Here is a 570820-nt window from a genome sequence, read left to right as displayed (position 1 = left end):
AATCATACCCCTTTGTACTGATTTGTGCCACAAGTTCACTGACCGTGTACGAATACTATGAGCATTCAGATAGAGTGTCCTTACACTCACTGTGCCTTTAAAATCTCCTAATCTTTGTCTCCCGTGAACTTGACTTCTCTGCACTCCACCCTTACATTTCTTTTTTAACTTTTGCTTTTACTTTAACTTTATCCACACTTTTCTCTTTTACTTTATCCAGATTTTTCCAATATGTTGAACACCCCCCCCCCCACCCCCAGCTATTTAGTTTAAAACCCTATCCTCAACCCTAGCTATGCCATTCAACAGGATCCAAGTCACATCACGGTTCCGGTGGAGCCCGTCCCAGTGGAACGGCTCCTTCCTTGCCCGATACTGGTGCCAGTTTCCCATGAATTCAAACCCACTTCTCCCACACCAATCCTTGAGCCATAGGTTTAACTCTCTAATCTTGTTAACCCTGTGCCAATTTGCACATGGCTCGGGTAGTAATGCAGAGATTACCAGCTTTTTGGTTCTGCTTTTAATTTAGTCCCTAGCTGCTCAAGTTCCCTCAGCAGAACCTCTTTCCTCATTCTACCCATGTTGTTGGTACCCACATGGGCCACAGCAACTGCAAATACCCTCCTACTGCAAATTCCTCTGAAGGCCAGATAAGATTTCCTGAATCTGGGCACCAGGCAGGCAACACAGCCTTCAGGATGCTCTATCTTTGCAACAGACAATACCCTTGTCTATTCCCCTGACTATACTATCCCCAATTACCACTACATTTCTCTTCTCACCCCCCTCTTGAATGGCTCCCTGAACTACAGTGCCACAGTTAAGTTGCTCATCCATCCTTTAGCCCCCACTCTCATCCGCACAGGGAGCAAGAATCTCAGACCTGTTGGACAAGCTTAAGGGCTGAGGCTCCTCCAGCCCTGTCTCTTGGATCTCACTACCTGCCTCACTCACAGTCACACCCTCTTGTCCCTGACCACAGACTGAATTTAAGGCAGCTAATCTAATGGGTTTGACTCCCCCCTGAAACAGAGTATCCAGGTAACTCTCCCCCTCCCTGATGTGCCACAGTGTTTGAAGCTCAGATTCCAGGTCATCATCTTTGAGTCTGAGTTCCTCGAGCAGCCGACACTTGCTGCAGATGTGGTTACCAGGAACCACAATGGGGTTCACCAGTTCCCACACCGTAACTACAGCACATCACCTAATCCTGCATCTTCCTTACTTTATTTAATTAGTTGTTATTTGGTGACTTTTTTATTCAACCCCGACAAAAGCTTTACCCGCTACTCCACTGTGCCTCCTCACCGAAGCATTTTGAGCCAAAAGTCGGTAACTCCACTCTTTTCACCGGTAAACTATACTGCGAAGCGACTCTTAGTCCCGCCTTGCTAAGCCTACATCAACTTCACCACTATTCTAATTATTGTTTTTTTTCTTTGAAAAACACGCTAAGCGCCTCTGTTACCACTAGCACTAGCGAACTGCTTATGCAAAGGCGAAGAAAAAACGGCCGCCTGAAACAAGGGATAGGCTGGAAAAAAAAAATTCCTTTGCAGCCACTGTAAGGTGATCAAACACAAATTAGTCCAAAATGTAAAATGGATTTTAAAAAACGCTAGAGGCCAAACCAACCAAACCTCTTTTTCCCACTCCCACTCTCCCAAACAGCGCGCACTGCTAGGCTGGAGTCTGCTACACCGGCTCAACCTGGAATATTGTGTGAAGTTTTGTTTGCCATATTGTGTTAGGGATGTGAAGACACTGGAGAGAGTCCAGAGAAGGGTAACTAGACTCATTCCAATCTGCAGGGTATGAGCCATGATGAAAGATTGGAAGAATTAAATCTTTTTAGCCTAAGTAGATGTAGAATGAGAGGAGATATAATAGAAGTGTTCAAAATTATTACAGGTATAAGTAAAATGGATGCCAGCTGCTACTTCATCCATCATCAAGAACACTGGGCCACAGGTGGAGATTGGTTAAGGGAGATTTCAGACTAACATCAGGAAGGATTTCTTTACACAGTGAGTTGTGGACACATGGAGCAAACTACTGAGTTGTGTAGTTGAGAGTAGTAACTTAGGGACTTTCAAATCGAAACTCGATAGTTATTTCAACACACTATTTGAACAGGAAATTGGCAAGCTTTGTTGAGATGAAGGGCCTGTTCTTGTCAAAAGTTTTCTACTGTTCTAATGTCCTCAGTATTCCAGATTATGCAACGTTTGTAAAGAACAAGTCAAAAGGGAAAAATGAAAGAGAGTGAATCTGGATTTTAGCAAGGCATTCAACAAGGCTCCCATGTTAGGTTTGTTCAGAAAGTCAGAAGGAATTGGATCCAGGGAAAGCTGACTGCAATTAATTTGGAATTAGCTTGCCAACAGAAGGCAGAGGATGGTAGTAGATGGAGGGTATTCTGCCTCAAGTTCGATGACTAGTGGTGTTCCACGGGGATCTAATCTGTTACCCCTGCTCTTTGCAATTTTTTATATTTGACAGATGAGGAAGTGGGATGCTGGGTTAGTAAATTTGCAGATGTTGCTGATAGTGTAGGTTGTTGTAAGCTACAACAGGACATTGATAGGATGCAGAGCTGGGCTGACAAGTGGCAGATGGAGTTCAATCCAGAAGAGAGTGAAATGATTAACTTCGGAAGATTGAACTGGAAGGCAAGGTACAAGGTTAGCAGCAAGATTCTTAGCAGTGTGAAGGAATAGAGGGATCTTGGGGTCCACATCTGTCGATTCCCTCAAAGCTGACGTGGTGTGTTGACCTTCATTACTCAGGGGACTGAGTTCAAGAACTGTGCAGTAATGTCACAGTTCTACAAAACTCTGGCTAGACCACATGGGGGTATTATGTTCAATTCTGATGGCCTCTTTATAGGAAGCATGTGGAAGCTTTAGAGAGAGTGTGGACGAGACTTAAGCAGAGTGCTGTGTGGATTAAAAATCATGTCTTATGAAGGGCTTTTCCCTTTAGAGTGAAGGAAAATCACTGTGTATAAGATGATAAGAAGCATAATAGAATGAACAGCCAGATTCTTCTTTCCTTGGTGGCAATGGCTAATTTGAAAGAACATTTTTTTTAAGGTGATTGGAGAAAAGTATAGGAAATGTCAGAGGTAGTTTGTTTTTTTATTTTTACACGGGGAGTGACAAGTGCATGGAACACACAGCTGGAATGGTGATAGAGGCAGATACATGAGTGACATTTAAGCTACTCTTAGACAGGCACATGGATGAAAGAAAAATGGAGTGCTATGTGGAAGAGAAGGGTTAGATTAAAATTGGAGGGGGCTAAAGTGGGCTCAGTCTGTGCTGAGCCTGTGCTGTTCGATGTCCTATTAGATGGGATAGTGTTGCTAATCAAAGGCAATACCAGACTGGTGTTGACTAGGAGCAGTAGATAGTGTGAAATTATGAGTAGAATGGAAAGAAGACAAGTGGGGAGTAGCCTATAGTTGCCCAAAATATAACCTTGTGATAAGGTGGAGCAGAAATAGTTAAATATCTAGGCTTTGTTTGAAAGGGACTGCAATTGTCATGGAAGATTTTAAGCTACGTATTGATTGGATGAACAAAACTGGTGAGGGTATCATAAAAGAAAAAACTCAGAGTAGCACACTACAGAAATCTCTCAGGAACTGGCCAGTTTATAATCAGCCATGTGTAATGAGGAAGGATTAACAGGAGATCTTCTAGTTAAAGATACTCCAGGAGACAGTGATCACAAAGCGACAGAATTCAAGATGTAGTTCAGGACCAAGACCACTGTCTTCATCTTCATTAAGGACAATGAAGGTGGAACTGGCTAAGATGATCAAGGAAAATAAACTCATTGACAGGTAACACACACAGTGCCGGACTGTACTCTTCTTCATGAATGCTGCTCGGCCTGCTGAGTCCCTCCAACATTTTGTGTTTGATGCTTGGATTTTCAGTATGTGCAGATTTTCTCATGTTTGTAATTGACAGGTAAATAGATGTGCAGTCTCAGGTAATCAAATAGCTGGTCTATTAGGCTCGGTATGAATTTATCCCAATTAGAAGGAAGGATTCCATGAGGAAGAAGCACAATAAAGGGATTTGGGAGTCCTTTTACAGGATTCCCTTAAGGTTAATTTGCAGGCTGAGTAGGTAGTATGGAAGGTAAATGCAACGTTAGCTTTCATTTCCAGAGGACTAGGAAGTACAAGCAAGGATGAAATACTAAGGCTTTATAAGGCACTGGTCATACCACATTTGGGAGTACTGTAAGCAGTTTTTGGGCTCTTATCTAAGAATGGGTGTGCTGACATTGGAGTTGTTCCATAGGAGGTTTACAAGAATGATCTCAGGACTGAAAAGGTTAATTTGTGAGGAGTGCTGGATGACTCTGGGCCCATTCTCACTGTGGAGTTTAGAAGAACAGAAGGACATCCTTTTATAACAGAGACGAGGAGGAATTTCTGTAGTCAGAGGAAGGTGAATCTCTGGAATTCATTGCCACCGACAACGAGATTGATCGACTCTTGATTAATAAGGTTGTCAAAGATCACAGGGAGAAGGCAAAGGAATGGGGTTGAGAGGAAAAATAAATCAGGCATGATTGAATGGCAGAGCAAACTCGATAGGCCAAATGGATGGATTCTGTTCCTGCGTCTTTCTTATGGTCTTAACAAAGGAGGTCAAGGATAATATTAAAATGAAATGTGAGATATAAAAGGTGGCAAGGGTTGGTGGCAACCAAGAGGACTAGAATATTTCAGGATCCATCAGTGAAAGACTTAAAAATGTATAGAAATGGGCAAAGTTGATTTTGAGAGAAAATTTGTGTGCAATATCAAAAAAGGCTGTAAGAGGTTCTATGGATATAGAAATGGGAAGAAGGTGGTGATGCTAAGCATGTAACAAGTCTGATTAACTAATAACAGTAAACAAAATAATGGAAGATTTGTTTAATCAATTCCTTACATCAGTCATCACCATCCCCAGGAATTTTTCAGTCATGATTACCAAGTTTTTTCCCCACATTACAGATTATGAATTAAGTTTCAATCCACACCAGCTATGGTGGGTTTTTTACCCAGTTCTCTGGATTGTTAGCACAGTGTTCTGGATTACCTGTCTGATAGTTAACTGCCTTGCCACCACTACTGTCTCCACATGCTTCCACTGCAGAAACTTGAGGTAGTTGCTGCCTTTCATAATAACCCTTCTCCATTTTGATCCATCAACAGCTAAGAATTGTGATGAGATCAGACAGTACTTTCCAAATTTTTTAAGGGGACTGTTAGAATTTGAGTGATAAGAGAGATTGGATAGGCTGGAGCAAAGGAGATCGAGCAGTGACATGATAGAGGTATATAAATTCAAGAGTGGCTCTGATAAGGCCATGGTAGAGATATCTAAAACTAGAGGGCATGGGTTTAATGTGGATTTAAGAGGATCTCATTCCTTCCATAGAGTAGTTGGTATCTGGAATGAGCTTTCTGAAGAGGTGGAGGCATAAACAGTAACAACATTTAAGAGGCAGCTGAACAGATACTTGAAAGAGCAGAGGTTCCCAATCCTTTTTATGTCATGGATCCCTACTATTAACTGAGGGGTCCATGGATCCCAGGTTGGGAACCCCAGGTATATGAAGATACAGAATTAATGTAAGTATGGGATTAACAAAGGCAAGACGTTTAACATGGGTATAGTGAGCCAAAGAGCCTGTTCTGTGCTATACAATATAATGTTACAAAATGTAGAGAGTTGTGAAAATAGTTCAGCACATCACAGAAACCAGACTCCCCTTCATGGACACTGTCTATACCTCTTGCTGGCTCGGTAAAGTAGCCAACATAATCAAAGTTCCCAGACATTCTCTCTTCAGCTCCTCCCATAAGATACAAAAGCCTGAAAGCATGTACCACTGGGCTGAAGGACAGGTTTTTATCTTGCCGTTGTATGACCATGATCAGTCATATAAGATGGTCTATTGACCACACAATCTACCTCATCACAGCTTTTTACCTTAATGTCTACCTGCACCCGCACTTTCTTTGTAATTCTAACACTTTATTCTGCATTCTGTCAATACTTTCCCTTGATCACTTGGCACCAAAATAGATATTTTTGTACAATTCATGTTCTCACCTGTAAAAATTGTATACAATTTATGTTTTATTCATGTTTTTTACTTGTGAATGCCGCTTAAATAATTTAATGAGGTTGTGATGCTGCTGCCTGTACCTGCAGGTACTTGTGCATGTGACAATAAACCCAATGTGACTTATAATGAAATGATCTGTATGGATATCGTGTAAAATAAGTTCTCTCTGTACCTCACTATTTGTGACAATAATAAACCGACTCATCAATTTACTGAAATGTAGTTATTTGTTCTTTTGGAAATCCCTTACCATGATAGAGACTGAAGTATTTACATATGGAGTATTATGTCAGGTATTAAAACAACATGGACACTGGTCGAGCTTTTTCAGAGTCTCAAAACTGTATGGTCGAGGAGTGGATATGGGCAGTGCAGTACTTTGCTGTCAATGAGTTTGAAGGATTTTGTGGATTAATTTTAGTGGTACTTTTCCAGTGCTTTTAGGGGCCCACATAGGTTCATTTCTCTAGAACACTCAGGAGTGTAGAAACAACTGCTGCCTGGCGGTCAGCAAGCTTTCTTACCTACAGCACTGGTGAAGGCCATTCAGCCCACTGGGTATACGCTTCCAACTCTGCCACTGACTGTCCCAAGCCTGGCTGCAAAAGGGGGAGGGTTGAGCATGGGGCTAGCCAACTCCATCCTGTAAAAACCCGATGTTACGGAAGTGCCAACAGAAGTTCCAAAGACCTCATCCCTGGGAGACAAAGGAACCAACAAGGTGGGCTACACCTGGGGACAACTTGAAAGTCTGGCCCAGAACTTCTTTTGAGTACTGCCGGCAGCCCATGTCCCAGTAGGGGTGATGGGCTTAAGAAAGTAAAGGTGGATGTTTGCTTCCAGCATTCTCATTACCACCTTCACTGCACGCGTGTGCATACATGTACATGTATTCTCTCTCTCTCTCTCTCACACACATGCACACACACTCTCTCTCTCTCTCTCTCTCTCTATCTATCTCTATCTCTATCTATCTCTCTCTCTATCTCCCTCCCTCCTGAATTTGAAATTTTGATCTTTTCCTCAGACAGACTTGGGCTGTGCCTACGCACTGGAGGTAGTGATCAATCTTGTCATTGTTGTCTGCCTTTGTTGCCTTCTCTACTGTCCATTACACCACAGGCATTTAGAGAAGAAATGAAGGACCCTCCATCTCTGATAATGTTCAACTCTTCGTTTGTTGTGTCAGTAGCTTGGTTTTCCGGAGCAGACTCACAAATACCATCGTACTCAGATGTAGAAGGATTCTTCATTGCTGATCCTGTAACAATCGTGTTTTACCAGTCAGGGTTGTTAGCCCCAAACCTGGAGGACCAGTGGACCACTCTGAGTTTGGCCTCCACCTTTAGACATGGGTGACCCTACCAAAAACCAAAGTATAAAGCCCTGACTCCAGCCTACATAATTCTCCAGGTTATTGGGGCATGTAAGCTTCCAAACCACAGTAAGGTTATGGTCCTCTTTGAGACTTGCTGCCTTACTGAGAAGTAATGATAGACAGATAGTTACTTTATTGATCCCAAAAAATTACAATGCCACCATCGCATTACAAGTGCACAAATATACAAATATTAAAAGAGAAGCAAGAAAGAATAAAAATAAGTTATCTCAAACAGTCAAATAGGAGAGGGGTCATCATTTCTCTGGCTATGATCCACATTCTCATATGTATCATTGTGGACCCTGATTTTCAAGATAATACAGATGTCTCCCCCCCACCTTACAAAGGTAGAGCATTCCTATGAAACCTTTCTTAAGCCGAAATGGTGTGAAGTGAAGAACCATTAATTTATATGGGAAAAATTTCGTAAAAGCAAAAATCCTCTTTGTAACGCAAAAACAGGTTACTAATGTTGGTCTTTTGTAAAAGTGAAGTGGCGTAAAGCAAACATTCGTAAAGCGGGGAACACCTGTATTGATGTGCAGACTGGTGGACCAGCTTTGTCTGAGAATTTTTAATCTGAGTCCATCCTCAGACATATTTCAACATTGACTTGAAGCAGTCTGTATTTGAGCACGTATTATCTCTGCACTGTAGTTCAGTTGGGATTATCTTGATTCTGGGAATGAAATCATTATGACTTAACAGTCTTCCTTTTCATCCTGTAAGTTAACTCCATTTTATCGGCAGCTTACTTGAATATTGCAGCAAGGAAGACTGAGAACAAGACATTTACCACAGCACTGTTTTGCTTGACTTGAGATCCTGGGAGCTGGTCTATGATGGACCCATTGACTGGGGTCACAGTGTCATGTAGCCGATGTAGAGAATTAATTTCCAAGAGCACCCAAATTTGAAAAAGAGTTCTCCATAATCATTCTTGGATGACAAGTCTAAGATTTGTACAAGATTGAAAAGGGCAACAAACAGTGCTTCACCCTTCAACCTTTTTGGAATTGTTACAGATTGTCAGTCATGTCCATTGTACCTCAAGATGAAGGAAATCTGAACTGCTCCCTTGGGAAGAGCTCACAAAGTCTGAAAGAAGCTTTTGAAGAGATAGTTACAGCAATATTTCATGAGACAGCAGGAAAATTACACCTCCTTAATTACACTATTGATTTGGACACTACTTGAAGATGGCTATGTATGTGACATCTCTGAAATTCTCTGATGTACTCTCCTCTTCTCAGAAGAGAGAGATGAGGTCATGGATTTGAGCATAGAGTTCTTAGTGTGATGAGAGTCCTTGACAAGGATGGTTTGGACCCAAATGCTGGGGTATCCAAAGCAGGGTTCCAGACATGGTATCAAACTGGATCTGAGCACTAAACAAATGCTAGACAATAATACGAGTAGGCTTACGATTTGAGCACCAAACTGCAGTTCAGGTGTTCCTTTGATATTTGATTTTTGGCACCCAAAACATAATTACCAATTAGCGGACTGCCCTCAACTCTTAAAGGGGCAGTGCCAGCTTTCCATACTCCAGCGAGTTAGATCCCAAAAGCTGGTGCAGTTGGGAGCATCTTCTAACAGGACCCCCTCCCCTATGGTCGACTCCTGATGGCCATGGCTGCTCGGAGAGGCAGTGATGGAAATCATGGACGAGAGCCAGATCCGAGATGTCTCTTTCAGGCACCCAGCACTTCTCCTCAGATGCAAATCCTTCCCAGTTCATGAGGTATTGCCAAACACCCTGAACAGTTTGGGAGTCCAAAAGACTTCTCACTGTGAAGACCTGTTCCCCCTTGCTGAAGACTTCCTCCAAGTCGTTGTAGATGGAGAGAATTTTGACCGGTTTGGGTGTTGCTGTCTCCTCCAGTTCTTCCTTCAAGGATGACACCTGAGGCTTCTTTGGTGACAAGGGTAATTTGACAGACATCAGACTCCTTCCTAGGTTCACAAAACTCATTTGTAGAAACAGTGGCCAAATTAGAGTCCATATCCTCATCTGTATCTTCAGGCAATGGCAGCAAGGTGTTACAGAGGGTTCTTGCTTCCCCACCCCCGGAATAAGCTTCAAGGATTGGCATAAAGGAGCCTTTTCCTTCCTTGAGACCTGGCAGCTGGATCCCTTAAGCTGAGCAGCATGTTTCCCAGACTCCTCAGGCATCTCCTTGGGCCTCTCATGACTAGAGATTTCCTCTCTCTAGTTCCTGTGGGATCCCAGCCAGATAGTGTCAGGACTTTACACAGTCCCATTGGCTGGAACCAACCTTTCTGCTCTTGAGGGCAGGACTAGGTCTCCAGAAGGTCTCAGGTTATCTCGCACTGAAGCCCCCTCACTAGTTGTTGGTCACAGGAGAGTCTGGGTGTCAGAACACCACACTGTAAACAAACCCTTTTACAATGACTGGACCAAGGAATGAATCTCCCTTCCCTCCAGTCCATGAATGGGTTATGCTGGGACAGCCAAGGGTACCCAAGCATCAGGGCTATGAGCTCAGAGTCAATAATGTATCAATCTTCCACTTGATCCCCGATCCTCATCTGCAAGACAGTTGTTGCTGAATCTGCCCGGAATCTAGTGGGTGGCCGTCCAAGACAGTTGCCAGCATGGACTGACTCAACTCTCACAGCGGCATGTCAAGCCAACTGGCAGCTTCTAACTCCAGAAAATTACCCTTACCCCCCCCCCCCCAAGTCCACAAAAGTCTTCATCTGACTCTCATTCTTACCCCAGGTGAAATCTGCCTTCAGCACAAAACCAGAATCAGTGGGAAAGGGCATAGGGGCTGCTACCACCACAGTCCTCCCAACACTGGATGGTCTTAGCAATTCTCCAGGCGGCTGCATCTTCGGACATTCGGCCCTTCGGCCCACAGATAACCTGCTTCCCGCAGTACTAGCAGTGACCTTGACTCCGAGGCTGGACTTCTCATCGGCGAAGAGTCCGGAGCCACCAACATGCATGGGTTTGAATGGATCTTGTACAGGATATGGGCTGGTTTGAGGCTGGGGAGTGGAACTGCAAAGCATAGGGATGGAGCTTGGACATGCTTTCCTCGACCTCCTGAAGTGGTCCCACTTTCACTCTGCCAGACCATTATCCAGAGGGATGGACTGGTCAATTAGAACTTCTATGTTCTCTGCTGGCTCTCCCAAGGTGAGGGCATCCTTCAGCTTTCTTCTGAGTCCGTGGCAGTGGAGCCTGGCCAAGGCCTCCCTGTTCCAATGACTCTCCTGTGCCAAGGTCCAGAATTCAATAGTCAGCTGCTGACCGCCGTCCCCCCCCCCTCCCCCCCGTCGAATCTTCATCAGGCAATCAAAGGCTCAGCTGGCTCTGGTGGGGGTGACCGTCAACTCACCGTCAGGCTGGACGATGGACTAGCAAGCTCCACAGAGTGACCGACAGCCCCACCTGAGCAACTTTGGCTTCTGCCCTGCAATTGTTGGCAAACAGCTATCTCCAGGCTATGTCTTGAAATGTTCTGGAAATAGTAAGGGACTGAGGGTCTAGTGAGATGGAGGAACTGAGGGAAATACATGTTAGTAGGGAAGTGGTGTTAGGTAAATTGAAGGGATTAAAGGCAGATAAATCCCCAGGGCCAGATGGTCTGCATCCCAGAGTGCTTAAGGAAGTAGCCCAAGAAATAGTGAATGCATTAGTGATAATTTTTCAAAACTCCTTAGATTCTGGATTAGTTCCTGAGGATTGGAGGGTGGCTAATGTAACCCCACTTTTTAAAAAAGGAGGGAGAGAGAAACCGGGGAATTATAGACCGGTTAGGCTGACATCAGTGGTGGGGAAAATGCTAGAATCAGTTATCAAAGATGTGATAACAACACATTTGGAAAGAGGTGAAATTATCGGACCAAGACAGCATGGACTTGTGAAAGGAAAATCATGTCTGACGAATCTTATAGAATTTTTTGAACTAGTAGAGTGGATAATGGAGAGCCAGTGGGTGTGGTATATTTAGATTTTCAAAAGGCTTTTGACAAGGTCCCACACAGGAGATTTTCAGAATGGGAGGCAGTGATTAGTGGGGTACCGCAAGGCTCAGTGTTGGGACCCCAGTTGTTTACAATATATATTAATGATTTAGACAAGGGAATTAAATGCAGCATCTCCAAGTTTGCGGATGACACGAAGCTGAGCGGTGGTGTTAGCTGTGAGGAGGATGCTAAGAGGATGCAGGGTGACTTGGATAGGTTAGGTGAGTGGGTAAATTCATGGCAGATGCAATTTAATGTGGATAAATGTGAAGTTATCCACTTTGGTTGCAAGAACAGGAAAACAGATTATTATCTGAATGGTGGCCGATTAGGAAAAGGGGAGGTGCAACGAGACCTGGGTGTCATTGTACACCGGTCATTGAAGGTGGGCACGCAGGTACAGCAGGCGGTGAAAAAGGCAAATGGTATGTTGGCATTCGTAGCAAAAGGATTTGAGTACAGGAGTAGGGAGGTTCTATTGCAGTTGTACAAGGCCTTGGTGAGACCGCACCTAGAGTATTGTGTGCAGTTTTGGTCCCCTAATCTGAGGAAAGACATTCTTGCCATAGAGGGAGTACAAAGAAGGTTCACCAGATTGATTCCTGGGATGGCAAGACTTTCATATGAAGAAAGACTGGATCGACTAGGATTATACTCACTGGAATTTAGAAGATTGAGGGGGGATCTTATTGAAATGCATAAAATTCTAAAGGGATTGGACATGCTAGATGTAGGAAGATTGTTTCTGATGTTGGGGAAGTCCAGAGCGAGGGGTCACAGTTTAAGGATAAAGAGGAAGCCTTTTAGGACCAAGATGAGGAAGAACTTCTTCACACAGAGAGTGGTGAATCTGTGGAATTCTGTGCCACAGGAAACAGTTGAGGATGGTTCATCAGCTATATTTAAGAGGAAGTTAGATATGGCCCTTGTGGCTAAAGGGATCGGGGGTATGGAGAGAAAGCAGGTACAGGGTTTTGAATTGGATGATCAGCCATGATCATACTGAACGGCAGTGCAGGCTCAAAGGGCCGAATGGCCTACTCCTGCACCTATTTTCTATGTTTCTATGTTCTTGCTGTGGCTGGCCACAGCTGACGGGAGGCTCCAATACCCCACTGTCGTCCCTATCGTACTGTGATGAGAGTCCTTGATGAGGATGTTTTGGACCCAGATGCTGGGGTATCTGAAAAAAGGCTCGAGACACAGGATCAAACTGGATCTGAGCACAAAACAAATGCTGGACAACATCACATGTAGGCTTATGATTGGACACTGATTCGCAGTTCAGTTGCTCCTTAAATACTCGATTCTTGGCACCCAAGACATTATTACCAATTAGCAGGATCATCCTGAACCCTTAAAGCGACTGTGCCAGCTATCTGTACTCCGGGTGTTAGAGTGTTTTAAATCCCGGAAGCTGGTGCAATTGGGAGCGTCTCGTAACACTCAGTGCTTCAGAAGGGATGTCATCCATTCCAAAAGACTTCTTGAATCTCGCCTGTGGCTTGGACGTTACAATTTCTTGCCAGACTGGAATAGCAGCGAAGACAGTCACAGATAGGAGGCACAGACACTCAACCTAAAGAGTGGGAAAAAAAACCCTCCACCATCAGATTTCTAAACTGTCCATGAACCGATGAACACTACATCACTATTCCTCTTTTGTATTATTTATTTATTGTAACTTTTAGTAATTTTTATGTCTTGCACTTCATAGGGCATATATCAGTGATAATAAACCTGATTCTGATTCTGAACTCATGTCAGGCAGCACATGTGGTGGCAGAGGGATAGTTGATGTTTGATGTCAAGACACTGTATCAGGACACAGATAAATTGGACTGAAATATGGTTCAAATTAAGTACTCTGTCCATAACAAAGAGATCCAATAGAAATATTTAAAATGTTTTGAAAAGATAACTAATTTCAATCGGTTGGTGAATTGATAAATCTCAGACTGTCCCTAAAGTAATGAAGAATGCAATTTTATTTATTTTCTTGAATGTTCAGACATTAAACATCCTCCTGTGCATAATTTTGAAAGCAGAATCTAAAAATAGTTTTACAATAGATTTAAAATATGAAAAGCAAGTCCCTGTAGAGGGGAAACAGAATAAGAGAATCAGATTAAATGATGGTTCATTTGGAAAGCCAGTCCAAACACAGTGGTTCCAGTAGTTCACTCACTGCTCTAAAGTTTTAAGACACTTTTTGCCTGATATAATTATCCAAAGGTTTACTGTATGTAGTCAATACAAGTAAGTGGCCCAATCTACTGAAGGATGGAATAATGCCAGCAAAAGGTTTAAAGTGAGCATTAAGAACTTGGGACATTGTTTGAGAACTGCCTACTTCGGTCAAAGAACAGCGGAGGTTAGAGATTGTTAATTACCTTGGTTTAATCTAATTAGCTATTTAAGAAATGTTAGCTCATGAGAGAAAACGACGAGATGTTTGACAGGTAGGGAATGGGGAGCAAGTTGTTCAGCATTAAAGAGAATGTATGTGGCTTGAGTAAGATCTGAGATCTGTGTTGGATTATGGAAGTATAGCATATGGATCAGCAGCTAGGTCTCTTATAAGGAAACTGGATGTGATTCAGACTCAGGTTTTGGGAGTGTGCAGTGGGGCTTTTAAAACATCACCAGTAGCCCTGCAGGCAGAAATGGGAATAATGCCTTTGGAATTAAGAAGGATGCAACTGATGGCAAACTACTGGGGGGGGGGGGGGGGAGAGAGAGAGAGAGAGAGAGAGAGAGAGAGAGAATGAATGACTTCAGGTGTTCAACATCTTTTTGTTCGGTCTCAAAATTTCTTACCCATTGCTCTTTTTATTTCAAATACTTCAGCCCTGCTGACAATATGCAGAGTAGGACTTTATCACAAGCCATTGAGGGGGTCTATTTAGACCACATCATTTACATTGGTTTCCAGCTTCAGGTGTTTCAGGAATATTTAAAAAGCCATACGGTCATAGAGCATAGACACAGTCCCCTTAGCCCAACTGGATCATGCTGACAAAGATTCCCATCTAAACTAGCCCCATTTGCCAAAGCCCTTCAATGGCTTTCAAACAGGGTTTCCCAACCTTTAAAGTGCCATGGAGTCTGACCACTTACCGTGGGGTCCGTGGACCCCAAGTTGGGAACCCCTGTTTTAAAGAGTTTGGCACTTTCAAAAGTGGATATAAAATGAAAGTCTTGTTTTTTTTTTCATTTCTGTACCTCATTAGAATTATGTTCTAAATTCAAGCTGATTAAAAACTAAATGTGAAATCCTTTGTGCCTCATTCTAAGAGAGAGTGAGTGATCTATTGGAAGAGAAGTTAAAGACACAACAGATACAGTTATCTGGAGCAAAAAAAAAACGGGGGGAACTGCAGGTCAGGCAGCATCTGTAGAAGGTAGTGCAATGTTTCAGGTCAAGACCCTTCTGGACTGAAAGACAGGAATAGACAGCCAGTGTAAAGATGAGAGGGGAAGGGGTAGAGCAAGACCTCAAAAGTAATGGGTGGACCCAGGTGAGAAATGACAGGAAGGTGGGGGAAGGGTGGAACTAGTGACAGAATTTTCATTGAGCAAACACGAGGAAATCTGCAGATGCTGGAAATTCAAACAACAGCACACACAAAATGCTGGTGGAACACAGCAGGCTAGGCAGCATCTATAGGGAGAAGCGCTGTCGACGTTTCGGCCCAAAATGTTGACAGCACTTCTCCCTATAGATGCTGCCTGGCCTGCTGTGTTCTACCAGCATTTTGTGTGTGTTGTTGACAGAATTTTCATTGTTTTTTCTAAGAGGATACTTCTACAAATTAGAATTTACTGTTGACATCACTAGGTGCTTTTCTATGTTTACGGGGGTGGGGAAGTTTTCCCTCTCATCAATGGGTGCTGACATTTGTAGATGCCTTCAAAGCTGTGCTTGGTCCTACCCTCTCCTGGTAGCCATCCACGTGGAGTTACGTAACCAGCAGCAGGAAAATCTAATTAAACCATGGATCACTCAAGCTATGTGCAGTATCCTGAATGAAATGAAGCAACTCAGCAATGAGCAGAGGTCATATCCATGCCGTAAAGCACAAAGACAATGGATTTGCATTGAAGGTGTTTGCAAGCAGGGAGTTCTGTTAACAAATATTTTTTTTCTCTCTCTCTGTAGAGCTTCAGCCTCAATTGCTTTGGGAAGAAACAGTGATGCTAACATAAATTACTCAGTATCAAGGCAGTTGCCAGCGGAGTGCAACTCTGTGTCACAAGTGGCTAGTGGAAACAAACAGGCAACATTGAAGAAACTGTTTCCTCTGGTACAGAGTAACCAAAGCGGTTTTGATAGAGAGTAACAGATTTCCTTAAGAATCAATTTCAATTGGCCAATTATATTAATTCTATCCTAAAATTTCACTTCCTTGCTGTAAGAGTAATAACACAGTGGTTAAATGCTCGTTCTGGTGCAGTAATCCAGTGATGGTAATCCAATCCCATCATTACATTTGGTGATTTAAATTCCATTTAAATGGCAACTTCTAAAAATTAACTCTCGTGACAAAAGCAATAAGAACAAAGCTCCAGAACTGTAATTAAACTACCACCTGCTTCACTATTTTTTTCAAGGAAATAGATCTGCCGGTCTTTCAGTGAATCTGCGATCCTACCAATCTGTTTGGCCCTTAACCACCCTGCAGGTAAAGCACAGGAAGCAATGGGCTCTGGTTGCCAGCAAGGCCCACATTATGTGAATTAATATTTTTTTGTGAGTACATTCCACCATTCTCCGCAAAATTCAAAAACCTTGTCTCATTGTTCACAGTTTTGTGAATAGAAAGTGTAATTTTATGTTTGAGATTGCTTAATAAAAACCTATCAAAAGTATTAAGGAATTATGGTGTTTAGTCAATAATCAGCTGTGGTCTTAACAAACAAATTAACAATTTAAAGAGTCATCCTAAATTTCCTGGAAAATTATAACTCACAATAGCAAGGGCTACTGATAGTTCAGCATCCTTGAGTGCCTCCTTTAACCTCCTGAAATTATGTAGTGTACTTTATGACTGTTTGAAATATATCAAAGTACCTTTACAGTAGGAGTTCCCAAACTGGGGTCTATGGACACCTTGCTTAGTGGTATTGGTCCAAGGTATAACAAAGATTGGGAACTCATGCTTTAAAGTGTTGTCTCTGGCATATGTTAGAAACTACAGCCAAAATGAGTTCTAACCATTCAGCAACAACTGGCAAATTTGAACTACATTACTACTATGGAATGAAAATGAACATCAGCAAGTCATTAGAAACCCATATGGTTCTCATATTGGAAAAGGACATATCTGGGCCATATGTTCCCCCAGATCTGTTGAAGTGTGGCTGATTCTTAAATTCCTATGAAAAAAAATCATTCAGCAGCATCAAAGCAATATAGCAAAATATTCTGGGAATAAGAAAGGTGCACCAGACAGTACTGAACCAAGAGCAACAAAGTTATATTTAACCTGCCAAACCCCTCTTTGAGTATCAGAGAACAGAATAACAACAATGCTTCCTAAAAAGTAAAAAATCCATTAAAAGTCAATATGCTTGGAGAACTTGGAGCTTTGGTGCACTGGCCAATCAAGACTCCATGGAGTTCAAGTGAGCAAAGATTTTATTTTAGTTGAGTATATGCATTTTGGATTGCTTGAACAGGTTTTCATTTATTTCAATCTGCCTCTGCTACATGTTTATCAATCATAAAACATCAAATACATGTAAATAAGCCACAGGACTCATCCTTCTTCCTTAAAAAAGTCCATAATTAATGTTACTAATTCATTCATCACTGATAATCTCTGCTCAAAATGATCACAGCAACTTAGAGAATGTTTTAGAAGATTTTCATAAATTTGAGCACACACTCTCATAAAAGTTTACCACCCCTGCACAAACAAACTGACTGTAGTACTATAGACCTGTATGACATAATTAGCTAGATCTCCAACCACACTGTTTCAATAAAAATTAGTATTTGTACAATAACATGGGAAAATGCCCAGTAATATAATTCATGATAGATCAGTTCTTAATTTGAGGACAGCCTGTAAAAAAGGGTGATTTGGTAATGAAATCAGGTTACAAGGGCTCATAGTAGTTGAGATTCACTTGAAGTACATAATTAGTATGCCGTGGTCCACAGATCAGTGCATTTCATTTCTGTACCAATTACACTGCTGTTATTGGGAGTTGTTTCTTTCACAAGTTCTGCTTCTTCTGCCCTTTCAGTAGACTTTTTATATTCACTTAATTGTTTGTTGGGGGCCAGTACATGTAGTTTGCCCAATTCATTGATTGACAGTGTTGTGAATAGAAAATGGAGTTTTAAATTGTAAATAGCTTAACAAAAATTTATCAGAAGTATTAGCAGTTTACGGTGTTTTGATCACTAATTATCATGGTCTTAATGGATCATAGCAAGGAGAGTTAAATGGTCTTTCCATCACAAAACAAGATTACAAGACAAAGGAGCAGAAGAAGGCCATTCGGCCCATCATATCTGCTCTGCCACTCCATCATAAATGGAGTGTTCCATGTTCCTGTTCACAAATTCAGTAAGTACCAAACCATCAATTACCACCATCACCCCACTCAAGATGATCCATAATCATCAGAAAAGTGCTGGAAAAGGAGTTCCCAAACTTTTTTTTATGCTATGGACCCTTTCCTTTTACCAAGAGGTCTGAGATCCCAGGTTGGAAACCCTTGTGCTGGAATGTGTGCTGTCAGAATGCACTTTTTAAAACTATTAACTTGTTCACAAGTCCACATTTTTGCTTACATACTTGGTCAAAAAATTGGATAAAATAATTTTAAAGATGAAATGAAATTGACAGTCCTTGAAGTTGCAGCAGCTGTTGACCAGGTGTGGCATTAAGAAACTCCAGTCAACAGGAAGGAATAACTCTTCACCGGCTGGGAATCCATCTAGTACAGAGATTCTCAACATTTTTGATGCAAAGATCTCTTTAATATTTGGAATTTTTATATCTGCTGTTCAATATTTACACATTATTATATGAGAATTGTATGAATAAAGTGACAATAAAAATAAGAATATGCATCCAGTATTATTGGTAATGTACAAAACTTATAGATTAGAACATCCCAACTGATATAATCTGCCAGACACTTGTAGGAAAGTAATTTGTAGGGTTCCAGGAAAATACTTCACAGAGATATAAGAGAAGAGGGCAAATTAAACTTACAACCTTCCTCTGCAAAGAGTTAGCATAGATTCAAAGGAATGAGCAGTTTTTCTGTTGTAATAATTCAATAAGAAGTCATATTGACACTGAAGCTATAACTATATTGACAGCTGGTTATAGCTGTTTCTCTAGGTCAGGGTTTCACTCCCAGATGAGCTCAATGCCTTTTATGCTTGCTTTTACTGACAGAACATGGAGCCACCTTCATGAAACTCCACAACTTCCAAGGACTCTGTGATTTCAGTCTCTGAGGTCAGTATGAAAACGTCCTTCAGGAAGGTGAACCCATAGAAAGCAGCTGGCCCAGACGGTATACCTGGCCGAGTACTGAAGGTCTGTGTTAATCGATTGGCTGGAGTTTTTACTGATATGTTTAACCTCTTGCTTCAGCCCACTTCAATCAGAATCGGGTTTAATATCACTGGCATATGAAGTTAAATTTTTTAAACTTAGCAGCAGCAGTACAATGCAAAACATGATAATACAGAAAAAAAATTAATTACAGTAAGTATATATGTAAATTAAAGAGTTAAATTTTAAATTGTAAAAACAAAAATAATAAAAAAGTGAGGTCACGTGTATGGGTTCAATGTCCGTTTAGAAATCGGATGGCAGAGGGGAAGAAGCTGTCCTGAATCACTAAGTGTGTGCCTTCAGGCTTCTGCACCTCTTTCCTGATGGTAACAATGAGAAGAGGGCATGTCCAGTTGCAGAAGGAGGTACAAAAGCTCAGGTTCTGTAGCTTTCCTTTGGCTTTCCAATCAGGACTGCAGGAATGGTACAGGTGCCAAGGAAGAGCGCGGTAACCTGCTTCAATACCAGTCATCCAGTAGCACTTAATTCCATTGTGATGAAGTGCATTGAGAGGTTGGTGCTGAATCATCAGCTCGTGCCTAAGGAGTGACTTGGATCCATTCCAATTTGCCTACCGTCATAGCAGGTCAACAGCAGAAGGCATTTTATTGGCTCTTCACTCAACCCTGGAAGGTCTGGTCAGTGAAGATGCATACATCTAGATGAGTACTCTGCTTTCAACACTATCATCCCCTCAGAAATGATCAGTAATCTCCAGGACCTAGGCCTCTACCTCCTTGTGCAACTGGGCTCTCAATTTCCTCACTTGCAGACCCCAGACAGTGCAGATTGGCCACAATATCTCCTCCACAATAACTGTCGGCACAGTTGCACCACAAGGCTGTGTGTTTAGCCCCTGCTCTATCATCGTTATGCTTATGACTATTCAACATTGCTGATGAAACCATTGCTGTTGGCCAAATCAAAGATAGTGACAAATCAGCAGATAGAAGAGGGATTAAAAATCTGGCTGAATGTTGCACAGCAACCTCTCACTCAATGTCAGCAAAACCATAGAGTAGATTGTTAAGGACAAGAGAAGGAAAGAGGCAGACCTCATTGGGGGATCAGAGGTGGAGAGGGTCAGTAACTTTAAATTCCTGGGCATTATCATTTCAGAGAATCTATCCAGGGCTCTGTACGCAAGTGCCATCACAAAGTACCATTGGGAGCAGCACCTCTACTTTCTCAGATGCTTACAAAGATTTGGCATGCCATCTGTAACTTTGACAAACTTCTGTAAGTGCACAGTGGAGAATATATTAACCGGTTGCCTCATGGCTGGAATGAGAACACCAATACCAACGAATGGAAAAGCCTATAAAAAGCACTGGATACAGCCCAGCCCATCACAGGTAAGGCCCACCCCACCACTGAGCACATCTACAAGGAGCGTTGTCATTGCAGGAAAGCGGCATCTATCATCAAGGACCCCACCACCTAAACCACGCCCTCTTCTTGCTGCAGCTATAAAGGAGGTGGTACTTAGGTCCCACACCACCAGGCTCAGGAACAATTATTGCCCCTCAATCATCTGGTTGCCGAATCAGATTGGACATCTGCACTCACTCCAACACGGAACTGATTCCACAAGCTGTGAATTTACTTTCAAGAACACTGCAACTATTGGTCCCAGTATTTATTGTTTGCTTATTGTTGTTATTATCTTTTTTTGCATTTGCACTATTTGTTTGCACCTTGGTTTTGTGGCGTTTTCAGTAATTCTGTTGTGTTTTTTGTATTTACTGTGAGTGCCCGCAAGAAAATTAATCTCAGGGCAGTAAATGGAGCTATATATATGTACTTTGACAATACACTTATTTTGAACTTCGGACTTTGAAAACTTATCCACTTCCAATTCAACAAACGTTGCATTGAGAAACAATATTCAACAGAATGTCTCAGGAAATGTTCTGACCCACTGCCCAGAGATTAAAGTAAAAGCAGACTTCCTCGAACCTCGTCGTGTTAAATGAATGAATGAAACACTAACCAAGCTGAATCAACGTTCATGCATTTTGGCGGCTGACTGGCGGAGACTGACAGGCGATCACAGAATCATTACATTTCAGTCCTGATGAACGGCAGTTTGTGTGTGTCGCTCTGGATTTCCAGCATCTGCAGAATCTCGTGTGTTTATCGGGACAATTCTGTCTGTTCATCTCATAGTGGTAGGCAACTTCACAGAATTTCATCTGACCGCCATCCAGGAAGAATACGTTTTAGACCTGGGGGTAGAGTATTTAAAAGAACAGATGATCATTATCACACACACACACACACACACACACACACACACACACACACACACACACACACACACACACACACACACACACACACACACACACACACACACACACACACTCATACACTCATTTCAGGCTATCCGACCTCCGGAGAATTTGTAGCAATTTCTTTCTGTTCTTGTCGATCTGCGATTCGCTCCGCGGTTCAGTAGCCAACCGAATCTACGCTAATCATAGGAGCAAAGCAGTCAGGGACATCAGCAAGTTACACTTCGGCAAAGCAAAACTTCGTTGAAATTTTATGATGGCATAAAAGAAACTGAGCGCCTTCGAAATCCGTTTAAGAACCAAACCCGATGTACTTTGCGGGGGCTCTCTGAGAGGTTCGAAATCCACCCTTCCTAGTTTCTAACTCCGATGGCGATGAGAATGGGGGGGAAGTAGGGCTTGCTGTCGACCCAGATGTTAACAATCCTTAAGCTCGATGTAAAAAAAACAGTGAAGTATGTAAAAAAAAAACACTCCTAAGGCATTTGAGCATAAATCTGGAGATCTGGACAGCGAGAAGTCCGTGCATGAACAAGGCGTGTATTTAGATGCCTCAATTCCGGACGGATAAAAGCCAGTTGGAAAAGAAAGGTCGGTCACCGGTGACCGATCGTCAATAAATCATTACCTAACAAACTATTACCGCCGGGTCTCAGCCCCACATCTTGAAGAAGAAACGATATCCCTTGTGAGGAAAAAAAGTTTGCGACCAGCAACATATTTACTTGCACGTTCATTAATAACTAACGGAAGTAAAATTTGATAAGCACCAACGAGGCTTTTCCAAGCTCTTCTCCAACTTGACGAGGGCGAAAGAGAGGAAATTAAGGATCCGCTGCAGTGTTTCCGCCTTTTTTTTGCCCCTTTAGTCTATCACATGATTTTTTTTTTAAAAAATTACTAGCTTACCTCGCATTTTAGCTGACAAATATATAAAATACTTTCAAAAGGTTGTTATACAATGTTCCTGAATGTAAAGTGCGATCACGAGGAAAGGAAAATCTTTTTTTTTGTTTGTTTTCAGAGACAGAAGCCGAGTCAGCAAAAAGTAAGCCCCTCCGGCGGCAGTTTTTCCCTTCGGCCGACCCGCCTGTGCTGGTGAGTTGGATCTCGCCCCGCTCCCGAGCTGGAGAGTGAAGGGGAACGCACCATGTCGCTCCCGGACCACATACCGGAGAAACGCGGGGAGGAAAGGAGCGGGAAGTCGCAGCCTTTTGTGGACGACGAGGTGAGCGCTCGCTCTCATTAACGGCGCTAATTCGACGGTGGTTGTAACGAGTGAAACAAGTGGTTCTCTCTTCATGGCCCCGTTTGCAGTTCGTTACTGTGTAAAGTAGTACACGATTTGAACGAAATGTCTTTCAGATATAATCCATATTTTCATGTCAATCACAACACGGGCGGATTTTTCCCCTCTAAATTAGGGGCATAGCCCTAATGTAATTCGCCCAGGATGAATTTAGATGTGAGAGCACGCTATTTCTGCCTCTCCCTTCACACCCAACCACTTCTTTTCTTCAACCATCACCCTTGTTTTCTGGCAAGCGCACCCTCAGCCCTCTATCCCCACCCGCTTTGATCTGGGGCGTCCACTCGTTGCCTTCCGTTTCCCCCCATCCTCTTCACTCTGCTGGGGGTCTACTGTCTGCCCTCCAACCGCAGGATGCTGGACAATCAGCCGGTAGGTCTATTCCCAATTTATCAACTGACGTTTGAGTTTCTTTGTGATGGGAGCTCATATCCTGTATTACCTTACACTATCATCCCAACTGTATTGTTATGCACTGTGTAGTCAAAGTACAGACAGTATTAATGGACCAACCAAATTTGGAATGGCCCGAAAGTTAGAATTAAAGGCTCGCTGGTGAATATTATTGCTTCAGTTCCTTGTAAAATCCACCATGTTTTTTTTAAAGTTCCCTTTAACTTAAACACAACTTGTAAACAAATTTCTCTTTAGCTTCCAGATAGAAAAGTTTGTTTTGATGCGAACAGGTGATTAGTTATTTTTTTTAAAAAAATCCTTGAAATAATGCCATGATAAAATATTCACACCCCACCCTTTCAGTCTGTTTATTTATATATTTAATGAGATACAGCATAGAATAGGCCCTTCGAGACTTGCAAACCCAGCAATCCCCAATTTAACACTAGCCTAATCATGGGACAATTCACAATGACCAATTAACCTACTGACCGGTAGGTCTTTGGATTGTGGGAGGAAGCCTGAACATCCCGAAGAGGCCCACACGGTCACGGGAAGAACGTACAAACCCCTTGCAGGCAGTGGCGTGAATTAAACTTAAGTCGCTGGCACTGTAAAGTGTTGTGTTAAACACTATTCTACCATGCCACCCAATACTACCTTAATGTTATCTGTTGTGCAACTGAGAGAAATACTTAATTTTTGTGTCTGGTCTTGGTTGTCTTCTCAAAAGAACACTGTTTTGACCCATTGATATCCCAGGAAGTTGGGACTAGCTAGGTGGACAACGTGATCAACATAGACTTAGGAGAAAGGGCTTGTATCTGTGTGTATTGCTCTGATTATTAGCACACAAAGATGTTTAATTTGGAAAGCGTCAATGGGTTTGAATATCTCCAGTTAACGTAAAGCCTAGTTTAGGTTATCTTTGCACGTTCAAGTTTTTCTGCATTCTTTTTCTTCGTCTCACAACCCATTTTTAAAAATCCCGTTGATATCTTTTTGTGTCAGGAGAAAAAGCTGAATCAATTTAATGTTGTCACAAAATTGCCCTTATGGAGAGCTACCTGACCTTTTTTTGTTTTTTTAATCTTTTTGTTTCTTTTATTTTTTTTCTTCTTTGACCTTTTAAATATCAGTTTTCTTAGAATCAAGTCCAGTTTTTTATTCAATCAACAAATACTTGCATACTTTAGTTTCTGAATTCCATTGGTTTTGCTTGGATATCTTGTCCATAAGGTGGGCGATCAGAACTGGCATATCAGGAATAGGATAGATTTTGCCACCTCACCCCTTGCTCTGGGGTTGGGTCAGTTAAGAGTAGTCATCGTGTATCAGCTGGGCATTGACTTAAGGAAGCATGGTGGAGTTCACAACCCTGTATGTTTCAATGGTGCTGAAGTTGAGTTTAAAGTTATGAGGAGTTCTGTTTCATGTTGCAGCTGCTGGCGCCAAAGCTTGCTAGAAATTGCAGAAGACAGTGAACACAGCCCATTGTATCTCAAAAATTGGTGTCCTCTCAATTGAGTCTGTCTATACGGCCCCTCACTACCTTGGGAAAACAGCCAATATAATTTCTCCTTCACTGGTCATTCTCTCTCCTTCCCCCCTTCCATCAGGCAGAGGTACTAAATATTTGAGAACATATGCACTATGTTCAAGGTTATTTTCTATCTCACTGCTATGAGACTCTCATATGATAATTATGAACTTCCTGGTCAATTTGTCATGGACCTTGAACTTCATTTGTCTACCTGCACTGCACTCTCTCTGGTAACTGTAACACTATGTTCTACATTCTGTTATTGTGGAATGATCTGGCTGGATGTCATGCAGCCAAAACTTTTCAATCTACTTTGGTATATTGGGCAATAATAAACCAATTACTCTGTGCTTCAGGTAGCTCCACACACAACAGTAGTTAAATTGAACTTGTGGTCTAACAAAGTCCTGGACCTCACAGTAGAATGCCAAATTTATAGATCCTTAGGGCCATAGCAATTGAGTCGAATGTTTTCCCCAACTAGGTTAATCTGCGAGATTGCCAGTGTGAGCAAAAAAATTCACTTATTTTCCACTTCATCATTCAAAGTCGTCTATTTGTCTGAAACTTTTGAACAGCAGGTGATTTAATAGTTTCACTGAGCTTTGCAATAATTGGTACAAAACATTGGTTTTTGGCCTTGCAACCATTATTTAACTTGCTGAGCAAAGGTAAGCCTGAAAATGAATTTACTGCTTTGCCATAGTTTCAAAACTACCAAGAACCTTTGATCCAAGTTCGAGTGTTTTTTTTTACTGGTTGAAATGCTATTACCAGCAAACGCAGTAGTGGTTATGCAAAGCAGAAGATTTTCACTGTAACTCAATACATGTGACAATAATAAACTGATTTATCAAAACTTCTAAAGTACTGTAAAAAGGCAGGTCTCTTTGCAACTGTGCTGTCAGGCAAGCCCCTTCCGACAAGAGTGGAGAATTACAGGGTGGGTATTGAAAACATGGCTTGTCAGATTTGCTTCCTTCCCATCATAAGTTGTCAGCAGTTTTTGAAGGATGCTTAGTTTGGAGTTTAATGTACAGTTTCATGCCATGATTGATGAAAGGCTGCCCCTTGAAGGGGTAGAGAAATATTGATTTATAAATTTCAAGGCTCTTAATCAGAAATTAGGCTTGGAAGTCTTGCATTTATAAAGCATCTTACACTATCTCCAGACATCCCTATAGCTTTATAGTGAACTTGCCCTGAACTGTAGTCACCTCTGTAATCTATGAAATCAAATTTTTTTTAAAAAAAGCATAAGTTTCTTGGTAAATTATATAACGAATGACACATTTTCCTTTCTAAATCTCGTTTCTGTTACAAATTAACAGCAACTTCAGCTTGCTGCGGCTTATGTTTCTGATGCTCAGTATAACAGAAACATCCAGTTTGAAACGTCACCAAAAGCAATCCGGTAAGTGTTTAATAATCCATTCTCTTGTCAGTGTAAATGGGTCTCAGGGCTTTTGTTCTTCTTGTTTTTTGTAGAGTTAAGAGTTACAGATAAAGATATGAGTTTCTCAGTTTAGCTAGGCCACGTGAACGTCTATCACATAAAATTTAATCCATGAATGCAGTGGAAAAGGGAACAAATAAAATGAGGAAGTTTCATAGAAAGCATTGTCAGGATCTGAGATGCTTGAGGTTGGTAGAAACAGATTAAATAGTCCACCCCACCCCACCCCACCCCACCCATCTCGTGTTATATGACATGGCACATAATGCTGACGATGAACCCAGATCCTGCTGCACTCCTCCCACATATATTCACATCACAGTCCTGAAGAAGTGTCTCAGCCAGACTCGATGGGCTGAATGGCCTACTTCTGCTCCTTTGTCTTGTGATCTTGTGAACAACTGTTTATTTGTTTCCATGGATGCTGCCTAACCTGCTGAGTTTCTCCAGCATTTTGTGTCTGTTGGATTTCCTGTAGAATCTTCTGTGCGGTGGTGTGCTGGGGCAATGGCACTAACTCAGCTCAACAAACCAGTTAGAAAGACTGGCTCTGTTATAGGAGTCAAACTGGACACACTGGAGGCTGTGGTAGAACAAAGGACCCCACGGAAAATCCTGGCAATTCTCAACAATATGTCTTACTCTCTGCATGCCACCTCGGCTGAACAGAGGAGCACTTTTAGTAACAGATAAAGACAACTGTGCTGCTTCAAAGAGTGCAGTACAAGGTCATTCTTACCCTCGGCCATTAGATTCTATAATGAGTCAACCAGTAGTAGCCCGGGAAGTGAAGACCCTCCTCCTGTTAGACTGTTCGTGGTAACTTATTTTTTATTCTTTCTGTGCACTTGTAATGTAACTGTGACACTGTAATTTACTTTGGGATCAATAAAGTATCCATCTATCTATTTCTTCATGTTTATTATTCACCTCTCCACCTGGTTTCCTTTTCCTTTTGTTCCTCCTTCTGCTCCACTATCCTGTCTTATTGAATATGCCTATTTCCCCTTCCCATATGACTCCACCTATCATCTTCCGGTGACTGTCTCTCCCTCTCCTACCCTTCCAGGTTCCATTTGCTTATTACCTCCTTCCCAAATGATTGTCTATTTTCTACCACGCTCTGCAGGGTGACTTGGACAGGTTGGGTGAGTAGGCAGATGCATGGTAGATGCAGTTTAATGTGGATAAGTGTGAGGTTATCCACTTTGGTGGCAAGAACAGGAAGGCAGATTACTATCTAAATGGAGTCAAGTTAGGAAAAGGGGAAGTACAACGAGATCTAGGTGTCATCAATCACTGAGAGTAAGCATGCAGGTACAGCAGGCAGTGAAGAAAGCTAATGGCATGTTGGCCTTAATAACAAGGGGAGTTGAGTATAGGAGCAAAGAGGTCCTTCTGCAGTTGTACAGGGCCCTGGTGAGACCACACCTGGAGTATTGTGTGCAGTTTTGGTCTCCAATTTTGAGGAAGGACATTCTTGCTATTGAGGGAGTGCAGCGTAGGTTCACTAGGTTAATTCCCGGGATGGCTGGACTGTCATATGTTGTAAGATTGGAGCAACTGGACTTGTATACACTGGAGTTTAGAAGGATGAGAGGGGATCTGATTGAAACATGTAAAATTATTAAGGGATTGGACACGCTAGAGGCAGGAAACATGTTCCCGATGTTGGAGGAGTCCAGAACCAGAGGCCACAGTTTAAGAATCAGGGGTAGGCCATTTAGAATGGAGTTGAGGAAAAACTTTTTCACCCAGAGAGTTGTGGATCTGTGGAATGCTCTGCCTCAGAAGGTAGTGGAGGCCAATTCTCTGGATGCTTTCAAGGAAGAGTTGGATAGAGCTCTTAAATATAGTGTAGTCAAGGGATATGGAGAGAAGGCAAGAATGGGTACTGATTGTGGATGATCAGCCATGATCAAAGTGAATGGCAGTGCTGGCTCGAGGGGCTGAATGACCTACTCCTGCACATTGTCTATTGTCTATTATATGAGCCCTTAAACACTGTTTGAACCATGATCTTTCCTATACAAAGTTCAATGTATTATCGAAGTATGTATATGCCACCATATACTGCCCTGAGATTTATTTCCTTTTAGGCACTCTCAGTAGATGCAAAGAAACACAATCGAATCAGTGAAAAACTACGCACAAGGGCAGTCAAAAAAAAACATTGTGCAAAGGAAGACAAACTGTGCAAATACAAAATAAACAAATAACAATAAATAAATAATATTGAGAGCATGAGTTGTAGAGTCCTTGAAAATAAGTCAGGAGATTGTGGAATCAGTTGAGTATTGAGGTGAGTGAAATAATCCATGCTAGTTCAGGAGCCTGACGGTGGAAGGGTATTAACTGTTCCTGAACCTGCAGGAGTGCTGTGGGACCTGTGCTCCTTCCCAACAGGAGCAGTTAAAAGAGAGTATGACCTAGATGGTGAGTGTCTTTGATGATCGATACTGCTTTCTTGTGGCAGCACTCCCATGTAGAAGTGCTCAGTGGTAAGGAGGGCTTTTCCTGTAAGGCACTGGGCTGCATCCACTACTTTTTGTAGCCTTTTCCATTCAAGGACATTAGTGTTTCCATACCAGGTGGTGGTGCAACAAGTCAGGATGCCCCCCACTGTGTATCTGTAGACGTTTGTCAAGCTTTTAAATGACATGCTGAATCTGCGCATACTTCTAAGAAAGTAGAGGTGCTGCCGTGTCTTCTTTGTGATGGTTGTAAGGTGTTGGATCCAAGATGGGTCCTTGAAATGTTAGCACCAAGGAATTTAAAGTTACTGCCTCTCTCCACCTCTGATCCCCTGATGGCGACTGGCTCATGGACCTCTGCCTTCCTCCTCCTGAAGTCGATAACCAGCTCCTTGATCTTGTTGATATGGGCGGCGGGTTCCCACCCTTCGGAACTCCAGGAGTGGCTTGGGAGACGTACGCCTTCGGGGCGCGGCCCTGTGGGTGACCCGATCCCTTGCCGACGTTGCCAAATGAAGCATCACAGGAGATCAAAACGCTGAGACAGCGGGCGCCACATGATTCATTCCTTTCACAATGTAAAAATTACTAACTTTAGGAACCTTTATCTTCCCCATAGATTCTACAAATTGTATAATCATTGGTCTACACGAGGTGTCACCTACTTTTTTATTCTTGCGGACCTTTTCCTTGGCCTGTTTGAGGACCCTGCCGTCTATTTACTGCCACTTTGGGTAAGTTCCTTCTCTCGTCTGTGTGTGAAAGAAAATTGATCTTTTAGGAATTTCAGAACCACATACAATTCTCGTGTTGATCCAACAATGGAGAAGTTGCCTTGCTGCAGGCTACGGCAGTATTTTGGTTACATTACTGAGTGAATACATTAAAGGCCTGTTCTAAAGATCAGGTCCCCTGCACTTCCCATAAAGACTAATGTCAGCTCAAAGGGCAGGACTAGCTTTCTGAGCTGATATCGTGCGAAATGTTGGTACTGGGCACTGAATTGAATAATCTCAAACAGCCACTCTTTTCAGTTTGTATCACATCCACTTTTCAGCCTAAAAGACTAAAAGGGTGGCATGGTAGTATAGTGGTTAGCATAATGCTTTACAACACTAGCAATTGGGAGATCAGCATTCAATTCCCACTGCTGTCTGCAAAGTGCTTTTATGTTCTCTCTGTGACCACGTGGAATTCCTCCTGGTGCTCTGGTTTCCTCCCACAGTCCAAAGACATATTGGTTAGCCTTAGTAAATTGTGGATGTGTGCTACGTTGATGTCAAATACATGGTGACGCCTGTGAGCTGCACACCCCCCCCCCCAGAGCATTCCTTGGATTGTGTTGGTCATTGACATACGTGGCACATTTCACTGCATGTTTCAAAGTGTGTGTGACAAATAATGCTAATCTTATCTAAATTGGATAGGTATATGGACAGGAAAGGAATGGAGGGTTATGGGCTGAGTGCAGGCCAGTGGGACTAGGTGAGAGCAAGTGTGGCACAGACTAAAAGGGCCAAGATGGCCTGTTTCTGTGCTGTAATGGTTATAAATGTTAGCTAATGTTAACTGAAATAGGTATTGCTAATGGTGGACCATATAACTACCAGACATTTATCTTAAACAATCCACTCATTAGAACTCAGAAATCTACAGCACGTTACAGGCTCTTCGGTCCACAATGTTGCGCTGACTATGTAACCTACTCTAGAAACTGCCTAGGATTTCCCTACTGCATAGCCCTCTATTTTTAAGCTCCATGTACCTATCTAAGAGTCTCTTAAAAAACCCTATTGTATCTGTCTCTACTATCATCACTGGCAGTGCATTCCACGCACCCACCACTCTCAGTGTCAAAAACTTACCTCTGACTTCCCACACGATCAATGCCTCTCATTATCTTATACACCTTTATCAGGTCAACTTCGTCACTCCAAGGAGAAAAGGCCAAGTTCACTCATTCTATATCTGATAGGGCATGCTCTCCAATCCTTGTAAATCTCCACTGCACCCTCTCTGTAGCAGTCACATCCTTCCTGTAATGAGGTGACCAGAATTGAACACAGTATAGCAAGTGGGGTCTTACTAAGGTCTCGTATAGCTGCATGGATCTTGAACTCAATCCCATGATTGATGAATGCCAACACACCATACGCTTTCTTAACAACCTGCGCAGCAGCTTTGAGTGTCCGATGGATACAAACCCCCAAGATTTCGCCAATCCTCCACACTGCCAGGAGTCTTACCATTAATATTATATTCTGTCTTCAAATTTGACCTACCAAAATGAACCACTTCACATTTATCTGGTTTGAACTCCATCTCAGCCCAGTTCTGCACCTTGTCGATGTCCCGTTGTACCTCTGGCAACCCTCCACACTATCCACAACACCCCCAACTTTTATGTCATCAGCAAACTTACTAACCCACCCTTCCACTTCCTCATCCAGGTTACTTATAAAAATCACAAAGAGGAGGGGGGGGGGGGGGGTCCCAGAACTGATCCCTGTGGGATTTGTCTTTGGCAGATTTCCATCTCTGAATTGGTATCTTTAGCCGGCTTAATCTTGGCCCCAGGCTACTGCAGAATGAATCGCTGTAGGAAGACATTCGGATGAGCAATTGGATAGGAAAGGTTAAAGGGGAAGCAAACAAGCAAGACTAGCTTAGGTGGGCACCTTGATGGTATGGACCAGTCTCGCCACGCTACATGACTCGATGACTATATGGAAATGAGGTGGCCATGAATGTGACTTTGCCAGAATCAGGCTGGTTATCATAGATACATTTTGTGAAATTTGTTGTTTGGCAGTAAGTAAGTAGTGAACAGAAGAGTCATGGTTAGTACAGGTGACCCGGGTTCAGTCCCTGCTGCTGCCCGTAAGGAGTTTGTACCTTCTCCCTGTGACTGTGTCCTCTGGGTGCTCCGGTTTCCTCCCACAGTCCAAAGACCTACCAGTAGGAAGGTTAATTGGCCATTGTAAATTGTCCTGTGATCGGGCTTGGATTAAATTGGGGGATTGCTGGGCAGCGTGGCTCAAAGGGCCTGTTCGGTGCTGTATCTCAACAAATAAATAGAAAGAGTAAAATAGTGAGGTAGAGTTCATTGTTCAGAAATCTGATGGTGGAGAAAAAGAAGCTGTTACTAAAATTTTCAGTGTGTGCCATCAGAGAATGTCCTGGTGAGTGCCCTTCATGATGGACTCTGCCTTCTTGAGGCATTGCTTGTTAAAGATGTCCTTGACGGTGGAGAGGCTAGTGGTCATGATGGAGCTGACTGAGTTTACAACCCTCAGCAGCTGCTTCTGATCCTGTGTACTGGCCCCTCTATATCAGATGGTGGTGCAACCAAATTGAATGCTGTCCATGATGCATCTGTAGAAATTTTGAAGAGTCTTTGACGTATCGAGTCTATCACGCTCCCAATGAAACATAGTCTCTGGCGGGGCCCTCTTCATAACTGCAAAGGTTTGTTAGGCCCAGGATAATTCTTTAGAAATATTGACCAGAAACTCGAAACTACACAGCCTATCCACAGCTGAACCCTTCACGAGAACTGTGTGTTCTCCTGATCCCGCCTTCCTGAAGTCCAACCATCAATTCCTTTGTCTTACTGATGTTGAGTGCAAGGTTGTTGCTAGACTACTCAACCCACTGACCGATCTCACTCCTGTATACCACCTTGTTGCCATTTGAGGTTCTGCCAACAACAGTTGTGTCATCAGCAACTTGATAGATGGCATTTGAGCTATGCCTATCCACACAGATTTGACTGTAGAGGGAGTATACTAGTGGGTTGAGCACACACCCTTAAGGTGCACCTCCCTGCAATAGTCACATCTCATTCATAATTTAATAGAAGCTTACATTTAGCATATATTAGTTGCTGCTTATTGAGGGGAAGTGTTGTGGAATGGGGGAATAAAGCTGAAAAGAGAAAAATGTGAGAGAAACAATGTACTGTTCAGGACTCTAGTCAGTCCTACCAGGTGAAGCAACACTTCACCTGCAAATCTGTTGGGGTCATCGACTGTATCCAGTGCTCCTGATGCGGCCTCCTCGATACTGGTGAAACCTGACATAGATTGGGGGACAGCTTTGTCAAGCACCTTCACTCTGCCTGCCAATCTCCATTCCAATTCCAACATGTCGGCCCATGGCTATTTTGATGAGACCGGTCTCAGGTTAGAGGAGTACTTTCATGTTCCGATTGGGTAGTCTCCAATCTGATATCATGAACATCAATTTCTCTTATCTTTGGTACTTTAACCTTCCTCCTTCAGTTTCCCTCTCTGGCTCCCCTCTTCTCTCTTTCCTTCTCCTCAGCCGCCTATCACCACTTTCTGGTGCCCCTCTTCCTTCCCTTTCCCCATGCTCCACACTCTTCTTTGATTAGGTTCCTTCTTCTCCAGCCCTTTACCTTTTCCCTGTATCACCTCCTGGATTCTTTTACCTTTTCCATCCCCCACCCCCCAGATATCACTGCCTATCATCCCTCCCCTCTCCCCACCTTTTTATTCTGGCTTCTTCCAGTCCTGACGAAGGTTCTCGGCCTGGAACGTCAACTGTTTATTCATTTCTATAGATGCTGCCTGACCTGCTGAGTTGCTCCAGAATTTTGTGTGTTAACGCCTTGCATATGTTTAAACCACTTGCTCATCTCAATTCCTAAAACAGGAACCTTTCTTTACCCATGTTTCCCTCCCCTTCCTGATCATCAATGAAATTGTGTTGTGGTCTTTGTATACTGAAAAGGTCCTTCAACTGATATTCCAATCAGTTCACATAAATATTTTTTAACAAGTTAGGCTTTAAGACTGAGCTTAACTTAGTCAATAGTTGCTTATTTTACTGTGCGTTTTTCTTTTGGTTACTGGGTATTACTTCTAGTATTTATTACTGGGAATTGACTATAAAAGTACAGAGGTATTGCTTTGATTATGTAGGGCACAAGTGAGGTAACATCCGGAATAAATTGATGAACAGGTTTAGTATTGCCACACATACCAAGTTACAGTGAAAAGCCTTGTTTCTCATGCCATCCATTCAGAGAATTTCATCACATCAGACTATTCAGATAGTACAAGGGAATAACAGTAACAGAATACTGAATGAAGTATAATGAGGGAATGCAGACACCAGGTGCAAGGCCATAATGAGTTCAATTACAGCATGTCTGTCTGATCACACATGAGGTTCATTCTGTAGTAATAACAGTGGAATATAAGCTGTTCTTTCACCTGATTGTAAATGCTTTCATCTTTCTGCTGGGGTGGCATGGAGATGGTGCAATTATCTCTATAACCTGCTGTGTACAATATTGGGCACCTTATTTAAGAAAGGATCCTATTGAAACAGTTCAGAGAAGGCTTACTAAGCAAATGGTGAAATGAGCAATCTGCTTTATATGAAAAGACTGACCAGGCTAGGCTTATTTAGATGAAGGATTGGGGACTTGATTGAATCCTAAGATCTTGAGGGTTAGATGTGGAGAAGGTGCTTCCTGTGGTTTAATCTAGAACTAGCATTCATATCTTTTATTTTAAATAAAGGGTTACACTACAGAAGAAGTGAGGCATAAAAATAAAAATGCATTTTGCATCATGAGTTTTTGTAACTTTCTTCATTGAAGTTTATTGAAAGTAGTCTGTGGAATAATTTTAAGGCAATTGTAAATAGATATTCGGCAAGCAAGGAATTGTAGATGGATATGTAGAGTGAGGGTCACAGTGAGGTCACATGGCCTTATTTAAGAGGAACATTGATGTGGAAACCTTGTGTTGAACAAGGAGAACCCCCCCTGGTTTGGAATATCCCTGCCTGGAAAATATATTAATCAGGTATCTTGGTGAGGAAGTGACAGGAATAAATGAGAGATTTTCTACTGCAGTTTGTGGAGATAATTTCAAACTGAAAGAATAAATGGAATGTAATTGTACTTAGAAATGATTTGTTATTACATTTTGGAATATACAGTGCAAAAACCTCACAGGAGTTGTAAGTACAAATGGACGCTGCAATAGGATATCGTGGTAGATTGAGTTAATGCCTGGGGCCCCAGCAGTTTACAACATACACATCATTAATTTGAGTGAAAGAACCAATAACATGAAACTTTGTAGGAATGGGTTGTGAGGAAAATATGAAAGGTTTCAAGATGATTTTTACTTATTGAGATACAGTGTGGAATAGGCCCTCCCGGTCCTTCGAGCCCGATACTCAGCGACCCCTGATTTAATCCTAGCCTAATCGTGGGACAATTTACAATGACCAAGTGACCTAGTAACCAGCACACCTTTGGACTGTGAGAGGAAACCAGAGCGCCTGGAGAAAACTCATGATTTCCACAGGGCGGAAGTACCACAGATTGATTGAATGGATGATTATTTGTAGGTGCAATATAAAGTGGATAAATGTGAAGTTGACCACTTTGGGAGGAAAACCAGAATTGCAGAACATTATGTAAACTGACCAGATTAGGAAATGCTGGTGTACAAAAGGATAAAGGAAATTTGTCTGCACCAGTCACGGGGGCTGGGGGGGGGGGGGGGAAGAAATGTGCCTGTACAACAAGCAGTTAAAGTGCCAAATAATATTTTAGTGTTCATAACAAGGGCTTTCAGTACAGAAGCAAAATTATCTTACTACAATTGTACAGGATCCTGGTGAGACCACACCTGGATCTTGTGTGTAGTTTTAGTCCTTTCCATAAAAATAAAGATTCACCAGACTGATCCCTGGAGTTTGGAGAAGTCAGTTTGGTTAGGTCTGTATTCACTAGAATTTTGAAGAATTAAAGGAAATCCCACTGAAACATACTAATTTAATCAAGGTTAGGTTGGATGGGTTGTGGAGAGAATATTTCTCCAAGTGTTTTCAGACAGAAGGTCACAGAGTCTGATATATGATGAGACCTTTATTGAACGAGATCAGAAATCACTTCTCTGAGTGTGCTGTACCCATGGAAATTCCTCATCGCAAGATGGTGGAGACTAAATCAATATGTGTGTGTTTAAAGAGGAGAGATGGTTCTCAGCACACAAGATAGCAAAGGATATGGGGAGAGCGTGGAAATGAGTACAGGGTTGACCATGATTATAGTGAATGGCTCAGAGATTTGAATGACTTACTCATGCTCCTGTTTCTCTTTCAAAAACTTTCAAAGTAAATTTATTATCAAAGTACTGTGGCGGCTCATTTCCTAGCGTATTCGAACCGACTCACAATTAGATAGCCTACGGGGGTTTGCGAGCACAGAGCTTTGGAGCCTCTTCGCCATGGGGGGCCGGTTGACAGAGGCTTAAAAGTGAGGCTGAAGTTTTCGAATAAAGTTTTTTCCTTCGACTGCAGTTACCGACTCCGTGTCGTAATTTTAGCGCTGCGTGTAGCACACCGCTACAATTGGTGACCCCGACGGTCCAAACGATTTTTGGACCAGAAATGACCGACGCCGCCTCTGTTCATGCGGTTTCGTTGAAACTGCCGGGTTTCTGGACACAGTGCCCGGACCTATGGTTCCAGCAAGCCGAAGCCCAATTCCACGTTCGCCGGATCACCTCAGAAGACACCCGCTACTACTACGTGGTGGGCTCCCTCGACCAGGATACAGCGGCCCAGGTCGCGGAGTTCGTACAGTCGCCCCCGGCAGACGGCAAGTACACGGAATTCAAAGCCCTGCTCCTCAGGACTTTCGGACTCTCACGGCGCGAGCCGGCTGCCCGTTTACTGCACCTGGATGGCTTGGGCGACAGACCTCCATCGGCTTTAATGAATGAGATGTTGTCTCTGGCCGAGGGACACACAGGCCTCATGTTTGAGCAGGCATTCCTGGAGCAGCTGCCCGAGGACATACGCCTGCTGCTGTCCGACGCGGATTTCAGTGACCCCCGGAAGGTGGCAGCCCGGGCGGACTTGCTGTGGAACGCCAAAAAGGTGAGCGGGGCGTCCATCGCGCAGATCTCCCAGCCACGCTCCCGGCAGCAAACCAGTCCAGGCCCGGCCGCAGAGCCCACTAACCCCCGGCCCAATGAACACTGGTGCTTCTACCACCAGCGGTGGGGCGCAGAAGCCCGCCGTTGCCGCCCGCCCTGCAAGTTCCCGGGAAACGCCAGGGCCAGCCGCCGCTGATGGCTACGGCGGCTGGCCATCGGGATAGCCTCCTGTATGTGTGGGATAGAAGGTCGGGATGCCGGTTTTTGGTCGATACTGGGGCTGAGATCAGCGTTTTACCTCCGACGAGTTACGACACCCGCAGCAGGGCACCGGGTCCCCCCCTGAGGGCCGTGAATGGCAGCACAGTAAGGACCTATGGCACCCGTCAGGTGCAGCTACTGTTCGGCCCCAGCCAGTTCACGTGGGACTTCACACTGGCCGCCGTAGCCCAACCGCTTCTGGGTGCGGAATTTTTGCGAGCTCACAGCCTGCTGGTTGACCTGCCCAGGAAGAGACTGGTACACGCCGAGACCTTTCAGACGTTCTCCCTGGGCGCGGCCCAGTTGCCAGCCCCTCACCTCGGCTCCATCACGCTGTCCGACAACGACTTCACCAGGGTCCTGGCGGAGTTCCCATCGGTTCTGGCACCGCAGTTCACAGCAGCCATGCCCAGGCACGGCGTACAGCACCACATCCCGACACAGGGACCACCCCTCCATGCCCGTGCTCGGCGGCTTCCCCCGGACAAGCTCCGACTGGCGAAGGAGGAGTTCCAGAGAATGGAGGAATTGGGGATCATCCGGCGGTCCGACAGCCCCTGGGCTTCCCCCCTGCACATGGTGCCCAAAGCGACGGGGGGCTGGAGACCGTGCGGCGACTACCGCAGGCTGAACGAGGCTACCACACCGGACCGCTACCCTGTGCCGCACATTCAGGACTTTGCGGCAAACCTGTACGGCGCCCGGATCTTCTCCAAGGTCGACCTTGTCCGAGGGTACCATCAAATCCCGATGCATCCTGACGACGTCCCCAAAACGGCTCTCATCACCCCGTTTGGCCTCTTCGAGTTCCTCCGCATGCCGTTCGGCCTGAAGAATGCCGCACAGACGTTCCAGCGGTTAATGGACGCGGTGGGACGGGACCTGGACTTCGCGTTCATCTATTTGGATGACATCCTCATAGCCAGCGGCAGTCGTCAGGAGCATCTGTCCCACCTCCGTCAACTCTGCGCCCGACTGAGTGAGTACGGTCTTACAATCAACCCTGCCAAATGCCAGTTCGGACTTGATACCATTGACTTCCTGGGCCACAGGATTACTAAAGACGGGGCAACCCCTCTGCCCGCTAAGGTAGATGCGGTCCGCCACTTCCCCCGACCCACCACGATCAAAGGCCTTCAGGAATTCGTAGGTATGGTCAATTTCTACCGCCGCTTCCTCCCTTCAGCTGCCCGGATCACGCGCCCCCTGTTCGCCCTGATGTCGGGTCCGAGCAAGGACATTACCTGGGACGAGGAGTCCGCCGCCGCTTTCATTCAGACGAAGGAAGCTTTGGCTGACGCCGCAATGCTAGTACATCCCAGAATGGACACCCCTACCGCCCTCACAGTGGACGCATCAAACACGGCAGTCGGTGGGGTGCTGGAGCAGCTCATCGCAGGTCGCTGGCAACCCCTGGCGTTTTTCAGCAAACACCTGCGGCCACCCGAGCTCAAGTACAGTGCTTTTGACCGGGAACTGTTGGCGCTCTACCTGGCAATCCGGCATTTCAGGTACTTCCTAGAAGGTCGGCCCTTCACCGCGTTCACGGACCACAAACCGCTTACCTTTGCGTTTACGAAAGCATCCGACCCCTGGTCATCCCGCCAGCAACGCCACCTGTCCTACATCTCTGAATACACAACGGATGTCCGGCACGTCTCGGGTAAGGACAATGTCGTGGCGGATGCGCTCTCTCACCCTACCGTTCATGCCCTTTCCCAAGGGGTAGACTTTGAGGCACTGGCAGAGGCACAGCAGGTAGATGAGGAGATTCCGAGTTACAGGACTGCAGTCTCTGGTTTGCAGCTCCAGGACCTCCCCGTGGGCCCAGGTGAGAGGACCCTACTCTGTGACGTCGCCACCGGCCGGCCCCGTCCGGTCGTCCCCGCAGCCTGGCGGCGACGTGTTTTCGACTCCATTCATAACTTGGCGCATCCCTCCATCCGGACAACTGTCCGGATGGTTTCCAGCAGGTTCGTTTGGCACGGACTCCGCAAACAGGTCAGTGAATGGGCCAGAACGTGCATGCACTGCCAGACAGCCAAGGTTCAGCGGCACACCAAAGCCCCACCGCAGCAGTTCCATCCCGCCCACCGGCGTTTCGACCACATTCATGTGGATATCGTGGGCCCCCTGCCAGTGTCGCGCGGAGCGCGTTACCTCCTGACTATCGTGGACCGGTTCACAAGATGGCCAGAGGCGGTCCCGCTCACCGACACCAACTCCGAATCTTGCGCCCGAGCCCTGATCGCCACCTGGATATCCCGCTTTGGTGTACCAGCCCACATTACCTCCGACAGAGGCGCCCAGTTCACCTCCAGCCTGTGGTCAGCTATGGCCAGCCTTTTGGGGACTCAGCTGCACCACACCACTGCCTACCACCCACAGTCGAACGGGCTAGTGGAGCGTTTCCACCGTCACCTGAAGTCGGCCCTCATGGTCCGCCTGCGAGGAGCCAACTGGGCGGACGAGCTTCCCTGGGTCCTTCTCGGCATCCGCACAGCGCCCAAGGACGACCTGCACGCCTCGTCGGCCGAGTTGGTATACGGCGCGCCCCTGGCCGTCCCCGGGGAGTTCCTACCAGCCCCGAGGGGGCAAGAGGAAGAACCCGCTGCAGTCCTGGGCAGACTTCGCGAGAAGCTCGGTAACCTGGCCCCCATACCCACTTCACAGCATGGGCGGCACCCGACCTGCGTACCCAAAGACCTACGGAACTGTAAGTTTGTGTTTGTACGAAGGGGCGGGCATCGGCCACCGCTGCAGCGGCCATACGAGGGGCCGTTTACAGTGCTCCGGAACAACGGGTCCACGTTCGTGCTGGACGTTGGGGGGAAGGAGGAGGTTTTCACGGTGGACCGCCTCAAGCCGGCCCATGTGGACCTGGCGCAACCGACCGAGTTTCCGGCGCCTCGGCGCAGAGGCCGACCTCCCAAGCAGGTTCTGGCCCAGGCTGTGGACATTGGGGGGTGTATCGCCGGTTCTGGGGGGGGGTTATGTGGCGGCTCATTTCCTAGCGTATTCGAACCGACTCACAATTAGATAGCCTACGGGGGTTTGCGAGCACAGAGCTTTGGAGCCTCTTCGCCATGGGGGGCCGGTTGACAGAGGCTTAAAAGTGAGGCTGAAGTTTTCGAATAAAGTTTTTTCCTTCGACTGCAGTTACCGACTCCGTGTCGTAATTTTAGCGCTGCGTGTAGCACACCGCTACAGTACCATATTCAAACCTGAGATTCATTGTCTTGTGGGCATACTCAATAAATCCATAGAATAATAACCATAACAGAACCAATGAAAGGCCGTCCAACTCGGGAGTGCAACCAGTGTGCAAATGACAACAAACTGTGCACATGCAAAGAGAAAGAAATAATAACAAATAAGCAATAAATAATGAGAACATGAGATGAAGAGCCGTTAAAAGTGGGAACGTTACAATGATGGGGTGAGTGAAGGTGAATGAAGTTGTTCCCTTTGGTTCAGGAGTCTGATGGTTGAGGGGTAATAACTGTTCCTGATCCCAGTGGTGTGAGTCTTAAGGCTCATCCTGCTGTTGGCAGGAGAAAGGTCTTTCATACTGTATATTAAACATTTCTCCTTCTGGTGGTTAACAATCATGGAATTGGGGAGTTGTATAGTAAAGAAATGAGTCTGTTTGTATTCCTTGTCCCTGCTGACTGTGATGATCATCTATGCTAATCCTATTTTGCCCACATATAGTCTGTATTTCTCTACATCTTTCCTACCTAAGTAATTAAGTAATTGTACAAATGTCTTTCTAAATGTTGTAATTGGATTTGTTTCTCCCATTCCCTCTGACAGCGGGTTACAGATAGTCACCAGTCTCTTAAATCTTCTTTAAATTTCAGATCTCCTTTAATATTTTTCCCCTCTCACTTTCAAATTATGTCATCTAGTTCTGGACACTCCTGTCCTGGGAAAAAGTCTCTGACTATCTATCTCTCTGATTGATTCTCCTGATAATTTATAAACCTCTACAAGGTCACCTGTCAGGCTCCTATGTTCCAGCGGGAAGAAAACACAGCCTACATAATCCGTCCTTATCATTACAGCCCTTCACTCCAGGTAATCCTGGTGAATCTTTTCTGCATTCTCGCTATTGCTACCACATCATTTCTGTTATGTGGTGAGCAGAACCATATTCAATATCCTTGATCATGAGGATTTAGAAGGTTAGAAGTCCTATTGAAATGTGCAAAGTTCTGTCAGGACAATATAGCAGGCGGCAGAGAGAATAGAGACATAGAAAATCTACAGCACAGTACAAGCTCTTCGGCCCACAAAGTTGTGCTGAACATGTCCCTACCTCAGAAGATGCGGAGTAACCAATGTTTTGTTGGTCTATTGATTCATATGATATTTTTGTGTTTGGACTCTGGACAATGGATTGGAACTCCCATTAATGTCTGACTTTGTGCACACAGTATTTTGGAATTGAGTTGTATGTTAATATTATCAGGAAATTTTCAAAAATATTCTTTGGTGTTCCCAGTCCCTGAGAGGAAAATATATACTGACATCTGTTTCCTGTCCACAAAACAGAGGAAGGATTGAATCTCAATTGTGTCACCTTTGGACCTGTTATGATCCAGAGCTTTAAAGCCAGCTGTTACTCCAATTGTGAGCTCAGCATTGAGTCATCCTTCTTTAACGCAGATCAGAGACCAATGGAAATTTGTGTAGCTGCAGCTCTGCCTGTCTTTTTGTGGCATACCTGGAACAGTCTTTGTTTCAATCCTATTGAAACATCTTTCTCGTGTATTGGGGACTGCATCATTGCTGCTTCCTGCACTAAAACAGAACTTTAAAAGTTTATTACTCCTGCTGCTGGTTTCCACCATGTTCTTGCCTTCACTTGCTTTGTTTCAGAACCTTCCATGCCCTTTATAGGTCTTGCTATGCTCATTTCTGAGGATGAATAAGCAGCAGGCATCCAAAGACACTTGTCACTTTCGGAACCATACTACCCACCCACCCCCCCCCACCTCCACACCCTTTCTGGTAGAAGTATCATTCCTTCACAACACCCCCCCTGCCCCCCGTCCTGTGAGGGGCATGGCTTATTCTGCCTGTCCAAAGTCGCTTTGCCGTGGTTGGTTAGTTTAGGAACTGCAGCTGCTTTACCCATTGGTTAGCTGCCTGGTGTCCAGTTTCAAATATCCCAGGTATAAAACAACATGTGGAAAAGGCTTTCCCTCTCTTCCTTTGTTTAAGGCAAGTGGTGCACATAGCCATTGGGAAGGTATGCTCTGAGCATGCTTTTAACTAAGTGTGTTTGTTGAATATTCAGCTGTGTAGTTTCTGTAACTTGGAGCATGAATGTTTGGTTGAATTTTTACTGTCTGTAAATAAATGACCAATATACCTATTCGCAGTCAGTGTTTTCTGACTCACTCACCAGACCTGCAAACCTGATAAAACATTACACTCCACCTCCTCTGTCTCTGTCATCTCTGTTCTGATGACAATCTATCTCCTTCCTACCCATAGTTGCTTCTGTGATAGTGCAGAGTCCCAACTGCGTTGCGTTTATTTCTTATGAGAGTTCACTGAGCCCTCACCTGCATGGCAATTATTTCAGCACCTCTTTTCTTTTATCCTGCCTCTGATGTATCGATGGTTATGGACAGCTTCCTTCTCAAATGTTTTTGCTTTTCTTATTTTCTAAAAACCTTTGCCTTTTTGTAATTGCACTTTAACAGAGCAAATAATGCACAAATAATATTTGTCTCCAGTTTCAATTAATTTTGTTTGGTTTCAAAAACTACTACGTTAAAGCATAAATTATCAAATACTGTAAGTGTCTTGACAGCGGTTTTATCCATTTGGGGCCTTCAATGACATCTTTTTGTAAAGTATTCAATTCCCAGAGTTACCACATTCAATAATTTATCAGTTGCTTCTTTTTGAACTCGACAGGTTACCTCAACCGTAGAATTTACTTGTCTGCTGATGTTTTCCATTCGGCTTTGGCATTTCTCAAAAGTCACTCCCACAAAAGTGTTTTGGAAAGATGCAAAGAACATCTGTGTTATTGTTGGAATATTGGTGAGTGTGTAAATTCAATAAACTTGCAGGATTTTTACTAGTTAGGTATTCCCAACCTTTTTTATGCCATGGACACCTACCATTAACCCAGGTTGGGAATCCCTGTTCCAGGTAATCAGCTGTTTGGGAATCAATGAACCAGGATATGCAGCAATGTGAGCAGAAGATGCTCCTTTGTTAGTGATAGCAGAAGTGTTTCATGAACGCAGGTGAATCAGCTCCAAAACAAATTACCTATTTTTTCAGCCATTTGCTGTTTGTTGGATCTTGTTTTAATCACGTCGATTGCCATGTTTACCAACGCATCAGAGAAAGAGCTAAATTTACCACAAGTCATATTCGACTGCCCCTTGGTATGTGCAAAAATGTGTAAGATCTTAAGACAAAATGGTGTTAGCTTGAAATGTGGGAACATTTTGAGAGGGTTAAATAGTACCCATTCACAGCCTTAAGAGTAGATAATGATTCAAAGGTTCAAAGGTCCAATTTAATGTCTGAGAAATGTATACAACATACATCCTGAAATGCTTTTGACAACATGCTTGCCTAAGAAAGGGAAAAAGATGTACAGGTGCCACCTGGTTCTGTACCATGATAAAGTGGCTTCAAGGGTACACATATAGAAAAAGGAGCAGCCTTCTCTGCTGGGGTACTCTCATTTTGGATGGCAGTCACAACCAGATGAAAGGGAAAGAGTTTGAGAGAGAGAATGGTGGACATAGCTGTTCGAACAGCTGGGATTCCTTCCAGCATTATGTCGATCAGTTCAACGAGCGGTTGATAGGGGTTCATTGTGTTCTGTCAATCTGTGCTCTTTGAAGTGGCTAATGAGCAGTTTTCATATCATCCAAATAAAATGCTATCTTTGCGATTTTCGACACGTATACGTATTCGCAAAGGAAGGGCGCGTCGTGCTTGCTTCAGGAAAGACCAAGGATCAAGTGTTAAAATGTATTTGTTACATATGGCTGTGTTTACAAAACAGAATAAATGCATTTGTTAAAGGATTTGTAACTCAACATGATGTGCTTCTTAAAATGCTCATCTGAAGCCAATGGCCGTAGGTGGCTTAATGATAACTGAGATTCCATTTTCCCAATTTCTCTCTTTGACTTGTTTAAACCTTGTGAATTTTTTTTTTGGTTTAATGTTCCACCTTGCTCTCCATTTGTTTTTGTTGCCTCTCTTCCCTTCTCCTGCAATCCCTGACATGCTCCATTCCCTTTATGTCCCTAGCACACTCCTCAACTCCCTCGAGTGTCACAACACTTGAGCTGCCTACATTTCAGTGCGTGCATTTTCCATCCGGAGAAGGATAACTTGAAGTTATTTATCTTCCTGTAACCCTAGTTTTTATGTCTTATTCTGCTCCGTAATGCCTTATGCCAGGCTCCTGCAAATTTCTGAATTGAGTTCTAATGTGATTTGCATTAAGCCATTGTTTCTAAAACAATACATTGTCCACTTACAGCTCACATTGGTGGATATGATTGTATACTTGGTTTTAATAGAAAATGGATATCCTGCAGTCAGGTGGTCAAGAGTCTTGAGAACACTATTTTGTGTAAACTTCACTGAAAGTCGTCAGGTGAGCTTTATTTTTATATCTGAATAAATGTCCTGGTAATAACTAGTTTAACTGACATAGGATATGGGTGTTTTTGAGACTCAGCTGTTATTCCCTGTCCCTAATTGCCCTTGAGAAGGGAGCAGTGAGACGCCCCTTGAACTGCTATAAAATTTCTGATAAGCGTCCTGCCAGTGGACAGGGCATTTCAAGACTCAGACTCGGCTAGATGGAGGATCTGTGGGACAGGATGGTGTGTGACTTACGGGGCAACCTGCAGTGGTGGCATTCTGTTGTCCTATGCAATAGATTATAAACCTGAGATTGCAGTATGTACCTTGTACAGTATTGTAATAACTACCAAGGCGCTCGAACAGTGCCTCCCTAAACTTGTGTTTTCTACTGTCAAGAGGTAAAAGCAAGGGTCTGAACCCCAACCGCAGGCCCCTCCTTGTCGTGTCAGGAAGAGTACAGCCATGCACTTGGTAGGAGGAATAAAGGCATGGACTATTTTCTAAAGGAGCAGAAAACAAGTAGTGAATCTGTGGAATGCTCTGCCACAGGCTGTGGTGGACACCAAGTCTGGGGTATACTTACGGCAGAAGTTGATCATTTCCTCATCGGTCAGGACGTCAATGGGTATGGTGAGAAGGCAGGTGAATGGGGTTGAGTGGGATACAGGATCAGCCATGATGGAATGGCGGAACAGACTTGATGGGCTGGATGGGCCTAATTTGGCTCCTATGTCTCGTGGTCTAAAATTCAAAATTTGGAGCCGCAAAGGGACTTGGGAGTCCTCGTGCAAGATTCCCTAAAGATTGAGTCAGTGCGAGGAAGGCAAGTACAGTGTTGGCATCCATTTCAAGAGGACCAGAATGCAGAAGCAAGGATGTAATGCTGAGGTTTTATAAGGTACTGGTGAGGCCTCACTTACAGAATTGTGGGAAGTTTTGAGCCCCTTGTCTAAGAAGGATGAGCTGGCATTAGAGAGGGTTCGGAAGAGGTTCATGAGAATAGTTCCAGAAATGAAAGGGTCATTGCATGAGGAGCAATTGAAGGCTCCAGGCCTATACTCACTGAATGTAGAAAAATGATGGGGGAATCTCATTGAAAACTATTGAATGTAGAAAGGCCGAGATAGAGTGGATGTGGAGAATAAGGTTCCTATAGTGGGGGAGTCTAGGACCAGAGACCACAGTCTCAGAGTAGAGGGATGTCCATTTACAAATGAGATGAGGAGAAATCTTGTTAGTGGTGATTCTGTGGAATTTATTGCCACAGGTGGCTGTGGGGTTTAGGCCATTTGGTGTACTTAAGGCAGAGGTTGATAGATTCTTGAGAAGTCAGGGCATGAAAGGTTACAGGGCGAAGGCAGAATAATGGGGTTGAGAGGGGAAAATGAATCAGCCATGATGAAAGGGCAGAGCAGACTTGATGGGCTGAATGGCCAAACTTTGCTCCTTTGTCATGTGGTCCTATTCCTTCATGATTGGGCCTTAAATACTGGATCTAACTACTTTATTACACTGTGGATACATTTTCACCAGAAGTTCTTCAGTAGTTTAAAATACTGGACCATCATGGGCCAATGGGGAGGGACATTAAATGCCCTGCACATTAACTATTACCAAAAAGAAGGAAATCTTATAGTCTTCTCAAATGCTGTATGTTGTGGCACGTTGCAGAACCAACATGTTGTGTCATGATATGAGCTAACTTCAAACCCTTGTTTCCTAATGTAGTTGCTAATATTTCTTTCATTTCAGCTCAGAAGGGCCTTCAGGAATATCCGCAACACTCTTCCAGAGATCAGCTATGTCTTTATACTCTTTATGTTCAGTGTCGCAGTGTTTTCCCTTATGGCTTTGAAGTTGTTTGCAAAAAGGTAAAACTAATAGATCACTACAGTTACTCGAATCCTTGCCTTTTCTTTCTTGCCTATTTCACATTTCTAAGATCATTCCATAACCTGCTGCCAATTCGTGTCCAATAGATGTATGTAACCTTAGGAATTGCATAAGATCTTTCTATTTCGATTGATGCAGTTCATTTTGAATGAAATATGGCATAGTATCTTCTTTATGAAATAACTGCTTGAATGGTCTTTCTGAAAACACCACAGTTCCATGAACTGAAACTGGGTAAATAATGAGTTGTACTTCTCTGAGAAACATACACAAAACTCTGGGTGAACTCAGTCAACATCTGTGGAGGGAAATAAACAACCAGACTGGAGAGGAAAGAGGTCGAAGCCGGAATGAGAAGTGAAAAAAAATGTGCTGCCCCTTCCACCACCATTGATGCTGCCAGCATCCCTATCTCTTCCATTTCCCTGGTGTATTCAGCGTCTGTACATATGGACTGCCATGGTGTATTCAGAGTCTGGACATACGGACTGCCATGGTGTATTCAGACACTGGGCTGATGGACTGCCGTGGTGAATTCAGACACTGGCCAGATGGACTTACCATGGTGAATTCAGACACTGGCCAGATGGACTTACCATGGTGTATTCAGACACTGACCAGATGGACTTACCGTGGTGTATTCAGACACTGACCAGATGGACTTACCGTGGTGTATTCAGACACTGGGCAGATGGACTGCCATGGTGTATTCAGACACTGGCCAGATGGACTTACCATGGTGTATTCAGACACTGGCCAGATGGACTTACCATGGTGTATTCAGACACTGACCAGATGGACTGCCGTGGTGTATTCAGACACTGGGCAGATGGACTTACCATGGTGTATTCAGACACTGGGCAGATGGACTTACCATGGTGTATTCAGACACTGGCCAGATGGACTTACCAAGGTGTATTCAGACACTGGCCAGATGGACTGCCGTGGTGAATTCAGACACTGGCCAGATGGACTTACCATGGTGTATTCAGACACTGGCCAGATGGACTTACCATGGTGTATTCAGACACTGGGCAGATGGACTTACCCTGGTGTATTCAGACACTGGCCAGATGGACTTACCATGGTGTATTCAGACACTGGCCAGATGGACTTACCATGGTGTATTCAGACACTGGCCAGATGGACTTACCATGGTGTATTCAGACACTGGCCAGAGGGACTTACCATGGTGTATTCAGACACTGACCAGATGGACTTACCATGGTGTATTCAGACACTGGCCAGATGGACTTACCATGGTGTATTCAGACACTGGCCAGATGGACTTACCATGGTGTATTCAGACACTGGGCAGATGGACTGCCGTGGTGTATTCAGACACTGGCCAGATGGACTTACCATGGTGTATTCAGACACTGGCCAGATGGACTTACCATGGTGTATTCAGACACTGGCCAGATGGACTTACCATGGTGTATTCAGACACTGGCCAGATGGACTGCCATGGTGTATTCAGACACTGGGCAGATGGACTTACCATGGTGTATTCAGACACTGGCCAGATGGACTTACCATGGTGTATTCAGACACTGGGCAGATGGACTTACCGTGGTGAATTCAGACACTGGCCAGATGGACTTACCGTGGTGTATTCAGACACTGGGCTGATGGACTGCAGTGGTGTATTCAGACATTGGCCAGATGGACTTACCATGGTGTATTCAGACACTGGCCAGATGGACTTACCATGGTGTATTCAGACACTGGCCAGATGGACTTACCGTGGTGTATTCAGACACTGGCCAGATGGACTTACCATGGTGTATTCAGACACTGGCCAGATGGACTGCTGTGGTGTATTCAGACACTGGCCAGATGGACTTACCATGGTGTATTCAGACACTGGCCAGATGGACTTACCATGGTGTATTCAGACACTGGCCAGATGGACTGCTGTGGTGTATTCAGACACTGGCCAGATGGACTTACCATGGTGTATTCAGACACTGGCCAGATGGACTTACCATGGTGTATTCAGACACTGGGCAGATGGACTTACCGTGGTGAATTCAGAGACTGGCCAGATGGACTTACCATGGTGTATTCAGACACTGGGCAGATGGACTTACCATGGTGAATTCAGACACTGGCCAGATGGACTTACCATGGTGTATTCAGACACTGGCCAGATGGACTGCCGTGGTGTATTCAGACACTGGCCAGATGGACTTACCATGGTGTATTCAGACACTGGGCAGATGGACTTACCATGGTGTATTCAGACACTGGCCAGATGGACTGCCGTGGTGTATTCAGACACTGGCCAGATGGACTTACCATGGTGTATTCAGACACTGGCCAGATGGACTTACCATGGTGTATTCAGACACTGGCCAGATGGACTTACCATGGTGTATTCAGACACTGGCCAGATGGACTGCTGTGGTGTATTCAGACACTGGCCAGATGGACTTACCATGGTGTATTCAGACACTGGCCAGATGGACTTACCATGGTGTATTCAGACACTGGGTAGATGGACTTACCGTGGTGAATTCAGACACTGGCCAGATGGACTTACCATGGTGTATTCAGACACTGGGCAGATGGACTTACCATGGTGAATTCAGACACTGGCCAGATGGACTTACCATGGTGTATTCAGACACTGGCCAGATGGACTGCCGTGGTGTATTCAGACACTGGCCAGATGGACTTACCATGGTGTATTCAGACACTGGGCAGATGGACTTACCATGGTGTATTCAGACACTGGCCAGATGGACTGCCGTGGTGTATTCAGACACTGGCCAGATGGACTTACCATGGTGTATTCAGACACTGGGCAGATGGACTTACCATGGTGTATTCAGACACTGGCCAGATGGACTGCCGTGGTGAATTCAGACACTGGCCAGATGGACTTACCGTGGTGTATTCAGACACTGGCCAGATGGACTTACCATGGTGTATTCAGACACTGACCAGATGGACTTACCGTGGTGTATTCAGACACTGGGCAGATGGACTGCCATGGTGTATTCAGACACTGGCCAGATGGACTGCCGTGGTGTATTCAGACACTGGCCAGATGGACTTACCATGGTGTATTCAGACACTGGCCAGATGGACTTACCATGGTGTATTCAGACACTGGCCAGATGGACTGCCGTGGTGAATTCAGACACTGGCCAGATGGACTTACCATGGTGTATTCAGACACTGGCCAGATGGACTTACCATGGTGTATTCAGACACTGGGCAGATGGACTTACCCTGGTGTATTCAGACACTGGCCAGATGGACTTACCATGGTGTATTCAGACACTGGCCAGATGGACTTACCATGGTGTATTCAGACACTCGCCAGATGGACTTACCATGGTGTATTCAGACACTGGCCAGATGGACTGCTGTGGTGTATTCAGACACTGGCCAGATGGACTTACCATGGTGTATTCAGACACTGGCCAGATGGACTGCCGTGGTGTATTCAGACACTGGCCAGATGGACTTACCATGGTGTATTCAGACACTGGCCAGATGGACTGCCATGGTGTATTCAGACACTGGCCAGATGGACTTACCATGGTGTATTCAGACACTGGCCAGATGGACTGCCGTGGTGTATTCAGACACTGGCCAGATGGACTTACCATGGTGTATTCAGACACTGGCCAGATGGACTGCCGTGGTGTATTCAGACACTGGCCAGATGGACTTACCATGGTGTATTCAGACACTGGCCAGATGGACTGCCGTGGTGTATTCAGACACTGGCCAGATGGACTTACCATGGTGTATTCAGACACTGGGCAGATGGACTTACCGTGGTGAATTCAGACACTGGCCAGATGGACTTACCGTGGTGTATTCAGACACTGGGCTGATGGACTGCAGTGGTGTATTCAGACATTGGCCAGATGGACTTACCATGGTGTATTCAGACACTGGGCAGATGGACTTACCATGGTGTATTCAGACACTGGCCAGATGGACTGCCGTGGTGTATTCAGACACTGGCCAGATGGACTTACCATGGTGTATTCAGACACTGGCCAGATGGACTTACCATGGTGTATTCAGACACTGGCCAGATGGACTTACCATGGTGTATTCAGACACTGGCCAGATGGACTGCTGTGGTGTATTCAGACACTGGCCAGATGGACTTACCATGGTGTATTCAGACACTGGCCAGATGGACTTACCATGGTGTATTCAGACACTGGGTAGATGGACTTACCGTGGTGAATTCAGACATTGGCCAGATGGACTTACCATGGTGTATTCAGACACTGGGCAGATGGACTTACCATGGTGAATTCAGACACTGGCCAGATGGACTTACCATGGTGTATTCAGACACTGGCCAGATGGACTGCCGTGGTGTATTCAGACACTGGCCAGATGGACTTACCATGGTGTATTCAGACACTGGGCAGATGGACTTACCATGGTGTATTCAGACACTGGCCAGATGGACTGCCGTGGTGTATTCAGACACTGGCCAGATGGACTTACCATGGTGTATTCGGACACTGGGCAGATGGACTTACCATGGTGTATTCAGACACTGGCCAGATGGACTTACCCTGGTGTATTCAGACACTGGCCAGATGGACTTACCATGGTGTATTCAGACACTGGCCAGATGGACTTACCATGGTGTATTCAGACACTGGCCAGATGGACTTACCATGGTGTATTCAGACACTGGCCAGAGGGACTTACCATGGTGTATTCAGACACTGACCAGATGGACTTACCATGGTGTATTCAGACACTGGCCAGATGGACTTACCATGGTGTATTCAGACACTGGCCAGATGGACTTACCATGGTGTATTCAGACACTGGGCAGATGGACTGCCGTGGTGTATTCAGACACTGGCCAGATGGACTTACCATGGTGTATTCAGACACTGGCCAGATGGACTTACCATGGTGTATTCAGACACTGGCCAGATGGACTTACCATGGTGTATTCAGACACTGGCCAGATGGACTGCCATGGTGTATTCAGACACTGGGCAGATGGACTTACCATGGTGTATTCAGACACTGGCCAGATGGACTTACCATGGTGTATTCAGACACTGGGCAGATGGACTTACCGTGGTGAATTCAGACACTGGCCAGATGGACTTACCGTGGTGTATTCAGACACTGGGCTGATGGACTGCAGTGGTGTATTCAGACATTGGCCAGATGGACTTACCATGGTGTATTCAGACACTGGCCAGATGGACTTACCGTGGTGTATTCAGACACTGACCAGATGGACTTACCATGGTGTATTCAGACACTGGCCAGATGGACTTACCATGGTGTATTCAGACACTGGCCAGATGGACTTACCGTGGTGTATTCAGACACTGGCCAGATGGACTTACCATGGTGTATTCAGACACTGGCCAGATGGACTGCTGTGGTGTATTCAGACACTGGCCAGATGGACTTACCATGGTGTATTCAGACACTGGCCAGATGGACTTACCATGGTGTATTCAGACACTGGCCAGATGGACTGCTGTGGTGTATTCAGACACTGGCCAGATGGACTTACCATGGTGTATTCAGACACTGGCCAGATGGACTTACCATGGTGTATTCAGACACTGGGCAGATGGACTTACCGTGGTGAATTCAGAGACTGGCCAGATGGACTTACCATGGTGTATTCAGACACTGGGCAGATGGACTTACCATGGTGAATTCAGACACTGGCCAGATGGACTTACCATGGTGTATTCAGACACTGGCCAGATGGACTGCCGTGGTGTATTCAGACACTGGCCAGATGGACTTACCATGGTGTATTCAGACACTGGGCAGATGGACTTACCATGGTGTATTCAGACACTGGCCAGATGGACTGCCGTGGTGTATTCAGACACTGGCCAGATGGACTTACCATGGTGTATTCAGACACTGGCCAGATGGACTTACCATGGTGTATTCAGACACTGGCCAGATGGACTTACCATGGTGTATTCAGACACTGGCCAGATGGACTGCTGTGGTGTATTCAGACACTGGCCAGATGGACTTACCATGGTGTATTCAGACACTGGCCAGATGGACTTACCATGGTGTATTCAGACACTGGGTAGATGGACTTACCGTGGTGAATTCAGACACTGGCCAGATGGACTTACCATGGTGTATTCAGACACTGGGCAGATGGACTTACCATGGTGAATTCAGACACTGGCCAGATGGACTTACCATGGTGTATTCAGACACTGGCCAGATGGACTGCCGTGGTGTATTCAGACACTGGCCAGATGGACTTACCATGGTGTATTCAGACACTGGGCAGATGGACTTACCATGGTGTATTCAGACACTGGCCAGATGGACTGCCGTGGTGTATTCAGACACTGGCCAGATGGACTTACCATGGTGTATTCAGACACTGGGCAGATGGACTTACCATGGTGTATTCAGACACTGGCCAGATGGACTGCCGTGGTGAATTCAGACACTGGCCAGATGGACTTACCGTGGTGTATTCAGACACTGGCCAGATGGACTTACCATGGTGTATTCAGACACTGACCAGATGGACTTACCGTGGTGTATTCAGACACTGGGCAGATGGACTGCCATGGTGTATTCAGACACTGGCCAGATGGACTGCCGTGGTGTATTCAGACACTGGCCAGATGGACTTACCATGGTGTATTCAGACACTGGCCAGATGGACTTACCATGGTGTATTCAGACACTGGCCAGATGGACTGCCGTGGTGAATTCAGACACTGGCCAGATGGACTTACCATGGTGTATTCAGACACTGGCCAGATGGACTTACCATGGTGTATTCAGACACTGGGCAGATGGACTTACCCTGGTGTATTCAGACACTGGCCAGATGGACTTACCATGGTGTATTCAGACACTGGCCAGATGGACTTACCATGGTGTATTCAGACACTCGCCAGATGGACTTACCATGGTGTATTCAGACACTGGCCAGATGGACTGCTGTGGTGTATTCAGACACTGGCCAGATGGACTTACCATGGTGTATTCAGACACTGGCCAGATGGACTGCCGTGGTGTATTCAGACACTGGCCAGATGGACTTACCATGGTGTATTCAGACACTGGCCAGATGGACTGCCATGGTGTATTCAGACACTGGCCAGATGGACTTACCATGGTGTATTCAGACACTGGCCAGATGGACTGCCGTGGTGTATTCAGACACTGGCCAGATGGACTTACCATGGTGTATTCAGACACTGGCCAGATGGACTGCCGTGGTGTATTCAGACACTGGCCAGATGGACTTACCATGGTGTATTCAGACACTGGCCAGATGGACTGCCGTGGTGTATTCAGACACTGGCCAGATGGACTTACCATGGTGTATTCAGACACTGGGCAGATGGACTTACCGTGGTGAATTCAGACACTGGCCAGATGGACTTACCGTGGTGTATTCAGACACTGGGCTGATGGACTGCAGTGGTGTATTCAGACATTGGCCAGATGGACTTACCATGGTGTATTCAGACACTGGGCAGATGGACTTACCATGGTGTATTCAGACACTGGCCAGATGGACTGCCGTGGTGTATTCAGACACTGGCCAGATGGACTTACCATGGTGTATTCAGACACTGGCCAGATGGACTTACCATGGTGTATTCAGACACTGGCCAGATGGACTTACCATGGTGTATTCAGACACTGGCCAGATGGACTGCTGTGGTGTATTCAGACACTGGCCAGATGGACTTACCATGGTGTATTCAGACACTGGCCAGATGGACTTACCATGGTGTATTCAGACACTGGGTAGATGGACTTACCGTGGTGAATTCAGACACTGGCCAGATGGACTTACCATGGTGTATTCAGACACTGGGCAGATGGACTTACCATGGTGAATTCAGACACTGGCCAGATGGACTTACCATGGTGTATTCAGACACTGGCCAGATGGACTGCCGTGGTGTATTCAGACACTGGCCAGATGGACTTACCATGGTGTATTCAGACACTGGGCAGATGGACTTACCATGGTGTATTCAGACACTGGCCAGATGGACTGCCGTGGTGTATTCAGACACTGGCCAGATGGACTTACCATGGTGTATTCAGACACTGGGCAGATGGACTTACCATGGTGTATTCAGACACTGGCCAGATGGACTGCCGTGGTGAATTCAGACACTGGCCAGATGGACTTACCGTGGTGTATTCAGACACTGGCCAGATGGACTTACCATGGTGTATTCAGACACTGACCAGATGGACTTACCGTGGTGTATTCAGACACTGGGCAGATGGACTGCCATGGTGTATTCAGACACTGGCCAGATGGACTGCCGTGGTGTATTCAGACACTGGCCAGATGGACTTACCATGGTGTATTCAGACACTGGCCAGATGGACTTACCATGGTGTATTCAGACACTGGCCAGATGGACTGCCGTGGTGAATTCAGACACTGGCCAGATGGACTTACCATGGTGTATTCAGACACTGGCCAGATGGACTTACCATGGTGTATTCAGACACTGGGCAGATGGACTTACCCTGGTGTATTCAGACACTGGCCAGATGGACTTACCATGGTGTATTCAGACACTGGCCAGATGGACTTACCATGGTGTATTCAGACACTCGCCAGATGGACTTACCATGGTGTATTCAGACACTGGCCAGATGGACTGCTGTGGTGTATTCAGACACTGGCCAGATGGACTTACCATGGTGTATTCAGACACTGGCCAGATGGACTGCCGTGGTGTATTCAGACACTGGCCAGATGGACTTACCATGGTGTATTCAGACACTGGCCAGATGGACTGCCATGGTGTATTCAGACACTGGCCAGATGGACTTACCATGGTGTATTCAGACACTGGCCAGATGGACTGCCGTGGTGTATTCAGACACTGGCCAGATGGACTTACCATGGTGTATTCAGACACTGGCCAGATGGACTGCCGTGGTGTATTCAGACACTGGCCAGATGGACTTACCATGGTGTATTCAGACACTGGCCAGATGGACTGCTGTGGTGTATTCAGACACTGGCCAGATGGACTTACCATGGTGTATTCAGACACTGGCCAGATGGACTGCCGTGGTGTATTCAGACACTGGCCAGATGGACTTACCATGGTGTATTCAGACACTGGGCAGATGGACTTACCGTGGTGAATTCAGACACTGGCCAGATGGACTTACCGTGGTGTATTCAGACACTGGGCTGATGGACTGCAGTGGTGTATTCAGACACTGGCCAGATGGACTGCTGTGGTGTATTCAGACACTGGCCAGATGGACTTACCATGGTGTATTCAGACACTGGCCAGATGGACTGCTGTGGTGTATTCAGACACTGGCCAGATGGACTTACCATGGTGTATTCAGACACTGGCCAGATGGACTGCCATGGTGTATTCAGACACTGGCCAGATGGACTTACCATGGTGTATTCAGACACTGGCCAGAAGGACTTACCATGGTGTATTCAGACACTGGCCAGATGGTCTGCCATGGTGTATTCAGACACTGGGCAGATGGACTTACCATGGTGTATTCAGACACTGGCCAGATGGACTTACCATGGTGTATTCAGTCACTGGGCAGATGGACTTACCGTGGTGAATTCAGACACTGGCCAGATGGACTTACCATGGTGTATTCAGACACTGGGCTGATGGACTGCCGTGGTGTATTCAGACACTGGCCAGATGGACTTACCATGGTGTATTCAGACACTGGCCAGATGGACTTACCGTGGTGTATTCAGACACTGACCAGATGGACTTACCATGGTGTATTCAGACACTGGCCAGATGGACTTACCATGGTGTATTCGGACACTGGCCAGATGGACTTACCGTGGTATATTCAGACACTGGCCAGATGGACTTACCATGGTGTATTCAGACACTGGCCAGATGGACTGCTGTGGTGTATTCAGACACTGGCCAGATGGACTTACCATGGTGTATTCAGACACTGGCCAGATGGACTTACCATGGTGTATTCAGACACTGGCCAGATGGACTGCTGTGGTGTATTCAGACACTGGCCAGATGGACTTACCATGGTGTATTCAGACACTGGCCAGATGGACTTACCATGGTGTATTCAGACACTGGCCAGATGGACTTACCATGGTGTATTCAGACACTGGGCAGATGGACTTACCATGGTGAATTCAGACACTGGCCAGATGGACTTACCATGGTGTATTCAGACACTGGGCTGATGGACTGCAGTGGTGTATTCAGACACTGGCCAGATGGACTTACCATGGTGTATTCAGACACTGGCCAGATGGACTTACCATGGTGTATTCAGACACTGGCCAGATGGACTGCTGTGGTGTATTCAGACACTGGCCAGATGGACTTACCATGGTGTATTCAGACACTGGCCAGATGGACTGCTGTGGTGTATTCAGACACTGGCCAGATGGACTTACCATGGTGTATTCAGACACTGGCCAGATGGACTTACCATGGTGTATTCAGACACTGGCCAGATGGACTTACCATGGTGTATTCAGACACTGGCCAGATAGACTGCTGTGGTGTATTCAGACACTGGCCAGATGGACTGCCGTGGTGTATTCAGATACTGGCCAGATGGACTGCCGTGGTGTATTCAGACACTGGGCAGATGGACTTACCATGGTGTATTCAGACACTGGCCAGATGGACTTACCATGGTATATTCAGACACTGGCCAGATGGACTTACCATGGTGTATTCAGACACTGGCCAGATGGACTGCTGTGGTGTATTCAGACACTGGCCAGATGGACTTACCATGGTGTATTCAGACACTGGCCAGATGGACTTACCATGGTGTATTCAGACACTGGCCAGATGGACTGCTGTGGTGTATTCAGACTCTGGCCAGATGGACTGCCGTGGTGTATTCAGACACTGGCCAGATGGACTTACCATGGTGTATTCAGACACTGGCCAGATGGACTTACCATGGTGTATTCAGACACTGGCCAGATGGACTTACCATGGTGTATTCAGACACTGGCCAGATGGACTTACCATGGTGTATTCAGACACTGGCCAGATGGACTTACCATGGTGTATTCAGACACTGGCCAGATGGACTGCCGTGGTGTATTCAGACACTGGCCAGATGGACTTACCATGGTGTATTCAGACACTGGCCAGATGGACTGCCGTGGTGTATTCAGACACTGGCCAGATGGACTGCCGTGGTGTATTCAGACACTGGCCAGATGGACTTACCATGGTGTATTCAGACACTGGGCAGATGGACTTACCATGGTGAATTCAGACACTGGCCAGATGGACTTACCGTGGTGTATTCAGACACTGGGCTGATGGACTGCCATGGTGAATTCACACACTGGGCAGATGGACTTACCGTGGTGAATTCAGACACTGGCCAGATGGACTTACCGTGGTGTATTCAGACACTGGCCAGATGGACTTACCATGGTGTATTCAGACACTGGCCAGATGGACTGCCGTGGTGTATTCAGACACTGGCCAGATGGACTTACCATGGTGTATTCAGACACTGGCTAGATGGACTTACCATGGTGTATTCAGACACTGGGCAGATGGACTTACCGTGGTGAATTCAGACACTGGCCAGATGGACTTACCGTGGTGTATTCAGACACTGGCCAGAAGGACTTACTGTGGTGTATTCAGACACTGGCCAGAAGGACTTACTGTGGTGTACTCAGACACTGACCAGATGGACTTACCATGGTGTATTCAGACACTGACCAGATGGACTTACCATGGTGTATTCAGACACTGGCCAGATGGACTTACCATGGTGTATTCAGACACTGGCCAGATGGACTTACCATGGTGTATTCAGACACTGGGCAGATGGGCTGCCGTGGTGAATTCAGAGACTGGCCAGATGGACTTACCATGGTGTATTCAGACACTGGCCAGATGGACTTACCATGGTGTATTCAGACACTGACCAGATGGACTTACCATGGTGTATTCAGACACTGGCCAGATGGACTTACCATGGTGTATTCAGACACTGGCCAGAAGGACTTACTGTGGTGTACTCAGACACTGACTAGATGGACTTACCATGGTGTATTCAGACACTGACCAGATGGACTTACCATGGTGTATTCAGACACTGGCCAGATGGACTTACCATGGTGTATTCAGACACTGGCCAGATGGACTTACCATGGTGTATTCAGACACTGGGCAGATGGGCTGCCGTGGTGAATTCAGACACTGGCCAGATGGACTTACCATGGTGTTTTCAGACACTGGCCAGATGAACTGCCGTGGTGTATAAGTTCATGTTACCTTGGTCTTTTTGATGTTAAAAATATTTATCTCAATGAAATCAAAATTCTGCAGCTGGTTGATGGACTAAGCGATCTCTGTGGGAAAAATTGTTAACGTTTCAATCAATGTCCATCAGATTTACTAGGTTTTGTGCATTTAAATAAAAAAAAAATCTGTATGTCTTCATACATGATCTGTCCTTTACATCCTCCATCACAGATTCTAGTTTGCATTCCATGATATCAATACCCCCTTTGTTTTACAGAAAACTCACCACAGTAGAAGGAGCAGCATATTTCAGTAATTACTTGGACGCATTCTTCAGTCTTTACGTGTTAGTGACAACAGCCAACAGCCCAGACATCATGTAAGTGCTTCCAGGCATTTTCATGTGAAACATTTGGTATCTAAACATTTAATATATTTGTAATGGTATTCTTTACTGGAAACTAATAGCCAATGCAGAGACTTCAAGATTCTGCATTGTATTTTGTCATTCTTCAGTTCCTAAGTGTAAAGGAGAATAAAATGTTTGTTACTCCGGATCCGAAAACAGAATAATCATTAAAAACTCAATAAATAGAAATATAAAAGCAATTCTAAAACACACGATGTACAAGAGTGAGGCCATACATACACAAGGTTAACTTCTATATATGAACTGATTGTATGTACATGAGGAACGCTCGGTGTAGGAGTATCTGTGATTTCACAGGAAATGATAAGTGACAAAGTAACTCTTGGCAAGAGGAGCTCTTCCAGGTAGCAGCAGTGCAAATGGAAACACAGTGGGACAGTGACTTGATGGTAAAACTTTATTTACTGGAGAGTGATAATTGAATCTGAGTGAAGATGAGTATAGGTCAAAAATGAGGCTTTAATCAGCCACTGAAACTACAGGTTGTAGAGAGCTTTGAAACCTCTTAAATGATCAGTACTATCAATGAAGTAATTGTGTTTTAAGGCTACTGATAGTTACCCATGTTGGTCACTTTTTGAGATTCTTACACTGCATTGCAGCAAACTTTCTAGAAGTGTGTACAGTATCCTGTTGTGTATTGTTCAAACATAAATATCAGAGAAGGTACAGAATTCTTTTCCTGACATGTTGAATTAATTATCGGCACACAGCATAATCCAGATCTCAGAAAGTTTACACACTCGGGCAACTGTTCTTTAATTTCAGAACCATGAGGGTTGGGTGAGGTTATGTCTAAGCTTCACTTGTGCTGCTGATCCATTTGAGTTTTGCTGTCTGTGTTTGCACACAAAGAATAGCAATTTGGATGAGTTGCTGGAGAAACTTAAATTACCTACATAAATGAACTCAAACAGAATGTTCCACCTTCAGGTATGGAAGGTTGGTGAACTTGGGAACAAAACAATTTTGTGAAGTCATCTAAATTTTGAATATATGTCACAGAGCAATTTGCTTAGTGGATGTGATGAAACATTCCCACTTGGGTGAAAATTAATTTTAAGAAGTGAATAGAATAGATGGCTAGAGCTAATAAGTTTGCATTGGGACTAGTAGTGGGGGATGATTTGTACACTCAGCAGTTTCTCGGATATGGTTGTTATGTAAGGCTAAAGCAGGGGCTCCAGCCTGGGGTCTGTAGACCCCTTGGTTAATGTCAGATTGTGACTACTCTCTCTGTAAACATGTTTTGAGCCCACGTGGGAGGACAGCAAAAGCAAATGTGTGGAGGATGGTTAGCTACTCTGTCGAAGCAGCAGTGGATGCTGGAATTGGACCAATTTTGGCTTGAAACATTGTTGTGCCTTATCAGAGAAGCTTTTGGTGAAAATAGAAATGGTGCTTGTGGTGCAGTGAGTAATACTGAAGCAAAAGGAGATAAATGATGGCATGGTCCATGGTAGAGGAAAGCAGACTGCTATATGGTAGGAAACAAAATAGAAAGATGGGCTGAAACCTCAGAGGAGACTCTTGGGTCAAAAAGACCAATGCCATTCAGTGGGAATTTACGGCCTGTTTGCTTCATGTCACATGTAAGGACAGATCTGCAGAATCTTTTGTGTTATTGAATCTGCTACACTTATTGTGGCATCATTGGATAATGTGACTGACATCCTCAATAAAGTAAATTTCAGGCATCACTGGGTAGGGATTTGGAATGAAGTTTGCCATTTATGTGTGACAAAATGTGTTGTTTAAGGTAAAGCAGAATGTGCCTGAGATACTCGGCAGGTCAGGTAGCATCCGTGGAAAAAGAAAAGGTCAACATTTCAGACCTCAGCAGCGTTGTGTACGTATTCTTTGATCCATAGCATCTGGAGTTGTATTTTTGTGTTAACATTTCAGACTGTATGGCCTTCATCAGAATGGATTTCATCAACCAATTGTTTCTCCTTGCTAGCTAGCATCTTTGCATATGTAAAAAATGCAAGGGTAAGGGGCTTATTAACAGGTCGGAGACAATGTTTGTGGCTTTAAGAGGCTCAATTTAGGTCAAATGCTGATCAGAATGTGTGGCAGTGATATAGGTGAGACTAAGGCTCATTTACAGTAGGAAACCCCCAGTCAGAAGGAGTATCTGTGATTGGTAAGCAGATCAAAGTTGTGAAGGTAAGAAAGGTTCTAAATATTGCATTTGGAGATAAGAAACATAAACTCAAATTGAATCTGATGTTCTGTTGAAAAAAATTCCATTAATCCAGTGTACAGTTTGTTCAGAAATCCCAATGGTTCCTCATCTCTCTCACTGAGTGCAGGTATCCCCCGTTCCTTTTTAAATCTCTGGGACCTACTCCCTTTCAACATCTGAGGGCACTGAACCATCAATGTGATACCTGAAAACAAATTAAAAATATGTTCGGGTAATTCCTAATAACCTTGTAAATCTGCTATACATACAGGATTAATGGAGTTTTGCACATCCAGTGACATCTGTAGAGAGAAACATCTGTGGCTGCTTATCCCAAATACATGAGTTCATTATTAAGTCCAGAAAGCTACAATTTTCCAATTAGACGCTAAGGTGCTGTTCCTCGAGCTTGAGTTGGTCACTATTGGAACAATGTCAGAGGCCAAAGTTGAGTCAGAGAGCATGGAGAGTTAAAGGGAAAGGCGCTTTACGTTCTGGGCAAAGTGGTCAACCAACCTGTGCTTGGTTCCTCCCGTATTGTCGAGACCACATCTGGACCCAATGCAAAACACCAATGTGTGAACTCAATTTCACTTGGAAAGACTGAGCCCATGGATGTTAGCAAGGAAAGAGTTAAAGAGCAGATGTGCAATCTCCCTGCAGTTACTCAACTGTGTGCCCTGATAAGGGGAGTGGTGTCTGGAGATAGAATGGCAATTATGCCACTGCTTGGAGGACAAGTTCTAATTTAGACCATGGTATTTGGCTTGTGAAATGTCTGCAAAATGCTATTTATTCTGTTTTTTTTTTCAGGATGCCTGCCTATGAGGTCAGCTGGGCTTATGCAATATTCTTTATCATTTTTATAATAGTGAACACCTATGTCTTTATGTCTCTCTTCCTGGCTGTTGTGTACAATGACTACAAGAAACATTTGAAGGTATGTGATTGTGAGGAGGATGCTAGACCATTAAAACATAATATGCTATTTTAAAAATTGAATTTGAGCTTACTTTTCTTAGCAACTCCTGGCCCCTAATGTTGCCTTACTTGAAAACTGTGCCTCCTGTACAAATTAAACTCTGGTTTTTAAAATTCAAGGGCAATCTCAGTCGAGAATAATCATAAAATTCTGAGTTTCTCTCTATTTTTCCCATAGCTCTGCAGTCATTCTTGCTTCCTGACCCTAATTATTTTATGTTCACCTGCCATGTTGTTCAATTAGGACTTTGCTTGTTGTTGATACAAAATTAGTTTATTGGCCTTGAGGTTCACTCCACTGCTTAATTAATCCTGTTAAGTGCAATTTTTTGTTGACTACATATTTCATCTAATTATCTTGATTCTTTCAATCATATATTTTAATTATCCTCATCTGGTTTGTTTTCTTTATAGTATCTCATTCTAACGTAGTTAGTTTTATTGTTGAAATAGTCCTGGGCTTGTTTTAAAATTGTTTGCGACTGTGTTTGCTCTCATAATGCTTCTTCACTCTTTCACACCCTTCTATCACTTACCAGAGCAATTGTTGTGTTAACTGACTATGGTTAAATTTTGTACAGAAGGTGGGGGGTGGGGGACTGGGGACAAGTTCAGAGTGATGTGTGCAACACGGTTTTTAACACGGAGTGAGAGCCGCCCAGAATGTGCTGCCAGGGATGGTGGTGGAGACTAATGCCATCATTCATTCATTATGTGCCATGTCATATGATGTAGGCGATCATGGTCTTTCCATGACCGTGATTGTTCCTGGCTATTTTTTTACAGCAGTGGTTGGCCATTACCATATTCTGGACAGCGTCTTTACAAGAGGGGTGATCCCAGCCATTATCAATACTCTTCAAAGACTGGCTGCCTGGCATCAGTGGTCACAGACAGAGGCCTCTACACCTCCCTCTGAAGTTGGAAACTGGACTTCTTAACAGTAAGGCCACAGTCAGTCGGTGTGGGCAGCAACATCTCCCCAAGGCTGTGTGCTCAGCCCGCTGCAGTCACACAACTGTGCTGTGGGATTCAGCTGAAACGTTGTCATGAAGTTTGCAGATGACAGAACAGCTCTATCAGGAATGATGATGAGACGGAGTATAGGGAGGAAGTGGATCGGTGGGAGAAGAACAACCTAAGCCTGAATGTGGAGAAGACAAAGGAGATCATTATGGACTTCAGGAAGGTGCAGATGAACCATCCCCATCTGTGAATACATGGCTCCTTAGAGAGAGTTAAGTGCACCAAGTTCCTGGGAGATCACATCACAGATGACCATGCCTAGTCCCTTAATATCACTTCCCTGAATAAGGAGGCACAGCAGCACCTCCACTTCCTAAGAAGATTGGGGCAATCAAGGTTCCCCCACCCCCACCATCTTAACTGCATTTTACAGGAGCACCATGGAGAGCATCCCGACAAGTTGCATCTCCATCTGGTACGGGACCAACCGAGCATCGGACCAGGAGTTCCTACAAAGGACTGTGAGAGCAGCTGAGAGGATCATAAGTTCAAAGGTCCAATTTAATGTCAAGGAAATGCATAGAATATACACCCTGAAATGCTTTTCCTTTGCAAACATCCATGAAAACAGAGAAATGCCCCAAAGAATGAATGGCAGTTAAATGTAAGAACCCTAAAGTCCCTCCCAACTCCCCTCCCTTCTGTGCACAAACGGCAGTGGGCAACAATCCCCGCCCCACCTGCAAAAAAAACCAAGCATCGGGACCTGCCACTGAGCACTCAGGTGTGAGCAAAGCAATAGCAAAGACACAGACTTGCAGTTACTGCAAAGACTTTGCATTTCACCCGGTATTCGACATACCGCAGATTCTCCCTCTCCCTAATAAGGGAGAAGGAAATGTCTCTATTTTCCCAGCGAGCAGAGAGACATAACAAACAACTCACTGGTTTACGATGTTAAAAGTCCGTAATGTCACTTTTTTCGAGCTTGGTGCCTGATGATCGCAAAGATCCCAGGTCTTCAGGCCCACAACCGTAGATATTTCTGCCGTGACACCAACCCACAATCTGCCCGTCTCCAGAGCTCCAACATCTTAGGCTTCCAAATCTGAGCCAGACTCTCAGGCCGAGCAATGGCCAGTCGTGAAACTCCGAGAACGGGTCCCATTCCCGCAAAGAACCATAGTCGGCGTGTAACTCCAGGTCGGGGACTTCAAAAGAATCCTGAAAGGGAAAAATAAAGTTATTAAAGATGGAAATAGAGCTGTTTCCAAAGATGATAGCAAAGAAGTCGCTGTTTAGCACCATCTTAACTTTGCTCTGCCTCATGGGGGTCTTCCTTTATCAGCAGCACTGCATATGCAGGACCCTTAGTATAATTAAGGATCCCACCCATCCATCCAGCATCCTCTTTGACTTTCTACCATCAGGCAGGAGACTCAGATATATAAAAACAAGAATGGTCAGAATGAGAAACAGTTTCTTCTTTCAGGCCATTAGGCTTCTGAACTCCCGGCTGCATCGTATTTGGAGTGTCACTGTTTAATCTGTTCCGTACCTTACAATACTTAATATTAATGCACTGTAGTTTGTTATTTATGTGTAAAGCATCTCCTTGCCTTCATAGGTTATCATGTGGGTTGTGCGCTTTATACCCTGATTCAAAGAAACGTTGTCTTGTTTCTATATACATATTGTATGTTATATACATGCATGTAGTTAAATGACATTTCACTTGACTTGTGATATGCACCAGCTACTCATACAACCATCCACCACTTGCTCCCATGGTTTCATGTGACCCTGATCGGTGAGGGCATTGCTAAGCAGGTAATTCACCTTGCGCAAGGGTGACCTGCAGGCCAGCGGAGGGAAGGAGTGTCTTACAGCTCCTTTGGTGGAGACGCCTCTCCACCCTGCCACTCTTCTGGAGGGTGTTTAAGAGCGTCTTTGTGGAAAGAATGGGATCTAATTAGTTCAGCACAGCAGTGTGGGCTGAAGGGCCGGTCCCTCTGTTGTACTCTTCTGAAAGGTGATTTCATCCTTCCAAAACTGCAGAGCTTTGGCGCTACGAGGCAGCCAGGTAAGAGGTGGAAAGGTGGCTGCTGGTTGTGGCAGTTGTATAGTGAGGTATTGTAGGGTTAGTCTCATTTGCCTCTATGTTTGGAACACACCTGGTGAGCTGAAGGGCCTGTTTCTGGGCTGAACTGTTCTCTGTTCTATGTATTGCAGCTGCTTGGATTGTACTTCCCCTCATTTTGCATTTCCAGAGAACGGGTATGTAACAGCATCGCCTCGTAGCAGAGGCCAGCTGCTGGTGTACTCACTGCTGAACAGTACAAGTGTCCAGCAAGATGGCGCCAGGGACAGGTGCAACCAATGGTGATGTCCTGCACACAGTTCGCAAAACTATTTCTTCTTCTCTTTCCTCTTTCAAATGTGCTTATACTACTAATTTGTGGGCGATTTGAGCCTGTAATTTACATTTTGATATTGCGTTTTGGGCCAGCTGAGCAATCTTAGCCTTCTGCTGTCTGAGAGAATTTGGGGTGGTTGAGAGCAAGGCTGAGAACAGAGAGTGTGGCCTAATGGTGGAGAACATACCCTTGATCAGCTCCATGACTCCCTGATACAGCCAACTAAAGGAAGATTGAAATTGACAAGGATGAGAGCAGAAGGTGAGAGGGTGTTCAGCTCGGTTTGCCTGCATTTGATCTGTCTCCCCCCCCCCCCCACCCCCGCTTACTGCTGCTGGAGAATGGTGCAGCATAGCAATGGAAAGGGAGAAAAACAGACGAAATGGTAAAGTGCTTAACTGGGGAAGGGCTAACTTTGAAGAGATGAGGCAGGAACTAGCGAGAGTAAATTGGAAACAGATGTTCAAAGGGGAAAGCACAGAAGTAATGTGGGAGAAGCTTAGGGACCACTTGAGCTGGGTTCAGGATAGGTTTGTCCCACCGAGGCATGGAAAAAATGGTAGGAAAAGGGAACCGTGGCTGATGAAACACGTGAAGCAACTCGTCAAGAGGAAAATGGAAGCATATGTTAGATATTAGAAGCAGGAAGTAGGAGGGGCTTATGAGAAATATAGGGTAGCCAGGAAGGAGCTAAAGAAAGGACTTAGGAGAGCTCAAAGAGGGCATGAGAAGGCCTTGGCATGTAGGATTAAAGAGAACCTCAAGGCATTCTATGCGTATGTGAAGAACAGGAGGATGATGAGAACGAAGGTGGGACTGCTAAAGGATAAAGAGGGCAACATGTGCCTGGAGGAGGTTGGGGAGGTCCTAAATGAATACTTTGCTTCAATATTCACAAGTGAAAAGGATCTTGATCAGGATGAGGCCTGTGTGCTGGACAACGTGGAGATTAAGGAAGAAGAAGTGCTGGATCATCTTAAAAACATTAAGATTGATAACTCCCCAGGGCCAGATATGATATACCCCAGGTTGTTGTGGGAATTGAGAGAAGAGATCGCAGGAGCATTAGCTATGGTCTTTGAATCCTGTTTGGCTACAGGGGAAGTGCCAGAGGACTGGAGAATGGCAAATGTAGTTCCCTTGTTTAAAAAAGGTAATAGGGAGAAACCTGGGAACTATAGACTGGTGAGCCTTACATCAGTGGTCTGCAAACTACTGGAAAGGATTCTTAAGGATAGGATCTATGAGCATTCGGAGAAGTACAATCTACTCATGAATAGTCAACATGGCATTGTGAAGGGAAGATCATGCCTCACGAGCCTGATTGATTTTTTTGAAGAGGTAACAAAAGAAATTGATGAGGGTAGGGCAGTGGATGTGGTCTACATGGACGTTAGCAAGGCATTTGACAAGGTCCCTCATGAGAGACTCATCCAGAAAGTCATGAGGCATGGGATAAGTGGAACCTTGGTTGTTTGGATAAAAAATTGGCTTAAAGGAAGAAAGCAGAGGGTAGTTGTGGAAGGAAAGTATTTTGCCTGGAGGTTGGTAACTAGTGGAGTGCCGCAGGGGTCTGTTCTGGGACCCCTGCTATTTGTGATTTTTATAAATGACCTGGATGTAGAGGCGGAAGGATGGGTGAGTAAGTTTGCGGATGACACGAAGATTGGAGGAGTTGTGGATGGAGCTGTAGGTTGTCGAAGGTTACAAGAGGATATAGACAGTCTGCAGAGCTGGGCAGAAAAATGGCAGATGGAGTTCAATCTGGACAAGTGTGAGGTGATGCATTTTGGAAGGACAAACCAGAAGACTGAGTACAGGATTAATGGTCAGTTACTTAAGAGTGTGGATGAACAAAGGGACCTTGGGATTCAAATCCATACATCCCTCAAGGTCGCTGCGCAGGTCAATAGGGTAGTTAAGAAGGCCTATGGGATGCTAGGCTTCATTAAAATTGGGGGATTGAGTTCAAGAGTAGAGAGGTCATGTTGCAACTCTACAAATCTCTGGTGAGACCGCACTTAGAGTATTGTGTTCAATTCTGGTCACCTCATTATAGGAAGAATGTGGAAGCTATGGAGAGGGTGCAGAGGAGATTTACCAGGATGTTGCCTGGTTTGGAGAACAAGTCATATGAAGCAAGGTTAGCAGAGCTGGGACTTTTCTCTTTGGAGCATAGAAGAATGAGAGGGGACTTGCTAGAGGTCTATAAGATTAAGAGAGGCATAGATAGGGTGGATAGTCAGTACCTGTTTCCCAGGGCACCAATAACAAACACCAGAGGGCATATGTACAAAATTAAGGGAGGGAAGTTTAGGGGAGATGTCAGAGGTAAGTTTTTTACACAGAATTGTGAGTGCCTGGAATGACTTGCCAGGGATGGTGGTGGAGGCTTAAACATTAGGGGGCATTTAAGAGCCTCTTGGACAGGCACATGGATGAAAGAAAAATAGAGGGTTATGGATAGTGTGGGTTTAGTACTTTTTTTTAAGGATTATATGGGTCGGCACAACATGGAGGGCTGAAGAGCCTGTACTGTGCTGTAGTGTTCTATGGAGACTTGGACTTTGAGCACGGCTTGTGGGTTGTATTTGTCCTTAAAGGACTCTGCGGCTCCTATTATTTGTTTCTGGTTGCTCTTTTTTTTAATTGCTATTTTGCGTGATTTTGATCAAGGCTCTTGGACATGGACTGTTTCTGCGGCCTGAAGTCAATGAACGACCCAAGCCCTTTCAGGGACTCTCCAGTTTGATATTTAAGATTCTGCGTGTCATTTGTCCCTTTGTCTGCTGTTTGCATGATTTGTTCTTTTACTTGCATGTTAAGTGTTTGATGTTTTCTTTAAACAGATTTTCCATGGTGTTTCTTTTTCAGTGGCTATCTGTGGGAAAATGAATCCCAGGGTTGTATACTGCATACATGCTTTAATAATAAATGTACTTTATACTTTGAGGTGAAACCAGTGTCAGAGAGTTATGTGCCTTACTTTCTTTTCCTTTACTTTGATTGATTTAGTTTTGAATCATTTTAAATGTTTTGACATTTTATTGATTGTAAATTTTCTTTTAATTTAGTCTTAACTACATCTATCTTGGCTGAGTTAAGCGCCTCATCAGAGATAATTGAAAATAGTGGGATATACTTTGGTACAAGCTGTCGAAAGGCCATCAGAAAGGTTATGGGAGTTCGTAGGTATTGGTGCCAGAATTGCCATCTTCGGCCTCGTCACCTCTTGCTGACCTCTGCACCTCAGAGTAACTATGGCAACATGACCCCCATCTCGACTTTCAACCCTTGGGCCCCAAAAGTGCCATGGAGAGCTGATGAACCATAGGCCGTTTCAGCACATTCCGGCTCAGCAAATATTTATTTTATCTATTGAGATACAGTGCAGAATAGGCCCTTCTGGCCCTTTGAGCTGTGCTGCCTAGCAGCCCCTCGATTTTATTTGGCCTAATCACGGAGCAATTTATAATGACCAATTAACCTACTGTGGTAAACCATGTATACCTGCCTGGACATGTCCCTCTGCTGACTGCTCCTGTGGCTCCTCCCACAGACCCCTGGATAAAGGTGATTGTGTCACTGCTCCTCCCTCAGTCCAGGCCAGTCATCCGGCATGGACGTGGTCCGTTTTGCTGTTCCGATTTTAGTATTTACTCTACTTCCAGTCTTTTGGAGTTATTGATAGTGCATCACCTGCCAACTAATATGTCTTTGGACTGTGGGAGGAAACTGGAGCACCTGGAGGAAACCTGCATGGTCAAAGGCAGAACGTACAAACTCCTTACAGACAGTGGCAGGAATTGAACCCAGGCCATCTACGTGCTAACCATTAGCAAAATAGTTTCTACAAACCCTAACGCAATTTTCTTAAATTTAATAAGTAAAAAAAAAACTTTAGATGATATTTGTTTTTCGATTGACTTTAAGTACTGTATTTGCATTTCGGCTCTTGTATTTTCCATCATTGTATCAAAAACTATCACACTACTTTCCAGAATGAAGTAAGGAAGCTAGTTTATATGAAGCATCGGAAAATGACTGAAGCATTTAACATATTGAAGACAAAGAATGGAACAGAATTTGCAGTCCAGGATTCTCAATGGAGGCAGCTGGTAAAACTGGTGGCGCCCGAGATACCCAGCTCTCATCGAGAACTGCTGTGGAGAGTTCTGGATGATGAGCAGAAGGGCTTTATAGGTGAGAAGCAGTGGAAAACAAAAAAAAAACCTTCATTGAAGGTTGTTAGAAATTTGAATTGCAATCATCTTTAAGGGCAAGACCCATCGGGAATGAAGAAAGATGTTATTCAGAGTCAGTACATGGTCTGTTTGTGGGATTCCCATTCCTCCTGAGGGTGAGTTTTTAGTTTAAGAACACTATCCTTATATATAGGCTGAGGAAAAATATTTATCCACATCAACTCTCCCCCCCCCCCCATTCTATGCGTGTATTCAGTTGGATTTTGGAGAGGGTGTTTATTCCGAAACAAGTTTTATTCTGCCGAAAAAATCAGAGCAAAATAAGGTTTACACAAACAAAATGTTAGAAGAACTCAGCAGGTCAGGCAGCATCTCTGGAAAGGCATAAACAGTTGATGGTTTGTGTTGAAGCCCTTCATCAGGACTGGAAAGGAAGGGGAAAGAAGCCAAAATAGGATGGTGGGGTGGTGGGAGGAAGGAGGATAGGTGAAGCTAGGTGGATGGGGGAGGGGGTGACGTGAGAAGCTGGGAGGTGATGGGCGGAAAATGTGAAGGGTTGGAGAAGAAGGAATCTAACTGGAGAGGAGAGAGGATCATGGAAGGAGGAGGGGCACCAGGGGGAGGAGAAGAGAAGAGATCAGAATGCAGCTAAATGGGAAATGGAAGAAGAGGGGAGTGGGGGAAATTACCTGAAGTTAGAGAAGTTGATGTTCATGCCATCAGGTTGGAGGAGGAATATAAGGTTTTGCTCCTCCACCCTGTGGATGGCTTCATCGCGGCAGTAGAGGAGGCCATGGACTGAGATGTTGGAATGGGAATAGGGATCGGAATTAAAATGCTTAAGTGCCATACGGGAGATTAAAAGGGAGGGATAAATGGACAAAAGAATCACAGAGAGAGTGATCCCTGTGGAAAACAGAGTTGGGAGGGGATGGCAAAGATGCGTTTGGTGGTAGGATCCCATTGAAGATAGCAGAAGTTGCAGAGAACAATGTGTTGGATGCGGATAAAGACAAGAGGAACTCTAACCCTGTTAAGGCAGTGGGAAGATGGGCTGAGGTTGGATGTCCGGGTAAATGGAAGAGATACAGTTGAGGGCAGCATTAACGGTGGAGGAAGGAGGACCCCATACTTTGAAGAAGGAGGACATCTCTAATGGTCTGGAAAGGAAAGCCCCATCTAGGGAACGGATGTGGCAGAGGTGAAGGAATGGCATTTGTACAGGAGTTATCATCAAGGTAGCCATGAGAATCAGTAAGTTAATAAAAGATGTTGATTGACAGTTTGTCTCCAGAGATGGAGACAGAGAGATCGAGGAAGGAGGGACAGGTGTCAGAAATGGACCAGGTGAATTTAAAGGCAGGGTGAAAGTTGAAGGCAAAGTTGATGAAATTGATGAGCTCAGCATGGGCGCATGAAGCAGCACCGATGCAGTTGACAATATGGCACAGAAAGAGTTGGGGAGCATTACCAGAGAAAGTGGTAATGTTCACAATGAAAGTGGTAACGCAAAGTGAGGGTAGAGCAGAATCTATATCTTTAGCATTGTTAAGTTAGAAGATTAGGTCATATATTTTTGAAAGAGCAAATTCTCTGAAGGAATATTTTCCTTCCTTGTGAAAATACGAGGAAACTTTCCCACCAGCATTTCTGCCCTTCATTCTTTCAGTCTCCCAGGTTAGTTTGCTGCCGACCTGGACTTGTGTTGAATTAAAACAAGGTTAAATGTTTCACTTATGTGATTATATTCACCTAGTTTTCCACCCACAATAACACAGGTGCAAAATTTCCTTGCACGTCTGTGGTGAATAAGGAGTTAACCACTTCCATTTAGCACCTTATCAAACTCAATTGAACAAGCTCTTTTGGTTTCTGACTGAGAGGTGATTAATGAGGAAGAGCATCTCTGTTTCAGTACAGCTCTTTGGCAAAGTAACTATAAGGTGCCTGATCCATGTCCATTCCAGACCCCACTATCTATCAACACTTCCATCCAGTGCAGATCATTTGGACTATTCGGAACTGACTCGGATCATTTGGTTCAGCTGATGTACTTTTAATGGGTAGTTCTGTCCATTTTATAGTCCCGGCAGACACGCCACATAAACCAGAAATGTGCGTGCATGTATGTGCATCTATCAAAGTTGAGTTAGTTGAATAATAAATGCAAGAAAATGTTCTCTTTACTTCTCGTGAGCCTAATGGATTTCTCAGAAAACATTGATGTAGCTACTTCTTTCAATTCTTTTGCCTTTCATTTTAGATCGTTTTGGTAATTTTGAATAAATTGGTCTCTATGGAATGTTAGAAAGTTTTCTTTCAGTGAAGTGGTAAAGTCTCACCTCATGAACTTCTCCCTCTGTTTTTGGCCTTCAACAAACTTTTCAGTCCTGGCATGTGCAACAGATGTGCCACATTTGATTCCCAATGACACAATAGAAGCAAATTATATTTAAGCTACTTGACCATTTTTGGTAAGAATACCCCCTTTCTCTTCCATCCTCTCAGCTCCAACAAGCTACTTCCCACAAGGTCACACATCCCTTTTTATTTAGTATCCTACCCATGCCCACTCCTCCACTACAAAAGAAAACCCTTCGAAAATTCTGGTTCAGTGGAGTGCAACTCACCTTTGCCAATTACATTATGCTTTAGGGAGGCTGTGTTTGGGGTTTGGTATGCCTTGGATTTAGTGCTTAGAAGCCTATGTTTTACTGCTTTTGTCTGCGTTACTCTGCTTGTTTAAAAGGCAATTCTTGATACTGTGTAAATCCATCTGTTCAAAGCCACTTGGTCCAACCCTGGGTATTGGAAAGTGTGGGAAAGCATGTCGAAGATGAAACACATCTTTAAATGTTAGTTACTCGTCATGATCAATACTGAATGTCAGTTGTTAAAAGACATTTGGATGGGTTCATAAAATGTTTAAAGTGGGGTATCTAACCTTTATTATGCCATGGACCAATACCGTTAAGCAAGGTGGCTGTGAACATCAGATTAGCGACCCCTGGTTTAGAGAGGCATGGACCAAATGCAGACATATGGGACCCAGCTCAGGAAGACACCTTGGTCATCATGGACAAGATGGGCCAAAAGGGTTTGTTTTCTGTGCTGCACAGCTCTGATTCTGTTTTCTTTTTTTATCAGGAAAAGAGTCTTTCATCCGCCTGGCAGACCTTCTAAACATACAGATTGTTCAGATGAAGGAGAGGGTCCATCCGTTGGAGAAAAGCATACCGAACCTGTATAACTCCAGAGTGAGCCAGCTCATCTGCAGGATGGTCAAGCACCAGTATGTTCCAGTGACTGATGATCAAAATCAGCATTCCCATATTCCCATATGTTGTACAACTGGCTGACAGGAGATTCGTGATAGACAAGTTCCATTTGAGCATTAGTCAGAGTTAATTATTTCTTGTATTGATTACCCACCAGTAGAAAAACTAATGCTCCCATCAGCTTTAACTGTGGGAGATGTTATGTATCAGAAGTCAGTGGGGTTATATTAACCTCCTTTTACTGCCCTCTCTTTCATGGCAGCTAATAGAACACAAACAAGGTTGACTGTTTTCTTCATGCTGTTTATTTAGAGAACTGTGCCAAAGTTTTAGGCATGTATATATATCCAGGGTGTCTAAGACTTTTGCACAGTACTGCACAAATTTCATGACACGTGTGAGTGATGATAAACCTGAAGCTGATATGGGTTTCTATTGTGGACTGAGAGTGGGAAGGGAGCAGGGGTTGGGGAATTATGGTTGAATAAAAAGAAAGGGAAAGGGGAAGGTGTGGGAAGCACCAGAGAGACATTCTCCAATAATCAATAAACCAGTTGTTTGAATCCAAATGACCTTGCCTGGTGTCTCAGAGCTAGGTGTATCTGCACCCACCCTACCCCCACCTGGTTCCTGACACTCCTTCTCAGTCACCTGTTCCACACCCCTCATGCAGCGCTCCACCCTCACCATTCCCAACGTCCTTTAGTCCTGTCAGATTTACAAACACACTCTCCTCTCCATGCTGACAGTGCAAAAGTCTTATACACTCTAACTCTAAAATATGTGTGTGTGTGCCTAACACTTGAACAGTACTGTATATTGAAGGATCTGACCAGTGTTTGTTTCACCTGCAAGTGTCATTTTAAGTGTCTGAGGCTCAAACCCAGCAGAATGTTTTTCATTTGTAGTGTCAGGATGGGTTTAAGTTCATCAGACTGGTGAAAAAGTGTTCAGATGATGCAAAATTTGGTGGAATTGTGTTTAGTGAGGGAGGCTGTCAAAGGATATGGCAGGGTATCAATCAGTTGAAAATCTTGGTGAAGAAATGGGAAATGGAACTTAATCCTGACAGGTGAGGTGATGGGTTTTAGGAGGTCAATTTAGATGTACAGAGGAATCTTAGAGTACAAGCTCCCTGAAAATGACAACAGAAGTGGATAGGGTGGGAAAGATGAATGAGTTCATCAGTCAGGGCATTGGTCACCTTGCTGCCAGACCAGTATTGCAGTGGTCCCCAACCTCCGGGCCGCAGACCGATATCGGGCCGCGAGGCATGCAGGGGTGCAGCGGTAGCTGGAACGCACCCAGCACATCTTTAAGAAGAAAGCTGAAATAAACAAGCTAATTAATTAGGTGCTGCCCGGCACGTAAATGTTGGCCCGGATCAGAGGTGATTGCCGACCACGTAGAGCACAGTGTCACAGCTAGAAGAGGCATCGCTTCACAGCACCAGAGAACCAGGTTCATTTCTGACCTTTGGTGCTGTTGGTGTGGAGTTTGCATGCTCTCCCTGTCACAATGTGGGTTCCTTTCAAGTTCTTACTCCCATTTCCCAGTGACATGTAGATCGGTAAGTTAGTTGGCCACTGTAAATTGTGCCAACATTTAGGTGAATGGTAGAATCTGGTGCAAGTGGTTGAGAATGTGGAGAGAAGAATAAAGGCGATTGCTGTTGATGGTTGAGATGGACTTGATGGGCTGAAGGGCGTGTTTCTGTGCTGTCCATCTATGACAGCAAGTTTCCATTTGTGGTGGTAATACCAATTTGTCTTCCCGTGCATACTTGTGCTTTTGTAGCTTGAGAGAGTTGTGTGTGGGTGGTATTCACTGCTGGATTGGAAGGTGAAGATGTTCAAACTGAAGTTATAAATATGGACTTGGTGATACAGGAACAGAGTGTAATCTTGACTCAGGGTAGGTCTGTAGTGGCCTGGTTGTGTGCAGTGGCTTGCTTCTGTTGCAGCATCTATAGAAAGCAAGAAATTCATAGTTTGGCTCTCCGCTGGCCAACTTAGTGCTGTACGTTCAGTTTTAATTCATTATCTTATTTCCTTTCTAGTTTCTGTTTTGTGATCAGTCTCCTCCACCTTCTTGCTCTCTTCAGCAGACTTAGATGTAATCCGCACGTATTGACCATTTGAGTTAATTAGTGTGTGCTGGACTTGACTTTTTTAGTTCAATATCTCCATTCGCTATCAGAGAATGTATACAATTTACAACTTGAAATTCTTGTTCTTCACAGACATTGATGGAACAGAAGAGTGTCCCAAAGAATGACAGTAAAAATGCTAGAACCCCAATGCCCCATCCGCTCCCCCCCCACACACGAGCAACAACAAAACATCGACCCCCCCCCACTTACAAAAAGCATCAGCACCATCCACCCACCAAGCAAGAGTAGCAAAGCTCCCAAGAAAGACCATGATCTGCAGTACAACAAAAACTGTTCACCTGACAATTTTACAATTAGGCAGAGAGAGGTAAGATTCTTACAACATGTTACAAGTTTTGTTTTCTCTCTCACAGAGGGTTTCGTTACACATACGATGTTATCATTCTTATAAATGCTATTTTTATTGGTGGAGATGAGACCAATCCTTTAATATCTAAGGCGGAATGGGTGTTCTTGACCCTCTACGTAATTGAAATACTGCTGAAACTCTACGCACACGAACCCAGGGCCTTCTTTGCTAAATTTCAATTTTGGAATTGGTAATTTTACTTCATCTTTAAACTATTATTTATTCTGGATGTGAAACAATGAATTAAGTTTCTGATTACTATTTCAGGTTTGATACCATAATTATCGTTGCTGCTCTGCTGGGCGCCATAGTCAATGCTACACTTAAATCATGTAGGTACTTGAATTTATGTAAGTCTGTATATTTTAAAATCTTCAAATTAATGCAGAAATGGTTACACTTAATACAAATGAGCACATCATGATTTTCTAAAATTGATTCCTATACCATAAAGGGAACCATGCTCCAGATTTTAGCTTCTGCAATCTCTTGTGCCTCCATTTGGTTATGGTGCCCATTGCGCTGTTTTCTTTCCCCATGAGTGTGAGGAAAACCTGTCTTTTGATCTAGGATCTGGATTTAATTTCTCTGGGATAAAAGTAATCTTACAGTGCTACCGGCTGCAAAGGATGTTTCAGTGGTCAGCACATTGCTTGGAACGATAGTGGCATTCCATAACGTTAATGCTCGAGTCCATCACGGTCATTCCTCAGCAGTGAAATGACATGCTCCTCCCACTTCAGGTGTGACCTGCTTAAGTGTTGGGACATTATGGAAAGTTTGCACTCAATTGGTGTGTCTGCAACCACACCAGCCCACCCTCCCTCTACCCCAACACTCCTCCTCTTGTCACCTGACCCACACTCTCGCCATTCCTAACATCCTTTGTCCTCGTCAGATTTACAAACTCACTCTCCACTCCACCAGTACCGTACACTTCTTTCTAAATTTCACCTGTGGAGAGAGACATTAAATTAATGTTGGCCAACCATGACCTTTCACTAGAACTAGAAAAGTTCGATGACAGACGTGCACAGAAGAGAGGGAACAAAGGGACGATCAATAGTGGAGATCATGAAACTAAGTGGCCAAGTGGACAGTGCTAGCTAAAAGAAGTTATTTGTGACACCGATCTGTCTGGCAATGTACTAGACGATGAGTGGAAGGAGAGGGAAATAAAGATAATGTTTGTGAGAGAGGGAAAAACAGTACAGTTGACCAAGACAGGTTAGAAATACTCAGCAGGCTTAACAGCATCCGTGGAGAGAGATAAGCACAGTTCATGTGTCAGTTACCTTTCTACAGAAATGATTAGTTTAAATACAAACTGAAGAATCTGTTTATGTGAAGTTGTTGAATTAAATGTTCTGACCCAAGGGCTGTAATATTTCAAATCTGAAGACAAGTTGAAGTACTTTGAGCTTGCATTGGGCGGGGGGCGTCAGCAAAAGTAAGATGCAAAAGACGGGGGTCAGAGTTGGTGGGAGCCCGCAGACACCCTTTCAGATGGAAAAGAAGTATTCTACAAATTAATCACATAGCTGGTTTTGCCTTCTTGTATAGAGAAGATCACGTTCTGATCACCAAAACAGAAATCTTAATCGATGGGGGTATTTTCTTGTGGTAGGAATTTATACCAACTTTTATCCCATGTTTGAATGTTGTCTTTGTCTTGCAGGGATGTACTGCTGAAAAATTCTCGGCTGAACTTGGGAGGGAAGATTATTAATTAGCCAGTTTTTCCATGTTTGAGCCTGGAACTGTCATATGAAGTAACACATATAATGCTGAAGGGACTCAGTGGGCCTGGCAGCTTTGATTTAGGGAGGTGAACAGTTCTGGGATGAGAGACTTCACCTGTGATGGAAGATAGGAGGAAGTTGTCCAGTGTATATTTTAAAAAAGAGGGAAATATGCAGGGAGGGTCTGAAGAAAAACCTGGATCCAGGAGAGTGAGCCTCAGGGATAGATCAGGGAGTGGAGTGGAAATCGTGCCAGGAGCTGGGAGGTAATGAACAGAAATACCAAAGAGATGGGTAGAGGGGTGGGGGAGCAGTGAGAGAGGGTCTACCAGACATCCTGTTGAAGAGAGGAAGCAGACTTCTTCACAATGCTCCCCTGTTATGCAGTGACTTTGTCACATTCCCACTTCTGGCACTATGCCCACTTCCCCGTCTGCCCATCATCCCTCCTCACCCAAATTCTCCTATATCCTGCCAGCCCGCGAAGGAAAGAAAGAAAGTTAGCTTTATTTGTCGCATGTATATTGAAACATACAGTGAAATGGCCAGCCTAATCAGATCAGTGAGGACTGGGCCGGTCATCACAAATGGTCACCACACTTCCCTGAGCCAACATAGCATACGCACGACTCGTGAATCCCTAACCTGGAATTGTGGGAGGAAACCGGAGTACCCCAAGGAAACTCGCGTGGTCTCAGGGAGAATGCGCAAATTCATTTCGGACGGTGATGAGAATTGATGCTGGCACCATAAAGTGTTGTGCTAACCACAGCGCCAACATACGCTCCCTCTGCTAACTACACCCCCTTTCCCTTCATCCCTTTGTACTGGCCGCTGAGTTCCTCTAGCATCTTGCCTGTTGCTCCCAATTCTGCAATCTCTCCATGCCCCCCATATGAATTGAGCCACGTGCTGCTCACCCCAGCTCTGCCATCACATAGGATCTGTAACCTCAGCCCCCACTTTGCAACGTGAAACTTGATTTCAGGCTTTGCTTCAACTGCGTGATTAAGAATGCAATCCAACTCATGACGTTGTTTACTTTTGTTTTGCCTATGCAGCCGGCGGGTACAGTAGTCAACAGATCCTGGATATTGTGTTCATCCTGCGGGTACTTCGACTAATCCGGATCGTCGACAGCTTCCAGAGGTAAAAGCTAAAGGCTGGAGTTTGTAAGTGACTACCCTGCATTTAAAATGCAACAGGTGGATGTGAAACCTGTTGCCATAGAGTCATAACCTTAGAGGAGCACAGCCCATCTAGACCATGCTGAAACTATTTAAACTGCCGACTCCCATTGACCAGCACTGGCACCCTAGCCCTCCATATCCTTACCATCCATGTACCTATCCAAATTTCTCCTAAACGTTGAAATCGAGTTTGTATGCACCACTGTGCTAGTAGCTCATTCCACTCTCTCACGATCCTGAGTGAAGAAGTTTCCTCTCATGTTCCCCTTAAAATTCTCACCTTTCACCCTTAAAATTCTCACCTTTCACCCTTAATCCATGACCTCTGCTGTTGTCCCACCCAACCTCAGTGGATAAGGTCTGCTCGCATCTACCCAATCGATAGCCCTTAATTTTGTATACCTCTGTTAAATCTCCCCTCAATCTTCTACATTCTGAAGAGAAACCTCTGCCTTTTGAGAGACTTCCACATCTATTATGCCAATGCAGTATATTGAGAATAGGAGCTCTCTGACCATTCAGTATGTTTACGGATAATTCTGTGATACCATATTGTTGTTACTCCCTGTTGTCCTTGATATCTTGGGGTCCAGCAATGTTAGCTTCCTCCTTTAATACAGTCCAGATGAAGGGTCTTGGCCCAAATCCAGAATGTCCACTTATTCATTGATTTATTTAGTGATATATTGCGGAGCAGGCCCTTCCAGCCCTTTGAGCCATGCTGCCCCAGCAACGCCAACAAACCCAATCGCCCTATCCTAATCACGGGACAATTTGCAATTAATATACCCAGTATGTGTTTGGACTGTGGGAGGAAACGCAGGGCAAACCCATGCGTTTCATGGGGAGGAGTACAGACTCCTTAGAGACGGCACTGGAATTGAACTCTGAACGCCATTGCATTGCATTGCGCTAACCACTACACTACTGTATTTCCCCGCACAGATGCTGCCCGACCCGCTGAGTTCCTCCAGTAGTTGTTTGCTCCAGGTTCCAGCAACTGTAGTCTCTCTGTGTCTCCAAATATAGTCAGGACTTGCTTTCCTCTCTTCTGTGGTAAATTCCACAGGATCACCACTCCAAACAAAGTAGTTTCTCCTCATCTCATAGTCTTGGTTGCACAACACTGCTTTATGCTAATCATCAAATACTATCTACACCAGGGAACCCAACCTTTTTTTATGCCATGGACCAATACCATTAAGCAAGGGATCCATGGATCCCAGGCTGGAAACCCCTGGTGTACACTAATCTCATTTACCAGCGCTTGGTACATTCCTTACTACGCTTTGGCAGCTCAAGTAATCAAACGTTCAGTCATGTCTTCCACTACCCACTCAGGTTTGGTAAGTTCTAAGTGACTTATCCCATATTCTGGATGTGACTCCTCCATTCAGGAAACATTGGGAATATCCTGGAATGCAACCTGTTGATCCCAATACTTCAGTGAGATCCCCTCCTATTCCTCAAAACTTGAGTGAATATATAGCTGTTCAACTCAATCTCTCCTTGTAAATAATCCTGCCATTCTTGGGACCAGCCGAGTGAATCTTCACTGCACTCCCTTGGGTAAGGAGACTCCTGGGAGATTTCTGTCTAACCTTCTAAATATTGTATCCTGTTTAACATCTGAAGTTAAAAAGTGTGCTTACCTTAGTTTGAAAGCTCGGTCTTTACTTCCAAATTGTCTCTTGGGTATGGAAATTTGCTTGCTGTATCTCCGTTTTTAGCTTCCTCCTCTCACGCTAGGAATTACACCCAGTGGCCACTTTATTAGATATCTCCTGTGCATAATAAAGTGGCCACTGAGTGTACGTTTATGGTCTTCTGCTTCTGCAGCCCGACTTGTGCATTCAGAGATGTCTTCTGGACAACCCTATTTGCAATGCGAGTTCATCTGAGTTACTGCCACCTTCCTGTCAGCTGGAACCAGTCTGTTCACGGCTTTCCTCTACAACAAGATCTTTTGTCTTCGATATTTCAGTCTTAGTACTTACACGGTTGTTTTGTCTTTACATCTTTGTAAAGATGCTTTACTTATGTGCCTACCCAGCATTGCAGCATCAGCGTTGATGCATTGACAACATATTCCTTTATCATGTACAAATACGTTAAATGGCTACAGGAATAAACCAATTATTTTACTTTTCCCCAGGCAAAGGGGTTTTATGATGCTCGACTTTCTGCATCGTCCACATCCAAACTCCTAAAGCCCCCCCACTCCAAAAAAAGCCTTCATTCTTTTAGTCCCAATAATGCTTTTGGATAAATAATGACATTACCTCAACGGGGCAGCGAGTTGTCTGCAGGATCGAAGGGTTTTATCAGTCCACAAAAGGCTTCATTGATAGAACTATAGCAGAAACTCATGCCGACTTGCCACATGAGCAAGTACTTGAAGTATAAATCCAGTGTGTGATCTGAACATCCCAGGAGAGCTTTGCTCCGGATTTAAATAAAGGACCTGGCATCGCAGTCCAATGAGCTCTGAATAATGTTAGTGTCTCCCACTGCTACAGCAGCTTCCAGGGAAGAACAAACGCTCCAGTCCAAATATCCAAGCAATTATCATCTTTACTGTCTGCCTGGAATAGAATCAATTCATGAAAATTTGATGCAGTTGCAAAGTAAAATTGCCAGAATTATCTCGGTAAATTGAATCTGGTATCCTTCAAATTAAATCAATGACACTGTGCTGTTGATAAACAATTGCAAGTATTGAGCGCCAGTCCTTCAACTCATAGGGGAGTTGAACACTTAATGGATAATTAAAATATGCATTTCCCTGTGTTGTGATCAATACTTATTTCTTTTTCTCAGTTGATTACATGTTGAATTCAGAAGATCTAATTTTAATACCTTTCTGCTGCTAACTTCAATCTTGCAGTTTAATTGGTTAAAGAAATAACAGGATCCCTCAAATTAAGGGAAACCAGTCATTTTCAGCTCTTTGACATGTGCTTTCTGTAATCTGATGCATGAAATAATCTGACAGACTCGTGTGAGAGGGCAATTGAATGCTCAATGAAGCAGTTCTATTCCCAAACTGCAGTTCGTCACTAATGTTACAGTTGTTGTGTAAACAGCAGTGAACATGATACCTGTGTTGTGGAATTCAAAGCCATCTCCAGAAGTAATCCAAGTTAATAGTCACAAAAGCTTACAGCTTGGAAACACGCCCTTTGGCCCAACTGGCGCATATCAACAAGGTGCCTTCCAAGCTAGTCTGATTTGCCTGTTAGCACCCATATCCCTGTAAGACATTCCAAATGTCTTTTAAAATTGTAGTTGTAATAACCTCTATCACTTCCTACTGCAGCTTGATGCACGCGCCCACCACCTTCTATGCGGTAAAAAATTTGACCTTAGCGTCCCCTTCAAGTTTTTCTCTTCTCACAAACCTTTACAGGGGGAAAAGACTGGCCATCCATCTTGTTAACATCTAAAATGTAGCTTTTTTTCTCGGCTTTATGGCAGAATGGGGAAATTTACTGGGACAAGAAGATGGTTACCCGAGAGAAGACTTTTCCACAATCTTTGAAATGATAGACTTTGTCATTATTTTAATGCCTCCGTGCTTTTCCTTTTAGATTCAGGATTTTGCTCAACACATTGGTGAATCTTATACCCACAATGCTAACATATGCAGGACTACTTGTGGTAAGGAAAGGTAACTTTTTAAAACTTTTGGATCACTAATCTTTAAATGTGATTTTAAATGCATTTTCTTTTTTTTTAGGTTGTATACTACATTTTTGCTATAGTTGGAATGGAAGCATTCAAAGGGAGAATCATTTTTTACAGTGCTAACTCCAGTGACCCTGCAGCAAAATATTGCGGGAATCCAACACTGAAGGGTTCACAGTTTGCTACTCTTAGATATTGCAAGAACAACTTCAATAATCTCCTTTCAGCCTTCATATTACTTATTGAATTGACAGTGGTCAACCAGTGGCATGATATCCTTTCTCCATTTTCAAATGGACTTTCCCCCTCTTATTGGAATCGTGATAACTATTATTGTCATGTTAACTATTTATTGTCATGTACGCCAGAGTGTAATAAAGTTATGTGCTTAGTTAAAGCTTGCAGTGTAAACAGTAACATAGGCATCCGTTAGTCTCGTGAGACCACGGATTGCACCTTGGAAGGTTTCCTGGGTGCAGGCCTGGGCAGGGTTATATGGGAGACCGGCAGTTGCCCAAGCTGCAAGCCTTCCCCTCTCCACACCACCGATGTTGTCCAAGGGAAGGGCACTAGGACCCAAGCAGCTTGGCACCGGTGTCGTCGCAGAGCAATGTGTTGTAAAGTGCCTTGCTCAAGGACACAACACACTGCCTCAGCTGAGGCTCGAACCAGTGACCTTCAGATCACTAGACCGATGGATGCCTTATCCACTAGGCTACGTGCCAGCACAAAAACAGTAACATTATAACAACAAATACAGCAAAAATTGTAAAACAACTAAATGGCATAAAGTACACTAGAGCAAAAAGAAATGTTAAAGTGATGATTAAAGGAGGGAGAATTTAAGGCTTTGAGAGGTGATTGGTTCAGAAGTCTGATATAGGTGGGGAAGAAGCAGGTTTGAGTTTCATCATCTAGGCTTTCATGCTCCTGTTTGTTTTAGAAGAGAGAAAAGGTAATGGCCAGGAGAGCAGACATCCTCGATGCTACATTACTAATATATTGAAAAGGAAACATTTTGTAATACTGTTGAATTTTTCCAGTATTTTCTGTTTTAGCCTTATAAATACGTGAATGCACCCTCATTAGGTTGGGATTTGATTGCCCTTCTATGTTTTAGACTTTTGACAAGTAGTAAATCCAATGTAACTTTGGAATTATGAAACACCTTCACACTTTGTGTACATTTCCTTGTACAAGAATCCCAAGGGACAAACCTTACAATAATTGTGAAATTGTTGAAGAAAGTCTGGCATATCTTGAGAGAATTGGTTTTTCAATATATCACAAAATTAACTAATAAATTAGATCTTTTGAACAAATAAGACCTCAAAGAGCTTAATGAACAACTTAAATTGGGTGATTATTGTAGTTATGAGGATGGTAATAAATACTCAGGGAAGGCCTGGAATTTGGAGAATCATGAAGTACAGAATTTAATTGAAAAGACGCACAGTTGGGTCAAATGCAGAAAAAAAACTTAAGAAAATTGAATATATTGAAATATTTACATTTGAGTGATGTACTTGTAGGTGTGGTGCTTTAATAGATTTCACAGCCTGGTACCAGATTTTGTTCTATTTTTTTGAGATTTTTCTAAAAATCAAATCAAATTTCTGTGCATCCAGAGGGAAGTGAACTTTATCCTGCTGCACTGCTTCTGTTGCATGACATACCATTTGTTATGGCGGACAAACCTAATAAATATTTCAAATAGATAATTTACTATTTGCAGAACAATCATACTATTTAATTACCAATGACTTTTTTGTGTTTTCATTGTACACTTCAACTCCTTAACAATAATACCTCTTGCAACTGGATTTGTGAAGGTAACTCACTTAACTGCAAGGATCTTCTTTGTCATCTTTCATATAGTGGTTGTCATTATACTAATCAAGTAAGTCTGATAGGACTTTTAAAAAAGTTCAGTAAAGCAATTAGTTGATATCAACATGCCTGACTTTCCATCCCCTTTCCCCCACTCCTCCTCTGAAAGTATCTTCATAGCGTTTGTTTTGGAGGCTTTTTTTGTGGAGTATTCATTGTCCAGGAGTGCTGTTGAAAATGCCGTTGAGAAGAAAATTCAAGAGCTTGGAATGGGAGACTATGTGTAAGTACAACAATGTTATGTGCATATAATTGCACGTTTTTATTTGTCATACACCATTTTAATGTAAATTACTTTTAGGGACCATCCAGCTGGAAACCTAGTTGAAGTTATGGAAACAAGTGAAAATGACCTTGGTAACACTGATGATACTAATTTGAATTCCACACTGAGATTCAGAATAGCATCAATTCGTAAGTATTGTCTGCATGATTATATTGCTTCATTGAATTAAGCTAGTTCGGCGTCCAACTCTATGAAAGTTAGTTGCTGTGCAGTGTTAGCTGGTTGTAGACCACAGCTTCTGAAAGTTGTGTCACTTCTCTTTATCACCTCCTCTTGTCAGAAGGAAGCAAGATCAATCAGTGTATTATCTTCATTTCAATAATCCATCTGTCATTGCATAGATAACTAATCTTATTGATGTTATATGCAATAATTGTAGCATTCCACTATTGATTTCTAAAAGTCAAGCAACATTACTACAATATGAAGAGGCATTTTCCTCTGCAAAAATGCACAGTGAAATATTTTACATGGATTAATTCCTCCCGCCCTATTCACAGACAGTGAAGTGCCATATCTGAGCAATTTGCTGATAGTGAGATAACAACAGAAAATGCTGGCAATACAGGGGTCATGTGTGAGAAATGGACTTGATGACCTGTCGGAATATGATTTGAGGATCAGTGCAGAGATTACCTCAACTTTTAACTTTCTTTCTAACCTTAATTAATAATTAAAAATGATAGGGAAACACCAGACAGGTTTGTGCAAGGAATGTCAGGAAGAGGAGTCAGTAGAACATGTAATTCTGAGTTGCAGGAAGTATGGGATACAGATAGAGATGACGAGAATTAATCTAAGGGAATTGTGGGTGCGGGAATTCACATTAAAAGGGTTACTGGGCATGGGTGAAAGAGCACAGGTCAGGGTACCTTTAGCTTTCTTAAGGGATACAGGGTTTTTTTTTTAAATAGGATATGATGGATAAGCAGGAATAGAGTACTAGGATGGTCAAAGAAGGATAAAGTGTAGATTAGGGTGGGAATGTGTGAAGGGATTTAGAATGTAAGTCTATCATCTGATCCACAGTCTGGAGCACAAGGTGGTGGTAATGCACCATTAAGCTGGGTGCTAACTGCCGTAAAACAGGAAGAAGAACCTTAATTGTCAGAAAACAAATTTTCACAAATAAATGTTCCACCCTTAGTGCTGATTTTTCTTTAATTTCCTGTGCACCGGCAGGAATTTGTGACTAGCTGTTTATTTTAAGGAATTCTAACCTAGGTCCAATTGTTCCATGATATTCTGAACATGAAGCAGTTCAAGTACAAATGCTGTTGACTTTTATGTCCATAGACGTGCTTTGTATTTTTTTTAAATCAAAGATGTCAGCATCCAATGCCTAGTGCATAGTTGCTGATCTCCTTAGTATTTGAGATTGCACAAACTGGTCACATGTTGCTCCTAACATTTTGTCCTCCTGCTTAACAGAGTAATAGACTATACAAGCATTTTGTCTGCTCTTGTGTGATTACTATATTCCCTTGATGTCAATTTCTTTAAGGACATTTGTAATGAGGAATATGATACATTTGTTTATTTATAGGATACAAGACAGTTGATGCTTTATTACAGCACATGTTTGAAGGGGAATTAAAACCAGAAGACGAAATACCAACACTGGAAGAGATTGATAACCTTTCACCAGATGATTTCCCACCAAAGTCACATACCTTTCATAATGTAATTTAACTTACTGGTTGTAAATTTTATTGAAATATTGTACAGAAATGGCTCATCTTGCTAACTGAGCAGCATGTATTTCAGCATTTCTGAACTTGCACTTAAATGTACGATGATTTACATTTATTAAATGCAAATTAGTTTAATTTGCATCTGAAAGACAGTATTAGATTATGCTCCCAAAATTCTAGGTATTATAATAGCTAGTGTAGCTAATTAACTAATTGCTAAGAATTGCTGTGTTTTGAGCCATGTCTTTAAAATTACCTGCTTAATAGATTTCAATTGAAAATCATGCAGTGAAAATGTACAAGTGCTGCTTATACCTAGTTTCTTCCATACCAGAACATCCTGCTTTTCTTTTCATTACATGTCTGATCCTATAGTCCAAACACATCAGTATGCCCTGCCCACAAACACATCTACCAGGGCTGTAATATTTGACCCTCTGGTGTGCCTGCACCGATGCAATGGTGGTCTCGCTTCACTGCTGGCTTGATGTGGATGGAATGAACTAGAGAGGCTCGGCTTCAGCATTTTAAGAGATTGAGTAGGCTGGATTTACTTTCCTTGGAGTAGAGGGCTCAGAAGTTTACAGATCCACTCCAGGGTACAGCAGGGTTTCATTTGTGCAAGTTTCCCTTTTCCTTAAATCTAATCTTCTGAATTTGATTTATCATAAAACAGTATAGACCAGGGATTCCCAACCATTTTTATGCCATGGAGCTTTACCATTAATAGAGGGTGGCGGTGGGGGGGGCGGTGGCTGTGGACTGAGGTTGGAACCCCTAGATCTAGACCAAGTGCTGGTAAATGGGATCCAAGGGCCTGTTTCTGTGTTGTCTGAGCTTCTCGCAGTCTCTACCAGTTTTAGAGGGCTATAGCAGTATGGAGCTGCTTGGGGTTGCATCCTTTCTGGTACAATGTGTGCGAGCTATTGCTGAGGACTAGTAGACCTGCCAGACCACTCAGCTTTTTTCAGCTCATCTGCTGGAGAATGTGATGGAATATGCTGTCTTGTCTCCACTTAATAGATCACGTGTCCTCTGCCTCTGTGATAACAAGCATACAGCAGTGAAACCATTTTAATCATCTCATGGCAGGAATGCCAGTAGAAAAACTGCCATGTTTCATTACCGCAATGGTAACTAGCGCATCTGTTTATAGTCCTTCACTGATCCCATAACTATTGACCCTGGGAACTCATTCTGCACTGTTTCTAATGTTATTTAAACCAACTGTTCATCTCTCACACCTGTTATTCCACAATGTCATATTTCAAGGTAGCACTATCATGGTCACCATTAAGCTGGTTTAGTGTCTAACACTAAGTCTGGGTTCAAGGCCTGTGACCGAAACATGCAAAACTTTCAGACTGATGCTTCAGTACAACACTGAGTCAGTAGATAGTAGTTACCACCTTAAGTGCTAAAGAACTTACCAGCTTTTGTGTTTGAAACAGCCTATGGTGCTATTTAAAAAAAAAATCAGTCCCTGCTTACCTCCCTTCCAATACGCACCAGGAGATTTCAACTTTAGTCTATATTCTGGGTCCTGAATGACATAATAAGTTAGATGAACACCCGTAAGCACATTAAGCATTAATGGGGCACATCAGTTCTTTGAAATGTAATTTTAACCACTGCCTCTATCACAATTTTTCCAAATTAATTCTCTTCAAAAGACTCATTCTGCAACTTAACCATCATTCCTCAAATAAAATCTATATTAGAGATTCTAAAACAGCTTTGATGCTTAACCACTGCAATTTGATTTTACAGTTGGTTGGATCTCTTGCATTAGAAACTTAATTTACAAACCAGTGATTTCATCTGTAGTTGTTTTTATTTAAACGATCTCTGATAGACCATAATAAGGAAGGGCTGGATACCAGAAGAAATTAGAATAAGTAACAGATTGCTTAGTATATTGAGACCAAAACTGATGGTTAAAATTATTTTTAATCAAGATTCCGCCATTGAGCAATGGAATAACATTTTAAGCATAAGTAAATTATTAGAGATCTATTTATACAAAAACCTAGATTACAACCACATTATATTCTTCTTTGAGAATGTTTCTTTTCAAGTAAAAGCACCATCAACTGCTGTCGAAGTGATTTCAGTTTTTTTGAGTAATGCTCTTTAAAAAGTGCCACCAGCTCCTCTCGTAGATCTCGAAGAGATGGTAGATTTTGGCAGTTGGGGATGTACACCAGGGTATTGAAGAGATTATTCCACACCTCTTTGTGATGACCTCTAAAACAATGGAAGAATATTCATTGAGTTTTGCACTACAGAAAGACCTGAATGTGTCTACATCAGCTGCTACCAGTTTAAGGTTAGTTGTGATTACAACACTGACCTTTTAAAATTAGCATTGACCTTCCAAACACCATTTTCCTTCTTTAATTTCAAATATGTGCCAAAGAGAAGGCAATAAACTGTGGCAGCAATTCCAAAGTAGTCTATCTATAAAAACGCAATACAAAATTCATTAGTTACCCATCATGGCATTAGACAAAGCTTTGCTTATTGTATTAATCACGTCTTTAAATGAGTAATCTATTTGTTAACCTTGTCACTTATCAATAGGTCATGGTAAAATACTGCCTTACGATCAAACATAATTACCAAACTCTAGGCAAGAGTTGATGCATTTTGTAACTGAATGACCTACCTGAAAGGTCCATGGTTTCTCTGACAGCATTTCAATACACTGGAAGCCTGATGTCTTACAATTTTCAACAAAAACTGCATTTTTGGGGAACAAGTTCATATCTATGCTTTGACCAAAGTCAATCAATGTCAATCCTTGAGACAAGCTGTCATCAGCACTGGCAGTATCACTATCCAGGAACCTAAATTGAACAATAAGTATTCTATTTAATAGTTAAAATAAGTCAAGTCACTTTTTATTGTCATTTCAATCATAACGGCTGGTACAGTACACAGTAAAAGCAAGACGATGTTTTTCAGGACCACGGTGCTACATGAAACAATACAAAAAATACACTGAACCACGTAAAAACACCACAGAAAAAAACTACACTATACTACAGACCTACCCAGGACTGCATAAAGTGCAAAAAACAGTGCAGGCATTACAATAAATAATAAACAAGACAATAGGCACAGTAGAGGGGCAGTAAGTTGGTGTCAGTCCAGGCTCTGGGTATTGAGGAGTCTGACGGCTTGGGGGAAGAAAATGCAACATAGTCTGGTCATGAGAGCCCGAATGCTTCGGTGCCTTTTCCCAGATGGCAGGAGGGAGAAGAGTTTGTATGAGGGGTGTGTGGGGTCCTTCATAATGCTGTTTGCTTTGCGGATGCAGCGTGTTGTGTAAATGTCTGTAATGGCGGGAAGAGAGACCCCGATGATCTCAGCAGACCTCACTATCCGCTGCAAGGTCTTGCAATCCAAGATGGTGCAATTTCTGAACCAGGCAGTGATGCAGCTGCTCAGGATGCTCTCGATACATCCTCTGTAGAATGTGATGAGGATGGGAGATGGACTTCCCTCAGCCTTCTCAGAAAGTAGAGATGCTGCTGGGCTTTCTTTGCTATGGAGCTGGTGTTGAGGGACTAGGTGAGATTCTCCACCAGGTGAACACCAATATCTACATTTCAGTATTAGAAATTACCGTGATGGTTCACAGGATAGCCTAATGCAACCAGGGAAAAACTATAGAGTCCACTTCACTGGCATGTGTCATGAAATTTGTTAACTTAGCAGCAGCAGCAGCTCAATGCAATACATAATTTTCCCCCAATCTATAAGTAAATCAATTACAGTATATATTGAATAGATTAAAAATCATACAAAAAAAACAGAAATAATGAAGATGTCCATTTAGCAAGCAGATGGCAGAGGGGAAGAAGCTGTTCCTGAATTGCTGACTGTGTGCCTTCAGGCTTCTGTATCTCCTGCCTGATGGTAAAAGTGAGAAAAGGGCATGCCCTGGGTGTTGGGGATCCTTAATAATGGACATTCCCTTTCTGAGACACCACTCCCTGAAGATGTTCTGGGTACTTTGTAGGCTAGAACCCAAGATGGAGCTGACTAAATTTACAACCCTCTGCAGATTCTTTCAGTCTGTGCAGTAGCACCCCCAACACCAGACAGTGATGTAGCCATTTAATATGGGAGAAAACACAGACTCAAGAAAAGAAAACTAGCATCTCTAGTTTAAAAATGCTACAATCTTCATAAGGGTATAATCTGAAGTTTATACTGGCCTTGCAGTTTCCTTATGGGTACTGCTCATTGGTACGTCTACATGAGCAGCAGCAAGACAGATGGTGGATTCTCCTCACGTGAACTGGGAGAGACTGAAGCTGAAGATAGTGCACCTGCCTCACAGTATTAGTGACCCATCCTGAGAGATGAGAATTGAAGGGTGGGGGGGGGGGGGGAATGCCATTAATTAGCAAGTATGAGAGAACAAGTTCCATGGATATAAGGAAATACATTCACCAGCATTGACAGGATGGGCTTAGTGACTTCATCTATATCATGATAATAGGAATTTTCAGATCCTTAAAAAAAAGATCTGTAGCATCACAAAGCTGATGAGAAGGTAGAAGTGACAACTATAGAAGTAGAACGGATCTGGGTTGGAATTAAGGTTTAGATACTAGAGGATGAGCAAAATATATGAGAAGGAACAGGGGAGGTGAGCAAAATGTACTTGTCAGAGAGAGACATCCTGGATTTTGGTTAACTTTGACAGGGTAGATGCCAAAGTAGTATCCATTTATTCCCTGAGCCAGAGTTTAAGGACCAATAATAGTTAAGTGCAAAATGTTGTTTCTTTTACTCAAAGCGGGGGGGAAGATCATACAAACCTTTCTCCAAGGATAAAATTGTCCGGTTTTATATCACCATGAATGATTCCGATAGTGTGGAGCTGCTCTACCATATAAAGAATATGGATGGCAAAGTAAATCACCAAAGGCTGAGGCATTGTTTTTTCAACAAGTGTTTTATACAGATTGACTGCATTCTGAAATTAAAAAAAAATAATTTTACTACATTATTTCAAAAAAAAAACATTCACGTCGACATGTTCAAAGGCTAGTGGGATTATCAAGACTGCAGCCTGATGTTCCTCCCTTCCTTGATCTCTAAGGTAATATATTTCATCTTTCTCAAGTTCTATAAAAGTATTTCTCAACAAATAAAGTCAATGAAGGGCAAAGGCAATGGGTACTTGGGGATACCATCAACTGCAGACTCCCTTCCAATTCTCACACCATGCTGACCTGAAGGAGTTCCTTTATTATTGTTGGGTCCAAAACCTGAAATTCTCCACCCAAAGATTATTGTGGACTACCTTCACAAGGAGGACTGCAGAAGTTCAAGATAGTAGCGCTCATCATCAACTTTTTAAGGACACTAAGGGATAGGGAATAAATGCTGCCCTTCCCAGAAATTCTTGTATCTCAACAGAAAAAGACTTAAGGTCTAGAATCAATGTGGAGGATGCCCAGAACCACAACTTCCCATTTATCACTGTACAGTAAACCATGACATCAAAGAATATGGAATAGAATTTCTGTTCTTATTGCTTAGAATTTTGAAATCCACTAAAGCCAGAGTCTGCTGTGATTCCTTCTGCCAGCTATGGAGGACCCAGTAAATTAATGTGGTATTATGCATTCTACAGTGCAGATTCTTTTTTTTTTAAAAAAAGAAAACATTCCTATAATTACACCATAGAACTAAAAGAAGAACTGATAAAATAAACCAGTTGGACCAGGTAATTATTCAAATTATGAATACTATATTCCCTTATGACAGATCAGACAGCCATTTGGTCTTTTGTGACCATGGCAGTTCTCAAAGCAATTCCATCAATTATAGTCCCCCATTTACTTCCTATAACACAGGGTTCTCAGCTTGGGGTCCACAGACCCCTCGGTTAATGGTAGAGATCCACGGCATAAAAAGGGTTGGGAGCCCCTGCTATTGCCTCTTCTGCCTGACATCCCTTCCCAATCCTTTTACCAGCTGGAGTAAACCATAGAGACCAATTAACTTACCAATACATCTTTGGGATATGGGAGGCAAAAAAGGGAACTTCCATGCTGTTACAGGGAGAAAGTACGAATTCCACACAGACAGCAGAGTTCAGGATTGAACCCAGGTTGTCAGAACTGTAGACAGTAGCTTTTCCTGTCGTGCCACTGAATTATATTATTCAGTAAATCACGATAGTACATTTACCAGACCATGCCCCAAAACAGGTACTTATGACATACACTATAAGTAGGTCTTTTACATTAGTCACCCAAGGAGGTTTTTCTCATGACAATATACTCAGCATAAAAAAATGGAAATACCAGCAGAGTTCCAAAACTGTACAGCTCTCCAACCAAAATACAGCCATTGTTGAAGAAATGACCAGAGTGGATAGTATTGTATAGACTGCGAAATGTTGGCTTCAGTCTCTCACTTAGCTGAGTATTTATGTAGAATTCCCAGGGACTGGATATTTTTTGAACCTGAAAAGCGATAAAAAAAAACTACTTTAGAAAGTTTATACATTTCAAATCACAAGACAAATCAGAATTCACAAAAGGAAACCATTTTCCTCTGTCTATTCACTACGTATGAAAGCAAGAACTCTTTCTACAGTACGGTTCCAGAAGTTCTCCAGTATCCTACAATTACAGTCCTCACCCAATCCGTAACAGAAACTTTTACTCTTTGTTTTGACCCTCCTTCCACACTGAAACAGTGTTTTCCTCCCCCGAAAACAGAGCTTTTCTAAAACGCTCTCCAGAGTGCGTAAATCTGAAAATGCCGGCTGGGTGGTGTAATGTGTACGGGGTAACTAGAGCTTTATAAAAATGCTGTCATGATGTGCCAGAACAGATGATGGTGGCAGCGCGGCATTTCATTGTTTTCTTGAACTAAGAGGAGGAAACGGAAATAGCATACCATTTCTTCTTTACTTGTTTTCTGTAGCTGTGTCCCGCGCGCGTACCCAGTAGGAGGAGATTTGCCCAAATACCTGTTTTAATGTGGATGGAGGTATTTTCAGAAACGCCTGGCGTGGGTGCCTATTGTTTTTTTCACGACAGTGGCTTTTTCAAAATTTACTGGCTCAGTGTGGATGTAGCCATAGTCTCACACAGTACAGGAGGCTGCTATTTGGCCATTATCTTTCCCCCAATCCCTGCCCCATGTCTTTGAAAAAGAATTTGTAATTAATGTAATATCCTTATAGCAAATATCCTCTGCTTCCTCTCTTAACCAAAGATTTGTCAAGACTTAGAATAACTTATGTACCATAATGGTTTTATCAGCTGCTCTGCCAGCTTGATGCAAAAGAAAATAACAAATGAATGAACTCAGCAGGTCAAGCACCATCTATCGAGGCAGAGGAATGATCAATGTTTCAGGATGAGACCCTCCCTCACAATGTCAACCATCCCTGTGATACAACAGAAGCTGCTTAGCCTGCTGTGTTCCTCCAGCAGTTTGTTTGCTCCACATTACTGCATCAGCAGTGTGTTGTATTTCTTGTCAACTTGACAGTTGCTGCTCATAGATAACCAAATAGCTTTTTTGCTCTGCTACAACTTCCTCCAGAACTACAACTTGGCTGTTTGTACCATGTCCACTACTGACATCTTGTACATTATTCAGCAGCTTTAACCCTCTTTGTATATCGACTTATAAGAATATCACTTCATCCAACATTTCATGAGGTATGATTGGCAGAGAAGTGTAATAGCAGTACAGGAAAGAATTTCTATATTTAATCCATGGATGTTTTCCACATCCAGCTACAGCTGATGGGAGATATAATTATCAAGATTTAGCCTTTGGCACTTAAACCAGTAACCTTCTATTTTTTACCATCATTTACATAATCAAGGCAAGGTGAAAGATCGTGACCAAATCCATTGATGTTTACATGCTTAGTTCATTCACCAACATAGGAGGCACATTCCGGACAAGGTGACCTCTCTTTAAAGTACCTATATTTTTATCACATTCAACTACTATGTTGACATGGACTTGTAGGGCTGAAGAATCTGTATACAAGCTGTTTTGCTCTATGACTCTATTGGATAAATGAAAAATACCTTCAGTATCTGAGCCAAGACTTTTCCCTGGACAAAATTTGCTTTATCCTCTATTGAACTGTCCTTTTTTTGACTGACCTTTTTCTAAAAGATTCTAGCACTCTTTCTTATTAATTGATAACTTTCAGATCTCAACACCTCCAAATCTTTGTAGTACAAAGAATTTGAGTATTCCTAACTATAGACCTATGCAGGAACTACAAGGGTCTCATTCTTACCAAGTAGCCTTCTGGTTTTTAGTGTAGAATTCCTCCTTTCCCTATATTTCCATTACAATCACTACTGTAATCTGCTGCTTCTCTGTCATGTTCAACCACTCCAAGCCTGCTCATTTTTAAGTAATAGTTCATTACTTGCTTTGAAGGATCTGGTCTGCAAAACATGATACTATGCTGGGTGATAATTTGCCGATCATAACCAGGAAAATAAATGATTAAATTCTAAACATTCATGCCAGCAATACCCAGATTACAATGTGTTCCTTAGATGGCAGTGGTCTGTTGGGATGAGTCATTAATTCAAAGCAAACTCTGGCACCTAACAGCTAAAATACTAAATTGGCTGAGCAGTCTATGCATTAGAGAATTTCTCAGAACATTGGTTAGGAAGCAAAAAATCAGCTTTTATTAAATTTTTAAATGTTTATCATTGCCAATTAAAGATGGGAATATCCACATATGGTTAAGAAGTCAAAATATAAAATGCAATTTATTTTAAAATCCCTTTTCTTGGGTTATTTAAAAGTGTGCATGTATTTTTGGGGTGGGGGAGTATTGTAAGTGGCTGGATAGTTCATTGATAACATTAATTACAACTCATTAAAAACTTACTAGACCATACAGAATTTCAAGGTATTTTACAGCAGCTTCAGTCCATAAAATACTGAAGTTATTTCCCTCCACTCCATTAGGGCTGGCTACAAAGAGTATAGCCTTGTATAGCACGGCAAGTGACTCACAGCAATTCTGGAATTTCCACCTTACACTCTACATTTCCAGAAATTACAGTGTTAATATCAAAATCAAACTGCTACAAGATCTAGGACAATATATTCAGATGTACAGTAGATTTCAGCTATTTGGTCTATTGGTTAATTGGGGAAGCTGCTGATTTAGAACAACTCAAAGAACAAAAACAAATGGAGAAAATAGCTGGGAATTTAGGACACTATGCCACTTAACAGGGACAGGGGACTTGCTGAGCAGTTTCTAACTAGTGTCAACCTTGTGTATATCGTATGTTCGTTAATCACTACACCGTGCTTAGAGCGAGCAGCTTTTAAATAGTGTCAGTTGTGTGTTTGTGTTCAAAAAGCAGTGATTTTTGTTACTGATAGTTGGCAATAAATAAGCAGCAAGACAATTGAGAACTGTTTTGCTCACCGCAGTTTCAAGTATTTAGTTTGGAGATGCCAGAAACAGCCGGCTGTGAAAATGAGACTATTTACTTAAACTACTTAGGAACTACAAAGAATTTGAAGATATTGACAATCATCTTGAATGTTACAATAAAAATAAAGATTTGGAAGATACAATCATCGATAACACTGTTTGAAGGCCATCCATTTTCTGCAACCAGGTGTGTGTGCTGATTGTGTTTATTTACAGTTAGTCAAAAGAACATGGCAGCATTATCTGGGTGAATTCCTCCATCGATAACTATTAGGAAATAATAGTTTTATAGTACTGTAGTAGTAATGTAGTGTTCTAATTTGTTCTGCATTTCATTTAACTACATAATTTGTAACTCAGCTAAACAACGGTTGGTCTTTTTTTAATATACATCTTTTTAACTATTTCTGTGAAACTTTGGCTATTTGGGGCAACTGTTTAATTGGGCCAAAATATACTGGTGCTGATGTATTCCAATTAACCAGAATCCACCGTATTTATGAATGGCATGGGGCATGTACTTTTTAAATCCAGAAAGTAGCTGCACTGAAAGCACCAAAACCCAAGTGCAAACCAAATCTGGGCTCGTTTCCATGAAGAGGAAATTAAGATAGAAAAAAAATTCATTTTACTCACTTTTAAGCTCACTTTTCGTTGGTTCTTCAAATCAGATAAGTTCTTCATATCCAAAACTGAGGCTTGGTAGACATGAGCAAAGGATCCCTCTCCAAGCAAATAAGATACCTGGTACACTTCATTTCCTAAAGAGGGGTAGGGTGAATATGGGGTATAAATATAGGTATAGGTATAGATACAGATACACAGGGGTGGGGTGGGGGTCGAGGAGAATGAAGAAAAAGAGTGTGGAGGGGGGAGGAAGGGGCAGATTAATGTGGGGAAATAAAATACATTAAAAAACAAAAACTATTTACTGAAGCACTGAAAATGGAATATTGAAAATTCAGCATCTCCAATGTATTCCAGCCTTCAATGAGATTATAGATAATTTTCACCAAACTTCCAGGTACCTATCTTGGTTCTATATAATGCAATTTAAAATACTAACAAAATTCAAGCAACCCCAATTGTAACCCTTCAATCTTAAATATACTCACTTGGAATGACTAAAGGCATACCGATAAGAACAATAGGTCACACAAAATGTGTTCTCCAATGAAATACAAATTTTTAAAGTTACTGTTGTGTGTTCAGCAACTTACCCAAGTGAATGTTGGATCTTGGCCTTACAGCAGGCATGTTGTCTTTGCAAGTCTTAAAAGAAGCGTAAGAACTCAGTGGTTTGGTTAGATTTGACAGAAGTTCATCAATAAGATTCTTATCCCAAGGATTTTTAATGATTACACCTGGAAAGACAGATGGAGAAAAGAAGCTTTCAATTCATTGCTAATTTAAATTCATTTGAAGTGATACACATTCAAACTGGCTTTGTTTGTATTAATATAGGCACAAGAAAAAGTGGCCTTCTTAGACTCCAAAAATTTCTAAATCTAAGGCACACTGTTCAGATAAAACAAAACTAAGGCAATGACCTATTCCACCTGAAGATCATAAAGTAGATTTTCACCTAGAAATCACCAGTATTTTCACTGGATCAATCTCTGCTCCCAATGAGGAAAACCCGAAATCCATCTCTGGCATGCATAAACTCAACTTCTTTGACTATGCCGTCTGTGCAGCCAGTTGTTCATGCTGCGCTGGTGGACCCTTCACATAGTCTAAAACGATGCAAATATGAACTTTCACACACTTTGCATGTTGAAGACTAGGAAATTCAGCTCTATCCAAGTGAATGGAAAGAAATGGATACAAACACAAGACATAGGAGTAGAATTAGGACACTCGGCCCATCAAATCAGCTCCACCATTCTACCATGGCTGATTTATTATATCTCTCAATCCCGTTCTCCTGCCTCCACCCTGGAACATTTGATGCCCTAACAAATTAAGAACATATCAAACTCTTCTTTAAATATACCCAATGATATGACCTGTCACCATCTGTGGCAATGAATTCCAGATTCACTACCCTCTAGCTAAAGAAATCCCTTCTAATCTCTGTTCTGAGGGACATCTTTGTATTCTGAGCTATGAACTCTGGTCCTAGACTTCCCCACTATAGGAAACATCCTCTCTACATCCACTCTATCTAGACCTTTCAATATTCAATAGGTCTCAATGAGATCTTGCCTCATTTTACTAAACTCTGCAAAACACTGAATCATACTCGTGAATCTCCTCTGGACCCTCTCCAATGCCACCTCATCTTTTCTTAGACAAGGGGCTCAAACTACTCACAAAACTCCAAGTGTGATGTGATCAATGCAAAGTTTAAGGAAGCTACTTACTTTTAAAATTTAATTGTAATTTTAATAATTCATTGCTATTTTTGATTGAAAATGTCAAAACATACACTGAAAATTGACATTTTGTATCTTTGAACCCTGAGCCTGAAGGCTGAACCACACTAGCTATTGAACTTCTGTACAAATCCAGACAGCCACTTGTGCTGGGAGAAGCACTGTGTTGGATCACCGTAATATGCTGGGAGCCAGTTGATATCTGAAACCAAACTGGAAAAGGGGACTGATGCAAGGAGATCACCAAGTATTTATTAACACATAATTGTGGATAAACAAATAACTCATTGCTTTCTGATATATACCTCACAAGATATTTTATTTCTAATTAACTTAGCACTGTGACTCTCACTCAAGGTCGCTAAACGTCAAGGTTTATCAGCAAACTGGAAAATATTCTGGCAGAAGTACATCTTTCCCCACCACCTACCATTCAGACTTAACTGTATTTCCAGAAGTTTCCATTGTTATTTCAGTCACTTCCCTTTCCATTAATTGATAGATTTTAAGTAACACAGTAAACTTATTATAGCTCTGCAGCAGTTTTACTTTAAAAACAAATACTGGTAAATGCTTCTAAAACAAACCAAGATATATTTAATAGACTTTCAAATTTACATAGTGTAGAATCCTTAGTAAAATATTTGAAGTTCTTGCAAATTAGAATGACAAGAAGAAAATAAAAACTATATTTTAGACTATGTTGCATAAACCTCTCTTGTATAACCAGTCATTAAATCTAATCCAACATTGTGCTGGAAGATTCTCAAATTTTCCCATTCATTTCCTACATTTTGTTTTTAGATCAATATTTGCTTTGACAGTTATATTATTCATGAACATAACTATACATTGCTAATATCTGTGATTTTATTACTTGCTTCAAACATAACTAACCACATTAACTTATACAAGAATATTAAAATCAAAGTGGCTCTTGAAAGTCCAACTTTCTGCGTGCAGCTCTGAAGAAAATCATCAAATATTCCCATTTAGGAAATCTACAGTACAATCGCAGTCATAAGTACTTCAGTAAGCAAAACTGTTACAAGGCATTAAAAAAATCCATCTTCAAAAATAGCAAACTCTGGGCTGCAGACCATCCAGGCAGTGAGTGCAGTTTCCCTTTAAAAATGTGCTGTCACCAGGCAAAAGTGAAATCCAGGCCCGAGGCCCCACTCCCTACTTACCTCATGGCTAATGAGCAGTCCATGGAAAATAAATCTGGAGATCTCAGAGCACTATTGTAATACCAGAGGGACATGGGTAATGCTGTGTACTTTGCTTCACAGAGGCATGGCTCATTATCAGCACACAGGACACAGCACTTCAGCCCGAGGGCTTCTCCTTCCACCAGCATCAGGTAAAGCAGGGTTGGCTAACCTTTTACATTCCATATGTCAATTTTTTCACACACGAGTTCAGATGCGCCATACAACTCTTGTACCCCCATTCAATTCTTGTAAAAATGTCTAAGTTCTTGTAGACTTATTTAGCATTTTTACATGATATATTGATTTACTATAACAAGATAAACATTACTTACCTTAACGAGACTTTTAACAATTATATTTTGTCTTCTTTTGATTTCCTCCTTTTTTCTTAATCACATATTCTTTCCGTAACTCAGACCCAAGCACTAGCTTAAGTTTTCCTTCTATTTCAGTCCGATGATGTGTTTTACAATGTCTATTAAGATCATGTCTTCTATTATGTGAGAAAGTGTTTTCACAAACAATGCACAACAGTTTTCCTGACGGACCCGCTATAAATACGAACCTATTTTCCCACTGTTCACTGAATTCATGCTTACTATCACGTTCTGCTTTTCTTTTAATCATTTTGTTTTGCACTGTGATGGGTAACTGAATGTAAAAACAAGGCTTAATTTTCGAAAAAGTACAAAACTGCAAATGTTCACAAAGGGCAAATAAAGCAAAACTCTGTAGTGCACGAATTGCAAACTGACTGGCAAAAACCTGTGGTGCACTATTGGTGCAGACGTCTGGCGCCTCCGGATCAAACGTGTATTGAACAGTTATAGAATAAATGCAGAGCAAAAGTCCTTCTTTACTAGTTTGACTCATTGAACATTTTTTTAAAATTGAAAATAGATTAATGCGAAAAATAACATTTGCCAAATGATGTGCACAAAATGATAAAATTGCTAAAAAATAATTGCTAAGTTTTAGATTTATTCTCATTAAAACCTATTTCTAGCTCTAAGCTACTTGAATTCCTGTTATTGATTTATTTTTTTACAGATCAGTTTTTGGTTAATACCTTTTGCATGAGTAGGCTTACTTTTTTTTTTATTATCATCACTGGGGTGCAATGTGCCACAGATTGGCCATCCCCAAGGTAAAGGGAGTTGTGGCATTTGCTTATTAACTCATTATAGTGCACAGATGTGGTGGTTCTGTCTCAGTCCTGCTTGCCCCCTACCACGTGGAACATCAAGCAGTCAAGTGTCACCTTCTTTATCTGCCGGAGTTCTCCACCACCACCCTGGCTGCAAGTGTACGTTCCAGCCCTGGCCACCACAGGGCTGGCACTGGAGAAGCTGAGCACCATGATCAGCAGTCACAAGACAACACAGCCTGGTGCTTCCCAGTCACTGCAGGAGACTTCAGCCTGAAAAAATCTCTGACCAACTATTCTCAATGTCACCTGCAGAACTGGAAGAGCCGAGACATTTGACCACTCTTACACCGCCATCCAGATTGCTAACACGGGATTTGTCATCCTGTACACGCAGGTGTGATCAACTGGCAGACTACGGACTGCAACATAAGTGGATGCACATTACCATTACATCCCACAAGGAGAAATTTAATATCATAAATGACTGCAATGCTTCACTGCCTGACGAGCTGAACATCTCTTATACACATTTTGAAAGAGAATAAAATGAAACCTGGGTCAATCCCTGCATCATCTGGTAATCTACTGCATCTGATTTCTGAATGGACAATGAACCCATGAACACTATCTCACTTTTTTTTCCCCACTGCTTATTTAATTTTAATATATACTTATTATAATTTATAGGTTTTTAATTATTATGTACTGCAATGTACTGTTGCTGCAAAACAACAAGTTTCATGACATATACCAGTGATATTAAACCCGATTCTGAACCAGTGATATCCATCTCAGAGGCCAATCTCAGTACACCTTTCAAGTTGGTGAACCTTCACAAAACAATAGCCCCTGATGGTGTATCTGCCTGGGCTCTGAAAACTTCTGCTAATCAAATGTTCAAGGATATCCTCAGCCTCTCACTGCTGCGGTTGGAGGTTTCCACCTAGTTCAAAATGGTGTCAGTCATACTGGTGTTGAAGAAAGCAGGGTGAGCTGCCTCAATTATCATCACTAATAGCACCCACATCTACTGTGATGTAGTGCTTTGAGAGGATGGTCACGGCTACAATTAACTCCTGCCTGAGCAAGAGCCAGGGCCCACTACAATTTGCCTAATCTCACTGGCTCTCCACTTGGACAACAGCAATACCCACGTCAGGCTGCTGCTTATTGATTACAGCCCAGCATTCAGCATCATCATCCCCTCAGTATTAATCAACAAGCTTCAAAACCTGGGCCTCTCTACCTCCCTCTGCAGTTGGATTCTTCACTTCCTCATCTGCAGACGAGACAGTGCAGATCGGAAGTGACATCTTTTCACTGATGATCAACGCAGACACATCAAGGATGCAGGTTTAGCCCACTTCTCTACTCTCCTGATTGTGTGGCCTGGCACAGCTCAAATGCCATCTATAAATTTGCCAATGATACCACTTGCTTGCAGAACCTCAGATGGCAACAAAGAGGTGTGCATGAGTGAGATGGATCAGCTGGTTGAGTGATGTCGCAAAAACCTTGAACTTAACATCAGTAAGGCTAAGGAATTGATTGTGGACTTCAGAAAGGGGAAATTGGACTCCTGCTATCCTTTATATCCTCAACTTAGATTGGTACAGACATCATCTCACTAACATTGTCTTTTTCATTGATCAGTTATGGAAGAGCATCCGGCCATTAAACCCAACAAAACCTCTCAGCTCTAATTTCCACAATATAATTGAATAGTGTTCAACTTTGTTGTCATGGGCACATGTACCCAGAGTACAAATACTATGAAAATTTATGTTTTGCAGAAGCAACAGTGTACAATACAAACATAAAATTACACAACAAAACAAACAGCACTGCACTGCTGGGTGCTTAACGTACAAGGATTGTATCAAAAGGACAAGAAGATAGGCAGAAGGGTGGTGTGGCTTTTGATAAAAACTGAAATCAGATCATTAGAAAGAGTGACATAGGGACAGAAGATGTTGAATTGTTGTGGGTGGAGCCAAGGAACTGCAAGGGTAAAAAGACCACCAAACAGTAGCAGTGATGTGGTCTACAAATTATATCTGGAGATAGAAAATGCATGCTAAAAGGGCAATGTTACAATAGTCATAAGGAATTTCAAAATACAGGTAGATTGGGAAAATAAGGTTGGTGCTAGAGTCCAAGAGAGGGAGTTTCTAGAATGTCTACGAGATGGGTTTTTTTTGAACAGCTCGTGGATGAGTTCACTCATGGATCCACTAATTCTGGATTGGGTGTTGAGCACGAAACCCAGATTGACTAAAGTGCTTTAAGTGATCACAATATTTGAGAAGGAGAACCTAAAGTCACATGTATCAGTATGGAAGTGGAGTAAAGGGAATTAGAGGCATCAGAGAGGAACTAGCCAAAATTGATTGGAAAGAACACTGGCAGGGATGACAGCAGAGCAACAATGGCTGGAATTGCTGGAAGCAATTCTGCAGGCGCAGGATGTATACATCCCAAAGAGGAAGAAGACACAATATAAGAGGCAAGATGACACAACTGTGGCTAACAAGAGAAGTCAAAGTCAACATAAAAGCCACAGGGAGAGCATATAATGAGCAAACATTAGTGGGAAGTTAGAGAATTAGGAAGCTTTTAAAACCAAAAGAAGGCGACTGAAAAAGTCATTGAGGAAAAGATGTAATACGAAGGTAAGCTAGAGGATATCTGAGGTTTCTCCAGATACATGAAGCGTAAAAGAGAGGCAAGAGTGAATATCAGCCACTGGAAAATAATGCTAGTGAGGTAGTAATGGGGGACAAGAAAATGACAAAGTGAGTAAGAACTTCATATCACTGTGGAAGACACTAGCAGTATGCCAGAAGTTTGAGAGTGTCAGCAGGCAAAAGTGTGTAAAGTTGCCATTGTTAAGGAGAAGACTCTTGGGAAACTGAAAGCTCTGAAGATAGACGAGTTGCCTGGACCAGTAGGTGTACACCCCAGGGTTCTGAAATAGGTGGCTGAAGAGATTGTGGAGACATTAGTAATGATCTTTCAAGAATCAATTGATTCTGGCATGGTTCCAGAGGACTGGAAAACTGCAAATGCAGTCCGCTCTTCAAGGAGGAAAGAAATTATAGGCCAGTTAGTCTGACCTCAGAGGTTGGGAAGATGTTGGAGTCGATTGTTAAGTACATGGCTTCAGGGTACTTGAAGGCGCAAGATAAAATAGCCCATAGTCAAGAAGTACACTTGGACAAATTAGGAGAATGGGCAAAGAAGTGGAAGATGGAATACAATGTTGGTAAGTGTATGTTCATGCACTTCGATTAAGAATTAAAAGCATAGACTATTTTCTAGGTAGAGAGAAAATTCAAAAATCTGTAGTGCAAAGGGACTTGGGAGTCCTTGTGCAGGATTTCCTGAAGGCTAATTTGCAGGTTGAGTCTGTGCTGAGGAAGGCAAATGTGGTGCTAGCATTCATTTCAAGAAGACTGAAGGATGTAATGTTGAGGCTTTATAAAGCACTGAGGCCTCACAGAGTATAGTGAGCAGCTTTGGGCCCCTTATCTAGGGAAAGATGGGCTAACATTGGAGAGGGTCCAAAAGAGGTTCACGAAAATGATTCCAGGATAGAAAGGCTTGTCTATGCAGAGTGTTTGATGACTCTGGTCCTGTACTCACTGGAATTCAGAAGAACGGTGACCTCACTGAAACCTATTGAATGTTGTAAGGCCTCCATGGAGTGCATGTGGAGAGGATGTTTCCTATGGTGTAGGAGTCTAACCAAAGAAGACAGCCTCAGAGTGAAGGGGAGCTCTTTTAGAATGGAGATGAGCAGGAATTTATTTAGCTAGAGAATGGCAAATCTGTGGAATCTGGAATCAGAGCATGAAAGGATACACGAAAGAGGCAGGAGATTGGGGCTGAGGGGGAAAATGGATCAGCCATGATGAAATGGCAGAGCAGACTCAATAGGGCAAATAGCCTAATACAGCTCCCATATCTTATGGTCTTACTTCTCATCAAATTTGAATTGAATTATCCATTTTCTTCAATTTTGCCCTAAACATAGCTGTTCATAATCTACCACATTTTAACTTATCACCTTGTCAGTAACCAACAACTTGCCAGTAATCAAGAATGGCTCCAACACCCAATGCAGGAAATCACAGCTTCTTTAACCTTAAATACTTCTACTGTTTTGCCCCACTTGCAGTCTTTCAACTGTCACATCAAATGGAACATGTAAGTAGTTTATCTAATCACATGGAATCTATATTCTACTAAAATTCTCGTGCACTGTTTGTGACCTCCAATTAGCCCAAATAGTGCACTACAGTGGCACTTCAGTGACTAAATCAACTTAAAATGCGCTAACTTACAGAATGCATGCAAAGTTCATGGTTATATATTCGTATAAAATTGCTCACTTGTCAATCACCAGGCTCCGCTTTCCACAACCCAAGCCGATTACACCTTTCATGGAAACCGTGACGCGACACCACAACACGCGCATGGTCAACCTCAGCAGCAACACCAACTGCAGCAAAAGGACAGGGCTATCACGTCCATTTAGGAGAGCATCAACCACATCATCAAGAAAAATCAGCATCTTGGAAGCTTTGGTGTTACTGCTTCGTATCTTCTATCCAGCATTAGGGTTATAAAAAAATATGGACAGCCTAATTATGCCGTGTGGAAAGAGAAGGGGGATGTTATGCACGACTCGCATGGTGTAACATTTTTGCTGATGGTTATGGAGAAGATTTGTCAAGTTTCAGTTGAAGAGAAACATGCAATTGAGTGAGGGAGAAGGACGATATTCTGAGTTCTTATTGTTTGTATTAATATAGGCATAAGAAAAAGAGAAGACAAGATTAAGAAAAATGAAAACAATGAAATTAAATTACCAGAAGAAATTATTCTGCCAGCAAAAACTATGGAAGAATGCATTGATTTCATCTACCCTGACATTCGACAATCCTGCAGAACTGTTCTCGAGGAATTCTATCTTAGTTCCTCTCAATGAAATGATGCAAAAAGTAAACTTCACATGCATTAGACGCTTCCCTGGTATCAGAGTACTGTTCCTTCAATGCCGAAGTGAAGGAGCTTCTGCCACTCATTTTCCAACAGAATTCCTTGATTCGGTCGAACTCTCTGGATTACCACATTAACTGGAATTCAAGAGGGGATCTCCCATCATTTCAATGAGGAACTTGGGATCCACCAAGGCTTTGCAATGGAACGCGAATGATGGTGGAAGAACTGCACGACAATCTCATTGTAGCAGAGATAAACATTGGTGCTTTCATAAATGATATTGTCATGATCCCAAGAATTACTCTCAATTTATCAGAAGGGGAAGAAGTCCCTCTTCAGCAGAGCCAGTTCCCGAAACAGTCATGATTTGCGATGACTATACATAAGGCGCAAGGCCAAATCATGGAGAATGTGCTGATTTATCTGGAGAAACTGTTATTCCAGCATGGTCAGCTGTATGTGGCTTTAAGCTGGGGAAAAAGAAATTAAAATGCTAGCGTATTCTTGAAGGGTGGCAGATCAACCAGAAGTGTTGTCATCAAAAGTGTCCTTCATTAAACGAGGAGGAGCTACATTTGTCTTGCTACGCGTCTTTCTTCTTTAATAAACTGAGTTTCTCTTGCTTAATTTCCAAAGCACACCACATCAGACTGCACTACCTTTCTCTCAAAGGGTGCCCCAACAGGGTCACCTGGTTGTCTAGTTTTCTAGCTAAATGCAGACTTCTTTACCTCAGCACTTCAACTCTCAATTGCCAATCTCAACCACTCACAATCTCCTGTTTGTAATGCCTTGAACATTTTGTACAAAATTAAACGAGTGCATTGTTTAAGAATATTTAGAAAGAAGAGAACATAAGAAAGAATTTAATGCTAATACCACTCTTGTGGAAAACTCAATTAAATTACATAGATCCTCATACACATTTACAATTCCCCGACTTTTAACGAAGCATGAGGTGAACAGTCAGATTTACCAGTCTCATTTGGAGTTTTGTTCGGCTCCTCATCAAACTGTAGATCACTGCAGTGCATTTCCTTTAGACAACAAAATGACTGTTCAGGTTTGAGACATTCTTCTTCAGGGCTAAGCAGTGTGCACGACTCTAGTCTCTTCTCAACCACCTGAAATTCCTCAGAGATTGGCAGTTCACTGGATGAATTCCGATTAATGCCAAGGACAAAAGCAGGGTCTGTTAAGTGATTGATGGGTTCGAAGCCCAGATCCTGAACTGAACTGTACAAAATTTGAGGATAGGGACAAGGGGAAGAAAATATATAATGATCACCAATAAAATTTGTTTTGATTGAGGAACAATGACTTAGGGAGATTACTATCTTCCTGAATACACCGTTTTATTTATGCAATTTATGTAAATATCAAATATCACAATTCTAAAATGTTCTTTAAACAACTTTTTCTGAAAATTCCACAAAGAATAATAATAAAAAATCTAAAAGATCTTTTAAAATTAAATCCCAATATTTCAGATAAACTTGAGCAACTTTAAATTCCTACCTATATTTTCTGAGTTTGGCATGCTGAATGCATTCCTCTTCTGATGAACGAAGAACCGTGAACTCATGATCTTTAATTTGCGGGTTTTCTAAAAGAATAATTAAAGTTCATAACTGCATTTCTATGACAGAGTAAATAAGAGTGTATTTGCAGCCTAAAACTTCAAATCTTTGCTTACCTTGTTGATCTTCACCATAAAAGGGAATGTTACTTTCACTACATTCCTCAGAATCTCGCTTTGGACACCGTGGGACCCCATAGAAAGGAGTTGATGCTAATGGTGCCGGAAAGGTAAAACCCTCTGTGACATTTGGATTTATCGTCAGGGTTTTGTTATCACACACAGCCCAAATAGCTTGCTCATTAACTTCCTGAGCAAAAGTTGAAAAAGCAAGTTAGATAGCAAAAAGATTTATACATGTCACACAACTTTCCTAGCAAGGGAACTGTGGCAATATTGTCAGTTTACAGGGACTTAAAAAAAAAAAAAAAATTATTAGTGCCTTACACTGAAAAACACTGAATTAGCATGTTTTACTCTTCATTCAGTGTCAGGGGTGGGGGGAAATTTTATATCACAATGATCATGTGACATCATAAAGTGGCTTAAACCAAAAAAAATGAAAATACTTATGAAATACACAGGAAAGATACAAGCATAAGTGGAATACCTCCAGTAAATCCGAGAAAGATTATCCTAATCAGTGATTTTATTTATTAAATTTTTAACTAGAATTACTCAGGAGGTACTTGACCAAGATATATTTAATGTTTGGTCTGTACTAAGCAACTTTAAGATACAAATTTCATCACCTCTCTTACAGTTCTGATGAGTTAGAGAGACACACACTAAGAAAAACAAGCTCTTTAACCCATCGTCCCTTGAAGAATGAATTGGGTGAAATTGTTATGGGAAACAGAGAAATGGCAGAAGAATTTAATAAATACTTTAGATCTGTCTTCACTAGGGAAGACACAAGCAATCTCCCAGATGTATGGATGGGCCAAGGACATAGGGTAATAGAGGAAATGAAACAGCTTGACATTAGGAAGGAAACGGTGCTGAGTAGACTGATGGGACTGAAGGCTGACAAATCCCCAGGTCCAGATGGTCTGCATCCTAGGGTACTAAAGGAGGTGGCTCTGGAAATTGCGGATGCATTGGTAATCATTTTCCAATGTTCCTTAGATTCAGGATCAGTTCCTGAGGATTAGAGAATGGCTAATGTTATACCACTTTTTAAAAAAGGAGGGAGGGAGAAAACAGAGAACTATCGTCCCGTCAGCCTAACTTCAGTAGTGGGGAAGATGCTAGAGTCCATTATTAAAGATGAAATAGTAGCATATCTAGATAGCAGTGATAGGATTGGGCCGAGCCAGCATGGATTTACCAAGGGCAAATCATGCTTGACTAATCTATTGGAGTTTTTTGAGGATGTAACCAGGAAGTTAGACAAGGGAGATCCAGTGGATGTAGTGTACCTATATTTTCAGAAGGCATTTGATAAGGTCCCACATAGGAGATTGGTGGGTAAAATCAGAGCTCATGGCATTGGGGGGAAGATATTGACATGGATAGAAAACTGGTTGGCAGATAGAAAGCAAAGGGCAACGGTGAATGGGTGTTTCTCGGAATGGCAGGTGGTGACCAGTGGAGTGCCACAGGGCTCGGTATTGGGACCACAGCTGTTTACGATTTACATCAACGATTTAGATGAAGGCACTGAGAATAACATCAGCAAGTTTGCTGATGATACCAAGCTGGGTGGCAGTGTGACATGTGATGAGGATGCTAGGAGATTTCAGGGTGACTTGGATAGGCTGAGTGAGTGGGCAGATACTTGGCAGATGACGTTTAATGTGAGTAAGTGTGAGGTTATCCACTTTGGGAGTAAGAACAGGAAGGCAGATTATTATCTGAACGGTGTAGAGTTAGGTAAGGGAGAAATACAAAGAGATCTAGGAGTCCTTGTTCATCAGTCACTGACGGTGAATGAGCAAGTGCAGCAGGCAGTGAAGAAGGATAATGGAATGTTGGCCTTTATTACAAAAGGAATTGAGTACAAGAGCAAGGAAATCCTTTTGCATTTGTACAGGGCCCTGGTGAGACCAGACCTGGAGTATTGTGTACAGTTTTGGCCTCCAGGGTTAAGGAAGGACATCCTGGCTGCAGAGGAAGTGCAGCGTAGATTCACAAGGTTAATTCCTGGGATGTCTGGACTGTCTTTAACCTCTCTGCGAGAGGCTGGACGTACACGCTGGAATTAAGGAGATTGAGAGGGGATCTGATTGCAACATATAAGATTATTAAGGAATTGGACAAGACAGAGGCAGGAAATATGTTCCAGATGCTGGGAGAGTCCAGTACCAGAGGGCATGGTTTGAGAATAAGGGGTAGGTCATTTAGGACAGAGTTAAGGAAAAACTTCTTCTCCCAGAGAGTTGTGGGGGTCTGGAATGCACTGCCTCGGAAGGCAGTGGAGGCCAGTTCTCTGGATGCTTTCAAGAAGGAGCTAGATAGGTATGTTATGGATAGGGGAATCAAGGGATATGGGGACAAGGCAGGAACCGGGTATTGATAGTAGATGATCAGCCATGATCTCAGAATGGCAGTGCAGGCTCGAAGGGCCGAATGGTCTACTTCTGCACCCAATGTCTATACTGGGTGTCAACCACCCATTTTAATTTTTTTTTCTCCCATCATTCTCACCAACCCCTCTGAGAATCTACCCCCATACATGAGGGACAATAAACCATCTTTGGGATGTAGGAGGAGAATGGGCCATCCACAGAAGCACAGTGAGAATGTGCCTCGCAAACTACAGCTGAAGTTAGTATTAAAGTCAGGTCTTTGGCACTGTGAGGCAGCAGCCTGACCAGCTGCACTACTCTGCTGTCAGTTTGGCTCAGGAAGTAATAGTTTTGTTTCTGCTGTTGGAACCTTTAAACTTCAGCCACCTAGTTGGAGGAAATCAGCTGTGGTCAAACCTGGAGAGGGATGGGCTCTGTCAGGTTTTAGATGCCCAAGACACACCTCATGATGAGCACACCAAAAAGCAATTTCACACCAGATCGGTCGCAACCCGGGTTACCAACAACCACGCTATCTGTCTCACATCAGGGTGGGCGCGATAAATGTGCTACTGGTGATTTGATACAGAAGATCAGTGGCAGACAGTAACATCACAATTGCCACATGGAATGCAAGAACGCTGAACCAAGCAGGGAAACTCAAGGAACTCGCGCATGAGATGGAAAGATACAACTGGCTCCTCCTTGGGCTCTGTGAAGCCAGATGGAAGAATGCTGGAGAAGTGCACACCAAGGAAGGACATGTATTCTATTATAGCGGAGAAGAGAAGAGACATGAAAATGGTGTAGGGTCCCTAGTCAACAAATCCATCAAGAACGCTGTCCTAGGATGCCAACTAGTGTTTGGCAGGCCGATGACCATCTGCCTGCGGGTAAAGCCATTCAACATCACAGTGGCACAAGCCTACGCCCCAACAACACACTACGACGATGAACACATTGAAGAATTCTATAAGAAACTACAAGATGTCACCGACAAGGTGGACAAAAAAAAAGATATGTTGATCATTCAGGGTGACTCGAATGCCGAAGTGGGCAGAGAGTCACAAGATGATTGGGGGAATCTCATCAGCCCCTCATACAGTGACACCTCCAATGAGAGAGGACTACGCCTCCTGAAATTTGCCAGTTATAAAAACGTGCTGCTGTCAAACACACTTGCAGAGCACAAAGCATCCCAAAGATGGGCCTGGCCATGTCCCCAATGGTCAACATCACCAGATTGACTACATTCTGGTGTAAAGATGGCACAAGTCCAGTGTGAACAGACTAAAAACCAGAACATTCCCAGGAGCAGATGTGGGCAGTGACCATGCCCTTGTCATGATGAACATCAGAGTGCGCTTGAGGGGAATCAACAAGCCAAAAAACAGCCAGCTGAGATTTGACTTTGAAAAACTGAAAGACCTGGCCATCTCTGAAGAATTTCAGGCAATTGGGGGGGAAGTTTGCACCAATACTCCTCCTTGATGAAGGCCTGGTGACCACCACAAATAACTTTAACAGTGATGACGGTGACACAAGAAAGAAATTAAAGATAAACACACAGCAGAGGAAAGAACAGAATACGGGAAAATCAACAAGGAAATCAGGATGGAATTGAAGGAAGCAAAGCAAAGGTGGATAGCTGAACAATGTGCAGATATTGAAGGCAGCCTCTCCAACCACAACTCAAGGAAGGCATTCCAACTGGTGAAATATCTTACCAAAGAAAACAAGCCAAAGTGAACGCCATCCAAGACAAAAATGGCAAAAGTCTCACAGAAGAAAAGGAAATAATGGAAAGGTGGACAGAGTACAGTACAGCTACCAGAGCAAAGGGGATCCAAACTTCCAATGAGGGTAACTATCCAATCATGCATGAAGAAGTTGAAGCCGCAATACGATCACTGAAGTGGGGGAAGTCAGCGGGAGTTGACAACATCCCTGCTAAACTGCTGAAGCATGGAGGAGAGGCCACAATAGACATGCTTACCACCATCTGCAATAAGATCTGGCAGACAAGTGAATGGTCGACACCTTGGATTCAGTCGCTGAATTGTGCTTCCCAAGAAAGGAAATCTCGAACTTTGCCAAAATTACCGTACCATCAGTTTGATCAGCCATGTAAGCAAGGTAATGCTCAGAATCATCTTGAACAGACTGAGGCAGAAGACTTCATTGCCGAGGAACAAGCAGGCTTCTGTAAGGGCAAAAGCACCCCTGAGCAGATTTTCAACTTCCACACCGTCTGTGAGATACACCTTCAGCACCAGAGAGAGTTCTACCACGTCTTCATAGACTTCAAGAAGGTGTTTGACAGAGTCTGGCATAATGCATTATGGGTCATCATGCAGAAATTCAACATGGGGCAGAAGCTGATTCATACAATCTATCAGCTTTATGCCATAGCAACTAGTACAGAACTCGCTCAGGACACCATCGGGGAGTGGTACCATACTTCTGTAAGAGTCCGTCAGGGCTGCCTCCTCTCCCCCACTCTCTTCAACATCTTCCTGGAACGGATTATGAGTGATGCCCTTGAAGATCACGTGGGCACAGTAGGCATCGGAGGGAGGAACATCACAAACCTTAAGATTTGCTGATGACATTGATGGACTTGCAGGAAAAGAGGACAAACTGGCCAACCTGGTCAGCCATCTTGACAGAGCCTCCACAAAGTTTGGAATGGAAATAAGTGCCGAGAAAACCAAGCTCATGGCAAATGCCAACGGTGCCATCACAACAGACACCTGAGTCCATGGTCAAACTTGAGACAGTGCAGTAGATCAAATACCTGGGGGCAATCATCAGTGATGAAGGATCAAGACCAGAAGTCCTGGCAAGAACTGCACAGACAATGACTGCACTATCCAAACTCAAGACAATATGGAGGGACAGCAACATCACCATGAAGTACAAGATCAGACTCCTGCGTACATTGGTATAATCCATCTTCCTGTACACATGTGAGACACGAACCCTCACAGTAGAGCTACAGAAGAAGAAACAGGCATTGGAAACGAAATGCTGTCACAACACCTTGGGCATCTCATACTTGGACCACATCACAAACGAGCAGGTCTTCAAGACCATCCAACACCACACTGGCCCCTATGAAGACCTTCTCACAACGGTAAAGGAAAGATGAGATGGTACGGCAACGTAACAAGATCCAGTGGCCTTGCAATGACCATTCTACAAGGAACTGTGGAGGGGAAAAGAAGGAGAGGCAGACAGAGGAAAAGATGGACAGAAAACGTTCAAGAATGGACAGGGAAATCATTTGCGGTGACCCAGGCTCTGGCACACAACTGCGACAGATGGAACAGACTGGCGCAAAGCTTGTCATGATGATGCCCCCACGACTCCACCAGGAGTTAAAGGCACAAGGCTAAAGGCTAAGGACTATTGTAGAGCTAAATTACATAATATGATATTCCACTTACTTTCGAGGGAAAGTGTCACTTAAACTAACATTTAACATTAGTTGCGTAGAAAAATACAGAAGCTTTACCTTTACTTTATTTGTGATTTGTCTTTCAGATAGTTCTCCCAGTGGTCTTGACACTATAGGTTTGCTGGTTTGAGTATTGTTTATGCTGCAATATAGCAAAGTTAATTTAAACAAAATGAGTCAACCAGGAACACATTTTTAATAAAAAAAATTGCAAGAAGTAGTTCCCAATACCTATTTACAGCACCATCATCTTCAAAGATTGAAAATGGGACAGTGGAAGGTGGAGCAATGTTCATACCCACAATTTCCAAGGATTGATGGATATCTTGGGGAAAAAATGAAATTATATGACTGTACAAAAACAACACAAAATGCTGTCAAGCCCTGCACTCATGATTTTTGGATACAAGGATAAAGATACAGTAATGAAAAAATCCATATTAAAAGAAACATTGAAATGTTTTATCAGAGTATTTTATCCAATGCTATTGATGGATTAGTGACACTCTTGCTTGGTGCTTTCTCATAATTTATGATCAAACAGGGTTCTCACTAGATATCAACGCTACCCCAATTTCCTCTGATTACACACACAGACACAGGAGCAAAATTAGGCCAATCAGCCCAGTGTGCTGCACCATTTCATGGCTGATCGATTTCCCTCTCAACCCCATTCTTATGCATTCTCCCACAACTTTTCACACCCCAACTAGAACCTATCAACTCTTGCTTTCAATGCCTCCAGTGACCTGGCCTCCACGGTCACCAGTGGCAAAGAAGTCCAAAGATTCACCACCCTCTGGCTAAAGAATTTCCCCTCTCATCTCTGTTCTAAATTGACGTACCCTTATTCTGAGGCTGTGCACTCTGGTCCTGGACTCTAACACCATAGAAAATATGTTCTTCACATCCATTCTGTCTAGGGCTTTCAACATATGATAGATTTCAGTGAGATCCTCCCTCATTCCTCTAAATTCCAGTGAGTACAGGTCCAAGCCCTTCAGTCACTCTCATATGATAAATCTTTTTGTTCCCGGAATCACTCTCCTGAACCTCCTTTGAACCATCAGCAATGGCAGCACATCCTTTCTTAAATAAGGACCCCAAATCTGCACACTACTCCAAATGAGGCTTCCATCAGTGCCTTACAAAGCCTCAGCATTACATCCTTGCTTTTATATTCTAGTCCTCTTGAAATGAATACTAACATCACATTTGCCTTCCTCACCACAGACTCGACATGCAAATTAACTTACAAAGAATCCCACACGAGGACTCACAAGCCCCTATACACCTCAGATTTTTGAATTTTCTCCATTAGGAAAATAATCTACACTTATTTCTTCTACAAAAGTGCATGACTGTACACTTCTCAACACTGTATTCCATCTGCCACTTCTTTGCAAATTCTCCAAATCAGCTTAAATCCTTCTGCAGACTCTGCTTCCTCAACACTACCTGTCCCCCATCTATCCAGATAGATCCACATCCACAAAGCCATCAATTTCATCATACACATCATTGGCATATACGTAAAAATAGTTCCAACACAGACCCCTATGGGACACCACTAGTCACCAGCAGCCAACCTGAAAAGGCTCCCTTTTTCCTCCTCACTCTGCCTCATACCAATCAGCCAATGCTCGATCCATGCTAGTATCTTTCCTGTAAAACACTGGGCTCTTGTTCAGCAGCCTCATATGCAGCACCTTGTCAAAAAAGGCCTTCTGAAATCCAAGTACACTACATCAACTGATGTTCATTTGTCTATCCTGCTTGGTATTTCTTCAAATATTCCAACAGATTTGTCAGGCAAGATTTTCCCTCAAGGAAACCATGCTGACTATGGCCTACTTTATCGTGTATTTCCAAGTATCCCAAAATCACATCCTTAACAATCGACTCAAACATCTTCCCAACCAATGAGGTCAAGCTAAATGGCCTATAATTTCTTTTCTTCTGTCTCTCTCTCTTCTTGAAAAGTGAAGTGGCATTTGCAATTTTCCAGTTCTCCGGAACCATGCCAGAATCTATTAATTAGTTACTAATGATAGATCATTACTAATGCCTGCACAATCTCTTCAGCCACCTCTTTTAGAACCCTGGGGTGTCCAGGTGACAAATCTACCTTTCCACCTTTCATCTTACCCAAGCACCATTTACCTAGTAATAGCAACGACCAAAATGTCAATGTTATAGTACGAACAGTATATTAAAAGTTAAATACTCATTTTGCTAGCAATAGCAGCTTGCATAGAAAATGAACATTACCACTTCATTTATTTCACCTAACTGCAAATGCTCACAGTGAGACATCATTTTGGATCAGTCAGTAAGCACAATAAAGACAGCTAGTATTAGTTAGGTAGGGAGGTCGTATACTTGGACCCAGAAACAAAAGGCCCATATGGTAAAGATAGGAAAGGGTACAACTTAGTGGGAAAACAGGTGATATCATTTTCATCAGCCAGCTTACCGCCTGACTTTTGATGGTAACGTTCTTCAAATGGCAACCAAGAATGGAATTAGCACTGCTGACTCACAGCTCTGAGAATTTGGGTTCAATCCTTACTTCATCTGAGTGAAGTTTGCATTCTTTCCGTCAGCTTTATGGGGTTCTGCTAGTTGCTCAAATTTTCTTTTCAGTCACAGACAAGTACAGCACTGAAACAGGCCCTTTGGTCCATGCAGTCTGTGTGGAAATTCTTGCATTCCAAAGACACACTATCAATTAATTGGCTACTATAAATTACTCTTTTAACTGTGTGTAGATATATGACAAACAAATTAAAGGGGAATTGAGGGATATGAGAGAGAGAGAAAATAAGTTGCAGGGTTGTGAGAAAATGAGGAAGGGTGAACAGTGATGCCCCGGGACCTGGCATGCTCCAGAGAGGACAAATGGCCTTTTTCTTTCGGATTGTGGGTGGGGCAACAATCAGATAAACTCTTGTTCTGAATGGCGTTGAGTTTTTCTGAATTATTGGAGCTCTTCTTAGCCACCTACATAATGTTACTTTGCCTCTTCTAGACTCATGCCTACACCATATAATGTTAGTTTTGGTTAAAAGAGAAATGTTGCTTATGATACCAGGATAATTATTTTGCTTTTCCAAAAGTCCTATGAATCTTAAAGCAAAGAAAATACAGAAGGTTAGAAACAAATTTTGCCTGAGTTCATTATCAGCACTAAACTAGAACCCAAAATGAGATGGTACTCATTTTAATAGTATAAACTTGCATTCCAAAAACTCATTCGTAGCGCTTCATGAATTGGGAAAATAATAATAATTAGAAATGAACAAAGAAAGGAAATTAAATTATTTCAAAATCACAATTAATTCTAAACTGCAGTCCATCTAAGATAACAAGCCAGAAAATTCATATAGACTATGAACATGAAATATTAGAATGATAAATTCATGCAAACTTACTGTCCTTTTTGCAATATGTTCCAAAATCACCATCTTGTACTTCCATTTGATCCACTACAAAAGCACTAATATTTTCATTCACTTGTGACAATTCAGGAATCACTGGTGCCTGAAACATGTCCATTATAACATCTGCAGCAAAAGAAAACTTTTACTCCTGGGTATGCCTAAAGCATAGACTATATTAGTCTAGAGTCATAAAAAATACAGCACAGAAATAGGCCCTTCAGCCCATCTAGTATATGCCAAACTATTTAGAGTGCCTACTCCCATCAACCTCCACTCAGACCAAAGCCCTCCATTGTGCTACTATCCAACTTACTTGCCCCACTTGCACTAACAGCTGATTCCACACTCATGCCTTTGAGTGAAGACGTTTTCCCTCATGTTCCCCTTAAATATTTCACCTTTCACTCTTAACCCATTACCTCTAGTTGTAACTTGGTTCCCATTCCCCTGCTACACTAGTAGTTTAAAGATCGATGAAGATAGGGCAGTGGATGTTGTCCTTTAAAGCATTTGACAAGGTCCCTCATGATAAATTGGCCCAGACAGATTAAGTCACATGGGATCCATAGTGAGTTAGTAAATAAAATTGGCTAGTCATAGAGGTGACTTCTATACAAAAATTATTTGGATGAAAATGTGAGTGGTTTGACTGGCAAGTCTGTAGACAACACAAAATTTGGTGGATTTGCGGATAGTGTGTTCGCCTGTCACAGGCAGCAGAGGTTGTAGAAGCATATTCTATGGCAATGACTAAGAAACAACTATTTATGCACATGAACAGGCAGGAAATAAATGGACATAAACCACATGGCTGGCCAATGGGCCTGCTCCTATGCTGTACTGTTCTATGTTTTATGGAATGTTTACAACGATTTATTTTAGAGATATATAATTACTTTGGACCTCTAACCCGGCAGATTACTTTCACATTAACATTTCCCCAATCTTTTCCAGTGACCTCCTTAGTCTAAGCATTTATTAATGTACTCATGAAAGTAAGACTTCCTACCTTTTAGCTATTATGTCTTATAATTATCTCAATAAAAGTTTTCATCTGAAATCTTCAAATATGAGGCAGTTTCAAGGCAAATCTCAACCCATGTCAATTTGTTTAACAATGAACAAAGAACTACTAAAAAAGTCTTCCTCCTAAACTGAACAAGCTAAAAACTTGTACAAAAACTAAAATACAATGATTTAACATTGTTTTTGAGATAGTCCTATTATTTCTTTCAGATCTCAAACCACTAGGTTGTTCTGAGATCTCAAACTTCTGATTTGCATAGATCAGCTTGTTTCTCAACCCTGGATTTTTATTTATTTATCAGATTTAAGTAGTAATCTATTAGTAAAAGTAAAACCAGACTCAAGTAACAATAAACACAAGGGATTCTGTAGAAGTTGGAAATCCAGAGCACACAGACAAAATGCTGGAGGAACTCTACAAATCAGGCAGCATCTACGGAAATGAACAAACAGTTGACATTTCATGCCTAGCTCATTCATTAGGACTGGAATGGAATGGGGGGGGGGGGGGAAGGGAAGTGCCATTATCCTCAAAACGTTGATTGTTTATTCATTTCCATAGATGCTGTCTGACCTGCTGGGTTTCTCCAGCATTTTGTGTGTGTGTTGGTCAAGTACTCATAGCAGTCAAAATGCACTCTATCCTGACAAGTTTGTTAAAATGCATGAGAATAAGAATGGCTATTGTGCGACAGTGCAAAACAAGTAGTAGGTAATTGCTGCTGATTAGTGTCTGAAAAAACTGTAGTTTCATTGACATCAGCAGAAAATACATATACATAATTGGATATGTAATGCATCTCATTTAGCATTAACGTCCACGACCAACTTTTACTCTCAATTTGCAAACATTTTAAATTGGTTGTGATTTATAATTTAACCAGTTGGAATTTAGAATTTATCGAGTGGGGAATCAGTTCTGAGAGGACACTTTACTATTTGCATAAGTGACACTTTCATGGGCTAACTATACCGACATAAAATGAAAGGAACATCTTACCCAAAGCCTCTTTAGTACAAACAGTAGGAGATGGGAGGACTCTGGATGGAGTAGCTTGAATTACGCCAAAAGAGGAATTTGGTGTGTGAGATCTATTCATGGTTAATCCCGATAGATTTCCTGTCAGCAGATGAATTTTAAAGTGAATAATTAAATATTTGTAATCCTCCATTTCCTCACTTGTGATTCTTACGAGACGAGTACTTAAAAAAGTACAAAAAATATATCAAGTTTAGCAGTCCCTACACATTCTAATAAAATGCTCAAAAAAACCAAGGTGTTAAGATAGAAAATGAATACAAAGTTACAACTAGACGAGAGCCTGCTTATGGAATAACTGTAGTAAGGAACAAAAACAGAAAACATTGTAACCAAAACAGAACGTAGTCTTTTTACAAGCAAGAGTCACTTGCTATGAATGCTGCAGTAACCATTTGAAACCTGCAGCAAATTGGCACTAGTCAGCAGCCATGATCTTAATTGTGCATTAGCAAGTCATCCCAAACGCTGTTCAATCAGCAAGGGAAGACTGAGAACAAGGCTAGAGCATATCTGAAGGCTTGCAAGACTAAAACCTTTAAGTTCTTGACATTTACACAAAAACATTTTTGGAGAAAGAAATAGTTAATGCTGCTGGTCAATGACCTTTCATCAGATCTTGGAATAAATAATAAACAAGTTTAAGAAAAAGATAATGTGGTGAAGGGGAAGTAGTAACAAAGAGAAATCTACGTGAAAATCGGACTTGCCAGCATCTTACAACTATCAGGTCATTTTAGCGAGAGGTAACTGGGAGAGGACATGATGGGAGAACTGGGAGAGGAATTGAGGACTAGTGCAATTAATGGTCCATGAATTACGCACATAAAAATAAACTAGGCTTTCTTTCTTTACAAGAAGTTGTAACTATTTAATTAATAAATTAGCATACATTTGCATTTCCAATTGTGTTTTATTTTGGCTTAAGATTAGAATTCTATAATTCTGTGGCGACCCACTTCCCAGTGCACTCGAACCGGCTCACAAAGTGGCGCACGCCAGCATTGAGGCTGGCCCCAAAAAAGGACGCCAGGCTTTCTTCACCAGCAAGGGGAAAAGCCTGCGCACAGGACGGGACTGTGAATATGCGCCCCCTACAGCATTCCCACCCGGGGAGGGCAGGAACAGGAAGACCACGAAGTTTGAATAAATCTCTTTTGCAACTGCAACTCACCGACTGCTGTGTCGTTATTTCAGCGCTGTGTGTAGCACACCGCTACAATTCTACTTTTAGCATATTTTAACAATACTCAGTGAGTGCTATTTCAGTGGTGTGATATGAGCACCACAACTGTTAAAAAAAAGTTCTTCATTAACATGTAATATTATTTTAGATATCTGCAAAAAGCATTATTTAAATTTACCTTCTTTTGGTCTTGTGAAAGAAGTCATTCTAGAACTGTTAGCACTTTCATTCATAAGCCTAAGGAAAATTAAAAAGTTCTCAGTCTGTTGTAGTCATCAAATTGTATTTAAACCATTTTCTGTTTGAACTAATTGTTACAGGATAGTATTTTTTTAAAGCACAAAATTTGGGCCTGGTTCAGTGTATTCTTTTTTTACATCAGTCTGATATCTTAAGACATTTTTAAATAATGTCAGTATACCAATAACAGAATATTTTATTTTAATTAAACATTACAGTGCAAGGGCATTACTTAAAACTTATAATTATGAACGTAACTAAAATGCATCAACTAAATTACCAACATGCATCAAAATAAAAATAAAAATTAAACTGAAAATACTATTTAGTTCCTTTTTAGAAAACTAGAACTGAAACACAATGTGATTGTTGCTATGTATGCTTTTGGTAAAAGCTGTCTGGCATTAATAAAATTCAAAACAATTTTTAACAATTTTTAAAAAATACTTACTGTTGCCCACTGCTACTATTATTTGCACTTGTAACCACAGATCTTGATGGCTGTTCTAACTGCGCCCTGAAATCATTAAGGCCATTCTCTGGTTCTCCAAAAATTTGAAAACAAGGTTGAATTTCAGAAGATCTTTGCTTAATATCTCTCTTTGCCACCGACAGTGAAGTACCATGTTGGGACGATTGCAGCGTGGCATCTGTAAAACTTGCAGTCACAACTGTTCTAGCACAGGTGCTTGAAGATAAATTTCTCTTCGTTTCTTCCCTACTGTCCATTTCCGTTGGTAAAGTGGTGGCTATAGACTGTGTATCAGGCTTAGTGGGTAATGATGAAGGTGCAGTTGCCAACTCCAAGGCACTTTGAGATGAGATCTGCATAGACATTGTACACATTGAGGGAAAAAAGTTGGTAGGAAGTGCAACTTTACTGAAAGTTTTAAAACATTTAGAAGATTATTTGGATAATAAAAATAATACAAAACATTATCCTTCCTCTGAAATTAAAGTGAATAGTTGAAAACAGATCAAGAAGCAAATGCTGAGTAATAAACATTTCATATCAATGGCCTACAATCAGGTGTTCTTTGTTGAAAGTTACTGCCCTAAAATGTCCATCCTATTTCTTGCTCTGCTTACCGAGCTTACCTGCTGAGTAGTTTTTGATTTTTACAATATGAGATGATAATCTATCAATACCCCAGACATTACTGCAGTAACCATGCATGAGTCTACACAAGTACAGTAGAAACAGGGGCCCCCTCCTCTACTCCCTTTACACCCACAGCTCAGCAGATGACACAACCTTGATAGGCCTTATTTTCAACAATGACGAGACAGCCTACAGAGAAGTCAATGCCCTGACACAACAGTGCCATGAAAACAACCTCTCCCTAATTGTCAAAAATTGAAGGAGTTGATTGTGGATTACAGGAGGAACAGAAACAGATTAGCCCCTATTGACATCAATGGGACTGTATTTGAAAGGTTGAGTAGTTTCAAATTCCTCAGTATACACATCAGAAGATCTCACCTGAACTATACATACCAGCTGCATGGTGAAAAAAGCACAATAGCACCTCTTTCACCTTAGACAGCTGAAGAAGATTGGCAAGAGTCCTGAGATCTTCAGGATGTTCTACAGGAGCACCATCGAGAGTATCCTGACCAGCTATGTCATCGGCTGGTACAAGAACTGTATTACCCTCAATCACAGGGCACTGCAGAGAGTGGTGCGGCTAGCCCAGCGCATCTTCACTCTATTTAGAGCATTTACAGCAACAGGTGCTTAAAAAGGGCTGGGAGGATCATCAGGGACTCTAGCCACCCCAACCACAAACTGTTTTAGCTTAGCTGGCAAACAATACCGCAGCATTAAGGCCAGGACCAACAGGTTTCGGGACAGCTTTCACCAGGCCATTAGACTTATCAATACACATTGATCTGATTGCATACAAAACAATTCTGTGTACAATTTTGGTGTTTGGGCAATATCCTCCCACGTTTATCCGACAATATCCCCAACCAGAGTATTGTGTTCAATCCTGGTTGCAATATTACAGGATGACCGAGAGGCTTTTAGCGAAAGGCATTGAAAACGTTGTAACACTACTTCCTGGCTCATGGGACTACATTTTCTGGGCTAGGATTGTTTTCTTTAAAGATAAAAATTAAGGAAGATTTTATTGAAGTATACAGAATAAAGAAGGATCTAAACAGAATGCATAGTCAAAGGCTGGTCCTTTCCATGGAGGGATGGAGCAAAGGTCAATGCATAAAATTAAGAGTGATGGAAGGAAAAACTTTTTTTCTAAAATGCAATATGTTGTTGGAATCTGGCATGAACTACTTAAAGATACAGTGCAGGATTGTGTCATTTTTAATTTGAAAGAGGAAGTGGAAGGTAGTTTAGTAAACTTGCAGATTTCATAACAGTCGGTGTTGTGGATAGTGTAGAAAGTTGTAGGTTACAACAGAACATTGACAGGATATAGAGTTCAGCTGGGAAATGACAGATGGAGTTTAGTTCAGAAAAGTGTGAAGTGTCACACTTTGAAAGGTCGAACTTGAAGGAAAATTACAGAGTTAATGACAGGATTCTTAGCAGTGTGGAGGAACAGACGGATCCTGGTGTTCACATCCATGGGTCCTTCAAAGTTGGCACACACGTTGATCGGGTGGTTAAGAAGTTGTGTGCTGTGTTGACCTTCTTTAGTCAGAGGACTGAGTTCAAGAGACATGAAGTAATCTTGCAACTCTATAAAACTCAGGTAAGACCATACTTGGAGTATTGTGCTCATTTCTGGTCACCTCATTATAGAAAGGAAATGAAAGTTTTAGAGAGGATGTAGAGAAGATTTACCAGGGTGCTGCCTGGATTAGACACCATGTCATATGTGGCCAAGTTGAGCGAGCTAGGGATTTTCTCTTTGGAGCAGAAGATGAAAGGTGACTTGATAGAAGTGTACAAGATGAAAATAGGCATAAATGGAGTGAACAGACAGCTTTCCCCCACCCCCCCATGATGACAATGGCTATTACGAGAGGACATACTTTTGAGGTGATTGAAGGAAAGTATAGAAGGATGTCAGAGGCAAGCTGTTTTTTGGATATAAACTTAAAGTGGTGGGTGTGTGGAATACAATGCCAGGTGTTGTGGTAGAGGAATATAGTTTAGGGAAATTCAAGAGACTCTTAGGCACATGGATGAAAGAAAACTGGAGAGTTTTGCGGGGGGGGAGCATTACAATCATCTTGGAGTAGGTTAAAAGATTGGCATAACACTGTAGGCCAAAGGGCCTGTGCTGTACTGTACTGTTCCATGTCCTACCACAACCTTCAAGTGCAAGTGGATAAATATACAAGTCAGAGTTGTTCAGCAGTTAAAAAAAAAAGGGGCCCTTCAGCCCATAATATCAATGTTGACCTTAATTAGCCATGCACACTAAGACTATTTGCCCTCATTAGGACATGGTATCCTTCCATGTCTTGTCTATTTAGCTGTCTGATTCCACTTTATGATCATGACCTTATTTTGACACTTTAAAAGATATATACTACATACAATAAATTAAAGCTTCTACATCTTGGCTAGGAGCCACATTCAACCACCTTTGCCCACAATACAAACACACTCACCTGCAGTATTTCCAGCTCCCGCTCCTGAGTTAACTTCAGCTGCATTTTCAACTGTTCAAGTTTCTGCTCCAGTGACCTTATCTCATCAGACTTGGTGTTGTTGAACATCTCCTCTTCAATTAAAAAAAAATGAGAAATTACCTCCTGGGCCTTTTGATACAGCTTCCAAAATTGAGATATTTGGAATTTTGTCAGACAAGGTCTGTCATGATTTATTTGAATATTGGCACAGGCTCTGGGGCAACGTAGCCTATCTTTATCTATTGAAACAATTTTCATTTGGATTAAGCTATCTTTAGAGATAAGAAGGCTCTAGGATAAGAGAGGTTTAATACTATAATAAAAAACCCAACAGTATCAAAATATTATTACAAGTATCTAATCAATTTATAGCATTGTATGCATTTTATTTTTAAATTGTTTTTAGATATTTACCACAATACAAGGAAACTTATAACCTCAGCAGGACTCAAAGATTCATTGCACTTTGAAGACATCTTTAATGTGGACAACTATATCATGTTGCCGTACTTTACCTTCTATCTAATCTGACAGTGCTAAAGTTATTTAGAGGATACGGTCTGAACTTTTATTTTTACTATCTAGACTTTAGTGGTTCATTTAATTTGGACCTCAGATACTTCCCCCACACTAGTTTTTTTTTTGGACAATGGATATTCTCCTTTAAAAGTTAGCAAATCATTATCCAAAAATCTGAGATGCAGAATTAAATTCACTCATAGAACTTGTTTTCAAATACAACCCCCTTCCTCCCCTAATGTGAAAGGAGCCTTGATAGCCCTAAAGTCATATCAACAGGGAGATGAAGAAAACAGGAGACCTTTCTAAAGCAGATAATGAGTTCTAGTTTATTTAATGAATTAGCTGCAAGTTATACTGAAAGAATAAACAACATACTCCATTCCTCTTGTTCTTTCTGTTGGCTTTGTGCGATGTGCTTCTGAGCTCGTATTTCTTCAAAGCACATTTCTTTATCTCCAGAAAAGAGAGCACTCTTGTCATACATGACAACTTGCTGCAGTTCACTAGATATTTCCTGCATCTTACAGCTGGTTTGATGCACAGGTGCAGATGCAACTGAATTTCTAAATGGATATTTTAAAGAGAAAGTAAAAATCAAGCCATTTATAGAAATTGTGCCATATGCAGAATAAAAACTGTTGGTCATGAAATGATAAACATACAGAAAAGATCAGAACAAAAACTAGCTGTTAAAGCAAAGTGCTGGTATACCCAAATAAGAATCATTCCACTTCTTCAGCATTTATTCTGTGAAGCATTTTGAAGTTTTTCATTGTTATTTATATATTTTTAGACATATATACTTGTGTATTATTTATAGAGCTGCTTGTTCATTTCTGCTCACTCCTTGCCTTTCTTGGCCCAGAACACTGAAAAGCTATTCAATGTTCTAGGCAATGTTAATGAGCTCTGACAAGATGATGCCAGTGAGCAACATGACCAATGGTGACGTCCTTCAGACAGTACACAAAACTACTACTTTTACTTCTTTCAGACAGACAGATATACTTTAGCGATCCCGAAGGAAATTGGGTTTCAAATATGATTCTACTGAACTTCATGGGATTGAAACCTGTGATTTACATTTTAGTGATGTGTTTTTGTGTCAATTGAGTGATCTGGCGCTTTGCTGTCTCTGAGGGAGCTTGGCAAGGTTTGGAGTGAAGCATGTGGCTTGGAGGCTGAGAAGCCGGAACACAGGACGTGAGCCCACCATCAGCTCCAGTTCTCGCTGATCTCACCAATTGAAGAATCAAGTAAAATTGAAATCACTGCAGAGCAGAAGCTGAATAGGCGTTCAGTGCCATCTCCCTGCGTTTGACTGGTCTCCCCCTCCCTGCTGTCAGAGTCTTTGGTCTTGGGCAAGTTTTGGGTGGCACAGTTTGTGGATTGGACTTGTTTAGAGGACTCTGCAGTTTATGTTATACGCATTTATTGATATTCTTGTGCGATTTTGATCAGGGGGGACTGGCTATATGGTCTTCATTTTATGAACAACACAGCACAAAATTAAATTAATTGTTCTGAGACTCTGTGGTTTGATGTTTAATATTCTGTTATTCCCTCATTTTTTGCCACTTGTATGATTTGTTTTACTCGTTTGGGGTTTGATTTTTTTTTTAAATGAAAAGGTTCCACGGTGTTTCTTTGTTTTGTGGCGGTTTGCAGGAAGACAAATCTTAGCTTCATATACTGCATACAAACTTTGATAATAAATATACTTTGATTCTTTGAAAAGAGGCGAAGAGTGAAATGAACAAGCAGCTCTGCACGTAAACATACCACATGCAAATGGATAATTTAGAGTACTTGAGTTTGGGTTATGGAAAGGTAAAAAGATTGGTAATCATCATTTATAGTATTTGAGGATTCAAAAGTATTGTATCAAGGAAGATTGATGAAATTGCTGCAGACAATGTGTGGTTTAACTGTATGGCAGACCAGTCTTGATAGCTGAAATCTGATGCTATATTGGATCAAGAGGCAACAGCCAAACCAACAGGATCCTGGACTGTTTTGTCTGGACAATATTACTATTAGTCATTTCCTTTTCTATTTTTGCTTATCTTTATTGTTTTTAAAACTATTCACCTTCTAGTCATGAAGTAACTCCAATGATATAATACCAGCTTTCACCTAGATCCTGCTTGGCCTTGTGACATTTCCAACCCTTCATAATTTTTATTTTAAGATATATTATACTGTCTTATTCTACAGGTTATTTGGAATAACAGGTTGTAGGTGAATCGCATAAGTCTTTATTGGAATACTGCACTAACTAACCTCAACCATTACATTTATAATTCTTTTCACTGTTAGAGCCTGCCATTTACATTCAGGTCAATCGTGCGATCTGGCGCTCGGATGTCTCTGACAGTGTTCCATGAAGCTGCGACCAAAGCACGTGGCACGGAGGCCAGGAAGCCAGGAGGAGGGGCGTGAGTCCATGATCAACTCCATATCTTGCCAATTAAAGCACTGAAGGTGACTGAAATCGAGGAGGGTGTGGAAGGTGAGTGAGTATTCAGCGCTGCCTGTCAGCCGCTCACAAGCTGCTGCCAGAGAAGGTGTCTGCTTTTGGAGGTCTCTCATTCGCTGCTCCTGAGGAAAGGTCCTTGCGTTCAAGCGATCTCTCTCTATGCCATCGGTGGATGGTACCAGAGCAAGGTTTAACCGACTGTAATTCAGGTTTATGATGTGTTCTAATTTCTAGTACAAGGTCTGGTCACTCTTTTTTGTTGCTAGTTTAGGTGATTTTTGAATCGAGGTGGCCTGTAGATAATGAACATTGTGGAAATGTACTGAAATATGCCTATTGATTTTGTGCTTATATTCTGTGTTTTAGCGCTTTCTTTTGTTCCGTTTGCATGGTTTTTTTTGCAAGGGGAGGAGGGTTTGATGTTTTTGTATGGGTTCCATAGTTCTTCTTTGTTTCATGACTGTATGTGGGGACAATTAATTAAATGAGATGGAACCAGAATAGATCTAACTACTCAGGTATCCATAAGGTGATATGAGCCACTAGCAACAGTATCAGAAATGTAAACCTGCAGGCTCACGGCAAGGAATATCTGTCACTCTTACTACTTTCAACCCTGGGAGGAAATTCAGCTTTAATGAGTAGCTCACATTGGCACAATGGATGCAGTACAAATGTGCATAAAACTGAAGTTCCCAACCAATGAAATTCCAACAAAGGAGTAAATAACAGAACAGACAGAACTCTCTGATCCCCACACCAACAAGACCAGACCCAACGTCTAAATCCTAGCACAATAAGAAACAGTGGCACAGTTGTTAAGCTGCTGTCTCACTGCTCTAGCTAACCAGGTTCAACCCTCACTTCTGATGCTGTCTTTTTGTATGGAGTTTGCACTTTCACCCTGTGACTAAGGTGTGGATTTCTCCTAGGTGATTCAGTTTCTTCCCATATTTCAAAGGAGTGCTGGCAGCTTAATAGGAGCTGGTTGGTAGGTTCAATGGTTGCTGTAATTGCCCTAGTGTGTAAATGGCTGGTAGAATGTACATGTTGAGTGCTGGTGGGGGGAAGATTTAATGGAAATATGGGGAGATAAAATGGTTTCAGGTAGGATCAATGTAAAATGGGTGCTCAGTTGTCTGCATGGAAGAGTTGATGTACCAAACAGTCTGTTTCCATCCTGCATTTCTCCATCTATCTAGTCACTTATAGTAGTAGACAGGGGAAGAGGAGGTTCCAAGACTACTGCCATTGTGATTCAGGCATGAACACCAAATATAAGGCTAAAGCAGTTCTAACCATCTAAAGCCAAAGTGTGAGGTAGATGTTCCATCTCAGCTTCTTCCAGGATCTACACTAACACAGAAGGTAGTTGCCTGTTCCATTCACTCCACCGACATGAAACGAAGAACAATGGATGCAGCAAACCATACAGTATCCCTGATCTAATAACAAAGACCTACACCTCAGGACTAGTCACATTTCTCACTAGAGAAGCTGCACATTCTGAAATCCCAATGATTTGCCGTCTGGCTCACTAATCATTGCTTACTGTGCTCCTTTCCCATTCACCAGGACCCGTCTATTGGGGGCTGTGCACTGCCTGCTCAATGAATCTCCAGTTTCCACACTCCTTGAAACTTAACTGGTCCTGCTTCTACACTCCTTTAAGTTTACAAGGTTCACTAAAACATTGGTATGCAACATCTTTAAAAATAATTAAATGTGGGAAATGTTAAAGGTGTTGGAATATTGATAAAATAACATTTGATGGTCCAGAAAATCTGCTACATAAGCACCAAACTCCCAAGCATGCTGAATCATTGTAACTGCTGTAATAAAAATTGCAATCACAACTATTAAAAAAGGAAAGGAACAATTGTATCAATTTTGCCTGACAACAAAGTCCCCAACAACATTAGTAATTTAGAAACACAGTATAATGGAAGTCCTTGATGTACACCATTGCCTATGAAACTAAAAACAGTGAAAATGATATTTCTGGTGAAAAGATATTGACTAGAAATGTTAAATCTGTTTCTTCACTAAGGCTTGCCACATCTGCTTTTTCCTCCCAAGAGTTCCCACTCTTACAGATTTTTGCTTTATATTTTGACAACTTCAATGCACCTCAACATTTTACCAGACCTCCTATATTTACCTCTTGGCATGTTTTATCAGTAATCTATAAACATAAATATACTTACAGGGCTCTAGATTCCATATCATAGGAATTAAATGTAGATTGCTTCCAGCTGGAGTCATTTTCTATGTTACCCTGTATTGTAAAGGTACAAATCCTAATTTTAACAAGATTAACAAATACTCAGAGGTTAGGCTACAACATTGACAGAATTCTTTTCATTCAATGCATTTTCTTTAAGTTTCCCACTAACCCCAGCAATGTTTATAAATGAGAAATCTTCCCCTCTTTACTGGCACTCTGGTACCTTTAGCAAAAGGGAATGACTTGTGTGAGCCTTAACAGGTCTTCAAAGATACAAGACTGCACTGCAGGTATTTAATCATGCAATTTCAGTAAATGGAAAGTCAAAACTAACACCATACTAGCTCACATATTATTTAAAATTAGCATAGACCTTGATTGTAATAAAAATTTAGATTACCTGAGATTTGGGAAGAGCTTCTATGCCTGCCGGAACAGCATTCAAATTTAATTTACTCAAACCAGCTGAATCTTGATTGATGAGCTGAGAGTTTCCCAATGGCTCAGGTTTAGAGCCTAAATGTATAAAACACTTAAAATAAAATCTAAAAAGTATATGTTTGTACTTGAAAATACAGGTCCATATCTAAGCATTACTCCTAAAACATCAAGAACAATGTACTAGTATAGGTATGAAAACAAAAGCAAAATGGAATTTCTGTTGTGCAGCAGTTTTCAGGTAACACCACCAAGATATTTTGTCATAATGTTAATAAGACAGCTGATAACAATTTACACTGGTTAAAGTAGTTATTTTGCAAAAATTGATATTCAGCTAAGTCAAAATTGATTTATGAGACAGATCATATTTGAAAACTTGTTATATTTTTGATATTATAACGGTGTAAATAAGTGTTCGTCAGATCTTTGACCAAGTAAACCCTCAGTTTGAATTTCTACAATGCCTCCCCAACTCCCATCAATTGGCCCTGTTACAATTGCATATAGCTGGATTCCTCTAAATCTTGAACCTTGGTGATCCACATATATACATGTACTTATTCCAAGATTGATATCCTTATCTTCAGCAGGCCAAAGCTTCTGAAGTTCTCTGATTTAGCTCTCCTCTCTTCCTGCATTGAAGACTATCTGGAAAACCTACCACAAGCTATGACCAAGCTTGTGCTTGCATGGTTCCTTGCTTCATTTTGTACAATGATATCAATGTTTCCTTGAAAATGCTAAAATGCTCCTGTAGCCTTTGAGTTATTTGCCTATATTAAAAGCAAATGCAAGCTTTTGCTTAAATGCAATTACATCAGGCTTTGACAACACACACACACACACACACAAAATTGCATGTATGATTTTTATTTCTTTGTCCACGACACTGTATGCAGGACTTTGAGTACAAGTAACAACAGTTGGCTAGATTTTTGGAATGCAGATATTGCCCTATGACTCTATGGTTTTTAGAAAGTCATTAATATAATGATACTATTTAAGAAAAGGGAGAATGTAACAAGGGAATTACAGACCAGTTGGCCTGAAATTAGTTGGATAAATGTCAGCATGCATTATTGAAATAGTAACAGGACCCTTTGAAAACTAATGTTAGGATTGAGTAGAGTCGGCATGGATTTAAGTAAATTTCGTCTGAGGAAACTGTTCAAGTACAAGGTTTCAAAGAGCAACGCTAGCAAAGGCAAACCGGTAAACGCCTAAAGAGCACACACAAGATAATTAAAGAAAATCCGAGCATGTGGAATTGAAGGAGCTTGCAACGCAAATTGGTTAACAAATAAAAATCTGAAAGAAAGTAAACAGGCTATTTTTGGATTAGATGGCTCTGAAGTACTGCAAGGATCAGTGATGGGACCAGCTCTTCTAACATACAAGGGAATAAACATTAAATAATTTGAGTTAAAATACCTCACCATCTTGAGCCGCCAACGGCATACTTTGCTGATTTGCCAAAGACATTGCTGCAGATTTAATAGAATTATCCATTTGTACAGGCAATAGGTTCTGAGAAACTCGAGCTGTGAAATTCCTACAAAATAACATAACAGTGATTCACAATAAAGTGAAACAAAATCTGAAAGAAACAAAACTTACTTTATTAATATAAATTAATAGGACTAATACTCTAGCAGGAAGGTTTGCTAGTGCCGTATAGTGGGGTTTAAACTAGAGTTGTAGGGGATGGAAACCAGAATGCCAGAACAGTTAGTGAAGAGGTTGTAGAGAAAGTGAGGAACCAAAAGTTTGAGCATGATGCAACTATGTCTGAAGCTATTTCAACACAAGAAGTATCGTAGAAAAGGCCAAAGATCTCAGGGCAGAGACCACCACCCAGAATTATGATATTGTAGCCATTAGTGAGATTTGGTTGCAGAAGGGGCAGGAATGGCAAGTCACATCCAACTAGTCCTATAGAATCTTGGGGAAGTTACCACATAAGTTAATGAAGGCAAAATGAAGATGAAGTGGATGTTCTCCACATGGACTTTAGTAAGGCATTTGACAAGATCACACATGGGAGGTTGGTCAAGAAGATTCAGTCACTCAGCATTCAAGATAAGGTAGTAAATTGGACTAAACATTGGCTAGTGGGAGAAGCCAGAGAGCAGTAGTTGATGGTTGTCTCTATAACTGGAAGCCTGTGACTAGTGATGTGCCGCAGGGATCAGCACTGGGTCCATTGCTGTTTGTCATCTATATCAACGATCTGGATGATGATGTGCTTAACTGAATCGGCAAATTTGCAGTTGACACCAAGATGGGGATGTAGTGGATAGCAAGGAAAGATATCATGGCTTGCGGAGATATCTGGACCAGCTGGAAAAGTCAGCTGAAAAATGGCAAGTGGAATTTAATGCAGGTAAGTGCAAAGTTGTACACTTCGATAGGACAAACCAAGGTTAATCTTACACAATAACAGTAGAGCACTGAGGAATGTGGTAGAACAAAGGGATCTGGGAATACAGGTCTATAAATTGTTGAAAATTGCATCACAGGTGGACAGGGTCATAAAGAATGCTTTGCTACATTGGCCTTCATAAATCAAGGTACTGAGTACAGGAAATGGGATGTTATGCTGAAGTTGTACAAGACATTGGTGGGGCCTAACTTGGAGTATTGTGAAGGACAGAAAAATCTGCGGATGCTGAAAATCTCAGCAACACACACAAAATGCTGGAGGAACTCAGCAGGCCAGGGAGCATTTATGGAAATAAGCACAGCCAACGTTTCAGGCTGAAACCTTTCGTCAGGTCTGGAGAAAAGAAGCTGAGGAGTAGATTTGAAAGGTGGGGGAAGGGAGACAGAAACACCAGGTGATAGTGAAATTTGGAGGGGGAGGGATGAAGCAAAGAGCTAGGAAGTTGATTGGTGAAAGAGACAGAAGGCCATGAAAGAAAGAAAAAAAGGGAGGGGGGAGGAGCACCAGAGGGAGGCAATGGATGGGCAACACAAGAGAGGGGAAAGGGGGGATGGGAAATGGTGAAGGGGTGGGAGAGGCATTACTGGAAGTTCGAGAAATCGATGTTCATGCCATCAAGATTGTAGGCTAAACAAACGGAATACAAGGTATTGTTCCTCCAACCCAAGTGTGACCTTATCACGAGAGTGGAGGAGGCCATGAATGGACATATCAGAATGGGAATGGGAAGTGGAATTAAAATTGGTAGCCACTCAGAGATCCCAGTTTTTCTGGCAGGTGAAGCAGATGCTTGGCGAATCAGTCTCACTGATATATAGGAGGCCACACTGGGAGCTCTGAACACAGTATACGACTCCAACAGACTCACAGGTGAAGTGTCGCATCACCTGGAAGGACTGTTTGGGGCCCTGAATGGTAGTGCGGGAGGTGGTATGGGGCAGGTGTGGCACTTGTTCTGCTTGCAAGGATCAGTGGCAGAAGAGAGATCCGTGGGGAGGGACAAATGGACAAGGGAGTCAGGTAGGGAGCGATCTCTGCAACAAGCAGAATGTGGTAGTGGTGGGAGGAGTGTGGGGAGAAAGACGTGTTTCTATGGATGGAAAATTTTCCATGGATGGACATATCAGAATGGGAGTATGGTGTGTGGTTTTAGCACCTTCTTACAGGAAAGATGTAAATAAGGTTGAAAGTGTACAGAGAAATTTTACAAGGATGTTGCTGGGTCTGTATGACCTGAGTCATAAGGAAAGATTTAATAGGTTAGGACTTCATTCCTTGGAATGCCTAAGACTGAGAAGATTTGACAGAGGTATACAAAATTATGAGGGGTATAGATGAGGGAAATGCAAGCAGGCTTTTTCAGCTGAGGACCACAGCTAGAGGTCATGGGGTTAAGGGTGAAAGGGAAACATCTTCACTCAGTGTGGAATGAGCTGGCAGCACGAGTGGCGCATGCAAGCTTGATTTCAACATCCAAGAAGTTTGGATAGGTACATGAATGGTAGGGGTATGAAGGGCTCTGGTCCCGGTGCAGGTCAGTTGGTGTAGCCAATTGTAAATGGTTTGGTATGGATTAGATGGGGCAAAAGGGTCCATTTTTGTGCTGCTGTTTACTATGACTATTTTACATTATAACACAGGCTCCAAAAAAGATAAGAGTAGAAATTAAGTCTTTTTCCCCCCATTGTAATGTTATTCTTAAAGACTTAGTGCAACATATCATATAGCTTGATTCAAGTCTGTACAATTAGAGATTGCCAATCCAATTTATAAAGGTAGAATACAAAGCAATAGGCTTATTTTTAGTTTGATCTTACCTATAGTGATGGACCAAAAGGTCCAATGGCTCTGCAGAATTTTGAATGCCTTTCTGGAGAATACTATTCGCCATCAAAGCGTTCCCGTTCATCTCAAGCATCTCTGCCCAAGCAAGATAGAATGCAGCTGATTTGGTGCCAATCCCTTGGCCATCCATGTAATTGAAAAATTCAAGTGGTGTTGTGCTGCAGTTTATCTGAAGAAATAAAGAACAAAATAATCCAAAAGAGAAACATCGTCAATATTACATATAAAAAGGATAAGACAACTCTTTAACAAAAAGCAACATTTGAGAGAAGTGACTAGATGATAGTAATGTTGATTAGAAATTTCAACCTTGACTAAAGGAAAATAGCTACCAATTTATGTTTATTGAATTGTTTTAATTTTTAAATACAGTGTGATAGCTTTGTAAAGAATTCATGAGAAAGGCTTGTGAATTTCCCTTCTTCCTATCAAACCTTATGTAATCTGCAGAAAGACAATTTAAATTTCTTGCATGATATAGGCAAGACCATCAGAAAACCAGCAATGAGGTGCATTGTGGGGTTTTATGTCCAGTGAATAATTGGTGCATTGTGTATTCAAGCTTACTGCAAGCAATCAAATAAATCAGGGATTGGTGTTTAGCAATTAGTTTTCTTATTGTTGCATGTACTAAGAAACAGGGAAAAGCTTTTGTTTTACAGGTCATTCCATAACTTAATTACACCCAGTTAATATGAAAGGAAAAAAAGACAACGTAGAGAATAGTGTGTGATTGAGATAAATTCCAAAATTGCAATAAAATTATTAAAAATTGAAAGCATATATTCTAAATTCTATGCAACAGCAAATTATCTAAAGATGCAAGTTGATGTAACTTAAATGAAAGGTAGCAATATGTGGGGAAGAAATATTTTAATTTTACCTGTACACAAAACACAGTTAATTTTATCTCCTTACCACAAAAAAGAAAGTGATTGCAAACTAGGGGCTGAAGATGTAAGACAGTATTTGGGACCAATTAGGAACCATGCCCATGTAAAACAGTAACTGTGCTTTGGTGTGCCATTCACATCTCTTTCTATAAGATCCCAAGGCCAAAGATTGTATACATCTCACTCACAATAAAAGCACACGTCAACATTGATAACTGGAAATAACATTAGTGTTATTTATCTTAAAAATCATATTATATGATAAAAATCAAACTAACTGTCCAAAATATTGCACAGTGATTACCAGTTTCAACAAGTAGTTGACATATCTTGGATCATTTGAATATTTCTTGACATTCATAAAATTCTTCACAAGCTTTTCTAACACCGAGACCAATTCATCTTTTTCTGTTGGAGGAAGTAGAGGTTCTGCCCACTGTATAAATCTAGAAATAACAAGTACAGTAGTAAATTTAATTAAATTTTCAGATATTACAATCAAGAAACATTCTACTAATTGAATAGTTTACCTGTCCCATAGATCTAACGGATCATCACCGGCATAGCTTTGTATCTCAGCTTCAAACTGTCTGCAAATAAAATTAAATATCTTAATATCAGCCCTGCTCAATATTATTAGTTCAGAACTATGTTGCACTCACACAATGGACATGAAATAACCATGAAGAGAATGAAGGAAAAATGTTTCCTTGCAAATAGCATCCAATGGTTCAGATGTTAAACTCTCTATCAAGACACAGCAAGTTCAATACCATGTCTAATTTAGATTTAATCCAATGTAATAACCATATGGGTCAGAAGCCAACTATTTCAAACAGGATTCCAAATTACCACGTAAAAGCCTGATGACAATAAGCATAGGATCAAAGTGCTGCACCATCTTATGGACAAAATGTTAGAGGACTCGCATATTCTCTACGATAGGTGACATTGTTCCAACACACTCATAATGCTGCTGCAAGTGTATTTTTCATTATACCTTTACCTCAGCTTTCTTGTGCACATGACAACTTTCTGCACACTTGCTTCTACTTGAGGGGTAATTTTTTTTTCCCACTCAGCTTGATCATTATACGGAATAATCTACCACAGGAAGTGGTTGAGACAGGTACAATAACAACATTTTAAAGGTACTTGGACAGGTACACGAGCAGGGAAAGGCTTAGTTCAAAGTAAATTTGCTACCAGAGCATGCACATATTACCATATACTACGCTGAGATTCATTTTCTCACGGGCACTTTAAGAGATAAGAAATACATTAGAATTTCAAAAAAAATTCATAAACAACGACGGACAAATATTGTGCAAAAGACACAAATTATCATCCTATCCAAACTCATCACTATGTTTCAAAACCTGTGCAACTGGATCCTCGATTTCCTCAGACGGACAGACCCCAGTTGATATGGATTCGCAACATATGCTCCACACTCCCATTCAGCACAGGTGCACTACAAGGCTGCATTTCTTGTCTTGCTCCCGATTTCCAGCATCTGCAGAACCTCGTGTTTATGTGTTGTCTCTTTACTCGCTTCATACTTACGATTGTGCGGCTATGTACAGCTCCATTTATCATTGCTGACGTCACTAATGCTTTTGGCCAAATCAAAGGTGCTGACAAACCGGCATTTAGCAGGAATGGTTGAATGGTACCACAACAATCTCTCACTTAGCATCACCAAAACCAAAGAGCTAATTATCGATTACAGGAGGAAGAAGCTGAAGGCCTGTGAGCCAGTCTTCAATAGGGAAAGGAAGATGGAGAGGGTCAGTAGCTTTAAATCTCTTGGTGTTAACATAGCAGAGGATGTCCTGGGACCAGCACTGAAGTGTCATCACAAAGAAGGCACGACAAAGCCTATGCTTTTTTATATGTTTGTGTAGATTCGGTATGTCACCCACAACTTTGACAGACTTCTATAGATGCACAGCAGAGAGCATCCTAACTGGCTGAATCGGGGCCTGGTACGGATATACCAATGGCCCGTAACAGAAAAGACTACATAAAGTGGTGGATACAGCCCAATGCATCACAGGAAAAGCCCTCCTCGCCAATAGAGTACATCTGCAAGTATCCGTCAAAGGACCCCATTATCTAGACCACCCTCTCTTCTCTCCACTACCATCGGGCAGGAAGTATAGGAGCCTCAGGTCCGACATTGCCAGGCTCAAGAACAGTTATCAGCCTCGACTCTGACCTACAGGCACACTTACAAGGTTGAAGAGGGATAAAGGGCCAAATGGGACTACAAATGGAGACTGCGGTCAGTACTCACCAGTTGGACTGAAAGGCCTGTTTCTGTGCCATGGCTATAACTTTCTTTGCCCACTTTGTCCATTCCTCAGCTTTACCCCTTTCCAAATGGTACTCTATTCCTTTCCCCGTACCCTTTTGTCACCCTCCCTGTGCTTTCGCATTACCCTTATACCTTTACCTCTACCCCCATGCTCTTTCGTCACCCTCCCCGTGCTCTCGCATTACCCTTATACAGTGGGATGCAAAAGTTTGGGCACCCCTGGTCAAATTTTCTGTTACTGTGAATAGTTAAGCGAGTAGAAGATGAACTGATCTCCAAAAGCCATAAAGTTAAAGATGAGACATTCGTTTCAACATTTAAGCAAGATCAGTGTATTATTTTTGTTTTGTACAATTTTAGAGTGGAAAAAAGGAAAGGAGCACCATGCAAAAGTTTGGGCAGCCCAAAAGATCTGAGCTCTCAGATAACTTTTACCAAGGTCTCAGACCTTAATTAGTTTGTTAGGGCTATGGCTTGTTCACAGTCATCATTAGGAAAGGCCAGGTGATGTAAATTTCAAAGCTTTATAAATACCCTGACTCCTCAAACCTTGTCCCAACAATCAAGGGCTCCTCTAAGCAGCTGCCTAGCACTCTGAAAATTAAAATAAATGATGCCCACAAAGCAGGAGAAGGCTATAAGATAGCAAAGCGTTTTCAGGTAGCCGTTTCCTCAGTTCGTAATGCAATTAAGAAATGGCAGTTAACAGGAATGGTGGAGGTCAAGTTGAGGTCTGGATGACCAAGAAAACTTTCCAAGAGAACTGCTCTTGGATTGCTGGAAAGGCAAATCAAAACCCCCGTTTGACAACAAAAGACCCTCAGGAAGATTTAGCAGACTCTGGAGTGGTGGGGCACTGTTCTACTGTGCAGCGACATCTGCACAAATATGACTTTCATTGAAGAATTATCAGAAGAAAACTTTTCCTGCGTCCTCAATCGTAAAATTTGGCATCAGAAGTTTGCAAAGGAACTTCTAAATAAGCCTGATGCATTTTGGAAACAAGTCCTGTGGACTGATGAAGTTAAAATAGAACTTTTTGGCTGCAATGAGCAAAGGTATGTTTGGAGAAAAAAGGCTGCAAAATTTCATGAAAAGAACACCTCTCCAATTGTTCAGCACGGGGTGGATCGATCATGCTTTGGGCTTGTGTTGCAGCCAGAGGCACAGGGAGCATTTCATTGGTAGAGGGAAGAACGAATTCAATTAAATACCAGCAAATTCTGGAAGCAAACATCACACTGTCTGTAAAAAAGCTGAAGATGAAAAGGGGATGGCTTCTTCAACAGGATAATGATCCTAAACACACGTCAAAATCCACAATGGACTACCTCGAGAGGGGCAAGCTGAAGGTTTTGCCATGGCCCTCACAGTCCCCCAACCTAAACATCATGGAAAATCTGTGGATAGACCTCAAAAGAACAGCACATGCAAGACGGCCTAAGAATCTCACAGAATTAGAAGCCTTTTGCAAGGAAGAATGGGTGAAAATCCCCCAAAGAATTGAAAAACACTTAGCTGGCTACAGAAAGTGTTTACAAGCTCTGATACTTGTCAAAAGGGGGTGTTACTAAGTACTGAACATGCAGGGTGCCCAAACTTTTGCTTCGGGCCCTTTTCCTTTTTTGTTATTTTGAAACTGTAAACGATGGAAATAAAAAAAAGTAATCCTGCTTAAAATATTAAAGAAATGTCTCATCTTTAACTTTATGCCTTTTGGAAATCAGGTGATTTTTTTTACTCCCTTAGCTATTCAGAGAAATAGAAATTTTGACCAGGGGTGCCCAAACTTTTGCTGCCACTGTACCCTCACCTCTATCCCCTTATACCCTCACCTCTACCCCCGTGCTCTCGCATACCTTTATACCCTCAGCTCTATCCCTATGCCGTCTCCTCGCATACCTTTATACCCTCACCTCTACCCCCGTGCCCTGTCCTCACTGCCCCCCCGTGCTCTCGCATTACCCTTATACCCTCACCTCTACCCCATCCTCACCGCCCCCCCCGTGCTCTCGCATTACCCTTATACCCTCACTGCCCCCCCGTGCTCTCGCATTACCCTTATACCCTCACCTCTACCCCCGTGCCCTGTCCTCACTGACCCCCTCCCGTGCTCTCGCATTACCCTTATACCCTCACCTCTACCCCCGTGCCCTGTCCTCACCGCCCCCCCGTGCTCTCGCATTACCCTTATACCCTCACTTCTACCCCGTGCCCTGTCCTCACCGCCCCCCCGTGCTCTCACATTACCCTTATACCCTCACCTCTACCCCCGTGCCCTGTCCTCACCGCCCCCCCCTGTGCTCTCGCATTACCCTTATACCCTCACCGCCCCCCGTGCTCTCGCATTACCCTTATACCCTCACCTCTACCCCCGTGCCCTGTCCTCACCGCCCCCCCCCCGTGCTCTCGCATTACCCTTATACCCTCACTTCTACCCCGTGCCCTGTCCTCACCGCCCCCCCCCCGTGCTCTCGCATTACCCTTATACCCTCACTTCTACCCCGTGCCCTGTCCTCACCGCCCCCCCGTGCTCTCACATTACCCTTATACCCTCACCTCTACCCCCGTGCCCTGTCCTCACCGCCCCCCCGTGCTCTCGCATTACCCTTATACCCTCACTTCTACCCCGTGCCCTGTCCTCACCGCCCCCCCGTGCTCTCGCATTACCCTTATACCCTCACTTCTACCCCGTGCCCTGTCCTCACCGCCCCCCCGTGCTCTCGCATTACCCTTATACCCTCACTTCTACCCCGTGCCCTGTCCTCACCGCCCCCCCCGTGCTCTCGCATTACCCTTATACCCTCACTTCTACCCCGTGCCCTGTCCTCACCGCCCCCCCGTGCTCTCACATTACCCTTATACCCTCACCTCTACCCCGTGCCCTGTCCTCACCCTTATGCCTTTGACCACCCCCCACCCCTCGGAAAGAAAAGAAGAAGCCGATGATCTTACTGCCAGCAACGCCGGAAGTCCTCCCGGATGCTGGAGGCCGCCATCGCCTCACACCCACCCCGTCCCCCACGTCCGGATCCGCGCTGCACAATTTTGAAATTATAACCGCCGCACCGCTCCTCGACAGCCATTGGCGAGCAGCGCGCTTCTGCAACCTTTCACCGCGGCATCGCTAGCCAATCAACGAAACGATCGCTCAGCTCGCTCCGCCCTTCTTCAGCCCACGCACGATGCGTGCTCGCACCCAACACGGGGGGGGGGGGCGGAGATTTTGTGACGTGAACGCGCACTAGCGGCCAAGGTAGGCGTCGCTTTTGGCTCTGTAAGCCTAACGGTGCAAGGGTTTGCTGATGTGTGGACGCTCGTTCTGTTAAATAAACAGCATGCAAACATACAGTAACCATTGTTTTATTCACAGAGGAAGCTACAATGAGTGCAAAGTATCAAATGATCACCTGTAACATCCGCCAAGGGAGTGCCAATGATCTAGATAAGAGGTCAACAAGTATTTGTGGAGGCAAAGGAATGGTTAATATTTTCAACCACATCCCTCTGCCAGACAAAGTGGGATCTCCTAGTGGCCACCCATTTTAATTCTACTTCCCATTCCTATTCAGATATGTCAATCCATGGCCTCCTCCACTGCCACGATGAGGCCACGCTCAGGTAGGAGGAACAGTACTTTATATTCCCTCTGAGTAACCTCCAACCTGATGGCATGAACATCGATCTTTGAGGGATTGATCGTGTGGATAGCCAGAGGCCTTTCTTCCCCACGGCTGACATGGCTAACATGAGGGGGCATAGTTTTAAGGTGTTTGGAAGTAGGTACAAGGAGGATGTCAGAGAAAGTTTTTCACACAGAGTGCGGTGGGTGCATGGAATGCACTGCCGGTGGCGTTGTGGAGGCGGATACAATAGGGCCTTTTAAGAGACTCTTAGATTGGTATGTGGAGCTTAGCAAGAGGGCTCGGTGGTAGGGAAATTTGAGGCAGTTTCAAGAGTAGGTTACATGGTCGGCCGAAGAGCCTGTAATGTGCTGTAGATTTCTATGTTCTCATTCTACTAGTAATGCCCCCCTTCACCATTCCCCATTCCCATTTCCCTCTTCCCTCTCTCACCTTATTTCCTTACCTGTCCATTACCTACCGCTGGTGCTCTTCCCCTTTCTTCCATGGCCTTCTATCCTCTTCTTTCAGATTTTGCCCACTTCTTTAGCCTTTTATCTCTTCCACCAGTCAACATCCTGGCTCTTTATCTTACCAGTCCCTCTCTCCCAAATTCACCTAACATCTATTATTTCTTCCTCCCCTCCACCCATCTTCTTACTCTGATTTCTCATCTTTTTTCTCCATTCCTGAGGTCTCAGCCCAAAATATTGACTGTTTACCCTGTTCCATAGATGCTGCCTGGCCTGCTGAGTTCCTCCACCATTCTGTGTGTGTTGGTTGAAATTTTTGATCGAGACCCAGCATCATGACTGAGAGTATAAAGGGAGGACAACCAGTATAAATGAGGGGAGGGGGAGGGGGAGATAGAAGCTGGGAGATAATAGGTGCAACCGTGAGGTGGGGGGATGAGGCTTGGTGGGAAAGGGATGGGTTTGGAGACGGCTGTTGGGTGATAGGTAGAACATCAAGTTCCTTGGGGTGCAGATCTCGGACAATCTCACCTGGTCCAGGAACACCACTGGGATTGTGAAACGAGCCCAGCAGAGATTGCACTTTCTGAGGAAGCTGAAACAAGCATCACTCCCCACTAACATTTTAACTACATTCTACAGCGGCATGGTTGAGAGTGTGTTGACCTTTTGCATCACAACCTGGTACTCTAGCTGCAGTGCTGCTGACAAAAAAGCCTTGCAGAGGGTGGTTAGGGGAGCAGAGAAGGTTATTAGGGTTGCCCTACCTTCTGTCCAAGACCTCTTTCAGAGTCTCCAGAAGACACGGTACATCATTAAAGACCCCTCACACCCTCTCCATGAACTGCTTGTTCTTCTGCCATCAGGTAAATGTTACAGGAGCATCAAAACTAAAACCACAAGGCTACTAAACAGCTTTCTCCCACAGGCAGTCAGACTGCTAAATAGCTGCTCTACCTGACTCTGCTTTGGACACTTTTAACTTGCACTGGACACTTATAACTTGTTTTTAACTGACGTGTGGCTGTTAAGAAGGAGTTGAAATGATAATGTTGGTGAAATTTGGTGACTGTTTTACAGAGCACGTGCACTCTGTTCACAAAGGCCACATTAAGTTTACTGTTGTTTGGTATTTCAACTCCTTCCCAACCCGTTTGTCCTGGGCCTTCACCACTGCCATGTTGAGGCCAATTGCAAACTGGAACAGTGCCTAAATTATGCTTCAAAAGCCTACAGCCCAATGGTATGAACTTTGAATTTTCCAACTTCACACCTATCTGCCTGGGTTTCTTCATCTTTGGTTAGCCTTTGCTATCCACTCCTCACCTGACTTGATCTTCCCATCATCCTTGCCCTATCTGGTTTCAACTATCACCTACCAGTCGCTATCTCAGAATTTCCCCTCCCTCCTACTCCAACCTGGCTCCAAATTTGGTAGTTGCGAGAGGTGATGAATTTAGTCAAGAAGGAAAAGGAAAAGCATGTAAAGCTTAGGAAGCTCGAATCAAACAGAGCCCTTGAGGATTATGAAGAAGCTGGAAAAGAACTCAAGAAGGATATTAGGGAAGCTAGAAGGAGTCATGAAAAGTCCCTGGCAAGTAGGATTAAAACAAAATCCAAAGGCATTCTATACATATATTAAGAGGGGTGAGTCGGGTGGCGGGTCTTTGTGGTTTTAACACTTTAGCTGTTACTCATTATTTGTGTCTTCATGGATGTCTGCGAAGATAAAGGAAAGGGTGTATATTGTATGCATTTCTCTGATATTAAGTGGAACTATTGAACTATAACTAGGGAGGGGGTGGGACCACTTAAGGATAAAGGGGGGAACATTTGCTTGGATGATGGGGTGAAATCATCAGTGAGCACTTCATATCAGTGTTTACCACGATGTGGAGGAGAAGAGATCAGTGTTGAGCATATTAATATGGTAGGGTATTTCAAAGTCAAGGAGGAGGTGGTGTTGAGTCTTTTAAAGAACAGTAAGGTGGATAAGTCCCCAGGACCTGTTGGGGTATGCCTTAGTTTATTGAGCGAGGCAAGAAAAGAGATTGCTGGGATCTTAATCAATATCTTTGTGTCCTCTCTAGTCACAGGCAAAGTACTGGGGCTCTGGACAATAGCTAAAGTTGTTCCATTGTTTAAGAAGGGAAGCAGGGATAATCCTGGAAATGATAGACCGGTGAGTCTCATGTCAGTGGTAGGAAAGTTACTGGAGAGAATTCTTAGGAAGAGGATTTGGGAGCATTTGGAAAATGGTGGCCTAATTAGGGAGAGGCAGTGTGGTTTTGTTAGGAGTAGGTCATGTCATACTAACTTGATTGAGTTTTTTGACAAGGTGACAAGGGTGATTGATGAAGGTAGAGCTACATGGATTTTAGTAAGGTGTTTGACATGGTCCCTTATGGGAGGCTCACCCAGAAGCTTAAGATGCATGGGATCCATCGTGAATTAGCCATTTAGATGCACATAGAAAACAGAGGGTAGTGGTCGAAGGGGTTTATTCTAGTTGGAGGTCTGTGATTAGTGGTGTTCCGCAGGGATCTGCACAGGAACATCTGCTGTTCGTAATGTATGTAAATGACCTAGATGAAAATGTAGATGGATGGGTTAGTAAGTTTGTAGATGATTTGTAGTGTCATGGATAGGGTAGAAGAATGGCAAAGAATACAACAGCATATAGATCAGTTTCCCATGTGGTTGGAGAAATGGCGGATGGAGTTTAACCCAGCCAAATGTGAAGTGTTGCACCTCGGTAGATCAAATGCAAAGAGACAGTACCCTTAAGGGCAAGACCCCTGAATAGTGATGATGAGCAGAGGGATCTTGGGGTCCAAGTTCATAGCTCCATGGAAGTGGCTATGCAGGTTGATAGGGTGGTTAGGAAGGCATATGGCATGTTGGTCAGGGCACTGAGTTCAAAAGTTAGGAAGTTATTCTGCAGCTTTATAAACCTCTATTTAGGCAGCATCTGGAATATTGCATATATTTCTGGTCACCCCATTGTATGTCGAGTCTTTGGAGAAGGTGTAGAACACGTTTACCAGGATGTTGCCTGGATTAGGGAGCACGTACCCTGAGAGGTTGGTCAAACAGGTTGTTTTCTCTGGAGCAGCAGAGGCTGAGGGGAGATCTGATAAGAGGTTCAGAATCAGGTTTATTATCACTGGCAGGTGACGTGAAATTTGTTAACTTCGCAGCAGCAGTTCAATGCAGTACATAATCTAGCAGAGAAAAAAATAATAGGTTATTTAAAAATAATAATAATAATAAATAAACGAGTAAATCAATTACCTATATTGAATAGATTTTTTAAAACATGCAAAAATAGAAATACTGTATCTTTTTTAAAAAGTGAAGTAGTGTCCAAAGATTCAATGCCCATTTAAGAATCAGGTGGCAGAGGGGGTGAAGCTGTTCCTGAATCACTGAGTGTGCCTTCAGGCTTCTGTACCTCCTACCTGATGGAAACTGTGAGAAAACGGCATGCCCTGGGTGCTGGAGGTCCTTAATAATGGACGCTGCCTTCTGAGACACTGCTCCCTGAAGACGTCTTGGGTATATTGTAGGCTCGTACCCAAGATGGAGCTGACTAGATTTAAAACCTTCTGCAGCTTCTTTCGGTCCTGTGCAGAAGCCCCTCCATACAAGACAGTGACGCAGCCTGTCAGAATGCTCTCCACAATACAACTATAGAAGTTTTTGAGTATATTTGTTGACATGCCAAATCTCTTCAAACTCCTAATAAAGTATAGCCACTGTCTCGCCTTCTTTATAACTACATAGATATGCTGGGACCAGGTTAGATTTTCAGAGTTCTGGACACCCAGGAAATTGAAGCTGCTTGCTCTCTCCACTTCTGATCCCTCTATGAGGATTGGTATGTGTTCCTTCATCTTACCCTTCCTGAAGTCCAGAATCAGCTCTTTCGTCTTACTGATTGTTGCTACGGCACCACTCCACTAGTTGGCATATCTCACTCCTGTACGCCCTCTCGTCACCACCTGAGATTCTACCAACAATGGCTGCATCATCAGCAAATTTATAGATGGTATTTGAGCTATGCCTAGCCACACAGTCATGTGTATATAGAGAGTAGAGCAATGGGCTAAGCACACAGTCCTGAGGTGTGCCAGAGGTTTATAAGATTGAGAGGCATAGATAGATCAGACAGACAATATTTTTTTCCAAGGGTTGAGATGCCTAATACCAGAGGGCATGCACTTAAGGTGAGATGGGGTAATTTTTTTACAGTGAGTGGTGGTAGAGGCAAAAATATTTGGGACTTTTCAAAGATATTTAAATAGACACATGAATATGAGGAAAATAGAAGGATATGGACATTGTGTAGGCAGGAGAGCTTAGTTAGCCATTTGATTACTAATTTAATTGGTTTAACACAATATTGTGGGCCAAAGGGCCTGTTTGCTGTACTGTTCTATGTTCTATCTGTCCAATATCCCCACCTCATCTGGTTTTATCTATCAACTCCTGACTCCTCCCTCTCATCTCTTTAAACTGGCTATCTTTCCCTTTCACTCTGGGATCTGATGTAAAGTTTCATTCTGAAATGTTGACTATCCCCTTAACTACCACAGATGTTGCCTGACATACTGAGTTCTTCCAACAGTTGTTTTCTTTTTGCACCGTATCTGCAGTCACTTCTGCATCTGTACATCTATGCAACTTGCATTGCCTTCCAAAGATGATACCAGACCTACTGAATATTTGTAGTATTTTTGTTTTATTTCAGATTCCCAGCATCTGCAGATTTTTTTTTTACTTCTACTGGTGGTGTCTATCAAGTAGCCCACAGCATAAATAGAAATCACCGAATCACAATATCACAGAAAGATTTGTTTTGTCACATCCATGTAAGATTTAGTCCCACAACCCACCACCTTCTCCAATGATCCTAGAAAGTACTCAAAAGCAAAATACTACAGATGCTAGATGCCCAAAAGAGGAAATGTTGGATATACTCAGGCGGTACTTGTGGGGAAAGACAGACAGAGGCAGAGAGTGTTTTAGGCCAATGTCCCGTCATTATTAACTAAGATATCATTTCAAAAATTTCAGGTTAATCTCCTTCATTGTTCTTTCTCCTGGTCCATTCCAGATCACCTTCTCTGTAACTTGTCATTCATAGAGTCATAGAAAGATTCAGCACTGAAATAGGCAAGCAGGTCAGAAGTAGCTCATGGGTTTAAATTGTCCATGAGTCCATGCTTCCAATCGATTTGTTCACTGATCTTCTCCTAACTAATTTTATTCTCTCCAAGTTCTGTAAACTTCTTCCAGATTCAACATCTGCACAGTAGAGTAATCACTTCCCCTTTAGTTCTTCAAATTAATTTAAACCTATGAGCTATTTCTGACCTGCTTGCCAAAGGAAACAATTTATTCCCCCTTGCTTTATCAAACATCTTACAATCTTCAATCTTGTCTATTTTTGTTCTGAGAGGAACAACTGTGGTGAATCTTCTATGACCCCTTCCCTTGACAACCATTAACTGTGTCTTCATTCTAGAAATGCATTCTAGCCAAGGCCTATACATGACCAGACACTGACCCTATTTACAAAGCAAAGAAACTCATACAATTTCTTGATTGCTTTATCATTTTGCCATGTTAATGTCTGTATACAGCTGTAGATCTACCTGCCCTTTCAACCACTATACTCTCTAAGTGATGTTCTTCACTTTCACTTGAACTATTGAATTATACAGAACTGAAGTTACACACACAAAATGTTGGAAAAACTCAGTAGGTCAGGTAGCATGTATGGAAAAGAGTAAAGAGTTGAGGTTTTGGGCCGAGACCCTTCATCAGGACTGGAAAGGAAGAGGAGGTCAGAGTAAGAGGGTGGGAAGGGGAGGAAGAAGTTCAAGGTGGCAGGTGACAGGTGAAACTGGGAGAGGGGGAGGCGTGAAGTAAAGAGCAGGGAAGTTGATTGGTGAAAGAGATAAAGGGCTGGAGAAAGGGGTATCTGATAGCAGAGGAGAGAAGATCATGAAAGAAAGGGAAGAAGGAGGACCACCAGAGGGAGGTGATAGGCAGGTAAGGAAATAAGGTGAGAGAGGGAAACAGGAAAAGGGAGTGGTGAAGAACAAGGGTGGGCAATTACTGGAAGTTCAAGAAATTGATGTTCATGACATCAGGTTGGAGATCAGAAGCTGGTCATTTGGCCCACCAATTCCATGCATATAATTAAACACCTATTTCATTTACTTCCACATTAATCTTTTATTCTCCCCACATCCTCATCATTTTCATGTATGTCCCGCTGCCACATTCTAATACTCCCCTACACACCAGTTCAATTAACTTGTTAAATTATACATTTCTGGGATGTGGGAGGAAATTGGCGTTCTTTGGGAAACCTAAGGAAGAGGAGAACGGTATTTGGCACCCAGTTGACATTCCACTGAAGAGCTAAAAGCTTAAAGCATACAATGAGGGTTTTTATAAATCTTTTTTTTTAAGTATTTAAAAGTGACTGTTGGTTCTAGAGCAGGGGTCCCCAACCTTTTTCACACCTTGGACCCCTACCATTAACCGAGGGGTCCGAGGACCCCAGGTTGGGTATCCCTGTTCTAGATTATGCTCAGCATTTAGAGTTCCCAGTTCTACTTGTGTCTGCAGCCATGGCTGTCATGTGCTTCTGACAGCCAGATGACATGACATGCTGTTCCCTACAAGGAGCTGTGGCTGTTATAGGGTCACAGCGCATGGAAGTAGATGTTTATGCCCAACTCATCCATGTTGATGTGTTGCCCAGCAAACTCGTCCCAGCTGGTCATTTTTGATCCTTAGCCCTCTTACCTGTGTATTTACCTTCAAGGCTTTTAAATGTTGATGATGTGCCCACCTCAACCACTATTTTTGGCAGAACTTTCCAAATATGCATCACTCTTTGTGCGAAGAAATTTCCCCGGAAGATCCAGATGTCCTGGAGATTCCCACCTCTGCTGGTACAGCCTCTGTTATGTTATGGAAGATAGGTATTCTGACTCACTGTGCTGTGTGATGGCCAGTTTTCCTACCCCGTTCCTCTCACACAACTGGGAGCTCCTTCAGCGATGCCACGTTTCCCAAGCGGCCCCTTAGGTGCCACATGCTCCCCAGAACCATACATTCACCTGATCCTTTGCAGGTTTCTGACCACATTGCACATCGTTCTGGTTTGCAGGTTTATTGTGGTGCATTCATCCCATCCCTCAACATTATAAGAGCACCCCCATCAGAGGGACAGCAGATCAGGGAGATGACTCACCACCAGTTCCCTAAGGCCAATTAGAAATTGACCATGAACTCATATACTGAAAAAGTGAATATAAATTTTAAAAATTGCAGTGTAAATGTTTTAAAAAAACACCAATAACATGAGCAAATAAGTCCTTCTTGTTTATGTAAGCCCCTCAGAATTTTAAGTATCTCATTTTTCTTTCCCCTCAGCTTTCTCAGTTCCAAGCTAAACAACCTCAGGCCATCCACCGATCTTCCGTCTGGGCATGTTGCAGACTCAAAATCAAATTCAACAAGATTAAGTTTCTGAAGCCTCTTTTTACATCAGAACTGGCCAATTCTGATGTTAGTAATCCTCCTGTGATATTAGCTCAGTCTTATTCTCTCTAATACTAAGGCCCGATCTGCTGGGCATTTCCTGAAGTTATACATTTTTCAGATTCTACATATTGATTTGTTTGATCTCTCTTTTTAAATGCCCTTACTAACATGATAGCTCCATCAATAGCTGTTCACTATGACAACCCTGACTTCAACCCTTATTTCATATCTCCATCCTCTACCTTTAAGCAACTTAAAAACCAATTTGGTTTCTCTCGTTTCCAGCTCTAATGAAAGATCTTCAACTTGAAATGTTAACCCCATTTCACTTTTTTTGGGAGGGGTGGGGTGGGGAATGGAGGTTATGACGCAGGATTGGAATAAGCTGCAGAGAGTTGTAAACTTAGCTTCATCATGGGCACTGGCCTCTGTAGCATCCAGGACACCTTCAAGGAGCAATGCCTTACAAAGACGGCATCATTAAGGACACCCATCACCCAGGTCATACTTTGTTCTCATTGCTACCAACGAGAAGGAGGTACAGGAGCCTGAAGGGACGCACTCAACGATTCAGGAACAGCTTCTTCCTGATTTCTGAATGGACATTTAACCCATGAACACGACCTCACTACTTTCTTAATTTTTGCACTACTTAATTGATGTAACTATTTAATATACTGTATATATACATACTGCAATTCACAGATCTTTTTTCTCTATTATTATGCCTTGCATTGTACTGCTGCCACAAGGACAACAAATTTCGTGACATATGCTGGTGATGTTAATGATTCTGATTCTGATGCTGCTCTTATTTATTCACAGTCACTCTTGGATTTTCTACATGGTTGTTCCACTATATTCTGTTGTTTTGGCGGAGTCTATTGCAGATACATACCTAGAAACTTAATAATTTCTTTTCAGTTCCTAATCAGATATATTCAATCTTTCTTCCCTTTGGCAAACTGATATGTTGTACATGTTTGGAACCCAATTAGAAGACTATCGAAAATCAGAGAGAGATGGATTATCAAAGTTTGGAAAAAAAGGAAGAATTTTAATTACCAAAAACATAAAGTTATGATACTTTGAAAATACAGTGTTTGAAATATAGTAATTAGTGTCTTTGACTTCCGAAAATACTCACAGCCATGAGTCACTGCTGATGGAAGAAAAAATCCTATTTGTATTTTACAAGGTTCCCACAATAGCAATTAAATAAATAATCAGAACATCAATTTTGTGTGTCTTTGAGGAGCAAATTAGAGCTCAGATGCTGAGAGAATTCCCCTATGTTATTTGTAATCCCACCTGAAATGGAGCATTCGAATAATGTCACCTTAGACAAAGCAGTTTGGGATGGTACGTAACAGGAAATTAGAAGCCTGAACAAGAAAGGTACAATTGTAATCATGGATGACAGTTGAAGGAAGAAAAATATTTGAGAGCTTGAGGATTTGAGGATTCAAAGGGACCTGATTTGAAAGAGAAACTGCGGCCAGCATAGAACACTTATGATCGTACTGATTGGTGGGAAAGGTTGAGGGTCCTGGTGGCCCACTCCTGCTCCTAATTTCTCGTGTATTCTTGCATAATCATTACTTTAATATAAACATAGTTTTTTTGGCTAATGAAATCAGTAACAAAACAGTGAATGAGGAACGCCCAAATGTATACAGGATAGCTTGCTAGACCGTTACATTGAAGAACCTACTAAATGATGCAGACCTTTCTAGACTGGATATTATGTAAGAAGAGATAAATAATTGTGAAAGTCTCCTTGGAGAGGAGAGAATTTCAGAAGCCGCAGAGAGGAGAGGACTCAGCCAAATACATCATTGGCACACGTCTCCCCTCATTAAACATCAACAGGAGGCGCTACCTCAGGATGTCAACACCTATCATGCGAGGTCCCACACCACCAGGTTCAAAAGCACCTGCTTACCTTGAACCACTTGATTCCTGAACCAACCTGCACAACCCTGATCTCCATATAGCAACGCCATGACTACAATGGACTTTTTTTTGTTCTGGTCTTCCTTCCGGTACAAATTGGGTATAATTTATATATAATTTCTTGTTAATGTATATGATGCTGTGAGCCTGTGATGCTGCTACAAAGTTTTCATTGCACCTGTGCATACATGTACTGACAGCAAATCATGTACGAGGAAATCTGCAGATGCTGGGAAGTTCAAGCAACACACACACAAAGTGCTGGTGGAACACAGCAGGCCAGGCAGCATCTATGAGGAGAAGCGCTGTCGACGTTTAGGGCCGAGACCCTTCAAGACTAGCATTTTGTGTGTGTTGCATACATGTATTGAATTGACTTTATTTCTTACATCCTTCACATAAGTGAGGAGTAAAAATCTTTACGTTACGTCTGTCTGAATGTGCAAATTATAGTAATTTGTAATAAATATTACGTACAGTAACATATAGAACAGAAGTCAATATATCTGAGAAATACAATGGTGTCAGCGTGAGTTCATCAGTCTGATGACCTGGTGGAAGAAGCTGTCCCGGAGCCTGGAGGTCCTGGCTTTTATGCTGCGGTACCATTTCCTGGATGGTAGCAGCTGGAACAGTTTGTGATTGGAGTCCGTAATGACCCTCCGGGCCCTTTTTACGCACCTGCCTCTGCAAATGCCCTGAACAGGAGGGAGTGGGAAGTTCACATCCCAGGACAATTAACTCGACTTTGACCATTTTTGTTGAAAGAAAAGGCTGTTCTGTCGTGGAGTGGCACATGGCATCTGCTGCTGTCCGGCAGCCGGAGCTGGGCTTCCAGACACGGCCCCGCCCCGCCCCGCCCCGCGTGCGTGCTGACGCGCCCGGAGCCGCGCCAACCCCGGCTGCGGGAAATGTTACCGAGCGGGGGGCAAGAGATACATCTTACCCGGAAACGAGGCAGAGAAGTGAGGGGAGTTGGGGAGCGAGAAGAGTACTAAACATGCGGGGAGACGGTTCTCAGCACCAGCATCAGGAAGAGGAAGATAACGCAATAGAGCAGAGACTGGGCATTAGGGACACTTCGCTGGCCAGGTACCTGGACGGGCAGCACTGGCAGCTGAAGAATCAGCTCCGGCGGCAGACCGCACAGAGCCAACTGTTCCGCCAGCACAGGTAAGCCGGTCCTCGGGGCGCACAATCACACACACACCCAAGCCTTTCAAGCCGGCCGCGCCAGCCGCTGGGATCCTTCCTCTTTCCGGGTTATGGTTTATCTAAAATGTTATCTTCAGTGCCATGTGATGCGGGCTTCTCTTCACAGTTTACACTGTTAATCTGCCTTTCCCTCTCGGCGGTCTTGTTTGGATCATTTCTTGTTCGGTACAATATGTATAACATCTACAGTTATACAGTTGGAGCTGAACAAGAGTCTCGGCCCGAAGCGTCAACTGTTTATTGATTTCCATTGATCCTGCCTGACCTGCTGAATTCCCCCAGCATTGTGTGTGTTGCTTGACATTTATACTGTTTGTTTAATGCATTTTTTTGAAATATTAAAACAAATGGCCCCGTGTTGCCCTGCCTCTGAACCCTGTAAATGATTTAATATTATTGTAAGCAGATGTATTGACTGACCTGTGGAATGTTAGAATGCAAGATTTAGATTAGCTCTGGTGAATCACTCACTGTAATACTTCAAATTAAATCTGTCAAATGATTTTATTTTAAAAGTGATAAACCAGGCAAAATGTGTGGGAGGTTATTCAATTTTAGCATTGATGACCTGGAAGGGATACAGAACAAGTCCCTGAAGTCGGAAAAGAGTGTGAGGGCAAGGAATCTGCAGATCCACTTGGTGCCTCATCTGCATTGTTTGGATTTCATCAGATACTGCTAGATAACTCGAATTGTATAGAAACCTATGTTCAACTCTTTGTGGAATGCCCCTTTAGCTAACTGATTGTGAAACTCCCATTGTAAACTCCATAATCATTCTACTTTAGACCTCTCTACTTTTTACTAATGTGGTTGGATTTGATTTGTGTCCTTTCATCGCTGCGCCAATAATGCCTGTAGTTCAGAAAGATGTCCCAGCACACTTAGCAGGAATGTCAAGCAGAATTTGACACTGAGATGCACGATTAATTTTGGCAGGTAATCAGGAATTTGTCCCAAGTGATAATGTTTCAAAGAACAGCTTACAGTGAATAATTCCCAGCCCTGATGAAGGGTCTTGGCCCAAAACATCAACTGTTCACTCTTTACCATTGCTGCTACCTGACCTTGCATGCCATCTTGGACAATGTCTCCCATCCACTCCATAATGTACTCGTTAGGCACAGGAGTACATTCAGCCAGAGACTTATTCTACAGAGATGCAACACTGAGTGTCATAGGAAGTCATTCCTGCCTGTGGCCATCAAACTTTACAACTCCTCCCTCAGAGTGTCAGACACCCTGAGCCAGTAGGCTGATCCTGGACTTATTTCCACTTGGCATAATTTACTTATTATTATTTAATTATTTGTGGTTTTATATTGCTATATTTCGACACTATTCTTGGTGCAACTGTAACGAAACCCAATTTCCCTCGGGATCAATAAAGTCTGTCTGTCTGTCTGTGACCTGCTGAGTTCTTCCAGCATTTTGTGTGTGTAGTGAAGATGAGGGAGAGAAGTCAAGAGAGTGAAACCCAGAGTAAAGGGTGTGAGGCACATTTCTGAAACTTAGAGTGAAGTCAGAAGAGGAAGATGTGGGGACTCCAAGTTAAGACTCTGGAGGAGAAATCAAAGATGAGGTAGCAGTGAAGTTACGAAAATAGCTACAGGAATTTTTACACCCAGACGTTGGTTAACTCGGAGCTAATGCGAATTAGCATCATGGTTGACTGGGCCAGAGTGTATTACAACACAGCTTGCAGATGTTTGGGTCTACCAGACAAGGACAAAGGAAAGGATGCCAGGAGCATCATTGGAATAGTCAAATCTAGAGTTAACAGTGGCACAGAGGAAACGTTCTGCTGCAAATGAGGTGAGTCATTGCAGGATTAGATGCAAATATGTGGTTGAGGGTCAGTGGGCCAAAGCAACAATTTCTGTGATCTATAGGTCTGTGCTATTCTCTGAAAACACCTTTTCATCATCACCTGGCTGGTTTGGACAATTAACGTGGTCTCATTTTCAACATTCCACTCACAGTCACAATAAAATGTAGTGCCTTCTCTTTCTGAATCTTCTAACTCCCCACAAGAAACGTAACCATGACAACCATGCTGCCCATTCATAAAACCACTCAAACTGACACCATCAATTTCCGAAGCAACACACATAAAATGCTAGGGGAACTCAGCAGGCCGGGCAGCATCTATGGAAAAGAGTAAACAGTCAACGTTTTGGGTCGAGACGCTGCATTAGCGTGCAGCGACCAGCCAGGTTGCCCTCACCATCGCTTTCCCTAAATTGTAACGCTGCTTGCCTGACATTCAACAAAGAACAAACAGAAATTTCCTCCAACAGGATAAAACAGCGCTGTACTCAGAGCCTATCACAGTCAAAGGCTTCTTCATTCAGGCCAGAACTGAACCAGATTACTTATTTATTTAGAGATACAGTGTGGAATAGGCCCTCCCACCCCACGCCGTCCTGCAACCCCAGATTTAACCCTAGCCTAATCACGGGACAATTTACAATGACAATTAAGCTCGGGACCGGTACGTCTTCAGACTTGGATTGTTGGCACTTCAGTGTCACATTTGTTTCCGAGATGACCTTCAGACCAGAAGAATGTAGATAATTAGAAATGAAGCCAGGCTATTTTCCCTCACCAGCTGGGTAATGATAAAGAGGCATCCGGGTAGAGTGTGGTTATTTGCAGAGCCATTCCTTATAGAAATATACAAGATGGAAATGGGCACTTTGGCCTACTGAATACTTGCTGACCATTAACCATTTATTTACACCCAAGCCTATATTAATTCTCCTTTACTCTTCCCACATTCTCACCAACTACTCCTGCATTCTCTTACACATTCAGGGTGATTTACAATGGTAGTTACAATACCCCTGCCGATGATATATTTCCAAGATGTAGAAAGAACCTAGAGCGCCTGGAGGAACACACATGGTCACAGAGTAAACTTGCAAACTGTGCAGACAGTATCCAGGGTCGGGATTGAACCTGAGCCTCTGGTTCAGTGAGGCAGCAGCTCTATTAGTTACACAACTTCACTGTCCTCTTCCTCCTCCTCCAGGAAGATGAGGACAAGGGCTGATCTTTGCGCCAGTCAAGAGTCCCGTCATTGGGATGCATATTTCTCTAATGCACCAGCTTCATCTCAGCGCTATTTGTCATGACTATCTCCCTGATTTCTAATAATGAATGGATTTTGTTCTCTTTTGTAATAAACCCTTCCTTTTCCCTGGCTGTTCTTTGAGGTTGAACAAGAGGATGTTTTGGTTAATCCTGAACCACAGGAATTAGATATAGACCAGACCAAGTAAGGGTGGAAATAACTTCCCCTGAAGAATATTTGAGAGCCAGGAGAATTTTTAATCAGAGTCCAGTGGGTTTTTAAATTACTATTGCAGATTAATATTTTATTTATTGAAATATAGTGTTGAATAGGCCCTTCTGGCTCTTTGTGCAATTTAATCCTGGCCTAACCACTAGACAATTTGCAATGACCTATCAGCCTACCAACTGGTACATCTTTGGACTGTGGGAGGAAGCTGGAACACCCAGAGGAAATAGTGTGGTTACGGGGAGAACAGACAGGTAGCAGTGGCAATTGAACCCATGTCTCTGGTACTCTAAAAGTTTTGTGCTGACCACTATGCTACTATAGAATAGAATTTATTCTATTTTCAAAGTATTCCAAATTCAAATTTCTTGTCTGCTACTATAGAAATTGAATTTGTCTGTGAAGCCATAGTGCAGGTCTCTCGTTGTTTGTCCATTGATTTAACTTGCATGTATTTCTAACATCCTGTGTATCCCTAATTTTTCTGTGTTCCATCTTTGGTGACTGACTAAGCTCTGGACTGCTGACCACCGTTTCCTCACTTCTCAAATGCTATTAATTGAAAGTAAAAAACACAGTCTGCATCTTGTGCTTGTTCCTGCCCATGTACCTCCTTCTGGCTCAATTTTACTTTGCTGATTCTATTGCTTGATGCCTTGGAGTTGTTACGTACCCCGTAACTGGGTGTCTTACCAGCAAAGATAGAAGTGTCCGTTGGAGTCTGGTACTATTTTCCAAACAGTGTTTATTGCAAAATATACAAATCAATATCAACAATGCAAATATACAGAGAATACAAGTTAGCAATACTAAACCTAAAAGTGTGGGTATAATAATAATCAATAATAAACAAGCTCTATCAATGTCTAGGGGATAATGAATTGTCATATGTGAATATAAAGTTCAGTTCAGTTCATACAGGCTGAGGTAGTTGTTGGTTCTTTTGTTGTAACCGTTGGAGGGAGAGAGAGAGAGAGAGAGAGAGATCGAGCAAACAGTGACAGCTACAGTCATTCAAACCTTCCTTTACTTTCTTGATTCGTCGATGTGTTGTTGTGGCCATTCAGGTATGACCCCTCTGTCCTTTAGCTAGACCGTTCCTCTATGGTGGACTCATCACCCAGGCAAGGGTGGACACACACACAAGCCCCCACCGGCCTCACTATAAACACTGAGTTAAAATTGACTGATCCTTCGTTCGGTCTCCGATGCCCCACACTTTCTCGTGGGTTCCAACACTTAAGCAGTGCTCACTAGTGTGTCTCTTGGTGCATCTCCTGATGTGTCTCCCCAGACCTCACTTTTATCCCTACTCACAGGGTCTCAGATGTCAATCAGTTTTGAATGGCTTAGCCCATCAAACCAGCCCACTCCAGCTGTCCACTGAGGAATTTTAATGAACAGAATAGTACCAAGTAAACAGCCCTCTCTGGAGCCGTGAGTCTTACAGGAGTCATAATATGGTCTCTCTCCCCAGTGTTATCTCGCCCTTGCTTGAAGCAAATGTTCCAGTCCCAGTATGTTTTGTTCCATCTCTTTCTCTCTCATTAGCAGCCTGGCAACAATAACGGTTTGTAATTCTCCCAGGGGAGGGGGACATGGGCGACTCTGCACCCTTCTGCCCATCAGAGTTGTTCATCCTTCGTAACAGAGTGTTCTGGCACATTAAACGCTTGTGTGATTGCAAGTTGTATGGTGCAGTTTCAGATTGTTGTCAGTTGAACTTCAAGAATAATTGATTTTACTGTTGACAATAATCTGAAGTACTTTACATCCCTGAAGTATGCAAATGCAGAGATGCTGAGTTTTTGTTTAATTCTTCTTTACCATTTAAATTTCAGATTTGTAAAGTGATAAATAATTTAACTATGAGTATGTTTTGGGATGATGAAAGTAGGAGTTGATAACAAGTCAAGTCAAGTTACTTTTTATTATCATTTCAACCATAACTGCTGGTACAGTACACAGTAAAAACAAGACAACGTTTTTCACGACCATGGTGCTACATGAAACAATACAAAAGCTACATTGAACTACGTAAAAACAACAGAGAAAAAGGTACACTAGACTAAAGACCTACCCAGGACTGCATAAAGTGCACAAAACAGTGCAGGCAATACAATAAATAATAAACAAGACAATAGGCACAGTAGAGAGCAGTAAGTTGGTGTCAGTCCAGACTCTGGGTATTGAGGAGTCTGATGGCTTGGGGGAAGAAACTGTTGCACAGTCTGGTTGTGAGAGTGCAAATGCTTTGGAGCCTTTTTCCAGACGGCAAGAGGGAGAAGAGTTTGTATGAGGGGTGTATGGGGTCCGTCATAATGCTGTTTGCTTTGCAGATGCAGAGTGTAGTGTAAATGTCTGTAATGGCGGTAAGAGAGAACCCGATGATCTTCTCAGCTGACCTCACTATCCACTGCAGGGTCTTGTGATCCGAGATGGTGCAATTTCCGAACCAGGCAGTGATGCAGCTGCTCAGGATGCTCTCAATACAACCCCTGTACAATGTAATGAAGATGGGGGGTGGGAGATGGACTTTCCTCAGCCTTCGCAGAAAGTAGAGACGCTGCTGGGCTTTCTTTGCTATGGAGCTGGTGTTGAGGGACCAACAATAATAATAATTATTGTTAATATTGTTAATTGTAATGATAATTATTATTGTTAATAATAATTGTATTAACAGAAATCTGTTCTTTATAGGTATGACCTGAATCTAGATGAGATGCGTGACCTGTCCTCTGAACGAGTCAAGTATGTTATAAAGTTACCAATGGTTCAACAACAATTGGAAGAACAGGTATTCTTGCAGAATAATTTTCTTTCAAAGAACCAATCCTAATAGTGTAATTAAACAGAATATATATCAATAGAATTAGGACTTGAGAACATAATCCTGGGTTGACGCTTTAAGAGAATTTTGAGTTATGTGTACAGTGCCTTGACAAAGTATTTAGTTCCTACAATTAGCTTCACATTTTACTGTCTCATTTTCTAAATTTAAAATATAATGAGGTAGGTGTTTTTTAAGCTAATCTATAAAACATTGTGCATAATATCAAGTCAAAAGAAAAATTTTGAGACTTGTCAACTATTTACTAAAAATTAAAAATCAAAATTGTGAGGCTGAAAAAGTCGTCATTCCTTTTGTAATTGACATTAACATATTGTATGACCTGTCTTAGGCCCAGCACGTAAACTGAGTGGCCTCTTTATTAGGTGCCACCAGTACCTGATAATGTAGTCAGTGAGTGTATGTTCCTGGTCTTCTGATGCTATAGGATTGATGTGCTGTGCGTTCAGAGATGCTCCTCTGCACATCACTGTTGTAACGCGTGGTTATTTGAGTTACTGTTGCCTTCCTGTCAGCTTGAACCAGTCTGGTTGCTCTCCTCTCACCTCTCTCATTAACAAGGTGTTTTTGCCCAGAGAACTGCTGCTCTCTGCATGATTTTTGTTTCTCGCACCATTCTCTGTAAACTCAAGAGACTTTTGTGTGTGAAAATCATGGGAGATCAGCAGTTTCTGAGATACTCTGAAGATACTGAGATAACCACACCATCAGACACCAACAATCATTCCACAATCATCACATTTCTTCCCCGTTTTGATACTTGGACTGAACAACAACTGACCCTTTTGACCATGCCTACGTGCTTTTATGCGTTGAGTTGCCGCCACGTGATTGGCTGATTAGATATTTGCATTAATGAGCAGGTGTACAGGTTACCTAATAAAGTGGCCAAGTGTAGATGTAATCATAAGGAAGGCATAGGAGGTTTGGTTTATCACTGAACAGTCTACGGATGTACTGTCGAATGCTCGCTGACTGGTTGCATCATGGTCTGGTGTCGCAGATTTAATGTGCAGGAATGTAAGAGGCTGCAGAGAGTAGTGAACTCTGATCAGTAAATCATAGACACTTCCCTCCCCACCATTGGTATCTGTAGGTTAGTGGTCGCCAACCCGTTGATCGCGATTGACTGGTCGATCTTTGAGACTTTCCCAGTAGATCATGACAAAAAAAGAAAAATAAATACACAAATACTGTTGAGAGATTGTTTCCAGGCTGTGGGGTTTTAGTTCCATTCTTTCTGCCCAGTGTGCATGCGCACAGCTCCCCGCACTACACAGTGTACTTCACTGGTCCCCAACCACTGGGCTGTGAGGAAACGATATGAATCAGCTGCACCTTTCCTCATTCCCTGTCAGCCCACTTTTGAACTTGAACCCACACGAGGACATCAGTTGCCTAACCGCAGTGATACCCTCGCGCGGCCGGCGGGAAGTGCTGTTGCTACCGCCCTGGAGCGCGGACAGATGGGCGCCGCTTCTAAACCCGTTTAGCACACCGAATGTTCGTGGGGATCCCGGTGGTAAAATCTTCGCAGACAACCTCATTCGGGCTCAGGGTTTTGGAAGTAGCAGAGCAGCTACCTCGCTGCGATCCACTGAAACAAACTTTTGTCGGCCGATAGATCCTATAAAGGGGGCGGGTGCGGGCCTTTCACTCTCCTTGCTCGGTCGGTCGCTCTCTCTGGACTGCGACCACAGTGGCTCTGGCATGGGGACCTCCAGCCCTGACCTTGTACTCTCACCCCACCCACGACCAGCCACACCTGGCCAAGGCATCTGGCAGCGGGCAGGAGGCTGTCCCTTGAGGCAATGAAGCCGTCAAAACTGCTTCGGCACCTTGAGACCAAGCACCCTGCACTTAAAGACAAACACACTGAGTTTTTTCAGCGGAAAAAACATGAGCAGCGAGGGATAGCAGCTAAGTGCTGAGAGCCACGAAAACTAAATCGTGGAATAGACTGGACATAAGGAGTCCCCTTTGAGTATCGCTGTATTCCCGCGGTGTTTAGCAATCCCCCCCCCTCGGCGGCCAGTCTGCAAGAATATTGTCAATATTAAACCGGTCCGCGGTGCAAAAAAGGGCGGGGATCCCTGGTGGTCATACATTATTTCTGCTTCTGGGTTGCGGGGTTTTACTTCCGGTCTTTTCTGCCCCGGTGTGCCTGCGTGTAACTAATCGATCTGGGATCAATCTTGCCTTTCACTAAGGCCGAGGTAGGGGATTTTGGGCTTCAAAAGGTTGGTGACCACTACCGTAGGTGCTGCCTAAAGAAGGTAACATCCATTATCAAAGATTCCCACCATCTGAGCCGTGGAGGAAGAAAAGCCTAAAGTCCCACTGCACCAGGTTCAAGGCAGCAACTTCCCTTTAACCATTCAGCTCTTGAACCAACCAAATCCCTGCACTTGAGCAACACTCTGGGCACTTTGATAACTTTGCACTAAAATGGACTTTTGTTTTAGCTGTGTTCTTTCTTGTAAAATTGTGTATAATTTATGTTTTTCTTATGAATGCTGCTTACATGATGTTATGTGGCTGTGATGCTGTTGCAAGTAAGTTCTTCATTATATCTGCATATACAAATGTAGTTGTGCATATGTGACTATAAATTTGACTTTGACTTTCACCTTGGGATGGTATATAGGATATTGATGGTTAGATAGTCAGAGACTTTTATCCAAGATAGGGGGTTTAAAGCTAGAGGGCAGAGCTTCCCAACCTGGGGTCCATAGACCACCTTCTCAATGGTATTGGTCCATGCCATAAAAAAGGCCGGGAACCCCTGGTTTAAGGGGGAGGGAGAAACAAAAGAGATCTGGGGAGCAGATATTTCCAAACACGGAGTGGTCCTTGTATAGATCAAGCTGCTAGATGAGGCAAAGAGTCAGATGTAATGACACGGAAGGTTAGTTAGGAAGGTTCAATCGTTAGGTGTTAATATTGAAGTAGTAAAATGGATTCAACAGTGGCTGGATGGGAGATGCCAGAGAGTAGTGGTGGATAACTGTTTGTTAAGTTTGAGGCTGGTGACTAGTGGTGTGCCTCAGGGTCCAATGTTGTTTGTCATATACATTAATGATCTGGATGATGGCATGGTAAATTGGATTAGTAAGTATGCAGATGATACTAAGATAGGTGGCATTGTGGATAATGAAGTAGGTTTTCAAAGCTTGCAGAGAGATTCAGGCCAGTTAGAAGAGTGGGCTGAAAGATGGCAGATGGAGTTTAATGCTGATAAGTGTGAGGTGCTACTTTTTGGTAGGAATAATCAAAATAGGACATACATGGTAAATGGTAGGGCGTTGAGGAATGCAGTAGAACAGAGTGATCTAGGAATGATGGTGCATAGTTCCCTGAAGGTGGAATCTCATGTGGATAGGGTGGTGAAGAAAGCTTTTGGTATGCTGGTCTTTATAAATCAGAGCATTGAGTACAGGAGTTGGGATGAGTGTTAAAATTGTACAAGATTATTGTGTACAGTTCTGGTCACCGAATTATAGGAAAGATGTCAACAAATTAGAGAGAGTACAGAGAAGATTTACTGGTATGTTACCTGGGTTTCAGCACCTAAGTTACAGAGAAAGGTTGAACACGTTAGGTATTCTTTGGAGCTTAGAAGGTTGAGGGGGGACTTGATAGAGGTATTTAAAATTATGAGGGGGATAGATAGAGTTGACGTGGATAGGCTTTTTCCATTGAGAGTAGGGGAGATTCAAACAAGAGGACATGAGTTGAGAGTTAAGGGGCAAAAGTTTAGGGGGAACTTTTCTTTACTCAGAAAATGGTAGCTGTGTGGAATGAGCTTCCAGTAGAAGTGGTAGAGGCAGGTTCGATTTTGTCATTTTTTAAAAAATTGGTTGGGTATATGGACAGGAAAGGAATAGAGGGATATGGTCTGAGTGCAGGTCGGTGGGACTAGGTGAGAGTCAGCGTTCAGCACGAACTAGAAGGGCTGAGATGGCCTGTTTCCGTGCTGTAATTGGTATATGGTTATATGACATTGTTCAAAAGGCATTTGGAGAAGTACTAAGAAAGCAGTAGAGGTGCTTGGGCTTAACGGTGGCAGATGGGGTTAATGCAGAGAGGAATCGTGGTTGGTGTTGATGTGGTGGACCAAAGGGACTGCACTGCTGTGCTTCTCTTTGATGCTATGAATTGCCCCTCAGTGTTGCGTCACTAGCAATAGTTTGGTTGATCAGTATCTTGTTTCTGCTTGAGGGGTTTCGCTGTGTTGGTTTGTTTTCTGCGGTTCAGCTGCGTTCAGTTTGGTGTGTGGCTGCGAACGCTCGAGTGAGCTCCTGGAATGAAAAGGGATAGAGACTGAAAAGCAGCATTTCTGGAAGGGAAGCTGTAAAGAAGGAGATTTTTAAAAGCGCCTTAAGTATTATTTGATGAGGGTGGAGATTCAAATGCAGTGTTTGTGGTACAAGTTTTACTGATGATTTTCTGTGGGGGGGTGTGGACATCATTATCTAATCCTGATCCTAGATGTAAATATATGGGTTGCCTTTAGATGAAATGGCTAAGGAAGGCAGTGTTATTGAGTCATATGGTATGGAAATTGGCTCAACCCGTCCATGTCGACTGTTGTCCAGTGTCCTACTCCCATCTGCCCTTATTTGGCCCACGGTCCTCTAACCTCTCCCATCCATGTACTTGCATCCGGTGCAGACTCAGCAACATCTTCAGATCAATGGGCAACGTATGGGGATCAACCAAGAACAGCATCTGCACCAAGATAAAGCTGTACCAGAGCTGTGTTCTGTCCGAGTCAGAATGATGGTGCGTTACAGAGAATGACCTTGTCAAACCACCATCATTCCACTCCATGAGCCTCTGGAAGATCCACAGTGTTTTCCAGCAAAGAAAGATTCCCCAACCACGCCCTACTCCTTCGGTGCCATCAAGGAGACATGGCCACCATCATCATGAGGAAACATTAGAGATGGATTGGGCAAATGATGTGAGGAGAGTCAAATTCCATTATCAAGACAGCACTTTACTGGAGGAAACATGGGAGTCCAAAGACAACTTGGTGCCTTCTCATAGACGCAGAAATGAGGATCCAGAAGCACCCCGGAGCATAATAGAGAAGATGGCCAAAGACAGACAGAGATGGAGGACTTTTATTTCTGCCCTAAACGCCAGTGCATAACCGGCAGTACTATTCATGTACTTAATTCAATGGCTTTTAAATGTCGCCAATATTTCTGCTTCAACCTCTGTTTCTGGCATTTCATTCCAAATGCGCACCATCTTTTGCATGAAAAGCTGTTTCTAAATATCCTTTCTAAACCTCTTGCCTCTGATCTTAAACCTATGCCCTCTTGTTTTTAGCTCTTACTCCCAGTGAAAAAGACTGTGTACCTTCAATCTGTCTGTGCCACTCTTGATTTTGTATACCTCTATCAGGCCACCTCAATCTCCCATGTTCCACGGAATAAAACTCCATTCTAACTGTAACTGAGGACCCAATTGTTAGCCTAGGTTACAAGCACAAGTCAAAGTAAAATTCATTATCAGAGTGCATACATGTCATCACATACAACCCTAAGATTCTTTTTCTGCGAGCATTCTTAGCAAACCTATAGAACGGTAACTAAACAGGATCAATGGACAACAAATTGTGCAAATGTGATATAAATAAATAGCAATCATTAACATGCATGAAATTGTAAGAGTCCTTAAATGAGTGCAGTTATCCCCTTTCCTAAGAGAGAGCACTACTATTAAACCAAGCCAACTGTTTAAAACCAAAAGACTATAAGATATAGGAGCAGAATAAGGCTATTTGGCCCATCTAGTCCATGCCATTTCTTCATGGCTGATTCATCTTTCCTCTCAGCCCCAATTTCCTGCCTTCTCCCCATATCTCTTCATACCCTGACCAATCAAGAATCTATCAACCTCTGCCTTAAATATACATAAAGACTTGCCGTCCACAGTTGCCTCTTGCAACAAATTCCACAAACACCCCTCTAATCCAATGCTGTTTCCTCTGGTCTTGGACTCTCTCGCAATAGGAAACATCCTCCCCACATTCAGTGTATCAAGGCCCTTCACCATTCGATAGGTTTCAATGAGGTCACCCCTCCTTCTTCTGAATTCTAATGAATACAGGCCCAGAGCCATCAAATGGTCTTCACGACAAGCTGTTCAATCCTGGAATCATTTGTGAACCTCCTTTGAACCCTCTCCAGTTTCAGCACATTCTTTCTAAGATAAGGGGCCCAAAACTGCTCTTAATACTCTAAGTGAGGCCTCACTTAGAAATTCTCAACAAAACATCTTTGCTTTTATATTCTAGCCCTCTTGAAATGAATGCTAACATCACATTTGCCTTCCTCACCACAGACTCAACCTGCAAATTAACCTTTTAGGGAATCCTGCACAAGGACTCCCAAGTCCCCTTGCACCTCAGTTGTTTGAATTTTCTTTCCATTTAGAAAATAGCCTTTTATTTCTTCTACCAAAGTGCATGACCTTGTACTTCCCGACGCTGTATTCCATCTGCTCCTTCTTTGCCCATTCTCCTAATCTGTCTCCAATTTTTCTGTAGCCTCTCTACTTCGAAACTACCTGCCCCTCCACTTACCTTAGTGCTGTCTGCAAACTTTGCAACAAAGCCATCAATTCCATCATCCAAATCATTGACATATAACGCAAAAACCGTTTCGGTATAATTTCTAATTTATCATTGGAAGAAAGATAGAGGAGGTCCACTGGTGACAATGAAAAGAATGGACCCCTCGGTTGGTGGTAGTGGTCCACGGCCCAAAAATGGTTAGGAGCCCCAGATTGGAACTGGTGCTTCACCCATGGTCACGACACCAAAAACACATTGCTTGTTTATTTATTTTCTTCTTGATGGAACATTGCTGTGCATTAGTTGGCCAATAGAAAGTGATGTTTCAAAAGTTGTTACAGGAGCCTTGGACTTTGGTGTTGGGCTAGAAGATGTTCCCAACTATTGGACACCGCTCCTCTAAATAGCCCGACACACTTTTATTGCTTTTTACACAATAGTGTAATGCATTTTTTAGTGAATACAATTAGTGTAAAGAGAAAGGAAAGCAGAACCCTGAGAGGGTGTGGAAAATAGAGCCTGGTGAGTTCTGTCTTGTAAGTTTCAATTTGCACCCCTCAGTTTGTCAGAACGAACTGAAATCATAATGGACTCCAGACCCTGATTTCGACTGCACACCCAATATACACGGTGAACCCCTGATTCTCAACTCTGGGCTGATAAGTGAGTCAGAAGCCAAGCTGTCAGGATTTCTGAAGAATTGGACAGTGGATTATTGAAGTCTTACTGTACTTGTACTAGGGACACTGGGGAAGTATAAAAGGAGTTTCACGAGTCCAAATGAGTGTTATGAACTGTTGCTGGCAGTGACTCCGTGGCATTGTAACCTATCAGTGCCCTGCACAAGTGTGCCTTCAGCTGGGGGACACTTGCCTGCTTGGAGTCCAGACATCTTCCCTTGAATGCTTTGTTAATTAAATGAACTTGGTTAGTGGCCCAAGTGCTACACCTGCCCATACACCTCCTCCCTCATCTCCATTCAGGGCCCCAGGCAATCCTCCCAGGTGAGGCAGCACATCACCTGCGAATCTGCTGCGGTCGTCTGTTGTTTCCGGTGCTCCCGATGTGGCCTCCTCTACGTTGGTGAGACCCGTCGTAAATTTGAGGTCTGCTTCGGCGAGCACCTCCGCACTATCCGCCACAAGCGGGACTTCCTGGTGGCCAAGCATTTTAAGTCTGATTCCCATTCCTGTTCTGACACGTCGGTCCATGGCCTGCTCTGATGCCTCAGGGCAAAGGAGCAAAATTATATTCTGACTGGGTAGCCTCCAAACTGATGGCATGAATATCGATTTCACCTTCCAGTAAACAAATCCCCCCCCATCCCTTCCCCTGTTCCCCACTCTGACCTTTTACCTCTTCTCACCTACCTATTACTTCCCCCACTTCCCCTCCTCCTTCCCTTTCTCCTATTGACTACTCTCCTCTCAGATTCCTTTCTCTCCAACCTTTGAACTTACCCACCTGCCTGTCTTCATCTATCATCTTCCAGCTAACCTCCTTCCCCTCCCCCAACCTCATTATTCTGGCATATTCCCCCTCCCTCTTAGTCCTGAAGAAGGGTGCTGTCCTGAAACGCCGACTGTTTATTCATTTCCTTAGAATCTGCCTGACCTGCTGAGTTCCTCCGGCATTTCGTGTTTGTTGCTCACTCAGTGGTTGTTCCTTCTAATAAGGTAAATGTAATGTCTCATATTGGCTGCTCTTTTAGATAGAAAAGAAAAAGAACTGCATCAATAAAAGCTTGGCTATTGGAGAAGTACTTTCCACAGCCGACCTTACAACTGGCGTGAAGGTAAGACAAAAGTTGTGTTACTCAAACTTGAGGGGTTGATTCTACAATGTAACAGGAACATAGAGTACAATGTAGATTATCTCAGGCAAATTACATAGTTATAGTCAAGGGAAACCGGGATAAATACATGAGAGAAATAAATTTAAGATTATGCTGATAGGGTGAGAAGAGGAGAGATGGAAGGAGGTCCATCCCTGCTGAATACTCTGTGTGATTCCATTCTCTAATCTAAGGGCTGCACGATAGCGTAGTGGTGAGCACAACCCTTTACAGTACCAACGATCCGGGTTCAATCCCCGCTGCTGCCTGTAAGGAGTCGGTACGTTCTCCCCGTGACCGCGTGGGTTTCCTCAGGGTGCTCTGGTGTCCTCCCATGTTCCAAGTTAATTGCCCCTGTGATTAGGATAGGGTTAAATCGGGGGTTGCTGGGCTGTGTGGCTGGAAGGGTCAGAAGGGCTTATTCCACACTGCACCCCAATAAATAAATAAGTAAACAGACAAACCGCATTTTGCTGTGTTTGCATTTCAGCCAGTGATTAGTCTAGCTAGTCTAGCTTAGTCTAATTCTCCCTAGATCAAGGACTATATATTTTTTGGTAGGATGGGAGGAAAATGTAGTACTAAATACTTTTACATCTGCTGACCTTGGACTCTAAGAACCAGAAGTCTTTATTAGCCAGATTATAGTTCGGGTGTGGAACATGGTGCCTTTGGCAATACTTCAAATAAATAATGTGCGTACAAGAAATAGACATTTCTGCTGAGAAGTGAAGGATCATGTGGACCCTAATCACCAGCATGACCAAATAGTTTTTCAATGTGATAAAATTCTATGTTTTTGTATATTTTAAATTCTATCTCAGTAGAAATGTCTTTGAGCTTTAAAGCCAGTGTGTGGAAATTGCAGTAAGTGTTTCTATTCTTGGGGTTGACAGAAGGGGATTAAAAGTAATAGTGATAAAGGATACAGGATGGTTCAGGGGAGCCAGGGAGTAATTTTCCAAGTGTAATGAGCAAATGTAAAAATATAATCAGAGTTTTGTTTGTCAATCCTGAGGTGGCTGTGATGAACAGTCCCATAAAGTTGGGAAGAAGTTTGCTATTGAAAGGGAAGGGTACCACAGGGACGCAAATCTGATTCCCCAGAGAGGCAACGAAGGGTGGCCTATTGGAAGTCTTAGTGACCAAGTGCTTGAATTTCACATAAACCTTGTTGTCCAAACTGTGTACTCTTTATGGCTTAGAGTGAAAGTTCTAATGTCAGTTTAAGAATGATGCTTGCTTAAATTAATTTGTTTTATATGTAACACTTGCCCAACAGGCTGGTATATGTCTAGGGAAAAAGGAGATCCAGCCACACACCAACCCCACCTCCCGTACACGCAGGTGCTGTGAGAATCGAGTTTATGCCTCGCGCCCGCCCACAGTATCAAACCCACAATCAATACTGTTATGAAATGCACTTTAAAGAGTTTACTAAAATTAATAGAGTATTAGGCAATACAATATATATGCAAGGGAAAAAAAGAAAAAGGCGCCAACTTATCAAAGTTCAGTCAGTTTAGTGCACATCGTTGGAGCTCAACCATCGACCATCCGACCCCTCATCACTTGCCTCTGACCTCCACGCCTTCGCACCTAGGACCACGCCCGGTGGTCTTCCGAGCAGTGCAGTGCACGTCCACCTTCCTCGGCGTCGTCCTCCCGGCTCTCTACCAAAAGCCCGCGAAAAACCCCTCCCCCAAGTTCCCAGCCTCACAAGACAAAATAACATTCCCCATTGGTTAACAAATGAATACAATTACCATATTAACAAGTATAAAGCAAAACAACTGCGAGAGGAACACTTATCAGACAAAGAAGCATTCCTACTCTTAACAAACCAAAAAACCCATTTTGAGTAACATACACAGGACATTTTACATATATTGCATTTTTAAAGTGAAGATGCTTGTGTTGTGAAGTGTATATGTTTCCATTTAGATATTCAAAAAAATTAACACCATTTTGACAGATTTATGACTTAGCTATAGTCAAACCTCATTGGTCTGCCTTTAGTACTGGAGCTAACTGATCCCAGCCCAATGGGAACTAACTCAGCTAGGTCCGGTTGGAGCTAGTTATGTTGTGTCTAAACAGTCAGGTCTGGCACATGTTGGGTTCAATACCTCAGTCCATCAGATTTAGTGTTAGCGGGTGGGAGCAGGGCAGTATTCTGCCAGCTGTCAGTGGGGGTGTGATATCCACCCTAGCAATAGCTGGGAAGGTTTGCCTGCAATCAGAAAGCATCGTTCCAGGCATTGGCACCAAGTTTGCCCCCTGAGCCATGTTGGGTGGTGATAGATGTTTATAATGGTGCAGACAAGGATTCAAGGGCTGACAACTGGAAGCTGAGGGGTCTCTGAGCACAGAGCAACCACCTGATTTCTCCGATGTGGAGGAAACCACGATGCGGTGAACAGTGAATGCAGGACATGCAATGGGATGGTTGTTCTACAGAGCGCCTACTTTCAATATGCAGGAGTGACCCTGAGCTTCTAGTTGCCTGACATTTAATTAGTCATCCTGTATCTGTAGAAGTCATTGCAGACTTGTTATCCATTTCATGTGCACTGACATATTAATTGTTGAGCCTTATGCTGAGAATATGTTGAGTTTATTTCTGTTGCTCTCTTAACCTGTAGATGGGTGTGGTCTGCTGGTTGTTTGGTGGGGCAGTTATCAATCTTGGCAGCCAGATACACATTGAAAAGTGGCTTCTGCCTTTAATGGTACGTACCATCATATCTACCCTTGTATACTGTGCAATTTCACTGTGAAATAGTCTTTCTGGGTTCTTTCTATATATCAAGTCTTCTTACAAGACTGACATAGTTCTGTGTTTAAAGATTTTAAAGATTTTGTATATGAAGTGCTTTATTTGACTTGTGGCCTTGCATTTCTAATGTGTGTTGTCTGTTGCCGATCTAGAATTGTGCGACGGTTTTTAAAATCCATTTAATCGAAGGGAAGGAATCGAAGGGACTTTACGTTGTAATTTTGACTGATTTTCCGGTTTGGTATTGTTGTGCTGAGGTTTTTGTTGTCCTGCTCCTGATCTTGACGGAGCTTGATTATATTGTGGCAGCTGCTTCCTCAAGTTGCTCTACTTTAAGGTCATTTGCTTCAACTTGGAAACTAGTCAGATGTGCATTCCTTTTGTGTGAGGAGGCTGAGAAAACAAATCCAAACACACCACAAATCGCGCATCGCTTAGTGGTGTGACATTCACTTTTGCTAGTTCAGTCCACGGGAATCTGTTCCTCATTTTTCTGTACCCCTTTCCAATTAACTAAACAACAATTGATCATTTTTGATCATCATTATTATCAGATTAACGTTAAATCTGATTATGAACACGAGAAAGTCTGCAGATGCTGGAAATACAAAGCAAAATGGTGGAGGAACTCAGCAGCTCAAGCAGCATGTATGGAAATGGATAAACAGTCGACATTTCGGGATGAGACCCATCTTCAGGACTGGAAATGAAAGGGAAGATGCCAGGAGGGGGCGGGGAAGGAGGATAACAGGAAGGTGATAGGTGAAGCCAGGTTGTTTGGAAAGATAAAAAGCTGGAGTGGAAGGAACCTGATAGGAGTGGAGAGTGAACTATAGGAGAAAATTGATGACCATTTTTGATAATTATCGTCATAATTCTGCAGTTTGCTGTTTTGTGTATCTAAACCTGAGGTTCGGCTATCTGCCTACTCTAGGGGCAGATAGCCTCCAGCCCGGTCAAACTTGAGAAATCTTGTTTGTGAGGATGCTGAGTGATGTTTTCCCGTTACAAATCTGTACCATGAAATAACAAACATTACCCAATATGCAATTAAATGATTGAGCTTTATAATTCTTAATTTGACTATAGGGTTAATAAAGAAACAGAAAAGGAAAAGGGCCCATTCTCATGAAACGGTTTTCCCGTCTGTTAGTTCTCCATTGATTTCTTTCCCCCGGGCATTGACTCCCGATCTCATTCCAAGTCCACTCCGTCCTGTAGACCACGACTTCTGTGTTCTGACGATTTCTCTCTCCATCTTCCCACTGAACAAAAAACCCAAAACCTTCTCTCGGGGCCCACAAGAAAGAAACAACATCTCCCCTCATTGGCCAGCGCACGTTCCAAAGCCCCCAGTTATCTCTAGTCATAACCCAAACATTGCGCTACAGAGAAACCATTACATTAGCAGGGAAACCTTTCCCAGGTTGTTACATGTACAAATTGGCTACAGTGTTCGGTACAAAAGTAACTGCCTTTGAAAGCAATCCATTGCCTGTAAAGTGCTTGGGACTTTCCGCGGTGTTATGGGAGTAAAGTGCTATTGAAATGAAAACTTCTTTTTCTTTGTTTCACAAACAGGATGAAGGAAAGATTTGCATTTCAGTGGGTTTTGAGACCCTGATTATTTATTTCTAACCCTTGCCCAATATGCTCTGCCAGTGATGATGGTAGGGGCGAACACAATAGGGTCTTTTAAGAGACTCTAGGGTAGGCACATGGAGTTTAGAAAAATAGAGGGCTATGCAGTAGCGAAATTCTTGGCTGTTTCCAGAGTAGGTTACATGGTCAGCGCAACATTGTGAGCAGAGGGGCCTGTATTGTGCTGTAGATTTCTATGTTCTATGTTGTGTTTTTTGCTATTGTATCAAATTTTTAAAGATATTTAATCAATGTTCAGGAATAAGTGATGGATTTTTCTGTCTTGCAGTAGCAGTTGGCCAGGAGTACTGCAATTCCCAGTTATTCTACTGTCATCCTTATGGGTTACACTGGGGGAAGTGGAGTGTGGAAGATGGAGAAAGGAAGCAGATTGAGAATAGAAAAAAAAGTTTTGGAGAGGCATTTCTGTCAGAGTCACGGTCATTTTGGAGACCTGAGGTAGATGTTTGAGGGGTGGGAGGGTGTTGGTGATGGTGTAGCCAGGTTAGCGAGAAGTCCTAGACCTGGAAAGGTGGGGAGGATGTTGGGGGGGGGTGGGATTCTAACAGATGGGAAGGAGTTTGGTGCTGGTGGTCAGAATTGAGTGTGGATCGAGTCCTGGAATAGATGGAAGAGCTGATAACGAAGATGGTGACGGTACTTGAAGCGGAGAGGGTGGACGAGCACAGCAGCACTGCCTGTTGCACCAAACAAACTGCTGAAGGAACTCAGCAGGCCGAGCAGCATCTGTGGAGATCCCGTGCGTAACATCAACAATTCCTCCCCCACCACCCACAGATACCTCTGAACAAAGTTTCTCCAGTAGATGGTTTGTTGTTCCAAATTACCCGGCATCTTGCAAGTAATGGAAGAAATGAGTAGATCTCCAGGGAGCAGCTTGCAACAAGTTGCCGCACTCCGGTGCTATCTGCAGTTTCTTCAAAGTTCAAAATAGATTCATTATCAAAGAACATATGAGTCACCATATACAACCCTGAGTCTCATTTTCCTGTCGCTCCCCTGATGTGAGTCACTGTTTTATAACTTTTTGAGTTTTCTTCTTTGCTCTTTTAGTTCACATGAGCAAAGAAACAAAATGCTTAAGTAGTGGAGAAGTCCTCCCCTATGGTGAACTCTCTGTGTTGCCAAGGGGCGAAGATAAGCTAGTTTGGCATTCCAGTGAGGAAGTGGCTGAAGCACCAGTGCAAACTGCTTAAAATAGGCAGTGTTTATCCAGTGACTCCGCAGAAAAAAGTCCAAGTTAGTTCCATTCCTGAAGGTTAAAGTATGAGTGGTCAGCAGCTGTATCATTGCTGCTGGTTCTGTGGTAGTCAGGAATGATCTGTGGTAAATGGTAGAGTTTGCTGGGAGGGGTACCTGGAAATGTGGAGGGGCAAAGTTGAGAGGGAATGAAAATTTATGATCAGCTATTGCAACAGACTGGGAACCCCTGCCACAATGTTTTCCTCTGTTGGACCATGGGTTACATAACCAGGCAAGGAAAGGTTTGGAGAGAAGTCAACTGCCTTTTATTCATGACTGTTCCCCTCAATCACCTCAGGACTTAAAGTTCACCGGAATGTTTGCGATGACTGAACGTGGTCATGGCAGTAACGTGAGAGGCATCCAGACTCGAGCAACGTACGACTCTGTATCCCAGGTAAGCAACTGAATGACATGTGGACCTTTTTTTCTATATAGGAAACTAGCGTACCTGCAATTCTCTCTCAGAGGTGCACACTGATGAACAGTACTTATAAATCGGTGAAGGATTGAGTGAGATCAGCCCATGATCTTGAATGGTGGAGCAGACTCGATGGGCCGAATGGCCTACTTCTGCTCCTATGTCTTAAGGAGTGTATAAAAGCTAGCTGATTTGTTGGGCGGGATGTGTGAGTGTGGGCCTTATGTGCCAGAAAGGGCAAGGGAGAGTGGCTCTAAAGTCTATGGAACTTGCTGGTCTCCCATGCAAGTCCCAGCCAGGCCTGAACCTGCTTAGCTTCTGAGATTTGGCAGTTCTGATGCCACGTTTATCCACTTGGCAGTCCAGTGGCTTCAGTTTTTTATTAACTGTAACTTGCTGCCAGCCACCTTTGCCCTGATACTAAGTCCATCTGTGTCAAGCCCAGGGTTCTCCGCCACCCCACCCACAATCTCAAGCCCTTGCCCTTGTTGATTGTGTGGGTGGAGGATAGCAGGGAAAGAAGGTGGATATACTTTCTACAAAGGCATCTGCAGACCCCTGCCTGCAGTCGGTCGGTGGAGTTGTGCTTGCCTGAGAGCAGCGGCTGAAGGAAATGCTTGGACAGTACGAGGATCAAGCCATGACCTTGGCGTTATTAACAGTACGCTCTGACCAGCAGAGCGAACCGTCCTATAAAGGATGCAGCCCTGGCATTATCAGTCAGTCTCTCACCTAACAACTAATTACACTGAAACTCCACCATCTGACCATTCAGTTATTTTAATAGATCAGCGTCTGGCTCACCAGTTAATGTTTCCAATCTCAAGAGCCCCAGTGCTCTTGCTCCCTTCATTCAGTGGGGGCTCTATTCCTACACGCCCTTTTCAATTACTTCACTCACTGGAAATCTTCTAAAAAAGCAATTAAAGTTATGTTAGTGCAACATCTGAGAAATATATTTAATTTTTGTAATTTTTATATTTAGAGATAACGTGCAGGATAGGCCCTTTGAGCTGCACGGCCCAGCAACCCTGAGTTTAACCTTAGCTTAATCATGGAACAATTTACAAAGATCAATTAACTTACTAATCAGTACGTCTTTGGACTGGTGGGGGGGAACTAGAGCACTTGGAGAAAACCCAATTTCTCCGCAGGGAGGATGTACAAACTCCTTACTGAGGACACCAAGATGGAGCTCCGAACTCCGACACCCCTAGAGGTAATAGCAAAGTGTTCGCCACTATGCTGCCTTGCATGATCACATAGCAGGGTTTGACTGTAACGTAACTGCTTTGAAACATTAAACGGGTGCATCAGCTATCATGCAAAATCATCTGGAAGTATGAAAGTTTCTTAAAGGAATGACCAAAACCACTTGGCTCTATAATTTTTCACTTTTGTCTGAACCAAGTCATACCCACGGAACTGATTGCCTCTCTAGGTTGAAGTAATGTCTAGGCTCACTTGGGGAAGAGGAACAAGTCATCAGTTTGCAACGGTGGCGGCAGAGTGGTTTCGTCCTGTGGTTGCAGATTTACTGAAGTCATTGGCTGTCATTTCGAGAAAATGACAGGCTTGTTGAAAATACTGTGTTTAGAAGTTCAAAGTAAAGTTATTAACCAAATACATGCATACCACCATGTACAACTCTTGAGATTCATTTTCTTGCAGGCATACTCAGTAAATCTAAGAAACGCAATAGAATCAGTGAAAGACCACTCCCAACAGGACAGACAGCCGGTGTGCAGGAGACAACAAGCTGTGCAAATACAAAAGAAAAAAGTAGAAGTAATAACACATAAATAAGCAATAGATATCGGAGCATGAGATGAAGAGTCTATGAAAGTGAGTCCATGAGTTGTGGGAACATTTCAGTGACGAGGCAAGTGAAGTTGTCCCCTCTGGTTTAAGAGCCTGATGGTTGAGGGGTAATAACTGTTCCTGGACCTGGTGGTGAGAGTCCCGAGGCTCCTGTACCATCTCTCAGTGAGAAGGGAGCATGACCTGAGTGGCCATGCTCTCTGCTTACTGAGGAGAAAATTCAAATGTCTCAATAACTTTATTTTGTGGCCATATGAGGGATAAAGACTATAAAGCAATGCAGGACAGTAAAAGGCACTTCGGCCCATTTGGTCCATGCTGACCAAGATTTCTGTCTATGCTAGTCCTATTGGCGCACATTTGGCCCAAATCCTTCTAAAGTTTAAAAGGTTTAAACTTTAAACCTTTTCTCTCCACGTACCTGCCTAAGTACCTTCTATGCCTATGGCGGACGTGATCTCTTTGGTTCTCCATGCAGCCTTGGATCACCTGGACAATACATATACCTTGTGAGAGGTTGCTGTTTATCGACTACAGCCCTGCTTTTAACACAATGGCTCCTACAGTTCTGATTGAAAAGCCCCAGAACCTGGGCCCTTGTACCTCCCTCTGCAGCTGGATCCTTGACTTCCCATCAGCAAGACCATAATCTGTGTGGATTGGAAAGACCATCTCCACCTTGCTGACAATCAACAATGGCTCACCTCAGGGATGTGTGCTTAGCCCACTCTTCTACTCTGTATACACCCATGTCTGTGTGGCTAAGCACCAGTTCAAATGCCACCTATAAATTTGCTGACAACCATTGTCAGCAGAATTTCACATGGTGACGAGAGGGCAGACAGGAGAGAGCTATACCAGCTGGTTGAGTGGCGTTGCAGCAACGACCTTGCACTCAATGTCAGTAAGATCCAAGAATGATTGTGGCCTTCAGAAAGGGTAAGACAAAGGAACACACACCAGTCCTGATAGAGGGATCAGAAGTGGAAAGAGTGGGCAATTTCAAGTTCCTGGGTGTTAATAACTCTTGAGGATCTAACACATCAATGCAGCTGCAAAGAAGGCACAACAGCGGATATATTTCATCAGGAGTTTGAAGAGATTCGGTATGTCACCAAGAACATTCGCTAATTTCTACAGGTGTACTGTGGCGAGCATACTTACTGGCTGCATCATATCTGGTATGAGTGGGCAGTGCTGCCTACTGCACAGGATTGAAGTAAGCTGTAGAGAATTATAAACATCATGGGCCTAGCCTCTGTAGTGTCCAGGACATCTTCATGGACCAATGCCTCAAAATGATGGCATCCATCATTAAGGCCTCCATCACCCTCTCCTACATGCCCTCTCCTCTTCTCTTACCATCAGGAAAGAGGTACAGAAGCCAGAAGGCACACACTCAGCGATTCAGGAACAGCTTCTTCCCCTCTACCATTCATTTTCTGAATGGACATTGAACCCATGAACACTACCTCACTACTTTTTTTATTTCGGTTTTTGCACTATTAACTAAAAATTATATATTCTTACTGTAATTCAGTCTTTTTCCTTATTACATTGCGATACGCATTGTACCGCTGCCGCAAAGCCAACAGATTTCACGACATATGCTGGTGATATTAAACCCGATTCCGGTTTTAAATGTTGATAGAGTGCCTGTCTCAACCACACTTTCCCAGGTAGCTTACTTGACGAGCTGACCAGCCTCTGGGTGAAAATGTTGCCGCTCAAGGTTCCTATTAAATCTCTCCCCGCTCATCTTAAAATGACACCCTTGTAGTTCAGTAGGTTTGGGATGGAGACGAAGAGGGACTGCTTTTTCCCAATGAGTGGTGAATCTGTGGGATTCACTGCCCAATGAGGCAGTGGAGGCTACCTCAGTAAATATATTTAAGACCAATATGGGGAATAGTAGGGGAATTAAGGGATATGGGGAAAAGGCAGGTAGCTGGAGATGGCCAGATCAGCCATGATCTTATTGAATGGTGGAGCAGGCTCGATGGGCCAAATGTGCTACTCCTGCTCCTGGTTCTTATGTTCTTGGTTGGGGGGAGGGGGAGCTCTGCACATTCACCCTATCTATGTCTCATACACTGTATTTTTGTGCTCCTTTAAAGAACAAATGGAATGCAAAAGAAAGCTTTTCTCATTGCTTTGATACCTGTGACCAATAATAAACCAATTTATCAATTACACTCCAGTGGGGGGGAGAAAAGTCCCATGTACGGGCAGATGTGCAATTTAATTTGGTATTGTGGTCAGTAGGGACATTATGGGCAGAAGGGTCTGTTCCTGCGCTGTTCTATGTTCTAATATACAACAGCAATTTGCCTGTTGTTGTGAAGTGCTCAATGTGCCCCAGTGAATTAATTCATGAAAAACTGAGCAAGTGCTTCCTGCAGTCTTGAGCTTTGGCAGGAATGGGAGTGATGGTGTTACACTTAAGTGTCTGCCTTGGCTGGTACTCCCACCCTTGATCCCTGTCCAGTGATTCCTGAAGGACGTCAGTGTATGTGTCCATGGTTAGAGTGTCTTTTGGATGATGCCAATATGTAAATGACAGCCAGATTAATAAGATGGCAGAGTGTAACCACACACTTTTTTTTAAAATAAAAGAAAACTGTGAAATCAGCAAAAGAGGTGGAAAATAGTAATATAATAAAAATTTCTTGCACCTTCCAGGAATTTATTATTCACACACCGTGTGAAGATGCAGAAAAGATGTACATTGGGAATGCAATGAAGGGGAACTATGCTGCTGTATTTGCACAGCTGATTGTCAACGAAGAACTGCTAGGTTTGTGAAAATCTTGTTTCTGTATCACATCTACTTTGTAATGGTGAAAAAAACAAACAAACTGATGACTAATTAGATTTTCGTGTTTAGTACATAGAGTTTATTTCACCGTCAGTTGTCAGCGCGTGTGGTGGGAAAGTGACAAGGTTGTGAATCAGTTCCTGTTGCCTGGCCTTTCGTTAACAGAGTCAGAAACCTACAAGGATACCTATGATGGATGATTAGAAACAGTTCTATGACTGCAGCATCTTTATACTATGTCCAGTGGGACTGCACACTTGCTCGTAGTTTTCGTAGTTTTGGATTTAGCACAGAACTCTAGTGTCCTATTTTTAATCCCATCTTAAATTGTTCAAAATTATCATCATGGGAGCTGATATTAGTTGACTTTTCTGAGTACTTTCCACTTCCTTATCCTGTGGTCTCTGCCACATTGCCAAGCAAGTTTTGATTTACAGCCATAATTCCATCGGCCCTTCAACTTTTCGATCATATTTTGACCCAGACCCGCTATTACAGCCATATATCCTTCCTTGGAACGTGTCTCTGCCGCCAACTGACTCCAGTTGGCTTCAGGATCCATTTTCGAGCTTCTCAAATTGGACCTTCTGAGGATCCCAGTTACTCATATTTAAATGACTCTGCCGCCCGTTGTTTCTCCCGTCGAGCTCTGAGGGTGACACTCTCCACCATGAGAAGGTACCTGGCATCTCTATCACAATCCCTTCCACGCCTCTGGGACACCTTTTTCTCCGTTTGCAATGGACCTGTTCGTTATTTCATCCTCCGTCGGATCCATGCGTGCAATCGCCCTTTCTTTGACTTTATCACGTCCTACAAGGATTGCAAGATCTTCCATCTGCAGACCCCAGAGCATGGACTTCGTATCACGGCCCCGGGCCCAGCCATTGATCTCGGCTGCCCCAGCAACCCAGGGTATATTGAAAACCCGGACTCCAGCGCCATCACCGCCTGTTCCAATGACCATGGACAGCTTCAAAGCGATTGCGCAACCACCGACTGCGGCTTCAGCCTTGAACTCCAGGCCGGGTCTTCACATGCTGTGATTGAGATTCCCATCTCCCCTTCCCCCATCTGTAATCCCCTCTCCCTCAGATCCCGTCGTCAGCTCCTGGGTCCTCAGGCTCCATCTTCCTCTCACTCCAACCCTCCCCTCTCCACACACTACCAGCCTCCCTCCCCCCTCTGATCCCATCTCTCATCTGTGCTAGGTCTTTACCATTCCTTCCGACCTACAACTCTGAGGCAGAGAGCTCTGTCCTCAGTAAGGGCCTCACCTTTGTCCCCCTTCGCCCACACCTCAGCAAGTTCCGCGTACGCCATGACGCTGAACTCTTCTTCCGCCGGCTCCGTCTCCAAGCTTACTTCTTTGACAAGGACTCTCCTACCCCCAGCGATGACCCCTCCTCCCGTCTTCAACCCTCCTCCTCTTCATGGACACCCCACTCTGGTCTTCTGCCTGCTCTGGAACTCTTTATTGCTAATTGCTAACGGGACATCAACCGTCTTGACTTCACCACACCCTGTTCCAATTCCAACCTAACTCTTTACGAACACTCTGCTCTCCGCTCCCTCCGCACCAATCCCAACCTCACTATAAAACCTGCTGATAAGGGGGGAGCTGTTGTTGTCTGGCGTACTGAGCTCTACTTGGCCAAAGCACAGCGACAACTCTCTGATACCTCCTATTTACCCCTTGATCATGACCCCACTAAGGAGCATCAGGCCACTGTCTCCTATACCATCACCAACCTTATCAGCTCGGGGGATCTCCCATCCACTGCCACCAACCTCATAGTTCCCACACCCCGCACTTCTCGTTTCTACCTCCTACCCAAGATCCACAAACCTGCCTGTCCAGGTAGACCTATTGTCTCAGCTTGCTCCTGCCCCACTGAACTCATTTCTGCATACCTTGACACTGTCTTATCCCCCCTTGTTCAATCTCTTCCCACCTATGTTCATGACACTTCTCACTCTTTGAATCTTTTCAATGATTTTAAGTTCCCTGGCCCCCACTGCCTTATTTTCACCATGGACATCCAGCCCCTATATACCTCCACCCCCCACCTGGATGGTCTCAAAGCTCTTCGCTTCTTTTTGGATTCCAAACCTAACCAATTCCCCTCTACCACCACTCTCCTCCGTCTAGCGGAATTATTCTTACTGTCATTAATTTCTCCTTTGGCCCCTCCCACTTCCTCCAAACCAAGGGTGTAGCCATGGGCACCCGCATGGGTCCCAGTTATGCCTGCCTTTTTGTTAGCTTTGTGGAACAGTCTATGTTCCAAGTCTATACGGGTATCCGTCCCCTTCTTTTCCTTCGCTACATCGACGACTGCATTGGCGCTGCCTCCTGCACGCATGCTGAGCTCGTCAACTTCATTAACTTTGCCTCCAACTTTCACCCTGCCCTCAAATTTACCTGGTCCATTTCCGACACCTCCCTCTCCTTTCTTGATCTTTCTGTCTCCATCTCTGGAGATGGCCTATCTACTGATATCTACTATAAGCCTACAGACTCTCACAGCTACCTGGACTATTCCTCTTTCCACTCTGTCTCTTGCAAAAAGGCTATCCCCTTCTCACAATTCCTCTGTCTCCGCCACATCTGCTCTCAGGATGAGGCTTTTCATTCCAGGACGAAGGAGATGTCTTCCTTTTTTAAACAAAGAGGCTTTCCTTCTTCCACCATCAACTCTGCTCTCAAACACTTCTCTCTCATTTCCAGCACATTTGCCCTCACCCCATCCGCCCGTCACCCCACTCAGGATAGGGTTCCCCTTGTCCTTACCTACCACCCCACCAGTCTCCAGGTCCAACGTATAATTCTCCGTAACTTCCGCCACCTCCAATGGGATCCCACTACCAAGCACATCTTTCCCTCCCCCCCACCCCGCTTCTGCTTTCTGCAGGGATCGCTCCCTTGTCCACTTGTCCCCCCCATCCCTCCCACCGATTTCCCTCCTGGCACTTATCCTTGTAAGCGAAACAAGTGCTACACCTGCCCTTACTCTTCCCTCCTCACCACCATTCAGAGCCTCAGACAGTCCTTCCATATGAGGCGACACTTCACCTGCGAGTCGGCTGGTGTGGTATACTGCATCTGGTGCTCCCGGTGTGGCCTTTTATATATTGGTAAGATCCGACGCAGACTGGGAGACTGTTTCGCTGAACAGAAAGCAGGATCTCCCAGTGGCCACACATTTTAATTCCACGTCCCATTCCCACTCTGATATGTCTATCCATGGCCTCCTCTACTGTCAAGATGAAGCCACACTCAGGTTGGAGGAACAACACCTTATATACCGGCTGGGTAACCTCCAACCTGATGGCATGAACATTGAATTCTCTAACTTCCATTAATGCCCCTCCTCCACTTCTTACCCCATCCCTGACATATTTAGTTGTTTTTTTCTCTCTCTCTCTGCCCATCACTCTGCCTGTTCTCCGTCTCCCTCTGGTGCTCCCCCCGTCTTTCTTTCTCCCGAGGCCTCTCGTCCCATGATCCTTTCCCTTCTCCAGCTCTGTATCACTTTCGCCAATCACCTTTCCAGCTCTTAGCTTCATCCCACCCCCTCCGGTCTTCTCCTATCATTTCGCATTCCTCCTCCCCCCACTACTTTCAAATCTCTTACTATCTCTCCTTTCGGTTAGTCCTGACGAAGGATCTTGGCCCAAAACGTCGACAGTGCTTCTCCTTATAGATGCTGCCTGGCTGGCTGTGTTCCACCAGCATTCTGTGTGTGTGTTGTTTGATTGGTAATATTTGTCCATGATTGATTACTATTAAACTGACAAAATTGTATGTCCTGCTGTCAAAGCTACTCTAACCACAATGAACAATTTGAATTAAGTACTTGCATACTAGCAGTTCATTTTAATTCTCCTTTCTTGGTCAAGTAGCTTTTCTCTAAAACAGCTTTTCATTACTGCATCCTTCAGGAAAGCAGATAGCAAGTCCTTGACTGGTCTGGCCAACAGTATTGAATAGGCCTTTTGTCCCTGGTGCCTGCTCTGCCATTCAGATGACTGGTGATGGGCCGCTGGTTGTATTGGATCAATCAAACTGAAAACCCAGACACTTGCACACTGGAACAGGATGCTGGCAATCCTTTTTCCCCCTTCATTGGTGCCGCCTCACTTGCTGAGTTCCTCCAGCATTTTGTGTGAGTCACTTGTATATTGGCACTTGTGAAGTACATCCCCCTTCCTGAGCAATAAAGGGGCATTTTAACTTTTAATCGTATTTAAAATTGTTTATCCAACTTTGTATTTTGGAGTCAAGATAGCATCACCTGATTATTGGGAGCCTATTATGAAATATTTTTAAACCAGGGCCTTGTAAGTATGACTGTGAGCAATCTTCAGTTTCTGACTCAGAAATAGCAATTGTTCGTTTTATTTAATTACTGCAACTTCCTTCCTCTAGTTAAAGGCAATCCCCAGGAGGAAAGGTTGTACTGCAATCCAGTCTAAATCTTGCACATTAGGACTTTTTAATGTATCTTTTGAGTGAGTTCTTTAATCCCACGTGCGTGTGCGTGTGTGTGACCTCAAAGCAAAGGATACGTTTGGCTGAGGCTTCCATTTATTCTGTGATAGAAATCACATTACCACCGTCTCCCTATTGCAGCTGGACGTTACCTATGAATTTAGTGTCGTAGATTCACAGAGACATCCAGTATAGAAACGGACTCTTCAGCCTACTGTGTATTAGCTGACCTTTGAACCCATCTATGTTAATCTTGCTTACATTCATCTGGTCCAACGATTTCTATGTCTTGGTAGTGTAAGTGCATGTCTAGGTGCTTCTGAATGTCCTGTTGTGATTATTTTTGCACTAATATCGTGTTTTGCACAATTTTTCTCTTCCCTGTTTCCCTGTATAATTTATATTGTGAATGTTGTCTGATCAGGTTGTCTGAATGGGTTGGAGATGTGTCTCCACCAAAGGAGGTGTAAGGCACTCTGTGCCTCCGCTGGCCTGCCGGTCACCCTTGGGCAAGGTGTAGTACCTCCTTACCCCCCACCTCCCCCCACCCCTGATCAGGGTCACGTGAAGCCAATGGAGGAGATGGAGAATGGTCTTATGAGCAGTCGGTGCATATCGCAAGTCCTGGTTATGTGACCACTGATGCCTGGCAGAAAATCTCTGAAGAGTATTGGTAATGGGTGGGGTCACCCGTCCAGACATTACCCAGAAGAAGGCGGTGGGAAACCACTTCTGTAGAAAATTTTGCCGAGAACAATCATGCTTCAGAGAAAGACCATGGTCGCCCATGCCACGTGACCCAGCACAGAATGTTGATATGTTGTCTGAACCTATGTTGTCAGTGATTTAGCTGCAGCAAGCTTTCCATCGTACTTATCCCTTAATGTGCCAATGCACGTTTTGACTCACCTGCCTCCAGCACTTCCTCAGGCACCGCATTCCAGATTCCAGCCACTCTCGCTGTGTAAAAGATTTCCCTCTCAGATCCCTTAAACCTTCCAGCTCTCTCCTCTTCTTAAAAAAAACTTTCTATTTTCCCCTCTGTATACCTTTATCACGACATCCCTCGCTTCCTCCGTTTTGGGTGACCTGTCCCAGAAATGATTCCAGGCTTCAGACCCTCTTTCAGAAGTGCCTGCTATCACTTGAGACTTCCATTCAGGCGAATTCTTTTCCTTGTTCCGCAGCTGTGGTTAGTCAGAAAATATTGCTCCCCACATACCACTTCTGTTCCATTTAACATTTGATGTAGTTGCCACACATACAAAGGATTATCACAATTGTAAATATCGACGTAGCTAACTATTATATAGATAAGTATAATTTAAAAATATTTGTATTGTGCACAAATATTTCTCATTCTTAGTGAGGATAAATGCTTACTTCTAGTTCTCTCTCTCTCTCTCTCTCACACACACACACACACACACACACACACACACACACACACACACACACACACACACACACACACACACACACACACACACACACACACACACACACACACACACACACACACACACACACACACACACACAATGCTGGAGGAACTCAGCAGGTCAGGCTGCATGGAAAAGAGTACAGTTGACCTATCAGGCGGAGACCTTTCATCAGGAATCTTCTGTACTCTTTTTCCGTAGATACTGCCTGGCCTGCTGAGTTCCTCCAGCATTGTTTGTTTGTTTGTGTGTGTGTGTTTTTTTTTGCTTGGATTTCCAGCATCTGCAGATTTTAGACGTACAAAAAGGCTGGATGAACTCAGCAGGTTGGGCAGCATCCGTTCAAAAGGAGCAGTCAATGTTTCTGGCTGAGACCCTTTGTCAGGTTGTCCTAATGAAGGGTCTCGGCCCAAAACATTGACTGCTCCTTTCAACGGATGCTGCCCGACCTGCTGAGTTCATCCAGCCTTTTTGTACGTCTTGATTTGACCACAGCAACTGCAGTGTACTTTGTTATCTGCAGATCTTCTCGTGTTTATGACTTGCTTCTAGCTGTAAAGCTTGTTTGCAGCTCCCTCCGCTGCTCAATAAATGCAATTACCGTGTACCTGCAGGAGCTTGGGTGACAAAGAAAAGTTGAAAAACAGCTGTAATTAGTGAAGGAATGATATTGGTGTTTTGATTATTTTTACTATGTTCCCTAAATTAAAATTCTGTAAAAATAAATGAAGGTTTGCTTTACAAGATGTCTGATTAATACATATTTTTGTTTATCAGGGCCTCACTGTTTTATTGTACCCATTCGAGATCATGCAGGCAATATGTATCCAGGAGTCACCGTCATTGACATGATGCACAAGGAAGGTGAGTGGGCTGAAGATAGTTTCTTCCTTTTTTTTTTGCAGCAGGTCTTGGCTCAATGCAATGACGATTAATTTTCTGTCAGCGGCCAATGGCTCTTTCTGAATTTTAAAATGCTAGAAATACTCAGCAGGTCAGGCAGCATCTGTAATGGAGAGAAACATAACTAGAGAATTATGACAGTTATTGATGAGAAAATTTAAAAACATTTTCCATTGTTCATTTTATCTGTCATAATCTAGTTATCCTGGTTCCCCTGGAGACACTAGAGCAGGGGTTCCCAACCTCTCCAATGCCATTGACCAATACCATTAGGCAAGGGGTCCACGGACCCAGCTTGGGAACCACTGGTCTAGAGACTGCAGATGCTGGAACCTGGAGCAGCAAGCAATTGGCTAGAGGAACTCAGGAGGTCAAACAGCATCCGCGAAAAAAATTGTCGATGATTCAGGTCAAAGCTTTTTGTTAACACTACTCCTGATGCCAGGTTTTGACCCAAAACATTGACAAATTCTTTCCTCTAGCACATTACTTCAGTATTCTTTCTTATACATTCCCTGAATTGTCTTACTGGCAGCAAACAAATCTATTAACTACTCTATTAATCACACTTTTTCTGGACAATGATCACCGCAATCAGTCGCCTTTCAGAGTTGTGCTTTTGAACTGCCTGTATGACCCGGCATTTTTGCGGTGTGAACTAAAGTCTCGGAGGTGCAATATGATCATGGTGTGGCGGATATGGGCCAAATTGAGGTGGCAGGCCCAGGCCCGAGTGCGAGGTGTGAACCAACGTTTGGCTGATTTAAGTGCTGGGCTAGAGTGCAAAGGTCAGGTATGGGCTGAATCCAGGTGGTGGGGGCCTGGGCCCGAGAGCAAGGAACGAATGGATGTAAGTGTCAGTCAGATTGAAAAGATCAGGGTATCAGGGCCAGAGGCAAAGGATGGGCTAGCTGGCTGCTCTGTGAGGTGTACTTTGTGCTGAAATGAGGCTCTGGCTTACAACTAATGAGCTTCTGGACCGGCTGCAGTGATGAACTGGCTTTGTGGTTGTGGACTCACTTTCATGAACTTTTGTCCTGAGTGTTATTTGTTTGTACGACTTGTTCTTTTTTTTGTGCACGTTGGGTGTTTGACAGTCTTTGTTTTTAATGGGTTCTATTGGGTTTTTCTTTATCCATTGCCCCTCCTTCTGTTAAGAATAGCTTAGATGGAATACTGGAGATAATTCCCTCAAAATGAGGTCTTGGGGCTTCTACAGCCACAGATCCGCTGAGATTGGAGAGCGTGTCATATCTATCAGAGGCATAAATCTAAAATGTAGAGAGTTAACTTGGAGTAATCATACAAGGGGTGATCGATAAGTTTGTGGCCTGAGGTAGAAGGAGAAGAGTTATACAGCTCTTGTTACATGCACATGCAGTTCAACTCTTTGAGTGATTATGCAGAAAGTTTGAAGTTAATAGCTCATCAGTTAATAATTCATTGGGGTGATTGATAAGTTCATGGCCCAAGGTAGAATGAGGTGAGTTATTAACTTCGAACTTTCTGCATAATCACTCAGAGTTGAACTGCATGTGCATGTAACAAGAGCTGTTTAACTCGTCTCCTTCTACCTTAGGTCACGAACCTATCAATCACCCCTGCTATGGACACTTTCTGGAGGTCCAAGATCCGTATACTCCACAACCACTGGACTAAGTGTGTAAATGTAGGAAGGGAGGATGATGAAAAATAAATGTGCTAGGTTTTCTAAAATTGACTCCTTCTACCTTAGGCCACGAACCTATCAATCACCCCTCGTATACTCCTCCATAGTGTAATGAACAAGATGCTGGAGAAACCCAGCAGATCAAGCAGCATCTGTGGAGGTGAATGGACAGTTGATATTTTGGATAAATGACTTCAGCCCAAAATGTCCACTGTCCATTTTGCGGATTTCCTGCAGCATCTTGTTTCTTGCTCTATATTCCAGCATCTGCAGATGCTTCATTCTTGCTGAAACTTTAGTCTGGGGTTCCCAACCTTTTTTATGTTGTGGACCATTAACAAAGTGGTCCCTGGATTCTGGGTTGGAAACCTCTGCTTTAACCCTTGATTTAATCTGTTTGCTAAGTTCACAACCCATTGTACAATTAATCAACTGTTCAGATTGCTAAATTACAAGAATTTTTTTTTCAATCTATTCTCTTCTCATGCTAGGTCTGAATGGAGTTGATAATGGAATTCTCAAATTTAACAATGTTAGAATTCCAAAAGAAAATCTCCTGGACCGGTTGGTATTTTCCTTATCTTTCCTTTCTCTCTGAGTGAATATTATTTGGTAGCAATGTTGTTCGATAGGAAAAGAATATCCTCTCACAAAACAAACTTCTTAAAGAGAAATTATAAGGTGGTTAATAAGTATGGTAGGATGGGGAGGAAGGTGCTCTTGGTGTAGACATTCAAATGCACCAATATTCTTGCATTAAAATAGCATAGCAATCTCATTAATGGCATTTTAAAAATATATATGCCCTCATTCACTCAAAGTCAGTATGTTATACAGAATGGGAACAGGCCTTTCGGCCCAACCGCACCCTGCTGACCTAGATGCCTATCTAAGCTAGGCCTATTTGGCTGCATTGGAATTGAATTGCCTTGGTTTATTATTGTTACAAGCACAAAAATATGATGGGATAAAAAAACTTGTGTGGCATCTGTGCATTGGATAAACAACAGCTCAGTGCAGAGTTACAGAAAAGTTCAGTGCTGGTAGACAAAACTGTTTCAAGGATACGATGAGATAGATCATGAAGTCATCTTATCGTCCTAGGGGACTGTTCAATAATTTTGTAATAGCGGGATAGAAGCTGACGTGAATATGGTGGTGTCTAGTCTAAGTCTTTCCATGTACCTCTCCATTTATGTTTTAACTGTCATGATTATACCTGTCTCTGCTGCCTCCCCCAGCAGCGTTGTTTATACTCTCCACCCTTGGTAATACTGCTCTGGTTTCCGTAGCAACACGTGAATTCCTGGTGTTGTGAAAGTCTCCTTTCAGGTTTGAAGTTGGAAAGTACAGCTTCAAAGGTTACACCCCAAACTAGCAGCCACACTAAAAGGGTCTACTGCTAAGAGAAATAGCACATGCTACTTTAACAGGAAAGAATGGGCATGTTGATATTTTAATATATTTTCACAGGACATGAAATCAGACCATTTGGCCCATTGCTGGTTCTCACAGTTGCCCCACTCCCTTTGTAATGTCCAATGTTAGATACGTGGGTTGTGCTTGAAGGAAAAATGTCTGCAGTTGCTTAGCACTTGAGTGCAAGGGTGCTTATTCGGTGCTTCAACAATCAAACTTGCATAAATTAGTAATAGCTCCATACTATTCTTGTCCAGTGTAAACTCCTGGAAGACCCTGTCTATCTTGCTCTCTCCCCCTCTCTCTCCCCCTCTCTCTCCCCCTCTCTCTCCCCCTCTCTCTCCCCCTCTCTCTCCCCCTCTCTCCCCCTCTCTCTCCCCCTCTCTCTCCCCCTCTCTCTCCCCCCCTCTCCCCCCCTCTCCCCCCCTCTCCCCCCCTCTCCCCCCCTCTCCCCCCCTCTCCCCCCCTCTCCCCCCCTCCCCCCCTCCCCCCCCCTCCCCCCCTCTCCCTCCCTCTCCCCCCCTCTCCCCCTCTCCCCCTCCCCCTCTCCCCCCTCTCCCCCCCTCTCCCCCCTCCCCCCCTCTCCCCCCTCTCCCCCCTCTCCCCCTCTCCCCCTCCCCCTCTCCCCCCTCTCCCCCCCTCTCCCCCCTCCCCCCCTCTCCCCCCTCTCCCCCCTCTCCCCCCCTCCCCCCTCCCCCCTCCCCCCTCTCTCCCCCCCCTCTCTCCCCCCCCTCTCTCCCCCCCCCTCGCTCTCTCTGTCATTAAGATATTGTCAAGAACCAAGTTCTCACCCGGCTGAAGATGTCCGCAGCAGCCCTCAGTTCCATCCCACAGGTCTTCTTAAGAGCATGAGCTCTTCTTGACTTGCGTATTTGTAACTGTAGGGACCTGTATATAAAATTGGTTGCAGAAAATTTTTCAAACAGTTAATGACTTTGGACTTCCCTTTCAGTTTTGGTGAGGCAATCACGGTTGATGTAATCTGAGATTGGGAGCCCTGGTGTGGGAAGAAGCTGTGACTTTGTGCTCCCCGTAGACTGTTAAACGGGTTCAATGATGACTACATAAGCAATGGAATATTGATGTTCAGTGGCACAGGGAGAAGGGATGTTGGGCAACCTTTGTCTGAATACTGAACGTGTAATTCCTGAACTCTTCCTGCAGATTTGGTTCAGTGTCTCAGGATGGAGTTTATCAGTCACCCATTAAAGACAGAAGTGCTCGGTTTAATGTGATGCTAGCTGCCCTGACACCAACAAGGATTGCCTTAATATTTCAAGCCCTGGGAGCCATGAAGGTAAGTGTGTTTCCTACCAAACACACCAGAAGAGAGGAACTATTAAGCACTGTGCCATGTCCCTTATCATTACCCATCCACACACTACAGTGTGCTGTCCCTACCTCCCACACTGTGGTGTGCTGTAACCCTCCCAGTTTACTGCTGGTTTGCCATGATCTCCCCCACCTTTCTGCATGTCAAGCCCATTCTGCTCCCCCCCCCCCAACATGCTCCTGGCAAGCTGTGTCCTTACCATAAAACATAGGAGCAGAATTAGGCCATTCAGCCCATCAAGTCTGCTCCTCCATTCCATCATGGGTGACCCCGGATCCCACCCAACCCTCTACACCTACCTTCTCGCCATGTCCTTTGATGCCCTGACTGATCAGTAAACGATCAACTTCCGCCTTAAGTATACCCACGGACATGGCCTCCACCACAGTCTGTGGCAGAGCATTCCACAGATTTGTGACTCTTCGGCTAAAAAAAAATTCCTCCTTACATCTGTTGTAAAAGGTCGGCCCTCAATTTTGAGGCTCTGCCTTCTAATTCTGATTACCCCCACCATAGGAAACATCCTCTCCACATCCACCCTGTCTAGTCTTACATTCTAGTCCTTTTGAAACAAATGCCAGCTTTACGTTTGCTTTCTGACCACTGACTCAACCTGTAAGTTAACCTTCGGGGAATCCTGCACAAGGACTCCCAAGTCCCCTTCCACCTCTGATTTTTGAATTTTCTTCACGTTCAGAAAAGAGTCTACACCTTTATTCCTTCTACCAAAGTACATGACCATACACTTCTTGACACTATTCCATCTGCCACTACTTTGCCCGTTCTCCTAGTCTAAGTCCATCTACCGACTCCCTTCTTCCTCAATACTACTTTTCCCGTCACCTATCTTTGTATTGTCTGCAAGCTTGGCTACAAAGCCATCAATTCCATCATTCAAACCATTGACATATAACCTGAAAAGTAGTGGTCCCAATACCGATCCTTGGAGAACACCACTAGAGCATCAGCCAACTAGAATAGACCCCTTTGACTCCCACACTTAGCCTCCTGAGAGTCAGCCAATCTTCTATCCATGCTATTACCTTTCCTGTAATACCATGGGCTCTTATCTTGTTAGGTAGTCTCATGTCAGTACCTTGTCAAAATCCTTCTGAAAATCCAGGTAAACACGAGGAAATCTGCAGATGCTGAAAATTCAAACAACAACACACACAAAATGCTGGTGGAACACAGCAGGCCAGGCAGCATCTATAAGGAGAAGCACTGTCGACGTTTCGGGCCGAGACCCTTCGTCAGGACTAACTGAAAGGAGAGATAGTAAGAGATTGGAAAGTAGTGGGGGGAGGGGGAAATGTGAAATGATAGGAGAAGACCAGTGGGGGTGGGATGAAGCTAAGAGCTGGAAAGGTGATTGGCGAAAGTGATACAGAGCTGGAGAAGGGAAAGGATCATGGGACGGGAGGCCTCAGGAGAAAGAAAGGGGGGGAGCACCAGAGGGAGATGGAGAACAGGCTAAATATGTCAGGGATGGGGTAAGAAGGGGAGGAGGGGCATTAACGGAAGTTAGAGAAGTCAATGTTCATGCCATCAGGTAGGAGGCTACCCAGCCGGTATATAAGGTGTTGTTCCTCCAACCTGAGTTTGGATTCATTTTGACAATAGAGGAGGCCATGGATAGACATATCAGAATGGGAATGGGATGTGGAATTAAAATGTGTGGCTACTGGGAGATCCTGCTTTTTCTGGCGGACCGAGCGTAGGTGTTCAGCGAAACGGTCTCCCAGTCTGCCTCGGGTCTCACCAATATATAAAAGGCCACACCGGGAGCACCGGACGCAGTATACCACACTAGCCGACTCACAGGTGAAGTGTCGCCTCATATGGAAGGACTGTCTGGGGCCCTGAATGGTGGTGAGGGAGGAAGTGTAAGGGCAGGTGTAGCACTTGTTCTGCTTACAAGGAACATCCACTGACTCTCCTTTGTCTATCCTGTCTGTTATTTCGTTAAAGAATTCCAACAGATTTGTCGGGCAATATTTCCCCTTAAGGAAACCATGCTGTCTTCAGCCTACTTTATCATGTGCCTCCAGATACTCTAAAACCTCATGCTTAATAATTGACTCCACCCCCTTATTCCACTGTAATACTGATACATCTGTCTTTATCTTCTCCCTCTCAAACTGCAGGGTGAATTCTTTCATATTATGATCACTTCCTCCTAAGGGCTCCTTTACCTTAAACTCCCTAACCAAATCTGGTTCAGACACAGCACCCAGTTCAGAATTGCCTTTCCCCGATGTGGTCAACCACGTGCAGCTCCAAAATGCCATTTCATAGGCATTCTACAAATTCCCTGTTTTGGTATCCAGCATCAACTTGATTTTCCCAATTTACCTACGTATGGAAATTCCCCATGATTATCATAACATTGGTATTTTTACATGCCTTTTATATCTGCCATTGTAATTTATAAATTGCATCCTGTCTACCGTTCGGAGGTCTCTGTACAACTCCCATCATATTCTTTATATGCTTGCAGTTTCTCAACTCTACTCCTAAGATTCTACATCTTATGGTCTTATGGCACTTTCAAAGGATTTGATTTCATTTCTTACCATCAGAGCCACCCCAATCCCTCAGCCTACCTGCCTGTCCTTTCAATACAGGTGTATCCTTGGATGTTAAGCTCCCAATTATGAACTTCTTTCAGGCAGGAATCAGAGATGGTCACGTCATAATCGCCAAACTAACTGCGCTACAAGATCATCTACCTTATTCCATATACTGCATGCATTCAAATTTAAAAACCTTCATTACTGTATTAATCACCTTTTGCGATTTTGCCCTCCCCATTACACTTCAACTCATCCCACGGACTGCAATTTTGCCCCATCTTCCTCACAGTCCCAATACACACTGCATTGACTTGTATACCAACTGCCCCACCCTCAGCCCTGTCCAATGTCCCTGCCAAATTAGTTTAAACGCACCCCCCTCCCCGTCAGCTGTCCATAAGGATATTCCCCCGTTGGGTTCAGGTGTAACCCATTCATTTTTCACAGGTCATACTTTCCCCAGAAGAGATCTTGAAGATACCCTGCCCCCTGCACAACTTCCTCAGCAAATCATTCATCTGTACTATCATCCTATTCCTCCCCTGCCTAGCACGTGGCACCGTGTGTAATCTAGAGATGACTACCTTGGAGGATCTATTCTGCAGCCTCTATCCTAACTCACTGTGCAATGACACTGGTGCCAATGTGCACCATGACTTCTGGCTGCTCACTCTCCCACTTGAGGATATTCTGCAGCTGCTCTGAGGCATCCTTGACCCTAGCACCTGGGAGGCATCACACCGCCGTGGTGTCCTTTTCACGGCCACAAAATCTCCTGTCCATCCTCCTAATTACTGAGTCTCCGATCACTGTTGCTCTGCTTGACTTGGCCCTTCCCTGCTGAGCCTTGGAGCCGGCCACAGTGTCACTGGCCCTTCCAGCAGTATCCAAAGGTACCCCCTTCTAACAGAACAGAGAGACTCCTTGTCTTACATAAATTAACCCTTGCTTTGCCCGCCAGAGTCCACCCATGTGGCCATTCCCTTGCTCAACTACTACTTTCCCTCCATACCAAGTGAATTAAAGTCGTCAGGGTGCGTTGAGCTGGAGTCTGTGCAAATGTTGTCCCAAGTGTTACTTAGTGTTATTTACCCCATGGTACCACCTGGCTGCTTTGTAGGACTAGGAACAGGACACTGCCGGGTGAGAGCTTGCCATTGCCTCTGGCAGCTCCACCATTTTAACATACAGTCTTTTGCTTCAGATGTTTCTAAAGAGGAAGCAAGGTTTTGCATTGCATTCACTGAGGCCTTAAACCTAACCTTCAGAAGCATGCAGAGGAAAAAGTGAGAACCCTTTGTAATCCCTGGTCAAATCCATTTAGATCGGGGGTCCCCGACCTGGGGTCTATGGACATCTCAGTTAATGGTAGGGGTCCATGGCATTGAAAAAAAGGGTTGGAAACCCCTGTTTTAGATGTAATTCATTTTTCTTAGTCTAACTCCAATGTGTTCTCTCTACATGCCTATCAACACAGACTTTAGATTCTTTTGCCATTCATCTGGGTTAATTTATGATAGCCAATTAACCCACCAGCCCTCCCTTGGGATGTGGGTGGAGGAAATTTGATCCATTCATTCCTGGAGAGGACTTGCAAACTCCACATTTGAATTGAACCCAGGTCAATGGAGCATTAACAGGGTGCTGCCTATTTAGTGTTAGACTAGTTTATTTGCAATATAACTGAAATAACATAACTGACAGGAGGTTCCATCCATCAGAAAAGATTGAACAGGATGGACATTTTTTTTTAGTAAAGAAAACGTATTTAGTCTTTTCAGTTAGGAAAGATGTTTTAATATCGCATTCCTTCTTCACTCTTCTGGAGAAGACTGAAGCAGAGGCTGTGACCATAAATAGGGAATTTGGGAGAACCCTCATTACTGCAGAGTAGTAATATGATCATGGAGCTCATTCTTCTAGGTAACGGGTGCGTTTAAAGAGCACCTGGGAAGAATTGGAGATAGAAGATTAAAACTTTGTGTTGAGAAAGTTAGAAGTGATAATGTTGGAGAAGGCTCATACTCATTTGGCTCAGACGCCGTTTACTTATCTTTTCCAACATCAGGCTTTTTTACTTTGCAATAGAGTTTAATGGCCCACTTGATTTGATTCATTTGCCCAGAATAGATTAGGTTTGTTTGGAGAGCTTACAAAACATTAGCTTCAGCTGATTGTATGCCCATTTTCTGGCAATGGAAATACGAACTTTTGGAGCCATTTGCTATTCCTCTTTGGTACGATTGCCCAAAGCAAATTGTTACTCCCGAGCCTAGTCTGTATTGTTCAATTTGTCTGTTTCTCTGAAACCATCAAGGCATAGGAGCTCATCACGGAAATCAACATCCAGTGGTATTTTTAGTTAACGTAATGGGCACGTTTAATTGCCATAACCATCCACAAGAGGGCAGTCCTTCCTTTATACTTCCCCTGAACATAGGCTGGTTGGAGCAGGTTTCTACCTTTTGACCGATTTGGCATGGGTGACCCTACCTAGAGCCAAAGCATAAAGCCCTGACTCCAGCCAACATGGCTCTCCTGGTCATTGATCTGATCAGAAAAGCCTGATTGAATTCCCCAACTACGATTCCAAACATTTGATCGCAAACCTTTGATATAAAAGGAAAATGCTGGTCAGAGCATTGTAATAAAAGAAACAGGGTTAATGTTTCATGTTGAAGACACTTCATAGAACTCGGAAGAGGAGAGAAGAAGCATGTAAAGGTGGTGGAGACTGATATTACAGCGCTGTGCAGAAGCCTTAGACACACATATATAGCTAGGGTGCCTCATACTTCTGCACAGTACTCTATCAACTAAATGCTTACCAGTATTAACTACGCAGATATTGCTCTTTCAAGGGCAAATAAAGAGAGGATGGAGATGGTTGTCTTTCCACCATGTGCTTCAAATCAAATCAAAATTTACCCATGCAGAGGAAATGATGTAAAAACAACAGCTTACAGCATTGTGCAAAGGTCTCGGGCACTATATATATATAAAAAATCAGGGTGACCCTTGGGATAAACTGTAAACAAAGTTATCTGGCCACTCTGAATGGGAACAATTGAAATGAAGGCAGAAAAGTATGAACAAAATCAGTTGCAAGTTACCGAGCGGTAGGATATGCCAGGCAGATCGGGATGGGAATGTCTTTCACTTCCCAAATAAATAAAAGAAAAGGGAGTAAATAAAAACAGATAGGTGGACTGCGTGAATCAAGCTACCTGAAGCTGTAGAACTCAATACTGAGTCCAGAAGGCTTCATGGTGCCCAGACAGAAGAAGAGTCTGTTACTAAAGTTTGCATTGGTCTTCAGTGTAACGGTGCAGAAAGCCACAGACTGATGGGTCAAAGTGGGATTGGGATAAGGAATTAAAGTGGCCAGTCGTGGAAAACTCAGGGTCTCCCCTGTGGACTAAATCTGCAGAGTGCTCAATCACCCGATGTGCATTTGGTTTCTCCAGTGCAGAGGAGACCACATTAGATTAAGTGAATTGTTGCTGCAGCTGGAAGGAACGTTTGTGTCCCTGGGATGGTGGGAAGGGAAGAGCTGAAAGGACAAGTGTTGCATTGCTTGCAAATGCAAGAAAAAGTGCTATAAGTTTGGGGGAAGAGGGGGTTATTAGTGGGAACACATGAGTAGACCTAGGAATCTTGAATAGACAGGTCCCTGCAAAATGCTGCAAGGGAAGGAGGGAGGGGCATATCTCTGGGGGTGGAATCTCTTTGAAGGTGGTGGTAATCGCAGAGAATATGATCTGCTGAATGACAAGGCTGGTGGCGTGGGAGCGATGATCAAGAGAACTCTAACTTTGTTTTGTCCCACAGGAGAGGGGGTGAGAGCAAAGGCACAGGGAGTGGATGGAATGAGGTCAAGGGCTTTGCTAACAATGATAGATGGCATATCATGGTTCAGAAAGAAAGAAGGCATTTTAGAGCGGGGTTCCCAACCTTTTTTATGCCTTGGACCACTGCCGTTAACCAAGAGATCTGTGCACCCAGGTTGGGAAGACCTGTTTCAGAGACACTTACTTAGAAAGTCTCAAAAGGAAGCAAAGCAGAGCCCTTGGCACTGGGAGAATGGAATTTGCCCTTCTAGGAGGCAAGGTGGGATGAAAGGTACTCAGCTGTCAGTCGGTAAGCTTGTATTGAAAAGTGATAATTAGCCCATCTGCTAAGAGACTCAGAAAAGAGAGGATGGGGGAAGAGACTGACCATGTGAAGTTGAGAGCTGGGGAGAAATCAGCAGGAAAGGTGATGAAATTGCTGAGTTCTATGTGCATAAAGGAAGCAGCACAAAGTCAGTCATTGATGTACCAGAAAAGAAGTTGTCCTTTTTTAAAAAATAAAATAAACCTTATTCGCAGTAAAAATTATTTATGTCAAATACTACAATTGAGGGGCTTCCTCCCCCACCCCCTTGTCAGTATTTGAGATTGGGAGTCACATTTCACTCTGAGCAGATGAACATTGTTTGTCCCTGCTCTTCTGAGCAGATGCAGGGAATTGTCCATTCTAGTTGATCCTTTGCCAAAATTAACTCTGTGACTCACTGGTCTGGTTCTGTCTGACACCCCCTCCCTTTCCTCAACCTTCTCCCATGCATGTGTGGGTGGGTACTTCCACGGTAAAATCGGCCATCAGCTAAATATCATACTGCAGGGGTACAAATTGGTTGCCAAGCAGACCTATCCAAATCGTTCACATTCTGAAGTGTTTGACCACAGTTAAGTCATGGGAAGCTCACTGGCGTGTATGTCTGCTTGAGCCCATAACTTGAGTTTCAGACTTCCATGGAGGAATGTTTCCTTGGATGGGTGAGGTGCTCCAGAGCGGTTTATTTCTGTGATCAACAGACTCTCCTGGAATAGTTCAGTCTAAAAAAAACTTAGCAACTCAATTCTTTTTACAGTGAGTAGAGTTACAGTCATCCAATCCTGCAGCCCATCTCTTCCTTGCTGATCTATTTGGCTATCTACAGTACTCCCATTAATCTCACCAGGTCCATATGCCTGTAGCCTCGGCCTATTCCTTTGCCTGTCTAAGTTCCCTTTAAACAAATTAATTGTTTCTAATCCACCTTCTCTGGCAGCACATTCTAGATTTCTACCAGAAAAAAATAATACGTAGATTCCTTTTAAACCCTTCCCCTTTGCTTCAAATCTATCCGCTTTCTAAATAGCAATTGAACCTATGCACACTACCTCACTACTTTTTTAATTTGGTTATTCTTTGTGCTACTTAATTAATCAATTTAATAGACATATATGTACTTACTGTAATTCAGTTTATTTCTCTGTATTTATTTATCACATATTATATTGTACTGTTGCCATAAAGTTAACAAATTTCATGACATATGCTGGTGATATTGAATCTGATTCTGATTATTTCTCATTTTAAACTGTAATGCGCAGGCTTATTCTGCTTAATCTCACCTCACTGGATAAAACCCTGATGTAGTAAGCCCTCATCACACTCTCTGCATAACGGTAACTGCTCTGCCAAGACTGCTGGAAGGTGTAGAGTGTTGTCACTGCAGCCAGTCCACCATGCAAACCAGCCTCTGCTCTATGGACTCTGTCTACACATCTTGCTACCTTGGGAAAGCAGCCAGTGTTATCTGAGACCCCTCTGGCCCTGGTCACTCTCTCGTCTGTCAGAAGATGGGGCAGAAGATGCAAGGGCTTGAGAATATGTACTGTCACCTCGTGTCACCTCGCTCGTGAATGGACCTTGTAAAGGATAAAAAATGAACTTTTAATCTCTCGATCTACCTCACCTTGGCCCTTGCGCTATATTTATTTATTGAGATGCAGCGTGGAATAGGCCTTTCTGGCCCTCCAAGCCGTGGCGTCTGATTTAACCCTAGCCCAATCACGGGACAATTTATAATAACCTGCCAACTGGTGTATATTTGGACTGTGGGAGCACCTGGATGAAGTCATAGGGAGAACGTACAAACTCTGTGGTGGGAATTGAACCCGGGTCGCCCGTACTGCAAAGCGTTGAGCTAACCACTATGCTAGTATGTCGCCTCTTCGTATCTGCATTGCACTTTCTCTGTAACTGTAACACTGCATCTGCATTCTGTTTATTTCCTCCTTTTGTACTACCTCAAAGCGCCTACTTATGGATTTATCTGTCTGGTTGGCTTGAGGACAGAATATTTTCATTATATCTCAAACAAAAATAAACCATATACTGAATTATTAGCAGTATTGACTCCCCTACTCGGTTTATAACTGGAGCAGAAAGAAAGAGTATGAACAAGGAGGACTGAAAGCGGGCTTGCAGATTTGCTGTGCTAAAGGACAGATCTCCGAGCTGTGCGTTACGAGGAGCATGGGAAACTCACTGGCGCTTAATGAGAAGCAAGCATACACCCATGCAGTCAGACAGCGCTGTACTTGGCTGTTATACAGATGCAACTGTCTAAATTACTAACCATTTCCTATTCCGTGCATTCGCCTGCCCACAACGTTCACTGTGGTTTTTTTATTTGTCTGCACATTAAATTTATTTTAAAATTGTGATTTTTTTTTCCCTCCCCCCCCCCCCCCATTTTCCCACGCCCTGACTCCCAGTTTGTTTATATATTTATGGGATCTGGATTTCACACCGTTTGTTCTCCTATCCTGAATGGCCCCTCAGATGGTTATTAAGAGGCAACTGCATTGTATGGTCTGGAGAACATAATAGGATAATGGTGAAGAGGTTGACATCCGCCCCTGGAGCAGCTTAGCGACCCAGAGGAAATCTTGCCTCTGCAGATACTGAGATGAGCTTGTGATTCCATAATTTTGTTTTGATGCACTTATTTAAATTTAAGTTGCCCAGCTGTTAAGTTAGAGTTTAAACAAATGATCCAGACTTCTAGTTGTTAGTTCAGCTGTTAAGTTAGAATTTAAACAAATGATCCAGACTTCTAGTTGTTAGTTCAGCAAGTTCACCACCACATTATCCTGGGAAGGGAGGCATGTGATTCTGAATATGATAAGGGTGGGCTGTGGCTTATTTCTCTGTCCCTTCAGTATGATGTTATTCATTATTTATTTCTTACCTTATTTGCTCTTCCCAAGTCTATTCCTTCTCATTTCCCCAAATTAAATTCCATTTGCTACTCTTTGTACTCTGCTGAACAGTTTATTTCTTAGACACTTCTTGACATCTCCAAAGTTTTTCCACCATCTGAGACCAAGTAAGGAGCATTACGGAATACTATTGACTTCCCTGTATGAGCGTAGCACGATCAATCTCAAGAAACTCGCACCGTCCCAATCAAGGCAACACACTTAATGACCTCCCGTCCACCACCATAAATATTACTTCCTCCACCCAATGTGCAGTAGCTGCAGTGGGCACAATCAACAAAATCCATTCTGGATATTCACCCAGACAACTCCAAGAGCGTCTCCCAAATCTGAGATCCCTATATCATGAAGGACAAGGACAGCAGGTTCGTGGGAAAACCTGCCACCTGTAGTTACCTCCTCCAAATTACACACAATTTTGATTTGGAAATGTATCACCATTCCTTCGTTGTCTCTGTGTCTCATCTGTGAACCCCACAGTACAAGAGTAACAGTTTCACCCAGTTTACGAGAGAGGGCTCACCACAATAGCCCCATGTAATTAGGGATGAAAAATAAATGGAGGCCTTCCCAGTAGCTCTAAGGTCCTGAAAAATAGTGCCAGATATATTAAAAGAATTACTGGAGTCTACAGTTTTCTATTACCTATCAACTGTATTATCTCTTTCCATTTTGCCTGACTGCATCATTTAATCCCCTGTATTGTTCAGGTGATAGCATCTCAGTGGAGCTGGGACCAGTGTCTTTGGAGGAATGTGCAGCGGGGTGAGGTGCAAGCTAACAGCAGGGGTTTGGGCATTGGAGTGCAAGACTGAAATGGTTAATAGTGCGAAGTGCATTAGCAGAGATAAGAAGTAACGGGTGTATAGAGATACACGATTAGGTTCTAGGTGTGATTATGATATCAAAGGTATTTAAAAAGTACAGGGATACAAGATATGAAAGAAAGAAAGGGACAGAAGGTGGGAGTGGCAGGACAGCAGTCACATAGAGCCTTGGTGAAACTGCACCTGGAGTATATTGCACGTTTGGACCTCCATACCAATGTGAGATACTTGCCATAATGGGTTTGCACTGAAGACTCCCCAGACTAGTTCCTGGGATGGCAAGTTTGCTTCATTGAGGGGAGATAAAATAAATTTGGCCTCCAGTCTCCAGAGTTTAGAAGGATGAGACGTGATCTCATTGAAGTTTAATAAATCCCTACAAGACTTGACAGGCAGGATGCAGTGGGTATGTTTCCTTGTGCTGATCCAGGGCTTGAAAGTTAGGTTAAGAGTTCCCAACCAGGGGTGCACAGACCCCTCGGTTAAGGGTGGGGCTGCATGGCATAAAAAGGGTTGGGAACCCCTGGACTAGGCCAATTAAGGTGCGATGAGAAGAATCTTTTTCACTGAGACGGTGTGAAGTTTAGAATCTTGTAAGTCTGACAGCATTCAAAATAGAAATGAGTTTAAGTGACATTGAAGCAGGCAGTGAACTGAGGGATGTAGACCACATGCAGGCAGCTGTGTAATTTGCATTGGCATTATAGTGGGCACAGATATTGTGACCCAGAAGGCCTGTTCCTGTATCGTACTGTCTGTGTTTTAGCAATGTTTGAAACCTGATGAATCTTGGAAATGGGGAAGGGGAGGGGGATTTATGCTGAGGTTTAAAAGGTCAGAGGTGATCTAATGCAGGGGTTTGCGACCTTTTTTATGCCATGGACCCCAGACTGGGAACTCCTGATCGAATGAATAGTGGTGCTAGATTGGTAGGCGAAATGGCCTGATTCTGCTCCTCACTTACATGTTCTTTAAGATTAAAGTAAAAATTGCGGTGCTGGAGAGAGAGAGAGAGAGAGAGAGAGAGACTGTCTTAGAACATCAGGACATGGTTGTGCAGTATTTAACAGTGCCATCTCATACAGAGTCTTAATCCTAACCTTGGATGTCATCACTTTGAATTTGTACAGTCTCCCTGCAACAGCGTGAGTTTCCTCCGGGTGCCCTGTCTTCCAAGGCATGCTGGTAGGTGAAGAAGCTACAGTAGGTTAACACTTAGTTGATGCAGGTAGCAAAAAGAATCAAGAGATAGGCATATGAGAGGCAATAGGTCTCCAGGTTGCAGTGAAGCAAGGGACAGGGATGTGACTGGTGAAGCTGTTGAGTTGTGCTCTGGTATGAACCTGATGGGCTGAATGGGCTCCTTCTGTTTCATTATAAGTAAGAATTAAAACCAGAAAACAGAACACACAACACAGGAAAGTACAGCACAAGAGCAGGCTCTTTGGCTGATGGTGTTGTACCAAACTAATTAAACGATTTATCAAATGCCCAACCTAACCAACCCCTACCACCAGCGCAATGTCCAAATCCTTCCATTTCCTGCACACGTACATATCTAAGAGCCTCTTGAAAGCCTGTTTCTTATTTCGCTCCTCGTCACCTTTGGCCGCACATTCTAGATATCCACCATTCTCTATGTAAAAACACTTGTCCCAAAGATCTGTAGAATTGGACCCCAAGGTCCCTCAGTGCAACTGTTTTGTTAGGGTTTTATTTATTTAGGGAAATGACCCTTCTGGCCCAGTGAGCAGAGATGCCAAACAACCCATCTTTTAACCCTAGTGTAATCACAGGAAAATTTACATGACTGGTTAACCTACAGTACTGAGCGGTACGTCTTTGAACTGTGAGAAGAAACCGGAGCACCCGGAGGAAATCCTTTGCAGACATGGTGAAAACGTACAAACTCCTTAGAGACCAAACGCAAAGTTAGCCTAAACCAGAGAAATTGTTTGCCTTTGTTGAAAATTTCAGGCTGCTACGGACTGGAAACCTTGTTCTGTTAAAACTGAGTTTATTGTCATTTGCAGAAGCAGGTGTAAACACAGGTTCAATGAGCGGCAGTGTTACAGGGCTGTAGACAGGAGAGCAAAACACTAGTAGGGAAAACTTCTTGGTCAAGCTATCCTTATGTCTTTTTACATATCCAATTATTAGATTTGGTTTGCTACAATAAAGATGCTGTATAAAAGCAAGTTATTGCTGCTGAATTGATTTTCCTGATTGCTTTAATCAGTAGATGTGACTTTTCAATGGCCTTTCATTCTGGTAAATCTTCGGTTCACATGACATTTAGATTTACTTGTAGTACATATTGGGAAATTAACTTCGAAGCTGTTCAGCAGCAGGCTGATAAGAGTGAATAGGATTCCTACCTTTGACTCGGAAGGTTGAGATTTCAACACACACTGTGCTTGAACACATAATTTTGGTTAACACATTGCATTGATGAAGCAACAGTGTACATTGAAGATGCATTCTCTGGATGTGTATAACATGAAGACCCTGTCAAGTGGACATAATATGTTCCATGGCATTCTTTGAAGAAATGGCTGTTCTTAAAAATATTCATCTCAACCTTTCCCATCTGATTAATGAAAAAGTTAAAAGCAGCATCTAGATATTCTGCTTATTTGCTTCTTGCAGATAAGCTAGAACTTGTGCATCAAAGTAATTTATTGAATCTGCATCAATTTTAGATAATGTAGATAAGTTTCAGTTCTCTTTTATAATACATTTCTATTTGCATTTTCAGCTTGGATTGACAATCGCCATTCGTTACAGTCACAGGTAAATGAAATAAATTATTTTGAGTCGCTGTTCTCAAAGTGAAAACTAGATTTCTTAAAGTTGTGGTTCTTGTTCTGGAGATGAAAAGGGAAGTATCTGAGCTCTGCTGACTCACTTCTTCCATGAATTCAGCTTGAGCAGTTACTTGGTATAATGGTCTTCGTTTTTACTGCTAGCAATAAATTTCCATGACAGGGCAAAGTATATGCCCGCATCTAAAGTTTCTGAAACCACTGAGGCTAATTTCCTGGCATCCCCAGAATCCCCTGACTGAGACCGTAGCTCCCCTTACACCTCCACCGTTAACACCTACACAAGAAATGATCCACTTCCTTGTGGGCGTTTTTCTAACTCCATAGAACTGAACGTTGCAGATCTTGTGATTGTGTTGCATGTACAGAAGTACATCATGGCTACAGCTGAAGCACAAGGAAACGTGTTTTTCTCTAAATATAGATTAAAGGGGATCGTTTAAATCATGCGGGATGCAAAGGGTCGATTACTGCTGTTTTCTAAATGTCTTGCTATCTTTTGTTGATCAAACAGCAAGCTGCAGATGCCAGAAGCAGTTCAGTTTGAGAAATTCGCTAACCCGATTCTGCCCAGATCTGATATCCATTATCATAAGGGGGTAGGTGATCAGGAGTAATAATGCTGGCTAGTGTGACATTCTCTCATTAGCAATTTCCTGGTTGAGATTAAACCTGGGGCTTAGTCCTCAGAGCCTGGTCTTTTGGGCTGCAAGTTTTGTTTTAGCAACATTGTGATTCTGATTAGTAGTTATGTGACTTGGAGAAAAGTTCCGATTGATGAAGACAGTAATGATAGCATCCTGATTGTAGTACTAAGGAGCTGTGTATGCGAACGGGAGCTGTGTGCAGTTTCAGTGGAATCTACCTGATGATTGTCCAAGTATTATTTCCAAGAGAAAAAACAAAGGATGTCTAATCTGACCAGTTGATAGTTCTACCAGGGCTTCATTGGTACCAGAGGCAACAGGTATTTACTGTTAAGGGTTGGGAGACAAACTGCTGGTGTCACCCAAAGATAGCGTAAGCAGCCTGTGGGTATTTCATTACAAGAAAAGGGACAATATGAATATAAATGATCTTTTGTTTCCTTGCTTTTGCTTTTCATGCTTTGTAGAGATCAAATATTTCCAACTCCTGCAGCCCTGATATTACCTCTAAAGCCTTACTGTATTCAGATCCTCAACCTCAAGTGCCCTGGAGACTGAATTGGACCAGCCACATCCGACCAGAGCAGCCGTGCTGAAAATTCACCTTCTAATTCCACAAAACCTCTGTGCCATCTCCAGAGCTCAGGTCAGGAGTATCAAACAATAGTCTTCATTGCCCATATGAGTTCAGCTTTAACAATACTCAAGAAATTTGTCTCCCTACCTGGCTTAATAGGCACCCCACCCACAACCGCTTATCACTCCACCACCAAGGCTCAGTAGCAGCAGATCGTACCACCTACAGGATGCATTGCTGTCACTTGCCGCAATTCATTAGACATCAGCAACTTCCAGACCCATGACTTCTACCAGCTGGAAGGACAAGGAGGGCAAAACATGGGGACATCACCCAGGAGGCTGCCGTACCGTCACCACACCATCCTGACTTGGAACTATATTGCCGTTCCTTCTCTGTCACTGGGTCAGTTTCTGGAGCTTTGTCCCTTAAAGCATTATGGGGATACCCATTACCTGAAGGACTGCAGTGGTTCAAGAAGGTAGCTCACCAACACCTTATCAAGGGCAACTGGAGATGAGCAATTAAGTGCAGGCTGAGCTTTCAGAGCCCATTTTCCCTCGAATGAATGGGAAAAATAAGCATTCCTAGTTCTGGCATTACACTACCATCTCTATAGCCAGCAGAACATAGTGGCACAGCTACTTGTAGCTCACAACGTAGGTTCAGTGCTGACCTCCGAGTATGTTTTGTGGAGTTTGCACAACCTTCCTGCGTCCGTGTGTGTTTCCTTCATGTACTTGTGTCTCCAGCCATTTGCTAGAGATGTGGGTTGGTAGATTAACCACCACTGTAAATTGCCCCTAGGGTGAATGGTGGAATTGGGGAAGGGATGGGGGAGAGGTGCACTTGGGTAGCTCAGGAATGTGTAGGAATGTGGGAAGAACGAAATGGAATCAGTGTAGGATTGCTGTAAGTGGGCATTTGGATTTGAAGTGGATCTGATAGACTGAAGAGCCTATTTCAGTCTCTATGATTACATTTCTTGGAATAATTTATCTTTAGATCATACTGGACCATGAACATAATCATAAGCTTCCTCAATCTAATGCTACGCAAGAAAATATCAGGAATTAAACTCATCTTTGGTATCTCAGGTCTGCACTCCTTTCTTAACCCATTATTTCAGTCCTGTTTCTGCTTTTACCAATAGCAGGGTCATTTTCCTGAGACCCCTCCCTTCTTCCTTGACACCCCGCCTCCTTCCCCAGCAACTTGTGCAGTTGTTGACTACACATTTGTCTCTTTCTGCTGACATTGTAAAGTTTCCTGTCCACAGGTACAATTTTCCATCTCTTTTGACATTTCTGACAACACAGGTCAGCCTTGACCTACCATTTGTTCCTTGTGGCTTCTTATTTATTTCATCCTGGTTGCCCACTTTCTGGTCATTATTTGCAAAGCTCCCCCAAAGCAGGACCACTAAGAAAGTCAAAGTCCATGGAAACCAAGAAAAAGTGTGAAGCTGGATTTGAGCTGGGTTCTCTAGGGGAACACAAAGGGTAATTAATGGTTGGTGGGAGACTTAGTGACAGGGAACTATATGGAGTAGAGTTCCTCATGGATCTGTAATAGGCACCTTTGCTTTTATGATCAAGACAATGCAGATGATATCAAAAGTGATGGTCTAATTGACAGTGTAGAAGTCCAGAGAAACAACTTTTTAACTCTACTGAACAAACAAGAAAGAGTCAAACCCTGCCACAGATCAGGAATATTTCCAAAATGACAGAGTGATTCCTCCAACTGCACAGAATAATGATAGCTCACAAACCCAGCATAACCATCAGAATACTCATCACGAGATGCAAAGATCCAGCAGCCCACATGGACAGAACAAAGGTAATATGCCAAATCCAAGGTGGAGACTACTCCGAACTCTAAGTAGGACTGATGGGGAGAAAACTACATGGACATCAGCTTGCTGGAAGAAAACACAATTGTCTGTCACTCTTCTCAGTACATGAAGACCAAGGAGGAAGCATGTTTGCCCGGGAAACTACGATAATCCTGGCAGAGGCACAGAACAAAAAATCAAGAGAATTCTTAGAACCTTGGTTCTCAACAGAAGGCTATTAACAAGCATATTGAATTAGATGGAATTTATGAACCTATGTGTCTGCGGGTTCAGGGCTGAGGGGTGACCCATGGACACTTGAAGAACCAACACTCACAACGACTGATAGCCAGCAGTGATCAATCAGCTATCCGGTTGGCTCCTGCAGAGACTAGCGGCCAGCACAACAGCCAACCAATCAGAACAACGAGTTGGACTAATATAACCACAAGCACTCGGCAGAAACAACACACAATTGCACGCTGATGATGTCACTGGTGAGGAAAAGTTTGCGGCCTAACGTCCAGGCTCAGCGAACAACCCTACAAGCAAGTAGCCAGCTTGAGCTACTGATCTTCTCTTTCACTTCAAAGTGTAGAAGTAAGTTGCAAAGTTTGGTATCAGTGTCTAAAAGATGGCAAAGGACAGGCGGTCCTGAGGAACATGCAAATAAAAACAAGGAGATAGCCAATAAGTGATGGAATATCCAATAACGTAAATGACCTGAAACACTTGGAATGCATGTGGTGCGGTTGAGATGAACGTGAGATCCGCCACTTGCTGCCTCAAAGGGTTGTGGAAACAAATCATATTTTATTAGGAGGTTGGTTGGGCACTTGAAGGAAAGAAGCTTTAAGGCGTAAGAGTACTGAGTCTGCGCAGGCTGCCCTCCAGGATCAAAATGGACTTTGTGATCTTTTCCGTGCCGTAAGTTTTCTCCGGAAGTGTGATCGAAAAGCTGTGGCTATAAGGCTGCAGAGCCAGAGCTCAAAAGTGGGGTTAACTGAAGTGGACTTTATTTGGCCCCGTGAACACAGTGGGCTGAATGGCCGGCTCTCTGCACTGTAAATTTCATGCACGCTTATTTGAGTTCATCCCACAGCTCCTGAGTTAACTGTTGTACCTACACTCGGCAACAGCGGCTGTTCTGTCTGGACTCTTTGGCAGTGCTGTGTAACCAGGACCTCTGTCGCCTGCTCCAGCTTGGACTCGGTGACCACCCCGCCCGCTCCCTGCATCATCTGTCAACGTGACTTAGGATAACTTGCCGAGTTGAATAGCTGTTAAGTACAGTTTGTAGGTGCTGGTTATTTTCCTTGCATTTGGATGTAAAAGCAAGATGACAGAAACTCCCTGGTTAAAGCTCCTTTACCAAGTAAAACTGAAGTTTGAATTTCCACCTCATGATAGCAATGTTTTCTCAGTACTTCAAAAGAATGTACCTCAAGAGTATACTAAAGACTTCTTATTGTGGAAAATATTTTGTGTGGTAATGGGCGGTATAATCCACCTACAGCTTTGTTGCTAGTGTGTTTAAGGTAATTCCCTTATGAGTTATTTTCCATGCTCAACGAACTATTTGCTAATTAGCAGGTGCATCTTGATGAAAAATATCTTGATGTATTGCACCCTGTCCAAAATCTACATTTTTTCCCAAGAAAGGTGATCAATTTCAATGACTCAATAAAATGTCTAAATGTCCACATATGCTAGTGTTATTTTATAGTTTTTATGAATTTATACAAGCACTTGTTGCAAATGATGCTACTGTTCCTAATCTGATAAATTGAATGTTTGCAATTGCTTTTAACACATCTTTGGCAAAAACAGAATGACCCCACAGATTCTATTCATAGGCTAAACTTTACAGGGGTGAGAGACTTGTTTATCAAGAGATGCCACAGATAAAATTAGTTTCAGTAACCCTGGCTCATAATAATTTGCTTTGTTTTTCTGGGTTCCAGATGTGTATCTGTCTGGTTTGACCTTTGGGCTGTTATATGATCATGGTCTAAAGACTAATTTTTCTTCTACTCATCTGTCGATATTCAAGCAGGTCTCGAAACAGTTAACTTTCATATCTGAGATTTCCTTGAGGTCTAGACAGGGCACCACAAAGTCACAGTGAACCTTTGGCTGTTCCATCAATAGACGTATGCAAATGAAGGAGAGGAGGCAGAAAAGAAGCGTTATCGGGAGTGGACCACACAATCACATTCAGTATTGGGAGTGGACCACAAGTTTCGAGAGTGGACCGTCAGTATCGGCAGTGGACAATATGTATCTGGAGTGGACCACACAATCACATTCAGTATCGGGAGTGGACCACAAGTTTCGAGAGTGGACCGTCATTATCGGCAGTGGGCAATATATATCGGGAGTGGACCGCACGATCACATTCAGTGTTGGGAGTGGACCATCAACATCGGGTGTGGACCATCAGTATCGGGAGTGGAGCGTCAGTACCAGCAGTGGACGATGAGTATCAGGAGTGGACCATACATTCACTCTGTCCATCAGTAAGATCTCGACCAAAGATCAACTTTATTTGCCACATACATTTGCATGTGTTAGGAACTTGCTGAGGTGTGTTGGTCAGGGCATAACATGAAACAAAAAACATCCAATAATTGTAACAAATATGGTAGCTGATACATACACATATATATATGAAGTACGGATTAGAAATAAATATCAGCATGAAGTTGAATTGTGAACAGCAACATGTCCTTCCAATCCAAACATCTTTTCCAGCTTTTGGCCATTTGGCAAATTGGTGATGCAGCTAGCAGAGCTGCTGATTCAAGCTTCAGCAGTCCAGGTTGGATCCTGACCTCTGCTGCTGTCAATGTGGACTTCACATGTTCTCTCTGAAGCTGCTTACAGCTTAATCCAAAGATACGTGGATTGGCCACACTGAACTGGTCCAATTGAGTAGATGATTGGTGGGGGGGGGGGAATGGGAAGAACGAAATGGGTCAAAGTGGTAAGTACAAGTGAATGGGAAGTGGATTTGAAATGGGTAGCTACCGGGAGGTCTCACTGACATAGAGGAAACTGTACCAGGATCACCATAAGCGATAGATGACCTTGACAGACTCAAGGTCTGTAGAGTACGTACACAATGCTGGAAGAACTCGGCAGGTCAGGCAGCATCCGTGAGAAAAGAGTAGCCAACGTTTCGGGCCGAGACCCTTCATCAGGAACAGGGGTGGGGGGGAAAGAGAGGGCCGAAACCCAGTAATAGAGATAGGGGAGGGGGTAGGGCCTAGAGGCGCCAGGTGGAAAACCAATCAGAGGAAAGATAAAGGGGGGGAGGGGGAGGGGATACGCATGAAAGAACTGTAGAGATGTGTGTGGCATCCGTCGGTCTTGAGAGACCGTGCATCTGCGCCTGGAGAGTTTTGATTCAGCTGTTGATGGTGGTGCCGCATCTTTTGTGGCTGTACAGGCCCACACAGGAGTGACAGTCTCGGTTGCAGCGATTGCATTTGAAGACGCTCTCCTCCAATGTTGCCTTGTTGTTGTCTTTTCGGCGAGCGCGCTTTTCCTCGGCGGCAAGCCTCAGTTTCTCTTCTCCTCGCTCCAGCCCTCTGCGTAGTTCTCGTCTCCAGCGTGAGCGATCGTTCGCGACGTCTTCCCATCTTTTGACGTCCAGGTCCATTGACTTCATGTCCCTTTTACAGACATTGTTGAAACGAAGATGAGGACGTCCTCGTGCTCTCTTGCCGGTGGTCAGTTCCCCGTACAGTAGGTCTTTCGGAATCCTCCCGTCTGGCATGCGATGTACGTCTCCCAGCCAGCGGAGGTGGCGTTGTTGGAGAAGGGTGAAGAGGCTGGGTAAGGACTTCGGTGTTGGTGACTCGGTTGGTCCATTTGATGCCCAGAACGCGTCTCAGGCTGTGAAGGTGGAAGGCGTTGAGATGTCGCTCCAGGTCTCGCTGTCGTAGAGCAGTGTGCTGAGGACGCATGCCCTGTAGACTGCAATTTTGGTGTGCGTAATTAGTTTTCTGTTCTCCCAGACTCTCTTGGTCAGCCTAGCGAATGTGGTGGCTGCTCGTCCGATCCGCCTGTTGATCTCGGAGTCCAGGGAGAGGCTGTCCGTGATGGTGGAGCCGAGGTATGTGAATTTGTGGACTACCTCCAGCTCGTAATTGTTGATGTTGATGACGGGGGTGGGGGGGAGTTGTTCAATGCCTTGGCCCATCACGTTGGTCGTCTTCAGACTAATGGTTAGGCGGAATTCCTGGCAGGCTCTTGAGAGGTTGTCCATAAGTCGCTGCAGTTGCTCTTCAGAGTGCGTCGCCAACGCTGCGTCGTCTGCAAACAGCATGTCTCTGATGAGTACTTCACGGACCTTGGATTTTGCCCTCAGCCGGGACAGACTGAACAGCCTTCCGTCCGATCTGGTATGAAGGTAAACTCCATCGGTTGAAGTTCCAAACGCATGTTTCAGCATGACTGCGAAGAAGATGCCGATAGGGTGGGAGCAAGCACACAGCCCTGCGTCACATCGCTGCAGATGTTGAAAGCCTCTGAAGAAGAGCCGTCAAATTGAACGATGCCTTTCATATCCGCTTGAAACGATCGGACTATCTTGAGGAGCCTCGGAGGACAACCAATCCTGGCGAGGATTTTAAACAGGCCATCTCTACTAACAAGGTCGAATGGCTTTGTGAGGTCGATGAAAGCGACGTAGAGTGGTTGTCTTTGCTCTCGGCATTTCTCTTGCAGCTGTCGAAGAGAGTTCATGTCGATTGTGGAACGTTCCAACCTGAAACCGCACTGAGATTCGGGGTATACCCTTTCGGCGATTTTCTGTAGTCTGCCCAGGACCACGCGGGCGAAGCCCTTCCCAATGATGTTCAGCAGCGAGATTCCTCTGTAGTTGTTACAATTGCTTCTGTCTCCCTTGTTCTTATCGAGGGTGACAATGTTGCAGTCTCTCATGTCTTGCGGCACCGTTCCCCCCTCCCAGCACTGACAGAGTAGTTCCGGCTGGTGGTTGAGCAGAACTCCCTTTGCACACTTGATGGCCTCTGGTGGGATGCCATCCAACCCTGGTGCCTTTCCAGTGGGTAATCTGTCGATGGCTCTGTTCAGCTCTTCAGCAGTCAGCAGTACGTCCAGCTCCTCCATGACCGGTAGGCATTCCACGGTCGCCAACGCGTTGTCCGAGATATCATTTTCTCTGGAGTAGGGTTCGGAGTAGTGCCCCACCCATCTCTCCATCTGCTTTCTTTTGTCTTTGATGACCTCGCCTGTCCTGGATTTCAGTGGAGCTGTCTTGCTTTGGGTTGGACCGATGGCTTTCTTTATCCTCTCATACATTCCGCGAATGTTGCCTGTGTCGACTGATAACTGGATGCTTTCGCATAGTTGTAGCCAGTAGCCATTTGCACAGCGTCTGGCTGTCTTCTGTGCGTTGTTCCTAGCTGTCCTCAATGCTTGCAACGTTGCCTGAGTGGGTTGGTGTTTGTGCTTCAACAGTGCAACATGCTTCTCCTCGATGGTCGCATTGAGCTCATTTGCGCTTGCCTCGAACCAATCCTGTGTCTTGCTCCGCTTCCTCCCGAAGGTCTTCAATGCAGTGCTGTGGATGGTGTCCCTGAGAGAATCCCATCTCTGCTGAACAGCTGCTCCTGGTGGGTCTGCAAGGAGGGCGTCCTCCAGTGACTTGATGAATACCTCCGCTTTGGTTGAGTTTTGGATCGTAGCAGCATTGATACGATGTTTGCCTAGAGGCTTGGCGCAGTGGAGTCTGAGTTTGCAGCAAACCAGGGAGTGATCCGTGTCACAGTCAGCACTTTGAAGGGACTGAGTCATGAGCACGTTTTTCAGGTGGTTGCGTCTTGTGCGGATCAGGTCCAGCTGATGCCAGTGTTTGGAGCGGGGATGTCGCCAGGAAACTTTGGCCTGGAAGTAGGTGTCGGTGACTCATAGTCCGTGGAGCACACAAAGCTCGAGCAGTTGTTGTCCATAGTCATTCAAGTTACCGATCCCATACCGTCCCAGACAGCTTGGTCAGGAGTTGTGGTCGGCACCCACTCTTGCGTTGAAGTCGCCAAGTAGCAGGAACTGTTCCTGTTTCGGGATCGCCTGTGTTTGCCTTGAAAGTTGATCATAGAACTCACTTTTTGCGTCTTGTGTGGAATATAGGGTTGGGGTGTAAGCGCTAATAAGGTTGACAGGCCCATCGGAGGTGTGCAGCCGCAGTAAGTAGATCCGCTCTGATCCGTCCTTGCTGGGTTTCACCATCTTCAGCAGCGAGTTTTTCACAGCGAAGCTGACACCATGCTCTCTGGTCTCGTCCTTGCCTTCCCCCTGCCAGATGAAGGTGTACTCTCTCTCATGAAGGGTCCCCGAGCCTGGAAGCCGTGTCTCTTGAAGCGCTGCGATGTCCACTTGAAGACGAAGCAGTTCGTTGTTAATCACCGCTGTTTTGCGGGTGTCTGTGATCTCGCGAAGGTCGTCTGATAGACTGGTTGTCATAGACCATACGTTCCAATATCCGAGTCTGAATGCTGGCTTCTTGCCTTGTTTCCTTGTTGTTTTGCTTGGTGCAGTGTTTACAGACCGCGATTCAGGATATTGGTATCCCTAAGCCCCACGCACCCAGTGAAGCGGGCGGACTGTGGCGGGACGGCACCTTATTGGCTGGGGGCTGCCCAGCTTGAGGCGGGCGGTAGCTGTCCAGTGAGGCACAATGGCCCTTCCCTCCGTCGAAAGCAACCCCTGGCACCTTGCTCTTCACCAATCGAGCGCAGGCTTATAACCGGTAGACTGCTGCTTTCCGTGTTTTGCCGCCGCGGTGAGGCGACGCTGGAGCGCCTTCTCCAGGGCGCTGGCCTGGGCAAGGTTTTATGAGAGATCGGCAGTTGCCCATGCAGCACGTCTTCCCTCTCCACGCCACCGATGTTGTCCAAGGGAAAGGCAGGGGCCGATACAGCTTGGCACCAGCATCGTCGCAGGAATTGCCAGAACGAGGTTGAATGTAACGTCGGACTGCCTTAGGGACTCCAGCTCCGGATTTGTCCTCAGGGTTTACTCCCGAAGCCTCTCTCATGATTGGGTATGGCCGCAAGGCAGCGGAGGTTTAAAATCAGAGTTTTCCCTCTCTTAGGCGGACTGCCTTCCCGGGTTGACGAGCTCCATCTACCCGAAGCACTGGTTTTAAGGCACCAGGACCTGCCTTCGCCCCTTCTCCTGTCAGTAGAAACAGTTCTGCTGGGCTTGCAGGCTAAACCACACAAGAAGGCCAGGAGTTGGACTTGGTTGCCAGAGGCTATTTGAGATGCATGCGGTGAGGAGCACTTTTTAAGCAGTGGGAGCTTGTCCCCACTACCACTCCTCGGCTTGGCAACCTTGGAACCAACTGTAGAGATAAAGAAGCAGAAAGTTGAAAGGGGAGAGAGGCAGAGAGGGACCTGGGATAGGGGGAGGGGGAGGGAATTACCGGAAATTGGAGGATTCAGTGTTCATACCACCAGGCTGGAGGCTACCCAGATGGTAGATGAGGTGTTGCTCCTCCAACCTGAGTTTGGACTCATCATGGCAGTAGAGGAAGCCATGTATGGACATATCTAGATGGGAATGAATAGTGAAATGTAGCCTCAACTGAAAGGACAGTCCGGGGACCTGAATGGTAGTGAGTGAGGAAGTGTAAGAGCAGGAGTAGTGCTTGCCTCGCTTGCCAGGAGGGAGATCAGTGGGGAGGGATGAATGGACCAAGGAGTCACGTAAAGAGTCTTCCTGAAGGAAAGTGGATGGGAGGAGGAGGAGGGAATTAATTGTAGGATTCTGTTGGAGATGTTGGAAGTTACAGAGGATGGTGTGCTGGATACAGAGATTGTGGAGTGGTAGGTAAGGCCAAGGGGAGGTCTATCCCGATTATGATGGTGGGAGGATGGGGTGAAGCCCATAAAGGAGCAAGAAGCCTGCTTGGTCGTAGTATTGCTGAACTGAGATAGTGAATAGGGTTGTGCAGGTTGCTTCAATAACTGAATGTTTGAAAAGAAGTAATGTTCTTCAACCTGGTAGTGTGGGACTTAACGCTTCTGACCTTTCTGTCTTATGGTAGCTGTGATAAAATAGCTTGGGCTGGATTGGAGATTCTTGCTGATATATGTTGCCTTCGTGAGGCAGTGCTTCATATTTACAGCTGATAGTGGGAAGTGATGTGCCATGATGAATTAGGAAAATCCACTCCTTTGCGGTTTTTTTGTGTTCCTGAGCGTTCACATTGCTGAACCAGACCATGATGTATTTAGTCAGATATTTTCAAGAGTACATCAGTAGAATGAATAAGCTCTACTCGGGTTTCCAACTAGGTACAGGTATCAATTTTAACCGATGTTTATATGATAAACACTACCATCTTCGTCAGGGATGATGCCTAGACATGTCTGGTCCAGTGGTATACAGTGGTGCTAAAAGGTTTGTGAAACCTGTGGAATTTTCTCTATTTGTGCATAAATATAACCTAAAATGTGATCAGGTCTTCATGTAAGTCTCAAAACTAGACAAGGAGTAGTCTAGATTTTAACACAAAAAGAATAGTATACTTGTTTATTTATTGAGTAAAATGATCCAATATTACATGTATTTGTTAGAAAAAATATGTGAACCTCTGGGGTAACATCTTCTACAAAAGCTATTTGGAGTCAGGTATTCCAATCAATGAGATCAGATTGGAGGTGTGGGTCGTAGAGGAGCCCTGCCCTATATTAAAAAAAAAGACACACAAAGTCAGGTTACTGACAGAGCTTGCTCTTCTCAAGAAAGATCTGTTTATGTGTGCCATGCCTCAATCAAAGCAACCATCAGAGGACCTTAGAAGAAGAATTGTAGAGATGCATGAAGTTGGAAAAGGCTACAAAAGCATTTCTAAAGATCTGAGTGTTCATCAGTCCACAGTAAGAGAAATTGTCTGCAAATAAGGGAAGCACAGCATTGTTGCTACTCTCCCAAGGGGTGGGCATCCTGCAAAGGTCACAGCAGGAGCACAACGTGCAGTGCTGAAGGAGGTGAAAAAGAACCCAAGGGTGGCAACAAAAGATATGCAAAAATCTCTGGAACTTGCTAAGGTCTCCATTCTTGTGTCCACTGTAAGAAAAACACTGAACAGGAATGGTGTTCGTGAAGGACATCACTGAGGAAAAACCACTGCTTTCCAACAAAAACATTGCTACTCATCTCAAATTTGCAAAAGACTACTTGGGTATTATACAATGGTTCTGGGACAATTTTCTGTTGCCAGATGAGACAAAAGTTGAACTTTAGGACAGAAATGCACATTGCTATGTTTGGAGGAAAAGGGCACTGCACGCCAACACCAAAACCTCAACCCAACTGTGAAGCATATTAGAAGTAGCATCATGGTTTGGGGCTGCTTTACTGCCTCAGGGCCTGGACAGTTTGCAATCGTTAAGGGAACAATGGATACAAAATTGTATCAAGACGTTTTACAGCAGAATTTCAGGGTAGCAGTCCGTCACCTAAAGCTTAATAGAAGTTGGATAATGCAACAAGACAGTAATCTGAAAGACCAGAATAAATCAACAACGGAATAGTTTAAAAAGAAGAAAATTTGTGTTTTGGAATGGTGGAGTCAAAGTCCTGACTTTAACCCTATAGAAATGTTGTGGAAAGACCTGAAGCAAGTAGTTCATGCAAGGAAGCCCACCAACACCCCAGAGTTGAAGCAGTTTTGTCAGGAGGAATGGCCTGAAATTCCACTAAGCCGATTTGCAGGACTGATCAACAGTTACTGGGAACATTTGGTTGATGTTATTGCTGTACATGGGGGTCATATCAGTTATTGAAAGCAAACATTCACATACTTCTCCCAACAAATAGATGTGATATTGGATAATATTTCTCAATAAATAAATGAACAGGTATAATGTTTGTTGTGTTATTTATTTAATTGTGTTCTGTTTATCTCGTTTTAGGACTGGGGTGAAGATCTGATCACATTTTAAGTCATATTTATGGAGAAATAGAGAAGATTCTCTGTTTCTGCATAAATATGACTTAAAATTTCTAGCATCACTGTATATGCCCTCATTGTCCATCCATCCTGATTGGTTAGCCCTTATCTTTTTCTCTAGCTTTATTTCAATGGCTTCCTTTACTAGGCGGTCCCAAAAGCCACTGGCATGGCACAGTAGTTTTGTGCCATCAAAGTCAATCCTGTGGCTGTAGCGAATGTAGTGTTCTGCTCCTGCCAATTTCTCCAGGTACCCCAAACAGACACAACCTCCTGTGCTCCTTGATGCGGGCCTGACTGGATGAGGACTAACCAATCAGGAGCGAGAGATGACGGGAGTGTAAATACCACTGGACTAGGCATACCTCGGCATCATCCCTGATGAAGATGGCAGAGTCTGTCATCGAAACATTGGTTAAAATTGATACCTGTACCCAGCTGGAAGCCCAAGAAGAATTTATTTGTCGTACATGCCAGGAAAGCATGAGATCCTTTTTCACATTAGTAGAAGCTTGTTAGAGTGTTTGATTACGTGATATGCTTCTAAGAATGTAGGGATGCTGGTTATGGTAGAGGTGTGAACCCAGAGGGCTGATGGACTTGTTTCCATGCTGATTAGCTCCAAGACTCTACAGAGCTTTACAGTGTTCTGGACCAAAGTTATAGATGAGACCTGGTGGAAGATCTCAGTTTTTGGAGTCACTCTCTGGCATGTCTGGCTCACATTTGAATCAATGCCAAGCACAGGGAGATGAGGCACTACCTTTATCATTATTGCCCTTTCAGCTGGAGGTGGAAGATGTACAGTGTAATTCAAAGAAGTGATGAATTCTGCTTCCTGATGAATTTTGATCTTTCGACCAATAAATCTGAAGTGGATGGTCTGATGTGGCTCATAGTATTTGCAGTGTGTAAGTTAGCCCTTGCATTCCCTGTGATTCAGCAGCAACTCCAGTGCTCTGATTGTGGTAGGTTAAGTACAAGTTCTAACATATTTTGGGGCCTGGTTACCAGCAAGGTATATTATTGAAATCCGAGAGAAGTAGGAACTGAGAAGATTTTGTCCATGATGTAAAATAAACTTTTTCTACTTCAGCAGAAGCTGCAGTAGATTGTCCCAAAAGTGGAACTTTTCACTGATTAACTGTTAAGAATATTATAAACAGACAATATTATGTCCAAACATGAGAAATTCTACGGATGCTGGAAATTCAAACAACACACACAAAATGCTGGAGGAACTCAGCAGTAAGGGTTGCAGCCCGAAATGTCGACTATTTATTCCTTTCCATAGATGATGCCTTCAATATTATGTCTATCCTGCAATACGTTCCCTACTTATTATAGTACAATGTGAGTCTATTCAGTCCATCAGTCCAATAGTCCAATTCCCCCTTATTTCCCTCATACTTTACACACATGCCCTTCAACTACACTTACAATCAGTGGCCACTTCAGTAGGTGCACCTGCTTGTTAATGCAAATATCTAATTAGCCAATCACGTGGGATTTTCATGCACAACAATCTCTGGAATCTACAGGGAGCGCCAGTTCTCAATGCCTTGTTAAGGAGCGAGGTCAGAAGAGAACAGCCCGACTGGTTCAAGCTGACAGGAAGGCGAGAGTAACTCAAATAAACGCGTATCAACAACTTTGTGCAGAAGAGCATCAACACATCAAACCTTAAGGTGGATAGGGCTACAGCGACTGAAGTCCACGGACATACACAATAGGGTCTTATTAACCTTCTAGCCTGTCCTTAGGTTGTGAGAATGAAACCAGAGCATCTGGTGGGGGGGAGGGGTAGGAATGCACACAAACTTTGGGAAATTGAAACTCTGCACAGGTAGCATCTGGGTTCAGGATCATACTCGGGTTCTAGGAATCACAAGGCAGCAGCAGTAACTGCTGTGCCATAATGCAATCCCTCAATAATCGGAGACGGGATGCTGGGTGGGGGGGGGGGGGGGGGTGGTAATTGGATTTGGGGTATGGAATGTACTCCATTTGTTATTGGGGTTGATCCCATCAAAGTTGATTGTATCCTTTGAAGGTAACGCCAGTCTTTACTAAGCCTGGAACTTGTCATCCAGAAGATCAATATTAATGGGCAAAAGTGGGCAATCGATCGTCTCTGCAATCGTGGTCTTGCTCTCTGGACACATTTGGGTGGTAAATTCTGTGATTTCTCTGCTGTAAAAGCAAGAGCCGACCAGTTGATTTGCAACTTACTTTTCTTGGCTTCTCCAGAATTCCCGGGAGCACATACTTCCATTTGATGACCTTTCATTGTAAGCACCTTTGATCATCGGCTTTGCTTGCTCCATTCAAAGGAATGCCCATCAGAAAATTTGCTCACCTATTTCATGTGTGTAGAAATTCAGTTGCAAAATGAACTAGATTTTAGTTGGTAAGGATGGTATATTTTCAGGAAATATGGCATTTGCCAGTTGTAGCAATGGATGATTTCTCCCATGTTTTCCTGATGCTTGGGTGCAATAGTGCTTTCTACCTTTGTCATATTATAGTTAATTGTGTGTCAACTAGTTAATTAGTTGGTATCCTCAAACTGTCGATCACTTTGCTTAGGAAAGGGCCTCTTTGTATAGTTGCTTCAACACCTCAAGAAGGCAGGGCTTTGAATGCAAATAGCGTTTGTTGCACCTGAATCAGTGAAATGTTCTCAAGTAAATTTTACTATCATCCAACTGTCCTGAAGACGAGTCTCAGCCTGAAACATAGACTGTTTACTGTTTTCCACAGATGCTGCCTGACCTGCTGAGTTCACCCAGCATTTTGAATGTGTAGTTTCTCATCTAACTAAATTTTCACTAGAAAAGTGCTTCCGTTCTTTTTCCCCCACTCCTTCCTGCTTAGTCAGCATGTTTATCCAGTAAGGAACTGAGCCAAAGAAGAACTATGTCAGAATCAATGCTCATTTTTACCTTGGGGCATAGACCCATAGAACATTACAGCACAGAAACAGGCCCTTCGGCCCTTCTTGGCTGTGCTGAACCATTTTTCTGCCTAGTCCCACTGACCTGCACCTGGACCATATCCCTCCATACACCTCTCATCCATGTACCTGTCCAAGTTTTTCTTAAATGTTGAAAGTGAGCCCGCATTTACCATTTCATCTGGCAGCTCATTCCACACTCCCCCCCCCATGTTCCCTTTGAACTTTTCCCCCTTCACCCTTAACCCATGTCCTCTGGATTTTTTTCTCCCGTAGCCTCAGTGGAAAAATCCTGCATGCATTCACTCTATCTATACCCATCATAATTTTATATACCTCTATCAAATCACCCCTCATTCTCCTACGCTCCAGGGATTCTATGCATTTGAAATGTTCACCTCTGCCCAAGCTCCACTGAATTGAGATGAGAAAGCTTTTACCTTTAAATGCTCCTTAATGACTATCTCTCCCAACCACGTGGGCAGGTGTGAGAATGTTGGGTGAGTTTGTCTGTTAGCTAAATAAAACCCAGTGCCAAAGTAAGAACCAGGTTTATTATCACTTTCTTATATGATGCAAAGTTTATTGTTTTGTGGCAGCAATACAGTGCATAAATTAAAAAATACTATAAATTGCCAAAAAAATCATGCAAAATAATGAGTTTGTGTTCATGGGTTTATAGACTGTTTGAAATTTGTTGGTGAAGGGGAAGAAGCTGCTTCTAAATTGTTGAGTGTGTGTTTTCCTTTCCGATGGTAGTATTGTATTGTGAAGAGGGAATGTACTGAATGACGAGGGTCTGGGGATGATCCTTTGAGATGTTGACATCCAGTCATGGGCTAACTTATCCCAATACCCAATAGAAGCGGAAAGATTGGGAAAATTAACCATATCTAGATGACATACACAAAATGCTCGAGGAGCTCAATAGGTCTGGGAGCATCTATGGAAAAGAGTACAGTCAAAGCTTTGGGCCAAAACCCTTCAGCAGGAATGCTCAAGAGTCTCAGCCTGAAATGTCATCTGTACTCTTTTCCACGGATGTTTCCAGGCCTGCTGAGTTCCTCCAGCATTTTGTGTGTGTTGCTTGGATTTCCAGCATCTATAGATTTTCTCTTGTTTGTACCTAGATGAGAAAGTTGGGATAGGAACTATGTGCAGGAATTTCACAGAACAGCTAGGTATTCTCTTAATGGTCATGAGCATTGTAACACCCTGTTTATTTTAATTAAAATATATCTAAAGGGTGTGCTCTCTTAATGAAAACCCCCCATAAGTTCAGAACATTTAGTTTCCATGTGGGTACTGTGTGGGTGTTGTGACAAACAAAAGCTGATACAACCTTTGATATAGATGGTAGGCTTTTGCACCTTCCTTCTATTGCTGGGGAATTTTTTTTTCTTCCATTGATCAACCAATTTCCCCCTCCTTTCTACATTTTCCATAATTATATCTAATGATTCTCCAAGGTCACTGTTAACTAATCATTTTTCAACAGAGTTTGCTCATACATGTTTTCTTGTTGCACTCCTATAAACTTTAACTTGCAGAAATTTGTTTTAACTATCTTATTGCATCATTCTGCTTTAAGTTTCATCATTTTTTTGAAGAACCTTCAATAAGTGGATGATATTTTTACAAAATTCCAAACATAGACTGTGATTTTGTTGCAAAGAGTCTTGCTGTATGTTTACTGGGATGACTAAATATGCCTTAGTGCATCTTAAAAAATTGAATCAAGACTTGCATTTCTGCTATGCTCAAAAATCTGCATGGAATAGTACCTTTTATGAAGACCTTATGAGCAGCCACTGGTTAACAGTGACTAACAAAATGGAATTTCAATTTAATTGCATGTCATTTTCAGTTACTGTGATTTGATCTCATCAATTTTACTGAAGTGAGCTTACTTTCAGGGACTTGCTATGTGTAGAAGTTCGTAGGTCAGCAATCACTGGAAATACTGATGTGTTCTGATGAAGGGTTTCGGCCCGAAATGTGAAACGTTTACTCTTTTCCATAGATGCTGCCTGGCCTCCTGAGTTCCTCCAGCATTTTGTGTGTGTTACTGGAAATACTAGACAGATCAGGTAGCATCTATGGAAAGAAAATAACAAAATCCTTCAGATAACCTTTGTCAGAACTTGGAAAGAGACATAAAAAATGGTAATTCCCACTTGGATTTCAACTCAAATTATTTCCTTTTCAACTTTGCCCCGCTCAAGATCTAAGCTAATTCTTTGTGAATTTTGACTGAAATCCACGACCCCTCACCATTTGCACTCACCCTTTATATTTTTTCCTGACAAATATCCAGATAATAGTCATGCTTCTCGGTGCCCTGTGCAGATCCATCAAACACACCAAAGGTCATTCTGGAGCCGGCAGTAACAAACAAGACTCAGCTCGAACGTTTCTGCAAAGGATGATTCTCCAGTCAGGAAATCCCAGATCTCTGCTTACCTTATACAATTCCTTCACTGTATGGACTACAAAGAAAAAAAGAAAAAAGAAAAAAGTGGCTCACATAGAATCTAGAGGCTATTTGAGCCTATCTAGTGTTTGGTGGATTTGCATGTTCAGACATATCCATAAATTTAACTTCAAGGGACCATACTGTAAAGTCCTTGATGTTATCTTCATTTATTCCTGGAACTCCTGAGTAATTCAGCCACGCTGCGCTGTCGTGTTTCTGATATTTAGAAACATACTGAGAAACCTTTTGCTTGCAATCAACCACTTTCCTCCAGTCACTGCATTGGGGCCTGTTCTTCCACCCACCTCTCAATAGCATCCCGACCACCTTGTATATTTTGTTTATCATCTCCCATGTTGCCGTCAACTCTCCAAGTCAATTGACTGGTTTGCCGAGAAGCCAATATAGTTGCCAAAATTTGGATGCCATCACATGGGTGCCATTTATATATGTTTTTAATATGTTAAAGTTCAGCCCAGGTCCTTAAACTTTCTTTTTCAGAATGTGCAATTTCTTTGGACTACTTATCAATTTTCTCCTGTTCAGATGGTTGATGAAAAGCCATCGATCTCCATTCATAGGTTTCATCTTCAGTTCTGTGTGTCTTCACTTCCTTGGCCTTTATTGTAGCAAGCAATGACATTGCTGGCAATCCTATTGTTCCATCACTGTCATCCTCACTCGAGCTACTGGAGATCTCTGTAGAGTCCTGGTGACAATTCCTCGGCGTTCAGATGGTGGCGCTGTCCTGGAGGACTGTCCAGCTTAGGGGATGTTTCTCAAGGAGAAGCGCCACTGGTAGGACTGCCCACTTGAGGTCCCTGCTGGGATTTCTGATACTGCTTCAGTACACTGCAAAGCTCTGTACAATGCACTTCGTTTCGATTACGCTTGTCATGTTCTTCCACTCATTTTGTTAAAGCAAAGATTTTCTACTGTCTCTGTCATACTGTTCTTGTAACTAATCATAGTTCTCCCTTTTTCACTTGTACAGTTAACTTTTTCACTCATTCCAGCAAGTTTTCTAACCGACCACGTGTTCAATTAAACGCACAGATCTATTTTTAACCCAGCGCGCTTCCTTAACTGTGGTAAGACTGTTAATGCCCAACCTGTCTTTTCCTTTCCCAAAGACATCCTCTTGGATCTTCTCCCATGCCTCTACAAGATTGTGTAGGAGCTACATTTCATTAGACTCAACATTGATGGTATATTGTTATCAGGATTTTTTCTCGAATTGAAATGTTTTATTCAGGTAAGATCTCATCCCTCGGTTATCTGTTCACACATAACAACTGGAAATTCAACTCCCTCTTTTTCTGTAGTAGGTTTCACAACTTTGGCCATTGTCTTAACTTAATCTTGTTTAGCACATCATTTTATCGTGAACTGCAATCGAAATACCATTGAATTGCATTGTAATATTATTTATCGCAATTAGAATTTTGTAGGATTGTGGCAGAATTAATTTAGGATTGCAGTTGGAATTTTCTAGGATTGCAATCGGAATATTACTGCTTTGCAAACAACAAATATTTTCTCATTAGATTGCAATCTAAATGTTTATCTTTAACCTCTTGATTACAATTGAAGGTTTCTTAGGTACTCCGAGGCATGAATGTTATCATAGTTGGGGATTTATTTCATATTTATGCATTTCTTGTGATGTGGGATTTAGTGACAAGACTATATTTATTTCCTTTCCCTAATTGCCCTTCCAGAGGCAACGAAGAGCTGCCTTCTTGACCATTTGCTCAAGCTGCTGTCTTGGTATTAATGGAAAGGGAGTTCTAGTAACAATGAAGGGCCAGTGTATTCAGGATGGTCAACAACTTAAGGCTGATTTATACTTGTGCGTACGGGCTAAGCCATAGGCCTGATTTTCACTTCTGCGTAGGCTCTATGCTGTAGCGAGCATGCGTTGGTATGCGCCAAAACACTAGTTGGCGGTGGGGTTTCTGTGCCACTGTGTTGAGTTTCTTCGTGAGAGACACGGATGAGGAAATGCATTTCAAACATTTTTGCATGTCGGCAGGTAGATTTGACGACTTGGTTCATCTATTTCGCATCGGTGTACAGACATGGTGGAGAAGAAGCAATCGGAAATGCGTAGGAGGAAATGGGATGCTACCAAGCGGATCAATCACAGTTGCAGTGGTCTGCGTCGGCACGACGCGCGAGTTACTTTTGGGGGAGATGCACGTCACCTTACGGTGTAGGTACGGCATAGGGTACACGGTACCTATGGGGTAGATGCGACGCAGAAGTATAAATCAGGCTTCAGAGGGGATTCTGAAAGAGGTGATTGAATTTGAAAGTTAAAAGGGCTCTTTTGGCTATATTTATAGAATTTTGAGAGGAATTGGTGGGATAAATTGAAGGAGCATTTTTCCCCTTGCTGCCCTAAATACTAATGGCATAATGAGCAGTAAGTAATTTTTCCACTGGTTGGTGTAGCAAAGGGGCATAGACTAGATTATGCAAAAAGAATTATGTCCTGGCAACACCCAAAATGCTGGAGGAACTCAGCAGACCTGGCAGCATCGATGGAAATGAGTACAGTTGATGTTTTGGGTCAAGACCCTTCAGCAGGATTCAAGATGCTGAAGGAACCCAGTCCTGCTGGAGGTCTCGGCCCAAAACATCGACTGTTTACTCTTTCCTAGGTGCTGCCTGGCCTGCTGAGTTCCTCCAGCATTTTGTGAGCGTTGCTTGGATTTCCAGCATCTGCAGAGTTTCTCTTGTGAGAAATATGTTCACAGTGGATTCTTGTTAATTGGGTAGCCACATATTTGGGACAACTCTGAAACAGCAAAATCTAATCAAGAAAGTAGCCAGGATTCCCTTCATTTATTTGGGACACTATGCCGCTTAATTGGGGCAGGAGACAGTTGCTCAGCAGTTTCTAACTAGTGTCAGTCATATACGTTTGCATGGTCATTAGACGTAACAGCTGCTTTGAGTGACCATTGTAGGAGCAGAATTAGGCCTTTTGGTCCATCAAGTCTGCTCTGTTATTTCATCATGGCTGATCCAAATGTTCTCTCAGCCCCAATCTCCTGCCTTCTGCCCATGTCCCTTCATGACCTGACCAATCAAGAAAAATATACATAAAGACTTGGCCTCCACAGGCTGCCTGTGGCAACGAATTCCACAGATTCACCACTCTCTGTTTAAAGAAATTCCTCCTCAGCTCCATTCTAAAAAAAAGTTATAAATCTGTCTAGGACCTTCTAGGCTGCTTATGCCGGTTTCCGTGGCGTGAAGCGACTGAGACTCCCCCACCCTGGATAGGATGCTGGTCTATCCGCGAGGTTAACCCCCAGCATTTTGCCAGTACCCATTTTCAGCTGGGTGGACTGGAGCAATATGTGGTTAAGCGCCTTGCTCAAGGACATGACACGCTGCCTCGGCTGGGGCTAGAACTCACAACCTTCAGATTGCTAGTCCAACGCCTTAACCACTTGGCCATGTGCCACATTCCATTCTAAAAGGACACCCTTCTATTCTAAGGCTGTGTCCTCCAGCCTTAGATTCTCCCACCATAGAGAAGGGAGAGTAGTGGGAGTGGGAAACATCCTCTCCACATCCACTCTATAAAGACCTTTCACCATTCGGTAGGTTTGAATGAAGTCATCCGTCAGTCTTCTGAATTCCAGTGAATACAGGCCCAGAGCCATCAAACGCTCTTCATATGACAAGCCTGGAATCATTTTCGTGAACCTCCTTTGAACCTGCTACAGTTTTTAAAGAGCATCAGTTGTGTATGTTTGTGTTCAGAAAAAGACAGTGACACTTATCTCTGATAGTGGCAGGAAATAAACAGTAAGACAATTCAGAACTGTTTTGCTCACTGCCGTTTCCAAACATTCAGGCTTGGAGATGCCAGAAATGGCTGGGATTTAAAATGAGGTGAATTCACTACTTTGACAATTTAGAATATGAAGATATTGACAGTCATCTTGAATGCAAATAACGATTTGGAGGATACAAATGTCAGCAACATTCTATGAAGGCAGCCCACTGTCTGTACTGGTGTTTGCATTGATTTTGTTCATTTATAGTCAAAAGAATGTGACGTGGATGAATTCCTCCACCAATAACTATTAGGAACTAAGGTACAGTTTTATTGTATTGCAGTAGTATTGGTTGTATTCTAATTTGTTTTGTATTTCATTTAAATACATAATTTGTTAGTTTGTCTTTTTATAGCTTTTAAACTATTTCCATGAAACTTTGGCTAACTGGAGCAGCCAATTAATTTGGTCAAAATGACCTGGTCCAAATGTTTCCCAATTAATTGGACTCCACTGTATATTTAATTGTTTCATGCCATTAATAAATTCACTGATGTTGACAGAATTTGGAGTACTGTGCTCAGTTCTGGTTGCCTCACTACAGGAAGGATGTGGAAACCATAGAAAGGGTGCAGAGGAGATTTACAAGGATGTTGCCTGGATTGGGGAGCGTGCTTTATGAAAACAGGTTGAGTGAACTCGGCCTTTTCTCCTTGGAGCGATGGAGGATAAGAGGTGACCTGATAGAGGTGTACAAGATGATGAGAGGCATTGATCGTGTGGATAGTCAGAGGCTTTTTTCCAACGCTGAAATGGCTAGCACAAGAGGACAGTGTTTTAAGGGAAGTAGGTACAGAGGAGATGTCAGGGGTAAGTTTTTTATACAGAGAGTGGTGAATGGGTGGAATGGGCTGCCAGCGACGGTGGTGGAGGCGGATACGATAGGGTCTTTTCAGAGACTTTTGGATAGGTACATGGAGCTTAGAAAAATAGAGGGCTATGTGTAACCCTAGGTAATTTCTAAGGTAAGGACATGTTCGGCACAGCTTTATGGCCCGAAGGGCCTTGATTGTGCTGTAGGTTTTTTATGTTTCTAATTTCAGAGGGCAATTAGGATTGAGACACGGTATTGTACGGATTGTACGATATTGAGACATATTACCTGGTTGATATATGTGTCTATAGTTGTGGGCTAAGCGTGGTAAGGGGGCAGGGAAAGGGAAATTTTGTTTGGAAAAATGGGAAGGGAGAGGGGAGGAAGTGGGAAGCACTGGAGAGACATTTCTAATATTCAATACACCAGTTGTTTGGAATCAAGTGACCTTGTCTGGTGTCTCAGAGCTAGCTGGGTGTGTCATACCCTACCCCTGGCACTCCTCCTCTGCCACCTGTCCCACACCCCTCCCACGGCACTCCACCCTGCCCAACACCTTTTGCTCCCGCCAGATTTACAGATTAGCGCTCCGCTCCACGCTGACAAATCCAGTACTGTGCAACAGTAGCTGCAGTCATACTGAATGGTGAAGCAGTTGTCAGTGGTTGAGTCATCAGCTTCTGCCATTTATTTATTTTTCTCGTTGAGGACTCGGAAATGAGAAGTAAGATCTGTGTGTGTAGCTATTTTGGTGATTGTTGTGTATTGTGTATTAGTTGGCCAAATATCTTTATGTGTGATAAAATTCTAATTTCTGTTCATTGTGTATTTCTGTTGTGGAAGGTTAAAATAAAAGTCTGAGTTTGCAGAAGGGGATTTTGCTTGAGAGTAAATATTCGTAATTTGAACACCCCTCCTTACCACCCAAGAAGGGTTATACCCGTTTTATAATTATCCAGTTCTTTCACAATTTTGTAATGGTAATACCCAAATAATGAACTCTTGTCACAGGACAACTACTTCAGAGATAAGCCCTTAACATTAACAAATTGAAATATATTCGGCTAGGATTTGCTGTCTAGAAATTATTGCTAAGGTAACAGATACACTATGGGTAAATACTGTGGTTCCTTCAGATAAACATATCTGAAGTTACTCAATTAAGATTTCTACAAGACTCCCAAAGGTTATAAACGCCTGTCATATGGTCTGAGTCTGAGGCCTCCGTTGGTCAGAGTTGACCATGGATATTGAGTCCTAGCTTTCCAGATACGCAAGCCTGGGCAGTACGATATGGTGAGCAAACTGTTGCCCATGTAGCAAGCTCCCCCTCTCCACGCATCTGATGAACCCAAAGGAACGGCAGAGACTGATAACAGTTGGGTACCAGCAACATCGCAGGAGTTGCCAGTCAGCATTGAACTCAATGTTGGACTGCCTTGAAGGCTCCAGCTCCGGACTTTTCCTTTGGGGGTTTACTCCTGAAGCCTTCCCCAATGAGTGGGTATGGCTGCAAGGCAGCGGAGGTTTGAGATCAGAGTTTTCCTTCTAGATGAGCTGCCAACCACAGCTGACAAGCCCACCTGCCAGAACTGGTTTTAAGGCGCCAGTAACCCGTCTTTGTCCCTTCTCCTGTCAGTAGAAACAGTTCCACTGGGCTTAGTTGCTAAGCCACATGTGAAGGCCAAGAGTTGGACTTGGTATATAGACACCCCTATATACAAATAAAGTTCAATAATATTAAATTCTGAAGTGCAATGTAATGCATACATTTGTTTCTATGAAGGGCAGAACTTATTCCACCTCTCACTCAACTATTAGTAATTGTTCTTTGAACATAGAACAGGAATAGGCCCTTGGCCTACAATGTTGTGTTGAACTAATGTAAATTAGTAATCAAATGTGCAACTAAACTAGTCCCACCTGCTGCACAATGTCCATATCCTTCCACACCATGCACGCTCAGGTGTTGATCTCGGTGCCTGTTGAATGCCTCTGTCATATTTGCCTGCACCATCTCGGCAGGCAGCATATTCCAGGCACCCATCATTGTCTGTGCAAATTGACCTGCCCCATGCATCTCCTTTGAACCTACCCTTGTCCTCTGGTATTAGACAGTTCAACCCTGGGAATAAGGTACTGCCTGTCTACTTTATCTGTGCCTCTCATAATCTTATAAACCTCTATCAGATCAGCTTCCACCCCTCCAGAGAAAACAACCCAAGTTTGTCCACCCTCTCCTTATAGCACATGCCCTCAATTCCAGGCAACATCCCGGTAAAGCTGTTCTGCACCCTCTCCAAAACCTCGCCATCCTTCTGAAAATGAGACGAACAGAACTGAAGACAATGCTCCAGCTGTGTCCTAGCCAGAGTTTTATGAAGCTCCAATATAATTTCTCGACTCTTGAACTCAGTCTTTTGACAAATGAGGTAAGCAAGCCTTGTGATGATATTGGGTTCACCGTCCACAAAGCCCTATCTGATAGAGGTATCTATGGGTACCCTCACTACAGAGTGGTTATTCTGTATCAAAGATCGGCTTACTTCCCTGTCTAGTCTCTGCGGTGAGGTCTCGCTGCCAATACTCGCTGTTTGAGTCATGGTCCACCCACCCCCCCCCAACACTTCCTGCTAGCAAAGTAGTTAAACACAAGTTTATTTTATTTTTATTGATAGTTTATATTTAGACATGGTTCTTAACACAAATTTCACACGGAGGATTTCTGATTTATAAAAGACTTCTGAATTACAAAATATTTATAAATTACAAAGGATTTCCCAAATACAGGTACAACTCTTATGAGCTAAACATACCAAAGAGTTACAGATGTCTCAAGTCTCAGAAACCAGAAGCTGGGGAATAACTTTGAGTTCTTCCTCATGTCATTCTCCTTGCCATTCCTAATAATCCCAGTGTTTTTCCGATACTAACGCTATTCTGCTACTTGTTGGCATAATTTGCATGTGATGTTTTTCTGGTACCTTTGCATGGACAAAGTAATTCATGCAGATGGTCTAAAAGCTTCTGGAGACAGAGATCCCAGACACACAAAAATTAATGCTGTAAGCGCTGACTGTCTGAGTACACAAATATCCCAACTGTTGATGGATTAATTAGACCTATGACCATGTTTGATGTGCTAATTGACAAAATCAGTCTGGTCTGCAAGCTTTCTTGAACTCAATCACAATGATGCAAATAACCTGGCCAGTGTTGTCTATTTTGATGTAGGCCAATTAGCATAACCAGGTTGTCTTTTATTGATTAAACATGGGCTTACAAGACTTCATTTCTTAGAACAAGAAGCTGGCAAGGAATATTGGTTAGAAGTTTAACTTTGTCACAAAAAACTCTGGTTCCTTTGGGAAGATCATGCTGCTGTGCTAGAAAGCTGAGGTTGGCAATAAGCCTCTCAGGCTCTGGAAAGTAAATATCCATCACAGGCTGATGTTTTCTTTACCATCCAGTCAACCTGTGTCGCCAGTTTCAGAGAGTTAAGTGCTCAGATCTGTATATCAATGCTGATACTATATCTTTACACTTGATGTCCTAAAGTGCAACACTATTCACTTGTCCAGGTTAAACTCAATCTGCCATTTCAAAGGTACATTTAATGTCGGAGAAATGTATACAATATACATCCTGAAATTCTTTTCTTTTGAAAACACCCACGAAAACAGAGGAGTACCCCAAAGAATGAATGACAGTTAAATGTTAGAACCCCAAAGCCCTCCCAGCTCCCCCCCACACACAAGCAGCAGCAAAGTAAACCCCCCCCCCCGCACCAGCAAAAAAGCATCGGCACCCTCCCTCCACCGAGCACTCAAGCGTGCAGCAAAGCATCAATAAAGACACAGACTTGCAGTACCCCAAAGACTAGTTGACATACCACAGGCTCTCTCTCTCCCTCTCCCTCATATGGGAAAAAGAGGTGTCTCCATTTCACAGCAACAAAACAACTTGCTGATTTATGGTTGCTTTGCTTTTTCTGAGCTCTGTGCCCAAAGACCTCAGGTCTCTGGGCATACAGCCACCAGCCAGCTTGCCGCCATTGATCTTCCATGTACTCCCGCAACTCACCAGGTGACGGCACCGGCGCCATATCCCCCTGCCTCCAGAGCAAAGAAAATCCTTGGCTCGCTGGTTTTCTGGGCTGCGTCCTTGGCTTATCGAAAAGTGGCTGGTCATGAGGCCCTGAGAGCAGGTCCCATTTCTGTAAAGAACCGAAGTCAGCACGTGACTCCAGGTCAGTGTCTTCAAAAGAACTCTGAAAGAAAACTGAAAAAAAGAGATATTGAAATTAGAAATAGAGCTGTTTCCGAAGATGCAAGCAAAGGAGTCTCCTCCCGTATCTGTAGTTGATCTACAATACTGAGCAAAGGTCTTGGGCACATGTAAGAACATTCTGTAAAGGTTTCAAAAGTAATGAGAGTTTCTAAATATGAAAAGTTTTACTATCAAGTACAGTAAACGGTAAAAAAAAATTGAATCAATATTTGGTTTGATCATCCTTTGTCTTTAAAACTGCATCAATTCTCTTCGGTACACTCTAGTGCAGTTTTATCAGAAAGTCAGCTGGTAGTTTGTTCCAATCATGTTAGAGAACGTACCACAATTCTGTAGACTTAAGCTGTCTCGCTTGCTTCTGTTTGCCAAAATAATCCCAGACAGCCTTGATGATATTGAAATCAGGACTTTGTGGGGGCTATATAATCCTCAAGGGTACTGTTTGATTTTAACTAGCTAAACCTTACATAGGTGTCCTTTTACTTCTTGATTAAATTCACTATCTTTTTTGATATCCAACGTTCCCTTACCTTGCCATCGTTGTCCTTTCTTTTTCCTGGAACATACCTGTCCTGTATTCAGTACATTTGGTCTTTAAACACCCTCCATATGTCAAATGTGGACTTTCCCAAAAGACATCTGTTCCCAACTAACTCTTTCTACTTTCTGCTGTCCTGCCTGCTCCAGCTAAATACTCTCAGACGAGGTCAATATTTATCTTTTTCTAGAGCTATCAGAACACCATAGGAGTTGTGGCCATTGCTCTGTAGTTATTCTCCCACTGAAAGGTCAATCACCTGGCCTGGCTCAGTACCTCACACCAAGGTCAATATGGTCCCTCCTCTTGGTGGACTTTCTACTAAGAAACTCCAGGATGGACTTCACAAATCCTGCCCTTCTACCTCACTTGCACTAAGGAGGTCCAAGGCTATATTAGGGAAGTTGAAGTCACTCATTACAGCAACTGTGTGGTTTTTACAAATTTCCCTAGACTGTCTGAACATCTGTTTCTCAATATCCAAGAGACTATTGAGCAGTATGTCATTTAACCTATCAGAGTGTTTATACCTTTCTTAGTTTTGAGTTCTATCCATTTCGACTCAGTGGATGGGCCCTCAAATATTGAAACCCTGGAACATTAAACATCCATTCCCATCCCTCTCTTTACCAATTCTCAGTTATAGCCACATCATTTATCAGTCTTGTGTGCTTCTGATGCCATTCATTGCAAAATTATGTAAGTTTGGTTACCCTGTATACTTTCTGACTAAATTGACATACGGAACGTCTGTAAAAAAAAAGGAACCCATTCATTATTGAGGTGCGACCTACATCAGCTTTGCTCCCCGTTGTTAAGTTTTGTGAGCATGAACAAGCCCGGAATGGTGGGAAATCGCTGTCTTTGCACAGCAGATGTGTTTTACCCTGGCACAGGATAGTGATTAGTAATATTTAGTGTTAATGATGTGATCATTGTTAATTGCTTCCTGTTGATTGCTTGCATTTAAAATTTGCATGCAAGGGAAAGTGTTATTACATCTTGGTTCCGGGTTTTTTGGAGGCAGTTTGGAATTTTGTTGAATTTTTGAGTGAATTATTTTTTCTTATTCTATCTTCTTTTTCTTTCAGTGCAGTCTTTGGCTTTCCTTCATTCTCCGACTTTCCATATGCTTATTTCATAGTTCTTCATTCCGCACTTTTAAGGAGAAGTCCTGTTGCCCTCATTTCCCAGGTAGTTGCTGCTGCTCCTTTATCAGTAACTTTGTGGCCTGACATCTGTCGAGTTGAAGGATGCGAGGCTAAGTCCGGCCATTTACAGATGCACTTCTTCTTCATCATCATCATGTGCCGTGTCATATGATGTGGGTGATCATGGCCTATGACCATGATTGTTCTTGGCAGATTTTTCTGCAGTAGTGGTTTGCCACTGTCATCTTCTGGGCAGTGTCTTTACAAGATGGGTGACCCCAGCCATTATCAATACTCTTCAGAGATTGTCTGTCTGTCTTCAGTGGTCACATAACCAGGACTTGTGATATGCACCGCCTCTCATACGACTATCCACCACCTGCTCCCGTGGCTCCACGTGGCCCTGACTGGGGCTAAGCAGGTGTTACACCTTGCCCAAGGGTGACCTGCAGGCTAGTGGAGGGAAGCAGTGCTTGACACGTCCTTTGATAGAGAAGTATCTCCACCCCACCACCCAGCTTGCTGCACTTAACTGTTCAGATAAAATTGCAAAATCATTTAATTTATTTTACCATTAGATTGTGTCAGCTTTTCTCAGTACAGTAGGCCTCTTAGCCACATCTACGTTGAGAGTAAAACATTCCAACTCTAGAGTACAAGGGTAAATGAGGCTTCCAGTGGTTAAGGAGTTAAACAGTTTCTTCTGGTTAAATCTTAAAGAGAAGTGTTGTTGTCTGTGCTATCATCCAGCTGGAAATATGGCTTCTTGAGCCACAGCATTTTGAATGTTGTATTGGTATCATTAGTTCCACAGTTTTTTTTCCTTAGTGTGACTGAATGTTGGTGTCTCCTTTCTGTAACTGCTCCAATGTCAACAAGCACCTCTAAACAATAAATAGATTAAGTGCAAAGTGGGGAGTCTCCATCACCTCTCTGTCTTTTGCCCATTATGCTGATGGTGGTTAGGGTAGCAATGAAGGTCCTCTGTCTCACGGTTTCCTTCATCATGTCAGTATCTTGCTCCATCACTTCAATCACATCCAATCACCTTTCTCTGATTACCTTATTTTCAAAATGGATGTCCAGAAACTATATACTTACATCCTCCGTCAGGAAGTCTTTAAGTTCTCTACTTCTTTCTAGACAGCCAACCCGACCAGTTCCCCTCCACCTCCACCACCACCACCCTTCTCCATGTGACAGAACTGGTCCTCACCCTCAGCAGTTTCTCCTTCGGCTCCTCCCACTGTCTCCAAGCCAAAGGTGTGGCCATGGGCATCCGCATGGGCCCCATCTGTGCCTACCTTTTCATCAGCTACATGAACAATCCAGTTTCCAAGCCTACACTCCCCAGATCTCTCTTCACGACATTGATGACTGCACTGGTGCTGCATTCTGTACCAATTCAATTAATTTTAGTCAAATTTAATCAATTTTATCGGCAGCTTCCATCTTGCCCTAAAACTTGCTTGGTTCATCTCTCATACCTCTCTTCCCTTTACTGTTCTCTCTAAATTAATCTCCGGAGGCAGACAATCCATTGACCTCTTTTAAAAGCTTTCTGACAATACCTTTTCCAATCTATCACTTGTAGAAATGCTGTTCCCTTCTCTCGGTTCTGCAGTCTTTGCCACATCTGTTCTCAGGATGATAGGTTCTTGAGTAGTAAAGGCTTCAAAGTTTAGGGGAAATGGCAGGAGAATGGGGTTGAGACAGATAACAAATCAGCTATGATGGAATGGCGGAGCAGACTCGATGGGCTTGATGGCCTAGTTCTCCTCCTCTTCCTATGTTTTATGGTTGCATGGTCTTAGTTTCCTTGTTCTTCAGCCCTGTACCTTTATCCTCTATCACCACCCAGCTTCCACTCCTTCCCCTCCTCCAACTGCTTATTCTGGCTTTGTCCCTTTCCAGCCCTGAGCGTCAATCGTTCACTTCCCTCTGTAGTTGCTGCCTGACTTGCTGAATTCTTTGTCACTTTATGTGTATTGCAACAGATTAACTAGGTGCTCCATTTGCCTATACAATGTCAGGCTTTGAACCTGACAATAAGCTCTTTTTTATTAATTCATGGATGAAACTGAGATTAGAGAGTGCTGTGTTCATATTCTAGGGCATGATTATATTAAGAAGGAGGAAGTGTGTGTATTGAAAAATATTGAGGGTCCAAGGCCTGGTGGATTTATAGAACATAGACTGCTTCAGCACAGGAGCATGTCGTTCAACCCCCAGTGTTGTGCTGAATTAATCAAATACGCAATTAAACTAATCTCTTCCACCTACACTGTCCTTCTATCCCAGGATACTGAGGTAGGCAGGGAAGGAGACATCTGGGGGCTTGACAGTGATCTTTTGGGCTACAACCAAGGTCACAGAAGACTAGAGAATTCCCAGTGTTGTCTATTTGTTTCAGAAATGCACTGGGGAAGACCAGAAATTCTTAGACAAGTGAGCCTTACATCACTGGTGGGGAAATAAGTGGAGAAAGCTCTTAGGGACTAAACTTACTTGTATTTGAAAAAGCCTGGACATTTAGGGGCGTGGCCTTATGCAGGGGAGGTCCTATATTCATAAATTTGGTAAGAGTTTTTTGAGGAAATAACAAAGATGATTGGTGAGAATAGAGCAGAGGACATTGTCAAAAGTCCTTTGTGGTTAGATGGTCCAGAAGATTAAGGCAATAGTGAGTTGGTAAATTGGATCCATAGTTGGTTTGGTCATAGAAGATGTGGGTGGTGGAGTGTATAGTGTTGAAGAGGGTCTTCACTGATTGGATGTCTAGGACCACTGCTGGAAAATAATCCATCAGAATATGGATTGGTTTGAAATTTGAATGGGGGAATGGCAGATCCAGACACTCCAGGCATTTTGGTAGGCCAGATGCAAGGGGGAAGCATACAATAAATGTCAAGACTCGTAGGAACAATGATGTATCGCGGGTTCTAGGAATAAAAGTCCATAGTTGCATGAAAGAGGGAACACAAATATATAGGATGATGAAGAAGTCGTACAGCGTATTTGCTGGGACTTATAGTACCCAAGTTCGGGAAGTTACGCTACAGCTGTATAAAACTTCGTTGGGGCTGTTTTTGGAGTATTGTGCACAATTTTGGTCTCCGTATCTTAGGACGGATGTGCATGTTTTTTCCAAGGATGCAGCAGGCAGTGGTTCTTAACCTGAGGTCCATTGACCCCTCCATTAATGGTAGGGGCCCATGGCATAAAAAAGGTTGGTAACCCCTGCAGTAGAGGTTTTCCAAGTTTTTGCATGGAGTGGATAGGAGAGTATTAGATATGAGGCAAGGTTAAACACAGTTGGATTATTTTCTCTGGAATAATAATAGAAAAAGAAGGTGGATGGGTGACCTTAAAAATGCATATAAAATTGTGAGAGGTATGCTTGGGTAAGCAGTCAGAGTCTAGGGAGGAAAGATAAAATATAGAGCACGCATGTCTAAGGTAGGAGGTGGAAAGTTTAAAGGAGATTTGTGAGACAGGGTTTTTTTACATTGTAGGTTCCTGGAGATGGTGAAAGCAGATATATTGCTACCCTTTAAAAGGGATTTAGGTAGACACATGAACAGGCAGTGAATGGAGCTACTGTACACAGGCCATGTGAAGGAAGATGGGTTCAGATTAGATTGGGATCGTGGTAATTGCAGACATTGTGTGTGAAGGGCTTGTTCCTGTGGGCTTTGCCAGCCTGTTTGGCATTTGTAACTCACTCCCAGAGCCCTTGAACTGAATGGCTGTTTCAAATGTCAGTGAAGAATCAACCAGATTGCTCAACCTGGAGTTGTATATGGGCCAGACTATTTAAGGACAGCAGATTTTCTTCTCCGAAGGACATTGGTGAGCCAGATCTTTCTCATTCAGTGTCACAAGCTGTATTACTGGTTAGTAATTCTTGCCATTTTCTATCATGCAGGCACTGGAGAGTAGTTGTGCATGTGAAAGTCTAACCAGGCACAAATGTTCTTTTCAAAATTAGGATAGTTATAATTTAAGGCTTTTATTCCAGTGTAGTCAACAAATATGCCAGGCCACTGATTATTACTCTGCACTTTGGCGACTCATTCAAAGTAAAAGAAATAAAGTTGAGATTGCTGGCACTTTGAATGATTCTTTACTGTAAAATCACTTGTGTACTTGGGTTTTCAAAGAACTTTATCCTTTGTTAAGAAAGGTAAAGTTGTAGAGGCAGTTGCAGGTGCTAGAATCTTGTGGTGTCGAGCTACATTTGTCATTTACCTTACAACTTGCTGACAGCCGCATGTCTTTTTAGTTTTAAAGGCCCTATAAGCAATACGGTAAATAGGAGAGGATGTTTATAACCAAATTTAAGAGTTCAAAGTCATTGCCTGGTTCTTTAGGGATAGATCATGTCATGTAATTTTCCATTGACGTTTATATAGTCTCCTATCTCCAAAAAATATAATTTTAAGATTAAATTTCTCATCAAGTATAAACCCAGTAGAAGGTGTACAGATTTGCTATATTGAAAAGCTGGGAGTACTTTATGCTTTGTTATCACATGTAGGTTTTTAAAATATTTTGATTAATTTAAAACAGGGGCCCCCAACCTTTTAGTGCAATGGACCCCTACCATTCACCGAGGGGGTCTGTGGGCCCCAGGTTGGGAACCCCTGATTTAAATGCGTATTGCTGAATTACTGTGTGAAAACACGGCAAGGCCCTGGAATGGTTCCAGGGAAGAAGAGGTTCCTGCTGCAAGTTTAAAGTGGGGAAGCTGGGCTTGTTCTGCTTGGGAGCAAAAATGATTGCGAAGAAATTTGACAAGATATACCTGATCGTGACAGGTTTGGAATTGGGTATATAGAGGAAAGCTGTTCCCATAGGTTCAAATGCAAGGGCATAGTTTAAAATATTTGGGTATAGGATACCATGATTTTTTTTAGGAAAACTGCTTTCACTCGGAGAGTAGCTATGGGGTGGAATACGTTGCTTGTAGTGAATTCCTTTCTGAATAAAAGGGGCCTCAGGTTCAACGGTTCATTTTTTTGTCAAAGTATATATGTACAATACAACTCTGATATTAGTTTTCTCCAGACAGCCATGAAATACAGGAAAAAATCCACGGGAGTTGTTGTCCATGGGAGTTAATAATTTCCAGGACTGTAACAAGAAAGTGTGTAGGGATGGGGCTTCTCTCCTAAGAGGTGGAGTAGAACAGTGGACTGTAACAAGTCTGAGTGTAAAGTGCCACCCACACAAATAATTTACCATCTTGTACTATAATTCTGTGTTGCTCTGTTTTGTGACTTTAGCTGGGTGTATCACAGGACTCTGTTTACTGGGCTTGACATCTCTACAGAGGCTGGGAGGGTGTTGCTAGATGTGTCCCGCAGCTTGATGTAGACAATGAAGGATGCCTGGCTAGACAGAAATGACTGCAACCTACCCCCACACAAAAAAAAAATAGAACTGCTTCTAATGATCTGCGGTGCTGGATGAATGAGATCTCCACTGTTGCTTCTGGTGTTTAGCAAAGCCACAGTCCTTGGATTGGGTTTAATAGGCTTGTTGTAGAGTGAAGACCTTGTCAAGTTGATGTTTTCTGTCTGGCTGTGTTATGCTGATGAGCCAGTGTTGTTAACAGGGCCATATGTGCTGGATGAGGTCCCTGCACACAAAAAAAAAAGCCAGATGTTGTTTGAATTGAAGTTCTTTAGTTAGAGGCAGGGGTGGGATAGGTTGGAGAGTGTGGATGATGGTGGGTGACCCAATAGGAAGCGTATACGTTAAGCAAGGCACAAATAGACAACATGGTCAAAGTCTTTTTCACACGGTAGGGATATCAAAACCAAGAAAGTATAGATTAAGTGGGAGAAGAGAGCAGTTTTAAAGGAGTTCTGAGATGTAATTTATTTTTCACAGGGCGTGGTTGATATCTGGAACTTGCTGCCAGAGCGGGTAGTACATTCAGGCACAGTTACCACTTTTAGATTATGGCTAGACAGACTTCAATAGCTGGGGCATAGAATATGAGTTTCAAAGCGTAGATGTGCAGAACTGTAAGACTGCCCCGGCTGCTCTGCTTCACAGCGATTTGCCCCGCTAGTGTGAGGAACTGTGACCGAGGCTTTGAACCTGTGCTGGCTGCTCTGAAGATCTGAATCTATGGACTAAAATTCGTTCAAAATGCTGTTGCTTGCATGATGTGTTTTTTTCCCCTCCTCTTCCTCTGCGCATTGGCTGTTGGTCTTTCTTTTTTTCGTTGTGTTCTTCCGGGTTTCCTGTTTCCTGGCTGCCTGTAAACAGACAAATCTCAAGGTTGCATACTCTATACATACTTTGATAATAAATGCACTTTGAATCCTGGAAAGGGTGGCATGGATGTGTTGGTCTGAAGGGGGCCATTTCTGTGTTGTACAACTCTGACTCTTAGGATTGTTGTCAGAGATGTTGGGAGAAAGGGTGCTGATTGGTGTTGGGATGGGGTTTTTGGAATGAGTACTGGGTGCCTAAGTAGTGGGGAAATGTGAGAATCCGTTATTGTGTTGATTATCCAGCTTCCGGTTGAATACTGAACCTGGATGTGCTCCCGCCACACTGGACAGGAATAAGTACAGAGCTGTTATTGTGTTTTCTTGCAGATATCTCTTTGCAAATGTTGGCATTTTGCATTGAATCCTAATGGCCGAACACAAACCCGTGGCCAGCTCCATCGCAGCGTGTCAATTAAAGCATCAAACACGATTAAAATTGAGGAGGGTGGGAGTGGAAAACGGTGTTGAGTGCCGTCTGCCTGTGTTTGACCGGTCTCCCTCTGGCTCCTGTGGAAGTCAGGTGCTGGAGTCTTGGGTCCAGTGCTGCAAGGTTATGACCTTTAATTTTACCAAGGAAAAGATGGCTGGAGTCACTTAACTCTTTAGTGCAAGGGTATTTATTGCGGGGGGGGGGGGGGAGTGTCAAAAATCAAACAGTGAAAATAATAGCAATGCCTGTTAAAAGATATCTACAAGAAACACAATAATAACTCCGTAATTATTGTCCTTTGTGGTGGGAGCACATCAGTTGCAGTATTCAGAAGAAAGCTGGATAGAGAAAGAATGTGACGTGGTGTGAGGTGAGGACAAGGAGTGGGACTAGCTGGGTTGTTCTTACATCGAGATAGTGTGGACTTCATTATCCAAATGGCTTCCTGCCATGATGTAAGCAGTCTGTGATTTTCATTTCATTCTCTCGCTCTCTCCCTCTCCTGATGTTGTCTGACTTGTTCTATTTCTAGGCACTGAAAAGGACATAAGGCATTTCCTCCCAACAGCCTTCGCTGTCTGGGAGAATCCAGTCCTCCCTCCTTAAGAAAGAAGCTTGCATTAGTCAGACAGGTTGCACTGGCTTTTGACTTTAATTTTTGTGGGATGGCAGAACTGAAAAGTGGATCCTGATGATGGGAAACTGGCAAATAAACTTTCTTTCGGTTGCAGAATTCCTCCTTGACACGAGATTTGGAATTCTAAGTTTTAAACTGCGCTCTCTGTGCAGTATGCACAGGAACAGCCTGAGAGCTTGAAATATTTCTTCAAAAATTTGAAATAGATTTTCCGGCTTACTTTATCTGCACAAATCTTCTGTCTTGTACATTTCATTTGGGTCCTCTCTCAAGTCGATGACTATGGATCAAAACAGAGAATTCGGAGAATAAGATAGAGATTTTTAAAAAAGGTTTGCCTTCTGCAATTTATATCTGGCCCAGACATGCCTTTTATTATTCATTAGCTTTTGCCATCCACCTTTCAAGACTGAATCAGCAATTTCCTTGCTCCTGTATATTATTTCTGGAACTCAGAAGTAAATTTTTGTGTTAACAATTGTTCCTTGGATATGTTCTATGGACTGAGCTTTCATTGCTGTCGGGTCATTTTAATTCGATAGATACCTATCCTTTCTTCCTTCACTAGATTTCAGTGAGCACTGTGTACCGTTCGCGCTTGCTTCCTCTTCATCTTGACTGTCTTATCTCCACTCGACTTTGAAAAAAAAACCCTTGAGAAGAAGTAACCCCTTTTCTTGGAAGCAATGATTCATTATGGGTGCAGTCTGTGGGTGTTTGTAGTCTTCCAGTGCCTTCCCCAGTTGGCTGTCCTTCACATTTGAGTGGGCTGTTCCGAGCTTAACCTTGTCTATATTTGATGACCCAGCATGAATTCCCACGCCCCCACCTCATTTCCATTCCTTTATTATTCCCACTTCCTGTCCTTTCATTGGCTTGTTAGTTGAGTGATTAATATTTCTGCATTTGCCTTTTATTTTTGTGGCTGATGGTTAGACTTTATTATATAGAGTAGTTAGCCTAAGGTGTTGTGGTTAAGTCAGAACTAAAAACAGAAAATGCTAGAAAAAAAATACAACAGGTCAGGCAGCATCCGTGGAGAGAGAATGAGAGTTTATATTTCAGATCAAAAACCCTTTGTCAGAACTGACAAAAAAAAAAGAAATGGTTAAGTTACTTTAACAGTAATGCAGTGGCCTGAATTAACAATCTAACTCAGTTCCCAGCAGTATGGAATTGGAATTCAGTTAATTAGCCTAAGTTGGACATTTGAGAAATCTCAGATTTAGTTGTGATTATCATGAAATTGCAAGATTGGTATAAAAATCCTTTTAGGTCACAAGTGTCCTTAGAAGAATGTCTTCTTCTCTTGCCTGGTCTAATGTACTCAAAGTTCAAAGCTTCATTTTATTATTGAAGTTTGTATGGAGAATACAACTCTGAGATTTGTCTTCTCCAGATAGCCATGAAATACAGAAAACCATAGAAGTAGTTGAAAGAAAAAAATTAATCACCACCCCGCACTCTATTTGTAATCCCCTGACATGAAAAGAAAAAGAAACAAAAGCTCACAAACCCCAATCCCTCCCTCGCACAAAAACAAACAAGTCACCCACATGGAGAAACAGCAGCAAGAACATCAAACCCCAAACCCCCAGCTCACCAATCGGCAACAAGCAAGAATGGGCGAGAATGCAAAAAGAAAAGATAGAACTGAAAAGAGAGCAATATGAACTACAGTTAGTTTGAACTATAGTCCAACCTGTAAATCTCAGAATTTCAATAACATCTCTGAAATCATCAGGAACCAACAGCCCCTCCAGGGATAACGTTCAAAGTACATTTATTATCAAAGTATGTATACATTATGCAACCTTGAGATTTGTCTCCTTATAGGCAGCTACAAAACAAAAAAAAACCCTCAAAAGAGCCCGTTAAAAACAGAGACTTCCAAATGCACAATGTGCAAAGTCAAAAAAAAAAATTGTGCAAGCACTATCAGTAAGCAAATAGCATTCAGAACTGAAGTTTTATGAGAGACACGAAACCAGGCATCACTGCATCTGGAGCAGGCCACATCTTTAGTTCATCACAGAGTCGAGTAAACGTCGCAGATCCACGGATATGTGACTCCTGGCTTTAACTGCCCTCTGAAGCACAGGTTTTCCCAACCAAGGATCCAGTTTCATCATGACTATTAGGCTGAAACAGCAGTTCAAGAAGAGCAGTACACTATCCCTTCTCCAATGCAGTTCAGGAAGAGTAAGAAATTCTGGCCTTGCCAGTGACACTCAGAACACAGGGAGAAAAAAAAATAGAAAGAACACTTGGAAAAAAAATTTTTAGGGGACTATCTGCACTTGGCACCGAAATCTTGTGCTGACAATTTCAGCAGGCATCATAGAGATCAGGGATGTGGTGGGTATGGTTCAGTGAAGATCCAGTAATCGATTGTCCAGGATATTTTGATATCCTGATGGTTCAGCATCTGTGGGCTCCAGCTTGTGTCCTTGTGAAACTCACGGGCCCCAGTTCCTGTGGTGTCTCTCAGACGCTGTGCTCCGGTTCCCAAGTTCCCCTTGAACTCAACTGGCTCTCTTTCCTGAGTTCCTTTTACTGGTGTCTTGTTTTCCCATACTCCTTTTTAAGCTTACTGGGTCGACTGGAAAAATTGTACTACATCTGAGGGTCTGTTTATGTATCCGATGTACCTACTTATAAATGAACAACTGGGGGAATTGCCCATATACAATGTTTATAGCCAATCAGATAGTTACAGTCAAGATGGCACCTGCATACAACTCTACTTCGGCCAGTGTCTTCTGGATAGATCATGAAACCATACATTTTCACTTCTTTTATGTCTTTAACTTTTTTTTTGTCTTGAATGTGATTCTAGAACCGTTAGGGCCTGTGGTTTGTAGTTTGGAGATTGAGTGTTCCAGTGTGCTTGGACTTGGACTGTGGACTTTTTACAGTCTCATGTTTTTTTTTGTAATCCGTGCTTTTCTCCTGATCTTTTTCTTTTTTTTGTGTGTGTGGGAAAGGGGGGATTTGGGGGTCGATGTGCCTGTTCAGCTTTTGCTCATTTTTTTGTGTGCGGGGAAGAGGGAATTGGGGGCTGATGATTGTGCTGCCATCCTCTTCCTTCTTGGTTTTGTGGCTGTCTGGAGAAGAGAAGTTTCAGAGTTGTATGCTTGGAACCTTTCAACCTTTTTGAACCTTTTACTAGAGGACAAAGCTTTAAGATGATATGGGGAAAGTAAAAGGGAAATTTATGAGGCAAGTTTTTAATGAAGAGAGTGGTAGATATCAGGAATGCACTGAGGGAGAAATGGTGGCAGATATGAGAGCAACGTTTGAGCGGCATTTAGGCAAATACATGAACAGGCAGGGAATAAATGAATATAGACCCCGTGTATCCATATTCATGGACATATGGAAGGTGGGTTTAGTTTAAACTGGCCTCATGGTGGCCACTGACATTGTGGGCCGAGGGACCTGTTCTTGTGCTGTACTGTTCTATTTTTAAATAAAATGCAGAATGGATTAGAAGCACAAATGCTGGAATTCTGGAGTAAATTATTAGAAATAAAAATAGATTTTGCAGTCACTTGATAGTCATTGCCCTTAAAGATGAACTGTATCTTGTCTCCCCACAAATACTGTCTAACTGGTTTTTATTACAGTAGATTAATCGAGCGCATAGATGAATTAATGTTGTAGCTGTGGATCCCTCCTCTCCATTACAGTAGCATAGCGGTTAGCACAACGTTTTACAGTAACAGTGACCCGGGGTTCAATTCACACTGCTGCTTGTAAGGAGCTTGTACGTTCTCCCCGTAACTGTGTGTTCTGGTTTCCTTCCACAGTCCAAAGACATGCCATTATGGTTAATTAGTCATTGTGAATTGTCTTGTGATTAGGCTAGGGTTAAATGCGGGGGGGGGGGGTTGCTGGGCAGCGCATCTTGAAGGGGCGGAAGGGTGTACTCCGTGCTGTATCTCAATAAATAAATAAAATTCATGACTGACCTGAAGTAATGAGGAAAGCAGCTGTTATTTATTCGTTCAGACTGCGTTTGGTGGGATCAGACTTTACCAGATCATTACGAACATCTGGCGAGCCTAAAAAGAGACCACTGCTCAGGGACGTTCCTGCTTGACTGATATAATTTTTACTAAAGAACCACAAAAATTATTGGGAAAGCAATGTCAGTTTTCTGGAATTCTTGGGATGCCTCATCCGTCTTTATGCCAGATGAGAGAGATTTCCTGTTCACTCGATTTACAGTTCAGCCTGTTGTAACTGTTAGGTAAAGATATTGATTAATCTGTTAAATCTCCTATCGCCCATCCTTCCTCGGCGAAGGAAAATGCCTTATCGTGCCATTTATCAGTCACTTCTCATCAACTTTACCCAGAACTTATAACAGTACGTTTGAGTACTGGATGGGTGATCTGAAGCTGTTGAAGCTACAATAAAGTTCTTTGATTTCTGGCATTGGTCTACCACAGTGTTGTAGTTTCAGAGTGGGAGAGACAAAGGAAACTCTTCATTAACCCTCAGTTGGAAATCTAAATAACCTATGAAATATAGTATTTGGACAGTTTTGTGGTTTGTTATTATCTGATGTACTTAGTGAAATATACAATAAATGATTTCTTTGTCATTTTCCAAATCTGTCTCTGGCTCTTGTTCAACTACGTGCTCAAGGTGTTAGCTGGCACCAATAGTTTTGTCTTGGTGTGTTGAGGTGATTGTAATAATAATAATTTATACCTGTTGCGCAAACAGACGCTCATTTCAGATGCCTTCTGCGCAATTTGACTTCAGTGGGGTGTGGTACAAAAATCATGATTTCTTATTTTCAGAATTCTGGCTTTTCAGGCTTCACTGAGTGATACATTGCGGCAGAAGATGCCATTCATTGTGTCCTTGCCAGCTCTTTAAAAGAACTATCCATAGTAATAAGAGGACCATGCTCCACTGATTTTATTTGTACCCTACACAAAAGAAAATGGTTATAGTTATTGAAGATCAATCATGAAGCCATAGTCATAAGGTAATATAGCAAGTAAACAGATCCTTTTGACCCAACCCATCCATGCTAACCTAACTGCTCATCTAAGCTAGTCCCATTTGGCCCACATCCCAATTTGCAAATTTTCATTTACAATAATAAATATCTGCTTTAAATGCATTCTAATATTCAGACCCCAGAGTTCCCTGTACTAGAGAATTTCAAAGGTTCATGATGTTCTGAGAGGTGAGATTCCTCCTTCTCGTCGACCCTTTGCTCTGAAGCTACACGCCCTGTTAGGTGAAGTTTCCTCCTGGTATTGAGCTTGTCAAGAGCCGTCTGAATCTAATATGTTTCTGTAAGATTCACCTTCTGAACTCCAATGAGTATAGGCATAATCTGTTCCTCTCCATGCCTTGTGGTGCACTGGGTGGCAACTTTGCCGTCACTTTAGCATTTTTGTATGTTTTTTACGAGGCTGAGTTGCTAGCTCAACACACAACCCAAAAGGGATGGAAAGTTTGCAAGGAGCTGGCCAGATTCAAAGCTAGGACCACTCGCCTCGAAGTCCGGTGCAGGTGCCACTAAACCGCTGGCCGGAAATTGGCAAGATTTGCTGGTACTTTGCTCTCTGGTCAACCCCTTCATCTGTAAAATGAATCTAGTGAACTTCTCCAAACTTCCTGCAAGTGCGGGTCTAGCCTTGCTTCAAGGTGGAGGCTAAGACCAGTGCACTAATCCAGGTATGCTCCAGGTATCAGTTGCATCAAGACTTTCTCGCTTTTATACTCCACCCCCTTTGCCATAAGCGTTCAAAATGTTCAACACCCTTCCTAATTGCTTACCGTGCCTGCTTGCTGATTTTGGGTGTCATATCCCTCTGTACAGCAGCATTCTGTCATGCACACAGAATGCAGGGGGATCTCCTTACCCCGCAGCTGCCTCATTGTGACAGTCGAGGAGGCAATGGACAGACGTGGTCGGTGTGGGGATGGGAGGTGTAAGTGAAGTGGGTGGCCTCCGTTGCAGCGGAAGGAGTGAAGGTGCCAGACGAAGCGATTCTTGCTATCTGCGTTGGGAGCAATGCCTCATGCTTCTTCTTGACAGTCGTCAACCTGATGACGGGAACATTGATTTCTCTAACTTCTTGTAGCCACTCCCGTCTGTTTACACCCTCCACACACTTTGCTTCCACTCACTCTGGTGGCCCTCTGGCCCTGTTTGGAGATACAGCACAGTAACAGACCCTTCCGGCCCAGTGAATCCACACCGCTCAGTTACACCCATGTGACCAATTAGCCTACTAACCCGTACGTCTTAGGAACGTGGGAGGAAACTGGAGCACCCGGAGAAAGCATACACAGGGAGAATATGCAAACCCCTTACAGGCAGGGGGGAAATTGAACCCAGGTCACAGGTACATTACACTAACTGTTGTAATACCATGCCTTCTCTTCCACTCTCCCGTCCTCGTGACCAGCTCAACACCTCCCTCCGGTTTCCCACCTCCTTCCCTTTATTCCATGGTCTATTGTCGAGGTCTCTTATCAGATTCCTTCCTCAACCATTCATTTCCCTCCATAGACGCTGCCTGAGCTGCTGAGTTCCCCTCCAGCATTTTGTACGTGTTGCTCAAGATTTCCAGCATCTGCAAGATCTCTCATGTCAACATTTTGTTATACCCGTGCACCTAAATATTTCCGACTTTCAGTACTTCCTCTTCCAAACTGAAGAACTTCAATATTTCCACACATTATACTCCGAAAGCAAATTGTTTGCCCTCTCAGTTAAAGAGTTAGCAAAATTACATGCTCTTTACTTTCGTACTAATCTTTCTGTTGCCAGAAAATTTGTTTACAGTACTCTCAGCTCTTTAATCTAAGTCTAGTATGGATTGTAGATAGTTGAGTCCCAGCACTGATCCCTGTGACACTCCATAGCTTACTCATTGAAATTTATCTGAACTTTTATTTTTGCTAACCATGAACAATATAACCCCAGATGTTGTGACCTTTTACCTTATGTGGCAATTTATTGAATGCCTTTTTGAAATAAAAACTCTCATAATTTGTCAGACCCATTTTTCCTCTAATAAAATCATGCTTGATTATTTTAACATTCAAGAATAATGAATCATGTTTTTATTAAATGAAAACTGTGATTTGACCTGCTTCATTCAACAGCAATTTTAAAACATCTAAGTACTTTCTTGATAATAGAATCCTGCATTTTCCCAGTGACAGGTTTCAGTTTCAAATAAAAACGAGCAAAGTAACACTCTGCAGGTCAGACATCAGAGAAAACATGTCTGCTCTGGAACCCTTTGTTAGAACATTCTTTCCTGAATGCTCCAACCTTTTCTATATTTATCTCCAACAGCTGCAGGGTTTTAAATATTCATGTGTTCTGGTTTGCACTTTCCAGATTTCCCTCTGTTTTTCTTGCATAGAGGAGTTGCATTTTTGCTTTTCCAAAACCCTCATATCTTTCTCGAGTCCAGGGAATTTCAGAAGATCACAGCCAATGGATCCATCATCTCGGTAGCTAGCTACCATCCAAAGAGAAGTCTGCCTAATCCATCTCCCTAGTGATTGTTTAAAGTTACCATTGTCCCCAAATTTTCTGCGATTATTGGAAAGTGGGTACCAAATGATTTTTCAAAGACTCTGCTATGTCCTTATTTTTCATATGTAACTTTAGTCCCTTGGACTCTACATTTTCCCAGTCTTCTGACCTCCAATAATCTTCATAACATTATACGTCTCATTTTCCAGTGTAATACCATGCCTAGCTTTCTTTGTTATCCACAGATGAATTATCCTTGTTATTTCTTAAATGGAATGAATCTTGATGACGAATTTAGGATTTTATCATGATTAAATATTTGCTGCTGCACATCCATCGCCTTCCTTTCCAGTCTACTTCAGCCAACTATGCCTTCATATCTTTATCAAATCCTTTTATTTGCAGATATTATTTTCATCCCCAAGTTTCTTACCCTCACTGGCAAATATGAAATTCTAGCATGTTGAACTTCGCGGCGATCTGCCCCGCTAATATGAAATGAGGCCGAGGCTTTGGGCTCACTCTTGGGATTCAGATCTAAGGACTCAATTTGGTTCGGAACGCTGTGCTCACTACTATTGTTTGCACCATTTGTGCTTCCTCTGCACATTGGGCGTTGGTCTTTATTTTTTTAAATTGGGTTCTTTTGGGTTTCTTGCTTTGTGGCTGCCTGTAAGCAGACAAATCCCAAGGTTGTATAATTTACACATCCTTTGATAATAAATGTTCTTAAATCTTGAATCTTATGATTGCTCTTCCCCACATCGTCCTTTACAATAAGAATGATAATTAACTGGCTCGTTATATATATCCAGAAATATTTGATGGTTTGCTTTGTTCCACAATTTATTGTTCTGTCCCAACTATACTCTATACTCTACCTCAGAGCTGCCTTTACATATTTAACGTTTCTAATCTATGCAAAAATTAAAGTTTCCCAGGAATATTACAATACCTTTCTTGCAAGCCTTCATTATTTTGATTCATATTCTTGCCTCCCGTGTCGTCACTGTTAAGGGATGAAAGGTTTGTACTTAGTAATGAATCCTCTCACTTGCTGTCTTACCCAGACTGATTCCATGCCGAACCAAGATCATTTTTCACTCCTACACTGGTCTCATCTTACATTGCCTATCTTTTTGAAATGTCATTGCTGAAATAATATGATTTCAGCCACCACCACTGTCAATTACTTTTCTCCAAAATCGGTCAGGTTATTCAAATGGTTCAATTTAATATCAGAGAATGAGTACAGTATGCAACCTGAAATCCTTACTCTTCACAGAGACGTCCACAAAACAAGAAATCCCAAAGAATGGATGATAGGAACATCAGAACCCCAAAGACCCCCTCTCCCCTCACATGCACAGGCAGAGAAGCCTTGACCCACCCCTTCCCCCACTTACACTGGCAGAAGCACACCCCCCCCCCCACTCCACCATGCAAGCGATAGCAAAAGCTCCCAAAGAGAATTTGATCTAGAGTCCATCTGGTGGACTGTCCACAACCCAGTACTTTGGCGTCTCAGGCAGGCTCTCTCTCACCAGCGATGCAGAGAGAGATCCCTCCTGCAACAGCAAGAACAGAGACCAGCGGCTTGCTGTTCCGATGTTACAATCTTCTGTGTCGCTTCACCAAGCCACCTGGCTGGGGACCGACAGGTTCTCAATCGCCATCAAGAGAGAGAGAGAGAGAGAGGTATTCATGTAACAGTGAGAATAGGAATAGAATGAGGTGGAGGATAAATGCTGAGGGATTGAAACAGAGGGCAGGGATTCAGATTTCTGAATCATTGGGACCTCTTTTGGGGCAGGTGTGACCTGTACAAAAAGGATGGGTTGCACTTGAATTGCAGGGGGACCAATATCCTAGTGGGGAGGTTTAGTAAGGCTACTGGGGAGAGTTTAAACTAGAATTGTGGGGGGGTGGGAACCAAACTGAAGAGACTGGGGAAGAGGCAGCTGGCTCACAAATAGAGAAAGCTAGGAGACAGTGTGTGAGGGAGGATAGGCAGGTGACAGATAAGGGACGTGCTCAGACCGAAGGTTTGAGATGCATCTATTTTAACACAAGGAGTATTGTGAACAAAGCGGTTGAGCTTAGAGCATGGAGCAGTACTTGGAGATATGATGTGGTGGCCATTACAGAGACTTGGATGGCTCGGGGACAGGAATGGTTACTTCAAGTGCCGGGTTTTAGATGTTTCAGAAAGGACAGGGAGGGAGGCAAAAGAGGTGGGGGTGTGGCACTGTTGATCAGTGATAGTGTCACGGCTGCAGAAAAGGTGGACGCCATGGAGGGATTGTCAACGGAGTCTCTGTGGGTGGAGATTAGAAACAGGAAGGGGTCAATAACTTTACTGGGTATTTTTTATAGGCCGCACAATAGTAACAGGGATATTGAGGAGCAGATAGGGAAACAGATCCTGGAAAGGTGTAATAATAACAGAGTTGTCATGATGGGAGATTTTAATTTCCCAAATATCGATTGGCATCTCTCTAGAGCAAGGGGTTTAGATGGGGTGGAGTTTGTTAGGTGTATTTAGGAAGAAGGTTTCTTGTAGCTAAGCCTACAAGAGGAGAGTCTGTACTTGATTTGGTATTGGGAAATGAACCTGGTCAGGTGTGAGATCTCTCAGTGGGAGAGCATTTTGGAGATTGTGATCACGATTCTATCTCCTTTACCATAGCGGTGGAGAGAGATAGGAAGAGACAAATTAGAAAAGCGTTTAATTGGAGTAAGTGGAATTATGTGGCAATCAGGCAGGAAATTGGAAGCTTAAATTGGAAACAGATGTTCTCAGGGAAAAGTACGGAAGAAATGTGGCAAATGTTCAGGGGATATTTGTGTGGAGTTCTGCATAGGTATGTTCCAATGAGACAGGGAAGTTATGTTGGTGTAAAGGAAGTGTGGTGTACAAAGGCTATGATAAATCTAGTCAAGAAGAAAAGAAAAGCTTACAAAAGGTTCAGAGAGCTAGGTAATGATAGAGATCTAGAAGAGTATAAGGCTAACAGGAAGGAGCTTAAGAAGGAAATTAGGAGAGCCAGAAGGGGCCATGAGAAGGCCTTGGCGGGCAGGATTAAGGAAAACCCAAGGCATTCTACAAGTATATGAAGAGCAAGAGGATAAGATGTGAAAGAATAGGACCTATCAAATGTGACAGTGGGAAAGTGTGATGGAACCAGAGGAAATAGCAGAGGTGCATAATGAAAACTTTACTTCAATATTCACTGTGGAAAAGGATGTTAGTGATTGTAGTGATGACTTGCAGCAGACTGAAAAGCTTGAGCACGTAGATATTAAGAAAGGGGATGTGCTGGAGCTTTTGGAAAGCATCAAGTTGGATATGTCGCCGGGACCGGATGAGATGTACCCCAAGCTACTGTGGGAGGCAAGGGAGGAGATTGCTGAGCCTCTGGCGATGATCTTTTCATCTTCAATGGGGACGGGAGAGGTTCCAGAGGATTGGAGGATTGCGAAAGTTGTTCCTTTATTCAAGAAAGGGAGTAGAGATAGCCCAGGAAATTATAGACCAGTGAGTCTTACCTGTGGTTGGTAAGTTGATGGAGAAGGTCCTGAGAGGCAGGATTTATGAACATTTGGAGAGGTATACTGTGATTACGAGTAGTCAGCATGTCTTTGTCAAGGGCAGGTCATGAGCCTGATTGAATTTTTTGAGAATGTGACTAAACACATTGATGAAGGAAGAGCAGTAGATGTAATGTATATGGATTTCAGCAAGGCATTTGATAAGGTACCCCATGCAAGGCTTACTGAGAAAGTAAGGAGGCATGGGATCCAAGGAGACATTGCTTTGTGGATTCAGAACTGGCTTGCCCACAGAAAGGAAAGTGTGGTTATAGAAGGGTCTTATTCTGCATGGAGGTCGGTCACCAGTGGAGTACCTCAGGGATCTGTTCTGGGACTCTTACTCCTCATGATTTTTATAAATAACCTGGATGAGGAAGTGGAGGGATGGGTTAGTAAGTTTGCTGATGACACAAAGGTTGGAGGTGTTATGGATAGTGTGGAGGGCTGTCAGAGGTTACAGCAGGACATTGATAGGATGCAAAACTGGCCTGAGAAGTGGCAGATGGAGTTCAACCCAGGTAAGTGTGAAGTGGTTCATTTTGGTAGGTCAAATATGATGCAGAATATAGTATTAATGGTAAGTCTCTTGGCAGTGTGGAGGATCAGAGGGATTTTGGGGTCAGAGTCCATAGGACACTCAAAACAGCTGCACAGGTTAAGAAGGCATATGGTGTATTGGCCTTCAGCAATTGTGGAATTGAATTAAGGAGCTGAGAGGTAATGTTGCAGCTATATAGGACTCTGCTCAGACCCCACTTGGAGTACTGTGCTCAGATCTGGTCGCCTCACTCCAGGAAAGATGTGGAAGCCATAGAAAGTATGCAGGGGAGATTTACGAGGATGTTGCCTCAATTGGGGAGCATGCCTTATGAGAATAGGTTGAGTGAACTTGGCCTTTTTCTCCTTGGAGCGATGGAAGATGAGAGCTGACCTGATAGAGGTGTACAAGATGATGAGAAGCATTGATCGTGTGGATAGTCAGAGGCTTTTTCCCAGGGCTGAAATGGCTGCCACAAGAGGACACAGGTTTAAGGTGCTGGGAAGTAGGTACAGAGGAGATGTCAGGGGTAAGTTTTTTTTACTCAGAAAGTGGTGAGTGTGTGGAATGGGCTGTCAGCGCTGGTGGTGGAAGCGGATACAATAGGGCGTTTTAAGAAGTGGTCCCCAAACACCAGGCCACAAAGCATGAGCTACTGGGCCACAAGGGAACAATATGATTTGGCGATATGAAACGATACGAGTCAGCTGCACCTTTTCTCATTTCCTGTCACGCCCACTGTTAAACTTGAGCGCACGCAAGGTCATTACCCACGCAAGGTCATCAGTTGGTCATTAACCTACAACTACTCGATGAGTGAAAAACAAACGTCGCTGGAGAGTTTCTTTGGAAGAGGTGGCAGGGGTCATAAAAGACCTAATGATGATGATAACACAGAGCCAGCTGAGGCTGAGATTGAAAAAAAAGGAAAGCTTCCTTCAACAGAAAGTACGAGTTGTACATAAAATATCGAAGTCTCCTGTGTGTGATATGTGGAGACAAGCTGTCTAATGAGGCAATGAAGCCCTCAAAACTGTTTCAGCACCTTGAGACCAAGCACCCTGCACTTAAAGACAAACCAGTTGAGTTTTTTGAGCGGAAAAACGTGAGCAAGCGGGACAGAAGCAAGTGCTGAGAGCCACCACCTCCACAAACGCTGCTGCTCTGAGAGCGTTGTACTTAGTGGCTAGCTGTATTGCTAAGGCTAAGAAGCCTTTCACTGTTGGTGAAGAATTGATTCTGCCTGCTGCCGTGAACTGTTGGGAGAAGCTGCAGCTAACAAGATGGTACAGGTTTCTCTTTTGGCTACCACAGTTTCAAGGAGAATCGATGACAAAGCGGAAGACATCGATGCACAGCTGTTGGAATGGCTTAACGAGTCACCATGGTATGCCATCCAGGTCAACGAGTCTGCCGATGTTGACAACAAGGCAATACTGCTGGCTTATGTGCGATATATATTTCAAGACGATGTGCATGAGGATGTGTAGTGTGCACTGCCGTTGCCAACTAACACAACTGGGGCAGAACCATTCAAGTCTTTGAATGACTACATGTCAGGCAAACTGGACTGGTCATTCTGTGTTGGTATTTGCACAGATGAGGCTGCAGCTATGACTGGACAGCTAACTGGTTTCACTACCCGAGTCAAAGAGGTTGCTCCTGAATGCCAGTCTACATACTGTCATACACAAGGAAATGCTGGCTAGCCGAAAATTGTCACCTGATCTTAACAGAGTATTGAGTGACTTTGAAGTTATCAATCACATCAAAGCAAGGCCCTTAACTCACGTCTGTTTGAGTAGCTTTGCGAGGAAATGGATGCAGAACACAAATGCCTTTTCTTACACATTGAAGTCAGGTGGCTGTCAAGGGGGAGAGCCCTGGCCAGGGATTTTGATTTAAGAGAGCCACAACAGAGGTTTCTTTCCGGAAAAAAGTCACCTGTAGTAGCACACTTCAGTGACGAGGAATGGATAGCAAAACTCGCTTATCTGTGTGACATCTTCAACCTGCTCAATGAACTCAATTTGTCACTTCAGGGGAGAATGGCAACTGTCTTCAAGTTGGCAGATAAAGTGTCTGCTTTCAAAGCCAAACTGGAACTGTGGGGACGGCAAGTGGACAGGGGCATATTTGACGTGTTCCCAACATTAGCTGGGATTTTGGGAGAGACTGAAGCTGCACCGTCCTTCTCACAGCTGGTACCTGTCTTCGCTGTCGACAGAATTCGAGCATTACTTCCCAACCACAAATGCCTCAAGGCGTGCAAAGGAATGGGTACGTGATCCATTTGTGAATGTCCCCAGTGAATCATCCATGTCAGCGTGGGAAGAAGATCAACTCCTCAAGTTGGTAAATGACAGTGGGCTGAAAAGTATGTTTGACATAACATCTCTGCCAGCATTCTGGATCAAAGCCAAGGCTGAATATCCCAAGATAGCCATGAAAGCACTGAAAACGTTGATTCCATTTCCAACATCCTATCTCTGTGAACCGGGTTTTTCTGCAACGAATGCAACGGAAACTAAAATGCGGAATAGACTGGACATAAGGAACCCCCTTTGAGTATTGCTGTCTCCCATCACCCCTCGATGAGACCATCTTGTTGCAGGGAAACAAGCCTAGGGCTCCCACTAGTTCAGCGATATTGGTGTGTTGCAATGATTTTATATGTTCATATGAGGAAAATATGCACTATGTGTTTAATATCCAAACATTGCTTAAAATGTTATGAAGCTATTGGCTTATAAGTGACATCACTATATTCATGCGAGGAAAATATATGTTGTGTGTTTAATATTAAATTTATTAGATAAACCCTTTTAGAAATGAAATTGAGTGTATTAGCCACTTATAAGTGACTTATAGTTGACTTATCACCTACATTCCAGTTGTGATTAACACCCCCACCCCCTCCGGCAAGAATACTGTCAATATTACACCGGTCCACGGTGCCAAAAAAGGTTGGTGACCCCTGTTTTAAGAGACTTTTGGATAGGTTCATGGAGCTTAGAAAAATAGAGGGCTATGGGTAAGCCTAGTAATTTCTCAGGTAGGGACATGTTCGGCACAACTTTGTGGGCCAAAGGGCCTGTATTGTGCTGTAGGTTTTCTATGTTTCATCTAGTACAGGGGCCTTCTTCTGACAACAGTGTGCACGGCCTGCTTTCTTGATGTTTTGGTCTCCCCCAAGGAAATCAACAAGGAGTCGGGCCACCCTCCCAGGCAGCTCCTGGACGATTTGAAACACTAGACCACACAGCTGGTGCAAAAACCCACCACTTGCAGAGAACCGGAGTTTGAACTGTAGATCACGGGTTCCGACAGAATCCCAGTCTCCTTGAAGATAAAGGAAAGACATAGGAAAGGAAAAATAGGCCGTTCCGTGGCAAAAGTTACCTGGGTCTATAAAAACCTCTGGTACCATCTTTCATAGCACCACCCACTCACCATTAATTTTGTTTATACCAGCAATTCAACTGTTTTTACAAATGCTACATGTAATGCGGTGCTTTGGTAATTTTACACTTCCTTGACTTTCATTTGCAAGTACAACACAAGCTTTGTATGCTCCGTGCCTTCTATTTGCACGTTAATTACATATTACTTGACTCCACACGATTGCCCTGGTCCTTTCTCTTTAAGTTTCCAATCTAAACACTTGCAACAACAATCCTTCTCCCATCGCTACCACCACAATTTACAAGGTTTTTAATTTAAAACCTTATCTCCAGCTTAGTTATTCAATTCACTCAGACACTGGCCATAGCCCATTTCAAGTGAAGCTTATCCCAAATGTAACTCCAGTATTGGGGCTAGTGCCCAATGAATTTGAATCTACTCCTGCCACATCAGATTATGAGACACACACTCAACTTTCTGATATTAATGGTCCCTACATTAATCTGAATTCTGCATTCTGATCTTTACATAGACACTAACTGTTCTTTCTCCCTCATTAGAACCTTCATTTGAGGCCCACTTGTATATACAAGACTTTGCAAAAGGCTTAGGCACTTACATATAACTAGGGTGCCTAAGACTTTAGCACAGTGCTGTATTTGTCAATGTGGAGCAGAGAGCAAGTTTTTAAGTCAGTTGGGAATTGCGACAGTGGAGTCCCGCGGGAGGAGTGTGGGACAGCTGGCCGAGAAGGAGCGCAGTGATGAGGGGGTGGTGTGGGTCCAGATGCTGAAACGTTATGCAAGGCCATTTGATTCCAAACAATTGGTGTATTGATCAGTACCGAATACCTCTTTGGTGCTTCCTGCTCCCTCTCCCCTCCCCTTTTTCCCAACCACAATTCCTCTCTCCCTGCCCCCTTCCCACTCTCAGTCCCCAACAGGCCCATATCAGAATCAGGTTTATCATCACTCACACGTCATGAATTTTCTTTGTGGCAGCAATACAGTGCAATACATAAAATTACTATGGTACTGTGAAAAGTCTTAGACACCCTAGCTATGAATATGTGTCAAAGACTTTTGCATAGTACAGTAGGTCAGGCATGTTTCAGTAGTGAGAAGGAGTGATCCAGGAAACTATAGGCCAGTGAGCTTCACATCAGTGGTAGGGGCAGGATTTTCTCAACTTTGGAAGAACAGTCAGCATAGCAATATGTGGGGCAATCAGGTATCACAATTTTGACTGTGTTCTTTGAGGAGGTGACAAAGGTGACTGACAAGGGTAGGGCAGTGAATGTTGTGTTAGTGGACTTTGGTAAGGCATTTGTCAAGGTCCCCCATGGTTATTTGATCAGGAAGATTAAGAAGCACAGGATCCACAGTGAATTGATTGTTTGGATCCAGCATTGGCTTGCCCATAGAACAGGAGTTCCCAGCCTTTTTTATGCCATAGGGTCCCTGCCATTAACCGAGGGGTTTGTGGAACCCCTGCCACAGAAGAACAAAGGACAGTGTGGAAGGGTGTTACCCTGGCTGGAGGTTTCCGACTGGTGGTGTGCCACAAGGATCAGTGCTGGGACCTCTGTTGTTTGTGGTATATCTAAAGTGCCTTGGACGAAAACATTGACAGGTTGGCTGGTACATTTTGCGGACGACGCAGAAACCAGCAGAGCTGTGGACAGTGAAGAAGGCTGCCAAAAGCCACAGCAAGGTTTAGATTAGTTTTAGTTATGGGTGGAGAAATGGCAGGTGGAGTTTAATCAAGCATGAGGCGTTGCACTTTTGTAGAAAGTATATAATTAATGGGAGAACCTTTGGAGCACTGATAGTCACAGGGATGTTGGGGCGCGAGTCCACTTCTCCCTGAAGGTGGCAAAGCAAGTAGATAGAGTGGCAAGGAAGACAGAGTCTTGGAAGCTTAAATTTCTTGTTCCTCAAGCACTTACAGGAGGTGTGGATCATAATGGTCTTCTCCGATCCCCATGGGCTAAAGTGGCATCATGTGACTGACTCTGCTATGGCTGTCATATTTACTCCTGATATAATAATTGTTTTCTAGTGGTTATTTGCTTCTTTTAATAATTTAGTCTAGTTAACTATCTTTAAGGTAGAGTGAGAAGAAGCTTCTGTACTCAGCAGTCAATTAGTCTATTACCCTGCTGTGATGGTAGTCTTCAACCTTCTTCCAAAGTTTTTCAAACTCTGATCCGGGTTGCTACCGCTTCTGTCTTTTATTAATTCTGTTCTGATGTTTCCTTAAAATAAAAACCCTGCATCTCTTGGCACCAATCTCGCTAAAATGTCAGATTCCATTTGTTGTGGGCTAGACCCTGTGCTACTCCCTTCCCATTGTAAGGGCTGTGTGCGAGGTTTAGCTTTGCATCAGCTTTCTCAGGGTGTATCCCGGTGAAAACCTGAAATGAATGGTTGATCACTGGATGACCTCCTGAGTTTGTCCAAAGCATCACAATTGCTACCCTTTTGCAGTCTCTGGATCTAATGAAATAAATTTATGTACCAAAGTTCTTCAAGGCACCTCAGATTGGTTCCTTGCTGTAACTCAGGAATATGATTAATTTTGTATGTGCAATTCAATAAATTGGTTGTAGTCTGCTCAATTTAGAATATTTGCAAACTATATTTTCACTCCATGTAGGTCAAAATTTCATTTCAATGATGTAAATTCATGAAATGTCTCATTCTCTTCTTACATCTAACTTTGACAATGATATAAAGCCAGAAACCACATTCAACTCTCACATCTGATATTCTTTTGATGCTAAATACCATTTGTAACAACCAAAACTGTGTAGGTGTAGGCAAGGCGAGGGAATCCTGCCAGAAGGAGCGTAGTATCAGATATGACAACTGTTATCTAGATGTTTTTGTTCTGAGGGTTGTAAGGTGGGGTGCCTTTGCTATTTTAAACAAACATGCTTTGCATCCCATTCAGAATTGCATTGTTTGCAAAAAAAAAGCTCTTAGATCTTGAGTAAAAGGGAAAAAAGAGGTAAATTCATAGTTAAATTTATGTAGCAAGTCTTTAGAAGCAGCGCAGAAAACTGTCAAAAGGAAGGAGGTAGGATTTAAAAAAAACTTAAAATCAATTAGCGGTGAAAGCACTTTGTTTTTTTCTGTGGTTTTTAGGAACGTTCATGGTGTGCTGAGAGCTATCTCCAGGCTCTCAGCCCATTAATCTTGTCTCCTATCAAAATGGTTGTGCTGGACAGTTGACATTCTGTTTAAGGGACCTCTAATCCAGACATCATCATTGCTAAAGATCCCACAAAGAAATGCAAGGGATTTTCCAGACCAGCATTTGTTTCACTCACCACCCACTGGTACGTTCATCTTAGCACCATGTTAGCACATCTTAGCACAACACCCACTGCAGGACGGCAGGAACTTTACCAACACAAGAGTCACTAACCTTACAACTAATTAGTTCTGTGCAGAGCCATTTGAGTAAAATGTAAGGTAAAATGTATATTTGGCAAATTTACATATTTTGTAATCATGTAATTAATTCAGTCCCAAAACGTTTATTTGCCAAGGGCGAGACAAGCTGTATTGATTCCCTTTGTATGCTCATTGTGCATTGCATAAAGTCATTTAGACAAGAATGCCAAGAAAACATGTTGGTTTATCACAGCAGACTCTACACAACTGCTGGAAACTCGGTGTACAGTGTTGCGATAGTTGACTTGTAAGACACGGTGTCTTAAGGTAATACCATCCTCGTAGCAAGACTTGCTCTCCAAACTAGGATATACCAGCATGCTTCTCTCAATAAAGAGTGAATAACTATACAACTAGTGAACATTTTGCATGTAAAGTGTGTGTGTGAGACGGGTTTTCTCATTCTCTGATAACTTTTTAGTATTTCCTGTGCATCTGTTCTGTATGCTGGTGACATCAAACATTCTCCTTGGGATTTCCCAAAGCTCTCTTGGGTTGTGTGTCTTGACCTCTTCTGCTTTTCAAGGGCGATCTCTGTGTGCTTGTCTCACACCTCATCTCTCTTGACTGGTATCTGCTTTTGTACTGTTTGACATCTTGGCTTGACACCATGTTGCCTGTGTGAACCGTCCTGCGTTTGCACCCAAGCACTTCTACAATTACTGCAGCTTCTAGATGCAGCACCCTCAACTGGAAAATGCTTTCTGACCTCTTGAGTTCAACACACTCAAAATGTCTGAGGAACCAAATGGGCCCGGAGATCCCTCATCAGAGGAGGAAAGGAATGGAGCAGAAGCTAGATGGAATATGAGGTGCTGTTTCTCTACCCTGAGAGAGGCCTCATCACAGCAAATGAGGAAGCCATTGACCGACATGTAGTAACAGGAAGGAAGGTCAAGGTTAAAATGTTTGCAACTGGGATTTTCCGCTGGTGTCAGATGAAGCAGAGGTGCTCGACAAAGCGGTCACCCAGTTTACATCATGTCTCACCAGTGTAGGGGAGGCTGCATCAAGAGCACTGGATAGAATAGGCGATCCCAACAGATTCACAGGTGAAGTGTTGCCTCACCTGAAAGGACTGTTTGGGGCTCTGAATGGAGTTGTGGGTGGAGGAGGAACACCTCATATTCTGTCAAGGAAGCTCCAACCTGATGACATGAACATTGATTTCTCCTTCTGGTAATTCTTTTTCTTTTTTTCTTTTCCCCTCCCTCTTCTCTCCTCCTCTATTCCCTACTCGGGCCTCTTACCTCTTCTGCTCACCTGCCTCTCACCTTCCCCCGGAGTCCCTCCTTTTTCCTTTTCTCCTATAGTCCACTCTCCTCTCCTATCAGATTCCTTCTTTTCCAGCCCTTATCCTTTACCATTACCTGGCTTCACCTGTCATCTTCTAGCTATCCTCCTTCTCCCCCCCCCCCCCCCACCTTTTTACTCTGGCATCTTCCCCCTTCCTTTCCAGACCCGAAGAAAGGTCTCGACCCGAAACATCGACTGCTTATTAATTTTCAAAGATGCCGCCTGACCTGCTGAGTTCCTCCAGATTTTCGTGTGCGATGTAAAGAAACTTTTTGAACGTAGCCTTCCCACAAGGCACTGTCCACGAACATTGAAGGCAACGCAACCTGCAGTGCCTTCGAAAGAGACAGCTGGTGGCCCCAATTCAGACTGTCTTCCAGCGTTTTGTTTGTGCCACCTTCTCCAGCGTGCTCAGCTGTGCTTGCCAGCGCCTTCTTTACAGAAATGCATTGGTAATGTTGAATAAAGGTAGCAGGTGGAGATACATCTCTACCCAAGGAGCTGTCAGGCACTCCTCCCTCCGATAGCCTGCAGGTCACCCATAGGCAAGGTGTAGCTCCTGTCAACCCCCCCCCCCCACCAACCGAGCAGGGTCACGTGAAGCCGTGGGAGCAGGTGGTGAATGGTCGTATGAGCAGCCGGTGCATGTCACAAGTCCTGCTTATGCAGCCACTCTGTGCCAGGCAGACAATCTTTGAAGATTGTTGATAATGGCAGGGGCCACCTGTCTTGTAAATACACTGCCCAGTGGAAGACAATAGCAGTTCTGTAGAAAAATTTGCCAGAAACAGGAAGAGCATGATCACCCATGTCATACGACATAGCACAGAATGATGATGAGTAAATGTATGTTATTGATGACCTTGCAGTTTCCTTAGCATTTTTGTCTGTTTTTTTTTAAGAGGCTGAATTGCTTGACACTCAGCCCAGCATGGATGGAGAGCGTACATAGAAGGGGCCGGCTAGATTTGAACCTGAAACCACTCGCCTCGAAGTCCAGTGCAATTTCCACTACACCACTATCACTGTCATTGTAATTTAGGTTGCTATGGTTTAAAATCCCTTGCAACATACTCTTCTGCAAATTAAACTGCAATATGAGGTTGTAATGACATACTTAGCAGCACCATGTAACATTGCAAAGATTAGATGCAGTTTTCGATGTAAACATTGAGTCGAAACGAAGGAAGTTGCTGGTATCTGGGGGCAGGAGTGGTGACAGAGCAGGCCACAGAAGAAGGTTACCCTGTGCAGAGAGAGGAAATTGATGGTCTGTACTTTGCCTTGAGGGGTCCCAGACCCTGCCTACATGTAACTGTGTGCTTGAAGTAACATGACTACATCAATGAAACTCAGTAATGTGGTTAAGATAATTAGCAATAATGCAACTCTGAAAACAAATGTCTGTCATAATTTCAAAATTTTCAATTTCACCTTATTACTCTTAAAAAAAAAATTAAGTTGCAGTATTACCAAAAAGGAGTGCAAGTGATTCTTGAATGTTATATTTATGGTCACGGTTTTTTTTTTGTTGGAAGCCTGAACTTGCACTTCATAAGACAAAGCCACTTGGTAACCCGAAGGAACAAAGGTTTGAGTGGTCACAGACAGTGGAGTAAGGTGGTTAGTTGAAGTACCTGTTACAGCATGTGTAACAGTAGTTTGCAGATGCAAAGATTTTGTTCTTTTCCTAGCCCCAAATCTTTTACCCCTTCTTACAGTTTCAGATATTTAGCATCAGACGTCCTGATTTGTCCTGGTTTCAACTATCCTGCATTAAAAAGGTGAGACTGTGTGTTGCTTGTCACTTATATTGCATTGGGAAAACCATGTAGTCCTACAGCACAGAAACAGGCCCTTGGGCCCTCCATCTCTATGGCAACTATTCACGGTAATCCTATTTCCCAAAACTGCTTCAAAGTTAGTGTACCTTGAAGAGACCTTGCAGTGAAGACACAAGGCACTGCAGATGCTGGTTCTGGAGCAAGAGTCAATCTGCAGGAGGAACTCAACAGGTTTAACAGCATCTGTGGGTGCATATAGTCAACATTTTGGGCTGAAGGCCGAACTGCCAAAGGTGGCCAATTCCCCTTCCTGAAGGACTTTCTTGAGCCAGAAGCGTTTTTAAGCTCCAGTATCATTCTTATATACATATATTTCAAAGATCTCTTTCTTGGGAGTTGCTCCCTATAACTGAGTAATTGACTCTAGGCCAGGGGTTACCAGCCTTTTTCCTATCATTAACTGAGACATCTGTGGACCCCAGTTTGGGAATCTTTGCACTACACACAGCCTAACTAAAACTTTGTATGGCCAAAATGTTTCTCTACTTTTTGACTCTGCAGATAAAGGCCAACACTTAATTTCCCTCTGATTTTTATCTGAATGTTCATTAGCTTTTAGTGACATGCTGTATCTACATTTGGAGATATTGTCATAATCAGAATCAGGTTTACGATCATTGGCATATGTTGTGAAATTCATTGTTATGCAGCAGCAGTACATTGCAGTGTGTGTATATGTCAAAAAAATTAAACAAGGGCAAAAAAAAGTAGCGATGTTGTGTTCATGGGTTCAATGTCCATTCAGAAATCTAATTACAGAGGAGAAGAAGCTACTCCTGAATTGTTGGAATTGTGACTTCAGGCTACTGTACCCCCTCCCTGATTGTAGCAATGAGAAGAGGGCATGCCAGGGGTGATGGGGGTCTTTAATGATGGACTCTGCATGTCCTGGACGTTAGTGCCTGTGATGGAGCTAACTGAGTTTACAATTTGCTACAGCTTATTTCAATCCTGTGCAGTGCTCTCTCCCCCCACCCACCCTACGTACCAGACGGTGATGTAACCAGTCAGAATGCTCTCCATGGTGCATCCCTCTTACCATTAAGAGTATTTCCTTTGACTTATCCCCATAATCATGTCAGAAGATAAGTTAAATTCTGAAGATGGGTTGCATGAACTTGATTAATTTTTTTTTTCCGTCGCATAGAAACTATAGGGTAGCCATTAAAAAGGAAATTAGGAAGTCTACGAGAGGTAATGAAAAATCATAGACAGGCTTATGGCATACTGTTCATACAGATCAATGCATTGCCCAGTGCATTGAAGTAGCTGAAACAATAACAATACATAAAAACAGTAATGGCCACAGAGGAAGTGTGATGCAAGATCATAATGTGGCAGATAGTGGGGTTAAGGGTACATCTTATCGTTCTAGAGAACTGTTCAATGGTCTCTTAACAGCAGGTTAGAAGCTGCCCTTGAGCCTGGTGGTATGCGCTTTCAGGCTTTTGTGCCTTTTGCCTGATGGGAAAGGGGAATAGAGAATGTCTGGGGTAAGTGGGGTCTTTTCTTCTGCTGGTTTCTTTACTGAGACAGCGACAAGTATAGATAGAGTCCATGGATGGAACGTTGTGATGAGTTTACAGAGGGTAAATTTTGCCCTATATTAAAGGCAGATAAACTAGAGGGCATAGATTTAGGGTAAGGAGGAAGGGATTAGGTGTGAATCAGAATCAGGTTTAATATCATCAGCATATTGTATGCCATGATTTTTTTTTTTGCAGCAGTACATTACAATACATAATAATTTTTTAAAACTATAAATTCCTGTAAGAAATGTATGTAAAGATTAAATTAATTATTGCAAAAAGAGAGCAAAAAATAGTGAGGTGCAGTAGTGTTCAAGGGTTCATTGTCCATTCAGAAATCTGATGGTGGAGGGGACAAAGCTGTTCCTGAAATGTTGAGTGTATGTCTTCAGGCACCTGTACCTCCTCCCTCCTGTACGCCTTCTCATCCCCATCTGAAGTTCTGCCAACTATAGTTGTGTCATCAGCAAATTTATAGATGGTATTAGTGCTGTGTCTAGCCACACAGTCGTGGGTGTAGAGAGAGTAGAGCAGTGGGCTAAGCATGCATTGTTGATGGTAGCAATGAGAAGAGGGCATGTCCGAGGTGATGGGGTCCTTAATGATGGATGTCACCTTCTTGAGGCACTGGCTTTTAAAGATGTCCTGAATGCTGGGGAGGCTAATGTCTATGATAGGGCTAACTGAGTTTATACCTTTTTGCAGCATTTTCTGATCTTTTGAAGTGGCCCCTTCTTACCTGATGGTGATTCAACCAGTTAGAATGCCCTTCATGGTACACCTGTAGAAGTTTGCAACTTTTTGGTGACATGCCAAGTCTCCTCAAGCTCCAAGTGAAATATAGCCACTCTTGTCTTTGTAATTACATCAATATTTTGGACAGGGGATAGGTTTTCAAAGATGTTGATGCCCAGGAGCTTGAAACTGCTCATCCTATCCACTACTGATCCCTCAATGAGGACTGGTGTGTATTCCCTCTTCCTCTTCCTGATGTCCACAGTCAATTCCTTGGTCTTGCTGATGTTCAGTGCAAGGTTATTGCAACACCACTCAACCAACTGATCTTTCTCACTCCTGAACGCCTCCTCATCCCCAACTGTAATTCTGCCAACTATAGTTGTGTCATCAGCATATTTATAGATGGCGTTTGAGCTGTGCCTAGCCACACAGTCATGGGTGTAGAAAGAGAAGAGCAATTGGCTAAGTGTGCATTACTGAGGTGCATCAGTGTTGATTGTGGCAAAGTTATTTCTGATCTGCACGGACTGCCGGTGAGTAAGTCAAGGATCCAGTTTCAGAGGGAGCTATAGAGAGAGGCTCAGGAATGGGTGCTTGTAGATTTGAACTGAGGGTATTATTGTACTGAACGCTGAGATGTAATCAATGAACAGTGGCCTGATGTACATATTGTTATTGTCCAGGTGATCCAAGGCCGAGTGGGGAGCCAGTGAAATTGCATCCACTGTAGACCTATTGTGGCGATACAAGAATTACAGTGGATCCAGGTCCTTGCTGAGGGAGGAGTTGATTCTGGTCATAACCATCCTCTCAAAGCGCTTCATCACAGTAGATGTGAGTGCCACTGGGTGATGAGTCACGGAAGTAGCTCGCCCTTTTCTTGTTGGGTGCTGGTATGACTGTTGCCCTTTCGAAGCAGGTGGGAAACTCCCAACTGCAGCAGTGAGAGATTGAAGGGGTCCTTGAATGCTCCCGCTGGTTAGTTACCACGGATTTTCAATGCCCTACCAATTATACCACCAGGACCACGCAATGTGCGAGAGCTTACCCTCTTGAAAGCCGTGCTGATGTCGGCCTCCAAGGCAGAGATCACGGGGTAGTTTTGTTCTCCCTTTCAAAGCATGCATAAAGGCATTTAGCCCATCTGGGAGTGAAGCATCACAGCCATTCATGGTGTTAGGTTTTGCCTTACAGGAAGTGATGGCCTGCAAACCCTGCCAGTGCTTACATGCATCCGATTTCATCTCTTAACCTCAATCAGAATTGTTCTTCCACCCTTAAAATAGCCTTCCTTAGGTCACACCTGGATTTTTCGTATAGTTCCAGATCACTGGTCTTGAATACCACCGTACATCTGGCCCTGAGCAGACTACTAATCTCCACAGCATTTATCCACAGCATTTGGTTTTGGCATGAACGCTATATTTTCGAAGGTATACGCTCATCCACACAGGTTTTAATGAAGTCGGTGACAACTAATGCATATTCATTCAGATTCAAGGATCAGTCCCTGAATATTATCCAGTCCACTGAAACAAAACCGCCCTGTAGGTGCTCCAGCTGCTCCCTTGACCATACCTTCTTGGTCCTCACCACTGGTGCTGTGGTCTTTAGTCTCTGTCTATATGCTGGGAGTAGAAGTACAGCCAGGTGATCGGACTTCACAAAGTGTGGGAAGGCGTGGTAAATGTTGTTGCTGGTGGTATAACAGTGGTGAAGTGTTTTGGCTCCTCAGGTGATATGTTGGTGATAGTTGTTCAGAGACTTTTTCAAGCTGGCCTGGTTGAAACCTCCTGCAATGTAGGGAAGTCATGCAGGTGTGCTGTATTGTGACTACTGATTACAGTGTTCAGCTCCTCCAGAGCCTGTCTGACATTAGCCTGAGGTGGAGTGTACACTGCTGCCAAGATGATAGCGGTAAACTACCTTGTCAGATAAAATGGATGACAAAACCGAGGTTTGGCTGATTTAAGCGCAGAGCCGGATTGAAAAGGTCAGCGTCTTGGGGCCGAAGGCAAGGGTTGGCCAGTGTTCAGGTCACCGCTTGGTAAGGTTTACTCATATCTCCGCTGAACTGAGGCTGTGGCCTGCAGCTGATGGGTCTTGGATCGGGACTGGGTTCATGGCTGTAGATTCACTTTTGTGAACTTCAGTTCTGAATGTTACATAGAATATAGAATCTACAGCACTTTACAGGCCCTTTGGCCCACAGTGTTGTGCCGATCATGTTATCTACTCTAGAAACTGCCTAAAATTTCCCTACCGCATAGCCCTCTGTTTTTCTAAGCTGCATGTATCTATCTAAGAGTCTCTTAAGAGACCCTGTTGCATCCGCCTCTACCACCTTCACTGGCAGTGCATTCCACACATTCACCACTCTCTGTGTGAAAAATCTACATCTGACATCCCCTCTGTACCTACTTCCAAGCACCTAAAAACTTTGCCCCCTCGTGTTAGCCATTTCAGCCCTGGGAAAAAGCCTCTATTTGCTTGCTTTTATTGTTTTCACGACTTTTTTTTTGCTGTATATTGGGTGTTTGACAGTTCTGTTGAAGGGTCTCGGCCTGAAACGTCGACTGTACTTTTTTCCATAGATGCTACCTGGCCTGCTGAATTCCTCCAGTATTTTGTGTGTGTTGCTTGACTGTCTTCTTTTTTTAATAGGTTATATGGGATTTCTTTTTTTGTGTGTGTGGCTGCCTGTAAGGAGACGAATCTCAAGGTTATATATAGTATGCAGGCTTCAATAATAAATATATTTCGAACTTTGAGCATTGCCTCAGAACAGAAGTGCATCCCTTTAGAACAGAGACGAGGAGGAATTCCTTTTGCCAGATGGGGATGAATCTGCAGAATTCATTGCCGCAGGTGGCTGTGGTGGCCAAATCTTTGGGTATATTTAAAAACGAAGTTGATAGGTTCTTGACCAGTAAGGGTGTCAAATGTTATGAGGAAAGTGGGATTGAGAAGGCTAATAAATCAGCCATGATGGAATGGCAGAACAGACCTGATGGGCCAAATGTCTTAATTCTGCTTCTATATCTTTACAGTCTTATGGTCTTATATTTGCTCCCATTCTGACTCCTATAAGGATTCCTTTTGTTTTTCCCAGCTCCTCCCAATCATTTCTGCAACTGAAAACTAACCTGCATTCCTCCATATTCAGTGCTGTTGAACCTGAAACATTAACTGTTTTTCTCTCCACAGATGCTGCCTGACCTTTTGAGTGTTTCCACCATTTTCTATTTTTGTTTCAGGTTCCCAGCATCTGCAATTACTCTTTTCAAATTTAGGTTTGTACTCCCAATATTTTTGAAGATTGCTGGCTGAGTTAATCAAATCATTTAAAAGTAATACAGGGAATCAGTAGGATAAAAGGAAAACTTATACCTGCTAAGATCTTGAACAGGGGGCATAATTTAAAAAGTATTAAAAGTTAAAAGTAAATTTTATTATCAAAGTAAATATATGTCACCATATGCAACCCTGAGATTTGTTTTCTTGTGGGCATACTCAGCAAATCTATAAAATAGTAACTATAACAGGATCAATGGGTGCAGAAGACAATCAACAGTGCCAGGAATCAGGAAGTACGTAGAAATCAGGAATTTCGTAGAAATGGAAATCAAAGCTCGGAAGTCCATGGACGCAAGGATCAAATCAAGAACAGTAGGTTTTTGATTTATTTATTTATTGAGATGCAGTGCGCAGAAGGCCTGTTTGGCCCTTCGAGCAATGCTGTCCAGCAAACCCCTGGTTGAATCCTAACCTAATCATGGGAGAAGTTACAATGACCAATGAACCTACCAACCAGTGCGTATTTAGACTGTGGGAGGAAACCAGAGCACCTGGTGGAAACCCTTGCAGTCAGGTGGAGAATGTACAAACTTACAGGCAGTGGCAGGAATTGAACCCTGGTCGCCTGTACATTTAAGCGCTATGCCACCATGCAATAGGTTAGAATATATATTGGAAAGGCTGGTAAATTGAGTTAAAGTACAAATCAATGGAATGAAATCTATAATCTAAATAGCCTAAACCTGTTGGAGATCTGAAACAAGAGAAAGTCTGCAGATGCTGGAAATCTGCATAATTAATCTTTGCGCATGTTGAAGACCCGTTTGTCTTTTCATTAGTCAAATGTAAGATGAAATGAAATTCAGAAACAGTTTTAAATAGTAAAGAATGTGGGAGAGGTTGAAGCCAGAGTTGCTGCAGGGATGAGTTGTTATCTGAGGCAGTTAGATGGTGGTGCGGTGGAGATACGTCTCCACCAAAGGAGGTATAAGGCATTCCTTCCCTCTGCTAGCCTGCCGGTCAACCTTGCGCAAGGTGTAGCACCTGCTTAGCCCCGCCTCCCCCGATCAGGGTCACATGAAGCCACGGGAGCAGGTGGATGTTTCGGTCGAGTCCTGGTTATGTGACCACTGACGCCAGATAGATAATCTCTGAGGAGTATTGATAATGGCTGGGGTCACCCATCTTGTAAATCCAGTCTGCAGAGAGGTGGATGCTGCAGTTCTCCTGGGGGCAGCCTGCATTGGGGGGTGGCAGTGATATGTCACCTGCTCAGGAAAGCTCTGACTGTGAGGGCACCTGCTCAATACGAACAATGTGAGTGAGACCCAGGGAGCACCGGTGATACCACATTTTTGTGTTTCACGACCAGTTCGGTCAGGGCCCCCTGTGCCCAACCCATAGTAGTTCTGAACTATTTTGCGTCATGAGAATAAGCATCATTGCTTCACCATTTTGAAATCCAACTCACCATTGCTGACAGGTTTTGTGCATGGCCCAGTAGCGTTGCCTGGACATCCCTAAGTTTACTTAGTTTACCTGTTTGCTGTCTTCCACCTCCGCCCTTGTGGCATCTCCCATTATGTATTCTGGGGAATTAAGGGTTAATAGCTGAACAGATTTACCCTTCTATGTCATGAAAAGAGCGCATAACATTTTGGTATGATGGGTCCTTGTGTAAAGAAAGCTATGAAGATGGAGTGATTGAGGTGTGAATTCAGAGCCCAGTGTAATAAATGGGTGGTGGAGTGAAGATATGTCTCTAACAAAGGAGGTGGAAAGTGCAGGTCACCTTTGGGCAAGGTGTGGCACCTGCTTAACACCCCCTCCCCCCCCCCCCCCCCCACGGATCAGGGTCACGTGAAGCCATGGGAGCAAGTGGTGGATGTTCGTACGAGCAGCTGGTACATATCGCAAGTCCTGGTTATGCGACAACTGATGCCAAGCAGACAGTCTCTGAAGAGTGTTGATAATGGCTGTCTTGTAAAGACACTGCCCAGAAGAAGCCAATGGCAAACCACTTCTGTAGGAAAATTCGCTGAGAACAATCGTGGTCAGGAGTAGAGAAAGGAACAACAGACAGAAAGACAGATTCAGGTCAGATGGAAGATCATGATCACCCACATCATACGACATGGCACATAATTAATAATTTTTTCCGCTACTTATTTTAACTTAGCTATTTAATAGACATATATATATATATACCTATTGTAACTCAGTTCGTATCTGTGTATTTATTTATCATGTATTCCATTGTGCTGCTGCCATGAAGTTAAAGAATTTCACGACATATATAAAACCTGATTCTGATGAGATGGTGACAAAAAAGTGAGACACATTACAATAGCTCGTCAGGCTGGCCCAATAGAGAGGAAAAAAATCTGAGCTGGTGTAAGTGATGACCTGCAACAAGAACTGCTAGCTTTGATACAGACAGGGAAAGTGAGAGACATGCAATTGCAGAAATAGGTATTAATCCAGAAGGCTGCAACATACCTAGAAGATACTGCACTGTTCTTCATGCCCGTGCCGGGCCTTCTGTAACACTGCAGAAGATCACAGGCCGATGAGTCAGTGTGGGAGTGGGATGGCAAATTAAAGTGACAGGGAGCCAGAAGCTCAGGGTTACCCCTGTCGTTTGAATGCAGATGTTTCACTAAGTCAGGGTTCCCAACCTGGGGTCCACGGACCCCTTGGTTATTGGTAGGGGTCCATGGCATAAAAAAGGTTGGAAAGCCCCTGCACTAAATGATCAAACTCTCTGCCTTTGATTTCTCTTTTGCAGCAGACAGCACATTGTAAGCATCCGATCCAGTGCACTAGCTTGGAAGAACTGGATGTGAGTACATTCGAAACGGCTGCAGGACAAGGAGTAATTGGTGGCCAAAGGAGAGTGGACTGAGTTGCAAGGGGGGCGGTTTCATTAAAAATCTAAAAGGGCAGAGGAGCAGAATGTATCTCTGGTGGTGGAATCCAGTTGGAGCGGATGGACAATATGAAGGATTATCCAGTGAATGAGGGGATTAAAAAAAGTACATTCCCTCTGCATCCAACTTTTTAGAAGGATGGAGACATGAAAGTCATTCGAGTGCTTTCATTCTGTGATGAGATAAGGTTCAAAAGAGGGTAAGAGAACAAATGTAGAAACCAGGGGTTTCCAAACTTTTTTCTGCATTGTACCTTTACCATTAAAGGTTGGGAACCCCTGGTATAAGCAGAGACTGAAAGAAATACTCAGCTGGTCACTCAGTTTTTCTGGAGATGAAAGAAGAATTGATGTGTTAGGTTGATTGCAGAGAAGGGGGAGGGTTAGGCAAAATAAAAAGTCTACTCGTGATATGGGAGAAAGTAAGACAGACTGAAGTGTATAAATGGTGGTGATGGGTTCAGAAGGTGGTAATGTATCTGGAGAAGGAATAAATAGACAAAAAGGTGATTGAGAATTGGGGCTGAGAGGAAATTGGATTAGCCATGATAAAATGGCAGAGCAGACTCGATAGGCCAAATGGCCTAATTCTGCTCCTATAACTTATGGTCTCATAAGTGCGGGAGGCAGAGGAACAATAAACGAATCCAGGATCTTGTGACTTACAGTTGTGCATTTGTGGAAAATCTGAATGTTGGAAAATGTTCAACAGGTTTGCATCTGCAGAAAGAGACAAAGCTAATGAGTAGATGGTTCAGGTTTAATCGTGATTAGTAGTTGTGATAGAATCATTGTAATGACAGAAATATTCAGTCATCTGTGGAAAGACGGGAGGGGGCAGGGGAAGAGTGTTAACTTCTCATATTAGTGATCATACTTATGGAAGCCCATCAGCCTAAAACATTTACTCTGGTTCTCTCTCCACTTACCTGCTGAGCATGCCTATTTTTATTTCAGATCACTAGCACCTGCAATATTTCAATTTCATGTAATGTTCTTTTCTCCTGGAAAGGAGAATATGTCAGCAAATTTTAGAAGCACAGCTTTTTCAGAAAAAAATTTAAGAGACCTAGTGGCATATTGTACATTTTTAAGATTTGTGAATGCCTGGATAGGATATAGTTTCCCCTGCTATAAGCCTATTCAATTGTTCAAAGATTGGAATATGTGGCTTGCTGTAGTCAGTGGTGACAAAGAGTTACGGATAGCAGAGTTCAATCACCAGTAGTTGCATCTCCTGATCAGTGCAGGATTACTCCTTTTAGGATCCAACACATGGTGCTTCCTACTTTTAACTAACTTAACCTACTTTTATCGTGAAACATCATGGTAGCATAGTGGTTAGCACAACGCTTTACAGTACAGGCGACCTGGGTTCAATTCCTGCCGCTGCCTGTAAGGAGTTTGTACGTTCTCCCCGTGACCGTGTGGGTTTCCTCTGGGTGCAACAACGTACTGGTTAGCAGGTTAATTGGTCATTGTAAATAATCCTAGGGTTAAGTCGCGGATTGCTGGCCAGCGTGGCGCGAAGGGCTGGAAGGACCTATTCTGCACTACTTCTCAATAAATAAATAAAGAAACTTGTCAAGTGTTCCATCAGCACTCATATTCAGGCTGTGTTTCTGCTTCTGAATGCATCTGAAATGTTGTCATTCTTGTATGTTCTCAGACAAGACGAATGAGAGCATTGAGATAAGAAAGCTCTAGGTGATTAAGAATGTTTGTAAGAAGTCTGTTAATATAAAAGAAGGAGCCTTCATTGTATATCCATATTATTTGGCCTTCTTGCAAGTGATCTGGATACTCTTTGGAATAGAAACCCTTGATTCTTGTTTCTCTCTCCATTCCTTAACCTGCTATACCTGGCTTCTCCATTTCTGGGCAATTAGTATTTTCCCTCCACAGATGCCGCCTGACCTGCTGAGTTCCACCTGTGTTTTATGCACTGCTCCAGAATCCAGCATCTTCAGATTTGGCATCTCCAAAATGCTCATTGCCTCATATGCCACTCACTGTGCAGGCCCTTAACTCTGAGACTCAGACTAACTTCGCTATTTACGTGCTCTAGATTTTGCATGGGGTGCTGCTGTATGGGACGTTGTCGATGTTAAAGTTGCTGTATTCACCCAAGTTGTTAGTGCTGACACTGTAAATTGTGACATCCAGTTTTCTGCCACACTTGACATCAAGCACCACCACCAGCGCACGCACACAATGCTCGTAAGAATGTTACTTTTGCTTCTAAGCCTGCTTGCTGTGAAGTTATCTTCTGCTGCAATCAATTGCCATTTGAAATTGAATGTTTACTTCCTTTTGAGAGCAAAATAGCATTTGTAGCTTTCAGAACACATTTATGTTTCCTATTATACAATGTCTGCACAATAATTTCCTGCATATTTCTGATGTAAAAATCAGAGCACAGAAATAGGAGCATATAGAACATTGCCGACCTCCAAGAGGACCACAACCTCTCGTTGGGTTTGGAGGCTTGCATCCCTCAATGACCCAGAGAGCTATGCTGGCTGCAGTCAGGGCTTTATGCTTTGGCTCTTGGCAGGGTCACCCATGCCAAACAGGTCAAAGGGCAGAGGACAGACTAAGAATGGTCCACTGGTCTACCAGGTTCAGCTCATGGCTAGAACCTTGACAAGTAAAACAAAACTGTTATGAAAACAGCAGTGGAGAATCTTTCTCCATCCGAGTACAACAGTATTCCTGAGTCTCCACCCGTGACATGCGTGGCTGACAGTCGTGAAAACTGAGAAGAAGCTGCTGATCTAACCCTGAACACAGCCAGAGATGGAGGACGTTCATTGCTGCCCTAATTGCCTGCGTGTAACGGGCAGTAAAGGAGCATTGCAGAAGTTGAATAAGTCTGTGAAATATTTTACTCTTGTTTGTTTCTCAGGTATAGCATCAGGACTAGTTGAAATGTGGGTTCTTTGATTCAGTAGATGTGAAGTATCGGTCTGGTTTATTCGTAGCATTTTAGCCTCTGAACCAAAGCCTAAAGATTCAGATGCATGTTCTGTGATTGCGCTATTCTTTATGGATTGCACAATAAATAAAAACTCTGTTCAAAGGGGGGGAAAGATGTTCTTCCTGGATTCTGGCCACCATTAACCTGTCAATTATTGACAACTTAAAATCAGTTCAACAAATCTTTTGTGACTGCTGTGTTATTTTCAAATTAGCAACCGTGTTTGTCTAAAATACGGTATACCAACCATATCAACTGATCATATAGGGAATTGATGGTGCAATAAAGGTACTGGGCCAATTGCTGGAGCTCTGTACCATTCTCATTGACTTCAGGAAGCAGGTTGCATCTGTTGACCTGAGGTTGAGATGGTTGAGAGCTTCAAGATCCAATGTGAAAGCAATAGCCACCAATGTGTCCTGGTCCAGCCATGTGGATGCTACAGCTGTTAAGACATAACAGTGTCTCCTGTTCCTCAGAAGGCTAAAGAAATTCAGCATATCCCTATTAACTACAGATGACCATAGAAGGCATCCTATCCCCATGCATAACAGCTTGGTACGGCAACTGCTCTGCCTAAGACTGAGAAATTGCATAGAGTTGTAAACGCATCTCAGTCCATCGCACAAACCAGCTTCTTTTCAATTGATTCCATCTAAACTTCTTGCTGCCTTTAGGAAAACAGCCAACATAATTGACCAGCCTCCTCATTCCAGTCATTCTCTCTTCTCATCTCTCCATTAGGCAGAAGATAAAAAAAAGCTTGAGAGTGTGTACACCAAGGTCAAGGACAGATTCTGTCCCACTGCTGTCAAACTCTTCAATGGGCCGACCTCTCATATGCTAAAATATCTCCCAGCCTACCTCACCACTGGCCTTGCACTTTATTTCTCTACCTGCATTGTGCTTTCTTTGTAACCACGGTGTCACTGGGAAGTGGGGGGGGGGAGTGGGGGGAAGGGTGGCTGGTGTGCTCCCCCCACTGACAGCAGCATGGCGTGACATCCAGGCAGGAGTCGATGCTACCCCCCCCCCCCCCCAATGTTCACTTGATGAGATACAGGCTCTATTGTGGTCGACTGCAGCTTGATGGCGTGCATTTTGGTCTCTTTTATTGTGTGCTTCTGATGCCATTTGTGCTTCCTATCTTGTGTGCTTTGTGCTGTGTGTGACTTTTGGTACTGTGTTTTGCACCTTGACCCTGGAGTAGCACTGTTTCGTTTGATCGGATCCATGAGTATTCATGTATGGTTGAATGACAATTAAACTTGAAGTGAATTGAATTGATATTCTGTTTTCTTTTAATGACCTCAATATAATTAATTATGTATGGCATGATCTGCATGGATGGTGTGGAAAGCAATGTTTCGCGGTAGATGTAACAATAATAAACCAATACCAATACTAATACCAGAGCTCGAATCCTTGTGTCGTACCTGAGAGAATTGAAAACAAAAAGCTAATCTGAGTAACAGTACCCATGAAACTCTGAAGCTACCAGTTTGTTATTTTTTTTAAAAAGCATCTAATGTTCTTCAGGGGAAGCAATCTGCAGTCCCTATTTAAACCAGCCTTCCAGTCAGGCTTTCTGAAGGTTCTACCTGGATCTCTTGTATTTTATTTGGTCACCAGACCTGAATGTCACTAATCCAGCCCTCAGCAGACTGCAGATCTCTTTGTTCATCCAGGGCTTCTGGTTCGGGAAGACGATGAATGAATTTGTTCGACAGACTCATCTATGACTAACATTATAAAGTACATGACAACAGCGGTGTATTTGTTCAGATCCTCTGATGAGTCCTTGAATGTGGCCCAGTCCACTGACTTGAAGTAATCCTGTAGCTGCTCCTCTCCTTCCCACGACCACCTCTTTGTTGTCCTCACCTCTGGAGCCTTGCTCTTGCCTCTGCCTCTTTGTAGGAAGCAGGAGAACGGCTAGATGATCAGATTTCCCAAAATGTAGTCTAGGGATCAAATGGTAGGCATTCCTAATCGTAGTATAACTGTGGTCGGGTGTTTTGGGACCCCTGGTGCTGGCAGGTGATATGTTGATGATAACTGGGCAAAGATTTCTTCAAACAAGCCTGATTGAAGACCCCAGCAATGATTTGAAAGTTGTTAGTGTAGGCTGTTATTGTGTTTGCTATTCATGGCATTCAATACACTGAGTGCTTGCTTAACATTGGCCTTTGGTGGTAGGTAAATTGCAGTCAGGATCACAGAGGAGAACTCTCTTGGTAAGTGAAACAGACAGCACTTAATCATCAGATGTTCCAGGTTTTGGAGAACAAGACCATTGACTCTGAGCACCATGAAGTGTTTATCATGAAACACAAAGCCCCCCACCTTTAGCCTTCCTCGAATGTTCTGCATATTGATCCATCTAGAAGATCAAAAACCCTCAGTCATATTCATAAACCCCCACCATATTCATCATGTCATGAGCGAGCAATGTCTCCGTGAAACACAGACTACAGCAATCCCTCATTTCCCTCAGATACAGCAATCTTGTCCTTCATTCCTCGGTCTTCTCTAGTGACTGTACATTTGCTACGGGGTTGAGGAATTTTTACACCCCAACGTTTTAGTCTGGCTCGGAATCCTCCCCTCCTCTCTCTCTTATGGCCATGGCATTGTTCGCATAAAGGTGCCGTACCTCCATCCTTGAGAGTTAAAACTGCTGATTCCTTCAGAAGATCATGAAATTGCTATTTTGTTTAGACGGCTTCAAAGTACGTTACTTAAAGGGAAATTACAGACTGCAGGTTGCAGTGAGAGTAGTTCAGAAGAAGTACAATTAGCAACCTCATGTGTGGCACTGACTCTCTGTATTTTCTTCAAAGAATTCAACAGATTTGTCAGGCAAGATTTCCCCTTAAGGAAACCATGCTGCTTGGTCTGTTTTCTCATGTGAATCCAAGTACCCTGAAGCCATAAGACATGGGAGCAGAAATAGGCCAATTGGCCCATCGAGTCTGCGCCAGGCTGATCCATTTTTCCTCTCAGCCCCAATCTCCTGCCTTCCTCCTGTATCCCTTCATGCCCTGAACAATCAAGAATCTATCAAACTCTGCCTTAAATATACATAAAGACTTTGCCTCCATAGCCGCCTGTGGCAACAAATTCCACAGATTCACCACACTCTGGCTAAAGAAATTCCTCCTCGTCTCCCTTCTAAAAGAACAACCCTCTATTCTGAGGCAGTGTCTTCTGGTCCTAGACTCTCCCACTGGAGGAAACATCCTCTCCACATCCACTCTATTACGGCCTTTCAACATTCAATGGGTTTCAATGAGGTCACCCCTCATGCTTCTAATTTCGAATGAATACAGGCCTAGAGCCGTCAAACACTCTTCTGGTGACAAGCCTTTCAATCCTGGAATCATTTTTGTGAACCTCCTTTGAACCCTCTCCAGTGTCAGCACATCCTTTCCGAGAGAAGAGGGTCAAAACTGCTCACAGTACTCCAAGTAAGACCTCACCAGTGCTTTATAAAGTTTCAACATTACATCCTTGCTTTTATGTTGTAGTCTTCTTGAAGTGAATGCTAACATTGCATTTGCCTTCCTCACCACTGACTCGACCTGTAAATTAACCTTTAGCGAATCCTGCACAAGGACTCCCACACACCTTTGACCTCAGAGTTTTGAATTTTCTCTTCATTTAGAAAACAGTCAACCCTTTTATTTCTTCTTCCTAAATGCATGACTCTACACTTCCCAACACTGTATTCCATCTGCCACTTCTTTGCCCATTCTGCTAAACTGTCTACGTCCTTGTAGAGCCTCTCTACTTCCTCAAAGCTACCTGCCTCTCCACCTATCTTTGTATTTTCTGCAAAATTTGGAACAAAGCCATCAATTCCATCATCCAAGTCATTGACATATAATATAAAAAGAAGTGGTCCCAACACAGATCTCCAGTGGAACACCACGTTATCAGTAACCAACCAGAAATGACTCTTTGCCCTCTGCCAATCAGCCACTGCTTTATCCATGCTAGAATCTTTCCTGTAATACCATGGACTTGTGGCTTGTGAAGTAACCCCATGAGTGGCACCTTGTCAAAGGCCTTCCGAAAGTCGAAGTATACAACATCATCCGATCCCCCTTTGTCTTTCCTGCTTGTTATTTCTTCAAAGAATTTCAACAGATTTGCCAGGCAAGATTTACCTAGAGGAAACATTGCAAAAAAAAACTATCATGTGCTTCCAAGTACCCTGAAACCAGATCCTTTACAATAGAATCTAACATCTTCCCAGACACTGAGATCAGACCCAACCCAACTCACTTATAATTTCTTTTCTTCTGCCTCTCTCCTTCTTGAAAAATGGAGTGATGTTTGTAATTTTCCAGTCTTCCAGAACCATTCCAGAATCTAATGATTCTTGAAAGATCATTGCTAATGCCTTAGCAATCTCTTCAGCCACCTCTTACAGAACCCTGATTTGTAGCCCATCTGATCCAGGTGACTTATCTACCTTCAGACCTTTCAGTTTCCCAATAACCTTCTTCCTGGTAATGGTAACTTCATGACCAATGTTACCTCTTAATGTGTGTGTGTGTGTTTTGCCACACACACTTCTTTTGCTACTAGCGCACAAAGAAATTTGAAATGCACACAGAAGTTTGTCACCCTCTATCTTATTGGCACGTGAAGTATATTTCATGATTGTACGCAATTACCTTTCCTTCTCTGGTTTCTGATGCGGACAGTGTTGACAACGTGGACTTTGCAATGATTTATACTGTTGTTACTGAAGAAATTATTCAGTCCGCACATGTTTTTCTCATTTGGCAAAAAATTGCGCAGCACAAGATTTTTGTGCATGCTGGCCATTACAAGTTAGAGAGAACTTTGTTCATGGCCCCTGACACTCTGGAACTTCCACTATACTGCTAGTGTCTTCCACAGTGAAAACTTTTGCAAAATACTTATTCAGTTCATCCACCATTTCCTTATCCTCCATTACTATCTCTCCAGCATTGCTTTCCAGCAGTCTGATGTCCACTCTCACCCCTCTTTTACACTTCATGTATCTGAAGAAACTTTTGGTATCCTCTTTAATATTATTGGCTAGCCTACTTTCATATTCCCTCCTTTTCTTCTTGATGACATTTTTAGTTGCCTTCTGTTGGTTTTTTAAAGCTTCCCCCAATCCTCCAACTTCCCATGAATCTTTGCTCTATTATACGCCCTCTCTTTGGCTTTTATGTTGGCTTTGACTTCTCTTGTTAACCACGGTTGTGTCATCTTGCCTTTAGAATACTGCTTCCTCTTTGGGATGCATATATCCTGTGCCTTCTGATTGCTTCCCCCAGAAATTCCACCCATTGCTGCTCTGTCATCATTCCTGCCAGTGTTCTCTTCCAATCAATTTTGCCCAAGTTCTCTCTCTCATGCCTCTGTAATTCCATTTACTCCGCTGTAATACTGATACATCTGACTTTAGCCTCTCCTTTTCAGATTGCAGAGCGAATTCTGTTATACTATGATCACTTTCCCCTCAGGGTTCTTTCATCTTAAGCTCTCTAATCAATTCCGGTTCATTTCACAACACCCAATCAGCAGCCTGTCCTTGCTGGGAGTCTCACTGCACGTTGCCTTTGTTTGAAATCCAGCTATTTCATCCTGGGCACTATAATTCTGGTTCCCACCACCCACCAACAAGTTAACTTAAACCCTCCTGAACAGCTCTAGCCAACCTGCGCACAAGGATTTTGGATGCCCTCGGGTTCAGGTGCAGCCCATCCTTTTTGTACCTTCCCCAGAAGAAATCCCAAAGATCCATAATTCTGAATTGCTGCTCCCTGCTGCAGAAGCCACATCCTTAACAATGGACTCTTATGGATTCCTTGACCTTAAACTACCTATTCAAATCCAATTCATTGCACAACACTGAATTCAGAATTGCCTTTCTGCTAGTGGGCTCAACCAAAAGCTGCTCCAGAAAGGCATCTAATAGGCATTCTACAAACTCCTTCTCTTGGGATCCAACACCAACTTGATTTTCCCAATCTACCTGACGGTCATAACATTGCCCTTTTTACATGCCTTTTCTATCTCCTGTTACAATTTATATCTAACATCCTGTTCGGAGATCTGTATCTAACACCAATCAGTGTCTTTTTACCCTTTCTTAACTGTACCCACCAGGTTTCTGCACCTTCTGACCTTATTTCACCTCTTTCTAAGAATTTGATTTCAGTATTTTACCTACAGAGCTAGCCCACCTCCTCTGCCTGCCTGTCCGGCCTGACGAAGGGTCTCGGCCCGAAACGTCGACTGTACTTCTCCCTATAGATGCTGCCTGGCCTGCTACGTTCCACCAGCATTTTGTGTGTGTTGCTTGAATTTCCAGTATCTACAGATTTTCTTGTGCTTGTGTCATTTCAATACGATGTGTAGAATATTAAGCTCCTATGATTTTTCTTTCAGCCACGAATCAGTGATGCCCACAATATCATGCCTACCATTCTTTAACTGAGCTACAAAATTGTCTAGCTTATTCCATATGCTACGTGCATTTAAGTATAACACCTTCTGCCCTGTATTCAACCATTTTCAATTTTGTCTCCCGTAACACTTTAACTCATCCCACTGACTGCAATTTTGTCCTGTCATCTGCCTGTCTTTCCTCACAGTCTCACTACACACTGCCTCTCAAGATTCAAGATTGTTTGATGTCATTTTCGGTACACAGGTGTGAAGGAGAACAAAATAATTGTTACTCTGGATCCAATGCAGCACAAAGAGAACACATTAAGACAAAGAATGCAATAATTTAAGAAAACATAATAAATATAAGTACATGAGATAGCTTATACAGTATACATATATTTATTTCATGTATATAAGGAGACACTATGTACTGGAGTGTCTGTATATGAGGTGACTGACAGGAAATTATAAAGTAGGTGTGGTTGGTGATGTGGATGGTGGGTTAGCGGGTGGAGGTGTTGATCAGCCTTACTGTTTGGGGAAAGTAACTGTTCTTGAGTCTGGTGCTCCTGGTGTGGATGCTATGTAGCCTGCTCCCTGATGGGAGTGGGACAAACAGTCGGTGAGCAGTTTGGCGAAGGGGGGGTCCATAATGATGTCACTGGCCTTTTTCTGGCACCTTTCTGTATGTATGTCCTTGATGGTGGGCAGGCTCGTGCTGGCGATGCACTGGGCAACTTTAACTACCCTGCTGTAGACGCTTCCTGTCCAGCGCACTGCAGTTTCCGTGCTACGCAGTGTTGCAGCCCACCAGAGTGGTCTCTACTGTGCATCTGTAGAAAGTTGTGAATATTGATGTGCAAAGTCCCAATGCTCTTTGACAAATACGCTACTTGTAAAACAACCACTCCATCCTCAGCCCAGTTCTGTTGTAACGCGTCCTTTTCATACGGGTCATACCTTTCCCAGAAGAGATTCCAATTCCTCAGCCTCCACTCATCTGCCAGGTCATCCTATTCTTACCCTCACTGGTGCATGGCCCAGGCAGCAATCCAGAGGTGACTACCCTGGTGGTTCTGCTTTTCAGCTTTCTACTGAACTCCCTATATACTCTCTTCAGGATCTCCTCCCTTTTCCTATCTATGTTGTTGGTACCAATGTGTACCGTGACTTCTGGTTGTTCCCTCTGCCACCTTTAGAATGCAGTGGACTCAATCCGAGATGCCCCTGACCCTGGGTCCTGGGAGGCAATATACCATATGGGTGTCTCATCCACAGAGTCTCCTGCCTGCTTCTCTAACTATGGAATCCCCTATCGTTACTGCGCTCCTTTTCTCCTTCCTTACCTTCTGAGCCACTCAGTGCCAGAGACCTGGTCACTCACTGTGGCTTTCTCCTGGTAGGTCATCACCACCCCCAACAGTATCAACGCGCTACACTTGCTATTGAGGGGAACCTTCACGGGGTACTCTGCACTGTCTCCCTATTCCCTTTCCCGTTCCTGACGCTCACCCAGCTACCTCCCTCCTGCATCTGCCTCCTGTGTCCTGCAAATAATGACTGGGGGAGTGTTTCATGGACTAAAAAAAAATGCACCAATGCTGTCTGCAGCCATTTCTGAGCTATGGTTCCTTCATATAGTCCCTCTGATGAAATAACATTGCTCTCATTTCCCCTCACTGTTATAAAAGGTCCAGAGCATCAATGGATCAATGTGGTTTCTCTGGTGCATCAACCCATATTAGACATCTGGTTTGAGGTTTCAGAAATTACTCTTTGACAAATACATTTAGCTGATCAATATATAAAAATATTTGTCCTTACACAAATTGTGGTGACTGTCAGAGATATGCACTGATGAGCACAGTCGGCAATGTTTTGTTAACCATGTACTTTAATGCACCTTCTTGCTGGTGAAGCTGCTGTCTCTGAAGAGGTGTTTTCCAGTTGTCCAGTGAATATGTAGAAAGTGTTAGGACCCTGGAACATGCTACTGCTAGTGGTGGAGGCATTTTGATGGAAACATGAATGGGTAAGGAATGGAGGTATACAGATCATGTGCAGGCAGAGGGATTAGTTTGGGTTGGCATTGTGATCAGTATAGCCGTAATGATCAAAGGGACTTCTCCTGTGCTGCACTGTCCTTTGTTCTATGTTTATTCTTGGTCTTTGTTGACTCAGCAGTGGTGTCTAGAGAGTTCAGCACACCAGTCTTGGTGTTCTGGCCCTGCAATTTATGAGCACTGCATCTCCTGATGTTGACTGAAAGCCCCGCCTTATTTCATAAGTTGATGTAAAAGATTCCAGGCTCTGTTCTAAAGGAGAACAAGGGAATTAATCCAAGTGACCCCCATCCAATATTTATCTGCCAATCAACATTTTGAAACAGCATTATCATTACTTTCTGTGCACAGACTATTCCATTGCATAACAACTGGAGCAGTGTTTCTGAAGCACCACTGTGGCTGTAAAGCACTTTGCAAGTTGAAGGGTGTGGTATAAATGCACACTTCTTTCCATATTCTCAGGAATGCAGCATTTTATTGCAGTGCCAAAAAGGAATTTCAGGCAAGGCTTCTTCCTCCTAATTAGCTTTTTATTTCAGCGACTGCTGCTTAAAATTTGAGGACAGTGTTGACCTTAGTTGTGCTGACAGAGTCTGGCAGAATTTAGTTCTTTGAAGTACTCTTCGAAGCTGGAAAATCCCCTGTGAATTGGAGATGGGGTAGAAGTGGTGATAGCTTTATGGCTTTTCTAACATAGGGACAAGAATAGGGCCGTTTCGGCCTGCTCCACAGTTCCATAAGATTTGACTGTTTTGATTTTGACCTCAGCTTCGCTCTCTACTTGATCTCTGTAACCCGTAATTTCTTGTAGATTCCAATAACTGATCTACCTCAGCTTTGGATATCCTTCCCAGCCCCTCACGTAAACAGAGAGAAAAAAAAACCCTCCTCATCTTGGTCTTCAGAGGCTGACCTCTAACCCTGAGTCTAGTTTTCTGCCAATGGAAACATTGCCATGCTGCCCTGACCATCATAACCCTTCTGTTCTTCCAAGCTGCTCCATCTTTCTTTAAACTCAGGAGTCTTTACTGCATTGTCTTTAAGGCATTGAATACGGAAACCAAAACCGGGTGGTTGTTAAGGTATTCACTATTTAAACACCAGCAGTTAGAAAAAGAAGATTAAAAGAAGAATGGAACTGTGACGGAGGCACACGATATGCAAGGTGCTGGAATCAGGGGCAAGAAACAGTACACCAGAGGAACTGCTCAACCTGAGGAGTTCCTGTGTTCCTCTCTGGCAGATTGTTTTAATCTAGTGAAACTGAAGTTTGCAGGAAAAGCAACAGCTGTCAATCCTTCAGGTCTCATTTTGCTCAGATGGAAGATGAGTCAGTTTCTGGAGTACAGTAGACTCCAGTTAACTGGGCCATGCGTTAATTGGGGCAGTTGCATATCCGGGATAAGGAACAAAAATAAATCGGCATTGCTAGTATTCTAATTTGTGTAGTATTTCGCTTAAGTACATCTGTTTGTTACTATTTGTCTTTTTTACATACGTCTTTGAGTATTTCCAGGAAACTTTGGATAATTGGGCCAGAATGTACTGGTCCTGATGTGTCCTAATTAACTGGAATCGACTGATCTGGACATTGTCGGGAGAGTGTAGAAGTCCAAAATCAGAAGTCAGAATGGGCGTGGGTTGGGGAATTCCAGTATCAGGCAGCTGGAAGCACAAGGTCTCACGTGTTCACTGACTGGGGGCATTCTGCAAAGTAGTTGTCCAATCTGCGTTTGTCTTCTAATGAAGAGAGTGCGAGAAACCGCCAAGAAAAGACAACTTCTAGTACAAATGAAGTAAAGTAATATGTCTTGGTAAAGAAATAGCAGCTTTCCACTGTCCCACACAGGAGGCTGTTGATTAGAGTTACAGCTCATGGAATTGTGGGGATGTTCTAGTGTAGTGGTCACCAACCTTTTTAAGCCCAAGATCCCTTACCTTGGCCTTAGTGGAAGGCAAGATCTACCTACTAAATCGTTTAGAGAAAAAACAGCTCAGATTGTACTTCCAACTTGAGGCCCTTTATTTGGGCTAATTGTATTTAATTACATAAAATGCTTTTGTCAGACTTTCAAATTAATTCAACCAAGAAAACACTGTAACTAGCATATCAAACAGGCCGTGGTGGCATCGAGCTCATCCAATAACGCCTTGAATAAGCGGTGCTGAAGCGCTTTTGCTTGAATCAAGTTTATCGGTTTGACCACCAGTGTCATTACATAAGAGAAGTCCACGACCTTCCCAGCCAAGGCCTGCTGATGAATCCAGGAAGTTGGCAAAATCAGGGTCATTACGGCACAGTGCTGTAAAACCAACACACACACCGCGCATTGCTAGGGCCCCATCAGTAGTAATTGCCTCCAGTTTATGAGTGGGGATGTCATTTTCACGGATATTTTTATTAACTCATTGTAAATATCCTCACCTCTCATTCTCTCCTTTCTGTGCACAGACTTGCAAAAGAGTGAGGAAGTCCTCCTTTGTTGTAAAATCCTGAAAAGCCATTCTGACGAATACAAGCTGAGCTGTCTGCAATACATCCAGTGATTCATCCAACTGTCATGAAAAATATTCAGTGACAAATCCTTTAACACTTGTCGATCCACGTCCTCTGAGCCTTCAACCCCGATTTCAGCTCCTCAACTTTCCTAGTATTAGTAAACTGTTACTGAGACACTAGTATAAGTTTCAGAGATACGCAAGCTAATGACACCACTGCTTTTTGTTTCCCATTTCTTTTACATTTGGGGAACATTGGAATTTAAAGGGGGAGAAGTGTTGTAATGTGAGCATTATAAATACAAATTAATACCAATTAGGATTATGGTAATATAGCAATACTCCCGCTACAAAAACTTTTTGTAAAGAGAGATTGTTTCCGGGGTTGCAGGGTTTTACTTCCGGTCTTCGGTGCACATTACTGGAAAGCTCTGTATGCGAATATTGTTTTACCGTCCTAAATAAAGTTGTTCCTTTTGGGCATGAAGTTGTCGAGTGTTCCTTTTTCAAAGTAGAAGTTACTACATATTTGCATCAAAAGGTTTATCAAGCATAATGTATTTGTGTATTTATTTTTCTTTTTTTTTGGGATCTATTGGGAATGTCTCAAAGATTGACCGGTCAATCGCAATCGACTGGTTGACAACCACCATTCTAGTGCAAATGGAGAGAAAGGGAGCAATAAGTGGAATAAGTGTGGACTTTCTTTGGTCAGTAGGCTGTTTCTAGTGCCATACCTCAAAGGCTGGTGCTCAGACATCCATAGTCTACATCAGCAATTTAGCTGAGGCAATCATGTATAATATATCCAAGTTCACTGATCAGACAATACCAAGTAGGAACATGAGGACTGATGGGGATGCTAAGAGACAGCAGGAGAATATAGAAAAGCTGAGTGAGTGGACAACAATTTGGAAAATAAAGTATAGTGTGATAAAGACAGAGTTAACTGCTTAAGTAGAAAAAAATATTGAGTATTTTTATAGGATGGAAGATAGGAAACATTGATGCTCAAAACCACCAGGATATTCTTCTGCATATTATTTAAAACTGTTATGCCAGTGCAGCAGGCTGTTAGGAAGGGCAGGTAAATCTTGATTTTTATTTCTGGAGGACCTGAATATGAGTGAGATTTATACAGAGCTGTGGTGAGACCACACCAAGTATTATTGACAATTTTGGACTCCTTAAAAAGTATATACTGTCCTACAGGGAGTGCAGTGAAGATTCACAGGGGGTTCCCTAGGTTGACAGATTTGCCATGAGGTGAGATTGTGCAGGCTATTTAGAGGTGATTTAGTTGAAATATGAAAAAGTCTTAAAGGATGTAATAGGATAGATATGTGGAGAATGTTTCTCTTAGATAGGGAATCTTGAACTATGGCTCAGTTTCAGAAAGATTTGGCCAGGTAGGGCAGAGGTGAAGGAAAATTTCTTCACTAAAATAGTGGCTGGATCATTGGAATTTTCTAACCTGGAGGGCTGTGGCGGCTCACTCACTGAGTTCATTCAAAACAGGGATTAATAGATTTCTGAATATATCAAAGGAGTCAGTAGATCTGGGAAAAGACTGGGAAAATGATGCCGGGGTAGAAGATCAGCTACGATCTTATTCAAAGGGCCGAATAGCCTTTTCCCTCTTTTATTTCCAATGTCCTCATGTGCACCTATCTATTAACTTTCTCCTTTTTTTGCACAGAATCCCCAGATCTTTCTTTAGATAGCAGTGTGCAGAACTCTTACACCATCTAAATAAAATAGTGCTTCTCAACTCTACCTGCCAAGTGGTTAACCTCACGTGTGCCCACATTATGTTCCATTTGCCATCTTTTTGCCCACTCAATCTGCCCATATCCCTTTGCAGACTTTTTGTGTCCTCTGCTACTGTTGTGTTGTCTGCAAACTTGAATACATAGCAAACACTTCTGATCTCTACACAATCGCATATTTAATTTGCCCTTTTCTATGGCTCTTAATATTTTATGGTGACCAAAATTCTGCCAGTCTCATGGCTTTAATAATTAACATAGCAGCAGTTGCCCAATGTAGAAGGATATTCCAAATTCCTGTAACCCTTTGCTTCATCTTGTAGCTTCATTTCTGAAAAATATGACTCGATAGAGTTTAGATCTCTCAACCAGTGGAAATAGTTTTTTCTTCCTGTTTTGTGATCTGTGCTCAGTCAGTTCCAGGCAGTTAAAGCAATGTGAGCTCCTTGTTATTAATAAGGGGATTACCCTGTTAGCTCAACATAATTTGCATTTAAATACCATTGTACGATCTCCAAGGCTGCATACCAATTTAGGACACAAAAAGAGATGTGGCCTAGCATGTGGCCAACCCCCACTGAGCAATCCCACTATCATATCCCACTCTCCTGATTCCCTGTAACTCATCTGACCAATTTTTCTCATTTGCCCTTTAACTTCCCTTTGACTCTTTTTGCCTCTTATCTATGCTGAGGGTTGATTAATCTACCATCATGCATCTGGAATGTAGGAGGAAATCAGCAACATCTCCTCAGACTGTGAGATCTTCACACAGGTGGCACCCCAGAGCAGAATACAATACAGGTCCACAGAGCCGAGAGCCCTTGCTGAATGCCACTGTGCCACCTCAGAGCAGCACAGTGAACTACAGAGCTCTGTTCTGGCTAGGACTGTTTTTAAGAAAAAGATTTTTGTATCAGATAGTATGTGGACTGTATTTTTCTCAATGTCACCTGGTAGGTGTGCGCCGTCTTTGGATTGCTTTCTGTCTTAATTGTTTGTCTTTGCTCTAGGTTTGTCTTTTCTCTTTGCATTTGTCTCATTTGTGCTCATGGGGATTGCTAAACTAAAGACAAAAGAGTTTAGCAATCCCCATGAGCACAAATGAGACAAGTGTATTTATCACTTTTCTTTAATTTAGGATAATTTAATTAGCACGGTAACGTTGATGTCGGGAATTCCTACATGTTCCAAGGTGTATTTCATGGGGGGGGGGGGGCATGTCAACCCCTCTTTGTTAGGTCACCGTGGTTCCTTGTCAGCTGAAACTCAGACCCGAGTCCTTCTGTGTATCAGGAGTGATTTCAGTTCATCAACATTCTGTATGGCTTATCTGAGCTCCATTTTTTTCTAGTTAATTTCTGTAAACTTCTATAGTTGTACCGTGGAGAGCATTCTGACAGGCTGCATCACTGTCTGGTATGGGGTGGGGAGCTACTTACTGCACAGGACCGAAAGAAACTGCAGAAGGTTGTAAATTTAGTCAGCTCCATCTTGGGTACTAGCCTACAAAGTACACAGGACATCTTTAGGAAGCGGTGTCTCAGAAAGGCAGCGTCCATTATTAAGGACCTCCAACACCCAGGGCATGCCCTTTTCTCACTGTTACCATCAGGTAGGAGGTACAGAAGCCTGAAGGCATAAACTCAGCGATTCAGGAAAGCTTCTTCCACTCTACCATCCAATTCCTAAATGGACATTAAAGCTTTGGACACTACCTCACTTTTTTTAATATACAGTATTTTTGTTTTAGTACATTTTAAAAAATCTATTCAATATACGTAATTGATTTTCTTGTTTATTTATTATTGTTTTATTTTGTTTATTATTATTTTTTTCTCTACTAGATTATGTATTGCATTGAACTGCTGCTGCTAAATTAACAAATTTCACGTCACATGCCAGTGATAATAAACCCGAGTCTGATTCTGATAGTAAATCTTTAGTTTTGTTTTAATCAGAAGTCTCTGTGATTGCAGCACTTGAGTTCGCTAGAGACCCTCACACATCCGCTCTCTGTTGAGTGTTATGTGGGGGGAATATGTAATTAATGGCAGGTGCAGGCAGAAGGGATTAGTTTAACTTCCCATCATGTTGTGTTTAGCTACCAGAACTTCTCTCACATCCTTTGCTAATGAATTTCTCCTACTTCCATTGTCAGCCGCCGGCAGTTTGGACCCAAAGACAAAGAAGAAGTGAAAATCATCGAGCACCAGACACAGTACCTTCGCCTTATGCCTCACCTTGCTGCCTCCCTCGCTCTGACCTTTACAAGCAGGTAGGGGAAAAAATCAAGTTCTGACCAGAAACCAGATGGTTCAAATTGTACAGTCGATGTTTCAGGCCGAGACCCTTCGGCAGGACCGAACCGTTGACTGTACGTTTTACCCTAGATGCTGTCTGGCCTGCTGAGTTCCTCCAGCATTTTGTGTGTATTGCTCAGATTTCCAGCATCTGCAGATTTTCTCTTATTGTGTTTAGTCCAATTTCTAGTCGGCCAAGATGGCCTGTTTCCGTGCTGTAATTGTTATATGGTTATATGGTAAAAGGCCCTAATATCCCTGGGTCACCCTTGCTGTTCCATTAGTCCCTTGGTGGTTGACCATACTCAATTGGACCCCGTAAAACAGAGATGTAATTCCATTTCCCCTGCCCAATTTTGATATTTACTGAGCCACTTACAAATATAAAAATTTCAAGACCCACTGACAGTGTAATATTCTAGTCAAAGCAGGACAGATCACGAAGCACTCCAATGGGTGATTAGGACGGCTCAGCACATCATTGGGACTCAACTATCGGACCTGGAGACAATCCACAACTCTCGAGGCCCATGGTGCGCTCGTAACGTCATTGAAGACCCATCCCATCCCGGGCACTGTCTATTCAATCTGGTAGGAGATACAGAAACATCTTAGCCAAGGCAGTAAGACTGAAAGGTGGAAATATTACTGTAGGAAAGTGAAGTACACTTTCCTTTTTAAACATTGATCTGCTGGCTCCTCCGTTGTTATCTTTCCAGTGTCTGGGCTACTCAATGTAAATGGTTTCTTATTTCAAAAATAGACTTTATTCAGGAAACAAGGTATGCAAAGGAAGAAACACTGCAAGAAAACCCCTTTACATCTGTGGTTGGTGCACTCAGTAGGGTAAAGTTTAAAAGGAGAATAAGACCGCAACCAAGTATAGCATCATTGCCTCTTGCGTGGCTTCCTAGGGTAATACATCACTTGATTGTTTGAGGGGCTTCCACCACCCATTTTTGCCCTTCCATGTGTAGTCGTGGAAGGAGCCTATACTCTGGTTCCCGACAGAGTTTTAGTTGCATTGAACTCAGTGCATCCCTCAGCACGTCCTCCTGCTGCCTGGACGGAGTGAGCCTGTAGCATTCCCATACAAACATTTCACTGTACTGGAAGGCCAATGGGTTTCGGACATCTTTCACCCAGCTGATGACCTCCCAACAGCACCTGATGTCTGTCTCGGAGTGTGTCCTCGGGAAGAGCCCGTAGATCAGAGGGTGCTCCGGAGCTGCTGGCAATGGACGTGGGCCCTTGCGTCTGCCTCCACACCCTCTTAGTAAATCCAGTCTGCTGAGAGGTGGATGACCGTCTCTTCCCCAACTGCAGCTCTGCTGGGCATACCATGCATTGGTGGGGTGGGGGGTGGCAGTGATATGTCACCTGCTCAGGAAAGCTCTGACTGTGAGGGCACCTGCTCGATACGAACAATGTGAGTGAGACCCAGGGAGCACCGGTGATACCACATTTTTGTGGATCATGACCAGTTCAGTCAGGTCCCCTGTGCCCACCCCATAATAGTTCTGAACTATTTAGCGTCATGAGAATAAGATATGTCTCTACCAAAGGAGGTGTAAGGCACTCCTTCCCTCTGCTGGCTTGCAGGTCACCCTTGGGCAAGGTGTAGCACCTACTAAGCACCCCCCTGTCCCCCCAATCAGGGTCACGGGAAGCCATGGGGTGCTGGTGGTGGACAGTCGTATGAGCAGCTGGTACACATCACAAGTCCTGGTTATGCGACCACTGATACCAGGCAGACAATCTCTGAGGAGTGTTGATAATGGCTGGGGTCACCCGTCTTGTAAAGACACTGCACTGAAGAAGGCGATGGCAAGCCACTTCAGCAGAAAAAGTAGCCAGGAACAGTCATGGTCATGGAAAGACCATGATCACCCTCATCATATGACGTGGCACAGAATGAACACACAAACTGTAATACCAATAGATGACTGTTAACTGTATTAGACCTATTCTTGATCATCAATATGTCAATCAATCAGTAAAACAATACAATGCAGTACTTGGAGAGAATTGCTATGACATTGGCAAGTAGATTTTGGAATAGAGATGTCATAAGGTTTTGTCCTCACATATACCTGTGATCTCAAGTAAATACAACATATAGAAGTCTATGATTGTCAATTGTTCTTTGCAGAGAGCTTAAAAGGTAAAACAGAAAGCTATCAAACAGATTTCATTGGTTTGATCTCTCATCATAGACATTAATAACATGTGTTCCGTATACTACTCTTGGTAAAGTGTTTACTAAAAATAGGTGAGTGAACCTTTGAAGGAAAGGGGTTGACCACTAACACCTCACTTTGTTCAGCTGTGTCACGCCACTCCCTCAAGAGTATTTTTCCCCTCCCTTGATGGAGCTGCTCCTGTCGCCCGTTACACCGCTTAGCTGAAAGATTTTCTTACCAAGAATTTTTTCTATAAAGTTGGTGACTTGCTGACCAAGGGGAAGGCTTACTGCAATAAGAAAATCATTCCTGCTGCATTACTGTTTCCAGCTGGCAGCCTCTTTAACTATTACACTCATAATTAATAACCTGTTTCATAAATCATTTACCCTTTGAACTAAAGCCTAACATCAGGCCCTAATTCAAAATTCCTAGTCTTTAAACTCTGGGTGGTGGGGTGGAGATGTGTCTTTACCAAAGGAGGTGTAAGGCAGTCTTTCCCTCCGCTAGCCTTCAGGTCACCCTTGGGCAAGGTGTAGTACCTGCTTAGCCCCTCCCCACCCCACTGATCAGGGTCACATGAAGCCATGGGAGCAGCCGGTACACATCACAAGTCCTGTTTATGTGACCACTGACACTAGGGCAGACAATCTCTGAAGAGTATTGATAATACTGGGGTCACTCAACTTGTAAAAGACACTGCCCAGAAGGAGGCAATGGCAAACCTCTTCTGTAGAAAAATTTGCCACGAACAATCATGGTCATGGAACGATCATGATCGTCCATGTCATATAACTCGGTACATAATGCTGATGATGAATTTTCAAACTACTTTGAACTCTGCTCAGTAGTGATTATATTTTCCCACATAACACAAAAAAAGTCGATGCTGTAAATCTAAAATTAAAACAGAAAATGCTGGAAATATTCTGAGTCGGGAAACAGCTGATGTTTTAGGTGGAGGACCCTCTGTCAGATCTGGGAAGGAAATAAAAGAAGCTAATAAACCTGCAGGGTTTGTCTCTGATGGGGTAAAACTGGAGTGGACCAAGGGTTAAGCTGTAACCAGGGTCTGGGTAGCCTCCAACCTGATGGCATGAAAATCGATTTTCCTACTGGCAAAAATGTTCCCCACTCCGACCTTTCACCTCTTCTTACCTAGCCATCACCTCCCCTGGGACCCCTTCTCCTTCCCATTCTCCCATGGTCCACTCTCCTCTCCTACCAGCTTCCTTCTTATCCAGCCCTTTTTCTTTCCCACCTGTCTACCTGTCTTCACTCATCACCTTCTAGCTTGTCCTCCCTCCTCTTCCCCCCCCCCACCCTTTTATTCTTACGTCTTCCCTGTTCCTTTCCAGTCCTGAAGAAGGGTCTTGACCTGAAATATTGACTATTAATTTCCACAGATGCTACTTGACCTGCTGAGTTCCTCCAGCATTTTCTGTACGTAAACAAGGTTCTTTGATCAGTGAGCCAATGTCAACAGTTGGGGAGTAAACAGCAAGACAAAGGAACATACGAGGGGTGATTGATAAATTCGTGGGCTAAGGTAGAAGGAGTCGATTTTAGAAAACCTAGCACATTTATTTTCCAACATGGTCCCCTCCTACATTTACACACTTAGTCCAGTGGTTGTGGAGCATACGGATCTTGGACCTCCAGAAAGTGTCCACAGCAGGGGTGATTGATAAGTTCGTGGCCCAAGGTAGAAGGAAATGACTTACACAGCTCTCGTTACATGCACATACAAGTCAATTCTTTGAGTGATTATACAGAAAGTTTGAAATTAATAACATCTCCTTCTACCTTAGGCCACAAACTTATCAATCACCCATCTGTGGACACTTTCTGGAGGTCCAAGATCCGTATGCTCCACGACCGCTGGACTAAGTGTGTAAATGTAGGAGGGGACTATGTTGAAAAATAAATGTGCTAGGTTTTCTAAAATCGACTCCTTCTACCTTAGGCTATGAACTTATCAATCACCCTTTGTAGGTGATAGAATGCAGAGGTTGTGAAATGCAGAGCAGGGAGACATTCCCAGAGAGAAAGAAGTGAACGGTGGGTGGGGGGGGGGGACAAAAGCAAACAAACTGAGCCAATATCACAGACACATTAATGAGACAGACTGAGAAATCAATTTGCCTCAAGTTGCAGGTTTCAATATTGAGTCCACTTGGTTAGTTTTTGTCGTCACCTCGTCATAGCTGAAAAGAGTTTGTGTTTCCAATTTTCCTCTTTTCTAAAATAAAACCGTATCTCCCAAAGTAATCAGTTATTTTATATTAGAATGCAGGTTTCCCACAGCAAGAGCACTAAATAGCAGCAGGCTCACTGATGTTATTTTTTTTCAGATAGTTATTAATCTGACACACTCCAGCCATGTTAGCAGAGACGTTTTACAGAGTTTACAGAGGAATCACTGGTAAAGGTGTTTGTGAACTAGGTAAATTTTCCAAAGGTCCCCTGGTTTTATAGACCTCATTTGTAACACTGGCTTTTCTTAAAAGTACTCAGATTAAGTGAATTTGCTGCATTGGGAGTTCAGCTCATGGCCATTGGGTCACTGAAGCTGGAAAAAGGCCCTTCAGCCTCAAATGCTTTTGCCGACCATCAAAAAGCCACCCATCTTGATCCCATTTTTCTTATAGCATCCCCAGCAACAATTTTCATGCTACTGATCTACATCAGGAGACACGAGAGTCTGCAGGTGCTGGAATCTGGAGCAGCAAGCAATCGGTTGGAGAAATTCAGTGGGTCAGCAGAGTCTGAGGGAGGGGAGGAACTGTTTTAATCCGAAATGCCAATAGCTCCTTTCCTTACAGAGCTGCTGCTTGACCCACTGAGCTCCTCCAGCAGATTATATGTTGAATCTGCAGAGAGGTTAAGTGAGTGGGCAAGGGTCTGGCATATGGAGTACCATGTTGGTAAATGCAAGGTCAACCACTTGGGAAGGAAAAATAAGAGAGCAGATTGTTATTTAAATGGTAAAAAAATTGCAGCATGCTGCTGTGCAAAGGGACTTGGGAGTGCTTGTGCATGAATCACAAAAAGTTGGTTTTCAAGTGCAGCAGGCTATCAAGAAGGGAAATGGGATGTTGGCCTTCATTGCTAGAGGGATTGAATTTAAGAGCAGGGAGGTTACGCTGCAACTGTATAGGGTACTGGTGAGGCCGCACCTGGAGTACTGTGTGCAGTTCTGGTCTCCATACCTTGAGGAAGGATATACTGGCTTTGGAGGCAGTGCAGAGGAGGTTCTCCAGGTTGATTCCAGGGATGAAGGGGTTAACCTATGAGGAGAGATTGGGTCACTGAGGACTGTACTCACTGGAATTTAGAAGGATGAGAGGAGATCTTACAGAAACATATACAATTATGAGCGCGGTAGGTAAGATAGGGGCAGGCAAGATTCAGGGGAGTAGATTTAGGAGGAGATATGGAGGAACAGCCTTTCCCAGAGGGTGGTAAATCTGTGGAATCCTCTGCCCAATGAAGCAGTGGAGGCCACCTCAGTAGTTATATTTAAGACAAGGTTGGATAGGTTTCTGCATAGCAGGGGAATTAAGGGTAATGGGGAAAAGGCAGGTAGGTGGAGATGAGTCTGTGGCCAAATCAGCCATGATCTTATTGAATGGCAGAGCAGGCTCAATGGGCCAGATGGCCTATTCCTGCTTCTATTTCATATATTCCTACGTAACCTGCCAATTAGTGTCACTGCACCACCTGTAACACTCACTAGTTCAGGCCTTGGGGTCATTTGGCGTATGAAATAGAAGCATGGGCAGATCGTTCAGTCCCTCATGCTAGTTCCAATCGGTCATCAAGATCAAGGCTGACTGCTTATCTCTGTGCCACTTTCCTGAGATAAATCATAGTTCCATAGTATTTAAAAATCTATCAAACTTTTCCTTAAATCAAAATCAAATCAAGTTTAATTATTATTCAGACCATACATGGATACATTTGAATGAGACAGCTTCCCTCTGGGTCCCAGGTGCATAACATACATTCAAAATCAAAATAGCCAGAGAGAGAAGAAAAACACACACATCGTTATGCAAGGAAACCCATCTATAGTCCAAGACTCTGAGCAACAGGCAAATTGATAGTACAGCTCCTGGCAATCCATTCTGTCAATCTACTGGTCAAACACTGGAGGGCAGCTCTAATGGAAGAGGCCAGGCCCCACTGAGCATGGATGACATGCTACACCGCATCTGGTGTCTCCTCACCTGGACTGCAGCAGCAGGCGAACCAGAGGCCTGAGGCCTAGTCCTCGCTGCAACTGATACCACACCGCTGCCTCGTCACCTGTCTCTCCACCAAACAAAGGAAACAGGCCTGAGGCATCTTACATTGTCAATGTCCAACTAAATATGCTGAGCCTCCCCAGTCCACGTGGGGAGAAAGTTATAAAGATTCAGTACCCTCTGAGTGAAGACATTCTTCTCACATGTGGACTGGATGATAGAAGTTTTACTTTGTGACATAAGCCTTGGAAAATATCAGCTACACATTGGCCCTGTTGGGCGCCTTAAGAATTTTATATACTTTGATGAGATCATCTCTCTTTTTTTAATCTCAATGTAGGCCCATTCTTAGTGCTTCTGAATTTAACTCTGCCACCATTTGCAAGGGTCATGGCTTTACCTTTTCTCTTGTTGTCCTTTCAGTCACATTCTTGGAATTGAGTTGTGCTGCCTTGCAACAAAGAAACCGTGGTCCCTAAAGACATGGCTGTAAATTGCTGTGGTTTTGAAAGCTTCATAAAACATTAGCTAACAGGACATGAAAGGTTGGGTTCTTCTTAAACGTTTCTATTATGTTTAATGAGAACACTACAGAGGTGATGGAAACTGAAGTTATTAATACTTCCCACAACGATAATGAACACTAACACAGTTCCTCAAAATACTTGAAATGTTTTTATTCAACGGTTACTTTTTTATGACCAAACTTCTCCCAGAAAGTTTCCCATCTCTGAAAGTGACATTGCAGGGTAGACAGGGTGGTGAAGAAGACTCTTGGCCCACTGGTCTTCATCAGTCAGGGCACTGAATACAGAAGTTGCGATGTTTTACTGCTGTTGCACAAGACAGTGATGAGACCCCATTTGGAATATAGTGTTCAGTTTTGGTCACCTTGCTGTAAGGAATGTGCAATTAAGCTGGAAGTAGTACAGAGGAGTTTGCAAGGTTGTTGCCAGACTCAAAGGACTGAGTTATGGAGAGAGACTGAGCAGTTTGGGTCTTTTTTCATTGGAGAATAAAATGAGATCTGATAAAGGTGTACAAGATCATGAGGAATATAGATAGTGTCTTTTTCTCGGGTTTGGAGAATCAAGAACTAGGTGGCATAGGTTTCCTGAAACGGGGGAAACTTAATAGAAACTGAGAGGCATTTTTTTCACCCAGTATATGGAAGGAGCTCCCAAGTGAAACAGTTGAGGCACATACATTAACAACATTCTAAAGGTCAGACACAGTACTATGCAAAAGAGCAGGGTTTTCAAATTTTTTTATGCCCTGGACCTCTACTGTTAACCAAGCGGTCTGTGGACCCCAGATTGGGAACTCTTGATTTAAAGGGACATGGGGCAAATGGATCTAGCTTAGATGGGAATCTTGGTCAGCATAGAGCAGATGGGCCAAAGGGCACTTTCCGTGCTAAATGATTCTATGATAGAATATGATATTCTATGAGAGCATAGATCATTTGACAGATTCATTGATAGAGTCTGTGAGACTCTATTTCAATTTTGGTTTGTTTTCCTGTGTGTCACTTTCTTCTTGTTACTTATTTTCTCTTGAATGGTGACTTTCAGATTACATCTCAACTGCCATCAATTGTATTGATCAGGTCTGTCAGCAAGTGGTAAGGAAGTTCCTTTTGTATCTTCTGCCTGTCGCAAGAGGGTTGAAGAGGGAATGACCAGGGTGGGAGCTGTACTTGATTATGCTGGCTGCTTTTCCATGGCAGCAGGAAGAAGAAGGAAGCCACAAATAATTTGCTGAAGGAATTTGACGAGTCAAGGAGCGTCATTGGGAGGAAAGGAACTGTCAAAGTTTCAGATAGGAACCCTGCATCAGGAGGTGATGTGGGGCTGCTTCCTCTCCAGGGAGGAATACTGGAGCTTCCAGCTCATGAATTCCTCACGTTAAAACTTCTTATTATCTTCTCAGTCTTCAATCATTATCATCAGGCCAGTTCTGATTATCCTTTGGTAGAGAAGTCAAGGAAGTTGAGCAAACAAGATGCCACCATCGAACAACGATTCCATGGGCAACATCTTTCAGATAGCAAAACTGTCCAATGATTTCACTTTTTCTGCAGCTTCTGCTCATTCTTTTTGTTTTGTTTGTGTTATGGAAGCTGTTGGGAGCCTGTATAACATGCAGTTTGAATCTCGATCGAAGGATCCAGCACTGTGCTATGTCATGGCGATCAGAGACGGGGTGGGGGGTGCTGACAAGGTCCAAGAACACAAGCTGACTCGTGGAAAAGATGAGAGATGAGGCGCGGGCTCATGAATGACCTCCTCTGGAAGCGGTCAGGAAGATTGCAGCATCGAGGTGAATGCCGGGGGTGTCAGCGATGGCTCGGCGTGTCTGACCCCTGGTCGTTGTTCAGACTCAGTTGGCCCCGAGTGGGCAGTGCTCAGCCCTGGGTCGTCAGCAATAGGACCGTGTCAGTGGCCACTCTGCAGGGAAGGATTAAGCTTGTGCGGCCACTCTCCTTGTATGCAGAGAAACGATGTTTCCCATACTCTCAGATTATTGGATTGTACTTGATATTGGTTTCCCTCAGTATTTCAATGTTGTCTTTCTTGTGGCTGATTGGTGGGCAGGTGATCTGTTGATTTTGTGTGTGTGTGGGGAGGGGTGGTTGGAGGTTTGGTGCTACTGTCGCTGTTCTTTTCTGCAGGTGAGGGGGTCAGGGATTGTTACGTGTAGAGGATCGCTGACCGTTTTTGTCGCTGTTTTTTTGCTGCAGGCGAGAGGGGGGATTTTGGGCTCTTTTTCAAGCTGGTTGAGGGGGAGTTGATGTCTTTTCGCTCATCAACACCTGTGCTCTTTCAATGTTTAATGGCTATATAGAGTAGACAAATATCAGAGTTATATTATACACACATACTTTGACAGTAAAATGAACTTTGAAGGCTCCCTAAATGGCGCACAACAGTCTTTAGGATGGATCATAGGCCATCGATACCTGTGGGCTGGAATATCTTTCTGTGAGGCACCTTTTGAGAAGAGTCACCTCAGTGGGGCTCTTGAAGGGTTTGGCTTTCATCTCTCTGCTCCTTTCCACTTGTCATTGTACCGGCCAAGACCACATTCTCTGACAGCTTGTAACAATCTGGCCATGGTCAGAGTTAAATCCTTGCCCCTCACCCCCCCCCGATCTCCTGTTCTGGAGAGTCAGAAATCATTCACAAGTTCAGTGGGTGAGTTGCTGAGTCACAGGGCTCGCTCACTCTGTCTACGTAGACTCTGTTCCCTTTCTCAAAAAGCAGTCGACTTTGTGGAATGCATTACTGGAAGACTCCGTCAGATATTTTCTTTCCGCTTTGATGCCAATTGATGCTTTGTTTATGCTTATCAGAAGGTTTGGCCGATTAATTCCATGTAGTTTCCACAACCTTCTATAAAGCCATGGGGCGTGTTGTGGCTCTACACATAATGCAGTGTGTGGACTTCATTACAGCACTAGCCTGGGGCTCCAGAATGAATTCACCCTCAGGGTTTGGCAGAGTGAGAAGAGAGTGAAATCATTCCAGTACAGATGGCCAAGGGAGTGGGACCATTCAAAATTAATCTGATAGTGGGAGTGACTGGTGTCGATGGAGAAGGCAGAAGAAGGGTGAGGCTCACACTAGGGAATGTTCACCGACCCCGTTCCGCAACAAGCTGGCGGAGGGAGTGAACACACTGTCAGGAAGCTGAGAGACGGTGCGATTGACCCCAATGGAGCAGAGAGAGGGAGCCATTTCATTCGTACGGATTTGACAGACAGAGTGTTTGCTCTGTATGGGAATGGATAGGAGTGATTTTGCACTGAAGGAGCCGATAGAGGAGGTGTTTGGGTTGTGAGAGAGCTGATAGAGGGAGTGTCTCTGCTGGGAGGCGGCTGATTGAGGGAGAGTGTGCAGTGGGAGGGAGCTGACAGGGAGCGTTGATACTGCGGAGGATCTGACAGTGAGAGTGTTTGCATTGTGCAGAAGATGATAGAGGAGGTGTTTTGATAGGGAGGGAGCTAATTGAGGGAGTGATTGCACTGTAAGGGAGCTGATTGAGGGAGTGATTGCACTGAGGGAGCTGATTGAGGGAGTGTTTGCAGTGTGAGGAAGCTCATTGTGGGAGTGATTGCACTGAGGGAGCTGCTTGAGGGAGTGTTTGCAGTCTGAGGGAGTTGATTGAGGGAGCTCATTCTAGGAGTGATTGCACTGAGGGAGCTGATTGAGGGAGTGTTTGCAGTCTGAGGGAGTTGATTGAGGGAGTATTTGGACTGTGAGGGAGCTGATTGAGGAAGTGTTCGCACTGTGAGGGAGCTGACTGAGGGAATGTTTGCACTGTGAGGGAGCTTATTGAGGGAGTGTTTGCAGTCTGAGGGAGTTGACTGAGGGAGTGTTCGCACTGTGAGGGAGCTGATGGAGTGCTTGCAGTATGAGGGAGTTGATTGAGGGAGTGTTTGCACTGTGAGATTGTTGATTGAGGGAGTGTTCACACTATGAGGTTGTTGACTGATGGAGTGTTCGCACTGTGAGGTTGTTGATTGATGGAGTGTTCGCACTGTGAGATTGTTGACTGATGGAGTGTTCGCACTGTGAGATTGTTGATTGAGGGAGTGTTTGCACTGTGAGATTGTTGACTGATGGAGTGTTCGCACTGTGAGATAGTTGATTGAGGGAGTGTTCGCACTGTGAGATTGTTGACTGATGGAGTGTTCGCACTGTGAGATTGTTGATTGAGGGAGTGTTCGCACTGTGAGATTGTTGATTGTGGGAGTGTTCGCACTGTGAGATTGTTGACTGAGGGAGTGTTCGCACTGTGAGGTTGTTGACTGATGGAGTGTTCGCACTGTGAGGTTGTTGACTGATGGAGTGTTCGCACTGTGAGATTGTTGACTGATGGAGTGTTCGCACTGTGAGATTGTTGATTGAGGGCGTGTTCGCACTGTGAGGAAGCTCATTGTGGGAGTGTTTGCAGTGAGAGGGAGTTGATTGAGGGAGTGTTTGCACTGTGAGATTGTTGATTGATGGAGTGTTCGCACTGTGAGATTGTTGATTGAGGGAGTGTTCGCACTGTGAGATTGTTGATTGAGGGAATGTTTGGACTGTGAGGTTGTTGACTGACGGAGTGTTCGCACTGTGAGATTGTTGACTGATGGAGTGTTCGCACTGTGAGATTGTTGACTGATGGAGTGTTCGCACTGTGAGATTGTTGACTGATGGAGTGTTCGCACTGTGAGATTGTTGATTGAGGGAGTGTTCGCACTGTGAGGTTGTTGACTGATGGAGTGTTCGCACTGTGAGATTGTTGACTGATGGAGTGTTCGCACTGTGAGATTGTTGACTGATGGAGTGTTGGCACTGTGAGGTTGTTGATTGAGGGAGTGTTCACACTATGAGGTTGTTGACTGATGGAGTGTTCGCACTGTGAGGTTGTTGATTGATGGAGTGTTGGCACTGTGAGGTTGTTGATTGAGGGAGTGTTTGCACTGTGAGATTGTTGACTGATGGAGTGTTCGCACTGTGAGATTGTTGACTGATGGAGTGTTGGCACTGTGAGGTTGTTGATTGAGGGAGTGTTTACTCTGTGTGGGAGCTGATTGAGAGAGTGTTTGGACTGTGAGGAGCTCAAACTCATCGTGTATCTCTACCTTCAATGCCGGTGGGGCCCAGCACATGAACTAAATGCTAACCATTTGCATCCACCTTCAGCAAGAAGTGTCAGAGAAATGATCCACCTGAACTTGGTTCTGAGACCCACCGTCACAGAACCCATCAGGGTGTGGACAGAGCTCTGCCTACAGGCAGCGCCATGAGTCTGGACAACTTTCCAGTGTAGCACTGAGGACCAGAGCTCTGGCCAGACAGTTTCCATTTAGTTACAGCTGAAAACTTTTACAACTGTACGAAAAATTGAAAGCTGAGAGTACCTTCACGTTTCTGGCTGTTAACATGCTGGGGTCTGAGAGTCATATTGGTTGACATTTTCTTACTTTGGAGGGTTTAAGGAGTTTCGGCTCTCACCGAACACTCTTCACCAACTGCTACAGATGACTGAGTCACATCACAGTCTAGTGTGGCAATCCGAGTGCTCAGAAATGTAAGTGGCTGCGGAGAGTACGTCAATTGGTCATTGAAAATAATCCCATGATTAGGTTTAGGTTAGTAGTGGTTTGCTGGGGCGGCATTGCTGGGAATCTGGATGGGCCTAAACCGTGCAATGTTACTAAAAAATAAATCAACAAACAGGCAGATAAATAAATAAATAGACAGATAGATCGATAAATAATGATGTCATTGGGTATCTAAGGGAAGATACTCCAGTGGTGAAGTCATATCTCGTATAGAGGAGACTGTCGATGCTTTAGCAGTTCAATCATCCCAGTCTCGGGACATTATTTCAGGAATTCCTCAGCTGAAGAGCAGGAGTGGGGATGCTGGGTGGTAATCGTACCATGTTTAATTCCATTTGCAATTTTTCAGCAAGTGAAGCCGCCATGCCAGCAGAGGAAAGACTTCGATAATGTTCAGGCATTGGTTGATAAATGGTACGTGTCACAAAAGTGGCAAGCAGTGATCATCTCCAACACGAGAGAAACTAACCACCTATCACCGTCCCCCAGTATGCCTGTCCTTGGGGGCCCATCGTCGACTGGAACCTCAATACTGCGGCTCCAGTGGCAAGTCACTCTACTGTGAGTGCCTCCTCTTCCGAACATCTGTGTGGCACAATTCAGGAGTGTGATGGAGTCCTCTGCACTTGCCTGGGTGAGTGCAGCTCCGAGAGAGGACAAGAAACTCAAGAGGGCAGCACAATGGCATAGCTAGTGGAGTCAGTGCCTCAGAACACTAGGGAACTTGGCTTCCATCCTGACTGTGTGGAGGTTGCACGTCGTCCCTGTGACCTCAGTGATTCCTCCCTCTTCCCAAAGTCACGTGGGCTGGCAGATTAATTTGTCGCAGTAAATTATTCGTAGTGTGTAGGAGATCAGTAGAACCTGGGAAGAGTGTTGTCAGAACGTAGAGAGAATGGAATTAACGTAGTATCAGTGTAAAGGCTGATTTATACTTCAGCGAATAGGCTATGCCGTAGGCTTGAGTTTTACTTCTGCGTAGGATCTACGCCATAGCAAGCGTGCATCGGTGTGCGCCAAAATGCTAGTTGGCGGTGGGGTTTCTATTGCACTGTGTTGAGTTTCTTCGTGAGAGACATGGACGAGGAAATGCATTTCAAACATTTTCGCATGTTGGCAGGTAGATTTGACGATTTGGTTTGTCTATTCTGCATCGGTGTACAGACATGGCAGAGAAAAAGCAACTGGAAATGCGTAGTCGGAAATGTGATCTACCAAGCGGACCAGTCACAGTTGTTGCGGTCTGTGTTGCCGCAATGCGTGCGTTACCTTTTTGGGGAGGTGCATGTCACCCCACAGCATAGGGTATGGTGTCGGTACGGTGTAGATGTGATGCAGAAGTATAAATCAGGCTTAAATAGGAGGTTGATATTTGACATGGATTTGATGGACTAAAGGTTCTGCTTCTGTCTGTATCTCTGTATAACCCTATGACCATTCAGGATGAAGAACCCACTTGATTGACACCCACCAACCACCCTAAACTTTCAATTGCTCCAAACAATGTTTGCTATTTGTACCATCTGCAAAATGCGGTGCAATTATTCACACAGGCCTCTCTGTCAGCACCTCTGCCAGGAGAGAATAATCGCCAACTCCAGTTCTGCCTCCACCCAACTCCAGGAAGCCACAGATCCAGCTGGAGTGAAAGGCTGACCCTTCATCATGGTTGGATCTTACTCCTGAAACTCCACGTCACTGCCGAGGAACAGCTTCACTGGAAGGATTGCAGAGGTTCAGGAAGGCAATTCATTGCCACCCCTCTCAAGGGCAGATAGGCAATAAATGCTGATCCAGCCAGCATGCCTGGATTCTGCAAAATGAGCAATTTTTAAAAAAAAACTCTGTGCTAATGTTAACAGGCGCTTGTATCAAAATACCTTGAGTATGCATGTATTACACTTGTTGATATTACCATGTACTTGAGAACGACCCACGGAGATAGGAGTCTGATTTGCCGTAGGACGAGTCATGGTTACAGTGCAATTACTAATGAGGCTGTGGTGCACAGTATTTCAAAGATCTCTGACTGCATGGCCGAGCTTTCATTATCCCTCATTTTGGGTAAATATACTGAATTGATGTTGTAAACTCTTAGCAAAATTTCTCTTAATTAATTTCCCTGAACTGGCACCCCTATGGATTGTTGGCAGATTAAGACCTTGCAGGCCTGGCAAAGTAACGTGACTGTGGTACTTGGCACAAGGTGAGCTGTTTCAATGCTGCACATGGAAATTATAGAAGTGCACTGCGCAGCTGAATGATCACTGAGAACCAGTACTGCTGCTACATCGCATATGTCTTTGGAGCGCAGTTGGAGAACCTGTTTGTGTTTAGCAACTACAATTAGTAATTTTCATTTGCTTCATCAATTTTGAAATTAATATGTTGCTATTCCTAACAAGTGGTGAGGAGACTTCAGATTGGCTTTTCTATTGAGGCCGTCCATTAACCATATGAGGAAGATGCCAAAGTCTTAGGCATATATGTATATAAAGCTAGGGTGCCCAAGACTTCTGCACAGTGCCGTATATCACGTGTTTCCATTTACTGAGTTAATAAAAAGCTAAGTACTCTTATCTCTGTTTGCCAACCACCTTCCTATTTTAACCATTATGCAGTACTCTATCTATCAATCAATCAATCAATCAGACTTCTGCACAGTTCTATATTTCTTAATGATGAAGGCTTATGGGGAAAAGATGAGAACAGGAGACTGAGGTAGGTGGTTGATGGTGATGTGTTGAATGGTGGAGCAGGTCTGATAAGCTGATTAGCCTCCTTCTCAAAGTTTAAAGTAATTTTTAGAGCAAAAAACAGTACAGCACAGGAACAGGCCGTTTGGCCCACAATGTTGTGCTGAACTAGCTAAAAAGCAAATTAAAAGCACCCAAACAGGAATTCCTTCTACATACTCCATGTCCGTATCCCTCCATCTTCCTCACCTTCATGTGCCTATCTAAAGTCTCTTAAAAACCTCATCCTTCCTATAGTGGTGCAACCCAACTGGATGATACTCCAGATGTGGCCTTACTAGAGCTTTATAAAGCTGCAACATTACTTCTTGACTTTTGATCTTAACAAGCTGTGTAGACACTTTGAAGGAACTTGGATCCCAAGATCTCTCTGCTCAGCAACACTGTTAATTAAGGATCTTGCCCTTAGCCGTGTACTGTCTCATTGAATTTGCCCCACCAAGGTGCAACACCGCACGTTTATCTTGGTTAAACTCCATCTGTCTTTTCTCTGCCCATATCTGCAATTGGTCTATATTGTGCTGTATTCTTTGTCAGTCTTCTACACTACCCCTAACTCTACCAATCTTGGTATCATCCACAAACACACTAATCCCAAACATCTATATTTTTATCCAGGACACTTATATACTGTACATTACAAACCGCAAAGGTCCCAGCTCAGATCTCTGCAGAACTCCACTAATTACAGACCTCCAGCTCGAAAAGTCCCATCAATCACCATCCCTTGTCTTCTAAGCACAAGCCAGTTCTGAATTCAAACAGTCAATTTAGACCCACACATCTTAATCTTCTGGATTAGCCTTCCATGAGGGGCTTTGTTAAACTCCTTACTAAGATCCATGTAGACAGCATCCACTGCCCTACCCTCATCAAACCTTCTCGTCACCTTGTCAAGAAACTCACTCAAGTTGATAAAGCACGATCTGCCACGCACAAAGCCATGCTGGCTCTCCCTAATTAGGCCATGGGTTTCTAAATGCTCGTATATCCTATCCCTCAGAATTTTCCTACAACTGACATGAGACTTACTGGTCTATAGTTCCCAGGACCTTGTTCACTTCTGAAGTAAAAATACATTTGCTGCTTGCCTGTGGCTAGAGAGGGCATGAAGGTACCTCTCCATAGGTATCTTCTTGCCCTTGATATACTCCATGTATAGAATGCCTCAGGATTTACCTTAATCCTAAAGCATGGACTTTTCATGGTCCCTCCTGGCTTTCCTGATTCCCATCTTTAATTCTTTATACTCCTTATGTGCTTGGTTTGATCCTAACTTCTGACATTTCGCATCCTCTTGCTTTCTCTTCTTGACTAAATTCATCATCTCTCTGGACATCAAAAGTTCTCTTACTTTTGCATCCCTGTCCTTCCTTCTAACAGGGGCATATTTTTCATGTACTCTGTACAATTGATCTTTAAACACTCTCCACATGCCTGATGTGGACTTGCCAGAGAAAAGGTGTTCCCAATTAATGCTTCTTAGTTCCTGCCCAATGCCCTCATAGTTTGCTCTACTCCAATTTTAAACTCTCCCACAAGGACCATACCTATCCTTATCTATAGCTATCCAGAAAGTTAAGGAGTTGTGCTCACAGTTCCCTAACTGTTCACCCTTTGAAAGGTCAGTCACATGGCCAGGCTCATTACCCGACACCAGGTCCAGTATGGCCCCTCCTCATTGCACCATTCACATATTAATTTCAGAAGCCTTCCTGGATACACTTAACAAATTCTGCCCCATTTGAAACTCTTACAGTAAGAAGGTCCTGGTTTATATTAGGAAAGTTGAAATCCCCTATGATGACAACGCTATGATTTTTATACATTTTCTTAATCTGATTATAATATCTGTTCTTCTTTTATTGTCAAATTACATTTATATCACCAGATTCAAGCCCGAGAGTCACCTTCTTGTGAGCATATAACAGGATCAATGAGAGATCAACCAGAGTGCAGAAGACAACAAACTCTGCACATGCGAATATAAATAAATAGCAATAAGTAATGACGACTTGAGATAATGAGATAAAGAGTCCTTAAAGTGAGACCATTTCAGTGGGAACAAGTTGAGTTGATTGTTGTTATCCGCTTTTATTCAAAGTCTGATGGTTAAGGGGCAGTAACTGTCCTTGAACCTGGTGTTGCAAGTCCTGAGGCTCCTGTACCTTCCTCCTGATGGCAGCAGCGAGAAGAGAGCATGGCCTGGGTGGGTGGGCATCCCTGATGATAGGTGCTGCTTTCCTATGGCAACTTTTCTTGTAGACGTGCTCAGTCGCTGGGAGGACTCATCCACATGAAATGCTGTCTGATAAGCTGAAAGCCCCCTTCCTCCAATTTTCAATTTTTCAAGTCAAATCTATGAGCCAATCAAAGCAATTTACAAATAGAGGAGACTAGTTCAGTTTACAAGAACTGGAAGAGCATGCTGAGCTTCTGTTTGAGGGGGTAGATAAGGGGTTCAAATGCAGGCACACAGGTGTTTGGTCACCATGACCTTCAAGTCAAGTCAACTTTTACTGTCATTTCGACCATAACTGCTGATACAGTGCATAGTAAAAATGAGACGATGTTTTTCAGGAACATGGTGTTACATGACACTGTATAAAAAACTAGACTGAACTACGTAATTAAAAAAAACATGGAGAAAGCTATACTACAGACTTACACTGTACTGCATAAAGTGCACAAAAACAGTGCAGACATTACAATAAATAAAAAAACAATAAATAAATAAATAGATAGATAGATAGATAGACAGACAGATAGACAGACCTTGGTGCTGACATCAAATTATATAGGTGAAGAAAAGGCAGGTTAAATACCAAATAACCCATGTTATCTGTCAGCCCACACCCCAAACAAATTTATTCTCAGTTAGTCCTGACGAAGGGTCTCGGTCCGATACGTCAACTGTACTTCTTCCTATAGATGCTGCCTGGCCTGCTGCGTTCCACCAGCATTTTGTGCGTGTTGCTATTCTCATGGTCATATGGTTTCGAGGATTTTATTATGCATGAATTTACACAAACCTTCCATTATTCTAGTTACAAGACTTCAAAAATACTTTATTAGCTGTGTCAGTGCTCTGGGGCATGGCACTCTGTTGATGCAAGCTTTTCTTCACTTATAGTCTTCAGTATACCTCTTTCTCATCGCTGGATAACTACTTTTTGTGGCACATGTGACACTTTTTCCTTTATCCAGAAAAGATATTTTGGGAACAGATAGAAACTAATTCCCTGATGGGAGAATTCAAGGCAGTTAAATAACTTTAAAGCTATTGCCAGGTAATACCGAGAAATACTTCTTCAGAAAAAGAGTAGTCAAATTCTCCCGTCCTGCTGAAGGGTCTTGGCCCAAAATGTCAACTGTATTCTTTTGCATAGGTGTTGCCTGGCCTGCCGAGTTCCTCCAGCATTTTCTGTGTGTTGCTTAGTCAAATTCTTGAGCTCTTTCCTTAAAAGCCTGTTATTAGCAAGGTGTCATTCAAAATTCTAAAACTGAAATTAGCTAAATGGGTGAAAGGTGAAAAGTCTAAGGGGAACATGAGGGGAAACTTCTTCACTCAGAGGGTGGTGAGAGTGTGGAACGAGCTGCCAGCACAAGTGGTGCTCGTGAGCTTGATTTCAATGTTTAAGAGAAGTCTGGATTAGTATGTGGCTGGTAGAGGTATGGAGGGCTAAGATCTGGGTGCAGGGTAATGGGACTAGGCAGTTTGAATAGTTTAGCACAGACTAGGTGGGCTGGAGGGCCCATTTCTGTGCTGTGCTTTTCTATGACTCTATGGTAGAATTTAGTTAGTCAAGGGTTTTAAGGATATCAGACCAAAGTCACTGATGGTACCAAACTGTCAAGAACTAATATTTTAGAACAGACCTTTCAATCTAAAGTTGTCTCATTGTGTGATGCAGCCTAGTATCTTGATCCTGAACGCTCTTCAAAGTTATTTGTGGCAGGAAGTTTAGTGCCTACAGCCACAGATGACTTTCAAGATGAGCAGATTTTATAATAACAGTGCCAAGAACACCAGAAACTGAACGAGTAACCAGCGCAGCACAGATATCAGAAAGTTCCAACACTGGATTTTTAAAAATTTTTTTTGAATTTCTGAGAATTGAAAATAAAACTATAGTGTGTGAAGAATCCCAGCAGATGACACTTGAAGCCAAACTGGATTTTGTTTTGGGGTTGCCTGCGGAAAAAAAGGCTTGGGACATGCATTTTAAGATGTGAATTGATTTAAAACCTCTAACATATCCTTGATTGGCACCTATGCAGCTGATTACAGCTAGGATATTATTGGGAGCTGTTTCAACTGGATGCAGGTGAGAGTCTCACCGCTGGTTATTGTCTTCACACCTTGAGTTATACTTGCTGCTTTCCAACCCGACTGAGAGGTTATAATTTACAATTACATCCCCTCAAGCCTACTGTAACATTTTAATTCATGGCTGCTCGGTGCTGCCTGTAACCCTGATCTAGTGCCCTTAAAACCATGTTAAGGGCACTCAATCAGGGTAGAAGCTCAATTTCCGTTTTAGTATTTTGAATAACCATAATATCCTTTAAGGAAAGAGTTCCAGATACTAACTACCCTACTTATGAAGAAATGTTGCTGAGCATCACCCTGCGTTAATTTTCATAGTGATCACATCCACGAGGGATTTTGACATCCAAGTACGGACTTGTAAGTGGCAATGCAGGTAGATAGAGTGGTAAAGAAGGCAGATGGCATACTTACCTTCATCACCAGGAGCATAAAGCATAAGAGTCAGGAAGTCCAACTGCAGTTATATAAAACTTTTGTTAGCCTCACTTGGAGGTTTGTGTGCAGTTCTGGTCACCTCATTTGAGAGAGGGTTGAGAAGGGAGTTACCAGCGTGCTGCCTGGATTAGGGGATATTAGCTGTAAGAGGAGGATAGACGAACTTGGGTTGTTTTCTCTGGAGCATTAGAGGTTGAGAGAAATTCTGACTGAAATTTATAAAGTTATGAAAGACCTCGGTGTCAAAATGGCGAGGACATGGATTTAAGGTGAGAGGGGAAAGTTTATTGGGAGTGTGCGGGGCAATTTTTTTTTTGAACAGTGAGTGGTAGGTGCCTGGCACCTGCTGTCGGGGTGGTAGTGGAAGTAGATATGAAAGTGGTGTACAAAGGGTTTTAATGTTGGCACATGAACATGCAGGGAATGGAGGGTATGGAACATGTGCAAGCAGAAAGGATTAGTTTAATTTGGCATCATGCCGGCCTAAAGGCCTGCTCCTCTTCTGTACTGTTCCACAATTTATGTTCTGAGTTTCCCACGCAGAGTCTAGTTTCGATCTAATGTTTGAAGTTCATATATTATTTCCCATTTTTTTTATACGACACATAGAAAGAAATCAAGCAGCTGCTCCAGCCTGTGTGGTCTGTTGGAACAGTCATCGTTGTCTCATCAGCCACCTTCTGATTCACCCATCCAACGTGCACGTCTTTGGAATGTGGGAGCCTCTGGGGAGAGGTCCACATTCTGTGCAACCTCCAAGCAGTCTGCGCTGGAGGCCAGGATTGGAATTCAGTCACAGGAACCGTGAGACGACAGCACTGCCTGTGCTGACCCTTAGTCTCGATCATCCCTTTAGCTCCTCTGATGTGGCTCACCATGAAATGAGATGAATAGAAATTAAAAGACAGTGTTTGCAGTAAAGCGGGGCTGGAACACTTGCATCGTATGGCAACAGACATGCTGGGGCTTACTGGGGCATCACTGCAGGAAAGCCAGGCCTGTGGATTAGATGTTGCAGAGTCTAACATACTTATAATGATAAGAGAGGTGACGTGGAGAAGGACTAATTTAGTTGGGAAGATGATCAAATGTGGATCTTGGAATGCTTTTGGATGTTGTTCTCTTTCATCCTCAGAAGGCCCGAGACTGTTTCAGAGAGGGAGTTAGAGACAAGGAAAATTTCCTTCCTTGAGGTATATCAGTGAATGCACTGGGACTTTACAATATGAAAGTGTAGCAATTACTGAAATTATATGCCTTTTCCACATTCACTAATGCCTTGAATTCAAATTCCCTGGCTAACATTGACAGAGTTTCAGTGTGCGCTTCTGGGTCTGTAGGCCAGACCTTGAGATACCCATCCAATCACTTAATGTGTTCCATTTCTGAATCAGAATCAATGTGAATACATAAATGTATTTATTTATTTAGATACAGCAAGGAGTTCGTCTTTCTGGCCCTCTGAGTCACACCACCCAGCAATCCCCTGATTTAATCCTCGCCCAATCACGGGACAATTTACAATGACCAATTAACCTACTAACCAGTACATCTTTAGACGGTGGGAGGAAACCCACGCTGTCACGGGGTAGTGGCGGGAATTGAAGCTGGGTCGCCTGTACCGTAAAGCATTGTGCTCACCACTGCACTGCCGTGCCACCCCAAATGATAACAGTAAATTAACTTGACCTTTGTACAGGTCAATGATTGGTAGAAGGATGCAATAGTTGGAGAAGTGAGTGAAAGAAAACATTGATTCATGGCAGTACGTATTTTTATCTTCTTTGCTGTCAAGCTTGAAGCTGATTTTCACTTTCTTACTTTACCCCCATATTCCTTATCACACGTTTCCTTTGCTACCTAAACACACACTTTTTAAATAAATCAGCTGGGCTTTGTTTGGGCTCAGACAAATGATCTGCTCAACTCCAAATTACTGGCTGTCGTACTGTTGGTCAGTGGACACCATTGAGTTAAAAGCAGTAATCTTTGACCTGAATATATGGCGACACATTTGGACCCAACAGGGGTAGAGAAGTAAAATGATTTATAACTCTGAGTGAAGGTATTTTTACCTCACCTCTATCCTACTTCTAGACTAATCTCCAGCGTCTCTACCAAGCTCCTTAAAAATTGTATGTTTCAGTTTGATCACCTGTAATTCCAAAGAATTCCACAGATGAATAAAATATTGGGGGCAAGGAAAGAGTGTTAAAAAGAATGCTACATTCAGCAAGGAGCACAAGGGAGTCCAGATGGAAGCCACCAGAACAACCACTGATGGTAATATTAAGTTATCAAAGAACATTTCGAAATAGGCCACAGACACACAAAAAATAAAAAAGTAAGACCATAATTATGGGATAGAATCACAGCCATGGGAAAGTGGTTGAAGTATTACTAATTGTGTTTAAATATTTAAAAATAAGATGGTGTGAGTTAGAATCAGAAATTATATGATCACATTTTAAAAAAATAGCTCTTTATCAGCATCAAATCTGGAAGATAATGTCCCCGCGCTGAAAATATTGCAACTGCTCAATTTAAAAGGCTGCAGAAAAGAGATAACAAAAGCGTGATTACACATTTAATAATTCATCAGAGATGATATTGTGCCTGCAGACTGAAGGTGATAGACGAGGCAGTTTAGAAACAGTAAAAAAAAGGGAGAATAATGGAATCCCTACTAAAAAAAACAAACAACATCTAGAAATCAGAAAATGATTTTGTTTTGTGATAAGGAAAATAAGGCTGTGTTAAATTAACAAAACAGGAATCTAAATGGCATTGAGAATTAAGGCAATGAGAATTAAGGCAGAACAGAAGAAACCAAACTAGATTTAAGTGAAAAATATAGAAATTTGGAATACTTGGTTCAGGACACCATAAAGAATATGGAAGTGCTGGTAAAGGTGCCAAAGGAAATCAATAGAGAGGTTGATACTGTAAGGTGATGAGGATTGGTTGTTCTGAGTTCCTTTTGAAAGGTGAAAGCTGAGGTGTGACCTAAAAACAGGCCTTCAAAATTGTGGAAGGTCTTGTTCGTGTAGATACAGAGCGTAATCACTTGTGGTAAAGAACAAAACTAGAACTCGCCATAATATGATATAAACCAGGCAATCAAATATGCAAATAACAGAGGAAAAAACAATTCTTAATGCAGAGAGTGGTGAGAGTGTAGTATTTATGGCGAGAAGGAGAAGTAAGGGCAAATACTATGATGTTTTAATGGGAAACAGTGTAGAGCAGACAGGTATCTTTCATAGGCGGTATGAGCAATAACAGCTGTGAGCTCAGGCAAACTTGTTTAGGACAAACGAGGAAATTTGCAGATGCTGGAAATCCGAGCAACAGATACAAAATGCTGGAGGAACTCGGCAGGTCAGGCAGCATCTATGGTACTGCCGAAGGGTTTCGGTCCGAAATGTCAACTGTTTATTCATCTCCATAGATGAATAGTTGGATTGTTGAGGAATGACCTGACAGAAGTATTTAAAAGAATGAGAAGCATAGGTAGGGCAGATAGTCAGTGTCTTTTTCCCCAAGTGGAAATACCAGAGGGTGTAACTTTAAAGTGAGAGGGAGGAAGTTTAAAGGAGATTTGCAAGGCACCAGATAGATGTTCTGCAATGATCGAAAAGCCAATTGTTTGGAATCAAATTACCTTGCCTGGTGACTCTAGGCTGGGTGTGTGTGCACTTGCGCCACCCCACACCACTGGCACTCCTTCTCCACCACCTGTCCCAGACCCCTCCTGCAATGCTTCACCCTTGCCATTCCCAACATCCTTTGCTCCCTCAGCTCCACGTTGGCAGGTACAGGACTGTGAAAAAGTCTTAGGTGTGTGTGTATACACACATATATAGCTAGGGTGCCTAAGACTTTTGCACAGTACTGCACTTGAACTTCATCCAGATCTTCATGCAGGCAAGAACAGCTTCATTTTCTGAGGTTTTAAAGATGGAATTGTGTTGGCACATGGCCTAGTGGGTAAGGCATCGGTCTAATGATCTGAAGGTCACTGGTTCGAGCCTCAGCTGAGGCGGCGTGTCGTGTCCTTAAGCAAGGCACTTAACACCACTTTGCTCTGCGACGACACCGGTGCCAAGCTGCTTGGGTCCTAGTGCCCTTCCCTTGGACAACATCGGTGGCATGGAGACAGGAAGGCTTGCTGCTTGGGCACTTGCCGGTCTCCCATACAACACTGCCCAGGCCTGCGCCCCGGAAAACCTTCCAAGGCGCAAATCCATGGTCTCACGAGACTAATGGATGCCTATTACTATTATTAAAGATGAAATTGAGCATTTTTCAGTCATCTGTGATTATCCCCACTTGAGATGGAAGAGTGGTGAGTCTTCACTTAGCTGAAGAAGATTAGGCTTATTGTCCTGCCCTAAGGAACTCCTGTAATGAAGTTTTGCTTTTATTATTTATTGGGATGCAGTGCTGAAGAGGCCCTTTTGGCCCTTTGAGCCATGTCACTCAGCAATCCCCCAATTTAATCCTTATGGTGCTGAGATGATTGGCTTCCAGCCAAGGGTTAACTCTAGTTAGTGCAAGTTTTCCTTTGAATCCAGTTGTCTTCATTTTTAACCAGGAACGCTTGATACCACCTTAAGCTGTTCTTCTCATCTTACCTTTGTTCAGTTGTTTCACACGTGTTTAAATTGAGGCAGTTTGTGCAGTCAAATCTCAAACTGAGTATTGGTGAGAAGGTTATCAGTAAACCCAAGAAAGCCTGCCCATGCTGGAAATCCAGAACAACACACACAAAATGCTGGCAGCATCTATGGAAAAGAGTAAACAGTTGATATTTTGGGCCGAGACCCTTCATTAGAATTATTATATGTGTCACTTAGGTTACAGGACAAGTTGTCTGGAAGCATTGTTGATGACATCTTTCATAATTTCACTGATGATTAAGATGTCCATGTGAAAACATGGGGGATCCCATTTAGGTCATTGTTTTTAGCCGATTCAGTCTGGTTACAAACGTTTTCATTCATGTGACTTTTGCAACCACAACTTCCATTTCTATCCGGACTTGAACTTGGGGGAAAAGATCTCAAGGCCCTTCTCAGGTACGTTATCCAGCAAAAGATTGATATGGCCGTAGAGAAACCCGAGACAATTTGCACTCAATTTATTCCAACTTGTTAATGCTTTCACCAATATTGACAGAAAAAAATCTTAAAACTTTGTGGTTATTCAACACTTAGAGGTTACTCTGTGTCTTAATTATCAGATAGTTTACATTTCTCTCTCTGCCTCTGCCTTGATATGAATCAGAAAATGTTGATTCCAACAAGATAGTTACACCTACATGCTTTGGTGAGACGTAGTGTCTTGCATTTGAGTCAGAGAACTGTGGGTTTAAGACCCACTCCAGAGATGAATACAAAAATTTAGATGTTGTTCCAGTGGAACTCTATATTGTCTGAGGTGCCCGTGTTTGGAGTTCGAAGTTAAACCAGGGCTGGATATATTTTTTCATCTGTCAGAAAAGTCCCATGAGCAGTATTTTGAGGTACCCTGGCCAATATTCATCCCTCATGATTATCATCAAAACACATCATGTGGTTTATCATGTTGTTGTTTATGAAAGGTTGTTGTATATAGAAACAGCAAATTAGAACAGTGACAGCACTTTATTAGCTGTTTTGAAACTTCTGACATTTACAAATCAGCATTTTAGTGTAAGTATGAATGTATTATCAAGCAGGAGTTTTCATTACAGCCACTAGTGTCAAACTGGAATTTTGTATTCCTTGGGTAATTGAACTCCATGATACCCAATTTATTAGAAACCTAAACTTATGTAGTGTCTCAAGAGCTTGGTTTATCCATTGAGGCAAGAGTGGTCCATACGGTGATGAGACATTGACTGGAGTTTTTAATCTCAATCTTTAAGTAACAATTTTGGCTTAATTGCTGGGAATACAAACTGATAAACAGTGCAGCAAGGTCAATGTCTCATCTGATGCCTTTTGGGCACTATCTGGTTAGCTAACGGGATTTAAATGTAAGGAAGTAGCTTGAGTGATGGGGAATGAGTTTGTGTCAATTTAGAAAAGCAAAACTGTGGGGGGAAAGGGTATGCAGATAAAAATGAGGAAGCAAAAAGGAAATAAAGCCTAAAATAGTTAAGAACAAAACACTGTAACCCTGTGCTGCATTAATTGTTGTGTTTGTCCTTGAGAAGTTAACAAGTGACGAGCAGTTTAAGTGTGTGAAGTATGTTCACTAACATACTTTTACTTATTGCGATACAGCGTGGAGTAGGCTCTTGTGGCCCTTCGAGCTGTGCCACCCAGTGATCCTCCAGTTTTAACCCTTGCCTAATCACAGGACTATTTACAGTGACCAAATAGCCTACCAACTGGTCGGTCTATGGACTATGGGAGGAAACTAGAGCACCCAGAGGAAGGAGGACAAAACTAGAGCACCCAGAGGAAACCCATGAGGTCACAGGGAAAAGCACTTTGCACTCAAGAAGCATGCAAAAAAAAAATTTCTATAGAAGTCAGGACCTTTGGAGCCACAGCTGACTTTTTACACACAAGATTTTTCCTTCACTAAAGCCTGTCACTTTCTTTAAGGACACGCCTTGCCCTTAAAAACTAATGTTTTGCTTTGCTCCTGCGATAGTTACTTTTTGGAATTTGGCATTTATTTAGCTCCATGTGTGTCTTCATGATAGTTATTGAGTTAATTTTTTTTTACATTGAAACATTTAACATAGAGCAGTACAGCACAGTATAGGCCCTTTGACCCAAGATGTTATGCGGTCCTTGTAATCTCTTTTAAGATCAATCTAACACTTCCCTCCCACATAGCCCTCCAGTTTTCTTTCATTCATGTGCCTATCTAAGGGCCTCTACTGTATCTGTCTCTACTCCCACCCCTGGCCGCGCGTTCCACACGACTAGCACTTTGTGTCAAAAAACAGCTTACAGAGAATTGGAATTTTACAAATCCAGTTTCAGATTGGTTCTGTTCAGCTCCAAGTAAAAGGCCAGTGGATCTCCAGAGGAGTTGGGTGTGCCTCCATCTTTCTGATTGAGAGGACGGAGCACCACTACCGAACCAGACTGGAAAGAGGGAATAGCGTAGCAACTCTTGTTCCAGTCCTTCTTGAGAGTACACTAAGTGAGCATTGGAATAGGGTAAATATGGGTGGTGACCATAGTTGTTTCCAGTGATGGCATGGTAGCTTTGAAAGAACTTAAAAGACCACCTTTCACGACTGCGGGATTCAGCAGGTCTGTGAGCTAATTCAATTATTTTGAAATGTAATCTTTGCTATAATATCATGTAGTTGACAGTTTGCTGCAGTAAGGTCCCACAAACAAGACAGCAATAATGAATAAAGTCAGGACATGATGAGACCAGATAAGGCAAAAAAAAAGACCCTGTGTGCTCAACTAAAGATGTTTTATTCTCAGTAGTGTGGCAGACTGCCAAAGTATACTAACCTCAGCCAGCAGACACACTATATATTAAAAGTGATTTTCTTTTAGAACAGATCGCTTGTTGTAATGCAAACATCTATTCTCCGTTTGCCTCTCCATTTGTAGTGGTTCCCCCTCAATGCATTTTCTTCCTTTCTTCCTTCCCCAAAGGCAGGCATCTTTGTTGATGCTACACTTTCTTCACTGCCTTACCCAAAACAGCACGTTGTAGTATGGGAGGAGTGGTTTTGAGTTTATAAGAGTCAGAGAATTGTTTAGCACAGAAACGGGCCTTTCAGCCCACTCCTTTCATAATGGCCGTCATGCATATCTATACTAGTCCTGTTTGCCTTCCTTAGTTCCATATTCTTTTGTGCTTTTTTGTCAAGTAACCACATCTAGATGCCTCTTAAATGTCGTTCTTGTTTCTGTCTTCCCACCTCCAGATACCAGATACTCTTCGTGTGTGATATCTACCCCTCAGATGCCCCATAATCCTGCTCCCTCTCCCCTTAAACCTTTTACCATGTGAAAGGGACTCTGACTGTCTCCCCTGTATACCCCTCATAACTTTACAGATCTCTGTCATGTCACCTTTCAGCTTCTTTTGCTTTTGGGGGAGTTACACGAATTCCCAGTGGAGCATCTGTGTCAGTCTTGTTCCCTGTTGTTTCTTGAAGCCCTGCAAGTTCCCTCATGCGCTTATCCAGTTACCGTTGTGTAGTCTCTTCCATCTCCCTTTTTGTAGATACTCGTTCATCTTTCCAGCACCCTTAAATACAGCAGATTAGTGGCATACATTTATACTCTGATGGGATACTCAAATGCTGTGTCAGTCCGTGGCTGCCTCTTGTACCTCATGTTGCATCTGGATAGCCTCCAACCTGATGGCATGAATATCAATTCCTGCTTCCAGTAAAAATATTTTCCCTCACCCTCCACCTCTTCTTCTGTTCCCCACCCTGGCCTCTTACCTCTTCTCACCTGCCTATCACCTCCCCCTGGGTCCCCTCCTCTTTCCCTGTCTCCCATCTTCCACTCTCCTCTCCTGTAAGATTCCTTCATCTCCAGTCCTTTATTTTTCCTACCTGCCTGGCTTCACCTGTCAGCTTCTAGCTGTCCTCCTTACCCTCCTCCCCTACCACCCCACCAACTTTTTTTTGTTTCTGGCATCTTCCAACGTCCTTTCCAATCCTGCAGAAGGATCTCAGCCTGAAGTGTCAGTGTGTATTCATTTCCGTAGATGCTGCCTGACCTGCAGGGTTCCTCCAGCATTTTGTGTGTGTTGCTTTGGATTTCCAGCATCTGCAGACTTTCTCACGTTTAAGGTAAAGGTTGGGTTTATCTGTCCCATGTACATCGAAACACACAGTGAAATGGGTCATTTGCGTCAGTGACCAGCACAGTCCCTGGTACCAACGTGGCATGCCCACAATTTACCAACGCTGAAGTCCTTGGAATGCGGGAGGAGACCGAGGCTTCTGGGGAAAGCTCAGGCAGCCATGGTGGGAACGTGCGAACTCCTTACAGACAGCAGCGGGAATTCAGTCCCTATCGGTGGCACTGCAAACCATTGCTCTGACCACTTACACTATCACGCCTGCAGTCAGAAGTCTGCGTGGAGTTGAATCCTTCCAAGTGTTAAGTGTTTTCTCTCTCTCTAAAGGGTATTGGTCTGCCAGATGGGGTTTTATGACAATCTGGTAATCTTGTGGTTACCATTATAACGTACAGGCGCTTCGCTGCTAGATCTTCCGTTTAAACTATGGGAAGGGGTGAGCAGTAGGGAAGGGGGAGGATATTAAAAGTACACTGTAAGTCAGTGCCTGATTTGAGGTTCACATAAAGGACAGGAAGTTCATGGAAGATGTAAATAATTTGCATTATAATTAAGATACAAATGCAGTAGATGACATGAAAGGATAGAACTGTCACTGTGGAAAAATAGGTATGTTCCTTGAGAATAAAAAAGTATTTTTGTGCTGGCGTTGTCCGTAGAATTAGCACTACACCTCCAGCCAGAAGAACACTGTTTAAGCTTTTGTTCCACAGACATATAGTTGTCATTTTGCATCTTGTAAACAGGGTTTGAGTTCCCCTTTGTTGCCGGAGTAATTCCTATTGTACTTTTGTGGTGACGTCATTGGTTACTTAATACCGAAACATGCAATCTGTTCTTATGGCATCTGGAGTTGTGTGTTTTTTTTCACAAATTTGCTGCTGTTTCATGGCACTTTTAAAGGAAACCACAATATCTTTTTAAATGCTCTGCCTTGTTAACTGTTGACTTACCAAGTGCTGATTGCAGGCCTTGGACAATATTAGTGTGTAATAGGATCTTGTAGGGAGTAAAACTAAATGTCATATTCTAATTATAATGTGATTAAATTTGTGAAATAGTGAATTTATTTGCCCATTAATTAATTAGTACTGGCCAATGGAAATATTGTCCAGCACATGGAATTTATGCCTCAGGCATAATTTATGCATTGTCGTTCCTTTCTGCACCTTGTGGCGCATCGGGCAGCACCGTCGCTGTTTCTTTATCATTTGTCTGTTTTTATGAGACCGAGTTCCTAACTTGACACTCAACCCAGCACAGATGGAAAGTGTCCAAGGAGCCAGCTGGACTTGAACCCAGGACCACTCACCTCAGTGTCTGGTGCAGATGCCACTATACCACCCACCAGCTATAGGCATGTGCATTCAATAACCATAATTACATACCAATGGCAACTTCACATTGTCCAGTCTGATCTTATTAACATCACCTTTCCTTGTGCACTTCGTTGAGTTGGATGCCATTTATAGTTTGGTTCAGATTAAGCAAATATCAATAAGATTAAAAGAGTGCAAAGAAAATTTGCAAAGATGTTGCCAGGACTTGAGGACCTCAGCTATAGGGAAAGGTTTAACAGGTGAGGGCTTTATTCCCTGGAGCGTAGGAGAATGAGGGAAGTTTGATCGAGGTTTACAAAATTATGAGGGGTATAAATAGGGTAAATACAAGCAGAAGTTTTCCTCTGAGGTGGGGTGAGACTGGAACTAGAGGTCATGGATTAAGGGTGAAAGGTGAAATGTTTAAGAAGAATATGAGAGGGATTCTTCTTCATGCAGAAGATTGTGAGAGTGAGAGTGTGAATTGAGCTGCCAGCAGAAGTAGTCGATGCAGGGTCAATTTCAACATTTACGAGAAGTTTGGATAAGTATTGTACATGGACCGGAGGGGTATGGAGGCCTGCAGTCCAGTTGCAGGTCAATGGGAACAAGCCAGAACAATAGTTTGGCACAGGCTAGATGGGCCGAATGGTCTGTTTCTGTGCTGTTGTGCTCTACGAGTCTAAACATTTTCATCACTGAGCCAAAGGTTTGTGGATTCAAACCGCACTACAAAGACATAGCATGTTGACGTGTTGCACTGTTGAAAGGACATTTTTTTTTGGGATGTGTCTTTGCCTGAGGTCCAGATAGCTAGATGCAAAACATTCTGCTCTGCTGGTTCACAGATCAGGTTCTTCTGTTGGAGTGCGTAGTCAGCGGGTTCCCTGCCTTCCTTGCTACATTACAACAGTGACAAAACTTTGAGAATATGTTGTGAACTGTAAAGCACATTGGGATTTTCTGATGTCTTGACAAACATATAAAAGCAGGTCTTTCCTACCCTTAAATGTCTCGAGTGACTTTGGTTAACTGTGGCAATGTGTCTCATGGTATCCATGAAATAAAACTTAATACTTTGCATACAAATAGTTTCATATTATTTTGAAAGTCATACATTCCACAGTAACAACAGGAAGCAGTCCACTCAAAAATGCAGAAACAAAGAACTTGCCCAAAAATAGAACCTTATTTTGGTCTTGAGAAGTCCCAGTGAACTTCCAATTAATTATCTTTTGAAAAGAAGTCACGCATGAGTTTGCAAAGCCTGAAAATTCAATCAGATGAAAAGTTTGGAAAGGAAAGGAAGTGTTAGCAATTTTGCCGTAGAAATGATTGCTTGTTTGCCTTGCAAACATTGCAATTTGGCAACTTTCAATCTATTTATTTATTTAGAGATACAATGTGGAGTAGACCTTTATGGCCCTTTGAGCCACGTGACCCCAGCAACCCCCGCCAAAGTTGATGAACCTAACCTTGTCATGGGACAATTTATAATGACCATGTAACCTCCCCGGTACGTCTTCGGACTGTTGGAGGAAACTGGGGGACCCGGGAAAAAACCCACGCATTCCATGGGGAGACTCCTTTCAGAACGGTGCCGGAATTAAACTTCAAACTCCAGAACGCCCCAAGCTGTATAACAGCGTCACACTAACCGCAATGCTACCATTGCACCCATATATCGCTCATGTTGTCAACACGAAATAAGACAAATATCTGTTTGATTATCAGCACATTGATGAGTAACCTCATTGATCTAATATCTATTTTACCAAATGTTGGGAATCAATGCCAGTGGTAAACGGTTTTTGCCCATCCCTCACTGGCTTGGTGAGGTATTTTCTCTAACTTTCTGGCAATGGTGTTTGCAGGGCGCTTGGGTAGGAGTTGCCAAAATTTAGACCACGGATGATAAAAGAATGTTGTCAAATGCATATGAAGGTTATTTTTCCATTTGTTTCAAGATGTAGAGTCATGGTGACACTAACTATTTAGATTGACAGAGTGGGTGAGTAGAAGAGAAAGGAAGTCAGAATCAAAATTAAGTATAGCAACAAATTTCACGACATATGCTGGTGATATTAAACCTGATTCTGATTCGAACCTCCTTTTCCTTCTACTCACTCACTCGTGACAATCCAAGTCGTGTCACCATGACTTTACATCTTGAAGCAAATGGAAGAATAAGTGAGGGGAAAGTCAGAATTTGGGTCAGGCCAGAATCTAGAGCAGGGGTTCCCAGCCCGGTGTCCACAGACCCATAGGTTAATGGTAGGAGTCCATGCATAAAAGAGGTTGGGAACCTTTGATCTGGAGAGTTTGGTTGTGTGTGCAGGGTAGTGGAATCAGCTGAAAGGGGCCCACCACCAAAACACTGACAAAAAACCATATCCAATTCCTTTTTAGAAGCTGTAATGGAGCCCACCTCAATCACATCTGCAGATAACACATTCAAGATACCTACCTTGATCTGTGTAGAAATGTTCTTGCTAATGTCTCTGTTAATTCTCTTCCCCTTTATTCTATTCCTTTGACCTCTAATCCTTGATTCTTCGGTGAATGGGAACAAACTACCACCAGCCACTCTTATCAAACTGCTTATCATTATACACGTATCCTCATACTGTACTATGATTTCCTGTGATAGAGTGAATAGGTAATAATACCTGTTATTTATAAGAGTGGCTTCTCTTTAAAGAAAAGTTACTATTTCTGCAATCCTTTTATTTATCCATCATCCCAGGAGCCATTCTAATAAATCTCTTCTGGCCCATTTCCAATGCTTCTCACATACTTCCAATAATGAAACAACCAGAACTGGATATTGTGCTTCTCTTATGGATGGAACAGTGTTTTACAAAGATTCAGTAAGAAAATTTTTATATGTATTTTTTTTGGGGTGGTGGGATTGAGGTACACTACATCTCTACCAAAGGAGGTGTAAGGCACTTCTTCCCTCTGCGAGCCTGCAGGTCACCATTGGGCAAGGAGTAACACCTGCCTAGGCCTCCCCCCAACCCACCGATCACTGTCATGTGAAGCCATGGGAGCACATGGTGGATGGTTGTATGAGCAGCTGGTGTATGTCACACAATTTCTGGTATGTGACTACTGACACCAGGCAAACAATCTCTGAAGAGTATTGATGATGGCTGTGGTCACCCATCTTGTAAGGACACTGTCCAAAAGAAGGGCAGTGTAGAAAAACTTGCCAAGAACAATCATGGCCATGAGACCATGATCACCCAAGTCATATAGCACAGTGCACAATGATGATACATATGTCTAATTGTAATTTAGAGTTTTTAAAATTATGTATTGCAATGTACTGCTGCCACAAAGCAACAAATTTCACAACATATGTCAGTGATATTAAACCTGATTCTGAGAAATCTGTGAGCCATATTAATAATTTTCTCAATCAGTTCTGCTGCTTCGACTGACTATTGCTCCTGTGTGAGGAGTTTCCTTTTTTCTGGCGTGCACTTCTAGAAGAGTTTGTTTCAGCCGACATTGCCTCTGCTCATTCTCTCTCACGGTTTTCTGCATTGACATGCCTCTCGTCTGCTCATTCTATCAGCTTTTGTGTCCCCCGCTGCAGTTCACCTCTGTACTTTTCACAGCTCAGTGTCACCTGTAAATTTAAAAATTGTGGCTTGCACCTTCAAATCAAGGCTATTATTATAAGTGGGGAAAAAGCAAACACCCTAGCGCCAATTACCTGCAGTCTGAAAAGCAACCTTTCACCTTGACCCTCTGCTGTTAGTCAACTCCATATTTACATATCAGTTCCTTTTGGCACCACATGCTTCAAGTTTGCTGATAAACTTGTTTTGTGCTATCTTACACAAAAAAAAATCTTTCTGGTTAAGTAGAAAGACTCTGTAAACTCTGGCTAGGTAACAGTTAGAATACTATGTTGTTTTCACCAATCATTTACTGAGTGCAAATAATATAGATCCAATAGGATAATGCGAAATTCAAAAACAAATTTACAGTTGTTCTTGAAGTCAGTTAATGGTATTGTTGAATAAATATGGTTAGTCAAATGCCTATTTATTAGCATTAACCTGCTAATTGTTACCTGTCAGTTTCAGTACCTTGACATAACTCGGCCTTAAAACTCTCTTAAGCTTTCATCATATTCCTGCCGCTGCCTGTAAGGAGTATGTATGTTCTCCCCGTGACCACATGGGTTTCCTCCAAGTGCTCCAGTTTCCATCCCACAGTCCTACCAGTCGGTGGGTTAGTTGGTCACCGTAAATAATCCCCGTGATTGCTTCTGTTGCTGAGGCCTCCGTTGGTCAGAGTTGACCATAGATATTGCATCCTGGGCAGTATGATATGGAGGTCACGCTGTTGCCCTTGCAGCAAGCTCCCCCTCTACATGCATCTGATGAACACAAAGGAACGGCAGACATTGATGCAGTTTTGCACCAGCAGCGTCGCAGGAGTTACTGGTCAGCATTGAACCCAAACCTTTGGTGACTCCAGCTCTGGATTTTTCCCTCGGGGTTAATTCCTGAAACCTTCCCCATGAGTGGGTATGACTGCAAGGCAGCGGAGGTTTGAGACCAGAGCTTTTTTCCTCCTGCATGAGCTGCCAACCACGATTGATATGCCCCATCTGCCCGAAGTGGCTGCTTTTAACGCTTCGTCCCTTCTCCTGTCAGTATAAAGGTTTCCGCCGGGCTTAGTGGCTAAGCCAGACGTGAAGACCAGGAGCTGGACTTGGTTGTCAGAGGCTATTTGAAGCACACGTCATTGGGGGCATTTAATGGCTACTGAGAGCTTGTCCCCATCTCCACCCTCCAGCTATAACAACCTTAAGGAGCCATGATTAGATTAGGCTTAAATTGGGGTGGCTGGGTGACATGGCTTGAAAGGCCTATTCTGTGCTGTCTGTATGTATCATAAAGGAAGGAAGAAAGATATATATTTAAATATCCTGTAAACCAGTGCACCCAAATCTTCCTGTTCATTCACATCACTGTGCCTGCTTCTTTTCAGCTTGTCACTGCTGTTTCTTTCACTAAAAGACATAATTATTTCCCCTGTTTTGATATCATCTGAAAATTTCAATACCACTTCCTCTAGGCCCATATCCAAACCATTGAGGTGCACGAAGAACACACTCAAAATTTATGTTGTGCAACAATCCTCAATTCATTGTATCTTTCAGGTAGAATGTGGAGTGCATTTGTATTGGGAATTTTCTCCTTTTGTCTCTCAAGTGTTCTTTCATAAGTCTTTGAATTCACATTTAATTAATCAGGGGAGTCCTGCCGCAGGGATTGTGACAATTGGAGACTGGTCCTTTCCTCCCACAGATGCTGCTTGACCTGCTGAGTTCCTCCAGCAAGATTATTTGTTGCTTTAAATAAACCCGTGTTGGAGAAGGAGGAGAATGTCCAAAAAAAACTGCAGTTGCTGAAATACTGAAATAAAAACTAGAACTGCTAAAGGCACCCAACAGGTCAGGCAGCAACTGTGGAAAGAGAAACAAGAGTGAAGGGTTCAGGTCTGAAACATTAGCTATTCTTCTTCCCGTAGATGCTGCCCGACGTGCAGTGTATGTCCAGCGTTTTGAGATTTTAGTTCTGGATAAATGGCAATTGTTTGCTGCAAAGTCGGTCTTCAGTGCTGCCTTGCCTCGTTGACAATGGTAGCAGCACGCATGTGGTGACCTAGAACTTTGGACGCATGGAGAAGTAGTTTAGTGTGCTGCACGGCAGAATTTGTGATGCAAGTCGACCATACTTATCTTGGATAAGTAGATCACCCCCCTGGGGTCCAGGTCCTTTCTTTGTTTGACATGGTAGCATAGTGGTTCGCACATACTTTACAGTGCAGAGGACCCCGGCTTCCGCTGCTGCCTGTAAGGGGTTTGTATGTTCTCCCGTCTTTCGGGTATTTTGGTTTCCTCCCACGGTCCAAAGACGCACCGGCTGGTAGGTTAATTGAGTCATTGTTAAATGGCCCTGTGATTAGACTTGGACTAAATCGAGGGGTTGCTAGGCCGTGTGGCACCAAGGGCAAGACGAGCCCATTCTGTGCTGTATCTCAATAACAAAAATATCAATGGAGAGCAGACACTGGGCACAAACAGCAATATGGAGCAGAATTTAACCGTAACTCGCTTGAGTCTAATTCACCAATCCTGAAGCAGCTTACTGCAGTGATCTCTACTCCTGCCCAAGTGAGCAGGGAGTGGGTTTACCTGGTCAAGTGTCGGGCAGTTTCATTTGCTGCTCTGCCTCCTCTTAAGGCTTTACATAATGGTAGCTCGGTACGAGTAACCAGGGTTCAGTCCTAGCCTCAAGTGTCGAGGGTGTGAGGAGTTTCACTTTCCTGTTGCTACTGCGTGGGCTTCCCCAGATATTCTGGTTTTCTTCCAAGTCCCAAAGACTTGCAGGTGGCAGGTTAATTCCTCCCAGTGTGCAGCAGAGTTTAGAGGAATCTGGGGGGAGCTGATGAGCTTGTGCTGGGAAATTAAAAATGGGATTGTTGTAGGATTAGTGTAACTGGGTGGTTGATGGATGGCATGGATATGATAGGCTGGTACCTCTCAACAGTTATTTTACACATATCTCAATGCCAGCCAGCTCCCCCTTTTCTTCCACTTCCCCCAACGTTGCAGGGCTCTCTTGGATTTTACAGCACCCCCCACACACCGTCCCTGGTGTTAGCTTAACCCTAATCTCCAGGTTCTGCTTCTCCAGCCTGGTCAACTTTCCCTCCTCCTTCCTTGCCCTCCAGCACCCTCACTTCTCCCCCACAACCCCACCAGCCTCTGTCAAACCTGCCCCTACAATCAGCAGTCCACCGAGTTCCTCTGCCAGCTCTGTAGTGGTGGAGCTCAGCAGAGAAGAGGTCTGCTTGGTGGATTTAGCAATGCACCTTGTGTCGTGCACAAAACATACATCAGCCCACCAGTGATGGGTGGTTTAACACACTTTTGAGGTGTAAAACCATTTCTACATCTTAAAATTGTGTGAAGTTACGCCAAGTCTCGTGTTACTTCTGGATTGCAGATGCTAGCGATAGAACCCTAGATGGTATGTAACATATTGTTCAATCTTTCCTGGTGTCTGCTCTTCCACAGTTCTACCCTTATGGTCTGTCTGCCCCAGCCCATTTCTCTGAACTTCAAACTTCTCCCATGCTGCTGAAACAGATCTGAAACATCAGCTCTGTTTCTTTCTCTCCATGAATGCTTCCTGAGATACTGAATGTGCCCAACATTCTCTGTTTCTATTTTATATTTGTCTCCCTGGGGGGAAAAATCTAATTAAGCCCTTATTTATAAGAAATAAACAATGTACCACATTCTCCAGATGGAAGCCTTTGAACCACCCTTTGAAAAATTCAACAATTTTAAGATGAATCAGCTGCTTTACTGTAACTGTAGATAAAGCTTCTGCATTTCTGTTTCATCTCTGTAGTTCCTTAATTTTCTCATATTTTTAAACGTTTTATCATCTGGAAATTCTCAAAAATCTCCCCGTCTTATTCTCAGCCTGAACTGACAGGACCTCACTGAAATGTAACTTGTTACATGTGACTCTAATCGATTACTCAGTGAACTTTATGATTCTCGTTTTTCCGATGCTGGTATTAATTGGTTAGATCAAGGAGCGACTGGAGAAATATAGACACGAGTTTTGGGTTTGCAGTAAAACCGCTGTCTAGTCACAGTGAGGGTGAAGTTAGTGGCAGGACCCTTAATAGTAATGATGTACAGGGGTGTCCATACCAGCCTGAGAGTGGCAACACAAGTCACCAGGGTTTTAAAGCTGGCATATGGCATTTTTGCCTTCATTCCTCATGGCATAGAAGACAAGAGTCAGGAAGCCACGTTGCACGTGTATTAAACTTTGGTAGGCTGCACTTGGAGTATTGCGTGCTTTTCTGGCTTCCCCATTACAGGAAGGATGTCGAGGTTCTGGAGAGCATTTAGAAATTTCCAGAGATGCCACCTGGATTGGAGGGTTCTAACTATAAGGAGAGGTTCGAAAAAATGTATTTTTTTTCTCTCTTGAAGGCAGATATAGGAGCAGCCTGAGGCCACTTGGCTCATCAAGCCTGCTCTGCCATTTCATCATGGCTGATCCATTTTTCCTCTCAGCCCCAATCTCCTCCCTTCTCCCTGTATCCCTTCATGTCTTGGCCAATAAAGAATCTATCAACCTCTGCCTTAAGTATATTGTACGTAATGACTTGGCCTCCACAGCTGCCTCTGCCACAGATTCACCAGCTCTCTGGCTAAAAAAAAAATTATTCCTCCTCATCTTAAAGGATGCCCCTCTATTCTGAGGCTGTGTCCTCTGGTCCTAGGCTCTCCCACCACAGGAAACATCCTCTCCATACCCACTCTATCCAGACCTGTCATCATTCTCTAGCTTTCAATAGTAAATTCCAGTGAATTCAGACCCAGAGCCATCAAACGCTCTTCATATGATGAGCCATTCAGTCCTGGAATCATTTTTGTGAAACATTTATGTGAGAGTCAGAGGCTGGGCAGAGGCTTGATAGAAGTTTATGAAATTGAGAGAGGTATAGCGTGCACAGAGAGAATATTTTTCTCGGGTGTCAAGTTGTGGCAACCCATTTCCTAGCGTATCTGAACCGACTCACAATTAGATAGCCTATGGGGGTTTGCGAGCACAGAGCTTTGGAGCCTCTGCGCCGTGGGGGGCCGGTTGACAGAGGCTTAAAAGTGAGGCTGAAGTTTTCGAATAAAGTTTTTTCCTTCGACTGCAGTTACCGACTCCGTGTCGTAATTTTAGCGCTGCGTGTAGCACACCGCTACAATTGGTGACCCCAACGGTCCAAACGATTTTTGGACCAGAAATGACCGACGCCGCCTCTGTTCATGCGGTTTCGTTGAAACTGCCGGGTTTCTGGACACAGCGACCGGACCTATGGTTCCAGCAAGCCGAAGCCCAATTCCACGTTCGCCAGATCACCTCAGAAGACACCCGCTACTACTACGTGGTGAGCTTCCTCGACCAGGACACAGCGGCCCAGGTTGCGGAGTTCGTACAGTCGCCCCCGGCAGACGGCAAGTACACGGAATTCAAAGCCCTGCTCCTCAGGACTTTCGGACTCTCTCGGCGCGAGCGGGCTGCCCGTTTACTGCACCTGGATGGCTTGGGCGACAGACCTCCATCGGCTTTAATGAATGAGATGTTGTCTCTCGCCGACGGACACACACCCTGCCTCATGTTTGAGCAGGCATTCCTGGAGCAGCTGCCTGAGGACATACGCCTGCTGCTGTCCGACGCGGATTTCAGTGACCCCCGGAAGGTGGCAGCCCGGGCGGACTTGCTGTGGAACACCAAAAAGGTGAGCGGGGCGTCCATCGCACAGATCACCCAGCCACGCTCCCGGCAGCAAACCAGTCCAGGCCCGGCCACAGAGCCCGCCAACCCCCGGCCCAATGAACACTGGTGCTTCTACCACCAGCGGTGGGGTGCAGAAGCCCGCCGTTGTCGCCCGCCCTGCAAGTTCCCGGGAAACGCCAGGGCCAGCCGCCGCTGATGGCTACGGCGGCTGGCCATCGGGATAGCCTCCTGTATGTGTGGGATAGAAGGTCGGGACGCCGGTTTTTGGTCGATACTGGGGCTGAGATCAGCGTTTTACCTCCGACGAGTTACGACACCCGCAGCAGGCGGATGAGGAGATTCCGAGTTACAGAACCGCAGTCTCCGGTCTGCAGCTCCAGGATCTCCCCGTGGGCCCAGGTGAGAGGACCCTACTCTGTGACATCACCACCGGCCAGCCCCGTCCAGTCGTCCCGACAGCATGGCGGCGCCGCGTTTTCGACTCCATTCATAACTTGGCGCATCCCTCCATCCGGACAACTGTCCGGATGGTTTCCAGCAGGTTCGTTTGCACGGACTCCGCAAACAGGTCAGTGAATGGGCCAGAACGTGCATGCACTGTCAGACGGCCAAGGTGCAACGGCACACCAAAGCCCCACCGCAGCAGTTCCATCCCGCCCACCGGCGTTTCGACCACATTCATGTGGATATCGTGGGCCCCTTGCCAGTGTCGCGCAGAGCGCGTTACCTCCTGACTATCGTGGACCGGTTCACAAGATAGCCAGAGGCGGTCCCGCTCACCGACACCACCTCCGAATCTTGAGCAGGGGTTCCCAACCTATTTTATGCCATGGACCCATACCATTAACCGAGGGGTTTATGGACCTCAGGTTGGGAACCCTTTCTTTTGAACGTTTATCCTGTTTTAATTTTGTTCATTAACACTATCGATGCCCTTATCTTTACACCATCATCATATGTTTTATTTTCATTTTCAAACCTTCCTTTGTCTTTCCCAGTTATCTAGTCAACCCAGAACTCCTGTGCTATAATTATACGATTCCTCCAGCAGTAGAGTAGGCCATCTGGCTTCCTGTCTGCATCATAAAAACTGTTTCCTTGCATTCCATGTGAAGGTTTCACTCAACTCTTGAAATTCATGCATTCTTTAATTAATTGGCAAATGGGCATAACTTCTCTCAAATTCCCTGCATCTAACATATGTATTTATGAGTAGGAAATATGGCCATTTAAAATTTCCATTTTTACCAGCCTTAAAGTTTTGGAGATGATGTTATGAATGTTTATAATTTATTGGCAAAAGATTCCAGTGAATCACTGCACATTCTCAAAGCCTGAACCTGAATCACATCCAGTTTCCTTATAAGAGACCTAGCTGCTGATCCATATGCTATACTTCCATAATCCAACACAGATCTTACTAAAGCCACGTACATTCTCTTCAAAGCTGAACAACTTGCTCCAAATTCCCTACCAGTGAAATATTTCATCAAATTTATTACTTTTTTACATTTCTCCTCAACTTTTCTGATATAGTCTGCCCATGTAAACTGTGAATCAAATACAACTCCCAGAAATTTAAATGATCCAACCCTTTCTAATTCTATCTCATACATCCTTAACTGCTTCCCTACCTTAATTCTTTTCCTGGTGAAACATACAGTTTGAGTTTTTTCTACTGAAAATCTACATCCCCAATCATAACCCCACACCACCACTTCATCAGTTGTATGGGATACAGAGAGAGATGATGAGAATTAATCTAAGGGAATTGGGGGTGCAGGAATTCACGTTAAAAGGGTTACTGGGCATCGGAGAGAGAGCGCAGGTCAGGGTACTTTTAGCTTTCTTAATGGATACAGGGTTTTTTTATAGGATAAGCAGGAATAGGGTACTAGGATGGCCAAAGAAGAAAAGTGTAGATTAGGGTGGGTGTGTGTGTGTGTGTGTGTGTGAATGGGTGAAGGGACTTAGAATGTAAGTCTATCATCTGATCCACACTCTGGAGCAGAAGGTGGCGGTAATATACCATTAAGCTGGGTGCCAACCGTCGTAAAACAAGAAGGAAGGAATCACGCTTTTGACAGAGGATGCAATATGTTGCACATTATAATTTGAAGCTTTCTAGTCTGGCGTTGTGCGGTCTATCAGGTCTTGGTTCAATAGTACAGATCAATATTAAATAACTAATTCTAACCAAGTTCTCATTAAGATTTATTATCGCTGACTGAGATCTCGTAAACATTGTGAAAATAGTGCAAAGGCATGAAGTTACTGTAAATCACTAAATATGTAGATATAATTGTTTGTTATGTACCGTGTTGATGACGTGGGCGATCATGGTCTTTCCATGACCATGATCGTTCTTGGCAAATTTTTCCACAGGAGTGGTTTGCCTTCTTCTGGGCAGTGTCTTTACAAGACGGGTGACCCCAGCCATTAAAGATACTCTTCAGAGATTGTCTGCCAGGCGTCAATGGTCGCATTGTGGTGACCCACTTTCTGCGTAGGCGAACCGGCTCACAAATAGCCAGCGCGCGGGTAGAGACTTTGGTAATGCACCTCTGATGTCATTTCTGCCCGGAGAGGGCGGGCGCTAGGGATTAAATGCCAGCGCCGTGAAGTTTGAATAAACTAATCTCGAAACGGCTTACCAACTGCGTGTCGTTATTTCAGCGCTGTGTGTAGCGCATCGCTACCTTGGTGACCCTGACGGTCCAAACGGGATTTGGACCAAAGATGACCGATTCTTCCATCTGTTCACGCAGTTTCGCTAAAACTGCCGACTTTCTGGACGCTGTGACCACACAAGTGGTTTAGCCAAGCAGAAGCCCAGTTCCAGATTCAGCAGATATCCTCTGATTCCATGCGTCACTACCACATGGTAAGCGCCCTTGACCAGGAGACGGTCGCCCAGGTTGCGGATTTCATATAGTCGCCCCTGGAAGAAGGCAAATATGAAGCATTCAAAGCGCAGCTCATTGGGACCTTTGGCCTCTCATGGCGTGAGCGGGGTGCCCGCCTGCTTCACTTGAACAGTTTGGGAGACAGACTGCCGTCAGTATTGATGAATGAGATGCTGGCCCGGGCTGACAGACACAAGCCGTGCCTCATGTTCGAGCAAGCGTTCCTAGAGCAATCGCCCGCGGATATACATCTGGGGCTGGCCGACGCAGATTTCAGTGACCCCCAGAGGTGGCGGCCTGGGCAGACGTGCTGTGGAAAGCCAAGAGGGAGAGTGTGGTGTCCGTCGGTCACATTACCAGGCCACGCGCCCAACAGCAGACCGGACCAGGCCCGGCAGGGGGGCGCACACAACACAGAGGCATGAGTGAGGAGGCCAGTGAACAGTGGTGTTTCTACCACCAGCGGTGGGACACAAAAGCCCGCCGTTGTCGCCCGGCCTGCAAGGGCCAAGGCCAGGGCCAGCTGCTACTAATGACTATGTCGGCTGGCCACTAGGACAACCTCTTGTGTGCCTGGGACAAGCAGTCAGGACATCGCTTCTTGGTCGTCACTGGAGCGGAAATCAGCAACTTGCCCCTGACGGAGTATGACACCCGCAACAGGAAGCCAGGACCCACCCTGAGGGCTGCAAACGGCAGCACGATACGGACCTACAGCACCCGCACAGTGCAGCTGCAGTTCGGCGCCAGCCGGTTCACGTGGGACTTCACACTGGCCGCAGTGGCCCAACCACTCCCGGGGGCGGACTTCTTGCTAGCTCACAGCCTGCTGGTCGACTTGCAAGGGAAAAGACTGGTACATGCCGAGACTTTCCAGACGTTCTCCCTGGGTGAAGCCAAGTTGCCTGCCCCACACCTGGACTCCATCACGCTGTTGGACAACGAATTCACCAGAATCCTGGTGGACTTTCCATTGATTCTGGCACCGCAGCTCATGGCAGCCATGCCCAGACACGGGGTACAGCACCGCATCCCGACCCAGGGACCACCCCTCCACGCCTGCGCACGAAGGCTCCCCCTGGAAAAGCTCCGCCTGGCGAAGGAGGAGTTCAAGAGGATGGAGGAATTGGGGATTGTCCGACAGCCCATGGGCCTCCCCCCTGCACATGGTGCCCAAAGCAGCCGGGGGTTGGAGACCATGCGGCGACTACCGCAGACTGAACGAGGCTACAACACCAGACTGCTACCCCGTGCCACACATACAGGACTTTGCAGCAAACTTGCATGGGGCAAGAATCTTTTCCAAAGTAGACCTCGTCCGGGGATACCATCAAATCCTGGTGCACCCTGAAGACATCCCCAAAACAGCACTCATCAGCCCGTTCGGCCTGTTCGAGTTCCTCTGACTGCTGTTCAGCCTGAAGAATGCCGCACAGACGTTCCAGCGGCTAATGGATGCGGTGGGATGCGACCTGGACTTTGCGTTCATCTATTTGGACGACATCCTTAATAGCCAGCAGTAGTCACCAGGAGCATCTGTCCCACCTCCACCAGCTCTACTCCCGCCTGAGTGATTTTGGCCTCACGATCAACCCGGCCAAATACCAGTTCGGTCTTGATACCATCAACTTCCTGGGCCACAGGATTACCAAAGACAGGGCAACACCTCTGCCCGCCAAGGTAGACGCGATCCGCCACTTTGCCCGGCCCAACATGGTCAAAAGCCTACAGGAGTTCGTTGATATGGTGAACTTCTACCACCGTTTCCTCCCCTCAGCAGCCCATATCGTGCACCCTTTGTATGCCCTGATGTCGGGTAAAGGCAAGGACATTACTTGGGACGAGGAGGCCGCAGCTGCTTTCGTTAAAGCCAAGGAAGCCTTGGCAGATGCCGCGATGCTGGTGCACCCCAGAACGGACGGTTGACCAATTGACCACCACCTACGACCACCCGAACTCAAGTACAGTGCTTTCGACCGGGAGCTGTTGGCACTGTATCTGGCAATCCGGCATTTCGGGTACTTCCTGGAAGGCAGGCCGTTCACCACGTTCACGGACCACAAACTGTTGACCTTCGCGTTCATGAAGGTGTCCGATCCCTGGTCGGCTCACCAGCAATGACATCTGTCCTACATCTCTGAGTACTCAACGGATATCCAGCATGTCTTGGGAAAGGACAACGTCGTGGCGGACGCACTCTCCAGACCAGCTATCCAGGCTCTGTCGCTGGGGGTGGACTGTGCAGCATTGGCGGAGTTGCAGCCGGCAGAGGACGAGATGCCCAGCTACAGGACCGCAGTCTCGGGATTTGCAACTGCAAGACTTTCTCGTAGGCCCAGGTGAGAGGACCCTCTTGTGCGATGTGGTGCATCGCTACAGCATAACCAGAACTTGAGATGTGCAGCAGCTGCTCAGACGACCATTCACCACCTGCTCCCGTGGCTTCTCATGACTCTGATTGGGGGGCTAAACGGGTGCTACCCCTTGCCCAAGGGTGACCTGCAGATAGTGGAGGGTAGGAGCACTTTACACCTCCTTTGGTATAGATATATCTCCACCACACCATCCAAAGCATGTCATACTAAAATCAATTAAATTCAAATTTAACCAGTTTTGGTCCTGATGCAGGATCCTGAAATGTCGACAAATCCTTCCCTCCTGCGGATGCTACTCAACCTGCTGAGTTCCTCCAGCAGATGGTTTGTTGCTGCAGATTCAACACCTGCAGTCTCTTGCAAATTTAAAATTATCTAATATTTTTTCTAATCTGTACTTGATTAACCTACCAGTGCAACTTTTGCAGTCTCAGCTAACAGTGTTTCCAATTTACCGAACTTTTGAGTTACAAATGGTTTTCAGAAATTGAACCCTCGGACGACCTGTGGAGTGCTGTGTACTTTAGAAAAGAACAGATCTCCCGCTCAGAGGAACATGGTTAGGGCTTTTGTGGTCTAGCACTGGTCAGCTCCCAAGGGCGCTGAATTAGAGTTCCAACCTGTATTATGTGCGGAATCAGATTTATTGTGTTTTGCCCCCTCACAGATATGCAGGAGAGATTCTGGATGAAGATATGTACCAAGGCAGGAACCTGATCAATAATCGCTCATTGCAGGCGTTGGTGGCAGGCCTGAAAGCTTACAGCACCTGGGAAAATCTAGCTTGTTTGCAGGATTGTCGTGAGTGCACTGGTGGTATGGTGAGTAAATAATGATTTTTATCTATCCTCTTCCAAAGCATATTATCAAGGAGGTCAGCTCTTGAGACCTGACCTGCAGAAAGAACATTTCAATCAGCAGGTCAGACAGCGTCTGCTCCCGAAGGAAGGTGCCTGCATGTGGATGAGGTCTCCTTCCCCCTCCCCTCCATCTTCTCGCCTCCCTGTTCTCCCACCAGAGGATGGTACTGGAGTCCTGGGTCTCGGGCAAGGTTTAATCAATGTGGTTTATGGATTGGACTCCATAGTTCATGTTCTGATGTGTTTCTGGTTTCTCATCGCTCCTTTTTGTGTTGCTATTCTGTGCGATATTTGATCTGGGCAGACCAACTCTGTGGCCTGCAGATAACGGACGAAACAGTGCTAGGTTGAGCTGAATTGATGCTACGTCCACACTAGACTGAATAATTCCATAACCAAAGCTTTGTCTCTTCGTTTTGACCCTCCGTCCACACTGAAATGGCGTTTTTCTCCCCCGAAAACTGAGCTTTTCTAAAACGCCCTTCAGAGTGTTTAAATTTGAAAACGCCACTTGGGCAGAGTAGTGTGGACGGAGTAACCGGAGATTTCTAGAAATGTTGTCATGACGTGCTGGAACATATGGTGGCAGCAGCACAGCATTTCATTGTTTTCCTGAACGCAACCCCCACACAACCTAACAATTTCAGAACAGACGGCAACGAGACTGAAGCCAGAAGAGTTAGAAATGTACTCACCAAATACTTTGACCCATAACTTACTGAATAAATAAGTATACTCACTTTGTCCTGTTTTCTGTGCTTGCTTGTATGAAGGTTGTTTACCTATTTATGCAAGTACTTCTCTGACAACAGATGTGTAACAGCCTAATGTAACATTGTATGGAAATACAAAATAACACTGATGCAGACATGTTTTATACATTTAACAAGTGCTTTATTAATGCAATAGAATCAGTCAGTTATTCAATGTTTGTCATCAGCCGGGTCATATAGCCTGTGAACTCCCTGTCGATTGCCTCCGTACGCTCCAGTATTTGTTTTAAGTCCTCCTGCGCGAGAGCCAACAGCTGTCCGTCGTTTGGCAATTTCCTTCTAAGTTTTTCTAGTCTGTAACTGCACAAACGTGCACTTTCACAGTGAGATTCGACACCAAGCATGTCACTTGTTTTCTGTAGACGTGTCCTGCGCATGCCCAGTAGGAGGAGATTCGCCCAAATACCCGCTTTAGTGTGGGCGGAACTATTTTCAAAATGCTTGGTGTGGACGCCTATCGTCTTTACGTGAAACCGGTGTTTTCAGAATTATCCTGTCTAGTGTGGACGTAGCCCGACTGTGCCTGAATTTTCCAGCGTCTTCTGTTTTTATTTCAGATTTCCAACATATGCAGCTTTATTTTGATTTTCAAAGTACTTTTCACCACTCGTTTATTTGATGTGCTTCATCCCAATAGTCGAAAGATTTGAGCTCAATTTCTAGGCTTTACTGTATGTTGAAAGAGATCCATTGTTGAGTATATCATATTTAAACTAAGGCCCTATTCATTATCTTTGGCCAGTGGAAAAGATTCCATGATGCTGACGAACAAAGCTGGTATCCTTTCTGGTATCCCGAGGCCTCTGAAACAGAGCTGACTGCCAGGAGCCGAATGCCCGCTGACAAATGGAAAAGCTATGGGCATGTGCTTTGCAGATCTACCTATGTAAACCTGCCAACCTGCTCTCAGCAGAATGGCCCTAGTGTGCCAGTGCACTGACACTTGCATGCACCACCCATGGAGAAAGATGATAGAAGCTTAAAGCTGATGAAACAATCCCCAAGGCTTTGCCACCTGTCAAAGTGTCAAGAACTGGGAATGTTTCTAATGTCACTACATTCAGAAACATCCATAAGTCATTAAGGATCAAATAAACTGCAAAATTAAATCTTATTTTTAAAAAATTAAATACTAAAAATGGCCTAAGGCACATTAACGATTAAGAACATGAAATGTTAAAACAAGCTCAATTAGTTTAAAGAATTAAATTAAGTTTTTAAAAAAACTTACTTATAATAATCATTATTCTGGACTTTGATTCAACAGGCAGGTTCTGTGGGGGTGACTTCAGGGTCACACTTTGCCCTTGAATGATGAGCCTTGCCACTGTGTTTGGGATTTTTGCACTCAAGTGGGATTCCTGTACTTCCTGATGTACTTCTCTTTAGTCGGAGACTGGCAAATCTGTGGAATTCGTTGCCCCTGGCAGCTGTGCGTGCCAAATCTTCATGTATATTTAAGGCAGACGTTGTTAGGTTCTTGATCGGTCAGGGCATGAAAGGGTACCGGGGGGAAAGCAGGAGATTGGGGCTGAGAGGGAAATGGATCAGCCACGATGAAATGGTGGAGCAGTCTCGATGGGCCAATTCTGCTCCTGTGTGTCATGGTCTTATGTTTACCGAGGTTAAATGCTGCCATAGTAATGCAAGAACTGCCAGCCTTTCTCAGCAGGTTTTGTCCCATTGTGAAGGTTAGCCAAAAAGATCCCCAAAAAGGAACAATGTGTTCAAGAGATGTAGATCAGTTTTATGGTAAAGGCATGAATCTTTGAACCATATGCAGTAATCCCTAACTTCAACAGACAACACTCACCTGGTGTGCTGCTGACAGTGAAAATGGGATTCTATAACGAGGGTTATAATGCGAGCTGTATTATGAATAAACTGCAGATCTTCCCCAAGCTTGAGTGCCCCAACTTATATAAAGCCAGTATGTTTGAATGAACATTTTGGAGACCAGTTGCCGTGGAGCTGCAGGCACAATGCTTTACAGTGCAGGTGACCCAGGTTCAATTCCCACCACTGTCTGTAAGGAGTCTGTATGTTCTGCTTGTGACCACACAGGTTTCCTCCCACAGTCCAAAGACATACCCATCGGTAGGTTAATTACTCATTGTAAATTGTCCTGTGATTAGGCCAGGGTTAAATCAGGGCATTGCCTGCTGGCTTGGCTCAAAGAGCTGAAAGGGCCTGTTCCGTGCAGCATCTCAATAAATAAATAAATCAATCTGCTGCCATGTGGGAACTCGGCACCTGGCTGCAGTTCAGAAGTTCGTGTTAGAATGGATCCCTCCCATAATGTGGAGTGGACCTGTAATTGCAGCATTGGCTATGGCTTTGGGATTTGTAATGCGTGAGGTAGGGAGAAGGAAGCAATGGTACTGGGATTGGAAATGAGAATGGAGAATAGGGACCTGAAGAACTGCAGCAGCAAGGGCTGGCATCTTAAGGTTCTGTAAAACCTGGACAGGGAGGCTTGGAGAACAACTGACAGATTCTCGAGTGACAAAATCAGGTATAATATCACTGACGTATGGTGTGAAATTCGTTGATTTGTGGCACCAGTGGAGTGCGAGTCATAAAAGTTACTGTGAGCTAAATAAATAGTGCAAAAGAAAATGAGTGGTGTTCGTGGACTTTTCAGAGATCTGATGACAGAGGGGCAGAAGCTGATCCTAAAATGTTGAACATGTTCATCTTCCCTGGTGGTAGTAACGAGAAGGGGGCGTGCCCCAGATGGTGAAGGTCTTCAATGATGAATGCTGCCTTCTTGAGGCATCACCTTTTGATATGTCCTTGATGGTGGATCTGGCTGAGTCTACAGTCCTCTGCGGCCTCTTTCGATCCTGTGCAGTGGAGCCTCCAGACCAGACAAGGTGCAACCAGTCAGAATGCTATGTAGAAATTTGCTGGAGTGTTTAGTGACATACCAGATCTACTCAAACTCCTATCAACATACAGCCACAATTGTCAACAGATAAATTGAAATCACCAAGCTAAGGGTATTTGTGGAATGCGAAGTGGGGTGGGAAGCTGTGGAGATAACTTGCTGACAACACCTCTATTAACATGGGTGAATAGCAGAGAACAAAAATTTTAATTCGGTGGAGGAACAAGAGGTGTCGCAAGAAGTATCAAGTTGCAACTGTCGTTCCAAAACTGCGGCCCTCTCGTTTGGGCAAGTGGGGGAACGTGAAGTCAGGTGGAGAGGCTTTTCATTGCCCCGTTAAGGCTATTTCGGTGTAATGATCTGCAAAGAGCAAGGGCCAATGATCTGGAGAGTCTAGAGCAGGGGTTCCCACCCTGGGGTCCACGGACCCCTCGGTTAACAGTAGGGGTCCATGGCATAAAAACGGTTGGGAGCCCCTGGTCAAGAGGGAGGTGGCAGTGAAGGCTGATCTGCAGGCTTTGTCCACAGATCATCAGAGCTGAGGAATTGGACAAGGGGGTTAAAGAGGGCATATTGCAACAGAAGGAGTGATTGTAAATTGTCAACGATCAGGGAGGGGATGAAGAAGAAAAGGGGATAGAAGTATAGGACAAGGTGTGGGATAGGAAAAAATTAGAATGTATTGTGAGGAAATCTGATTACGTAGGCTTGGTTATATAGAATACATTAGCTGTTAAAGATAGTGGTAGTACATAGAAATCTACAGTACATTACAGACCCTTCAGCCCACAAAGTTGTCCTCTCCATGTAACCTACTCTAGAAGCTGCCTAGAATTTCCCTAGCGCATACCCCTCTATCTTTCTGAGCTCTAGGTACCTATCTAAGTCTCCCAAAAGACCCTCTTGTATCTGCCTCTATCACCTTCACTGGCAGTGCATTCCACGCACCCATCTCTTTTTGAGTGAAAAACTTACCTCTGACATCCCCCTTGTACCTTTTACCAAGCACCTTAAAACTACATACCCTCATGCTAGCCATTTCAGCCCTGGGAAAAAGCCTCTGACTACCCACACGATCAGTGACTCTCATCATCTTATACACCTCTATCAGATCACTTCTCATCTTCCATTGCTCCAAGGAGAAAAGGCCGAGTTCACCCGACCTACTCTCATAAGGCATGCTCCCCAATCCAGGCAACCGCATTGCAAATCTCCTCTGCACTCTCTATAGCATCCACATTCTTCCTGTAATTGGGAGTAATGGGTATCAGAGGGAAGGTCAGAGGAGGGAAAGTGAGAAGTCCTTTTAAGAGATACAGAAGAAGTGACATCGAACATCTACGCATTGTTCAACTTCAGAGTCAAAATGCCATGGTGAGTAACGTCCAGAAGCAGTTTGAAGTATTGGAACATATTCTGTTGGAAACATCTCAGTGAGATTCACGATCCAGAAGCCTCCAGGAACTGATAAGATAGAGTTTTGTTGAAAGTCACATTGAGCTGCAAGAACTGTAGTGAAGTATATTTCAGACCTAGGGTATGACATCCTGATGTGGAATTAGACTGCAACTAGAGCTGAGATTCCAGAGGACCTGGCAGGTCAGCTACACCAATGTAGAATTAAGTGAGCAGCAGAATAGAGACATAACACTTAAAGATAGTGGATATAGCTGACTGCAGATGTCTTGCTGTCCATGTCTTCGTAACATGAAATTTTGGGAAAGGATCCTGGACTTTTTGAGTGGGGCCAAGGACCTCAGATTGAAAGTTTAGGGCAAAAATTACGGGAGCAATGAATAAGTAAGTTTGTTGTGCAGTCTCTGTGTTTAGTGTGGTGTAAATGGAAATTTTCAGAGCTCTCCAAAGAGAATTGGATGGACAGTTTGCAGGGCTATATGGAAGGGGTCAGGATAAAGGCCCCAACTAGATTGCCATACTAGTATCTGGTACAGGCTCAATGGACTAAAGGGCCAAAGGATTGCAGCAGTCGCTAGGTGCACAATAAGTAGCTGAGTGGGGAGCTGACTGCTCAGTAGTCGATTTCCTGGCAAAGAACTGTAACAAAAATAGCTGAATGGTTTTATGAGTAATGTCAAAATCCCCAGCTTGTGGAAGCCAGAGGTTTGGGATTTACATTAGGAGTAGGATTCAGTTCAGATGAGTTGCACCTCGAAGAGGGGGCCATGTTTCCGTGATGTGGCTGTGTAGGGGGTGGAATAAAAAGGAAGAACCCCTTTTATCATCATGTTCCCAGCAATATTTTTTCACAAAGCATCTACTCATCTGCAAGTATCCTACTTAAAAATCCACGTAGAGGTGGGTGTGCAGATAACCAGTACTGACTCAGACAATCTTTAATAAAAAGTAAATGTTCATAAACCAACAGAATTACCTGATAAAGCAATGAAGCAAATCCAGTAGGAGCTTGTTTTTGGACAATTTGAATTACAGATTTGGTGAGGGAGTAAGTAGTACTTTGAGAAAACAGCATGTTCTTTTTTTTATATATTAAGACCTGTGAAATTTTTCACTGGTGCACGCTTGGATCGCTCCAAGCGTGGAGCGGATTTGGTGAGATCGCGAACGGTTTCGGGCTGCACCGGGGCCCGTGTCCCAGAGCAAGGCACTACCCAGTGCTGGGGCAATTTAAACGCCGGCTCAGATAGACTGGGAAGCCCGTGTGTGGAGGGAAAGGGTTGGGCTGGTTTCCCGTCTCTGCGAGTTTTGCAGTGTTCCTGCCCTGCTGAAATGATGAGCCGAGATGGGATCTTGGGCCTTCTACTCCAGTTGCTCCAGATCTAAGGATTCAATCCAGTTTGGAATGCAGCTGCTTCCATCTGATTTTTGCATGATATGCCTGTGTGTTTTTCCTCATTCTTTATTCAGTGGTTACAGTCTTTCTTTTCTTGTTAATTGGGTTCTTTGAGTTTCTTGCTTGGTGGCTGTCTGTAGGCAAACAAATCTCAAGGTTGTTTGCTTTATACATGCTTTAATAATAAATGTACTTTGATTTTGATTTGATTTGAAATAAAAATATCAGATGAAAGCGTTACCAGAAGGTAGTTTGAATGATCCGGTTGGACTGTGACAGCGAAGGATTTGTTTGAATTCAGACTAAAACTACATAAGACATTTGTTCCCCTATTGTGGCATTGTTCACCTGAGAATGTTGTCATGCTTGAAGCTGTTTTTTATCTAGTTAATAATTGATAGTTAATATTATCTAGTTAATAATTCATCTATCTGTGCGCACCATTCCTTAATTCAGTTTAAGATAGTACACAGGGTCCACATGTCAAAAGATAAATTGGCGCATATTTTCCCTAATATAAGCCCTATTTGTGACAGATTTAATGCAGAAGTGACTACTCTAACTCTCATGTTTTGGTCCTGTGTAAGCTTAAATAATTTTTGGAGGGATGTGTTTAGAATACTATCCAAAGTTATAGATGTGGATGTTCAACACAATTCACTTTTGGTAATTTTTGGGATTATTCCAGAGGAAGCACGTAGAGTTTCTGCTTCCGCCCAACATGTGACAGCTTTTTCAACTTGACTGGCTAGGAGACCTATCTTGTTACACCGGAAAGATTCTAATCCGCCTACTGTTTTTTATTGGCTCTCCTCCATTATGTCATGTTTAAGTTTGGAGAAAATTAGAAGCTGGACGTTTGATACATCTTTTAATTTTGAGCAAGATTGGCAACCCCTTTATTCAATATTTTCATGTGATTTAATTTATTATTTATTTATTTTTCTTTAGTTTCTTTAGGGAAAATCTTTCCTTATCCGCGAAGGTTCGGAAGTGACTGGAAGGATGTTTTCTCTCTTTTTTTTCTTCTAATTTTATCCTCAAATGGACTGCCCAATCTTTTTTCTTTTTTTTTTGTTTCAGTTTAGTTCAGTGGGTTTTTTTTTCCTTCTATTAAATAAAATTTCCAATTTTTTTCAATAATTTGTTAAGAGGAGTTGTGGTTTCTATATTATATTTTATATATATATATATATATATAATATAATATAGAAACCACAACTCCTCTTAACAAATTATATAACAGCGTAACATTATACTTATCTGATTTTGACAATATATACTTTTCTTGCTGTTTATATGTCTTTTGTATCATCTGTTTGCTGAAACTTTTCTGATTTGTATATTTTTTACTGGAAAATCAATAAAAAGATTGAAAAATGAAATGAAGCTGTTTTTTCTTTATAACAAGGGAAACCAAGGAGAGATTAAATTGTGTATTAAACTGAGGAGCTTAGATGGGGCACGTGATAAGGATGCCCCCATGTTGGCTACCCCGCAGAGTGTTATACGGCCAGCTACATCATAGTTGATGCTCAGCTGGAGGGCCGAAGAAGCGCTATAAGGATCAGATGAAGAATACTTTAAGGAAGTGCAAGATCAGACCTGAGGACCCGGAGGATAACCATATAACCATATAACAATCACAGCATGGAAACAGGCCATCTTGGCCCTCCTAGTCCGTGCCGAACCCTTAATCTCACCTAGTCCCACCTACCCGCACTCAGCCCATAACCCTCCACTCCTTTCCTGTCCATATACCTATCCAATTTTACCTTAAATGACACAACTGAACTGGCCTCTACTACTTCTACAGGAAGCTCATTCCACACAGCTATCACTCTTTGAGTAAAGAAATACCCCCTCGTGTTTCCCTTAAACTTCTGCCCCCTAACTCTCAAATCATGTCCTCTAGTTTGAATCTCCCCTACTCTCAATGGAAACAGCCTGTTCACGTCCTCTATCTATCCCTCTCAAAATTTTAAATACCTCGATCAAATCCCCCCTCAACCTTCTACGCTCCAATGAATAGAGACCTAACTTGTTCAACCTTTCTCTGTAACTTAATTGCTGAAACCCAGGTAACATCCTAGTAAATCGTCTCTGTACTCTCTCTAATTTATTGATATCTTTCCTATAATTCGGTGACCAGAACTGCACACAATATTCCAAATTTGGCCTTACCAATGCCTTGTACAACTTTAGCATTACATCCCAACTTCTGTACTCAATGCTTTGATTTATAAAGGCCAGCGTTCCAAAAGCTCTCTTCACCACCCAAAAGACTCCACTTTAGGGAACTATGCACAGTTATTCCTAGATCTCTCTGTTCCTCTGCATTCCTCAATGCCCTACCATTTACTCTGTATGTTCTATTTGGATTATTCCTGCCAAAATGTAGAACCTCACACTTCTCAGCATTAAACTCCATCTGCCAACGTTCAGCCCATTCTTCTAACCGGCATAAATCTCCCTGCAAGCTTTGAAAATCCACCTCATTATCCACAACACCTCCTACCTTAGTATCGTCGGCATACTTACTAATCCAATTTACCACCCCATCATCCAGATCATTTATGTATATTACAAACAACATTGGGCCCAAAACAGATCCCTGAGGCACCCCACTAGTCACCGGCCTCCATCCCGATAAACAATTATCCACCACTACTCTCTGGCATCTCCCATCTAGCCACTGTTGAATCCATTTTATTACTCCAGCATTAATACCTAACGACTGAACCTTCTTAACTAACCTTCCATGTGGAACTTTGTCAAAGGCTTGTCAAAGGATGTTGCTGCTGACCATAACACTTGGCGACAGTTGTGTAGGGACTGGGTTCGTATCCTGGAGATGGGAGGAACAACCAGTAGACAGCAGAAGAGAGCCAGGAGAAATGCAGCCACGGTTGCCATCACTACCACTACCACGTATACATGTCCCACCTGCAATAGAGCTTGTGGGTCCAGGATAGGACTGTATAGTCATCAAAGATCTCACTGTTAAAGGAGTGGACATCGTCATCGGATTTCAATGGACAAACAAAGAGAGAGATGGAATAAATAGGAACAGCAATGATAATGAGGGTAAATTGATTTGTTAATGTTTGTTGAAACATAGTTATATAGCACCGAAATGCTATATGCTCCTTTGGCCCACCTTGTCCATGCTAATTGTTTTGCCTGTCTGCAGTACATTAGGTCTGTATCCTGAGATGCCTTTTCTATTCAAGTGGCTGTTTAGATGCCTCTTAAACATATTGATTATGTCTCCACCACCGCCTGTAGTAGCAAGTTCCAGATATCAATCACTTGCATGAAAAATTTTCCCTTCAGGCCTCCTCCCTCTTGACTTAAACCTTTTCCGTCTTGTTTTTGATCAGCTACCTTAGGATAAGGGTGGGGGGGTGGGGGGGCTTCTGCCAAAGGAGGTGTAAGGTGCTCCTTCCCTCTGCTAGCCCGGGTCACCCTTTGGCAAGTTATAGCACCTGCTTAGCCCCCCACCCCACAGTTATGTGAAGCCAAGGGAGCAGTTGGAGGACAGCCGGGTGAGTCGCCGGTGCATATCGCAAGTCCTGATTATGCAACCACTGATGTCAAGCAGACAGTCTTTGAAGAGTATCGGTAATGGCTGGGGTCACCGATCTTAAAAAGGCACTGCTCAGAAGAAGGTAACGGCAAACCACTTCAGTAGAATATTTGCCAAGAACAATCACAGCCCTGGAAAGATCCAGATGGCCTACATCATATGACAAGGCACATAAAGAACCGAACGAACCATAGGATGAAGACGCTTACTAGCTACCCTATCTATATCTCTCATAATTTTCTCAGACAAACTTCCAGTCTTCTTCAGTCCAGGAAAAATCAACCCAGCCAGTCCAGTCCCCCTTATAACAAAGCTCCTCCAAACCAGGCAGTGAGTGTCCTGGTGAATCTCTTCCTCGCTCCAATGCAATCCATGCTTCCTAAAATCCAGAATTCTACACAGTGCTCCCATGTGTGCCCTCACTGGCAAAGCTGTAACATGAAGTCCTGCCTTGTTCTGGTCACGTTCTGCCTTTCGTGGGCAGGGCCTACCTGGGCAGTTGTTCACGATGTTGGACTGCAGTCAGTGTTGCAGCTGTTTGATAGAAGCTTGGCTGAAATCAGGTTCCGTGGCTTAGAAAGCAATTCTTCAGGACCGTGGCAGTGATGTTGTTCAGTCTTTTGCTGTATCCAGTGGATTCTGCAATTCCTTGGTATATTGGAGTAAACTGAATTGATTGTAGATCGGCCTTGTGATGATGAAGACTCCAGATTGGCTACAGCAATAAATTGAACTGAACTAGAGTGAACATTCCTAGACTGTTTGAAGGACTCTGTGGTTCGATGTTTAATATTCTGTGTGTTATTCGCTTGCTGTTTGCACAACTTGTTCTTTTTGTGCACTGGGTGTTTGATTTTTTTTCAAATGGCATTTCATTGTTTCACGGCTTCCTGCAGGAGGACGAATCTCAGCGCTGTATGCTGCATACGTACGTCGAATAGAAGTATTCAGTGAATTTTTAAAGACTGAAATAGATAAACACTTCGATAATTCTGTCAAGAGATTGCTGCAGTCTGGAAAACAGTTGAAGGCTCAGAACTTGCTTTTCCTTCCCCGCTGTGTTTCTTTAGTCTTCAGCTTTACTTCCTGTGCGAACGTTTTTCAAAATGACAATGCCTTGGCGATCTTCTGTGATGTTTTAAGTCCCTAAAAAAAAAAAGGAGGATACTCTTTTCCTGCATTTTATTAAAATAATTTGTTTGGTCTGTTGCTGGATGCTACATGCTCTGGAGTACTAAGGCAGATTGAAGGGGAAATAAGGAATTTCAGCAAAGCGATCATAGTGTTGTCAGCTTATTTAGTTGTGGGTATCAGAGGCTGCTACTGTTTACATCTCAGGTGTTAAATCTAAATGATAAAGGTGTGCATTTCAAAGTGTGACTGGACGAAACAGCTCATTTGATGTTACGTGAACAACCTCGCATTCTTTATTTAGTTCTGTTAAGAGTTTTTTTCTAAACTCCAGAAGGCAAGGAATCTAAAAGAGCTGCAGAAAAAGACTTTGCGGCATTGTGTGCATCATTCATTCACGGCAGACTGGGTAAGGGAACAAAGATCCTGGACGTATAGTACCAGGAAGAAGTCATGATGAATCTGTACAAAACAGCAGTTTGGCCACAACTGGAGTATTATTGAGAGCAAGCTCCTCACTTACCGTAGTACTTAATAGAAAACCCCAAAGTGCCTTCTGAGTGTCAGCAGTGTGGAATCTCTGACCTTGTGTGTAAGGAATGGAACTGTTTGTTCTTGCAAATTTTTAAAATTGTGATTAACGTCTATTTTGTTGGGGAAAAAAATATGGCCAGTCCCACACTCAGAGATTTAGAAATAGTTGCTTCCCCTCCACCATCAGCTTTTTTAATGGTCCGTGATCCCGTGAATGCTACCTGGATATTCATTCTTTTAATTTGTATAATTTATAGTAATTCTATTATTTTGTAATATGTTGCAAAATGACAGATGTGTCATTTGCAGTCGTGACTATCAAAAGGAAACTGGGAAATACTTGAAAGAGAAAAAAAGTTTTGGAGCTGTGGGAAATGGGATTAGTTGGATTGATAATACATACAGCTGATAAGGGCGGTGTAGGCTTAGTAGCCGATTTCCATGCCGAGATTTAACTATTTATGACTTTAACCTTTATTTTATTTCTGCCATTTTCTGGCTTGAATTAGAGCTGTGTGAAGCTTTGGTCAGACTTCCTAAGGATTGGCAATGCAATGAGGGAGATACTTACTATCAGGGGTCATCACATGCAACATGCGCCACTGACGTTCCTTCCAGAAACAATGTAGCAACAATATAACAATCCGCAGTCGCACTGTTACTGTTTCTGTCCTTTATCTCGGTAGTTCTCGTGCTTTGTGAAGCTAACAGTTTTATTTCGGGTGGTGGGGAGGGGTAGCGGTTCGGATTTCTCAGAACTGTTGCAATGTAGCACAGTAGTGTCCTTTCTTTTCCTCACTGATTGAGATACAGCGTGAAAACATGATGCCAAACAAAGAAATGTCTTCTCCCTGCACCAGATCTACAGCGGCATGCGAAAGTTTGGGCACCCCTGGTCAAAGTTTCTGTTATTGTGAATAGCTAAGCGAGTAAAAGATGACCTGATTTCCAAAAGGCATAAAGTTAAAGATGACACGTTTCTTTTTCCATATTTTACAGTTTCAAAGTGACAAAGAAGGAAAAGGGGCCGAAGCAAAAGTTTGGGCACCCTGCATGGTCAGTACTTAGTAACACCCCCTTTGGCAAGTATCACAGCTTGTAAACACTTCCCGTAGCCAACTAAGGGTCTTTCAATTCTTGTTTGGGGGATTTTTGCTCATTCTTCCTTGCAAAAGGCTTCTAGTTCAGTGAGATTCTTGGGCCGTCTTGCATGCACTGCTCTTTTGAGGTTTAGGTTGGGGGACTGTGAGGGCCATGGCAAAACCTTCAGCTTGCCCCTCATGGGGTAGTCCATTGTGGATTTTGAGGTGTGTTTAGGATCATTATCCTGTTGTAGAAGCCATCCTCTTTTCATCTTCAGCTTTTTTACAGACGGTGTGATGTTTGCTTTCAGAATTTGTTGGTATTTAGTTGAATTCATTCTTCCCTCTACCAGTTAAATGTTCCCCGTGCCACTGGCTGCAACACAAGCCCAAAGCATGATCGATCCACCCCCGTGCTTAACAGTTGGAGAGGTGTTCTTTTCATGAAATTCTACACCCTTTTTTCTCCAAACATACCTTTGCTCATTGCGGCCAAGATGTTCTATTTTAACTTCGTCAGTCCACAGAACTTGTTTCCAAAATGCATTAGGGTTGTTTAGATGTTCCTTTGCAAACTTCTGAAGGTCATATTTGTGCAGGTGTCGCTGCACAGTAGAACAGTGCACCACCACTCCAGAGTCTGCTAAATCTTCCTGAAGGTCTTTTGCAATCAAACAGGGGTTTTGATTTGCTTTTCTAGCAATCCTACGAGCGGTTCTCTCGGAAAGTTTTCTTGGTCTTCCAGACCTCAACTTGACCCCACTGTTCCTATTAACTGCCATTTCTTAATTACATCACGAACTGAGGAAATGGCTACCTGAAAATGCTTTGCTATCTTCTTATAGCCTTCTCCTGCTGTGTGGGCATCATTTATTTTAATTTTCAGAGAGCTAGGCAGCTGCTTAGAGGAGCCCATGGCTGCTGATTGTTGGGAAAGTTTGAGGAGTCAGGGTATTTATAAAGCTTTGAAATTTGCATCACCTGGCCTTTCCTAATGATGACTGTGAACAAGTCCATATCACTAACAAGCTAATTAAATTCTGAGACCTTGGTCGAAGTTATCTGAGAGCTCAAATCTCTTGGGGTGCCCAGACTTTTGCATGGTGCTCCCTTCCTTTTTTTCACTCTAAAATTGTACAAAACAAAAATAATACACTGATCTTGCTTAAAATGTTAAAATGAATGTTTCATCTTTAACTTTATGACTTTTGGAGATCAGTTCATCTTCTACTCACTTAACTATTCACAATAACAGAAATTTTGACCAGGGGTACCCAACTTTTTGTATGCCACTGTGTATCCTTCCATTTCTTGTTATATATTAATCTAAAAGCCTCTGGAAAGTCTCTATTTTCACTACTGAAGTTGCAAGGCAGGGATCCTCTTGCTGCAAGTTCCCACATCTGGAGGGGTGGGTGGCCCAGCTGTAGGTTTGTGTCTCGCTGCACCAAAGTAAGAAAGAATTTATTTGCAGGTTTGCAAGCTGAGCTGTGCGCTGCCAGAGTTGAGGTGGGGTTTAGCTGGAGGGGAAAGGAAGGTTGGTAGAGGACGAGTGGCAGGCGTGCAAGGAAAGAGTTTTCCAGAACAAGGTAGCAGTTGGCACTCTTGAAGATCAATTTATACTTCTCAAGGAGCAAGGGGGAGTGTTTGATTTTAAGCCATTGCCACTCAGTGGATCCCCAGCCCTGTGCATTTGCACTGAGTACATTTACCGAATTGGAGTCAGTGGTGGAGAATACTAAGATTCACAAATGCAGCACCATTTGCTTGGTGTCTGGTCTGGAGTATTTGGAAATTCTCGGTTCATATTAAGGTGGGGTGATTGGGCTGTGTTATTTGGAGATACAGTGTGGAATAGCCTCCTCTGGCCCTTCGAGCCAAGCCGCCCCAGCAAGATCAACCCTGATTTAATCCTAACGTAATAATTACAGTACAGTTTACAATGCCTAATTAACTGACCCAGTAGGTTTTTGGATTGTGTGAGGTGACCAGAGAACCCAAGGAAAGCCCACACTCTCCAGGGGTGGGGGGGGGGTATGTATGGTGACCCCTTCCAGAGGTGGTTGGGAGTGAACTCTGAACTCCCACACCCCAAGCTGCAATCGTGCTGCCCCAACCACCACCCTATCGTGGTGCTCACCCATGCTGTTGCAGGGGTGTTGACTTTAGCTGCGTGTGAAGGGTGATTTTATAATTTTGTAGAAATCTTTAGGATGAGGTGCTGAGCGAAAGGTAATTATTAAATGGGGTAGGGGTAACTCTACTGCCCTTCGTAATAGTGCAGATGTTTCCTCAGTCCCACAACTCATCCAGCTGAGAGTATGGCATCCTGCCACTACTGTATTAGTTTAACACATTTTAAGTTACAAAGTATAAGTTTTTGTACTTAATTTTCAAAAGTGGTAGACGAACCCACAACGTTCTCACTTAGAGGCGAAAGGGCTGCCCATCGAACCACATGAGGACATTAGCTGCAGGTCCTTAATGTCAAGACAAATGTGAATTATGCACATATGAATTAAGTATTTGAAACTAGTTGGCATCTTTGGAAACAATTCCAACAAGGAGGCTAAAAGTATTCCAAAAAGAGCAAGTTTATTACTTAACACTGCACTGTAACTCTACCTTTGACACTTGGAGAGGACAGAAAATATTTAAAAGCAAAACGCTATTGCAACGTGAATTTCAAAACAGTTCCCTGTATACTGGGAATGTAACCTCTGTACGGTAACTTCAGCAAAGAATTTGGAATAAGACATTGTCCACTTTTCCTTGCTAGTCAGTAAAAATGCTTGAATTTAAAGCATTTTATGTAGACTCCTTCAAGATCAGCCCAAGTGATGGCTTGGTTGTCATGTTTGGCAAAGCTCATTATCGGTGGGGGACTGAGCCAATGGACTGTGATTCTCTCAGATGTTTCTACAGGCTAAACTTTCACCTTAATTCCTGTTCATCTTGCGCTGAAATCTGTGGACTCGAGGCTCATACAGCAACAAAGTAAAAGAGATACAGATTAGCATTGTGCGGTGCCCTTTACTGCACAGTGGAAGGCTGATAACACGGCTTGATCAGTCTCCAGTCTGAACCACATCAAGCAGGGGAGGTGGCTGGTGCAGCCTGTGGTAAGCTCAGGCGAATCAGAAGGAGAGGGAGATGGAGAGAGTGCAGTCAGTGGCAGTGTCCATCATTGCGACAGCTTGGGGATTTTTCTGCATATTCTGAAAGAGCCTCGGGGGAGAAAAAGTTCTCTCCTAGAACCCTGGGTAATGAATGTGTTCTGATTTTGCAGAGATCCATAAATCAATTTCGTCCCCAAGTTGGAAAGTACATAAGACTCGCTCACTGAGGTAACCACACCTCCACAGTAATGTAATGAAGCCAGTCCTACCATTTATGGGAACAAATGTACAAGTGTGTTTGTCGGACTTTTGAATTAAGTAGTAATTTGGGTACTGATTCATATATAGGAGTGTTCATAACTTGAACTTCGTAACCTGGGAACTGCCGGAAAAGACAAACTAGTGGGGGACAATAAACATGTCAACCGGGAAGATCATGGCTGACCTTTAACCTCGGTTTAATTTCCTGCACTAACCCCATGTCCATTGATTCTGTTAATATCTGAAAACCTATCTGTCTTTACAATGAACATATTTAACAACTTAACAGGCAGAGTAGACAAAGGGGAGTCAGGATGTTGTTTAATTGGATTTTGAGAAGGCATTTGACAAAGTGCCACATATGAGCATGATAAACAAGACCCATGGGAAGATACTAGCATGGATAGAAGATTGGCTGACTGGCAGGAGGCAAAGAGTACAAATAAAAGTTGGCTGCCAGTGACTAGTGGTATTCTGTAGGGGTCAGTATTAGAACTACTTCTTTTCACGGTATATGTTAATGATCTGGATGACAGAATTGATGGATTTGTGGCCAGGTTTGCAGATGATACGAAGGTGGGTGAAAGATCAAGTAACATTAAGGAATTTGAGTTTGCAGAAGGACATGGACAAATTAGGAGAATGGGCAAAGAAATGGCAGATGGAATATTGTGTGGGGAAGTGTATGGTCATGCACTTTGGTAGAAGGAATAAAGGCACAGAATATTTTCTCAATGGGGAATTAATTCAGAAATCAGAGGTGAAAAGGGACTTGGAAGGATTATTGCAGGATTTCCTAACGGCTAGCTTGTAGATCGAGCCAGTAGTAAGGAAGGCAAATCCGATGTTAGTTGCTAAGGCTTTATAAGGCTTTGGTTAGGCCATATTTGGAGTATAGTGAGCAATTTTGGATCCCATATCTACAAAAGGATGTGCTGGCATTGGAGATGGACAAGAGGAGGTTCATGAGAGTGGTCCTGGGAATGAAAGGGTTAATGTATGAGGAGCAATTGGTGTCTCTGGGCTGGAGTTTTGAAGAATGAGGGGGATCTCATGGAAACCTACCAAATACTGAAACACCTAGAGAGAGTTGTTGTAGAGATGATGTTTCCTATTGTGGGGGAGTTCAGAACCAGAGGGCACAGTCTCAGAATAGAAGTGTGCCACTTTAGAACAGGGACGAGGAGAAATTTCTTCAGCCAGAAGGTGGTTATTCTGTGGAATTCGTTGCTGCAGACTACTATGGAGGCCAGGTCATTTGGATGTATTTAAAGCTGAGGTTGATTGATTCTTGAAAAGGACATCAAAGGTTACGCGGAGAAGGCAGGAGAATGGATTTGAAAGAGAAAATAGATAAGCCATGATGGAATGACAGAGCAGACTGAATGACCTTAGTTTTTCTCTTATGTCTTATCTTAGCCACCACAGCCAGTGTGGGTAGAGTACACCATATTCTAAAGGTTTGGCAACTTCTAGCACCCCAGCCAGGAGAAACATCATTACTCCAACAAACAACATAATAATTTTACTTTACAATAGGATCTCCTCTCATTCTTCCAAGCACTCTGTAGAGTATGAACTCAGTGTGCTTAACCACTCCTCTTGGGACAAATTTTATGTTTGAAAGGAGGGTATTGGTTCAGCTCATATATTATTGCTTGGTAGAATCAAGGGAACTTTTTTTTAATTCATTTCATACTGCGAAGATAAAAGCAATGACTTGTGGTTTCTGTCCGTAATTCTTGATATTAGCTAACACTTCAATTTAAAATTTGTTTCCTGCCACTTATGTAACCATGCCATTAATCTGCTCATTTACTATAAGCGTTACTTGATTTGGGTAATAAAGCTAATTCACCATGGGCAATGCTGATCTATTCCAGTCTTTGGCCATACAGTATGTGTCTGCAGTGCAAAAACAAGTTCACTGACTCAGACTGGAATATGTTCAAAATGAGAGAGAGGGAGAGAGAGGGAGAAGATAAATTGTGAGGGTAAAATACAAGAAGAGAGAACAAATGTTTTGTTAAGTGCATGAAAACCAAGAGAGAGAATCAGATTCTGGTCCACCAGAGTTAGGATGGGGAAATCGTTGTGTTGAACAGGGAAATGGCAGAGGAGACATGTTATATTTTGCAAAGACTGCACTCAAAGACCTTACCAGCCCTAAATTAGTAACATACAGTGAATTCTGGTTAATTGGGGAATCGGTTAATCAGGGTAGGCACTTAGTTAGGACACATCTTGAACTAAAACTAATCATGGAAATAGCTAGGATTCCCTTTGTTTATTTGGGACACTATGCCATTTAATTGGGCTGGAGCAGGAGACTGTTGTCGAGCAGCTTCTAACTAGCATCAGATACACGTGCTTGTGTGACCATTAGATGCTACACCACGCTCAGAGCGAACAGTTTTGAAATAGCATCAGTTGAATGCGCTGTTGTTTTTATTTAAAATACATAATTTTTGTCACTGATAGTTGACGAGAAATAAGTAGTAAGACGATTCAGAACTGCTTTGCTCCCAGCAGTTTCATGCTTCAGGTTTGGAGTTGTCAGAAAAGGTTGGTAGCAAAAATGGAACTATTTCACTGCTTCAACAAGTTAGGGACTATGAAGAATCTGAAAATATTGACAATTATTTTGAATGTTACAATAAAAATGAAGACTTGGAGGATGCAATTGTTGATAGCATTGTATGAAGGCAATTCATTATCTATACGAGATGTCTACACTGATTTTTGTTCATTTAAAGTCAATCTCAAGAACATGTATTCTAGGTGACTTTCCCTGTCTATAGCTGTAAGGAATGAATACACAGTATTACAGTAGTTTTGATAGTGTTCCAATTTGTTCTATATTTTATTTAAATACATAATTTGTTATTCAGTTAAATGGTAGTTTGTCTTTTTTATACCCTTTTAACTATATCCATGAAACTTTGCTTAACTGGGGCATGTCCTGATGTGTCCCAATTAACCAGAATCCACCGTATTGTGAATATTAAAGAGGCTGCCACTGAACCTCTTGGCAACCCACTGGTAATAAACTGCCATCTAGTAAATGACTGGTTGATTCCTACCTGGGTTTTTTTGCAGATAAATCATTACCAATGTGAACTTAACAGCAGTTTCATGAACCCGCTCTTTGTGTTACAACTTTTTAAGTCACACCTTACCAAACATCTCCTAAAAATGTAGAGCTACTGCATCCACTTTTTTCCCTTCTTTCACTGTTGGTAACTTCCTCAAAAACTCGAAGACTCTTTTCCTTTTAGAGAACTGTCTCTACCTGACGGTATCTTGATTTCTCTTAAGTGGACAGCTATCACATCCTCATGAAAGCCCCTTGTCTTACATCTGCCATACAGAACGGAGGAGGCTGCAGAGATGTGGGTTCCGATTAAATTTCCATTTATTATTTGTATTTATTGCTTTACACCCATGGTCTGAATTCAACTGAGTCACTGGGCAGATCAAATTAATAAAGTATGAACTGAAAGTGACCTCAAAGACCAATGTTTCATTGGGGAAACCTAACAATTACATGGGTCTTATTCGTCAATTCGTGTGCACATACTGTATGGGTGTGTGTGTCCGTGTGTGATGTTGGTTGAGGGGAAGGGTGGGAGGTGGTTGACAGTAATGTATGTTAAAATAATTCGTAAAAATGGTTTTACTCATTCAGAAGTAATCGCATTTGTCACCCTGATTTGCATTAGAATGCACTACAGATGAGCTGGATACTACAGGTTTGACATCATTGATATTGCTATCAATACTGATTTTCCACAATGCACCCTGCCCCCACAACCACATACATTTCTTTCACCTCCAGTACCGCATGCTGATTACAGCTTGGAAATAAAGCCTGACCTGTGTCAACCAAGTACCTGCATTGAACGTAAATAACCACAGTTTCAATGTCTATGGTTTCGTCTTAGTATTGCTAATCATAAAAAAGAAGTATTTCACTGGTGTACTGGGGGGGGGGGGGGATGAAATCTTATGTGTGAATTCAGACCCACCACTGTGGTTGAGTTTTAAATGCCTCCCTGTTTGCACTATTCTCATTGGATTTGGATGGAGGAACAATAAAATCCTGTTGGCCACTAGCTTTGGCCTTGTGAATGAAATCCGACACAATGAAGTTGCTTCCGGCAGAATCAACCTTGTAAAGTCTTCCTCACATATCTCTTCAAGCACACAAGAAACTGGGAGCAAGCCTGGTCCACCATTATCTTGGGTGACCTTTCCCAGGCCTCAGCTATTCTTCTGTGCAAGATTCTCAAAGTTCTCAATAACCTGATCATTCAATAAGTTATCTTCCTGCAGTGAAAATAATTCTTATGATCTACCTTCCAAACTCTCTTGGGCAGATAGTGCCAGAGATTTATCCTCTGTAAGAAGAAATGTCTGCAAACCTTAGTTTTAAAGGATTATTCACTTCTCTTGAAACTATGTCTCCTCATGCTAGTACTCTAACTAGTACTAGTGAGAACTTCTTGACAACTACCCTGAGGATCTCATATAATTCATATGTCAATCACCTCTCATTCTTCGAAACTCTGCCTAAGCCTGTTTAGTTTAGTCTTTCTCATACTTTGGACCAAAATTCTTCACTGTATTCTAGATGTCTGAAGTGTCAGATCAGGGGTTCCCAGCCTTTATTATGGCATGGACCCCTACCATTAACCCCTATCGCAGATGGTCCCATGAGTGACTTGTGAAATTAGTGTAAGAGTTACAGATTTTTATACTCCAAACCCCCTCCCTTGAAATAAGATGCAACATTCCCTTAACCTTCATAAACCAGAGAAAATCTGCAGATGCTGGAAATCGAAGCAACTCACACAAAATGCTGGAGGAACTCAGCAGGCCAGGCAGCGTCTGTGGACAAGAGTAAACAGTCAACATTTCGTTCATGTCCGTAGAATCTGCCTGGCCTGCTGACTTTTTCCAGCACTCGGTGTGTGATGAGCCCACTGACCTTCTCTAATACCCGCTTGTGTGCTAGCTTTCAGTGTTTGGTACAGAAAGACCCTCTGAATCCCTTTGTATGGCAGCTTTCTGCTGTTTTCTCCATTTAAATAGTATTCTTTTGTTCTTTAAGAATGAGTGACTTCAAATTTTCCATGTTATACTTCTTTTTCCAACCTTTTAGTCACTCACCTATTTTGTCAATGTCTCACTGCCACTCAATGTCACTCTCCTCTCAAAATTCCTCCTCCACTAGTTTGACTAACATACATTTATTTCCTCCCTCCAGGTCATTAATATGTACTGTAAAGAACTTTATGTTCTGTGTTCTATAAGAAATTAGTCTAGTTAGCCATTTCATTACCAGTGTAGTTGGCTCAGTACAATGCTGTGGGCCAAAGGGTCTGTTCCTGTGCTGACTCTTTTCATGTTCAATGTAGTCACCTTGCTCCCTCCTGTTGTTTTCTGCCTAGTAACCAGTCCTCTATCCATGCCAAGATGTCGCTATGAGTTGTGATTTAATCTTGCATGAGACACCTTGTCCAAACTTTCTGGAAGTCCAGTTATAATACATCCATTGGGTCCTTCTCTCCACACTGGCCAAAGCTTCCTAAAGCAAAACTGGGATGTTTATCAAATCAAACTTCCCCTTCATGAGGCCTGATTAGATAATGAGTTTCTGAATGTGCTGATAATAATCTTTAATAATCAGTTCTAGCATTTTTCCAGCAGTAGATGTCAGGCTATTCAGCTGATAATTAATTCCATTATGATTTCCTCCATTTTTGAATAGGGGTGACACTTTGCCATTTTCCAGCCCTCTGGCATTTCTCCAGCATCTAAAGATTTTTGAAGGACTATAAACCTGCATCGACAGTAGCCACTTACTTTAGATCCTGGATGCAATTCATCCAGGCGAAAGAATTTATCGGCCCCATTGGTTTGCCTAATACATGCAGGCCCACGGTTACATTTGGGTCCCTTATCTAAGAAAGGATGTGCTAACCTTGGAGAGAGTTCAGAGGAGGTTCACAAAATTGATTCTGGGATTGAAAAGCTTGTCATATGAAAAGCATTTGATGGCTCTAGGCCAATACTTACTGGAATCCAGAAGAATGAGGGGTGACCTAATTGAAAAGTATGGAATGGTGAAAGGCCTCGATAGAGTGGATGTGGAGAGGATGTTTCCTCTGGTGGGAGAGTCTCAGCCTCAGAGAAGTGTACTCTTAGAACAGAAATGAGGAGGAATTTCTTTAGCCAGAGAGTACTGAATCTGTGGAATTCTTTGCCACAGGCAGCTGTGGAGGCCAAGTCTTTATGTATATTTAAGGCAGAGGTTGATAGATTCTTGATTGGTCAGAGCATGAAGGGATACGGGGAGAAGGCAGGAGCCTGGGGCTGAGAGGAAAATTGGATCGGCATGATGAAATGGCAGAGCAGTCCCGATGGGGCCAAATGGTCTACATGGACTCTGCTCTTGGGAACTGTCTGTAAATCAGAAATATTGGTGTCTTGCTCTACATACACTTAAAATAGTTTATTGCATATACACCCTAACACCGCCCATATTTAAACTAATGGATTATACACGTTATCCAATCATTAACTAAAGGGACTTCATTATTATGAGCACTAGCTTGAAAAATGCTGCAGAAATATATGGGAGAATTTACATAAATCTTGGTGTTCAATGGTAATCTGAAGGGGAGCTTCAGTGCCAATTCCCTTATGTGATGGTACTTAGTCATTCTACATTGTTATTCAGTCTTAGTGGTTTAAAACAAAACGAGGACAAAAAAGTATGTTGGCTGGCTGTGACAAGCTGGGTGGCTGAATGATGAAGGTGAAAGGAATCTACATAGGCTCTGGGTAAGGCTGAATGGCTGGATAATAATGTGGGAACAATTTGGGAAAGTGTGAACTCATTCACTTTGGCACCTACTAGAGAAAAAAGCAGTGTCATAAACATTTGCAAAAACCCCACAAGTCAAAATCCAGTTTTGGTTCAATAGTTTAAAAATGTATGATTGCAAAAGTGAAAGTCTGTTGATAACACAAAATTAATCCCAGCACTATGTCAGTGATGTAAAGTTGAAACTGAAAACAAATTGAAATTGGAGGGGGGGGGTGGGTGCGCACACAGAAATGAAATGTGCCACCACTAAACAGGGTTTTGCATAATCCAAGTCAGTTGGACCAGATTTAAGACTGCCGACACCGAAGTGCAGTGTGCTTTCTTTCTAAAAGTGGTGGTGGGGGGAGGGGGAGGGGGAGGGAAGAAAGGAACATTGTTTTTTGTTTCCAAATGTTCTGCTGATAAGTTCTGATCTGCTCCAAAGGTCTCATTACCTCATTTTTCATATTTTTGCTGCTCGCTGAGATTAATAAAATGACAGTCAGCAAAATCAAATAAATATCCTTTTGTTGGTGGCCAGCTAACTGCTGCAAGGAGCAATCTGATAAAGGTGTCCTGTGGTGGGGGAGTAGAGCTGACTGCATCATTACGATGGTTCAAGTTAAATTGTCAGCTGGAGAGACGACCTTTTTTTTTCAGATGTATAATCTTGTGGGACCTTTATCAATCAAATCCAAAGATTGGCGTCCCCTATCTTTCGTCAAAAGCTTGGCTCCGATTGCCAATCTTTTGCTGAACCTGCCGAATTTGTTCTCGTGTGTAAGAGGGTCAGCAGAGACCCTCCACAGGTACGGGCAGCAGCAACTTGTTAGGAATGATGAATCCTCTTCAAAGTCTCTGCGCAGGTTGGGCACGATCTAGCACTCGCTGTGCCAGTGGAACGGTTCGACTCTTAACTTGGTAAGTTGGTTTATTACTGCCACCTGTACCAAGGTAAAGCAAAAAGCTTTATTTTGCATGTCATGCAGACAGATAATCTCATCATATCAGTACATAGAGATAGCAGAAGAGAAAAGCAATAAAGTAATGCAAAATAGAGTGTTACAGTTACAGGGAAAGTTTGCTGCAGGCAGACAGTAAGGTTAAGGGCCATGATGAGGTAGATTACCGCAAGTTGGCTGAAGAGGCAGGAAAGGGCAGCTTTTGGCAGTGGCTGAGGAGGAAGGACAGAAATTGGGGAACAGGGAGATGTCTCTGCCACTGCTCAACCACCAGGAGATGTACCAGGGCTAAGGGAGTGAGACAACGAGCGGTGGTCCCTGGACTTAAGGGCACTGTTGGAGGTGTGGCAGCAAGCAATGCCGAGTAGGAAACAACATCTTCCTGTAAATCTCATTGAGGCCAAGAATCCATCTTATCGTGCGGTGACTGTTCAAGAGCAGGATAGGCACTGCCCTTGAGCCTAGTGGTGTGTGTTTTCAGGTTTTTTTTAAATCTTCTGCCCAATGGGAGTTGGCTGACTTACCAAGGCAGCAAGAATTGTAGATGGAGTTTATGGAAGGGATGCTGGTTTTCATTCTAGACCGAACCTTATCCACTACTCTGTGCAGTTTCTTGCTGCCTCAGGTGGAGCAGCTCCCATACCAAACCGTGAATCGTCCCTGCAGGATGCTTTATCCGATACGTCTATTTGGTGAGGTCACACCACATGCCGATGATGATAAAACTGATTCTGATTCAATGGGGACATGCTAAATTTATTTTGCCTCCTGAGGAAGTAGAAGCTCTTGTCAACATAGGCGGTGGAATCCACCTTAGTCGAGCAAAAATGCAGGGAATACTCACCAGATCTATTGAGGCTAATGGAGCAAAATTAGTTTGCCAGTAGATGCACTTGTTACCCACATTTTAGAAGGACATAGAGCATTATGACACTGGAACAGGCATTTTGGCCACGCCGTCTCTATCAATCAGATCCCAATCTAAAGTACCCCCATCTGCCTGCACTCTGCATGTCCCTCCATTCCCTGCCCGTTTCTATCAAAGTCAGTGGATCCTGCTACACAGAGCAGAGTGTCGCTGAGACCTGCACCCGAGTATACTTTTAACACCGAGAGCCAGTGGCAAGCTTCTACCCCGATGTTTCAGCTCGTGTAGAGATCTGGCAGGTTTTAATCAACAACGCAGCCAGAGGAAGGAGTTGGGGGCAATGACAGAGCAAAAGGTAGAGATTAATTGAAGACAAAGGGGAAAGTGAAGAAACTGGACGTGGCAGAGCTGTGATTGGCAACAAAAGACCTGTTACCAATAGATCCAGTCTGAAAATGCAGGTGCAATGCCCAGGATGAAATTTACACAAGCTTGTAAACTTCACCCGAGAGCAATAGCTTAATTATGTGATACACCATTTTGTGAATGACAGTGCAACTGTTGTCCAGCGGTTCTGAAGCTGTGGGGGAAAACAGTAGTAAATCATAGGCACAGGAGGCGCTGCAGGTGCTGGAGATCCAGAACAGTACACACGATGTGCTTTAGAAGCTCAACAGCTCAGGCAGCGTCTATGGAAAGGAGCAAGTGGTCAGCCTTTCCGGCCGAGACCCTTCATCAGGGAGAGGAGAAGTCAGAATAAGGAGCTGAGAGGAGGGGAGGAAGAAGCAGTACAAGGTGGCAGGTGATAGGTGAAACCGGGAGAGGGGGAGGAGGGTGAAATAAGGAGCTGAGAAGTTGATTAGAGGAAGAGATCGGTTACCCTGACAGACACTAACCAGCATTTAGAGCATAATGCCTGGTGATCTGTTCAAGACGTGCTGACTGAGTGATCAGTATTCATCAGGACAGTGGAGACAGTAGAATAGGGTTGGAGTTAGGCTTCGACTAAGTACGAATGTTATTGAGAACCGGCCCTTCTGCTCAACTCATCCATGCCAACCAAGATGTCCACCTAATCCCATTTAACTATCTAACCAAACTCATCCCATTTGCCCATATCCTTCTAAAGTCTTTCTCTCCATGTGCCTGTCCAAGCTTCCTTTGGATACTATTTTTGCCCCCACCTCAACCACATCCTCTGGCAGTGTGTTTAGTCTGTACACCACCCTCTCTATGTGAAGCTCCCTCTCAGGTCTGTTTAGATCTTTCCCCTCTCAGCTTAACTTATGCCCTCTGGTTTTACTAATTCCCTTTCCTTAGAAAAAAGCCTCTGCCTTCACCTTATCTACACCCATCATGATTTATATATTTCCATAAAGGACCCCCCCCCCCCAAATCCTCCTCAGGTTCCGGTGTTCCAGTGAATGAAGCCCAGCTTGCCTAACTTCACCCTATCAGTTAGGCCCTTTGGTCCTGGCAACGTCCTCTTTCCAGTTTAATCACTTATTTACAGGGAAATCAAAACTGTGTCGGGGCTCCTAACCTGGGGTCCACGGACTCCTTGGTTAACGCAGGGGGGTCTGGGGCACAAGAAAAGGTAGGGAACCCCTGCCGTACATGATACCCCAGGTGCTGAATTACGATGGCAGCAGAACATCCAACTCCTGTGCTCAGTGCTTTGACTGATGAAGGCCACATTCCAAGCACCTTCTTTGCCGCACTGTCTACCAGTGGCACCTCTTTCAGGGAAGTGTGTACCTGCACTCCAAGATCTTCCAGTTCTACGCGCTTCCCAGGGCCTCACTGTGAAAGGCCTACCCTGGTTTGAAAGCACACCCAAGTGACAGTTTAACCTTTGTCCAAAAGATGGCACTATTCACAAGAACGCATTCCCTCTTATGTTCAGGCCACCTCCGTTTAACTGACTCATGCACTGGATCTGGGCCAAGACTTAAACATATTTATTACTTTTGCATTGAGCTATTTAAAACATATTATCATTCAATAAAATAAAAGGGTATTTATTTAATTAGAATAACTTGTTTCTTTTGTTAAAGGTCATGCTCTGATAAGATAGATCCATATTTTGTAACATCTTGTGAATAGAGAATTAACCACAATGAATATGCTTGCAGGTGTCTGATGCCCTCAGTAGTAATGACACACTCTATAAGCCTGCTCCTAGGCAATTCTAAAGGTAGCATCCACCAGCACAAGTCAGAAACACGAGTAATTCTGCAGAGGCAATATACACAAAATGCTGTAGGAACTCAGTATCTTTGGAAATGAATAAACTTTTGACATTTTGGGCCGAGATGCTTCTTCAGGACTGGGAAAGGGCCTCAGCCTGAAGCATTGACTTCATTCATTTCGATAGATGCTGCCTGACCTGCTGAGTTCCTCCAGCATTCTGAAGGAGAGGCATCATTCTCTCGTGAGTGACAGTAATGCAGTGAAACGTCAGAGTCTGGCTGGATTAACAAATTGTTTGTGCTACATTGATTGAACAAATGGCTGGGAGCTGTTTTAAATAACTGAGTGGATGGAGTGAGTAATCTTAGAAACGGGAAGGGCTATGTGGTGGGCCAGGGCCAGAAGTAACTTCACGTCACCTTAACCCATCCTAAAGCCCCTCCCTCTCCTTCCTGGCGTCAATAAATGGATTATCTGAGTATCCTGAAGCTTCTGCAGCTGGCTAAACATAGAGTAACTCAATCCTTAGGTTTCCTTTACCTTCAACTCTCAACAAAACTCATAAAATAGGTTTGACATCCCTTCTCATTCCCGTGGGATATAGCTTAAGCTGTTTTGCTACTATTTCTTTAATCGATTCCTATCTTCTGCCCTAAATTCTGATAAGCTTGAGCTTGTCTGCAGTGCTCTTTTCATATGGAAAGGTAATTTGCATCACCTTTTCTTGAAACCAATTGCTAGGGTTGTGTTCAACAAAGTGCTAAGCAATGTGCCCTCTAAGGTGGGTGTGTGTGTGTGCGCACACTTATCTTTTGCTACGAGAGCACAAAAGAATCTAACCTGTGCACAAAAGGTTGGACGTTGGCGGAACCTTCCTTGCATTGAAAAAAGTTTTAGCTTAATGAATCAAAACAAAAACAAGCTGAGAAACCGTTTGAGTGTTATTTGGATATTCAAAGCTAGAAGGAGGATTTATTAGTCTTGGCAGAGTCCACAAAGAGTGGGTAAATGCCAAAGACAGGAGGGAGAAGAAATGACCAAGCAACTTAAATTGTTCATTTATTTCTTCAACTTTATGTCTCATGTAATTAACCTCCAAAATTTGTGTTGCATGTAATGATTTCCAAATAAAATACCTATCTGGATATTTTGTCAACTAGCTTTGTAATTTCAGAAATTTTGTTTGACCATTGCAAACAACTTTGATAACGTGAAAAGTTTGAAAGAAACAAGTGTTGTTGATGTGTATTATTTTATTTCTTTTGGACAATGAACACGTTGTCACTGAGCAAAAAATAACTGCACGTCACAAGATTTTTGCACGCACTGATCATTCCAAATTAGAGGGAGCATTGGTTCAAAGAAGTGCCAGAAACACTCGGGAAGTCAGGCAGCGTTTGTTGGGAGATGAGCAGAGTTAAATTTTAAGCTAAACTTTTTTGTACTCGGATTCCGTTTGCCTTCCCAATTTGTCTGCTGCATATTAGCTTTCAGTGATCTCTGTCCAGGGGCGCTTGAACATTTTGAATTTCAGCTTGCTAAGCAGAACCTACTCTCTCCTTGGCTGGAAAGAAAAGAGCCATCGGGACCATCACAGCAGCTGCCAAACAGGCTTCCAGAGGGCTGTGGGTCAAGAGGAGTGACCTACGGACCAGTGTGGCTGGGACACAAACCAGGGCCTGAGCAACCCTTTGCTGTGTCACCTCGGCGATGGTGTCTGATGTTGAAAGACCCGAAACACCCTGTGACCCCAGGTTACATCACTGATGATGACGTGTCATAGGATTCAAAGATTCAAAGTACATTTATTATCAAAGAACGTATAAGTTATACACCCTCAAGGTTTGTTTGCTTACAGGCAGTTGCAAAGCAAGAAACCCGAAAGAACCCAAAAAAAGGCCAAACCCCAGTGCACACAGAGAAAGAGGAAAAGAAAGCAAAACAAATCAAGCCAACGATAGAAATGAGCAGCAGGATTCCAAACCAATTTGAGTTCTTAGATCCAAATCCCCGCTCAGAGCTTCAGTATTTAGTACATCATACTAGCGGGGTAAATGGCCGCAAAGTTTGCAGGCACGAAGCACAGCAGTCGGGGGCAGTCTCATAGCCTCAGAGTCGTGGAGAGAGGAGCCCCCAGCCTACCTGGGCTGGCATTTAAACTGTCCGGACTGCGGATCGTACCTCGTTTTATCTCAGCATTCAATCTCTTGGGTTTTAGAGCAATACTCAGAATTTCTGCCAATATGGATAGGTCCACATTTTTCCACGCTATTCTGTTTGCAGTGCGGTTTCCCACTCACTTAACTTGCCTGTATCCTCTTGAAAATTCTTTACATTCGTGTTACTGCTCACAGTCCCACTATGTTTTGTCTGAGGAGCAAACTTGGAAGTGGTATATCTGGCCCCTCAAACAGATTGTTGATGTAGATTATGTGTAACTGATTGTGGTACCCCACTGGTCACAGCCTGCCGCACAAGAAGAAGCTGTTTGTTCCCACTTCTAATTTTCTCAGAGATTCTTCCTCACCTTGTGACCTCCCCTTTATCGTGTAACTTTGCGTGCTTGCTTGGTGGGTGGTGAGTGCTTCCTGCTGAAACACAGTAAGTGGAGGAGAGGGTAGGGGTGATGCTTTGCTACTGCTGTGCAAGGGAGTGGGGAGAGGAGGCTTTGGCATTCTGGAATTTTTACTGTCACTTATTCTTTGGGGTTTTCTTCTGTTTTTGTGGATGTTTGGGAAGAGTAAGAATTTCAGGTTGTATAATGTAAACATTCTCTGATATTAAATGAAACCATTGAACTATGCCACCAGGGTTCTAGACTCCCCCCATCAGGAGAAACACTCTCAAAGCATCCAGTTTATGAAATCCCCTCAGAACATTGTGTGCAATAGTTGTAAGGTCTGTCATTTCTCTGACCATAATTCTGCTTAAATTGGCCTTGAATTAAAAGTATCAATAGTGCAATTTAATATCTTCCCAGATATTAAATTGTGTCATTTTAAAGCATCAACTCTGTTTCTCTTTCTGCAGTTGCTGACCAACCTGCTGAGCATTTTCAGCATTTTCTGTTTTTTTTATCAGATTTGCAATATCTACTGTTCTTTGGATTTTGAATAGTGAATACCATGTTTTTAATCAATTTATCCTTCCGCTGGAAAGCGATTGATGATCTTGCCATTGTCACGGTGTTGTCAATGGGTTCTCAAGTACACAAACTGTTTGCTACAGTGATCCAGGCACTGAAGTATTTAATTGGTTGTCAGATGGTTTGCAGCATTACACTGCTTTGGAAGACAGTATCGTGAATAATAAATGATCATTTCACTCCCTGTTTTTTGTTAATGAGTATGACTCCAGTCTGCCCCAAACACTTGCTCTCAGAATAAGAATCAGGTTTAATACCACTGGAATATAAATAGATAATTTATTAATCCCAGAGGAATTACAGTGGCACAGTAACATTACAGGTGCACAGATGTACAAATATTAGAAGAGAAGTAAAAAAAAGAATAAAAAAATAAGTTACCTCAAACAGTCTAATAGGAGGGGATCATCACTTCCCTGGCTATTGGTTGACTCATTACACAGCCTTATGGCCGAGGGTAAGAATGACCTCATCTAGCATGCCACCACATAGAAGATTGTACTGGCAACAACAGACTGGTAGAACATGTGAAGGAGAGGCCTGCACACTCCAAAGGACCTCAGTCTCCTCAGGAAGTAGAGACAACTCTGGCCCTTCTTGTACACAGCCTGTGTTGGTGTTACACTCAAGTCTGTCATCCAGGTGCTTGTAGGTCCTCACCACATCCACACCCTCACCATCAATAGTAACTGGGACCAGTTCAGGCTTAGTCTTCCTAAAGTCCATCACCATCTCCTTTGTCTTACTGATGTTGAGCCGCAGATGATTCAGCTTGCACCAGTTGACAAGGGCCCTGTATTCATCCTCCCACCCTCCCTTTACGCACCCAACTATTGCTGAGTCATCTAAGAATTTCTGCAGATTACATGACTCAGTGTTGAATCTGAAGACTGAGGTATACAGGGTAAACAGGAAGCGACCCAATACAGTCCTCTGTGGGGCCCCAGTGCTGCTTATGGCCATGTCTGAAACACAGCTCTGAAGCCACACAAACTGTGTTTCTGCCAGTCAGGTAGTCCATTATCCAGAATACAATGGAAGTCCAATCTGCATTGAACGGAGCTTTACACCCTGCATGGAGGGCTGTATGATATTGAAGGCACTTAAAAAATCAAAAAATGAGATCGTCACAGTGCTGTCCTGCTTATCCAAATGGGAGTAGGCTCTGTTCAGCAGGTAGATGACAGCATCGTGGATTTCAGTGTGCTCCCGGTAGCAGACTGCTGGGGATCGAGGGCTGATCTGACCAGGGGTCGGCAGTGAGCTATGACCAGCCTCTCTGGGTCTTCATGATGTGTGTGGTCAGGGCCACTGAACGGTAGTCATTCATGATTTCAGTCAGCCCTTCTTGGGTACTGTTGTGAAACATTGACTTTACAGCAGTAGTACACTGTAGTACGTGATGAATATAAAAAATACTGAATTATTACAGTAATTATATCTCTGTGTGTGTGTGTGTCCTTAATGATGGATGTCACCTTCATGAGGAATTGCTCCTTGACGATATCTTGGATATTACAGAGGTTAGTACTCATGATGGAGCTAACTAATTTTACAAGTTTCTGCAGCTTATTTTGATCCTGTTTAGTTGCCCCCCACCATACCAGACAGCGATGCTGCCTGTCAGAAAGCTCTCCACGGTACATCAGTTGAAGCTTTTGAGTATTTTAGACCATAAGACACAGGAGCAGAATTAGGCTATCTGGCCCATCGAGTCTGCTCTGCCATTCAATCATGGCTGATCCTTCTTTTCCATCTCCTCCTCAACCCCAGTTCCCAGCTTTCTCCCCCGTAACCTTTGATGCCACGTCCAATCAAGAACCTATCCATCTCTGCCTTAAATAAACCCAAAGCTGGTTTGGTGACAAACCAAATCTCCTCAGACTCCTAATAAAATATAGCCGCTGCTTTGCCTTCTTTGTAGCTGCATCAATATGTGCTGAAATCTCCTGCAGGGTGTTAAAGTGTTAAGTCTTTATCTGAAGCTGAGACCCATGTCAATATGTTGTAATTCTGTAGATGACTCAGTAAGCCAATTATCAATTCTGTGGTGATTTATCAGGCCCCACAGACTTGGAGAGGAAGCAAGGAATCCTTGATCCCAAGGACGAGGAAGTCTGAAGATGCTGGAAATCTTGAGCAACACAAACAAAACGCAGGAAGTACTCAACAGGTCAGGCAGCATCTATGGAGGGAGATGAACAGTTGATGTTTTGGCCTGAAACCCTTGTCCTGATGAAGGATCTTGGCCTGAAGCATCAAATGCTTATTCCCTCCAAAGATGTTGTTTGATCTGCTGAGTCCCTCCAGCATTTAGTGTATCTCCCATTCATCCCTCACATCCAGCAGGGGCCAGTAGACATCCATTTTCACTGCTGCAGAGATCAACTCACCTAAAATGATTAGCCCAGGGATCAAACCAAGATTTTGTTTGATACTGATCATTGGACAAGCTGATTCTGCTATTAAGAAAGTTCCCAATTTGTACTTGTTGTGACACAAGAGATTGCATTTGCTGGAACCTGGAGCAATTAACAAAAGCAGGTCAGAAATCATCTCTGGAGTTGACGTTTGGGTCCAGTAACTTTGCCCTCAGAGCTGCTACCATTTGGACCTGGGGGCACAACTGACTACAGATGTGGAAGGAGGAGGAAGAAGCAAAATGCTGGAGGAACTCAATGGTTTTGGGCTTCAATCCAGATGAAGGTTCTTCACCCAAAACATTGACTATTCATCTCTCCCTCACCTCTATTCAGGGCTTTAAACAGTCCTTCCAAGTAAGCAACACTTCACCTGCGGATCTGCTGGGGCTGTCCATTGTGTCTGGTGCTGTCGATGCTGCCTCCCCTATGTTGGTGAGACTTATCGCAAGTTAGGGGACTTGCTCCTGTTGAGCGCCTTCACTCCAGCTGGCAAAAGTGGAGCTTCCCAGTGGCCCAGTATTTTAATTCCAATTCCCACTCCCATTATGACGTGCCAGTCCGTGGCCTCCTCTTGTGGCAAGATGAGGTCACTCTCAGTGTGGAGGAGCAAGATCTTATATTTCATCTGGGTAGCCTCCAACCTGATGGCATGAATATCGATTTTCCTGTTAAAAAAGAAATTCCCTCCCACTTCCCACTTCTTTTATTCGTCTCTCTGGCCTCTTCCCTTTTCTCTCCTGCCTATCACCTCCTCTGGGTCCCCTACTCCTTCCCTTTCTCCAATGGTCCACTCTCTATCCTATCTTATTCCTTCCTCTCCCGTCCTTTAACTTTCCTACCCTCCTGGCTTCACCTATCACCATCTAGCTAGTCCTCCACCCCCTTTCCCCTTTCCTTTCCAGTCCTGAAGAAAGGTCTTGGCCCGAAAAGTCCTGTTTGTTCATTTCCATAGTTGCTGCCTGACCTGCTGAGTTCCTCCAACATTTTGTGTGTTCTTTCCATAGATGCTGGCTCACTCAGGAAGTTCCTCCATCCCTTTGTGTGTTGCTCCAGATTTGAGCATCTGCAGTCTCTTATGAATCCATAGAAGTGACTCAATGTCTTTTTCAGGCTTTAGCCATGTTATTTATGCTAGGGGAGTCTTACATCATCCACAAAACAGACTTCACTTAGTACAGTAGAGATTATGCGAAAGGATTTAAATTCAGTGAGAAATGGGTCAAATTTCCTCAGGAGGTTAAGGAGAGATAACATTGAGGAGCTTAATTTTTTGTATGGCATCTTCTGCCAACTAAATTGAACCCAATTAAACTGAGGATTTGAAGCATTTAACTGTTTTCCCTCCTTTTAATCACTTTATCAATTCTGACAAAGGATCAGAAACGTTCACTCTGTTTCCTTTATCATGTATACTATCTAGCCCGCAGAATGTTTCCAGAGTTTAATTTTGGATTTCCGGTGTCTGCAGTGTTTTGCAGGATCTACAGTGCTGTGAGATAAATACTGAGTAAGCCTGAGTATTAGTCACAAAGTTTCCCTTATTTTCCCAAAGTAATATATATAGCTCATTCATATTAACTTGCGAGGGACGCTGGATGCTTGGGTCGACTTCCAATCAGAGAAAGGCTCCTCTAACAATCAGCACGCCTTCAGAGCTGAGCTGTCCTTTGAGGTTTTCTGCTCAGACCAGAGGTTTGACTCCAGAAGTGGGACTGCTCAGGAGGTTAAGGAGAGATCCTCCAGTGGGACTCCAGAAGTGACTGTACTGCCAGAGAGCAACAGCAAGGAGTCATGGACAGGATGAGCCAACCCAACGTCAGCATCCTCTCCTCAGACAAGCCGCATAGATTGACTGAGCTCTGTCAGGTAGGGCAGAGGAAATAAGACCATAAGACATGGGAGCAGAATTAGACCATTCAGCCCATCAATTCTGCTCCACCATTTCAACATGGCTGATCCCGGATCCCACTCAAACCTACACACCTGCCTTCTCACCATATCATTTGATGCCTTGACCGATCAGGAAACTATCAACTTCTGCCTTAAGTATACCCACAGGCTTGGCCTCCACCACAGCCTGTGGCAGAGCATTCCACAAAGTCACTACTCTATGGTTAAAAAAAATTTCCTCCTTACCTCTGTTCTGAAGGGTCACCCATCAATTCTGAGGCTGTGCTGTTTAGTTCTGGATACCCCCAAAATAGGAAACATCCTCTCCACGTCCACCCTATCTAGTCCTTTCAACATTGGGTCGGTTTCAATGAGATCCTCCTGCATTCTTCTAAAATCCAGTGAGTACAGGCCCCAAGCTGCCAAATGCTCCTCATATGTTAACCCCTTCCTTCCCAGAATCATCCTTGTGAACCTCCTCTGAACTCTCCCCAATGACCAACACATCCTTTCTAAGATATGGGGCCCAAAACTGTTGACAACACTCCAATAAATAAAGGATCTTTTTGCCTAATTGTTACATTGAGAATATGTAATGTCTCCACTGACTTTGGGGAATCCGCAGTCCAACACTGCCCAGAGTGAACAAAAATAAATTTGCTTCAGGAAAGGCCAAACTTTAAGGAGAACCTAATCAAATAGGGCAACAGAAATGTACTTTGGAGGCCCTCCCCCAGTTACCTATCATATCCCTCTGTGCACCTACAGTATACCTACACTATCACCCATAATGGCTACCTATAAGAATCATTCTCAAGAACCTTCTATGGGCCGTCTCCAATACCAGCACATATTTTATCTTATATTATGGGCCCAAAACGGCACACAATACTCCCAAGTGCAGTCTCATCAATGCCTTATAAAGCTTCAACATGTATATCCATGCTTTTATATTCTAATTCTCTTGAAGTGAATGCTAACATTGCATCTAACACCCTTAGCACTGACTCAAATTGTAAGTTAAACACGGAGTCCTTCATGAGACTCACGTCCCTTTGCATCACTGATTCCTGAATTTTCTCCCCGTTTAGAAAATAGTCTACCCTTCTCTTCTTTCTAGCAAAGTGCACGACCGTGCACCTTACTACACTGTGTTCCATCTCCACTGCTTTGTCCATTCTCCAAATCTGTCTAAGTTCTTTTCCTTCCTTGAAATTACCTCCACCTTTCTTTTTATTATCCACCATCTTAGCCACAAAGCCATTAATCCCTTCATCCACATCATTGACATAAGATATGAATAGAAGCAGTGACAAAACCAAAGTGCACAGAATTCCTTTCATCTCTGGCAGCCCACCAGCAAAGACAAAAGGGTTGCTGCTGAAATAATTATTTGCTCTAAAACCCAACTCCAGAATATACCCCAACAGTCCCTCCTCTTGGCCCTCCTGGACAAAAAGAATGTGTGGGATAGCACGGAGTATTTTGAACCTGTTCGTAGGAGCATGTGGAAGTCCAACTGAAGGGAAGGACCACCTCCCAACATAACCACCAATCTGCCCCATCAAACATCACATGTCCCAGCATCTCGGGGTTCCACATTGACAGGAACAGCAACCACACAGCCTGGAGAACTGGAGACGAAGTAAGTCAGCCTCAATCCCAAGTGACTGCCTAAAAGGAAGAGGAACTAGCTTGCCTACCAGGAGCACATTGGAGTCGACAATCCTGTCCTCTACCTGTTAACAGAGCCGACTCTCTGGGCGGCACTGTTTTTTGATTTCTCAAGTGCTTTCAATTCCATACAGCCCTCATTTCTGGGGGGGATAAGCTCCGTTCAATGCAGTTTGGCACTTCCATTGTATCCTAGGTAATGGACTACCCAACTGACAGGCTACAGTTTGTGCGACGTCAGAGTTGTGTGTCAGATATAAGCAGCACTGGGGCCCCATGGGAGACTGTATTGGCTCCCTTCCTATTTACCCTGTATACTTTGGACGTCAGATACAACACTGAGTCATGTCATCTGCGCAAATTCTCTGATGACTCAGCAATAGCTGGGTGTATAAAGGGAGTACCTTGTCAAATGGTGCAAGCTGAATCATCCGCAGCTCATTATCAGTAAGACAAAGGAGATTATGATGGACTTTAGGAAGACTAAGCCCGCACTGCTCCCTGCTACTATTGATGGTGAGGGTGTGGATCTGGTGAGGACCTACAAGCACCTGGATGACAGACTTGAGTGGAGCACTAACACAGAGACTGTGCACAATAATGGCCAGAGTTGCGTCTACTATCTGAGGAGACTGAGATCCTTTGGAGTGTGCAGGCCTCTCCTTCACATGTTCTACCAGTCTGTTGTCACCAGTACAATCTTCTATGTGGTGGAATTCTGGGGCAATGCATCAACAAGGGGGATGCCAACAAGCTCAATAAACTGATCAGAAAGGCTGGCTCTGTTTTGGCAGTTAAGCTGGACACACTGGAGGCTGTGGTAGAACAAAGGACACTCCAGAAAATCCTGGCAATTCTGGACAATGTTTCTCACCCTCTGCATACCACTGTTGCTGAACAGAGGAGCACTTTCAGTAATAGACTAAGACAACCGTGCTGCTCCAAAGAGTGCTATATGAGGTCATTCTTACCCTCGGCCATTATCATGAGTCAACCTATAGCCGGGGAAGTGTTGACCCTCTCCTGTCAGATTGTTAGAAGTAGCTGATTTTTAAAAATTCTTTCTTACTTATAATATTTGTATATCTGTGCACTTGTAATGCTATTGTGACGGTGTAATTTCCTTTGGGATCAATAAAGTATCCATCTATCTATAATGTGGTTGTGCAGTTGATTGTAATGATTTTTTTTTCATCAAAGTAGTTTACATGGGAAGTGTAATCCATTTACAATAATTGTGCGGTTTTGGTATAAACGTCAGGTTCAAAACATCCATTGTACTTTTTCCCTGCACAAAGGTCATGGCTTCTGTGCATCTGCTGCTGTAAAACTTAGCATCATATTAAATCATTAAGTGGCCTTGTGGCTCTGACTCATTCTTCTGTGAGTGATTAAAAATTGTCTGCTGTATTAGGCTGCACTTTTCAACTTGTCACCAGTCCCCTGTAACACACAGTAAAAGTAATTGATCCCAGACACGGTGATTTTCTTTTGCCTGAAAATCACACTGTCCAAAGTTTAGTTTGCAGAGGTGGTAATATGTTAAATCCCTTTTCCAGCTGTAATTAATATAATTGTTAAATAGTCTTAACGCTGTCATTAAAAAGGGGCAATTTAGGAGCTCACTTAAGGGAGGTGATTGTTGCTGGGAGTGTCTTTGAAATCTCCCATATCAGTCAATATTGATGCACTGGTGATAGTGCACATCATTTACAAGGGCCTGATGCCTCTTGACTTCAGGCAGTTAGTGATGGACAGTGATTTGCCTGCTATTTCTAAATTTTCTGATGAAATAGTAAAAAAAGGCCATTTTGACCGAGCTCACGCTGAGAAATTCAGGAATCTTGCTGCGGAAGGGTGCTGGCCCATTACCATCACGGCCTCTCAAAGCACTGGAAAGACAAGTCGTCTACCCTGGAGCTGCCCATTGACCTCGATAGCCTCATCACTCTGGTGCTCCATATTGACGAACGTCTTATGGAACGAACCTTCAGAGCATCAGCCAGACCCCCAGTTCTACTTCCAGAACTATTTCAGGCTGCAGGACCCTCCTCAGTAATGCCTCCATAACCCTTGCAGTTAGGGAGAGCTCCCTTTAACCCCCCTTCCCTCCCTCCCCCCGAGCAGGAGTGTGGGTGGAGAAGCAACTGAGGAGCAGCCAACGCATCAAATGCCCTGTGCGTCCAGGAAATGGCACCACCAGGTAGAGACGAGGGGCTTTCTGTCTGGTTAACTGCCCCCAGCCTCTCATTCCAGCACCGTAGCCCAACTACCCCTCTCTGTCCTTCTCCACACCCCAGCAGCTCTCTTCACGTGGGAGGCTGTGGCACAGCAGGCACCGGACTCTCCGTGTGCAGCTTGGACTTCCCACTGAGCTTATCTCTCACCCCTCCTGCATTATAACCATTGACAGGTGTCCCCGGGGCCTAGGGTGGTCAGAGTATGCACACGGCCTGTGCATGTGAGCGTCAGAGAGCATCGTGAGTCCGTCCAGTTCTTCCTGATCGCCTCTCACCTTGGGTTACCCCTGGCTCTCCACCTCACTTCGCCTGGTCATCCAACTCACTGCGGTGTTGGGGACCCAGCTGCCTGCAACCTTGGCTGACTTCCTGGTAAATCAGTGGAGCTGGAGGAAACCCTTGACCTCACTGAGCTCCTGTCCTTGCCATTGCCTTCAGTAAGAGAGAAGCCAGCACCCTGCTGCCTCATGGACCACGCAACTGCGCGATTGACCTTCTCCCGGGCACCACCCCTCCCAAGTTCATCTGTTCTCCCTCTCCCTTACTGAGACCCAAGTCATGAGCGACTACATCACTTAAGCTTTACAGTACCGCTTTATTCGACCATCCCAGTGAACAACATCCACTGACTCTCTTTTGTCTATCCCGCTTGTTATTTCCACAAAGAATTCCAACAGATTTGTCAGGCAAGATTTTCTCTTGAGGAAACCATGCTGATTATGGTCTATTTTATCATGTGCCTCCAAGTACCCTGAGACCTCATTCTTAACAATCGACTCCAACATCTTCCCAACCACTGAATCCAGGCTAACTGGCCTATAATTTCTGCCTCCCTCCCTTCCTAAAGAATGGAGTGACATTTGCAATTTTACTGACTTACAGAACCATTACAGAATCTAGTGATTCTTGAAAGATCATTACTAATGCCTCCCTGATCGCTAGAGCTACCTCTTTCAGAACCCTGGGGTGTAGTCCATGTGGACCAGGTGACATATCTGCCTTCTCACCTTTCAGCTTCCCAAGCATATCCTCTTTAGTAATGGCAACTACCTTCACTTCTGATACTCTTGTATTTCTGCTATACTGCTAGTGTCTTCCACAGCGAAGGCTGATGCACAATACTTAACAAATCAACCTGCCATTTCTTTGTCCCCCATTACTACCTGACCAGCATCATTTTCCAGTGATCCATTATCCATTCTCAACTCTCCATTATTCTTTCTGTCTGGAAAACCTTGGTATCCTCCTTTATATTATTGGCTAGCTCACCTTCATATTTCATCTTTTCACTCCTTATGGCTTCTTCGTTGCCAATTGTTGATTTTTAAAAGCTTCTGACAAATTTTTGCTAAATTCAAGAGCTCAGGGCATAGACAACTGAAGGAATGGCCTCCTGTTTTGGAAGTGAAGCAAGCTGATAAGATGCAAGAAGCCAGAATGGTTGCAACTTTGAAATCTCTGAGAATAGGGAGCTGACGGAGGTTACAGAAATGAGGACTATTTGTTCGTCTAATTGAAAAGTCAGTGCATTTTGCTCTTGCTCAATCAACAATGTTGAGAATGTTAAATTGGACAGTAGCAAATGTAGCTTCTTTACTTAAAAAGAGGGTGGTGTTCACAGGATAGCAGGGGGCAGACTGAGGGGGTGGATATAAAAACAGAAATAAGGATTTAAAATTGAGGCCTGACGGACTGGGAGCCTATCCACAGTGCTGAGCAGAGAGGTGATAGGTGAGCTCTGTGCTCAGACACTGGATATGATACCTCACTACTGATTATGTTAACAAAAACATAACCAGTTTTCCTAGCTAAACTCTACTCCCATCTATTATAATCAATCCTTTTTGATTTTTTCCTAACACCTTAAAACTGATTGGGTAGAAATTCACCCTTGGCCATCTTTGTTACACCTGTGATATTACTAGTCAATACATGTTGTATTCTATTTCCAAATACTGGCATCTTCACCACCAGTACACATTTCAAGCCCAGTTGTGATCAAAGCTCATTGACCTGAAATGTCACTTATTTTCCTTCCTCACCAGACTGAACCTGGCCTGCTTGGGTATTTGTAGCATTTCTAACCTTTATTACACGTTGTTATTATGGATAGCACTTTTCATTTGTTCAGGACCAGTGACCTAGATCAGTGATCCAGACGCATGTTCCGATCCATAGCAGTTGGCAAATTGTAGTTCCGTTTATTAAGTATCTGGTATAGGTCTGGTCATAAAACAATAAAATCACAATTTTTGTCTTTTGGGGAAGGAAATCTGTTACCTTCACCTGGTGATGTGATTCCAGTCCAAAAGTAACGTGGTTGAGTCTTAACTGCTTTCTAAAATGAGCTAGCAAGCAACCCTTTTGTACCGGGGACATTTAGCGGAAGATAATGGCCCAGTTTAGTGGGTATGTTGCCTGACCAGAAATGTGAGTTTGAATCCCCCCCCCCCCCCTCCAGTGCAGGAAGTCAAATCAAGCACTTAACAGATCTGGAATATTTAGGGAAAGACATCTTGCCTGAATAACGGTAACAGATTGTCATAAAACTTATTATCATGTTCTTCCAGGATCCTTAGATTGCCCTACACGTGACTCAGACACACTAGTGTGACTGACTGTTAAGACTGCCTTAATTCAGTGCGACAGGAATAAACCCTCAATGCTAGTGTCACCAGTGTCATAACTAAATAGACATCCATCCAGGCCATGTCTTCTTCTGACCAGGAAGAAGATACAGGAGCCTCAGGACCTACCCCACCAGGTTCAGAAACAGTTTTTAACCCCTCAACCATCAGGCTCTTGAACCAGAGGGAATAACGTCTCTCAGCTTCACTTGCCCCATCACTGAATTGTTTCCACAATGCGTGGGCTCACTTTCAAGTATTCTTCATCTCCTGTTCTCAATATTTATTGCTTATTTATTTACTTATTCTCAGCTCCAGCTGGTGAAATCTGATGTACAGGCATAGCTAAACAAGCTCATTTCTCAATTGCTAGGAAATTTTGAACTACTCTAGGGTGTTTAGTATTGTGGCTTTCTGAAGATTTACATAGATATTACTGTGTATGCCCATTTGTTTAATGCTATTGTGTAGTGCCTTTGGGATTATACCAGTTGTAGATATTACTATCAGGAAAATGTATACCCTGATCATGTTCCAAAGCCTTTCAATTTCATCTTTTAATTCAGCATATTTCTGGTGTTCTTCATGTACTGATTTCTGTTAGTTGTGTGTGTTTGGAGTGGCTAACTTTATAAAATAAGTTGTTCTTGCTTATTTATCCTGTATTATTGTATCCAGATGGTTATTGTGGATTGTTCAATCTGTAGTAACTGATTGGTCATAATGTAATTTGTGGTATTCTGACTCTAAAACTGGATCAGGTTTGTATTTATAGTAAAGTGTGATTTCATTTATGAGTTTGTATTTTAAAGCAAGCTTTTGATGAATGATGTTTGTTGTTATCTATATACTACTAAAACGCTCTTGCTCTGTTTGTGACCTCCAATTAGTGCAGACAGTGCATTACAGCGGCACTATTTTTGGCTAAATCGACTTAAAATGCGCTAACTTACAGAATGCAGGCAAAGTTCAGAGTTATATATTCGTATAAGATGGCTCACTCGCCTAAATCAACAGCCCTGCTTTCACCCGAGAGCCAGTGTCAGCCATGATGGAAACTGCGACGCAGCACCATGACGCATGCGCATGGCCAGCCTCAGCAGCGACACCAACCGGAGCAAAAGGGCAGGGCAGCTCTATTTCGAGCGGTCACATATCACCATCAGCATGTGCAGGATTGGGACAGATCTAACTGCCACCCATCAATAAGAGATCATTAAATCTTATTGTAATGACGTACTTTGAGATACCCATCAACCCCTGTGCTGCAGTCGAAGGACAGCGGTGACTATATCATGTCCGTTTAGGAGATCGCCAACCACATCATCAAGAATAATCAGCATCCTGGAGGCTTTGGTGTTACTGCTTCATATCTTCTATCCAGCATTAGGGTAAAAAAAGTATGGTCAGCCTAATTATGCCACGTGGAAAGAGAAGGGGAACATTATGGTCAAGAGATGATGCCAGACGTCATCGGGAAGCAGCAAGGAGAGGGAGGGAACAAGACTCGGATGAGGCCAGGGCCACAGGTCTCCAGGATCAGAGACAAAGCAATATAAAACCATAAATAATTAAATAATGATAGGTAAATTATGCCAAGTGGAAGTAAGTCCAGGACCAGCCTATTGGCTAAAGGTGTCTGACACTCCAAGGAGGAGTTGTAAAGTTTGATGGCCACAGGCAGGAATGACTTCCTATGACGCTCAGTGTTACATCTCAGTGGAATGAGCCTTTGGCTGGATGTACTCCTGTGTCTAACCAGTACATTATGGAGTGGATGGGAGACAATGTCCAAGATGGCATGCAACCTGGACAGCATCCTCTTTCCAGACTAAGTGATTTTATAGAGTTGGAAGAAAAAAAGTTTTCCTGATGTTGCATTCATCGAAACTGATGTAAGAATAGAACTGAACTAGTTCAGCTTTAGACGAAGAAATGCTGAGTAACTGTGGAATGAAACTTCTGAATAAAATAACTTTGCTCTTCTTAACATCTACTGGGAGGGGCTGAATGGGTTATTACCATTCCTCATCTTTGTGGTCTTCATTAGTTGGAGGAATTTTCTGTTTGTTCGTGGATTTTGAATGAGTGCTATCACAGACTAGAAGCAATATCTGAAACAGAATGATGGAAACATCACCAGATCAAGTGTGTGTGGAAACAAAAGCAATTTTAGTCTATAACACTTCATCTTAATTCCCAGGTTAGATCACGCTTGCTCTTATTTCCTTTGAAATTGGGCCTAAGGGGAATTTGACGCAGGATCTTCCATCCACAATTCGCTTTATCACTGCTGGAGTTTCCTCGGCATTGCTCTTGATCCTGATGGAGTCATTGGTTGTGCAGCAAATATGTTTCTCATTGCCAGCTGGAACTAGAGTTTTGAAGGAGATTTTCAATCTTATAACAGTACAGAAGGAAGTAGTTGAACCCGTTGCTTCCATGGATGGTCGCTTTCTTCATGACTCCTGGTCTGCTCATCCCTCCACCACCCCCACACCCACAACCCCCGCAACTGCAGGAGGTATAACGCCTGTCCCTTTGCTCTTCCATCAGCCCCCCTCCCCCCCCAAACACTATTCAAGGACTAAATGGCCATTCTAGATGAGACAAGAAATTCAACTGCACCTCTTCCAATCTGGTCCACTGCATTCGATGCTCACAATGTGATCTTTGTGGATTGCTTGCTCTTTGTCCACAACAACTGGTCTGGAGTTTCTGGTTGCATGTCACTTTAACTCTCCTCCTCACTCTGATACTGATCTACTGTCCCTACTCTCCTCTACCGATGCAGAGAGGCCAGACTCAAATTGGAAGAATACCATCTCATATTTCCACTTGGATAGTTCACAACCCAGTGGTATGGATGTCACATTTTCCAATATTAGGTGACCCACACCCCCAGTGTTCTCCCACACTCACCCATTCTCCAAGTTTTCCTCTCCCTTTGTTCATGGTTCCTATCCGTTCCCTGCACCTGGTTCCATCTGTCCATCATCCCCACTCTGTCTGTTCCACCGACACACTGGCAATCCTTCCTCTTCCCTCTCAGTCCTGATGTAGGGTCTTGACACAAATCATCGACATATGTCTTGTGCCTCCAGAGACACTGCCTGACCAGCTTAGTTTGTCCAATGATCTGTTTTTAAACTCATAAAGCCCAACCACCTCTCCTTATTTCTCTCAATCCAACATTCTCCTTCGACTTTGTTGTGCCATTAAAGGGCAATTTGCAATGGGATGAACTATCCTGCTCACCTTCAGCGTGTAGGGGAAGACTGGACAGACAGACGGACGGACGGACACACACCCACACACACACATTCTGAACTGGACTGCAACTGTCATCAGGAACGCTTTTTAAGCAGTAGCTTGCTTTCCAGCAGTCAGCACTGTAATCTGTATTCTGTGGGTAATGTAGGCAGCTCTCCCATGGCCCTGACTTAATGCATAAATCACTGTACTGCTTTTAATAATTTTGGTCAAATTAGCTAATGTTGAGTCGGCTACAGTGCACCATGGCAACAATTTCACAACCTAAAGAGGTGAAGCCTCAAATTCTAGACAATAATATTGTTTAAAAATGCCATATTTAAGGGGAATCTTTTATTCAAATTTGGAAACATTCTATATTTCCTTACATTGGCCACCACATGGGTGTAGTCTTGAAAAATGCAAATGAATCAGATATTTCATGAGAGGAATATTGCTGCTTTTACATATTTTTACAATGCCCTTTCACAGTTGCAAAAATAGAAAAAATTGAACCTTTGGTTTCAATGCACATCTTAGTTAAATGTCAAACCATCATCTCCTCACTAAGAAGATGGGTTTTCTGCTTCTAAATTGGTCCTTACCTCATTTGAATTATTTGCTTAGCTATTTGATCATGGGACCCATTCAGTACATAAGTTCATGCTCGCACCTCATCAGAATGACAGAGATGTACAGTCAACTACTGTCTGGTTGTGGGCGAGAGAGAAGTGGGGTGCAGTAACCATGTGTGCGTCAAGTTGCTGTGCTACAGGTGCTGTAAATATTGAAATTGTTGTCACATCTGCAGAGGTTTCTGTGCAGGAAAAACATCCTTCAAGATTGAAATCAAAAAGACAAATCTTTGTCAATAAATTTTTGGCTTTCTGTTATTTTTGGTCCAAATCCAAAATGGCTGCTTTCTTTTTTTTAACAGAAGACAAGGAGGTTTATAGAAATGTAATTGTTTTCCTCTTTGCCACACTGAGCTTAATGGTGGTAACTCATTTTGTGAAGTTTCAGGGTTACTTTGAATGTCTGTACAAGTGTTTTTTTGTTCATGTTGTGATTGGTTCATCGAGTGACAAAGCCTATTTTATCATGGAAGGGAAAGGGGGAGGCAATGGACAACCAAGGTATATCTGGTTCCCAATTGAGGTACATATTCAACAAGTATTGGACAATATTCCTTCCCCACCCCCCTCAGGTTAGGGATTGGAAGCATGAACAGGTTCTGTCAAACCAGTTTCACCACTCAGCGCAATATTGACTGATCTTCAAAGTTCAAAGCAAATGTATTATCCAAGTACATAAATGTACTTGGATATACAACTCTGAGATTCATTTTCTTGCAGGCACACTCAATAAATTCAAAATAGAATAATAACCATAATAGAATTAATGAAAGGCCGCACCAACTTGGGTGTTCAATCAGTGTGCAAAAGGCAACAAACTGTGCAAATATAAAAAGAATTAAATAATAATAATAATAATAATAATAATAATAATAATAATAATAATAATAATAAATTAGCAATAAATATCGAGAACATGAGATGAAGAGTCCATAGGTTGTGGGAGCATTTCAATGATGGGGCAAGTGAAGTTGAGTGAAATTGTTCCTTTTGGTTCAAGAGCCTGATGGTTGAGGGGTAATAACTGTTCCTGAATCTGGTGGTGTGGGTTCTGAGGCTCCTGTACCTTCTTCCTGATGGCAGCAGAGAGAGCATGGCCTGGGTGATGAGGGTCCCTGTTGATGGACGCTGCTTTCCTGCAACAGTGTTTAATGTAGATGTGCTCAGTGGTGGGGAGGGCTTTACCCATCATGGACTGGGCCATATCCACTGCTTTTTGTAGGATTTTCCATTGAGGAGAAGTATTGTACGTAGCCTGCAGAACGTTGTTGTGGTTCACTGGCTTGATCTTGTAACTTCCATTGCATTTTTCTGTCTGGAACTGAGTGATACTGGTTAATTCAATGGATTCCATGCCGTGTCTTTATAAGACTGGATAGGCTTTTGTCCTTGGAGAATAGAAAGCTGAGGGATGCCCTTAGGAATTTATAAAAAATAATGAGAATAGAAAAGGCATAGAAAAGTGAACAGCCTTTTTCCCCCCAGAGTAGGTAATCTCAAAATAGAGACCTAAGGTGGGAAGGGACAACTTAAAGGGATCTCAGAGCCAGCTGTTTCATGCAAACGGCTGTGGGTGCATGGAACAGAGGAAGTTGTCGAGGCAGATACAATTCAGTTGATAAGATATTGGTTCAGATACATGAATAGCAAAGATTTAGAACAGGGGTTCCCAACCTGGAGTCCTTGCTTAATGGTATTGGTCTATGGCACAGAAAAAGGTTGGGAACCCCTGGTTCAGAGGGATATTGGCCAAACACAGGCAAATGACACTAGCTCAGGTAGGAAACCTGGTTGCTTTGGGCAAGTTTTATTGTCCAACACTAGCTCAGGTAGGAAACTCGGCCATTTTGGACAAGTTGGACCAGAGGACTCAAGCACTCCATGATATCTATGCAGACACTGTCACTCTGTGATTTCATGACCCAATGAATCAAAGAGTGAAAAGGTCTTCTGCTGTTGAATTGCATTCAGTTTGTTGGTAGATGATTTACTACTGCTATGCAGTGAAGAATTAATAGCTTTCAGGAGAAGGAGTTCTGTGGAACAATGGATCTTTAAAAGACGATAGACATTTCAGAGATTGTTCAGAAGTTACAATCCTGTGAACTGCATAACCCCCATCAAAGCCATGTGCAGATTGGGCTCAGCTGCACTTCCTCTTTTCCTTTAGCAACCACTCTTACATTTTATGCATATTTTGCCTTTGATTTATTTGTGTTCTCGCTGGCATTAAACTTCATTAGAAAATATCAATTGAGTCACGCTTTGCAGCATCTCTCATGGAAAAATCCCGCTGCCAATCTGTCAAGATATCTATCCTATCAGAAGGTCTAAGAAGTTGATAACCAGGGCACACTGCTCCATCTGAATGGGTATCACAATGGTTTCCTGGAAATTGCTCATGTTTCAGTAAAACTTAACGTGACCTTTGAGCAGATACTCTGAGTCAAAGATGTTCTCTTCTGGGAAAACTTGTGGTTCTTGAGGATGGTAGAATACGTGTAGCTGTTTGAAGCCTTAACCTTGCCTATCAGGTTTCACTGGGAAACAATAAAGACACACCAAGCACAAATAGATTTTTTCACAAAATCAGTACAATGTATTGCAGATTTTTGAGTGGAGTCATTTCTCCCCATGCATTTTACTTTTTTTTACTGTGAATTCGTCCATGATCAAAACCAAGAAAACTGACTGGAGTAATTACTTGCAAACAATTCAGTGTAAACAACACACACTCAAAATGCTGGATCAACTCTGCAGGCCAGGCAGCATCTCTGGAAAAGAGAAAACAGTCAACATTTTGGCCGAAACCTAAACTCCTTTCCATAGACGCTGCCTGACCTGCTGATTTCTTCCAGCGTTTTGTGTGCGTTGTTTGGATTTCCAGCATCTGCAGATTTTCTCTTGTTTGTGATTCGATGCAAATGTTGTCCAGCTCCGTCTTATCAATATTTCACACTCTTTTGTTACCCTGAAATCTGACGGGAAGTGGACTGAAGTTGACGAACCACAAACCAGTCTGAGATGACCCTAAGCAATTGCGTGTAATTCTTATTCCCATTTCAACCAGACAATTTCAGTGTCTGGGGGCTTGTAGGACCTTCTGATGCTCAGAAAGTACTGGAAAGTAACATTTTTATCTGTCAAGAGACATGGGGTTTTGGGGGGGAAAGTGCATCTGATCAAACTCGACCTCACTGAATGATGAAGTGCAGACTTCCAGAATTTCCTACCTAGGTGCATTCTACACTGACCTTTTCTACGTCCAGGTTTACATTCTATTGATCCCCTGTTGAGAGCATTCTGCAATGTGCTCCATTCTTCAATGGCAATATTTCAACATTGATGAAGCAATGGCTATAAGAAACAGAGGCTGAATAAATAGAGCAAACACGAGGAAATCTGCAGATGCTGGAAATTCAAACAATGAATAAATAGTTTGCTTTCCTCTGAGGAGAGGAGGCTAAGGGTGGAGTGCTGATTATGTTTATGAGAGCCATAGATTGCATGGATGGTAAGAAATATTTCCCCATTGCAGAGGTGTCGAAGACAAGAAGGCAAAAGATTAAGTTGTGGAATATTAGTTTTGGAGAGTGTCTGAGGAAAAAATTGTTTCACCCAGAGGGTGATTGGAGTCTGGAGCACACGGCCTGAAAAAGTGGTTGAAGCAGGTACTCCGACAGCATTTAAGAACATTTGAGTTCACAAGGCACAATAGGCCATGGAACAAGTGTTGGGACATCACGTTAGTATGGAGAGGCATTTATGATCAGCATAGACTTGGTGGGCTGCAGGACCTTGGCTGAGCTGAATGAATCTTTGACTAAGCAAGAAAAGACTATTCAGTTCTTCATGCTTATTCTGTCATTCAACGAGACATGAATGATCATTTCACTTCAGTGCCGCTTTCCTGGAACAACCATTTATCCATTGATTCCCTTAAACTCCAAAGATATATCTCACTCTGTCTTGAACGTGCATACTCAGTGACTGATGCTCCATAATTCTCTTAGCTAGTGAGCTGCAAAGATCCAGTAACCTCAGGATGAAGAGCTTCCTTCTCAAATCTGATTGGCCAAGCCCTTGTTTTTAGAATGTTGATGCTTAGCTCTAGTTTCTCATCCAGGGAAAACATGAATTCTGTAAAACTTCAATGAGATCATTTTTCATTCGTCTAAACTCAAAAGCAATGTTTCCTCTAAGGTGCCTTTTGCTACTAGTGCACAAAGGAATTTAAATTGCACACAGAATATTGGCACCCTTTACCTTGTTTTCATGTTAAGTATATTTCACATTCATACGCAATCACATTTCCTGTTCCACTTTCTGATTTGGACAGTGTTGACAACATGGAGTTTGCGATGATTTGTCTGCAGGTTTTAGAACTAGCTTATTTATACTGTTTTTATTCAAGAAATTATTCAGTGCACACTTGTTGTCTCTGGGCAAAAAAAATTGCACAGAACAAGATTTTGTTCACACTGGTCAATGCAAGTTAGGGGGAACATTGCTCAAGAGGTTACAGGCTAAGTCAGCTAAATCATAAGAAAGGTCCACTCTCTACGTAATCAGTCTGGTGAGCGTCCACTGCACTCCTTCAACTACAAGTAGATCCTTCTTTGGGTAGACAAAGGAGAACGTACAGTTGCAATTCCACCAAGGGGCTAGGTACATGGAGTAAACCATCACAAGCCTTACAATAGTGGTCAATTGCGATCGACTGGTCGATCTTTGAGACTTTCCCAGTAGATCTTGAAAAAAAAGAAAAATAAATACACAAATACTGTTGAGAGATTGTTTCCGGGTTGCGGGGTTTTAGTTCCGTTCTTTCTGCGAGTGTGCACGTGTGTAGCTCCCCTACCACGCACTACAGTGTACTTCAGTGGTTCCCAACCACTGAAGAGGGAACGAAATGAGTCGTTAAATATTAAACCGGTCCACGGTGCAAAAAAAGGGTGGTGACCCCTAGTGTATATACATTGTTTCTACTTCCGGGTTATGGGGTTTTACTTCTGGTCTTTTTTTTTTGGCCCAGTGTGCATGCATGCGTGTGACTAATCGATTTAGTAGGGTCGATCTCGCCTTTCACTAAGGCCAAGGTAGGGGATCTTGGGCTTAAAAAGGTTGGTGACTACTACCTTACAATCTGTGAGTCACGGAGAGATGAGGCACCGAAGCAGGCCCTGTGGCCTTCCAAGTCTGAGCCAAACATTCACCACCCATTTACACTAATCCTACCATAATCCCACTTTTTAATTTTCTCTGAATTCCCATTGCATCTTCTACCCACTCACGTATAGGATCGGGGTAATTTACACTGGCCACCAACTGGGAACTCTCTGGAACATGGAAGGAAACCAGGGAAACTGGTGAAAACACCGTGGAGGTGGGGAGAACGTCCACCGGAGCACAGGACTATGCCCCTGTCTCCAGCACTTTGAGGCAGAAGCTCCACTGAATGCATCACCATTCCATCTCTATTTTTTACAATAAAGATGAACTAAGTTACTTACCGAACTTGCATATTACCATCAAGTGATTGCTATACAGGGTCACTGATGTCCCTTTAAACCCTAACACCTTTCAGTCCCTCAAGTATAAAAAATAGTCCACTTTTCTCTTTTGGCTGATTATGATAAACCCTGGTGTCACATCTGCCAAAATATTTGATATTCAGAAACAATTAATGACTGAATGGGGAGCAAATTCAGAAACCTGAGGTGCAAAGGGACTGGGGGTCCTAGTGCAGGATTCCCTAAAGGTTAACTTGCAGTTTGAGTCGGTAGTAAGAAAGGCAAATGCAATGATAGCATTCATTTCGAGAAGCCTGGAAAATAGAAACAAGGAACAAGAAATATCGACTGTTTACTCTTTTCCGTAGAGTTGCTGAGTTTCCTGCTGAGTTCCTCCAGGATTTTGTGTGTGTTGCAATAAAAGCGAGGAAGTAGTGCTGAGGATTTTTAATGCTTGGAGCATTGTGAGCAGTTTTGGGTCCCATCTGTAAGTAAAGATGTGTGGGCATTGGAGAGGATCCAGAGGAGGTTCATGAGAATGATTCTGGGAATGAAAGGTTTGATGTATGAGAAGCGTTGGATGGTTCTGGGCTTATATTCACTGGAATTTAGAAGAATAGGTGCAGAGGGATCTCATTGAAACCTACTGAATATTGAACGGCCCAGATATAGTCAATGCAGAGAGGATGTTTCTAAAAGTAGGAGTCTCTATGAACAGAGGGCACGGACTCAGAATAGAAGGGCGTTCCTTCAGAACAGATATAAGAAGGAATTTCTTTAGCCAGAGGGTGGTGAATCTGTGGAATTCACTGCCAGACAGCTGTGGAAGACAAGACCATTGGGTATGTCTAAAATGGAGGCTGACAGGTTCTTGATTAGTAAGGTTATGGGGAGAGGTTGGAGAATGGGGTTGAGGAAAAATAAATCAGCCATGATGGAATGGCAGAGCAGGCTTCTAATTCTGCTCCCATGTCTTGTGGTCTTAAAAATCACCCCGTGTTCTGTGAAATATAAATATTATATAAAAACTAAAGCACAGCATACAATTAGTTCAAAAATGGTCAAATTGCTTAATACTCTCTGTCCTTTTGATTGGAAAGGCTCAAGTTCTGCAGGATTTGCTTGTGGAGTTCTAGGAAATGTTTCCGGAGTAGAACCGGAAAAAGGCTGTGGATAAACAGTCAGCAAGATTCCTACTTCTGTGTTCACCTATGAGAATCTGAAATTTGGTGGCGTTGGTGAGGGGAGATGCTGGCATTCCTTTAGGGAACTCCTGGAATTCTGAACCATATCTGAACCACTGATCTCGACAATTTCAATCAATGAACAGCAAAGTGTTTTTTCTAAAATCGGAATTCTATAGGTGTGCACATTTCTCATCGTCAAACTATAGGAAGGGTGTGTTTGCACTGGAGAGGTTGCAAAGGAAATTCACAAGGCTGTCTCAAACAAAAATAAGCATTGATAGAAATATTAAAGGTCAGGTTGCATCTGTAGGAAGAGAAACCGAATCAGTGCTTCAGGACAGACGCAAGAGCACTTGTAAAGCAGCAGGGAGGACAGGGGAGGGGGGTTACCCAGGTTTTACCCTCAGAGAGCCCACTCTTTACCAGCTTCTTTTGTCTCCTTCTGATGAGGGGAACTCCAACCTGAAGCATTGACTCTATTTCTATCCACACAGATGCCACCTGACCTGCTGAGTATTTCCTGGATTCTCTGTCTTTGTTTTAGATTTCCTGCATCTGCAGTTTATTTTAAATTTCAGTCAGATATTGCCTGGGATTGAGTGCTGTGGTAATGAGGAGAATCTGAATAGGCTGGTGTCTGCTTTCCCTGGATTAGAGGAGCTCAAGGTGCAGCTAAAAGAGGGCCAAAGGCAGGTGTGATAAGTAATAAACAAAATGGATTCTGCAGATGCTGAAAATCCAGAGCAACACACGAAATGCTGGAGAAACTCAGCAAGTCAGGTAGCATCTTTGGAGAAGAATAAACAGTCAACATTTAGGGCCAAAACGCTCCATCAGTACGGGAAGTGAAAGGGGAAGAAGGCAGAATAAGAAGGTGAGAAGAGGCGAAGGGGTACAAGTTGGCAGATGATAGGTGAAGCCTGGTGAGAGGGAAGTTGAGAGGGTTGAGGAGGGGGAATAGGTGGCAAAGGTTACAGGCTAAAGAAGAACAAATCTGACAGAGGAGAAGGCCGGACCATAGGAGAAAGGAAAGGAGGAGGGGCACATCAGAGGGAGTGAAAGGCAGGTGAGTTGAAGAGAAGGAATAAGGGGGAAGCAGATGAGGAATGGAAAAAGGGAAGGGGGAGAAATTACCGGAAATTAGAGAAAACGATGTGCATTCCATCAGGTTGGAGACTACCCAGACAGAATATGGTATATTGTTCCTCCAATTTGATAGTGGCTTCATCACGGCAGTAGAGGAGGCCTCATTATTCACTGTGAGTTCCAGAGGTTCATTAAATTGCATGTGATTTAACGATCAATACACATCAATTTATTTATTCTAAGATTGCATTTTATTGAACTAAATGCCAGCCAATGTATGAGTTTCAAGATCTCTTTAAGCATGGAAAATTGGCATTGGTGTGTTGTCATTCTGTCTTTTGGGAACTAGTTCTTAATCAAGCACCCACAGTACATTTGGCAACAACATTTCAGCAACAGGAATGAAAATAAATCTAAGTAGCTTTCTTGGATTTAAACTTTATTTTTCCAGTTAACAGGAGATATCGTGTTGTTTCTGAGGGAGTTGCTGATGCATGATGACTCAGGTAGATAATGGTCAATGCAGAGAAAGAGCTGGTGAAATTTCCAAGACGCAGCAGGTGGGGTTGAGGGTGGTGTTGGTAATTATAGTTCTTATGGTCACAAGAAGGAAGTTCACCAGAAATGGTTCACGCAATGCGGAGTCGCTTGCTTAGGCTTCTTGGGGAGTTTATGTAATGCGCTGTACACATTTTCAACTGATAAGTTGGTATATGTCCTCTCTCCCTAAATTTGTACTTACATTAAGTTCTGTCTAGTTATGTTTGGATTGATGGAAAATCATGCTCTATTCTGTCTTCTGTATAATTAACTCCAATACCGCAGAATTTGCACGCTGTCTGTCTCACCTCTGCTCTGGAATCAAAACCAAAAAGTGTGGGATTATTCAACCTAGGCAACATCTGTGGAGAGAGAAATAGTCTTAATGTCTCTGGTTAACAACCTTACATCAGAGCTGAAACAAGCTGACAATATAACAAGTTCTCCACAAGTTACTGAGCTGTGTCAAATATGCAACTGTTTAACTGTGCCCCTAGGAAAATTCCGCTCCCAGTGTACTTTGAATTGCAATTTCAAAACTCGATTGTCTAGACTTCAATCTGCCATTCACCATTGCTTTTCTGCTCAAACTAATTCTCAGAAAAGCCCCTGACGTCCATCAAGGCCTTTGCTCTCTATCACATCTGTCTCCAACCAACCCCACCCCAAAGAACTGCAGCCTTGAATGTAGAAAAGATGTTCCTCAGCCACAGGTATCCTGTAAGGACAACCTTCTATTAATCACAGACCATCTCCTTAAAATACCCCCTTGTTTAAATCCTCTGCTCTTTTTAAAACTTTGTCCAGATACAGGACTCTCACCACCAGCTTCTTACCCCTCAAACAAAAGGGGATAATTTCACTCAACTTCACTTGACCCATCATTAATATGTTCCCACAACCTATGGATTCACTTTAAAGAACTGTTCATCTCATGTTCTCAATATTTATTGCTTATTTATTTATTATTATTATGTATTTATTTTTGTATTTAGATAGATTCGGGTCATCATCATTAAGGCAGGTCCATTTGTGCCATTTGTAAAGCATTTGTCCAGGAAGTGTTAAGAGGCATACAGGGCAAACACAGGCAAATGAAGTTAGCTCAGTTAGGCGAATTGAACAGCATTAACAAGTTGGGCTGAAGGGCCTTATTCCATGCTGTGTAGGTGTATGACTCAATGATTGCCAGTGCAGGAACTTAGTCACTACCCTGCAGTATTTCAGTGACAAAGTGGGGAAGTCATGGAGATGGTTGTCATAAAGATCAATGTTGTTTGCTTTAGGTTCTCTACTGTTCCTCCCTTTTCCTTGATCAATTGGTCAAACTTCTCTCAAAAGAAATAACATGACAACCTGCTGGAAACAATTCAGAAGATGCATAGCTCGGGTGGCTGACGGTTGGGTTGAGTTAATCTCCACTCTTGGCAATTTGCTTGCAAACGTTCGATCACCAGGTGAGGAGACGGCGTCAGTGCCCCGTTGATTGTGGTGTGTCCTCAGAAAGGCCGAGCATTCGGAGCGCACACCACAATCAATGGCGCACTGGCGGCGCCTCCTCACATGGTGACGGAACGTTTGCAAGTAAATTGCCAAGATGGGAGAGCATCCCAACCCACCCATGAGTACTTATGCATATGCTGTGTCATACAATAGTAAATTTTATGAAACAAGTAAATTTTTAGAAAGAAATTAAGCAAAATGAAGACTTAAAGTAACAAAATAAATCTTAATTTTTGTACCTGGGTTCCTCCTGGACAAAAGTTTGCTTTTCGAGATTTTTAGATTCATTTTGATTGTGCGTTTTCCAGTAAGGTTAGGTTATTTACGATAAAAGGCCATTGTTTTATTGTTATAAACTCCTGTTATTACTTTCAGGGTTATATGATGGAGAATCGAATTCCAGGACTGAAGTGTGACTCAGATGTTTTTGTAACCTTTGAGGGAGACAATGTCGTCATGCTACAGGTATTTGAACTATTCCTCTATATGAAAAGAAATTAGATTGTACCTCTTTTGCACCAGTAAGATATCAGGTTTCCCAGAAAGATGACAAAACTGGTTAAAAACTATGGCGTTAGTTTGTCTTCAACCTCAAGAGCTGCATTGAACAGTGATCTGTATTGTACACACAATGAAAATGCATAATGTAGTTTTGCCACTTCGATCCAGCAGTCAGAAGGGATTGTCAGCACTTAAAAGCACAATCCACAAAGTAGTTACATGACTTTTATTTCCACACGTAGAAAGGTACCATTTCAGCACATCAGATCTGTGCCAGATCACAGAGCAATCCCATTTTGCCCTGCTTATAATCTATTCTCCCCACAACTACCTCCAGATTCAACCACTCATCGATACACTGGAGCAGAGGTTCTCATTCTGAGGTCCATGGACTCCTTGCTTAATGGTATTGGTCCATGGCATAAAAAAGGTTGGGAACCCCTGGTCTCAAGGCTAATTAACCTATAAATCTGCACATTTTCTGAGTCTAGGAGGAAACTGGAAAACTCGACAGAAATCCACGTGGTCAGAGGGAGAACTTGCAAACTCTCTGTAGACCACACGCAAGGAGAGCTTCCTCATTTCCTCCCACCCATTCCTCTGAGCCCTCATCTTCCTCCCATCCCACTTTCCCTGAACACCTCAACGCTCCTCTCTCCTCTGACCCTTCCAGCCGTCCGTCCTCCTCTGAATCCAACTCCACTCCTCCTTGCCTTTACCATCTCCTCTTTGAGGTGGAGTGTTCTCTCCACAGCAAGGGCCTTACTTTCACCTCCCTGCACCCACACCTCGTGAGTTCTGAGCTCACCATGAAGCCAAGTTCTTCTGTCACCTGCTCTTCAAGCCTACTGCTTTGGCCAGGATTCCTCATCCCTGTCGGTGAGCCCTTCACCACCCTTTGACTCTCCTTCTCTTCTTTGACACCTCTCTTGGCCTTCTGCCCACTCTGGACCTTTTCATCTCTAACTTGAGACATCAACCATCTCAGCTTCCTCTCTCCTGTTCAAATCTCACCCCATATGAACGCATTCCCCTATACTCTCTCCACACCAATCCCAACCTCACCATCAAACCCACTGACAAGAGTGGTGCTGATGTAGGCTGGTCGACTGTCTTCTACCTGATAGGCCAAAGGGCAGCTCTCAGACACTTTCTGTTACTTACCCCTTGTGCAGGACCCCACAAAGGCCATTGTTCCCCGCACTATCACCAACCTCATCAACTCTGGAAATCTCCCATCATACTTCCCATACGCAACTCTGCCCCTTTCTATCTCCTATTGAAGATCTACAAACCCGGGAGACGCATTGTTTCTGCCTGCTCCTGCCATACCGAACTTCTGTCCACGTAACTCAACTCCATTTTGTCCTCCTTGGTGCATTCCCTTCTTCCCTACATGCTTGACATTTCACAAGCTTCACCTCACTTTCAGTTCCCTGGCTATGATTGCCTTATTTTCACTATGGACTCCTAGTCCCTGTATGCTTTTATCCCCCTTCAGGTAAGCTTCAAAGCTCTCAGCTTCTTTCTGGACAACAGACAGAAACAAATCCCCTCCACCACCACTCTCCTCTGTCTGGCAGAACTGGTCCTCACCCTCAACTGGCTCCACACACTTTCTCCAAACCCAAGGTGTAGACATGGGCACTCACGTTAGCCCCAGCTATGCCTGCCTTTTTGTCGGCCTCGTGGGACAATCCATGTTCCAGGCCTACACTGGTAATTCTCCCCAACTCTTTCTGTGCTACGTCAATGACTGAATTGGTGCTGCTTCCTACACCCACGCTGAGTTTGTCAATTTCATCCAACTTCCTTCCACCCCGCCCTCAAACTGGTCCAGCTCTGACACCTCTCTCCCCATTTTTGATCTCTTTGTTTCCAACTCTGGAGACATGCTATCTAATGATGTCTTTTACAAGCTACAGTTATCTTGACCATACCTCTTCCCGCCCTGTCACTTGCGAAAATGCTATTTCCTTCTCTCAGTTCCTCTATCTCTGCTGCAGATGTTCTCAGAAGGAGGCTTTCCATTCTAGAACATCTGATATTCTTCATTTTTCAAAGAACAGGGCTTCACTTCCACCACCATTGCCGTTGCACTTTCCCCAGCCTCCCACTGCTGTAACAGGGAATCAGGTTCCCCTTGTCCTTAACTACCCCACAATTCTCTTTATCCGGCACATTACTCTCGGTAACTTTTGCCATCTCTGCTGATCCCAGCACAAAGCACATCTATTCTGCCCACCCCTCCACCTTTTCATAGGGATTGCTCTCTTCATGACTTCCTTGTCCACCCATCCTTCCCTGGTGATCTCCCTGTTGGCACATCACTGTGAGCGGAACAAGTGCTGCACCTGCATCTGCACCTCCTATGTCTAATGGTCTTATGTTACCTCACTACCATTCAAGGCCCTTAACAATCCTTTCAGGTGAGGTGACTCTATACCTGTGAGGTCATCTATTCTGTTTGGGGCTTTCCTCTACATCAGTGAGACCTGATGTAGATTGGAGGACTACTTTGTCAAGCACCTTCACTCCATCTGCCACTAAAGGCGTGATTTCCCAGCGATCTCCCGTTTGAATGCAACTTTATATTCCCATTCCGACATGTCTTTCCGTGGCTTCCTCTACTGCCTAGATGAAGCCACGCTCAGGTTGGAGGAACAACACCTCATATTCCGTCAAGGTAGCTTCCAACCTCATAGCATGAACACTGATTTTTCGAATTTCAAGTAATCTCTCCCCCCCTCCCACTTCTCTTTTTTTCCATTCCCTCTTCTTGTAACCCTCTTGCCCCTTCTCCTCACCTGCCCATTACATCCCTTTGGTTCCCCTCCTCCTTCACTTTCTCCCATGGTCTTCTGTCCTCACCTATTAGATTCCTTCCTCCTCAGCCCTTAACCTCTTCCACCAATCCCTCCTGGTTTCATCTATCACCTAACAGCTCATACCTTTCCCTCTCCCCTCATTCTGACTTCAACCCTCTTCCTTTCCAGTCCGAATGAAGGGTTTCCGCCTGTAACGTTGACTGGTTATTCCCTTCCACAGATTCTGCCTGACCTGCTTTGTTCCTCCACCACTTTGTTTACGTTGCCCGAGGTCAGGATTGAACCTAGGTCACTGGGGCTGTGAAGCAGCCATTATGACACACGGGCAACAGCTCAGCCCGAAACTTTGACTGTTCATTTCCATCCATAGATGCAGCCCAAGTTGCTAAGTTCCTCACCTACTAGGGTTCTCACCTGGTCCCTTAATATCACCTCCCTGAGCAAAGAGGCACAGCACCATCTCTACTTCCTCAGGAGATTGAAGAAAGTGAGGCTCCCCAGACTCCCTCCCCACTGGAAACGCATTTTACAGGAGCACCATTGAGAGCGTCCTGACAAGTTGCATCGCCATCTGGTACGGAAGCAGCCGAGTATCGGACCGGAAGTCCTTACAAAGGACTGTGAGAATGGCCGAGAGGATCACAGAGGTCATCCCTCTTGCATCCATCAGGGACATGTACCAGGAGCACTGCATACAGAGTGCACTCAGTATTATTAAGGATCCCGCCCATCCATCCAACATCTTCTTTGTCTTTCTACCATCAGGCAGCAGAGTACGGTGCATAAAATCAAGAATAGTCAGGATGAGAAATAGTTATTTTCCCTAGGCCATTAGGCTTCTGAACTCCCTGCCACATTGCAAGCGAAGTGTCACTGGTTAATCTGATCTGTACCTTACAACGTTTAATTTATGCACTTTAGTTTGTTTTTTTTGGATGAAATCCATCTGTAGAATTCATCCTTACTTTCATAAGTTATTGTGTGTTATGTATACTAGCGTGCTTTACACCAATCCAGAGAAACGTCGTCTCGTTCGACAGATTAATTGTATGTATTTAAGTGACAATAAACAACTTGATTTGGTGCGTGTAGCACACAGGCTGTTGTGGGGAAGAGAGGGTGCTGGAGGAAAGAGGGTTTTGTATTTGTGAGCGTCCTCACCTCAGGCTAGTTGCTTCCCTGGAATGACCTGCCAAGCAGCCCCAGAGCTCCGCTAGCTGGAGGGTCATCACTGAGCCATATGTAATATCTACATCCTTCAGAACGCACTTGTTAGAGTGAGCACTTTGGAATACTTCTAAGCATCTTAAGTGAATAATGGCGCGGCCTTGTGAGGTATTACCGTGTCAGCAGTGTGACGCTGTAAATGGCACTAAACTGAAGAACGTGTGCTGTGCTTCCTACGATTTTCTGTGGCTGTTAAACAAGTTTGTTTCTTGACTTAGCAGCTCTAACCTATACAGGCAGTCCCCGCGTTACATACGAATTCTGTTCATGAGTCCATCTTTAAGTTGGATTTGTACGTAAGTCGGAATAAGTTCATCGGGTATTACTTAGCATCAGTTAGTCAAACGTTTGGCTTAGTATATAGTATATATTTTACCTTTCTATGCATATAAAACACTTAAGAAACGTACGTATTCCAATAATTAAACCACTGCATTGCTTAGTAATAATTGTAGCTTTCATCGGGGCAGGGCCTTTCACATGCTCCATTATTCTCACTTTATCCTTTAAAATTGTTCCGATCATTGATTGACTGCAGCCTAACGCTTTTTCAATGACCGATGGCGTTTCACCTGTTTTCAAACGCTTTATTATTTCCACTTTATTTTCAATCGCAATCGCTTCCCGTCAATGGAACAGAAACACTGTGGGCAGCGGGTCCCGACCTGCGCCGGCTCCCGAGGTCCGCTGTGTCCTAAAGACCACAGCACTGATTTCCCCAAGTCCTAAACTGCACCTCAGTGAGACTGGTTAAATGGGACAAGTGGGGGATGTGCTGGGTTTGGATATTTGATCCTCCACAATATTCCGCGTGGGAATTTAAACTGGAGGTGGCAGTGTTTTTTTTACGAGGTCGAGTTGCGAGCTTGACATCAACTGGGCACGGATGGTACGGGAGTCACTGAATCGACATCAACCCGGCACAGGAGCAGTCTGTCACTAAATCGAACTCAGGAACTCCATTCTCTAGCTCAGTGCTGATCTGACTGCGCCACCAGCCGACCAGAAGAGGGGGTGGGGGGGGGGGAGAAACTTACTAAGAAAATTTAAAGCCAAATACAAAGTTAAACACTTAACACAGTGTCAATGACAATGACAAAATGGCGGACAGCATCACGATCCGACTTAAAATGGCGGATGGCATTCTCCTTCCTTGGTTCGTAAGTATGAGTTGTCCGTAAGTCGGATGTTCGTAACTCGGGGACTACCTGGACTGCAAGCAGATAAACGTGCATAGCACAGGGGATGAACTCTGTAAGTGCATTTTTGTTTCTTAGGAAACATTAGATGCACTAGCATATATTGTTCAAGTACCAAGCTCAACTTTTTAATTGGTGTGATTTCATCAAGAAACAGTCACCAACATTGCTTTGGACTGTGTAAAATTAAAAGGAGCATCGTTTCCTGATCCATTTTCTAGCCACAAGCATTTAGTGCAATAAAACTCCAGTTTTGATTTCTAGAAAGACGTAAATCACAGCAAATATTCTTACTAGTGCTCCTGGGTGCTGTTTTAAGTAACCTCTGCTCTTGAACGAAAAACTTTTCTCTTGCCCCTGTGCTGGAGTTGCTGTTGGGTTTGAGATGACAGTAGCCCATCCTTCAGCTAACCACTCCAGCCTCCTTTGATCCTCTCTCAACTGTGGCTGATTATGTAAGCCATTGTGGGCGGTTAAAATCATTTGTGGTGAGGATCGTTGCTGTGAAAGTCATACATTTTCCAAAGAATTTCCTGACAGAGAAGCCATTCATCCATGAACCATTGCATTGTGTTTCAAGTAGGTGCTTTTTAATCAAACAGATATTTTTAATAATCACAAGATTGGACACACGTAATCTACAGATGCTGGATTTTATTAATGCCACAGTTGCAGTACTAATTTTCTGTCATCTTTCTTTTTATCTATTTCAGTCCGCCAGTGACTGGGTCACTACAGAATTACTATATCCTAATTTGCAGGTCAGGATGTTGGTGTATATTAAAGCATGTCGAGGAAGTCATTTCTTTTTTATTTTGGCAGCTTGCTTCTCAATGCCCACCATGTTGGTGTGAAATTTGTAAACATTGATCTTCAGAGGTGTTTGGGAGGCAGTTGCCGCAAGCAGTTCAGAAAACAAATCGCTTGAGGGCCTTCTTTTGCAACGAAGTCACGATAAATGAAAATTCTGTAGCAACTGTAGAGGAATTTTTTAGTGTAGTGTTATTCTGTCGAGCGGAAGAAGGACACACGATATGTGCCTTGGAAGTAGTGCAGCCTAGCTTGACTCCTAGGGAGGAGGGATACTCATTGAAAATAGTGAATATTACATCCCTATGTTCACTACCATGGGTGACAAGGTGGAAATACATCTCTATCAAAGAGGATGTAACGCACTTCTTCCCTCTGCTAACCTGCAGGTTCTGTCCTGGGCGAGGAGTAGAACCTGCTTTGCTCCCCCCACCCCCCGTGAAGGAACGGGAGCAGATGGCGGTTGGTCGTATGAGCAACTGATGCTTATCACGTCCTGGTAATGTGGCACAGATACCAGGCAGACAATCTCTGAAGAGTATTGATAATGGCTGGGGTCTCTCGTCTTGCTAAGACACTGGCCAGAAGAAAGCAACAGCAAATCAGTTCTGTAGAAAATTTGCCAAGAACAATCATGGTCAAGAGACCATGATCGCCCACATTATGGCATAGCACACGATGATGCTGATATTCAGTGCTAGTTGGAAGGACGAGAGAGGTTTCTTTGAGGAATTTCACTCTGAAAGGGATTGAAGCGGCTCTCCAGTGATCGGCTCTCTCCTATGGCCTGAGATTCTTGAACAAGGGTACAATGGACCAATATTTAGGCTGCGGATCTTCAAGATTCTTTACCTCAGTTGACAATGCCTACTCGTTTAGCAGGATAATTCAAAGAAAGTAGTAAGTTCAACAGGAGTTCTCAGAACCAACATATTCCTGTATGATTTAATGGCCCGGCTAACCAGATTAGGGAACTCTGCTTGATGAGGGATGTTGAAGCTCTGGTCAGGAAAAAGGTGGCATATGTCAGGCTGAGGCAGCTGGGATCAAGTGAATCCCTCGAGGAGTATGTTGGATTAGAGGACACTTAAAGAATTCAGGAGGAGATGAAAGAGAACATGAGAAATCCTTAGGGGATGAGGTAAGTTAAGTCAAGTCAACTTTTGTCATTTTGACCATTACTGCTGGTACAGTGCATAGTAAAAATGAGACATTTTTCAGGACCATGGTTTACATGACACAGTGCAAAAAACTAGACTGAACTACGTAATAAAAAAAAACACAGAGAAAGCTATACTAGACTACAGACCTGCACTGGATTGCATAAAGTGCACAAAAACATTGCTGGCATTACAATAAATAATAAACAGGACAATAGGGCAAGGTGTCAGTCCAGGCTTCGGGTATTGAGGAGTCTGATAGCTTGGGGGAAGAAACTGTTACACAGTCTGGTCGTGAGAGCCTGAATGTTTTGGAGCCTTTTCCCAGACAGCAGGAGGGAGAAAAGATTGTATGAGGAGTGCATAGAGTCCTTCGTAATGCTGTTTCCTTTGCAGATGCAGAGTGTAGTGTAAATGTCCGTGATGGCGGGAAGAGAGACCCCGAGACTATCCCGAGTCTGCAGGGTCTTGTGATCCGAGATGGTGCAATTTCTGAACCAGGCAGAGATGCAGTTGCTCAGGACGCTCTCAGTACAACCCCTGTAGAATGTAATGAGGATGGGGGATGGGAGATGGACTTTCCTCAGCCTTTGCAAAAAGTAGAGATGCTGCTGGGCTTTCTTTGCTATGGAGCTGGTGTTGAGGGAACAGGTGAGATTCTGCGTCAGGTGAACATCAAGAAATTTGGTGCTCTTTACAATCTCTACCGAGGAGCCGCTGATGTTCAGCGGGGAGTGGTCGCTCCGTGCCCTCCTGAAGACAACAACCATCTCTTTTGTTTTGTTCACATTAAGAGACAGGTTGTTGGCTCTGCACCGGTCCATTAGCCGCTGCACCTCCTCTCTGTAAGCTAACTCATCATTCTTGCTGATGAGACCCACCATGGTCATGTCATCGGCGAACTTGATGATATGGTTCGAGCTGTGTGTTGCAGCACAGTCGTGGGTCAGCAGAGTGAACAGCAGTGGACTGAGCACACAGCCCTGGGGAACCCCCGTGCTCAGTGTGATGGTGTTGGAGATGCTGCTCCCGATCTGGACTGACTGAGTTTTCCCAGTCAGGAAGTCTAGGATCCAGTTGCAGAGGGAGGTGTTCAGGCCCAGTAGGCTCAGCTTTCCAATCAGTTTCTGAGGAATGATTGTGTTGAATGCTGAACTAAAGTCTATGAACAGCATCTGAACGTCTGTGTCTTTTTTGTCCAGGTGGGTTAGGGCCAGGTGGAGGGTGATGGCAATGGCGTCATCTGTTGAGCGGTTGGGACGGTACGCAAACTGCAGGGGGTCCAGTGATGGGGGCAGCAGGGTCTTGATATGCCTCATGATGAGCCTCTCGAAACACTTCATGATGATGGATGTAAGTGCAACGGGGCAGTAATCATTTAGCCAGGACACTGAAGACTTCTTCGGCACGGGGATGATGCTGGCGGCCTTGAAGCACGTTGGAATGGTGGTGCTGCTCAGGGAGATGTTGAAGATGTCAGTGAGAACATCTGCTAGCTGGTCTGCACATCCTCTGAGCACTCTACCAGGGATGTTGTCTGGTCCAGCAGCCTTCCGTGGGTTGACCCTGCACAGGGTTCTTCTCATGTCGGCTACGGAGAGACACAGCACCTGGCCATTCATAGGAGGGGTGGACTTCCTCGCCACCACATCATTTTCCGCCTCAAACTGGGCGTAGAAGTTATTCAGCGCATTTGGGAGGGAGGCATCACCTGCACAGTCAGGTGATGTCTTGTAATCGGTGATGTCCTGGATGCCCTTCCACATGCGCCGTGTGTCGCTGCTGTCCTGGAAGTAACGGTGGATTAGCTGGGCATGTGCACGCTTTGCCCCTCTGATGGCTCAGGACAGTTTGGCACTTGCTGTTGTTAAAGCTGCCTTGTCGCCTGCTCTGAAGGCGGAGTCGCAGGAGCTCGGCAGCGCACGCACCTCTGCGGTCATCCATGGCTTCTGGTTAGCGTGTATAGTGATGGTCTTGGACAGAGTAACATCATCAATGCACTTGCTGATGTAGCTGGTTACTGATGCTGTGTACTCCTCTAAGCTGGTAGAGTTGCCATCGGTTGCAGCCTCCCTGAACATGTGCCAGTCAGTGTGCTCAAAGCAGTCTTGAAGAGCAGAGATGGCTCCTGCTGGCCAGGTTTTCACCTGCTTCTGAACTGGTCTAGAGCGCCTGACGAGCGGTCTGTATGCTGGGATTAGCATTACAGAGATGTGGTCTGAGTATCCGAGGTGGGGGCGGGGCTCTGCCCGGTAAGCGTCGGGAATGTTTGTGTAAACCAGGTCCAATGCGTTCTCCCCCCTCGTTGCAAAATCCACATACTGTTAGAATTTGGGGAGCACTGACTTAAGGTTCGCGTGGTTAAAATCACCGGCGACAATAAACAGACCATCAGGATGTGCGTTCTGCAGTTCACTAATAGCCTCATACAGTTCACAGAGCGCCTCCTTAGCATTAGCGCTGGGGGGAATGTAGACACCGAATATAAGGACAGAGGTGAATTCCCTTGGCAAATAAAATGGTCTGCATCGAACTGCCACAAACTCCACTAACGATGAGCAGTGTCTGGAAACCAGCAGAGAGTTCTTAAACCATTCTGTGTCGATATAAACACAGACACCGCCACCGCAGACCTTACTGGAGACAGCTGCATCTCTGTCTGAACGTAACAAAGCTAGTCTGTCTAGCTGAACTGCAGCGTCCGAAATCCCATCAGTGAGCCATGTCTCTGTGAAGACAAACGCGGAGCAAACTCTGTACTCCCGCTGAGTATTACATTGGAGTTGGATGTAGTCCATTTTATTGTCCAGGGAGCGGACAGTGGAGAGCAGAATGGACGGGAGAGCCAGCCGGCTAGGATTTGCTTTGAGCCTGGCACGGACCCCTGCCCGTTTGCCTCGCTTCTGCTTCCTCGCACATCGCTTTCGACGTCTCCATCTCCGGCTCCCAGCATCAGGCAAGTCCAAGGATTGTAGGCCCGTTCCCCTCAGCAAGCCGACGTCGCGTAATTCAGCCAGCAGATCTTTGTGAAGGTTTGTTTTTGGTCGATCTCTGTATTGTAGTAGTATCTGGCGATGGTAGATAGCCGCTCTGTTATCCATGTGCCCTAATCGAAAATTGTGTATCAAACTTAAAATAGAAAATTAAATTAAAGTAACAACAGGTCTGAAAGGCCGCTGCTGCTGTGCCGCATTCCTCATGGGAAAATGAGAATTCTAGAGGATTCTCTAAGTATATTAAAGCAAAAGAGTAACTAGTGAGAGAATAAGTTCCCTGAAGGATCAGTGTGGTTATCTGTATGTGGAGCTGCAGAAGATGGCTGAGGTCTTAAATGAATGCTTCTCATCTGTATTACCATTGAGAAATTCATGGAAGCTTGAAAGTTCAGAAAAGAATAGTGTATTGGCATTACGAAATAAGAGGTGTACTGGTCTACAAGCACATGCAGTACAGTGGAAAAGTCTGAAGCACACATATATATAAGTGCCTATATATATAGCTATGGTGTCTAAGATGTTTGCACAACACTAATAATTTTATATATTGCACTGCACCTTTGCTGCTAAAAGATCATGGCATGTGAGTGATGATAAACCTGATTCAGATATGGGTCTCTATTGTGGACTGAGAGTGGTAAGGGGGTAAGGAGAGAGGAATCATGGTTGGGAAAAGGATAAGAGAGAGGAGAGGGAGCAGGAAGCACTGGAGAGATATTTTGTAATGATCAATAAACCAATTGTTTGGAATCAAATGATCTTGCCTGGTGTCTCAGGGCTGGGTGTGTCTACACCCACACCATCCCTACACCTGGCACTTCTCTGCCACCTGTTCCACACCCCTCCTGCGGCACTCCACACTCACCATTCCCAATATCTTTTGCTCCCGCCAGATTTACAAACTCGCTCTCCGCTCCAAGTTGATAATAGCAATACTGTACAGAAGTCTTAGGCACTCGAGTTATAAATATGTGCCTAAGACCTTTGCACAGTATTGTTAGAAGAGGATAAGTCCCTGCAGCCTGACCAAAAATTGTATCCTCAGACGTTGTGGGAAGGAAGGGAGGAAATTGTTTGAGGTTAATGTTGCTCGTTTACTTAAGAAAGACTGCAAGGACAAGAATGGAAGTTTGGGCATGTGTGCCTAATGTCAGTTGTGGGGAAGTTCTGAGAGACAGGATCTATCTGCATTTGGAAACAAGGACTGATTTGGGATAATTAGCACTGTGCATGGGAATTTGATCAACACACTCAAAATGCTGGAGGAACTCAGCAGACCAGGCGGCATCTTTTGGAAAAAAGTAGTCGGTGTTTTGGGCCGAGACTCTTCGGCAGGACTGGCTTGTGAATTTGATTAAGCTTTTTGAAGAGGAAACCCAAGATGATTCATGAGGGCAGGGTAATAGACATTATCGACAAAGATTTTAACAAGGCTCTGCATGACAGTCTAGTCCAGAAGATGAGGTTCAGGCGCTAACCAGTTGGATACAGACGTTGGCTTGTTTGAAGTGATTAGAGTGTGATAGTGGAGGGTTGTTTTTCCGTTTTGGAGGCTTTTGACCAGCAGTGTGTTACAGGGGCTACTGTTGTTTGTCACATACACTCAATGGTCACTTTACTAGGTACAGCAATACACCTGTACACCTGTGTTAATAAAAACATCGAATCAGTCTATCATGTAGCAGTAATCCAACGCATAAAAACATGCAGACATGGTCAAGAAGTTCAGTTGTTGTTCAGACTAAACATCAGAATGGGGAATAAATGTGATTTAAGTGACTGTGGAATGATTGTTGGTGCCAGATGGGGTGGTTTCAGCATGTCAGAAACTGCTCATCTCCTGGGATTTTCACAAACAGTCTCTACAGTTTACAGAGAATGGTGCAAAAACCCCCCAAAATAAAACATTCAATGAGTGGCAGTTTTGTGGGCAAGAATGCCTTGTTAATGAGAGACGTCAGAGAAGAATGGGCAGGCAGTTTCAAGCTGAGAGGAAGGCGACTGTAACTGGATTAACCATGCGTTGCAACTGTGGTGTGCAGAAGAGCACCTCTGAACTCACAACACATCAATGCTTGAAGTGGATGGGCTACAGCAGCAGAAGACCATAAACATACCCTCAGTTGCCTTTTTATTGGGTACAGGGGGTACCTAATAAAGTGGCCATTGAGTGTATAGTCACAATTTGGATGAAAATATAGGTGGAATGGTTGGATGTGGATGATATCAGAATCGATGATATGGGGGAAATAAAGGAGATTGCTTAGGGTTACAACAAGATTTAGATCAAAAGGGAAGGTGGGCAAGGAAATGGCAGAGGAATTTCACTCAGACAAATGCAAAGCAATTAAGTTAACCTACAGCAGTATTCACACAGTGAATGTTAGGGTTCTGGAGTGTGTTGTAGAACAGGCCTGAATGTGGCAAAGAGGTGGTGAAGAGGCCATATTTCATTGGTGGAGACACTGAGTACAAGAGTTAGCGTGTCCTCTCGTATTAGGCCACACAGAGTATTATTGATACAGGGAAGATGCCATTAAACTAGAGAAAATGAAGTGAAGATTCACAATGAATCTGCCTGGATTGGAGGGGTTGGATAAGTTAGTCTGCTTTCCCTGGACCAATGGAGGCTGACATGTGACATGATTGTCCGTTCGTTATGTGCCATGTCATATTACATGGGCAATCATGGACTTTCCATGACCGTGATTGTTTTTGGTATTTTTCTTTAGAGCAGTAGTTTGCCATTACCCTCTTTGGGACAGTGTCTTTTCAAGATGGGTGACCCCAGCCATTATCAATACTCTTCAGGGATTGTCTCTCTGACATCAGTGGTTGCATACCCAGGACCTGTGATGTGCACCAGCTGCTCATACAACCATCCTCCACCTGCTCCTGTGGCTTCATATGACCCTGGTCAGGAGGGGGCAGGGGTAAGCCGGTGCTACACTTTACCCAAGGGTGGCGTACAGGCTAGCAGAGGGAAGGGGCACCTTACACATCCTTTGGTAGAGAGGTATCTCCACCCCGCACCTAGTGGGATAATAGAGGTCCATAAAATTATGAAGGAATGGAAAGGAATGGTAGACATAACATGTTTACCATAGGGCCCAGGCAATGTCAAGAAACAATCTTGAATTGTGAATGAGCAGGGGAAAGCGGGATAAGGATTAATGCAGGAAAGTGCGATTAGTATCGAGTCCCCACCATAAACATCCTCGATGTTCAAAGTAAATTTATTATGAAAGAAAATATACGTCACCATATACAACCCTCAGTTTCATTTTCTTCTGGGCATAAATCCATAATAGAATAATGATCATAATAGAATCAATGAAGGACTTGACCATTTAATCGATGTTCAGAAGACAATAAATATTGACAACATGAGATGAAGAGTCCTTGAAAGTGAGTCCATAGGTCATGGGAACAACCTATGGGTCAAGTGAAGTTATCCCCTTTGGTTCAAGAGCCTGATGGTTGATGGGTAGTAACTGTTCTTGAACCTGGTGGTGTAAGTCCTGAGGCTCTTATACCTTCTCCCTGATGACAGCAGCAAGGGGAGAGCATGTCCTGGGTGGTGGGGTCCCTGATGATGGATGCTGCTTTCCTGTGATAGTGCAAATGTCATCATTAACCAGTAATTTGGTGAATTAACCACATAAATATAGTGGCTACAAAACAGGGCAGAGGATGTTGAAGGCAAGAAAATATATGCCCAAGTTATTTTCTTTTTTCACCATCTCAAACATACAAATTACAGATATTTCTTATGTCAATGACTGAATTATGTTCCTACATTTCAAAAGGTTATCATTACTTGCAATGCCTGGAATCATTAATACATTATATTTTTTTCACTAACGTGTTTTATCAGTGTAGTAACCAGATAATTAATTATGGTTTGTCACAAGTCTTAAATCATTGCATGCCATTGGAATTCTATTCCATGCATATAACAGCAACTTTATCATTATGTGCAACAAATCCAGTTCCCCACCATGACAGTAACAAATGAGATTTTTTTTAAAAAGCAGATTAGTATGAACATGGATTAGATTTCTGTTAGTTACCAGTGTTTTGATTAATGTCTTCGGTAAAAGAGCCAACTGACTAACTGATGTTGGACAGGTTTGCACTGATTTTCTGTTTGTCCAATTATCTTCCCTCCCACTAAATATGCCGCCATGTTGATTCTGTGTTATGTTCACACAACCATGCAGCAAATCTTGGATGCCATGTTAAACTCCACGGCGACCCACTATGAATTTTGTGGGACGGAGTTCCGGCATTTGGGAGAATGTATGGAGAATTTGGGAAATGGAGGCTTGTTGCACCTCCATTCATCTGTGGATCTATTGACATCGACAACTCAAATTCCTGGCATTCTCCTGGCAGAGAGCCAAGGGGAGAGAGTTAGCTAAAGCTCATGGAGGATCAGCAGCAATCTTAATGAATGATTGAATAGACTTGATGTGCCAAATGACTTGCTGCTCCTCAGTTTTGTTTGTGTATCCAACAAGGAAACCACTGTGCAATCATTTTATTAAACTGGCCTTCAAAATGTTTTAATTTTAGCTTAATTTTAGTTTAATTTTGAATCGTTCCCCAATGGACTTCTAGTTTGTCTATTAGTAAGGACCTGCTTCTTGAAATATAACGATATTAAAACACAAATTCAACAGGACTTCAATCTGCATGATATCAGTGTCTAGGGTAGAGAAGTTAACTTTGTAACACCAGATTAGTTTCCTGAATTCTTGCTTGATTTCCTAGAAGCCCAAGACAAAATAGGAACCACCTGTTCACTGGCTAATAATATTGAGTAACTGGACAATGGTAAAATTAGCATCTAATCCGTTAGGAAGAACAGAGCTACTAAATGACCTTATTTCATTCTGTACTTTCACCAGTCCTAGAGGGTTATTTGGAATTCACACTATTTCCTAACCTCTCTTCTAGCTCTGTCTCATCTTCGCTTAGCCCTCTACTTGAAGGCTCTTTGATAGTATGCAGTGTTAAGCACTCTTGTTACAAGCTAATAGTGGGAAGCATTGACCATCCCAGGATACGTCTTCCCCTCCCCCTCATAGTACCAGGCTCCTCAAGGAACCGACCACAAAATTCACCCACCGTGGCCCTGGAAATAGTATTAACAAAGCAAGAAAGAAGGGAAATACACTGAGACCCAAGCCGGAATCCTGTTAATAGTTCTAAGTTCCATTTCATATCAGAGGATGTTCCAAGGTTCATTTTATTATCAAAGTATGTACGCAGAATACAACTCTGTGATTTATCTTCTCCAGATAACCAGAAAATACAGAAATCATAGAAGTAGGTGGAAGAAAGACATCAATCTCTCCCCTGCGCGAGAAAAATGATAAGCAAAAACTTGCTAACCCCAAACCCCACCAACCCCTGCCTCGCACAAAAAACTGACAGATCACCCAAACCTCAGCCCGCCAGTCGGCAACAAGAAAGAAAGAGCAAGAACACACAAAAAATAGAACCGAAAGAGGCCAATATGAGCTTCAGTTAGTTTGAACGACAGTCCAATCCATAAATTGGTAACATCTCCGAGGGCATCTGGGCCCAGCGGCCCTGCCAAGGGCAGTGATTTGAACCAGCAGCCCCTCTGTGGGAAGCGGCTCGAACCAGCAGCTCCTCCGAGCGCAGCAACTCAAACCGGCAGCTCCTCCGAGAGTATCAGGACCCAGTGGCCCCTCCGAGGGAATGAATACAACCTGAAATTCTTGTTCTTCGCAGACATCCACAAAAACCGAAGAGTACAGTCGGCCCTCCTTATCTGCGGATTCCGTATGCGAGGATTCAACCAACCGCGGATCGGGAAAACCCAGAAATTCTCTCTCCAGCACTCGTTGCTTGAGCATGTACAGACTAATTTTTTCTTGCTATTATTCCCCAAACAATACAGCATACCGACTATTTACACAGCATTTCAATCGTGATCGTGATTATTTTCGTGAACAGAAACACTGCGGATTCAGAGCTGCGCCGCCAGGTCCTAATGTCCACCACACAGAGACATGTTAAATAAAGTCCGAGATTCCGCTGGATCCTAAAGACTACAGCACTGATACATGTTAAATAAGGGACTTGAGCATCCGCGAATTTTGGTATCCACGGGGGGGGGGGGGGTCCCAGAACCAATCCCCTGCAGATAAGGAGGCCCGACTGTACCCCAGAGAATGAGTGACAGTAAAAACGTGAGAACCTCAAAGCTTCCTTCCCCCCCACACACACAAGCAGCAGTGAAACATCAACCCTCCCCTTTCCCCACTTATTTCAGCAAAAAGTATCAGCACCCTCCACCCAGCAAGCAAGCCCCCAAGAGAGACCGTGATCTGCAGAACAGAAAAGCTAATTTTTCACCCAAAATTCGACATGCCTCAGGTGCTCTCTTTCCCAATAAAGGGGCAGAGAGGTGTTACACAGTGAGAGGGGAGACCAGCAACTTGCCGATTATGATGTTAAAGTCTGCCTCATCACCATTTGTATACGACATACAGAGCCAGTGTAACAGAGGGAAGAACGGCAGCAGTGAATCCCATCTGATTTCCTGGCATAATGATAAGTATTACCATCCTGCATCCTCTCAAATATTTCATTAGAGCTGCAATATTCTGACTTTCCCACCTTCGGCTCCAAGAGAACAGAGAGTTGATAGGTGAGGTGTCTCAGCTCATTCTTGTTTTCATTTGGCATCAAAACACAATCACTGAATTGCAAAAATAGAACATTGCAGTAAGGTAACGTTGCAACAATCCCCCCCCAACCCGGCATGGTTAATGCTTTTCCTTCATTTCCCATACATCTGCTCTGAGTCCTGTCCCCAGAAAGAATAATAGAGTAGGCCCTCATCTTTCCCCCTCCATCCTCCGCATCCAGCGCATCATACTTGCCAGCTCAAGCATGATACCACCAGCAAACATACCCTCCCTCTCGTCTCCCCCTTCCAAACTTTCTGCTTTCTGTAGGATCACCCTCTTTGTGATTCCTTTAACTGCTCTAATCTTCCCACTCACCCTTGCCCATCCCCCAGCACTTCACCCTGGAGCCCAAGGAGGTGTAATACCTACCCCTTCACCTCCTCCCATCCAGTGACATAAGCAGCCCACTAGATGAGACAGAGATCTACCAACATGGTCTACTGCATTCAGTATTTGTAATGTTGCTTCCTCTGCATTGATGAAACCAATGTGGACTGAGCAGCCATTTTGTGAAGCAGCAGTCCTTCACCTCAACTGCAATGGTCATATGGAGCTTCTGTTTGCATGCCTTTTTAACTGTTTTCCCCAAAGCCACGCCACCTGGCTGCCACTGCTACAGAGGGGCCTAATGTAAATTGTAAAAATAACACCCTTTTCTGGAATGGAGATAATATTAAATTGTCCAGTTTCTGATCATCTCCCACCACTCTTCCTTCACACACACTTTCCTATTCACTACTTCTTCTACCCTTGCTTTCATCATCCTCTCCCCATCTGTCACATGCTATCTATCAGCCTTTCTGTCGCTATCTGCTTGAGATTTCCTTCTTATCTGGTTCCACTGATCACTCTCCAGCCTCTATCACATTCCCCTCCCCCTCCCCCAGGCCCCCATGTTGCAATATACTGGCAATCTTTCCTCTTCCCTTTCAGCTCTGATTCGAGGTCTTCAACATCAAGTTCAATTGTCATTCAGTCTATGAACACAGCCAAACAAAACAGAGCGCAAGCACAATAGCAATAAAATACAGTCATACACGAAAAAATATAAACCAGGTCACTGAGTCCATGAACGTTGCAGCAGCCTGCTGTCGATCATAATGCAACTTGTATTCTGCCGAGCGAACACTGGAGGGCAGCATGGATGCCACGCCGCACCGCCTCAGGCACTGGCTGTTGCCTCTCTCCTGGGTGGCTGCAAACGGGTAACACCCGGATTGAGGTGTAGTCTACGGCTGAGCAAACACTGGATGGCAACACTGATGCTTGAATGAATGACACACCACACCACCTCTAGCACTGACTCCGACAGCTATTTCCTGGACGGCTGCAAATAGGCGACGTCACAGCTCGAGGCCTAGTCCTCTATACAGCTGAGGCCACACAGCTCTCCTGCCATTGATCCCGCCGATGAAACAGACTTGCAGAATTCCAACATTTCCAATGGCCAGCAGGGTCTTGCGAACAAACAAAAAAAAGACTATCACACTAAATTGCACACCACCTTCGCTCACCAACTCTGACCCCTCTCTACAGCAGTCAGCAATATGGTCCACACCAAGTCCAGCTCCTTTGGTCTCTCCACTAAAGAACAACTTGTTGATGGGGTAGACCTGCAGTACTTTAAGTTTTTAATGTCCAATAGGGTCCTGCGATCATAAAAAACATGTTTAAAAAAAGTCAATAACACCTTTGGTTAGTCCCGTAGAAGCCGCTGCGTCGGATTGGAGATGTTTTGGGTCTTGACCGAAAATGCTAACACCTTTTACTTCCATAGATGATGTTTTAATGCTGAGTTCTTGCATTTTCCCATATCTTTTTGTTCCAGGTTCCAGCATCTGCTATCTCCTTTGCCCTGCCATATTAGGTGGTGTCCACCATCTCCTGATAGAGCAAGATGAATTCTGCTTACAACAACCTGTTGTATTAATATTATGCAGCTCCAATGTTCATTGCTAGTTTGCTCACGAGGAATCTAAGAGAACTTCTTTCCTTGGAATATTTTCTCACTACTTATTACCCTAACTCTTTGACATCCATGATATTCTCCGTAGTAAACATCGAGGAGAAACAGGCATGAAAAATCTCCGTATGCACATTGAGGTGTACGTGATCAACAAACTGACTGGTTGAACCTCTCACGGGATTCTAGACTCTTTGCCTTCACTGAATGAAAATAAATATTTTAAAAAGTCCGAAATCCAAAATTAAAATTAGAAACAAAAAATCTGGAAATGCTCGGCCAGCCTGTCAGGCATCATCTGTGGGAAGAGAAACAGGTACTACCTCCGCTTAATGACTCTTTATTCTTTTTTTGAGATTGGGACATCTCTGGCAAGACTTGCATTCATTGCCCATGTTTAATTGCCCTAAGTACTATCTTCCTGAAGTTAAGTGAAGATACTTTCACATTGCTCTTAATGCTCTTAATAGTTTGTTCCATGACAATAAAGGAAAGGTGTTATATTTGCAAGTTACGCTGGTGTATGGCTTGATAAAAATGGAGCAAGCAGTACAGGAAGGAGATAGAGAACCTTTTGGCATGGAGTCATGACGTCAACCTTTCCCTCAGTGTCAGCAAAACAACAAAGCTGGTCATTGTGGAAGAAAGTGGAGTGGTACACAAACTCATCTTTACCTCACCAAGATGTAGGTGCAGTTCAGCACATCATCAAAACTGGCCTCTCCATGGCACACACAAAATGCTGGTGGAACACAGCAGGCCAGGCAGCATCTATAGGGAGAAGCGCTGTTGACGTTTCGGGCCAAGACCCTTCGTCAGGACTAACCGAAAGGAAAGATAGTAAGAGATTTGAAAGTAGAGGGGGGAGGGGGAAATGCGAAATGATAGGAGTAGACCGGAGGGGGTGGGGTGAAGCTAAGAGCTGGAAAGGTGATTGGCGAAAGTGATACAGAGCTGGAGAAGGGAAAGGATCATGGGACGGGAGGCCTCAGGAGAAAGAAAGGGGGAGGGGAGCACCAGAGGGAGATGGAGAACAGGCAAACAACTAAATATGTCAGGGATGGGGTAAGAAGGGGAGGAGGGGCATTAACGGAAGTTAGAGAAGTCAATGTTCATGCCATCAGGTTGGAGGCTACCCAGCCGGTATATAAGGTATTGTTCCTCCAACCTGAGTTTGGATTCATTTTGACAATAGAGGAGGCCATGGATCGATATATGAGAATGGGAATGGGACGTGGAATTAAAATGTGTGGCCACTTGGAGATCCTGCTTTTTCTGGCGAACCGAGCGTAGGTGTGCCACGAAACGGTTTCCCAGTCTGCGTTGGGAGTCACCAATATATAAAAGGCCACACCTGGAGCACCGGACACAGTATACCACACCAGCCGACTCACAGGTGAAGTATCGCCTCACCATCAACTCTGCTCTCAAACGCATCTATCCCATTTCCCGCACATCTGCCCTCACCCCATCCACCCACCACCCCACTCGGGATAGGGTTCCCCGTGTCCTTACCTACCACCCAACCAGTCTCCAGGTCCAACATATAATTCTCCATAACTTCCGCCACCTCCAACGGGATCCCACTACCAAACACATTTTTCCCTCCCCCCCTTTCTGCTTTTCGCAGGGATTGCTCCCTATGCGACTCCCTTGTCCACTCGTCCCCCCCATCCCTTCCCACCGATCTCCCTCCTGGCACTTATCCTTGTAAACGGAACAAGTGCTACACCTGCCCTTATACTTCCTCCCTCACCACCTTTCAGGGCCCCAGACAGTCCTTCCAGGTGAGGCGACACTTCACCTGTGAGTCGGCTGGTGTGGTATACTGTGTCCGGTGCTCCCAATGTGGCCTTTTATAGCTTCATCCCACCCCCTCCGGTCTACTCCTATCATTTCGTATTTCCCCCTCCCCCCTCTACTTTCAAATCTCTTACTATCTTTCCTTTCGGTTAGTCCTGACGAAGGGTCTTGGCCCGAAACGTCGACAGCACTTCTCCCTGTTGATGCTGCCTGGCCTGCTGTGTTCTACCAGCATTTTGTGTGTGTTTTTGTTTGAATTTCCAGCATCTGCAGATTTCCTCGTGTCTGCTCTCCTTGCTGCTTCATAAAAGCAGCTAATGTAATCAGATACACTAACCAACCTGGACGTTCTCTCTTTTCCCCACCCATCCTACAAAAACCTGAACACACATAGCCCCATGCTCAAAGGAAAGCTTCTGTCCCACTGTTGTAAGACAATTGTACAATAAAATAGACTCTTAAACTCACAAACTTGTCATGGTCTTGCATCTAAGTGCCTGCCTGCACTGCACTCACTTTCTTTAACAGTAGCACTTCATTCTGCTTGTTCCTTGGAATACCTTGAAGTCTTGAGGCGATGAAATTATCTATATGGATGGCTGGTAAAACACAGCGTTTCACTGTACTTCAGTAAAAGTGACAATAATTTCTTGGTGTTCACCTGACGGAGAATCTCACCTGGTCCCTCAACACCAGCTCAAAAGCAAAGAAAGCCCAGCAGCGTCTCTGCTTTCTGCGAAGGCTGAGGAAAGTCTATCTCCCACCCCCCATCCTCATTACATTCTACAGGGGTTGTACTGAGAGCATCCTGAGCAGCTGCATCACTGCCTGGTTCGGAAATTGCACCATCTCAGATCGCAAGACCCTGCAGCGGATAGTGAGGTCAGCTGAGATCATCGGGGTCTCTCTTCCCACCATCACGGACATTTAAACTACACGCTGCATCTGCAAAGGAAACAGCATTATGAAGGACCCCATGCAGCCGTCATACAATCTCTTCTCCCTCCTGCCATCTGGGAAAAGGCACCGAAGCATTCGGGCTCTCACAACCAGACTGTGTAACAGTTTCTTCCCCCAAGTTATCAGACTCCTCAATACCCGAAGCCTGGACTGACACCTTGCCCTATTGTCCTGTTTATTGTTTATTGTAATGCCTGCACTGTTTTTGTGCACTTTATGCAGTCCTGTGTAACTTTCTCCGTGTTGTTTTTTTTTGTGTAGTTCAGTCTAGTTTTTGTACTGTGTCATGTAACACCATGGTCCTGAAAAACATTGTCTCATTTTTACTATGTACTGTACCAGCAGTTATGGTCGAAATGACAATAAAAGTGACTTGACTTGACTTGACTTGACTTAAATAAATCAGCTTGCAGCCAATGATCAAGTACCTCATTTTATGAAAATACCTCATACACTTTGGAGGTAGTGTGCGTAGGTGCCCTCAAGCTCCAGGATCAACATACCAGCTGTGGTAGGGTAGTACGTACCACATCGTATTCCATTATATTTACATTTTGTTTTCAACTGCCTGGGGCAATGGAATCAGTTGTAGATAATCCTGGAGACACAGAAGACGACAGATGCTGGAGGACCTCACTGGGTTGAGCAGCGTCTGATAGGGAAAGGAACTGCTGATGTTTTGGGTCAAGGTCCTGCATTCAAACAGGTCCGAACGACAAACAGCTTGTTTAATGCTCTCGGCAGAACAACCATGCAAGTGTCATTAGCCCACTCAGTGAGTTCCTCCCTCAGATTGTTTCTTGCTCCAGATTCAAGATTGTTTGGTCTATTAACCTGTTTTCTCCATATTCCTACAGAAAATAATCTAACATAAGTCTTTCCAAATTCCCCTTATGGAGGTACTGACTCTGTTCCAAGATGTTTACAGGAATCCCAGATCCCGACTACTGTCCGAGTAAAAACTGCTCTCTCTCTCTCTCACATCACCTTCATGTGTTCTGTCTAAAATTTTAAATGTTGAGCCCTGATCCTTGAATAATCTCTGATGGAACTTTCCCCCACCCTCTATTTACCCGTTTTAAATCAGTCATAATCCTCTCTGCCCCTTCCATATCTCTCAATTTTCTTTGCAGGACCTTCTTCAAACAAGCCTTTTAGCTGAAATTATCATGAAAAAAAGAAATTGGCAGCAAACATTGCTGGATAATCACCCTCTGTTGCAACTAAATTGCTGCTTTTGTTCGTGTGCCTTCTTCATTCATATTCACTGAACTCCAGTATCTCTGAAGTAGCAGTTCACACCTTTTGCGAGGATTCTGTTTAAATCTGTGAAGTTTTGAACTTTGGGTTTAATGATTTGCATGCACTGTCACAGAGAGGAGGGAAAAGCCATTGAATATGCAAAACTATAAACCAGAAGAATGCTGTTAAACCACTTCTTAGCTGTATCTAAGCATTATTGTTAGTGTTTTAAATTACCTTAGAATTTTGAAAATTTCTAAAAAACTATAAGTAAAAGTAAAACACCAGCTTTTAATTTCCTTCAAGCTCGCAAAGGGAATAATCCCAGTTTCTCTACTCGCTCGACATCACCAGTTGCTTATTCTCGTACCTTTGCAACGTTGATCAAAAACAGCAAATATATCTGGTTTATATTGCTCTTCTCGCAGACTTCTTCCTGCATGTGGTCTGTGAACTTCTACCCGAAACATAGTGCATCTGGAGACACAGTAGATGTGACCTTCACCTCTGATCAACCTTGAGAGAAATGGGGTCAGTGTAGCGAGGCTAAAAGGTCAGCACGCACATAATGGGCTGAAGGGCCTGTTTCTGTGTTGTACAGCTCTGACTCCATGAAATGCACCAACAGCGACTCAATGGCCTCTAATGGAGTCAATGGGGTGCAGCTGCAGTTTGAGGAGTTTTGGTTCGTCATCTAAAACACTCGAAAACTTCTACAGACGTACCATGGAGCACGTTCTGACAGGCTACATCACTGTCTAATATGGGGAGTGGGGTGGTGCTATTGCACAGGATCGAAAGAAGCTACAGAAAGTTGTAAAATTAGTTAGCTCCATAATGGGTGCTAGCCTCTGCAGTATCCAGGACATATTCAAGGAGAGGTGCCTCAGAAAGGTGATGTCCATTATTAAGGAACCCCCCATCTCACAGGACATGCCCTTTTCTCATGAGGGGGACAGATTTATTGTGCTGTTACTGTTGTGCTGGTGGTGCACGTTGCGAGTGATTTTGTTGGACGTTTTTATTATGATCGCATATTACCTCTTTGACATTGGTAATGTAGAATACTGCGGGTCTGGTTCGCTGGTTCATCGGTGAGACCGACAGCGGGGGAGTCGCATTGCCTCGGTTGTGGTGAGGACTAGGTCCTTGTGCCATGGGTTTGCCTGTTGCAGCCGCTCAGGGGAGGAGATGTCAGAGGCGGTGTGGGAGAGAGCAGAGGCTTCTGTGGGCACGCTGGAATCTGTACTGGGTTGTGTGCTGGGCCCCCCCCACCCCACCATCGGTGCTGCACGCCAATGTTTGCTTGGTAGAAGAACAAGCTGGACTTGGGCTATGCTGTTTTTTCCTTCTTTGTGACTATTGTAACCACTTGTGCTGTGTACATTGTGCTGTGTGCTGCTGGTAATGTGTATTGCACCTTGGCCCCAGAGGAACACTTTTGTTTGGGTATATACATTCATGGTTGAATGAGCCACTTCTCAGCCATCCTGTCAATGTCCCGTTGTAACATACAACAACCACCTACACAATTCATAATTCTCCCGACATTCGTGTCATTCTGACCTGATCCTTCCACTTCCTCACCCAAGCCATTTCCCAGAACAGATCCCTGCTGTACACCACTGGTCACTGGCCTCCAGACAGAATTATGCTCCATCTATAACCAGCCTCGGCCTTCTGTGGGTAAACCAATTTTGAATCTACACAGTCAAGTTTCCCTGGATCCCACGTCTCCTGACTTTCTGAATGAGCCTATCATACGAACCTTATCAAGTGCCGTACTAATATCTATATACACCACATCCATTGCTCTAGCTTGTTCATTGTGCTTTGTCACATCAATAAATTCAATCAGGCTCATGAAGCATGACTTGCTCTCATAAAACCATACTGACTATCCCTAATATGGCTATGCTTCTTCAAATGCTCATAAATCTTGTCTCAAAGAATCTTCTCTAATAATTTTCCCACCACTAAAGTAAGATTCCCGGTCTGTAGTTCATAGGATTATCCCTACTTCCTTTCTTGAACAAAGGAATGACATTTTCCACTCTCCTATTATCTGGTATGACTCCTATGGCCAGTGAAGATGCAAAGATCATTGCCAAGGGTACAGAAGTCTCTTCCCTTGCTTCCCACAGTAACCTGGGTATAACCCACCTGGTCCTGGAGACTTATCTGTCCTAATGTTTTTCAAATGTTTCAGCACACCCTCTATCTTAACATTGACATATTCCAGCATATCAGCCTGTTTTATACTGTCCTCACAAATGTCAAGTTCCTTCTCACTGGCCAGTACTGAACCAAAGTATTCCACTATCTCCTCCAATTCCATGCACATTCTTGATCAGCACTACCCTCACTCCTGTCATACTGTCATATGAGTAGAATGTCATCCTGTCATATGAGTAGAATGCCTTAGGATTTTGCTTAATCATGCTTGACACAATCTTCTCATGCCCCTTTCTAGCTCTCTTAGGTCCATTTTTCAGCTCCTTCCTGGCTATCTTGTAATTCTCTAGAGCCCTGTTTGATCCTTGCTTTCTAAACCGAAAGTAAGTTTCTTTCTTCCCCTTGACTAGATGTTTCACTTCTCTTGTCAGCCATGGTTCCTTCACCCTACCATCTTTTTCTGCCTCAATGGGACAAACCTATCTAGGAGCCCATGCAAGTGCTCCCAAAACAACATCCATATTTCTGTTTCACATTTCTCTGTGTACAATCCACTCCCAGTTTATGTTCCTAAGTTCCTGCGGCCTCGTACATGGGACACAACTGGGCCTGAACAGAGCAACAGAACGGGAGATATGATAACAAGTCATGAAGGATGGTACCAGGAGTATATGAAGAAGAATCTCTTCAATCTCCACTCCTCACCCCAACCAACATATATCTCAGTTCATCATAAGCAATTTTTTTTTATGTTGGATTTTCTCCTTTCTCTATATAACTACAATCTCACTCAATGACTTCCCTTTCTTTAATATGTTGTCACTGTTCAAACTTGTGACTGCCTCGCACAGCTTTCTGTTGGAATCGTCCAATCAGATTTTCTGCCCCATTCTAAGCACAGCAACAGGCCTGACAGGAACCAAGGATTTTCTTTCATCGTTGCCATGACAAATTACTCCGCTTCATCATTTCACATATTTTTTCCATGACTTTATGGCATTCCAAGGATCTCATCACCGGCGAAATGTTGTTAACACTTTCCTCACTTCTAAATCATCCTTGTGAAAGGTCTTGGCTGTTGTTTCCCTCCAAAGATGCTGCCTGACCTGCTGAGATCCTCCTGCATTTTGTGCCCGTTAATACTCTTTAATGTGGGGAATCATTTGTCTAATATATGTGCAGCAGAGTCCCACAACCACAAAACAAACAATTGTAAGCACATCGGTTTTAATTCTTTTGGGTGAAGGAAGGCTCCCTCACTTTGTTAGGATACTGATATGTACCACTTGATAGTACTAATATTGATACCTTCCATCAGTTTTTTCCTAATTGCTGACTCAAATCAGTTGCAGTATTAAGTGAGGTACATTTGCATTGATTTTTATGGTATGGAAATAAACTAGGGAAACCTATTTTATTGGATAAATGTTGATGCTGTATTTCTACTGGAATAGTATAGCTGGTGTCTATTCTAGTATCTTCCCCCTTCCTCTCAGTTCTGAAGAAGGGTCTTGGCCCAAAATATCAACTGTTTAATTTCCATAGATGTTGCCTGACCTGCTGATATCCTCCAGCATTTTGCATACGTTGCTTTAGCAGAGCTGGAATTGTTATCTGTCTGGGCCGTGTCCACACAGTGCAGCCACGCTGTTGTCAGAGCTCGCAGAAATCGCCAAAACCAGGCTCACAATTGGTTTTTGCTATTGTACATTTGGAATATTATCTTCTGTGATAGTGGGATCTTCACAGGGAAGGCAAGTGATTAATCAATTGGCAACTCGAACTGAAGACAATTGCGATCACTTCAGCCTAGTAGTTTTTGTAGAACTCTGCTTTCATCACTGGATTTTAAAAGCATGGGGGTGGGGTGGGCTACTAAATAGTAAAAGGCTTAAGTAGAATGGACATGGGGTGGAATTTTCCTATAGTAGGAGAGTCTAGGACCAGAGGGCACAACCTCAGATAAAAGGACATCCGTTTAGAACAGAGTTGAGGAGAAACTTCTTTCGCCAGAGGGTAGTGAATCTGTGGAACTCACTGTCACAGACACCTGTGGAGGCTATCACTGGGTATATTTAAGTTGAGGTTGCTAGTTTCCTAATTAGTAAGGGCATCAAAGTTTATGGGGAAAAGACAGGAGAATGGGGTTGGGAGGGGAAATAAATCAGCCATGATGAAAAGGAGGAGAAGATCGATGGGTTAAATAGCCTAATTCTGCTCCTGTTTTATGGTCAAAAGTGACAATGATCATGGAGTTTCCTTCTGTCACTGGTTGCTTAATTGTACAATGCTATTCATGACTGGATGTGGGAGGACTGCAGACAACGGCCAGTCAGTGATGGCTTTGCTCCATTAACTGCATGTTGAACCAGGGCAGGTGATAGCTTTGTCCAGATGACATCAGATATCCCAGACCTATCACAGCCATCACTGCAAGGAGCAGTCATCAAAGCAAGGGAAATATGCCTGTGGAGGATGACTGGAGGTTATTGTGGGTGATTTCTGCCCAAACCAATTGAGAACTCCGGGACGTGGGATTGGAACAGGCAAGGCAGTGAAGGGTTGGCTCCAACTCTTGGTTCACTCTCTCAGCCTGGCCATTGGATTAGGGGTGGAAACTAGATGGGAGGCTTGCCATGGCTCCTGCAAGAGAGCAGAAAGCCTTCCAAAAATGGGAAGTGAACTGTAGTCCATTATCGGACACTATGTCTGGAAGGAAGCCGTGGAGCCTGAACACATGTTGAACTATGAGTGTGGCAGTCTTACGAGCCAATGGGAGCTTAGGGAGGGCAATGAAGGGGGCAGCTTTGGAAAATCGATCCACAGCAACCAAAATGGTGGTGCTTCCATTAGATGGAGGCAGCTCAATGATGAGAGATGAGACCTGGGGCGGTGGGGCACCGGCAGTGGACGTAGCAGAGCCACAAGACACTGGTGTACTATCTTCTTCTGAGCGCAGGTGGGACAGGCAGATACAAATTAGTGGACAGCCTGGGACATAGATGGTCTCTTAATAAACTCATGGGTCTGTTGAATTCTTGGATATCCAGCCCGATGGGAGGAGTGACCGCACTCCTACACTTTGTAGTACACTGTAGCAGGGACAAATAGCTGGTTGGGATGTTCTGTATTCCCCACCCCCCCTCCACAGGCCTGGGTCCGACTGTTGGGCGGCTCTCACTCTATTCCCTAGATCACCGGAGCAGCAATACACGAGCGAGGAAGAATGGCCTCTGGATCGGCATTGCCCTCAGGTCAGTCAAACTGACGGGGGAGAATGCCAGCCTTGGTTTTCTTGCTGCTGGGACAATAGGTGAGGATGAAATTAAACCATGTGAAGAAGAGAGCCCACTGGAGCCCAGTGTGGAAAGGATGTTTCCCATGGTGGCGAGTCTAGGATAAGAGGGCATTGCCTCAGGATAGAGGGGCGTCCATTTAAAGCACAGATGCGGAGAAATTTATTTAGCCAAAGGGTGGTTAATTTGTGGAATTTGTTAGCACAGGCAGCTGTGGAGCCCAGGTATTTGTGTGTATTTAAGGCAGAGATTCATAGGCATCAAAGGTTATGGAGAAAAGGCCAGGAAGTGGGGCTAAGGAGGGGGAAAAAAGGATCAGCCAAGATTGAATGGTGGAGCAGACTCAATGGGCCAAATGGCCTAATTCTGCTCCTATGTCTAATGGTATGGACCAGAGGGCACATCCTCCAAATAGAAGGATGTCCCTTTAGAACAAAGATGAGGAGGAATTTCTATAGGCAGAGGGTGATGAATTTGTGGAATTCATTACCACAGTGGCTGTGGAGGCCCAAGACCTTGGGTGTACTCGAAGCAGAGGTTAATAAGGCTCTTAATTAGTAAGGGTATCAAAGGTTCCAGGGACAAGGCAGGAGAATGGGTTGAGAGTGATAACAAATCAGCCCTGATGGAATGGCAGAGCAGACTTGATGGACCAAATGCCCTAATTTTGTTCCTAAGTCTTATGGTCTTATCAAAGAAAGTTCATGGCGGTGCAAGAGGTGCTCTGTTTCTGAGGTAGAATTAAGGTTGTGAAACTGTACGATGGATTTTCAATGTGAAGACAGGAATTTGTTTCCATGAGGTTTTGGACAGATGCAGGTGGATTAGTGAGGTATATTCCTCACCATTACCTGCTGTAAATCCACCTTGGCAGCTATAACCTAGCAGGTGCCACCAAGCCTTTTGTGATGGACTTTGAAATCCTCCACCTTGAGTAATAAGTCATACAGAAACAAGCTGTTCAGCTCACTTGGACCATGGTGGCCACGATGCATCTTCCAAGCTCACCCATACGCCAGCATTTGGCCCATAACTATGTACATTCTGTGGAATAATCTCTTGTGTGCCATGGTAAGGTAGTGGTTAGTGCAAAGCTATCGCAGCTCAGGACATGGGCAGTTTTTTTTCCAATTCCAACATCATCTGTAAGGAGTTTGTACATCTTCTGCATGAACATGTGGGTTTCCTCTGGGGTGTACTGGTTTCCTCACACAGTCCAAAGACCTGCCGGTTGGCAGGTTAATTGTTCATTGGAAGTTGTCCTGTGATTAGGCTCAGATTAACTCGGTTGATTGCTGTGTGGCATGGCATGAAGGGCTCAGAAGGGTCTATTCTGTGCTGTATCTCAATAAAGAAAAGAAATAAATAAGTAGATAGAGAAATTAGGCTAGGGTTAAATCAGCAGGTTGTTGGCAGCACATCTCGAATGGCCAGAAAGGCCTATTCTGTGCTGTATCTCAAATTGAAAATAAATAGCTCTTCTTTAATAACATTCCATGTATAAAGGTATAAAGTTACATTCTGAGCCGTTACTAATTTTAGAGCTTCTTTCTTCCACTGATAAAGACAAAGAGAAAATCTTAAATCTTTGCTGTCAGAACAAAGAACACTGCTGTACATGATTGCCAACAATCGCATAAATCAGTGTTAACTTACTTTATCTTTAAACCTTATCAGGTGTCAGTGTTGTAAATAAAATAATGTCATTTAAGGTCATTGACAATTTGATTGCTTTTTTGTTTGTATTGCCTTTTTTTTGCAAATCTCCCCTCCCTCCCCCAATAGGTGTAAATTGCTGAAATGGAAATCTGCTCTTACATCTGAATAGGTGAGCAGTTTAAAGCAAAAGATATAAGCACTTCAAATAGTGACACTTTTTGCACATCAATGGTAATGAATCTTTACCATCTTGTATTCAGTGCCTGGCTGTCAAACACCACAGAATAGGTTGAGGCTACATCTACACTACACCAGATAAATCTGTAACCGAAGCTTTTTCTCTTCGTTTTTACCCTCTGTCCATACTAAAATGGCGTTTTCTTCCTCTGAAACCGGAGCTTTTCAGAAATGCTTTCCAGGGTGGGTATTTTTGAAAATGCTGCTCGGGCAGATCAGTGTGGACGGGGTAACCGGAGACTTTTGAAAACGCTGACAGACGGCAGCACGCTATTTCATTGTTTTCTTGAACACAGCCTAACAATTTCAGAACAGACGGCAAAGAGACTGAAGCCAGAAGAGTTAGAAATGTACTCACCAAATACTTTGACCCATAACTTACTGAATAAATAAGTATACTCACTTTGTCCTGTTTTCTGTCCTTGCTTGTATGAAGGTTGTTTACCTATTTATGCAAGTACTTCTCTGACAACAGATGTGTAACAGCCTAATGTAACATTGTATGGAAATACAAAATAACACTGATGCAGACATGTTTTATACACTTAACAAGATGCTTTATTAATGCAACAGAGTTAGTCAGTTTTTCAATGTTCGTTGTCAGCCAGGTCAATCTGTCCATGAACTCCCTGTCGGTTGCCGCCGTACGCCCCAGTAGTTGTATCTTTTTAGTTTTAAGTTCTCCTGTGTGAAAGCCGACAGCTGTCCGTCGTTTTAAGTTTTTCTAGTCTGTAACTACACAAACGCACACTTTTACGGTGAGATTTGACACCAAACATGTCGCTTGTTTATGGTAGATGTGTCCTGCGTATGCGCAGGAGGAGGAGATTCGCTGAAATCTCCGTTTCAGTGTGGACAGTGATATTTTCAAAAACGCATAGTGTGGACGCCTATCGTTTTTAAGTGAAACTGGTGTTTTCAAAATTATCTGGTCTACTGTGGATGTAGCCTGAAGATCTCCTGATTATAAATTGTGGGCTTGAGTTTCCCCAACAACTAAATTAATCTAACCAAACAGATGAGCCAAACAGGGAGATATTTGGGCTGCTAGACTGGTATCCAGAGGAGATATAAAACCAAATGTTTAGATTGACAATCTCAAAGCAGAGGTTGATATCAGAACAACATTCAGGAGGGTGGACCTTTGCAAGACACCAGGCCATACGTTTTGTACCTGCCCAGGTATTGAAAGTGCAAGAAATTCTGCAGATGCTGGAAACCCAGAGCAACGTGCACGAGATGCTGGATGAAATCAGCAGGTCGGGCAGCATCTGTGGAGATTAATTAAACAGTCGACGTTTCAGGCTAACCCGTGCTTACCAGCTGACTGGAGTGTAGAAGGACATCTTCAATCTCTCTTGTTGTATTCTGTGGTTCAAGATTCAAGATTGTTTGATGTCATTTCCAGTACACAAGTGTAAAGGAGAACAAAATAATTGTTACTCTGGATCCTATGCCACACAAAAATAAAGCACAATAAGATAAATAACACAATTAATTTTTAAAAAAACAACAAAAATTTAAGTACATAAGATAGCTTATATACATATAATGGTTTGATCGTATGTCCATCAAGTGCAGTAGGCACACGAATGTCTGTACATATGGTGATTCTGACAGGAACTAATAAAATAGTGGTGGTGGGTGTGTGGAGGAGCGAGTTAGTAGGTGAAGGTGTTGGATCAGCCTTACCTCTTGGGAAAAGTATCTATATTTGAATCTAATATTCCAGCCGTGAATGCTACATAGACTCGTCACTGATGAGAGTTGGATAAACAGGGTGGGTGGGATCTTTCATGATGTTACAGGTCCTTTTCCGGCATCTTTCTGAATACACCTATGTCCATCTAAGTTTCTGGGAGTGCGCATAATGGACGATGCCACCTGGTCCCTCAACGCCATCTGTTTGGTCAAGAAAGCACAGCAGCGTTTCCACTTCCTGAGGAAATTGAGGCGAGTGAGGCTCCTCCATTCCAACCCCATTCAAACCAATTTTTACAGGAGTACCATCGAGATGCCGTCAGCAGCTGGATCAGTATCAGGCACGGGAATTGTAAGTTATCTGACCACAAGTCCCTGGAAAGCATTGCAAGAATTGAGACCATCATCATTTTCCAGCAGTCAGTGATATTTATCAGAAGCATTGCGTACGCAGGGCCCTTAGCATTGTCAAAGATCTTTCCCATCATCCAAAAATCTCTTTGACCTCCCACCATCAGGCAGGAGGTATGGTATTATTAAGGCAAGAACTGTTGGGATGTGAAATAGCTTCTTCCCCGAGCAGTTAGACATTTGAATTCTCTGCCAACACCCAACTCTCATCGTGCATGAAGCCCCAGGCATGTTAAATGTTTTCTTTTTGACTTGTGTCGCAAATGCACCTTATTATTTGTAATGTTACTTCGTGTGTGTGTGTTGTTCAGCTTGTTCTGTTTGCCAGTGTGCATGTGTACAAGTGAATGGCAATAAACTTGAACTTGATGGTGGGTAGGCTGGTGGCAGTGATACGTTGGGTAGTTTTGCTACCCGTTGTGGAGCCCTCCTGTCCGCCGTGGTGCAGTTTCCGTACCGAGCAGTGAAGCAGCTTGTTGGGAAACTCTCTGTTGTGCATAGTCCAGCTCTCTTCAGCCTCCTCCGAAAGTAGAGGCATTGGTGAGCTTTCCTGAAAGTGTAAAATGTGATCTGGGACAACGAGAGGTTGGGCGAGATGTGTTTGTACCTGCTACAAATGAGCAGCTTTTGTTCCAGTGCTCAAGAAGAGCAGGGTGAGCTATATCTGACTATCACTCAGCAGCATTCACATCTACCGTAACGAAGTGCTTCGAGAGAATTACCCTAGACCCCCTGCAGTTTGCCTACCGGTACAATACAGCAAATACAATCTCTCTGGCTCTCAACGCTGCTTTGGAGCACCTAGACAGCAGTAAGACATACATCAACACACACAAGATGCTGGAGGAACTCAACAGGCTAGGCAGCACCCTTGGAAAAGAGTGGACAGTCAATGTTTTGGACCGAGATCAGGACATGAGTCCTGATGAAGGGTTTTGTTCCAAAACGTCGACTGTTTACTCTTTTCCGCAGATACTGCCTGGCTTGCTGAGTTCCTCCAGCATTTTGTGTGTGCTGCTTGGATTTACAGCATCTGCAGATTTTCTCTTGTTTGTGATAAGGCATACACTGTTCCACCTTTCCTTGATTATAGCTTGCCGTTCAGCACCATTATTCCCTCAGTACTCTTAACCAAGCTTCAAAACCCAGGCATCTGTATTTCCCTCGTCAACTGGACCCTCACCTTCCACATTGGGAGACCACAGTCAGTGGAGGTCGGTAATAACACCACCTTATCATTGACAACAGGGACGCACCTCAAGGATGTGTGCCTAGCCTACTGATCAACTCTCTCTGCTCTCATGAATGTGTAGCTAGGTATGGATCAAATGGGATCTGTAAATTTGCCAATGGCAGAATCTCAGATGGCAATGAGGAAGCATACAGGAGAAGGATAAATCTATTTATGTATTTATTGTTATTTAATTTTTCTTTTTGTATTTGCACAGTTTTCTTTTACTCATTGGCTGTTTTTCAATCTTTGTGTGTTATTTTTAATTGATTCTATTGCACTTCTTTGTTCTACTGCAAATGCCTGCAAAAAATGAATCTCAGGGCAGTAGGTGGTGCATACTTTTAATAATAAATTTACTTTGAACTAAATTGTGGATGGAGTGTTTATTCCTCATCAAAAGGAATCTGGTTCAAGTCATGAGCATTGCGCATTGACTATTCACATTATGCAATACTGACTGTCCCAAAGGATGAAAGGAAGTTGGTAAACATTTATAGCATCACATCAGACAAATCATAGTTCAGCTGTGTGATTAGGGGCAGGATCTGTCCAAACTCTAGACCAGGGGTCGGCAACGTTTACCACTAAAAGAGCCAATATGGACCCATTTCCCACAGAAAAGAAAACACTGGGAGCCACAGAATGAAATAACACTGCATACAACGGGTTTTTTTTGCCTTTATGCTATGTATAAACAAACTATAATGTGTTGCATTTTTGAAATTGATGAACTCCTGCAGAGAAAACGAAATTACATTTCTGCATGCAACAAAAACATTTTGAACTCGGAAAAAAAGACGTTGGGTTGAAGGTTACTACATAGGTAGCCTACCTTGGATCGAAGAATTAAAAGAAAGCGCGCACTGGCGGGTGTCAGGCATTGGCAGTGGTGATGTATATTAATAGCGATAAAAAACACGTTGTAGCGGTGTAGCGCTACACGCAGCGCTAAAATAAAGACTGCAGTCAAAGGTAACTTTATTCGAACTAAACAGCCTTGCTTTTAAGCCTCCCTCAACCCAGCCCCCATGGACGCAGATGCTGCAAAAGACGCGTACTCACAAACCCGCGTAGGCTATCTCCCTTAGCCAGAATGCTGGCTAATTGTGAGGAAATGTGTCGCCACACTTAGATCGTACAAGATCACCATAATCTTCAAATTTAGAATTACATTTCAAAAGCTAACAAACTAACATAAAATACATTTTAATTAAATACTGACCAATTATTTCCCAAAGCCACAGGGAGCCGCAGCACAGAGGTGAAAGAGCCACAAATGGCTCGGGAGCCGCAGGTTGCCGACCCCTGCTCTAGACACTTCCAACAACAAGGGAGGGTGAGTGACTCAACCCATGCTGTTGCCACAAATGATTCTCGGCATTGAATTAAAGTAGGTTTGTGGGAAAACCAGAAAAAGATGAAGTTTCTTTTTCCTGTAATGTTTGCTTAGAATTCCTCCTGAATTCTCATATAGATTGACCTACTTCCTGGGTAAATCTCAGAAGTTACATTATCCTTTAGTAGATAGAAGAATAGAAGTTTAAAGCATGGATTCAGGGTGAGCTAAACAATTGGAGACATGATAGGTTTGGCGGAAGGAGACCAAAAGTTGGTGGAAGGAGGGTTGGTTTTAGGATTGGTGGCCTCGGTAGTGACCCTCATGATTGGTGCTTGTTCTAGAGTTGTTTTTCATATATGCAGTATTATCAATTTGGATAAGAACATAAGTGGCATGACTAGTAAGTTTGCAGAGAACATTGAAGTTGGTGGTATACTGGACTGTAGAAAAGATTGTCTAAGGTTGTCCCATACTGACATAGAGACTCAACCCCAAAACGTCGACTATCTGTTTGCCTCCTCAGATGTTGCATGACTCACTGAGTTCCTCCAACAGTTTGGGTGTGTTTTGCTCAGAACATTGGCATGTTCAGTCTCTTTAGAAGAGCAATGAGGAACTTCTGTCCCAGCAGAATAACTATACAGGTATCTACTTGTTCAGATGGACATTGAAGATTGAGTTGCACAAATTGAATTGAGAAGATGTATGACTTTCCTCTCCAAGTCAGTGAATCAGGAAGTTTCTGTTTTACAACATTTCTTAGATGCCCCTCAGCCCTTGAGGCCATTCAACCCTTCAAATGTATTCTACCATTTATTGCATTCTTGCCTGATCCTCTGTTTCAATATTATATTGCTGCCCTCACCTTTTACCCTTTGTTGACTTTTGTGCCTGAGAATATATGTATCTCTTTCTTAAATATATTCAGTGATGTGGTATTTGTAACAAAGAACTTCAGGATTAACTAACTGCTTAGTGAAACCATTTCTCCTCATCACAGTCCTAAATAAATTAAAGGATCCTGAGATTGGCCCACTGGTTTTAGACCAACCTATCCCCACTCTACTCCAATCCAGGAAAAAAATATTCAGCCTCATTAACCCTTTCAGCATTTTGTATATTCAGTTGAAATGTGTTTATTGATTGGGATATGGCGTGAATAGGTCCTTCAGGCCATGCCACCCAGTAATCTCCCAATTTAACCCTTGCCTGATCACATGGCAATTTACAATGACCAATTAACCTACCAACCAGTATGTCTTTAGCCTGTAGGAGGAAACCGGGGGGGGGGGGGGGGGGGCGATGTTCAAACTTCTTACAGGCAGCAGTGGGAGTTGAAGCTGGATCACCTGTACAGTAAAGCGTTGTGCTAACAACTACAATACTGTGCCCTCCTCTTGTCCCTCTACATTCTATTAAATACAGGTCCAGCCAACTCTGTCCCTCCTCATGCAACAGTCCTACCATATGAGGAATTAATCAGGTTAAACTCTCTTTCATTCATTCTCAGGTAAGGAGGTGAAAACTGCATCATATATTCTGGGTATGATTTCACCAACCTCCTGTTTAATTACTGTAAGGGGCCTCTGGCTGGGGTTTAAAACCTTTTGCATTCAATGTCTTCTTAACATTTACGTAGAACTTAATCAACTCCATCCTGAAATTCCGCTGCATCCAATGGTATCCCCTTTTCATTTCTATGTTTGCATTCTCAATAAGCTCCAGAAGGTTTATCAAAAATGATTTCTCTTGCTTAAACACATGTCTACTTAATTAACTGATATTTTCTGAAACAACACAGGTTCTTCTCTGCAAAGAAACCGAGGTGGTCAGTAACAGGCTGGGGGCATTTTCAGGAAGGAAGGCAGAGGAAGATTGCTAGTATTTTGGGGTCACTTCCAGCTTTATTCAGTTAGTCAGAAGTGTCGTGCTTACGACCCAGTCCTGGATCATCTGAAACCCAGGTCCATTTTAGTGTCGGAAACACATTCAAAAATTCTTTACATCTAATTTTCCCAGAAGGGTTTAGCTTTCTGTTCTTATTCGGGCCCAGAAGTTTTTAGTAGGGACTTTCCTGTTTTGTGTGTCCTTGAAGATGGCAAGCTAAAAAAACATTCTTTTGTCCCTCTTCGTGTTCCACCTGCTGGGGCAGTGAGGAGCTGAGTCATACTGTCAGGGAAATTCCCTCCATTCTGAATCACCAGCAAGATACTTCAGTGGGTCAAGGGCTATCCTGGGATAAGGCAGAGAAAGACAACCAGTGTTCCTGCCAAATTCAGGGCAATCAGTTCATGAATATTTATAATGCTGCAAGTTCAAATTACATTTATTATCAAACCTGAAGATTCACCTCCTTGCAGGCAGCCAGAAAACAAACCCAAAGGAACCCATAAAAAAGGAAAAGCGGTAAACACTCCAATGACCAGAGTGAAAAAAAACAAATTGTGCAAACAATAAAAGTTAGCAAATAGCATTCAGAACGACGAGTCTATAGACACGAAGCCTGGAGCAGGCCACAGCCTTAGCGTCAGTTCAATGCAGAGCTGAATAAAGTCTGTGGAACAGCTAGCAAAAGCAGCCCACCCTCACCTCTAGTCCCGATACCCTGCCTTTTCAATCTAACTGGCATTTAAATTGTCTAAACATCGGGGTGTTTCTCACACTAGGACCTGGGACCTGTTGCGTCGATGCGCTTTGGGCCTGGACGTTTTGGCCTGTTTCCCACCTTTCCAAATCAGGCTGGTGATCGATCAAACTTTGGTCTCGGTTTAGGCAGGCGGGCCTCGAATCTGCCTCTTCGTGCTCCGACTTTCCTCTACTCCGTTCGCCCCAACCTTGCCTAATATTCCATTGTTAGCAGTGATCGTTCCTCATAAACTCTACAACGAAGAGTGTTATTAATAAAGTACTTAGTTGTTTTCTTTGCTTTGTTTGCCACCAATAAGTAGTGTCTGGATTTCACCAGCACCATCTTAAACTGGAAAACAGAAAGTGGACCCTGCTTTATTCACAAGGTTTGGGGAACCGAAGTCCACAGCTCTTTATCCTGAGTTGGCTGATTAGGTTAAATTTTCATTGGGTTATGGGTTCCACCATTTGTTTACAATGAATGTATCAAATCACATGTCATGGAAGCTGCGCTGATAAATTCACATTTGCTTGTGTTGGCCGAGAGCAGTTTTCAGACGGTAAACTGTCAGCATCAGGCAGAATCTATGAAAAGTGAAACAGCATTAAGATTTCATGTCAATGATTTGAAATGACTATTGTTTCAGATGAGTGGTTTCAATTGCTGAACCCCATGTCATGGAATTCACAGACCAAACCTCTTTGACTTCTGCCTCTTTTTTTTAAAGACATTACTAGATTTATGACCAAGCTTCAGGTCTTCTATTCTAACAAGTCTTTGTGTCGCTTAGTGTCAGATTTTCATGTACTTTTGGCCATCTTAAGACTTTTAATGTTACTACAAAAGAAAAAATGCTTTTTTGAGCAGATACAATTTGCTATTGTATTTGTTTACAGTGACTTTATCAGCGTTGAACATAGATCTATTTCATTTTTAAGCGAATCAATGTTGTCCTGTAGCCTCACATTGTAAGCTCACATGATGTGTTGGGATGGTTCACTATGAAGGTTATGGCAATGGCCAATCTTAGTGTCTCAGTCTCAGGATTATTCCAGGGTATTGATACTGATCCCTGCCTCCTTATAATTTGCTGCTCACTGCTGCAGTACAGAAGTGACCAAACCTCCACGTTTAAGGAGAGATAGCCTTTTCTTTAGCCAAATGGAGCAGGTAAATAACCACGGGCAATTACAGTGCTGTGCAAAAATCTGAGGCACATACATATATGGCTAGAGTGCCAAAGCCTCTCGCACAGTACCGTACTTGTCAACGCGGAGCGGACGGAGAGCTTGTAAATCTTGCAGGAGCAAAGGATGTTGGGAATGTTGAGGGTAGAGTGCCGTGGGAGGATTGTGGGTAAGGTGACAAGGGAGACGTGCCAGGGGCAGGCGTTTTGCGCAGTTGCAGACACACCCAGCCCTGAGACACCAGGCAAGGTAATTTGATTCCAAACAGTAGGTTTTTTGTTTTTCATTTGTTGCCTGTTGCACATTGGACGTTTGTCTTAAATCTATCCCCTCTGGTTTTAGACTCCCCAATCCTGGGAAAAGACTATGAGCATTCATTATACCTCTATAAGAACAATTCTTCAGCCATTACACTCCAGGGGGAGAAAGGTCCTTCCTACCCAGCCTCTCCTCATAGCTCAAGCTCTCCAGTCCCAATAGCAGTTAAAAGAAGGAAAGCAAGTACGATGCCTGCTTCCAGCAGTTCTCAGCATATCCCTGTAGGTCATGGCTCCTGAAGCTTCCCCGTTTTAATGGAGTGCTGAAGGGCTTTGTCTAGACCATCCTTTGAAGTAGTGAATCCCAGACCCTCTGCTACATTCTAAGTGAAGGAAACCTTTCTTTGTCTAACCTTTAATCCTCCTACAGTTACATTAAACATGATCCCCGATGTGTTCTGCTTCTGGCATGTCACTTCTCAATCTATTAGAATAGGCCTTACCAAAATCTGGAACTGTCCCTCCATTTTTATCTTTACTCTATCTAATAACAATGGCGAATGAATTACAAGCAATAAAGTATATTTGGTCTCCCAATGACACAACTTTTACTTGCCCAGCTTTATTTACTAACACTATATTCAGAATTGCACACCATATTGTTGAGCTAGCTGTGTACTGGCCGATAAATGTCCTCCATTAGAGGAAATCTGCACTCACTATGCCAACTATATCCCATTTACTGTTAAGGTCACTGATATCCCCCATTATCCCTATTCCAGTTTTCTTTTGTTCAGCAAACATTTTCCTGCATTTTGCCCTTATGCTACCTGAGGAAGTCTATAGTTTGGAATTGAAATTGGTTTACTATTGTCACAAGTAGTGAGATACAGTGAAAAACTTGTCTTGTGTGCTGTTCGTGCCTTTCCCTTCCACCTGGCTTCACCTCTGTTGGGATCATCTACTGTATCTGGTGTTCAGTGAGATCTGATGTAGATTGGGAGACCACTTCAGCAAGCACCTTCACTCCATCTGCCACAAAAAGCAGGATCTCCCAGTAGCCATTCATTTCAATTCCACTTCCCATTCCTGTTCTGATATGCCAATCCACGGCCTCCTCTACTTCCATGATGAAGCCGCACTCAGGTTGGTGGAGCAACACCTCCTCCAGTCTGATGGCACGAACATTGATTTCATGAACTTCTGGTCATTGCCTTCACCCCCCCCCCCACCCCATTCCTGTTTCCCTCTCTTACCATATCTCCTTACCTGCCCATCACCTCCATTTGGGGCTCTTCCCTATTCCCTTTCTGCCATGGCCTTCTGTCCTCTCTTACCAGATTCGCCCTTCTCCAGCCTGTATCTCATTCACCAATGAACTTTCCAGCTCATTACTTCACTCCTCCCCATCACCTTCGACCTAATACTTCTTCCTCCCCTACCCCATCTGACCTCCCCTCTTCCTTTCCAGTCCTGATGAAGGGTCTTGGCCTGACTGTTAAACCTTTTCCATAGATACTACCTGACCTGCTGAGTTCCTTCAGAATTTTGTGTGTATTACTCTGGATTTTCAGCATCTGCAGATCTTCTGATGTTTGTTGTTTCACCTATCACCTTCTGGCTAGTCCTCTTCTCCTGCCCCCCGCCCACCATCTTTTTACTCTGGTATCTTCCGCCCTCTTTCTCATTCCCAAAGAAGGGTCTCAGCCCGAAACGCCAACTGCTTTTTCACTTCCATGAAAGCTGCCTGACCTGCTGAGTTCCTCCAGCATTTTGTGCATGTTGCTCTGGATTTCCAGCATCTGCAGAATTTCTTGTGTTTATTATTAGTTAAACTGCTGCATTTAATTAAGAATATAGTGGATCCCAATCTGTGTAACAAAGAACAAATTTGAGCTTTAGTATTATAGGAGCGCCTTATAAAACATAGCTTCCTCAACTTCACCACTTCTCAGATCCAATTAGTCAACACCATTTAGTTTAAAGCTTAAGAAGACAAAACATTAGACCTGAGAACCTTGTATTCTCTATTCCCTGCCAAAGCCTCTATCAAACCAGACGTTGGCAATGCAGTAAAAAGTGTTAGAGAGAGCACACATCTTGTCTGCTCTCTCTGCACACGTGGGCAGTTTTACCACCGTGACTGGACAGCTCCTAATGCTCTTGGGCACTGCATTTCAAGGGTCTGTCTTTCAGACCAGCAGAAATGTATTGACTCATCTTGGGTCGCCATCTTTCCTCCTGCCTTTCTGTACTCCATAACCCCATTCCTGCATCTCTTCACCCATCACCCTGTAGTGTTTGAATAGAACCGGAAGGTGATAGCTTGAAATATGTCAGAAGACCTCAAGATGGAAGACTTCTTTAACTCTTTACTAGAGTTTTAGAAGTTTCCAGTGAGCCTAAATAAACAGCCTGCAGAATAATCCAAAACCGCATGAATCAAAAACCCAGACTCTGGGATAAGGGCAGGTTCTCACTTGTTTCCCTGTAGGCATTACTGAAAAGGTGTTACCAGGATGGAGGGCTTGAGTTATGAGGAGAAACTGAACAGGGAAGGGACTATTCTTCTTGGAGTGTAGGACATTGAGAAGTGACCTTATCGAGCTTTATAAAATTGAGAGGAATGTGGATAAGTTGTATTGTTACTGTCTGTTTCCCTGGGTAGAAGAACATGAAACTAGCGGGAACAGGATTAAGGTGAGAAGGGAATGATTTGAAAGAGAGCTGAAAGGCAAGCTCTTCACACAGAAGGTGGTGGGTATGTGGAGTGAGTTGCCAGAGGAAGTAGAGGGATATGGACCAAATGCAGGCAAACAGGGTCAGTTCATAAAAAATGGACAAGAGGGGCTAAAGAGCTTTTCTTCATGCTACATAATTCTATGACATTAGTTTTACCTGTGGAATTTTTGGCCAGCAGAGTAGCGTAGTGGTTAGCAAAACGTTTTACAGTACAGGTGACCCAGGTGCAATTCCCGCAACTGCCTGTATGAAGTTAGTACATTCCCCTCTGTGACTGCGTGGGTTTCCTCCGGGCGCTCCAATTTCCTGCCATAGTCCAAAGACGTACTGGTTGGTAAGTTAATTGGTCATTGTAAATTATCCCATTATCAGACTCAGATTAAACTGAGGGATTGCTAGGCGGTATGACTTGAAGGGATTGAAGGGCCTATTCCGCGCTGTATTTCAAAAAATATATTAAAAAAATAAAAAGGTTACTGCCAGTCACCCTGCACCTGGAAATGCAGTACAAACACAGGCACTGGCCTTGTGTTTAGCACTGCTTCATATTACGGTTATTTCATTTCCTCAAGATGAGATAATTTAACCTAATTTGCAAGTAAAAATGTTGGCATTTCATCCATAGGTGGTGGTCCGTGAACTTTTAGCTCAGTATGCAAGACAGTACGAAGAAAGACCAGTTACTGGATTGCTGAGAAACTGGATTGCAGCCACAACTGATAGCTTACGGACCAGGTACCGTTCTATTTAATTACAGGAAAGGAAAGAGATTCATTTTATTTGCATTAGATTTCTATTTAAGTTGAGAAGGGTCTGTTTCAATTGGCATCCAACCGGACATTTTCCTTATGTTCTTCATACTTAACATGAATTTTGAAGAGTAACAAGACCATAAGATATTGGAGCAGAATTAGACCATTTGGCTCATCGAACCTGCTCCACCAGGCAGTGCTCATGACCACAGTTCATTAATGTTATCTATGTGGACTTTGATGAGGTGTTTGACAGTTTCCCATAGGACAAGCTGATTGGTGACATCCATCATTAAGGACCCCCATCACCCAGCCCTGTTCTCATCAAGGAGGAGGTACAGGAGCCTGAAAAGCCACACTCAGTGTTTCAGGACTAGCTTTTTCCCTTGTGTCATCAGACTTCTGAATGGATAATTGACCATGAGCACAACCTCACTATTTTTGGCACTACTTATTTAATTTATTTTTTATATTTATCTCTTACTGTAATTTAAAGTTTTTATTATTAAGTATGCAATGGACTGCTGAAGTGAAACAACAAATTTCATGACATAAGCCGGTGATATTAATTCTGATTCTGATTTTGAAAGTAAAACCCTGTAGGATCTAAAAATAGTGACTGAGTACAAGAACTATTGTCTTGTGTGTTGTACAAAGGTGACTGTAGGTGTGGATTCTGGGACAAAAGCACATCATTGGAAAAGCTCAACTTTTACCTCCACAGATGCTGCTTGACCCACTGACTGACAACTTTTGCCTCTGTCGATGCTGTCCATCCGCCAAAAGCGGAACTTCCCGTTAGCCAAACATTTTAATTCCCATTCCCATCCCAACATGTCAGTCCTTGGCTTCCTCTTATGCCACAATGAAGTCATCATCAGGGTGGAGGAGTTGCACCTTATATTACCTCCCCATCCCCTCTTCTTCTACCCCCACTCTGGCCTCTTCCCTCTTCTCACCTTCCTATCACCTCCCCCTGGTGCCCCTCCTCTTTCCCTGTCTCCAATGGTCCACTCTCCCCTCTTATCAGCACTTCTTCTCCAGCCCTTTATCTTTCCAACCCACCTGGCTTCACCTATCACCTTCCAGCTATCGTCCTTTCTCTCCTCCCACCTTTCTATTCTGGCATCTTCCCCCTTCCTTTCCAGTCCTGAAGAAGAGTCTCGGCCCGAAACATTGCCCACCTATTCATTTCCACATGCTGTCTAACTTGCTGAGTTCCAACAGCGTTTTGTGTTGCTAAAGGCACATTGAATCCAAATGTAAAATTATGAGAAGCCCCAGAACTTAGAACATTGGAGGCAGCACAATAGCATAGCGGTTAGCGTAACACAAATACAGTACAGGTGACCCAGGTTCAATTCCGCTGCTGTCTGTAAGGAGTTTGTATGTTCTGCCTGTGACTGTACGTGTTTCCTTTGGGTGCTCGGGATTCCTTCTGCATTCCAACAATGTATGGGATCGTAGGTTAATTGGTCACGTGTACTCACTGGGTCAGAGGGGTCTGTTACCATGCTGTGTCTCTGAATAATAAAATAAGGTAAAAATAGAAATTGGACTAGGAGTAGGCTGTTCATTCTGTAGTGCTTGCTCTGCTATTCAATACCTCCATAGGTGATATTTTTACTCTAGTTTTGCTTTCCTGTGCTAATCCATTAACTCCCTTGGTTAGCAAAAGTCATTTGAAAATACTCAGGAGCTCAAATGTCCCGGCCCACATGAGCAGAGAGTTCCATGAACTGACAACTCACTTTTCAGGTCATTCTTGAGCAGTAGATTCCTTCATTTGGAAATATGATCCAAGTTCTGGACCCCACTGCCAGGGAGAACTTCAACCCAATGTCGGGCTCTTCGATCCCCAGTAGAATGTTGCCCGTTTTATTGAGGTCAGATTAAGCAGGGAGACCCATGATAAAGAGATCAGTATCTAGCAGGCATAAATTTAAGGAGACTCTTCAAAGGATTGGAGAAGAACTGACGGAAAATAATTTTCATCCACTGATGAGAGGCTGAATGAAGGTGGAGACAGGAATCCTCATCTAAAGAGTACCTGGTTTGGCAGTGTAACACATTAGACTCTACTCCAAGATCTGGCATTCAAGAAAACTCTGAAGACTCCAAACAATTACTTATCTTGTCTGGTGCAGACAGAGTGGGATAAATAAACTTTTCCACTGCCATAAAATATCCATGTTTCTACAATCAAATTTTGAACGAGAAAGCCATCAGTAATTGAATCGAGGGTACCTCGTAACTGTTCTTCATTCTGTCCTCAATTAATGCTCATTTGCTCAAGATAGTTGTTTGGCTTGAGATGTAAGAGGCTTCAGTTGCTTGAACCTGGAATCTGAAGTAAAAACTTATTTGGTTCATCTTTCCTCTCCCCTTCCCCACCTGATAATCATCCCTCCCCTTATCAGGTTCCACCTATCATCTGGCAGCCTCTGTCTTACACTCAGCCACCCAGTTCCCTCTGTCTATTCTTTTTCCTTCTCTGTTCTTCCACCTATCACCAACAAGCCTCAGTCTGAAATCACCCCCCTTCCACTTCTACTGCCCATTATCGCTCCACAACCCCAAAATGTCCACCTCATCTGGTTCCCCCTATTAGCTACCTGTCTCCGCTTCACTCCTCCCTCTCTCTTCTATATATTGGACACCTTCCCTCTACATTCTCAGAGTAATGATTTTCTCATTCACTTTGTGGTTAGTGAACATTTCTGCCAAAGCCAGCATTCATTATCCTCCCCGAGTTGCCCTTCAGAAAATGCGGGTGAACTGCTGGTGAAGGTGCTTGCTGCTGCGTGGGTAGGCCCCAAGGCTACGGAGGACAAGCAATATATTCCCGATCAAGGTGGTCTGCGAGTCAATGGGGAACCTGCTCTTGCCTCTCTCGGTGGAAGAGGTTGCATGTTTATGAGAAGCTGTTAAGAGTAGGCTGGGTGAGTTAATGTGATGCCTTTTGTAGATTTCATAAAATGAAGCCACATTGAGCAAGTAGTGAAGAGAATGAATGTTCTGTTATATTGCATTGATGCCAGTCGAGATGTCTGCTTTGTCCTGTCTGTGTTAAGTTTCTTGAGGTTTGTTGGAGGTGTGTTAAACAACTGCTAGGTGTACATTTTGCCCCATCTCCAGCATTTTTTCTCTTATTTCTCATATTTTCTTATAGCACAGAAGGAGGCCATTTGGCCTATCTAATCTCTGCTGACTCTCAGAAATGATGGCATTTCCATCATTGCCATTTCCGCATGGGTCTCCCACCACCCAGCTGCACCAGCTCCAACTTACTAATTTACCAGCACATTTTTGGATTATGGGAGGAAGTCCAAGCCCCCAGAGGAAAACAACATAGTTACGGGGGGCGGGGGGCCTGCTAAATCCACACAGATAACACCTTTCGTCAGGGTTGAACCTGCGTCAGTGGAGTTTGGAGGCAGCGGTACTTAACTGTAGCAGTTCACGCCAAATATGCACCAACCTTTGTGTGAAGAAGTTGCCCTTTCAAATCTCTTGCCTCTGGTCGTAAACCCATGCCCTCTTGATTTAGGCATCCCCTCCCTAGGAAAAAGATTATGTGCTTTTGACCTGCCTATGTCCCTCCTAATTTGATCTATGGGACTGTGCAAAAATCTTAGGCATGTACTGTATATATAGTTAAGGTGCCTTAGACTTTTGAACAGGACTATAATAATTTTATGTAGCGCACTGTTCTGCTGCAAAACCCCCCCCCCCCCGAATTTCACAACATATGTCAGAGATGATAAACCTGATTTTGATAGGGGTCTCTATTGCAAATTGAGAGTGGGAAGGGGACAGTGAGAGGGGAATCATGGTTGGGAAAAGGGAAAGGAAGTAGGGAGGGAGTGGGAAGCACCAGAGGGACATTCTGTAATGATCAATAAGCCAATTCTTTGGAATCAGATGACCTTGCCTGGTGCCTCAGGGATGGCTGTGTCTGCACCCCCACCACCTTCTGCTCCTGGCATTCATTCTCTGCCACCCTGTCCCATGGCGCTCCACCCTCACTATTTCCAACATCCTTTGCTTCCACCAGATTTACAAACTCACTCTTCACTCCACATTGACAAATACAGTACTGTGCAAAGGTCTCAGGCATCCTAGCTGTAAATACGACTTTTGCACAGTACTGTACCTCTATCTGATCACCCATGTTCTAGTCTATGTAATCTCTCCTTGAAAATCGGGCGCCCAAGTCCAGGCAACATCCTGGAAAGTATTTTCTGCGCTCTTTCTATGTTAAATTTAGGGTGGAATCCCACGGAACAACTAGATATTTTTAAAACCAAGTCAGTTGCACAATATTAGTGATATATTTATACTTCTGAGGTGTGGGGCAGTCTCTTACAGTCAGATCCAGGAGTTAGAAAAACACTTCCCAACACGCAACTCAATTCTGGCAAACTTTTTGAAGTTGGTTTGCTGGAATTCAGATTGCTGCTGCCTGTCATGAACCTTACAAGCGTATGTTTACCAGAAGACAAGTCTATCTATATCAGGATGTTTGCATGCAGAACAAGAAACAGGGTAATGATAGGAACCAGACGGAAGAACTGTGATATTTGTGTGTCACCACAAAAGATCAAAAGTTGAGAATTATCTTTGAAGAGATCTCAGAAGGAGCTGGTTTAGTTAGTTTTCCCTAGAACCTTAAAAATACAATTTAAATATGCTCTGTCTTGATGCCAAAGGAGCAGGAAAACTTCCATACTTCATGGAATCTTCACTCCCATCCCAACAGCTTGAATGCCAGATTTACCATCTGGCTTGTATTTTGCCATTGCAACCAACCAATCTATATGTGTGCTTCCATGCTTTTGTTGGATGCAGGTTAGATTGTTCCAAGAGGCTGACCTCTCCCATTCCATCCCCAGTCTTATATAAGACAGCTGTCCATTTCCCATGAAAACCAAACTCCCCTCCATAGACTCTGTCTAAGCTATTCGCTACCTCTGTAAAGCAACCAGCATAATCAAAGATCTCACTCACACCAAATATTTTCCCTTCTTCCCCCCTCCATCGGACAGAAAATACAAAAGCCTGAAAGCGCATGCATCTCTCCTCTCTCACTTCTAATGCAGGGTTTCACTGTGAAATGTCGGTAATTCCTCTCCCCACCCCGCACCTGCTTAACCCACTGAGTTCCCCTAGCAGATAAGTTTGTTGCTTCAGATTCCAGAAGTCGATTGTGTCTCCATTGCTAGACTGTGGGGCTGTGGTGGGAAGGGTGGGACCGTAACGTTTCGATGTTTTAAAACTGAAGGACTGCTTCAGTGGGAGACAATGTAAGTGAGCACCACAGTGGAGAGAGAGACTGAAAGTAAATCGGCAAGTTAATTTATTATTGTCACTTACAACAGTATGTTAAGGTGGTGGGGTGGAGATATTTCTCTACCCCCAAAGGAGGTGTAATGCACTCCTTCCCTCCGCTAGCCTGCAGGTCACCCTTGGGCAAGGTGTAGCACCTGCTTAGCCCCCCGATCAGGGTCACGAGAAGCCAGGGGAGCAGGTGGTGGACGGTTACATGAGCTGCTGGTGCACATTACAAATCCTGTTTATGCGACCACTGACACCAAGCAGGCAATCTCTGAAGGGTATTGATAATGGCCGGGGTCACCTGCCTTGCAGAGGCACTGTCCAAAAGAAGGCAACGGCAAACCACTTCTGTAGAAAAAAATTGCCAAGAACAATCATGGTCATGGATAGAGAAAAGAATAAAAACAACAGATGGAAAGACAGATTGATGACCATGATCGTCATGTCATATGACACGGCATGTAATGATGATGGTAATGTTGAGGTAGTACAAGGGAAAAGTGATAACAGACTGCAGAATGAAGTAAAACAGTTACAGAAAATGTGCACTGCAGGCAGACAATTAGGTGTAAGGCCATAACAAGGTAGATTGTGAGGTCAGGAGTAAATCTTGCTGCACTACAGCGGACGGTTCATTAGTCTTGGAACAGCAGCATAAAAGCTGCCATGGAGTTTGTATAGCCTTCCATCTTATTGTCGTGCCTGCACTGCACTTTCCTCTGGTCTTTCCCTGTTGCCCCACCCATTTCTCTCCTTCTGTATGTATCCAGATGTCTTTTGATAGTTGCAATTCAACCTACTTTCACTGCTCATTCAGACAGCACAAACCAGATCATCATATTTCATTGAAAAGAAAAGCATTCCCTTTTCCCCCCTGCATCACGGAAAACCGACCTCATTAGACCAGGGAAATGATGATACACTGACAGGAAGTTCCACTTCAAAGGGTTGAGAATATAACTGTAGGGAGGCCAGATCTCTCACCATCAGCTGGATTAGCATTAAACAGTTCACAGCAGAGAGTTCAATGTAGCTGTTACAAGAAGGGATGGTCTACCTAAATGTCTGAGAAAACTGATTTTTGAAAGAGATATTTGAGGCACATTAAGATACAAGCACGTATTATGTATTGCTTTGCAATCATTTGTTATCTCGTTGGTGGTTTGATTATGTTGCCCCCTTTCTACTGCAGACATTCTCTCTTCAACCTCCTTCATTGGGCAGAATATACAAAAGCCTGAAAGCATCAAGGAAAGCTTCTCTATTATAAGACAATTGAACAACCGTCTTGTATGATAAGACAGACACTTGAACTCACAATCCACCTTGTCATGGCAGTGTACTATGTTATCTTCCCGTACTATACTTCCACTGTAACTTCTGCATTCTGTACTGCTTTTCCCTTGTACTACCTCGATGCACTGTTGTAATGAAATGATCCGCTTGGATGGCATGCAAAACAGTCTTTCGCCGTACCTCAATACATGTGACAATAATAAAACCAATTAACCAATTTAACCAGTGTCCCATACACATGGCTAACTTTAAGTGTGCAGACCCCTGTATGTCCTTCTTGACATTGTGAGAACAGTTTGGTAGTCAACCACTTGTGGTGCAGTCTGCAGTATCCTGTATGCAGCAGTGTCGCATAAGACGCTACAACACAGAAGCAGGCTTAGGCTGTTTAATCCCTCATGTCTGCTCCACGTTTCGATAAAATTGTAGCTCTTCTTTTCCCTTTGTGTCACTTTATTGAAATAACAGGAGTACCACTTGTTCACCATACAAAGGGGATTACATTTCAGAACTGACTTAGGACCTTAAGACGTCCCAGATAGTGAAAAATGCTTAAACATGCAATCCGTTCCTTCTTTAAAGATCATTGTATCCAAGATCATTGACCCTTCAATAACTGAGGTGTTAGTGCACAGTCAGAAACACTAAATATATATCCCTATACAGACCAACTGATCTAGAATTGGCCATCTGGCTCCTAAAAATTGCTCCACCATTTAGTAAGGTTGTAGCTAACTACTTCAGATCTACTGTATATTCTGTCTGCCTTGACCCTTGGTAAACCACCTTGTTTATCAAGGATCTATCTACCTTACAGGTTTCTGTTTCTAGAAGTCACTGCTTCTCCACCTCCATTCTGTGAAGGTTTCTCAGAATCTGTTATAATCAAGTTCTCTCTCAATCTTCTAAACATAAGTGGATATAATACGAAATTGTGTACTTTTTTCTAATAAGACATCTGACTCATTCCAGATATTATTCTACCAAAACTTATGTTAGTTTACAGGAGCTTAGTTTGACAAAAATGTACAGAACAGGGAGAGGTAGAAAATAATTACACCAACAGCTTTAGAATGAAGTAATAGATTTTTTTTGGAGATACAACATGGAACAGGCCCTGCTCACCCTTTGAGTCACACCACCAGCAAACCACCAAATTAACCCTTGCCTAATCATGGGACAATTTACAAAGACTAATTAAACTACTAATGGGTGTGTCATCGGACAGTGGGGGAAACCACTGGAAACCAGGTGAAAACACATGCTCCCAGGAAGAAATACATACAATTGCTTACAGAAGATCTCAGAAATTTAACTCTAAAGTCCAACACCCCTAGCTGTCATAGCATCACGCCACCTTGGCAGCAACCCAAGTAAATTTAAGTAGATAGGTCCGTGATAAGCAAGGTTACTGTAGGTGGATGGGATTGTGAAACTCTTAATTCGAATGTCATATAGACATATCATGTACTTCTTCTAAACCTCAAGATACTTTCTTCATTGCTGAAATCCCCAGCAGTGATGATTACCTGTGCACTTGTCTCTGCAATTTGGCTTTTACCTTGCATCTCGTGGGATAAAGTTATTTACACTTTTTGAATGTTTCTACACATAATAGTCTGTGAGACTGAACCTTGCCCAATTGTTTGCTCGGAGGTATGAATAAACTTGAGCACGAGCATGGAAGAGAACTAAAGATCACATTGGCATTGGGCAGCTACCCCAGTGGGTTCCATGACAACAGCATAGGGAGCCTGGTGGGTAGGTTCCACTGAAATTCCGCCTCTAGTAAAGAGAAAGAAAAGAATAAATGGGATGTCAGTGAATCGTTTTCATTAAACTTTATTGACTTCTGAAACTGCATACACTGAAGCATAGAAATATGAGCTAGCTATTTGAATGCTGTTATTGAATTACAAAGCAGTGCATTCTGGAAGTGGCTAATATTTGTAGATCATATTTGCAATTCATTAAACTTTGGAACTGGCCAGATGGACTTCTATGGATGCTTTTAGACTTTTAGTACGGTGTAGACACACGTTAATTCAGTCAAATTGTTGTTTTGATTTCTTAACTTTTAAAACAAGCAGTGTTACTATTGTTTCAAATGTTGAGACACATTTCACCGTCCATTAATTTCCCAATAGTGTCTTCGCATTCAATACAGACACAGTGGGCAGCCTGAGCTTCTTGCTGAAAGCCCTGAATTATCGGGAGAGAGTGCTTCAACGCAGCTTGGCAGCTAGACTCTACAGCAAGGTAAAGCCAGAATCCAGTGAGATCATTGGTTGATAATAATTTTATTGTTACTCATAAGCTCATTATCCTAGTTCCAGTTCAAGCTGAAATTCAAGGTTATTGTCATCGTAGGCATACATAAACAGGGCATAAATGCCATGAAAATGAGCTTCTTGAAGCAGCAGTAGAGAACATTGCAAATATAATTTAACATAAACTTAAATTCAAATAAATTATACATAATGTGCACGTGATAACCACAAAAAAATCGAAACCAGTGGATTGGAGACTAGTTGAAATGAAATGTGCTCCTGAATGGGAAGGTGAATTCCTCTTGTCTGCTTTCTTGTGACCATATATGGAGATGCATGGCAAGCTGCTCAGTAGCAAGTTTAGCACGTTCCTCGTTGAACAGAAAACAGTGCCGCTCTGATCTGGAGGGAGGAGACCTAAATCGAAGGAGAGGAAAATGTCAGAGTAATTTCAGTCACTGTGTAGTTAACCAGAATAATAGAACAGCCTGACTCCATGGATAATGCACAATGCATTAAAATGCATTGAAGATGTTACACATTTCCGTGGGCTCTTAAAATACTCATCATTACTTAAGAAAAAGAAGCAGGAAGAAGTCATTTGGCCCATCATGCCTGCTCTGCCTTTCAGAAAAATGTGACTGATATTTTAACTTGGTGTGACTTTCCTGCACTAACCCCAAATCCACTGATTCCCTTGATAGCTAAAGATCCATCAATTTCCAAATTAACCAACCACACCCCTCCAAAAATCCTTAACCTTCTGCATGAAGAAATTACTTCTCACCTCTATCCAGCCTCTTATTTTGAGACCATGACCCCTTGGCTATAGAAACACCAGCCAGGAGAGATCCAACTTTTCTGTCCACTTTGTCAAACCCTATTCTTACATTTCAAAGAGATTATTGTTCTTCTAAATAAAAAAGAATACCCAAATTGTTTAATCTCGGAGTTTGCAATCCCAGGTACCAATGTACTGTACCTTTGCCAAGCCCGTCTATCACAAGCATATCCTTCTATATATAGAGAGACCAGATCTGGTATACAGTATATCTGGATGGTGTCTCACCAGCACCCCATATATTTAGAGCAAGACATCTCCACTCTCAATCTCAAATCCTCTTGTAATAAAGGAAGCCATACCATCTGTCTGTAGGAAGAAGTTCAGTCGACGTTTCGGGTTGAGACCCTTCGTCAGGATGAAGGGTCTTGACCTGAAACGTCGACAGCGCTTCTCCCTATAGATGCTGCCTGACCTGCTACGTTCCACCAGCACTTTGTGTGTGTTGCTTGAATTTCCAGCATCTGCAGATTTCCTCGTGCTTGCCATACCATCTGTCTTGCTGCACTGGCATGTGTATTTGTTTGAAAATTGTTTTACAGTGCTAGTTTCTTAATCTTCACAAAGACTCCAAGTTTCTTTTCAATGGTCAAAGCCACTTATTTTCTTTTGCAGAGGTTCACAAATATATTTTCTCTCCACAGATACTAAGTTATCTGCTAGCTATCTTCAGTATTTTCCTTTTGGGTTCAGGTTTTGACATCAGTCCTGACATGTTTTTCAGTTTTAATCTGTTCTTTTTGTGAACTCTACCTATAACTGCCTTCATTAATATGACTCCTAAATGTCACCCAAACAATCCCAACATCACCCTATCAGAGGAATCCCCTTTGTCCTATCCATCCCCCACGATTCCAATTTACAACAGGCTTGTTTTTCCACTTCCCCACTTCTGATGAAGGGCGCTCGACATACAATGTAAAGTTTGTTTCTCTTTCCAGCATTTTCATATTTCTAGTATGATTTGACTTTCAAATATGTTGTACAACCTAATATAAAAGCTAGAATGGTTTAATTCGCCTGAAGAAGGGTCTTAGCCCAAAGTGTCAAGTGTTTATTCATTTCCATAGATGCTGCCTGACTGGCTGAGTTCCTCCAGCATTGTGTGTGTGTGTTGCTTTGGATTTCCAGCATCTGGAGAATTTCTCATATTTATGCTTTAACTGTTTTTTTAGTGATTTAACTCTAGTTATTACACTTCCACTGAAAACTTACTGAAGTTATCAACCTTAATTGGTTAATACATTATTACTGAATTTTCATTGTAGTTAATATATCTATTCTATATTTTGCATTTGTTTATTAATCCTGGAATTGCCATTATGGACTTGTGAAACCTCACACACTTGACCCCTGCAAACCTATAAGTCAGTTGTTAGTTAACTGATGGACCACTGCAGAGAGAAGAGCTGCATTATTTTTGAAGTAGTTGTGACTCACAGATCTGTGTTTCAAAACTACTTTGTTTCTGAACACCACCAATTTTTTCTTCTCCTTCCTAGGTAATCCCTCACTATTGAGGATGACCCCAGTATCTTGAGGAGTACAAGTCCGTTGGGCATGATTTTTGTTAATGGGGGAATGATCCTTATGGACTTGACTGCCACTAAGGCTTGACAGAACACAGTCTTAATCTAATGGCAAACAGGCAATAGCAATGAGGATCAACCTCCATAGGCCAAATTTACCTTGCATCACAGTGTTCCATGCGTGTTGTAGACACCAAAATCATTATAAAATAAAACTTCTCAAACTGCTGTCTGTTTGTATCTGGTTATAATGAACCAGCTTTACAAAGACATTTTTATAACTCCCATACTTCACATTCCAGACAGGGGCCTTCCACCCAGCAACACAAGTTATCCAGTTTATGTTGGTAGAATTGCATCCATAGCTGCCAGGGGATGGGGTGAATAGTCCTGATAACTTGAGACACCGGAGACTTGTTTAAATTTGGAGCAAAAGAAATCTGCTGCAAGAACTCAGCGGATGGTGCAGCATTTGTAGGGGAAGGAATTGTTAACATTTCATGTCAATAAGTCTGATCGCAGTCCGAAATATCAACCACTCCCGCAAGTGCTGCTTGATCTGCAGATTTCTTCCAACAAGCTGTCCTGATGACTAATCTTAAATCTTCCCTGTCCATTATCAGCTCTGGCTCTAGCCTCTGTGAGTCAAAGGGAATTGCACACAAGCATTTCCACAGACAATTTCACACAGTGATGCAGAAGTGCTACATTGTTAGATGGCTCATTCTTCATGGGAAACTTTAAATGAAGCTTCATTTGGCATTTAAGGATGGAAATGTAATTTTATCAAAAAAAATAGCAAGAATCCCAAGGTTCCTGGCTAATACTTATTCCACTTCACTAAAACGGATTGAATGGTAAACCTACAGGTGCTGGCAATCCAAAGCCTTTGCTTTAATGGTCATTATCACATTGTTGATGTCTCGTTAACATGCACTGCACGACCTGGCTACTTTATTTCCTTCATTAGGGAAGTGTTCTCTAAAAGTCGAAACTCTGAAGTATTGTAAATACTCTGATCGCAAAAGATGTTAAATAAATAAAAGTCCTTTGTTATTATTGAATCAATAATTCATCATTGGAGAATTATGTTAATAAGAAGTTTGAATTTGTAATTTGCACGAGCAGTCAGTAATTCCCGACTGCGCGGTATTGCACATTCTCCCTCTTTTCATCAGGTACTAGGTTAATTGCCTGACGTAAATGACCCCTAGTGTAGGTAAGAGAATTTGAGGTGGAACTTCTGGTTGTCGCCTCCCCTCACCCTCTGTGTTCCCCCATCTCCTTATCCGCCCGTCACCTCCCATGGGTGCTCCATCTCTTCCCTTTCTTCTGTGGTCTTCAGCCCTCCTCTATCAGATTCCCTTTTCTCCAGCCCTGAATCTCTTTCAACAATCAACTTCCCAGTTACTTCACCCCTCCCCTGCCGTGCCCCCCACCTCCGGTTTCACCTATCATCTGCCACTTTGTACTTCTACCTCCCTCCCACCACCTCCTTACTCTGACTTCTCATCTGTTTTCCCAGTCCTGATGAAGGGTCTTGGCCCGAAACATCAACTGTTTGCTCTTTTTCATGGATGCTGCCTGGCCTGTTGAGTTCCTCCTGCATTTTGTGTGGGTTGCTTGGATTTCTTGCATCTGCAGATTTTCTCATCTTTGAGGTGGAATTGTTGGGTGTGGGGGCAAGTAGGTTTCATAGGATTGGTGGGATAGGGCATTCATGGGATTGTTTTGTGCAGTGGCATGGACATTGTTTCAAACTGTTTTACAGTCATTTATGTATTTTGAAGTACAGGTATGAGTACAAATTGGCAAACAGTTTTCCCATTGCAAGTTTACATGTACAACAATATGATATCGACTGGATAGTCTTTTTTAATGATTATGCACAAAGAATAAACTTTGGTCAGTACGTGAGGAATAATGTCCATCCCTTCTTCAACTCTTCCATGATCTCAGGTCCCAAAGGTTGCTGACTGGATCTCTCCCAGCACTCCCCACCCTCTTTTGCTCATCTACTCCCCTCACCCAACAATGGCTGAGTCACATACAAGATCACCTATTGCCATGATACCTGACTCACTGGTCCTTATGCACCTCAAGATCTTGATCCTCCGTATCTTCTTCATGCTCTCCCCGTGTCCCTGCACTGCCCGTGTCCCTGTTCTCCCCGAGTCCCTGCTCTCCCCACGTCCCTGCTCTCCCCGGGTCCCTCCTCTCCCCGAGTCCCTGCTCACCCCATGTCCCTGCTCTCCCCGTGTCCCTGCTCTCCCCAGGTCCCTGGACTCCCCGAGTCCCTGCTGTCCCCGTGTCCCTGGACTCCCCGAGTCCCTGCTCTCCCCGGGTCCCTCCTCTCCCCGAGTCCCTGCTCACCCCATGTCCCTGCTCTCCCAGAGTCCCTGCTCACCCCGAGTCCCTGCTGTCCCCAGGTCCCTCCTCTCCCCAAGTCCCTGCTCTCCCTGGGTCCCTGCTCTCCCCGTGTCCCTGGACTCCCCGAGTCCCTGCTCTCCCTGGGTCCCTGCTCTCTCCAAGACTAGAGTCACAAGCCTATGTTAATGCCAGTGGCCCTGAAGGTAATGGACAGAGAACAGTTTGTTTTCAAGCATTTTACAGTTAATTTTTTGTATCATTTTTTGATTGTTCATGTGCTTCTTTTCCTAGGTAGTGAAGAATAAAGAGGAGCCCTTCAGTGCATGGAACTCATGCCTCCAGCACGTTACCTGCCTTGCTCTGGCACATATTCATCGAGGTCAGTGGGAAGATCTATTACATTGACGTAATTGTTTCTCATCCTTTGATTTTCAGGCATTTCACCACCCCGGCACACAAACTGCTCAGGGAACTAATCAGGCAACAGAAGATATGTGGGCCTAACCCTGTTTAATAATTTGCCTGAATCTCTGATTCACTCTTTCCATTCCTGAAATATTTTACAGCTCAAGTTAAATGTGAGCAATACTCATGACACAGGGTGTGATATCACTGGATTAGAGTCTCAGAGCTTTGCCCAGTATTTACAGTTAAATGCAGACTGACCCTTGCCCCACCAAACTCGGATATCACAGCATTCAAATTCAGATCCCGACTAAGGTTAGTATATTGTCACATGAAACTCCTCGCTCGCTTGAAGCTCGTGGAGTAAATGGTACAAAACAAGAGAACAGGCAGAGGGTAATTGTACAAACTGTTAATAACGGAAAAATGAATGCTTTGAGAGTGACACAGCTCAACTGGGAAGGGGATGTTTGGTTTTCAAGTCTGACAGCAGTGGGAGAGAAACTCTTCCAAGTCGTCTGGGCTTTCAAGCTCCTGTGTTTCCCCTACAAGGCAGGCAAAGTTCAAAGTACATATGTCACCATATACAATCCTGAGATTCATTTTCTTGTGGGCATACTCAATAAATCCATAATGGAATCAATGAAAGACCACACCAACTTGGGCATCCAACCAGTGCGCAAAAGACAACGAACTGTGCAAATACAAAAAAGAAAGAAATAATAACCTTAAGTAAATAAGTAATAAGTATTGAGAACATGAGATGAAGAGTCTTTGATAGTGAGTCCATAGGTTGTGGTTACAACCTATGGGGCAAGTGAAGTTATCCCCTTTGGTTCAAGAGCCTAATGGTTGAGAGGCATTAACTGTTCCTGAAACTGGTGGTGTGAGTCCTGAGGCTCCTGTACCTTCTCCCTGACGGCAGCAGTGAGAAGAGAGCACGTCCTGGGTGATGGGAGGGGGTCCCTGATGACCGATGTTGCTTTCCTGCACCAATGCTCCATGTAATTTTGCTCAATGCTGGAGAGGGCTTTACCTGTGATGGACTGGGCTGTATCCACTACTTCTTGTAGAATTTTCCATTCAAGAGCATTGGTGTTTCCAGACCAGGCTGTGATGCAACCAGTCAATATACTCTTCACTGCACGTCATAGAAGTTTGCAAAAGATATCATCCCAAATCTTCACAAATTCCTGAAGGAGTAGAGGCACTGCCATGCTTTCTTTGTTATTGCATTTACGTGCTGGGCACAGGACAGGTCCTCCGAAATAATAAATCCCTTCTTTCTACTGATTCTTTCTCCCCTCCTGTCATCCTAACTGACGTTCCAACAGGAGGTGAATCTTGTTACTACTGCAGCATGATGGTTGTAAGGACTGTGAGCTCAGGGAGTGGGGTGTTCAGCAGGAGGGAAGTTCACCCTAGCTCCTGCTGGTGCACTTGCTGATGACTCGAGTTGGCATCTGGCTTCGACTACTTGCTTGGGAATAACTCTGTTTCTGCTGACCCCTAAGGAATCTGAGCACATTCATTCACAACCATCTGTTAATCTAATTGCCTGATTTGCAACAGGACAGAACATTTGATTCATTTTGTATCTTCTTGAGTCATTATGTAGGCCAATGTCCTGAAGACTATTTGCTTGTTTGTTTAATTTCTAAGTCTTGAAATAGGGTGCTCCATAATAGTCCACACTCTGTGCAAAGGCCTGCAATTATGTTCAGAATTCATTATCGTTGCAAAGCAATTCCACATGTTGTGCTGTGTGTTTTCAAAGCGATGCTGCATAAAACTTTAATGCCAAAGCATGAAGAAGTGTATTTAGGGTTAGTCATGTCCCACTGTCTTCACATATCTGCAACAATTAGAAAGCTATGTCAAAGCTTCATTGAAGTCGAAATGAACACATTTTCAGATTCAGAATAAGATTTAAAATCACCAGCATGTGTTGTGAAATTTGATACCTTTATGGCAGCAGTACATTGAAATACATAATAAATAAATACAGAGAAAAAAACTGAGGTATATTACTCTATATCTATGAAATAGTTAAAATAAGTGCAAAAAAAACAGAAATAAAAATTAGTGAGGTAATGTTGATGGGATCAGTGGCCACTTAGAAATTGGTTGGCAGAGGGGAAGAAGCTGTTCCTGAATCACTGAGTGTGTGCTTTCAGGCTTCTGTACTTCCTTCCCAAAGGTAACATTGTGAAGACAGCATGTCCTGGGTGGTGTGGATCATTAATGGCGGACGCTGCCTTCCTAACGCACTGCTCCTTGAAGATGTCTTGGATACTATGGAGTCTAGTACTCAAGATGGAGCTGACTAATTTTACAACTTACTTTGATTTTGTGCAGTAGCCTCCCCCCCCCATACCAGATGGTGATGCAGCCAGTCAGAATGTTGTCCGCAGTACGGTTGTAGAAGTTTTTAATTGTTTTATTTGACAAACCAAATCTCCTCAAACTCCTAATGATCTACAGTTGCCGTTTTGCCTTCTTTATAACTGCATTGATATGTTGGGAGCAGGTTAAGTCCTCAGAGATATTGACATCCAGGAACTCGAAATTGCTCACTCTTTCCACTTCTGATCCCTCTATGAGGATTGGTTTGCGTTCCCTCTTCTTACCCTTCCTGAAATCCACAATCAGCTCTTTGGTCTTGCTGACGTTGAGTGCATGGTTGTTGCTGCGACACCACTCAACTGGTATATCTCGCACCTAAACACCCTTTCATCACCGTCTGAAATTCTGCCAACAGTGGTTGTATCATCAGCAAATTTATAGATGGTATTTGAGCTGTGCCTAGCCACACAGTCATGGGCATAGAGCGTGTAGAGCAGTGGGCTAGCACACATCTCTGAGGTGCACCAGAGTTGATTGTCAACGAGGTGAAGATGTTAATTCCAGTCTCCACAGGCTGTGGTCTTTCAGTTAGGGAGTTGAGGATCCATTTGCAGAGGGAGATACAGAGGCCTGGATTCTGGAGCTTTCTGATCAGGACTGTAGGAATGATGGTGTTAAATGCTGAGCTATAGTCAATAAACAGCATCCTGACAGAGGTATTTGTAACAGAGGAATCCTGGCCTCTGTTAAAATGGCAAATCTCCTCCATCCCCATCACTCGGTACTTCGGGTGAACAAGTCAAACACTGACCAGAGTACACATTTTTCCTTTGATGAAATTGGGTGTGATTGGATGAGTGTTGGTGCAAAAACAATGCTATCTTCAAAAAGCACAGCAGCGTTTATCATTTTAGGTAAAGACCCCACCCCCTCCCACCTCCCACTCTAGGAAGCTTATCTCATGAAAGAATCAGTCTTCAAAATGAAAGAGTCCAGGGAAAAGAACGTTGAGATAAAAAGGCCACCATCAGCATTAATGCACAAAAAAACTGTGGTAATGTTTTCTTTCAAGTCTTCATTATCTCACCAATGCCCATGCTATGTTCTGATTTATGAGTGTTTCTGTTTGTAGAATCAGTATTAGTGGACTTCCTCAGGCAGATCCATGCTTGGGTGAATCGTTAATGAATTTAGTTTTCACAAGCAAAAATCTTACTCCTTAGTTGGTGGCCCTGTATTTTTTTTTGCTTTGTTTTTCTCACTAGTTTCCGTTACTGCTCTTTCTTTGAAGTTGCTGTGATATGGTACTAAACCCCTCTTGCAACTCACCCACACTTGTCAGCCAACAACTGCAAAATGTATTGTATAGCATCTTTAACAAAGCAATATGTCCCAAGGTGCTTCAAAGTTCAAAGTATGTATACTATATACACTCTTGAGATTCATCTCCCTACGGGCAGCCACAAAACAAAGAAACTCAATAATACCCATTAAAAAATAAGACCATCAAACACCCAATGTGTAGAGAGAAAAACAAATCATGCTAACAATAAAGGTAAGGAAGTAACATTCAGAACTGTGGTTCACAAAAGTGAGCCCACAACTACAAAGCCTGTTATCACTGCAGCCAATTCAGGAGCCCGTTATCTGCAGGCTACAGCCTCAGTTCAGCACAGAGATGAGTAAGCCTCGTGGAGCAGTGAGCCGAACACCGGCCCGCCCTCACCTCTGGCCCTGACAGCCCGACCTTTACAGTCTGGCCTGGCACTTAAATTGGCCAAACCACATCAGCAAATTGTTGGCACCAAGCTGCATTGGAAGGTGTTACGGTTAGGCACCATGTATCCGATCAAAGATGGAGCTTTCCAGGAGCATGTTTAGGGAGGATTGAAGGTAGAGAGGCATTGAGAGGTTAAGAGTCCAGGACTTTTGGAGCAGATGACAGTCTTGCACTTGATGGATTGGTTAAGTTTGAAAATGGTCAGAGGCCAGAGGTTTAGAAGAGTAGATACTTTAGAGGGCTGAATTTGCAACGTTACTGAAGAATGGGGATATGGAGAAATTGGAAAACAAAATGAGAACTCTGAGCACAAGATGTTGCATACTGGATTTCCAGAGTCAGAGACTACAGGCATGATGTGTTAGTAGGTTTTGATGCAAAACTACCCTTAATTATATTCCTTCCAGCCTAACCTGCAACATCCAGCCTCTAAACTGTGAAACGTTTTAATGATGGTGCAAGGTGCAAGGTTCAAGGTTCATCTGTGTCGAGAACGTCACTGTGGTTAGCAGCAGTGTGGTTTCAGCTGCAGAGAGTGGCCAGGGAAAAGGAAAGAGTGGGTTGCAAGGGGTGCAGAATTTGTGGCGCTGTCTGGAGATGTAGGGGAGATTTCCCACTATTAGCATCTATGCCGCTCACAATCTTCAGCACTTCTATCAAATCAGCTGTTTACTCACCTTCTTTTCAAGGAAAACAAATGCAGGCAAGCCAGTCTCTGCTGATAACTGAAACTTTCAACACCAGTCAACATCCTGTGAATCTCCTCTGCACTCTCTCTGGTGTAATATTTACATGCTACATGCTATCCAGAATTGCACGCAAAGCTCCAACCCAAACAGTATTATATAAAGTTGTTCTCCAACTCCCTTAATCTTATCTACACTCTGGCAAATGAAGGCATATATCCTATATGCACCTTCAGCACCTTTTCTATCTGTGCCATCACCTGTGCAAAGCCTTTTTTCCCTCGAATTCTCTTACTATTGTTTGCCTATATTCTAGTTACTTTAATCAATCTCAGTGCAATATTTCACACTTGTCAGGATTAACTTCCATTTTTCATTGCTGTGGTCCTCTTTTATCAACTCATCAAGGTCACCCTGTAGGCTACAATCATCCCCCTCGTGATCAACAACTGCAACTGTGTTAGACTAATGATATCTGTTCACATCCAAATAGTTAATATACAGAGGAAACAGTAGCAGCCCTAGCAACAATGTCCATGATACATTACTCATCAGAGGCTTCCAATAACAAAAACCCTTTGTCTCCTATTACCCAAGCAATGTTGGATACGGTTTGCCAACTGGTCCTAAATCCCATGGCCTCCAATCTTTTTAAACAGTCTCCCATGTGGGATCTTGTCGGTGACGGTATTGAAGACCTTCTTTAATACACACTGTTATCTTCTAAAAAAATTCAAACTGGTCACATAGATCTTTCCCCCAAAAAAGCTATACTGACTACCTCCGACTAATCTCTTCCTTTTATTAATCTTTGCCCCAAAATACGCTCCTTGCCTTCCATTTAGGCTGGTCAAAGTTTAAAGTATATTTATTATCATAGTCTGTTTACTACATACAATCTTGAAATCCATCTGCTCACAGGCAGCCACAAAACAAAACAAAGAAACCCAATATAACCCTGACCTTTCCAATCAGGCCTAGTGCTTAATTTGACCAGACCTCGGGTCGTTTCTCATTCTTGGACTTGGGCCCTGCCACTTCAACTTGGCCCATACCCGATCTTTTAATTTGGGCCCAGCACTTAAATCAGTCAAGCTTCAGGCCTTCCTTCACTTTCGGGCCTAGGCCCGGGCCCCACCACTTTGATTCCTAGGGATGTATCCACTTTTAAGCCCACAAGGATATCCATAGTGCCCACACACACTGACCTATCCACCATGTTTTCTCACAAAATGAGAAAATCTGCAGATGCTGGAAATCCAAGGCAACACACGTAAAATGGTGGAGGGACTCAAGAGGGCAGGCAGCATCTATGGAAATGGATAACAGTCAACATTTTGGGCCAAGAGCCATTTTGTGCTCCCACTGTTCAACGTTCCCATTCCCCTCCCCCACCTGGTTCCACCTGGCCATTCTCCCTTCCCCATCTGATTCCACTTGCCACCTACCAGTCTCTGCCCCTCTTGCTGCTGATGCAGGGTCTTGAGCCAAAACATAGACTAACATGATGTCCCTCTGCAGATGCTGTTTGTGCACTGAGTTCTTCCAGCTTATCATTGTTTTGTGTCCAATAATCCTTCCTTCCTACTGGCTCCCTTCTATAAATTCTGTCAATGCATGAACCTCCTTCTTCTTCGTGAGTACAGATGAGATTCATTATTGATAGCAGAAACGGAGATGTTACAACATGGAAGGAAAGCATTCAGCCCATGGTGTCTGTGCTGGTAGAGAAAGAGCTCGATCCCAGATTTTGATTGTGGGTCCATAATCCTATAAATTACAGCTCTTCGAGTTCCTGGATTGTCAATATCTCTGAGGCTCTAAAGTGGACCTAACACATCAATGCAACTACAAAGAAGTCGAGATGTTGGCTATATTTCATTAGGAGTTTGAGGAGATTTGGTTTGTCACCAAAGACACTCATCAATTTCTACTGATGTACCGTGGAGAGAATTCTAGCTGGCTGCATCACCGTCTAGTTGTGGCCTGATGGGTGGGGAGGGGGAGGGAGTCACTGCACAAGATCAAAATAAACTGCAGGAAGTTGTAAACTTAGTCAGCTCCACCATGGATACTAGCCTCCATAGTATCCAGGACATCTTCAAAGAGCAAGGCCTCAAAATCGCAGCATCCATCATTAAGGACCCCTATCACCCAGGCCATGCCTTGTTCTCATTGCTACCATCAGGAAGAAGGTACAGAAGCCTGAAGACACACACTCAACGATTCAGGAACAGTCTTTTCCCCCTCTGCCATTCAATTTCAGACTGGACCTTGAACCCATGAACACTACCTCACTACTTTTTATTGCTATTTTTGTACCACTTGTTTAATTTAACTAGTTAACATTTATTTACAGTAGTTCATGGGGTTTTTTTCTATTATGTACTGCAGGTACTGTTGCTGCAAAGACAACAAATTTCACTGCGCGTGCTGGTGGAATTAAACCTGGTTTTGATTCTGAGCCACACAACCAAGTACTTCTTAGTTACCGTGAGGCTTTCTGTTTCTGTCACACTTTTAGCCAATGGGTTTAAAATTCTAACCCCTACATGTCCAGTGAAAAGGTTTGTTGGCCATCAAACAGATTATTCTGTGGTTAAGAGATAATGTAAAAAGAAAATCAGTAACAGAATGCAGAATATAGTCTATTTCTGCATCTCCCCTCTGAACCTTCTGCCAATGACTTCAAATGTGTGACCTCACTGCCACAGCAAAGAGGTCCTTCCTATTTACTCTGTCTAAACTCTTCACATTTATACACCTCAGTGATCCTCCCCTCAGCCTCCTTGGTCTCAGAGCAAGATATCACAAATAACAGCTCAGCAGAACCATGGGAAGACAAACAGACTTAATGCTTCAGGTAAATGACCCATCATCTGAACTGGGGAAGTGAGTAAAGAAGATGTTGAAATTTGCAGGTATTTCCATGAATTCAATGCCAAGAGTTTGCTGTAGTTTACCGACACAGGGACATGTATTAATCAGATGTTCCTTCCTCCCTCACCATTGAAGCAGGTTTTAATCTTTCTGGTGAATGAATAACACCAATTGTTTACAACACTTCATTTACCTTTTTCCTAGGGACTTTCAAAGGGGTTTTTAACATGAGAACTGGGCCCTGGCTAGGCATCTTTTCAACAATCACTCACATGAGTCATTTAAATGTCGCTGAAGGATACAAGCCAACAAAAGGCCCTTTATCCCACTGAGTCTATGCTGACCATCAAGGATGCATTTACACTCATGCTATACCAATTCAATTTTATTCTCCCTAGATTCCCATCAGCTCCCTCTAGATTCTATCAGTAGGGGCAATTCAGAGTGGACAATTCAACCCAGCGGCCCGCTTGCTTTTGCAAAGTGGGAGGAAATCAGTGCCCTCGGAGGAAACCTGTGCGGCTGCAGGGAGAGTGTGCAAACTGCACAAAGCCAGCACCAGGGAGCAGGATTAAACCCTGGGTCCACTTTTCAAAAATTCATTTATGAGTTGTAGATCTGCCAACATTTATTGTCTACCCTTGAGTCCCCCTGAACGGAGGTGAGAGACGGGGGTGAATTATGTTGGTAAGTGTGGAGTTGTGCACCCTGGACTGGGTAGAACAGCAGATTTCTGTTGGTTTAATTATTTATTGAGATACAGCGCAGAACAGGCTCTTCTGGCCCTTTGAGCCGTGCAACCCAGCAACCCCTGATTTAACCCTGGCCTAGTCACAGGAACATTTACAGTGACCAATTAACCAGTATGACTTTGGACTGTGGGAGGAAACCAGAGCACCTGGAGGAAACCCACACAGTCACGGGGAGAACATAGTAAAGCTTGATAAAGAATTATTAATGAGCAAGGGAGAGTCTGAAGCGGATTTCAAGATTATTGTTTTTATATGAAAAGAAGAAAAACAGAAACAAGAATAGACCATTCAGCCCATTGACTCTGCTGTACCATTCATTGAGCCTGTGGCTGTTTTTTTAGTTTAATACTACTTCCTAGTGCTAACTCCACATCTCTCGGTTATTTAAAGTCTAAAAAATCCGTTGATGTCCACTTTGAATATACTGAGCGGTTAAACCTCTACACCCCTGGGCTGGGTGGAGAATTCTAAAAATTCACCACCCTCATGTGGGGAAGGAAATTCTTCTGCTTTGAATGCCCAATGGTAGACTGCTTATGAAACTGTGAGATCAAAAGGAATAGCAGGGGTCAAGTTATTAGACACCCTCCCTCGTGTAGGCTCAGCATTTATAGAGTCATCGAAAAGTACAGCACAGAAACAGGCCCCTTGACCCATCTAGTTTGTGCCAATCCATTTAAACTGCTTACTCCCTTCGAACTATATCAGGACTATCGCCCTCCATACCCCTACCATCCATGTACCTATCCAAACTTCTCTTAAATGTTGAAGTCGAGCTTGTATGCACCACTTGCACAGGTAGCTCGTTCCACACTCTCACCACCCTCTGAATGAGGAAGCTTCCCTTCATTTTCCCCTTAAACTTTTCATCTCTCACCCTTAACCCATGACCTCTGGTTGTAGTCTCACCCAACCCCAGCGGAAAACAGATACTGTCATACAACATGGAAACAGGCGTTTTGGCCCAGATCCTGCATGCTGACGCAAGTATCCCAAAGAAGAGTCTCAGCCCAGAAAAGCCGATTGTTTATTTCTTTCCATAAATGCTGCCTGACTTGCTGAGTTAACACTTTGGGAGTATTGCTCTGGATTTCCAGCACCTGCAGATTATTTTTATGTTTACTACCTAAACCAGCGCTGTTTACCTGCACTTGGCTGATATCCTTCCGTATCTTTTCTATCCATATACTTATTCAAATGTCTTAAATGTTGTTATTGGACCTGCCTCAACTACTTTCTCAAGCAGCTTGTTCTTTATACACATCGCCTTCTGTGTGAAGAAGTTGCTCCTTGGGTCCCGTTTAAATCTTTCTGTACCTGGGTCCTGTTTAAATCTTTTCCCCCTCACCTTAATCCAATGTGCTCCAGTTTTTGGCTCTCTTTCCCAGGGAAAAAGCCTGCCCAATCCTCCTATCTTTGCTGCTCCTGATGTCACACCTCAAGAAAGTCGCTTATGGTCCAAGGAATAAAGTTGTAGCTGGCCAACCTCTCCCTAAAACTCAGGCCCTCGCATCCTGGCAACATTCCCATAAATAAGCTGATATTTTTTTGGATAGCAACCACTCTATTGATTTTAACTCCCCACAATGATTAAAATGGAGGGGAACGAGACTGCAATTTAAAAGATAACTTGAAGGCTGTTTGCGGATAATTAAATTTGAAATTGGAATCCCTCAACCTGGTCTGTGAAGTTTAAGCTTTATCTGTGAGATACGTTTGGTATACTTTTCACTGTGTTTCAGTGGTGACTCTATCAGTGAACCACAGAATCAAAGAAAGGAGGCAGCACAGAGGAAGGTTACTCAGGTCATTGAGTTCATGTCTGTTCAATGCAAGAGCAAATCGACTGGTCTTACTCCCACAGCCTCTCCCCGCAACCCTGAATCTGTGTTCCCTATCGAGTGCGTTCCCAGTTCTGTGAATGAACCTGCTGTCATTACCACAGCAACAGCTGACCTACTACCAGCCCCACCTTCCCCAATTCCCAGCAATGCATTTCCAATCCTAACTACTTGCTGTGTTAAAATTTCAGCCACATATCACCTTGGTTCCCCCCCCCCCCCAAAAGATGCTATTATTACAAGCCTTTTAAACAGTCGGGTATTCAGACACCAGCTTTCTGGTTTCTGCATTTCAGAACCAGGTTTAATATCACCAGCATACATAGTGGAATTATTTATGAGGCAATATATAATAATAAAATTACAGTGAGAAAAAATATATAAACTTAAATTACATAGGTAGTGCAAAAAAAAGTAGATGTGGTGTTCATGGGTTCAGTGACCATTCATAAATCTGATGGCAGAGGGGAAGAAGCCGTTTCCGAATTGCTGAGTGTGTGTCTTCAGGCTCCTGTACCTCCTTCCTGATGGTAGCATTGAGAAGAGGGCATCTAGGTGATGTGGGTGACCTTAATGATGGATGTCACCTTTTTGAGGCATCATTCCTTGTCCTGGATGCTGGGGGAGGCTAGTGCTCATGATGGGGGCTAACTGAATTCATAACTTTCTGCATGTTATCTCGATCTTGTGCAGTGCCCCTCCCCACCATATCAGACGGGCGATGCAGCCAGTCGGAATGCTCTCCACGGTACATCTGTAGAAATTTGTGAGTGTCTTTGGTGACATGCCATATCTCCTCAAACTCCCAAGGAAATATAGGTGTGAATATAGGGTGGCATAGTGGTTAGCACCACACTTTGCAGTACAGGCAGACTGGGGTTCAGTTCCCACTGCCGCCTGTAAGGAGCTTGTACGTTCTCCCTGTGACCGCATGGGTTTCCTCCAGGTGCTCTGGTTCCCTCCCACAGTCCAGTTGATAGGTTAATTGCTCATTGTGCATTGTCCCATGATCAGAGATTCCTGGGTGGTGTGGCCGGAAGTGTCTTTTCTGCACGTGTCTACATAAATAATTTTCCGGGGCGCCCTTAAGAAGCCGTCTCATGCGAGCAGCTGCGATGTAACACTGTACGTGTGAGTCATAGAGTGTAAAAGCATGGAACCACCGAGTCCATGCTGACCATCAGACACCCCGTCATATACAAACACTGCTCTCGACCATTGTATTCTCCACACGTTCCCTTCGAAGACTGCACCCCCCTTCCCGTATTCTGCCACTCATCCACACATGGGGACAAACTTAGAGTGGTCAGTTAACCTCCCAACACACACACACACACACACACACACGCACACACACACACACACACACACACACACACACACACACACACGCAGACACACACACGCACACAGAGACACACACACATACGCACAGACACACACACGCACACACACACAGAGTCACGCACACACATAGTCACACACACGCACGCAGACACACACATGCACACACACAGACACGCACGCACACACATGCACTCACACACACATACGCACACATATACACAGACACACACACACACATAGACACACACATGCACGCAGACACACACATGCACACACACACAGCGTCACGCACACAGACATGCACATGCACAGACATGCACGCACACACACACAGAGTCACGCACGCAGACACACACATGCACATGCACAGACACGCCGCACACACACACACTCACACACACATACACACACATATACACAGACACACACACGCACACACACAGAGTCACACACACACGCACGCAGACACACACACACACATATACACACACACACAGCGTCATGCACACACAGACACACACGCACGCACAGACACGCGCACACACACACGCACACACACACACACATATACACAGACACACACATACACACTTATGCACAGACACACACACGCACACACACAGACACGCGCGCACACACACAGTCACACATACACACACACACGCACATGCACTCACACACACAGACACACACATACACACACACACCCGCACACAGACACACACACTCACACACACAGAGACACACACACACACACCCGCACACAGACACACACACTCACACACACACGCGCACACACATGCACACACACTTAAGGGATGTGGTAGGAATTCTTGGGTTTCAGTTTCTTCCCTCGTCCCAGATATGTGCGGGTTGGTGTGTTAATTGGCCAGTGTACGTTGCAGGTGAGCAGCAGAAACTGAGGGAAGGATAAATGTTTGGGAAGGATCAAAAACAAAGTAGATTTGATGTAGGATTGGTATAAATGGGTGCTTGATGGTGGGTGTTGATTCAGTGGGCTGAAGGGCCTGTTCCTGTGCGGTATCTCACTATGAAACCAGAGCACGTACAGGAAGCCCATAGTCACACAGGAGAATGCGCAAATTCCACACAGACAGCACCGTAGGAAGAGATTAACCATGGATTGCTGAAACTCTATGGCAGCAGCTTTTCTAGTTGCACCACACTGGAATGTTGAAATGGATCTTTGGTTTCCATGTGAATTACAATGCAAGTTATAAACTTCATTGTTATTTCATCATCTATAGCAGCTTCAATGGCGTCAACTCTTTGCAAGCTGCTCTCGGCAAATCTACTGATAAACATTAATAGTTTTTTTTAAACTACAGCGCAGAAACAGGCCACTCGGCCCATCTAGTGTATGCCAAATCATTTAAACTGCCTAGTCCATAACTTCCATTGTAAATATTCTCTTTTAAATCTAGATTCTGAGTCTCTAAGAATTGTTAATAATATTATTTTTGAAGTATTTTCTCTGTAACACTTTATTCTGCATTTTGTTAATTGCTTTCCCCTCTCTGCGTGTAACATTAATCCATGATTTATCAATTTAAACTGTGCAAGTTAACACCAGTATTACCTCCCACTCCACCTTGTCAAATAGACTCAAGTGTGATATCATCTGAGTGTGCTTAATATTCAGTCTGCAAAATCAAAGATAGAGAAATATTGTGAAAGTAATCACCACTTATCAGTTCTTACTTTCAGATGCTGATCAAGCTAAATTCCTTTCCAAAGGTAGCACAGAGACTACTGGTGAAAATTTAAATTTAAAGAATTAATTCCATAGATGATTATTTAAGGTGTGAAACAATATATTAAGTTCCTGCGTACATAGATCAAAGTAAAAAAATTCTCAGCAGAAAAGAATACTTTTGTCTTCAAAGGTCCTGTTACATTTTCAAAAGTACTGAAGAGCATTCTACATTATGTTTCAAAATTGCCATCAGGTGGGGGAACCACAGGCATTGATGCAAACTTATGTGCTGCTCAGTCTATTGGTGACGCAACGTATAGTGCATGACAATATAAGAATGTTTTCCAAAAGCAGACCTCATATACAGATCTTTGATCATTTTCATTCACAATACCAAGCAAATCAATACATTTACTTACAGTACATCCATGTGTCCGTTAAACATTGTATTTGTGAAACGTTTGAGAAGCTGTTACTCTGGCCCATTTCTTTAGTGTCCAGTGCCAGCAAGAATACAGAATGTTTATTGCCTTTGCAAAGATGACTCTGAGCTTCATTGCATTACTCAGCACGTAACCCTGTGCTTGGATTTTTTTTTCTAATTGGCATTAGTCACTTGTTGACATCTTCACTTGCAGACCAACCGTTTCAGACAGATCAAAGTGCATCTTTCGCCGAGATTACAATCCTCCAGCAGCAGTGTATGTCCTCGGGAACCACCCAGAGTCTCGTGTTACACAGCTGCTCTTAAATACCACTGCACCTCTTTCCAGACCACCGTGGCAAACACACGGCCCACAAGGAGGGGGTGACCATTTCATCCGCACCACAGCCACCCGGAAGGCAGTGTGTGGTGGGACTAAGACTAGACTCTGGCTCCTCAAGAAAGATCCGACAGAGAGGGCCATTCTGGCCGCCACTCAAGTGAGGTCAGGGTGCTTATTTTAGAATATTCCAGATGATGCCAAATGACTGATGGAACTATCCCACAAGAGCTAACAAGGCCTCCAGGACATTTGGTGCAAACCTGCCCTACCGACTTGTGCTCAAAAGTGTTTCACCACAGGAAGTTCTTAAAGTAAGTGGATAGCTGGTACAGCATCATCCAATATAAGGATATTGTCAATACTTTAGGCTTACTCAAAATACGTTCATTGTAAGCACTATCCAATCTGCAGTGGGTTGATCTGTGAGTGCTAAAATCATTTTTAAAAAAGCATGAACAGCTTACATTAAGTTCCTAACAAATTTAAATGATGTGGGTCAGACAGTATTGTCTGTCACAATTTTCTGTAGGTAGCAGATAACCTTTTCTCTTCTTTTAGCCACCCACACAAGTAAAAAAAAGCTTTAAAAATGTGCATTTGCATGCAACAGTAGTTCTGCTTTTCTTTCAAATTTAGTATAAACATAAATGTTTGCATACAATAAAATGTCAGATACTTAGATTTCAGAATTTTAGATTTTGTGTAATAGTGCTTGGATTAAAAATTAAAGTTTTCCATGGGACTAATCAATTGCAGCTAAATAGGGCAATGCACATGTTCAAGACCTGGGTGTAAATCTGCTTCAGCCTGCTAATTCAATGTTGGGTGTAACTTCAGTGAAGCTCAGCAACAAGTTTTTGATTGCTGTGTATTTTTTTATATCCCAAACTGCTTAACTTTATTCCACAAGACACTGGCAAAGTTCCTGCATCCAATCGTTGTCGTTAGACAATTCAACAAAATAGGAAATCCATTCCAGCAGAAACACTCCTGAGCATTGACATCCTGAAGAATCTCAACTGTGCTTTTAACTTTCCGTCCTAACTAGAACAAAAAAATCAATAACCTACTTTTTGATATTGCTTCATGATAACTGACATGCCAGAACACTTCACAGCTATTCAAGTGTTCTTAAGTGTAGCAACTGTTGCAATGTAGGAAAATATGGCAGCGACTTATGTACACAGCAAAGTCCCACAGAGAACAGTGAGATAAATATCTACTGGCATTTTGCAGTGACATTGGTAAACAAGCTCTTCACTGAACAGAGACTTACTTGCTTCTTTCCTGTCCACCTGAAAGGGTAGATGGGGCCATTTCGGTACAGTGCTGAGAGTGTGCTGCACAGCTGGGACTCCCTCTTTCCAAGGTGCCCTCCCCACCCTCTGAAAGTTAAGTTTATTGTCATTTTACTATATACATATACTGTGGCATGCAAAAGTTTGGGCACCCCAGTCAAAATTTCTGTTACTGTGAATAACTAAGTGAGTAGAACATGAGCTGACCTCCAAAAGTCATGAAGTTAAAGAGGAACATTCTTTTCAACATTTTAAGATAAGTGTGTTATTTTTGTTTTGTACAATATTAGAGTGGAAAAAAGGAAAGGAGCATCATGCAAAAGTTTGGGCACCCCAAGAGATTTGAGCTCTCAGATAACCTTTACCAAGGTCTCAGACCTTAATTAGCTTTTTAGGGCTATGGCTTGTTCACAGTCATTGTTAGGAAAGGCCAGGTGATGCAAATTTCAAAGCTTTATAAATACCCTGACTCCTCAAACCTTGTCCCAACAATCAACAGCCATGGGCTCCTCTAAGCAGCTGCCTAGCACTCTGAAAATTAAAATAAATGATGCCCACAAAGCAGGAGAAGGCTATAAGAAGATAGCAAAGCATTTTCAGGTAGCCATTTCCTCAATTCGTAATGTAACCTAAGAAATGGCAGTTAGCAGGAATGGTGGAAGTCAAGTTGGGGTCTGAAAGATTAAGAAAACTTTCCGAGAGAACTGTTCGCAAAATTGATGGAAAGGCTGCAAAACACCCTCAGGAAGATTCAGCAGACTCTGGAGTGGTGATGCACTGTTCTACTGTGCAGCGACATCTGCACAAATATGACCTTCAGGGAGAGTAATCAGAAGAAAGCCTTCCCTGCGTCCTCACCACAAAATTCAGCGTCAGAAGTTTGCAAAAGAACATTTAAACAAGCCTGAAGCATTTTGAAAACAAGTCCTGTGGACTGATGAAGTTAAAATTGAACTTTGTGGCTGCAATGAGCAAAGGTATGTTTGGAGATAAAAGGGTACAGAATTTCATGAAAAGAACACCTCTCCGACTGTTAAACATGGGGATGGATCAATCATGCTTTGGGCTTGTGTTGCAGCCAGTGGCACGGGGAACATTTCACTGGTAGAGGGAGGAATGAATTCAATTAAATACCAGCAAATTCTGGAAGCAAACATCACACCCTCTGTAAAAAAGCTGAAGATGAAAAGAGGATGGCTTCTACAACAGGATAATGATCCTAAACACACCTCAAAATCCACAGATGACTATCGCAAGAAGGTTTTGTCATGGCCCTCACAGTCCCCCGAACTAAACATCATTGAAAATCTGTGGATAGACCTCAAAAGAGCAGTGCATGCAAGACGATCCAAGAATCTCATAGAACTTGAAGCCTTTTGCAAGGAAGAATGGGCGAAAATCCCCCAAACAAGAATTGAGAGACTCTTAGCTGGCTACAAAATGTGTTTACAAGCTGTGATACTTGCCAAAGGGGGTGTTACTAAGTACTGACCATGCAGGGTGCCCAAACTTTTGCTTTGGGCCCTTTTCCTTTTTTTGTTATTTTGAAACTGTAAAAGATGGAAATAAAAAAATAATCTTGCTTAAAATATTAAAGAACTGAGTCATTATTAACTTTATGCCTTTTGGAAATCAGGTCATCTTTTACTCGCTTATTCACAGTAACAGAAATTTTGACCGGGGTGCCCAAACTTCTGCATGCCACTATACATATATAATGCATTTAACCATATGATGTATATAGAAATGAGACATTTCTTCAACCAGGGTGTAAGGCACAGTAGTACACATAACACACGATAACTTAGAAAGGTAAGGATAAAATCTACAGACGATTTGCACATAAATAACAAACTAAAGTGCATTAATATTAAATATTGTAAGGTACGGTACATATTAACCAGTGATATTTCGAATGCGATGTGGTAGGGAGTTCAGAAGCCTAATGGCCTGGGGGAAGAAATTGTTTCTCATCCTGACTGTTTTTGCTTTTATACAACGTAGTCTCTTGCCTAATGGTAGAAAGTCAACGAAGAGGCTGGATGGATGGTTGGGATCCTTAATAATTCTAAGGACCCTCCTGAAAAATGTCTCTAATGGATGATAGGGATAGTAGATAACATACAAAAAATACAAGGAGAAGAATAACTCCCAAAGAACTGAGGTGAGGTGGAGTGGAAATAGAGAAGATTGGAAATAAAAAGGATCACATTTCTTTATGCTGTGTGGAAGTTTAGGCAGATAATTGAAAGTGTTGGAGAGAGCGGCTTGAGTGAAGTTTACAGCTATACCAGGCTGCAAACACTCTCAATTACAGGATCTCAGAGGGAAAAAGAACGAAGAGAAAAAAAATCCCAAAGATATGAAACTCTTTCATCTTTTTTTTGCTTGGTTGCAGTGACATTAGACCAGTTCTGGAAAGCAGTGGAAGAATGTCCAGTTGCTGAAGACCAGGCTTTACTGAAGAAGGTGAGATTATAAATTGAAGTCTTTCCCCACCCCTTCCCCCTCCAGTGGTACATTGGATGCATCATGCTTATCGCTGCCATCCATTACTCATCTTTTCAGCTGCTAATAACCGAGCAGGGAGGGACACAAATATCATCACTGAGTAGGTGGGCTGCATAATATCAACCACCCTTGGCTAAGAGCTGGAACCTATTTGCAAGGCTGACAGGAAAGTGGGTGTTGAGTGTTAGTTGGAATTTATTTCAGTTTTAAATAGAATTCAATTAGCTCAACTCAACCCTATCTATCAACAGCACTTATTTAAGCAAACTTATCTGAGTTGGTTTGCTGAGGGGATGCCTAATTACTGAGCAAACCTGGCTTATCAGGGTTGAAGCACAAGAGAAGTTAAAGCTGCACTTGTTTCATGCCAGAATTTGTTGGTCGAGACAAAATAAACTGTGCTTGCTCAGCAGTGCAAAGTATTCTCTCTTCAGGCCCCTCTCCCCTCACCCCGAGCCTCCAGCTCCCCACCTGGGTCCCGTAGAGGTTTGACAGAACATAGATGGGTACCATTAAACAGTGGTCGCCATCACTGACAGTCCCCATCTGCAATGGACGACATGAGATGGGTGGCGTGATGAAATGAGACATGGGGCCGGAGAGGGGTTATAAAGAGAAACTGGACAGGCTGAGGTCCTTTTCCTGTGCGTAAGAGGCTGAGTCGGGACCTTACAGAAGTTTATAATATGATGAGGCATGTAGATTAGGTGGATGGTCACAGTCTTTTTTCCCAGGGTAGGGCAATCTAAGACTAGAGGACATGGATTTTAAAGTGAGAGGAGGACGATTTAAAGAGAGGACTCTTTCAGTTTGAGATGATGCTACTGAATCCATGTGACAGCTCACTGGTAGTTCGAAAGGCAAGAAATGTGACTAAAAACATTGATAGCACCTTTTCTGAAGTAAATTGAGGTGAACTATCACAGCAAACAACGAAGGAGTGAGCGAAGGTGAAGCGAATTCAGGGGATGAGCCACGCTGGTGCATTGCAAAATCGACGCAGGTGGAGTTGGAGTGAGTGATTCAGAGAGGAGGAGTCGTGGCAGAGGAGTTTCGATGCCCGTCCAGCAACTAACCCAGGCGCAAGGTTGGATCGCTCTGGGCTGATTTGGAGAGGTTGAGAACAGCGTCGGCCCGGGCAACGAGGTTTAGGCCCAGAGCAGGTTGCTGAGTGGCGTGGTCTAGGCCGGGAGTAGTCCTAACACACAGTGCGATCCACTCTTTGGACAAGTTAAACACTGGGCCAAGTAGTCTGGAAAGGCACGGTGTCGAGATCGGAGGTGAGGATTGTGCTGATTTTGCTCACTCTCCTGCAATGTTTACTCCTCGCTCTGCCATGCCGAGGCTGGAAGACTGTTCCAGCTGCCGCGATTCGTGTCTGTGAGCTTTGCGGCAACTTACCCCACGAATATGATGAACTGAGACCAAAGCTTGGGCCTGCTCCATGGATTCCGATCTAAGGACTCCATTTGGTTCGGAATGTTGTTGCTTGCTTCTATTGTTTCGGCATGATATGTGTTTTTTCTCCTCTCTTTCTCTGCGCATTGAGTTTTGGTTTTTATTTTTTTTAATTGACTTCTTTTGGGTTTCTTGCTTTATGGTTGCCCGTAAGCAGACAAATCTCAAGGTTGTATAATTTATACATTCTTTGATAATAAATGCACTTTGTTGAGGGTCAAGATTCCCACACAGAGCATGGTGGGTATCTGGAACAAACTGCCAGAGGAAGTGATAGAGTCAGGTACAATGTAGTATTTAATAGACACTTACTTGGAAAGTACAAGGACAGAATAGGTTAAGAGGGATATGGGCTAAAAGCAGGCAAGCAGGATTAGTTTGGTTGGCATGGATGTGTTTGAGCCAAAATTCCTGTTTCCATGCAGCAGAATTTGATGACTCCATGTCCATCTGCATTTTCTCCTCATGATCTTGACTTGGTGATGTTCCTTCAATCTCAGCAACACAGAAGAACTTCTACCAAAAGGTGACTCAGTACCAGTTTGAGAATTAAATGGTAGCCTTGCCTTTAATGGCCAGAATAAAATATGTGTATTTCCCCCCATCAGATACTGGAACATTGGTGCACTATGTGCTAAAGGCAAGTACCACCTAATTGCTTCACAGAAGCTGGTGGTGTTGGAGGACTTCAATGCAACACATACAAATAATTCACCCAACATTAACCCCCTGAGGGTTCAGTTCTGCCACTGTGTGTAAGGAGCTTGTACATTCTCCCCATGACAGTGTAGGTTTCCTCCCATATTCCAAAGATGTGCAAGTTGGTTGGTTAATTGGTCACATGGGTGTAATTTGGCAGCATGGGCTCATGGGCTGGAAGAGATGCAGTGCTTATTCTTTAAATAAAAGATGCAAAGTAGGATGCTTGATTTCAATGAGTGGATTTCACTATTGCCATGAACATTGTTGATTGTGGGAAAAGAGGAAAGGAAGAAAAATGACATCAGATTCACATTTATTGCAGAGTTTTGTGCTGTTACCACATTTGCTGTCTGTTCTGCAGGCTAATATCTGCAGGCTGCATTATAAGTGTTTGGCTTTCCTGCACGGTCACTATTGAGAAAGTGGGCAGATTTTGGAATAGAATGAGTGAACTTGAAACCCTAATTTGCCTTTGGTGTTAAAATTTGTGTTGGTCAATTTCAAATTCTCTTGAATGGTTAGCTTCTTGTCAGCACAATGAAAGCTGGTTAAGATTTCCATTTAAAACTTTAGTTTTATGGAAGAACTGTGAATGCAGGCAAACAGAATTGTACCACAGAGAATTTGTTTCACTAATACTGTAAATTTAGTCATTTAGATTATTAAATGTGGGTGGCAAGGTGGAGATACAAATCTAACAAAAGAGGTGTAAGGCACGCCTTCCTTCCACTAGCCTGCAGGTCACCCTTGGGCAAGGTTTAGCAGCCGTTTAGCCCCATGCTTAGGGTCACAGGAAGCCATGGGAGCAGGTGGTGGATGGTCGTATGAGCAGCTGGTACATGTCACAAGTCCTGGTTATACAACCACTGATACCCGGTAGACAATCTCTGAAGAGTATTGATAATGGTTGGGATCATCTGTCTCGTAAGACACAGCCTAGAAGAAGCCAATGGCAAACTATTTTTGTAAAAAAAATTGTCAAAAGACCATGATATACACCATGGCATATAACGATGACAAATTTAGATAAACTGATAGTTGGGAATTTGGCAAATGTTGGAAAATAGGACTTTTAAAAGTAGTGAGGTCACAAGATTGGACAGACTGTTTGTCCTGACCAGTACCAGGCAAGAATTGATAAGGGCCCGATTTCTGAATCTCCTGATCCCCGTAGTGTTTAAAAGATGTTTTAGTTTCAACCTTGAAAAGTCCCAACAGCTGAAAGCGGCAATCCCTGGAAAAGAAAAATTACAATCCCTTGACTGAAGAAATATCTCCCTTCTGAGCCCTAACTGGCTGACCTCATATCCTCCTGATTCCATCCAGTAAGGCAACCTCAAAGTCAGTTGCTCAATGCATCATACATTTCCAAGAGCAATCCTTCATCTTATCACATGGTAGAAGGGGCCTCAGCTGGTAAAAAGATTTTTCAATCAAATTAATGTTTCTTTTGCCCTGTTGCATTACATATCACACTTACATTACAAGAAGGTTGGAATAAGACTAAGTGCTGGGAATTGCTTCGCAGTTTAGTATCTGTGGTGGGAGGGAAGCAAAGTTAAATTGTTCAGGTTAATGGCCTTTTGTTGTTGCTCATGATAAAGGTCATTGGACCAGAAATATTAACTGTTTATCTGCCCACAGATGCAGCTGACCTTCATACTTGTGCACCCAGTTTTCGATTTATACTTGCACTTTGCTTTTGTATTGCTTAGAAGGACAGATAAGCACAATGTACACTATTTCCTTTCTCTTTTGAGGCAGTCCCTTGGGATCAAAGTAGCACACACAAAATGCTGGAGGCCCTCAGCAAGCCAGGCAGCATCTATGGAAAAGAGTGAACTGTCCTGTGTGGGTGCCACACAGCTGTGCTGAGGATATACTTCCCTTGTAACAAGCACAAGCTGGAGGCAAATATGATGAGGCATTGAAGAGGCTCCTGGACGGGCACGGGAACGTGCATGAAATGAAAGGACATGGATTATCTAGAGAGATGAGATTGGATTAGTCAGCACCCAGCAAGCTATATCTTGATGTTTACCCATGCACACTTTCCTGTGTTTTAGAGTGGTGCCTGCTCACTAAGACTTGCGAGGGGCACCAGTCGAAGTCGAGTTTACTGTCAAATGCACAGGTGCAATGAAACGCTTAGCGTTGTAGGCACAGAGCATCAGAAAAGCAGCGTTTGTATGAAAAACTAAAACAAGCAATATATTACACAAAATCTTCACAAGAACACAATCAGAACAAAAATAGTCCATTGTGGTGGTTATAGTAGGAGTTTATAGTGTAGCTATACTGTGTTAGTGACAAGGGTTGTGCAGGTTGGTTCAAGAATTGTCTGGTTGAAGGGAGGTTGAACCTGATGACGTGGGACTTCAGCATTCTGTACCTACTGCTCGATGGAAGCTGTGAGTAGGTGGTTTGGGCTGTGTGGTGGGGATTTTTGATGGTAGATGCTGCCTTCCTGAGGCAGAACCTCAAGTAGATACCTTCGAAGGTGGGAGGGATGTACCCGTGTTCTCAAAACCACTTGCTTCCAAAACTTGTCAGTGTCTGCTCTAAACTTGCTGAAATGTGAGATTCATCTTAAATCAAGGCAGAATGTGAACAGATTCAGCATCAGAGAGCTGTGATGATATATGGGGGTAGTCTCTGATACTGAGCTCCATCTGTGCTGGCATTGGTGAGGGTCCATGAGACATTCAAGTTCAGGTTTAGCTTCAAGTTTAGTTGTCATTCAACCATACATACGAATACAGCCAAACAAAACAGCGTTCCTCCAGGGCCAAGATGCAAAACAAGAAGTACCAATAGTCATGCAGCACGTAAAGTTACATAAACAAAATAAAGCACATAATGAAAAATATACAGTTGCAAAAAGAGTTAAACTGGAAATATAATCTGAATCCCTGAGTGTAATGGCCTGTAGACTGATGTCCTGGATGGATGTTATCCTGGAGCCATGTTCCTGCAAGAACAAGCCCGCAGCAGTTCCTCATCTTGTGCAAGTGCAGCCACAGACAAACGCAATCCATCTTGTCTTTCACCGCGTGAACACTGAAGGGCAGCACTGCTGGGGGTGGCCAGGCCCTCAACCCAGGACAGAGTCCACAGCACACAACCAGTTCCAGCATCTCCTTTCCCGGGTGGCCACAACAGGCGACCGCACGGCATGAGGGCCGTATCCATGCAACAACAGAGGCCACGCATCTCTCTCATTGTTGGTCTTGCAAATGAACCAGTGAATCAGACGTGCAGTATTCTACATTACCAATGTCCAACAGGATCTTGAAATCATAAAAAAGACATAAAGGTTGAATAATTACACCTTTGTTTGGACTCAGAGTAGATGCTGTGACAAGTGTGGCGCCATCTTACTGAATGAGACTAATCCCTGGAATGACTCAGTTAATTAATGTTCGAAGAGCATTTGACAGCTCCGGGCCTGTATTTGCTAGAGTTTAGAAGAATGAGGGGGATGTTACTGAAACCTAGCAAAAATTAAAAAGTCTAGGTAGAGCAGACGTAGAGACAATGTTTCCTAGAGTGGGGAAGTCTAGGACCAGAGGGCACAGCCTCAGAGTACTAGAACATCCCTTTAGAACGGAGATAAAGAAGGAATTTCTTTAGTCAGAGGTTTGTGAATCTATGGAATTCATTGCCATTGACAGCTGTGGTGGCTGTGTCATTGGGTATATTTAAAGCAGGGGCTGGTAGGTTCTTAATTAGTCAGGGTGTCAAAGGTTATGGGGAGAAGGCAGGAGAATGGGGTTGAGAGGGGTAAGAAGTCAGCCACAGTGATGGCAGAGCAGACTTGATGGGCCGAATGGCCTAATTCTGCTTATGGAAAAGGAAGGGGAGGAGAAAGGAAGGGAAAAGAAGGTGGCGAGAGTGATGCCAACCCTGAAGAAGTTTAAATCTTCCCTTCCACAGGAGTTCAGTGAATCCCTCTCTCACTGCTCCCTTTCCCTGATCTCTGCTGCCCTCTGACCCCCTCCCCCCACCTTCTCACTCTGACTCCCCCCCCCCCTTCCTTTCCAGTCTGGATGAAGGGTCTCAGCCCAAAATATCGGCTGTTTATTATTTTCTATAGATGCTGCCCAGCCTGCTGAGTTTCTCTCGCATTTTGTGTGTGTTGCTTTGGATTTCCTTTCCCGTCCTTAAATCAAGGATCACTTGCTTCTTCTCCAATTCTGTGAGGCCTAATCAGTCAACATAAAATTGGTAGTTGGTTTATGATTGTTGCATCTACTGAAGTACAGTGAGAAGTTTTTGTTTAGCATGCTATCTAAAAAGATACGCAAGTACAAAAGGAAAAAGGAATGCAGAACTTAAGTGTTGTGGTTCAGAGAACATACAGTGGAGGTAGGCAGATAGGGTATGAGGGTGATGACAATGTAAGTTGAGAGATCAAGAGTTTAGTGTATAAGAAGTCCATTCAAATGTCTGATTTTGCAGTGGGAAAGAGCCTGTCCTTCAGCCTGGTGATGCTGATCTCTGTCTTCTGTATCTTCCGCCCAACTAGTGGAGTGGGAGGAGTCTTTAATTATGTTGGCTGAATTCCCAAGTCAGCAGGAAGTGTTGTTTTGGGGGGGGGGGGACATTGCTGGTTTGCATTATGAACCGAGCTGTGTCCATAACTGTCTGCAGTTTCCTGTGGTCTCGGGTAGAGCTGTTGCCATACCGTATACCAATCATATTGTGAAAACCTGTGTAGGATGCTTTCTCTGGTGCATTTGTGAAAATTGGTATGAGTCATCAGGGACAAGCTGAATTTCCTTAGCCTACTGAGGAATTAGAAGTACTGATGTGCTTTTCCGGCTGCAGCATCCAAGTAGGTGGACCAGGATGATTAGTTGGTGATATTTACACTCGGGAGCTGAAATGGGGCTGAGGTGGCTCCTGGAGTGGGCAGGTGTGTAGTTTGCGTGCTGGTACTTTCCTTCCACTGTTCATGCTGGGCATCTGAGCGCCCGCATTGCATGACCTCCAGATACGTCAGTATCATCCCCGATCTCCTCCATTGGGTTTGTTGGAGGTGAGGTGAAAAAGACTGAAAATAACGTTGGGTTAATGACACAGATTTTCTCTGGGCTTCACTGAGATTGGTTCTGCTTTAGATCCATTGGTTAGTATCATGGCTTGCATGCCAACTCTGGTTAGACCTTCACCACCTTCCTCACAGTGCACCAGTCCCATCTCAATCTGCTTCCCTCTTTACCCCTAACCAATGTTTAGCATCTGTTGCTCTTTAACATAGTCAAGATATGTTTGTTTGTACACAACTGCTAAAATGTCAAAGTCAAATTCAACTCTGTTGTAAATGCAAATGTACGTGTATGCACAGGTGCTATGAAAAACTTGAAGCAGTGTCACATGCACACAGCATCATATAAGTCGCATTCGCAAAAATGAACATTAATTGTATGCATTTTTCATAATTTCATGCTGAGTAAAACAGAATCAGTTTTCCAATACTGGTAAGTTTAGCAAGTACAAATCATAGAAACAATCAGCACAAGAGGCGGCCATTTGTCCAATGTGTTTGTGCTGCCCTTGTGACGAACTATCCGATTAACCCATCGCTTTCCCCACCATTTTTCCACAGCCCCACAAGTATTTTCTTTTTCATACATGATTCACTTTTAAGAGTTCAATTTTAAATCTGTTTTCACCGTGAGATACTGCTTCAAGGATATAAGTGGTTAATTACCTAGACTTTTGTTGCCTTTCTCTTTTGACTGGTTTGCTTTTATGAGCTTTGCCTTTCAAAGGTTAAATTGCATAGAACTTGATACTGCCACTGACCACAAGCCTGACATCAAATAGTCTCTGAAGTGACTCATTCCTTGCTGCAACTCACTGTCAGATGCAGCTTGATGCTGCCAGAACAAGGTAACATCAATTTTATACACAGCTGTAGAAAGAGATGGCATAGGCAGCCGCAAGTTAAAAGACCATTCGATCTATGAGGAGATACAATAAAGTTCATCTTGGTGCAATGGTAACAAGGGATGTAATCTGCAACAGGGAACATTTAATAGGATAGAGAAATTAAATCTGAAACAGTGCTTCCAGATGTGGTAGAACCCAGAATAAGAACGTTCAGGGAAGTAACAATTCAGATAGCAGGAGGTACTCCCTTAAAGGATGACTGGTATTGAGAATATTATCGGAAATTTCAGAGCTTGAGGAGATTTGGTATGTCACTTAAAACACTCAAAAATTTCTACATTTGTACCGTGGAGAGTATTCTTTGTGGCTGCATCACCGTCTGGTATGGAGGTGGGGGTGGCTATTGCACAGGACCAAAGTAAGCTGCAGAGAGTGGTTAAATAAGTCTGATCCATCACGTATACTAGCCTTTGTAGTTTCCAAGACATCTTCAAGGAGTGGTGCCTCAAAAAGGCGATGTCCGTTATTAAGGACCCCCACCACCCAGGACATGCCTTCTTCTCACTATTAGCATCAGGAAGGAGGTACAGAAGCCTGAAGGCACAGACTCAGTGATTCAGGAGCAGCTTCTTCCCCTCTGCCACCTGATTTCTAAATGGACGTTCAACCCAAGAACACTATCTTACTAATTTCACATTTATATTTCTGCACTACTTATTTAGTTTAACTATTTGATATACAGTGTATATATACATATATACTTACTGTAATTCAGTTTTTTTCTATTTTATCATGTATTGCTTTGTACTGTTGCTGCAAAGTTAGCAAATTTCACAACATATGCCAGTGATACTAAACCTTATTCTGATTCTGATTCTGAGTAATAAAGTTTCACAAGAGTGTCAGTTTATCACCAGATCTTGAGATGGTAGGGAAACTGAGCTAAAGGTACTTGATTAAAGTAATAGATCTTTAAAAATGCCTTTGAATATAAAGTTGGTGACAAAATTGAAATACACTGATTTCTTGGACGATGGAGAATATTACAGGGCTAGGAAGGCGCGGTGACATGTTGAAATGTGAACTCAAGGATTAGACTCCGTAGAAGAAATAAGGAAGATTTGTCTGTCATGAGGTGAGGCTATCTAAGCAATCTATGATTACTAAAACACATTCGAAGTGGAGTTACTGTTCCAAAGTAGCAAACACAATTTGCATACAGCATGATACCTCAAACATGATTCAAATGAATCATGTCATCTGGTTTGTTGAGGGTTAGCAGTTGGTCTGGACATATTTGAAATAATGCCATGGTGCTTGTTCTGTTTGCCTGAAAAGGCACTCAGAGGACTAACTCCAACAAGGCAGTATTCCCTCAGAATTTTGGAAGGATAGGCAAAAGAAGGAGGCTGTTGATATCCAATGTGATTATTCAGCAATGAGGAACGATATTGGATTCATTATTCATACATACATAACTGTCCTTTATGGGTGGATTTGGAGAAAAACTCGGTGAAGGGGTATTCTTTGGCCTCTTTACTGGGTGCTCCTCTTCCTTTTTTGCTTTCTAAGAATGGTAGTCGAGACCTCAATCCTATTATTAAACATGCATTAAGAATTTGGTTTCAGTTTCGTAGATTTTTTGACTTTTATAACTTTGTTCTTTCTAGTAAAATCCATCTTAACTATTTTCTTAAAACATCAGTCATGGAGGAACTATCACAAACTCCCACATTCCCCTATGATCCTGAGGTCAACATGCGAGCAGCCTTCAGGAGGATGAGTCCATGAAAAGCATTCGGCCCAGACACACTACCTGACCAAGTACTAAAGACCTGTGCTGACAACTGGCTGGAGTGTTCAATATGACTTGCATCTACAGTGATGAAATGTGAGAGGATGGTAATGAACCATATCAACTCTTGCCTGGGAAGCGACTTGGATCTGGTCCAATTTGCCTACCAGACCAACAGGTCCACAGCAAATGTGATCTCATTGGCTCTTCACTCAACCCTGGAACATCCGGACAGTAAAGCTGCATACATCAGGATGTTCTTTATCGACTATAGCTCAGCATTCAATACCAACATCTCCTCAAAACTAATCAATAAGCTTCAATGCCTCCTTGTGCTATTGTCCTCAACTTCCTCACTTGCAGAACCAGTCAGTTCAGATTGGCAAAAATATCTTTTCCATGATATCTATCAGCACAGGTGCACCACAAGGCTGCATGCTTATCCCTCTGTTCTACTTACTTTACATGAAGACTATGTGTCTAAGCACAGCTTCAATGCCATATTCAAGTTTGCTGACAACACCATTGTCGTAGACTGAATTGAAGGTGGTGATGAATCAGTGTTTAGGGGGGGAGATTGAAAATCTGGCTGAGTGGTGCCACAACAATAATCTGTTACTCAATGTCAGCATGGGCCAAGGAGCTGATTATTGAATTCAGGAGGAAATCAGAGGTCTATGAGCCAGTCCTCATCAGAGAATCAGAGGTGTCAAGGGCCAGCAACTTTAAATTTGTCGATGTTATTATTCATCTGTGTTATTAATGCCCTTGAATAGAAAAATCTCCAAAAAAGTAGTGGATATGACCCATTCCATCACAAGTAAAGCCCTCCCTACCACTGACCACATCTCCATGAAGCATTGTCACAGGAAAGCAGCATCTATCATCAGGGACCCCCACCGCTTAGCACATGCTCTTGCTGCTGCCATCAGGAAGAAGCTACAGGAGCCTCAGGACCCACATCACCAGGTCCAGGAACAGTTAATCATCAGGCTCTTGAACCAAAGGGGACAACTTCACTCAACATCACTTGGTCAATCATTGAAAAGTTCCCACAACCTACGGACTCACCTTCAAGGACTCTTCATCTCATGTTCTCGATATTTGTTGCTTATTTATTTATCATTATTATTTCTTTTTGTATTTGCACAGTTTGTTGTATTTTGCACACTGATTGAACGTCCAAGTTGGTGCAGTCTTTCATCGATTCTATTGTGGGTATTACTCTATTATGGATTTATCGAGTATGCCTGCAAGAAAGTAAATCTGAGGATTGTATGTGGTGACATATATGTTCTTTGATAATAAATTTACTTTGAACTTTGAAATGATTAAGTGACAGGCAATAATAATAATGTGATGAAAAAGGAAATTACCTTTTGAATTATTTTTTCCTGAGATGTTCTGAAGTAACTCATTGGAAAGCCAAGTTCTGAAACTGCTGTCCACTCTAAAATTGCTCTCAATTTGGAATCAACACATTCAAGGCATAGGTCAAAGTTCAGCACAAGAAAAGTCCATAAGGCAGTTGATCATGCCAATTGCAATCCGTAATACATTTTCTGGAAAAAAACAAGATTTGATATGTTTACAGGTTGATAGAATGTGTTGTTTCATCACTGAACAAACTATAATTGAAACAGCCTCTCCATGTCCAATCCATCCAGGCCCTTCAATATATGATAGGTTTCAATTCCAACCACTGTTATCCTTCTAAGCTCCATTGAATACTGGCTCAGAGACATCAAATGTTCTTCATGTTGAGCTTTTCATTCTTATGTTAAAGTCAAAATATGTTTATTATCAAAGTATGTATGTGTCACCTTGAGATTCATTTTCTTGCAGGCATTTACAATTTCCTTGAAACTGAGTCTGTAGGTTCTCATATCAGTTGCGGTAAGTGAAGTTGGTCACACCAGTTCAGGAGTTTGATGTTTGTAGGGTAATAACAGTTCTTGAACCTGGTGTGGTGGGACCTAAGGCATCTGTGCCTCCCTGGTGATTGTAGTGAAAGGAGAGCATAGCCTGGATGGTGGGGTTCCTCGATGGTGGATGTTGTTTTTGTGTGGCAGCACTCTTTGTAAATTCGCGCAATGGTGTGGGGACAGTTTTGCCTGTGATGGACTAGGCTGTATCCAACACTTGCTGTAGACTTGAACGTTCCTGGGACCCCCAACCCCAAGACCCTGTCCAGATCCAGCACACCATTCCTTAGATTGGGCCCAAAATTACCAATAATATTCTAAATACAGTCTGACCAATGTCTCATAAAGCCTCAGCAGCCCATCCTTGGCGTACCAAATCTGTGCCAATTATTGAGTAGCTATTTACACTAATCCTTCACCAATCCCATTAATTCTCTCTACATTCCCATGAGCTTCCCCCTCCCCCCCCCCAATTCTACCCAGTTGCTTAAACTCTGGGCAAGTTTCAGTGTCCATTTAGCCTCCTAACTCATTCACCTTCAGGACGTGGGAGGAACCCAGAGCACCCAGAGGAAGCCTGCACGGTCACAGTGCAAGTTGTGAGGTCAGGATTGAACCCAGTTATCTGAAGCTGTGAAGCAGCAACTTTGCTGGTCGCACACTGTGCGGTCTGTTGTGTGCAATGGCAGTCGGATCCTGCGGTAGAGAAAAGGAGGGATTTGTATTTTGGAAAAGTGTTATTAAATGTGTCAGAACACTCTAAACCTGTGATCTGGTATGTACACCATCATCTGAGCTGAGTTCAGGGAAGTGTTGGAAAACCAAACTGGTTTATTAGAAACTACATTGAGAAAGTTACAGACCTTGTCTTTAATGTTAGAAGGAAAGAAATAACTACATTTGAAAGTATTTTTTGTGTCCTTTTCAGAACATCGCAGCCAATGGAGCACACTGAATTGTAGTCACATTTAAAGCCTAACAATCATAATGTTGTGGTGTAGCAAATCCAGTAAAGTCAGAAAGTCTGGTCTGGTTGGTTGGCATCCATCTGTCTCAAAGAACAATCGGTGGATGATTATCATCATCACAAGCCTGGGTGGAAGGTATGGAGATCCTGAGATGCCCAGTCATCAAGATTCCCCTCTTGGCCTCAGCAGAGTACTCCAAAGGAAAGCTTGTGAAGCAATAGGTTTGGCACCAGCTTGGCTGCAGGAGCTGACAGAAGGATGTTCAATGAGTCCAGCTGCTTTCGGGTCTGCACTCCAGACTTACTGTCTGGGTTTACTCCCACAGCCTGCATCTCTCCTGAGGCTGCCCACGAGGCAATGGGGCTACTTACCCATAGCTGGGGATCTGGTTCAGGAGCACCAGGGCGTGTCCACACACCGATGGGCCTGGGTGCTGTGTCTGCAAGGGCCAGACCTCCTCCCCGTCCTCTGTGGTTCAGCCTGAGTCTGAAAGGAGTTCAGTTTATGTGTGTCGCCAGTGAGGAGGCACTACATAAGGCTTGCTGTTGCTATGTACTAGCAGGGAGAAACTTGCACATACTTTTCACAACACTGCTAGTTAGAGGTGGAAGTTGAAAGTGAGAGCAACAAGCACTACCCACTACATTAGAAAGTAATAATGTGGTAAACTTGTATTCAAGTAGGTGGGGCCCAGACTGCCACCTTCTTTCTTGCCACTCGTTTTGTTCTCATTTTCCTGGCACAGCCTTGCCTTTTATTTGGCTGGTAGTGTGCGACTGGAGTTTTCAGTACTTCCTACCCAATGGTAGAAGTGAGAAGAGGGAATGGCCTGAATGGAGGGTGGTGGGGGGGGGATGTTCTTTGATGATCGATGCTGCTTTCTTGTGGCAGTGCTCAATGTAAATGTACTCAGTGCTGGAGAGGACATTGCCTGTAAAGGACTGGATTGTATCCACACTTTCTGTAGCCTTTTCTGTTCATGGGCATTGGTGCCTCCATACCAGTCAGGATACTCTACATTTTGCATCTTCAGAAGTTTATAAGTTTTTGGTGACATGCTGAATCCGCACAAACTTTTAAGAAAGTAGAGGTGCTGCCGTACCTTCTTTGTAATGGCACTTAAAAGCTGGTCCCAGGACAGATCCTCGGATACGTTAACACCAAGGAACTTAAAGCTACTGACCTTCTCTACCTCCAATACTCTATTGAGGATTCACTCAAGGACCTTGAGCTTCTTCCTACTATAGTCGATAATCAGCCCTTTGGTTTTGCTGACATTGAATGAGATGTTGTTTCTGTGGCACCGCTCAATCAGATTTTCATTCGCCTCCTATATGCCAATTCATCACCACCTTTGATTCACCCAACAACAATGGTGTTGTCAACAGATTAAATATGATATTGGACTGTCTTAGTGTAAGTATAAAATGAATAGAGCAGGGAGTTAAGCATGCAGCCCTGTTCTGCACTGTAATAATGGTGAGTTTGGAGAAGATGGTATTGCTAGTCCACACAAACTGGGGTCTACCAGTGATGAAATTGAAGATCCATTTCACAGGAAGGTACTGAGGACCAGGCCCTGGAGCTTACTGATGACTTGTGAGGGGATGATAGTATTGAATGCTGATCAGTAGTCAATGAAGAGCATCCTGATGTATGCATCTTCATTGTGGAAGTGTTTCAGAGCTGAGTAAGAGTCAATGAAATGGCCTTTGCTGTTGTTGGACTTGTGATGGTAAGCAAATTAGAAAGGAACCCGAATGTTCTATAAGGCAGAAGTTGATAAGCTTCATGACCAGCCTCTCAAAGCACTTCAACACAGTGGATGTAATATGATAATTGAAGCAGATTATCACGTACTTTGTGGCCATCAGTGCAGATGTGAACCTCAGACTACTGAAGGGAGATGTTGATCATGTCAGTACACAGTCAAGCCAGTGGATTAGCACGCCTTCAGCACTCAGTCAGGTATGCTGTCTAGGCCAGATGCCTTCTCTGGATTCACCCTCCTGAAGGATGCTGTCACATGTCCTCAAAGACTGAGATCACAGGTTCGTCGGGGGCTGTAGGGTTTGTGAAGGTGCCTCCATGCTCTGTCAGGCAAAGTGAGCATAAAAGGCATCGAACTCATCTGGGAAACCTCATTGCCATTTACTCTCGGTGGCCACTTTATTAGGTCTTTGTTCATTAATGCAAATATATAATTAGCCGATCATGTGGCAGCAGCTCAGTGCATAAAAGCATGCAGGTGTGGACAAAAGGTCCAGTTGTTGTTCAGGCCAAACGTCAGAATGGGGAAGAAATGTGATCTAAGTGACTTTGACCGTACACTGATTGTTGGTGCCAGATGGGGTGGTTGAGTATCTCAGATATTGCTGGTCTCCTGGGATTTTCATGCACAACAGTCTCTAGAGGTTACAGAGAATGGTGCGAAAAACAAACAAAAAAAATCCAGTAAGTGGCATTCCTGTGGGCAAAAATGCCTTGTTAATGAGAAAGGTCAGAGGGTAATGGCCACACTGGTTCAAGATGACAGGAAGGTGACAGTAAATGAAATAACCTCGTGTTACAACGGTGGTGTGCGGAAGAGCATCTCTGAATGCACAACATGTTGAGCCTTGCAGTAGATGGTCTACAGCAGCAGAAGAGCACAAACATACACTCAGGGGCCATTCTGTTAAGTACCTCCTGTGCCTAATAAAGTGGCCACTGCGTGTTTGTTGTTTGGATTTTCTTCGTAGGAGGTGATGACATTTAAGCCCTGCCACAAATGTGATTTGCTTAGTCTGGAATTGCCACTTTGCATGTGAGATGGCCTTCTGACAATCATTTCTGAACCTCTTCTACTTCCCTGGACAGCAAGTACTGAACACTACTGCTCTAGCTCTCAGCAGGTGGTTCATAAGACCAGACGACACTGGAGCAGAATTAGGCCATTCAGCCCATCAGGTCTGCCCCACTATTCATAGAACAGTACAGCACAGGGACAGGCCCTTTGGCCCACAATTCAATCATGACTCATTTACTTTCTCTTTCAAACCAATCTTCCTGCCTTCACCCTGTAGCCTTTGACATTATTTCTAATCAATCTCCACTTCAAGTATACTTGATGACTTACCTCCACATTTGTCTGTGGGAATGAATTCCATAGATTCATCACTCTCTGGCTAAAGAAATTCCTCCTCACCAACACCCTCTGACTGAAGAAATTCTTCTTCATCTCTGCTCTAAAGGGACGTCCTTCAATTCTGAGGCTGTGCCGTCTGGTCCTAGACTCTCTCATTATTGGAAACATCCTCTCCACATCCACTCTGTCAAGGCCTTTTAATGTTTGGTTGGTTTCAACGAGATCTCTCTCTTTCTTCTAACCTCCAGTGAGTACAGGCCCAGAGCCACATGAGACCCTGAGGCACATGAGCCTAGTTAATGCTGAGGCCACACAGCCCCACTCATCACCCAACTTTGCCATTGGTTTCACCAATGAAACAGTGAATGCAGTCTTCTACACTACCAACGTCCAACAGTGTTTTGTTATACAATAAGAACGACTAAGCCAATCAATTCCACCATTTTGCTGGATTGCGCACTGCCTCTGATGCCCTGGATACTTGAAGCAGGCTGCATCATGGTACGTGACAAGTCCAGCTCCACTACTATCAAGCAACACGCTAGTGGGGTAAACCTACAGTACTTGATAACCAGCAGTGCCTGGCAATTGTGAAAAAGATGTAAAGGACAAACAATTACACCTTTGTTTGTGTCTGAGTGCACTGCCAACTCACTAGAATGCTAACCTTTTAATTTTTGTCAACCTCCTTGGGACCCTTTCTAATCCAGGTCATGTCGGGAAGACTCTTGTACTTTCCTTAAAATAAGTCCTAAACGCTACTGATCTAGATCTCAGCAGATGGTGAATCTCTTGGTTCATAGGACCATATGTGGCATATTCACTCAGGTCCCCTTATGAGTCCTTTAACAAGGCCCAGTCCACCAACTCAAAGCAGCCCTGTAGCCATTCCTGTCATTGCTCTTTGTTGCTCTTACCCCTGATGACTTGCTCTTTTGTCTCTGTGCATGTAGGAGGAGGACAGCCAGATGGTCAGATTTCATAAAGTGCAGTTCAGGGACAAAGTGGTAAGCATTGTTAATGGGAATGTAGCACTGGTTGATTGCGTTGAGTACTGTGGCACTGCAGGTATTGTGCTGGTGGTAGTTGAGCAGAGATTTCTTCAAGCTAGCCTGATTGAAGTCCCCAGCAAGGATGTGAATAGTTTACGGGTAGGCCATTTCTTGTTTGTTAATCATGGCACCCAATACATTGAGTGCCAGCTTGGTGGTATGTAAGCAGCAATCAGGGTGAAGGCAGAGAATTCTCTTGGTAAATAGAATGGTCAGCACTTGATCATTGGATTATTCTAGGTGGGGAGAGCAAGAGTGAGACAAGACTGTGATGTCCAAACACCTTGATGAGTTCATCATGAAGAAGACGCTGTTGTCTCTGCCTCCTCCTGAGCCATTGTTTGAACCATCTGCTGGATTGAGAACCTCAGGCTGGACTGCGATGTCCAGAGACTTAAAACCATGATAAACTTTTTACTTTACACAAATTTACTATTTTTGTAGTAGGTTTCAAAAGATAGCCACTCTTCGAATGGCAATATTTCTTTAGTCCTGTGGTTATTACATTTGCCTGAGATGCTGAAGTTCCCTGGTTCAAAACCAACCAGAAAGATTCGATATCCTTTGAGGGCAGCACAGTAATGCAACCGTTGGTGTAACATCTTACATTGCCAGCAATCGAAGATGGGGATTTCCATTCTCGCTGCTGTACACTCTCCCCATGATCACGTGGGTTTCTCCGGGCTCTCCCGCAATCCAGAGATGTACCGGTCAGGATTAGCAAGTTGTGGTGATGCTACGTTAGCAGCAGGAACTTGGCAACGCTTGCACGTTGCCCCGACCCCCAGTACATCCCTGGACTCCATCAGTCATTGGTGCAAATTGCGCATTTTACTGTATGTTTCGATTTGTTCATATACATGTGACAAACAAAGCTAATCTCTAAATTCCTAAGTAACCAAATCGTGAAAATTTGCTGCACCTTTTCAGAAAACGATTATTAGCATGTAGTTATCAGTCATGAGCAAGAACTGCGATAATTTACTTCTTTTTCGCTAGTGTTCTTACTCACACTGGCCTGTAATCGTGCCATTGATGTATTTCAGTTACATATTAATGTTACCAGCTGAGCCAGCGTTGGGAGGCTGGGTGGAGTTGGGAGGCTAGTTGAACTCTTGAAACTTATTCACAACAGAAGTCTGACCATAAAAACTTAGATTGTTGCAACAAGGCACAAAGAGAACAAAAGAGCTGATCATTAACTTGAGAAAGCAGGGACAGTGTCCCCACACCCATTTGCTGTGCATCAACGGTGCTGAAGACGAGAAGGTTGAAAGCTTCAAGTTCCTAGGTGTGGACATCAGAAATGGCCTGCCCTGGTCTGAGCACATAGATGTCATGGACAAGAAAGCTCTTCAGTGCCTCTAGTTCCTCAGGAGGCTAAAGAAAATTGACCTGCTGTCATCAAGCCTCACCAGTTTTTATTAAAGCACCACAGAAAGCATCCTGTCCAGATACATTATAACTTAGTATGGCAGCTGCTTTGTCCATGACGGCAAGAATCTGCAGAGAGCTGTGGACAGAACATCATGGAAACCACACGTTCCTCTCAGTGCCTTAATAAAGCACCCAACATAATCAAAGACCCCACCCACCCCCAGACATTCTCTCTTCTCCCTCCTCCCATCACCCAGAAGATACAAAAGCCTGAAAGTATATGCCACCAGGCTCAAGGAGAGCTTTTATCCCACTGTAGTAAGACTATTGAATGGTCCTCTGGTACACTTGCTTGCTTATTTTAATTATTTATTTATCTGTCTATCTATTTATTTATTGAGTGAGTTACATCGTGGATTAGGTCCTTCTAGCCCTGTGAGCCCAGCAACTCCCAACTTAACCCTAGGCTAATCAAGGGACAATTTACAATGACCAATTAACCTACCAACCAGTAGCCTTTGGACTATGGGAGGAAACCCAAGCGGTCATGGGGAGAACATACAAACAGCGGCAGGAGTTGAACCAGAGTTGCTTATTCTGTAAATCTTTGGGCTAACCACTCTTGATCTCACAATGTCCCTTGTTATGGCCTTGCGCCTTATTCTGTGCCTGCCCTGCATTTTCCATGCAACTGTAACACTTTGACCTACAGTCTGTTACTTTTTTTCTCTTGCACTACCACAGTGTAATGAAATGATCTGTATGTACATCATGAAAACCAGTTCTTTACTGTACCTCGGTACACGTGACAGTGATAAACCTGTTTGCCAACCTGAAGAATGAGACTATGTCCAATGGAAATCTGCAACTACACACAAAGGAACTGGAAGAACTCAGCGGGACCTATTGACTACGGAGCAAAATGGATAATTGAACCGAAATGTCAGCTACCCATTTTCGTCCGGAGATTCTGCCTGAACTGCTAAGTTCCTCCAGCTCCTTTTTGTGTTGTACCATGCTGAAGAACCTGTGAAGATGTCCTGATCCGGTTGTTTTGAATCAGCCCTGATGCAGAATCTCAAACCAAAACACGGACTCCACCTTCGCCCCATAGATTCTGCTTGACCTTCTGAGTTCTTCGAACTGTTTGTTCTTTTTTCTAAAACAACTGAGGTATTGCGCTGGAAGAACTGCTATTTTATAGATAAGGTATTAAACTGAGTAAACCTCCTTTGATATACAGGATCCCTCATCCTGTAAGGAGCAACAGAGAGGTTCTCAGTGTAATCATGTAACAATCAACATAACTAAAAATTGCGTAGAGTAGAGAAACTGTGTACTGGAACTGAGATGTAATTTTTGGAAATCTAAACAAAAAGAGAAAGCATTGGACCTCCTCTGAGCAAATTGATAACCACAATTCCCACATGACAACGGTGTTACTCTACAAAGATACTTGTTGGCTTTAAACTGTTTTATAAAACATGTAACATAAACCAGAAAAGCCCAAATGTGGGACAAGTAAGCTCATCAAATAACATGAAAAAGCCTAAGGTGTACTGAAATGCTTTCAAATTAACATGACTTTTGAAAGAATATGCATGTTTGACATTGCAGAACGACATAATTTGTTTGCCGTATTGCCTATTGTGGCACTACAGTAACTACAGTAGACTGTAATACAGGATTAGCTTCAAAACAGTACCAATTAAACACAGAGAACAAAATATTGATTGGGTTCCTGTGTCTTCATATTAGTCAGAGTTTGACCAAAGTGGTGCAGCAAATGATGTGGGTTCGAGATTCAGTTCGTCTCACAAAATGACAAAGCATTTTGCTATTTAATGCTCTTCTTTGTGTTTGGATTATTTACCAAAAAGAGCATTACCTCAAAGCCATAAAAGACTGTTTCCAAGAGACAGATTTGTATTTATTTATTTGTTCTCTTTCAGTTTTGCCTTTTACATGGAACTAGTCTCCTTTACCAGGAACGAGCCTGGTATCTGGAACACAGATACCTGACGCCAGCAACTAGTGTGCAGATAAGGAACCAGGTGAGCCTAATTCTGGTGGGGGGGGGGCGGTGGATTGTGGGGGGTTGGGGAGTGCCATTCACAGCAGATAGCCCAGCAACGCTCTTGCAAAACATTTGAAATGCGCAGAAAAATGAAGAAAGAAACCTGAGTCAGTCCAGAAATTGGCTGGTTAGACTACTCTATTAACTCTGCAATAATCTATGTATGTTTCCTGTTAAGTCTTCTAGACACCCTAAACACCTTCATAAATAGGAAGGCCTTTATATCGAACAGACTTGATTACTGCAATGCACTTTTTACTGGCCTTCCAAAGCAATCTATTGACAAACTTCAACTCATTCAGAACAGCGCTGCTAGACTTCTAACCAAAACCAGGATGAGGGAGCCTATCACTCCTGTAGGAGATACTCTGCATTGGCTTCCTGTATATTTTAGAATTGTTTTTAACATTCTCTTACTTGTTTTTAAAACTCCTAATGGTCTGGGACAGGAGTACACCACAGAATCATTTTATCTTACAGTCCTGCTCAAGCTCTCAGATTTTCTTCTGCCAGTCTCTTAACTTAAGCAACCTCCTTTGAAAGATAATTGTCAGGTTAGTTTTCTTGAACTATGCTCCTAAATTGTGGAACTCAATACCTAAAACTATAAGACACAGCTGACACCTTTAAACACCAGCTCAAAACCTATTTATTTAACCTTACTTTTAACTAACATCTTTTTTTGTGTCAATTTTTATGTTTACTTTTTTATTTTTATATTTGTATTTTTATCCCATTGTAAAACATTTTGAAATACATCATCTGTATGAAAAATGCTCCATTACTAAAGTTATTATTATTACTGTGAAACCACACTAATGACATTTGCAATACAATGAGCTACTGGATTTTAGGGGGGGGGAGTGTGGTTGTGAGGGAAAAAGAGGAGGTCTTCTACAGTAAATCAAATTTTTAGTTAAAGCAGTTAGAAAGAGTCTCTAATTCTTAAAGGAAAGTCTAGACCTCAGCTGTCTGGCCCCATATCTCTCCCTTCAGGCAATCCCTACTCAGCCTGTTGATTTACTGGTATACTGGCAGTGCACTTCAGTTTTGTCCTACTCAATCCCTGCCAACTGCCTCTTCCTATCACTGCTTATTTTAGGTAGACAGCTGGCCAGTGGTACGTAGACAAAGAGTCCAGGACTTAAAATAGTGTAGGCAGCATTTAGAACACAGAACGTAGAACAGCACAGCACAGTACAGGCCCTTCAGCCCACGATGTTGTGCAACTCTTTAATCTATTCTTTGATCAATCTAGCCTTTCCCTCCCACATAACCCTCCATTTTTCTTTAATCCATTTGCCTATCTACGAGTCTCTTGAAAGTCTCTAACGTATCTGCTTCTACCACCACCCTTGTTCCACGCATTTATTACACTCTGTATAAAAAATCTACCTCTGACATCCCCCTCTATACTTTCCTTCAAACATCTTGAAATTACCCCTCCCCCCCCATATCTGTCCTGGGCTATATCCGCCCTGGGGAAAAAAGTCCCTAGCTATCCACTCTGTCTTATCACCTTTTACAGCAAGTTGTGTTTAGGTGAGTGACTAGACTATGGAAGGAGCTGATGGGAGTTAAGGAAGAATGAAATTAAATTATTATAGAGATGTAAAAATAAAACAGGATTAGTGTAAATAGGTGTTTGATGGTCAGTGTGCTTTTGGTGGGTAAAGGCCTGTTTTTGTGTCATACAACCATGACGATTGGGTGGAAATCAAGGTTTTCCAGGTGACACAATTTGCTTTGCCGCCATCAAAGAGAGGGTGATAAACTAAGCAAAGCAGCCTGGAGAAGTAGAGAGAAAAGATTCAAAGTGCCTTTATTATCAAAGTATGCATACAGAATACAACTGAGTGATTCGTTCTCCCATAGGCAGCCACAAAACAAAGCAACACCATGGAACCCGCTCAAGAAAACATTAAACACCCCCAACACATGAAAAAAAGAACAAATTGCAAAAAGCGAGTGAACAGCACATGGAATATCAAGCATCAAACCAGGAGTCCGGTAGCATTCAGTTTAGTTCGGTCAGCATGGTGCTGTTAGCCCGCTGCAGAGCAAAGCATTCTTCACAGTGCTCACCCCAATCAAACCGCTCAGAAACAGTAAAATAAAAGCAAGTAACCAGAATCCAGAAACGCATGCAGCATGAACCTCGAAGTCCATCCAAAATGAGGAAATGTGGAACAGAGAGAGACAGTATGCAGCAGTTGCTGGCATTCTGAAATCTTGCTGGAAATACCCTATAGATCAGGAGGAGAGAGAAAAGCAACTTTCATAATCTTAAGGATACGTTTGATTCACATCCAGGAAAGATTAGACTTGTTCAGGATAATCATTATGACTTTGTGCAGGGGGAGTTAGTTCTTACAAATGACTGAATTTTTTGAGGAGGTAACAATAATTTTTGATAAGGTAGGGCAGTGGATGCTGTATAAGTGGACCTCAGTAATGCTTTTGACAAGGTCCCTCGTGATCCAAAAGATTAAGGCAGGTGGGATCCATGAAGACTTGCTACGTTGAATTCAAAATTAGTTTTACCATTGGAAACAGTGGCAGAGGCCGTTGAAATGTGGTATTCCACAAGGGTTAGTGCTGGGATCTCTCTTGTGATTTGGACTGATTAGACAATAAAGCATACAGTATAGGAGCAGAATTAGACCATTTAGTTCACCGAGTCTACTACGCCATTTCATCGTGGCTGACCCATTTTTTCTCCAGTCTCCAATCCCCTGCCTTCTCCCTGTATCTCTTCATGCCCTGACCAATCAAGAATCTATCAACCTCTGCCTTAAATATACATAAAGACTTGGCCTCTTCAGCTGCCTGTGGTAACGAATTCCACAGGTTTACCACTCTCCAGCTAAAGAAATTCCTCCTTATTTCCATTCTGAAAGGACACCCTTCTGTTTTGAGGCTCTGCCCTCTGGTCTTAGATGCTCCCTCCATAAGAAAGGTGTTTTCCACACCCACTCTATCAAGGCCTTTCACCATTCAGTAGGTGTCAATTAGGTCACCCCTAAATTCCAGTGAATACAGGCCCTGATTACCAAATTTCCAGTAAATTTCCTCAGTATATAGTGAAAAAGGTTGCCAAAGGATTTATGAGATTATGGACCCGCTGGAAATGTAGGCAATGAAATGGTAGGTGGAATTTAATCCAGATGTGTAAGGTGGTGCACTTTGGGAAGTCAAATTTAAGAGAACCATATACAGCAAATGACAGGACTCTGTGTAATATTGATATACAGAGCAATCTTGGGGTACAAGTAGATTGCTTTCTGATAATGGCAATCCAGGTTGATTGGGTGTTAAGGAAAGTGAATGGCATACTTGGCTTAAGCATAAAAGTCAAGAAATAGTATTGTAGCTGCAGAAAACATTTGGAGTACTGTTTACAGTTTGAGCCACTGCATTACAGGAAGGATTGTATTGGGTGTAGAAGAGTTTCACTGGGATATTGTGTGACGTAAAGAGTATCAGCCATAAGATGAGGATGGACAAGCTTGGATTTTTTTTTGGAGTAGTAGAGGCTGTTGGGGGGGGGGGGCAACTTAATTGAAGTATATAAATTATGAGAGCCACAGGTAGGTTAAGTAGTCAGAATCTTTGTCCTAAGACACTCAAGGGCAGAGATTTAAGGTGAGATGAGGAAAATGTAGAGGAGATTTACATGGGAAGATTTTGTTAGGGTGGGAGGTAGGACATTAACATTCAGGGGCATTCAGAGAAAACATGAACAAGCAGGGAATTAAGGATTATGGACCACTTCCAAGCATATATATCCATTTTAAATTAACATCATAGCCAGCACAGACCCTGTGGGCTGAATGACCTTTTCCTGTGCAGTGCTCTTCTAAACTTTATGTATGGCTATGGGTTATTGAATGACATATTGTTACAAAAGATGTTTGTTATTTTTGACAGTAAATGCTTTCCAATCTCACAAGGTTCTCTTTAGTATTGAATTAAGGGTACAGCTCTTGTGTTGTACTGTATTTTAAGCCACTGTAGTTCAGTTGATATACTAGACTCATTGGGGTTCCCAACCTGGGACCGTGAACCACTCGATTAATGGTAGGTGGGTCCAGGGCTCAAAAAAGTTTTGGAAGCACAGTAGAGCAATCAACAACATGCTAGTTGACTCTGAAAGGCATCACTTCTGAATCTAATACCGTCCTAATGCTATTTCCACCTGATATCCACACAAGCATGCTTACATTCAAGTATATTTCTGTAGTCCATCTGAATAATTACCTGGACCCATTATCATCACACTAAATCAACAACAGTAACGCTGATTGCAACATGCCAAGTACCAAACTAAAGCAGCCAATGCCAGTCAGGGAGCAGAGCAGTGTAAAGTTCATTAATACCAACAGCACAATATATTCACCTATTAGGACGTTTCCCTGAAATACTGTCAAAACTAAATATGCTGCTGAAATTGAAAAGAGGTACTGACAACAATTTGAAAACAAGTTGTGGTCAGTGACTACGCAGCTTTAATTTCTGAGTAATATCGAAGCTTTGCTTATTTCTGTTTCCTGAAATATATCTCTGGAAATGATGTATGTTTGTGTGTCTGTGTGTAAATGTGTTTCTCTTCTCCCTCATTCTTTATAGCACACAGAGTTGTTTATGTATTAGTGAAACTCACTCTGCAAATGGATTTGCATATATTCTGATTAATTATATCAGTGATGTTTTGTGCACAGCAATTCTACTTAACACATTCATCTGCATGTTGTGTTACCTGTTTCTTGTATTAGATGTAATTTTTGACCTTGTGTCCACTGAAAATTTTCTTCACATTGCAGGTTTCTGGTCATTTAGGTGAAAAGTTGACTTTCTGATTTATGCTGCTAATAGACCAGCCTAGGAGCCTAAGGTAGTTTAATTACAAGTAAAGATTTGGGTTCAAACATTTAAACAAGCAAAATAGCCATTGGTAAGCCATTCAAAAATTAGTTGGCAATGTACCAGAAAATCCCCTGGACCAGTAGCCATATGAGTAGACAAAATGTGGACACCAAGGCTGCTGTAGAAGTTCTCAATGTTTCCTTCTATCAAGTTTGACAAAGAGGGAAATGGGTGTCCAGCTACTAACCATATTCCACTGGCATCTTACTCTGTGAAGATAAAAGTTCGTTTGTAGTGAGTGAGAGGATTATCCCAAGTCATTTCCCCACTTCTTCTCAAATGAATCCTATTTGGATTCACTGCAGAATGATGCACCTGCCAATTGTGGAACTAGACCACCACAGCAATATGACATTGGAGCAGAACCAGGCCATTCAGCCCATCAGTTCTGCTCTACTACTCCATCACGGCTGATTTATTACCCCTCTAATTTGGCATCAGTAGAGAAATGGAGGAGGGAAGGTTATATTTTATAACAATAGTGCTTTTCTTTAGCTGTTTACTAGGCACAAACTACCTTGAAAGCTGATGTACAACTTCTTTTGATTCACCTTATAACCAAGCAAAGATAGTAATCAGAACTTTTATTCTTCAAAATGTAAAAGTGAGACATCATCAAGTTTGAAAAGCCCTCAGTTCACTTCTGTCTTTGTTTAGAAAATACCTGTTTTAATTAAGTTTTTTGTTCTAGCTAGAGGCATTGAAACAGGAGCTCCAGTTAACTTATCTCATTACCTTATTAAAAATCTCATTCCTCATCTACCCCGTACTTTTACCACCCCTTTGAGAGGAGTTAGATCATAGTGCAGGCTCTTGCTCCAGAGCACCGTCTGAAACTCATCACTGGAAGGTTCGTTATTGGTGTGTTGATATGGCTAGGTTCTCTTCTGAGGCAAACCCTTTGGCTTGAGTGTGACTCGCTTCCACAGAGTGAATAATGACTGTCTCTGAATTCCTTGAACATGAGGTGGCCACTGTTAGAAGGTCTAATAACATTGTTTTTAAGGTTCACACGTGACAAACAATGATGTCTTGTATCAGTTGATCTATGTTATGTCTTCACGTGAAATCTCGTGGGAAACTACTCTGAACTTGGGGGCAAGAGGGGAAAGAATTACTATGGGAAACTTTTGATGAAGAGGTTGTTGAATATGTGGGATGACTTGCCAGAGGAAGTGGTTGAGGCAAGTACAATAATATCACTTAAGAAGCATTTGAATAGGTACATAGCGGGGAGGGGCTTGGTGGGATGTGGGCTGACCATAAGAAATTGGGACTAGCTGGGTGGCCACTGTAGTTGAGCCAAGGGAACTCCATCTGTTCTGTATTCCTTCATGCTCTCTATGACTCTGTAATGCTGTTGTAATATACATGCCATTTGATAAATATTTCAACTTGAAATTCTCTCTCTCCCTCTCACCCTCTCTCCCTCTCTCTCATGGGAGCTAGTTTTTGTTGGACTCTAGATCATGGACTCTGGGTGTTTTGCTGTGCTTGAATGTGGGCGGTGGTGCTGATGCTTTGCTGCTGATAGTACGTGGGAGAGGGGAGGGGGAGCTTTGGGGTTCTTAAGTTTTTTCATTCGTTCTTTGAGGTTTTCTTCTGTTTCGTGGATGTCTGCAGAGAGTAAGAATTTCAAGTTGTATACTGTATACATTCTCTGATACTAAATGAAGCCATTGAATTTAATACTGGTTCCATTTCTCACCTATTTAGTTTTTATTATGTATTGCAATGTACTGCTGCCACATAACAAAAGAATTCATGACATATGCCAGTGATATTAAACCTGATTCTGATTCTACCAGCTTCTGTTCCCCTCCCAGCCGTCCTCCCTGTACTGCTATACATTGACAATCTTTCCTCTTCTCTCTCAGTCTGGAGCAGTTTCTCAACCTGAAACATCATCACGGGCATTCTGCCTCCACAGATGCTGCTTGTCTCACTGAGTTCTCCCAGGGTTCTGTTTTCTGTCCCCAATTCCAGTATCTGCAGTCTCTTTTGTCTTCATAACGCAATAACATGACCTTCTCCAGTGTGAGGGGTATAGATAAGGGGTAGATAGCAGATAACTTTACCCACGTCATTTGTTCATTATGCGCTGTGTCGTGATCATGGTCTTTCCATGTGGGTGATCATTGTCTTTCCATGATCATGATTGTTCATAGGAAATTTTTCCATGGAAGTGGTTTTTCATTACTTTCTTCTTTACAAGACAGGTGACCCCAGGCATTATCAATGCTCTTCAGAGATTGTCTGCCTGGGGTCAGTGGTCACATAACCAGGAATTGTGATATGCACCAGCTGCTCATACGACCATCCACCACCTGCTCCCATGGCTTCAAGTGACCCTGATTGGTGGGGGGGGGGGGGCTAAGCAGGTGCCACACCTTGCCCGAGGGTGACCTGCAGGCTAGCAGAGGGAAGGAGCACCTTACGCCTCCTTTGAGTAGGGACGTATCTCTACCTGCCACCCATACCCCATATCAGATGTGTGTAAAATCAGAGAGCATGGGTTTAAGGTAACAATTAGAAGGTTTAGAGGTGATCTGATTTGCTTTTTGTCTGGAGGGCGGTTGGAATCGAGCACACTGCTAAGTGGGTGGTGGATGCAAGTGCTCGCCTATTGAATCATGAAGGCATAAAAGCCTCATCTGACCATTGTGGTTCAGAAGACGTGCTGAAAAATGGGATTAGTTTAGACGATTACTTGACAGTTGACAGAGGTATGGTGGGCCAAGGACCCTGTTTCTGTGATCAGTGACTCTGAACTGCACTCTGGCGTGTATGAGATGAAGCAACCCTCACCAGTTACTAGGTCACGGCCAGCGTTTTTATTATATAGGTGTATCTATTTTGGAATTGCCCTTTGCTCATGACTTTTTACTGACAAAAACTCCTTGAAACTAATAAATATTTGTTCACTGGCTAACTTAGTGCCAGAGTTTAAAGGTTAAAAGTTGTACAAAGTAATTTTTTTTGTGTGCTACAGAACCCTTCACAAGTGTTCTGCAGTAGTCTGAGAGAGATAAACTCTTCTGATCATTGTGGTTCAGCGTCCTATGCAGCATAATCCTGCACACATTCAGACAGATTTTGTGAATTTTACACAGAAACCCATGACGTTTCTGAAACCTGACCTGCTAAACCTCAAATGGCACAGATCATTGTGTGTAGAGATTTTAGATTGCAGTGTGAAGGTACAGTTATTACAAGTAACATCTGCATAAAGTAGGATAAACATACCCCTGCAAATGTATTCCAGGCAGTAAGGAACAGTCAGTGTGTAATGGAAGGCAGGAGATGAGGGGTAGGATAGAGTGAAAGGGTGGGATGTGAGGTGGGGAAGCAAGACGTGTTTATATGAACTATTTTCAGTCCATTTACAGAGTTACATAAGGATTAGCAATTCACAAATTAATCTTTGCACTGCATCAATTAACAAGATAAAAATTAAAAGTGAAGTGGGAAGTATTTGTTTGAGAACGGAATCCCTAAGCCACCGCTACAGAAACTGATCGCTGAGATGATATCGCAGAGCGGAGTCAGTTCTCGTTGGTTTGGTTCCAAGTCTCCGCAGGCCGGGTCTGTGTTGCAACAGGTCAAGCACTTGCCGTTCCTTCTTACCCCTTAACAATAATGCACATCACTAGCTGTGAAGTCCTTTGGAATGTCATGAGGTCATGAAAGACGGGCTCTACCTCTGTGTTGCGTAAGTAGAACATGGTGCCAAAACTAATAACAGTGATCATTCTGGAACTGAAGATAGATACATACTTCATTGATCCCAAAAGAAATTACAGTGTCACAGTAGCATTACAAGTGCACAGGTATAAATATTTGAAGAGGAGCAGAGAGAATAAGAAATTAGTTACCACAAACAGGAGGTGGTCATCTGGCTGTAGATTGACACATTATAGAGCCTAATGGCCGAGGGAAAGAATGGCCTCATATAGCGCTTTTCAGAGCAGCGCACTTGTCCTCATCTGTTACTAAAAATGCTCCTCTGTTCAGCCAAGGTGGCATGCAGAGGGTGAGACACATTGTCCAGAATTGCCAGGATTTTCCCTAGGGTCCTTTGTTCTACCACAGCCTCCAGTGTGTCCAGTTTGACTCCTATAACAGAACCATCCTTTCTAATCAGTTTATGGAGCCTGTTGGCATCTCCCGCTTTGATGCCATTGCCCCAGCACACCACTGCATAAGAAATTGTAAGTTGTACTGGCAACAACAGACTGGTAGAACATATGAAGGAGAGGCCTGCATACTCCAAAGGACCTCAGTCTCCTCAGGAAGTAGAGGCGACTCTGGCCCTTCTTGTACACAGCCTCTGTGTTGGTGTTCCACTCAAGTCTGTCATCCAGGTGCACCCCCAGGTACTTGTCGGTCTCCATCACATCCATGCCCTCACTACAAATAGTGCTGCATTGTCAGAATTGTAGAGTGATCAAGCCTAGAAACAGGCCATTTGACCCAGCAATACCAATTAGCACTCATAATACACTAATCCCATTCAGTTCTTCCCACATTTCCATCAAACTTCTAGATCCTCACCTACACACTAGGGACAACTTACAATGGCCAATTAAGCTACTTTGGACTTTGGGACAAAACCAGAGAGCCTGGAAGAAACACAGGGAGAATATGTAATCTCCACACAGACAGCACCTGAGATCAGGATTAAATCCAGTTTGCTACAGCTGTTTGGCAGTAACTTTACTAACTGTGCCTCTATGCTATCTGGAGGTGCACATCCTTTTGAATATAAGTGCAGTCTTTGATTGATGTAAAACACTATTTTGATGAGCAGAAATGTTCTCCATCTTAAGCCGGTCTGTACGATCAAAGTTACTCAAGCAAATTTATTCCTCTGGCAGTGACCAGAGCCCATTGGTGCTGGTCTGCAGGTCTTCCATTTCCCATAATCACCGTAGAAAATGGGGAAGGGGAGAATCTCAAACACGAGAAAATCTGCAGGCGCCGGAATTACAAAAGAGACTCACATAAAATGCTGGAGGAAATCAGCAGGTTGGGCAGCATCTATGGAAAAGAGTAAAGAGTCAATATTTCGGGATGAGACACTTTTTCAGCACCCCCACTCAAGCATATAAACAGTCCTCCAAACCGAGGATAGGCAGTCTGCAGCCTCCAGCCTCTAGAGGACTCGGACTCAGACTCAGAGTTGCAGCGTTGGGCCTTCAACTTCCCCAGAGGACTTGCAAAGACTCACATGGGCTCCAGCCAAATGATCCCAGACTTCTGATTCGCGCTCCGGGCCTCAGTCATCAGCATTGACCCCAGGACCTGCCAATCACCAAACACTAGGCATCAAATCCAGACTCACCGATTACAGGACCCCAAACACTAGGCCTTGAACTGCGGTCTCACTGATTTGTGAACCCAGAGGGTCATTGGACATTGTTCCACCTGCCAGCATAGAACTCCAACACCAGAACCCACAACTCATTGACCCTGCAGGTCCACCAGCCTTTGTCTGCGCTCAACATCCAACTACAATGTGCCACGTCTCTGGCCTTCAAACACAGTGTGGAGGCTTAAACTCTGGCTGATCTCTAATTCCTCCTATATCCCTGTCCCTTTAGCCTAATCTGACTCCTAATTCCCCTCTCTGTCCCCCCCCCCACAAAAAATCTGCATAACTGAAAAACCAACTAACAGGCACAGAATGCTGGAGGAACTCAGCAGGCCAAGCAACATCTATGGAAAGAAGACTGTTTACTCTTTTCCATAGAAGCTGTCTGGCCTGCTGAGTTCCTTCAGCATTTTGTGTGTATTGCTTGGATTTCCAACATCTGCAGATTTTCTCTTGTTTGTGAAAAAACAACTAAATCTGACCCACAACTTTGCGATGGAGATTGTAGCTCTGCCCCATCTTAGAGCACACTGGAGCTCCTTCTGGTTTAAGGTGGCATTACTGAAGATGGGTGACGGCTTACTGGCGGTTCATAAAGCAGGAAATATAACTACTTTACTAATGGCACTTCTTCTGTAGCAAATTGTGGTAACCAATCACTGCAAACAATGAAGAAGTGAGCGAAGGTGAGGTTGATTTGAAGGTCGAGGCGTGTGAGTGCAGTGCAAAGTCAGAGCATGGTCGAGACGGAGTTGGTGGCGTGAGGTAGAGAGAAGTCAAAGCAGAGGAGTTTCAGAGCCTCTCCACCTAAACCAAGAGTGTGGTTGGATAGATCTAAGCACTGTGTCACGTTGAAAAGTTTGGATACAGGCTGGAACCTGCGGCAGGGTCCGAACCCAGAGTGTATCACTGCAACAGGACCCGAGGAACGATCTGATATTTGGACAATTTTAACGCTGGACTGGATGGATTGAAAAGGCTGGGTGTTGGGACCGGGGGCAAAGGTCAAGCCAGTTCTGCCTGCTGCTCCGCGACGTTTACTCCGCTCTCCGCGGCAATGAGGCTGAGCTTGGGGCCTGCTCTGGGCTTCACGTCCGCAGGCTCTGCTGTGTGATGAACTGAGGCAGAGGCTGTGAGCCAGCTCCACTGCTCTGGGTTTTGTGCCTGTGGACTCACTTTAGTTCTGAATGCTTTTGCTTGTGTTTATTGTTTGCACGATTTGTGTTTTCTTTCTCTCTCTTTGTGCGTTGGGTGTTTATTAGTCTTTTTTTATGGTTTCTTTTGGGTTTCTTTTTTTGTGGCTGCCTGTAAGAAAGCTAATCTCCAGGTTGTATAATTTATACATACGTTGACAATAAATCAGAATCAGGTTTAATACCACCGGCACTTGTCATGAAATTTGTTAACTTTGCAGCAGCTGTACAGTGCAGTACATGATAAATATAGAAAAGTCAAATAAGTAAATCAATTGCAGTATGTATATATATGTATACTAAGTAGTTAAAAAATAGAAATAATAAAAACATGAGTTAGTGTTCAGTTTCAATGTCCATTTAGGAATCAGATGGCAGAGGGGAAGAAGCTGTTCCTGAATCACTGAGTGTGTGCCTTCAAGCTTCTGTACCTCCTTCCTGATGGTAACAGTGAGCAATGTACTTTGAACTTTAAACTTTGCTGAGCTGCTCCACTGACAAATGCACCTGCACAATATGGGACTACCAGTTTGATGAGGGATTACCACATGGTTGCAATTTGTGTTCAAAACCAGCAGCGCATTTCCTGCATTACAAAGATGATCACATTTCCAAAAGAGAGTACTTTATTGGCTATAGAGCGGTTTAGGGAATCCTGAAGTTGTAGTTGGTGCCAAGCAAGTGCAAACCTTTCCAACCATCTTTGTGGTCACTCACTGCCTAAACACGTGGAATACAAAGTACTTACAAAGGTGCTAAATTATACAAACTAATCCCATTAATCTGTACATGGTCCTTATCCTTCCATTTGCAGACCATTCACGTACCTGTCTAAATGACAGTTGAACATACAGTACTTAATATATCTGCTTCCAGGCGCCTGCCTCTTTCTGTGTAAAAAGCTTGCCTGGCATATCTCCTTGAAATATCCTCATTTCACCTAAACCTTTGCTCCCTACTATGTCTCTGCCCATCTATGCCTCTCATATTTTTATATATTTCTAACAGGTTGTCCCTCAGCTTCTAAGGCTCCACAGTAAACAATCCAGGTTTGTCCAAACTCTTCTTATGGCTAATAGTCTCCAATCCAGGCAAAATCCCATTGAGCCTTTACCATACCCTCTCCAAAACCTCCACATCCTGCACACAGGACCACAACTTGCTGTAGGGTTTGGAGGCTTGCATACCTCAGTGACCTGGAGAGCTATGTTGCCTTGAGTCAGGACTTCATGCTTTGGCTCTTGGTAGGGTCACCCATGCCAAACAGGTCAAAGGGTAGAGGCCAGACTAAGAGTGGTCCATCGGTCCTCTGGGTTCAGGAATTCAGCTTCAGGGCTAACGACCCTGACAGGATAAAATAAAATTGTAACAGAAACGGCAATGAAGATGGAGGACCTTCATTACTATCCTAAGACTGTGAAGTACATTGGATATTCTGACATAAATTCAAGTTTATTTCTCTATCCCAGATTCAGGACCTCTCTATGTATGCTGTTCATGCATGGTTTTCAGAACTTATTGACAATTAACCATACACAACTTTGACATAAGGGTGCAGAAAATGGTTTCAGCATCACATGGTTTTTTTTCAAAAGACAAGCTTGTGAGTACCTTTGCAATAAAACAACCCACTGATATTTGTTCTCTAAACTGACCCTTATACAAAATACTTGGAATTATATACTGTAGAGCGAGGTTCTCAACCTGCGGTCTATGGACCCCTTGGTTAATGGTAGGTTCATGGCACAGAACAGGTTGGGAGCCCCTGCAGTCAAGCTTCAGCTTGATGCTATTGATGGGGCTGTAGAGGTTGCAGAAGGAAAATTACAGGCTCCTTTCAAACAAAGATGTAAATTTGGAACTCTATTCTACACCGGCTATTGATGCTTGGTCAATTATTCATTTTAGGAGAGATTTTGTTAAATATAAGCTATTGGGACAATAGGACAAAGGCAGCATATGGAGTTGGATCTCAAGTCTGCTGTGAACTTATTGAATGGAAGAACAGGGCTGAGAGAAATTCCTTTTCCCAAATACTTCAAACGCAGTATATCTGTAAACCACCATTCATAGGATTGTATTTATTTTGTACAATTGTGGCACACTGGTGTGCCTTGTTTCGCACAAAATTAACTTTACATCAGAAAGACATAAATTATTTCCTGCAATGTATTCCATGGCAAAAGGCCTGTAGATATTTTTCCACACGTCCCAGCACTTCATTGTCACTGACAAGAGGACCATAAACTGTAACCATTCCAAGCCTGATGGACTTTATGGCGTAATCTTTTTTAAGGTTATTTTTAACCTAGGAGCACTGTAAAGAAGGGGGAAATTTTCACATTACAGTTATGTAAGAGTAAAAACATTTGTACACAAAATGGTTGAAATGATTCAATTTATTATTGCAATTAGTTCAGTGACTGAGTCGCAGTTTACTCTAATTGGCGCCCTTGAGAATATTGTTTTTTTAGAGTTCTGTATCAATTAATTAACTACTGCCATCAAGTAAACTTGCATGTTCCTGCTACCCAATAAGCTCCTATTGACAGCATATAGATCGCAATCTGTGAGTCACTGAAGACTCATTAACCAAGTGGACATTTCTTCATCGTGAATTGCCACTGCAGCCTTTTATTTCGCACCCAGCCAGAGTGAAACCACATTTTGAACCTATCTGTATGCTGTACAAAGAAAATGTGTCTCCTTCCACCAGTGAAGTCAGTGCTGTTTAGAAGTAAAGGTTTTAACAGCTGTTCGCAACTGGGTGTCACAAAACAATTATTTAACAAGTAATGGTTGTTGACTCATTAAACAGTGTATCTTGTTTTTTACATATTTATGCACTTGAAACAGAATCCCAACTAGAGGATTGATGGATGCAGGTGGCTCACTAAACTCCTGTATGTTTGTTTTTTCTTTCTCCCACTGGCTTCGGCCTCTGACCCAGTCTAGTTTCAAATCCCATTTTACTGCCTAAGAGGTGAATAGGATTTTCTGGGCAATAAACTTGTTGGTGATGAGAATGTGTCAGCTGTTCACTGTAATTCTCAGCAACGCTGATGAGCACTGATAGACTAAACCCGAACCTGGAGAACAGAACCTTGTCAATAATTGCACTTGCTTCCGGAGTTATAATAATGGAATTTTTGGAACACGGTGACTCATTGAACTGTGTTATCAAAAAAAAATCAAAGCAAGCCTGACCAGAGATATTTTAAGGAGAACTTTTAAAATTGGAACTTTTAGAAGGTTCGGGACTTAGTCACCTGAAACAGAGCACTGCTGATAGTGCAGTGGAAACTGGGGGGTGGGATGTATGAAGGACCTGAATGGGAAGAATTACACTCTAATTACAAAGAAGTTCATTGCAACTGCAGTCAGCAAAGCATAGATCTGATATAAATCAGTGCTTTGGAGAAATCTGGCAAGCAGTCCTTCTGATGGGTTCTCTTTATTCCTCAACTTAAGCGAAAGAATGGAAAGAGCAGAAAATAAGGGTATAACTGCAGTTGTTTAAAAGCTGAACTTAGCCAGTGCAGAGAAAGAAGAGATTTTTTTTTAAAAATTGTCTGAATAAAATTGACCTTCTGGGAACCTGAGTGTGTGGGGAAGACGGTCACATTATCTAGAACTATAACAGGAGCTTCCTCCAATTAATTTTCAGCCTAGAGTTAGCAGAGCCCCCGAGAAATGGATGAACAGATTTTAATGCCCTTTCTCCAGCAGGAATTTAAGTAAACAACGCCCCCTTTTAAGCATTTCTGCATTGTTTGGATTCAATGTTCAACATAACTGTAAAGTCTGTAGTGACAAGGAGTCGTTTTGCATTGTAAACTGAGCTTAGTAAAATGCAAAAATAACATTTTTATGTCTCAGTTGCTTCCTCACTCTCTCACCTGTTTTAGGTAAATATTATTTTTTAATACTTCAAAAATAAACTTTATTCATAATAGAAATGTACATTATATACAATGCAAGAAACCACAAAACATACTAGCTCCTTAGCACATTATAAATACTGTGTGCTTAATTCAGTTATGCCCCATCAAAAGTTGAAAGGCACTAGAAAAAACACTGTCTTCTATAGATTGCCTTTCCTTTTATCAAAGTTCAAAATAAATTTTATTATCAGAGTACATATACAGTATGTCACCATGTACAACCCTGAGATTCTTTTTCCTGCGGGCCTACTCAGCAAATCTATAGAATAGTAGCTATAACAGGATCAATGAAAGATCAAGTAGAGCATAGTAGACAACAAACTGTGCAAATGCAAGTATAAGTAAATAGCAATTAATAATGAGAGCATGAAATAACAAGATAAAAGTCCTTAACTTGAGTTAATTGGTTATGGGAGTATCTCATGTGGTTATCCTCTTTGGTTCAAGAGCCTGATGGTTGATGGGTAGTAACTGTTCTTGAACCTGGTGGTGTGAGTCCTGAGGCTCTTGCACTTTCTACCTAATGGCAGCAGCGAGAAAAGGGCATGACCTTATGCGAGAGTTCTGTACTTGAAGCCATTTGCATGCAGTTTTTAGAAATTACAAGTGAACATCATCAGATATATAAGGTGCTCATTATTAACAAGTTTAGGATCAGTTTATGGAAATTGTTGAAGCTTCAGCTTTCTAGGTGCCTTTGATTCTAGGATCTGACTTTCGATGGGAGGTTTAGTAAGTCGTGTTTCCATCGTAGTGCCAAGTCCATGCTCTTCTCACTGTAGAAACTGGGCAGGAGTGAACAAGCTCTGGAATTTGACAAGTGCCACCATCTTCTTTTTTTCTGCAGAATGCACTAGGAAAAATAGATCAAGAAGAAAAATATAATCGCAGTTCCAATTATTAATTTCCAATTCCCGTTCCAATTTTCTAATCATCTGTTCACAAATCCCTTGTTCTTGCAAACATTCAGCAATCTCTTTGCCTTTTTACATCCTTCTCAAACTTCTCAAAGTTTGGTGATCAAGCTGGACTCAATGTATTCTAATAAATGTTTCATAAAGATTCAGCATCAATTCTCTAGTTTCAACTAGTTTCAGCATCAATTCTAGTTTCCTGTGCTTATAACTTCTCTGTTTTGTTCTTTATTCTTCTGTTTATATCTCACAGAATTACATTTGCTTTGCTAGATTCTCTGTCAGCATATCTGGTCACTTTCAAAGATCCATTCTGGTGTTTCTGTCTGTCTTGAAAGCTCCAATTGAACCTCCATCTACAGCTTGTGGGAGAAGTGAATTCTAGTTTTGTTCACATTTCAAGATTATCTAGAGCACTACATATTTAAACATTGGATGGTAAGTAAACTACATATTAACTATACGCTTTGGGGAAGATCTCCTGGAGACACAAGATGGCTGCAGATACTGGAATCTCAAGCAATGAACAATCTGCTGGAGGAACTCAGCAGGTCGAGCAGCATCTGTGGGGGGAGGGGGGAAGAAATTGTTGACGTTTTTTAGGCCAAACCTCTGCAACAAGTCCTGCTGTAAGGTTTTGATCCAAAACATCAACGGTTCCCGCCCCTCCACTGAAGCTGCTTGGCCCGCTGAGTTTCTCCGGCAGATTGTTTATTGCTTGGGGAATGATTTTCTGCCTGGCATCATCCCTTCTCCTGTGACATGCACATCCCTCCACATTAGTTCAGTTGCCAGGAACTAGCCTGGGTATAAGTCAGCAGCAGCATTTTCCATGCTTCTAACTATCCTAGAGATACACAAGTGTATTCTTCATGGAGTCCAACAGCCCAGTGCATAGATTTTCCAGTCCTGAGGCACAGAATCTGTCCACATAGCCTGTGATCATACAGCAGTAGCATTGAAACAAAGTAGATTGTCGGGCTGTTTAAAGAACAGTAAGTAGAACTTTTTTATTTCATTAAGAGTTTAACTGCTTTTTTAAATGGATTTGAAGTTTGTGTTCCATTTCTTTTAAATTTTCTTAACATTATTCTGACTTTTTAATGGCTTCCAGGTGTTTCAGAAATTTTGTTAATGTTAAATACTTCTGGTAGCAGCTTTAACACTGGTTTGTGAGGGTGAACTGGACCTCATGAGCTGTGAATCCCTCCTGATGAGTGCCACTGGATGCTTGCACTGTGAGCAACGTCATGCTAGAAGCAATAGCGTACAAGTCTGGCCACACTGGAGGACAGGAAGATCCTCCCCAGAAAATATGCCTCATAATTGATATGTAACATCAAACTAATTGTCAAATAAAATCACTTGTCTATAGTGTCCTTATATTGATTATAGAACAGGATTTATTCTCGCAGCCCTAATTTTCCTTAGGCTACGAATGGATAGCAACGAAAATTGGCACACTTTCTTCGACAGGTGGCCATTATTTTTATTGGCCTTTTGTCTTATAGGACGGAGAATACAGCTTGTGCCTTATCTTTGGGGAATTGAAACAAACCTCCTGCCCTGTCACTGGCATGTGTATTTTAAACACTTTAGAACACACCTGTTGTTTCATGATGATTTCATTACATAATGGACTAATGTCATGAGGCAAATCTATTGTGCCTGAGCAGCAGCCAATTTATTGGCATTCACTTCCTTCCAACGGCCAAGACCTTGCATGTGAGTACCAGGAACCTTTATTAATGTAAGCTAAATATGTTAGCAGAGTACATAGGAAGCAGATGAAGTAAATACTGTTCACAATACTGCAAGATTATAAAACTGGTTGTAATAGACTTTTCCAACAAGAAAACAAATCTTACTGTTTTCTTTTACGGCCTTAGTCCAAAATAAGGCAGCCAACAAAGTATCATTGCTATAATCATCTGTAATGCATAAAATCAACAGACGAAGAATTATTAGTCACCTGTTAAAGCAGATTGTGAAGTTTGCTACTTGAAGGATACACCACGGGATCTTTTCAAAGTTTAAATTTTATTATTAAAGTACATAAATGTCACCACATACAACCCTGAGATTCATTTTCCTGCAAGCATCAGCAAATCTATAGAATAGTAACTATAATGGGAGCAATGAAAGATCAACCAGAGTGCAGAAGACAACAAATTGTGCAAATGCAAATATAAATAACAAGAACATGAAATAACAAAATAAAGAGTCCATAAAATGAATTTATTGGTTGTGGGAACATCTCAATGATGGGGCAAGTGAGTGTGGTTATCCCCTTTGTTCAAGAGCCTGATGATAACTCTTCTCGAACTTGGCAACATGAGTCCTGAGGCTCTTGTACCTTCTACCTGAAGGCAGCAGCAAGAACAGAGCATGGCCTGGGTGGTGAGGATCTCTGATGATGGATGCTGCTTTCCTACGACAGCATTTCATGTAGATGTGCTCAATGGATGGGAGGATTTTACCCATGATGAACTGAACCAAATCCACTACCTTCTGTAGGATTTTCTGTTCAAAGGCATTGGTGTTTCAATAACAGGCTGTGATGCAGCCAGTGGATACACTCTCCACTGCACATCTATAGAAGTCTGTAAAAGTTTTAGGTATCATGCTGAATCTCTGAGTAAGTTTGTGAAGTACATCCACAAACTTACTCAAAATATTAAATATGGAAATAATGTCACAACTTGAAAGGAACTTACTTGTGTACTCTCTCCCGAATTTTAGATGGAAGCATTGAGGTTTATTGAATAGTTTAATAAAACAAATCTTCCGGGACAGTTGTCACCCTGATTTCAAGGTATTTTATTGCTTTTTCTCTGGTTACTTGCGTAATTGGTCTGTTCTGAGATAAGGGAGTCTACAAGCTACTCTCCGAGCCCCATTTCTGTAATTATTAGCTTGTCTACTTCTGGCCCTATTAAGGTAAGTACGTCTCTGGAGACGTCATGCTGAGTGTACAGACCGAGCAGGTCTGTGTGCCTGAGGCCTCTGGGGCCTGATCAGATAAAGGCACCTCTCCCAAAGGTCTGGTTACACAACAAAGCAGTCTGCATCATAGGCAAATGTGTGCGAATTTTCTCAGTGTGGTTACAGTCCATCACAGTCACATTGCCATTGTACTGCACAGTTTCTCATTCCAGTTTTCAATATTAGCACCAGAAGTTACTTTTGGATGTATTGGGACTACAAAGGCAGATGGATGAGTCAGTCTGTATAGTGGAAAGTTAAAACAACTGTACCTTTGAAGCTGGGTGACTAAGATGAAGAAATCCTCTGATCATGTGAGAAAAGCAATGACTAACAAACAGAAGAGTGTATTTAAGACAAGGTAGATGGTTGGGAGAGGAGAGATCCATTCTAATGGTCCCTGACCTTCTGTAGCCTGAGCTATTTGACAAAGTCCTTTGAAGTTTAATGGAGCACTGCATTTGTTTTACTGGTGTATTTTAGTTTTCTAAAATAACTGTGCTTCACTCTGTCAGAAACGTAACCAAATGATGACTCAGTTTAAATCACGGGGTGAAAAAAGGCAATTCACTATTATGACCACAAATATTAGAGCAAGAAGACAGCAATATTACATGATATCTGAAATGCATATCGTCAACTGGTTTCTTTAAAAATACCATTTCAGATAAAGCTTTTCCCAATTGTAATAAAGGCGAGAAGATTTCTATTACAATGTAGTGAAATCATTAACAGATCATTTTTTAAAATAGTCTTAATTTTATTGTACTTCCTGTGTGTAAATACACCCCAAAGAACGTCATTTTTTTACTCCAGGAAGAAGCAGAGGCACATTTTCACTTCCAAGGGACATATTAGATAATTATTCTCATTTGCAATTGATATTGTTTATCAAGAATCAGAATCAGATTTAATATCATCGGCATATATCGTGAAATTTGTTAAGTTTGTGGCAGTAGAACAATGCAATACATGATAAATATAGAAAAACTGAATTACAGTAAGCGTGTGTGTATATATACATATTAGTTCAGCTAAAATTAGAGCAAAAACAGATATTTTTTAAAAAGCGAGGTATTGTTCATGGGTTGAATGTCCATTTAGAAGTCGGATGGCAGAGGGGAAGAAGCTGTTCCTGAATTGCTGAGTGTGTACCTTCAGGCTTCTGTATCTCCTTCATGATGGTAACAATGAGAAGAGGGTATGTATGTCCTGAGTGATGGGGTCTTTAATGATGGACTCGGTCTTCCTGAGGCACCACTCCTTGAAGATGTTTTGGATACTATGGAGGCTAGTATCCATGATGGAGCTGACTAATATTACAACTTTCTGGAACTTGCTTCAATCTTGTGCAGTAGCCACCTCCACTCCCCCCCCCCCCCCCCAATATCAAACAGTGACACAGTCAGTCAGAATGCTCTCCACGGTATATCTATAGAAGTTTTTGAGTGTTTCAGGTGACATATCAAATCTCCTCAAACTCCTAATGAAATATTGCCGCTGTCTTGCCTTCTTTATAGTTGCATCGATATGCTGGACCAGGTTAGGTCCTCAGAGATATTGACACCTAGGAACTTAAATTGCTCACTCTCTCCACTCCTGATCCCTCTATGAGGATAGATTTGTTTTCCCTTCTCTTAACCTTTTTGAAGTCCACAATCTGTTCTTTAGTCTTGCTTACATTGAAACATAGAAAACCTACAGGACAATACAGGCCCTTTGGCCCACAAAGTTGTGCTGAACATGTCCTTACATTAGAAATTGCTAGGCTTACCTATAGCACTCTACTTTTCTAAGCTCCATATACCTATCCAAAAGTCTCTTAAAAGACCCTATCAAATCCAACTCCACCACCGTTGCCGGCAGCCCATTCCACGCACTCACCACTCTCTAAGTAAAAAACTTACCCCTGACATCTCCTCTGTACCTACTCCCCAGCATCTTAAACCTGTGTTCTCTTGTGACAACCATTTCAGCCCTGGGAAAAAGCCTCTGACTATCCACACAGTCAATGACACTCATCATCTTATGCACCTCTATTAGGTCAACTCTCATCCTCTATCACTCCAAAGAGAAAAGGCCGAGTTCACTCAACCTATTCTCATAACGCATGCTCCCCAATCCAGGCAACATCCTTGTAAATCTCCTCTGCACCCTTTCTATGGCTTCCACATCCTTCCTACAGTGAGGCAACCAGAACTGAGCACAGTACTCCAAGTGGGATCTGACCAAGGTCCTATATAACTGCAACATTACCTCTCGGCTCCTAAATTCAATTCCACAATTGATGAAGCCCAATACATCGTACACCTTCTTAACCACAGAGTCAACCTGCACAGCTGCTTTGAGTGTTCTATGGACTCGGACCCCCAAGATCCCTCTGATACTCCACACTGCCACGAGTCTTACCATTAATACTATATTCTGCCATCATATTTGACCTACCAAAATGAACCACTTCATACTTAATTGGGTTGAACTCCATCTGCCACTTCTCAGCCCAGTTTTGCATCCTATAAATGTCCCAATGCAACCTCTGACAGCCCTCCACACGATCCACAACACCTCCAACCTTTGTGTCGTAGCAAGGTTTCATTGCATTGACACCACCCAACTAGCTGGTATATCTCGCTCCAATACGCCCTCTCAACACCATCTGAGATTCTGCCAACAATGTTTGTATCATAAAGTATCATCAAGTTTTGTCATAATGTAATCATTGTATTAAGGTGCCTCACACAACATTTTATGGGCTCCAACTTCATAGTACCCCTACCCCGTAATGCCCATTGCTACCTCCTCCCTAAGATCGACAAGCCTAACTGCCTCAGTAGGCCCATTATTTCTGCCTGCTCCGGCTGCACTGAACACGTGTGCACATATCTCAATTCGATTTTGTTCCCCCCTTCTCAGCTACATCTCTGACACTTCGCATGCTCTTCATCACTTCGAGAATGTTTAGTTCCCTGACCTGACCATTTTATTTTCACCATGATCATGCAGTACCTGTACACTTCTGTCACCCATCGGGAAGGCATTAATGCTCCCTGTTTCTTTCTTGACAACAGGCCTAACCAGTTCCCCTCTGCCACCACCCTGCCCTGTTTGGCAGAACTGGTGCTTGCCCTCAGCAACTTCTTTTTTGGTTCCTCCCATTTTCTCCAAACCGAAGGTGTAACCATGGCAACCACTTGGGCCCCAGCTTTACCTGCATTTTTGTCAGCTACATGGAACACTGCCGAAGTCTTTCTACACTAGGTCAACAACTGCATTGGTGCTGCTTCCTGCACCCATGCTGAACAGGTCAATTTTATTAACTTTGCCTTGTAGTTCCACACTGCCCTCAAATTTACTCAATCCCTCTATAACACCTCATTCCTTTCTTGCTCTCTCTATCTCCAACTCTGGAGACAGATGCTCTACCAACATCTTTTGCAAACCCACTGACTCCCACATTTACCTTGATTGCATTTCTTTGCACCCCATCACTTGTAAGAGTGTTTTTCCTTATCTCAGTTCCTGTACCTGCACCACATCTGTTCTCAGTATGAGGGTTTCCACTCCAGGATATCTATCCTCTTATTTTCAGAAAACGAGGCTTCCCTCCCACCACTATCAACGCTACCCTCACCCATATCTCTTCCATTTCCCACCCCAACATTGTCCTCAACTACCATCCCACAAGCCTCTGCATTCAACACATCATGTTTCTCAATTTCTGCCACCTTCAATGGGATCCTACCACCAAGCACGTCTTACCCTCTCCAACTCTGATTTCTGCAGGGTCACTCTCCATGACTCCCTTCTCTATTCGTCCCTCCTCACTGATCTCCCTCTTGGCACTTATCACTGCAAGAAAGACATGGTACACCTCATCTCTCACCATCATTTAGGGCACCAAACAGGTGAGGCAGCACTTCACATGCAAATCTATCAGCATTATCCATTGCCTCCAGTGCTCATGGTGGGGCCTTCTCCACATTGGTGAAACCTGATGCAGATTGGGGGACTGCTTCATTGTGCATCTTTGCTCCTTCTGCCACAACAGGCAAGATTTCAATTCCACTTCCCATTCCCCACCAACAAGTCTGTCCACAGCCTCCTCAAGTGCCACGATATGCCAATTGGAGAAGAAACATGTCATGTTCTATCTTAGTAATCTCCAACCAGACAGCATCAATATCAAATTCTCTTATTTCTGGTAGCCACTTCCCCCTCTTTGTTTTCCCGTATTCCAGTGGCCCTCTCACCCCATCTCTTCCTCTCCCTTGCCCCCTCCAACTTGCCTATTGCCACGCTCTGGTTCTTCCCCTCCTTCCCTTTATTCCTTGGGCTATTGTCTTCTCCTATCATATTAGTCTTCAGCCCTTTGCCTCTTCCACCTTTCACCTCTCATCTTCTAAGATCATTCCCTTTCACCATACCCACTCCCCACCTATCTTCTCCTCTCACCTGGACCAAATACATTCCCTGAATTTTTATTCTGGCTTCTGCCCCGTTCTTTTCCAATCCTGATGAGGGGTCTTGGCCCAATATGTCAATTGTTCATTTCCCTCCATAGATGCCACCTGTGTGTCATTCATAAGCTGTGACAAGTCTTAATATTAACTATGCGGTATATAGTATAGTCTTGCTTGATACTGATCTGCACTGAGACGGGGAACAGGAAAACAAGAGAATGCAGATGGTGGATGCTCAAATTGTGAATTGTGAGTATTGGTTGAACCAATGTGGCAGAAATTTGTTGAAGGGAAACTTCTGTAGGTGGCCAAATTTGAGCAGGGTCCTTCATAACATGGTCTGAATGGTTCATACATGTCCTTTTTTTTGTCTCACAAACACTTTTGACTCTTTAGCAGACTCAAAGGTTTTTTGCAAACTCAAAAAAATGACCATATATAATGATTGGTTTTGCTCTCTGCAATTCACATGCAATGAAGATCATGTCACTTGTTCCTCTGGGTGGATGCTGAGCCACAGGGTGGTTCTGCAGCCATTGAGAGGAGGGAGTTGAGGGGAGTTTATTATGACTTTTCCTGCACCTCTGTAGGTTCCCCACCCGGATTTATGTTGATTTGTGAAGATCTGTTGTCCCCTGGCATGCTCTCCTCTTCCCACCTGGGCATAGTCACACTCCACTCATTCACTTCTTCCCACTAGAGTCACAAAAGGTGATGCGAAGAGCAAACCCTCACTCGTTTCTCTCCCGGCTAGCCAATTGTGGTGGCTTTCAGTACCATTTTAAGTGAAGCTACTTACCTCATTGGTGAACCAGAACTGCATCGAAGCAACTTAAAGAATAATTCATTGATTATCTTGTGTTGATATAACAGGACACAAAATAGTAGTGTCGTTAGTAGAATTCTGTTAACATTTGATGAGGGATATACTGTTCAGATTCATTTTGGGTAGATCTAGTAGGACAAATTATGGAGGGACCTAGACTAAATTATCAATAGCAGAATATATGATTGAATATTATAATTAATTCAGTTTCATTTTGCATTCTCAGACAGTTATTTTCCCTATGAATGTACAGTGGCTATTTTGAAGTGTGATTATACTTGAAGTTATTGAAGCTTTTAACCCACATTGGTTGGACTCAGATACAATTGGTCTAGGTAAAGATGACAATATCGTTCAAACCCAGGCTACCTCAGACTAAGAGACTGTGTAACAAGCTGCTTCCTGGGATCCCCTTTGCTATCTTTCATCCAAACATTTGGACTTGAACCAATACTTTTGTTCAATAAACAAGCTAAATTTAGATTATATTCTATTGAGATAAGTGGAACATTTCAATACCTTTGCATTTGTCATCAGTAAACACCCAAGCATTATGACTAGATTGATGTGGCAGAAGTAGATATGCAGATCTTATACACTACAGTAACACACACAAAATGCCGGAGGAACTCAGCAAGTCAGGCAGCATCTATGGAAATGAATAAACAGTCGACGTTTCAGTCCAAGACCCTTCTTCAGGACTGGAAAGGAGGAGCGAAGCACTAGAAACTATTTGCACATCTTTAGACCGATGCAAGTTCTTCAACATTAAGTTGATGGTCAGGATTTCACAAATCCTGGCCCGTTTCATCTTCAGCTAGGAATAGAAATCAGGCAAAGTTTCTGCTGCTTATAGTCAATAAACTGTGCTGAAAGTATATATTGCTGTGGGACATTGAGCAAGGACTGGTAGGGCTCAATAACAATTGGCTTGCACCTGCAGTCAAATAAGCCATAATATTGATCATAGTTAGAGTATCAGAGTTCAGAGACCAACCATTGAATATGATCTCAGCACAGAGTCAATAACCAGTGATATTGGTGAGGAATAAATGTTTGTCACATTGTCTACTCTCCTGGAAAAACAAGAAATTCAGAAACTGTCAACACATCTACAAAACCTTCTGAGAATTTCTCAAAGGACAAAGATACCTTTTAACTCCTAGGTAGCTAAACCTAGATAAAGCGTCTCTTTATTTGTTTGTCTGTGTAAACAGTTCCTTCCCCACACCCCCCAACTTTATGGAAATCAACAGAATTACCTAACTGCAGCTATTTGTAACAAAGAAGAGAACTAATAGAAAAGTTGCGAGCCTGTTATGTCAGGAGAAAATAATGGCCGAACGAAAATGATCCTTCCTTCTCCACAATGTAGTAAATAGCTGCATTTCTTAAATCATTTCAATGCAATATTTGGAGAACCATCTTATAAAAATTATCAGCATTGTTTTTTTCCCTGTGGACCCACCCCATCCCCTCAAGGTACATGATTCTGTCTTTCCTATTTCTGTGTTCTTTGCTCCCATTTTACCGCCTTCCTAAGAATTTTTTTTACAAATCATATATCCGCAAAACGCATTCCAGCCCAGTGTTTATCAATTTGCTGGGAGCCAATTCCCTCCTTTTGCTTGGGTTCGGAATTTGGTACCGTCGTGGTTTTGAGACAGTTTACTGGTGCAAATTGTAGAAGAAAAACCTTGCATATCTTAAGACACATCAGAGCGTGGATTACTTTGAAGTGCGTTCGCTGTTCTGCGTGCACATTTATCAGAAGTAGTGATTCATTTGTGTTTGTTTTTTTAATCGAAGCAAGAGACAAACGATACTAAAAACGCTTCCTTTCACGCAAACCATCAACACAAAAAATGCTCGCTGTATGAATAATCTTTAGTAACTAGAGTGCGTTCATTAGATAGCGCATGGTTATTGTATGCATCCACAAACAGTTAACGCTGTAGATGTAAGTTCTGTTTTTATTTATTTCGATAATAAACTTTCGAAATCTTATATTAAGAAGTTGCGTTTTGTTGCTCTTTATAGGAGAAATTAAAGCCTCAAAATAGGTGAATAATTTGATTTATTTTAACTTTGAAAGCAGCAGTCCAAGTGAAACAGTTTTGTGTCATTTTTTAAAAAAATGCCGACAGTCTGTGGATATTTAGCGGGGTGATAAATCGTGCTTTCAAGGCTTGTCTAGTCTATATTTGGATGGTATTTTATTGTGTTACTGACTGGCTCAGAGATATCCGAAAGGTTTATATACTTCACATTTATACAACATGAATTATCGGACCATTTCACAAGCTCGCGGTTTATAAACTGTCCGACAGTTTTTAAACCCAAGGCGCATCTGGCCGTGTCCTGGCCAGGAAGAAAACTAAATTCAACTTGATTTTTTTTATATTTAAAAAAAAGCTTTTCATAAACGAGAGCTAGAGTTCAAGAACAATACAGATGAAATTTGATGCAACCACAACCTGAATCATTTCGAAACAATCTGCCTACACTATCGATATAAGGCTACAACTTAGTGCAACTTCTATACACACGAATAACAGCGGAGAGGAATGAAATTCTCTCTGCGACGATGGACAGGCGCCGCAACTTTGCTGGATGTTTTAAGCAGAGGTGTTTACTCAGGCTTTCGGTAAATTTTTAAGTTCGCACCGATGTCAAGTAGCACCTTCAGTTCTGGGTTACGCAGAGGCCGAGTGGAAAGGACACTAACAACACAAGGTATGTTTAACGAGTCGGAGTGCATCGCGAGTTAAATCAGTCTCCCGGGGACTGCTGCGGGTGTCTTATGAGAAATTTAGGGGGAAGGAGAAGCAGCCTGTTTAAATCTTTATTAAGGCAAAGAAATTACTTCACAGCGGAAAGATTCACGTTCAGCTCTTTTAGGGTGAAGTGTTTTAATACAGCTTGTTACCTTCGCTTGCAGTTCATATTCATTAGCACTACACTAGCGGGGCGGAACCGCCGGGAGTTAGGTAACTTCGGCTCGCAGTACCGTTCCGAGCGGGTGTCTAGTTTTTTTTTAAATTTTGCTGATAATGTCCCAGCTTCGCTCTCCATCTGATACAACTGTTTGTTTGTTTCAGCTAACCGAGCTGTGCAGGTCGGTGAAGGACGACGCTCTGACAGTGCTCTCGGCTTTCAATATCCCCTCGGTGACGGTCCACGCTCCGATAGCCGGAGTAGCCAACTCCCGAGCAACCTGGGCTTTCTATCCCAAACCTCACTTGGATCGCCCCGGCTTCGTCAAAGCCCGCGCCAAACTATAAACCCTGCCGCGGTTGCAGGACCGTGCTAACCATGGCATTTAATCTATGCTACTTTCAAGATCACGGAACCAATAACTACTATTGTTTTGTGTTGGGCAAAGTAGCATGAAATTTATTGATTCTCACGGACATTACCGAAAAAAATCGATATATATTGGGAATGAATATATAGATATATATACGTGTATATACATATCAAAATAAACACATTTTCATTCCAAACGGGTCGGTTGTATTTTTGTTCCCCAGTCTTGTAATCGTGCGGGTTTTGACTTGGCTGGTTCGTGTGGGTGGACAGCGCTACTTTCTCAGTTGATACTATCTTTTTCAGACCGAAAGTCTCTCTTGAATGTAAACCAAAAAAAAACACCTCCTCTGCGCAAGAATCGATGTATACACACAAGTATTCAGAAGGAAAGACTTTATAGGAATGAGCAGAAGTCTTCAAATAGTTTTTTAAATTCTCTTTTTGAAAATGAAACTTGCGGTTTTGTTCAAATGTATCGATATTTTTTCTTCTTTCGGTGTCTACAAAATTTCAAGGCATCTCGTATGATTGCTGTACGCACTGTATTATATTCGTTTAGTGATTTGTTGTTGTTGGTCGGTTCCCCGCTAAGTCCGACTCGCAAGTCATTTCACAGTACCGCATATTGGGAGTAAAAAGGCGCTTATACGTAAGTACTAACCACGGTGCTGGAATTACCGAGTTAAACAAGAGCACAACGAAATCTCGCTATTAATTTTATGTACACAAATATTCTCCACAATAACTAACTTCTAATATATCGAGTAATTCCCACCGCGCGATTTCTGAGTGGTATACCTCGTATACAAAGAAATAAAGCATAATTGCAAACCGTCGTTTTCTACAAATATAATGAACAGAATCCCATTCTCTCTTCTAGGGATGAGGGCTTAAAAACAGTGTAGGCGTTTTTTTTTCATATAGTTGTATTTTCATACACGGTAATTGCTAAATGTGCTAACTTTAAATAACTATTCATTTAGCATTTTCTGACTTTTTGCTCTATTGCTCTTTTTTAAAATAAATTGCTCAAATTTCCATACATTGTCAATGTTTTCATATCGGGAGTGTCCGCCGCTCTCGGTTTGAAGGGTTATTTGTGAAAAGATTCTAGTCGAGAGGGGAGATCAGCGGCGGCATTTTGGCTCTCTAGAAATACTTGTGAGTTGACTCGTCGGATCTAATACCTTGCCTTCAAAGTTCCAATAATGACCAGCATTCTATCTAAAATTCCCCCACCTAAAAAGCGATTTTTTTATTTTAACTTAGCGATGACAAAGTAATGGAAGGAACCCTCCCACCCGATCAACCTACAGACCATTGCTATTTGATTAATAGCAAACATCCTATGAAGCCAAAGAGCGCATCTTTATTGACCCGACAAAGCGCGGATTTCCCCGCCTGATTTCAATCCTATTCGTTTTTTTTCCCCCCTGAGAAAAATTTGCCGGAGCTCGCCCAGTTTAATAACTCCCGATCGATTTAAATCTAATGGAGTCTTGCGGAAGTACCGAGGGTACTTAGGGAGAGGGTCTCCCCAAGTTTCAAATGTCTGGACCTTTCTTGCACCCCTCCTCTCACACCGGGCTGTGCCTTCTTTCTGACCCTCTCTCCACATTCAAGGTTAAACCTTGCCGCTTTTTTTTAAAGAAACGAGTCAGTCTAAGTCGTTGGGCTTATTAAGCACCCACCCACTCCAAGATTCCGCGCTATCGTACGTTGCCTAGAATTCTTCTGAACTTTTTTTTATTTTTTTATTACTACGTGTAGTGTTCTGTTGTCAAACTCATCTCATGGAGGTGTCCCGAACCCATGCGCACGGAAACTATTGGCCCCTGCTTTGCTGTACAATAGTTTAGTAATATCAACGCTAAAATTAAAAAAAAACATGTCCATAAAATTATATATACATCGATCGTTTCCTGGACTTGCCTCCGTAGGTGGGTGTTGAATTCCTCAACTCACTGCCTTTCCATCTCTCCACCAACAACCCTGCCCCCTTCAACCCAACCCTCCGACATAAATAAATCCAAAACGCCACCAAAATCTCCGTCTCTCTGTCCTGACTTGCACCCTTCTTAAAGGCGGAGCTTGGTTTTAAGTGTATTATATAAATTAGTGCGTACAAGCATATGTGTGTATTATGTTCAGCCTCTCACTGGGCGTGACCGGGGGGGGGGGTGGGGGGGGAGGCGGCAGAGGGAGGAGGAAGGAGGAAGGAGGAGAGTCGGCTCATTGGAGCATTGCTGATACCCGAGGCGATCAGTGCCGCACTCGCACACACATACACGCACACGCAGACACCAGCGGCAGCCGCTGTAAAGTGATCTCAAGTCTACGAGCCTTCGTGAGTTTGAAAACAAAGGCGAATGAGAAACTTAAACAAGCAGGTGAGCCCACTTGCAGCCAGGGACGGCCAGATACTTTTATCTATGCATTTGCTTCAGACTGGCGGGGTGAGAAAGAAAATCACTTTCGGTAAAAAAATACGACGCCGTACAGAAATAGGATTGTGCGAAAACTGCTGTTAGAATTTGTTCTGATGCCGTTCATCCTTTGCGGACTTTGATCATTTAACAAATAGGGTAATGTTTTGATTGGCGAAATGAACGCAGCTTTTGGAGAGGGATGGGGGCGGACTTGTGCCTGTTTATTGTCCGGCGACTGCAAAATTCGCTGTACGGCAGAATAACAAAACCACATGTGGTTTACGTAGGCGACAGACCAAAAGTTGGAGAGTCGGGACTCTTTCTTCACACGCACCTATAAGTCTATGTCCACACTACTAGATATAATAACAATTGCACAAAGCCGCTGTAGGCGCAATAACGCCTTTTGACTTTTTAATTGTCTTTTGAACCCACAGTGCGTTTAAACTCTGAATTACTCCCACTTCAAGTAAAATTCTTTTAAGCCTAACTTTCCCGTTTGCTTTTGAACTGCGATTGAAGCATTGTCACTAAAACCATTTGTTTTTGTTTGGTTAATTGCGGTGTCCGAGTGTGCGCGTTAACAATGCACATTGAAAAATCAGGATTTACGCTGCCATACCCAGCGTCATTATTGCCTGGATGAGAGAGAAGGAAATCTGAGTTTGTGTTTTAAGAACTTTGTTAAAATATGGAAATTGACTAATTTTGATTACATGTAATTGCGTGAAGCGAGGATAGATTTAGTATAACAATGCGTATCATGTATAGTCATATTGAATGCCGGGTTATGGGCGTTGACGCTGTTTGGAGTAAACTGGCTGTAAGTAGCAGCGCCGCAAACTGACTCTCTCTCTTTCTCTCTTGTTTCGTTGTGTTCGCCCCATGACCGTGTGACTCCCGCGAGCTCGTTTTGCGCATGTGACAGAGCGCTGTGTGTAAACAAGCAACAAAAAAAAAGAAATGCGTGCGGCCAATGGCGAGCGCCAGCATCACGCCCGCGGGGTTTGCGCTTGCCGGCCGGTGCGCCGAGCGCTGATTGGCTCCGGAGCCGCCATCCAGACCTGTCAATCAAGCGCCGCCTTCGGTCTGCCGGACCCGGCGTGCTGTTTTGGAGAGATTGCGGTCTCTCCGGAGGCGTCTGAAACTCGCAGACCAGACGACTGACGTGTACTGAACTCTGGGATTTAGAGAGTCTCACTTTAGTTTGAATCGTAACCCCTTCCTCTCGAAAACTAAGCCTCAAACAATGTGCACTGTTTGGGACGCAGAGCGCAGAACTAATCTGTGCTGTAATAGGGATGGAAAAGGTTGTTACAGTTGCGACGTTATGCGTTACAGAAGGTACGTTGAGGAGACTTCGCGAGGGGTGTGGAGGAGGAACATGGTGTGCGTGTTGCTCGGTTGGAGTCCGGGGACGTGTTTTTTCACTCGAGCACCGGAGTGCTCTCGCAGCGCGGGGTCAGAGAGCGGCGCACAGGCCGTGTTTGTTGACAGTGTGGAAGCTGGTGACGCACATGCTGGAGCCGCTGCCAGTTCCCCGAAAACGCTGAGCTCAGCGCTTTGGCGAGAACAATGGGATCCGTAGTAAGGAAAAAGCACCCGCCGCTGGTGCTCCCTCGCGTCTATTGCGCCGAGATTTCATCAGCACGGCGGGACAGGCGATGTTCCTGCCGGAGGAAGGGATTTCACTTCAAAGTTTCTTGAGTTGTAGAAAGCGAACAGCTGAAACAGTCCCCCCCCCCCCAAATGGCCTGCGGCAGTCAACACTGTTTGAAGTTAGTTAGGTTAATTAATTAAAAGGTGATAAGTACTAATTTGAAAAGTAATGTTACTGAACGCATGTTGCAAGTTAACAGGGAATGGACCATTGCTGCAGATCTGGGCGTGCCTTGTAGCTCTTTAACCACAACAGCTAGGATTTTAATTTTATTCCGTTTTAACTCAAGTTGAGCTTTTCATTTGTTGTGATTTGTTATCCGGTCTGATCCGCGAAGAATCATTCGCGTCAAACGCAGAATAACATATATAGATCTTCAATGTGCATTTATTCTGAAACTAATGTTTATGCATTAGAACGAGATAGGGATAATGTTGCCGGACGCGAGTGGAAGGGAATTCTTGCAGGTTTATATTCTGCGAGTAAGTTAAATGACCAGAAGTAGACCAGAGGGATCATTACATGTAAAGATGGCGAATGATGTTCAGGATACGGGTTGTCAGGAGCGGGACATCATATTCTTTTTAATTGCAGACGTCTATATTTGTGGATGGTTTCGAATTTTATTTGGATCTTGCTGACTTTCATTAAGTCTGGAATACTTTTAATACATTTTCTTCATTTCGGGCCTATTTCTGAAGGGCTTGTTCCCGTGCTCCACTTTTGATAAAAAAAAACACTAAAAGTTATTGGGAATAACTATGTAACAATAAAACTACAAGAAACAACACAGCATATATACTTAAAACCTGGAAGAAAGCAGGGAGGAGCAGTGGAGCTGGACAACTCCTTGAGCTATCATGTTCTAAGGTTCAGATCTGTGTAAGTCACTAAGTTGTTCAATAGGTGTTTTCACTCTTAAGACCAGATGGTGCTGGCCGTTAAAGATTTGTGTTTGCCAAGCAACTTTTGAGACCTTATGGTTAAAATATAGTTTAATGGCAATACCCCAAAGCTTGTTTAAGTTTGACCAAACTGACAAATCAGTCACCTAAGGCATTCATCTGAAGCAATCTTGGCAAGTGTACACATTAAACTTGGCATCGGGATCAGCCATAAATTAGTGCAGAAGCAGTTCTAATTTTCTCCCACCTGCTATGACGCTAATCCCAGCATGTCTAATCCTACCATTTTTTAACCTATGTTTAAAGTCAGTACCTAACCTGTTGGCGCTGGTCTCCATGGTGACAATTAATGGCTTCTAAAATAAAATGAGAACATGTCTTTTCCAGAAAAAAAAAGGGAATGGATGATATTTATAATGCTGCACCTGTTTGCAGACCAGAGTATTTGAAAGGTTCTTAACATAACTGTATGTGTTTCTTGAGGATTTTTGAAACAAAAATTGAAAAAAAATTATTCTGAATTGTCAAGTTGCTCAGGGAAATTAAGTTGTCAGTTCTTCTCTCTTATCTGTGTGTGACTCTTAATGGAATCAAAAATGGCCCATTCAGGTCAAAAGATTCAAGATTGTTTAATGTCATTTCCAGTACTCAAGTGTAAAGGAGAACAAAACTCAGGATCTGATGTGTACAAAAAAATGCAATAATATAAAGAACACAATTTAAAAAGCACAATAAATATAAATGCATAACTTAGTTTATATACACAGACTGATTAAAGTGATAGTGTCTGTATATCGGGTGACACACAGACAAAAGGTATTGTGGTTAGGGGTGCGGAAGGGTGGGTTAGTGGGTGGAGGTGTTAATCAGCCTTACTGTTTGGGGAAAGTAACTGTTTTTTGAGTCTAATGGTCCTGATGCTGTGTAGCTTCCTCCCTGATGGGAGTGGGAAAGACAGTTCCTGAGCAGGCCGGGTGGGATCCTTTGTCATGTTTGGCAGCTTTCTGGATATAGAGTATATGCCCTTGATGGTGGGTAGGCTGGTGTTGTGATGCAGTGGCCAGGTTTGACGACCTGTTACTTGCCCACCACAATGCAGTTTCTGCAGCATGGAATGATGCAACTTGGTAGGATGCTTAGGTATAAAGTATTAATTCTTGCTTTCTTTCCTAAAACAGGGGAAGATGCAACTGTGTTCCGAGAAGTGAGTGTTCATCCGACTGTGTCCAAACATTCCCATTCCAAATATAGCATGTCAAGAGGTGAGCTTTCTGATCAAGGGAATACCCCTACTAGCACACGGTGTGGAAGTGTTGAGTTCTCTTCAAACTTTATTATGACATGTCCACTCTTTAATTCAAATATCTTGCGTGGACCACATTCCTCTGTTGCCCCATCACTGCGATACTCCAGTAGGTTGTCAAGTGGATGCTATTCTCTTGACGCGGACATCGGAGAGATGACCAAGCCTATAGGCTGTGACAAGTCCACGCAGACTCCAAGCCCGGCTTGCCAAGCCATCCACCATGCGCAGGTCGCCTTGGCACAGCTACAGCATTTGCAGAATTGTGGTAAGAGATTACTTATTTGGTCTTGCACAGAGAGGCAGGCAGAAATTCTGCTGAACTCAAAATTGCTGTTCAGATGAATGCCACCGTTATTTCAAAATATCCTTTGTATTTGCAGTACTGTGTTCCTGAAATAACTTCTTGCAGCAGTTAGTGTCCGATTTGACTGACGTGATCTAAGTGGATGTTCATTTATAAAACATGCACTGTAAAATAATCTGGTCTTTAAAAGAATACCCAACTAATTTATAGCTACTTGCAAAGTTTAGTTATTGTTTTCAGCTAGAGAGGTGGTTGAGGTTTCAGTGTAGAACTTGGGCACAAGTAATAACTTATCAATTTGTGAGTGTAAGGCGAGGAAATCTGCAGATGCTGGAAATCTCAGCAGCGCACACAAAATGCTGAAGGAATTCAGCAGGCCAGGCAGCGTCTAAAGAAAAGAGTAAACAGTTGACGTACATTTTTGATCTTTACATCAATGGAACAGTGAACAAAAGATTTCAGTGTAGTCAAAATCAGAAGTTGGAGGATTTCAGCAGGTCAGGCAGCAACTATGTTGCGGCCTGAGACCCTTCATCAGGACTTTTGTTTTTCCTGCCGATGACTGTCAAACAGTAGGGGAAAAAAGGTTGCAGTGTAGTCAATATCAAGGTGAGGACTGTTTGTGCCATGTAGAAGGTAGCACCATCTCATTCATTCAAATGCACTGCCCGCACCTTTGACTGCTTTTGTCAGTAATTCCTCTGTTGTAGATGATCAGAATAGATCTGTAATTAACATTCACAGTTTTTCAACTATAATTGCAAAGGGAATAGATAATAAAATACTTTGTTTACACAATTGGTTTGCAATTACAAAACATTGTTAAATTATAAGTGAGTTGGAAAAGTTGAAGGAAACGTCTTCAAGGCAACCATGATTAAATGATAGTAAATAAAGGGTTGGCTGGTTGCAAAGGTTGACCTTTGATTTTTTATAAAAAGTGTCTGAATATTGCCACGTGGGTTTTGTAGGGTCTTAAATTTATTTTGCACAGATCATTTCTACCAGTCACTGCGCTCCCTTTAAATTACTGCTTGAGGCTTTTAATTGTTCATTCCCAACCGACACCTCGGTTGTACACACCTGTTTTGCATTTCCATTATAGCTATATTGTGATGTTGGTGCCCGAGGACAAATATAAAAACAATCCGTGAAGTTGTCCAGACTGTTTAGAGTCACTTTTGGAATCACAGTCAATTTCACCAGTAATGAGTTTGTCTATTAAAAGACAGGAGGCTGGAAATACATTTATCTGTTTTGCAGGACTCTGAATACTCTTGCGTATTTAAAACTTTGCTTAATGCAAACATTGTATGATTGACGAAATGTGAATGATAGTTTATTATTATGGCATCAGCTGAATGAAGCACTGGACTAAAATGTGCAAATTCTTGCTGAACGGAAACACACTCCTCTTTCACCCAGTTATTGAGAAGCATTTAGAGCTTTGTTGCATCATTCTTTGGCTAGAATGAAGACGGGCCTGAAACAACTGACATGCAGGACTAATTTTATCTTGAAGCATGCCTTTTTGGTAATTGGTAAAGGCTGATGCTCTCTGACATCATTTACGCCCTGCCAATGCTGAATATTTTTGGCTGTTTGCATTTAATGCACTGTGTGGCAAAACAAGCACAACAGTGTCTCTTCCACCTCAGGCGACTGAAGAAGTTTGGCACGGGCCCCCAAGTCCTCAAGATCTTCTATAGGGACACCATTGAGAGCAGCCTCACTGGCTGTAATACTGCCTGGTACAGGAACTGCACCAACCTTGATTGCTGGGCACTGCAGTGAGTAGTATAGCCCAGCGCATCTGTGGACGTGAACTTCCCCCTATTGAGGACATTTACAGCAGCAGGTGCAGAAAGAAGGCCTGGAAGATCATCGGGGACACCAGTCACCCTAACCATGTCTCAGCTGCTTCCGCCTGGCTAAAGGTATTGCAGCATTAAAGCCAGGACCAACAGGTTACAGGACAGCTTCTTTGACTTACAAATTCACATAACTGTACGTTGCGATGGAGTCATAACATAAAAGATTTTTTACTTCCTCACATTGTGGAATGGACGTAAGATTTAAATAAATCAGTTGAAGTTGCATGTTTTGAATTATTTACTTGCCATGTGTCACAGTGATTTCTATAATTGTAGTCAGCAAACAGCAAACCAGTCACTTCTTTAATGGTGATGAAGGCAAGTGATGAAGCCTTTCTTTAATCGCATTAATTAGTTTTTACTTTTTTTAAACTAATTCAGGCTATTTGATATTTTTCTGATATAATTCAGCCTTCTTCAGGCCATCTGATATTTTTCTCTGGAGATTTATGGATAATATTACTTCAGGCTTTTTAAAGTTTTGGGCATTTCTGACCTCTGGAAACTCCATTAAGTTGTATTAATTAGTCAATACTGAAATATGTCTCCAACCACTAGTCCTGGGCATGAGCTATAATAAAGTTGATACTTAAGAAACTGCAGTTGAAGTCTGGGTTGCCTTACTAGATTTCTGTGTTGTTCCTTTCAGTGCCTTGTGGTGCGTCGAGTGGCAATCTTGCTGTTTCTTTAGCATTTTTGTCTTTTTTTAACAAGGCCGAGTTGTTAGCTTGACGCTTAACCCAGCACGAATGGAAAACATGCAAGGAGGCGGCTGGGTCCAAACCTGGCACCACTCACCCCAAAGTCCGGTGTGGATACCACCACACCATTGGCTGGCTACTGAGTTTCTATGGGCAAAACTAAAGAGAACAGGAGCTGAATATTTGATTGTCTTTTTTAGCCTCGGGTGTTGTCTGTGTGGAGTTAGCACTTGATTTTTCTCTGTGATCGCCTGTTTGCTCCAGGTGCTCCAGATTCCTCTCATATCCCCAAGGCTTGCTGGTCTGTGCCATCCGATGGTAAATGAGCCCCTGGTGTAGTTTAATGGCAGAGAGAGGGGAAAGAAATGAAAGGGAGTTGATGCTCGTGTGAGAAAGGATACGTTGTGAGGGAAATAAAGATGGGGAATAGTGATCAATAGCCATTGGATCGAGTAGCCTCCATTATATGACTGATAGGTTGAAGAAAAACAAACCACTGTGTGAATGGGGTATCATTATTGGCCATGCCTCCCTCATACTTTAATAGAGATCCTTATCTTATCCTGTCAGCAGACATATATTTAAAAGTATCATGATAAGAAAGCGAAAGAGTGAGTTTTCTACACAGTATGAGATAATATACTTTTCTCAACTTTCTGTGAGTCTATATTTCATCTCTTTCCTGGCGTGAGACTCATGAATAAACCTGTACAACATGTTGCACCATCACAAATAAAGTGCGCGCGCACGTGTGTGTGTGTGTGTGTGTGTGTGTGTGTGTGTGTGTATGTCTTACTAATTCAGTTTGGATTCCACCAAGAAAAGTATTTCTACTTTAGTAATAGTTGCTGCCACAGAAAGACCTATCTGAAAGCCCCAGATTAATTTCACTATTAACCACTTAACCACAGTATTAATTTCTTGAATTACTAAATCTTCATGATTAAGACGTTAGCAAGGGCTGGAAAACTGTTAACATAAGTGCATGGATCAAGTGATAAAAGTTCAACTCCATTCTGCTAGTCACATTACCCGGTTTCAGCCACAGCTTGTGCTGTTTGGGTTCATTCTGCTTTATTTTGATTGCCTTAGAGCTAGCCCGCTAACCATAATTTGAATCTGCTCACCTGAGTTTGAATCTGTCTGCAACAGTCTTCCTTAAAGCAGCTTTCTTGCAAACAGTGGTTCCCAACTTGGGGCCCAAGGACCCCTCAGTTGACGGTAAGGGTTCAGAGCATTTTTTTTAAAAGTTAGGAACCCTGCTTTGATAGGCTGGCTGTGTTCAAGCGAAAATGAATTTGTAAACTAAACTCAAGCCTCTTACTAAATTGATTAGAAAGATAACCAGTCTTTGCTTGCGGAGACTGTGCCAACATCCACCTGCTTTGAGTCAAAGTTCTGAACTGAGCACACACTTTCATCACAGCCGACCACCACAGTGCAATTCAAGTTCCTCTTGTAGTGCACCACAGCAGGTCTCCTTTATCGTCAGCGTTAGGTTGTTCCACTGTATGTATTTTTTCACCACTAGATACCTCATTCTGACACCTTGTACTATGCCCTATGGGTTACTGTCCCATCCATTACTGCTAATGCGGTGCTATAGCTGTCTCTGCGGAGTACAGTTGGTAATCTTATGCATTCACATAAAATAAAAGATGTTTGGGTTGCTGTCGGTGTGCAGTATGTTCAGGATAACTGTAAATGAGGCTCAGTAGACGAGGTGGGATGATTTAATCAGTGGGACTTTTTTTCTGTGGTTGAGCTTTTACCTATCTGATAGTCTGTTTACTTGTTCCTGTTTATCATTACAAAACAGGTGTTGTTTATTTATCCAAGGCAAGCTAAAATGATTTTAGGATTTTACTACTACTGTTTATTGATTGATTGATTGATCGGTTGGGATACAGTGCTGAGCAGGTCCTTCCAGCCTTTTGAGCCAGACTGCCCAGCAACCCCCGATTTAACCCTCGCCTGATCATGGGACAATGACCAATTAACCTTCCAACTCGTACGTCTTTGAACTGTGGGAGGAAACCCATGGAAAGAACAGATAAACTTCTTGCAGACAGCGGTGGAGAATGAACCTGGGTCATTGATACTTTAAAGTGTTGTGCTAACTGCTTTGCTATTGTGACACCCTTGGTGATTTTGCTGTTTTCTACCACACATTGTGAACTTCATTAAAATGGTTAGGAATACAAGAAACATGCCAAAGTAACTACTTTTATAAAACACATCTTTGACAGCACTTGCTTGTCTTATATGCCACATAAATTAATAGCAACCACTGTGGCATTATGTAAGTAAGCAGAATTTGTGCTTGCATTCTCTTTTGTCACTCAACAGTATCATGTTTGCAATGGTGCTAAGTGATTGCATGCTGAAGTTGCATCAATATGAGCTGCATACTGTTACATCGTTGAATTTTCAGCTGATGTTTTATTTTATTTATTAGTACCTAGGTGACCACTGCCCACTTGGTAAAGTAGGACTATTAACTTGTCAAAATGGCCCAAGGCGGTTGGCAGAAGTTTAATGAGATAAAAACCTGATTCCAAGCCAAGAAAGATTAGCACAGGTGAATAAAGTTGATAAACTAGATTTTAGGAAGAATTTTTAAAAAGGATGGAGTACTGGGGAAGGAGTTCCAGAGTCCTTAGCAGGGCCAAGAAGAGTGTGAGAAGGAGGAATCAAACAATAGTTCAGCTTCGAAGGGACACATAGGCTACAAGAGTACCAAATTCATAAGCCCATAGCAGGAGTATGTACACGAGAGTGAAAATTTTAAAATTAGAGTTGGGCGAGGCAATATACACCTCAACACACACAAAATGCTGGAGGAACTCAGCAGGCCAGGCAGCATCCATGGAAAAGAGTACAGATGACGTTTTGGGCCAAGACCCTTCTTCAGGACCTTTGTCACTGTTTACTTTTTGCAATAAATGGTGCTTGGCCTGCTGAGTTCCCCCAGCATTTTGTGTGTGTTGCTTTACATGTCCAGAATCTGCAGATTTTTGAATGTTTGCAATATATACACTGCAGTGCAGGCGATCACCCTGCAGAGGTTAACAAGGGGTGGACTGACGCTCAGTGTCAATTTCAGCACCAATTTACAATATAACAGTGTATGTTTTTACCAGGGACTTGTATTGGAATCTGCAATTGGGAATAAATCAAAGGCTTGATTTTACTTCAGCAGAAACCATCAGTTCGAGATAATGCATGATGAGCTGGAAAAATCTGATGAAAGAGGATACTTTCTACAGCAATCACTCATCACCCATTCACAGTAGTCTCACTACTCTTTTATGCTTCCTACATTCCCATCAACTCCCCACCCTCTCCAGATTCTACCACTCACTACACCAGGAGCAATTTAAAGTGGCCAGTTAACCTACATCTCTGGGATGTAGGAGAAAATAAGAATACTTGGAGGAAACCCATATGCCCACATGGAGAACAGGCAAACTCCATCCTCACAGGTAGCTCTGCAGTTCAAGATTGAGTCCAGGCAAAGCTCTACTACCTTTGTCACCGAGTCACCCAAAAGGAGACACTTTAAACTACTTTTCCAGGATTATTATGTGCAGTCATTGGTCTGAATTTTCCTATGGGGAGCTGTGCTTTGACTCTGCAATTAGAGTCCAATATCGCACTGGAGGTCCAGTAGTGAAGCATTTATTTTTTTTGGAGTGTTTAGCGAATTGGGAAAGCTTCTGGCTTAACCTGCTTCAGGGCTGAATTGAAGCACAAGAGATTCAAGGCACACCAGCCATGACTGGATGGCAGAGCAGATTTAATGGGTCAAATTCCACTCCCATATCTCATGATATTCACAGGCAACCAAGGAGAAGAGGCTTTACTGGCTCTCAAAACATTACTCTGGTTTTGCAATTGCAAGGCCCCGTAGGGATTAGGGGCGGTATTAGCTTACTTGTAGAGATTCCTGCAAGGTAATGCACTCAAGATTAGGATTGGATTTTTTGTGTGGGTGAGCTGTTAGTTGTTTTAAGGTGATTCCAGTCCAATATCTTGGTAGTGCTTATTTAATGGAAATAAAAGTACTTTAGAAGATGTATTATATCAAACTTTGATTTCTGAAATGTTAGTATGGCTACTTGTACAATTGAGGTGATGTTAGAAAGCTTAACACTGCTTTTACTGGATCGAGTAATACTTTAATTCAAAGCTTTCTCTCAAGAATTTGATTGTTCTTTATTCAGATGCTGATCTGTGCACTTAGGATGATGAAATTTTAAATGACTGTTCTCTTTGGTGTTGCAGGGCAGATGGAAATCCATGAAATATCTCAGCCTGTGGGAATGGACGTCGCACCTGAGGTATTGATCGGTCAAGAGTTGAGAAGGATTGCAGACAGTTTTAATCTCTCTTACCAGGTAATTGATCTAATAACCTCCCGACACTGTTTGTAGCTATCTAGTGATAGGTAACCATGGCCCACCTATCATAGCTAAGTACTACTCTTGAGCGAAGCTTCATCGATATCAGCTTATAGATTTTTTGACGTAGGGAGTACTCAGTGAACCGCATTAATTCCTGTTTGGTAAAATTAAGCACAGTTGCATCGGAGTGTTGTATTTTGCCTCTAAATTTCATTCCAGTGCCTTGTAGTTATATCCTTGCAGAGCATTGACATCACTAAGGAGCCTAGTCATTACTGTAGTGTAGAAAATCTGATAGTCACGTTGTTCAAAGTAAGCTTCTGCTAATGACAACAGTGATTGTGACCAGATAATTTATTTTTGGGATGCTCTGTGAGAGCTTAACATTGACCAGGACAATGTGCTCTGAAGGGAATTACTAACAAACCTATCAACTTGTGACAAGGGAATAACTGATTCTACTTCTCTTGGTAATGTCTAATGCTGTGTGACCGTGGTAAATGACTATTATCAAGAGTATTTATTATCTTCGGCTGGAGCTCTGATCTAGCCATGACATCAGACCAGCATCCCTTTCAGTGCCTTTACTTTGATTCAACTAACAATAGACATAGACTGTGCTCACTATAGTGGGATAGATAGGCCATAACTGAAATGTTAGGTCTATATTGTAAGGGGAATATTAAGGCATCTCCTGTGCTATTTTAGAATACCATAGGTCATGGCAGTGCACTTTACAACCAGCGAATTAATTTTAAAGTGCAGTCATCTGTGCAACATTGTAAATATAGTGGTCTATGTACAAACAGGAAGGTGTTTTTGTGCTGATTAAGTATTAACCAGGACAGCAGGGACAATTGCTTTCACTTTTTGTCATGGGATTTCAGAAACTCCTTGGACTGCCCAAGCTAACAAATACTCCCCTGAGCTGGCTGGTGGCCAGACTTGGAGGCGAGTGGTGCTGGCTTTGAATCTGGTTGGCTCCTGGCATGCTTTCCATCCGTGCTGGTTGAGTGTCAAGCTTGCAACTTGGCCTCGTTTTTTAAAAAAAAAAGAGCAGGCAAAAATGGCTAAAGGAGCAGCAAGGTGCCACATGGCACAGAAAGGAGCAACACCGGGGTGTCATTTTAGAGGTGTGTTAAGTTCTATAGAGTAGGACAAAATTGGTTTCAGTAGCACACAGTGGACTTGTTCATGTTTGATGATAACATCATGATTTTGATCACATTCATTCTGCTTATTTATTTTGGGGATGTGGGCCTTGCTGATCAGAACAGCATTTATTGCCATCCCTAATGAGTGGAGAGTGATTTGTTGAATTACTGCTATCCTTCCGTGAAGCTACAACAGAGGCATTGTTAGGTGGTGATGGGGTGGTCCAGCATTCGGACTCAGTAACAGTGAAGGTCCGACATCAAATTTCCGAATCTTTGTGGTGTGTAACTCAGAGGACAACCTGCATGCTTCCCCTTTGTCTGGTGCCTTAAATGCTACAAAGAGTGAGTGTGCTGGAATACCAGGGTTCAAGCAGTATCTGTAGGAGGAATAGAATTGTCAATGTTTCACATTGAAACCTGCAACAAGACCGCATATTCATTCTGTTGTGTCTCATTGTCGGTAACTGCCATTAGTAAGGAAGGTGCCATGGAAATCGCCTGTGTGCGTAACTGTGATGTATTTTATAGTTGGCACACTTTGCAGGCAAAGTGCATTCTGCATATGGTCACTTCTCTAAAATAACATAAGTGATTGGTTACCCGTCGTATCCGATGATGACAGAAGGACCTGTTCAGGAGAGCTTTTAAAGTGGAAAACCTGTTGCATTGGGGCAGTTCCACTCTCTTGACCTTGGGGGTCCAGTCCCAGAGGGATGAGTAGTCATCACAACTGGTGTCTTCCTTGGTTGCAGTGGATGACCATGACTACTTCTATGCCTTGTCATGCCCCTCACTCTCCACAAAGTGTTGCCATAGCTGTCTTCGCATGCTAGGACAGGCATGTCCCTATTGCACCAGGGTACGAGGCCCACCAGTTACCCTCGCCTGTCAAAGTGATGTACCGGGCTGCTGTCGCATGCAAACTGCTTTTTAAAAATGTGATTATCTAAAGGGTAGGTTTTATTTTAAACTTCTTTCATAATAAGGACTTCCTTCTCTACCTTCTCCTCATCTTAGGGTTCATAATATAGCAGGTCAAAAGCTTATCTAATGGCTTTTATGTACAATTGAGATTTGAATGTCCAGCGTATGGAGGCACCACAGATAAGAGTGTCCGAAGAGCTGAGTCCTTTATTAACAAGCAGCAAACACATAATAATGCTGAGCTAATGCTCAATAATGCTTAATTATATGTTTACCAATAGGTAATACAGGATCCAGATAAAGAATTCAACTCTTTGGAACAATTATTTCATTGGAGCTGAGGGTGCAACATGCAAGTATGGCAGTTCTGTAGCGGTTGCAGGCTAGTGGCAATTGTTCCCTTTTGATTTTGGATTAGTTTTGCCACTACAGGTTGGATGTTGTAATACTGTCTATAGTGGAAATTGTGGGGCTTGAGATAAAGGGCTGTACATCTAAGGTTATTAAGAGGGAGGTATTTATTTGGGTCTGGTAAATCTTTGGTATTCTCTCTGGATTTTGAGTAATTAAGTACGTTCAGTGGGCTGCCACAGTATCACAGCGGTTAGGGCGATGTAATTACAGCTTGTGGTATCAAAGTTTGAAGTTCAATTCCGGGTCCTCTTTAAGGAATCTCTGTACATCTTCCCTGTGGATGTGTGGGTTTTTACCCGGGTTCAAAGACGTACTGGGAAGGTTAATTGATCATTGTAAGTTGTCATGTGGTTAGGTTAGGGTTAAACTGGGGTTGTCGGGGGATTGCTAGGGTGGAGTGGCTCAAAGGGCCGGAAAGGCCTACTCCGTGCTGTATCTGTAATTAAATAAATAAGATTTTCAGATTATAGGGAATATCGAGTTAACGGGATTGAGCAGGAAAAAAGAATGGAATTGCCATGAAATTTAAGATTGGCCATGATTTCATGAAATGGCCCAGCAGACTTGACGAGAGGGGTTGAATGGTCTTCTGCTGTCTTTTTATTTTCTGTCATGGAACTAAATTATTCAGAACAGAAACTGATAGTGTGCACCAGTGAGTTATCTTGAAGTAAGTCATCTTTTCATGATGGATTACTGTAAGCTGCATTTTGTTGAAGTTTAGCCTCATGAACAAAGTAAAGGTTTCTTTTTCCCCAGAAGTTAGTTTGTTCCTTTGTCTGAGCAGAGTGGCCACAGTTGGCTATAGGAACATAGTTTAGCAGAGTCAGTTAGTATTGGTGTCTTTTTGTCCAAATCTGCCACCCCTTATTGGACAAAATAAATGTTTGAAATTCAGCTTGTATGGTCAAATGAGCTGCAAGTTTTCTGAAATTAGAGTCAAGTAGAACGTAAACAGGCCCTCGGGTCACTGGAGCTGCGCACTCCTATTTGCACATCCCGTTTGTTTTGTTTATATTCAAAAGTTCATTTAATATCAGAGTACGTGTACATCATACAGCCTGAAATTCATATTCTTCACAGACATCCACCAAACAAGAAACCCCACAGAATGACTGATAGAAAATCGATGCTCCAAAGCACCCCTTCCCTTCGCACAAGCAGCACCTCCTCCTACCTCCCTCCCCCAACCCCCAATATTGGCCACTATAAACTGGTGTAGGTAACTCACAGTTAGGATAGACATCTTAAGGGTGTAGGAGGAAAATGGAGCATCCAGAGGGAGAGCATGCAAAATGGGGGTCAGGATTGAACACAGTGTGCTTGAGTTATGAGACTGGTGTGCTGGAATTATGAGGTTGATCTGAAGAACAGGTATTGAGGCACATGTTTTTGGAATTGTTTTGTTGAACAAGTGTTAATAAAACTGGATGCAAAGTTGGATCATACTGTCTTTCAGTGAAATTTAACATCTAAATAAAAATTGTAGGTGGCTCTGAACTAAAGACATATATCACATAAAGCAATTATTTTACCCTCTCTGTTTATAAGAATTACTAAACACCATGAATTAATTATTTGATGCAGTTTTGAAATTGGATATTCCCTTATTCGTAAATAGTGTTCTGATTCAGTCATGAATTTCTGTGAACTGATGCGATTTCTCCAAACACAAGTATATGTTGGTTAACCACATGGGTTGTCCAGCTGTTGTCATTTTACAGTTTGCTTGCAATTTGACAGTGGCTCTGCAACTGGGGAGGGGAGCTTTTAAACCATGGAACAGATTAAACAAGCAGCAAGCCTGTCAAAGTTTGGACACCTGATTGGATAGTTTAGATTTGCATAACCAATTGTACGATTAGATATTTTCACTCTCAGAGGGAAGTTTTGTGGTGTTAGTATAAGAAGTCACAGGGTTTAAGAAATTGTTGAAAATTGTCCATGGAAGGGGATGTGGAGTTGTCTTTGCTGCAGATAAACAGAGCATGAAGGAAAAGCAGAAGTATAAATGTAAGAAGAGGGGGAAAAAATAGATTTAAACAAAACAAGGAACATATTTCTAAAATGTTAACAAAAGCAAGCAAGATGTATTTTAGAGGTTCTATACTTTGTTGTCTTGTCCTACCCACTAAGTTCTTATTTACCTGTAGAAGTGCATGTCATACAGTATTAGTGATTAATTCTTGAATACTTGTAGCACTGACCTGCCCAAGCTTGGGTCCATGAGGGCCGTAGACATGACAATGCCTTTCAGTTATATTTGGTTTAGTGACATATAAAATAGTTTGGCTTCGTTGCCTTAGAACATAATGACTTGCAATGCAATTTATTTATGTAGTCGGTTTGGTAGCATTTGTACCAGGGATTAGCTGGTGAGCTTGCGATCAAGGATTTGTAACAGAGGCTTGATTAAGTTTCTAATGGCAATAGATGGCATTCACTGAATACCAACTAGACAAGGAAAATAATTTCAGCTGCACTCTCTTGTATTGTTATAGAGGAGTGAGCAAGTCATTTAATTTTGTTCTTAGCCATGGAACGATGAAGCACAGCCCGATTTAAGTAATTTCCGGAGGCTGTGGCAAAATTGCACCCAACATCAAAATAACACAGGCAGTATGTAAGCAAGCAAGTGCACTATTGTACTGCACTTCCAAATCCAAATCTTGGATCTCAAGGATTTCCCTTCGTGTACTTCCAGCTAGTAGGAAGGGCCAACCTCAAATCTCAAAAGGCATTTGGAGAAACAGATAACCCAGCTGTTTGCTCAGAAGGCTCCAATTTTGGAATAGTTTGCCTGCCAAGCCTCTAGATCAGGGAGGGCTGAACTGGAGACAGTCTAAATTTTAAAAAAAGTGCGCTGTGAGTGATTAAGCAAAAACTCATTTTAAAAAGAAGTAATGACTGACACAAACATGAGGAAATCTGCAGATGCTGGAAATTCAAACAACACACACAAAATGCTGGTGGGACACAGCAGGCCAGGCAGCATCTAGAAGGAGAAGCGCTGTCGACGTTTCGGGCCGAGACCCTTCGTTAGAGTCTCGGCCCGAAACGTCAACAGTGCTTCTCCTTCTAGATGCTGCCTGGCCTGCTGTGTCCCACCAGCATTTTGTGAGTGACTGACACAGTTCAGAACCAACCATATCTGGGCACATATTTGTTAATGCCTTTGTCATTACTTCCGGCTTAAGATGGCACTGGTGAAACACAGGGATGACTTGCTGGCAGCAAACAAAGCTGGTAACTACTTTATTCATTAAACCTTTTGTCGGAAACGATCACTGCAATCAGTAGCCTGCAACTTCCCTTTTGGAGATGAGCTTTAAAACTGCCAGTATGACCTGGCATTTCTGTGGTGTGAACTGAAGTCTTGAAGGTGCAGGACGGTTGCAGCCTGGCAGGCCTGAGGGCCAAGAATGAGTCAAATATGCTGCAGACTTGGAAGTGATTCGAAGCAGCAGAATGGAGGTGAGGCAGGGCTGGGCCTGACAGTGAAGAACATGTCGATGTTTGATTGATTTAAATGCTGGTTTAGCTTTGTTAGGTCAGGTACAGGCTGAATCAGGGCGCAGGCCTGTGAGCATATTGAAGCAGCAGCGCCCAGGTCTGAGAATGAGGAAAGCCCTGCTATTTGGGTGATATAAGTGCTGGGCCAGATTGGAAAGGATGGGTATGGGCTTAATCAATGTGTCGGGGCCTGGGCCCAAGTGTGTATTGAAGAAGTAGGGCTGGTTTCCGAGAGCAAGTTTGGCGGATTTAAGCAGCAGGCCAGATTGCAAAGATCAGGTGTTGGGAGTTGGAGGTGAAAAACAGGCCTGTGCCAGCTTGTTTATCTGCGAGGTTTACTTGACTGTGCTCTGAACTGAGGACGTGGTGTGCAACTAACAGATTCCTGGACCGGCTGCAGTAATGACTGGCTTCATGGTTATGAACTCACTCTCATGAACTTCAGTTCTGTATGTTATTTGCTTACTTCTATTTGCACAATTAGTGCTTTTTTCCCCTGCACTTTGGATGTTTGATGGTCCTCTTTTAATGAGTTTTATTGGGCTTCTTTGCTTTGTGGCTGTCTGTAAGGAAACAGATCTCAAAGTTGTTTATAGAATACATATTTTGATGTACTTTGAACTTAAAACTGCTCTGAAAGTTGGAATAGTGGAGAATCATTACACTAATAATGACATTGATGACCCAGTTTAGGGATTGTCCCAAATTTTAAGTCTTGTCTTAGATTACCAGTAACACCTACTTCCTAAAGTTGAATCGCCTCAAACTGTTCTTGCCTTGATTTAAAGAGGAATTAACACCATTTTTCAAAACAGGTTTAAAGAAACTTAATCAAAGCAAATTGAATATAGATATTTTAAACTGTACAAGGCAGAAGAGCATCAACATTTTGAACTGGTGAACAACAGTCAGCAATTCCTGTCATGCTCATTGCTCACCTTGTTAACAAGCGCTCCTGTCAGTTTTTCAAACTCTGTTCTTCTTGTTATATGTACTGTACAAACCCCCACAAGATGCTGGATTAAGAGCATTTCAGTCAGTGTTACAGTTAACTTCAGCCTTCTGGAGAACCTTTGAAAAAGGCGTATGGTATATTAGTAATGGCATTGTCTTCTGTGTATAACCTGTATCTGTCATTAGTGTTAGTTGCATTACAGTTAACTTCTCATGCTACCTTCTCCTGTATGAGTGGTGATTTGTGCTTAAAAGGACCATTATTATAACTTGGAACTGCCAGTGATCTGATTTTCAAGAGCCATAATGACGGTTTCTTCCTAAGTATAGAGCTGTGCTTTTGTCTTTTTACCCAATAATGTTTTTTTGTGCAATTTAGCCAACCTGTGGGATGCAAGCAGCATGGTAATGATGCAGTTTTGTAATGGGAATGTCCTTGGTAAAATTTTATTACCACATCATATTCAAGGTAGACTAATACCTTGTTAATTTGCTATAGTTCAACATTTTTTAACATTTTAAAATGTTGATGTATGCATTTTGTCATAAAGTATGACAATTGAGAATGGCAAACCTAAGATTTGGAGGGAGGGTGTGGGGGAGAGAATCTTTTTCTTTCAAAATAATATTTTTACCAAAGGTGTCTTCCTTTGAGATGATACTAGGGAGTAGTTTCAAGCCAGTGATGAAATCTGATGGGGGGAGGATTGGGTGGAGGCATTTGGTGTTCATCTTGCAAAATGGCAGAAGAGGGACTACAGTGAGGCAGGGGTTCGTTGTGAGGGGCTTGTGGGCTATTTATTTGTGATTGGGTTTCCCTAAAGGAAGCTGGGAAAATGCTCTGTGATCTCTGCATGAGTGGCTTGTATGCACAGAGATGCTGGAAGCAATATTGCAAACTTCATGATTGATTCATGGTACTGCTGTAATAGCTGGTATTGTGAAGCTCACAGAAATGATTAACTATACAACAGAATTTCTGGCTGTTGACCTATAGGTAAGAACTACCACTAAAATTGCTCAAAGTTCGTTTCCAGAGTCTAAGAGTGTCTGTGGGCTCTCGTTTGGTATTTGTTTGATGCAGCTGAGGCAATAGAGAGGCGAGGCGTAGGAGGGGAGGGGAGGATGAGACCTGCATATAGGAGAATTGGAAAAGATCGAAGCCAGTGAACACATAGTTAAAAATTATTAGCAATGTAGGGTTATAAGGTATTTGAAAAGTTAGTGTACTGTGCCATCACAGAGATTCATGGCTGTCTGCTGATTGTGGAAATTCTTTATATGATGAGTTCAACCCTAGAGGGTCACAAGTTTAATAGTAAATTGTTGCTTAATGTCCACAAGCCCCCTGATGATGCAGTGGAAGATGTAGAGAAGAGGTTAAACTTTCCCAGAAGGAGAGATGACTGTGTTGTACAAACTGTACTTAAAAAAAAACTTACCAGGGACAGGTCTTGGGTTGTGGTTAGGGTGTAACAGTTGACTTATTGGGTTAAGACAGAAGGAAGTGCACAGAAGAAAGGAAATATGCTTTTTTTAAAAAAGGTATTTTTTTCCCCCTTTTACAAGCTCGTCAGGTTTGGTGTATCATGTCAACATGTATTTCATCTAAGTTAGTCACTGTCTTATTGTGAACCCTATGGTAAGCTGTATATTTAAATAGAATAATACTTATGTTGTGACTTGAAATGTGGTGAATAGTCTGGAAAAACTAATATGGTTTATAGATGCTTTCATGCATTGTAAAAAGCTGTACCTAAAAGTGGACAAATAGATTTTGCAAAAGTGGTGTAGGATGCTATGATGTAGAATTTGCCGTGTTTAATTCTCAAGTCCCCAATTCCGTATTATACTTGTTATATGCTGCAAGAAATGTATGTATTTGTTTTTCTTTGTTGACATTCCCTGTTCTTTGACCAGACTTCTGTCCATCAAAGTTTCACTGTACTTGTCATTACTTGTCTTGCCGGTGAACAGCAGCTGGCATTTGACTTGGTGGGGCATCAGAATTGAGCCCAACACAAAATACAGGGAGGTAGCAGAACCTTAGCCAGTTTCCTTCTCTTCAGAGTTGTTAAGGCCTATAAACGTGCCTGTAAACCTGCACGTATTGCAGGTTAGCTAAGTCGGTATATGGGTGGTGGGGTGGAGATGTAAGGCCCTCCTTTGCTCCACTAGCCCGTAGCACCTTTGAGCAAGGTTTAGTACCTGCTTAAGATCACATGAAGCCATGAGAGCAAGTGGTGGATGGTCGTATGAGCAGCCGGTGCATGTCACGTCCTGATTATGCAACCACTGTCGCCAGGCAGGCAATCTCTGAAGAGTATTGATAATGGCTGGGGCCACCCCAGAAGAAGGCAATGGCATACTGCTTCTGTCGAAAATTTGCCAAGAACAATTACAGTTATGGAAAGAAAAAAGAATGGGAACTTCAGGTCTGTGTTCCCGCGCAGATTAGGGGCAGATGGAAGACCAGGATCGCCTATGTCATACGACCTGACACAGCACATGATGATGATGACGTCAGTACAGTCAATACCACAAGCTATAAACTAATACCAGGTAGAGTAAACATTCAGATTCAGTTTTCCTTTTCTATAAAGTAGGAATTCATCTGGGGTAATTGAATCCAGTGCAGTTCCAGAGCCTCCGTTTTCATTCCTGTTATTGAGCAAGAAGAAATTGACTCAATTGTGTCAGCGTAATTTTCAGTCACATTGCCGGTAATCTCAGTTATACAAATCTAGTCCCTCATTCTTGCCAGGTGTAATTGTAATCAGTATGTGTTTGAAATGAGATAAGGCAATGTTCAGAATTAGATAACACCAGAGAACAGCGAATCATTTTGAAAGAGAATCCTAGAACATGGTTTGTAATATTGCTTTCTTTTGCAGTGTTAATATGAGGGGAGAAACGTTATTCTGGTTTCGTAGGTGTTTACAATTGGAACCATTCTAAAACCAATCCTACTTCCCCAAATGTCTTTTCTCTTAAAATGGTAGAGGTATCTGCCAACATCAGTTCACATTGCAAAGTATTGTATCTTGTCTCACGGTCATAATATTCCACATTGCTGACTAACCTACTTTCCCTATTTAACCAGTTAAGAAGCTTGATTGAATCTGCCCATCAGAATCTGGTTTAACACCAGATGTTGTGAAATTTGTTATCTTTGTGGTAGCTGTACAGTGCAGTACATGATAAACGTACAAAATAAAACTATTACAGTAAGATATATAATGTGTGTTAAATAGTTAAGTTTAAATAAGAAGTGCAGAAGCAGAAATAAATTATAAAAAGTGAGGTTAAAAAGTAGAGTTCATGGGTTCAGTGTCCATTTAGAAATTGGATGGTATAACTGCATACTCCTGTTTCAAGCAAATCTCCACTTTGGCCTCTCCATGGCATCAATGGAAGGCATCTAAGTAAGTGTCCTATGATCCAAAAATGCACCCATGTTCCTAACAATTCATTATATCACTTCAAAGCAATTAGCAGTTGACTCTGTACATCCACATTTTTCTGATGTTAATTTCCTCCTGTGTTTTTCCTACTAAAAGGTATTATATTGCTCAAATTCATACTGAATTGCCTGATCATTCAGAGCTCTCTCCTGTTTGCAAATCACTTACTTTTATATTAGTGGTGTATTTATAGGAAAACCTAATTCAGAATTAGATTCATGTCTGTTATCACTGACATGTCATAAAATTTGTAGTTTTGTAGCAGCAGTACAGTGCTCAGCTTCAAAATAAAAACTAAACAGTAAATAACTGTGAAAGAGGATTGCTGAGGTGGAGGAGGAGAAAATTTGATGTATACAACTTGTAAAATGGACTAGGATTCAGGCAGGAGAGCCAGGAAGTGTCAAAGGGGAGAAGTGAGTGTAGTTGTTATTACTACTGCTGGTTGAGAAGCTGGAAGATCTGAAGGTAGATAAGTCACTTGAACCAGATGGACTAAACATGAAAGGGGTCACTGAAGAAATTATGGAGCCATGAGCAATGATCTTTCAAGAATCACTAGATTCTGGAATAGTTCTGGAGGACTGGAAAATTGCAAATATCATCACACCACTCTTAAGAAGGGAGGGAGGCAGAAGAAAGAAAATTACAGGCCACTGACTTCAGAGGTTGAGAAGATGTTGAAGTTCATTATTATGGATGAGATTTCGGGGTGCTGGCAGCTACACGATAAAAAATGCCAAAGTCAGCATTGTTTCCTTATGGAGAAATCTTGCCTGACAAATCTGTTGGAATTCTTTGAGGAAATAACAAAAGCAGGATTGACAAAGGAGAGTCAGTGGATGGTGTTTACTTGGATTTTCAGAAGTCCTTTAATGAGGTGCTGCACCTGAGGCTGCTTACCATGGCGACAGCCCATGGTATCTACAGGAAAGATACCCGCATGGATAGAAGATTGGCTGACTGGGAGGAAGCAATGTTGGAATAAAGGAGGCCTATTCTGGTTGGCTGCTCAGGTGGTGTTCCACAGGCATTGGTGTTGGGACTACTTATTTTCACGTCATATGTCAACAATTTGGATTATGGAATTAATGGCTTTGTAGCTAAGTGTGCAGATACGATACAGAGATGTATAGAGGGGCAGGTACTGTTGAAGCAGGGAGTCTGCAGAGGGACTTGGACAGATTGGGAGGATGGGCAAAGAAGTGGCAGATAGAATACAGTGTTAGGAACAGTATGGTCACGCACTTTGGTAGAAAGAATAAAGTCGTAGGCTGTTTTCTAAACGGAGAAAATCTAAAAATTGGGTGCAAAGGAGTCCTTGTGCTTTACAGAAGTAAGGGTTAATTTGCAAGTTCAGTCGATGGTAAGGAAGGCCAATGCAACGTTAACATTTGTTTCCAGTGGACGAGAATATAAGAGCAAGAGTGTAATGCTGAGGCTTTTATAAGGTATTGGTCAGATTACACTAAGAGCACTGTCAGCAGTTTTGGGTCCCTTATCTAAGAAAAGAGGTGTTTGCATTGAAAAGATTCCAGAGGAGATTCACAAGAATAATTCCAGGAATGAAAGGGTTAATGTATGAATGAGGCTCCCCTTTGAATGGGTTTGGATCTCTCCTAAGTGGACATACTTCATTTGGAGCAGGTATGAAAGCAGACTCCTGGGATCTCTCACGAGCTGGGAATGATACTGAGCTGTTCAGATGAAAGAGCCAAGATTGCCCATTTTGGCTGCTTTCCAACAACCTAACTGAAGGTCAGCATTCTTGTCTCTATCTGCTGTTCAGATCCAAGCCAAAGTGTCCCAGTTCCTTGGGTTCAGCTCCTGACAGAAAGATGAATTACGTGCATTTTCTTTACTCTTAGGTGACGGTGGGTAAATAATGGGATTTCTATATTATGATCCCTTACACATCCCTTCCTCACCAGGCCTCCTCTTGTAGTCTAGGAAACAAAAATCAGTGAAAATACTGGCCATACTTGGGTGTTTCGGCAGCCTTTTGTGGCGGGAGAATGAGCTGCTGAACATTTCCCGTCACTTCAGATTTCCAGCATCTGTAATATTTTGCTTTGTAATTTTAAGTTTGGCAGGATGTTTTTGTTTTATAGTACTTGAATGTTAGTTCCTTCTTTGATATTTGAAGCCTGCTGCATAAGGAAGCTTCAGAGGGCGCTTATGTTTTCTAAACAGTGTTTTAAATTTTTTTTTTGATGTGGTCTTTACTATTTTTCTTCTTGGCACAACCATACACACACACATGTGCATACGCATGCATATGCACGACATAACATGGACACACAGACTACCCACCACTATCTCCCTTAGTCATCATGACAGGATGACTAATATTTGTTGATGTTCCTTGTGTTACAATTCCTCTTTTTGTTTTGTGTAGTTAGCATTTAATATTAGTCATGATGTTTTACAGTGGGGTATCAGAGGATCTGTATCTCATGAAACCTATTATTAAATCTGCAATAGCAAGTAAGACTTCTTCAAATGGGGAAACAGCTGGCCCTGGTGAAAGGAATCATAAAGTTGATGGTTGGTGCAAAACCCAACCAGTTTACTTGTGGTCTTTTATTGAAGGGAACTAGCTGTCCTATTCAGACTAGTTCATGTGATGTGTTCCAAGATGATATAACAGTTTAATGAAGTAGATCAGGACAAGATAACTGTACTTGGGAGACGAGAACAAATGACCACAAATATAAGGCCGTCTCAAGTATATCCAACAGGGAATTCATAAAGAACTTTCTTAACCAAGCGGATGCTGTAAATGGCAAGCTCCTTGACTACAAGAGGCAAATGTGGATAGGGTTATTATTGCACAAAGAAACCAGGCTCTTTGGTCCAATATGTCCATCCCAGCCATCAAGTACCTTTCCATGTTAATCCCATTTACCAGCTCTTCATCTGTAGCCTCACAGTGCCTTGGCAATTCACATACTCGTCAAGGTGCTTCCAAAATATAAGAGTACTTCAAGAGATGAATCAATAGAAATGTAAATCAGAGCATGCCAGCCATTTCAGTCTAATTTGATCCTTTTATAATTCTGCATCATGGCTCTTGTTACGATGCATGAAGGAGAAAGGAATAGTATCTGCTTAAAGTTAGGAAGCACTGCAGATGCTGGGAACTAAAAAGAAAAGCAGAAAATGCTGCAGACACTGAGAACATATATAAGGAAAGAGAAATGATGCTTCAGACTAGGATTTTTTTTGTCAGAAGTGGGAAAGGGAGAAGCAAGTTGATCTTTTGACGTAGGTCTTGACTATTTCAGAATCTTAACTTGTTTCTCTGCATTTTAGGCTGACTAGCCTGATTCTGCATAATTATGAAAGCTAGGTAATACTGTTCACATGCAGTATAATACCACGTGTGTCACCAACCTCTTCATCTCAAAGATTTTGTTTTTTTTCCTTCTTGTTTATAATGTAATATTTTTCACTGAATAACAATGGCCCTGGAATTTATGTTAAAGTTGCCTTAAAAAATGTAAGCACAGTGCTAGTGAAGGGCTACTTCCAGGAAGTTGTAATTTGTTTAAAACATAGAGAGCTTTAGAGGTTATAAGAGCTTCAACTGCATTCTTAAATAAATGATAACAGAAGCACTGGGGGAGTTTTCATTTGAACTTTCTCATTCTTTGCCATTCTTCATTGTCTTCCTAAATTGTGGTAATCAATGGAAATCACCTCCATACTGTACGCCTGTTTTTCCTTCACTGCCAAGTTTGCATTATGGCGGTGCGTACCATTGCTGATAACTGCATCTCATGCTTGATGACATTTAACTATTTCCCCCTGTGCCCAAGTGATTTCTTTTTGGCTTTTGTACTTTTCAGGTTTTCTACCTGCATGAATTTGTAAAAATAAAATTCAGAACAGCTTTGCTTAATGTTGCAATACATTTGTTGGGAGTTTGAGTGATTGTTGTTATGTGGGGGGGGGGGGGGAGAGAGGATGGGGGTGCATTTAGTCCAAATAAAAACCACAGACACGAAAGATTTTTTGCTTTCAAACAGTAATCTTATATGTTATAACTAATGTTATGTTACAGATTTATTTAAGGTGGTCTAATGATGTGGTGGAATGTGATTATAAATAAAGACACATAAGGTAGTTGGCTAGAAATGTAAATGGTTGATAGGTTTAACCCTAATAAGGAGTAACTTGTGCGTGCGTGTGTGTGTGTGTGTGTTACATGTTTGGAAAAGCACCTTGTCTCCAGTGACAGGATGTATCTTCTCTGGTCATGAGCCAAAACATTCCCAATAATGAAATAAAACCCAAGGAAGTCTGCTTTTTTTTTGGAACAAAAATTAAATGGAAGTTTTTCTTTTGATTCTCAACAAAAGTCTGTAACTGCTACCCTGTGTGCCTGCTGGGTTAGTCTGCATATTCAGAGAATTGCTCAGGTTTAATAACCACTTTGATTTAATGGGATCCACCCTGACTCAGATATTGTAACCAGTACCTTGTACTGTTATTCTGCAAGTGAGCCACTTGGATTCCCCATTTCTGGCCTCGGGCATTATCTTTACTGAGACAAGATATTCACATCCGTACTGTGTAAGGTTTGAATTATTGGTACCTTCATAGCTTGAGGCTGTTATGTGCTGTTTGCCTAATTTAAGTTTAATTTTGTCTTGAGGTGAACACTTCCACTACTCTGAAACACAAGAAGCTGCTATAGTTCCATTACAATAAGCATTTTCTTGTAAATTTTGCTTGTGGTTTACTACTGAATCTGCAGCTGAAGAGGAAACCTTTAGAGTCACCCAGTGTCTTGTAGGGCTGTACATTCCTAGGAAAATAATTTAGCTGACTGCTGTTGATTAGATATGGAGGCAGGAAAATTAACCAGCATTCATAATTCTACATACTGTGTTCTGGGTCCTCGTGGAAATATACCTCTGTACAGGTGTCAAGTTTTGAATATGGATGTTCATCTCTCCTCACCTTCCTTGTCCAAGTAAACTGCCAGAAATCTTCCAAGCCAACACCAATCACTTGGATAGTAAAGTATTGCTGGTTTATATTTGAAGCTGTGAGCAAAAAATTTATTTTTTTATATATATTTTTTGTTTTGAATGAAATGGGGGGGTGCGAGATAACTCAAAAATTCTTCAAGCTCAATTCATCCCCATTTATTGATGAATACAACAAATAACTTGTTTACAAGTTGTAAATATTTGTTGACAATATTCCAATACTCTTGATCATTTTGCATAATAGTAAAGGTATGTGCATATGCTAGTAGAACTAAATCATCGACAAAGGCAATATATTTGCCATTCATTGGTTCTGTTTGTTTTGAATATTAACAACCTGTGTACATGTACAGAAAATGCACAAAACTATCATTAAATCAGGAAGTTGCACTTGTGTTTTTTATATAACATTGTAATGCTTCTGAAATATTTTGGTAATTTCCATAACTTGGCAAAATATTTGACAGCTGGAACAGGTGTAATCCAGTCTCAGACTATGAGACATATCCGTGAATATAAATAGATAACAAGCTGGCTGAGACCCAAAAGTCTGACACAACCACACTACCACCGCCCCCCCCCCCAGTTCTGGAATGGAGAATATGACTCATCTGTGCAGACGTTTAGCCCTCATAAATAAACTTGAGGAATGGTAGACAATGGTGAACATGTTAATTATTTGTTACTGGAGCAATCAGTTTATTCAGGCATCTTTCCTTTCTTTCTGTCCTGAAGAAAGGTTTCAGCTTGAAATGTTGTCTGTTTATTCATTTCTGTAGACACTGCCTGACCTGCTGAGTTCCTCCAGCATTTTCTGTGTGTTGCCCTGGATTTCCAGGACCTGCAGAATCTCATGTTTGATCTGTCCTTTGCCTCCTCCTGTTTCTCAGTAAGGAAAGGGAACAATTCTGAATGCCGTGACATGGGGAAATGTACCAAATAGTTATATTTCTCAGATACTCTGCTGCCTTTCCTTCCAATAGAAGTAAGCCAACTTTGTCCTGTGGTATTGAAACTACTTGATTATCTTGAGAGCAATCGGATTTAAACAATGCCTTCCATTCTTTGTGTACCTCAGAATCGGGTTTGTTATCACTGGCATACATCATGTAGTTTGTTAACTTTGTGGTAGGAGTACAATGCAATGCATGATATATGTAGGGAAAATGATTTAGAGTGGCACACCTCAGGGGTGTGTGCTTAGCCCACTGCTCTACTTTCTATATACTTCAGGAAGGCTAAGACGAAGGAACACATACTAATCTTAGAGGGATCAGAAGTGGAGAGAGTGAGCAGCTTCAAGTTCCTGGGTGTCAAGATCTCTGAGGATCTAACCTGGTCCCAATGTATCAATGTAGTTATAAAGAAGGCAAGACAGCGGCTATACTTTATTAGGAGTTTGAAGAGATTTGGCATGTCAACAAATACACTCAAAAACTTATAGTTGTACTGTGGAGAGCATTCTGACAGGCTGCATCACTGTCTGGTATGTGGGGGGGGGGCTACTGCACAGGACCGAAAGAAGTTGTAGAAGGTTGTAAATCTAGTCAGCTCCATCTTGGGCACTAGCCTACAAAATACCCAGGACATCTTCAGGGAGCGGTGTCTCAGAAAGGCAGCGTACATTATTAAGGACCTCAGCACCCAGGGCTTGCCCTTTTCTCATTGTTACCACCAGCTAGGAGGTAGAGAAGCCTGAAGGCACACTCTCAGCAATTCAGGAACAGCTTCTTCCCCTCTGCCATCGGATTCCTAAATGGACATTGAATCTTTGGATACTTTTTTAAAAATATACATTATTTCTGTTTTTGCAAGTATTTTTAAAAAAATCTATTCAATATATGTAATTGATTTATTTGATTATTTAGTATTTTTTATTTTTTATTATTACTATTATTATTTTTCTCTTCTATATTATGTACTGCATTGAACTGCTGCTGGTAAGTTAACAAATTTCATGTCACATGCCGGTGATAATAAACCTGATTCTGATTCAGTAAGTGTGTGTGTTTAAGATATGTAGAGCAAAACAGAATTTTAAAAAAATGTAGTGAGGTAATGTTCAAAGGTTCGATGTCCATTTAGAAATTGGATGGCAGAGAGAAAGAAGCTGCCCCTGAATTGCTGAGTGTGTACCTTCAGGCTTCTGTACATCCTTCCGAATGGTAACAATGAGAAGAGGGCATGTCCTGAGTGGTGGGGATCCTTAATGATGGAAGCCACTTTGCCGAGGCACTGGATGTCTTGGATACATCGATGCTGGTACCCATGATGGAGCTGACTAATTTTATAACTCTCTGCAGATAACTCCCTGTAATAACCTATTCGTAAACCTTTGACTTCCTTGGTTTCAGATTTCTAATGGAATCTTGTATGTTGACTGCTCTGGATATGAAGAGAATAATTGGAGTGGTTCTTTACTTACAGAGTTCAGGCTTAACTTTATCTCTGACCATGTGCGTTTCTCTTGAAGTCTGTCACCAAATCAGGGGAAGGTGAATAAGTCTGTAATCAGAATATTTTTTTCAAGACAGAATATAGTGCGCAGAAGGCAGAACTGTCAGTACCTTTAATTTAAAATTGATATGCTGAGAAGAAAAATTGTTGAAAAGATTTTTATTTTCTTTGAGGTAGTAATTCCTCTTTCACTGTAAAATAGTAGAATCGCCTGGACTGATTTGTAATTGATGATGTACTGTTAGAGAAACCACAAGACTCAGGCTCTTGAGGTATAGCAGATTAATAGTTTTGTTTCTGGTCTACAATTCCAGAGGGATGAATTAAGTGATGTGGAAACGTGAGATGAAATCCAGCAGCAACTGGGAATTTAAATATTCAATTAAGTCTGGAGTAAAAGATTGTATTAGAGAAGATGACTATAAAACTAATGGGCTATTAATGAAAATCTGACTCTGATGATCTGTAAAGAAGGATGTCTACATTGCTTGTCTTATCTATCCAAAATATGACTCGATTGATATGAAATAGTATAGTATATTTAAAGGCAATCAAAATGGGCAGTAGTACTGGCCTTGCCAATGACACCCACATACGCTGTGTGAATAAAAACAAAATTGTTGATGTTACTCACTGATTGTTACTTCAGAAGTAATTGTTTCTTTGCAATGAGGTTGGAGGTGGTGGTGGGCTTGGTCAATGACCCAATCTTGTGGACCTGTTTCATGTGCCATGAGACTGAATAATAAAACTGTTGTTGAAAATGGAGAGTTCAGGGTCATGAATAAACAGACTTCCTTAGTCCTTGTTCCCAGGACAGATAAAGGACTTTAACAATGGATTGTTTTGTTGCTGTCACTTTACCGTCTGTCCTTTGTTGGAAACAGACAAGAATGAAACATCTGAGAGCCTGAAACTTTTAGTTGAAAACTTTTTGTGGTGAATGAGATATTTTACTCATTTCCTGCACGTCCCATTCAAAGTCAGGCTGTGAGTTTATATCTGTAAGTTGCAAGTTAGACCTGCCAGCAATATTTTCTGGCTCTCTGGCAAGGAAGTGATGGGCTGAATAGCTTTCTTCAGTGCTATAAAATTCTAAGGTTTGGTGTTTGTAAAGGCTGTGCTTTACAGTGTCCCTGAACAAACTACTTCACTCTATAATTTTTATCAGTTAATAGGAGGAATGGTACTGTTGACTTGCATCCTGTGGCATTTGCATTGCCAACTACATCAGCAGAGCAAATTTACCAAGTTAATTCAGGAATGCACTTCAATTGTAAGAGGATTCTTCTTGACCGCCAACTTTGATGTTGCTGCAGCAAGTACCAAACCTTGCCTCTTCCTTTGCCCCATATCTGTTCCAATCCCAAAATACATTTACTATGCTACTTGTTCTGCCGAAGTCCCGCTTTGGTGGTGTTCTCCCTCCTTCACACTTGCTGCTTCCTCATTGAGGTGGATGATTGATTTTAGTCATGCCACTCGGGACAGCTTGCAGCCTCTGACAGATTCAAGATTGTTTAATGCCCTTTCCAGTACATTGTAAAGGAGAATGAAATAATTGCCAATCTGGATTTGGTGCAGCACCACAAAAATTCACAAAAGATACTGGACACAGTAATATAAAAACACAATAAATAAATATAGATACATAAGATTGCTTTAATACATAGATAGTATGTCCATATAGTGAGAAAAGACTCTACATAAGGTGACTGATGGGAAATAATAGTGGTGGAGTTAGTGAATGTTGATGCTTGAGGAAAGTAACTGTTTTTGAGGCAGGGACGTTACATAGCCTCCTTCCTGATGGGAGTGGGACCCCAACAGTCCATGAGCAAGGTGAGTGGGATCTTTCATGATGTTATTGGCCCTTTTCCGGCACCTTTCTGTGTGCATGACCTTGATGGCGGGTAGGCTGGTGCCAGTGATGTGTTGGGCAGTTTTGACTCCCGGTTGTGGAGCCTTCCTGTCTGCCACAGTGCAATTTCCTTACCAATCTGTGATGCATTTTGTCAGGATGTTCTCTATGCATATCTGTAGCATGATGTGCATCGTCCAGCTCTCTCTCTTGACTGTGTAGGATGCCTTCTGTGACCATGGGAGCTTAGGTGTGATGTACACGCCCAAGGAGTTTGAAACCGCTTGCTGTAAACTGGGGATGGAGCTGTTGCGAGTTTTCCTTAAGTCAATAACCATCTCCTTTGTCTTCTTAGCATTGAGGAAGAGGTTAATTGCCTGGCAACAGGTCACGAGCCCTTCCACCTCCCTCTGTAGGCCGTCTCATCATTGTTGGTGATGAGCCCCACTGTTGTGCTGTCATCAGTGAACTTGATGTGATTGCCCAGGTGTTTGGCTGTGCAATCAAGTGTGAGCTGAGATAAGGGTCAGGAAAACTTGATCCACGCAATCTGAGACAGATGCAGGAGATGGAATACTAACAAAGAAAAAGTGCAACTACACAATACGAAGAGAATCCAACAGTTTATTTTCAGTGGTAGTAAAATAGAATTTTATCTTTAGATTTGTTGTTCATGAATTATGAATAGGTAAGAATTCAGTTTACAATTTAAACAATACCAATAAAAGCAAAGCTTCTCAATTGAGTGAACAGTGCAGTATTTCCCCTGACAAGGTGCAAGTGTAATTTAAAAGCTTGTTTTACACCCCATATCTTTGCTGAGCTGGATTTAATGCCTTCAGTTATTTACCTCATGAGTTCAAAGCAAATTGTCATGTTGGACATTTTCATTGGTTTTTGTCTATATTGAAATGCTAATAACTGCTTTTACACTGCAGTATACAGGTATTTTATCAGTATGAGCTACAGTTCAGTTGCTCATCTCTGGAATTGACCATATTGACTAAGGACCTGATTTTGGATGATATGTTAAAATGAGGTCTTGTCGTTTCTCCCAAGTGGATGCAAGATGTGCAAGGCAAGGGTTAAAGAGCACAGGTGCTCCCTGGGTTACAGACACCTGACTCATGCTCCCCTGTGCATATGAAGGAGTATTTGGGAGACCAGATGAGTGGGGATGGATTTGCCAGCTGCTACGGCACTGCAGTCATCTTCTGCCGAGTTGGAATGTGAGACTTCCGCGTATCCCCTACCCTGAAAGCCATAGCAACTGTGGGCTGGGTCAAGCAGATTCACTCTGAGTCAGTGAGGCTGGCTGATGGTCACTCTTCCTGCACCTGCTCGCTTGCTGTCCCGGCTCCTGACACAGCTGCTAATGTCATCCTCTCCCACACACTGTTTTTGTTCTCATGACGTATGAGCAGTCTTTAGGAATGCATCCCTGCCATAACCTGAGGACTGCCAGCAGTAGAATTAATCCCAGTGAATTGACCAATATTTGTTCCTTCACAAGTATTATGTTAAAAATATATCATTATCAGGTGCTTACTGTTTCCTACCCAACACAGTAAGTGCACTTCAAAAGTACTTAATTGACTGTAATCTGCTGTGAAAGATCTTGAGATTGTGGAATGGGCTACAGGATATGCAGTTCTTCCAGTTTCTTCATGTTTTTTTTCTGTTTAATGTGGATATGTAACTGGAGCCTTGCAAGAGAATTAGGAAGGCCAGGCAGTTTTTAGAGTTGTAAGTGCAGTAAAGAGAGAAATACATAAAATTGTAAAATGTTTATTATTTCCTATGGTAGGAAATCTGAATGATCTTTAAGTACCCTCATTTATTGCTTTGTTTCGCTGCAGTTCAATAAATCTGCTTGGCACTCAAAGCTCAAAAGGCATTCTGGTGTAGTGTGATATTGCCACCTTTGAAAATGAGAACACAAAATAGAAAACAAATAACCTGTTAACACGCTGACAATTTGTTTAAATTCAGATGGAAAATGGGCCTGTCACAGCAATTATAGGGGCCTTGGTTTCTATGTCCTTGGCATCCTGACTTTGCAGTAGCTGGTAGAACTGCTGCCTCAGCTCCAGTGACCCAGGTTCAGTCCTGACCCCAGTTGCTGTCTGTATGGCGCTTGCCTTGTAGTGTGGGTTTCCTCTGGGCATGCCAAAGATTTGCAGGTTGGTAGGTTAATTGAGCACAATAAACGGCCCCCTTTAGTGATAGAATCTGGAAGAAGCTGATGGGACTATGGGGTAAATGTGGAATGTGTGAAAAGAGGGCAATCCACAGGACCCAGCGGCTGAAAGGCTTGATTTGTGTTGTGAAACTCCATAAGCCCAGTATGAATGTGCTGAAATAAGTGACTAGATAAAATATCTAACATAGAAGCCAGTTCCCTTTTTGAACACCACAGGATTTGGGATTGTGTTTGGATCATGTTGGGCAACAATATGTTCTTGGGTTTATGTTGGGTTTGGATTGCCTGTTGTTCATTTAAGTTTTAATTAAAGTTTAAAAGTCTAACTTTATTTGTCACATGTAGATCGAAATATACAATGACTTGCATTGTTTGCGTCAGTGACCAACACAGGCTGAGGAATGTGCTGGGGGAAGCTCACAGGTGTCACCATGCTTCCACTGCTAACATGGGTGCCCTCAACTTACTGACCCGTACATCTTTGAAATGTGGAAGGAAATGGGGGTGCCTGGAGGAGACCTGCATGGTCACGGGGAGAAGGTACAAATTCTTTACGAGCAGTGGTGGGAATTGAACCCCAATCACTGGTGCCATTAAGTGTAACGCTAACTGCTACACTACTGTGCCACCTAATTTTATACCCTGTTATATCCCTAATGTGGAACAAATAAAACTTTATCAATCTCTGGCTACTTTCCAACTGGGATATTTCTGGCCATGGCACCTCAGGAAGAAGAGGACCCAAAATTTAACAGAATAATGGTGGAATTTGATTAAAAAGTAGAGTGGCTGGTGTTGGTTTCCTCAGTGCAAATGGCTAAGGAGACATTTAAGACATTGTTCAGGTTTGAGAGCTGCTTATGGATTGGATAGAGAGGAATTGAATGGCATTAGAATTCATCATGACAGATTTAAAATGATTGCCAAAAAAAGTTGGGGAGAGCTACCCTTTAACCTACAATTCATTTACCAAAAGGGTGATTAAGGAGTAATGACAAAGTAACATTGGATAATTACTTAAGTAAATTTATAGCTTTTTTTTTAGTGTCCATTATGCTGCTGGCAATTAGGGCTGCAATGAAGGTCCTCCATCTCTGTCTGTCCGTACCATCACACACAGATGTAGAAAGATTCTTCACTGTTTCTGTTACAATTGTTTTTTGACCAGTCAGGTTTGTTCGCCCTGAGCTGAACCCAGAGGACCGGTGGACCACTCTTAGTCTGGCCTCTACCCTTTGACCTGTTTGGCATGGGTGACTCTACCAAGAGCCAAAGCACAAGGCCCCGACTCCAGCCAACATAGCTCTCCGGGTCATTGAGGCACACAAGCCTCCAAACCCTACGGCAAGGTTGTGGTCCTCTTGGAGGTTAGAGCTCTGTGGAGGTGGTGTAGTTGGTGGCTCAGTTAGGGAACTGGAACAGGCTGAATAGTCCACTTCTCTGCAAGAAATGATAGAGCATATTTAAAGTATACTTTACAGCTGCACCACACTATCAAATCATAGCAATATGTCTGCTGTGGATTTAGTATGAGGGTACTTGGAGAACAATGCCAGACTTTTTAAACATTAATGTATTATTTAAAGAGATAAAAATCTGCCATTGTGGTTGGACTGCACATAACTGCTTCCACAGGAATCACGTACACGGAGTATGTTTCCCCTCTGCTTCTGCAGGGGAAAAGCCCAGTTGTTATCACAATCCCTTTGTGCCAAACAAATCTTGCTCAAAGCCAATACCACAGAGCCACAAACACCAGCTGCTGTTGCACTCCATGCTCCCTAGCGAGAGATAGAGAATATGTCCGTTCCTTCCCCTCCCACTCACTGTGATTGCTGAGTTGGCCTTGCAAGATATAATCACATGAAATGGGCAGGTATCATAAAACATAGACATATATTTTAGAATATCGTTATAGAATGTAATTGGTTAGCGCCAATTCTGAAAACTGCTTTAGGACGATTGGATCTCAAGTTCATTCTATAATTACATGAGTTAAGGTTAACAGAGTTGAATAAGATTTTGGCCAGTGATTTAGGATTTCAAAATAGGATTTTGTAACTCTTGTCTTTCCCTCACCTGAAGTACAGGTGGCCCCCGTTTTTCAAACGTTCACTTTACGACAGCTCGCTGTTACAAAAGACCTACATTAGTACCTGTTTTTGCTAACCAAAGAGGATTTTTGCTTTTACGAAAAAAAGACGCCCGCTTTATACGTGTGTTACCCCGAGAAAGACTACCATGACTGTGAAGCCTTGTGCGGGCAGTTCTGCGTGCATGCGTGTACATGTCTTTTTTTCCTCCACATCCATTTTGGCTCGCTGTCTTCCCGATCTTGACAAGTGAAACTACACCGTACATACAATATTTCTATTTTATTTATCATGTCATTCCTGCTTTTACTATATGTTGGTGTTGTTTTAGGTTTTATGTGTTATTTGGTTTCATTTTTTGGGTCTGGGAATGCTCAAGAATTTTTCCCATATAAATTAGTGGTAGCTGCTTCTTCGCGTTACAACATTTCGGCTTACAAACGATTTCATAGGAACGCTCTACCTTCGGATAGCGGGGAAAACCTGTACTATGTACTTCTAATATCTGTGCCAAATGAATGATATACTTCTCTTAGAGGTGGTTTAGCATACTTTTCTTATAAGGAGCGCTTGATTAGTGGAAGGATAGAATTTTACTTGCTGAGTTTAGAACAAAGAAATCTCATTGAAACCCTACAAAGACACTTGAGGGCAGTGAGTAGGGTAGATGTTGGGTTTTTTTTAAACCCCTGTTCGGAGATGAGAATTAAGCTCACAAGGTATGACTAAGATGAGAATATTTCTGTTTGCACAGATGGTTGTGGGCCTTGTCATTACGATGCTTGTTATTGTGTGATTTCAAGGCTGAGATGAACAGATGCTTGGAAATCAGGAGGTGCTGAGAGTGAGCTGGATTGTTGTAGTGCCGCATTCATGATCTTACTGAACTCGGGAATAAGGACAATTGCCTCTTGCCCTTGCTTTACTTATGCTTATAGCTATTCTCTCGACAGCCTCCACCTCAATACAACAGTATCTTTCAGAGCTATTTAAGTTTTATCCTACATGGACCTTCTGAGATTGGGGAATACAGCATTGCTGGGATTTATTGCCAAGCCCTTGCTTTGTTTGAGTTGGTGGTTGAGCCACTTTTAACTGCTGCATATCATAATGTTTTTTGATAGGGAATTCACAATGGGGAGCATTCCAACTGGTATGGAGGGGCCACATTAAGGACTCCTGTCACCCAGCTCATACCCCCTTCTCATTGCAATCAGGGAGGAGGTACAAGAGCCGGAAGGCACATGCTCAGTGATTCAGGAACATCTTCTTCCCCTCTATCATCCAGTTTCTGAATGGACTTTGAACCCATGAACACTACTCCACTACTTTTATTTCAATTTTTGCACTACTTATTTAAATTAACTATTATATACATGTATTTACTGTAATTCATTTTTATTTCTATTATTATGTATTGCATTGTGCTGCTGCAGCAAAGTCAACATATTTCATGACATGTGCCGGTGATATTAAATCTGATTCTGACTTGTTCCTATAGGCAGAGCATTTGTGTGTGGCTGTCCAGTCAGCGGTAACCGTACCCCTCACCAGGGTAGTGAGATAGTGAGAGATTTGTCAGTGGTAGTGCTGTTTAACGTTAAGGGTAGGTGTTAAGACTTTGCTTGCTTTGGAGTTAGTAGTTAGTTCTGAGATGCAAGTGTTACTTGCTGCTCACCAGCCCTTGCCAGAAAGTTGTTGAAATGTTGCAGTGTGCGGGCATGGACTGTCTTCATATACTGAAGAAGGAATGGAATTGACCATGGTATAATCATCAATAAGTATCCCCCCTGACTGTAACTCATTGATAAAGTAGCTGACGGTGGTTGGGTGTCAGATCGTCTTCAGCTGTTTCATGCAATAGTGTCCAGTTGTTGAGATGATGAGCTCCAACAGCCATGGTGCTTCTGGTTGAGAATCGAGCTGCAGGCAGCATGGTTTTGGATATATTGGCTTCTAGAGGATAGAAGTACCGCATGAAGAATGTTTGAATTATTGAGTCTGGAAATGACATTGGTCACATTTGAGGAAATGCAAGTTGATGCTTCAATCATCACAGCACAGGAGCACAACAACTTACTAAATCTATGTCTCTGTTTTTTTCATTTATCAATGTTTATTGTCAATGTTGACTCTTAGCTGCTGGTAGGGGATTGATGTTATAGTCCATCTGATCTAATTTATTTAATGATCAGTATATTACTAGCAACTAATGGTATTTTTTCATTGCATTTCCTTTGTATTCTCTTCTCTCCTACATCAGCTTTTTCCCCAATTTTCCTGCCACCCATCTACATTAGGGACAATTGGTGCATCAGCTGGCTTGTCATTGGGATGTGGCGAGGGAATAGGAACACCTGGGTGGAGGCCATGGTGTCACACAGACAGCACTGCAGGGTCGTGGTCACTGCAACTGTGCTGACAAACAGAATAAGCTTTCTGCAATTAAATCTATTTATTGTCATCCAAATTGCAACAATGGAAAATATTGCAAGCTAGCTATGCAGAAGAATCTTAGAATAATAAAGGTCGTACGTTACAATCCTGCACATGTCAGCTTTCTTCAATACTGTTTTTGAATGTGAGGGAATTATTAATTTTGCCTCTTGTTCTTTGACAATTATGGTAAATGGGTCTCTGATTAAAACTGTCCATTTTGCCCAATCCCTTTTAATCAATTGCCAATTGAAAAATATTATTGAATCTCTTTCATTGCCCATCAGGAAGTTTGCTCCTGATTGTAAGATAAACTGTACCAGACATTTATTTCCTTAACTCGGCTCAGCTATTTTTGCATTCATCTGAAATCTGTTTGTTTTGGTTACAAGCTTTCCATGCATATAGTTTCCCTTTATTTTGCTTTCTTGATAGCCAACATAATTTAATACGTCTATGTGGAATCTCCCCTTCATCTTTACTGATTAGTCCAAGCATCCTTGATACCAGTCTAGTAAATCACCTCTGTATGCTCTTGAGGGTTTGTTATTGTTCCTGAAGTGCGGGGCCTATGTATGCGACACCAAGACAAACAAAAGCTTTTATTCAACAAAAACACAGAAGCACAACTTATTGATTTATACTGCTTCAGTTTCTAAAGCCAAGGATTCCTTATTACTTAGCCTTCAGATTTTGTCCTGCTGTCTTCAAAGATTTAACATAAATCCCAAGTCTCTGATCCTGCAGCTGCTTTAAAACTGTACGATTTAGGCGATCACATTGCTGAAGGAGAAAGGGAGGGCTAGATTGATGTTAGTGCAGATTACAAGGTGGGCTGAATGAAGGACCCGTTGTTTACTGTACTGTTCCATATTCTTTAGGGCAAATCATACTGCACTAGGTTAACTACTTTCACTGTATGTCACAAGACTGAAGTCCTTTGCTCTGCTCTGTATACTATATTGCTAAGTTTAGTGTCTTCAGCATAATTTGAAATATATCCCCATTCCTAATAGACTCCTGGCAACACAACTAAATACGATAGAGCTGTTTTGTACACATCATTGTTAAATAAATTATAAGGTGGACACTGAGTCAATGTTGGGCCATTGAGTGTCAATGGCACAGTTGTTTGTCAAGCCCTGCACTGCAATTCCTTTGAATGTAGTACTTAAGATGAGGTTCTGTCTGTTCTTAAAGATTCTCTAATGCTGGGAATAACAGTTTTTCTGGCAGACATTTAACCCGCCATATTTTTTTAAATGGACATCAATTACTCCCCCCTCCAGTAGAAGTTGTGTACAAGATAGTTGCTATATTCACCTTAATAGATGTGAGTATATGCATAATTTATTTTGCATGCAGAGTCCTTGAGCTTGTAAATGGTATAGGTATAGGAGGCCAGCAGCTTGAGTATTACAGTGGCATGCAGAAGTTTGGGCACCCCTGATCAAAATTTCTGTTACTGTGAATAGCTAAGCAAGTAAAAGATGACCTGATTTCCACAAGGCATAAAGTTAAAGATGACACATTTCTTTAATATTTTAAGCAAGATTATTTTTTCAATTTCCATCTTTTACAGTTTCAAAATAACAAAAGAAGGGCCCGAAGAAAAAGTTTGGGCACCCTGCATGGTCAGTACTTAGTAACACCCCCTTTGGGAAGTATCACAGCTTGTAAACACTTTCTGTAGCCGGCTAAGAGTCTTTTAATTCTTGTTTGGGTTTTTTTTTGCCCATTCTTCCTTGCAAATTCTAGTTCTGTGAGATTCTTAGGCCGTCTTGCATGTGCTGTTCTTTTGAGGTCTATCCACAGATTTTCCATGATGTTTAGGTTGGGGAACTGTGAGGGCCATGGCAAAATCTTTAGCTTGCACCTCTTGAGGTAGTCCATTGTGGATTTTGAGGTGTGTTTAGGATCATTATCCTGTTGTAGAAGCCATCCTCTCTTCACCTTCAGCTTTTTTACAGACAGTGTGATGTTTGCTTCCAGAATTTGCTGGTATTTAATTGAATTCATTCTTCCCTCTACCAGTGAAATGTTCCCCGTGCCACTGGCTGCAACACAAGCCCAAAGCATGATCGATCCACCCCGTGTTTAACAGTTGGAGAGGTGTTCTTTTCATGAAATTCTACACCCTTTTTTCTCCAATCACACCTTTGCTCATTGGGGCCAAAAAGTTCTATTTTAACTTCATCAGTCCACAGGATTTGTTTCCAAAATGCATCAGGCTTGTTTAGATGTTCTTTTGCAAACTTCTGATGCTGAATTTTGTGATGAGGATGCAGGAAAGGTTTTCTTCTGATGACTCTTCCATGAAGGTCATATTTGTGCAGGTGTCGCTGCACAGTAGAACAGTGCACCACCACTCCAGAGTCTGCTAAATCTTCCTGAAGGTCTTTTGCAGTCAAACGGGGGTTTTGATTTGCCTTTCTAGCAATCCTATGAGCTGTTCTCCCAGAAAGTTTTCTTGGCTTTCTTGACCTCACCATTCCTGTTAACTGCCATTTCTTAATTACATTACAAACTGAGGAAACGGCTACCTGAAAACACTTTGCTATCTTCTTATAGCCTTCTCCTGCTTTGTGGGCATCATTTATTTTAATTTTCAGAGTGCTAGGCGGCTGCTGATTGTTGGGACAAGGTTTGAGGAGTCAGGGTATTTATAAAGGTTTGAAATTTGCATCACCTGGCCTTTCCTAACGATGACTGTGAACAAGCCATAGTCCTAACAAGCTAATTAAGGTCTGAGACCTTGGTAAAAGTTATCTGAGAGCTCAAATCTCTTGGGGTGCTTGAACTTTTGCATGATGCTCCTTTCCTTTTTTCACTCTAAAATTCACTCTAAAATTTATACTCTAAAATTCACTCTAAAACTCTAAAACAAAAATAATACACTAATCTTGCTTAAAATGTTGAAAAGAATGTTTCATTTTTAACTTTTGGAGATCAGTTCATCTTCTACTGATTTAACTATTCACAGTAATGGAAATTTTGACCAGGGCTGCCCAAACATCTGCACGCCACTGTACTCTTAAATAACCATTGGCTCCAATTATATTGCCTGTCTCACTATAACCTTTCTGCCCTGGGGAGGGCTGTCTGTTTCTACACAATTGAACTCTTAATGTAACACTCATCGTACCACATGCAACAAAGAACACCGACCTCAATCTTTTTTTTTCGGAAGACAAGCCAGCCCCCTCGCACCAGAACTACTTTTAACCTGAGCATGACAACTAAAATTAAATTAAATTTAGTAGAACCTGAAAGGAGGATACAATTTGCAAGGCACTTCTGTATAACAAAAAAAACAGATAGCCAAAAATGGTGACCTGGAAAGTCAAAGTCGAGTTTATTATGTTAACAAGTTCATGTATGTACAAGTGTAATGAAAAACTTTCTTGAAGCAGCACATCACAGGAACATAACGTCCTTTAAGCAGGAAAGGAATGAGGTGGTGTTGGTGAGCAAGGTTTGGATTGTAAATGAGGAAAATTAGATACTTTTTCTGTGATTGGGGAGTGTGAGGTGGGGTTGAGTTCCTATGGGCTCTGACTGAAATGGAGACCCCAGCTTGACGTAAGCATTGATCAGTGGGTATGGGGTCAGGTTTTGTGATATGCTGAGATAACCTTGAAGTAAAAAAGATGAGATACGCCTTTAACATAGTGGGATCTGCTGCTACACTTTGAAAATGTGGTGGCCCTGGAAATGCCTAGCAGTGGAGCCTCAGGAGTTTGCACTACACACGATGTACTTGACCAGACAAGAAATTATGTTCTGATTATGACAAGTGCTAAGTTGGTATTTCTGAGTTGGGGTTGGGGTGGACATTGATGCTCAGAAGTGTGTCACACACAAGAAATTAGGTCCCATTTATTCCTCATTTGCTTTTCCCTAGTAGTGTATGATTTATAATCAAGGCTCAGAGAAGTTGCCAAAACTATCTTCTCCCTAGTTCAGAAATTTGCCTGACACATGCTCTTGAGATTTATTTTGACATACTTTGCATGTTAAATGCATGTATCTGTCATTTCTCAAGTACTTTAGAACAGCAGTACTTTGATATCAGGGTGAAAAGGGAATGAATGCATTTTAAAGGCAGTATGTTCAGAGAAAACCTGAACTCTGTGGTTGGTGACCAAACATTAACAATGAAAATTCTCATTTTTATGATAAAGGGTCTGCCAAAAAACACAGCTGGAAACTGCTATGCTGAAATTATTGGATTGGTGTCTGAAAGGAAACTGATTGTATAACATTGTTGGGGAGAAAGTAGTGTGGGTTGTTCATGATTATTTGCCAGAATTGTTGCCCCAATGCCCAGCTACCAACTTCATCCCGACCTCCTGTGACATTGTGAGATATAATAAATACTTATACCAGGCTCATCTGACAAAAACCTTAGTCTTAGTTATAAAACAAGCTGACTTCAAAAGTCATCAAATAAGATGTAAACAAATCCAGTAAACTAATTCCCCCATCGTCTATTCCCCACTCTGAACTTTTACCCTCTTCTCACCTGCCTGTTACTTACCTCTGGGACCCACCCTCCCTCCCTTTCACCTATCAGATTCCTCCTTTTCCAGCTCTTGACATTTTCCATCTGTCTGGTTTCACCTATCACCTTAGACCTGAAGACGAGTCTGAGCACGAAGCATCAACATCCATTAATACTGCCTGACCTGTTGTTCTTCCACCAGTTTGTGTGTGTTGCTAAGTAAGATGTAAATTATTTCATATCATTGCTGTATTTTTATGCTTATACATTGTTTGATATTTAATTTCAATTCACTATTCTTAGTTTTAACAAAGGCTCTGGGCCTGTACTCACTGAATTCAGAAGAATGAGGGGTGACCTCATTGAAACTTACCGAATGTTAAGGGCCTTGGTGAGGGAGTCCAGGACCAGAGGACACAGCCTCAGATTAAAAGCGTACCCTTTTCAAACAGAGATGAGGAGGAGAAATTTCTTTAGCCAGAGAGTAGTAATTCTGTGGGACTCGGCGCCACAGATGGCTTCAGAGGCCAAGTCGTTGGGTACAATTAAGGTAGAGGTTGATAGATTCTTGGTTAGTCAGGGCATGAAGGGATATGGGGAGAAGGCAGGAGACTGGGGCTGAGAGGGAAAATAGATCAGCCGTGATGAAATGGTGGCGCAGACTCAATGGACTGAATGAAGTAATTCTTCTTTATCTTATGGTCTAAAAAAGTATGGCAAGAGTTGCTTAAATGCTTTGTGTGCTGGTGTCTCTAGTAAGATAACCTTTCAGCTTGGGTCATCCTTGTGTTTGATCCAGCCTATTTCAGGGATTGAACACATAATTTGTGTTGAAACTAATGGTCCAAAGAGAGGGCTGTGGAATGTTTGATGTGCTGTTGAGTGGGTGTTTTAAATCAACCCAGTTGATCTGTTGAGGTGGACATGAAAAGTTAATTTGCTTTGCTCATTAACATTTAGTCATCCCTCAAACCACATGACTAGGAATGGGTCAGTCTGTATTCTCCTGTCTGTAGTACCTACCATGTTGTACACTAATTGAAAACTGTTTTTGCCTTCATGACAAGGATTCAATGCCAGCAGTAAGCTAATTAGCGCTGAAATTTAGGACATCTGATTTGTGTGAAAAGCACTGCATGAAAGCAAATTAATCTCCAACTTTTGAAGTAATGGTTCAAAGATTTATTTACAACCTGAAAATTGCACTCTTCAGACATCCACAAAACAAACCTCAAAGAATGAAAGATAGAAACATCAAAGCCCCCTCCCCAACACTTCGCACAAGCAGCAGCAAAAGCATCAAATCTTCCCCCCCCCCCCAAACCAACTCGTGCCAGCAGGAGCCCCACCCCTCCAAAGAGGCCTTTATCAAGAGTTTTTCCTAGCTGCAGGTCCAGAAGGAAGGCTAATCTCAGGGTTGTTTACATACTTGGATAATAAATGTACTTTGAATTAAAATGCATCAGGCCAAAATTAAGCCACAATTGGTTTGAGATGACGTTGAATATGCCCATTAGAAATCTCCTTCTGAGGTCTCATTGAAACGTGGGATTGTGAAATGGAGGGACAAGGTAGATTCTACAATCTGGTTCTTCTGCTGGGATCTCTAGAACGTGGGGTTGGAAATGTTTATTCAGAAATTAAATAATGCGATATCTTCACTAGGAGTTGAAATTCTCCCATCTTGTACACCTGTAAGTACATGGTCATTGGATATATTCTAAACTGACATCAACAGATTTTTGCTGAATAAGGGAACTGGGGGGTTATGGAAGCAGTGACATTACTGAATGGTTCAAGTAGCCATTCAGCATTCTGTTTTAATTTCTTGTAAATACACTTTCAAAATGCTTAAATAAACTTGATGACTATAAACTGGTAATATTTTAAAGAACTGAGAATACTTAAATAAAAAATAGGTTGACTATTCCTTTGGGGTGAGGGTGGAGAAATTGCAGTGGCTGGGGTAACTTTTCAGAAGTTTAATATTAAAACTTTGACTCCCTTGTGATTGCAGGCACCAAATCGCAGACGTGCGAGGGCCCATCGACCACCTAATAACCAGATCACAAGTTTTCGGCACTGGATAAGCATATTGTTCAGGCGGTTGATCGACAGTGTATAAAATACAACAAATGACAGATTTTTTCTGACAATTTCAATCTTTGCTTTTTCACTTTGGAAAATTAAAGCTTTCTGTCTTGACTTGCATACATACTGGCATCAAACTGCGGTATTCTGATGGTACAGAGATAAACTGTGACTCTAAGAGCACGTCATTATACCGCACTGGAAGGCATCAGCCTTTTCGTCTAAGTGACATTGTGAGAAGGTGGTGGATTAATTTTGAGCACATGCATTGTGCAAATGTTTCCTGCAATTAGTGGAACCTGAGCCAACAAATATCAAGAGCATTCGTACGTTTCCCCCAAAACAATCAAATACAATCTGAATTGTTTTTATAATACTCTTTTCTTATGTAACTGAAAATGATCCAGCCTTGAGATGCCTAGAAATGTAATAATTGTAAGTTATTTGAACTATTTATTAGATGTAGAAAGTCTTTGTGTTTTTCTATTTTGTTTCCCCATTCCCTCTTTTCTCCACCATATTCCTACTTCACCACTTCTGCATTTAGTTACCAGACTGAGCCAGGAAGCACTTTGGCTGCAGTTTTTAGTGGTTTGTTTCTGCTTGTAATTTAATTTCTTGTATTTTCAAACATTATGTTTGATGACCCAGTGTCAATGTAGCAAAATGTTAAACAATTCCCTTAATTTTACCCATCCTTCAGCCTGTAAAAACGTACTTTTTTTTTTGCCCTGCATTTTAATTTTATTTTCCTTCCTTGCACTGATGACTTGCCAAATATCTGAAGGGGAATTAACATTTTTAACTGTGCAATAATGTTTTTCATACCTGCATCTTTGGAAAGTACATTTAAATATGAAGTCAGGGTTTTATTACAATAAATTGAATTTTCGATATAGCTTTGCATTTAATCCTCTGTAGTTTTATTAGCATCAGACACTGGTGTGAATACTAGCAGAGTTCGGGGCCTTCAGCACTCATTTGAATTAAGCTGTGTCAAGGCAATGGGGAAAATGTATGAATGGACCAAGAACAACTATCTATAATAATTTGATTCTTATTTCTATTTTGTATCAAAAAGCTTCTGTTTTCAGCCACAGGGGAAAAAAAAATTCTTCATTTCCTAGATTCTAAAAAAAATTATCCTGCAAGAAGAGTAATAATCCGAAAGCAGAAAGTTTGCAGATGCTAAAAAGCTAAAGTTGAAACATTTTGGAAACACTCAGAAGATCAGGCAGCATCTGCCAAGAGGGGGAAGAACAAGACTACTGTCTCTGGTTGATCTTTCATCAGATGTGATACATGCTATTTGCACATGCTGCTGTTTAATTAATGACTAATATGCCCCACCACTTGTGTTTTTTTTCCCTAAGACATAGGAACAAAGTCAGCCAATTTGGCCCATTGAGTCTACTTTATCTTTCCATCATGGCTGCTTTAATATTCCTCTCAACTCCATTTGCTTGCCTTATCCCCTTAACCTTTCACTCCCTGATTTACCAGGAACCTGTCAACCTCTGCCTTTAAATATATCCGATGACCTGGCCTCCACAGTTGCTTGTGGCAACATCCCAGATTCACTACCCTCTGTCTAAAGAAATTTCTCCTCATCTGTGTTTTAAATGGATGTCCCCCTATACTGAGGTTATGCCCTCTAGTCCTAGATTCATAATCCTTACCAATCTCATTTGCATTTGTAGGCAGAGACTGGCCAATTCTGCTACCAAAAGAGGTTCCTAGATCCCCAATTTGGCTGCATTTTTCATTTATACTCTCCTATACTTGCAGCAGACAATGCAGTTTCTTTGCGTTAGTCTCACTAACACCTTTTAAACATTTCTTGCCCATCCCTCAACCTTTGGTCCTCAACTCATTTGTCTTAAATCAAGCCAGTAAGCTTGTAGAAGCTTTAAAGCACATGGGCAAGGCAGTCACACCCATTATGCAGTGTCAATACTGTTTCTGACTATAACACAAACCCTTCGATCTTCCAGCCTTTTGGAATTCCAACAGCTTCACAGATAAACCTACTTGCATCCTGTCCACAGATTTTCAGACTGCAGTTCCTAATTTCATCTCACTTCAGAAAATATACCTTATTGTCTACCTGTACTGCACTTCCTCTAACTGTAACACTTACATCGTTACTGTTTCCCTTGCATTACTGCTATGCATTGGTGCAATGGAATTTTCTATATGGATGGCATACAAAATAAATATAATGTTTAAATCAATTTACATACACACACATTGTTCAGAGATCTTAATGTTAAACTTTGATTTAATTTTCTATATTATGGAGCACTTGCTCAATATGTACTTGTGGCAACATTAACTTCCCATTCCATCTCAATCAATAGTCTCTATTAACTTGGCTGAACTGCCCTCGTCTTTCATGGTGGATGTTGAAGGTCCAGAACCAATCCCTGGATATAGTACTTATTACTTCCAAGCACAGTATTTACCTTCCTTTATTTTCAATCAAACTCTTCTGTTGCAGTCAAACACCAAACCATTGCTGAGTACCACTGCCCATTCTGTGCAGAATCATGTTCACTAATAATGCCTTATATGAGACTTTGTTATGTTTCTCCAGGAATTGCACTCAGATTTTGGTAAGATAACTTTGTGGACAAGTAGCTGTTCCTAGATCTTAACCATCAATAGATTACATATGACACATTGGCTATCTAACAGATTTGCAACACAGTACAGCATAGGAACAGGCCCTTTGATCCGCAATGTGGGGCTGAACCAGCTAAAAAGTAAATAAAAACAAATACCCCTCCCCTACAAAATGTCCATGTCCCTCCATCTTCCTCCCATTCATGTGCCTATCTAAACACCTCTTAAAAGCCTCTGATGTATTTGCCTCCACCACCATATCATCTAAAGAAGAGATGACTTCAGGAAGGACATTTACTTCTGAAAGATGATGGATGTATTGATAGCTCTAGATCAGGGGTTCGCAACCTGGGGTCTGTGGACCCCCTGGTTAATGGTAGGGTTCCATGGCATAAAGAAAAAGGTTAGGATCTCCTGCTCTTGAGGATGTTTTTCTTTCCATGGTCAATTGCTCCAAGTGGAATACTGTCATCCAAGTATTATTTACTTGAAAGTGGGTTTCAATGTATTTTTGAACAAAACCATTATTCACTAGAAGCTTCAAAGTTAAGTTGGGAACTGAATAATTGTGCACAACTTGTGACCAAATGTACTTTTTATTGCAGACATCATGTGAGTCTTATTTCTGTTTATTTTAAGGTGCATAACCTTTAATATCTTAGATTGTCTATACAAAAACTATTTTAAACTGCAAAGGGAAACAAAAACATGACAGCTTGAAACTGAATTGGGTTAAATTTCATCCGAGTGGGTGGAAAGTACTTTCAGTTCCAAATCAATGTTTTTGAATGCATTACACTGTGGTTGTACTAAAGAATGCAATAAGGATTTGAAATATGGATTTACTGATGCATTTATTGCAATAGTGTCTTGTTAAATGTACGTTGTGTACTGTTGCACTTGCACAACCAACAAAGTTGGCATTTTGATAGTTCCCTGGAGGAAAAAGTTCAGAATAAATTGTTGATAAGAATAATGCACCTCAAGGAGGGTGTATTCAGAGCACTGCAATCTCAAGTTATTGATCTGCTGAATACATCCCCAGCTATGTGTTGAGTTTTCATGATCACATGGATATCACCCATCAAAAATCAAAACTACAGTTCATTTTGGGTTTATTTTGTCCTAATGACGTGTACTCAGATTATGTGTACCTTGAGAAGCCAGACTTGCGAAGCCGTGCGTAAAAATGTCTCTGGAGTCCTCTTGGAGATAATATTGTCCTGATGAAAGGCAGTGTCTTTCTCCATAAATGTTGCTTGACCTGCTACAGATTTTCAGCTTTTTATGATTTATGACATCTGGCTTTAATGGCTCAGCTCCAATTCAGAAGTAGGCAAGACTTCTTTTTTGAATATTGGCCTTAAAACAAAATCCCAAGCTTAGTTGCCCAATTCTTGGTTCCTGTAGACAGAAGTTTAGCTTTCTGAATCGATATTCCAAAAAGTCTCATTCACGTCCACCTTGCAAAAGAGACAAACCTTATGTCCTTCTGTGCCTTCCTTTATCGGCAATGTAATTTTATCACAAATATCAGTTTGGTGTCATTTTAAGTCAGAATCTGCCATTTCTATATTGATGTAGTCTACAGAGTTGAAATTGAGGTCAGAGTTGCCTATTTGCTCTTTAGAAAACAATTATGGTGTAAAGGCCTGGGAAATTGATTGGTTAAAGAGATACAGGGCTGGAGAAGGGGAAGTCTGATAGGAGAGAACAGAAGACCCTGGAAGAATGAAAAGGGAGGAGCACAAGTGGGAGGTGATAGGTGGGCAAGGAGACAAGTTGAGAGAAGGAATGGGGAGGGGCATTACCGGAAGTTTGAGAAATTGATGTTCATGTCATCAGGTTGGAGGCTACCCAGACAGAATACGAGGTGGTGTTCCTCCAACCTAAGTGTGGCCTCATCATGACAGTGGAGGAAGCCATGGATAGATATACTGGAATGGGAATGCGAAGTGGAATTAAAGTGAGTGGCCACTGGGAGATCCCGCTTTTTCTGCAGTCTCCCAACTACATTGGGTCTCACTGATACACAGGAGGCCACACTGAGAGCACCGGACACAGTATATGACCCCAACTGGCTCATGGGTGAAGTGTTGCCTCACCTGGAAGGACTGTTTGGGGCCCTGAATGGTAGAGAGGGTGGAGTTATAGGGGCAGATGTATCCTTGCAAGTGGAACAAATGCTAAGATCAGTGGGGAGGGATGAATGGAATCACTCCGATCCTTGCAGTAAGCAGGAAGTGGAGGTATGGGAAGGGAAAGATGTGCTTGGTGGTGGGATCCTGTTGGAGATGGCAGAAGTTGCGGAGAATTATGCGCTGGACGTGGAGGCTGGAGGGGTGGTAGGTTAGGGCAAGATGAATCCTATCTGTGAGGGTGGCAGAAGGATAGGGTAAACACAGACGTGCATGAAGTCGAAGAGATGCAGTTGAGGGCAGCCTTGATGGTGGAGGAAGGGAAGGCCCTTTCTTTGAAGGAGGAGGACATCTTTGTTCTGGAATGAAAAGCCTCAACCTGGGAGTAGATGCAGCAGAGACGTAGGAATGTAAGTTACAGCCTGCAGGAAGTGCACACAGGTTCATTTGTTGCTCCAGATTCTAGCATCTGCAGTCTTTGTGTCTCCATAAATGTAAATTATTCTTGGTCAGGGAAGCCTGAACAATCGCCACTAGTCATTACAGGAACACTACAACAAAACAATTCTAACCTAACCTATGATTTACCCTCCCAATCAGAGGAAAGGGAAACTTGCTTCAATGTTTCTCATCTCCAAATGCCAGTTGGAGCTTTGCGGTCAGTAGCAGGGTTTACATATCCAAGCTCAACTGTCTAACAACCAAATTTTGGCTGTAATAGTCTTAACAATTTGACTGTTTTATGGAGAACCTCACTGACTGGATAACGTGTGAGGATCTCAAATGAAACTTTGAGCACAGGGGTAGGGGTGGTGGTTGAACCCATTGCAGACGTCAAAACTTTGGACTATGGTCTCCGTGGGCTCTAGTAGACATAGATATTCCTCTGGATTTGGTCCATACAACAGTAGAATTTCCACTGCTATCTCCAACACTCTACTGAGAAGTGAGAAGCTGGCAAGTGATAGGTGGTAAAGGGCTGAAAAAAAATCCAATGGATGTGGACCATGGGAGAAAGGGAAGGAAGAGGGGCATAAGAGAGTGAGGAGAAGAGGGAAGACAGAATGGGGAATGGAAGTAGATGGGGGAGAAGTTACCGCAAGTTAGAGAAATCAATGTTCATACTGTCAGGTTGGAGGCTACCCAGATCACATGAGGTGTTGCTCCTCCAACTTGAGAGTGGCCTCATCATGGCAGACCATGGACTGACATGTAAGAATGGAAAAAGAGAGTGTAATTAAAATTGTTGGCACTGGGAAATCCTGCTCATTGCGGATGAAATGAAGGTGCTTGACAAAACAGTCCCCCAATCTACGTCGGGTCTACTGCCACAGAGGAGACCGAACTGGGAGCACCAGGTACAGTAGATGACCCTGACAGACTAACAGGTGAAATACTAACTCATATGGAAGGACTGTTTGGGGCCCTGAATGGAGGAGAGGGAGGAGGTGAATGGGCAGGTGTAGCATGACTTCCACTTATAGGGATAAGTACCAGGAAGGAGATCAATGGGGAGGGATAAATGGATGAAGGAATCACAGAGAGAGCGATCCCTGTGAAAAGCCATGAGTATGGGGGGGGGGGGGGGGGGTAAAGACATGTTTAATGGTAGGATCCCTTTGAAGATGAGAAGATCGAGGCAAAAAGATCGAGAAAGGGGAGAGGAGTGTCATAAATGGATCAAGTGAATTTACAGCAGGGTGGAAGTTGGAGACAGTTGATTAAATTGACAGGCTCAGCATGGGTGCTTGAAGCAGCACCAATGCAGTCAATGTAGTGCAGGAGGAGTTGAGAGTGTTATCCTTCTCACATAGCCAACGAGAAGGCAGGGATAGCTGGGGTCCGTGTGGATGCCCATGGCTGCACTTTAGATTTGGAGAAAGTGGGAGAGGCTGAAAGAAATCGTTGAGTGTGAGGACCAGTTTTGCCAACAGAGGAACGTGTAGTGAAAGAAGCGGAGAGTTTTAAGACTTTTTGATGGGTATAGGGACTGGACATCTAGTGTGAAATAAGACGATCAGGGACCTGGCAAAGTTGAAGAGATAGAGAACACATGAAGTGTCATGGATGTAGGTGGGAAGAGGGAGTTGAGGTGTACGGATACATCAGTGAGACAGGAGCAGGCAGAAGCAATGGGGTACCTGGACGGTCAAGTTTGTGGATCTTGGGGAGGAGATAGAAAGTAGCAGTAGGGGGTAAGGGAACTATGAGGTTGGTGGCTATGAATTGGAGATCTTGTGAGTTGATGAGATTGGTGGTGGTGTGGGACACAATGGCTTGATTGTCCTGCGTGCGATTCTCTTCAAGGGGTGAATAAAAGGAGGTATCTGAGAGCTGCTGCCTGACCTCAGCAAGGGAGAGGTCAAACCACCAGGCTACAGGAGCACCCTCCTTATCTGCAGGTATGATGGTGAGGTTAGGATTAGTGTGAAGAGAGTGAAGTGCAGTGAGTTCAAAGAGTTAGACATCAGCAGTTTCAACTTCGGCACTCCTCTCTCCTACTTGAACCTTACCCCTCACCTCCATTCAGGTTCCCAAACAGTTCTTCCAGGTGAGACAACACTTCACCTCCGAGTCTGTCAGGGTCATCTACTGTATCTGTGTACTTCCAGTTCAGTGAGTCCTGATATAGATTGGGAGACTGCTTTGTCAAGCATCTTCACTCCATCCACAACCAGCAGGATTTCCCGGTAGCCATCCATTTTAATTCCAATCCCCATTTCCACTCTGGACATGTCAGAACATTATAGAACAGAAACAGGCCCTTCAACACATCTAGTTATCCATGGCCTCCTCTACTGCCACAATAAGGCCACTCTCAAATTGGAGGAGCAACACCTCCTATTCCATCTGGTTAGCTTCCAACCTGATGGCATAAACATCGATTTCTCTAACTTCTGGCAATTTCTCCTCCTTCCCCTTCTCTCTTCTTCCTTTCCCCATTTTCTATCTTCTTACCTCTTCTCATATCATCTCCCTCTGATACCCCACCATGGTCCACTCTCCTCTCCTCTAGCCCTTTTCCACCCATCACCTCTCAGTTTCTCACTTCAGCTCCCCTCCCCCACCCACCTACCTCGCCCCTCACAGAGTCACACCCAAAGGATACTGGAGGAACTCAAGCAGGTCATGCAGCATTTATGGAAAGGAACAAGTTGACTTTTAAGTGCCAAGACTCTTCATCAGGCCCTCCTCACCTGTCTTCACCTATCTCTTTCTAGCTTATACTCCTCCTCCTCCCCCCCATCATCTTACTTTGGCTTGTGCCCCCTTCCTCTGCAGTCTGTTAAAGGATTTTGGCCCAAAACATCAACTCTTTGTTCATCTCTATGGATACTTACTGACTTGCTGAGTTCCTCCAGCATTTTGTATGTATTCCTAATGCTTCAGATTCTCCAGCAATGGCCCAGATAATGTAAAGCTTTTAACACAAAAGCAAGTCCCAACTTGGTCAAGTCTTCATCGGACTTTAAATACCAAGCAAATATCTCAAACCAACAGTGTTGTCTGCTTGTTGTTACTAAATTTTTAGAATTTTCCTGCATAAGTACATCATGTAGATGAAAATGCTGGCCAGAATTTCATCTATTTTCTGTTTGGAAATGGTCCTCAAAGTCCAGTGATTTAGATATGCCTAATCCACTGTGAGATAGCATGATGGAAAGTGTGCTTTATTCCCTGGTATGGGAACAGCAATGCCTTTGAGTGGAAAATACTACATAAGGTAGAGGATTTGGCCCAGTATATAACCCAACCATTGAGACATTACTGTAGAAAAGCATTTAAGGACTCTTCTATCTCGTTATTTCATGTTTGTAATTTATTGCTATTTATTTATTATCTGCACTTGCATAGATAGTTTGCAGTTTACACTTCCTGGTGTTTACAGTTACTGTTATATAGATTTGCTAAGTATGCCCACAGAAAAAGAATCTTGGGGTTATATCCAAATTTCTCTTAAAACATTGAAATCAAAATTGTGTCTGTCACTTGCACTGGCAGCTCATTCCACACTCTCACCACCCTCTGAGTGAAGAAGTTTCCCCTCATGTTCCTGTTAAATATTTCACCCTTAACCTATGACCTCTAGTTTCACCCAACCTCAGTGGAAAAAGTCTGCTTGCATGTATCCTATCTATAACCCTCGTAACTTTGTATACCTCTATCAAATTTCCCCTCAATCTTTTTCATTCTAGGTGATAAAGTTTAACTTATTCAACCTTTCCTTTTAACTTAGGCCCTCCTGTGCTGGCAACATCCTTGTAATTTTCTCTGTACTCTGTCAATATTATTCATATCCTTCCTGCAGGTAGGTGACCAAAACTGCGCACAATACTACAAATTAGTCCTCACCAATGTCTTTGGCTGTTTTGTAGTTTCTAACAATAGTTTCTATGGAAGAGGAGCTGAGTGAACCTTTATTTTTGCTTTAAACTTTGAGATATTATAGTAATTTAAGTTTTTCCTAACTCAGGATTTCCTAGTCATCATCCTTAAAATCTCATAGCTTGAATTGCTTTAGGCAGGCTGTCAACACAAGGACAACAATGATTCAGTGTGGTCCACCACCAACTCTGAACCAAACCACCAGTGTCAAATTCAATATTTTCTACTTGGTTTCATTATTAGTTCCTGTTATTTAGTTTTGCAATACATTCTAACAATAGGCTTGACATTTGAAATTGCTACATGAATTAGTGGAGTTTTATGCAATAATTAGTCTTCTCTACTCACATGCTTGGTGGAAACTAACATTTATAACTCATCTGCACTCCAATTAAGATCTTAAAGTACCTAGGTAAGATATTATGTTCCACCTGGTGTCTCACAAGTGCTTTGGAGATCTTTAATACAACTCAATGGTGGCAGAGTGGTGCAACTGGTAGAGCAGCTGCCTCACAGTTCCATTCACTTGGGTTCAATCCTCACCCTCTGTTTATGAATGAAGAATTTGGCTGTTACTCCTGTAACCCCGTGAATTTTGCCCATGTGCTCTGCTGTTGCCTCACATGCTAAAAACATACTGATTGGTAGGTTAATTAGCAAATACTAGGACATGTTGAGTACTCCTTATCTGAAATTCCAAGATCAGAAACCACCAAAATTCGAAATGTCGTTGAGTGCTGATGTGACACCACAAATTGAAAATTCCTGGGAAGGTTTCCCGGCGATGTGCAGGTCTCTGCGCATCACAGAAATTTCTCAGAAGAGACCTCACATACGTAACGAAGAGAAGTTTATGAAAAATAGAAAAACTCTGCAAAATTGAAAAATGAAGATCTCGATTCCTCAGAGTCGGAGTGAACATATGCTGCTTAACGGTTTGCTGATCATGAAATAAACAAAGATATGGACCTGTTTTCAAAATGCATCATGCTTGTTTAGATTTTAACTGATGAAGTTAAAATAGAACTATTTGGTTGCAAAAGTATGTTTGGAGAAAAAAGGGTGCAGAGTTTCATGAAAAGAACACCTCCCCAACTGTTAAGCACGAGAGTGGATCAATCATGTTTTGGGCTTGTGTTGCAGAGTGGCACGGGGAACATTTCACTGGTAGAGGGAAGAATGAATTCAATTAAATACCAGCAAATTCTGGAAGCAAACATCACACCGTCTGTTAAAAAGCTGAAAATGAAAAGAGGATGGCTTCTACAACAGGATAATGATCCTAAACACACGTCAAAATCCACAATGAACTTCCTCAAGAGGCGCAAGCTGAAGGCCCTCACAGTCCCCTGACCTAAACATCATCGAAAACCTGTGGATAGACCTAAAAAGAGCAGTGCATGCAAGATGGCCCAAGAATCTCACTGAACTAGAAGCCTTTAGCAAGGAAGAGTGGGTGAAAGTCCCCCAAACAAGAATTGAAAGACTCTTAGTTGGCCACAGAAAGCGTTTACAAGCTGTGATACTTGCCAAAGGGCAAGTACTGACTATGCAGGGTACCCAAACTTTTGCTTTGGGCCCTTTTACCTTTTTGTTGTTTTGAAACTGCAAAATATGTAAATAAAAAAGTAATCCTGCTTAAAACATTAAAGAAATGTGTCATCTTTAACTTTATGCCTTGTGGAAATCAGGTCATCTTTTACTTGCTTAGCTATTCACAGTAACAGAAATTTTGACCAGGGGTGCCCAAACTTTTGCATGCCACTGTATGTGAAGAACAAGTGTAAGACAAGGATACAAAGACTGCTTTACCAGTAGCACATAAATTTCAGAGTTGGAAGTTATGATAATCCTAAGCTACCTCATTCTAGTTCAAAAATCAGAAAAAATCCAAAAACTTAAAAACTTCTGGGCTCAAGCATTTTGGAAAAGGGGTACTTAACCTGGATAAGCAAATATAAAATATAAGTGCGCATGTGTGTGTTGCGGGGGGGGGGGGGGGGGATGCACAGTTGATTGCCATGTGAAAGAGAATAGGTTGTAGGAAAATAAGTGGAGGTAATGGATTTTGAACTCTTCCCTCAAATTTTGTCTTGAAGCACAGCTGTCCCAAGGAGAACATTTGAAATGGGAAAGATTGAAATAATTAAATCTTTTTAACCTAAGTAGCTGAGAGGAGAATGAGAGGAGACATGATAACCATATAACAATTACAGCACTGAAAAAGCCCATCTCGGCCCTTCTAGTCCCTGCCGAACGCTTACTCTCACCTAGTCCCACCGACCTGCACTCAGCCCATAACCCTCCATTCCTTTCCTGTCCATATACCTATACAATTTTTCTAAAATGACAAAATCTGCCTCTACCAGACATTGTCTACTGGAAGCTTGTTCCACACAGCTACCACTCTCTGAGTAAAGAATTTCCCCCTTGTGTTACCCCTAAAGTTTTGCCCCTTAACTCTCAACTCATGTCCTCTTGTTTGAATCTCCCCTACTCTCAATGGAAAATTCCTATCCACGTCAACTCTATCTATCCCCCTCATAATTTTAAATACCTCTATCAAGTCCCCCCTCAACCTTCTACGCTCCAAAGAATAAAGACTTAACTTGTTCAACCTTTCCCTGTAACTTAGGTGCTGAAACCCAGGTAACATTCTAGTAAATGATAGAAGTGTTCAAAATCATTGAGGGTATAAGTAAGGTGGATTCTTCAAAACTAATCCAGCAGTGAGGAGGACCCAGGGTCATAGGTGGAGACTGGTTAAAGGGAGATTTCAGACTAACATCAGGAAGCATTTCTTTACACAGCGAGTTGTGGACACATGGAACAAACTACCTAGTTGTGCAGTTGAGAGTAGTAACTGTAGAGACTTTCAAATCCAAACTCGATAGTTATTTCAACACACTATGTGAATAGGAATTTGGCAAACTTTGTTGGGCCAAATGGCCTGTTCTTGTATAAAAACTTTCTAATGTTTTAATGTTCTCTGAGAGTCAGCATAGACTAGATGGACTAAAAGACCTCACATGAAGTGAGAAGCATAACATTGAAAGTTCCTTGCTTCTGTATTCTGCCAAGGACCCCAATATTCTTCATAATAATACTCTTATGAATAGTTTTAGAAGAAAGACTATAACAACACAGACAAAATGGTATGACTCTCAAGGAGGCACAAGACTAAGGGTTTAATATTGAGCAGATAATTACAACTCAAAGAACAGAGGGGATGAAAGGAAATGGTGCTCAAATTTTAAAAAAAGGATTCATTAAAGTCCAGTGAGAGCAAATTTTGGACAGACAGATGACATAAGTAATAGAGTCTGCATCTCTGAGTTCCAATGAGCTCAATCCTGACCTTTGGTGCTGTCAGTGCAGTTTACATATTTTCCCTATCATACCTGGGTTTCCCAAGTTGCTCTGTTTTCCTCCCACATTCCACACACTGGCAGGTTGGTAGGTTAATTCAGCCACTAGAAATTATCCATAGTGTCTACGTGAATGTAGAATCTAGCAGGGAGGTAATGGAAATGGGAGGAAAATAATCCACAGGTAAAAGTTACGCAGTGAGGAAAAATGGCTGCCTATATTGTAAGGAAAAATTGCATTTCTAAGCCACACAAGGATAACAAGGCCTGAGAGAAAATGCAAATGTGCAAAATACTAGTGTGGTATCAGGACAAGAAGTGGAGAGACTGGTTATTCCCCTTGGAGCAGCTGTGCTTAGGAAGACATTTGAGATGGGAGCTCAAAATCAAAAGGGTATGAGAATAATAACAATATTAGGAAATGCTTAATCTGATGGAAGAAGCAAACACAGTAGCAATTTCCAAAAGGAACTGGATCAATAACTAAAGAGGGTTGCAATGAACTGGACAATAAAGACAATGTCTCTCTTTCTTCATGGTTCAATAACTTAAATTTTTAAACTTTTTCTTTTGGTGGACAAGAGGAACACAATCCTCTGACCTGAATACTTCCACTCTCTCTTTTCACTACTTTCAAACACCTCATCAAAACATGACCTTTGATCATCCCTAACTCTTTTGCCATAACCTGGTGTCCATTGAAATGTTTCCCGCTCAGGGAATGCTGCTTGCGATAAACAGGGTGGCTAGAGCAGGCAATACATAATGTGAACACAGCTTTACAGTAAGGATTCAGCCTGCAGCATAAAGAGGAAGAGGAAGATTTGCCACGAAATTGGACCCTTTTATCCAGGTTAATTTGTTGCCTTTCATTGATTCTGTTATGGTTATTATTCTATAGATCTATTGAGTATGCACACAAGAAAATGAATCTGGGTTGTATATAATGAAATATATAATAAATTTACTTTGAACTTTGAGCATAAAAGCAATCTCCACTGGTTTGATCATGGTGATCTTCTCCAGGAAGAGTGGAATCCATTGAGAAATAGGCTGGGGGCTTCTGCACTTGAAACCCACTTACTGCAAGTGACATTTTCCCAGCACCTTTTCAACAGATAACACTGTCATCACCAGCACAGTAGCCCTCCATGATTATCAGAGTTAATTGGTGCATTAAAGTACCAGCTACAACTTTCATTTAATGAAATGCACAGAAAATAAAAACAAGGAGTAAATCTGCAGCAGATTGGCAAAGAGACATGAACTAAAGGATGTCATTATGTGATACTGACTTAACATCTTCTGGACTTGCTTCATTCATGATCAGAAACACTACTGTCTGTTCCCTTTAGGGGTTCCAAACTTTTGTTTCATACCATTGTTAAGCAAGAGGTCCACAGAGCCCAGGTTGGAAACCCCTGGATCGTCTATGCCACAATGTCTGTCAGGCTCAAACTCTCAATCTACCCCATCACGGTCCTTGTACTTTGTCTACCAGCACAGCACCTTTTCCCGGAACTGTAGCGCTGCCTTCTGCATATTACATAGAATCAGAGAAACCTACAGCACACTACAGGCCCTTCAGTCCACTATGTAATGCCTATTCTATGTCACCTACTCTAGAAACTGCTGTTCACTCTGCTGACCCACGACTGTGCTGCAAAACACAACTCGAGCCACATCATCAAGTTCGCCAATGACACGACTGTGGTGGGTCTCATCAGCAAGACCAACGAGTCAGCTTACAGAGAGGAGGGGCATGCGGCTAACGGACTGGTGCAGAGCCAACAATTTGTCTCTGAATGTGAACAAAACAGAAGGGACGGTTGTTGACTTCAGGAGGGC

General features: G+C 43.0%; 4 protein-coding genes across 11 annotated transcripts; 3 read left to right on the top strand and 1 right to left on the bottom strand.

Annotated features, from left to right (window-relative positions):
* The first annotated feature begins 22015 nt into the window (after nucleotides 1-22015).
* Nucleotides 22016-88107, top strand: tpcn3 (two pore segment channel 3). The gene is made up of 19 exons (XM_059982899.1): nucleotides 22016-22644; nucleotides 25996-26078; nucleotides 29214-29328; nucleotides 42721-42849; nucleotides 44321-44437; nucleotides 46183-46301; nucleotides 58861-58962; nucleotides 62015-62141; nucleotides 69567-69768; nucleotides 72918-73062; nucleotides 75575-75760; nucleotides 75838-75902; nucleotides 78374-78461; nucleotides 82093-82162; nucleotides 82242-82461; nucleotides 83999-84089; nucleotides 84189-84302; nucleotides 84381-84493; nucleotides 85912-88107. The coding sequence occupies exons 1-19, from the start codon at nucleotides 22567-22569 to the stop codon at nucleotides 86055-86057; spliced, it is 2310 nt and encodes a 769-aa protein (XP_059838882.1). The 5' UTR covers nucleotides 22016-22566; the 3' UTR covers nucleotides 86058-88107.
* bub1 (BUB1 mitotic checkpoint serine/threonine kinase) lies at nucleotides 86791-139580 on the bottom strand. 2 transcript variants are annotated; one of them, XM_059982897.1, is made up of 25 exons: nucleotides 139504-139580; nucleotides 134759-134818; nucleotides 134533-134674; nucleotides 133308-133504; nucleotides 130484-130599; nucleotides 129007-129122; nucleotides 128587-128657; nucleotides 124276-124463; nucleotides 123358-123470; nucleotides 120221-120594; nucleotides 119708-119766; nucleotides 118305-118424; nucleotides 116270-116401; nucleotides 113067-113160; nucleotides 112893-112977; nucleotides 106983-107175; nucleotides 106805-106892; nucleotides 106263-106522; nucleotides 96758-96901; nucleotides 96174-96298; nucleotides 92392-92553; nucleotides 90895-91052; nucleotides 88728-88908; nucleotides 88413-88519; nucleotides 86791-88306 (listed from the first exon to the last, which is right to left on the bottom strand). In XM_059982897.1, exons 1-25 carry the CDS (start codon nucleotides 139545-139547, stop codon nucleotides 88105-88107), a joined length of 3531 nt encoding a protein of 1176 aa, XP_059838880.1. In that variant the 5' UTR covers nucleotides 139548-139580; the 3' UTR covers nucleotides 86791-88104. The 2 variants fall into 2 exon arrangements, with proteins under 2 accessions (XP_059838880.1, XP_059838881.1); XM_059982898.1 differs by having other exon boundaries at nucleotides 88173-88306; nucleotides 88413-88515.
* Nucleotides 139581-151045: 11465 nt separating this feature from the next.
* Nucleotides 151046-509993, top strand: acoxl (acyl-CoA oxidase-like). 7 transcript variants are annotated; one of them, XM_059982887.1, is made up of 20 exons: nucleotides 151046-151342; nucleotides 157389-157485; nucleotides 165840-165923; nucleotides 168608-168694; nucleotides 171944-172042; nucleotides 176570-176684; nucleotides 183420-183506; nucleotides 185706-185778; nucleotides 187798-187930; nucleotides 201225-201259; nucleotides 259326-259388; nucleotides 285858-285974; nucleotides 331479-331632; nucleotides 386850-386939; nucleotides 429387-429496; nucleotides 438294-438405; nucleotides 443448-443535; nucleotides 461374-461444; nucleotides 481741-481842; nucleotides 509589-509993. In XM_059982887.1, the coding sequence occupies exons 1-20, from the start codon at nucleotides 151170-151172 to the stop codon at nucleotides 509769-509771; spliced, it is 2073 nt and encodes a 690-aa protein (XP_059838870.1). In that variant the 5' UTR covers nucleotides 151046-151169; the 3' UTR covers nucleotides 509772-509993. The 7 variants fall into 7 exon arrangements, with proteins under 7 accessions (XP_059838870.1, XP_059838874.1, XP_059838871.1 ...); XM_059982891.1 differs by having other exon boundaries at nucleotides 499374-509732; XM_059982888.1 differs by lacking the exon at nucleotides 509589-509993 and adding an exon at nucleotides 483741-489723.
* A 2021-nt stretch (nucleotides 509994-512014) lies between these two features.
* Nucleotides 512015-560163, top strand: LOC132401081 (uncharacterized). The gene is made up of 5 exons (XM_059982894.1): nucleotides 512015-512189; nucleotides 515972-516364; nucleotides 522329-522463; nucleotides 523266-523378; nucleotides 556382-560163. The coding sequence occupies exons 2-5, from the start codon at nucleotides 516046-516048 to the stop codon at nucleotides 556487-556489; spliced, it is 675 nt and encodes a 224-aa protein (XP_059838877.1). The 5' UTR covers nucleotides 512015-512189; nucleotides 515972-516045; the 3' UTR covers nucleotides 556490-560163.
* The last annotated feature ends 10657 nt before the right edge of the window (nucleotides 560164-570820 follow it).

The sequence above is a fragment of the Hypanus sabinus genome, chromosome 10, assembly GCF_030144855.1.
Source record: "Hypanus sabinus isolate sHypSab1 chromosome 10, sHypSab1.hap1, whole genome shotgun sequence".
Lineage (NCBI taxonomy): Eukaryota > Metazoa > Chordata > Chondrichthyes > Myliobatiformes > Dasyatidae > Hypanus > Hypanus sabinus.
Note: the sequence above shows the minus strand (reverse complement) of the source record. Positions and strands in the feature narration are given on the sequence as shown.

Excerpts from the sequence above, each read along its gene's own strand:
- tpcn3 (XM_059982899.1), top strand. The coding sequence starts at position 22,567 with ATGTCGCTCCCGGACCACATACCGGAGAAACGCGGGGAGGAAAGGAGC. Across the intron at positions 22,645-25,995 it reads AGCCTTTTGTGGACGACGAG|CAACTTCAGCTTGCTGCGGC; the intron begins GTGAGCGCTCGC and ends ACAAATTAACAG. Across the intron at positions 29,329-42,720 it reads TCTATTTACTGCCACTTTGG|GTTACCTCAACCGTAGAATT; the intron begins GTAAGTTCCTTC and ends TGAACTCGACAG.
- bub1 (XM_059982897.1), bottom strand. The coding sequence starts at position 139,547 with ATGGCGGCCTCCAGCATCCGGGAGGACTTCCGGCGTTGCTGGCA. Across the intron at positions 128,658-129,006 it reads AAGCTCTTCCCAAATCTCAG|GGTAACATAGAAAATGACTC; the intron begins GTAATCTAAATT and ends TTTACAATACAG. Across the intron at positions 88,307-88,412 it reads GTCAATGCTAATTTTAAAAG|AGGTCATCACAAAGAGGTGT; the intron begins GTCAGTGTTGTA and ends CCATTGTTTTAG.
- acoxl (XM_059982887.1), top strand. The coding sequence starts at position 151,170 with ATGCGGGGAGACGGTTCTCAGCACCAGCATCAGGAAGAGGAAGATAAC. Across the intron at positions 176,685-183,419 it reads TGTCAACGAAGAACTGCTAG|GGCCTCACTGTTTTATTGTA; the intron begins GTTTGTGAAAAT and ends TTTGTTTATCAG. Across the intron at positions 443,536-461,373 it reads TCTGGCACATATTCATCGAG|TGACATTAGACCAGTTCTGG; the intron begins GTCAGTGGGAAG and ends GCTTGGTTGCAG.
- LOC132401081 (XM_059982894.1), top strand. The coding sequence starts at position 516,046 with ATGTCAAGAGGTGAGCTTTCTGATCAAGGGAATACCCCTACTAGCACA. Across the intron at positions 516,365-522,328 it reads ACAGCATTTGCAGAATTGTG|ATTCTACCACTCACTACACC; the intron begins GTAAGAGATTAC and ends CACCCTCTCCAG. Across the intron at positions 522,464-523,265 it reads GGCAAACTCCATCCTCACAG|GGCAGATGGAAATCCATGAA; the intron begins GTAGCTCTGCAG and ends TTGGTGTTGCAG.